This window comes from Carettochelys insculpta, chromosome 5, assembly GCF_033958435.1.
Source record: "Carettochelys insculpta isolate YL-2023 chromosome 5, ASM3395843v1, whole genome shotgun sequence".
Lineage (NCBI taxonomy): Eukaryota > Metazoa > Chordata > Testudines > Carettochelyidae > Carettochelys > Carettochelys insculpta.
This window is the reverse complement of record NC_134141.1, coordinates 80,491,910-81,068,625: the sequence shown is the minus strand read 5'-3', so window position 1 is coordinate 81,068,625 and position 576,716 is coordinate 80,491,910. Positions and strand designations below refer to the sequence as shown.

The 576,716-nt window shown below is 41.2% G+C and overlaps 2 protein-coding genes and 1 long non-coding RNA gene across 7 annotated transcripts; 1 reads left to right on the top strand and 2 right to left on the bottom strand.

The window, feature by feature from the left end:
• Positions 1–238,645: 238,645 nt before the first annotated feature.
• On the bottom strand, positions 238,646–255,413 carry TMEM167A (transmembrane protein 167A). Of its 3 annotated transcripts, none has more exons than XM_074995373.1 (4): positions 255,268–255,413; positions 244,785–244,894; positions 241,984–242,018; positions 238,646–239,299 (listed from the first exon to the last, which is right to left on the bottom strand). In XM_074995373.1, the coding sequence occupies exons 1-4, from the start codon at positions 255,268–255,270 to the stop codon at positions 239,229–239,231; spliced, it is 219 nt and encodes a 72-aa protein (XP_074851474.1). In that variant the 5' UTR covers positions 255,271–255,413; the 3' UTR covers positions 238,646–239,228. The 3 variants fall into 3 exon arrangements, with proteins under 3 accessions (XP_074851474.1, XP_074851471.1, XP_074851473.1); XM_074995370.1 differs by lacking the exon at positions 255,268–255,413 and adding an exon at positions 254,129–254,211; XM_074995372.1 differs by lacking the exon at positions 255,268–255,413 and adding an exon at positions 245,081–245,199.
• A 73-nt stretch (positions 255,414–255,486) lies between these two features.
• On the top strand, positions 255,487–522,496 carry XRCC4 (X-ray repair cross complementing 4). Of its 3 annotated transcripts, XR_012645755.1 has the most exons (9): positions 255,534–255,647; positions 286,067–286,216; positions 295,585–295,775; positions 375,721–375,887; positions 380,051–380,203; positions 380,921–381,027; positions 429,659–429,803; positions 469,667–469,796; positions 521,590–521,721. XR_012645755.1 is itself a non-coding variant. In XM_074995369.1 (8 exons), exons 2-8 carry the CDS (start codon positions 286,078–286,080, stop codon positions 521,696–521,698), a joined length of 1,011 nt encoding a protein of 336 aa, XP_074851470.1. In that variant the 5' UTR covers positions 255,487–255,576; positions 286,067–286,077; the 3' UTR covers positions 521,699–522,496. The 3 variants fall into 3 exon arrangements, 2 of the variants coding, with proteins under 2 accessions (XP_074851470.1, XP_074851469.1); XM_074995369.1 differs by lacking the exon at positions 469,667–469,796 and having other exon boundaries at positions 255,487–255,576; positions 521,590–522,496; XM_074995368.1 differs by lacking the exon at positions 469,667–469,796 and having other exon boundaries at positions 521,590–522,496.
• LOC142013667 (uncharacterized) lies at positions 517,474–534,145 on the bottom strand. Its single transcript, XR_012645756.1, has 3 exons — positions 533,921–534,145; positions 527,708–527,809; positions 517,474–517,952 (listed from the first exon to the last, which is right to left on the bottom strand). It is a non-coding gene; the product is annotated as an uncharacterized LOC142013667 (long non-coding RNA).
• Positions 534,146–576,716: the final 42,571 nt, after the last annotated feature.

The following is a 576,716-nucleotide window of genomic DNA, read 5'->3' as shown; positions in this document are numbered from 1 at the left end:
TTATGATATCTAGAGCTGGAAGAACAATTTACAAGGCATAATTTATTCAACCCATTTGATCCCTTTTAAAAATACCCTTTTAAAAACTGCTAAGCAAGTTACAAAGAGACAAATGTTATGGAAATTAGACTAGAAAGCAAAGAATCAATTCTCCACTCTCCCATAAGATGGTCATTGTAATAGGAAAAACTCTGACTTGCACCTATTGTTTAGAAGAGGGGAAGAAAAGAGTCCAATGACTCATGCCTATTTTGGAGCAGTGTGATATTTTAACATACTGTTTCAGTGCATTTTTCCACCTGTACAATGGCAATCTGTGTAACATTGTATGTATTGAAACAAAGCAAGCAGAGGAAAGGAGGGGAGTGGAAATACTGAGCATGCTTGTAAAATAAGAGTTAAATCAACAAACATTTGACTACATGGGTGTCATAGCTCAGTGATGGTTAAAGTAGAAAACATCTGTCTTAGCCATGGGCATTGAGTTTCTAAAACAAGCTGTCCTTTGCATTTCTAACTTTATAAAAGATCACACAACAGTCAACATGCTATCTAAGTTACTAGAGCAAACAAATATGAGTATTTCAGCACTGCAGCCAGAGTGCTCAGTTAGACTTTTCTAGCCAACCTCTGTGGCTCCCTTTGTAACTTAACATGTGGTTTCTATGCTGCCCTCAGGCCCTGGTGGATCAGGAAAAAAAAATTAGACATGGGAATCAAACTCAGAGCTTTTGTTTAATAACGTGGCATGCTAACTACAAGGCCATTGTGCCAGCCCAAGATTAGCACCCTTCTTGTAGATATTCTAGAAGAATCTCTAAGTGTCCAAATGTTTTAGTTCCTCTGTAAAAGCTCATCAAACTTAGGAAGAACTGGAGAAAAACAGAAGGTGCCAACTTGATGAGCCTCTGCCATGTACGTGCTGGAAAGTGAGCAGAGCTGCAATTAGGCAATTTGTTTATGACGCACACAGTACAGTGCCTTGCTCTTAGTGAGGATGGTCTTTATTTGGGGATGTGTTGCACATTTGAGATACAGGGTTGAGTAGGGGATGGCAGGTAACATTGCCCCAAAGAGGACAATAGGAGGTACTGGGACTGCTAGGGCTCCTTGATGGACAGGGGAGATGAATAATTTGTGACACCTTGTTGAAATGGACTGCTTGTAAAGCAACATGGCCCCAGGGTGGAGAATCTCTGATGGAGCCTCAAGCTGCCCGAAGGTACAAAAGCACAATAAGTGAGCTCTGTCCTGGCTGCACTGTGTCCCACCCCCACAGCCAAGTCTCACGCCATCTAGCCCTTTGAAAATAGGATTTTGGGGTTCTTTATTTTTCGAAAATAAAAATGAGTGAAACTCCAGATTTTCACTTATTGGTGCTTTTTAAAAAAATTAGAGATAGTTATTTTCCCCGAGAAAAAAAAATTGCACTCTGGAAACTCCTCCAATCTGATCTCAAGGAAGTACTACTCAAGTTGCCTTCACTTTGAGGGACCTTGTATAGGTATTTCCTTTGTTTCAGTCTAAGTATAATTTTGTAGCCCCACATACAGCTTTGTGTTTGGGATCTGGATGCATTCAAATGCTCAACCAAAGCTCACACAAGACTGTCAGGTTTCATCTGGTTTCATAGTAAAACCACATCAAATTGCATTTTTGTGTGATTTTGCTGCAAATCCCTAAATTAGGGCTCAGAACTGAATTCCCTCTAAAAGTGTATGAGCTGTAGCAAACCTTTGTATGATCTTGACCTAACCCTCAAAGTTGTAACAAAATTCAAACAAAGGCAGGATTCATTTGATAAGGTAGATATTTATAGAATAAAAAATATATAGTTGTACCTCTCTAATCTGGCATGCCCTTGTCTGGGAACATCCATGCTCTGGCATGATTTTAGTTAGTCGGATGACCACTTACCTTGGGCATGGCCTAGTTTTCTGTGGTCTTATAAAGTTTGTTTACAGCCACCACTCTTGGCTCTCAGAGTTCTGTGCTGTTATTTAGCCGTAATTTATCCCTAAATATCTTCTAAGAGCCCAGCAAGCAGTGGAAATATTGGCAATGTTGCTAGACAATATTGACCTCCCGTGATCCAACATATTTTCTCATCTGGCACCAGTCAGGTCCCAGGGATGCCAGATAAGACACGTTCAACCCGTATAAGACCACAGCCAGTTTAATGAATCAGTCCAATAAGACTCACTTCTGGAGACTGAGTCCGCTATCTCATTATTTGTTATGCATGTAGAGAAGCTAAGAGACTGGTGTCTGTTTGTGATTACCAAATTAAAATTCAATTAGCTAATTCCAGGGAACAAACAATGATTTCTTTAAAATCCCTTTTTGAAATGTAGAAGTGATGATGGGTATCAGATTCACAGGGTTAAGATGTTTTCACTTATGTAACTTCCTACCATTCTGAGCACCATGGAAAATTAGTTTTCTTTTAAAATAATTGGTAAAAACTGAAGAAATTTCTAACTCTATTGTGCTAAACTGTATAGTTTCTTGGAAGAAAACTATTTATATTCCAGTCATTTCAGCTCCTCTGAAGTTGGTGGAAAATGTATTCCTAAAGAAGTGTTTTATAAAATTACAAATCAGAAAAGAACACACTTGTAGCTACATATACAATACAAACATGACCCCTTCACTTTGAAATATTAAATGAAACCAGAATGTTTAATGAAATTTTACAGTATTACAGTTCAGCACACAAAATTTGTGAAATCACAGAAATGTACCCATTCGAAAAGGTCATTTAGACCATCTGTCCACAATGCTGAGACAGGACTACGTATAACTAGACCATTTCTGAGAGGTGATTGTCCAACTTTATTTTAAAAACCTCCAGTGGTAGGAATTCCACAGCCTCCCTTGAGAACCTATTCTAGTGCTTAACTTTCTTTGTAATTATATATTGGGGGAAACTTCTTAATTTCTTGCTCCAGTTTAAATGCATTATTCTTCTTGGACATTCAAGGTACATAGAAAATAATCAATCCTGTCATCTCTACGACAGCCCAAAGCATATTTGAAAACTACTCTCCACTCAGTCTTCTTTTCTGAAGAAAAAAACAGCCCAGTTTTTTAACCTTTCCTCAACTATGGTACGCCCACATCTCGAGTACTGCGTGCAGATGTGGTCTCCTCACCTCAAAAAAGATATATTGGCATTAGAAAAGGTTCAGAAAAGGGCGACTAAGATGATTAGGGGCTTGGAAAGGGTCCCATATGGGGAGAGGCTAGAGAGACTGGGACTTTTCAGTTTGGAAAAGAGGCGATTGAGGGGCGATATGATAGAGGTATATAAAATCATGAATGGTGTGGAGAAAGTGAATATAGAAAAATTATTTACCTTTTCCCATAATACAAGAACTAGGGGACACCAAATGAAATTGATGGGTAGTAGGTTCAAAACTAATAAAAGGAAATTTTTCTTCACACAGCGCACAGTCAACCTGTGGAACTCTTTGCCCGAGGAGGCTGTGAAGGCCAGGACTCTATTAGGGTTTAAAAAAGAGCTTGATAAATTTTTGCAGGTCAGGTCCATAAATGGCTATTAGCCAGGGATAAAGTATGGTGCCCTAGCCTTCATAACAAGGGCAAGAGATGGATGGCAGGAGATAAATCACTTGTCTTCTGTTCTCCTTCTCTGGGGCACCTGGCATTTGCCACCGTCGGCAGATGGGATGCTGGGCTTGATGGACCTTTGGTCTGACCCAGTATGGCCATTCTTATGTTCTTATGTTCTTATGTTCTAAGTTTTCTAAATTTCTTATAATTTTTGTTGCTCTTGTCTGAACTCTCTCAAATTTGCACATATCTTTATTAAAGAGAGACATGCAGAACTGGACATAGCATTCCAGCTGGGACCTGACTTCAGCTGAATAGGGCAGGACAGTTATCTCCCTATCTACCGTATGGAACTCCTATTAACACACCCAGGAATGATCTTAGCCTTTTTTTGCAGTTGCATGTAATTGTTGACTTATATTACATTTATTATGCACTATAACAAACAGACATTTTCAGCAGAATTGCTGCCTAGCAATTTATTCTCCATTTTGTAGTTGTACATTTCATTTTTTTTTATGTCTGTTAGACTTTGCAGTGATCTTTATTGAATGTCATGTTGTTGATCTCAGATCAATTCTCAATTTGTCAAGGTAATTTTAAACTCTAAACCTGTCCTCCAAAGTGCTGGCAGCTCCTCCTGATTTGGTGTCATCAGCAAATATTATAAGTATACTTTCCATGCCATTATCCACCTCATCAGTGAACCTATTGAATAGTATTGAACCAAGGACATATCCCTGTAGGACTCCAGTAAATAAGACCTCTCAGTGTGATAGCTAACCATTGATAGCTACACTTTTTGATATTTTGGACTAGTTATGAACCCATCTAGACTTATTGTAATTTCATGTAGACAAAATGTCCATAGTTTGCTTATGAGACTGTTATGGGGGACTCTGTCAAAAGCCTTACTAAAATCAAGATATAGCATATCTACAGCTTCCTCCCTACGCACTTGGTCTGTAACTCTGTCAAATAAGGAAATTAGGTTGTTTTTAATTAGTTAAAAGCCTATTATCCTCTAAATACTTACAAATTGTTTGTTTAACAGTTTCAATATCAGAAGTAGCTCACATTGTTTATAATTACCTGAATCCTCTTTGCTCCCCCTTTTAAAGTTAGATGCTGGCCATGTCTACACGAGCACAAATCTTTCAAATGGCCATGCAAATGGCCATTTGGAAGATGAGGCACTGAAATGCATATTCAGCGCCTCATTGGCATGCTGCTGACCATGGCTCTTCAAAATTGCTGCATTTCGCTCCCGTGTGGCTTGTCCAGCCGGGGGTCTTTTTCGAAAGGACACCGCCAACTTCAAAATCCCCTTATTCCTATCAGCAGATCAATATACTAGGAGCAAGAGAGAGACCAAGCAAAGTAGAGGACTGCTCAGCGGATAGGAATAAGGGGATTTCAAAGTTCTCGGGGTCCTTTAGAAAAGGACCCCCATGTGGACGAGCAGTGTGGGAGCGAAACGCAGAAAATTCGAAGAGCTGCAGTCGGTGGCATGCTAATGAGGTGCTGACTATGCATTTCAGTGCCTCATTAGTAATCTTCGAAATGGCCATTTGCATGGCCAGTTCAAAGATTTGTGCTAGTGTAGACACAGCCACTATGTGTGTCCTTCTCCAGTCCTTTGCAACCTCATTTGTCTTTCATGAGCTCCTCAAGATAATTGCTAATGGTTCCAAAATTGCTTCAGCTAGTTCCATATATACCCTAGAAGAAAATTTTCCAGGCTCTGCTGTCTTGAATACATTTAACTTAACTAAGTATCCTTTATCTGCTTCCTTCCATATTGTGGCTTGCTTTTCCTACCCAACACATTTCATGTTAACAAAGGGAATCTGGATATAATTAATCTATTCAGTGAAGACTGAAGCAAAATAGATATCAAACATCTCAGCCTTCTTTATATCATCTTATATGAATTCTCCTTCCCCACTATGTAGCAGTCCTGTACTTTTCTTTCTCTCTCTCTTGCTCCTAGTGTATTTATAGAACCTTTTCTTACTGCATTTTATGTCCTTTGCTGTAGTAGTAGGCATCCTTCAGTCTGCATAGACTATGGATCGCGCCCTTTATAGTTTCAATTGAGGACTTCATTTACAGCGTCTATGGTGACTATGAAGACCCACACGAGAGTGACAGTCCTTGCTGCATCTCTTGCAGATGTGGTGGGTGTCTGGCAAGTCCTTAGTGTGCTTTCTGTGCGCTCGCTTCTCCTCTGCTAGCTGTCTGATCCTCCTTTATGTCCTTTGCTAGGTGTAACTTATTTGTGCCTTAGCCTTTCTGATTTTATCCTCACATACTGGTGCTCTTTTTAAACACTTTTTTATACTTTAGTAATTCATTAATTTTCCTGGTTTTTATAGGATTACCTTTTGATTTTCTAGTCATTAAAGAGGTCCTGATGGAGACATAATGGCCTCTTACTTTTCTTCCAATCTTTCCTTTGCATTAGTATAGTTTGTGGTTGTGCCTTTATTAGTGTCTCTCTCTGAGAAACTCCCCACTCTTCTGAACTCCATTTTACTCTTACATGTTCTTCCCATGCAATCTTATCTACTAGTTCTCTGAATTTGTTAGTCTGCATTTTGGAAGACCAATGTCCTTATTCAGCTTCTCTCACTCGTTCCTTTTTTTACAGTCATGAAATCTGTCATTTCATGATCACTTTCACCTGAATTGCCTTTAGGTTCTTAACCAATTCCTCCTTGTTGGTGAGAGTCAAGTCTAAAATGGTTGTCTTCTTGGTTACTTCTTGCAATTCCTGAAACAAGAGAGTTTCTAGAATTTATTGGACATGTATTTTCATGAAAATAATTGTACAAAGCTTAAACCTGCTCCTTGCATATTTGAATTACAGTAAGATACAATCTTTAATGAACCCTTCTTAAAGGTATAGAATAATATAACAGAGTTTTGTGCAATCTTAGTTACACATGAGCCTGATAAATATTATACTAAGGCTGCTTTATACAATTCTGGCTGTGTAGGAATTTTAAAATGGCTATGAATTACATTTACACTACTTTAAGGCCCTTCTACATTGTCAAAGTAACAAAACTAGCCTTAAATTCAGTCTTTTATATATGTGGAGAATCACTTTTATGTATCTTAGGCAGTCTGTAATTAAGTCTTGACTGAGTGTATTATAATACATATGTTCTAGGGGGCTAGGTTGGATGTACAATGTAACATACATATTTCCTGTATTTTGAGTGACTAAGTATTCAAACTTAATATTGATTTTTACATACGCTAGCTTTTTTTTTTCAAAAAAATATGTACATCTTAGTGTTTGTACAATGTGCCTCAGGTAGCACGAGACCTGGATTCATTACCAAGTTTGGTCCACTGACTGGGTCATTAGCTTTCCTAGTCCAGCCCAGGTCCTGATGGAGAGTACAACATGAATGCTAGTCCATGGCCTGTCTATATGTTGGATGGATCTGTCAGTAACTGATTGGTGCCTATTGGTATTACAGCGTACTGCTCACTTAGGGCCTGATCTTGGAAGACTGGCCATTGACTTTCTGTAAGATACTCAGGAAGCTCAGTATGTTCTCTTTATCAAAGAGGAGGGAAAGAGATGCTTTGATTATAATCAATAAGAACCTAACTGTGAAGAAAATATCTGACAGTAGAGAGTTCTCTTATTTAGGAGGCTAAGGCACAAGGGATCCAATAGCTGGAAGTTAAAGTTATGGTAATTAGCCTTTGAAACAATTTATCAAGTTTTTCAGTAGACAGATGCATAGGAAAATTCAGAGCTGCCACCAGGGTCCTAGCAACCCAGCCCCAACCTGCTCCACCCTGCTATCACCTCACCAGGTCACTCCTACTTCACTGTGCTTGTTGGAAATGGAGTGATTCAGCCCCAGCTTGATCTGCTTTCCCAAGGTAGCACCTCTGGAAGACAGGCTCAGGGGAAGCAGAGAAGTCTGATCTAAACTGAACTCAATCTTGGGATTGGCTTAAAAAACTGAAATAATTACAGGCATCACAAAACTGTTTTTCTTAAATACTTAACCTTTGCCTGTAACATAGAATCAATATTGAAAATATTCATGAGGTTTCATACCCATAGCATTATAGAGTATAATGCAAAACTGACAAGCTCTTGAATGCTTTGATATTAATTTCCTCGCTAGATAGCAAAGCAGGAGTAATTAGAAAACAGATTTGCAAACATATATATGTGACTAAATTACTCAAATTCATTTTGCAGCTATGCTATTTATTATCCACAAATATGCTTATGGGCACTCTCAGTCTTACAAATGTTCCCAAAGCACAGAATACTCTGATGTTTGCACCACAAGTGCATTACATTATCATTTTTTAACTGCTATTTGCCATACAGTATTTTCATATTAAGTTTTATTTAAGTAACGGCACAGAAAATGAGACAAAAAGATTATAATCAAATTAAATGCATAGTCTGGCTACCTCACCTTTCTAAAAAGTTTGTCGATCATGCTTTTCCTGACCATGAGTATATGCCTAATATTTTGAAGAGAACAGTTCAAGAACAGTTCTTAATTCAGTAATCTGAAAGTCATTCATTCAAACGATTGAGTGACTGCTCATAAATGCCAAACACTTTTGCAGAAATCAGGAATGATTCTTAAACCAAACAAAATAAAGACGGCAAATTAATCCAATGTTTGCTGTGATGAATATTATTCTATTAGCTCTACTAAATACAATATGTGGAAATAGAGAAAAAATGTGCTGCAAACAAGAAAAGGAAAATATTAGCAAATATTAGCAAACCCTCTGAGTTTATTCAAGGAAGTGGATATACCTTTCTGAATATGTCACAGAAGGAACTAACATAATAAGGAAATTTTAATGGCTAGATTGTGCCTCTGAGGAGGTTACATGGGCCTGCATGAGTCCACTGGACAGACTGTGCCCCAGGGACATGTGCAGACTTTACCATCCTTTAGTATTGTTCTGTTTGCTCCCCTGGGTGAAAATGTCTGTTTTGCAGGATTAAGCTCTACCTAGGCCATGTTCTGTACCTTTGCAAAGGGATGAACTCCATCATGGTATGATGGCTGCCCTGCATGGGCTGATGTGGTGGAAGAGAATGTAATATCATCTTGTCTCCTTGCACACTTCCTTGCCCCATTTTGGAGTGATACATATCCTTGGAGTACCTGGAGGGAGTCCATCCTGTGGTCCCGAAGAATAGGGTCTGGGATCCTCTCTGGTCCTTAAGGGAGATACTAGGCTGATTATCCTCCCCTTGTTACACACTGATGCAAAGTCCTGGGACAATCTGTCCCTAAGAAAGCACACTCTGAAATTCAGATCCAGTTCGGTATAAAACATTTACAATACAGTCTGTGTAACAATGTGGGCTTGGTTGAAAAGAAAACAGAGTTCAGCTGGTCCAATAGATTTTATGTTAAAATATGGTACTTTGCAAACACCAAGGGACACAGTTTCAGACTCTTCATGGTTTAACCATGTGATTTTAATTGACATCAATGGGAGTCAAGCAGAGAGATCCTCATGCACAGTACTGAAAATGGATCCCAGAGGGCTCAATTCACAGTAAAAAAAAACAAAAAACAGCTCAAATCAGTACATTTACTCATAAGATTTTTACTTACTCAATCTGTGAAAGGAGCAAAAAACATTCAGTGGTTCATTAAACTTTCTCACTGCGTATGAGTGGACACACAGTCTCTCTTTTGAGTGTGTAATGACTGGAGGTCTCTAGGCCTTCCTCCAGAAGATGGGGCTCTTATGCTGTAGTTTAATACATTAATTGGGTATTTAAATAAAGTAAAGGCTCATATCTTCACTAACATAAAACCCTTTGTGTTTGTTAGGTATCATCACCTTGTTTAATGAGCCTTTCTTTTACCTTTTGAATTTTCAAGGCTGGCTGGTATCGAGCGAAAAAAGGGCACTCCAGAGAGAGTGCGTGCGACAGGGTAAACTGAGGCACAACATGCAAAATGCAAATATTCTAAATCTCTCACTGGAATGTCCTTCTGGGTTTTACCCTGCAACCCAGGCCGGTGTACACAGTGGCCAATCTCAATGGGGTTGTACAGGGTTGTGACGTAGATCTGTGAGATAGGTATCTTACCCTGAAAGAAGGACCAAGGCTTTTTTAAGGGTGAAAACAAAGACAGTTTATTAAGGGTAACAGAAGACAGACAAAGGAGACACACAACTGAGTAACCTAGACAAACAGACTAAATATTTCCCCCACACAACTAGTTTTAGCACAAGGTTTAATTAATTTAAAACGAGAGCCTTCGAACTCAGAATGCTGCAATAAGCAGCAACGCTGCAACAAGCAGCGACCTTAGTTAAACCCTTTTACTAATTGCACATCCCAGGGATTTCATTGTGATCTTCCTTGTGTGCTGCAAAGGGAAACTGGTTAATATACAGAGCTTTTCAATAATAAATAGCCCGCTGTGGGGTGTTATCCCTCACAGACAGGTTGGGGAGAGCTTTCTAACTCTCAACCCTGTTTCCAGAGTTCCCTCCTACGGTTGCTCTGGTCACTCAACCTCCCTCTCGAGCAAGGGCGGGGAGCGGATCTTGTGGGGCTGCCTCGTTTGGACAGCTCCCAGGGTATAGCGGAGAGCTCACCTCCTATGGCGGATCCAACTATATCCCAATCTGGAGTCCCTCTTTGGGTGACTCCTATTTTTGGGGTTGCCTCGTTTGGACAACTCCCTATTAGGGCTACCTTTTATGGCACTCCCTTAAAATAACCCCAATCTGGGACCACCTCTTACGGTTGATCCTCTGAAATGGGTCTACCCTTTCTGGCCTAGTTTCAAAATAATATAAGCTCTGTTCCCTTTAAGGGTTAATCAATTGAATACAATTTACTATCCTAATGTGTGGCATGCATCAGCTCCTTTGGCTGGTTTTAAAATACCACCCCCTGTGCTTTATATTTAAACTAGTGTGCTAAGGGTTACAAAATCTGAGCCGCATCAAAAGGATCTGGGGCAGTCCCCGTCCACTACTTCTAATATGTTACTGTCTCTTTAAATGCCAACAGTTCTATATTATACTAGCACATCCAACAACATGCAAACAGACAACAACAAGCGTAGAACAAACACATTAAATTACTCATTACAATTATACTTTAGTTTACCTCTTTCCTAGATCTGGCTCCAGGAGCTGGGCCTGCAATCACTTTGTATAGATGCTAAGAAGTGATGGCCAGCACAGGTGTGTTTTTATAGCACCACGCAAGGCCTGACAGGAAAGAGGGGAAAAAACAGAACAGGAGGAAAAAGCACCCACGTGGTTAACAAAAAACCTCCCGTAGAAGATGACCTTTAATTCCCGTCACCGGCCACCAGCAATGGTCAGTGAGGGGAAGGGCAGGACCGCTGCTGCGGTTTGTCCCTGTCACAGGGCGCGCACTCATCAGGCGGTGTCACCTGCCGGGACAAACCCTCCGGAAAAAACACCGGAGCCTTCAAGGATGGTGGCAAACAGGAGCTCTTCTGCGTCCCTCGACGACTATGGGCGCTCAGTCCGAGTTCCTGTAGTTGATCCTCTTCGTGTCTTCGATGTCCCACGGCGGCTGTGGTACGATGATTGACACGACGCTTGTCACCTTCTTTCTTCTAGTGATTTCAGTCCAGCTCTTTTTGTGATCTGCTTGGGTCCGCTGCTCCGGTGCAACTGACTGAGCCCAGGGTCTGCTCCCCAATTTATAGAGCAACTACGGACCTGGTTGAAAACCTCTGCCTGTCAGGTCTGCATCCTGGTTGCCCCGACAACCAGGTAACATTCTCTATTGCATATTTATGAAGCATCCAAAATGCACCTATCAGCTAACAGAATTTTGAACTCTTGCTCATGAATATTAATGGCCTTCATAAATATTCATACCAACTGACCTCTTCAATGGTCACCCTTATATACTTTGTATTGCCTAACATTATACAGTGTTTTAAAAGAGATTTTTGAAGTAAATTTTTTATGAATGAAATATAATTTTATGGGGTTTGATAGGGAATAAATTCACCACTTTAAATAGTGTAGCTTTTTCTTTTAAATGCTCAGTTCCTAAGGCTATTTGATTAAGATGCGGGGAGAGCCACACAGACACCACAGCCCATGGCCAGGGACATATTAATCACCTCAGGATGAGGATTTTTCAACAGCTGGGAGTTACTGAGCAGTTCAAGAAGTTGGCAATTCCTTCATTGTGGGTGCCTTTTATCTTCTGCTCTGTTGGCTATTAGGTGGGCTATATAAAATGCCTTATGGTCTCAGTCCAGTTTCCACCAAACAGCTGTCCACATCAAAAGGCCCCATTCACGGTAGGATTCAGGTTTTACCCCTTAGTTTGCTTATTTATTTTTACAATAATAATTAACCTGAAAATACGTATTATACTGCAATGAATGTTGTTTTTTGTGAAAGGCTCAATACCAATCATTCTGGGGATCAGGGCATTTTTGTTCATCCACAGAATAAGTACAGAAATGAGTGGCAGTCAAAGAATCTCCCGGCTGTACCCAGCCTTGTGCTGGAAAGACTGCCAGGAGGGTGACAGGCAGTTTAGACTTCATGGCATGTTCAGTCTTAAAGCTGATAACAGCCATTTAGTGCCACTGATGCTTATTGTGCTTGTAGTTTTTTTGTGAAATGGACATTTGTCCAGTAAGAACTGGATAGAAAGTGCCACAGTCATTACAAACTAGTATGCCACCAATAAATGGAACTGCATTAATTTAAGGCACTGATTTTTCTTATTGAGGTACACGGCTGTGGGCTTTATTGATCGTTCCAGTGATGTGTGAGTATTCTCAGATTCTATCCCAGAATGCTTTAGGCTCAGTGTACAATCTAAAATGGATTCATTGGGAGCAATCTCATTAGAACTCTGCAGAGGATATGCCCAGGATGCTAAACTAGCAACCTTGATGACATACAAGCCATTGACACAGGTCCCCTTACTTTATTCTTTTCAAACACATGTAACCTTAGCAGTGTTGTGATTACTCTGCATTTCGTTGCATTGTTTCAATCACACGTCTTGAAAAGTGACCCTGTGATTTTTCCAAAGTGATTGCAATTGCAGAGTGGAAGAAATTGAGTCTCACTTTGAACTGGGGGTACAGCAAAATGATTTACTGCTGTTGATGAACTAGGAGCACCGATGTGTGACTCAGACTGTGCTGCATGTGCCTTTCTCATCAGCGCATAGCATGTGGTCTCAGTCTGATGGCAGAACGCCAAGTCTGGCTCTCACGTGCAAAACACTCTAACAGTGCTGAGCAGAAAGGCAAGACAAGTCATTCAGAAATTAAAAAATGGCAATGATATTTTTCTATAATATATATATTAAAAAGAAGAAGAAGGAGAAGAAGCTCCTATGAGGGGAAGACTCTCCTGTAGACTAGAAAAAGTAAAGCTAGAATAGAGTGTTCTTGACTGTCCCAAAGATAAATCAGCTGAGTTCTACCTGTCTTTAGCATTTCGTGAATAAATTCAAGGCACTTTCAGTTTGTTCAGCAGTTATGATGATGGCTCAGAACTGCTTCTTTGCATGATGATTACAGATAATGGATTATTTCCTTGTAAACCTGGTCTTTGGAACATACAGAAAACAGAATAATGCGATGCCTGTGCACCCATTTTGATGATGGTCTTTACATTTTTTTCAAGCTTCTAAAAATGGAGGCAACTCTTCCAGATTTGTCTGCAGTCAGAATACTCAACCATCTCAACATATCACGGCTGATGAAAAAGAGAGGAAAATATCAGTACTTCATTACAAGATAGTGAAACAGGACTTTGAACTTTTTCAGTCATTTATTTTTATAATTTTGGGACCATTCAAAATATTCCCCCTTTAAGCTTTGCTTTACAAATCCAGGTTACTATTTTCATTTGTCTTGAATAAGTGCTTTACTCTACTTGTAGGTAACAGACAAAACAAAATAACCAGCCACTCTGTAATGTATTCACAGAGCTGCTGATGCCTCAGGGAAAACTGAATTCTGCTTATAAATTATCAACTTACATTTCATCTTATTTGTAAAGGGGATGGAAAATATATCATCAGTATTTGCTATAATTAAATGTAGTTACATGAAGATGGCTTGTCATCCTGGACGTCATGACCTGGACAGAGTGAAAAGGTGAAGAAATACTCTAGAAATGGTTGAGGGATCCCTGTCTATGACATGGTTGGATAATATAGATATATAAAGAAAAAGGAGTGGAAAACTGCATTGAGGAAGCAAAAGTATGTTCTTACTTCTTTTTTAATAGCCAGTGGGGACTGCAATCAGTATTTGTCCGGTAAATTTTAAAATTTTGCATTCTATAATTTTCACATTACAAATTGTGCCCTAAACCAAGGACCTAAAAAGGAATTGTGTGCTTCCACACCCAGGGTTAATGAAACAGCTCACCTGCTTTCACTGAATAGTCACAGAGAGGTAGCCTGTATCTTCACAAAACAAAAAACGTAATAAAGCAGTGTTGTAACACTTTAAAGACTAATAATATAATTTATTAGGTGATGAACTTGCATGAGACAGACCCACTTCTTCAGATCTGGAAAATTCTGATAAATGATAACTGAGACAAAGAGAATTTAACAGAAAGATAGATGGGAAAAAGATTAAATAAAACCTGACAAATAAGCTAGACAGAACAGACAACCACCTAACCTCAGTAAAATTCCCTCTAGCAACTACATACCACACCTCAGAAATACTAATCACGGAACCTTTTCTTGCAACAAACCCCATTGCCAAGTCTGTTCACTTATTTATACTGGAGACACTCACTGGGCCTAACCACATCCATGGTCAGGGGCTCATATTCCTGCACTTCCACCAATGTTATAGATGCCCTCATGTGCCAGCAATTCCCCTCTGCTATGTATATTGGACAGACTCGATAATCACTTCTCCAAAGAATGAATGGACACAAATCAGACATTAGGAATCTGAATACACATAAACCTGTCAGTTAGCCTTTCAATTTAGCAGGTCATAGCATTCAAAACTTGAAAGTGCACATTCTAAAACAAAGCGACTTTAACACGAGATTACAAAAGGAGGCGTATGAACTGAAGTTCTCTGAAGTTTGGTACTTTTCACCTGGGACTCAACAAAGATATTGTCTTACGTATTATAGGGACCGTTTCCCCACCTTTGATATTCATAGTGATCCCAGGCAGCCCACTTAACTTAACAGACGCTTGTAGAAACTATTTTCCTTCTCCCTTCCCCGCTTCTGTCCTAGCTAGCTGGTTTGCCAGGTTTTATTTAATTTTTTTCTTTCTGTTAAATTCTCTTCATCTCAGTTATCACTGATCAGAATTTTCCAGATCTGAAGAAGTGGGTCTGTCCCACAAAGCTCATCACTCAATAAATAATATTATTAGTCTTTAAAGTTCTACAAGACTGCTTTTTCACTCTTTTGTTCCAGTTACACTGAATAAGTCTTAAGGTATGTTCAGTATTAGTTCTGAGGGATGATATTTTCAGGGCTTCCTTGCACTGGGTGCTCCATGGAAAAACCTCACTGTCTTACACGGGAAGTGGAATTTGGTGTTCTCTCCTGGCTAAGAAGGACAGAAACCATTCCACGACTCTGAATGGCTGAGACATGCCACGTGATATCACAAGATGGCTCCAGCTGCCACTACTTTCAGACATGCAAGATTCAGCTCTTCACTAACACATTCCCAAAGAACTGGAGAAATAAGATTTGGAAGCATGCTCAAAGACAATCACTGATGACTAATGCAAAGTGTAAGGCAGAAGACTGATGGTTCCGTCTGGACAGAGCTTACTGTATTATGTAATTCAGATATTATGCCTAGACTTTACAGTAATAGGCACTTTAGAAATGTGGACACATGGCCAGAAAGATCAGGAGGGTTGGGCTCATCTAAGAATTTTACCTCATCTGTCCTTTCACTGTATTGTTCTACAGTACTTTGTATCCAGCAAGTAACATAAGAGGGAATGCAGTTCTCCCTCTGCTTTTAAAAGCAGAGAAATGACTTTCATTGGCTACGTCTACACTAGCCAAAAACTTCGAAATGGCCATGCAAATGGCCATTTCGAAGTTTACTAATGAAGCGCTGAAATACATATTGAGCGCCTCATTAGAATGCTGGCAGCCGCGGCACTTCGAAATTGATGCGGCTTGCCACTGCGTGGCTCATCCAGACGGGGCTCCTTTTCGAAAGGACCCTGGCTACTTTGAAGTCCCCTTATTCTTATGAGCAGATAGGAATAAGGGGACTTCGACGTAGCTGGGTCCTTTTGAAAAGGAGCACCGTCTGGACGAGCCGTGCAGCAGCTAGCCGCGTCAATTTCGAAGTGCTGCGGCTGCCCACATGCTAATGTGGTGCTGAATATGTATTTCAGCGCTTCATTAGTAAACTTCAAAATGGCCATTTGCATGGCAATTTTGAAGTTTTTGGCTAGTGTAGACATGGCCATTTATCTGGAGTAGCGTGCTCTCTTTAGTTACCCCTCATCTTTGGCAGGCATCTTGAGAGTTCCTCCTATGGTTTCAATCTACTTCAGCCACGGCTTACTTCTCCTTCATTCTTAAAAAAGAAATACTGAGAGAAAGTGATTATTTATGTACACTATTGCTGTTATATGTTTTTACAACTCTGTCATTCAGGCTTGCCTTAACTATTGTGAGAAAATAACTATGGGGTTAGATCCTCAGCTGGTGTAAACTGAAGGAGTTTCATTAATTTCAGTGGAATTATGTCAGTTTATCTCATCTGAGGAGATGGTTAATGACGTATATAGATTGTGCTTAGTTTATAGAGATTTCTGACAATAGTTTGACTAAGTTACTTTGTTTCTTTTCTATTCTTTATTCTCCTTTCCTTTGTAGTCTGAATGCTTTATATCTGCCCACAAACATGGCTTTGACATACAGCTACACTCCTAAGAATGCCTTGTATTGGATTAGGATGATTGTGCATTCCATTTAGATGCTCACGAAGCTAAGTTTTTAGCAATGTTTTGATTTAATAGAGGCAGATGCATATACCTCATCAGGCTCCACATGTGTTTTCAGGAATGAATTCTTCTCACGTTTTACAGCTCTTTCTCCCCAGTCTTTCTCCTGTCTTTGAGTTCTCACTCAGTAAGCTATTTTATGGAGAGCACATTTTATGGTGATTATTCATACCAATAAACTTCCAGGACTCTGTTCTTATTCTCAGTTATGTATGGCTCTAATTTTCCTTGATGCATGGAACAAAGTATGGCAGCATCCTAATGCCATCAGAGGACATTCAAAACAACCACTAAAGGAAATGTCACATTTAGTACTGAATATTGCTTAGAAGAAGTCACCCCAGACACATAGCCCTCTACCTACCTGCTTTTACACTTACAGAAAAACATAAGCTTGAGAAACTTTCCTGCAGGCGAGAGAAGTTCGAACCATAGGTAGCTCTTGGTCATGTAAAGAGAGAGAACACCACTGACCAATTTAACTCTTCATGGAGAACATTGCTTAAATTTTGTCATTATCAGATTTATTTGGTGAAATGATGAAGTGGAAGGTAATTTTCCCCACAAGGCAGACAATCCTTTAGTAAGGGCCTTCTGCTGATGGTGGTGTAGGCAGCAATAAAATGCGTGTTACTTTTTTCTATGTGAACTGTCTGTGCACAGTGCCCAACTTCTCCTGGAATGGTTGCTGTGTGAGGGGGAGGGTCTGTGTATCTGCCAGGGTGAATCATGTACATAGCCACTGGGAGTTTGGGGACAAGGTATGGGAGAAGCTGCAGAGGGATGTAATTCATATAGATGAGCTTTCTGCTCCTTGAGAGGCCCTCCTGAGATCCTGTTCCATCTTCCTCTTTATTCTGGGTCTACTGAGCTAATGGCAATAACCGCTTGAAAGCTGTTTTATCCCGGGGTCTGTCTTTCTGCTCTACTTCCTCCATGAACTTAATACAATTCTCTTGAAAGCTGTCAGGGGCATGAGAATGGGACCGGGACATTTCCTTAGGACATTGAAGATGGAGGCACCAGTGTAAACCTCTAGGTTTTATTGGCCTTCCCAACTGACAAATTTTGTCAAAGATTTTTTACTGAGTCAGAATTCTTGGCTAAAGTCTATGTATTGTGTGGTGAGCAGTATTTGGAGATAAGAAAATAATTATTTGGCTGGGGGAAGAACTTGGTGATCTTTAAACATTCCAAAACTGGCTCTTCCTGAGAAATAACACAGAGGGAGCCGTGCTAGTCTATATACTATCAAAACAAAAAAGCAGTAAAGTAGCACTTAAAGACTAACACAATAATTTATTAGGTGAGCTTCTGTGGGACAGACCCACTTCTTCAGACCATAGCCATACCAGAAGGGATTTGAATCTCAGCATGTACTAACTCAATGCTGGCTGCTGGTCCTGACCAGTCCACACAGGCCTAGCAGACTCTGCATTGCACAGATACCAGGGGAAATATGGGTGGCCCTAACTTTGAAAGGAGATTTTTCAGGAACTGTTGTTGCTGCTTAGCGTATGTTGAGGATACACTTGCAAAGGAGGTGCTTGGGGGAATTCAGTCTAGGAATATGCAGAGTGGCAGGCATGTAGCTTCTCATAAGCAAGTGTTCTATGGGCAAATAGGGGCTGCGTCTACACGTGCACGCTACTTCGAAGTAGCGGCAGTAACTTCGAAATAGCGCCCGTCACGTCTACACGTGTTGGGCGCTATTTCGAAGTTGAAATCGACGTTAGGCGGCGAGACGTCGAAGTCGCTAACCCCATGAGCGGATGGGAATAGCGCCCTACTTCGACGTTCAACATCGAAGTAGGGACGTGTAGACGATCCGCGTCCCGCAACATCGAAATAGCGGGGTCCTCCATGGCGGCCATCAGCTGGGGGGTTGAGAGATACTCTCTCTCCAGCCCTTGCGGGGCTCTGTGGTCACCGTGGGCAGCAGCCCTTAGCCCAGGGCTTCTGGCTGCTGCTGCTGCAGCTGGGGGTCCGTGCTGCATATACAGGGTCTGCAACTAGTTGTTGGCTCTGTGTATCTTGCACTGTTTAATGAAAGTGTGTCTGGGAGGGGCCCTTTAAGGGAGCGACTTGCTGTTGAGTCCGCCCCGTGACCCTGTCTGCAGCTGTGCCTGGCTCCCTTATTTCGATGTGTGCTACTTTGGCGTGTAGACGTTCCCTCGCTGTGCCTATTTCGATGTTGGGCTGAGCAACGTCGAAGTTGAACATCGACGTTGCCAGCCCTGGAGGACGTGTAGACGTTGTTCATCGAAATAGCCTATTTCGATGTCGCAACATCGAAATAAGCTATTTCGAAGTTGGGTGCACGTGTAGACGTAGCCAGGGAAAGCAACTTTCATTTTAAAGAAAGTCAGACATAGCTGATTTTAATATCTCTCCTGACAAAAGAAAAACATAACTGTCTAAATTAGAGGAGTTCTGAAGGTTTACTGACAAGAAGAGCTTTCAGTCTGAACTTGATTTCCATGAGCCACAGGCAGTTCAAGGTCATGGCTGTTAACATAACAAAGGGATGTCAGCAGAGAGTGAAATTATACCGCAATGGATTCCTCAATAGGGGACCGTGAAAGAAGATGGCTTGATTTTCCTTTGTTATTTTACTCTGCTGCTTTAGTTGCAGAGTTCACATTGTGGCTATAAAGACATATACAAACCATATATTTATGACGCAATTTCTGTTTTCAATTTATTTGTTCCACAGATTTAATAAGATTAGGCTAATATTGTACAGGAGGTACAATGCCTCTGCAGATTTTATTCCCTTTGGCTTGGCTGGAATGAATTGCATTCCTTATAGTAAGTGACATCATTACCAAAGAAAAGACCCTCCAGCACAGTATGAACACTCTTTAATTTGTATAAATCTTAGAGCTGTCCTGGCCAGTCTTGTCACACATCTCCAAAGATTCTGAAAGAGGACATGAACGCTCAACAGAACATAAGCAGAGTTTAAAACAGTTAATGTTTTCATGAGAATAAGAGTTGATACTTACAGAGAATCATTTGCCACGAAGGATCTGCAGGCAGCTTACAGACCAGAAATCACTCACCTCTGAAATGTTAACTTTTCTGAATGTCAGTACAGAAGAGGTTTTAGCTCTTTTACATACTTTGCTTTATCTAATTCTTGACCCCCCACCCCTGCCCCTCTACTCTCTGATTTGCTCACCTTGGTAATATTTTTCTGATTTGTCAAACTTGATTACTATTTTTGGTTCTCTGTGCCTTAACTATTGAGGCTGTTCTGGTATGGCTATGGTCTGAAGAAGTGGGTCTGTCCCACGAAAGCTCGTCACCTAATAAATTATTTTGTTAGTCTTTAAAGTGCTACTGGACTGCTTTTTTGTTTTAATGACACCACAGTTCTCGTCAGAGAAGTTGGAAGTATTGTCTCCCAATGAACACATGGGAGAATTTTTTTAGTCAGCCATAATGCATCCAGGGCACAGTCTACCCCTCTGAACAATCACGTGAAATTTGCGATAGCCACATGTGGTCGAGGCCTCAGTTTTATGTACCGTGGCTAAGGTGATACCTCTCACCATATAGTGCCCCTTACCATCAGTGTTGAGTATTAACATAATACGGAGAATGGAACACACTGCTGCTACTACTCCCTGCAGTGCCTGTCTTTTTCTTGGTTGTGTCTCAATCACATAATTACCAGGCCAAATCCTGCTTCATTTATGAGACACTGAAAGCTGCGGGGAAAGGTAGGCACAGTCCAAAAACAAAAGTAGAAGGAACTGTACAAACCAGGGCATGTTTCTTATTGAACCTGCTAGTTCCTTTCCTTTAGAAAACATTTTGATTCAATTTAACAACAGATTATAAACAACCTGAATGTTATAATTGTGGATAAGGGCCTTTCAGAGGAATTTCACATTTTGGATGACATTATGTAGCTGCTTTTATTGGTAGGATGAATTGCCTCTGGTCTAATGGCTATTAAACTTGTGTGGCACCATACCCTACTGTACTTTTATAACAGCTTGAGTAATTCATCTGTGCTCTTCAAACAGCATTTGCTATCAGCATCATTATACTGCAAGAAGCTTTCACAAAGTAATTTTCGCAGAAGAAAATGTTTTCACATGTGTTAAGTGGCTTATTTATAGACAAGGGAACACAAAGAGCTGCAATAGTTCAAAGCCTAATATTTAGGGTTTGGAAACTGAATATTAGAATATTTTCTTGGCTCCAAACACATATTTTGCCAGTAGCATTCTTGATGCATTATTATAATTAATGAAATAGAAATTTTTTTTCTGTGATGATATCTTTTGATAAGAAGCTCAGGGAAGGAATGGAAAAACTGTGTGTTTAACTGAAAAAAGATATAACAAGCACCAGGAAGACTGTTGACTACTGATAAAAACATGAGTCTAACAGTATGAAGGTTTTCTTATTGATCATAAATTAGAATAAATAACTATTGAAATACATATTCTTTCATACTGCAGTAGTGTGTGTGCATTAAATTGTTTATCATTCTAGTGAAATTCTAAAATTCCCTCTGGTACATTAGGCAGTGATTATAATGGTATCATTATTACTGGTCTTTGTGGTTTTTAATTTTTTGTCTTATTTTCCTTGTTTTTATCCCACTGAACAATGTGAAGTAATAAAATGCCTAAGAAAAATGCTGGATTCATAGCATCAGAGTCAAGGTCCTTCTTTTATCCACAGCATAGATACAGCACAGAGATCAACCCTATAAGCTTTCTTTCCTGCCATTATGTCATATTCCTGAATTAAAGAGAGCAGCTGCAGAGCTGAGCTGACAGGAAATTATGTCACAATAATTGTTTGATGTAAAATGAGGGAAAATTGTTGCATTTTCCTCTCTTTCAAAGCCAGACCTACTGATACTCATTCCTGCATGCTTAATTTTAAGTAAGTGAGTACTGGCCCAGAATAGTAACAGAGGGAATACTTAGCACTTCTAACAGAGGTGTGAGGGTAACACAAAGTCCTGAGAAAATAATTTGATGGGATCCTTAATTGTGCCTAAAGCTGTAGAAATTGATTTAGCAAAAATGGTAGATTTTTACTAAACTGAAGCCCTTGAGCCTGTAGTTTTTTGGCATGGAAGTGTATGTTTTATATAAAAAGCGGCAACAGAGAATGGAAAACCTTACTGTGCTGATGTGTAGAAAAATACCTACTCAGAGCTCTTGGACATATGCAAGTTGTTCTTGAATTTCTTTTCTGGTCAATAAAGCTACTGTATTTTACACTGAATGCTTTGAACAGCTTGTGAGTTACAGAGACAAGACAGCATAGAACGCACATTTTTAGGGCTGGCTGCTGGTGTAAATTGAGATGGCCCATCATTTTTAACCAGGAGATGGCACAACGATTGCACTCCTGCACTGCTCTTCTCTGATTCAACAGGTGGAAGAGCCAGAAAAAATGGTTACATAGCAGTTACGCAGTCATGGATAAGACCAGACAGGCTGTTCATACTTTTAAAATTTCCAGTGTAAATGCTCTGAAGTTTTATTATGGACCATCTCTCTAGATATAAGAATACAAAATATACATACAGATTTTTGTGTAACTGAATTAGGCGCAAAATTTGTCAATGGGCGTGTGCATTTTTGCAGGTGAACTTATGAAACTTTAGTTCTGTATAACCTAAAAACTATATCTGAATATAAACAGTTTGGATCTGTTACCAACGAAGACCTCTTGCCTAATCCAACATCTTTTCTCTTTCTGTGGGAAGAAACAAACCAGCTGAAGATGTTGCCTGAGTAGAAAAAAATGTTTGTTCACCTCATTTAAATGATCAACAAAAATACCTTTTTGGCCAGTGTGATGGAGTGGGGGATACCTGTGTGTGTGAGCGTGGCTCACAGACCGTGTGGGTCTCCTGCTGAGGGTAACCTTGACCACCAAGTAACACCTTTGTACTGGAGACAAAGGAGGAGGTGGAGCCTGAGGGGTTTGAATTGGAACTGGGAGTTGGAAGCAGTTAGTCTGGGCTGGGAGAGAGAGAGACCAAGGAGGGGGCAAGGCCCTGGCTCTGGGGGCCCCTCGGGGCCTCCTCTCCCCAACATGGATTTGACTGGTTGTCTCTGCTGGCTGTACTGACTCCTCTGTACAATGCTGTGTCCTGTCGGCTAATAAACCGCTATTCTCCTGCTGAGTGAGAGTCACGCCTGCCTGCAGAGGGGGTGCAGAGCTTGGGGAACCCCGAACCCCATCACAGCCAGTCAATTAGGGAATTCAGTGCCTGGAATGTAATTCACTAGCATGGATATTGTAAGTTAAATCACGTTGCTAAGGAGTGTTGAGAGAGAAAAGCATTTTATTTTAAATTAAGATTCATCTTAACAGAGAAACAAAGAAATATTGGGAAATATTCCCTTCTTCCTCTGTAGCTGTTATTCAAGTGAGCTAACAGGCCTAGAAGCCCCATTTGGAATAGCCTTCCTTTCTCTGTCCACCTTGCTGATGTTCTGTCTCTTTTCAAATCTCAACCTGCAAACATTATGCTTCTGTCTTTCGTCTGCTGCTTAAGTTCTCCCTGGTCTTGCTTTTATTTTATATCTTGTTAAATACAAGAAGAAATGTCAGGCTCATGGCTATCTGAAAGCTGCATGCTGCACCCTACAAGTCATGTATTTCTGTTGATAACCCATGCAAAAAACCAAAAATACTGAAGTCTGGAGCAATGATAGCTATAGCTGCTCAGACAGATGCTATTCATTTGTGTAAAACTCCCCGACTAGAGAGAGAGAGGCATTCCTAAAGAATGACGGTTCAACTGAGAGAAGGGGGGAGGAGAAAGCCAGATATTGCAGTTCGGATAGTGCCACTCCAGGCAGATCAATTAATCAATGCTCCTTAAATCGCAGTTGGTTTGCACTGCATTTGTCTTGGAGTCAATCAGATTGTATATGGAAATCTCTGCTTCCTGCCGGGATTACAAAAGGTAGACAATGCATCTTTTTTAGCTAGCTAGATCCATTGTTCCTTTCATTTCTAAGAGAAAACCAATCAGCTTTTCAAATTGATGGACCAGTTCATGAAAATTGCAGAAATGTATGATGAATATTTTCTTGTTATAAGTAACAACACATATGGAGAATTCTCATTTCAGGCAGTGTATTGTGCCTCAGGGAAATAATTTATCCACAGTAAAACATTCACAAGCCTTGTGTGACTTAGACACCTGTGGCTGGCCCATGCCAGTGGACTTGCGCTTGTACAGGACTGTTTAAATGCCATGTAGACATTTGGACTTGAGCTGCAGCTGGAGCTCTGGGATCTTCCCACCTTGCAGAGCCCCAGAACCCAGGTGCCACCCTCAGCCTGAATATCCACGTTACAGTTAAATAGCCCTTTAGCCTGAGCCCTGCCAGCCCTGAGCCATGGGCCAGCTGAGGTTTTAACTGCAGTGTAGACTGACCTGCATTTTCATTTTCAAAAGTCACTTCAGCTCAGATCCTCATAGGTACTTAGGCATTGCTCTGCTCCTCCTGCACTGCCTAACCCTCTTGTGGTCTTCTGCCCAAGAGAATCCTCACCCTGGGCTCGGTCCCCAGGCTCTCTGTACAATGTATGAGGCAGTTAGGTGCCTAAAAAGGGAAACCTCTGAAGCCAGAGAGGCTAGCTCTGATAAAATGGGAAAAGAGGGGATGTGAAGTGGGGAGGGCTTTAAATACTTGAGTAACTAACCCATCATGCCTTGTTGATGTGCCAAAAATGGGCGCTTCCCTCCCCTTGCAGTCGTTTGCCATGAACCCTTTCCCCTCTCTCTCTCTCTCTCTTTCTTTCTCTGTTCATGTTCAATGCCTCTCTCAAGCTTTCCCTACATGTCTTTGTGCCCCTCTTGTGTTTTATGCAGCTGCTGTACTAGTCCCACACCTATCATGGCCTACATCTGAACCTCCTGTTGCGGGGTCTGCCAGACCCATGTCTCAGTAACGCTCAGAGCATACGTGATTGGGTCCTATTGGCAAGGCTGATGTTCTCCCCCCCACTTTGAGAAGCTGATTTTTGGTTCTTCAAGGCTTCTGCTTGAGCTAGGGCACTGAGCTGCGCAGTTGTTATAAGGGCTTAGGCAGCTTTGTGAATGCCAAAAGGCAAAAACCTGTAGGTACTTCAGGGACCTGAGGGGGCTATGGAGTTAGACAGCAGCTAAATGACAATTTTTAAAATGTCAATGCCATCTAAATGGTGAACGTAAGCTCCTAAAGCCCAGATTCTTGAAGGGAATTAGATGCCTATTTCAAAGCCTAACCCCCTCAGAGATTCTGGGTGTTGAACTCCTAAATCCCATTGGCTTTCAGTGAGACTTAAGAGCCTATGTGATTTTTGAAAATTGGGTTTAGGCCTCTAAATCACATAGGACCAGATTTACAAAGGTAATTAGAAGCCTAGGGTTGCAGATAGGTGGGTAGTGGGGTTGACAAAAATAACCTGAGAAAGAGCTTTTGCTAATTTGGCTTTTCCACATTTCTGAAAATGTTAATAATTGTCTGTCAGGTAATAAAATATTAATATTCCTCACAGTAGGTATGAGTCAAATTCACTGACTGTGGAACTGACTTGACATCTACTGTTACTTAATTCTGAAGGTATTGTACTTGGAGGTCACAAATTTTATTAAAGACACCATACGAAATAAAATTACATAATTTTGTGTTATGTTGTACAGCTGTAACATCAATAATGTCATTAATAATACAGGCAAGTTTTTGTCTTATGCAGAATAGATATCCTAATTTTGAAAAAATAAGATTTATTTCAAATTTCCTATGATCTACACTGTCCTTTCACTAATAAATTACATAGTGACTTGACTTCGAGCACTTACAATTGTTCACCTGGATAAGCAAAAATGTCTGGTTTGTATATGAAATCCTTTTTCTGTTTTAAAACTTCCGATGTGGTTTTCATTAAAACACAGTTTTTATTGTTGGTGTATATTTCCTGTTTTCCACTTAGTTTAATTCCCACACCTCACATAAGGACTCCCCTAATATGATGGATTTATGGAGAGACCTGTTAACATGGCAATAACTGCAGCTTCCCACTCAGTTACTGCCTGTCAGCACCCACACCAAAGTGGCAGAAGATGCTTCACATTATTTCTCTCTCCCTCCCTCCTTCCCCTTCTCCCCCCGCACCACTCCAACCCTCTGGGTTTATCACACAGAAAGATCTTCATGACAGCACAGCTGAGATCTGGCATAAATTGCACAGGGAGTTGAAGCTGGTTACTTTTAGCTGGGATTATAGCAATGCATTACTAGTGAGCAGCAGAGAGTCAATAGAGTAGACCAGATGCATTAGAATGTGATTAAGAGGAAGATGAAAGGGTGTGGACAAATTGGAGAGAGTCTAGAAGAGAGCAACAGAAATGATAAAAGATTTGGAATACCTCAGCTATGTGGAAAGATGAAAAAAAGCATATAAGGAAAAGATTACTGAGAGGAATTTGATAACAGTCTTCACATATGGTAAGGACTGTTCTAAAGAGAATGGTAATTATTTACTCTCTATATCCACTGAAGGGCCATCTCTACACTAGCCAAAAACTTCGAAATGGCCATGCAAATGGCCATTTCGAAGTTTACTAATGAAGCGCTGAAATACATATTCAGCGCCTCATTAGCACGTGGGCAGCTGTGGCACTTCGAAATTGATGTGGCTCACCGCCGCGCGGCTCGTCCAGACTGGGCTCCGTTACGAAAGGACCCTGCCTACTTCGTAGTCCCCTTATTCCCATCTGCTCGTAGGAATAAGGAGACTTCAAAGTAGCTGAGTCCTTCCGAAAAGGAGCCCCGTCTGGACGAGCTGCGCGGTGGCGAGCCACGTCAATTTCGAAGTGTTGCGGCTGCCTGTATGCTAATGAGGCGCTGAATATGTATTTCAGCACTTCATTAGTAAACTTCGAAATGGCTGTTTGCATGGCCATTTCAAAGTTTTTGCCAAGTGTAGACATAGCCAAGGTAGGACAAGAAGTAATGGGCTTAGTCCACAGCAAGGGAGATTTTAGGTTATATATTAAGAAAAGCTTTCTAACTATAAAGATAGTTAAGCCCTGAAATGGGCTTCCAGTGGAGACTGTGGAATCTCCATCATTGTAAGATTTGAATAACATGATGGGCAAACAATATCAGGGATGGTCTAGGTATATGTTCTCGGTCCTACCACACTGCAGGGCTGGACTTCATAATTTTTTTAGGTACCTTCCAGCTCTACATTTCAACAGTTCCTTCTGTGGCTCTATGAAAATGATATAAATTTATTTCTTCCATCAGGAATAAGAAAAGAAAAATTGCATGGACCAATAATAATAATAATAATAATAAATAAAATCAATAGCTAGGTAACTGAGGATTCTAATTATTGTCATCTACTAAATACTATACTAAATATAAGGGGTAAGACAATATGTTATGCCTTATTCTGAATACACTTAACAGTTGTAGATTTAAATGTACAAATGGAACACCTGCATCATGGGACTGAGGATCTACTTTAGGACAAACTGAAAAAAAAAAAAAAAAAGCAGAGACTCTACAGAGTGTGAAAGAATCCAAAGGAAAAATGTAGAAGGCAAGTGGAGTGAGTAGAGTGGGAAACATCATAACAGTGTAAGGAGACTGAAAAAGACATATGGTGCAGCAGAGAAAGAAAAACTGAATGGGAAAAATAAACCCAGTATTCAGGCCAAATTCCACGGTGAAGCACCATTGATTTCCATGAAATTGTCTTCAGTGGGCTATGCCAAAATACACTAGCAGGAGTTTGGCCCTGTATCTATATCTTTTTCCCTCTCACACATACACCATATATTGAGCACCATGCTGTCTTTTTGGGATGTGTTTGTTTTCCTAATCTTAATCTTTGCAGATTTCTCTTACACTAGAAAAATACATCAGAACAGATATTCAGCTAGTAAAGCCTGGCATAAGTACATTGACTTCAAGGGAACTACACAGGTTGACATCAGAAGACCCCATATACTGAACAGCCACCAGAGCAAACATTGTCAGGAAAAAGGGCTTGTGGACTAAAAATATTTTTGCAAATATTTGTGCATGCCCCCATCCATATAACATGAGAATTTAAGAACCTCTTGAACTCTAAGGTTTACCTACTCCTCACTCAGACATAGCCACAGATGGCTCCTGATTAATGAGAACTCCTTATTATTCTGTAAACAAAGAATATTATGACAAGAGATCTAATGTCCAGCTCACTTTTCTTCTTCGTCATTGGTTTCGCCTTTGGTAAATAAGTGAATAATCTGTTTGTTGTCTGACACAGAATAACACATAGCAAGCCAGGTTACACACACAATGGCAAATACGTAATCATGAAGTATGTGGCTGGAGAGGTGCTACTGAGAAACCTGCCTACCTCATTACAGGCTTTTAATTTCTTATAATTGTGATGATAATTGCTAGACCTTCTCTGGAATAAAGTTGTTATAGATGTGTTGAAGCTTATTATAGAAAGTAAATCAATTTTGTCATCAGGTAGAAGTTGTCATTTAATTTTAAATATCCTTTCTAAGAAAAGTTTCTATGTGGAGTCCACTTCGTCTTCAGTTTTCAGAACTGGCTGCTGTAAAAACTTTTATTTTTATTCCTCTGTGATATGACTACATGGTTTAGTTTAGACTAGCCTGAGAAAGTTGGAAATAGCACAGTGCAACTAGCTTCAGGCAATTAAAAAACCTGAAACAGATTGGAGAACATATTATAGCCACATTACCCTGAAGATATTCTGAGCTCATTATCTGAAAGGGAAATTACATGTCCAAGCAACTTAATAATATTTACAAAAGTTAGGATTGCTTCTGTATGGATAACAAATTATTTGTCTGAATGTATAAATGTGGGATTTGCATCCACAACATGTAGGCAGAAATATAGAGGCTGTTTCTGAAAATATGGTCCAGGCTATTTTTTCATTTTTATTTATTTATTTATTTTGAGTGGTATCTGTGTTTGCATTTCGGATAAGGATCCCCCCTGTATGCTTTTGCTTCCAACATTAGAAATTAGAAATAAAGCTGCACAAACTAGTCACAATAAACATTATTATTTGCTTAAATTTCGTTCTTTCTGTAACACAAGCAGATTTGGCCTTCCGTGTTTGAATTTATTTGAATTTGTCTGTTAAAGATAATCAATGAATATGAGGTATGTGACACTTCTGAGTTTATGCACTGCTCAGTCTGTTTACCAGGACAACTAATTTGTGCATTTGTAGTTCATAATTTGCTGTTTGTGCTGTGTGATTGGTCTCTTCAGTCACATGGTATTCTTTGTGGCCCCTAAATGTGTGATTCCTAAATCTTCAAGGAGATTTCAATTTTGATGAGTATATATATCATTGTTTTTTTATGGCTAAAATATATTCATGCAGCTGTTTACACTAGCCAATTATAAGGAGTCACAAATATTTATGGACATGCTATTAACTGTTTTTTACAGTATTTTTGAAAATAGGCTTGCTATGAGCTAGAAGTTTAGCAAGGCAAGGTACTTAGCATATGCAGTCATTGTATGTTAATATGAGTGTTAGACCTAATTTATAAGGTTCATAGTTTCTTTTCCCATATGTCCCTTTGGAATAAAGACATAAACAGCAACAGAAAAACATGTTTAAAATAATGGATTTCCAGGAGATGTAGGTGACAATGTGCTCATAAGCTTAACCACTTCAGTGTGTTGGAAATATTGTAAAAAGGAAAATGTCAATTGATGGAAATAGGTTGTGCTAGTAAATGGAACGCTACTTCTCCAGAATGCCACTCACGGATAGGGGTAGAGGCAACTAAATATGGTCCCTGAACACCTGGGTGTATGATCGGAAAAAAAGGAGTAAAATAAGGTATATGACTACCCTCTGGTGGGCACAATGTAATGGAACTCTGGATCAGCACATTCCACTTCCCATATCCTTCACTTGCTGTTTTCTTCTCTCTTTGTTTTCAGTAGTCTTCATAAGGCAGTAAGTATGCCAGCATCATGGCATTGTTACCTTCTGTATATCTAGTCTCTGCAGGCTAATGTTTAAGTTCAGACTTGTTTGCCTGGTAAGTAAATTTTTCATGTGCCTCACTGTTCTGATTCTTAAAAATAAAGTTAGGTAGCTGCCTGAGCAAAGAACCTTTTATCATTGATTTGTACATTTTGCACATCAATAAAAGCTACATGTTCTACCTCAGAGAATGCCTCTTCTCCTGTATGAAAATGAAGTAGTTGTGACCGTTCAAAGCTCTTGAACTAACAGGCCCACAAAGGAGAGAGCAATTCATTGTCAGTGAGGGGTCCTGGATTCTGCAACCGGTTTCCTGCCTTAGTTCATTTGAGGCTGGATTTTCTTATATTCAGGACATGCTAGAAGACTCCCTATTCTCCACAACCCATGCGAAGTCCTGTGGAACCTTACAGACTAACAGATTTTTTGGAGCATATGGTGTCATGGGCGAAGACCCACTTCAGCAGATGCAACTAATGAAGTGGGTCTTTGCTGATGAAAGCTTATGCTCAAAAAAATCTGTTAGTCTATAAGGTGCCACGGGACTTTGCGTTGTTTTTGCAGATACAGACTAACACGGCTACCCCTCTGATACTTGTCACTATTTTCCAGGCTCTTCCTGAGTAGCAGAGTATCAGGGGATTGGTTAGAAGATATGAAAATTAGGATATGATGCAGATTTTGTGGTGGGTGAAAAGGGCTCTTAACAGGACTTTCTTGGCCACAGGTCTGTATATGACATTTTGTGAGTATATCTTGCCTTTGGTAAGGATGAGTAATTTTATTCTGTGTACCACCTAAAATTTAAAAGAGGCATATTTGAAATCCACTTTAATTAATTAAAAACTCATGATGTAATTTTCTTATATTAACATTTGCTCCCACTCATTAATGAAGTTAATGGGGGTAAAGTATGTACAGTACAAAGTGTCGACCAACTTGCTTTCTGAATAACCACCTCAATGGCTATGCTTGGATTAGCAAAGTTTTCTTTAAATTTAACAATTAATCAGAATACACCAAGTATGATAATGCCTGTTGATTGTAGGGCTAAACCCCAAAGATTATGGTGCCACACAACAACATGCAATATGTGAGTTGGTCGGTCCGTTTGAAAGTTCTTCACATCTGGCTGCTAGTGAATGGACCCACTGTCAAAGCATTTCTGTTGTAGTACCTTGTTCCTTCTATACTAATTGCCAGTTCTGAACGCAGGAGTTAGGAGAGTCTGGGGACCTGTGGCTGGAGTTCACATAGCTGGTGAAACAAAGGAAGCCCTGTTTCTCATTATGTTCCTGCACTTAATTAGGAAGTGAGTTTGTTGATCACTGGCTGCATTAAGAATCACTCATTTATAGCTGAGTACTTGGTGATTTTGTTAAAGTTTATTTAAATGACATCTTACACATAGGCCATAAGGAATATGTCTCTATTTTATCTGAGTTTAAATATGGCTCTTGTAATCACTCGGTCTGACAGAAAGAGAAACAGGAGTGTTTTGTTCCACACTATAGGCAGGGGGAAGGACAAGGGGAAATGTTTCATTGCAGGGCTCCGTTAATTGTTTTGGGATTAACACATTGCTGTGTGAGTGCTGGTAAATTACTTGATGTGTGCTTTGAATTCAGAGTGGGAAGGATCACTGTCAAGTGGATGGCATTCTCGTGCCTTCTGTCTAGGAGTTCAAGGCAAAAACATGTATTGGCCTGACAGTTTATCACACTCAGCTTGGATGTGCAGATATCACTGCTTTATAAAATGGTAACACTTGCCCTATTCTCACTGATGGGTGTCTCATCTGGGAGGCAGAGCATTAGATCAATGAGTCAGAGAAGGAGGCTGAATGTGATCAGCTGACAGTAAAGGATGTTTCAGCATATAGCAAGTGATGGCCCCAGCAAGCCTTTCAATGGGGCTTGTAGTGGCAGTCAGATGCTTCTCCTTGCCCATTACAAGGGAAGTCATTATAATCTACTATGACTGTCAGAGAGCTAGCGCAGATGACTAATGGCTTTTGTTCCTTGTCCAGAAACAATATTCCTGGGTTCTGACATAGAGTGGAAAGAATTGTGGAAAAAAGCTGGAAGGGGGAGGAGGCACTGAGGCTGAGAGAACAAAAAGAAGAGTAGTGCACCTTTGGATTTTTTCCTTGATAAGTCTAACTGGAATTAATCAGTTGTTGCTAGAAGGAAATTTACCACAGTCTCTCATAGTGCATCATTATTGCTTAATTACAGGGATTTACCCTCTGGAGTGGTTCCTCAAGCATAAAAGGTAGCTAATCTCAATGCTAGCATTTAAATTCTGCTAGCCCTGTGTCTGCAGGAATATTCACAAACACTGATAGGAGGAAGCATCTGGATGTTTCTTAAACTATTTCTGCATGTGATTTTAGCTTTATTCCACATGAAATCAGTTGAACTAGACTGGATAAAAGTATTCAGAAAGCGTGACCAGGGAACAGTCGTGAGTGGATAAGGGAATAGCCTAGAGCTGTCATGTTTCCATTTCTAATTTCACTGATACTAAATGAAATTAGAGAAACTTGAGTTGTTGTGCAGACACTCTATTCTTTTTATGAAGTCACCTACTGAGGCGTCAAGAGTAGCTGCCTAAAATACGCTATGAAGATATTTCCTGTTGTTGTCCCCTTAAAACAAATTAACCTACCTTCAGAATGAACCCCAGGCAGCTGATGGCTGATTCCAGGACCCTGCTCATATATGCCAAGAGGAAAGTGATGATTTTTCTTTTTGGTTTAGGAAGCCATTCATTTGATCTATAAAGCAAAGGGTCTGACCGTTAACCAGAAAAATGAGTTGATTCTTTTTTTTTTTTTTTGTGGGGGGGGTTGTTTTGTTTTCAGAAGGCATGTTACAGCTTAATGAAGTGACTAATGGAGAAAACAAGATAAAAAAGAAAGAAATTTATAATATAAGTAGCTAGCATAAAAACTATTGAGGAACAGAATGATATCCCTTTGCTAAGAAACCAAGTAGGCCCTGTGGTATTTCAAAACACTACAATTTCAAACTATTACTACCACCTTTGAGAGGCATCAGAAGGCATTACATAAATCCACCAGAAGAAACAGTACAGTTGTCATTATGTTACAGAAGTACATCTTATAAAAAAATAAAGGTAGGCCATGATCTTGTGAACACTTATGTATGTGCTTAACTTTATTGCTGTGGATAGTTCCATTGAAAGCACGGTTAAGTACATAAGCCCCTGAAGATTTGTGGGGTTTGTAAGATTAGGTTCTCAGTACTGAAGTGAAGGTAAAATATACAGTTAGCAGAACAAAAAGAAAAGGTAATTAACAGTATGCAGGGATCGATATTCCATGGCCAGATCTTCTTCCTGATGAATTGTATACACTGGCTATGTCTACGCGAGAGGCTGTTCTTGGCAAAACTGGACTTTTGTTGGGAAAAACCATGGAGCGTCTACACAAAAAATGCAGTTTCTCAACAGTTAGTCAATAAAAACCAGCGCATCCATTGGCAGCGTTATGTGTCTCCCCACTCAGGTATAATGCCTCTCTCAACAACTGTTTTGTCAAAAAACAGCCATATAGACTCTCCAGGGCCCTTTTGTTGATGGATAGGGATTGCAGTTCAGTGGCAGCCCCATTTGCAGAGCTTCCCGTTAGCCATTCTGTCAAGATAGGGCCAGGCAGTCTGGCTGCTCTCTGTTGAGAGAGTGGATTGCTCTCTCGATCTGCTTTTATGTGTAGACACAATCTGTTGACAGAAGTTTTGCCAGGAAATCCCTTTTGACAGTAACTTTGGCTGACAGAGGCTACTTGTGTAGACGTGGCCATATGGAAAAAAGAAACGTGATGAGAATCTATCCCAGAAGGCTAAGCATGTGTTTTTCCTCTACATAATTATGCAGTTTTAGTCTTAAACTTACAGCCTTTGCCTCCAAAATCTTTGCCTGTCTTTAACACTTTTGCATCTCACATCATCTCTTGGACCTGGAGTGGGTGGTGTCTTCACAGAGCAAATCATCACAAATACAGATACTGCCCTCTCCCATTGCAAGAAAGTTCCTTGTCACCGGCCACTCCCTCCCCTCAACACAATGGCAGCATCCAAGACACTCTTTTGTATTTTTCTATAGGCATAACTGTGGTTTCTTAGATGTATCTGAGCAGTAACCAATGTTGGCTTTTAATGGTGATCATTGTATACGAATGTAAAACTCAAACCTCCTGTATAGTGGACTTTCACTAAAGACGCTTTTGGCTTTCCATCTGTTTTCTTGGCTGATCGCTCAGTTATTTAGATGTCTAATGTTTCACTGTATTGGTATTATCATACAGCACTGTCTGCCATAAGTATTATTAAAATGTCTGGGCAAGCAGGTTCTGTAATCCTACAGCAGCTGGCTTCATCTTTCCCTGGCTGACTGTACTACTCTGTTCACTGTATTTTTTTTTATTGCTACCACTGTGATTGTATTACATAGCTCTTGTTCCAGCCCTGGTTTTTGTTAAATGAATGGAACGTATCTTTGTGTCTATTGCCTCCATGTCTGAATGGGATTTGATACTTTTTCCTAGGATGAATGCTTTCCTTGGGCCAAAGTTCTCAAGGTTAAAGATACTACTACAAGTGTTTGGGAACCCATTGGAGGTGCCCTAAAATTAACTGTAAGTAGTCTTTACAAGGGATGCATTGATTCATGACCTGAGTGTATTGTGAGGCGTGGAGGCCAGACACCTGGGAAGTGCCAAAGAAGCTGGAAATTCACACCTTCACTGATAATTACTACAGCGTTTAATTGTTGTATTTTCTAAAGCACTTATTAAAACCCACTTCTGAGGGGACTTCATAGACCACAGAAAACTTCATTATGATATATACTGTTTAGCAAAAGATCAACCAGCTATAGTAAAAGAGAGAGTTGCCTGAATTTAGCTAAAAGAATGTTTATTAATTCCAACCCGTTACTTGGTTCAGCCATGTTCTGGCCTTGGTATCAGTCACCATTCACAAACTGTCTTACTGAACAGATTTTCTGTTTGCATGGAGGGGGCAGCTATTCTTCATAAAAAAGCTGAAAGTAATACATAAACTACAGCAGTGTAATTTGCTTACGGTATGTCCTGTGGCTGATGTGATTTATACAAGAGGCCACCGGGGGGAGGCATTCTCAGTTTCAGAAGTGTAAAGGTGAACTCAGTGCAGCCTATGATTGTGCCCAAATACATTCTTGGGCTGCAAAGCATTTTGGGATTTTTTGAATGAGCAGCAAATTGCAACATTTTGTCATTTGCTCCTGATTTTCAGTTAAAATATTCAAAAGATTTTTTTTTCCTATCGGACTGCTCCTCCAAGATTCAACATATGAGTTAGGTTTAGTTTCTATACATTCTCCTTCCTCTTTTCCCCGTACAGTAGCACTTTTCCTTATGGCTGGTTTATAGGAGATTTAAGAGACTGGGAAAATTTTAGCTAGGTTTTTCTAGCTGTGTGTTTATGTGGCATGTTATGAAGGTTAAAAATGTTAAAATGTAGGAGAAGTGCACTGACTTAGTAAGTAACAGAGAGTAAGCCGTAAGCTTTACTCTCTGTCTCTGTTACTATTCAACATGCAAGGCACTACATTTAGTCGTTTGACTTAGTAAGGTCATTCCTCAATATGGCAATTCCTGTGTGTTTTAAAAATGCCTCAATTACTATACCCTGTTATGGGATAATTCTTGAAAACTTGCTCAGATGGAATAGAATTTGGTCATGCAAGTAGTTCCATTTTCTTAACAAATATTTTTTAATACTTGGGCTGTGTTTACACGAAGACAAAACTTCGAAATGGCCATACTAATGGCAATATTGAAGAATACTACTGAGGTGCTGAATTGAGAATTCAGCACCTCATTAGCATTAGGAAGCTTCCAGCCACGGTGCTTCGAAAGTGCCGCTTTTGAACGCGCGCGGTTACACGGCATCCTTTTTGAAAGGACCCCGCATGTTTTGAAATCCCCTTATTCCCCTCAGCTGATAGGAATAAGGGGATTTTGAAATGTGTGGGGTCCTTTCATAAAGGACCCCCGTGTAGCCATGCCAAGCTGCACGCTTACGAAAGTGGTGCTTTCAAAGTGCTGTGGCCAGAAGTGTCCAAATGCTAAGGAGGTGCTGAATGTTCGATTTAGCACCTCATTAGTATTCTTTGATATGGCCATTAGCATGGCCATTTTGAAAGTTTGTCTTAGTGTAGACACAGCCTTGGTGTTTGATGAGCTTCAATTTCAAAGAGCACCTCTCACAGGAACATGTGTGCTGGGCAAGGGAAAGCAGCTAGGGTTGCCATGGCAGAGCTGCATGAGCAATCTAAACTGTGGCTAAGAAAATGTTGAGTACATGGGAAAATTTTCAATGTACACAATGAGCCTATGATCGAATGGTTCTGAGGTTGATGCTAATATTTTTACACCACTCCAAGGTTTATCTTGTCTTTGTTTTTCAAACATCATGCAAGCTGCTAGATATCTAGAGTGTTTCTGTTTGATCAAGAACTCTCTTTAAATGGTAAGAGCTAGGACTACCAAATTCAACATACTGTTTCCTCTGATCCTAAATTAAAGCAACATAAGGGTCTGGCTGTACCTGTAAGACAGGATGTGCCTGGAAGGGGATTGCTTCTCATAAACCAAACTGAAAAAAGACAGAATCACCACATTCATTAAAATTAACATAACTGAGTGAATGTTGAAATAGACCGAACCAAGAAAAGCCAGGAAAATAGAACAAATCAGAAGTAGGATTGCTTTTCACTAACGCTTACAGAAAAGGGATAAAATGAAGAAATTGGAGTCTGCTGTTTTGGCTCAGCTAAATCAATGCTTAAGGTTTGAAAACCAGTAGAAAAACATTATTGGGAACCAAATCAACTACAGCCCTGTTTTGTTAAAACCTAGAGAATGAGAAAAGTTTATAGGGATGATGAAAAAAATACACTTTATGGAATTCCCATTGAAAAAAAATCACTAAAAAAATTAAATGGACAATTTTTAGCAATCCCTTTCTAAAAGAAATCTGAAGTGAAAATGAATGTAATAACACTGTTTCTGAAAAAATACAATAATTTGTGTATAAAACGTGCATTTTCCTTGTATTGAAAAAAAAAACCCTTAATTGAGTTATGGACCCAAACAACACTGGATAAATCTGCTAGTAATAAATATTCATTTAGGTGCCATTAATCTAGATCCATGCTTGTACTCTTTCCACAGTGATGTGAATTGAGGAAAGTGGGTTCACTTGATTTGAATTTCCTGGACTTCAGTGGAGTGGACTTTTCTGATTTTCCAAGTCACTTTGAGACCTTTGATCTTCACTAACCTTAAGGGCAATTGTTTTGGAAACTGAACACTGGGGGCATACAATAGACAATTAAAGACACTTTCTAATCCTGTAGATCACAGGATTTCAAGAGCTCTGATGGAGGCAGGGTTTGATTATTCTTCCAAAATGCATGCTTCTTTTCAAGTAAAAGACCATCAGTGATCAGTACTAGCTTTCTTCTTTCTACAACTTCATTAAAGTTTAGTCAGATGCTTTAGTTACAATAGTGTGTATCATCCAGTTCTAGATCTACTTTATTTATCTTCATTCTAAAACAAAATAATCAGAGACTGATCCTTTTATTGTTGCATAAATCATTTTCAGTGGTCAAACTTCTTCAGAGTTTGAATAAGGGTATTAGACTGATGGTACGTTTGAGTTTGTTACTCATCTTTAAGTGACTAATCAGTTTAGTAATACAAGGATTTTTCAGGACAATATGAAACAGATTCTGCTTCAAAAGGGAGAAAGCAGAACATTAGTATGGCTAATGGATGAAAACAAGAGGAAATGGCACCCCTTCTGCAACCTTACATTCTTGGGAAAAAACTTCCCTAATGATGAACCTATAGTCTGTTTTTAGTTATAGGAGCCACTCCAGATTTACATATGTTTAACATAACGGAGAACAGATTTAGACATACAGAAAGCAAAGTTTTATGAGATTTTTATCCATCCACTTTCTCACGTAGACTTCTTTCCTTCAGTATATTTTCTCTTGTTTTATTCTCTGTAACCTTCATGGAGTCCTTTTCATCACAATTTTTCAAAAACACATATGACAACACAGGCCTTCTTCTGGTTGAGAACTGGATGCAACTCTCTTCAACGCTCATCTCTGCAGCTTCTTAATCTAATTAAAGCGATCACAATAGTCACTTCTGATTCAGATTTTTTTGTTTTTCAGTGACAAATTTCACAGTGAAATAATTAAAAGAGAATAATTTAGTGCTGGTGAGAAGAAAAATAATTTTCTCATTTTGAAAACCTTTTTCCACTAGAAGAAAATATGGGGGAAGAAGCAGGCAGAAAATAGTACGTGAGAATGCATCACAATATTTTTTAAAAGTAATTTCAATTTTTTCCATAAAAATACCAAAGTTCACAGAATGTCAAAAACCTTGCAAAATTTAATAAACCCCTCTCCTTTTTCCAACTAGCTTTAATAAAGTTATTTGCTTCATTTTTTCCTTAAAGTGGAAAATATGCTCTTCCATTATGTAAAACAAAATATATTTATTTGTCAAATACAATAGGAGCAATATGTATTCTAAAATGAAAATTACTGAGGTAATTTTTTTAAAAAAAATTTGACACTTTAGGAGTCATTTGAGTGCCATGTATTTGACAAGAAGTGATATTTTTATTTGTTATTTGTGAAAACATGAACTGAAATTTTCCATTTCAGTGCATCACCCCTCCTCCCTAACTAGTCCCAGGGATCTCATGGCACCAGATTCTGCGAAGTGGAGTTTCACCATAATGTCCCCAAATGGATGACCATAGCCTCTCCCACTGACATTAGAGTGTGTCTACACTAGGAACTAACTTTGAAGTTAACTTCGAAGTTCAGCACTATGTTGTAGTAGCCATCAGAGAATCTACACACATTTTTCTCTCTTACTTTGAAGTTAACTTTGAAGTAGGGAGCCCAGCTTCAAAGTCCTTTCTCCGTTCCTGGGTTCTGTCATTAGTTCAATCAAAATGTACCAGATAAGTGGGGATTTTTGTAACAATAAATGATTATGAAAAAATTTATAAGCAAGAAATGCATTTTCTGAGAAATTCCTAGGGAGTGGTTAGTGATAATTCTGCATCTCCAGTTTTGCAAAAGCTACACTGTAAGGAGAAGGATGTTGTCTGATGAGTATAGAAGGCTGAGGTTGAAGTCTGAAGCTGTGCAAAGAAATGGACCAGCTGCCCAGCTTTTGTACTGGTTCTTTATGTAAGATGGATTAATTTGTAAATATAGGGAGTGCCAATTTGTAGGTATAGAACAGCGGTGGGTAACCTGCAGGTTGCGGACCACACACGATTTGTAAGGGTAAGGCACTGGTGGGCTGTCAGGCAGATTGTTTACTGTGCATCGGCAGGTACGGTTTCCCACAGTTCCCATTGGCTATGGTTCACAATTCCTGGCCAGTGGGAGCTTTGGAAAGTGGCAGAAGCCACAGGGACTTGCTGGTTGCCACTTTCCACAGGTCCCCTTTGCTGAGAACAGCAAACCATGGCTAATGTGAGCTGCAGGCAGCTTTTCCTTCAGATACAAAATAACAACCTATCTGGCAGCTTACCAGTAGCTTACCCTGATGAACCACATGTGTCCCACAGGTTGTCCTCCACTGGTTTACAAATACTAAAACTTACAACAGGTCCAACTGGGTGTAACATTTGGTAAATTTTTTAGCATGGGCGTAGTTTCTTTTATTGGTTTAATATTTTCTCTTCAATTAAATTAGAAAGAGCCGTGTGATAACTTAGAGCTGCTGGTGATACAATATTCATAGCCTTAAGGAGAAAAAGAAAAATGGCAAGAGAGGTTCAGTTACCCTGAGATGTGGCACATGTTATACTGTATGCACATTACAGTATTTAATGAATTCCCTCGCTCTCTCTGACACACAAACCAGCCAATTTCACTTGATTTCAAATCCCTTGATTTGGAAGAATGACTTGGCACAGACTCCAAACTATGAGGTTGTGGTACTTATTAAGACTTTAGTTAATCTTTTCTCAGGCCACCTCCTGCTGATTTCAGTGGGATTGTACTTGAGGAAGGGCTGAGTAAAACGCGAAGTATGAATTGTGTGTGCCAAAGACAGCAGAGCTGTGGAAAGAGCAGCTCTGCTCTTCAGGAGGAATGTGGATATTGCACATAGTGCAATCTGTAACCCTGTAGGGATGGACTCTCACTTAGTGTCAGCTCTCTGGAGCCCAATATATAGGACAAGTTAAGGGGTTGGTTGATGGGGTGGCTAGTGGCAGACCAAAAAATTGTCCTCATTCTTTCTTGCTTATGGCAAAGAATAGAATTATCCCATAGAATCATAGAATTCTAGGGCTGGAAGAGACCTCAGGAGGTCATTGAGTCGAGCTCCCTGCCCAGAGCGGGATCAACCCCAACTAAATAATCCCAGCCAGGACTTTGTGAAGCCAGGACTTAAAAACCTCTAGGGATAGAGATTCCACCACCACTCTAGGTAATACACCCTCCTGTTAAAATAGTTTTTCCTAATATCCTAATAATGGCCAAAGGCTCTGCAATGACATCTCAATACCCTTGAATACATTAAATCCTGAATAAAACATTAGCCTCAAATACTTTACAATGAATCAAAAAGTACAGAAGAAGATGATACGAAGAACAGACCCAGGTTCTGGGTCAGAGAGTTTCATATGGGGCTCTTTGTCTTGGTTCTGCTGGGTATGTCAGAAATAACTCCACAGCAGTCAGTGATGTTACAAGAATGTAAAATGAATGTAACTGGCAGAGAATCAGGCCTTGTTCATCTAGAGTTATTGAGAAATGCTTTGCTCATGACATATCTGTATTTCTAATTCTGATCAAATAGCACCATTCAGAGGGAAAACAAAAATCGAGTATAAAATTCTCATTATCATTTTAATCAGAAATTAGTCCTCCATCTCAAATGGACTAGAAGTACAAAATCATATCTGTAACATACAGAAGTCCCAAACTAAGGGTTTTATTATTTCCTTTCTAGGCTCATGCCCCACTCTCAGCAACCTAATTATGCAGCTTTTCCCATCCTTTATCCATAAAATGCTATCAATGCCTCAAAAACAACTGAATCCTGAAATCCTGCAGCTTTACTGCTCATAAAGCCAAGTATACCCATTTTACCAAAGGGGATATACAGCCAAAAAGAGGACAAAGCCAAATGAAAAAGAAGTGTGTGTTTCTGACTGGCTCTGTATATGAATTATGACTATTCAAGGGGAAAAAAATTTGAATGATTGCCAAAGAAGCCAAGTGTGTAAAGGGACAGCTGGAGTTTTATATTAGGGTTTACAGTGCATTACTGTTCAATTTAAAAAAAAAAAACAAAAAAACCTCACATATCACATGACGTGACAGCTACCTTTGAATTCAGAGTAACTTCTAGAAAGAAAAGACATTTTCTGCTGAATTAGGTATGAAAGGAACAGTAGAAGCTTCACCTCAGAATGTGTCACAGTGTAGAAATAATATGATTACTAGTCTTAGAATGCATTTAACTGAGGCTATGTCTAGATTATGGGGGTTTGTTGATGGAAGTTTTTGTGAGAAGATAGCTTCTGACAAAACTTCTGTGAACAGATTGCGGCCAAACTGCCAAGCTGATCGTAAACTGCCCAGCCACTCAGTCAGTCACACAGCTAACTGGAAGCATGGCAGACAGGTGTCCACAATGTTCCAGAAGTCCTGTACGTTGATAGAGGGCCCCCTCGTTTGTCCAGACTGGCTTTCTGTCAACAGATCTCTGTCGACAGAGGTGTTATTCCTCATGGGCAGCAGGATACAGGTGTTGACAAAAGTGCTGCATTCTGTCAACTTCCCAGAATACCTTGGGAATCTGGACACTCTGTGGGTTTTGTCAGAAAAATAGCTGTTTCGCTGACAAAACACTAGTGTAGACATAGCCTGAGATATATGACCATTGAAGGTTGATATATTTTTTTCTTATCTGACAACTTCCCTCTCAGTACCTAATCCACATGTCTCTTCAGAAGCAGCAAGCTTTAAAACCAAGACCAACGTTGTCAAAGCCTTTGGCAGGCAGAAATAGCAATTTGATGGTCATTTAGGGAATTCACTTGAAGCTGTGTCCAAAGGGGAAAATCTGTAGTTACCTCTCCCAGGTTGCTGGGGGAGAGGCAGAAGGCTGTCGCCAAAAGTGCCAAGTTCTTTTGGCAGAATGCATTTTTAGTGTGGCTGCTCCATAGATTTTGTTGACAAAACACAGTGCTGAGGCTGTGTGACACTGGGGAGGAGGAAGAGGAAGGTATGCAAAATACATAGTTTACTTGCTATAAGTGTAGACATAGCCCACAAAACTATAAAGAATGAAAGCATAAAATAAAATGGAATTAAAAGTTTTTGAGGTAGATAAATAATTAAGCTAGTAACAATTTTAGTCAATTTTTTGATTTGTTCACCCAAGAAAAAAGAAAACTAAGAAACTGAAAAGTTCACAGTTCTGAAACTGGATTTTTTTCAGTGTGTCTGTTATTAGGCTTACCCGCATTCTTGCCCTTTTGTTTTATTTTCCCTTCTTTATTCCACAGACTCTGTCTGTATGTCTAAAAAGAAAAGAGGGAAAGTGGAAAAAAGAAGAGATGGAAAAAATGCAAACACCTGAAAAACCAAAAACTAATATTTTTGAATTAAGAAAAAAGACTGAGGAAACCAATATTATGTCTTTTTTGTGAAACAGTTATCATTTTTGGGTTTTATTGTTAATTGGAGAAGGTCATAGAATAAAGAACATGATGTGACTCAAAATTTGATTTCACATCCACTAGAGTGAAGTAGGAATAAATGCAGATATGCTAATAAAAAACTGCTGGAAGTGGAGAGCAGAATCCTGATGGACCACAGAGTTGATGTTTTATTGCTATGTTGCCAGCATTACACATTTTAGTCACATTAATCTTTTTTCCACCTTGGCACCAAAAAGTGGGGTTTCGTGTTGCTAAGCTTGATGCATAATGTATTTATTACCTTGTGTCATGAATTTATCGTGTGGCTCATAGTTTTTGGTGTTCTTCAGATATCCTCAACTACTGGAGTCATGTGAGTAAGTGAGAATCACAGGTTTCATTCTCTTAACAAGGTAGTTATTTAGACCCTCATGATTGTGGAGATAAGCTTGAAAAAATGTGATCCCTCTCTAAGCATTCTAACACCTGAAGGTAACTGACACCAAAAATTATTAAGGCAGTAAACTCTTTCATATCTGTCAGCACTGGGACTGGGAGGTTGCTGGATATTCAAATATTCTGGATAATAGAAAGGTACATCTAGCAATGCCTAACACTGCACATTAGACTTTAGATAAACAAGATCAGATATTTAGAAACAAGCAAAAATGTATGCAGAGGACTTTAGTTACCAACAACAGTAGTATTGTATACTATGAACTTAACTGGTATTTTAACCATAAGTAAATTTTAGTTATTTGAGAGTTCTGGATGACAGAATGCTAGATATGAAAAAGGTTACTGTATTATGTTTTATGATTTTAAGTTAATCTTAGGACTTTGGCATGGTGGCTATACACATGATTTTTGAACACTTGAAACTGACAATGCCATACTTGAGAAATCCTCTTCCCTAGTACCAAATGCTTGAACAGCTTATGTAAAGCTTATATATTATTGTGGTTTCAGAGACAGGTATATATTTCCCCCCAATAAATCCTTTACCATAAAATGCTATATTAATACTTTGATAATCTATCATCGGGGGAAAAATGACTGATCTTCAGGGCTATACTTTTTAGCTCACTTTTCTTCTGCAAATATAAGTATGGAATGTAAATAAGTTCTAAGTGCCTTTAGACCCCTTGCAGCAAGAGAGCAGGACATTGTAACACTTCCATTAACCACAGACAACAAGACGCATCTTCCTCCTCAAAATAAATCTTTTGATCCACATTGAGACTAAACAGGGATTTCTCTGTTTACTTTTGGAAGCACTGAGAATTGAGAAGCTAACACGCAGGGGTGAACTATTAAAAGAAGCTTTCTTTGTGTTAAAGTCCAGCCTTTGTGGAAGAATTTGTGAACAAATCTTGTTGAGATATTGCTATATTGCATTAATTTGCTGGTGGAAAAAGTGCATGTGTATACCTTAATTAGTGTTTAATTGCATTTTTAACGAAAGAGAAAAAGGGTTGGAAAGTATAAACTCTTTGAATGCATCTGGAAGTATTTCCTTTTTATCAGCAGATCATCGCAGTCAAGGACTGCATCTTTTGTGTTATTATTTCATATCTTGCAAAAGCTTTGTTACTTGGTACCAATGAGTCAAGTTTAGATAATTGTATTCATGGCTCATAGTTTCTGTGACAAATGAAAATTTACTGTAGAGGTGAAAAGTTAATCCCACCACAAACTTTCAGTCCTGGGACTGCATCCACCATGCTAAACAGCTGTGAATAACCACAGTCTCAAGTAGTGTACCTCTAACATAGACTTATTTGAGACCAGAAGAATTAAATCAGACAGGGAGACAAACTGCTGCAAGTGGTGCATCTTTATGTCTCTTAATTACTTAGCATGATTGATGATCCACTCACAGCTAACTCCTTCCATAGCTGTAAAAGTTGAGGGCCCAGTTTTACTTACACTGCTACATGCTTTCAGGTTGAGGAAAAAAAAATACAGACCTGACTATATGGGTCCTAAGATTTGAAACAGTCATCTGACAAGGGAAGATGATTGTTCCAGTTTTTATTATCTTCACACTTGGTCTTACATATTTAGTTTTGTTCATCCTTTAATATAAATTGCCACCATCAGTCTGAGATTGTGTCAGATCGAAAACTTTAAAGAACTTATTTCACAAGCCAGGAAAAATTCTGATACCCAAACAACACTGTGGATACTATTGAAACCTACAGCTGACCATAAACAGTAAGACTAGTCTGTTATCCGATTAGTACTGCCTGCTGTTGCTGCTGAAAGCTCACCCTGTATAGAGGCAAATCTGCTTTGTCCTTGGTCCTCTTCCAAGCCAATATAATGATGCTGGAAAGCATCTATACTTGGGCCATTCATTTTTGTCTGAGTCAAATGCCATGGTGTATTTATTACAGGTTGAACCTCTCTAATCCAGAACTCCCTTGTCTGGCAACATCCATAATCCATCATGATTTTAGTTAACTGGATGACTATTTATCCTGTTCCCCACAGTCCCACAAAGTTTGTATTCAGCCACCCTCCCTACCTCTCAGTGTTCTGTGCTGTTAGTTAGCTGTAATTTACCCCTAAATGTCTTCTAAGAGCCCAGTAAGCAGTGGAAGTGTTGGTAATGCTGCTAGACAATGTTGAGTTCCCATGGTCCAGCAAATTCTCTCATCCAGCACTGGTCAGGCCCTAAGGGTGCTGGATTATAGAGGATCAACCTGTATGCTTAAGTAATGTTGGTTTGCTTTGATTAAATATGTCCTAGAATATCTACCTTTTATCACTGCATTGCTGAAGAAAAACTACAGCAATATTTCCATCACATCCTGGTGAAAAGGTCTGTTAACAGTCATAAAGCTATTGTAGATTTTGGGAACATACACGTCATTTTTGAGTTAACCACAGATTAAGGACACTCTGCTTTTCCTCCTCCTATGTGATTATGATAGGTTTAGCAGACTGTGAAGATATTTTTTCCATAACAAAACCAGGTTTTTCGTTTTTTTTTAAATCACCAGGTCTGTGTCAGGTCAAAGCACTGAAATCCTATGAATTGTCCCTACTGTCGACTTATATCTGCCTTCCATATATTCAAAGCCAGGTTCAGGAGTACAAGTCTGAATTTTCCTTTCTCTTTGCCTCTAAAACTCAGAAATATTTATTACTACAGGCTTGTTATTGATAAGGATAAGTTTTTTTTTTCTGAAACACAGTTTTAGCAGCCCACTTCTAAATTTTCACATGGCTTCAAACAAGCAGAGTTTTTCACTTGAAAATCAGAAGACTTCAGTTACCATAGTGATTTATTTGAACTCAAATTTGCCTATATTGATCTCTTTAAAGATGCTGCCAATTAAACTTACATCACTTCAGGACTCAGTTTCAATTTTTTTCAACATATGTGCAGGTTTCCTTTGTGGATGAGGACTGACAGATCAGATATAGAGTGATCCATTTGTGGCTAGTGTTCACCCCAGACGATGTGGTGTTTTTTGTCTTTTCCTGTGTAAGTTCATTCAAGAGTGTAATATGTGTCTGGTTTTACTCACATAGTTATTATTGGGGCAATTAACCCACTGGATGGGGTACATCACATATTGTGATCGGTATGAACAGGATCCTTGGATCTTGGTACGTGTGTTTTGGGTGAGGCAATTATCAATCATTGTAGCAATGGAGCTATGTCTACAAGGCTACGTCTACACGTGAAGCCAACATCGAAATAGCTTATTTCGATGTAGCAACATCGAAATAGGCTATTTCGATGAGTAACGTCTACACGTCCTCCAGGGCTGGCAACGTCGATGTTCAACTTCGACGTTGCGCAGCACCACATCGAAATAGGCGCTGCAAGGGAACGTCTACACGCCAAAGTAGCACACATCGAAATAAGGGTGCCAGGCACAGCTGCAGACAGGGTCACAGGGCAGACTCAACAGCAAGCCGCTCCCTTAAAGGGCCCCTCCCAGACACAGTTGCACTAAACAACACAAGATACACAGAGCCTACAACTGGTTGCAGACCCTGTGCCTGCAGCATGGATCCCCAGCTGCCGCAGCAGCAACCAGAAGCCCTGGGCTAAGGGCTGCTGCCCACGGTGACCATAGAGCCCCGCAGGGGCTGGAGAGAGAGCATCTCTCAACCCCTCAGCTGATGGCCGCCATGGCGGACCCCGCTATTTCGAAGTTGCGGGACGCGCAACGACTACACGGTCCCTACTTCGACGTTGAACGTCGAAGTAGGGCGCTATTCCTATCCCCTCATGGGGTTAGCGACTTGGACATCTCGCCGCCTAACGTCGAAGTTAACTTCGAAATAGCGCCCGGCATGTGTAGCCGTGACGGGCGCTATTTTGAAGTTAGTGCCGCTACTTCGAAGTAGCGTGCACGTGTAGACACGGCTCAAGTGTTGCATCTGTTGTTTTGGCAGGGTCTGGTGCTTCTTGGAGTAGTTGAATGGGTGTTTGAAGACCAAAAGAGAAGACTTAGGAGTCCTAGACATGACTATCACAATTCATAATCTACTTCATCCAATGCACTTAATATCCCAATAGTAACTGTGTGGGCAAAGCCAGGGAATGAAGTTTTTTAATCCTCCGTAAATGGATTAAAAGAGAGGTGTCAAAATGAAATAACTGAGGAATCATCATCCAGGGGGTGGTTCTATGCTATTTAATCATTCTACTCCTCGTCAAGATTCTTCTGTGTATGCATACAAGGATGGCATTAACCTTTTATTAACCATGACCATCCAAAATAGTCTTTTTCAGAGTCACTGTTTCCCGAAATAGTGTCCCTTAATCTCTGAGTATGGCTTACATTCTTTGTCCTGAAATGTGTGTGCACTATTTTCATTTAGAGATACTAAAATGTATGTTTGCTTGTGACCAGTTTACCAAATGATCCAGCTTACACTGCATTAGTAATATACCCTTTAATTTATTTACCTCTGTTTTTGGCAGTGGTACTGATGCAACAGATTTAAGCAGCTCTATTCTGTTTTTTTAAGCAGAATATTGAAAAACAATGCTTTGCCAACATTAACTGAAAATAAGGGGGAAGGATTGATATAAAATAAATTAAATTGGTAAAAAAATGAAGTGGTAACAGTAGACCTTACCATTAAGATGCACAAATTAACAATTGGGTACATATTGAAAGAACAAATAGTTTGCCATTTAAAAGTTTGGTAAACTGGAGTGCTTAGAACGATGGCACACAGACAAGGACAAGGGTTGGCAGTTTGACATATGGGTACCATGTTGGTAGGCAGATGTAGACTGAGTTTAAGAAAAGATCACTCCAATATTTACAAAGGGGTCAGCTGCACATGCTCAGTCCAAAATGAGATGAGGATTATTGTACCATAATACTGAAACTTGCTTTGTAAAACCCTTGACGGACAGTTATAGTGGTCAGTTGTAATTGATCCATAAGTTATAGACTAATAAGGGAGAATCTACACTTGCATTCCTCTTTCAAAAGAGGTATGCAAATGAGGTAAATGTAAAATGCAAAGGAGGTATAAATGCGCATATTTGACACCTCATTTGCATATTCTAATTTGAAATGAGCTTCTTTCTAAAAAAGAAAGCCAGTGTAGACGCTGCTCTTTTGAAAGTAAACCCAGCTTCAAAAAATCCATCTTCCCTTTATTTAATGGGAAGAAGGATTCTTTCAAAGATGGGTTTACTTTCAAAAGAGCAGCATCTACACTGTCTTTCTTCTTTTGAAAGAAGCTTTTTTGAAATTAGAATATGCAAATGGGTGTCAAATATGCACATTTATACCTCATTTGCATTTTAGATTTACCTCATTTGCACACCTCTTTTGAAAGAGGAATGCAAGTGTAGACATACCCTAAGAGAGGGTATGAAGATTAAGGCAATCAGAACCAGTCAAAAACGGTATGTGGCCGTTTCTACACAGGCCACTTCCTTCGGAAGTGGCATGCTAATACAGGGAGTGAAAGATGCTAATGAGGCATGGATGTAAATTCCCCACACCTCATGAGCATAATGTCACATGATTTGGAGTCCAGAAGACCATTCTTCCTGACTCCAAAACGCCATGTAGAAGCATGGCCCTAGGAGGAGCTTCCAGAAGGAAGTCCTTCTGGAGGTCCCTTCTTCCCAAAAATTTTCGGGAAGAAGGGGCCTCCAGAAGAAGGACTTCCTTCCGGAAGCCCCCTTGGCGGCCACGCTTCTACACGGCGTTTTGGAGTCCGGAAGAACAGTGTTCCAGACTCCAAATCACATGATGTTATGCTAATGAGGCACGGGGAACTTGCATCCACACCTCATTAGCATCTTTTGCTCCCTGTATTAGCATGCCACTTCCAAAGGAAGTGGCCTGTGTAGAAACAGCCTAAAAGAATAGAAGGTAAACAGGCAAAATTTAGTTAGTGGTTTGGCTCAGCCTTTCAGTCAATCAGGAGAAGTTAGAAGCAGCAGAAGAAGAAGGCCACCAAAGGAAACCCAAAAGAGCAAAGAGCAGCACAGAAGCAAAGACGCAAAGTTTTGTTCGTTGTCAGATCTGTCAGTGAACTCATCAGCAGGGACAGTGATGTATGTTTTCCTTTAATTGTGAGATACTTCCCCAAGAGACTTTACAATTGACCATCTAAAGCCTTTCATTTCATGGCTTTTAACGTAGGTTTAGCCAAGATTCATGCACATTTTATTTTGAAAATTGCAGGCAGATTTAATAACTTCAGAAACTGAAACTATATTCTGAGACTATGTAATAAGTGTTAAAGTACACTAGGTGGCAAAACTTTGGTTCTTCTCATGTTGCAATTATGGAGCAGTATACTAATAGGCATTTCATGTGGAGGAAATGGCACATGTTCTTCTTGCATGCATTTTGCATCAGCAGCAGAGCAGTCATGCATGGGTAGGGAATTGTTCTACAGCTTATAAGGCAATTGCCCTTTTCAGAGAGCTCCTGGTTTTTGCCTTTGCACAAAATGTTTTGTCTGACTGAGGTGAAACACTTGGGTATTGAGTTTCCATAAATAATGGAAACTGACTTTGTCAATTTTTCTCATATTCCTTAGCATATTCTGCTTCACCATGTGTTTTGTAGTAACAAAGAGGTAGCCATGTTAGTCTGTATTCTAAGAAAACAAAGTAGCACTCATGTTGCACTTTAAAGATTAACAAAATATTTTATTAGGTGATGAGCTTTTGTGGGACAGACCCATTTCTGACTTCCACAATATGACTGCTGTTTCATGTCTTTTACGTTAAGCTGACCTTCACAATAGCTCTCTGCTTATTCAGGTTTAAGGGCCACTGTAACTCTTTATATCCTCCTGCCCCTCTACCACCACCAGTCTGAATTGAAGTGTTCTAATAATTTGCTGTTGTTTTTTTCTTAAAATCAACTAAGACTGTATCTGTATGCAGATTTCACATAAATGACCTTAAAGTCAGGGTGCACAAAGTGGTGGGAAAGCTGTCTTTGGGGTGGTGCATGAAATTTCATAAGGGGGTGCAGCACAATCAGCTGCTGGGTCTCAGGCTTATCCATCTCACTGAAATTGTTGAAATATGTTACTGTTTGTTTGTATGTGTATTCACATTTATGTACCAATTAATGAAGTTTTTACATTCTGCATACTCATTTTCTTACGTGTGTTGAAAGGTTTTTTTTTTATTTGAACATAACTGAAATTTCCATCCGTTTGGATTAAATTAGCTAGGTTGTATGGGGGGCTGCTAATTCCAAGGACAAAAAGTAGGGCCCGATTTAAAAAGTTTGCTCACCCTTGCTTGAAAACAGTATGTAAATCAAAGCTTGTAGTAAATTAATTTGCTTGATTCTGGCAGCTGGAGCAGCTAAGTATGAAACAGCAAAAGGCTGTGACAAGGTATTTGAGAAAGACCACATTACTGCTAAAGCCAGCTCAAATCGGTTTTGTTAGTTGCACCAAAGGCTGTTGTGGTTTGTCTGGAAATTAAATGATTGTTTGCCTTTCTGGCAAGAATAACTGCCTATCTATGCTTAAAAAGTTAAGAACTAATGCAGGCCCTCTAGTCTGAGTCACACATGAGCAGACAACATATCCAAGTGGATGCTGAGGTTCAGCCTCTGACATGGCCAGAAGAGCATTTCTTCCACTTCCCAATAACTACTTTCAAGGCACCCTTTGAAGTAGGCTCCTCACTCTCCCTTCTGCCTGGTCGCTCAGTTTTCTGTTGTGCTCAGCCCATCCTTCTCCCACTACTCTTGAGGCAGTTTAGTTTTCTTTGCTCCCCTCACAGCTGGACCCCTGGCAACCTTTCCTGCTGTAGGTGGTCAGTGCTACCATGCTTGATGTTATTCAGGCCGCCCCCAGCTTCTCCAGTTTTTATCAGGTGGCTAGGAACTACTTGGGCAGCTTGCCTCAGAGTTCAGGGACAAAGGGTTTTTCCTAACCTGCTTCATTTACCTCCCAGCGCCAAATGACAGCACAGTTTTTTTCAGGGACATACATGAAACCTCTGGCATCAGTGCTGGAAACTGAAGAGTAAAGCCATATGCTAACTTACCCTGTTCCATATGCACATGTATGTTTGTGTTTGCAGGAGGGGGAAAGAGGCCAGAGGATCTACTGTGTATTTCATAAGTGAAATTTCCCAGACCTGAAGAGCTCCAAGTTTGAAAGCTTGTATCTCTGTCTCACCAACAGAAGCTAGCAATAAAAGATATTACCTCACCCATCTTGTGTCCTTAACCAATAATATTTCTCATGCTTTTTAACATTAAGGACCTTAAAATAAGTGTTGGGGCTTTGTAAACCTGATTTCATTTCATTCTGCCTCTCCTTTCCATATGAACTTTAAGGAAAAGATGAAACAAGCAAGTTGTGCACTTGGATTATTGTTTGGCTTTTGCTTAGATTGAGCAGGAGAAGCTGCTTGCTGCTTTTTTGATAAAAATCAGGTCAATTTATTTGTCATTCTGCTCAGATGAACTTGCTATCACACACAACTAAAGTCCAGTACATGCTGACAAAGAGATTTCATAACTCCGTATGAATTCAGACAAGTACTAGGATCAACAAAAGCTTGGAAGTGATTATATGGTTTCATTTGTTCTTCTTACTTTTTTCTAGAGAGTTTTTTTTTTTTTTTTTTTTGCAAGAGGAAGAAGGGGACAGGAAATAAAACAAGAGATTCACATTTACCTCAGCAAATGGACAGATGTTCCCCTTGTAAAAATAAGCATCAATGAATGACTGGATGTGTGGTCGTAATGAGATACACATATATATCAGATGTGCTCTAGGGCACAATGAGATTAAAGGCCTGAGTCTGTAGTCAGTAAACCATGAGCTACTCTACTGAAGGCAACAGAAGAGTCATCCAGTAGCTAGTCCTGCCATGGTTTTCATCTTTTCTGTGGACTCAGGATGCCTCTGCTTTCATTCTGCAAAAGGCAAATCTTTCCATTGTTTGCTTAAAAATTTTCCAAATTGGTGCTTTGTCCTGTGCCATTCCTTATTTTGAGAAGGCACTCTCCAGCAGTATGAACAAAGCCACCTCTTTCATTCCTCCTCAGAACTATTCCCTCCTCTCATCTATCCAAAAGAACTAAATGATGATTAGGGAGCTGATGTGTTGTGAAAACTTTGTAGTGTGCTGATCATTGTCTCATCATTTCCTTGTGTTTTTCTCTTTTCATAGAATCATAGAAAACTAGGGTTGAAAGAGATCTCAGAAGGTCATCTAGTCCAACCCTCTGCTCAAAGCATAGCTAACCCCAACTAAACCATTCTAGCTAGTGTCTTAAAAACTTCTAAGGATGAAGATTCCATGACTTCCCTAGACAACCCATTTCAGTGCTTCACCACTCCCCTAGTGATATAGGATATTTGACCTAGGTCTCCCCAGTTACAACTTGAGACTATAGCTTCTTGTTCTGTCATTGCCCGCCATTGAATATAGCCTAGCTCCATACTCTTTGGAATTACCCTCCCCACTCCCTTCAGGTAATTTAAAGCTGCTATCAAATCCCCCCTCACTCTTCTCTTCTGCAGACTAAATAAGACCAGTTCCCTCAGCCTCTTCTCATAAGTCATGTGCTCTAGCCCCCTAATTATTTTTGGTGTTCTGTGCTGGACTCTCTTCAATGGATATGTCTATGCTAGAAGCATCTGTCTACAGAAGTTACTGTCAGAAGAGATGTTCTGACCAAACTTGTGTCAACAGATCATGTCTACACATAAAAGTGGATCAATCTTTTGGCCCACTCTGTTGACAAAGGGGCCACTTGGAGTGCCTACAGGGCTTTTTTGTCAACAGGAACTGTTGACAAAATGCATTTTGTGGTTAGATGCTCTAGAGAGTTTTGCTGACAAAAGTCTCTAGTGCAGATGTAGCCATTTTGTCCCCATCCATTCAGTATCTAATGCTCCTACTAGTGCATCCCAATATGCCATTAGTCATCTTGTCTACAAGGACACACTGTTGACTCATACCCAGCTTTTCATTCACTGTAATCTGCAGGTCTTTTTCTGCAGAGCTGCCACTTAGCCAGTTGCTCTCCAACCTGTAGCAGTGTATGGCATTTTTCCATACTAAAGCTAGGCCTATACTAACACAAAAGATTGATCTGCTCAGGGTCAATCTTCTGGGGTTTTCTTTCATGCATGTGCGAAACATCACTTTCTGGGGTCAAAGTCAACCCCAGAATTTCTTGCAAGCAGGGAAGATTAAGGAAGATTGATGGGAGAAATGCTTCTGTCAATCTTCTGTTGTATAGACAGACATTGAAGCTGGCTGCTGGTTAAGTCAATTTTCGCTGTGCAAATGGCAAAGCTAAAACTGAGTATCGGCGGTTGACTTCTATGACTAGTATAGACATAGCCTAAGTGTCGGACTCTGAATTTGCCATCACTGAACCTCGTCGAATATCTTTTGGCCTAATCCTCCAATTTGTCTGTGTCACTCTGGGCCTCTATTCCCTATCCTCCAGCATTTCTATCTCTCCCTCTTAGAGTGATCTGTGAATTTGCTGAGAGGGAAATCCAGCTCATCATCCAGATTATGTCTGGGTAGTGATGCACAGTCTGAGACTTGTAGAAGTGTTGCATCAATTTACTCAGAAATATTCTCAGCTGCACTTACTTTGCTGAAGTTATACTCTTCCTTTTTGTGTTGTACCCAAATTCAGGTATAAGTGACGGCAAAGTCCTCCCCCATTTAGCTTGCATCTCATGGTGCAAATCACTAAAAGTTTAAAACATCGCAGTCCTTTTATGAATGTACGGAAGATTTTCTTGCCGATGACAGTACCTAATCCATACCCCTTAAAACAGTTGCTTTGAAGATCACAGCTTTCTTACATTTCTGCTCCATTTGTTTTCAATATGGCTTCTGAGGATGTAAAAAATATAAATTATTCATCACATTCAGTTTTAGGACCTGACCCAGCATGCAACATTCCAATTAAATAAAGGATTAGGTCCTGCATTTAGCCTCCTCTAATACATTCACATATAAAAACCTTGGGCTTGCAGGATCAAAGCCACAGAATTGAACATATTAGCTTTATTTCACATTATGTCTCTTTCTTCCTTCTCCGTAGTTTGTCTAATTTGGATTGCAATTCTGCAGGGCAGACATCTTGGGCCTGATTCTGAACCAATGGAATCTGCTCTCGTTTACACCAGATTTACAGTTATGTAACTCCTTTGGCTTCATTGGAGTTACATCCATGTTACATTAGCCTAATTATCATCAGAATCAGTCCCCAACATCCTCTTTCTTACCTATTTGTAAATTGTCATGTATGCCTTAATTTTTTTAAATTTTAAAATACCCATCCATTCATGTTGTGTTCCCCATCCCCTAACTTGGGGGGTCAGCAACCACAATAGCACGAAGGGCCATTTTGTCTAATTTGGTGAAAAAATCAATAATTCAAGAGCTGCAATGTATGTGACTATGAGATGGTTCTTAGTACATAATGTCAAACCATATTTTGGGTAACCCCTATTTTAAGAACCGTGCACACACAATGATTTGTACTGTAACAGAGAGGAAGCCGTGCTAGTCTATACACTATCAAAACAAAAAGCAGTCAAGCAGCACTTTAAAGACTAGCAAAATAGTTTATTGGGTGAGCTTTCATGGGACAGACCCACTTCTTCAGACCATAGCCAGACCAGAACAGACTCAATATTTAAGGCACAGAGAACCAAAAACAGTAAGCAAAGAGGACAAATCACAAAAAGATAATCAAGGTGAGCAAATCACAGAGAGTGGAGGGGTGCGGGAGGGTAGGTCAAGAATTAGATTAAGCCAAGTATGCAGACAAGCCCCTATAGTGACTCAGAAAGTTCCCGTCCCGGTTTAAACCATGTGTTAAAGTGCCGAATTTGAATATAAAAGCCAGCTTGGCTGTTTCCCTTTGAAGAATGGTGCGAAAATTCTTTTTCAGTAACACACATACCTTTAGGTCATTAATAGAATGCCCCATTCCATTAAAATGTTGACTAACTGGTTTGTGGATCTGGAGTGTTTTGATGTCTGTTTTGTGCCCATTAACCCTTTGTCTAAGGGAGTTAGAAGTCTGTCCAATATACAAAGCATCTGGGCATTGTTGGCACATGATGGCATATATGATGTTAGTAGAGGAGCATGAGAAAGTGCCCGTGATTCTGTGAGTAACCTGGTTAGGTCCCGTGATGGTATTTCCAGAGAAGATATGTGGACAAAGCTGGCAGCGGGCTTTGTTGCAGGGAAAGGTTCCAGGACTGTTATTCCTAGGGTATAGACTGTGGCTGTTAGTGAGGATCCTCATAAGGTTGGGAGGTTGTCTGTAGGAGAGAACAGGCATGTCACCCAGGGCCTTCTGGAGTGTGGCATCCTGATTAAGGATAGGTTGTAGGTCTTTAATAATTTGTTGCAGTGGTCTGAGTTGGGGGCTGTAGGTGATGACCAGTGGTGTTCTGTTCTTTGCTTTTTTGGGCTGATCTTGGAGTAGCTGGTCTCTGGGTATTTGTCTGGCCCTGTCGATTTTTTTTTTTACTTCTCCTGGTGGGTAATTCAGGTTTATCTACACCCCACCATCAACTTATGCCTTGATTACAATGTGCAAGAGATACATTTCTTGGACACTACAGTACTAATCAAGGATGGCCTCATCAGTACCACACTGTACCAAAAACCTGCTGATCACTGTACTTATCTACACCCTTCTAGCTTCCATGCTGCACACATGACTAGATCCATTGTTTACAGTCAAGCTCTTAGATACAATCACATTTGCTCTTATCCAACTGACAGAGACCAAAAACTACAAGATCTTTACCAAATATTCATAAACCTGAATTACCCACAGGAGAAGTAAAAAAACAAATCGACAGGGCCAGACAAATACCCAGAGACCAGCTACTCCAAGATCAGCCCAAAAAAGCCAAGAACAGAACACCACTGGTCATCACCTACAGCCCCCAACTCAGACCACTGCAACAAATTATTAAAGACCTACAACCTATCCTTAATCAGGATGCCACACTCCAGAAGGCCCTGGGTGACATGCCTGTTCTCTCCTACAGACAACCTCCCAACCTTATGAGGATCCTCACTAACAGCCACAGTCTATACCCCAGGAATACCAGTCCTGGAACCTTTCCCTGCAACAAAGCCCGCTGCCAGCTTTGTCCACATATCTTCTCTGGAAATACCATCACGGGACCTAACCAGGTTACTCACAGAATCACAGGCACTTTCTCATGCTCCTCTACTAACATCATGTATGCCATCATGTGCCAGCAATGCCCAGATGCTTTGTATATTGGACAGACTTCTAACTCCCTTAGACAAAGGGTTAATGGGCACAAAACAGACATCAAAACACTCCAGATCCACAAACCAGTTAGTCAACATTTTAATGGAATGGGGCATTCTATTAATGACCTAAAGGTATGTGTGTTACTGAAAAAGAATTTTCCCACCGTTCTTCAAAGGGAAACAGCCGAGCTGGCTTTTATATTCACATTCGGCACATTAACACATGGATAAACTGGGACCGGAACTTTCTGAGTCACTATAGGGGCTCCTCTGCATACTTGGCTTAATCTAATTCTTGACCTTCCCCCCACACCCCTCCACTCTCTGATTTGCTCACCTTGATTATCTTTTTCTGATTTGTCCTCCTTGCTTACTGTTTTTGGTTCTCTGTGCCTTAAATATTGAGTCTGTTCTGGTCTGGCTATGGTCTGAAGAAGTGGATCTGTCCCATGAAAGCTCACGCAATAAACTATTTTGCTAGTCTTTAAAGTGCTGCTTGACTGCTTTTTGTTTTGATAATGATTTGTACTGTGCTACATGTTTACTGTAGGACAGTCAAACTTTTGACATATTCTATTTCCTCACACTTTGGGTGTGTATTTGTACCATAGTCTTCCTGACTTTTGCTCCTGAAGGGACCTCTGGAGGTTATTGAGTCCAGTCCCCTACCCTCTTAGCAAGACCAAGCACCACCCCATTTGTGTTTTCCCCCCTTTTCCTATTTGCCCCAGAGCCCTAAATGGCCCCCTTAAGGATTGAGCTCACAACCATAGGTTTAGCAGCCCCATTCTCAAGCCACTGAGCTATCCATGTATCCTTTATTCTTTACCATTATTGTGCTAGATAAGTTATGTGCACTGAGGCATGTGTGACTGTGCACCACCAGTTGAAACAATAATTTAAGCTAGCTGCTAATCAGCTGGATGGTGTTTGAATCTCTTTTGAATGACCACACAAGCACATAGGTCACAAGCAATACTGTTACATATTGCTTACAACTCCTCCTTTGAAGGGTGAAACTGGTAGTTTTGGAAGATTGAACAAAGAAAGCCTAACATCAAAAAGACATACTAATAATATCAAAGTCCCTGTGCACATTATAACGATAATCTTAATTTCCTTTAAAAAATCAGCATGTTGTATTTCACTCACCAGAAAGCAGAGGCACATGGAAATGCCTGATGCTTTGACTTTCATGCTGCTTTCAGGGTTACATGGAGTATAATTTTCTATGCAATAGTTTTACTGGATTTACAGATGGAAAATAATGACAGTAATTTGTTTTAAATTAATCCACCTCTGCTTTTTAATAATTTCCATTGTTCTAAAAATTGTGTGTAATTTTCTTCAATCATAATAATTGTTCCTTTATGGCACTGACCCATGGTCAGGGCCTTGTATGTACAAAAGTCTGTGGAAAATGAAAAGGCAATTGGAGACATGGGTGTGGGAGAAGGAGAAAGGTCAGAACAACTTATTTCAAGTTCCAATGCTGCAGCTACACAAAAAGAAAGGCAACAAGTTCTCACATCTAGTGAAAAAAGGAGTCAAAATTTCTGCATTGCAATTCAAGTGTAAGCTTGAGCTTCCATATATGCTTTTGGCCCCAAATGCAGGGGATGATTAGGGCTTACTTCAGACTCTTTACACAGACATTGGTAAAGTCCAAAATTTGTGAGCGCCAAGCCTCCAGAAGTATCCTGAACCCAGAGCAGCAGAAGTCTTGTGGGACTCAATGAGGCACCAGTTCCAACCACTGTCCACCTTGAATTCCAGATACTAGCAGGTCCACCTCTTCCCCACCCAAATCTCGTCAGAGCCCTGTCAAACCACATAGGACTAGGAAGACCCAGCACCACCTTCTGTGGGTGGAGGTTGAACTACAGCAGCTGCTACAGAAGCAGCACACTTTCACAGCCAGATGCATCCTCTTATTTCTTCCCTGCATCAGGAAACCATGTATCCCCCGAAGTGTTATTTTGAGCCTGGGGCTGGTTGTATGAGGGAGACACTGGATAAGTGGTTGGGTACTCTGGTGTGGGGGCTGGGTTTCTAGATGGATGGGAGGAGGAGACTGGCTAGAGAAGACTTTGATCACTTTTCAGAACAAACAAGCAATAAGAGCCTATGAAGTTAGCAAGAAGAGCCCATCACCAGCCTGCTCACTTTGTTGTGTGGTGCAGTGTTTCTCACTAAGCAGTCCCTGGCCTATTGCTGCTATGTGAGGTCTCCCTGACATAGTTTGAGAAGGCAGCAAGCCAGTCCCTGGTGTCAATACAGTTGAGAAATACTGGTATACTGTATCCCTATCTCTCGCTCTTTGGTTTTGCTCATGCACTGTGAACTCTTCAAAGCAGAGACTGTGGTATCCTAATTGTAATGATAAACTCAGAACCAGGCCAGAATACAGTAAATTAAATTTCAAGCCTCATCTCTATGGCATGTCATGCACAGTAGCTGGATTTTCCCTGGTGTAGGCCTGATATAAAGTGTGTCATTTTGAAAAAGCAGTTAACATTTAATCTTTTTTCTTTTAAAGTTAATCCAATAAAAGGTACCACATTGTTTTTCTTAATGTGTTGTTTAATGGTTAGTGCAACTACAATACCAGGTTGGGAAGTTTAAAATATTTTCTGTGGTTTCTGCTACCCCTCTGACCACATCTAATGTCCAGGAAAATAGCTCTAGCTGGAGGCATTTTATGGTCGCTTCCACAGCTTACAGTGAGCAGAGAATGGGCTTAATCCAGCTGTTTTCTGGGCATTTAACTATGTAGTTTGATGGCAGTGAAACAGATGGAGTTCTGCAGCACAGTCAGATCTGTATGATTCTAATTATTTTACCAGCTGTCATTACCTTACATTTTTTCCAGAGAAGAACTGGTTTGAGGGCAAGTCCCAGCATTAGCTGCTTTGCCTTTGTCAGACTGTGAATTTATATAATTCACCAGAGGCTGCTTTGGACTCATAAATTCTTCCAAGATCTACGTTATATTGTTTCCCGTGCAAATGGATTTCTTCAATATAGTTTGCTTCTGTCATGAGTTCATCAGTTCTTGTAGGAGAAACTTTCAAATTAAGATTGGCTTTGAAGGAGAAAATGAAAAGTGGTCAGTTCACATTTAAAGGGTTGAGAGCCTATGAATGATTTCTATTTGTTATAGGCTTATACCTATGTGGATTGGTTCACACGATGAAACTGACACATGAAAGAAGAAATATTTGTCCCAGAATTCTGAGTATGGGAGTCCTCAGTGGACCACAGAGGAGCAGTTCCTGTGAATTGTGACAACAGCATTCCTGACTCCAGGCCAAGCTGTGCTAAGTGTAAATTGTTCATAATACAGCAGTATTGTATCAGTATGTTCAAAAAGTCATGAATCAGGCACTTAAAAATGAGGAGACTATGTTAAGAAAATACAAGTGGTTTTTTTTTTATTTAAATAAAGATGTTAGCTAGGTTCTATTCTTTGTCTTCTGGGTTTTGAGTGTTTGGGATGACCTTTCAATTTTCTTTTTTCCCACAACACCACCACCACAACCATGAGAACCAGAAGCTTGTTTTCTCTTGTTAAATATAAATCCTAACCAAAAACCAAAAGCCAGCTGCAACTCTCCCATATTGACGTGACTCCAAGAACCAGAGAAGCACCAGTTAACTCAATATTAATAGAAAATCATGAAATGGCAACACTGAAATGTCTAGGAGTCTTGTGAGACACCTTAAAAAGGAAGCATCTCAAAGAAGGGATTTTAGGAGGGATTTGAGTATAGTAGAATCTATTGAAGTACATTATGTTAAGAGCAGATGTAAAAAGCATCACAAAAGGAGTCACTTGTAGTCTGTAACTTTGACTGTTGCCAACTTTCATGAATCAATGGAATCTTGTGATATTTGGTATTTTTATGCACATCCTACCTCTCAGGTTCATGTCATTATGTGAGAATTGTGGCTTTCTTCATTTTTAAGGTAATTTTCTCGCTTTCGTGGCTGTTACTTTTGCAGAGACAGTCTTGAAAAGGTGACCCAATCATACCTGAAAGGTTCAGATAACAAATTCAGTGAATGAAAAATGTATTATATTTTTAAACATCAAGTTTTCATGGCGAATCTTTTTATGTTTAGGCAATGCTGTATTAGTTGGCCTTCAAAACCAAGGAACTGAGTAACATCTACTGGCTACTAATCTTACCAATGAGCTCTTTACATATATACACATACAGAGCACTCCCAAAGCAAATAGCAGGTTTTTTCATTGACCTCTGTGGACTCTGGATCAGTCCCCTATTAAATTAGTTTTGGAAGCAACATCACTTCAAGCCTAAGGAAAAAAGGTGGGAAGAGACATGAAGGTGCATTTGAGATAAACAAGCAAGATGGAGATTGCTTGACAGAAAATAAAGTCGATCAGAAAAATATATTTTCCTTTGAAAATTTCAACTTCAGTGCAATTCAAAAATGGAAGTACTTTCGACAAACCCAAAGTATTTTCATCTGGAAAGTTCATTGCATTTCCTATGGGAGTTGTAGTAGGGGAGTCTCAAGTTTCTAGTCTGGACTGCAGTCTGGGTTCACTGGTCTGCCGGAGTGCACCATGGTCTTCTCTCTTGGAGAAAGGGGACAGTGCAACATGGGACTCCCTGGCCATAGTGCATCATGGGCAAGGTAAGCTGACCCTTTTTGCAAAAACTTTAGTTTAGTCAAAAACTCAATTTTATAGTGGAAAATGGTTCTGGGGAAAAATTTTCAACCAGCCTTATTGGGGTGGAACATGAAAGGGCACAGTGTCAGAAGTGGTGGAAAGGACTAAGTGATGTGCAAGAAAGGCTGAGAAATTTGAACCTGGAGCTAGGGAAAATGGGAAGTCAGTGAAGTTGCTGAAAGAGAGAGATGACAATGATATGGTTCAAACAATGTATGAGAAGAATGAGTTTGTCCGCAAGGTTTGGATGTAGTAGAAGAGATGTTAGTATCAAAAGACCTGCGTGCAAGAGTAGAAGGGATTGCACTAGTCAAGGTACAAGAAGTCCTGTGGCTCCTTATAGACTAACAGATATTTAGGAGCGTAAGCTTTTGTGGGCAAACACCTGCTTCGTCAGACGAAGCAGGTCTTTGCCAAGGAAAGCTTATGCTCCAAAATATCTGTTGGTCTATAAGGTGCCACAGGACTTCTTGTTGTTATTGAAGATACAGAGTAACACAGCTATCCCTCTGATAATAGTCAAGGTAGATACTCTAGGTTGTTGCCATAGAAAAGAAGGTTCATATTTTGGAGAAGAGTGGAGAAAAAGCAACAGGATTGTATTGCATTTAGTATTCTGTGGCAATGCTTTGTGTAATTGCATTCTGAAATGTTAACAGAAATCACTCTACACCCTTCAGGGGAGTCAGCAACCCTCTAAAACTGACCACCATGAACATAGTACACCTATTGATGAAGCATTCCCTGGAGTATTCTTAGCACAACAAATCAATAAAATACCATATTTGTGTCTTTAAAAGCACTATCCATGCCCACAAGTTTTCAATTAAATTAACTTTTCACTGGAATATTATCATAGAATCATAGAATACTAGGACTGGAAGGGACCTAGAGAGACCATCGAGTACAGCCCCCGCCCCAATGGCAGGACCAAGTACAGTCTAAATTACATTTCACTTTTAAATTAATGCACTGTTAAATGATAATTTGCTACCATGTTCATGGTTTTAGCAAAGAAGATGATCTCAGATAAATGAGCTCAAATAGTATTGGATAATACACATGTTCTGCTTCTATTATGTTCCAATGTGTTGAATTTTGAACCTTAGAAAAGTGAATCTTGATATTTACCATGCATGTAACTAAGAAGGAAGATGGGTGCAGGCTGGTCTTTTGAAAATGTTGGTGCTTGCCTAGAGACATGTATGTGTGTGATTACCTTCTCCTTTTACTACTTCTTGCTCTTCCCTAAGGCATTTTGCACTGAGAACAAAAAAATCCACAACAGAGGGTTCAGAAGCTGAAGAGTGGATTGTTTCTGCTTTAGCGACTCCTGCTCCTGTTTCTCCTTCTGCCCCTGCATTGCTCTTGTTGCTTCAGCTGCTGCTTCGTTTTCCTTTCATCTTGCAGATTTCTCTGTCTCCATGGAGGCTTTGGATACCATCTCCCCTGGAGTTGAAGACAGCATTCATGGGCATTGCATACACAACCTAGCTAAAAAAGCCCTTAGCCATTGTGTGTCACAGAAGAGGTTGCCTCCTTTTCCAAATCCACTCACATACAGACTTTCACTCTCCCCTGTTCTGAAGTGGTCTTTTTGTTCTGTTTCAGAGGCAGGGCAGATGAATGCCACCCTTGTATTTTCTTTTTTTGTTTTTAATTTGGATTTGTACAAATGCTAAATACTATATTGTAAAAAGGTAGTTGACTTAGACTGATCTTGCTCAGTGTAGGTGTAAATTGATGCATGTTTTCATTCAAGATAGAAAGTGGTGAGCAGGCTACAGATACATTACTGGAGGGTGCTGCTGCATGGACACCTATGCCTCATCTACACTTTCCTTCACTTTTGATCTACTTCATCTATGCAAATAGTGTAGCAGAAATCAACATACCTATTGTGGTGTCTTGCCTGTGCTAAGGTTGATGGGGGCTGCTCTCCCTTCAGTGCTGGCTACTCATCTCATTGTGGTGGAATACTGGCATCAGTGGGAGAGCACTCAGAGATCAATTTATCGTATCTACAGTCGACGCAATAGATCGACGGATGGTAGATTGATCACTGCTGTGCCAATCCACCAAGTATTGGAGACAAGGCTCTATTGACTCCTGCCTGGTAGCAATAAGGTGAAAGAAGGAGAATATAGTACCTTAGTTGCATGCTGAGAATCTAATTCAAACCCATGTCTCCTTAGACTTGCCATTTCTCTGCCCAATCTCCACTCTCCATTTACTTTGCTGTCAAGAGACTTGTAGAGTGAGTTTGTAATGGCCTGAGGACTGGTTTACATATTTCCCCTCTCCTACTTTTTATGTCTTCCACTACCAAGCTTCAGTGCAATATTCTCACTTTTCTGGCCAACAACAACTTGGCCAAACATCATTTGCAGCTCGTCATCACCAGCACCCTTTGCTGGACCTGAGCAGTCTCTATGGAACAGCAACAGATGCGAGCCACTTCCTCCCTTCTGAGGACGCAGGGATGGAATTAAATTAGTTCCCCACATGACAGTGCAGAACCCTACTCCGTACCACGGTGTTAGTTCACTGTGTTAACTATTTTAATTCATTAATGCTATGAAAGGGCTATATGTGTGTATTCATAAAATAATATTTTGTGCACAATTAAACAGGTAGATACATTAACCAATAACCTCTGTGTATTCAAATCAAAATCTGATTGTATCCCAAACCTGCAGGTTCATACAAAGAAAAGTACTCAATTATATGTGTCCTGAAATAGTTTATTTTTCATGTGAATAGAATGGTTTCTTATATATTTACAACTCACAGTCTTCATGGAGACACACTTGTAAACAAGCATACGCTTAAATCTTAAAACAATATTTTTGCTGCACAAACCAGGAAATCGAAACAAAAACTCGGTTATTAAAGCCTTTACAAAAAAAGGAAAGAGGAAAATATGCACAACAATCCGATTGACATGTAACAGAAACATTAAGGGTGCGTCGACACTTGCATTCCTCTTTCGAAAGAGGTATGCAAACGAGGCAAATAGAAAATGCAAATGAGACATAAATTTGCATATTGGTGCCTTATTTACATATTCTAATTTCGAAAGAGCTTCTTTTGACAGACGAAAGGCGGTATAGATGCTGCTCTTTCAAAAGTAAATCCATCTTCGAAAGAATCCTTCTTCCCTTTATTTAATGGGAAGAAGGATTCTTTCAAAGATCTGGTTTACTTTCAAAGGAGCAGCGTCTACGCTGGCTTTCTTCTTTCTAAAGAAGCTCTTTCGAAATTAGAATTTGCAAATGAGGTGTCAGATATGCAAATTTATACATTATTTGCATTTTCAATTTACCTCATTTGCATACCTCTTTCAAAAGAGGAATGCAAGTGTAGATGCACCCTAATGGAAAATATATGAATTCATGAAGAAAAATTATACAGAACATTAAGAATATAAACTATTTCCGAAGAGTAACTTGTAAATGTCCTTTCCATACATGATGGCAGCACTTTCTAAGTGCACTTTCAGTGCAGATGGAAAAGAATTCTCTTGCTAGGATTTTTGGCAGTGAATTTGCTAAGTGAATTTGTATGGGAAATGGAATAAGAAATTGACAAAACAAAAATCTAAAGATAAATGAATATGGCTTGGGGGGGAAGCAATATGCCTGCTTTCTGTGAATGTGAAATGGCGCCTAGAATGAAGTTCCAGTTTCTTCTAGTCTGTGATTTATTGAAACCGTCTCTGGGTACTTGTGGTTTATTTAAACAGCAAAAGTAGCTGCTATGTGCACCAGCCTTGCCACTCAGCAACCTGTGGAGCTACTGAGTGTGGTGCTGAACTTATGAAAACAGAGCATTTACCACTGTGTAATTAGTGGCTTCTGGCTGTAGCACTATTTGCTATGGACAATTCCAGTTCTCCTCTTGGTAAGTTTTAGGGCCATAAATCAGACCATGTTATTTGCTGAAGGCCCTGGGACAATGATTTGTGGTACTGGAGTGAAAGACTCCTTTGCTTTTCTCCCTGAGAAATCAGATATATCGTCACTGAATAGTAGTGTCCTAGGAAGAAGGATTTTAAAGAAGAGCTACTATGCTTTTAAAATCAACAGCTTTCATTCCATCAGGACAATAAAACCCATGAATTAGTTGATTTGGTATCTTCTCCATGAAACTAACGGACTAGAGGGAGGAACCCCTTCTGCAAAGAACGTGACAGGTCAGTGGGACTACTCCAGTACTTGAGATTGTGTGTGACTGAGCCCCACGATTCTAGGACTGCTCCCACATGTATATTTGTTTGCAGCAGCAGATATTTGAGCTCTTAGAAAACCTCTTTAATTTGGTGCATCTTTCCACAGATCTTCCTCTTTAATATTTATTTTCCTTACTTCCTTGTGATTGAAACTGATGGGTACATGGCGACTGCTGGCAGTTAGGGCTTGAACAGGGCAGTGCGCTGTTGTACTAGCCACAGCACAGACTGGAAGGCACTTTGTGACCGCATCACAATCTGCCCTCTGGCTGTCTTTGGCTGTGAAGAGGAGGTGCCCTGTGTCTATAGGTTGAACCTCTCTCGTCTGGTAATCTCAGAACCTGACCTGTGCCTAACGAGAGAATTTGCCAGACCATGGGGAGGTCAATGTTGTCTAGCAGCATTACCAACACTTCCACTGTTTACTGAGCTCTTAAAATACATTTAGGGGTAAATTACAGCTAAATAACAGCACAGAACACTGAGAGCCAGGACTGGTGGTTATAAACAAACTTCATGGGACCACAGGAAACTTGGCCACAGCCAGGATAAATGGACATCCAGCTAGCTAAAATCATGCCAGATTACAGCTATTGCCAGATGAGAGAGTGCTGGACTAGAGACGTTCAACTTGTATCTTATGTATTGTTAGCAACGGCTGTCACAGAGGTAGAGAGAGTGGTTCCCTTCGGTGTCCACTGGCAATGAATCCATGTGTGATAGAGTATCCCTAGAGACATTTTTTTTCTAAAATGATGAAAAAGAAAAACTATTTCAGACCTCTTGCCCATTTACAGTCACGCTCCTTTGGAATTTCTTTGTGACTGAAACCAGCCTCACTGGATACAGTAAAATGGAGGCTGACTTCAGTGAACACTGAACCAGGCCCAAAGACAAACAAAGAGCCTGGGGCTATGACTGTGTTCCCCGGGTTACTCAGTGTAGCCAGCCTATAAAAGACAGATGTTACTAACTTAGTCCACTCCTCTGCAATGTGTTTGGTAAGAAGCAGATAAAACAAATAAATTTGCTACTAGCCTTCCACATCTGTGATTTTTTTTCAATGTGAAAAGATCTCTCAGTGCACAAGAGACACATTTTACTTACTGTACTGCAGGCTGTGAACATGCCACTTTAGTCAACAACCTAATAAACAGAAAGGAGGGAACACACACTCACTAAACAAAATGTAGTGGAAGTGGTCGAGTGTGTGCGTGTGTGGGGGGAATGCCTCCAATTCATTATACTCTGAGTAACTCAGATAATTCTTTGATGACAGCTTGCCTATATCTCTCTCCTTTTACTTTACAGCCCAAATGTAGTATTTTAAACAATCAGGGTCTCTTCTCTCACACAGCACAGTGCCTCTCTGTGACAGCTGAGGCCACCTATGGAGCCAGAAACCCAGCAGCTGCACTTTTACTCAAGTAACTTTTTGAGTATTTTTTCCACCTTGGTCAGAAACAGTCTCTCTGGTTCAAGCAGTTCTATAGATACCTTTGTCTTGGGCATCCCTGCCAAAATTGCATCCTCTTCTGGCTTTGGTTCCTCCAGGTGATTATCACCCAAGGTCAAAGGTTCTGGAGGCTGCATGTCATTCTACGAGCATACATGATCTGGTTTTTCATCTTAGGACTCAGCTGTCACTGAAACAGACTTTAAAAAGTGAAGATGTAGTTAGTTCACAGATTCCACATCAGCTGAAATTTCTGGTATAGACCTGGTCCTTTGAGCTCAGCTGTCTGTATTTAGTATGAGAGTCATGGATTTGGTTCTGAAAAGCTCGCTTCCTCAAGCCGTCCCAGCATGGAGGTAGAACTGTGAAGGCCAACTGAATTCCTACCCCAGCCTCATTTGTTGTTATGCCTGTGACATGATCAGCTAACTAAACGTTGACCCCTTCCTAACACTGCCAACAAGTCTTCTGTCTGTGGTGTAAGGGTAATTATTTAACTTGGAAACCTGATTCATCAAGATTTTATTGTGACAAGTTGGATCACAGAGATCCCCCTGAGACTGTCACCAGATGGGCTGATCAGACCACTAAACCTGCCTATTTGCCCTGTGGAGTGCCCCACCACCCTATCCTACTGGGTCAGATGCTCCGGTCTCCTCCAGCAAGACACAGAGTTGGGGTCACAGCCCATAGAAAAGGAACACAGACATGGAGAACAGCTCAACTCTGGGAAGGCTCAGTCACAGACATTTGGCACAGCATCCAGATGCACAGCTCTAGTGGGACCAAAACCCCAGATAAATCTGGCTTACACCGCATAAAAGTTTTACACTGAGCAATCTCATAAGTTCACCCCCTTTATCAATGAGAGATATGCACAACTATCGTCTTCCACCTCTCCCACCACCACCATAACAATTATTTATACTTGGTTCATTAATAAACAAAAGCGATTTTTATTAAATATAAAAATAGGATTGAAGTGGTTGCAAGGGAAAACATACAGATTGAAATAAGTTACTATGTCAAATAAAACAACACGTACCAGCTAAGCTTAAGATTCTAAGAAACTAGTTAAATGGCATTTACCCTAACAGTAGTTTCAATCATCATTCTCATAAAAGAAGCAACCTCCTAGTCTGGGACCCATCCTTCCTGCTGTTCAGTCATAGTTGTTTCCAGCAGTCATCTTGGTGGTAGGCAGTAGGTGTCTTGATGGCTCACAATTGCCAACTTCCCTATTGTTTGGTTTCCTGCCTATATCTAGATTTGGCCCAAGGCAGGAATCCTTTGTGTTCAGGTTCAACCCTTTCAGCCCACATGGAAAAGTGCCACATTCACAATGGGTTCCAGAATCAAATGACCTGACCACACATTTTAACAATACTAACTATAATACAGGCTTACAAGAAAAACAAAACTCTTCAGAGATTATTGTTTTAAGGACTGGGCCATTAAGTTTCTCATGTACCACTGATGGCTTTCACTTGCACAAGTTTATACTTCAAATTTTTAACTTCAAATATAAGAATGATGTATGCACACCAATAGAATATACACAGTCAGTGAACTACACACTCTTCAATTAGAAGTTAAATGCCCCTTTTTGTATAGACCATATTTCAGTTATGTAAATTCATATTGAAAACCATATTTCCCTAAAATATTTATAATCACATTTATAATCCCAACTGATGTGCATGATTTTGTCTGGTTTCAGAAAACTACACTGGTGATACCCTCCTTTTCCAGGAGTCATGATCTTTCCTCTGAGAGCAATAAGGTCTGGTCTTCCTTTAATGTATTTTGGCTTGACCCTATGCTGAATACAGACCCTGAACTTTACACATTCCAAGGTCCTTAACATTTCTGTAAAAATGCCTAGTCTGGACTTCCTAGAGTGCTGCTGTTTAGCTAGGGGTCTAATTTGAAAATTTCCGCTCAGTTTAGTTTTTGTTTTTGCAAGCAATCTTTGCCTAACAGATTTTGCCTTTGTCCTGTGATCATGAGAGCTGGCAATATTTTCTTTTGGCTTTTGTATTTTACGCTTGAGCTCAGCCTTCTTTGACTATGATGTGGACATGCATTGATCACAGTAGTGCTAGTCCCAGTATCTATTTCCTTTTATACAGAATGACTGTTTAATTCTGCCATGACTCCAGAAGGTCCCACTTTCTCCCTTTTTAGACAGTACAAACTTTGTATCTCCTTCTCTCTCTTCCCCTCTCTCAGATTAAAAAGCCCCTGCTTTCTTCCTTTTCTTTTGCTCTATCGAGGAGTATATAACAATGTTTGCCTTTGGTATGTACCTCTCTGTTATGATCTTTTGCAGGTCTTCTAAACTCTTATCTCTTGGTTTCTGAGGTGGTAGCAGACTTTTTATGAGAGAGTATGTTTGACAGTTACAGACACTGAGGAAAATTGTTTTCTGTTTCTCCTTATCTAAGTAAGAAAATAGTGATCCATTCTTTAAATATATTGCTGCTTATCCTCATTTGCTGCATTAACACCTCAATTTTCCCACAGATTACTGTGCTCATGTGTTTCTTCATTGCCAATTTTGTAAGGAGATCACTCGGTGCTCAGGACTCCCACTTTACTTTTAGTGCTGCACGCTGGGAGTGTGCTGCATTCTTAAGCTATGTAATTGTCAGATAGGGAGAAAATACACTCTCTAGACAGGAAGTGAAGGGGGAAGAGTGGAACATGGATCCAGCCTATAACACTCTGAGTAACCTAATTGACTCTTTATGACTATTTTACCACGATTAGTAATATAAATCATATGGTATTGCATATACTACCTAATTTAATCTCTGAAGCTTTATGAGTAGTGGTAAGCACTTCAGTGTGATAAGTGAATACATATATTTGAGTGTAAACACTGTTTCATAAATATGCCTGTTTACACGGAGAGAACACGCAGTCCCATATAGACAGCCAGCAATAAGCCTATGTGCTACTTCAAAAGGCAATTTAATTGGGACGTTAAAAGAATATAATCCTTGTGAACGTGTAAAAACTGCCATCCTGACACACACACCAGGGACCAGAAAGACAAGATGGGCAAAATAATATTGTGTATTGAACCCATTTCGGTTGGAGACAGAGGCAAGCTTCTGAGCTACAAAGAGCTCTTCTTCAGGTCTGGGAAGGTACTCTTGGCACCACAGCTAAATGCAAGATGGAACAGATTGTTTAGCAAAAGTAATTAGCACATATTCTAAGTCAGGGGCGAGCAAACTTTTTAAGTCAGGCCTCACTTTTTGTCCCTGCAATAAGCAGCCCCCCCCCACCTTTCCAATGTAATCCAAGCCAGTGGAAATTTCAGTTATGTTCATGTGAAAAACTTTCTTCACGTGTAAGAAAATAAGTCTGTAGAAAGTAAAAACTTTATTAATTGGTATCTAAGTGTGAATACACACACATAAAAACAGTAACATATTGCAACATTTTTAAGGAGATGGATGAGCCTGAGAGCCAGCAGCTGAGTGTGCTGCACAAAATTTCCGCTTCCCACTTTGTGCTCTCCTGTTCTAGGTGACCATTAAAGGTAGAGTGGGGAACTGTAGAGATGAAAGCGTGAATCTCTATAGCAGGGGTGGGGAACCTGTGGGGGTAGGCTGAATCTGGCCTGCATCTTGCCTTGATCTGGCCTGCAAGGCTCAGGGTTCCCCCGCTCTGCAACTGGGTGAGTTAGTGCTAATGCTCCAGCCATGCAGAGGTGGGAGCGGGGAGGGAGGTTCACCCTCTCATGTGGCTGCAGTGCCAGTTGCAGCTCCGCACTGCTGTGGTGGGGAGCCCTGTGGCTCACGGGCCAGATCAAGACATGCCATGGGCTGCATTTAGCCTACAGGCACCGCCTGGCAAGTGAGAAGTGACTTTGGATATTGCTGTTCCCCCAGCCCTGGTCCCATGCATTGCTGCCTCCCCTCCCTTCCCAATGCTGACTTGCAGGCTGCATGCCCCACCCCTCCCATAGGCCAGGAATTGGGGCAAATGGGAGCGGTTTGGGGAGTGTACCTGCAAAGGCACAGAGCCACCTGTGCCTTCCCAGGAGCTGTGCCAGATAGGTGCCCCAATCTCCTGCCTTGTCCAGAACCCCACCCTGAGCCTCCTCCTCCCTGACCCGGCAATCCCCCCTGCCCTGTTCCACATCCAACCTCCTGCCCAGCCACTGGTCCTCCATCCTGCTCCTGCACCCTACCAAGTGCCTAGACCGCATAACCCCATCCATAGATCACTCCCTAGCAGCCCCCTCTCACACACTGATTTTTGGTCCCACCTTGAAGCCTCAGGTAGCTCCACAAAATCTACTAGCCTGGGTCCCAAGAATTGTTAATCTGGCCCTGGGGGAAGCCCTGAGCCTTGACAGTGCACCTCCCCCAACTTTATGGGGTTGGAGCATGAGGAGAACCCTGGTGCCTTGTGTTGCATGAGTGAGGCAGGTGTCTCTCTTTTTATTTCTGCTTATCACTTGGGGAAATAAGGGACTGCCAGGTCCACATGTATGTGACAGAACCACACAGAAGAATTCTTTGTCACTTGAAAAATCAAGATGAAGAACAGAGGAGCTCAGAAATACAAGGCATTATTTGGCTGCAATGTAGCCCTATTACACAAGTCATATTAAATGTAGTATGCTCAGAACCTAAAGCACTAGGCAAAGGATGAAATGCAAGGTTCTGTAATTTCTGAACACAGTGAAACAGAGAATGCCCATATCTCACCAGAGGCATAACTGTTGCGCTGAATGGCTACGTCTACACTAGCCCCAAACTTCGAAATGGCCACGCAAATGGCCATTTCGAAGTTTACTAATGAAGCGCTGAAATGCATATTCAGCGCTTCATTAACATGCGGGCGGCCGCGGCACTTCGAAATTGACGCTCCTCACCGCCGCGCGGCTCATCCCGACGGGGCTCCTTTTCGAAAGGACCCCTCCTACTTCGAAATCCCCTTATTCCCATCTGCTCTGGGAATAAGGGGACTTTGAAGAAGGCGGGGTCCTTTCGAAAAGGAGCCCCGTCGGGACGAGCCACACGGCGGCGAGGCGCGTCAATTTCAAAGTGCCGCGGTCGCCCGCATATTAATGAAGCGCTGAATATGCATTTCAGCACTTCATTAGTAAACTTCAAAATGGGCATTTGTGTGGCCATTTTGAAGTTTGGGGCTAGTGTAGACACGGCCAATGAGGCCATTGTATTTCAGAAGTTTGTTCTTAAAGGAGCTCACCAGCTGGGTGTAGTTTCTGCATCTTATTTGATAAATTTTTCAAAACATATTGGTCTAAGAGCTAACATCTTGAATGTATTCAGCCACAGAAATATTTCAAGATACTGTGAGAAGTATTATTCATTACGTTTTGAGTATCAATTACACTGATAACATTTTGATATAGGGGAAGAAAAATCACCTGGAACAATATGTAACTCAAAGTTGTGTTCTAAAGTTTGTTTTATATAGCCTCATCATGCACAAATACAAGTATGTCCTAAACAAAGCTATCCTCTATTTTATGGTCATATTGTTTCACTCAAATGAATATTGTCTAAGTTGAAGAAAGTCACAGAAATCTGAATTGCAACAGTTCTCAGAAATGCCAATGAAGTTCTGTCCTTTCTGGTAGTTACTACTGTACACCCACTAAAGGCTGCTCGACAGTGATCACCCCTTTTTGCACCCTATCTAACATGTGCCCAATTCATACCCCAAAACTTCTAACAAAAATCAAATATATTGTGTGCATTTGAAAAGTTTGTCGTGGGTTCTAAGTGGTATTTCCCATTAAATGTATGTGTTACATTGTTCAAGCTAGTAAAATAAAAGTGGTACAAATATATTAGTGATATCCACTGTAACAGACCATGATTAACATGACAAATGGCAAATTTGTTTATGGAACCAGCTGTTATCAATTCCACAGGGCGAGGAGCCATTCTCACTCCACAATAGCGGAGAGTTGATATTCTAAGAAGCATTTTATGTGAAAGCTAAAGTATGACATTAGCAGAAGAAAAGCATGTTGAAAAATGGAAGCTTCAGAAAAGGGATGATGGGGTAAAAAAGGGATTAGTTTACATCTTACAAGGTGAGACTTTAGGAGTTCAATCAATTTAGCTTATCAAGGAGAAAGTCAATGGCAATTACTGATTGTGATCAAGTTAATTACACATGAAAAAGAAATCTGATGCAAGAAGGCTTTCTGCGGGTTTAAACTAGAGTGAACAGTGGCTTCTTGTAGTTTTTAAAAAAAAAATTCAGGATGTCACTAAGTCAGCCAGTGTTTATGGGTCTATTACAGGAGTGGGTGGGTGAGGTTCTGTGACCTGCAATGACCAGGAGATCAGACTAGATGGTCAAGATGAGTCTGACCCTTGAATGCATCAGACGAAGGTATAACAAGATCCAAGGACAAGATGATGAGATGAAAAAGAATCAATCTGGAAATATCATGCAATTTTTTAGCAGTGAGGCTAATTAAACACTTTTCCAAGTTTTGTGGACGATTCACCATCAGTTGGAATATTAGACTCAAGATTGGATGTCTTCTTGAAAGATGTCTTGTCACATACTGAACTCTGCTCAATGATCACATTCTGTTGCTGTGAAATACATTATCATTAGGGCTGTGGATCCCTGGGCCATTCAATGATGTATCACATGTCCCATGAGAAGACTGTACTCTCATGTTCACCAGATCAGGCAAATACAAGGCATTACATCTAAATCTAAATCACTTTCCCAGTCAGAAAGCTGTTTTACAGGTTGAACCTCTCTCATCCAGTGCCCTTGGGACCCAACAGGTGCCACACGAGAGAATTTACCGGACCATGGAAGGTCAATGTTACCTAGTGCATTACCAACATTTCCACTGCTTACTGGGCTCTTAGAAGACATTTGGGGTAAATTACAGCTAAATAACAACAGAGAACACTGAGAGCCAGGACTGGTGGCTGTAAACAAACTTTATGGGACCATGGGAAACTTAGACACACCCATGATAAGTGGTCATCTGACAAACTAAAATCATGCTGGATTACAGATGTTGATGGATGAGAGAGTTCCAGATTAGAGAGGTTCAGCCTGTACAACGCTTTACACACATGGAATGGGAACATCCAATCCTCAACCCTAAATTCTTCTGAATGGTACATGTTTATGTCCCCATTCTTCCACTCTCACTCACATTGAATAGTACTTCACTTGGAGAGTAGTCCTATTAATTTCATTCTGTCCTTCCCTTCCCATGCTCTTCGTAGTGATTCATGGAAGGAACTGTTCTTGCATTCCCAATTGCTAAAGCAGAAGTTGTCCCTTGCTCAGAGCAAAAGAGGTAATAACTGCACACCTCTAAAATAACTCATGACAATCTGACACACAAGGTTTAGAGCCAGTAGAACTAGTGGTCAACTGAGGACAAGAGATTTGCCTAAATAAACTATGTTGGCATTGCCCTATACCACTAAAAAGGGAATTTGGCCAGACACTGTATTGACTTGGTTCATTACATATGTGACTGTGGTGAATATAACCCCTAGGTTTACAGTATCATTCATAGTTATGTGACTTGCATGTCACTTAAAGTCTTCTCAGCTCAGGAGTCCTCTTTTTCTGCTTCTCACATTTTTTTTCCTTTTGCAAAATAGAAATTAGTATAAACGATCAGAATTGGAATGTCATAAAATAACTGAGAGAGTCAATAGGGTAGGTGCAGTTCCAGTTTATAACCAGATGCATTTTGACTCCACATCTTCCAATATAGTTGGGGGATGAAGTAGCAGTTCAAACATATTTTGTTTGAAGTACATTTCTTCACACCATATCAGGCCACCTGAGGTGCTCCTCTGACAAGTGCTTGTCTGCTCCTTTTCTTCCTGTGCATGCTGTCTGGGGGTTTTGAGGGGGAGGCATTTAAGGATCATAGAAAACATTAGGATGGAAGGAGCCCCAGAAATTCTCATAGGTCTGTTCTCTCGGAAGTGTAATGAGAACACCAGCAAATTTGATGGGCCAGGTAGCCTTGAGAATTAAGTCTGGAATGATACCTATTATCTGTTGTTAGCACGAATACAGTCATACCCCAAGATACTCCCATTTGGGTTATGAGAATTCAAGTTTACAAGGAGTTTGATTTAAAACCCCTAACTCATCTTACGAGGCATTTCCTCGAATTTATGAGGACCGATTTCAATTTCGTGCGTCTCAGCGAGACGCGGATGCCCTAAAGCAGGAGAAAGGCTGCGGCTCCAGGCAATGGCTGCTCACAGCTGCATCCCACCCGGCGCGTCTCTTTGCAGCGCCTGGCAGCAGTTTCCCGGAGACCCCGGCCCAGCCTTTACCTGTGGCTGGTCTGGGTCTTTGCCTCAGCTCTGCAGCAGTGGTGTGCCCCGGCCCAGCCAGCGGGCGTGGACTCCCAGGTGCTCCTGCAAGAAGCGGCTGCTGGGCGAGCAGCCCAGCCCCACCCCGGCCGTTCTCTCCCCGGGCGGCTAGGGGGCCACCACTGCCTGCTCTGCGCAGCTGTGCCTCAGGAGCCGCTTGCTGCCTGTGACGTTCCTTTGCATTTAGCACCTTGGCCGCTGCTGGCGGGGCCTCTCCGCCGCGCAGCCCCACGTGAGCGAGGCATCGCCCCTTGTGAACTGGGAGCCTCCTGTGCCTGCCTAGGTCCCCGTGTGGCCAGCCCGACACTGCCCCCTCCCCACTTAACCTAAGCTGCGCTCAGGCTGGGCTGCCTCCCCGTGCCCTGCTCTGCCCTGCCCACCCCCTTGCACCAGTCCTGCTTCTGCAGCCACAGGCAGCTACCCGGCTTTGCGCCCCCCTCCCAGGCGCTGTCCGATTTCCGTTCCCCTGTCTCTGCAGGTAAACAGACATATTGTAGAGTAATTAATGAAGGGAAAATGCCTTGTCAGGTTGTGTTATGATAACTAATGTTAACTGTTGAAGTAATTGTATTCATTTTAATGGGATTTGGTGTTATTTTATCGTAAATGGGTGTAAATTCTGGTGGTCAGGAACACATAACATTTTTTCCCATTGAAATTAATGGTAATTACATTTTCAGCTTACAAGAATTTACCCTAAGAGGAGTTTTTCAGCAATGAATTACCTAGTAAGGTGGGGGAAGACTGTAGTAAAAGCTCTTAGTGGGCTCCCAGGGCAATTCAAGCCTGGACGCCTACACTGAGCTACATGCTGTGTTGCTCTTTTAAACAAGCTCCTTTCTTTTCCGCCACGCTTGTGGTTTCTGCAGTCTTACTTTGTATTTGAAACAGTTGGAATACTTTCAAGTCTAAAGCTCTCTAGTGATACCCATTTCCTCCTGGAAGCATATCTAGTGTGCTATTACTGATCTGATCTCAAGAGAGCTGCAAAGACAACGTAATATTCCAAGGGAAAGTAACATGCCAAATATGCACTAGAGAAAAAACAGATTCACAAATTGTGAAAGCAAAATAATGGGGAGGGAAGGAGCTATATATAGTGTGAGTCATGATTTTTTTCTTCAGATATGGCATAGCTTATGGAAGGCAGTCACCTAACCACTTTAGTAAATGCATCTTTTCTGACAGTTGCAGTCTTTCACCTCCTAGGATATGTCTACACCACCAAGTTTTGTCCAGGAAACTAATATCAACATGCAGAAGTCATAAAAAAAATGCCAAAATGTGTTTACATTTGTTCCCTCTGTTGACAGATCATGTCCACATCTTTAACTCCTCAATCAGCAGCTGAAGCAATGTATAAAAAATGAGAAGAAAGCTTCTTTCAAAGATGGGGTTTACTTTTGAAAGAGCCCGGTCTACACTGCTTTTCTTCTTTTGAAAGAATATGCAAATGAAGCACCTGATATGTAAATCTGCACTTCATTTGCATTTTCAATTTCCCTCATTTGCATGCCTCTTTTGAAGGGGGAATGCAAATGAAGGAAATAAAAATGCAAATGAGGCACTGATTTACATATCTGATGCTTCATTTGCATATTCTCCTTTCAAAAGAGCTTCTTTAGAAAGAAAAAAAGCAGAGTAGATGGGGCTCTTTCGAAAATAAACCCCAGCTTCGAAAGAACATTTCTTCCTGAAACAAAATAGGAAGAAGGGTTCTTTCAAAGATGGGGTTTACTTTCTAAAGATCCCTGTCTACACTCCTTGTTTTTCTTTTGAAAGAAGATACTTCCAAGGGAGGATTTACAAATGAGGTGCTAGATATGTAAATCAGCACCTCATTTGCATTTTTATTTCCTTTATTTGCATGCCTCTTTCAAAAGAGGAATGCAAGTGTAGATACAGTTATTGTGGTGTAACCATTTGAAAAGCTATTTGATATCTCTTGTAATGCTACTGAAGCAATTTTAGTGTTCCAACTAACATGGTATCTGGTGATTTTCTTATAAGGGAGGCTAGATGATAAAAGACTCTCTACCACATTCTGGCAGGCTATCTGTATTTCCTCTCTCTTCCTTGATTATCACCAATATAATTAAGTAAAAGCTCTTTCCTTAGTAATCAGACTGAAACTCTTACTTGATTTATTCAGTGAAATGGCTACAACAAACCAAAAAACAAAAGGCATGGACTCTTAAGCCTTTATTCACATTGAGCAACATGTCAAAATATTTCCATTAAAACCCAAAGGGGCTATCTTTGGACTTACTCTCCTCAGCCTGAATAAAGGTATCAGACTTTGGCCCACAGTAAACATCTTTTCACAAAGTTGGCAATTATTTTAAAAATAAGCATGATCAGCTTGAGGTTGGCAGGCCAGAAGTCTGCTCTTGCCCAGGATGCAGGAGATAGCTAAGAGCTGAAAAATTTACAGCTGGAAACCAGACTGCCTGTATTGTAGTTTTGCTAAATAGGTATTCGTCTTATAAGAATGTATTTCATGGTTTAAACTGTATGAAATGTTTGTAAATTGCTCCATGCATTAATCTCACTTGCAATGTCTGTATTCCATCTGATAAAAAAATCTATAAATTTTGCTTTATAACTTTGCAACTGTTTGCTTTGAACTCAGGCATGGGACTCATCCTTCTCCCCTGCCCTGCTCTGCTGCATCCAGAAAGACCCTCAAAATCAGATGGGTCATCAAAAGTTATCACATTTTCCAAATGTTGAGAGTGTATCTTTTGCCCATCAGCATCCTCTGCCACCTCCTTTTCTAGCATGGGCTTTATGTTTTGCTCAGTACAATAAATTCTTGCAGACAATTCTGATCCCAAGACAATGGAAAGGAAATAATCTCTGATTTTATCTATGTAACTTTTCACTCATGTCAAACAAAAGATTGGGATAGTAATAACAGTAACTGAAGGCTAATTACAAAATGAAAGCTTCAATTTGCATGGAAACATACTGATAATTTCCAATATTGGGAGTAGAAAAGAATATGATACTTTAATGGATGTTATAATACAAGCATATTACTTTCCCATTCTTGTAATATGGCAGTAGCATATGGAGAGCACTAAAATAAAATTGGAGTGACAAGGAGAGAAAATACTTGAGATTTTATTAGCCCTCTAAAGTGAAGCTGTTACGCTTTCTGCATAGATGACTGAAATGTGTTGTTACACCATTGGAATTTTAAAATATAATGCTGCTCTCAGAATTTAGGGATTGCACATTTCCCCTGACAGATTGCTGGAAATCTGTGATATCAATGCTTAGTTCTTCAGAACTGCCTCTGGATGAGTATGTTCCAGGTTTTGAACTACAAGATACTGTCTGAGAATCTTCAGCTTGCAGTTAATCAAATGTAATGGTAATTTTACTACTAATAATTATAATTATTACTTGCACTGCTGCTGGTGCATTGACTTAAGCGAGGCCAGGATTTCACTCAAATGGCCTTTCCCAAAGATCTTAGATTATAATTAGACAGCACATTGATGAAAGTTAGAAAAAAAAGGCATTTAACAAAAATGAATGTGAGTGAACACATCTTATTCTGTGTATGACTGTGGTTTAGATATTTCGATAGACTTTTCAGTTGTTTATGGTGATGTGCTTTGGAAAAAGTGAACTTTGAAGGGATAATTGTTCCTAAACAAAAGGGGCTGATTGCTCAGCTGGATGCTTTTCAGCTTGCTTGCTTTTTCCCCATTCATCATACCATGACTTGCATGACTATTTCAGTTACACTAATGTAAGTCAGGAGTTATGCTGTTGATGCCTGTTAAAGTATTCCAAATTTTAGCAGTGTAGCTGAGACAGAAAGGTTACATCTACACTACAGCAGTATTTCAAAACAGCTATTTCAAAATATCTGCTTTTGAAATAACACAGCTATACACAAAATACATTTCAAAATAGTATTTCAGGACACATAGTGCTATTTCGACATAGTGTCATTTGATGCCATTATAGCTTACTTCAAAATAGCTCTATTCCATGTCTTAATAGCACCTATTTCAAAATAGCTATTTCAAAATAGGGATTATTCTTCCGGCAATGAGGTTTACTGATTTTGAAATAATGTGCTCACTATTTCAAATTTATTTTGAAATAGCATGTGTGTAGTGTAGATGCTCACAAAGTTGTTTTGAAATAATAGCTGTTATTTTGAAATAAGTCTGTAGTGTTGATGTACCCAGTATGGCCCAAAGCACTGGGATTGTTGAACTCCAGAAGACAGACAATTTCAGAAAGATTAGTTTAGGTTCTCCCTGCACACTAGGGCAGTACTACATGAGATGACGCTCTCCCCACAATCTGAAATGAAGAATAATGATTTCCAGGTCATTGATACAAAAAATCATTTTGCAGGTGTCTAAGAGGTCAAGCAGAATTTATTCAGAGGCTTTCACAGCACAGAACCCACAAAGGTCGTACTTCTGCTTTCATTGACCAGTTGAGCTACCAGGAAACTGTACTTGGCAATAGACACATTCTTGCAAGTTTCCATAGTTGCTTCCTATGGAAATCTGCCCTGGAACAGAGACACAATGGCTGTGGCCATATTAGCCCCTCCTTTCAGAGGGGGCTATGGTAATGAGGCACTTCAGCAGATGCTAATGAGGTGCTGCTATGAATTTTAGCATGATGGCGGCACTGTGAGTTTCAAAAGTGCTGGTTTCTAAACACACGCTGCTTGTGTAGCTGGGGGCCTTTTGAAATGACCCCACCCCCATTTCAAAAGCCTCTTGTTCCCATTTGGTTTTGGGAGGAAGGGGCTTTGAAATCAAGGAGGTTGTTTTGAAAGTCCCCTGGCTACACGGGTGGCATGCATTTAGAAACCGGCACTTTTGAAGCAAGTGCATATTCATATCAGCACCTCATTAGCCTCTGCCAAAGTGCCTCATTACAATAGCCCTTCTGAGAGGAGGGACTAATGTGGCTACAGCCAATAATAATACAGTGTATTCTTCTACCACTACAGTGCTCATTCAGAGGGAAATATGTCTTAGGCCGTTTCTACACGGGCTGCTTTCTCTGAAAGTGGCATGGCAATACATGGCCTGAAATATGCTAATGAGGCATGGAAGCAAATTCCCCATGCCTCATTAGCATACGGTAACATGATTTGGAGTCTGGAAGACAGTTCTTCCGGACTCCAAAACGCCATGTAGAAGCACGGCCCCAGGGGAGCTTCCGGAAGGAAGTTCTTCTCCGGAGGCCCCTTCTTCCCAAAAATTCCCTGGGGCCATGCTTCTACACGGCGTTTTGGAGTCTGGAAGAACGGTCTTCCAGACTCCAAATCATGTGATGTTATGCTAATGAGGTGTGGGGAATTTGCATATATGCCTCATTAGCATATTTCGGGCCATGTATTACCATGCCACTTTCGGAGAAAGTGGCCTGTGTAGAAACAGCCTTATAGCGTTGAAAGTTACTTTGTATGGAGATTTTTTAAAGGGATTTCAGCTAAGGATACCCCCATATCTCTTGGCAGTGGAAAAGGTTCAGAAAAGGGCAATAAAAATGACTGCAGATTTGGAATGGGTGCCATATGAAGAGAGATAAAAAGAATGGGAATTTTCAACTTTGAAAAAAGGAGACTAAGGAGGGATGTGTTAGAGGTCTATAAAATCATGACAGATATGGAGAAATGAATAAGGAAAATTCATTTACCTGTTTGTAGATCATAAGAATTAGGTGTAGCAGGTTTAAAACAAACAAAAGGAAGTTTTCCTTCATATAGTGCACGGTAGGCCTGTGGAACTTCTTACCAGAGGATGTTGGGAAAACCAAGACTTTATTAGGGTTCAGAATGGAACTAGATTAATTCAAGGTCAGGTTGATCAATACTTATTTGCTAGGATGGGTAGGAAAGGTGTCCCTACTCTCTATTTGTCAGAGTCTGAAAATGGATGACAGAAGAGGGATCATACTCATGATTACCTGTTCGATTCACTCCCTCTGGGGCACTGGCATTGGCCACTGTTGGAAGACAGGATACTGGGCTAGATGGACCTTATGGTCTTACGTGTCTGGAGCACCCAGGGCATGTGCAGACCTCCTCATTAAGTGGCTACTGTGCACATAGTTCTCCTTTATGGGCTACAACTCAGGATTTAAATATCGAGTGTGGTTGATAGCCACGTCTCTGGTGCATTTCATCCTTAATGCCTGGTAGTGACTGGAAAAAGTGCTGTGTATGCAATACAAAGGGAACAAAAGGATAAACTGGTAAATTAAACAAAAAATTAAAAGTATTTGGAGACCAAATGAATGCCCCCTAGCTCTAACAAAGTATTCAGAGAACTGATAGAACTAAAGTGTCAATTAAAGTCACAGTAAGTTAGAGAGTTGTGATTTTGCTCATTCAGAACCAAATTTTATGATCCAAGAAATAGGAAATTGAAGGATTTCAATGATATTTTGGAAGGGTAGATGACTTTCCAAGTTCATTTCATCTCTCAAATACTAAATCATGTAATGCAAACAGTGCCTATTAAAATAAATAAAACATCTGAAGTATATTGTCAGAAGATACATGAACCAAAATACAAGGCTGCAATGAAAGAACTGGAAAATGAATGTAAAATTCTTGTTAGCAAAAGGACAGCAAAAATATCTATGATAGAACTTTTTTTTCTTTTTTTTTTTTTTTAAACATATAGGACTTGTATACACTAACACCTTCCTTCAAAGGAAGGATGGTGATTAGGGTGTTGTGAGTTTACTAATGAAGTGCTGCGGTGCATGGGCAGCACTTCATTAAACAAATTCCCCCCCGCAGAAGTTTTAAACTTTGAAGTACGAGCATGTGTCTAGCCGTAGCTCATCCGCTGGTATTTCAAAGTGCCAGGGCAATTCAAAGTCCCTTTACTCCTCAACACCCTAATTACCATCCTTCCTTCGAAGGAAGGTGTTAGTGTATACAAGCCCATAATGTCTTGAAGGTTTTTCAAGTATATTCTTTGGAAAAATATTATAAAAACATATTATGGTGGTAAAAAGCATCTAACTTTACTTTTATTAACACGCTCATCACTGCAGCATGTTCCATACAGTGGAAGAAGTTCTTTCCCATATTGGCCAAACAACTATGGCATGATGTTGGAATGAGAGCTACAAATAAAATGGATGGGCATTATTGGGAGGTGTATAGACACATTAAAATGTCTGTTAGTTATGTGGCATATTGGAGGCATGAAGTTCCATAGCAAATGTATAGTTACAATATTTAGGCCCACCAATGGAGAGGGGAAAGGAGCAATTACCCCAAGACCCTGCGATTCAAAAGGGTTCAGGACTCCTGGCCACCACTGATGCTACTGAGGCAGTGGTGGTGGTTGGAGCCCCAGGCCATTTAAATTGTTGCCGAGTGCTGGGTGGCACACTCAGGGCAGTGTTAAGGGGTGGCAGGGAGTTGGGGGCACAGTGCAGTCTGGGAAGAACTGAGAAATGGCTGTCACCAGTCCCACCCCTTCTGCCCAAGACCCTGCCTCTTCCTGGAGCACAGAGCTGTCCCCCACTACCTTGCCCAGGGGCCTGGAAAGTCTGTCAGACTCTCTCCCCAAACCCAAGACAACAGCTGATGCAAATAAGAGGCTTCTTTGGCTTACACAGCCTAATTCTCATCTATTCTCAGAGGAGTTACTTCCTGAGCTACCATCAGCATAAGTGAGAGGAGAATCAGGCTCATGGAAAAGATAACAAAGACATGAACAGACAGTTGTCTCAGAGAATGACTGGTATGACTACTTGGAGAAAATGTTATCCACCTTTATAACTACCTTTGCCATGCTGGATGCTACTAGAATGGTCACCTTTGCATAGCAGTGGTGTAGCCAAAACAGGACAGCTGGGTGGGCCCCAATTTCAGGTGAGTGGTCAATGATGGGACATAAGGGTGGGGAGGCTGGAGGGATGGGGCAGAAGAGATGGGGCCACTTTCTCCCCATCTGGCCTGTGGTGAGGATTCGGCCAAAGGATTGCTCCAAAGGAGTGGGGTCTGTGTGCAGGGTTTTGCCCTGTTCCACCCATTTGCTTGCTATTCCTGCCTGAAGCAGGGTCGGAGTGTGGGTTGCAGTCCCGCTCCTCCTGCTCCCTAGCTGGAGTGCCAGGCAGGTGGTTGGAGTGGAGCTAGCTCCTGAATGGAGCGCTGGCAGAATGCATTAAGCCCCCACTCTCTGACTGGAGTGCCAGGTGGAACATGGTAAGACCCTCTATTCTGACCCTGCTCCCTGGCTGGAACACCGGGCTGAGCAGCGTAAGCCCCTGAATCCCAACCTTGCTCCTCAGCTGGAGTGGTGGGTGGACCAGGGTCAGTCATTTGGAGTGCTGGGCTGCCAGAATGGAGGAAGCCCCCATGACTGGAGTGCCTGGTGGAATGGGGTAAGCCCTGAGCCCCAACCCTGCTCCTCAGTTGCAATGCCTGGTGGAGCAGCATTAGTCTCCATGCAATGTCCCATACCCTGGCTGGAGCACAGAGCACCCTGCAGTGCAGGGCAAGAGCTGGGGCATGAGGAGAACTGGCGGGGAGAGCAGAGGTGGGTCTGGATGCAAAGTGGGTGGCCTAACTATGGCTATGCCTCTGCTGTAGAGTCAATATTTACCAACCATTACCAAATAGGGGTAATATGTTTAGCGTATGTCTCCAATATTCCAAATACAGAAGAAAAATGATCACTATGTGGTAACTGATGACTTTCTAATGGTAATTAGTGAATTAAATGAGTGAATAATTCACTCCAGCCAGTAAAATTAGTGAATAGCATTTTCTTCTTTACTAGCTCTAACAATCATGTGCCTTCTTTCATAAAGTGTATGTGTAAAATTATGTTTTGTAATAAAATAACAGCAAAAACATGGATGAATTTACCATTTAGAAAAGCCTAGGTGATAGTAATCTATGAAAATACAGTAATTAAAGTGATCAGAAAAGGCTCTAATTACAGCAAAAATAGAGCTGCTAAGACTGTCACAAGAAATAAACCTTATGCACCAGTAATTCCCACACTCTGCTTCAAACCTAAAGTGTGGCCTTTGATAATTAAAAGAATCCCATAGAATAAAAAGAATCTCTCACTGGAAGAGATGGACTTGATTGTAGATGTTTTAATGAGGGGGGTCACGCTTTTATATGAGGTATAATAATCCAATTTCATGGGTGAGATATCTTTTATTTAGTCATGAAAGCAATACTTGAGTGTTACATTTGTTCACATTTAGTTATAGGATCTGAATGCAATACTGCTTTGTCACAATCTGAGCTGAGTTTTGATTCACAATGCGATTGTCAGACTGAGGATTGGTGATTTGACATTGACAAGTGATTTCTTGACTTTTAGAAAAAGGCCTTCTCAACATGACAGGTCCATCACACTATGAGGCAATTGTGTTCTGTTTTATTGTGTGCCTTACATAGTGAGACACACACAATAAAATATTGTGTTGGGTCAGGGGGATGGAAGGAACAGTGTTTTCCCTTAGAAGCTAATAATCTTTTTTGTCCCCTTCTGCCTCTGTGAATTTGATTAATTTAATTACTCAAATAAGCAGATTTATGAGGGACCTAGAACAGTTAACCAGTTGTATATCTATATGTATATTTACAGTTGTATGAGAATAATAAATGGCCTTATTATTATTATTATTTATTTTAATGCTGCTCAGGTTGTCCTAAGCAAATAATGAAGGGTCTGATCCCTAGCCTCATTTTTGCCAGAGCTGGGAATGGACATGGGATGGATCATTTGACGCTCATTCCCCCTGAAGCACTGTTGGAAGACAGAATACTGGGCTAGATGTACCTTTGGTCTGACCCAGTCCAGCTGTTCTTATCTTTTTATGATCTGATCAATGAAGCCAGTCAATTCAGTGGGCTCTGGTTCAGTCCCGTAAAACCTGGTCTGCTGCACCCTTGTCAGTCCTAGGGCAGTAGATCAGGTTGTCACTACTGATGAAAGCTATACCATGAATTTGAAACATGAACTAACCCATTTCAAGTTGGTGTATACTCAGGTGTAAGTCTGTTCCACAGGTCCAAAACTTCTGTATCAACTCCCTCTGTAATTGTCCCCACTATTCTGGGCCCTCTTAGTCCAATCACTGGGCAGGGCTTATCAGAAGTCAAGATCAGTTGTGTAGTCAGGTTGTTTATATCTTGGAAATAATGAGCAGTGAGTAACTAACATCCTATGGACATTTTTAGGACTGGAACCATAATGATAAAGCGTGTTTGATTGGGGTTTGAATTCACACGAGTGTGGTAGATAACTTCTACACCAACTGCCTGAATGCTCTTTTGGAAATGTTTCTTTACTACATTCTTCAAGATACTGCACAAAACCATGACGGAAATTGGAACAGGTCACATTTAGAAAAATTTCCACACACCAAATCATAATGTAGCGTAAAATGAATTATGGGAAAGTAGATCAGGAACTTGCTACTCATTCTTTCTCAAAATACAAGAACAAAGGCACACCCACTGCTATTGAAGAGCAGTAAGATTCAAAAGAAATCCTTTTTTCCACAAAACATGCTATTATACATTGACACACATTATCACTGAGGGCAAGAGCTTAGCAGGAGTCCGTAAATTGGAGACATATGGCTGATGAAAATGTTCAGAAGTGCAATATTAAGAATTAAACAAACAAATTAAGAAGTTTTGAAGTTAGCAATGTTTACATTTCAGAGCATAAGTCAGTCTCCAACCTGTGTAGAGCTAGAAAGGAACTTTTCCTTGTGAGAAAAGTATACCACGACACTCTGCTGCAGAGTCTGAGGATATAATTCACTGACCTGAGCAGATATTTGTGTAGGTTCCTCACATAGCTAAAAGGCTGGGCATTGCTCCAATTTGAATGTGTCTTGCTCATTCTCACTGTTATATTGGCATCTTCATATTGCTCCACCAATGTAAATAACTGATATACCATTCAAGATCCAAAGAATTTAAAATAGGGAAACTGGTTAGCTTAACTGATTGGTCTCATCAAGCTTCCTATGTTTAACACCTATGTAATTCACAGCATTAGGATTCTACTGGCTGCTTTTATCAGTTGAATTTATTTTAACATAGCCATTTATTTACATTGTAAAATTGATAAATTAGGGCCCAAATTTTACCAGTTTGCTTTTGGGGAAGATCTGTTTGCAGAGTAATATGACAGTAACAGTAATAAAGCTGCATTTTGAAATAATCTTTCCTGGTAGAAGTGTGAGGTTTATTAACAGTCAACATACTTTTCAGTATGCCTGCAACACTGCACACAGTGTGAACGGATGCTTGTCACAACTACTGAGAGTCCAAGCATACATTATTACATTTGAAATTAGAAACATCTCTGCTATGTATGTCATATTATTGCAGGCAGTGGGAAAATACGAGACAATTCTTTCTTTGTTAACTCCTAATTGCTTCTTTCCAGATAAAAAAAGTAAAGTAATTACATGTTTTCTTCAGAGTGTTGTCATGGGACATAGCAAAAGGTGACCTTTGGCATTGCCTAAATATGAGAGAATTTCTCAGAATTCTTAAGTTATATTTAAAATACTTAGAATCATTAGTTGTTCATTCTGTAAGTGAAAAGATGTTTTACATGGGCTTTCTGTACCACATGCTGATGGTTTTGCATAGACTGCTTCTGCTGTACAGTACGGAGTAAATTGTGTAATCTTGTCTCTTTCCAAAATGTGAACAACACTGAAATCTAAGGCATAACTAATCAAAGCCCCTTGTTGGTTTTATTACTACTTTATTGGGTCCCAATTTAATTTCCCTTAATTTGAATGGACAGAGTCTTACTGTCTTTAATAGAAGTTGGATTGGACACCTGGGAGGGCTATGTGCTTGACATAGTGCAATGTATACTTGGTCCTGAAGAGCTGGAAGTCTAACAGAAGGTAGTGGGTGCATCATGAATATCTGAATGGAGATCATGAGCACCTTGCCCTTCTCATACTGGTCAGTAGGAAAGTTCCTGCCTAAATCCGGGATAAATGGAAGTCAGATCCTAGCATGGAAACCTTGAGAACCACTAGTCTGACAAGCAGATCCACTGAAAACAAGATTGTACAAGGGAATCAGGGAAGAGAGAACATTGGTGTATAGTTTTATTTAATGTTTTAATTGTGGTGTTTCCAGACATGCTTGTCAGAACTTTAAATATAGGAATTGAATGAAAGTTTGAGATTTCCAGTGACAGATTCACCTTTGGATCATCCGTCAAAGAAGTGCATCTTCTTCTATTTACAATATACATTAATCCTGGAATAGATGTGGCCACAAGCAGCATACAGGCATTCTACTTTTCCAGGAATCTTGGCCCAGATACAAATGCCTGGCTGCCAGATACTAATGCTGTCTGAAGAACCGAAGCTAGTTAAAGACACCTAAGCAAAGAGCAAATTCTCTAGTTGCTTCCCACAACTCTCTGTTACAGGGTGTTCTACTCACCCCAGGAGTGCCTCCTTGTGGCACAGCTGAAGGTTAGCTTTGCCAGTCTGATACCCTTCCTGGAGGCATTCTCAGGACCTGACTGGTCCCCGTTTGTGGCTTGGCTCTCCAGGTAGATTATAGTAGCTTTCCTCTGTCAGGGGTTTTTGGACATCGGAGTCTCTATACTAACCAGTCCAGGCAGTCTTCCACTTCATTGACCGCCAGTGGTGATACTTCTCCAGTAGTGTTACTGGTTGGGGAGCCAAGGCCTGCCTTCTCCTTTAGATTCCAGGCCAGGGGCACTACAACCAGTGGCTCAGATCTTTACTGTCCCAGATTTTGCTGCTATTTACCTGGGCAGTTTCCTGCACTGTTTCAGTCAGGCTTCTTCTCCACCCTTTTTTGTATATGCCCTCTCCTCCAGGCCAAGCACTCTTCTCACCCTGATCTCACAGGAAATGACTTCAAAATGCCTCTCTGCCCTTCCCCTACTTGGCTTTATATCACCCCCCCGCACCTGTTCCTGTCCAGGTGATTTTCATACTTTAATTAGTCCTGGTTCCATGGTTCTTTCTCCAGTTGAAGCCTAGGCAATTATTTGGCCCACATAGATACCTTAACCCCTTTAGGAGCTAGAGCCCCAGAAAGTTACCATTCCATAAAGGTAACAGCATTACAACATATTCTCCCAAGAGTAAAAACCAGCTTGCCAGCTAGAAAAAATAATTTTAATATCATATTTAACAACACCATCTGCTGAAAACTGAAATAGAAATATTGCAACATTTTGTTAAGTTTAGAGAGGAAATGGACCTCAATGTTACATCAGTGATTTTTTTTTTCCTGGAAAAGTCCCTTTTGAAGCTCTTGTAAGCTGATCAGAATAGTAACTATTTCTATCAACATTTTAATTGAAATTTTGAAAATTTGAACATTTTCCACCCGCTCCAATGAGGGGCATTTCTCTGCACACTGGTTGGAAAACTGTTCTTTGAATAGCTCTCCATTATCATGTAATTGCTGCCTTTGTGTCTTCTGCTTCCATTTAACCTGTGCGTGAATGAGATTGTGCAAGTGAGTTTTTATGAAATATTACATCTATTTTGACTGAAAACAGAAGGCCAAACTTTTTGCTGTTGTTCACTATCTTCCTCTGCTCCCCACTTACTTCCTTTCCATTCTTCCTCCTCTCTTTGTGCTGGGAAGCACTCCCAAATCTCAGGGGACAGCTTTGCTCAACAGAGTTGCCAATACAGTGAACATAGTGCTCTTACCAAACTAGCTGTTTGTATATTGTGCTCTTGTGAGAGTTCTTTTATTAATTACTGCTGGTTAGTTAACAGAGCTCAGTGCACACTGCTGCTTGGTGGGTCATGGTTTTTTCATTTTTCCACGGCTTGACCATTCATTATGGAATTGCTTCTCAGAAATGACAGGAAACTAAAAAGCTATTATCACAACAAACACAAAATCACAGCCTGTTCATTGCATCTACTATACAGCTACTTTCCTACCTTCACGCAGACCTGAAACTATTTGAACATAAACATTATTTGCACTCAATTGGCTGAGACCAATGCTAAGAATTACACAACTCATTAACTGACACGTATGTAAATTTTTATTTCCTGTGATGCTTACATCACCAAGTGATTGATCCTTGAGTTGTGTGCATTTGAGTTCCTCTCCTGAAGTTCATGGAGATACATCAGCATATACTAGCAGGGTATGTCTCTAATGGTGCACGTTTACAACACTTCCAATATAGGGTAGACTCCAACCTGCAGTTTCTCTGATGACTGCGGAGTTCCTTTAGACTCCATGCCATTGTGCCCAAATTTTCTATTTTTATTAATAACTTTTCTTTGAAATATCAAAAAATCAGCAGTTTTAAAAGCTTCAGCTAATACAAATAGTGTAAATGAACTGAGCCAGGTCTTTGGCCACATGAATGCTCTAGGCCCCTCTGGTGTAAATGGAGAGCTATGAAAGCTATGTGTGACTAGAATACACCGCACTAGAATGATTTAGGGCCAGGGGGAAAGGACCTGCCTGAGACCTTCTAGATGGCATAAGCAAGGGCAGCCATGAAGCTGCTGGACAAGTTGGATCACAAAGTAGAAGAACCTGATAGAAATCTCTGAGTCATGGACGCACAATGTAATACTTTAAAAATTGATATAGGTAGAAGGCTTGTTAGACGTGTTTTACTCATGGCGAAGGAGAATGTTGCTTTGCATTGTCAGACTCAGGCTCCAATAGAAATAGTGTAAGAACTCAAATCCAAAAATAACTGAAGTTGCTGTTCAACAAAAGCAACATGAGATGATGTGGAGTTGCTCCTGGAAATAAAATTTGAGTTACTATTTGACACAAACCTTAAGGACTGCTTCTGGGGTTCAAGTCCAAGACATTTCACCTAGGATGATTAGTGTCAGTCAGTTCCTTAATTAATGGATAACTCCATAGACTTCTGAGCATCAGGTCCTGTCTTCTGCCTTTCAAAGAATGTGTCTAGGAGCCTTCTTCTCCCTTCATTCATAGTTGTGTAAATCAGTATTAAAGGAACGGCAATAAATTGAGATAACTTGCATTAATGCTAAGGTAAGTGAACAAAGGATTTAGCTCAGAACCTTTTTGGAATGAAAGTAAAGAAACATTTGCATTTCCCTGGGGTTGTTTTTTTATGTTTCTTGATTTTTCCAGACAAATTGAACCATGATGAAATACGCATATATCTTCATTCAGAGTTTCTGTGCACTAGAGCACAGAGCCCTTTCTGCTACATTGTGAGTTGATTTATGGGGCCAGGATTACAACTACGCAAAAACAGTTTGTGTATGCAAAATCGCCTATGTGTAAGGACAAAATAATGCTGTTCTTATTTGCTCAGAAGAGGATTTATCACAGAATATTTATTTACCAGTGTTTTGATGTTTCCCAGTGTCAGTATTTTCTTCCACTTACTGAATTTGTCTGCTGGAATCTGCCAGGGGTGTATATTAGGAGCTTTTTTTCTGTGGGGTGGGGAGCACTGTTGACTGCATTTTCTATCATTAATTTTCATTTTGCTAGTGTCGTTAGCTGTTTGTTAAGAATTTAAACTTCTGATAATCCGTGCTTCTCCCACCTCATTAACGTTTAGAAGCCTGAGTCTTGTATATTTCTGTTTTTTTCTCTTACTATTTTCTTCTCCATCATTTCCTCACATAATATGTATTAATTTATTTTACAAGTATCAATGCAAAAAAACCCCGAAAACAAAACAAAAGAACAAACTGTGGGTTTTGTTTTTGTTTTTTTAAGGGAAATATGAGAAATAGGGACAGGTACACACCCCTCATCTCATTCTGTTTGACCCACCACTTCAAAGACCAGTCCGCTAGCTCCTACAAGCAGCATTATATTTTCATCTCAGTTACATTGGTAACCACACTTTATCAACAGTTATTCCAGATTTTCTCTGATGTAATTATGAGGGTTCATTCCCTGGGGAGTTGTGCTTTGTGTAGTCATTTGGAGCAGTACAAAGCGAGGGCAAAGTTTTAATGTTCACTAACATTACTTCATGGAGCAAATAGGTAGCATTTCACACCTACCTCTGTATGGGTGTGAATGCAAATGTGCAAATCTGAGGAAGTGTGACTCAGGTCCTAAGAGATGAATTTGGCCCAGAGTGTGGAACTAGCTTCACAAAGAAAGAATCCAGCTGGCTCAGAGAACAGACATTTGTTTAATCTCTTTTTCCTGCTTCTGAAACAGGCATTTTTCAGACGAGTGGAGAAAGATAAAGAAAGTCCAATGATAATAGCTCTTCTGTCTGTTTCATTTCTCTTTTTCTGGTGAGTGATATCATGTACAATGTTATAAATAAGCACTGGTTTAGTTTGTATTCACAATTCAATAAGACACCAGAGCTAAAATTTGCACTGTAGAGATTAGATGAATCAAAGCAATGCAGTCCTCTAACCTGACACTGAAATATACCATGCCATATTCAGCCCTAGTGTCAGTGATTGTAATGCCATTGACTTCAGGTCAGAAAAGTGTGCCATTATTTCTTTTCTAATTTACAGCCTTGCCTATGGTGAAAAACGTTAACTATTAGGAAAACTACATCATAACCCAGTTTTACCTTGAACAAATAAAATTAATAATAATAATAAAAAATCCTGATTAGTCAGCAAATCACAATTCATAGGAAATTCAGGTATATAAACTGTCCAGAATCCTCTCATATCTCTTCTTGTTGCAATCATTTATTCAAATTACGTGGTGAGAAACATGGTGTTGCTTCCCTTCCCATCTGTTAGTCCTCCATATCTGTTGGGTCATAACACAGAAGTGTTTTAGGCACTAAATGGTGTGGTGTGATTTTTGCCCTCCAGAAACATTATTCTTTTACGGAGGAATTTGAAGGTCCCTCATTTATTTCATGGCAGGTCTTTCTCATGTTCAGGACCTAGATTTCAGTGCAAGTTACGCATATGCTGTGCTGGGAGAATAAGTCAAGGGACGATAGCTAGTCCTGATCAATAAGGCTAATTTAAATATTCTTCTTGGACATTATTTTCAAAAGTGACTAGTGGTTTTCTCAAATTTCGGACAGTGCTATGTGTCTGTTCTCCAAAAAGTAGGTCCTCTAAGCCAGTTTTTCTTAAACTATATTCTGCGGATCACTGGTGTTCCATAAACAACTCACAGGCTGTGGCCACACTGGGCCAAAACTTCAAAATGGCCGTGCTAATGGCCAAATCGAAGAATACTAATGAGGTGCTGAACTGAATATTCAGGTCCTCGTCAGCATTCACATGCTGCTGGCCGCGGCGCTTCAAAAGCACCACAGTCAAATGCAAGTGACTTGCTGCAGCTACATGTCGGTCCCTTTTGAGAGGAACCTGCACATTTCGAAATCCCCTTATTCCTTTCTGCTGAGAGGAATATGGGGATTTCAAAATGTGTGGGGTCCTTTCGAAAAGGACCCCCACATAGCCATGACAAGCTGTGCGCGTTCGAAAGCAAGCGTCGCGGCTGGCAGCATGTGAATGCTAATGAGGTACTGAATATTCAATTCAGCGCCTCATTAGTGTTCTTCGATTTGGCCATTAGCACGGCCATTTCAAAGTTTTGGCCAGGTGTGGCCAGAGCCACAGGCGTTCTGCAAGAGGCTGACACTTTTTGGATCTCATATGCTGATGGTATATGTTTTCTGGTATTAAAACCAGAAACAATGGTACATATTTATTGCTATGATACCTGATTAAATTACTTCATTTTGTTTTTGCTGTTTATGTTACTACTTGTTCTTTTTTGTCTGACAAGAATTTCTGAAGAAAATTTTCATAGGTGTTCCACATAAAAAAAATCATTGGTGTTCTGTGATCTCAAAAAGTTTAAGCAACACTGCTCTAAAGTGTTTCCAGATAAGTGCTTAAATTTATTTGTCACTCTTGCCCTCTCACCGTATGGAGGCACATTGCTTACAAAATCAGTGGAATTGTTGCATGAAGCTAAATGACAGGATATTGTCTCTAAGGATGCATCTAGACTTGTCTCCCTGCTTCTGGAAGGGACATGGTAATGAGTGGCATGGAAGATGCAAATGAGGCATGGGTTAAAATATCTCACACCTCATTTGCATATTCCTGTGAGATCTCGCTTCCAGAAGATCCTCTTCTGGAAGCAAAAGCTGCCATGTAGACGGCGTTCCTTTGGAAGGAAATGGAGGTCCTTCCAAAGGAAACCCCACTACAGGAAGACCCTTCTTCCGCAAATGTTATTCCAAACAAAAAAGATTTTTGATTTTTTCATTTGGTTTGTCATGGAAAAAAAGTGCAAAATTACAGTGAACGTTTTTCATTTCTTTCAGAAATTTTCACCAAAACTATTTATCATTTTTCACCAGAAGTCATTAGTCATTAACGGCTTTTCTGAAATATATTTGATAACTTGGAACTAAGGCTTTGTCTACATGAGACAAACAGGAAAGCTGATCTGAATTAATTAAACAAAACCAAGTTAAGGCCACCTTAATTCTGAGAGAGTCCCTGCAGCAGTTTAATGCTTTTTAATTAATCCACTTTAAAATTCACGGCCGGGTAATTCAGGTAAAGTTTCCCCAGTGTCCCATGTAAACAAGCCCTCAGTTATTTAGGGACTAAACCTGACAGAACTAATTTACACATTAGAACATTTTCTGTATCTCTTTTAAAGCAATTTAAGGATGGGACTTTAATTAAAGCACAAGACTGATGCAGAGTTAATGGGGAACTGTCACTGAGCAGGCATGTTTTCAGTGGAGTCCTGCAGGGACTGGGTCTTATTCCTATCCCATTTCATGTTTTTAATCAAAAACCAGGAAGAAAACATAACATTACCACTGATGAAATTGATTGAGGGATTCTAATGGACGGAGCAGTAAATAAATGAACTGCACAGGTCACTGATTCAGTGGGGTCTCAATTTCTAGCAACACTGGCTACAAGCAAACACTATGCATTGTGATATAGCCATATATAACAGTCTACACCTTGGGACAAAGAATGTAGGCCATATATATAGGATGGGCTATTGCTGGGAATGAGTGACTCTGAAGGAGATTTGAGGATTGGTGTGGCCCAAAGAGCTAATGCAATGGACGTATAAACAGGGGCCTCTCAAGTAGGAGTAGAGAGATTATTTACCTCTGTATCTGTCAATGGGTTGACTACTGTTGGAATACTGTGTCCAGTTCTGATGAAGCAGTTCAAAAAGGATGTAGATAAATTAGAGAGAATTTTGAGAAGGGCCATGAGAATGATTAGAAAACATATCTTACAGTGAAAGGCAAACAGTTTAACAAAAATAAGATTATGGGGTGATTCAAATATATCTTACTGAGATGTAAATATTTAATAATGGGCTTTTCAGTCTAGCTAGGAAAGGTATAACATGATCCAACAGTTGGAAAATGAAAGCCAGACAAATTCGGACTAGACATGATGTATAAAATGATGACAGTGAGCATAATTAATCATAGGAATAACTTATTGGTTTCACAGCTGACAATTCACTGACAATTTTTAAATCAGGATTGGATTTTTTTAATGGTCTTCTCCAAGAATTATTTTGGGGTGGTTCTCTGGTCTAGGTTATTTCAGCCATCACGTTGGTCCTTTTTGGACATGTAATCTCTGAATTTTCAAAAGCATCTGGGTGACTCAGGTGCACAAGTCCTATTGACAGTCAAAAGGGCTCCTAAATCACATAGGAGGTTTTTTTTTTTTTTTTAATTCAACAGTGGGAGAAGCATTCAGAAAACGTGAGTTCCCATTTTACGATTTTGTTCAAAACCAGTAATGTGAATAGTTATAGCTGAAGATTTCTGGAAGTGAAGAAGCCAATGAGCTTGCTGATAATATTATTGTAAATGGATATTCAGTGGGGATCTGGCCTTGACTTGCCCTACTGCCTGATTGGAAATACACGGAGCCGAGAGCCAGCTGAGATGTAGCTTGCTTTCTGATATAAAAGTGTCAACTTTCTTTCAGAGGCTGGAAGTTTGAAATGTACCTAGAAAAGCTGCCTCTTAATTTGTAGTGGCCTCCAAGTAGTGCAAAAATGTGAGCCCACCTTTAACATGATGTTACTGATTTGAAAACTATAATGAAGCACCACAATATTTCTGCAGATGAGTACTGCCTATAAAGTGCTTAAAATTGAACAGCCAGAGATATGTGACTCTCCATAAAACAACATGACATACAAAGAGGGCTAGGTCAACACTCTGGGCAAGATTCTGATTTTTACACTGATTTCAGTGAGATTCCATAGGTAGCAACGGGATCAAAATGAAATCCTTTAGGTCAGGATATTTTAAGCAGACTCACCAATTAAAATAAATTGGCTTGCAATGTTATTACTGAACAACTAGGCTTTTGGATGTTTGGTAAAGAAATTAATATATTCCCCAGCTTCTGAACAAAGGTTAATGTACATTATTTTTGCACGCTAACATCTTTAATATTAAATAATAGATTGCCCAGCTTGTTATGCTCACAAATGTTCAAGAAAGTTCCACAAGCACACTGAGGCTGCATTTACACTATGAGATAACTTCGAATTTAAGGCAGTTAGCTTGATTGTACCAAGTGACTGTCTTCAGTGTAAACACCCTTAATTTGATTCAGGGTGCACTAATATTGATATAATATCAATATCATAATATCGTCAGAACTGGTGGGTATAGCATTCAGTTCGAATCTAAACATTCAAATGAAGGCTAGTGTGGAAGTTCCATGTCTTTAATTCAAATTCATTAGCCTCCAGAGGTGTCCCGTATGTACTCCACAGTGCTTTGCTTCGGCCACTTGTATCTCTGCTGCTCTTCAGTTAGGCCATGCTTGTTTGAGAGACTGAGAAACTTCTTTCTTTCTTTGCTGTTGGTGCTGTGAGCTCACCTTCCCATTACAAATAGCCCCAATATAGATTTCATGGTTCTGTGTCCACCTCTGCTAGCTGTTTTTTTTTTCCCTTTTCTGAGCTGCCTGGCACCAGCCACTGCCCTACCACACCATGTGACAGCTGGGCGGTGGGGGGATGATGTGCTTGTAAGAGAGGCTGAGAAACTTCTTTTCAGTGCTTTACATTTTGAGCAGGCCCCCTCATCCCGCCCCCACAGGCACCATGCTGTTGGGGACTTTCCAGCCCCAACAACATCAAGTGGCTAGCCCCCAAGCCAACAAAAGGATGTGCCTGCCGTTCAGTGCTGACCATGCTGCCAAGCAGCACCATGTCCTGGCTTGCACACAGTGAGGGGCTTGCAGCTGCACAGGAGAAGCAAAAAACCCTCCTTCACAAATTCGTGGTGGCTAAGATTTTTGATGGCAGGGGAACATTTCAACATGCTCTGCAGCCACAGACCACCCCACCAAAAATATTTTCAGGAGCTTACTGCCCATGTCAGACACTTGCTGCATTTTGCAAAATGTTTGGTATTTCAATTTTAAAATCTTTTTCCTACTTTTCCTATCCTCTTTCTTCATGCTTTGTCCCCCTGAAAACAAAGGGAACAGTGGGCGGAGGGCCATTTGAGAAGACTACAGATGCGTTGGTGCCCATTGATGGCACCTGCTGCTTTTTGTAAAATCTTTTATCATTCGGTTAACTTTCCATGGGAGGGGAAAGAGGGCAATGCAATGTGGGAAGATGACATTGTATACTTACAGCCAATTTCAAAGCATTTTTTTCCTGTGCTGCGCTAGCAGAAATACCCAGAATGCTATGGGTCTGAAGGAACTGTGGGATAGCTTCCCACAATGCACTGTTGCAACAATCGATATTTGGCGATTTGTGTGGGGCAGCAATAAGTTGAATTTGTGGAGACCCCGTGGGAAAGTGAGGATACTCAAATTCAAATTTATAAAACCCAGCGTTATAAAATCGATTTGAATAAATTCAAATTTATCTCATAGTGTAGATGCAGCCTGAGAGATTAGAAGTTACTGTCCTGCCATCAGCCTGAGAGTTTTAGCTATGTTGGTCTATATCTGCAAAAACAACAAGGAATCCTATGGCATCTCTCTCTCTCTCAGCTTAGCAAAAGAAGGGAGTTACTAAACATGTGTAGGACTAGTGTTAATGAGGCCAATCAAATATCTTTTGCCATCATATATCTTTATGGACAAATGTAATACTGACTCCACTGTGATTTTCTTTGTGGGGAAGGTTTCATCATATGGATAGAGAAATATCCTGGCTTTTCAAAACAGTATCTCCAGTTGCAGAGCAAATAAATAAAAGTTAGGTGTTGAGAATTGTTATATCCTTTTGACAGCACAGTCAAGATTTTAAAATTAAAGTATGTGAATATCTTGAGAACAAGTACATGTTGTAATTTCTGCCTTCCATTATTTTCCAGAGCATGCATTTTTTTAAACAAACTAATATTCTGTTTCGTCACCATGCTGAATACAGTAATGCTTCATATGTGACATTTGACATAAGAAACCAAGAATCATTATAGTGATCCTCCTTTATGGGCTGTGTAGTATTTAAATGAGATGCTAATATCCTCCCATTCTGTATTAGTGCCAGTACATCAGTGTTTTCATAGCTTCGTTCCACTAAAAAAACAGAGAGTGGAATAGGGAAGGATATTAAAACTTTAATGGTGGAACTGTATTTTCACAAAGGGTCTGAAGTCAAAAGCTAGGTCCCTATTTGCTGGGATGGTACTTGGATTGCGTCCTAAAGGAGAATCAAAATCCTGTGAAAAGAAGCTTCTGCTGCTGTTTTTAGAGGAACGTAATTAATAGCCCTGTTTGACCAAAGGCTATTTTGGGTAACTGGAAAAATCAGGAAATTGCTAGCTATAAAACAAATACCATTACAAAATAAAATCAAAATAAAACAAAATAAGACAAAATAAAACCATCTCTTTTGTTCTCAAAGGAAAACTGTTTCTTATTCATTTGGAAAATAAAATTAAGAGAATATAATTTATTTCTCTTTGCAGTTTTAGTTAGTTACCTAATGAGAATGGCAAAATGTGGTTATGATAACAATAGGCAATAATAAACACTAATAATAGTAATAAGTAAGAATAGGCCGCTTGTTTTTTCAGGAACCCATTTCATTGCGGCTGAGAATTGAGGAATTAGATTGATTTTCAGCACTTTCACTTCAGCCTCCATTTGATCCTCATCTGGAGAAGCAGGAAGAGGTGTGCTGGACAGCATGAGGTTTCCAGACAGTTTCCACTGGGGGAGCACTTTATTTTGATTGATTTGGCGCATAGGTCCCAAAGAAAGATGTTAGCCCAACACTCTGGAATACAGCCCCATTAGACAGCCTGCTTGTCAGTGTCTCTACACTGAGAATTGGATTTACTTAAGCTTTTATTTTTGTTTGAGGGTTCCTGGCTTTCATTCTTATCACGCTTTATCCCCATTAAAGTTGGCGGATACTTATCCTTTCAGGAGGACGGATCCCTCCTTTTACAAAATGTCTTTGATTTTATGGTGAATTCCATGCAGTGTCCTAAAATGATTTCACAGACGTATACCATGGCTAAGGGTCCCCAGAAAAAGCGAGTCTGCTGGAGAAGCAATGGGGTGGGGCAAGACAGCCACAGCTCCACCTCCTTTGGGTCCCAGCCATAGCAAGTGCTACCCAAAAGTTTTGGACCAGGCAGCCAGGGAAGCACTGATTTCAGCACAACTCCCAGTCCCCGTTGGAATTTAAAGCTGGCTTTCCACAGCAGAAACTTGAGGACAATTTAATGAGAAAAGCACCACCTGCCTCCTCCTGGGATAAATTCCTTTCTAGCACCTGGGGCCCCAATGGTTCAGGAAAGCTCTGCAGTCTGACAGTATGGGAAGGGGATGAAGCCAGTAGAGTATAACTAAAGCTGATTCTAATTAACAAGCGAAATTTAAGGAAGGAGTACATATGGCTGCATAGGTTAATATCCATTTGGGATTTAGGAACTATTGCCCATGTCATCAGAAACCGCCATTCTATTGTCTAATGGGAATGGTACAGATGGGAAATGATCCAGGTTTTTATTGCGATGATGAAGCTTTAGTAAAGTTTACTACTTTTCTATCATTGAGAACGCAGATAAGTAAGGATTAGTCTGCTTCATTGCAGCACATCTACCTGAAGAGACTCCACACATCTGCAGTGCAGAACTTAATTCAGGAGCTAAAACAGGCCATGGAGACTGAATATTCTATTTAGATGTTCTGTTCATTTATAAACCTGAGACTGTGAAATTACCCAATACACTTTTTAGAAGATGGGGCAGTTTCAAAGATTGTATTGTTTATTTCATGCCTATGCTGACAATATCTTCACCCATAGGAACGACTGAAGCAACTGCTCCAGGCACTGTCCTTTGACGGGCCCACAACTACACAGTAATATGGGGGGCTAATGGGAGATCTGGTGTTGGCAGCAAGGGTTGGACCTGGGACCCCCCGAGTCCCCTCTTCCCAGGCCTAGTGTTTACTTCTTTTGATTTTCCTGCAGTCCTTCCATGCTCGGGCTGCTCAGTCTGCCCTGCTGGCTCCTGGCATCCATCACTTACTGGCCACCACAGGGTCCTAGTTCGCCCCATATCTCATCTATTAGTGCCACTCCAGCAGCCTGCACAGAGCAGGCTGATGTTGATTGTCATCCTGCCCTTCTAGGCTTCTGCTTTAGAGGGACAGATGAATCCGTCCCTTTTCCGGTGGTAGGAACCTCTACCAGCACAGCCTGGTGCACAGGGCCTCTTCTTAGCCTAGATGAGTGCCAGCTAGTTTTTGGTGCCCAGCACTTGTGCCCACACCTTCCCTTTCCATTGTCGTTGCTCCTCTCTTCTAGCACTGGCTACGTGTGAGATCCTGGTCTGGAAGGGGTCCAGCCCTTATCTCACCCTGCCTCAGGATCTTCCTTGCCTTTTTCAGCAGTCCAGCAGGAGGCTCCAGCTTTGTGGTTCATTCCCTGCAATACAAGATGTTAGGGTCCCACAACACAGCCATCCCAGTTAAGACTGGCCAATTCCACTGGTTCCCACCATTTTATGAGCTTTAAAACTCAAGCTTTCCAAGTCCTCTAAAAGCTCAATTGTTACTTTGAAATACTTGGAAATCCTGGAGAGGCAGAGTCACTGGTGATCCAAATCTGGGGTATTTTGACCAAGAGACCTCCTGGAATTACAGAATGTTCCAGCCCCTCTCAACCCCCCCAAAAAACACCTGTACCCTTACTGTACTACACAGAGTGATGTCCTCAATGTCTGGATGAACACAGACCACATTGTTTTCATTGAGCTAGATGGGGTGAACTCACCCCACAAACTAAGGATAAGTCATCAATCACATCACAAGCTTATCAGAAAAAGGAGTTTTGGAATAGATGCCTGTTGGAGGGTGCTACAGTTGTGAGTTGTGGGTAGTGGCAATTTGACTTTGATGAGAATATAATAAGTTTTTGCAGGAGAAAGGGCGAATCAGATATCTAACTACTTCCTGTGCAGGGAGCAGTATTATAGGGGAGATATGCTAGTGGGAGGGGAAGCAGAATATATTGTGTACTTCAGTCTGCAGGTTCCTGCCCTAGAGGACTGAGGCGGTTTCTTGTGTTAGGGGGGAATTAATTGCACAGGGAAAGAGGACCACTGCTGGCTCCTAATTATGGGAAATGGGGAAGTCTGAAAGTTGATGGAGGTGGATCAGGGTCCCCTTGCCTGTGTACATATGTGAAGGAGGTGTACAGGTAATTTGCCTCAGGCCCCACACCCTCTTATGGATGGCTCTGTCTTAACCTCGTACTTCTGACTCTTCAAAGCACTGTGGATGTCAGCCATTGGTGTTTTCTCTGATATTTTCCACAATGTAAGTTTACCTTATGACACTGAAGTTTACTTTCCTGTGATCTCACAAGCTAAGCAGTCTCAGACCTTGCTTTGTCTGGAAACCAGGCAAAGAAAATCCAAATTCTGTAAGATCTGATGTTGCTTCTTCAGTAGGTGGTTCTCTTCCCCCTAGCTCTGTCTTGGACCAGTGTCTGGCCTAATACTGGCACACACACTGTGTTGGAGGTGCTGTCCATCAGCCAGACACAGCAAACAGAGTCCAGACAACGTACCATCATTTATAATCCTGTGATACTTCCCCCGCACCCTTCTGCCCCTGGACCTTAATTCCAGTGATCAAACCAAGAATTTGATTTGGGTAGTATACGTGACACCGACCTAAAATTCTCCCTGTGGTTTCAAATGGATAAGCCATTCTAAACTTCTGGGCATTGCCATGTTGTACAGTTCTGCTCTGCCATTGCACAGCTGTTGCCTTTTATTCTGGGGTGGCTACACAAGCATGCGCACACACACACTTGAAATGTGTTGGTAAAGTCTGCAAGCATGTTGAGCTCTCTCTGGATTAAAACCAATATATGAATATAAGTTATAATTATCATTATGCATATCCTCTTCTAAATATGTATTTGTAGAATCATTAGCATTAATGGCAGTGAAGACATACATCAAGAAAAGACGCAGCTCTCCTGAAACACTACAGCAGTGTCATTAAAAGCAAATGGTTCTAGTCGTGTTATCAAAGAAAAGCTTCAACTGTTTTGCTTAATACAGCAACCCCAAAGCCTCATTTGTTTACAACCAGCTTAGCAGCACTAAGGATAAACATAACAAGAGAAAGTTACTTTCCTTGTAATAGGAATTAGAAATGCTCCCTCTTCCCACTTCAGTTAATTCCTGCCCCCTTAACACAAGGAAGCTCACCAGTCCCCACCCCGCCATTGATATTACATTTCCTTCTTGCATATGCTGTACGTGGGTTCAAGTGTCTGACTGTTTGCCCCAATTATTGTATTCTTGAAGTGCCTCTGAAGTATTGTACCTGCGCTCCTATTCCAGAGTGTCATTGAAAAGGATATTACAGTTGCTTATTTGCAGGATGCCAATTTCTAATGGACTTCATACTGCCTCTGTGTGTGTGTCTGTGTGTGTGTGTGTGTGTGTGTTAAGGAAATCTGTCCCATCTCAAACCTGGCATGGATTTCTCATCTCTGTGTGATTATTCTGATGCACTCAGCTGTCATTCTCCCCACCATCCAGGAAAGAGTGTGCCTGGTAGTTGTTTATTTGGACAACAAAGGCAAAGCAAACATATCAGCCTCAGAATATATAATTTACTATCTCTTCTTGAGTATCTTCAGAGGGCCAGGCATGGGGCCAGATTCGTTGCTGGCATAAAGGGATGCAGCACAACTGAGCTCAATGGCACTTCATCTACTCACACCAACAGAGATTTTAGTGTGCAATTTGTAATAGGATGATAATACTGATTGGGAACATTAACTGTAGTTAGGTAGTGTCTGGTTCTGTGCAAGTATCGGGGTGAGTATCTGTAGATCCCTTAGCCCCATAGTAAATTAGTGGAAGAATCCAGATTAGACTTGAGGAGTTCCTGATTCCCTGTGCCATGATCATTCCAGTGGACATCCCAAGAAGGCATAGTTGTAACTACAGAATGACTTAAAAATATACCCATGAATAGCTCTTGCACACAGAAAAGTATATTATTCTGCTAATCCTTCTGGTGGAAGTGATGCAACTGCAGCCGTCTTTGCAGCTGTGTGTATGTCAGAGAGGCCAATGGCTTTCTGAGTTGCTCACCAAAGCTCAAAGAGGAATGGATGTAGTTACTATCATGTTACCAGGCTCTTCTTCCAGACGTAGTTGCTCATTCTGTTCCAGAAGGATTACCCTCTGTCTTGCAAAATTCTGAAAAACCTTCAAATGAACCTTACTCTACAGCTGGTATTTGAATCCTCAGCTGTATAAAAGACTGAACTAGGTCAGAGAATGAACCGAACCTATTCAATCACCAGGAGCACTTAATATTCGCCACAGTGCTAATATGTTTCACTGTGTATTCAGTCTGAATACAGTTAGGAAGAATCTTACAAATGAGAAATTTCATGTATAAAAATATCACCACATATCAGCTATTCATGCACAATTGTGCATATATTACAAATGGGGATTTTTTTCAATATGGGTAGGTAGGGAAATATTGCTTAGACAATGTGGCTTAGAGGAAAAAATAGTTGGACAACATATAGGCTACGTCTACACGTGCAGCCAACATCGAAATAGTCTATTTCGATGAATAACGTCTACACGTCCTCCAGGGCCGGCAACGTCGATGTTCAACTTCGACGTTGCTCAGCCCAACATCGAAATAGGCGCAGCGAGGGAACGTCTACACGTCAAAGCAGCACACATCGAAATAGGGATGCCAGGCACAGCTGCAGACAGGGTCACAGGGCGGACTCAACAGCCAGCCGCTCCCTTAAAGGGCCCCTCCCAGACACAGTTGCACTAAACAACACAAGATCCACAGAGCTGACAACTGGTTGCAGACCCTGTGCCTGCAGCATAGATCCCCAGCTGCCGCAGAAGCAGCCAGAAGCCCTGGGCTAAGGGCTGCTGCCCACGGTGACCATAGAGCCCCGCAGGGGCTGGAGAGAGAGCATCTCTCAACCCCCCAGCTGATGGCCGCCATGGAGGACCCGGCAATTTCGACGTTGCGGGACGCGGATCGTCTACACGGTCCCTACCTCGACGTTGAACGTCGAAGTAGGGCGCTATTCCTATCTCCTCATGAGGTTAGCGACTTCGACGTCTCGCCGCCTAACGTCGAAGTTAACTTCGAAATAGCGCCCAACGCGTGTAGACGCGACGGGCGCTATTTCGAAGTTGATGCCGCTACTTCGAAGTAGCGTGCACGTGTAGACGCAGCTATAGTAACAGAAAACAAGGAGGGCAGTGATCATGTTGGAAAATTACAGAACTTGTGCAAATGCTGATGTTTCTGTCTTGCTTACTCTGCATTATAGGCCAATGTGAGGAAGAGTGGCACAATTTGGCTCTTTGTTAGTGGTTGTAAGTGGAGCTGATCAAATAAGGAAGTAAAAGGCTAAAGTGGATTTTTCAAACTTAAAATTTAAATACTATTTTAGCTGAATAGGAATGAGATTATTTCTTCAGTTAATAACTATCTGAGATGCTCCTTTACATCCTAAAGGAAACAATTTTCAGACCTCAAATGGCTGTATTGAATTTTTAGACAATTTTCCAGTTTATACTGCCACAATGAAAAAAATGCGGATTTATAACTGTGCATATTATTTTTCATGTTTATTGAATTTTAATTAATAACACTAATTTAGCAGGGAGAAGTAGCCCAAATGACATATTTGAATAGATAGATATCCCGTCATTGACTGGTCTCTTTTCTTCACACCTCTGCATTTACAGGGCAATACATCCAGGATCTTATCTTCCCAGGGTTCACAGATTAAAAGCCCATGGAGCAATAGAAACTGAAGGGTAAGAAGATAAATAGTATTAAAGTATTGATTTTTTTATACACTCAGAACTTCAATAGCTGAGCACCTCACAAATATTAGTGATTTTCTTCTACAACACTCAGAGGAGGTAGGGATCTGCATTTTCAATATGAGTAATTTAAGCACAGAGATTTAAAGGACCTGAACTGACTCCTGTTGACATCAAGGGGAGCTTTTAAAATTAGTTCCAGTGAAGTTATATCAGTTCTTTGCCATGTCAGCACTTATAATAATGCAAACCTAAGGCATCAAGTCTCACAGCTCAAGTTAGCTGACTTGAGCTTGCAGGTTTGGAGCTACAAAATAGCAGTGAATATTTTTGGAGTTGGGCTGAAGCCCACGCTCTGAGATTGGGCATGAACAACACGTAAGTTGCAAATTCATAGTTCCGCAGCCTGAGTGCAAGTCAGCAGACCCAGGCCCATTGTGACTGTGTTGTGGGTCTTTTACTACAGTGTAAACATACCCTAAGTGACTTGGTATGACCAAATGCACCATAGTGCATTCACCTCTTATGAGTGCCTCCTGTTAGCGGCAATGATGTTGTAATTTTCTGTTTCTCCTGGCACTCCCAGTAGGATGTTGACTTCATCAGCCAGGTCTGCAGTGGTTAACAAAGTTCCAGCAAAGGTTACTGCTTTGCTCCAATATCTTCAGACCTCTGTCTGAGCCCAGTTCTCAGCCTCATTGGCTACGTCTACACGTGCAGCCAACATCGAAATAGTCTATTTCGATGAATAACGTCTACACGTCCTCCAGGGCCGGCAACGTCGATGTTCAACTTCGACGTTGCTCAGCCCAACATCGAAATAGGCACAGCGAGGGAACGTCTACACGTCAAAGCAGCACACATCGAAATAGGGATGCCAGGCACAGCTGCAGACAGGGTCACAGGGCGGACTCAACAGCCAGCCGCTCCCTTAAAGGGCCCCTCCCAGACACAGTTGCACTAAACAACACAAGATCCACAGAGCTGACAACTGGTTGCAGACCCTGTGCCTGCAGCATAGATCCCCAGCTGCCGCAGAAGCAGCCAGAAGCCCTGGGCTAAGGGCTGCTGCCCACGGTGACCATAGATCCCCGCAGGGGCTGGAGAGAGAGCATCTCTCAACCCCCCAGCTGATGGCTGCCATGGAGGACCCAGCAATTTCGACGTTGCGGGACGCGGATCATCTACACGGTCCCTACTTCGACGTTGAACGTCGAAGTAGGGCGCTATTCCTATCTCCTCATGAGGTTAGCGACTTCGACGTCTCACCGCCTAACGTCGAAGTCGGTGCCGCTACTTCGAAGTAGTGTGCACGTGTAGACGCAGCCATTCTGGGCTAACTTTAAGTCTATCCTGCACTGTTATAGTGCACTGCCCCCAGAGCTCTCTCCCTGAAAGGTCTTTGCCTTCACTGGTTCTCATGGTCCAGCTAGGTCATCTCGTAAGTTTAGTTCCCCTTCCGGGATAACAACGTTTACAAATGGTTGTTCCTCTCCACAGTTTTCAACCCAATATTTGGCATTTCTTGGGCTTTTAGTAAGAAGTATAATATACCTCCTAGGGCTTTGGACACTTCTGAAGTGGCTAGTGGGGGGACCTGGACCCGTCTACTACCCTAGGTCTTGATCCAGAGATCCTTCAAAGAGTAGTCATGGACTGCTCCCTTTAACACCATCACTTACCTGCTACTGTTTCCATGGGGCTTCTTTCCATTCAATCTCTTTCTTGTCACTTACTTATCTGAGCCTGATATGTTCTGATTGGCTGCTTCCATGCAGCCTGTCCAGTCAGACCTGATGGACTCATCTCCGCTATTCCTTCTTCAGTCAGGAAGTGGGAGGATAGCAAGACCTCCAGCAGGAACCACAAAAAACCTTGTACACCCTGTCATACTTGGTGTACACAATGCAGTTTTCCTAAGTCATACAAAATTATTCTTTTGGGATTAGTTCAGTTAGATTAATAGCCAGACACTGTATGATATACTTTTGAGATTACAGCTGAGGATTGTTATTGCCAACTGTACGACTTTGAAAGTCAGAGCACTAACACTTTCTTCCCCTGTGCCATTTCATTTCAAAGTCTGAATATTTTTCTTTGTATGATAATACTTTCGTTACCTAGGAATAGCTGGTGAGGGTGAACCTGTAATCCCACAATGACCCAGTACCCTCATTTAAATAAATAATATTCAATGCTTATTTATGACATATTTTTTTTTAAAAATCAGTTCATTACAATGTTTCTCCCCATTTTTTGCAGCTTGACTCTTAGTTCTAAGAAAACCTGGCATTACTGGAAGAAAGAGCTGATAAACAGGATCAATAAAATATTTCAAAGCATGGAAAAAGTGCTTTCTATAACATAAGATACAGGATATATGATATAATGTGAAGTTTGATTATGAGGAAGAATCTACATGACTAATTCAGGGCTTCAACTCTTGGGAGTAATGCTTATTCTAATTAAGCTTAAACACCAACCCATAACTTATCTTCTCCCTGTTCCATAATATAATATAATATAATATAATATAATATAATATAATATAATATAATCCAGTCTCTGCCCTGCATGTTTATATGTCACACCTTCATTACAGTCGCAATCTACCCCTGACTAGGGTGGTCTCTGAAGTTTGGGTGACATTAGAAAGAACTTTGAAGCTAACATCCTTGCAAATTGGATAAGTATTACATTACAGTGGGTCTGTAGTTCCTAATAGAGCCTTATCTGCTTTGAACTTCAGTAACAGCATCAGAAAGATCAAAACATCATTAACAGACAAGTATTCACTTTCCAAAATGGTTCAGATTTCCAAAATATGAAAAAGCAGCCGTTTTGAAAGACAGAACCATGCAATCAGAAAAAAATGAGATCCCAGTCCTGCAAACAGTTATTCATGTCATCAAGCCTCACTAACATGAATAGTTCTATTAACATGAGAAGAATTGCTTATGTGAGTGTGGATTACTCACTTGAGCAATTGCTTTAAGGATCAGACTCTTAACCATCCCCTTACGCTGGTTAAAACAGCTGAAATGTTTTGAAATTATTTGGTCTCTGCGTGCCAGCAAGTTAAGTCAAAAGTTTTTCTTTTTCATAAAAATTACAGTTTTTTTTGCTCCCAGCGTGATAACTACAGATGTAGTTAATCCATCTTGGACTGTATCAGAAGATAGTTATTAATTCAGTCTGGCAATTTAGCTTTGCCAGCCATTTATGAACATTGTGAGAAAGAACTCTGCTCTGCTCTGTTCGTGTCCTCTGAGAAAAATTTGTCTAGAATGTTAGCCAGAGTAATATAAACGTACCAATATTAAACATGCTTGTTGTGGTTTAAAGGAAATAACTGTATCCAAAACCTTAGCTAACTGGCCATAAGTGCAGAGAAGTGCTGGGTTGCTTCAGTCACATTAAAAGATGTTTCATATATTTTCTTTGCTCTGGTATGTTCACTGTCAGTCCTCAAGTCACTACTGTGTTCCTGAGGAATTGATAAGCTTTCTGAAGATTAGTACAACCTCTTTGAAGCAGAGATTTAAGATCCGCATATTTCTCTATCTCTCTTTTTTAAATCTCTCTCTCTCTTTATATATATATTTTGCAATGTCTGAATGATTTAGGAACTTAAATCTCATTATCAAAAGGAGTTTAGCCACTTTCGAGTCTAAATTCCATTGACAGTTATTAGGATTTTGATTCCTACGTGCTCAATCCCTTTTCGAAATTAGATTTAAAACCCTAAATTTATGACACATTGAGATGCTGAGTGAAGCAATGCCTGAATATCTTTAAAAACCTGTGCCTCGGTTATTTTCTTGATCTAGAACCAATTGTAGAGCCCTATCTTGTTTATTCATATTCCTGTAATTAAATAGTCCCCCTGAAAATCAGTGGGACTCTCCATGAATGATAGACAGGAGGTTGGATCCTGGGCTGTGTCTATGCTAGCAAGTCCTTTTAGAAAATCAGGCCCTCTTCTGAAAGAACAAGCGGAGAGTCCACACATAAAATGTTCTCTTTTGAATTCCTTTCACAAGAACGTGTTGCTTCTTCTGGAGGCCTTCTTCCTTTCCCAAAAGAAGAAGAGGGTCTTTTTCCAAAAGATTCTTTGTTTGGGCCCTTTGTTTGAAAGAGCGGTCCTCATGGTGCCAAATTTTTTGATCCCTGGCCTGCTTTTTCAAAAGAGTTGGCGGGGTGGGCGGGGGGGCTGTGTGGATGCTCTCTTGCGAAAGAGGAGATTGATCTTCCAGAACATCTTCTTTAGAAAGATCACTGTAGTGTAGATGTGGCCCTGGAGCTCAGATCTTGTCTCTATTGTAAGATTTGCCATTAACTTTGACAGGAACAGATCTTTAACCCTAATGCTTAAACAATATTGGCTTTATTTGAAGTTAGCATATGCAAAGTGAGCACTAAATGACTTTCATCAACTACATTTCCAGTAATTATTTCCTGTGTCTTGTTCGGCGGATGCAATAGCTGCTTTTGTTTGCCTCTGCTGATCAAGAACTACAGCTCAGGCAGCTCTTTAAACACACTTCCACTGCATCCATGACACTCCACACTGCTACAACATTCAAAGCATCTCTGGGAGTTCAAAAGTTCTATTTTTATTAGCTGTTAAAGTTCCAGTAAGTGAGGAAATGTGTCTGTTCTAAGATAACACAAATATAGCACATTGCTGTGTGGTTAACAGGAGTTTTACAATACTTACAAAACCTTGCACAAAAACCTTTTTGCTGCACTAGCTATATTTGACATAATTCTTCCCTCACGGAGAATTAGCTTGATCTTGCATGCCCTTTTCTACTGAACATAGACCCAAAAGAGCAATTAAGGACATTGTAGGAAGAGACTTTTGCCTGTACGTGTTCTCAGACACCTTGTAGCACCCCGACAGAAGCTTTCAGAACAACCCTGGAAAGGACTTAAATATTGTGAAATTACATTTCTCTTAATTGGACCTAAAAAGAATGGTGACAGGATCAGGACACTTTAGTTTTCATAAAATAGTCATAGGTTTTAGGATACAGGCTTTAAACAGATAGAAATTGATGCTAGTTTAAAACTAGAAAATCTGACATGGCTGATGAAAATGGCAAATATAGGAAAAATGCAGTGGCAGATTCCATTTCTGAAAGATACAGTGTGATGAAGTGGAAAATTTCCGTAGCCGACCTCACAAGAAAGTGACCAAGTTATGTGTCGGTACACGTGACGGGAAGAAGCTTGAATATGATGTAATCAAAAAGTGGAAGACAGGTCACGTATAGGCACATGTGATGAGGACAGGCTTTCCTACCTAAAAAATAGGGATGATAAAATCTCAAAGTAACAGCACGCTTAATTTAAGCATGATAGCCCCACAGAAGTCAATGGGACAGCTTGCTTGCTTAAAGAAAGTGTGAGTTTGATCTAATGCTTTGCTAGATCAGGGCTAGAGTGCTCTGCACATTATACAGGTTGAATCTCTTTATTCTGGCCCCCTTGGGACCTGACTGGTACCAAGTGAGAGAATTTGCAGGACCACAGGAGCTCAGTATTATCTAGCAGCATTACCAACACTTCTGCTGCTTACAGGGCCCTAAAAAGACATTTGGGATTAAATTAGAGATAAATTACAGCACAGAACACTGACCACCAGGGCTGGTGACTGTAAACAAACTTTATGGACCCATGGGAAACTTGGCCACACATGAGAAGTGGTTGTCCAGCTAACTAAAATCATGTAGGATTATGGATGTTGGCAGACTAGAAAGGTTCAACCTATAGAATTAAGTTCAATGGGACTAGGTATGCCAGTACACACTATGCCTGGTAGCAAGAGTTCAAAGTATCAGGACCTGAAACTAACGTCAGTTTTTGTACCCACAATAATCTACAATAATGTGCTATGGCTGTTTAGTAATCTTTTCTATTTGTTTCCTGATAAAGCGGCTGGCTAAAACATAAAACACTTAACTCATAACATATTGACAAAACGAAAATGACTTGAGATGGTCCCTTTGGTGGATAGGAGCAATTAGGCATGCAAATAGCACCTCTGAAAGCAAAGGGGCTATCTGACTCAGGAAGTTCTTACTAGGGTGAATTAGGACCCCACAAACTTTCCTTAATGGAATGGATTTGTATTGTGACTTTTGGAGATGAAAATGCACCATTTGGTAGGCCAGCATTTAGCACATTCCCTATTTTTCAGTTCTGTATTGAAATTACAGCTACCATTTCCCCCATGGAAATTTCACTTTAATGTGAAAAAAGTGCTGAGGTCCCCTGTCTAATTCTTTTTTCAGCTACATTGGAAACATATTTCTGGGGAACATGTCAATATGTATAATTTCTTGGGGAATAACAGTTAGAATTTTATGTGATTGCTTGTTAAAGCTGTTTCCAAATAGGAAGGACCCCAGGGAAGCTGGCCTGAACAGTAAACATTCAGAGACATAATTTGTGATGACAAGTGATTCATTCAGTATTTATTTAACATTTAAAATTTGTCTGAATGAAAAAAGGAGGCCAAAGGTCGATTAGATCCACATCTCCTTCCCAGCTGCCTTCTTCCTTCTAAGTTGAGGAAACCCTAGGACCACAGCAAGAGATAACCAGCTGACTCCTGTAAAACTTAAAAGAAAATCCATCTTTTTGCATTTCGTATTATTAAGTTCTACGTGCTTATTCAGAATTCATAACAGATGCCAGATTTTGACATGCGTTTCCTTTCCCGTAGTGAAATACACGAGGATCAGCATTGTCTTCCAAACACTCAATAAATTACATTTTCTAAGTAAACAAAACAAAACATATCACTGTCTTCTGTAAAGATGTAATGGAGCAAAATCCTTTGCTCCATTAAACTGCAAATAGGAGCCACTTGGCTTGGTGAGTCTGTTTAAAGCTGGACACAATGAATATAAATCTCAGATCGTAAAAAAATCAAAGCATGAAGAGCCCTAGTGAGTGACTGAGTATCCTCAGTAGATCAACTGCTTTGTTAAAGAGAGATTATGCATTAAAATATATAGCTAATCAGAAAAGAAATTGGGTTTAATCACAGATTTTTTTCTGAATTTCACTACTAGCTTGATCTTAGTGGATTTTGCTAGAGAAATAAAATTCAGTAACCTCTTACAATTCTTTTCCTCCCTTGTGAAATTTGCCCAGCACCTCCTATTTCTCTGAATAAATCCCAGAAACCTCCTTACTGTAATATCACAAATATATATATCTAAGGTGTATTTCAGTGTGACTTGTCAAATGTGTGATATCACAGGCTGGAACAATTTTTATAGTGGGGATGCTGAAGGTAGAAAATGTATTTGGGTTGTTATTATTGCTTCAAGCTACAGGGTGTTGCAAACCCCCGAACACCATTAGTTCTAGCCCCTCTATATGCAAAGGCCACATAGGATTTCAGAAAGAAGTAAAATATAAAGGAAAATACCTATTAAAATTTATTTCTTTGAGGAATATACACTTAAGACTGACCAGTGTTGACATCACTACAGAAACTCTAAGTTTGAAGGGGTGTACTAAAATAAATCAAAATCATAAATAAATTGAAAAACTAACACAAGAAGAATGCATGCAAGACCAAAGCAAATTCATTTCAAAATGGTAATTAATATTCACACAGCATATTTTGCAGAATTTCCCCAGGAAAAATACAGAGAATAAATGGTCTTTTTCTTAGACACTGGTGGGTATATGTGTCCTAGTGATACAGATTTCTTGCCAATGGTCAATGTTTTTCAAAAACTTTTTGGTGATGACTTCATATATGGTTTCTTTGACATTGACTATAAGGTCATCTGTCAGTTTGTCCATCCCCCTGTCCAGGTGTCTGTAATAGCACCAGTCTAACAGTGCAAACAGAGCTATTGTACTCTCTTGCTGGTTTGTTACTTTTTTCAGATCAATGTTATCAAAATGAACATGACGTTTCTCTCTACTTGACAGTGAAATATTCAACTAATCACAGGATTGTTGTAAGCAAATTGGATGAAATGGTTTTATCTTAATTTAACATCTACTTTAATTTGTAACAAGTCTTATGAAAACAAAAGCACTTTGAGCTATGGCCTGCATTGTTCTGGAATATCTGGTTGTTTCCCAAGTTGTTTCAAAGAGTGAGGCCATGCCACAAGACATGCTGTAGCTTTTCATTATTCTCTGATCAAATGAGGAATGAATATGAAAGTCAAAAAGAGTTTTCACTCCCAGAATATAATGTTATTTATTGTTGGAAACAAAATGCTGTGTCCCTGAAGTTAAATACCCCTTACCCTTTGTGGATTAAAGATACAGGCTGAACCTCTCCCAGCACCCTTGAGATCTGCCTGGTGCTGAACAAGAGAATTTGCCGGACCGGAGGAGGTCAATATTGTCGAGCAGCATTACAAACACTTTCACTACTTACATGGCTCTTTGAAGACATTTAGGGGTAAATTAGAGCTAAGTAACAGCATGGAACACTGAGAGCCAGGGCTGGTGATTGTAAACAGACTTTATGGGACCATGAGAAACTTGGCCACACCCATGATATGTGGTCATCCAGCTAACTAAAATCATGCCTGATTATGGCTGTTGCTGGATGAAAGAGTTCTGGATTAGAGATGTGCAACCTGTACTTCCACCTTTGTTTCTGTTGTTCAGTAGTTCTCCCTCTTCAAGCTGTTGTACGGACATTGCCCCTGGGGGTAGCTGGACCTAATGCGAAATACTTGGGACCAGACTTCCGCTCCCTCTCAAGGGCTCCTGAACTATGTCCTCCTGCTCCAGTCTGTGTGGAAAATCCAGGGAGTTCTTGTGTGTTTTAGTTATTTTTGAGTCCTTTTAGAGTTCAGTCTCACTTTCCTTTCACTTCAGAATAGATCAGGTTAGGTTGTTTTGTTTTTTTAAATGGCCACTTTGGAGTGTGGTGAAGACTCAGGGGCCGTGTCTACGCTTAGTAAAAACTTCGAAATGGCTATGCTAATGGCCAAATCGAAGAATACTAATGAGGCGCTGAAATGCATATTCAGTGCCTCATTAGCATAGGAATAGCACTGAATATGCACTTCAGCGCCTCATTAGTATAGGAATAAAGGGATTTCAGTGTTGGTGGGGTCCTTTCGAAAAGGACCCCGGTGTAGACAAGCTGCGCGGGAGCGAACTGCTGCACTTTTGAAGAGCCACGGCCACTGGCATGCTAATGAGGTGCTGGCTATGCATTTCAGCGCCTCATTAGTATTCTTCGATTTGGCCATTAGCATGTCCATTTCGAAGTTTTTACTAAGTGTAGACGTAGCCAGGGTGAAATGCTTTCCCCATTAAACACAATTGTCAAAATCTGTTGGCTTTGGTGGGCCATGTTTTCTCCTTTAAGATATTCTGGGATCACGTATAAAGTCAGAGAATGGGCATTAGCAGAGAAATACCACAAACAATATAACAAATATACAGATATACACTATAATTGTGGCCTATACCATACTATGCACAGTTGGTATGAAAATGAGAATGCAAGATGATGATAGAACATAATGATGGCTCTCTGTAAAAGACAGGAAGATAAAGGCAGTTTTCATGGCAAACGCAGAGAAAACAGTGCACTCGGGGGAAACCACAAGAAGAAATAGCTTAGAGTTTTGCTTTATATATTGATATACTTTTCCCATTACGATTATTCATAATCAGCTAACTGCCTGTAGGCATCTCAGTGAGACTTAGGGTGCTGTTCAAATAGTGAGAAGGAGACTGGGGTAAGAAGGTCCTTCCAGCATACTTGAATGCAATACTTCTGAGGCTGCGGGAAGTGCTTATCATTCACAACACAATATGAACTGAGCAGGTATCTATTATAGCCACACACACTGTAAGGCATTGGGCTTACGAGCAGTATAGGATTCATGGCAGTTCTCCAATATCCTCTTAGTCTATTATTATACTTGTATTCCCCCATAACAAAGTGTGAGGTTCTTTTCCTTTGAAATGATTTCCCATGCCATTCTTAGACCTTGGTCATGGTCCAAGTTCTTCTTAATCAATCTAACATTGTAAGCTGTCAGAGCTCATTTTCTTTCCCCTGAGTTTATATGACTATATGTTTAGTATTTGTAGCCCACAAATCTTCTTTCTGTTCCTTACTCTTGTTTATTAGTTCCTTTGTTCCCTTGGAGATTTTCTTCCCTTCCTTTCTGGCCTCTTGTAGAATTATCTATGGCTTTTACTGATCTGTCCAGTGTTGCTGTGAGAATGTTCTCATGTAAAGGAAAACCAGAGAAATGTGTTTCCTTTGAGGTTATTGTGTTTACCCCTCAGGTTCTGTGGTATCGTTGCAAAACAAAGTACACAAGAAAAGGAGTGTTCCGGCAATTTTACTTCTGTATTGCTGCACAGAGGCCCGCACAGGCAGAAACCCACACTAAAATGAAACGTTTACCACAGTTCCTTTGGAGAAGGAGACTAACTAAGGGGCTATCTCATGACTAACTATATGAACTACTAGCTGCTTCTAGAATGGTGACTCCCGCAGAGGGCATGAAGAAACCACACATTTGGAACTGTCGCATTTCACACTTTTCTTCCATTTGGAAATGGTATTTGTCCCCCGTGCAAAAATGGCAAAAGGTCCCTTAACTTGGGGGTATCTGCAGCAGCACAGGGGTCAAAGTCACAGAGTCAGACAAATAGAAAATAGGGCTATGTCTACACTATGAGACAAATTTGAATTTAATGCAGTTAGATCAATATTACAAGGTGACTCTCTTCAGCGTAAATACCATTAGCTCATTGAGGGAGCACTGATATCAATATCATAATATCGGTGGTACCTGATCGGTGTAACATCAAGTTTGAATAAAAGCCAGTGCGGAAATACCAAGTCTTAAAATTGAGTTTATTAACCTCCAGAGGTGTTCTGTATATACCCCCAAATGCCCCACAGTGTTCTGCTATGGCTCCTGCCCTCCAAGTACACAGGAATTAGGCAAAAGGAAGCCCATGAATTTCAATTTGGGACCAGGAAGTCCATTGCTGTGGGCTCATGTTTGTATTAGAGGCTGAGAAATGTCTTTCTTTCTTTGCTATTAGTGTTCTGAGTGCATCTACCCATTACTAATAGCCCCTGCATGGAGTTCGTGGGTCTGTCTCTGCCTCTGCCAGTTGACCACTTGGTATTTTTTCTGCTCTGCTTAGCACAAGCCACTGCCCCACTGCACAATGCAGCAGCAAGGGGGGTTGTGCTTGCATAAGAGGCTGAGAAACTTCTTCTCAGCAGTTCACATTTGCATAGGCTCCCCACTGTTTCCCCCACAGGTGCCACGCAGTTGGTGCCTTTCCCATGCTCAACCATATCACATGGCTAGCCCTTGACCCAATAAAAGGATGTCCCTGCCATTCGGTGCTGACCATGCTGCCAGGCAGCAGCACGTCCTGGCTTGCGTGCGGTTAGAGCTCCAAGGACAGGAAAGATTTTTAGGACATTGCAGCTGCTGGGAGTAGGTCTCCCCCAGAGGCTAAGATTTTCAGGGGCTTGCAGCCATCCAGGGCGACTGCTTCAACTGGTCCCCCACCAAAAATATTTCTGGAGCCTTTCTGTCCCAAATTGTGGGGGCTTCCTGCCACATGGAAGGACTACCTCAACTGGTCCCCCACTGAAACTGCCCCATGGCCCCCACCCCAACAAGGCCCTGGGGGGCTAGCTACCCCTGGGGGAAGTCTTCCCTGGTGGCTAAGATTTTCAGGGTGTTGCTGCTACTGGGGAGAAATCTCCCCTGGCAGCTACTAATTGTGGGGGCTTGCAGCTGCCCAGGGGAACTACCTCAACTGGCCCCTCATTGAAACTCCCCCATGCCTCCTGCCCCAACAATGACCTGGGGACTAGCTGCTTGCAGGGGGAAGTCTACCCTGGCAGGTACAAATTGTGGAGCCTGGCTATCACCTGGGGGGAACAGTTCAAAACAGATTTTCAGGGACCATGTCAACTGGCCATTCAACCTCTCAAATACCAAAACCCCTCACCCCTACAATGGCAAAGAAATTTGTGAACCCAATCCCCTGTGTTAGCAATGGCCGTGTAGTGAAGAAAGAAGCCAAAAATCTTTTTCCCTCGTCTTTACTATCCTCTTTCTTCTAACTCTGGACCCCTTCATGCAGGGAATTGTGGGTGGAGGGCCAGTTGAGAATACAGACAGTGCACAGAAGCTGTATAATGGACTGGGAACCCAAAAACCCTCACCTCAGCAACTCTTTTTTCAAACGCTTCCCTATCTGCTCTTTCTTCAAGCTTTTCATTGTCCCTATATTATTTTCAGGGTTCAGATGTAATCATGGGAGCGGGGACAGTTGGTGGATGGCCAGCTGAGAAGACACACACCTGTTGATTTTTATAAATTCTTTCCTAATTCAATTACAGCTACAATTTTTTAAAAGCAATTCAGTTATAAAAGAAAGAGGTTTGTGTACATTTGGTGATCTCTGTTGATGCACTAGCTTTCCTTCCTTCCACCTGAAAAATGGATGTTTGCTTACCATGGGAGGGGAATGAGGGCAATGCAACATGGGAAGATGATGTCAAATACCGGCAAAAATATCCAGAATGAGGGAATTGTAGGATAGGTTCCCACAATGCACTGCTACAACAGTTGATGTTTGCCTATTGAGTGTGGCAACAATTAGTCGACTGTGTGGAGGACAAGGGGAGGTGAGGATAGTCAAATTCAGATTTATATCATCCAGCATTGCAAAATCAATATTAATAAATTCAAATTTATCTCACAGCATAGATGTACCCTAGATAGTGTCAGACACTAGCAGCAACCTAGGGGAGTAAATATGGTGCATAATCCCTGGAACAAAGTGTCAGACGAATAGAAAATAGATAGTATCAGATAAATATACGTTAAAAATAAAATACAAGTCAGAAAAGGGAAAAAGGCATGTTTTTCTCCCTTTCTCCTCTTTCCAGAGTACGGCGAGCATTACTTCTGCATGCCTCATTGCTGAATGAACATCAGTGCCCAGTTAATCAACATTGTGTTGGGAACCTTCATTGCCCAGTTGATTTTGGAAGGTGAGAGTGGAGCGTTGGGTCAGATGGGTTACTTCCGGAGTAAGGATCCAACATAGTGAGCAGTTGGTACAGCATGTTCTGTCTGTGCTTCTCTTAAGTTGCTTTCTTGGCTGACTGACATTGGCAAAAACAAATATTTTCATTATTTTGTTTGTTTCATTCCCCTCCTTTCATATGTGCACATGTTTGCCGGCTGACATTCTCAGTTTCAAAACTTGACTTTCCCAAAATAAAAGGGAAGAAAATTTGTTTACGCAATAGAGTATTGCTGTGCTTTTCTGGATCACACTTCAGTTAACAAATGTTTTTAGTTATTGCAAGAGAGAAATTATTGCACCCTCAGCACATATTGAATAATACATTTGCCCCAGACCATGTGATTTTTTTAAAGATTGCATTCCTTTTGATACTGAGCCAAAGTATACTTGCAAGGAATTATAGAGAGGAAATGAGTGCAAAGCAAGACAACTGGCCAACAAACACCACCATGCTAAGGCTTCATTCTCTCCCTCCTTGCTTACACTACTACACAATTGCATCCTGAGTGATATACTGTTCTAAAGAGCATGCTAAGCATGAAATAAGCCATATCTAAGAAACACTAACATTTTAGGAGAAGACAATCATGAAAAGATATATGTCACATGCAATGGGTGTTTTGCATTAGACTGTATATGTCTGATCTATTTGAAAAATAAGAATTATGAGTTTTGTTCAGGAAAAATACAACTGCAGGGAAATGCTTGAATGAAATGATTCATGGTCTTTGCACCTAGAATTTGAGTTAGCTCATCTTTCATTATTATGGTGTGGCATTTATTTATGACACAGGAGCATTTATGTTGCATGTTGGAAAGTCCAGCAGTATCTTGGAAAACTCTTCCAGAACAATTCATTTATTTTTGCATTCAAAATTTACAAAAGCACAGCTGGAAAATTAGGGATAATGGTCTCCTGTGCTGAGATCTCCTCATAGTCAATATGTGGAACTCATTGACAGTAGATATAGAGAAGGCCAAACATATAACTTGTTTCTAGAAAAAGCTATGTAAGTTCATGGAGCAGAGTCCACCAATGGCTACTAGCCAAGATGGTCAGGGACCTAATTCCAAGTTCTGGGAATTCCTAAACTTCTGACTGCCAGAATTTGGGGATGGACAACAGGTGCTGGGTTATTGAATAACTGCCCTGTTCTCTTCATTCCCTCTGAAGCATCTGGCATCAGTCATTGTTGGAAGACGAGATATTGGGGCAGGTGGACCACTGGTCTGATCTAATGCAACCATTTTCATGTTCATATGTTCTTTGAACAAGTTGTCCTTGAGTTGTCTTTGCACTTTTTCCTTGCTCCTTGTTATAGTGAGAGTCACATTAAGTTATGGACTCTTAATTTCCTCTCATATGGGAATTTCCTCTCAATTTTCTATCTACATTCCTTTATTCTTCCTAGCTTCATCAAGAACCTTCATCTCCTTGCTGCCATGTTTTACATTTCTAAACATGAGCAACAGCAGGGAGGCAGCAGCAGGGGTCAGAACTTTGGTGTGGTTAGATCCTGCCTTTCTAACTCAAGCAGATTGATTTCAGTGCGGGATTGGGATATGCAAGAAACTCCAGACCAGATGTAAACTCTTTATCAACTAAACTAACCCATAAGGTTGATAGAACAAGAAGTGCCTCCTCAGGAGTTTAGTTGGGAACAAGCAGAATCAGCACTTCCAATAATTTCTGCTCTATGTGTTAGTGCAGAAGACTGCACCTAACTTTTAGGCAGGGGAGGAAGGAAGCAACCCTCCCCAGAAGAAATCAGTCACCAAAAGACATCATTGGATGCCATCATTCCTGAGTGGCAGCCAGATATCTGGGCCTCACAGCCTTCTACATCCCCCCAGCTCCACAGAGCTTAGTGCCCTTTTATTCATTTCCGTGAGGGCTGATAATCAGCTTCTGCTCACAGATATCCTGTCTTTCAAAATTCTTTGCAGCAAAGGAGCTGAACTAATCTGGTAACTCCACATGTATCAGGCCTCCATCTAGGCTGGGTTATGCAACAGGTTGAATACAATTAACTACAAAAACAACAAGAAGTCCTGTGCATCTTATAGACTAACAGATATTTTGCAGCATAAGCTTTCATGAGCGAAGTCCCACAGGAGGAGGTCAGCTATGTCTTTGTCCATGAAAACTTATGCTCCAAAATATCTGTAAGTTTTAAAAGGTGCCATAGGACTTATTGTTTTTGAAGATGGAGAAAAATTTGGCTACCCCTCTGACACAAAATCAAAGTGTTTAGTAGTTCTTCGACAATGGGAACTTGTAAAATCCTACCATTTCTTGTGCTGATCTGTCGTGCAATCAGCATCAGTCTGTCTTTGCTCAGAAACAAGCTAGCTCTTTGTGAATAGCTGGGGCCGTGCCTTACTGTCTGAAAATCTTTTTTATTTAAAGCTCTAGATGATCTCTTCAAGTGAATTCATTCATTTTCAATAGCTGCTGCCCCCAACCCCTGTCTCTTTCATGAAGCAAAACTGGCAGTCTCATTTTTGTATGCAGTGTAGTTGTATCCATATTGGTCCCAGTCTATAGAGAGACACTTTTGTTCACTAGTGAGGTCATAACTCCTTACAGGCTCTCATATCTAGCAACAAATTCTGGGCATATTTCTTTTATCATGGAGCCTGTCTCTGTTCCCTGAGGCTCAGCTGATTTTTCCCACTAAAGAGAGAAAAGGAAGGTGAATTCCAAGTACGTGGTGTTGGCTGCAGTGTGAAACAGTTATTTTGTTGACGTAAGTGTGAGGTTTTCTTGGGGTGTCCAGAATGGTAAGTCACCTTGTTACCTCACTGCCTCTCCAAAAGAATGATTTGCTTCTGCTGAACTGTATGCCAGCTCCCTGGCACTCCAGTCTGGTGGCCAGTTCAGCAAATGTCTCAGGATTCTGTCTGTCCTTTGCCTGCCTTGCAGGTAACTCTCCAGTGCCTGAACCCTTTTCCTCTGTTCCACTGCAGCACCCAGATCCTGTCACTGGACACTTACTGAAATCTGACATGTTTAACTTAGGCCTTAAGAGAGATCTTAACTATATTATGTACTACAAGGGCAATTTCCCCACCTTTGATATTCACAGGGAAGAGACACATCCTACTTAATTTGCTTCATTAACTGGTCCTGCAAGTGACAGGTAAGCTTCCCCCCACCCGCCCTCCTACCCACACTACATAAACTCTGGATTCTGTTTTTCCTCTCCATTTTTTCATCTGAGGAAGTGGACGCTATGACAGCACTACTTGTTATCTGAGAAATTCCTGAATCTGCTGTCTTCAAAGAGACTGAATACACACCAGATGATGAACGTTCCACTTTCATTTCACTGCACTCAGATGAATTTATAATAAAACAAGAATAACTTTATTTACGAAGAACAGAGATTTATTTGATACTGCCCAAAGAAAATGGTGGCAAATAACTGCACTTCTAAGAGACCACCAATAACTTCAGCAGCTCCAAGCTTTGTCTGAGGCACAGTAGTCTCACCTACGGCTGCTCTCAGCATCACCATCTGACGTGGCTGGGGATCCACTGTTCAGAGATGCAAAGAATCCTAACTTCTTTGTCCCCTCAACATCAAAATGTCTTTTTGCTTCTCCTTATATCCTTCCCCGCAACGTCATTGTCTTCATCAAGATGCACTTCTGGGATTCAGACTCCAGTGCCTTTCCATGATGATTTCACATCTTTGTGTTAATCTGTTTAGCCTGTTTACCTCCAGTGCAAATGAAGTGCCCATTATCTCTGGTGTCATCACACTCAATTTACATTAGAAACTAGGAGATAATTATCTTCACTCTTGTCTGAATCCTCCCCCCCACCACCCATTTTCTCCCTTTGGTCAGAGACTTTAAAGCTTAATGTTAGTAAGTGTCAATAATTCCTCAGAAGCCGCGTCTACACATGTTGGCTACTTCGAAGTAGCCGTGCCAACTTCGCAATAGCGCCCGCCATGTCTACACATGGCGAGCGCTATTTCGAAGTTGAAATCGACATAAGGTGGCAAGACGTTGAAGTCGCTATCCTCATGAGGAGATGGGAATAGTGCCCTACTTCGACGTTGAACGTTGAAGTAGGGCACGTGTAGCCAGTCCGCGTCCCGCAACATCAAAATAGCGAGGTCCGCCATGGCGGCCATCAGCTGAGGGGTTCAGAGACACTCTCTCCAGCCCCTGCGGGGCTCTGTGGTCACCGTGTGCAGCAGCCCTTAGCCCAGGGCTTCTGGCTGCTGCTGCTGCAGCTGGGGATCCATGCTGCATGCACAGGGTCTGCAACCAGTTGTCAGCTCTGTGGATCTTGTGTTGTTTAGTGCAAGTGTGTCTGGGAGGGGCCCTTTAAGGGAACGGCTTGCTGTTGAGTCTGCCCTGTGACCCTGTCTGCAGCTGTTCCTGGCACCCTTATTTCGATGTGGGCCGCTTTGGTGTGTAGACGCTCCCCTGCAGCGCCTACTTTGATGTAGTGCTGCCCAACGTCGACGATGAATGTCGACGGCACCAGCCCTGGAGGACGTGTAGACGTTATTCATCGAAATAGCTTATTTCAATGTCGCTACATTGAAATAAGCTATTTCGATGAAGCATTCACGTGTAGATGTAGCTATACAGTGTTAATATAGTATGTGCATTTCAGTGACCTGTTTGTCAACAGCTTTCGTATTCTTTACAGATGAACATTATCACAGCAACGTGTTAGGTGTAGTGAGCTTTTCGTGTCTGACAAGAGGGCTACGTCTACACGTGCACGCTACATCAAAATAGCTTATTTTGATGTAGCGACATCGAAATAGTCTATTTTGATTAATAATGTCTACACGTCCTCCAGGGCTGGCAACATTGAAGTTCAACTTCGACGTTGGGCAGCACCACATCGAAATAGGTGCTGCGAGGGAATGTCTACATGCCAAAGAAGCACACATCGAAATAAGGGTGCCAGGAACAGCTGCAGACAGGGTCACAGGGCAGACTCAACAGCAAGCCGCTCCCTTAAAGGGCCCCTCCCAGACACACTTGCACTAAACAACACAAGATCCACAGAGCCGACAACTGGTTGCAGACCCTGTGCATGCAGCATGGATCCCCAGCTGCAGCAGCAGCAGCCAGAAGCACTGGGCTAAGGGCTGCTGCACACGGTGACCATAGAGCCCCGCAGGGGCTGGAGAGAGAGCGTCTCTCAACCCCTCAGCTGATGGCCGCCATGGCGGACCCTGCTATTTCGATGTTGTGGGACGCGGATCATCTACAAGTGCCCTACTTCGACGTTCAACTTCGAAGTAGGGCGCTATTCCCATCCCCTCATGGGGTTAGCGACTTCGACGTCTCGCTGCCTAACGTCGATTTCAACTTTGAAATAGCGCCCAACACGTGTAGCCATGACGGGCGCTATTTCGAAGTTGGCGCCGCTGCTTCGAAGTAGCGTGCACATGTAGACGCGGCCGAGATGTTGTGAAAGAGTAGTGAACCACCAGCATGCCTCTGTGTTGCAACAATGAATAAACTTTGGTCCCATTGAAGTCAAGGACACTTCTACTGTGGACTTCAAGATGATCAAGACTGGAAACTTAGTCATTGTTATGGCATATCAGTTACTTCATATTGTTTATTTCTAGAATGAAAGGTCTTATGTACAATTTCTTTGGACAAGTAGCCCTTGGTCAGGCAGCATTTTAATTACCCTAATCCCATTCCCCCATTTTCCTGCTTTTAATGAGTTGCAGGTAACAACTGCACCTGAACTAGGTCTGAATTTATTGCATGATTGGTGTCTCACTGAACTCTGATGTCTGACACTGCATTGACATATTTGCAGATCTTCTGCAGCCATCGTACATGCATTTGGTACATAATAACCGTCATGAGCTCCTACGATAGTATACCTGACCTGTTTAAACATCTCTAAAACTGTTAGCAAAAAATAAAACTCCAAATATGTCACAAATGCACAACAGAAAGATTCAAAACTGATACCAAACTTCATGTTTGTTCACCTTCCCATGTGGTAGAAGCATATGGTTTTGATACCTATTTGTCGCCTGAAAGATGCCTGGTTTCATAGAAGTTTGAGCCCCCAGTTACTATGACATGCCCTGTGTAGCAGATGTCAATATTAAGTCTTTCTACACATATGAAATATTTTCAGTTCCCAAATCATCTGTGGAGGGGAAAAAACCCACCTGTGACACTATTGAATGACAAATCAGTTAAACAAAAAGCCAATTTTTTAAGCAAAAGCTTAGCTTTGTCTACAAGTTCTTCTACGGTGCCCAAGACATGATTCAAGAAAGAGCCTGCAGGCTTGGAGGCATTGACATGAATAGTAGTGTTTTAATTAAGTCTTCCAATTGACCCTCATTCTTTTTTTAACTCTGCTCATGAGAACACAGGTCAATCAGCTCACTATATATTCCATGCACCACCCAACAAATCTCTCAATCTCTCAGATATATTATTTGGATATATAGGACCATTCCAGCTTCAATAGCATTTTGTATGCATTCAGAACAGGCTGACCACTGGGGCATATCCTAGGCCTTTGCTGAGGTTGTTACTGTAAACATTTTTGTTTATACTTCACAGTTCCCTTACATTCAATATATTTGTTTCATCTCTTATTTGAGTTCTTTGTTGACCAAGTAAGTGTTAGTTTGTGATGAGAAGGAAGGAGATATATAAAAGTAATACTGTGCTACACCTATGCATGCTATTACTTAGAATGGACTTGTCACTGTATAACCTGACTTCTACTTAAAGGTGAACTGCAAAGAAAAGCAAAAATCAATTAATCAAATTGCTATTTGTGTCCTCAACAGCACAACAAAGGTTTTATGTAGGAAAGAAAAAGCTTTTTATTACTTGTTTTCACTATTATATAGACTCAACTCCTGGTTCCCCTTGTTTGGGTGGGACCTGGAGGACTTCAGACTTGGTTTTACCACTGGGCTAAAAGCCAGAGCTGTAGTTCTCCAAGCCCTAGCATGAATAGGAAGGGAAAATAGAGTGTTTGGCTGAGACAGCTTTATCTGTAATATTCCATGTCCTCCAAAGAATATTAAAGTCATCCTAAATAAGGAAGTCAATACTTTTTATTTATAAGGTAAAACCAAGGAAAATAAGTAAACAAAGAACAAAATCAGTGGCATTGTATTTATCCATGATGGATGAACAGTGAAGAAAACTAACACAAAAGGATTTTTTTTCTTTTTGGCTTTGCAGTCCAACTTTCAACCAATCTTTGTCCTGTGGTATCAGGGAAGTCCACACGATTTCTTAGCATGGGGCAGTACCATTCCACCAGGCATCTGGGAATTATTGTATTCAACAGACCAACCATTTATAAAGTGGACTTTCCTGTGAAATATGTTTCTAATTGCTTGGAAGGAAACTATCCACTTTCCTGGAGGCCACACTCCATTGTAAGCAGGCCTGTCTGCAATGAACCAAACTAAGATTTCTACCTAGCTTGAACTTTGCTTAAATAGGTTTACAGATGATGGAAACATGCTTGGTGCCCTTCTACAGGCCTGCCCATGTAAAGGGTACACATAATTAGGCTTTACAGAGCCCTTAGGAATTATTCAATCTAGAAATAATCCACTGGGCATTACTAGCCCTGTTACTTAGAGAGAGCCCAGGCTCTCCAAAAATTTTTTTTAATCTGATGGGCAACAGAAAGAATAGTACAGTAATAGAAGCTAGAGATGGAGAAGGCCTGGTAGGACATCCAGTCTCCCTCTCTTTGCCAGTGCAAGAATGTACCCTATTTAATATTGTTTTATCCACTCTAGTTTTAAATGACCAAAGTTTTAAATGCCCAAAAGGGGTTTCTGTTCTTTTCTGTATCAGACTATCCCACAGCCCAACAGAGTCTAATGATAAAACGTATCCACAGATATTTAGGCCCAGTTCTGATATTCTTATTCACATTGAGTAGGACAGTACTCAATAAGGAGTCTCACTGACTCTAGTGAGAGATTTCATAGAGCAAGTATTACCCAGTATGAGTCAGAGTATCAGAATTTTGCTCTTGGTAATTTAAGGAAAGATGAAAACCTTCCTAAAGCTGCTTCATATAATTCTTTCTCTTCTATGTGTTTTGGTTTTGGTCTCAATTTTAGACATTGTTTTAAATGTAATAAATAGTCCTATCATCTTAATTATAAAAGTCTGTGGTATTAGAGAGTCAATGAGTGAAGTAATGAGGGAGAGGCCACATTCTCTGCTGATCCGTAACAGTTAAAAACAAAGAGAGTCAGGGTTCAAAGGTGTTTCTCCTGAGGCAGGATTTAACCTTGGTTCAAATGGTTCTGAGCTGGAACTAAGCCAGTTAATTGATATCCTCTTTTTGGAAACACCAATGGTTAGCTGAAAGCTTACTAAACTTCTGAAACATTATGGACTGGAACAGATTATCATTAAAATCATTTCATTCTTTAAAACGGGAAAGAGAACATCTGAAAACATAGAACAGACAAACATCATATTTCATCTATTAATTTGCCTCCTGAAATACATTTTCACTGAACATGGAAAATATTAATTGATATTCTACTTGAAACTCAGCTAGACTGCAATGGCATTTCTATACTATCTCTCTTCAGGGCTTGCTACATTGACTACAGAATATCCCAATGAACTTTTCACAGATTTTGTAACAGGGGAGCTGTATTTTGTATAGTAAATATAAACCAATGTTTCCTGTTGTTGGCTAGATTTATTTCACAAGTTGGTAACTAACCCTGCTCAGTCTAGAAGGTATTTATGATAACCAGACAATCTTTGAAGGGAAAATAAATTTAACAGCTCTTGCAATAAATAGAATGAAGTAGTAAAATGAATTTGTGTACAGCCATAAACCCTGTTGCTACAGAGTATGGTTGATAAATAAGCCTGTAGCAACTGAGATGGTTTAAAAAGAATAATTGACATTTCCCGGGGGAGACGGGGAATTTTTGAAAATTATCGTAACTTCTAACAGTTACTTGAGAGCACTCCTACATGTAGAAGTGTAAACTCTTAACATTTTCCTCAAGGGAAAATTGGTGGGATGGATATTGGTGAGGTAGGGGCCGGTTGCTCAGCTCATACAAATTGTCATAGCTTCATTGAAGCCAATAGAACTTGTCATACTGGTGGCTCAGTTGCCAGCTCAGGCCCCTAAGCCTCAGCTAAACACTGGCAAATGCGTAACTGGAAGCCAGTCTGACTCACTTGTGTGTTAGTATTGTTAGAATAGGTATCAGGCTTGTTAAAATGTGGTTAGTGTTTAGACTTTATGAAATGACTGTAGGATGCTGCAGGTAGTAATTTCACGTAACATCTGTACCACAGGTTATATGGTTATATTGTGTGCTTGTGTTGTAACCCTCCACAACTCAGAAAGGAAAAACCCTGACCTAGTGTAAAATGCTGGCTTCTGACAGGAGATGGTAGGTTCGACCCACAAGAAGGCTCACTGAAACCAAATGTGCCACTGTGAAATGTAAAAGAATGAAGACACGTTAATTGCGTTCCTTCCCCCCCCTCACTTGCCCAAGAAGTGCAGATGTGCAAGTAAACTTCTTCCATCAGCTTGAACTCTGAACAGGAAGAAAAATCCTCAGCAAGAAGAAATTGTCTTAATGCTGTTTAGACCAGCGGAGGGCATGATACGGCCCATGGACTAGATCTGGCCCACCAAGCCTTTTAATACGGTATGTGCCCCTACAGCAGCGGCGTGGGGAGAGCTTCGTGTGCTGCTCCAACCCTAGCAACATCTCTCAGCTCCTATTGGCTTGAAGCTGGCTAATAAGAGCTGAGAGATTTTTGCTGGGGACAGGGACAGCGTGCTAAGCCCTCCCTCTAACTACCCCTGAGAGCCACCTGGAACAGCCAGTGGGCTGAGGCTGCTGGACATCAGGGAAGCCTGCCTGAGAGTGCTGCTAAGCCATGAGATGCTTAAGTAAGCACCTCCTGGTCAGAGCCTGCTTATGGCACCACCCCTGAAATCCCTCTCAGATCCTGCATCTGCTGCAACATCCCTCCCCTAGGCCAGAATCCACTCCTACTTGCATACCTCCTCCCAGATCCTGCACCCTGATCCCCTGCCCCAGCCCACCATCCAAAACCTCTGCACCCTCCCCAGGTCATATATCCTTCTTGAACCCTGCAGCTTCTGCTACATCCTTTCCCCAGGTCAGAATCCCCTCCTGCATCCAAAACCCCCTCCCAGACCCTGAACTCCCTGTGCCAGGTCACAACTCCCTCTATCACCCAAACTCCCACTCACGGCCTACAACCTTTTCAGCACCTGAGTCCCCTGACCTGAGCTATCTTCTGCATCCAGCCTCCATCCCAGACACCACAATCCATCCATAGAAAAGTCTGGCCCTTTGACCACATACCAAAATCTTGATGTGGCCCCCATCAGAACTGATTGTGCACCCTACCTTAGACTCTGAGAGGCAAAGATCAGTAAGCATAAGCAAAAGATCCCTAGTGTTTGGCCTGTGTAGACACAGAGGACTTGTTATAGAAATTACAGGACTTATATTATAGAAGTTTCTTCCATCTTTTGGAACCTAAGACTGTAACTCATTTGTGTGTATAAGCTCTCCTAGTTTCACCATGTAAATAGTTCATTTATTTTTCTTTGTTAATAAGTCCTTAGTTAGCTTATTAGATGATTGCCTATAACCATTGTCTATGGAATAAGATCTAGATGACAATTGATCTTGCATAAGTGGCCAGTCCCTTGGTGTTGGGAGTAACCTGAATGTTGTTGTGATTTTTGATACAAAGGACCATCTATCACAAAGGCAAGCTTGCCAGAGTAGCATGCTAGATTGGGATCCCCAAGTTTGTAACTCCCTGTTAAAGCCTGAGTCATTTACACCTGATGCTGGTGAAATCTAAGTAAAGAACTCACAGTTTCAAGTGTGTGCCATGATTCTAAATGATCTGCCTGAGGTTGGTATTCATGGCCTTGAGCCACTCCAGGCAGCTTGCCAGAATTATAACAATTTATACAAGTTGAGTGTCTGCCTTGATTTGATTCTAAGCAGAAATGGTGGTACCACACATGGGAGAGAAAAACATAAAGCTAATGCTGGTTTTCTGATCAATAAGGGACAGAGTCTGGTTCCCTTAATCATACTGAGAAGATCATATGCCGTTACTGGTGCCATTAATGTCTGGGGTAGCACTCCTGGAGGAAAGTACGATTCAACATGAGTACAGCTATCAAAGTCTGTCAGTGAAATGCTGATTTTTCATAAATGAATGCACCCATCTCTGTGTAGTGCAAAAAGTTTGAGTGTTTGGCATTATGGCTGAAATCTCAGGCTCACTGCAATTAATGGACGTTTTGCCATGAATTACAGTTTGGAAAATAAGCTATCCTTTCTCCCTTCTCCCAGGCCACCTATCTTCTGTCTCTATCCGTTGCCTCCCATCTTTGGCACCTCTGACACACAGAGGCTGTGTCTGTACTGAGACCTAGTGCCGACAGTTTGATGCAAATAAGCAGTCTCAAAAATGCAAAATTGTGACCAATTTGTACATTTACGTGGGTATTGTGTATATTCATGAGGCTAATTCACATATTCATGCATAAATCAAGCAGTGTGGATGTGGTTCTGCTGGCAAACCCCCCCCTCCCTTTGTCAGCAGCCCCTTGTGCCTGGAAAAATCAGTCATAAGGGGCTCCCGACAAAGGGGGTATTTGCTGGCAGAACCATGTCTACACAGCTTGATTGCTGGTGCAAATATGCAAATTACATACATGAATATGCAATCAGCTGTGCAAGTATGCAAACTGGCTGACATTTTACATTTCCGAGACTGCTTATTTGCCTCTAACTGTCAGTATTAGGACTCAGTGTAGACACAGCCAGAGGGTATTGCTCAGCTTTCAGGGCAGGGAAGTGCCACTCAGTGTAGAAGGATAAATTATTGTGTGATTGTGATAGAAATCCCAATCACACAATAATTCCCTCATTTATGATACTCCATACAGTCTACGTCACAATCTCAGAGCTGCCAGTGTTCCTAAGAGCCAGTGATTTCATATATATTGACTGATACACTATTTGCTGAGGACGTGGAAATGAGCTTGACTATTCTAAGAAGGAACAAGATTAATGTTATGAAGAAGGCATTAACTGAGCCATTATTATAATCATTGTTACATTTTATAAAGTGTAGATTTTATTTTCTACTGAATTTTTCACTCCATGATTTCTTTCTTCCATCTTTTGCAGATACAGAGACAGGACACAATGGAATTTTCTGCTACAGAAATAAAGTGCTTTCTTAGGTGGTGGTTGTAACCTGTGGTACAAGCTGCCCCAGGAATAAAGGACCAACATAAATCTTACAACCCCAATTCACCGGCAGTGCCACTTCTTCAATCTGCTTTCTCTAAAGTAAGTGTGTAGTAGCATTTTAAAAACTACACAAACCACACAAAACAAGAACAAATCCAGGGTGAATAAAACCTTCCACTGCATATACAACTCTGTTACCTGGAGAGAATCTGAGAGAGAAAACAACCTACGGCTGTGTCTACACTTACCAAAAACTTCGAAATGGCCATGCTAATGGCCAGATCAAAGAATACTAATGAGGCGCTGAAATAAATATTCAACACCTCATTAGCATGCCAGCAGCTGCAGCACTTCAAAATTGCCATGTTTCACTCCCGCGTGGTTCATCTACACGGGGGTCCTTTTCGAAAGGACCCTGCCAACATCAAAATCCCCTTATTCCTATGTGCTCATAGGAATAAGGGGATTTTGATGTTGGTGGGGTCTTTTCGAAAAGGACCTCCGTGTAGATGAGCCGTGTGGGAGCAAAACGTGGCAATTTCGAAGAGCCATGGCTGGCGGCATGCTAATAAGGTGCTGAATATACATTTCAGCACCTCATTAATATTCTTCAATCTGGCCATTAGCATGGCCATTTCAAAGTTTTTGGTAAGTGTAGACATAGCCTATATGTGGCAGATGTTAGTAATGACTAGTTGTAGTGATAAAAGAACTCTTGGGCCAGCACTAAGTTTTGTGGACTTCACTTATGTTTCAATAACTCTCCTAAATAATTTATCATGCATAAAGTTAGAAACTTTGTTCTCTCACAATGTCACTGATAAAATTCCTTAAACATGGAAAATATTAGTTGTGTAATATTTTTGTTTTGCTTAAGGGAAAAAACAAGAGACCAAAATAGCACCCCAAACTGGCAATCATTTTCAGGAAAAGTAGATTAATCACTGGAGCTGTAAACTTTGTGACAGAACTAAAAATAGTCATCTTGACTCTTAATCTTCAAAGTTCATCACATAAATTCCGAATCTACAAAATGAAAAAAAAAACAAAAACAGTACTGAAACAAGCTATAGTTCCCAAATTTCAGCTCATTCTTGCAAACCCTAACTCCTGGGTGTGGTCCTCCAAGTCAATGGACTATAAATGGATAAGGAATATTTGTGTGAATAAAAGTGTAGAATCAGGATCAGGTCCTGCATAAGGTATGAAAGCTATTGTCAAAATCTGGGGGAGGGAAGTGGGAGGGAGAGGAGCCAATGTACATAATTTGTTTAGATCAATTAATTTTCCTTCTTGCTATGGTCTTTCTTTCCATGAAGAATATTACAGTGCTAGCTGTAACAGCTGCTTTTAAACTCCAGCTACAGTACAATACAAGTAATTGTTCTGTGTGCATTATTGCAATTAAAAATGGTATCAAAATGCAGTTCAGTATGAAGAATAGCCTCATAATTTTTGCTGACTACGTGGTTAGGACCTGATAACGAGAAGGAAACCCACACAAGGACCAAAACCCATTCACAGTCTGTATGTCCCTGAGAATGCAAAGACTGGTACCTCAATGAGCCCTGCAGAGCTCACATTATGCCAAAGCTGATGAGGCATGAATGTGGACAAGATGAAGCTATCATAATGCATCCTCCAAACAGCCAATGTTCATATACCTGCCAATGACTCTCAGGATGGCACCAGCCTAATTCAGTGCGTAATCCAGTGCCTATTCCAAATCCAGCCTAATTCAGTGCGTAATGTAAAGGCATTTTCTAACTCCAAGTTTTCAATCATCTCCAAATTTCTTTTAGTTTTGTCACCTATTATCCACACTATCTATCCTGTTTTATTTCCTGTCATGTATGCAAATGTTTCATAGCCAGCAACAAATTTGTAAGTCTTCTCCAGTTTCTGATGACTATTATTCTGACTCCGTGAACCATTTACTGCTGCATATTATCCTTTGGCATATCCTGTATTATAAGCTGCTCCATCTTCCTTTCCATCCTTAGCTTAATTTTCATGAAAATATTCCACCTCAGCAGCCCTACACATTACAAAAGATTAGTGTAATGCTCAATCATTCATAAGTGTCTTACTGTCATCTCAGTTACATGCAAAGAGTGTATAAGTATGAAACTGGTGAATTTGCATATATCGCTAACTTTACACAGCAAGTTAAAATCCAGATGACTATTTCATTAGGAAACTTATTTTGGTCACTAATAACTTGGGCAGAAATTACTGGGCAGAATTTCTCTGGCATTTTCCTATGAGTAAATTTTAAAAATGTTAGTTCAGTTGATTTTACTTCAAAAAGCAGGGCTATCTTAAAATATTTTAACTATTATCCAGCGGTATGTTAGTTTGTTAGTACGTTAGTTTGTCCCATGTTAATTGGCCATGTAATAAGATATTCTATCTGTTAACTTTAGTCTGAATACCCTGTTAGTTTTTTTATGATCTAAATTTGTTGTAAGAAAGGAGACCTGTGGTTGTATAAAAATATTTGCCAAATTGCTTACCTGAATTTCAATTCTCAGCTATTGTAACTAGATATATAAAATGAGAATTTGCAAATACAGATGAAAAGTACTAAAAAGTAGGAGATGGAGCTTTTCTGAGGACTGGCCCAAGACTGTGGAATGAATTTCCACAGGAACTAAGCACCACCACAAACGTCATTTCCTTCTGTTCCAACTGCAAGGTGCATTTCCTTGATCTTCCCTTTCCCTAACACAAATCCATAGTAACACACATGCACCTGCACACATATTTGGATGTAAATAAAAACAAGATGCTTCACAGTCCACCTCTTTCTCTCATGAGAAGAAGATGGGAGAACAAATGCATTATAAATGTTAATTGTATTGCTTAATACACTACTGGAAGGGGCTCAGGTTGAATATGGTATAAGAACCTATATAGTCTAGAACAAACATACCCATGCATGCTGTTTAAGGGTAGAAAAGGAACCACCTTATTTGAAAGGCTATCAAATGTAAGCCATAGTTGAAAAGCCAAATCTGTATAAAGTAAACTTTGTTTCATTAGTTTGCTGTGTTTGCCTGAGTTGCTACGAAATATAAATTGCAATATTTCCTGACCATATATAGTGTATGTGGAAAAAACTTCAAGTTGCTCGTGTTGGTTTGCCTGGAGTTTTCTGTTTCACTTTCTGGATCAGCTTATAGCTTATTGGAATCAGCCTTCATAATACTTTTTTGGTTTTCTTCCAGAAGATTGCAAAAAGCTTATTAAAGACAAAGTTGATGACCAAAGGAATAGGTCGATGGAAGAGGTCTCGTAAGCTGGCACTGAATTTCACATTGTCATGAACACCCTTCTCTCCATTCTACAGGTCAGATCTGTTTTATAATTAAGTGCACATTCAGGTCAATGACGAAAATAATGTTTCAAAGTGATTCATGATAAAGAAATTACTTGGGAGAAGAGCTCTCCCTCGCCGCCCCCCAACTCCCACACCCCAGCAGACTCTATCAACATTTTACCACACACACTGTAGGAAATAAATCCAGACAAAAATTTCCAGATGGGATTACTACTTTCTTTCGCTGTGTTTTTGGTTTCAAGGCAGAACAAAGGGTGACCAATTGATAAAAGTATAGAATTAGATCAAGTAACTGAAAATATATATTACAGAATGCTACATATTGGTGAGTATTGGTATTTTTGATAAGACGCTGTGGCCTATATGAAACACAGATGATTTAAGATCCTAAAATCCATCTCATTCATCTGCAAGCTTCTCTCAGGGATGTACGAATGATAGTGCAAGTGTTGATAGATGGTCATCAAGGACCTAAGCTATAGTTGAGCTATAGGTCTAGAGTAGTTTGGTAGAAAATAGTAAATTGCATGCTTTTCCAGATATGACATTGACTTGTGTGTACCAGATAGAAAAAACCTTGGAGCCACTGTTCTTTCTTTTTAAAAAAAAAATTACAAATATACATCTTTAAAATAAAAGTATTAACTATATTCAGTAATTGTTTTTAAACTACTTGGCTAAATATATCTTCCTTAGAAAAGGACATGCAAATTGCTGATGTCAAAAGGATAAATATATTGGTTGGAAAGATTGTCTTGTGTCTAACATATCATAATTCATTGCAGCTTCTGACCCAAAATGTTTGTATACCACAGAGGAGGAGGAGTATCTGAAGTTAAATTATTGTGGACATTGATGATATAATCTGGTTTTGTAAGCAAAGGATGATATGCTGTTGTGAGCCCAGGAACCCCAGTAGTGATGGGTTAACATGTTCAGTAGGTCCTGTAATTTTCTTGGTTCAACGTGCATTTTGTTAATTAAAGCCACTTTTGCACATGCCTGGGAGTGCAGTGCTCTGGCTGACATACTGTCCATTGAAGTGTTCCTTCTGCTTCGAGCCCCCTTTTGGAAGAAGCTACTGAATGCTCTAGAACGCATGAAACAAGACCTCTTCATGGACAAAGTTGTAACTTGTTCTATATAGCAGCCCAGGAGAATAAGGGGGCCTTAAGGGCTGTGTGTACACTAGCAAATTCTTTTGAAAGATTTTTCTTAAGAAGGGAGCTCTTTTGAAAGAGCCCATGGAGTGTGTACACACACAAAGCATTCTTTTCAAAGTAAATCAAGAGAATGTGGTGCTCCTTTCGACATCACTCTTCTTTTCCCATTTCAGGAAGAGTGCCCTCTTTTGAAAGCCTTTTTCAAAGGCTCCACAGGGCCCTTCTTTCGAAAGAACTATTTTTATTTTTGATCCCTGGCCTGTCTGTTCTTTTGAAAGAGCAGGGGTGGTGTGGACGCCTTCTTCTGAAAGAGAAGATCATTCTTTTGATTCGCTTTTTTGTGTGTGGACACTTTCTTTTGAAAGAAGCTCTTTCAGAAGAGATCTTCCGGAAGAGCTTCTTTCAAAAGATCTCTGTAGTGTAGATGTATCCATGGTGTCCCCATATGCCCTCATGTGGCATTATCAGTTTGCACATGGGCTGTTATGACAGTGCTCAATGTCTGTATAACCATAAATAGTTAATAGACAAAGTGCTGCTAGTTGGGAGCCAGTAATATATAACTTAGTTCCCGGATTTTGTCAGACAAATAATCTTGTGCAATGCACATGGCTTTTCTTTGCATAGCTCTTGACATCAGCTTTTAATATGCAGAAAAGCTTGACTGCTACTTCACACTTCCCCCACTGACAGGAAGTGACTGGGGAATAAAGAGAATGGGACCCGGGCCATCCAATTCTCCTCTACCCAGTGTTGATGGTAGGGGGAGGAAGGAACCTGCTGCTAGTAGGTGCCAGTAGAAGATTATAAGATGAAGCCAGGGGAGAAAAAAATGCTCTGGAAAAGAGCCATGACTAAATTAGACAAACATAGCTTTTTAAGAGAAACACAGGAAAGGTTAGAAAAAAGGAGGGATGGGAGTTTAAAATAAAATATTGAGTAGTGCATAGCAAGCAAATTATAAGTTGCAATTGATTAAAATTATGCAACTTTTTACATATCTAGGCAAAACAAATGTATGCTGCTATCACAGGCTCCTCACACATTTGTGTGCAGAGAGCACAAAAACTGGAAGACCTTGAAAATACGAATGAACTTTGTGCTCTAGAGGAGTAAGTGCTTCCAAATGCACCATGGAACGACTTAGCATAGCAGCAGATAGCATTGCCAAGGCACTATACAGTGCTCCTCAGCATACTGATGAGTTTAACTCATTTACAGTATCTGTGATTTTTATGCTCTATGTTGATTAATAGTATTTAAGCTAAACTATAACATAACAAGGTATTGCCATTCTTCCTACTTGCTTTCCAGCAATCATTACTCAGATCTGCAACTGGTAATAGGGTCTGTTTGTTTTCAATGTTTTTTTTAATCCCAGTTACTTGGCCAGTGCTTCTCATCTGTGCGACAGAAAAAGAATAATAAATGTGGCCATTCAAGTTAATGTTAGAAATGGGCAAAATTCAGAGGCTTTAGAGGTCTAGATAAGTTTAGATAAGTAACCGCAAGTGTGGATGCTGATCAAGTTTGTTTCTGAATGTTTCCAACCTGCAGGAGGCTTCATCCCTTCCTGCAGCGTTCTAAGGCTACATCTGCACTATAGTCCAGATTGGTGTTCTGAGATCCCTCCACTGCCAGTTGATTTAGCAGGTCCAGTGAAGACCTGCCAAATCAACCTTGGATTGTTCTTGTGCTGACCCTGGATTGCTCTTTTGTTGACCCTGGATGAAGTTGACAGGAGTGTTTCTGCAATTAACGTCCCTGCAGTACAGACCCCACAGTAACTCAGCTTAAGATGTTTTGACTCCACCAATATTATTCACAAAGATGGGGTTGCATAGATTAAGTCAACTTTTGGCTGTGGTGTAGATGAAGTCTAACATAATGATCCAGGGGCACTCTCCCCTAGAAACCTTCCTGCCCCTTCCACTGGTGTCAAGGATTGTGCTTTTATTTGAAGGGGAAAAAAAGGGGATGCCAGTACTCAGCCAGCTCCCCGCCCACCTCCAGCCAGTCCCTTGGCTGGGGCTGCCGTGGTGCTGGTACTCAGTACCAGCAAGTACCAGCACAAAAAAAGCACTGGTAAAGGACATTCCTCCCCATAGCATTAGTGCAGGCTGGATTTGGAGGATGTCTAGAGGGTTTAAGTTGCCAAGCTAGCTGTTTTATACTCATGATTCTGGGTATTTGAGCTGAGTTAGATGATCATTACTGAGCCTTTACAGTACCAATACATTACCAAGAAAGGGACAACTGGAAACTAGGAATAAATACAATTATGCAAGTTACAAACTGCTATCAGGCATCATGTGGAAAAGATTAACATATTGTCCTTAGTGTACAAGCAACTGCAACAGAATAGGTTATTGCTGTTTTTGGTTCAATGAATTTTAAAGAAAACCACCTTTCTGTAAGTCCTAAGGCAAGACAAAGAACTTTCAATCAAATGCCTGTTTGGATTTTCCTTTAAAAATATATAGTGGTAATGAAGTTCTGGACAGTGATTATGACAACTACATATCAATCTTTCACTATAGGATGCATTTGAACACTTTTAGCAAACTTTCTGTGGTCTCCAGTGAGGAGGATGAGAAGCTGGATAAAACAATGTAATAAATATAGTAATGACAATGTTTTCCTCTAATCTCTTCCCAAGGTGAGGAAAAACTAACTAGGTGCTGATAACATCTTCTTGAGCCACATTTTTTCAGAAATCATGGATTGTTTTCCTGCTCACATATAGTCATGCTTCTCATTGACCTTTTGGCAGGACAATGGAAATATCCCTTATTGAACTACTAAGGATTCCAAGATGACTGGAATATCTCTCATATAATTGCCTCATCCTGAAGGTGGCATTGGACAAGCTTTAAGTCCATTGTAACTATTACTCATTAGCACTGAGCTCCTTGACCATGTAATTGTCACTGGAATTCTCGACCAAGAAATACCAAAACAAGTGTGTGGCTGTGTCTACACTAGCAAGTGCTTTCAAAAAAACTGGGTCTTTTCTGAAAAAACCCGCAGAGCATCTATACACAAAATGTGCTCTTTTGATCTCAAATCGAAATAATGCGGCATTGTTTTCCAGCTGCCGTGTTCCTCTCCCAAATGAGGAACAGCACCTTTTAGCAAAAGATTCTTTCAGAAAAAAAACGTGTGTAGATGCCCTCAAAAGAGCAGTCCTCACGATGCCAGATTTTTCGCTCCTCAGGCCATTCTTTCAAAAGAGTGGAGGCTGTGTGGATGCTCACTATCAAAACAGTGAACTGATTTTTTTATCTGCTTTTTCGTGTGTGGATGTGCTCTTTCGAAAGAAGTTTTTTCCGAAGAGATCTTCAGGAAAATCTTCTTTAGAAAGATTGCTGTAGTGTAGACATAGCCAGAATGTGTTTGTGTGTGGAGGTGGGGGAATGTGCATGCATGCACACTCTCTCTCTCTTTCTCCAGGCCGTTAAATAAAAATATTCTCTAAAGAAACAAGTACTGTACTCTTCATGGTAGATGTATTTTAAAGTTAGAGGTACATGCTCAAGGCATATATATGCTGAAGGCAATACTTTCACTGTATACTTTCCATCTGGTATTTCAATCTCATTGATGTTTAAACATATTTTTTCTTTGTTATTCACGCAGAAGAGAGTCAAACATCAGGCACAAGTGCAATACAATCAGTATATCCTTGCTGTTATCCACAGCCCCTTGAACTCACTGTTACTGTTCTAGTCAGTCTTTATTGATTGATTGATTGATTGCATCCTTTGGTGGATACACAGTTGGAAACTCACAATCTCCTTTCTGAAAAAAAAATCTGTGTTTAAAATAAGACAGGAAAATGTTCTGCACTGGAGAGTAATAAATCCTTGACCCCTTGTGTACCCATATATTACTCTACAAAATATGGTGTGTGGGCTAAGAAGGGGTATTTTTAAGAAAACAGGCACAAGCATGATTGTCAGCTGTCTAGTGAGCAACTGAACTATAAGTGATGACCTCTGTTTGTCTTTATTTCTGATACTAGCCAGGGGTGACTTGTTGGCCACAAAATAACATTCTTATTAGTGGAGTCTCATGTTTCCCTGAAATAGTCCATGTTTATCCTGCTCTTCTCCATTTCACATGCCACACCTGCACTGTACAGGAGCCTCAATTCTTTTTAAGCCCCTTATCATTGCCACAGTAACAGTGATGTTGCAGACTCTGCATTGTGACGAGTTTCCTGGTGGGGCTAAACAGCTGGAGCGGATGAAATCTTAACAAAGATCGTCTCAAATAGTCATAAAAATATGTGAAGAGAAATGGGGAACATTTATGATCACTTTGTTTGAAAGATAGTTAGTTGGAACGGAGGGGAAGGCTGAGCCACGTTCTGGCTCCTTGCCTACCTCCAATATAGAGAGACATATTTCTGAGGTCCCTGTGCGATTGTATAGTTTTAATCCCTGTGATCGTGAAAATTGTTTGTTAGGCATCTCACTAGCCATCTGTGAGTGCAGTCACCCGATGGCATGCTGAACTGTTGCAAGTATTATGCCAATATAGGCACACAGTTCTGCCAATGGATCTGGTAACTTTGAAAAAACTCAGAAAGGTCAGCACAACCATTAAACAGACTAAAGTTCATTCTTATTCTGTTACTGCAATACATTTATAACAGGGGAAATTTAGAGTGTGTATGTGTGTGTGGACTGGGAGGTTGCCAGATATTCAAATATTCTGGATAATAGAGAGGTATACCTAGCAATGGATAACACTGCAGAAACACATGATTAGATACTAAGAGACAAACAAAAATGGATGCAGAATACCTTATTTACCAACAGCAATAGTATTGTACACTTTAAACTTTTACTGTATTTGCTGTATTTATTTGTATTTACTTTCACTAGCCTGTACTTATGGAAAAGGTAACTGAAATTTACTCATGGTTAACATGCCAGTTATTTGAGAGCCCTGGATAATAGAATGCTGGATATGAAAGAGTTTTCTGTACATATATATGCAGGCTTCTTTTAACTATCTGGAAGATGTGTTTCAAAACAGCTTAATGATATTAGTGGCTCAAGGGGCCCCAATAGTTTGTTCTGGCACATGGCTACTGTGAACACAAAAACTTTCCATAACAAGAAGTGCTTTTAAATGGCTTTTTTCGAAGCTTTCTGTGAGGCAATGGCATGTCTTTAATGTTTGACATCAACGTCTGAAGGCAGAATAGATCTACCCTTTGTCTTGATCCACACCCATTCGAAAGACACTGCACCCCTGAATGAGACATAATATACTTACCTGTGGGGTCCATGCATCTTCATTTCACTGAATGATTCATCTTTTTCATGACACAGATTGCAAAAAGAACCTTGCTCTGGAAAGGCCGTTTCCTCACTGAGACTCATAAAAGTTTGGAGCAAATATTAAACATTGGGAACGGATTCATTATTTTTCTTTCTTGATACAGCGTGTGCTGGCTACTGTGGGAAGTGACAATGTACCAGTACACCAGTACAACCATTAAGTAGAGCTAGAATAAATGTTTAATGTCATTTTAATTAGTTGTAATCCCTTGAAGGTATTCTTGCCAGCAGCTTCTAACAGCTGTCCCCATTGTAATTAGAATTTGTTAACACAGTTGGTGCTGTGCTGTCTATTTTTACACCATTGGTTTTCCTGCTGGAATGCCTAAAAGGTGTTAACATATTGTATGGATCCATCAGCACCTCGTGAAGGTGAGGCGTTGATGGATCATAATCCGAGTGCCAATCTAATAATAGGAATCATATGGTTTGGGAGATGTAAGGCCACTGCTGAGGGAAAAAGATGGAGATCAGATGAGCCTGGACCATTTGCAGTAGGAAAAGAATAAAGGAATCGTTTACAGGAAATATTTAAAGTCTGTTAATTGCTTGGCATTCTGCACAAGACTTCCATTTGATCACATATTTGCACTGCTTCAAGGCACACATTGTTTTGTAGCTTTGGTTCCCAGTAGAGAAACACTGATGTTCTAATATGTAAAGTGTTGGTTTATTAACTCTCATGCTTTACATTTTCACTGAAAGTTGAATAAGCCTGATATGAATAGAGTTATTTGGCTCTTTTGAACCTGAGCCAGTCTGGAGATGGGGAGGAGGCAGGCAACGCTAACTGAGGTGGGTTTATAGTCTTTAGAAGGTCATATGGCTCACTGGGAGCTGGGGGCAACACACTTCTTCCTTCTTTTTAAAAGCACCATTACATGTAGATTTATGTAAGTGAAATTTAACAAGTGGTAACTGTTCAAACTGTGGCCAGTTAGGAAGCTAATTCCAGCTTTGCTGCTGAAGGGCTGTATGACCGTGAGCAAGTTACTTGACCTCATAGGGACTCTTGCTATGTGTTGTAAACGATGCACTTTAATTCAAATAACACATGATTGCAGGAAATGATTACTAGGGAGATTTCCTTATTTAATATACCCTATGTACAAAGAAACCCACACAGCTTCACCTAAATAAGCTGCAAAAGTTTTGATATATGTTCACTTGAACTGGGAATGAAAAACACTGAACTTTGTGAGAGACACATACTGAAGACTTGGCAGGTAATGAAGATGTAGATCAGGAAATTAGCTAGAAACTTGGTAAATGGCAGTTTTGCAAGCTTAATTCGTAATACTTTAATCATTATATATGTATAAAATTCTCTTTTGAGGCAGTCACCTTTGTTATACATTTGGAGATTTGTTTCTTAATACAGTCCACATGGTAGATGAAATTTCTTCAACTTCCATTTGACTAAATCATTACTGAGGACTGTAGGAGCTTGAGTTATATACCACCATGTGGTTACATTCCATGAAGTATTACTGTAAAACTAGACATGTAATATCTGTCTGACTTCATACCGTGTTTTGAAGTTATCCTTGCTAGTGAAAAAGTGCACACTTCTATTCTCTACAAAAACAATCATTAAATATATTTAGTGGATCCTTTCCTTTGAAGATATAGTTAATTTTTTTTTTCAAATTAAACACTGCCCTGAAACTTGGATGAAATCCAACACAAAAAAGGAATCCACAACTGTTCCAGTAAAGGGTTGTTCTTTGCTTTGGCTGCATTCAAATGGTTGAATTGTAAAGAGAAAGTACATTGTTTGCTGTCCCTGGTGGGTAATAAAGCAAATGAATAAATCCATCAAATGTAAAGTAAACCCAATTCATTTGTAGAGAAAAAAATCATTGCATAGAAATCAATCAATTATGTTTCTCTCCTCCCCCTCGGTCAGTAATACCACAATGTGGTAGCTCCTTTATCAAGAGATAATCGTTTACCATGAAACATCAGCCAAGGCATTTCCTTGTTGGCATGGATGTTCTTGCTAAGTGGAATTATTAGGTCTGGTTTCCTGCCAGAATTTACTCCCAGACTTCATTATAGAACCGTTTCTTTATGTAAAGCTAGACTGTCATTAAGTAAAGTTGGCACGAATTACCATGCCTAGTCTTCTGCATGCATTTCCCACAACTGTGGGAACAAATCAGTGAACTGTGCATATACACTGGGATATTTAGATAAGATCCCCATTTTCCTTGTACAACTGAGTTAGCAGCCCATGCAAATATACACAAAGAAATACGTGTATAACAAGCACATAAGGATCTGAGGACCCACTTAAAAAAACCTGGATTTAAAGGTATTTTCTTAACCAACAAAAACCTAATGAAAGGGTAGTTCTGTCATTTGAAACCATGTTGGCCAATGGGTTCCCATTCCCTACGCAGTATGATGTATGTAGGCAGACAAAACAATTTCTTGCTGTCTCAAATGCTTAAAACAAGTTGCCTTTTGAAGAACCTAGTGATCTATAGCACACAATCAAAACATTATTCTGCTAATGTTGATGCACTGCAGAAATCTCATAAAACTGCCATATTGAGCAGTACTCTGTTTTGTGGGCTTCACTGTATGGGTTATGTAAGCACTGGAGGGAACCAGGCTTATCACAATACTGAGTAAATGAAAGCTGCCATAATCTCAAAGGAATTCTTTATAGTTATAAACTGACAGAAAGGATGAAAAACTTTGACAGAAGGAACACATCAGTCATCAAATGAATTTGACAAACAATTGCTCATTAAAAATACAAAGACCTACCAGAGACATCATCAAGATGGCAATATAGAACTCAGCAGCAAGCCATGATTCCCACCTCTTTCTCCACACACTACTGATATTAAGAGATAGTACCAAAAAAAAGGCCATCTATGGAAAATGGAAGGGAGTCTGACCTATTTTATCCCAGGTTATTCACTGAGCTGCTATATTCGCTGCATTGTTTTATTTGTGCCCACCTCTCTTATTTAAATGGCTCCTCCAAAGCAACTCTTCATCTTTGCAAGAAAAATTTGACACAGCCTCAAATGTGGAAGCAAGATTTCCATAGCTGTGGCAGGTACTGAAGCAATGAAATGATGATTGTAGCAATGGGACTGCGTGATAACATATCTGAATTCATATTCAGTCGCTGAGAATTAGAAAGGGCAATAATGTGGCACTCCTGTAGCCAAATCATGAACCAAGAAGGGGCATGCCAGTTGTCTATGGTCAAGTGAGGTGTCAACCACACATGGTGGTATTCTGCAGTAAACACACTGAAAACAGGTTCCCGTTCCCCAAAACTCACAACATAAATTGTGGCCTTGACAGAGAAGTGAAGACATGGCATGTCTATGTCCTTCACTTCCCTTTCCTAGTATAGCAAATATAAGATTAACAGCAACTCATTTGAGGCATCCATCCATCTCAGGGGGTCCAACTATTATGTGTGATTTGTTCCTGTAGTTCATTTTATCCGGAAAAAGCAGAGAAGCAGGTTTCTAGCAACAAAGAGGCAAATCTGGAGGTTTGATAATGGCATTCCAAGAGTAAAGGGCAACAGGGAAGGAAAGGCACAGAGATAAGTACTGGAGACTACCTTGTGGGAATGAAGATGCTAGGCCATGGTCCACCTCCTCCCTTGCACCCGCCTACAGACTGACAGAGATCCAAGGAGACCACATGGGCCATCTTTTTAAATGTGGTGCTGTGAGGATGCACCCTGAGAGCTCTGTGGAACATGACAGAGTATTCACTGCTCCCACTCCCCCAACACACACTTGCCCCAAAAGATCAAGAAAGGGGATAATTAGACCAACAAGCCAGAGCTGTGGGTAATCGGGTGACTAAGTAATTCTTTGGCTGAGTGAGGGAGCCCGAGTTAGGAGGAATGAGCTGGGATGGACTAATAAGGGCAGGAAATTGGCAGCTAAGGTGACTGCTGGGAAAGTCTGAAGTCATTTGCTGAGAGAAGGCAGGAGTGTTTGGAGGCAGCAGAGATAGGGAGCCACAGTTACTCAGTGGAAAAAAGGAGCTCTCAGGGAAAGGCAGTACGGTCTAGAAGGGAACAAGCCTTGGCTTTTGACTAGAGGGTCCCTGAGCTAGAAAACAGAGTAGAAGGTGGGCCTTGGTTCCCCTGCCAGTCACTGACATCATGGCACCATGTGACAGTGAGAGGGAAGACTGCCTAAGGTTGAGGAAGTGGCAATAAGGCAGTTAATGGGAAGACTGGCTAAGATGTCTGTAGACAGACATGGACACCCTGAAAGCTGGAGGTGGAGAAGGTGTGAGGGGGAGATGCATAGAATGACCTGCCTGGAGGGCTTGGTCATGAAGAGGCAGCAGTAGCTTGTGGAGCAAGAGAGGGACTGTGGAGTAAGCCAGAGAGATGGTGTGCCACTGCCAGAAGGGGATGTTGTGAACTTAGGTCACCAGATTGACCAGAAGGATGGCCATCCTGCAGTGAGTAGAGCACCCTGTCACAGGGATAAAATTGCATCCCAGAGATCCATTTTAAGATGGACATTTTTAAAGGAAGTAAAAGGGAGAGCTGAGAAGGACGCGCAGTGGTCTGAGCACAGGATTGGGAGTGAGGAACTCAAGAGTTCTAAGTTTGGCTCTAACCCTCTGGGACCTGTGACAAACAATAGTCACCTGCCTTCAGGCTCCCTGTTACTTTTAAAATGGAAATCTACTACAAACTACTTAACCCTTGGCCTCTGAGTGGAGCATAAGTCATCTACAAGTCTCCGCTTCATTCTGTCTTGGGACAAAACTTCTAGCTGACTCCAGGAGTACCCCAGTTGTTGTCCTTCAGTCTCAGTAGATCTTCTCCACATTGCCTGAGGTCTTCCTCTTTTGCTTTTTCCTTTCAGGTTCCATGTCAGAGCCTGGCAGACTATACTGGATGGAAATCACTATATAAAAAGATGTAATGACACTATATAAAAATATGTAATTCCTCATTTAGCTTCGTGGAGGCAAGACTATTATGGAACATGTTTGCTTTCCTTGTTTAATCTTAGAATCTGATGCTTGCTGCAGCCTGCTGGGATTTTTGGGCTGCAGTGATATGATCCCTCTGGCCATCAGATTTCTGAGGAAAGAGATGTTCACACACATGCGAAGCAGGAAGGACTGAGAAGCACCAATGCATCCAAAGGATGAAGAAAAGCCACCACTGCTGAAGCCACCTACTGAGAATCACTGAAGCAGCACAGATGAGGCAAAATTGTAAGATGTGAATTTCCTGAGACTCTAGGTTTTTTCTCCCCTCTGTGAATTAACCTAGTCTCTGAAAGCTGATCCCATCTAAGTCTCTCATTTGCTTAGGGGCAAATATCTAAACTGTTAGCAAGGATTTAACCACTTTTTAAAAATCCAGGATCAATTAGGCCAAGTCAGGTCCTACGCCAACACAATATAACAGAATAATAGTCCAGGGCTGTAGAACTTTGAGGTAATTGAATCTCAGGTTCAGTGGTAAGAGCTTAAAAGACATAGGACACAAATCTGCAGACTTAGCACATGTGATGTTAATAGATTGTTGAAATCTAATTTTGCTGCTTCCCTCAAAGCATCGTATGTTATTTAAATAAATGAATCCCTGCTGTAACCTGTAGTAGTATTTACTTTTAGCTGCATGTGTCTTTAAAGTAGGTCACAGAAAGATTTTATACCCTACGGGGTTGAAAATGCCTATTTGTGTCTAATCTCTTTCCTAGTGGAGGTACTCAGGAAACATTTTAAACATTTTTCTTTCAAATATCTGTGATCCTTGCTTCATCTCTTCCTCTAGCTCTTTTTTTTCCTTCCTTTCCTCCTCCTCTTACCTTCCCACCTTCACCTCTCCCTCTTCTGTCTTTCCTCCTCTCCAGCTTTTCTATTCTCCTACTTCTTTCCTTCTCACCTTTTCCTTTTTGCCTTTTCTTCCTTCTCCACTTTTCTAGCTTGTCTGTATGGATCTTATATCTTCCTGAACATGTGGAACTGGCTGGCAGCTGGCCCTGTGCAGTTAGGCCAAGGGGTGTGAATGGGGATGGCCACAACCTATGGCCTCCCAAATTGGTAAGCAGAGGTGGCTGGTATTTAATGAAGCATTTAAGGGATGGCAAAGAAGGCACCTAGATGAATGGACAAGATCTGTGCTAGTGACAATACACAAGAAAGGAAGCACGCTGGAGTGCAAGAACTACAGAACAATTGCCCTGACGAGTCATCTAGGCAAGATGCTGATGATGATACTGACAGAGAGACTGGATTGCAGATCGAAGAACATCTAGTGGACGAGCAAGTGGCTTTCAGGAAAGATAGACGTACCATACAACAGATATTAGTGCTAAGATTGATAGTGGAGAAAGCTCAACAAAAGAACAAGAACATCTACAATTCCTGAGTCAATTTTCAGAAGGTATTTGACAGTTTAGATCAGAAAGTGATTTGTGCGGTGTTGGAGTCATACGGAGTGGATAGCAGACTGATATGGCTGTTGAAGGATATCAGTGACAATGCAGAGGCAGCCGTGAGAACATGCAGAGAGTTGAGTCCCTGGTTTAGAACGAGTAGAGGAATCAGACAAGGAGATCTGATACCGACGAGTATTTTCATCATGCTCGTAAAGACAGAGCAATGGGCAAGATCAAGGAAGAGGTAGAAGGGATGTCAGTGCATGGGATGAGAATTAAGAGCTTGAAATTTGTGGATGATATAGTTATGATCAAGGAAGATGAAGAGAAAGTAGTGAGAACAGTGTAGGTGCTAAATGAGAAAAGGAAGCACTACAGATTGTTTATGAACATTGGTAAAATGAAGACAATGGTATTTGGAGATAAGAAAATAGGAAGGAAGATCAGCATGGATGGGATTGAACTAGAGAATGTGGAGAACTTCACATATCTGAGGAGCAATATGATATATAATCTAGACTGTAAGAAGGAAATAGTGACTAGAATAGCGCAAGCAAGAACGAGTTTGAAGGTGATGGATAAGATCTGGAAAAGCAAAACGATTACCTTGGGAACAGAGCTGAGCGTCTTAAAAAGTGTGTATTCAGCAGCATGTTCTATGGATGTCAGACATGGGTGACAATGACAGATTTAAAGAGAGGAATATTAGTGTTTGAGAGGTGTTGTTATAGAAAGATCCTGAGAATAGGCTGGATGCAGAAAGTCACCAACGAGGAATTATATAGAAAGATATAGCCAAAAGAGAACCTGCTGTGGAAGGTTGTAAAATGGAAGCTACAGCTATTTGGGCATATTTGCAGAATGAACAACGAATGAAAAATCAAGACCCTGGTATTTGGCATAATGGACAGTTCAAATAGGGGAGGCAGACCCCACAGAGAATGGGTAGGTGATATAGTAGATTAGTACGGAGCTAGTCTACAGAAACTAAGGAAACTGTAGCTTAAATAAACTTGTAACTAGTTAAGATCCAAGCCTAACCATTTTGTTAACCCTTTTGTCACTGCAACACAGCCGGCACAACAAAAGAACTTTAACCGTTTGGTTACTACAGCCTGGCCGTGGGTGAGAGTGCTAGGAGCTGCCTCCTCTAACAGTAAAAAACTGGGTTGCTTAGGACCCAGGGGAGAACCTCACCGCACATTACCTGGCCACCAGCTAACAGGGACACATTGGATACCAGCAGGTGCTGAGCACATAGTTGATGATGATGAAAGTTATTACTGTGACAGGTGACCCTGAATTCTTACTTGTGGTCCTGGTACCAGCCCTGCCCCCCTGCAATCCTAAAGGAGAACACTGGTCCTTAGTGCTTGCCACTAAGGATAGCTCTACATCAGAATGTAAGCCCAGGGTTCGAGGGATTCAAGCCAGCTGACCTGTGTGAAGAAATCCTGGATTTGAGCCTATACATTGCATTTTGAACCCTACATTAAGGCTTTTTTAACCCATGCTTGAAATTAGGACGCTGGCATCCACACTGCTGGGTGCAGACCTGACTCAAAGTAACCCTATCCCAGAGTTCCAGGTTCCCCCTTCCTCCCACACACAACCTTGATTTCAGCTGCCTTAGCAAAAGAAGGTTCACACTGGAGATGGCTACAAACCTTTTTGGATACCTTAACATAACTTTGAAGCAATCATTACTATTAAAGGAGATGAGGCGTTCTCTTCCTCTCTCTTTCCATTTAATCTTTCCTGTAGTTACCTGCTGCCTCAACTGTAATCTGCAGGGAACAAAGAGAAAACAACAGCTGTTTCTCCATGGAGCTTCTGTTCCATCTGAAGAGACTGCCAATCTATTTCCAGATGTGGGTTGGACAGCACTTTACACCTTCACCACTCTTAGTTTTCCTCTACTGTCAACATAGAGAATTTTCCATTTTAAACCATTAAAGACATTATGTATCCACTACTTTAAATGAATAGTCTTGTAAGTTATAGGGTGCGAGACCTCAAGAACTGACCTGTGGCTTTCTGAAAATTATTCTCCCTCTGTTTTCAATAGTATTTTCACAATCAGAGCCTGTGTATATGGCACCCATAGCCGCCGGTCCCCAGGAGTCCAGCCACCAAAGGAATTCCACTAAAAGCCTGAAGGGCAGTCATCATAGACAGCTCATTGGGGTCAGATAGACATCATGGCACACAAAAATAGCCTTTCAGTTGGCACACCTCCAATCAGAACAGTAGGAGGTGGTGCCTAGGGGTGGTGGTGGAAACATGTATGGCCACAAAAAATTGTGTCAGGTAGTCACTACCTGATCACCCAGACCCTGCACTGCCAGACAGGTCCTGCACCCCAACCCCCTCAGACTCCTGCCCCCACCCTGCTACTGCACCCCACTCCTGCCCAGATCACCCACCACCAGCTTTCTTTTCTTTGCCTGTTCCATGGCGAGAGATAGTTTTCTATTCCGTCATTATTTGTTTCACTAGCACCTTTATACACATATGTTGCCCCTTTATATGCATTTGTTTCACTAGCCCCCTTATATACGTGCAGTGTACCATGAGGTCAGTATTTATAACATGGTGAAGATGGAGGATTAAGGCATTTTGCTGTTATCCTCTCACTGAAAAGAGGAACAACCTGAAACTGTAATTGTGACAGGGTCCTAGCCAAGCCAATTTTATTAATTTTTCAAGTAAGATTTTGTGAGATACAGTATTCAAATGGTTCCAGAAAATCAAAGTGGAGTCTATTAAATCCAGTAATTTAGTATCAACAGAACAATCAAATGTCTTCAAAGGTCTATTGTCTGATTATGGAGCTAATCCAACAATGGCACTTCATAAACTCGTTTTCCCTATTGCTAGTAGTTCCAATATCCTCTGAGTTTTTAAAATTCATATCCCTAAGGAAAATTAATTGAACTTTTTCTCTTTGTTTAAGAAGTTAAAAATACAGACCAGAACAAATATTTAGGCAAGTTGTAGAAAAATGGGGTTTGAACTAAACAGAGAATATACAGAACAAAGAACATGACAAAAAAGAAATTTTCAGTGAGATTCCCCCAGAGTATCTGTTTACTTTTTTTTGTTAGTTATGTGCTGTTAGTGTTTTAAGTGCTCATAAAATTAAAATGAATCATTGGCAGTTCCGGTTGAACTCAAGCAGAGTGTGTGATGCTGAATCTTCAAAGCTGGTGTCAGAGTAGAAGATTTGGTGCTTTATGGTTATATGGTTAGTTTTAACTTGGATTGCTAGCTAAAAGTAGGTGTATATTAATTAACCTCCGTTTTATACTGACTTTTGGAAATTGCTTCTACTTAAGTTACATTTCCCAGGAAGACATAGAAACACCTGTGAAGTATTCTCATTTGTCAGAGCTGGCCCTCATTTCCTTTCTATCTATTATTTTAAAGAACTCAGAATTTAGTAGCATATAAGAGCAAAAATTTATTTGAATAAGTTTAAGATTTTACATTTCTTTGATACATTGTGACCCCCACCTCCAAATGAAGCATTTATCATTATTAGAATAAACCTGAAAACATGTCTGAAGCAAATTTAAGTTTAATTTGATTTAGACAAAATAAAATAACAAGGCCAAAGTAGTTTTCGCAACTTAGAACTTGGGGGAAACTTACTCATGTGGCCTTAGCCTTTATACATCTGCCAGTGCTGACTTCAAAATGAAAGCTGTGCCAAATGCAGGGTTCTCTCTAGCACAAGTGACCTCACATGCCACATTGCACATTGGTTTTCTGAAGTGGACACATGTAAGAGGGGTTTAAGGCAAGCTGTGTTGCTTTTTACACTGATTTCTACAAATGGCCTGAAAGAATGTTTATATTCTCCCTATTACTTTTTCACTTTGGAAATTCAGGTCTTGTGTATTTTGGAGGAAAACACTGTACACCAGATACGACTCTACCACTGCCACTGTACCAGGGAAGTGAAACCTGATCATCAGAAATGGGGAGTTATTTTTCTTAGAATTTAAAATTTTGGTTTTTTGCTTCTTTGAAGTCAGTTGCCTTGTAAACAATTGATTTTCTTAAAAATTCTTAAAGATAGAGCACAGCACAGTCATCATTGCAAAGTGGAAATACCTGATCGTGGTTAGGATTGGGCTCTATTTGATATTCTAGGTAGGATGTTCCAGAGGGGGAGTCCTGCACCTGGGAGTCTTACTCTGGGTTAGCCTAGCTAGCCCATCGTCATCGATTACAAGTCTTGTGCCTCTTTGTTCCATGGAGTATTCCTAGATTCTGGTGTCAGAAGGAACCATTGTGTTCATCTAGTCTGTCTGCCTATAGAGCACAGGCCATGGAACATTTTAAAAATAATTTCTAGAGTAGATATTTTAGAAAAACATACAAACTTGATTTAAAAACTGTTAGTGATGGAGAATCCACCACAATACTTGGTAAATTGTTCCAATGGATAATTCCCCAAAGGTTCAAAAAATGACAAGGAAATGTGTATGTTTACCTGTTTCATGATTATGAAATCAGAACAATACAGCTTTTAACATACAAACTCCATTTTTTCCCTTACTGTAGCATCCTTGCTAATTTATCTTTGTGGGGTGGTGTAGAAGTATATTTCTCTGGTCATACAACAGAAAAACAGAAACTTAATATTCTGGTGATAACAGATCATCCCAGTGGCTATCACCTTTGGCCAGAGAGAAGGGTGAAATGACAGGCCATTCATTATATTCTAAAGCAACAAAAGGGACCAGATTTCCAAAGCAATTCCTCAAGAGGAAAAAAGCTTCTGAAAGGCTAGTGGGAAATGCAGGGATTATTTTAAAAAATTGTGCAGTTCTCTGAACTGGAAATTCCCTGCATGTTCAGCACCTGTCTCACTGTACTGATTGGTGAGGGCAGCAGGCAGCTACTTAAAAACCTCAAAGGCCGGAAACCAAGTGAAAAGTATCAGACAGAAAGGGAAAGTCTAGTTTTCTCAGGTGGGGTAGATTAGATGTTTCACTCCATTTAATCAGGCTATCTTCCTGCAACAAACACAAAGGCAGATCCATCAGTTGAATGTCTCGATTATAATCCTCATCACTGGTCCCATCCTGCAACGTGCTGAACATCTCCCTGAGATGTTCAGTGAGTGCAGAATGGAGACCTAGGTTTGCAGTTCAACATTTAGTCTATGATCTGATTTAACTGTTTAAGCCTGTACTGATTTAGCAGCATTAGCTTGTGCTAGAGGCAATTTTTAAGCTTTCTGATCTTAAAACGCATGATTTCTTAGACACAGGAAGAACTGCTGTTTGAAGGTGAGCCAAGGAGGGGGAGGACCTGGGACCTGGCAGATGTCAATGTGTACCCTGGTAATAACCACCTTTCAACAATCTGCCTTGTCAAACTAATCATTACAATTATTCAGTCTGATCTTGAGAGGCATCTTACGTTTTATTTCTGTTCAGGTCCCCTAGAGATGAGATATTAGCTCATAAATAACAAATTATGCAGCACTGAATAGAACATAGATTTATAGGCAACTGCCTGTGATCTCAACCTATAATGGAAAACAAAGACATGAAGCCAGGCTAGAATTCAATGGCTCTGACTATTGTTTACACAAATGCCCTTTATAAGTTCATTATACTGAGGCCTTGTCTATATTGGAGTTGGCAGTTAGGGTACGTGTGGCTACATGCAGGAGTGAAAAGCTGGTTGTGTCCTCACTGGTGCTAAGCGACACTGTGGCACAGGGAGAGTCTTTCACTTAGGCCAGATCTACACTATGGTGAAAATTTGATTTAAAATATGCAACTCCAGCTATATGAATTGTGTAGCTGGAGTTGGCATATCCTAAACAGATTTTTCTGGCCATCCCCAGAGTGAGAGGTTGACAGGAGAAATACTCCCATCACCTTCCTTTACTCCTTGTGACAGCAAAGAGCACCAGGGTCAACAGTGGATCCCTGATGATTCATTTTAGCACGGTCCTACTAGGCACACTAAATCAAAGTCTGAATGAGTCGGTCTTCCAGTTAGTGTAAATACAGTGTAGAATAGGCCTACCCTGCTATGAATGATGATAGCCTGTATCCTATAGGTATAACAATTGGTCAGCTACAATATACCTGTCATAATTAAATACCTTTCAGCGCAATATTACAGCAATTTCATTTAATTGTTTTTGTGGCTTTTGTTGTGACAAGATATTTCAAAAGGCTCATCTTCTAATAATTTTCATTTGTTTTAAAATGGAAGGTAACTGAGACCTCTGGAGACTTCTTTTCACATCTATTTTAGTTCAAAAAGTATGTGAATATTATTGTCTCAAAATTTAGTCCTTGAAGACTACACAACCCAGAATTCATCCATATCATCATCTGAAAGTGTTGAGGACAGGCCCTGGGACTGAACATCAAGGCTACGTCTACACATGAAGCCTACATCGAAGTAGCCTATTTCAATGTGGCGACATCGAAATAGGCTATTTCGATGAATAACGTCTACACGTCCTCCAGGGCTGGCAACGTCGATGTTCAACATCGACGTTGCGCAGCACCACATCGAAATAGGCGCTGCGAGTGAACGTCTACACGCCACAGTAGCACACATCGAAGTAAGGGTGCTAGGCACAGCTGCAGACAGGGTCACAGGGCGGACTCAACAGCTAGCCGCTCCCTTAAAGGGCCCCTCCCAGACACACTTGCACTAAACAGCACAAGATACACAGAGCCGACAACGAGTTGCAGACCCTGTGCATGCAGCATGAATCCCCCGCTGCAGCAGCAGCAGCCAGAAGCCCTGGGCTAAGGGCTGCTGCCCACGGTGACCACAGAGCCCTGCAGGGGCTGGAGAGACAGCGTCTCTCAACCCCCCAGCTGATGGCTGCCATGGAGGACCCCACAATTTCGACGTTGCGGGACGCGGATCGTCTACACGGTCCCTACTTCGACGTTGAACGTCGAAGTAGGGCGCTATTCCGATCCCCTCATGAGGTTAGCGACTTCGACGTCTCGCCGTCTAACGTCGAAGTTAACTTCGAAATAGCGCCCGACGCGTGTAGCCGTGACAAGTGCTATTTCGAAGTTAGTGCCGCTACTTCGAAGTAGCGTGCACGTGTAGACACAGCTCAAGGGTGAGATGAACTGGGTAGGAGGCATACGAGCACTGATCCTAATTCGATCCAGACCTATCATGTTATAAAGACACCAAGGAAAGCCAGATATTCTCTACTGAATAGCACAGTAAATGGGATGAGAGAGCCATACCTAGAAGATACTTAAGAATAAGTCATTGCTGTCCTGGAGCAAAGTTCATTTCACACACAAAGGCTGTGTTTTAAATCCACAAATGCACCATTTTAAAAACTCTGACTCCAAACCGGTAGTTTTGAAGTTCTGTGCCCCTCAGGCATGTCATTCTGTGGTGTTTACTTACTCTCATGGATGTGGGAGGGAAGGTGAATGAGGTGTGGTAAAACCTGCTAATGGGGTTCATGCTTCTCTTCTCATCTTCACAACAGCACCAACATTAATAACCCAAAGCTTTTTATTATGTTTTAGCTCAGAGAATGTGCTCCCATTGGCAAAATTCTCCCTCCCGATGTATAGCAACTCTGACTGTAACGAGGGGGAAGTGCACATGACAGGCTTTGGGAAAATGATGTTATAAAACTACAGTTTAATGCGGCAGATGTCTAGATCAAAGCTGTTGTAAAGCAGGCATCATCTGGTTTGACAGACCAATAGCATGACTTGAATTCTAACTTGCAAAAGCTAGACATGTATTACCCTGCTAGTAATTCATTTATACTAGAAGCAAAGCCACTTCTGACGTTGCTTTTGCCCACTAGCAGAGAGTGCAATTTGTATGCGTTTCATATAAAACAACAAAAGAAAGCAACATTTTCACTCCTCCTGTACAAGAACTGGCATTAAGCTAACAGCACTTCTAGCCTAGGAAATAATTTCCTATTGTTGTGGAGCCAAATTAATTCAGTTACATTTTCACTAAGTCTTTTGAAATTGTTGCCTTTAGACTTCCACCTTGCCAAATTGTTCTAAATTACAACATGTACATCCATGGGAAAATGGACAAAGATTTATTAGAACAAGGTGCTAGAGTTTTTCACTCTCCCTCTGGACTAGGCCAGCGATAGTGTCAACATGTTAAAAGACTCTTGACCCATTTTTATAGGGATTTTTTTCTTTCACATTTTTCATTGTTCGGATTAACCTTTGAAACTAACTTGAAAATAAAATGCTGTTCCTTTCTGACCACAGCTCCCCCCACTGGCCTTCATTTAACTGGATTTCAACCATATAATTTACCTCCATCCTTAACTGTTCTGTTCTTCTTGTGCTTTTTATGGTTACAGTATTGACTACAGACACATCTGAGAAGAAGGCGCGTTGTTAAATATTATTCATGGGTTCAAATGACAAGGTTATTAACTGGGATGGGCTAAATGGGATTGAAATGAATGTTGTAATCAAATGAAAAAGAACACTGCAAATAATTCAGAAGCTAAGGCCTACCAGGTGTCCACTATGGGTTTGTCAACTTTTGAGGTATTCAAAGGGAGACACGTTGGTGTCTGAGGTTGGGCATGCAAAATCAATGGGCACTTTGAAGTATACATACCTCTTCCCTGTTTAGAATGAGGCCCAGAGTTTGCTGCCTGACACTCTGTTGACTCTAGGTCCTGTCATCTCCTAAAGCCCTATTTATCGTGGAAGAAGGGGCCCAAACATTGGCAGCTTTTTTTTTTTTTTAAACTCTTACACTGCTCTTTCAGTTTCTCTCCCTGCTGTGGTTTTCCCATTGGTTTATGCCTTGTGATTATTCTGGGGGCTCAGCTCTCTAAGCAATCTCCCATAGATCCAGCTAAGCCCATGTGCACGTGATTGAAGTAAGTGTAAGCATGTGAGTAGTCCTGCTGATGTCATTTTGCAGGCAGAGCCCCAATCTTGCATGATTTGCAGCTTCCAAGGTACTTTGTGCAAACTGCACCTTTATAACTAAAACAAAAAGGCCGTGTCTACACTTGCCAAAAACTTCGAAATGGCCATGCAAATTTGGCCCATTTCGAAGTTTACTAATGAAGTGCTGAAATACATATCAGCGCCTCATTAGCATGCGGGTGGCCACGGCACTTCGAAATTGATGTGGCTTGCCGCCGCGTGGCTCGTCCAGACAGGGGTCCTTTTCGAAAGGCCCACGGCTACTTTGAAGTCCCCTTATTCCTATCTGCTCCATTTCAAAGTGCCGCGGCCACCCGCATGCTCATGAGGCGCTGAATATTTATTTCAGTGCTTTATGACTAAACTTCAACATGGCCATTTGCATGGCTATTTCGAAGTTTTTGGCTAGTGTAGCTGTAGCCAAAGTCTTAAAACAGGGAACAATTTAAAAGGCACGTCAATGGGGCTCAGCAGAGAGTGCAGCCCCCCCTGAGTTAATTGTTACCAGCAGAAATATAGGCCCCAACAAAGAATGACGGCTAAAGAGCCTGCCACTGTTAGCCCACCCCAAGAAGGGGCAGGGATGCTTATGGGAATCAATAACTATTGCCTTACTATCAGATCATCCATGGGAACTCTGCATATAGTTTTGAGCAAACGGCTTGAATGGGGCAATTTTGGAATGTCCAGAAAGAGTCCTCTGCAGGTACAGTTAACATCCAACCATCTGGATATAACCATCACTCTTTGTATCACAATTCACCATCCAGATGTAGCTGTGATCTCATTAGCAATATATATAGGGTCATTGCTGATGAACGGAACAAGAGGAGCATTCATTTTTAAGCGCAAAAGATTATGTTCACAGCCACGGAACCTGAAATAGTAACTACTACAGCTCCCTGCATCCTTGCAGAATCCTTTAACCTGTGTATTTTGCCCTCTGGTTGTAATGCAGACCAATGAGCACCACCACCACCTTGGTTCTTATTACTGCTACTGTTAATACCAGGAGGGACTTCAAGGTATTAGACTCTGTCAACAGATTAATTCTGTAATGAAATCTCAGCTTGTTTTGGAGAGAGGGTTTATTTTCCATTTCCTCTCTATAGTTACTTTTGAGGATAACTCAACAAAATCATTCTGACCCAAATTTAAATGTTTCATTCAACATCACAATGACATGTTCACTGGACAAACTCTGTATTTGTCAACAACTGCCATTTCACAGTGAAATCCCTCAGATAACTTATTTTTCCATGCACATGGAACGCTCAGAAAATGGTGTGATTGCAGGTTAATATTGACTTATTATGGTGACCTTTATACTTCAAACACCTGATCATTTTAATAGAAATTAAATTTTCCTTCTACTGAGCAATGTAAAGTTTCATATATGGGAAGCTCGAGCAAGAAATGAAAAGAAATTCAGTCACTGAGCATAATATAAAAGCATTTGGGTTCTCAAATGGAAATACACATATCTATTGTACATGATTCTTGCAGTTTCTCTTTAAGGCACAGTGGCAGCACAGACTGAAGTGCTCCTACAGAGAACACAGAAGACTCTTAGAAATGCCGGACTTGTAAAACATCTATTGCTAACACATAGGGTGAGCATATCTCCCCTGGCCAGATATGAGACATGGGAATTGATCCCCCTTCTGGTCAAAATGGGACTGATGGTCACCCTATTGGGGGTGCTGGGAACAGGGCTGCTGCCCCACCAGCCGAGCTACTGGCTTCCCTGAGCTGTGGGTGGCAGCCTGCGCCACCAGACAGGTCCAGCTTCCGGCTGCCCCAGCTGGGGGAAGCCGGGCAGCTCTGCTTCCAACCCCACAGTGGCCACGGTTCACCCTAACATCCCCCCACATGGCTCTGGCTCCAGCCCCCACCCCAGCTCCAGCGGCCCCGCTCCAATCCCTCCATCCCCAGCTCCCGCTCCAACCTCCATGGCCCAGTTTAACCCCCTATGGCTCTGGATCCAATTCCAGCTCCTCCTCCAAGTCCCACAGCCCTAGCCCCTGCTCCAACCCCCACCTCCTAGGCCCTAGATCCAACCTCACTGAAGCCCAGGCTCACCCCTGACCTGCGTCTCCAGCTCCAACCCCTGCAGCCTTGCTCAACCCACCCTGGGCTCCTGCTCCAACCCCCACAGCCTTGGCTCACCTCCAGCCCCCTCTGGGAGAAGCTGGGTGGAAGCTGAGCCACTGCAGGTTCCGGCTTCCAGCTCCGGGGGGTGGGAGAAGCCTTGTGGCAGTGGCACAGGTCCAGCTCCTGGCTCCCCGAGCTGGGGGAAGCCAGTGAACCACTGTGAAATATGAGGCAATTAGCCCCTTTTGCAAAATAAATAGGGACACCAGAATGGTGCCCAAAATACAGGGCTGTCCTGACGAAAACAGGAGAGATGGTCACCTTACTAATACACCAAATGACTTTACCCACATTCATAAACACAGGTTGTGATTGGCCTTTTTAATCATAGGGGGGCTTCATGATTTGATGAAATGTAGTCATTTTAAAACATGAGGACTGAGCTGCTTCTCAGAATGTCAGATTAAAAAAAAAAACACCTAGGAAATTTAACAATTACTATTTCCTTGCTTGCTCTGTCTAGTTGTGAGGTGCAGCGTGACCTCGGATGGGGTGAGCTCAGGGTGACCTCATATAGACCTGAACTTCATATTAGCACATGGTCAAGTCATTTTACTTTGAAACATTCAAAAAGAGTACAAAAATGAACAGATGTTATACTCGCCCCACTGAAGGCAATGGGAGTTTTGCTGATGACTTCATTAGAGACAGGCTTTCACACTAGTTATGTTATGTTACTTATGGTTAGTTATGGTTACTAGGTATGTATTCTAGTTTATGTGTTTAAACTCTGATAGATTTTTGCACCACCTTAAATATTTTCTTTTGATACATTCATTTTGTGCTTTTTGTACTGTAAGTGCAGAGAGAATCCTATAGCTAAGCAGTTGATTACAGTTCTTAAGTGACAGGAAATGGCCAGTTTTCACTCTCAGGCTACGTCTACACTAGCCCCTTCCTTTCAGAAGAGGCATGGTAACGAGCAAGTTGGGAAGAGGCTATCATGAATATGCAGTGCCTCATTAGCATAATGGCATCCACGTGCCATTCGAAAGTGCCACCTGTGTAGATGGGGGGCCTTTTGAAAGGACCCACCCTGGACTTTGAAAGTCCCTTCTTCCTAAAACCAAATAGGAAGAATGGGGCTTTCAAAGTCCAGGGAGTCCTTTCCAAAGGCCCCCGTCTACATGGGCGACACGTGATTCGAAAGCAGCACTTCTGAATCGCATGCGGCTGCCATTATGCTAATGAGGCACTGCAAATTCATGGTAACGCCTCATTAGCATCTTCCCAACTCACTCATTACCATGCCCCTTCCAAAATGAAGGGGCTAGTGTAGATGTAGCCTCAGTGAAGATACCTCAAGGATTAATTTGAGTCAGTTATTCTTAACAGTAAGTAAAGGAATTAAGTTTAACAGAGCGTAAATTGCCATGTAACAAATGTCTGCTTATACTATTAAAAAGGAGGAGGCCATGTTCAGGACATTGTTGTTACTGTTCCCAAAACGAGTGTAAAATAAAAATACTTTGCGCCAATGGATCTACAAATTCTTTTATTCTGTAGGACAATGGGTAAAACATAATCCTCATTTTACACAAGGGGAATTTCAGGCACCAAAGTATTTGCCCTAAGTCTGTCCAAAACCATGACAGAGCTTGAGAAGAGAACCCAATCTCCCTATCCTATCCTTTGAACCACCTGTTTCACCTCAAATAGTGTTGTCACTCAGCCATCATAAGAAATGCCCAGACATGAGTAATCATTTCCACCTATGATCGGCCCCGGTCAGCCTCTTTTATCCCTTTGTCAGCTTTTCAAACAAGTATTTTCATGCATACTCACACGCTGTCTGTTAGGATTAGTTGGTGCTTCCTACATAGTCTCCACATTTATTCATTATACCCCTTCAAAAACCTCCTTCAAAGTCTCCTTTGCGAGGAAGCCTACAAAGAATTTGACAATCATTAGACTTCTGTCACGGTGAAATTACTGCCTATCATGCTGACTGCATCAGTCTCATTGTTCCCCTGTACATTTTTTCTGGCCTATCCATAGTCATCTGTTGTCTCTTTCCATATATGTATATTGGCAACTGTCATGAATGAATGCCTATAAAATGCACATGCACAGGTTAGGGGCACACTCCCACACCCCTCACATGCACACTCTGTCCCCCCACATGCACACACACCTTCACATGGTGGACACACTCCTCCAACTCAAGATGGTGAAACTCCCAGCTCTCTCACATACCCACACGGTAGAGACACTCTCAGCTCAGAGCTCAGCCTTCCTGTGGGGAGGCTCAGAGCCTGGTGTGGCCAGGCCTTGGCTTCCCACAGGGGATTTTCTCCTCTGCCCGTCCTCAGTATAACCCCTCCTGCATCATCCCAAAAAAGTCCCCTCCTAAGGCCTCTCCCTTACCTTGGCAAAGTCCTTGCATCAGCTGCTTGCCTGCTGGCATGTGGAAAGGGGATGTAATTATCCTTTTTTCCCCACTGGTCACCTCTGTGGACCACAGGTTGGGAGCCACTGTCCTAGACAAACCTTATGGAATTAAGATTAATTTTACTGAGTTAAATTAAATCTTACTGAATTAGATCTAGTACATTTGAAGTCCATTCTATTAAAATACAGTTGTGCATTTGTTATTGAAATGTATGTAATTCCTTTAGTTGGAAGGGGATGCTAATACAATTTCTCTGGTTGTCAACCTCTTTGAAGTCAGCCCACCACAGAGATTTAGACGCAGTGATTCAGACGAAATTCTTCAGGGATCCACAGACAAAGAAAAGATTCTTGGATAAATAACCTGGATTTACAAACACTCGGGTTCTGCTTTCTGTTCTGGAAATAAGGATCCTATATCACAAAGTTCCCACTTGTTAGGGAATGTTTAGAAGGACTGGGGCTACTGAGGCCTTATAAGACTGGGTGCTTGTTGTAAGATGAAGATGGCATCAAAGTGAAACCAAAAAGCACCCTTTTGGGTGCTATGATGATAAACTATTCCTGACAGGGCTTACATTAGATTTTCTATGCTATCTGGTAACTCATTAGTCTGTTCTGGTCTGGCTATGGTCTGAAGAAGTGGGTCTGTCCCACAAAAGCTCACCTAATAAATTATTTTGTTAGTCTTTAAAGTGCTACTTGACTGCTTTTTTGTTTTGATAGTATATAGACTGGCATGGCTCCCTCTCTGTTACTACTTATAACTGTTGTCAGTAACTCTGCAGACAGTCTGTGAAAAGAAAGTAAGTAGATGTGATTGAGGGGCCTGCTTCTTTAGACAACAACACAGTGAAGGGAGGGAACTGTGCAGTCTGGAAACTGTTATTCTGTTATAAATCAAATTATATGTAACTAAACAAAGAGCCACAATCACTTTAAGATGTGCCTCACTTTTACAGATTACAATTAAGGCTGCTGGTACTCTGGTGGCAGACAGTATATGGGTGGTATGGGATTAAATTTTAGTCACCCATCTAAGGAATGACCCTGCTACTCCTCTACAAAGCAAAGAGGGTCTCTGCACCAGTCTTGCACAGGATAGTGTCCGAAAGGAATTGGAACCATAACTGCACAGAACTAATTCATCTACTAGATCCCACAAAGGGTGCAGCAGGACTGAAACTATTTCATGCAGCAAAGTGTCAGGGAAGAAAGGTTTGAGTTACAAATCTATTCCTTGATGTCTCTGTGTGAATTGAACCTCCCCTACCCAAAGCCTTATTATCCCAATTTTCTAGGCAGGGAAACTGAGGCACACAGCCATTGTGGCTTGGCTAATATATCACACAGGAGCTGCGTCTACACGTGCACGCTACTTCGAAGTAGCGGCACCAACTTCGAAAGAGCGCCCGTCGCGTCTACACGCGTCGGGTGCTATTTCGAAGTTAACTTCGACGTTAGGCGGCGAGATGTCGAAGTCGCTAACCTCATGAGGAGATAGGAATAGCGCCCTACTTCGACGTTCAACGTCGAAGTAGGGACCGTGTAGACGATCCGCGTCCCGCAACGTCGAAATTGCTGGGTCCTCCATGGCGGCCATCAGCTGGGGGGTTGAGAGATGCTCTCTCTCCAGCCCCTGCGGGGCTCTATGGTCACCGTGGGCAGCAGCCCTTAGCCCAGGGCTTCTGGCTGCTTCTGCGGCAGCTGGGGATCTATGCTGCAGGCACAGGGTCTGCAACCAGTTGTCAGCTCTGTGGATCTTGTGTTGTTTAGTGCAACTGTGTCTGGGAAGGGGCCCTTTAAGGGAGTGGCTTGCTGTTGAGTCCGCCCTGTGACCCTGTCTGCAGCTGTGCCTGGCATCCCTATTTCGATGTGTGCTACTTTGACGTGTAGACGTTCCCTCACTGCGCCTATTTTGATGTTGGGCTGAGCAACGTCGAAGTTGAACATCGACGTTGCCGGCCCTGGAGGACGTGTAGACGTTATTCATCGAAATAGACTATTTCGATGTCGCAACATCGAAATAAGCTATTTCGATGTTGGCTGCACGTGTAGACGTAGCCAGGAAGTCTGTTGCAGAACAGGGAATGGTACCTAAACCCTGGTTTTGTGCTCTAACTGCCAGACCATCCAAACTTGCTCCCAGTTCTCTCCTTTAAACATAAGACATGTCCGTTCCTCTGGCTGGCTTGTGTCGGTTGCCTGGATCCACTAAGGCAGGTCTAGCATAAACATCCCCTGATGAAAAGCAGGTAAAGGATATCAGTATGTTCCTGGGGTCACAAAGAACTAAGTTTTATGGCAATTCCTAATGGGATTCCCTCTGGCCCTGCAAACATCCTCAGAGAGTGCTTTTGTTTTTCTCAGGCATGCAAGTCATAAGGGCTGTGTCTACACGTGCCCCAAACTTCGAAATGACCATGCAAATGGCCATTTCAAAGTTTACTAATGAAGCGCTGAAATGCATATTCAGCGCTTCATTAGCATGCGGGCGGCAGCGGCGCTTCGAAATTGACGAGCCTTGCCGCCGCGCGGCGCGTCCAGATGGGGCTCCTTTTCGAAAGGGCCCCGCCTACTTCGAAGTCCCCTTATTCCCATGAGCTCATGGGAATAAGGGGACTTCGAAGAAGGTGGCATCCTTTCGAAAAGGAGCCCCGTCTGGGCGCGCCGCGCGGCAGCAAGGCTCGTCAATTTCGAAGCGCCGCTGCTGCCCGCATGCTAATGAAGCGCTGAATATGCATTTCAGCGCTTCATTAGTAAACTTCGAAATGGCCATTTGCATGGCCATTTCGAAGTTTGGGGCACGTGTAGACGTAGCCCTTCAAGGAGAACAAAATAAGGGCTTGTTTCAATGGCACACATGCCTTTCTATTTTTTCCCTTACTAGGCAAACAGAAGCTGTCACCTAATGGCTGCATGTGAAATTGGAAGTGAAATGTAGCATGACAGAATCACCCGTCCCATTACACACTGTTATATAGCTGCGCATCATAATACACCTACTGGAAAGACAGAACACACCCCTGCAGCTATCGAAGAGATATCCATATAAATGGATATCTCCCTCAGAATGAGATGCAGCTGGAATGGTGAACATGCCTAAAGAGTGAAAAGAAACATCTGGTTTAGACGGTCTAAAATGTGTGCTCCAAATCTATATTTTTGTTTTTGGCAGCTGGGAGCGTTTAAATACAGCTTGTAATACTTTATGTTGTGCAGCGGAGTTTCTTTCAGATGATGCATCTCTGAGAAATCTGAAACTTAGCCAAAGCAGCTCCAGACTCTTAACCTTTATCTGTTTCTAGGGAGCAAAGCCTGCCTACTAAGCCTCACTGTGGCTGTCTGGACCATATGTAAGATAAGCAGATTCACCTTTCAGTAGACTGGACTCTAGAGAAAGAGGGAACAGACAAGCTGCTGGCTGTCTGCCCTGTGTGGTTGTAACTGAATGTAGTATTTCCTGGTCATGTTACAGTTCCAGGCGCTGGAATAGACATCGCTCTGACTACTTCGCCAGGGAGAGCACATTCAAGCAATGCAACCTAATAAAACACTGGCTCCAACCCATTTTTTTAAATCATAAAGCTATGGTAAAATTACAGTTAATGCAGTAAAATTCTAGCAACTATACAGATGTTATCATACAAGTTTAGTTTATTATGTGAAAACTACAGTAAATCTGTCATGACTACAGGAACAGTAGATTCAAATTCTAGGTAGTGTAATAATGTGGTAAAACAGGCTGAAGTGTAGTTTTATGATAGTATCTTCCTAAATTTGTTATAATTCAAAAATAATGCAGTCACCAGGAGACTTTTAATATAATAGGCTGTATTTCTATATCGCTTAGCATAATTCTCAGAGTGTATTCTGGCAAAACTATAGGTGTCATTTATGGAGTTGGGAACTGTAATGTGTAAGGTGTAGCACTTGAACTGTTATATATAGGTGTGCACCACCACATATTGTGTACCATTCGCTACTGCATGTTCTTGTTCAAAGACAGTCAGTGTTTCTACTAGACTGGAAGCAATAGTCGCCTTTATATGAAAGGTTAGGATAGAACCCTGAGTTCAGCACTATTGTCCCCACATCGCTTCATACATTTGCCTGGGATACCTCTCTGTCATGTGAGTAATACCTAACAACTTAATACTCATCCTTTGGCTGTTCAGGAAAACGTAGTGGTTTTTAAAAAAATCCTCAGAGAAACAGAGAAATTTGAGCTAAATAGCAGCACAGAACATGAAGAGCCAGGACTGGTGGCTATAAACAAACTTTATGGGACCACAGGAAACTTGGCCACAGGCATGATGTGCACTTACACAAAAGTCCTGGCTTTTAGTGTTTAAGATTTGGTACCATCCATTTTAACTCCCATGTCTTCTCTTACCTGAGCCTTTTAGCCTCTACCTCCATTTCCCACACAACCTTGTCATGAACTACTGGTCTCTACCTCAACACATCCAAGAAATTAGTTAATTAACCACAGCCTTAAAGAGGCGGCAGTTGTTTAGAGCTGAAATTTATTAAGCAAAAACAGTGAATATACACACGTGGCTGATGTTCTACTCCATCCACAACCCTTTCATAAATGGGAGATACCTGAGTACATAAACTGTTAAAATAGTAATAGAACTTGAACTTCTTTAGTCTGGGACTCTTTGGTCTGGCAACCTCTGTGGTCCTGACAGATGTTGCCAGAGCAGAGAATCTCTGGATCAGAGAACCCCAGTGGCAGAGGTTGCTGGAGGCCAGGAGTGGAGCCTTTCTGGAAGGCTGGTGGCCAGGAGTCAAGACCTGCTGGCATCCGAGAGGCAGTAAAGCCTGACAGCTAGGCTGGCAGTGGGACCGTGAGCCAGGAGGGGAGCCCAGCCAGGAGGACAGTAATTCAGGAGAGTCCAGAGGCCTGACCTACCCTGGTCCAGCAACCGTCCTTACAGGGCTGTCCTGAGGTGAGGATGGTGCCTGGGACAACCCTCCCAGTGCCCCAGTGCAGGGTCCCATGCTAGCTTTTCATGCTGCAGGCCCTGCCCCTTCCCCACCCCACTCCCTGACCTCTGTCTGACTAGCTTGACCAGGGATTACCAGAGGAAGGGCATGGGTGCAGTAGCAGCAGGGAGTCACTTCCCCTATGCCACCAGTCCCTGCACTCATCACATGGTGTGAGAGGCAGCCTGCTGCACTCCATCATGTCCTCCCGGGCCACTAAGCCTCACCACTTGCAACCTGCCCAAGTAATCCTCACCTCTCCCATCCATAAGATGGCTGGGGCAGCTGTTGTGAGGACCCCAAAATCATGGGCTGTGGGGTGATCACTCTATCTTGTCCTATGGATGGGATGGCTCCGCTCCCTTGTTCAGGTCCAGTCAAGTCCTAAGGGTGCCAGAACAGGGAGCTCCAGCCTGTAATACTAATTCATGGCTTTCCGCATGCAAAATTTGGGTGGATGATCAAACATCACCTTGAATATGTTTTTACCCATATTGTGCATGTAAATTTGGGCAACATGCAGTTTCTGTGTGCATTCCTATAGTTCCATTATGAAATGCTGGCCCAAACAGATACTGACACAGATGAATTAAACATGCTTTGTATTACTAGTTAAAAAGGCAGCTGCAAATTTCTCCTTTGAGATGAAAGCTTTAGAAAGTGGCCATGAGAGAGACTGGAATGGTACAGGAATTAAAATTAGGAGTGGAACTATCCTTGAGCTGTTTGGTTTTATAGTTTTTTCAGGTCCCAAACTATCATTTTTGGGGCCCAATACAAACTTTTAACATGGGCCCCATCCCACACACACCCAGGGCTTCTGGGTTTTCTCCCACACCCACAGGGGCCCTGTTTTTGTTTAGTGACTGCAAGGAATTAGTTATGGCAGGATTGCAGAGAGTGTTGATGGATGCGCTGATGTTTTAATTGCCAGTGTAAAGGTCTTTTGGTCTGAACCAACCTGTCTTATTCATTCCCTGCTTGCTCCATTTTCTCCCCCACCCCAGACTGCTCTTTATAGATTTGTCCTGAGTTGTTTCTGTATTTGTTGGCTCATATTCACAGCTGAAGGAATGTATATAAGAGCGCAGTCATGAGAAGAACAAGGCTAAATCTTTGACTGAACCCTTCGTCCATTGTATAGAGCCATGAAACAGAGCCAGAGCAGTCCCTCTATGGCTGTAATCACCATCCTGCTTTTAGGTGCAAAATACATGTGTGAGCTCCCTGAAAAATCTCACACTTTGACTGGTAAATTAGAGGAATTACTAAGATTGGCACCTCAGATGGAGATCCTCAGTGTTTTCATTGTATTTTATAAAAACAAGGAGATTCCATACAAAGAGAATAAATTGTATTCTTTCAGACATACCGCTTAGTAACCAGAATAAGAAAAGGACCTTTCTTCCCAGGAGACTATATTTTCTCAGCCAGAATTTGGAAACCTTTTTCCTACAAAGTTCATGACCAGCAGCAAAGATAAATCATATCTTTTTGGATGTTAAATCAGCAGAGGAGCTATTAAAGTGAGTTAAAAAGAACTCTTGTTCTTGAAGCTTGAAGCGGGACAAAACATAGATTAAATGAATATTCTGTCTCTACCTTTTCTTGGTTTGTGTGCTTATGCTGATCTCCAACAGTGGCACAGATTTGCTCTACTGCTTTTTTGTGATATGTTCATATAGGACAATACCATGCTGTTTCTTTCATGCAAACGGAATATCTTTTCTGAGTGAAGTGTTTCTGTGAAGCGTTACCCTATGTGCTAATCCAGTCTTCCCTCTTTGCATTGATACAACTCCCATTTGAATTAATGTTTAATTTTTAAAAGCAATTACAGGCAGAAGTAGAAATAGATAGATTCCTATCATTAGCAGTCTGTTTATCTTTAAAAAAAAAAAAGGATAAACCTATGGAAAAACCATAAATGCTGAGGCTATCTAGGCAATTAGGCAATTGTGCAAAATCTAGTTGTAGTTTAGTCAAATAGTCCATTGAAGCTTATACTGAAGACAACTTCTCTGGCTGGGTTATTTAAAGCCTTCACTTGGCTCCAATTTATGGGATCAATTCCCCTAACCATCAGCTTCATACAGCTGAACTCACCTGTAATCCAAATATACCAGTAATTTTCTTACAGTCCATCCTCACTGATATTGCCAAACATCACCACCTTTCAAACTTTCTGGTTTTATACCTCCCTGCTCCTCTGGTTAAGTGGATTTCTTTGAAAGGTGAGTGTACCTGCCCAGCCTCTCTGATTGGTGATTGAGGGTCAGTCTCTGCAGAGGCAGACCTGCTGGAGAGGTCTCTGAACTGCATGGCAGAAATATGGAGATTTAGAAGTATTCTTCTGCTGTAGCTTGTGCTCTACATTCTAGAAACTGTCAGAAACCAGTCAAAACCACAGTAGTTAGGCTTTTGTATGTTTGTGTCTATTTAGTAAACACGGTTAATTAACACCCAACTGTCGTTGTGGCTTCTTTATATTATTTGTTGGTTAAGGAGTAACACCCAGAGCCACAAAATGATTAGATTGAGACACCAGTCAGATTCACAAAACCTCTCCTCGGCTGCTGCCTAACCCTGTAGACACCTAAACTCAGTTGGTGCCTATAGAATCATATAATACTGGAAATGGAAGGGATGTTGAGAGGTCATCAGATCTAGTCCCCTGCACTCATGGTAGGACCAGGCACCATCTAGATCATCCCTGACAGATGTTTATCTCACTTGCTCTTATATGTCTCCCGTAATGGAGATTTCACAATTTCTCTAGGCAATTTATTCCCATACTTAACCACTCTGACACTTAGGAAGTTTTTCCTCATGTCCAACCTAAATCTCCCTCTCTGCAATTTATATTTCACATTAAAAGTCCCTAGGTGATTTTATGTTTCTGCCTCTAGTCATTTGCTGTGCTGCCTCCTTCTAGGCATCCAGACCTCTCTCTGCCACCTAAAACCCGGAGCACCCACATAGTAGGGAAAGGTGGGCACCTTTACCTTCCTCACCTGTGGCACCCAGCCTATATGGCTAATCCGACTGGATTAGGCCTCATTCAGAAAACTAGTCAGTAGCAGTTGAACTGACCATACAACTTTTAAGAGACCCAGGTTCAGTTCCTCCTCTGCCTGATAGCAAGAATAGATTCAAACAAAGACCCCCGCCCCAGGCTCTTAGAAGATGTGGGATATCCTTCACTTCCTCCTGTTGAAGCTATTCTAGTTTAGACGAATACTTGTCATTGCCCCAAAGAAAGACACTCTGACTCATGTAGCCTGGTGAGGAGGTGAAAGACTTAGGCGTCTTCCCCCCGGCTCCAGGGATTCTTTAAATACAGTGGCTACCAGATTCAGCAAGAGAAATGTTGCTACAGAATAGCCTGTAGATTAGTGCTTACGGCAGTCTCTGAAGAAGTGTGGGAAGTTGCTGTCAAATCCCTTGTCCTTATCAGGGATAGGGGCCATTGACCTCAGGTCCCCCATATTTATGCAGGTGTTCTAATTGCTGGGCTAAAAGGGACCAGGGCAGAAGTGTGCTGAATGAGGTAAGTGCCTAGTTGAATCTCACTAGAAGTGGCTGAACCTGTGGGTCACAAGCAGAGAGTGGTGTGCAGGAAAGCACTTAACGGACATATAATGCTGTGATGCTATGTTTGGACTGCTTTTATATCTCAAAATAATTTACGCAATTCACACAACGCAAGATGCATAAATTATTTTGAGATACCTTATTTTGAACAAAGTTCGAAATAAGCACCTAGTTTGCATGTTCCATTATCCCTCTACAAGGGGTAGAGGAACTGGAATACCGCACTTGAAATAGGGCTTGAGTGTGGAGAAAAGCTGTGACATTGCTATTTTGGGATACATTCAGGATACAATAGCAACTGCAATCTAAACGTAGCCTGACAGGTCAGGACTTAGGACACGTGCCTTTTGTGTCACTTTGTTTCATGTAGGTGGTTGCTTGCATAGCATGCTGGCTTTTGTTGTTTGCACTCATTGATGTCTATCACTCCACATTCATTATACAGGGAACCAAGGAACCTGATCCTGGCTTTGCAGTGTTGTTGTTTCAATGATTTTCCAGGTGTCCCTTGGATCACCTATGTCCCTTTGTGAATAGAAGCCTAAAAGACATAACGATTTACTCAAGGGGCTAATCATAAATTGTGCACAATGAACATTTGTTTTTTGAATGGGGTTATTTGACTATGCTTGGTTAGATAAATCACATGGTATAATTGTTGTCCCCTGGCCGAAAGTGTGCACAAGTGCTACTGACATGCATGTAAAAATTTGTTCTCTCTGAATGCTCACAAATGCAATATTGGATTGTGTCTCCTTTGCTTCATTTAGATTGTTATTCACACTTAGCTTCACAAAGCTTTCCAGAAAAGGACACAAGGGCATTGTAAGCATGGCTGAAGTGATTTCATGTACAGATTCAAGTGAACTGGTCATAGTGTTCACCTATCCAGCTATTACAAAATACTATTCAAGATTTTGATTTTTCTGGAGGTTATGATCAGTCCCTCTGATCAGGGGACGTCTACCCTGAAAAGAGGCAGTTGAAGAGGAATGTGGAAGTTACATCTTACTAAATAGGGAACACATGACAATGGGTCAGCATAAGGGTCTAAGATATCTCATTTGAACCTTTCTCTTTCTGTTCCCTAACAATCAAGTACCACATTAAATTACCTAGATTAAAGTGCATTTCAGAGAAAGATGAAGATTTGCATCTACAATAGCTCTAATTTCTCTATCCTTTCACCAGCATCGGCCTAGGGAGAAACAAAGTCATCTCCAGTATTTGATTATTATAGGGTTGAATTCATACTGCTGTGACTAAATCTGTGGCAACACTGTCCTCATGCTAGTGACATACAGATAAAAAGAAACTACTCCATGCTCTAACTGTTTATCTCTTTTTCTTTTTAACAAAAAATTAAATACTGAGATTTAAAAATCTGTTAATCCATGTGCACAAGAATTACTGGCACTGAAAATTTTTGAAACATTTTTAACCACACAGGCGTTTAAGTCTTCAGGATACATGTGTGATTTCCATTAATGTTAATGGGAGTTTCAAATGTGGATCACAGATAGCGATCCCTAGGTGAGTATGTGCAATGGAATTAGTACAGTAGGCCATTAAGATTCTACAGGTGTGTTCTGTAGGCCCTATAATTGGAACTCAGAGGGATTTATATCAATCTTAGCTTGTCTGTTGTGGCTCCAATTCGACTGTGTGAAATAGCCATCTATTTCAAAAAATGAAAATAGATTCACATTATAGAACCTGCAGGTTTGCATGTACATTCTTTGTGCACCTAAGGGCCTAGGAAAGAAGGGCTCAATGCTATAATAAACCAGGCAACGTTAGAGATTAAGGGTGGCAATCAGGGCCCAGATACCCTTGAGGAAAAAACAGCTGCTCTGAGCTGGAAGAATAAGCAATTGAATCAACTGGATGTAGATGATGTTAGAGTATAAAATGTGTTAAGTAGGTCTTTTAAGCTCATAAGCCGCGTCTACACGTGCACGCTACTTCGAAGTAGTGGTGCCAACTTCGAAATAGTGCCCATCATGGCTACACGTGTTGGGCGCTATTTCGAAGTTAACTTCGACGTTAGGCGGTGAGACGTCGAAGTCGCTAACCCCATGAGGGGATGGGAATAGCACCCTACTTCGACGTTCAATGTCGAAGTAGGGAACGTGTAGACGACCCGCGTCCTGCAACATCGAAATAGCGGGGTCCTCCATGGTGGCCATCAGCTGAGGGGTTGAGAGACGCTCTCTCTCCAGCCCCTGCGGGGCTCTATGGTCACTGTGTGCAGCAGCCCTTAGCCCAGGGCTTCTGGCTGCTGCTGCTGCAGCTGGGGATCCATGCTGCATGCACAGGGTCTGCAACTAGTTGTCGGCTCTTTGTATCTTGTGCTGTTTAGTGCAAGTGTGTCTGGGAGGGGCCCTTTAAGGGAGCGGTTTGCTGTTGAGTCTGCCCTGTGACCCTGTCTGCAGCTGTTCCTGGCACCCTTATTTCGATGTGTGCTATTTTGGCGTGTAGATGTTCCCTCGCAGCGCCTATTTTGATGTGGTGCTGCCCAACGTCGAAGTTAAACGTCGACGTTGCCAGCCCTGGAGGACGTGTAGACGCTATTCATCGAAATAGCTTATTTTGATGTCACTACATCGAAATAAGCTATTTCGATGTAGGCTTCACGTGTAGACGTAGCTATAATGTCCTGAGCTCGCCTGGCCATTAGGAGATAAGTATACATGTTATGGTTACACATGTGTGCACATATACGTATATGTAACCATTCTGAAGGAAGCGGTTGGCAGCAACCAGGGCCGGGTTCAATATCTAGGGGTTCCTTTTCATCCATCTCACATGAACTGGCTTGGGACCCCACCCACTAGCCTGGGAAATTCACACTCCTCTGGGTGTCTCAGAGAGGCAGTGCTTCCCCATTCACAATCACAGACTCTGAGTGTAGAAAAGAAACTTTTAATGAAAGAAGCAGAGAAGTCACACAACATTAGCCTGGGAAAATACCACACCCAGAGCTCATAACCAACTCTCAAGAAACCATCCCCACTCAAATGGATTGAGCAGTGTCCTTTGCCTCTCAGACTTACCAGTCCAATAATGTAAGGGTCCCATTCACTTACCTAAACTTTCTCCATACCCTGCTTCACATATGCTACTTACAACTCTGTCCAGTCCATGCAGGCCCTGACACATCATCCTGAGGCATTCCCTCATTGAGTCCGAGGCAATGCCACCTATGTGCTGGTCCAGTGTCCTGCTTTCTCCTGCCAGCTGCCTCACTGGCTGCCTGCTGATCACTCCTGCCAGCCATCCTGCTGGCCACCTGCTCCTGACAGCTGTCCTGTTGGCCATCCACCGGTCGCTCCTGCCAACCAGCTATCCACTGTGCTCCACTGGCTGCTTGTTCACTGTGCTGCCTACAGCAAAACCCTGTTGATTCCAGCTCTTTGTGGCTTCAGTTGCCAGTGATTTCCGCTCATAGTGGCTTTAGCTCTGGGCCTAGTCACAGCATCTCAGCATCCACCAAAGTGGATTCTCACAAAATAGCTATAGATCCCAGCTTTAGATCTATCTTTGAACAGTGTCGAGGTGGTTGAGGGGAGAACTAGTCAAACCAGTCTCACAGGTGTCGGGCCTAAAGGCTCTCAGCCATCTGGTTCAACCACTATCCCTCACCCTCTTCTGCCTCACAATGCTCAGATGGGGGGAGATCTGTGCCATCCTTATCTTACATAGGGCCCTGTACGCCCCACAACAACTTCTAGCATTGATGAGACTCCACAATTCTTACATTGGGTGATAGCATAAATTCTGCCTTTACAACAACATCTCGTTTACAATACATCAAATCTCTCATTATTTCAACTGCTACCCATCAGGTTTTGTTTACAAGGCATTACATATACACACTTTGCATTTTCATGCAAATGATCTCTAAAGGACACATCGCCCAAATTCTTCAGCAGTATTGAAGTCCTGCTGGCACATTCCTTACATATAAAATTGTATGTGATAACTACCAGACAACTACAGCATCACCTCACAGCAGTGGGGTAAGGCAACCAGGGAGGAACAAAATGCCCCAGGCCAGCTGTTTACATGAGATGGGCTCCAAGCCAGGTCCAACGAGGAAGACAAAACAGTGGACCATTAAAGTTAAGGGGAAAAAAATTGAAACAACTTAAAACTGAAAAGAAAACCCCCATTATGAAAACCCACCTGCTTTCTGTATCCATGAATTACCAGTGTCAGAACAAGGAAAAACACCTGCAAGCCCTCTTGAAAGGGAAGGTCTGTGAAGTGAAGGCTGTCTAGAAACTGAGGGCCAGATCAAAGCTGCTTTCTCTGAAGCAATAAATCCCCTCTAGAACTGAAAGAATGCTAGGGAACTGTTCAGAAGCTATGGGTACCTTGCATTAAGCTTTGCCTACCCTGTAAAGTTTTGTTGACAAATGTTATGCTGCTTCAATTAAACTGTTGTTGCATGTCCATACTGTGCTTCTTGTGATGGCAGAGAGTATCCAGCTTCTTGCATCCACACAGAGAGCTGCACAATGTGGGTAGCTAGCCCATTATGCAACTGTCTGCTCTGTGCTTTGGGGAGGGTTTCCAGTGCTTCCAAGGAGTAAGCAAAGCATCACTTGATTCAGATTTCTCAGTTCCTTCTTTCTATGGGCATTTTGCTGGATAGCCAGCTGCTTTTTCAACTGAAGCATGTGGCCTGCGGGAAGTATGTGACGGAGTGTGTGTTGCTGGGGAGAAAGAGAAACAGAAACAGAGAGCGTTGAGGCAGTGTAGAGAGACTGTGTGAGAAGGGGTGATGGGTTGGCCACCACCCACCATCTGGGATGCCATCTGATGTATCAGGATGTCACTGAGCCTCTCCTACTCCACCAACCTGGACTCCTTCTGCCCATTTTTTTCCGAATGAGGCTCGCTGGCCTCTCACAGCAAACACACACATGGGTAGGGCCACACGCAGTGGCAGACATGCACTGAAGTCAGCTCTGCATGACTGGACTCACTTAGCACACATATGCACATCCCTTTTGCGGGAGGGGCCCAAAATGGTTTTTTCTTGTGCTGTATAGAAATGATCTGTATAGTGCAAGCTCCTAATTGCTCACCCTCTCCCTCAGTTTGGAGAAAAGCAGGCACAAATTCTTTCCTCTCACCCCATCCCCAGATACAAACCGCACAAAGGGGATAATCAAAACAAAAAGCAGTCAAGTAGCACTTTAAAGACTAGCAAAATAGTTTATTAGGTGAGGTTTCATGGGACAGACCCACTTCTTCAGACCATAGCCAGACAAGTGGGTCTGTCCCACGAAAGCTCACCTAATAAACTATTTTGCTAGTCTTTAAAGTGCTACTTGACTGCTTTTTGTTTTGATAGTGTATAGACTGGCACGGCTTACTCTCTGTTACTATTCAAAGTGGATAATGTTATAAACAAGACATAATTTTATGAACTGCACAGGTTAATGTTAAGTGGTAATGAGAGAACAAACAGAAAAAGCAGATTATTTTAATAAATAAGCAAAAATGGCAGACTGAGCTTATACGCTAGATAGGTAAGATATAAATTAGCAGATTCTCACTCTGAGTTATTAAATAGGCTGGCAGATTTTTAAGGCGCAAGCCTCTTAATTTTCCCAGGTTTTTGTACAAAGGCTAAAAGTCCTGCTGACTTGGGAGTGTCACGTCCCACAGTTCAGTCGTTGTTCCTCAGGTGTTTCCATGTGTATTGTTGTAAGGACATTGAGGTCCCTCACAATGTCATTTCCCCCCTTTTATATCTACCTCCCACTTGCTGGAAAGCCCCTTTGTTGTGACCCGGGTCAAATAGGTCCCATTGTGTACTGCTATCTCAGGAGAGGTCTCTATTGCACACTGTTCCTGAGGTAATCCTTGTGTTTGTGTGCATTTCCTCAACAAGCCATTAACTTTGTTTGGCCTTTTTATTGTTGTATGTGAAAGGCGGTTGGTAGGTGTTTTCAGCCTCGCAACATATTTCAGTAACTCATACAAAGCCAAACTACATAACTTCACGTGCAATGATTACACATACAACCCAACAAGCTATTAATGTTTAGTAGATCAAGGTTTTTCGAATGAAAGCTCACAAGACATACTTTGTACAAAACGTATCCAATACTGACTTGTAATATTGATTTCAATTATACTTCAGAAAAATCAAGCAATGTTTGAAGACTACAGGTAGGATTTTCAAAAGTACTCATTGTTGGGTTCAGTCTGTAGGGCTGTGTCTACACTGAGCCCCAGTGCTGACAGTTTGAGGCAAATAAGCAGGCTCAAAAATGCAAAATGATGTCTCATTTGCATATTTATGTGGCTAATGAGCATCCTATTTGCATATTCATATGGCTGATGTGCATAATCATGTGTTTGATTTGCATTTTCGCTGCAGAAATCAAGCAGTGTAGATGTGGTTCTGCCAGCAAAAATCCCCTCTGTTGGCAGCCCCTTATGCACATTTTAAAAAGGCTTAAGGAGCTGCCAACGAAGGGGGTTCTTGGCAGCAGAACCACGTCTACACTGCTTGATTTCTGCTGTGAAAAATGCAAATTAGCTTCATGAAGATGCACCTTAGCTTAATGAATATGCAAATGATACCATTTTGCATTTTCAAGACTACTTATTTGCATTAAACTGTCTGCGCTGGGGCTCAGTGTAGACGCAGCCTAAGTGTTTAACCACTGACTTCAACAGAAGCAAAGTTAAACCAATGCTTTTTATCTGTCCCTCCTTGAATATCTGCACAGGACTTTCATTATCTCAAAAGCTGCATAAGAAATACTAGCTTATTTTATTATATGCTAATATGAATTATTTGTTAATGCAATATAGAAACATTACTTTTGCAAGGCAAACTACAAGGGAGTAGAGTTAAACTGATATTTCAAAATTATTTCTGCGTATCCTTAAGTTTTTTTTTACTTTTGAATGCTATATTTCTCCATATTAGAACTGAAGCTATGCTTTAGAAGAGTGAAAGAAAATATCAGCCTGCTTTGCATAATACTTCAGGAAAGGAATGGGAATGTCTTGTATTTGAATTTTACTTTTTGTTTTAAAAAAATTAAGGATTTAAATCCTACTTATTGTCCTTATTAATCGTCATGTAACTTTTGTGGGATTTATACTAGGGCTTGTCAGGGCTGAGCACTTGGTAATTCAAGGATTCCCATGAATGCTAATAATGAGAAATCAGAACAACTGAAACTGGGCTTTTTTGTTATTACAGTTGCATTCTACTGGTGTTGCACAAACTGGATCACCTGCATCTGACGAAGTGGGTCTTTGCCCACAAAAGCTTATGCTCATACATTTCTGTTAGTCTATAAGGTGCCATAGGACCCCGCGTTGCTTTTGCAGATCCAGACTAACATGGCTACCCCTCTGAAACTGGATCAAGTTATCTGTTACGCCCATGTAATCCCATACACACCATGTCACTAGAGTTGCAGGGGTGTAATGGAAGACTGCAATTAGTATGGAAGATCACAAATTGCTCTTGGGCCGTGTCTACACTAGCCCCAAATTTCGAAATGGCCATGCAAATGGCCATTTTGAAGTTGACTAATGAAGCGCTGAAATGCATATTCAGCACCTCATTAGCATGCGGGTGGCCGCGGCACTTCAAAATTGACGCACCTTGCCGCCATGCGGCTCGTCCAGATGGGGCTCCTTTTCGAAAGGACCCCACCTACTTCGAAGTCCCCTTATTCCTATGAGCAGATGGGAATAAGGGGACTTCGAAGTAGGTGGAGTCCTCTCGAAAAGGAGCCCTGTCTGGATGAGCTGCGTGGCAGCGAGCCCCATCAATTTTGAAGTGCTGCGGCCGCCCGCATACTAGTGAGGCGCTGAATATGCATTTCAGTGCTTCATTAGTAAACTTTGAAATGGCCAGGGACCGTGCCAGGGAGTCAAGAGAGGTTCTACCTAGCTTTGAATGTCTATTGTTTTTCAGCAGTAAAGTTGTTCAGTATCACAAATTTCTGTATCTTTTCATTTGTTTGGCACATTTGAAGTTGCTATTTCCTCTTCTTACTCAGCTAAAAATCATAAGATGAAGTCAGGAATGATTGGAACATTACAAGGTGACTGCATTGGCCCAGTTCTGCTGTCAGCGATGTGTAGATAGATAGGGTCTTAATTTGGGCTGTCAAGTGATTAAAAAAATTAATCATTAATCTCGTGATTAATTGTGTGATTAATCATGGGACTACTGGGGTTCCCCCAGCCCTAGATGCAGCCATGAACCCCAGCTGGGGATAGCCCCAGTTGGGAGCCGATGGGGGCACGTAGCCCTGCCAATATCCCTGGTGGGGGACCGCATGCAGTCACGGGACCCCAGACAGGGGCAGCCCCATAGATGGGAGCCCTGCAGGCAGTTCCAGCCACAGGGACCTGGACAGGGCTGAGGGAACCCAAGCAGCCTAGGGTCTGGGAACCAGCTTGGGTGCAGAGTGCCAGGCCAGCACACTTCAAAGTAGGGCTGTCAATTAAATCTCTTGTGATTAACACTGACATTGAATCTTCCTTGTGTTAATCACAGGCATTAACGTGAGTTAATTGACAGATCTAGTCTTAATTTAGCTCTAAGATAGTCGTATAACCCAAAGGTCATTAGAAATATAGAGCAAAGTAGGAGAATTACAGAAAATAAATTTAAGAAGCATTTCCTAATCTTTCATCAACTTATACATGGCAATATATTGTTTCCTCACTCTTATGCAGCGTCAATGAATTAGTTGGGCTAGCACAGGTGTAAATGAGGGCCTAAAATGAGTCACAAATTTTCCTGTGATATTGTAAGAGCAGATAGCCTATTGGAAGACATGCCTATTTCATCTTCTCTGAAAGAATTTTTTAGCATGTAACTGAAAGCAATGAAGATTCACAGAGGATTAGTTTAACAGAAAAACAGAAATTTTCCAGCACAAGAAGATTATGTGTGAGAACTCAATTGTTTAGGGACCGCATGAGTTCCCATACTTTTGTTATCTGTAAAACAGCTGAAAAAAGTGTATTGTTTCTCTACAAACAAATGTGCTTTCTTACAAATTTGTGATGCTTACTGTGGGTTAAAAGGCATTAAAACACACCAGGCAAAATTGATTGTAAGATGTGCTGTGTTCCCATTTGCACTTTCTTCTATCATGAATTATGACATATGAGCTACGTCTACACGTGAATGCTACATCGAAATAGCTTATTTTGATGTAGCGACATCGAAATAAGCTATTTCGATGAATAACGTCTACACGTCCTCCAGGGCTGGTGCCGTCGACGTTCAACGTCAACGTTGGGCAGCACTATATCGAAGTAGGCGCTGCAGGGGAGCATCTACACACCAAAGCGGCCCACATCAAAATAAGGGTGCCAGGAACAGCTGCAGACAGGGTCACAGGGCGGACTCAACAGCAAGCTGCTCCCTTAAAGGGCCCCTCCCAGACACACTTGCACTAAACAGCACAAGATCCACAGAGCTGACAACTGGTTGCAGACCCTGTGCATGCAGCATGGATCCCCAGCTGCAGCAGCAGCAGCCAGAAGCCCTGGGCTAAGGGCTGCTGCCCACGGTGACCATAGAGCCCCGCAGGGGCTGGAGAGAGTGTCTCTCAACCCCTCAGCTGATGGCCACCATGGCGGAGCCCGCTATTTTGATGTTGCAGGACGCGGATCAGCTACACGTGCCCTACTTCGACGTTCAACGTCGAAGTAGGGCACTATTCCCATCTCCTCATGAGGATAGTGACTTCAACGTCTTGCCGCCTTATGTCGATTTCAACTTCAAAAGAGCGCTCGCCACGTGTAGACGTAGCGGGCGCTATTTCGAAGTTGGCGCGGCTACTTCGAAGTAGCCGGCATGTGTAGACACGGCTATGGAGTTCTATCTATAATTATGACGCAGAGGACATAACAGCTGCACTCCTATGTAGTGCAACCTGATCTCCTCCAGGCAGAGGTGAGAGCTTACCTGCCATGTTGTCTGGATGAGGTGCAGACTGTTGATCCTCCCCAGGAACTTGGAGATTCCAGAATTCCCTGATGCAAAATTAGTGCAGTGATGGACCTGTAGGTAGATCATTATTGTCAGTTACTATGAATTGCCACTGATGGAATCATACTCTTGGAATGGTACTTAAATGCTTCTGTCTCCCTCATTGCCTTGATAGATCACCTTGCTTCCTGAGCACCTATGTCAGTTGAATATGAGCATAATAGATTATAACATCTACAGCATTACTAAAAATGTACAATGGTGCACCAGACAACAAACAAGTAATATCATTCCAGCCCTGGAGGCTCAAACTCTCCCTCTCTGTGCATCAGATGTCTTTTCTCCTCCAACTTTCCCCAGAATTCCTTTAAAAGGGTGAGGGTTTAGGGGGAAGATCTAATGGAATAGTGGATCTTGCCTTTACATCTGAACATGTTTAGATCAGTCAGATGTTTTGGTAAGGCATTCCATAGCCAGATAAACTACATGGAAAATGCTCCAGTTCCAGCTTTGAATATCCTGGGGGTTTCTAACTGCAGAACTACTACAGAGGACAGCTGCCTTGATACCTAATGGCTGGATAAGAGAATGAGGACGAAGCTGGGTGCTAGTCATTTCATGGATTTGCTGATGAAGTCCAAGTTTTCTTTTCAATCCAGAAATAAATAAGGAGCATTTGGAGCTCACGAAGGACCATTATGATTCAGTCACCTTTGCCTTTATTGATTATTGTACAGCTATTTGCTGTACAAGCAGGAGTTTCCTTATGTACTTATATTTTAGCCGAAGGCAGGGTGAGATACATTCTAAGGATCCTATTGAACCTGCTTCTTGAAAGCCAAACAGTGAAGCCTACAAAGATTACATTATCTATCAAAGTCTCCATCCTAAGCAATCCCTTCATTTTGCTCTGAAAGCTGATAGCGTGAAATACGGCATTGGTTCTCCATTTATTGGTGTTCCATGATTTACATTTTAAGTGTGCTCAGTCTGCATGTAAAAAAGCTGTTTTTTTTCCCTTTTTGTCAGCCCTGCAAACACAACCTGGATTTCAGAGTCAAGGTGGATCTTTTTCCCCCACCCATTCACCATCACTCTACAGGCCCTCAGTTTCATCAATACAACTCCTGTGGCTTTAAATTATTGCCTCTTGTCTTCCATGGGTTTTACACTCTGTAACTGACTGACAATTGAGGCTAAAACATAACACAGTGAAAGCCTCCCATTGACTTCAGTGAGGTTTGAAACTAGTTCTTGGTGAACATGAAATCCATTGATGGCGCAGAAAAGAGACATTGTGGAATTGCACTCAGTTTCCATTAGCTGTATTGTCTCCTGCAGAACTAAAAGGAGTTAAAATAATAACAAATATGTTTTGGCATTAATGTAATCAAATATGACTCTGAATATGCACAGAGGGCAGATTTATTGAATAAGATGTCATTTTCCCAGACTAGAACTATACCTTAATGTATCCCCAAAAGGTTCCCTGTAGAAGCTTGTTGGATCTTTAGTTAAAGGCATCCCCTCCATTATCAAAAGGGGCTTTGGTTGGGCCCATGTTTTAACATTCAAGACAGGCTTGATAACATTTTCAGTATGTTTGTGAAATATAAGGAGTCTTCTCAGACATTTTTTGGGTATTATCATTTACCACGTTCAGAAGGCATCACAATCCCCAGAACTGAGAAATGAAGGGAAGCCAGTCAATCATTCTATTGTCAGAAGGGTTTTTAGCCAGAATTGTTATAGAGCCTTAACAGAACGTGTTGAAGATTTTGAGCTTAACTTTCAGTTCCCTTGTTTCCGTCTTTAACCATTCTAGATTAAGAGATGCAGTTCACAATACAGAAACTATCTTTGTTCTGAAGGGTCCCGTGGCACCTTATAGACTAACAGAAAAGTTTTGAGCATGAGCTTTCATGAGCACAGACACACTTCATCAGATGCTGGTCTTGGAAATCTGCAGGGCTAGGTACAAATAAACCAGAGCAAGGGTGGGGATAACAAGGTTAGCTCAGTCAGCAAGGGTGAAGCTTACTACCAGCAGTTGATCTGGAGGTGTGAACACCAAGGGAGGGGAAGCAGCTTGAGTTTGAGTGAATGAAATGAAATGAAGTTTGAGCCATTTAGAATCACATTTAAAATAAATGTTAGGAAAGGAAGAGGGGAAGGCAATAATGGTGGAAAAGGCCTTGTATAAACAACTTCCTCTATAGCCATTTGTATTATTATTACATTTCATCTGAACAATAGATATAGTCCAGGTTTTTCCTGCATAGAAAACCAGATGGGTTTAAGGCAAAACATAAATCATGTTTATTTACTTCTATGGTGACAGTTTATAGTTAAACAATGCAGTTTTGTTTTCCTTTCAAAGATTTATTGTAGTGGACAATTGTTACTGACTCACAGAAGCCATTCAGAGAGGCAGATTAATAGTCTAACTGCAGTGTAAATGTCTGATCTGCTCTGATACTGTGCACATCAGCAATAATCTCATGGAAGTCAATAGAGTCCAGTCAGTGCGTGAAAGAGAAGAATCAGGTCCAATAAAGATATGCAAAGTTAGTAGACACTATCTGGGGTGTTGTTTCCTGAACTGAAACCTACTTTTTCATTCATTGTCGCAGCAAGGTAGGTATAATCAGCCTATTATTTCACAGTGTATTTAAGTGTGTCAGCAAGAACTTACCTTTCTACAGTCACTTACCATACAGGATCCACATCCCCCGATTCTACATTCTACCTATTAACCCACAACTAATCCTCTGATTTAAAGAGAAAACGATGACCTGCAATTGTGCTATTACTACAAAAACATTTTAAGGTGAAACTTGATCCCTTGTGACTAGGCTAAGCCTGACAAGCCCGTCAAATGAGGATGTATCTCAGATTCTCATCTTCCCTATAACCATGCAATATTGTGAACAGCTGCCGGTTTTGGGGGAGAGGGCATGAAAAAGATTTTCACAGAGCAAGAGATTAGCAACAAAGATAATGCTCTGATCCTGGAAAATGAGCCTATCAGTTTGATTGTTCAGCTGCTCTAGGGAATTATTCAGGCTTCACAGGAGTGTGTGCTGGGAAGCTGCCTTTTTCCTTAGTTATTGCAGTGAGAGGCTGGTGTTTGATAAAGGAAAGGTGTGCCCTTTCATTAAGTTACAGGGAAGAATTAACACTGGTATAGGGATTAAGAGCTAACAGTTTATCAAACTGGCTGACTACTTATTCTTTCACCAGCAAGGATACAGCCTGCTTGTTACTGTTGCAGTTCTGTTGTCAGTTCAAACAATGAACAAGAAGAAAAAAATGATTTCTCAGCTTCATCTCCATGGCAATAGGCTGACATTTTTTGCTTGTGCATACACAGAGTTTTGACAGTTCAAGACAAAGCCACTTTTAACATGTGATTTCATAGCTGAACAGCCTTCACAAGTTGAATTGATTGAGTTAAAAAAGAATAATTCCCATTAGCTGGAGTAAACTAGAAGGCGCTTCTTATTTGATGGGTCAATTAATATACTTTATCAGATTTGTAAATCTGGGTCAGACACTGTCAGCCCAAAACAAAATGATTGGCTTTGGCATTTTAAAAATGAGCAAATTTCTGAGAAGTAGTGTTATGTGGGACAAAAGTTTTGCTGATCAAACTCACACAGGAAACTGCAAACATTCACTGTGCAATCTGGATACATCTTCAATTAGGCAAATACTGGGATGGCCCTGCTGAAGTCATTTCCAGAAATTGTATCCAAGGTACCATAAATACCATCTTTTGGAGGTGTTTTCCAAGGATGGATGCCTTTTTATTTAAGGCAAAAATTCTGCCAAGCACCTCCCATGGAGCTATAGATTGACTTAAAAAGCATAATGACTGCATTTCAGATAAGACAGTGATGAATTATATGTCTTCCAAGAATGAGAAGGAAACTTTCTGTCCTTCTGTTGACATCAAAAACAAATCCTTAGCCCACAGGACACTTGAATGTGGATTTTCTGTAGACAATGCTTCTCATATAACAAAATGCCTCAGGCTAGCTTATTTCTGAAATTTCCTTTTACTTTCAGAGGTTTTTGTTAGAGGCAAGTTAATTTTTTTACGATAGTTCTAATGCTTCACACAGCCTTTAAACATTTGAGTTAACCCTATAAATCAGGTGCAGTGATTTGTTTATTCTTCTTACACAATAAAATAGCTCTGTCCTACTGGCTTAGTTCCTGTTGTCATGCAAATGATAATTTGTTTAAGGGTAAAACCTGTAAAATGTCTGGTAAGAAAATGTTCCATCAGAATTATATTTTCCCTATTGGATTTTAGACTAATTTTTTCAAGAACAGAAGTAGCCAAAATACTTCTGGACTCTTAGTAAGTCTATAGTGAATAAAAAAATTGTGGATTTACATCTGATAACATATATCTATATTCTCTAGTGCCCTGAATTGTGTACAGTCATTTCCACCTGTACAAAGCGGGTATAAAATGCAGCCAGATCAGAGTGACCATATTTTAAACCCACTTTGCAATCTAAATTGCCAGTTTTGTTTGGGATGCTCCCTGGAGGTTTCATTACATGACATAATCTTCAATTAAGGTTAATTTTAATTCCTGGAGATTCAGGGCAATCCTGGAGGGTTGGCAGCCCTACTGTGCACTCACTTTGTAATGGTTTAAATGTTTATATATGGTACAGAACAATTAATTTAAGGTTGTACCAGCAAAGCAAAGCCTCTTGAAAACAATGTAAAGCTAGAATACTGTTGATTTATTCTTTGTTGGTACAACTTTAACTTCTGTCAGTTCTCTCTCTTCAGTCCTGAACCTTCCTTATCTGAGTAAAATTGGGCTAGCCTTAACTCATGCTGAGTAGTACCTCATGTCATTATTATTATTATTCAGCATTTATATCACAATAGCGCTGGGGTTAGGTTCCATTGTGCTAAGCACTGTAGAAACATGATATATTACACTAATTTTTTTAAAATATATAGTACTACTCACAGAGTAAAGGACTATTCAGTGAGAGTAAGGATAGCAACATCTTCCCTCTAAATGTTAGTACCAATGAGTTTACTGGAAGTGGCTAAAAAGCATAGCGTTTGGATGCTGAGCTGTTGAGAAATATTTATTTGGAGTATGAGGGAAACAGCTTTTTATTCTTTATTTCTTTGTATTTCCTCTCTATATTTCCTTCTTCCTCTCTAGGGCTCCTCCACCACCTTGCCTTGCTGAGCCAGATCCTCTGGTGTCCCACAGCCAAGGCACAGAGTTGGAGTAACCACCTGCTTGCAGAGTAATGAAGACGCTGTTTAACCACAGCTCAGGGTAGATGCAGTTCTAGGGCACATCACACAAGCTTTCAACCTCCAGAAGGAATCGTAACCCCAAATAAATCTGCCTGTTTTTGTGCCAAAGATTTCATAGGGAGGACTCATCAGGTAAGTGCTCCTTATCAATGAAAGGGAGATACGCGCAGTGGGAGCCCTCTCCAGGTAATAGCAATTTACAGTGGGTTTGATTATGAACACAAGAGTTTTTACTGAACAAAACAGTCGGATTTAAGGGATTATAGATAAGGACAAGGACAAACAGATCTAAGGCTGCTGCTATACTACCATTGTTGCATCAGAAGAAGCATGGTAATGAGGCAATTCGAAGCAGGCTAATGAGGCACTGACATGCATATTCAGCACCTCATTAGTGTAGACGGGAGCAGCTTCGAAATAAGCTCCCCACTTCAACATTCCCCTAATCTCACATAACTAGATCGCTTATTTCAAAGCTGCCCCCATCTTCATTGTCAATCTGAAATTTGACGTTGGTTAGCGCAGCCACCATTGTGGTAATGAGGTGCTGAATGTGCATGTCAGTGCCTCATTAGACTGTTTTGAAGTGCTTCATTAGCATGCCCCCTCTGAAGGGACAACGGTAGTGTAGCAGCAGCAAATAAAAGAGAGAGAGAGAGAAAGAGAGAGAGAGAGAGAGAGAGAGTGAATGGCTAATTTAATTCCCCTAAATATCTAGTTATTTGTGAGTTCTCACCTTAAACATCTGCCTTTATATCAAGTGAAATCTTCCAGTCAGAAATGATATTATCCTAACCTGGGTCTCCAGTAAAGTTCTGTCTTTCTCAGGGTGTGTCGGGCAATTTCCAAGGCAGCCTGAAGAAAAAAGATGGAGGGACCCCAGGACCCTCTTTATCTCTTTTCTCTGTAAAGGGAATTCTGTTGTTCTCTTTATGTAAGAGTATACTCCAGGATGGAGACTATTACATGAGCAGGTCACATGTCCAAGTCCTTTTTAGGCAATCAGCTATTGCCTGTCTGCTGGATTGCATATTTACAAACAAGTTCCTCAGGTGTGGATTAACACCCATTAAATGGCTAAGTACTGCTATCCCCTTACAAGCCATACTCTCACAATAAGGTAGCCACACCCCACTGAGATCTTTACAGAGACAAACATTTGAAAAACAAATATGTAGGCACTACTTATAACTTCAAAAAAAAGGCACATAAACAAAAATGGGATTTACAAATCCAGCAGATTATAATATTGAAAACGATAGGTTGCAAGACATATTTTGTTCAGAGCATCTCTGAGGCATGCCTTCATAACTCACTTTATATAAAGCATGGCAGATGGTGGTCTGTCACATTCTCCATTTAAATGTGTAGCCAAATAATAAAGACGAGAAAAATGTTCTTTTAATGCTCTATAGATTGCCTTAATATAATTCAAGAAAAGACAAGAAATATGATTGTATCTCTTGCGTAAAGATTGGTGGAAAATTAACAAACTAAAAATACTTACAAAAGCGTGGCATAGACCACAGATCTTACTGGTTAGGAAAACTATAACTTGAGGAGTGTTTAGTCTTAATTCTCATAATCACACAGGCTGATAAAAGTTATAACACTCTCTTGTATGCTAGCCCAACTAAACTTTTATTGCTTCCTGTTCCTGTAATACAGTTAATTGTTTGGACTCAAGACTGGGTCTCCCCCGATATTAATCTGGTTTAGATCTTTCTGAGGGATATTATATGTCACAGCTAGAATTTTTGTTCTTTATTAATCTGAAGAGACTTTTTTCCCCTCTCTTTTTAAGGTTTGTGGAATTTGTAGTCTTTCAAAGGTTTCAGCCATTGAAATAAGAACATAAGAATGACTGCACTGGGTCAATCAAAAGTAGCCCAGTATCCTGTCTTCCACAAGAGGCCAATGCCTGATGCCCCAATGGGAGTGAACTGAACAGGTAATCACCAAGCTATCCCTCTCCTGACATCCATTTCCAGCCTCTGACAAATGGAGGTTAGGGATACCATTTGTACCTATCCTGGTGAATACTCATTGATGGACCTGTCCCATGAAAGCTCACCACCCAATAAATTATTTTGTTAGCCTTTAAAGTGCTACTGGACTGCTATTTTTTTAACCAAAATGAATTTATTTAGTTCTTTTTTAAACCCTGTTAAAATCTTGGTTTTCACAACCTCCCCTGGCAAGGAGTTCCACAGGCCTACTACGTGCTGTGTGAAGAAAAACTTCCTTTTGTTAAAACAAAAAAACAGTCAAGTAGCACTTAAAGACTGCTTTTTTGTTTTGGTACTATACACTATTCCTTATTACCACTATTACTGTTACTATTCCTTTCGTTAATTTTAAACCTGTCACCCATTAATTTCATTTGGTGACCCTTAGCTCTTCTGTTTCTGGAACAAGCAAATAACTTTTCCTTATTCACTTTTTCCATATCAGTCACGATTTTATAGACCCCATCATATACCCATTTTGTCTCCTTTTTTCTGAGCTGAAAAGTCCCAGTGACATCCCTAGATGTTTGTTTTCTCTTGCTGCCTTGTTTTTCTTCTGTTCTAGCTGTTTGCTGATTGATCACATTGAACAATGTTAGGTGTGGGAGCACGAGCACCTGGTGGCCGGGCCTCACTTGTAAGGCAGAATGACCATACACTCCATCTTGGAACGCTATCATACAACGGTGGGAAGGTCTGAAGCCAGGCCAGGAGAAAGAAATCAGAAAGTTGACAAGCAGTTGGAGAGTCCCCAAAGAGAACATCCTGACAAGCAGATAGTAAGTCCCCAAAGAGAACAGCTGGGACAAGTAGCTGGAAGCCCCCCCAGAGAGAACATCTTGGTTGTGCAACATGAGAGGGTCCTGGGGGGAGGTTCGGAAAATGACCAAGGACAGAGGAAATCTTTTAACATGTTCTGACAGGCTGGGAGGATAGAAAGCCCAAATTAGGTAACAAACACTTTAATTGGCCAGGTATTGAACCCCCAAGTAAGAAACAGTATAAAAGGTGATTTAGCAGGAATAAGGGTGTGGAATCCTGGACACAAGGCGAAGGCTAGAAACTTCCAGTCCAGACAGCAGACCCTGGCCTGATCACCCGGACATCACCACCACGAAAGGTCCCAACCAAGCTGTATCTCTGACTTGAAGGGCCGCTGTAACATAGTTGTTGGTGAGATGTGGGAGCATTGGATGTTATTGGTAAGTCACATGTAATTGTATACAGCTATATGTAACCTAAGCTGCGTCTACACGTGCACGCTACTTCGAAGTAGCGGCACCAACTTCGAAATAGCGCCCGTCGCGTCTACACGCGTCTGGCGCTATTTCGAAGTTAACTTCGACGTTAGGCGGCGAGACGTCGAAGTCGCTAACCTCATGAGGAGATAGGAATAGCGCCCTACTTCGACGTTCAACGTCGAAGTAGGGACCGTGTAGACGATCCGCGTCCCGCAACGTCGAAATTGCTGGGTCCTCCATGGCGGCCATCAGCTGGGGGGTTGAGAGATGCTCTCTCTCCAGCCCAGGGCTTCTGGCTGCTTCTGCGGCAGCTGGGGATCTATGCTGCAGGGACAGGGTCTGCAACCAGTTGTCAGCTCTGTGTATCTTGTGTTGTTTAGTGCAACTGTGTCTGGGAGGGGCCCTTTAAGGGAGCGTCTTGCTGTTGAGTCCGCCCTGTGACCCTGTCTGCAGCTGTGCCTGGCATCCCTATTTCGATGTGTGCTACTTTGACGTGTAGACGTTCCCTCGCTGCGCCTATTTCGATGTTGGGCTGAGCAACGTCGAAGTTGAACATCGACGTTGCCGGCCCTGGAGGACGTGTAGACGTTATTCATCGAAATAGCCTATTTCGATGTCGCAACATCGAAATAAGCTATTTCGATGTTGGCTGCACGTGTAGACGTAGCCCTAGTGTTTAGCCTATGCCAAATAAATATATATATATAAAAGACAAGTGTTAAGTAATTGTAGTTACGAATAAATGAATCAATCACTATTGGTAAATACCACTAGCTGGACTAGCTGGGGCTGCATAGAGAATTATTGGGACTTAGAACAGCCACAAGGCATTGTGGTGTTCACAACTGGAGTGTGATTGTTCCTGGTACTCATAATACTGTGGAAACCTAGGTTTTAAAGTAGATACACTGAATCACATATTGCTGCTACACTATATAAGGCTGCTATAAATGTGGGGTGGTCGGTCCCGGGCCACCTGACTCCCCCCGCTGTATCAAACTCCACGCGCACCCACAGGACCCGGAGTAGGTCGGCACATCGTCAGTAGGGAGTTGCCTGATATTACTTTTGGGCTAAGAGCGTAACACAGTGAGCACTGACAACTCACACTGAAGTCAGTGGTGGAAGAGGGTGCTATCAACACTTCCCAGGTGTCTCTGAATGTCTTGCAAATGTATGACCTCTAGAATTGTAATAGTTGTGGAAGCTTAAGGCAACCATGTCTTTCCTCCAGAAAAGCTCATTACAGTTCCTTTGACATTGTGTCTCAAATTGGTATTGGAGGTTGGCACAAAAGGTATACAACTTTGTTTCTCTGACAATGTGTTTGTCTGTCAATATGAAGCTGTCAAGATGAACTGACAAGGGTTAAAATTGTGTATGCTTTTTTTGCAAAGACTTACACTGTGAGAATTTGGGCCCCAGAACCTGCAGGCATGTGGGATGAGGCTCAGGTCAGGTCTGCACTGTTGGAGAAAGTCACCCTACAGATACCAGAACAGTGTAGCTGGAGTCAGTGTACCTTAGGTCAAATTTCTGTGCTAGACCCACTGCAGGATGTCAACAGGACAAACTCTCCCATCAACATCCCTTACTTCTTGCAACCCAGTGGAATCCCAGGGTGCCATCAGTGGTTGATTTAGCGGCTCCTTGTCACTCCCATTAAATTGAGCCCCAGAAGATTGAGCTCTGGCATGTTGAGCTCCAGATAAGGGAAGACAAGCCCTAAGCAGCTCACTGAAATCTGCTGGAGTATGAGACCTTCAGTCCAGCAGCATAGAAAAAAGCATCACTGCATGCCCACTGACGCCCCTTTTGCCCAGGTGGGTACAGAGGGAGCAATGGAGAGGTGAGAAATCAGTAGGACTTTGGATCCACTCCTTTATGTGCTGACTAGCACATCTGAACGAGTGTGGGATAATCATAATCTGGGGCTGGTTCATCCCAGACCAAGGAGTAAATACAGGAGGAATTGTGACTCAGACAGGTCAGTGCTACTCCCGGGATGATGAAGCTTATGCACCACCCCTTGCTTGTCATCGTCTAACCCATCTAATACTGCAGTGAAACCCTCTCAAGATTTTTCTACATTTTCTGCTGCAATATTCCCTATTGCTGGAAGGTTACATCTACACCACAGAAATCTTTCGAAAGAAGCTCTTCCAGAAGATCTCTTTGAAAGAGATTCTTTTGAAAGAGTGTGTCCATACACAAAAATGTGGCTCAAAAGAATGATCTGCTCTTTTGAAAGACAGCATCTATTCAGCCATTGCTCTTTCGAAAGAACAGCCCAGGGATTGAAAAATCTGACCCCATGAGGACTGCTCTTTTGAAAAAAAGGGCCTGCGGAGCGTCTACACGTTTTCTTTCAAAACAAGCTTTCAAAAGGGGGCAGTCTTCCTGAAATGGGAAAGGAAGAGTGATTTTGAAAGGAGAGCCACATTCTTTACTTTTGACAGTACACTTTTTGTGTGTAGATGCTCTGTGGGATCTTTCGAAAGAGCCCCCTTTCTTTCGAAAAATCTTTTGAAAGAACTTGCTAGTGTAGACACAGCCTAAGGCTGCACCTACACCTGCCCCTTCTTCTGGAAGGGGCATTGTAATTAGCAGCCAGAAAGATGCCAATGAGGTACGGATGAAGATTTCCCGCACCTCTTTAGCACATGGCCATGTGATTTGGAGTCTGGAAGAAGCTCTTCCGGACTCCAAAATACATGCGTAGATGCGTGGCCCGTGAGTATGTCTCAGAAGGAAACCCTTCTTCTGGCTGCCCCTTTTCCTCATAATTTTATATTTTAAAGGCACTGGTTGTTTTTATTTATTTCATTTCTTATACTCCTTCAAAAAAAGGATCATCTATCCTTTGCTATAGATGCTCCATGACTCATTTTAAAATGACAGTAACAAACATCGACTCCTTCCTTCAACCAATAACGAACATATACAACAAACCAGCAACCAGACAGCTACTTAAAAGCCTTTATGATTTCTCTGGTTAGTACAGTACTGTACTACTAATGAAGTAAATGGGATTCTAGCTGTACAGAGGTATGAACACAGCTTCATTAAGGGTGACAAAATCTAGACCATGAGAAAGTTTACATTAAAACAACATTACTCTCTAAAAGAAGTCAAACATAAAGTACTGAAAGTCAAAGGTTACAATGCAGTAAAGCTTTATTAATATGAAGGACTTCAGCAAAATTATATTAGGACTTGAGTTAAGGCTGTGTGGAGCACCATTCTTATCCATTGAAATCTACAGTGCCTGACATGTATGTAGGACTTAGCCCTATCGTGAGAGTGAGGCTGACTTACCTTCATGCCACTTTTCAGAATAATTAATTTTGCTGCAGAAGCCTTCTGCAGTAGTGCGTATGAATCAACTTCTAAGCCTGCAAGTGCTGTAATATTAATTGTATGATCATTGCAAAGCATTTCTTTTCAAAATTGGGCAGAAAATAGAACATTTGCATTGTATTACTTTATACCATACTATATTGATTGGGAATAAATTGGCCTCATTCCCAGCCTAAAGGTTATTTATTTTTTTCAGACTCAGAAAATTGTTTTTCATTCCAACACAATTAGCTGCAGGTGGTGGTGCTAACAGCGCTTCAGAAACGCCTCCACAGAGACTTAATGCAAACAGGGTAAGCAGGAAATCTGTGTGCAGAAGAGGGTTTTTTTCCCCCCCCAAATATAAGTCTTTAAAATATATTAGTTATATATTAGTTTTAAGTTTTATATATGAAAGTGGGACTTTGCAACCATTTTTTCTTTCTCATTTGAGAAAAAAAATCAACAAAACACAATTCCCAGATTTCTTAGTTCTAAACTGCACAATAATTCTCCCATGCAGGGATTTTTGCTTCATTTAGAATGTCTATTGGCAAATGTCAGCTCTCATGCTGTCATCAGTAGGAAGGCTGTTGAAAATTAAATGGATTAGCCAAAGTCAGTTGATTTTCACCCATGGAAGATCTGATGTGCTTTCCCATTTGATTTCTAATAGTCAGTGAAAGAAGGCAAAACTAGCGGGGGAAAGAAGAAATGTGCAACGGGAGCCTCTGATCAAAAAGTGGAGGGGAAAGGAGATTTCTGGTGGTCTCTAGAATTTGCTTTGAACCATGCTTAGCTCTGGGGGCAATAGGTGAGAGGTTATGCCTTGGTGCTGAAGACCAAATCATCAGAATAGCAGGGGGTAACTTACTACTTTCAGGAATGTTTCTCAGTAATGTACAGAAGGGTAAGGACAGAGCGAGGAGAGTACCAGGTGGAGATTTAGGGTGCAGCCTGTAACAAAGGACAGTGAGAAGCCACTTCCCCCCACAGGGAGCACCAAGATTCAGAACATTTGTCATGTTCTGCTGGATGTGGAGGCTTCTCAGACTTTCTTTCTAGGACAGTATTTCTTAAACTATGTTCCACGTAACACTGCTGTTCTGTGAACAACTCGTAGGTTTGCTGCAAGCATCTGCCACTTTTTTGATATCATACACTGATGTATATATTTTCTCTTATTAAAACCAAATATAATGTTACTTTGTCACTGTTATGATACGTGGTTAAATTACTTCATTTTGATTTTGCTGTGTATGTTGTTGCTTGGGGGTTTTTTTTTTCCTTTTTTTTTGGTCTGACAACAACTTTTTTTTTTTTGAAGAAAATGTTCATAGGTGTTCTACATAAAAATATTATTGTTCGGCATTCTGTGGTCTGAAAAAGTTTAAGAAACACTGGTCTAGGGTGTAATTTATAACTCTTCATGCATCTCACCAGCTTCTGTGGGCATGTGTGTTCAGGTGTGTTTGAGAATGAGGGGAATATGGGGAAAAGAAAACAGAGCTATGGCCCTATATGTATTTTTGAAAGTTGGGCACTTTCAAAATTTTTCAAAGAGGCTGAGCACCTCCAACTTCCCTGGTGTGAAAGCCATTTACTTACGTGGCTGAATATGAATTCTGAACATGACTAACTTAAAGAATTCAATTCTAAAAGTGTTGACCTAGCTGATTTGCCCAATGTGATGAAGCCAGGTTAAAATACAGGAAGTGTTGGCCTATGTATTCCATTCAGTAGACCAGTGACTCTCAGCTAGGGAATATGGACCCCTATTGGTATGCGGAGCTCTTCCAATATCAACTCATCCAGATGGTCGTTTAGTTCTACAACCAACTACGTAAAAAGCACTGGCAAAGTGAGAGCATATGAAAATTTCATAAAGACAATGGCTTGTTTATACTGCTCTATTTACAGTTTGAATCTCTCTAGTCTGGCATCCTCAGGACCTGACCAGCACTGAACAAGAGAGTTTGCTAGACCAGAGGCAGTTAAGATGACATGTCTGTAATTTCCTAGATTGTGTGTACTTAATTGGTGTGTGTAGTTAGTAAACATTGGTTATGTGGACCCATTGTGACCACATAGGCTGGGGCTACCTTAGCCCCTGCCTTTCGGAAGGGGTATGCTAATGAACAACTTCAGCAAATGCTAATGAGGCACTACCATGAATATGCAGTGCCTCATTAGCATAATGGTGGCCGCATGCATTTCTGTTCTGAAAAAGACTTCACCTGAAATCAGAGTTAGGGTGAGAAATTATGATTTGTAAAAACTTCTTATAGGCTGTGTCTATACTTGCCTCCAACTTTGAAGGGAGCATGGTAATCAGAGTGATGGGAGAATACTAATGAAGTGCTGTGGTGAATACGTAGCACTTCATTAGGCTAATTCTCCCCCAAGCAACTTCAAAGTGTCAAACTTCAAAGTGCCAGCATGCGTGCAGCCGCAGGCAGTTTGAAGTGCCCACGCTACTTCAAAATGCCTTTACTCCCCAAAAAGGTTGAGGAGTAAAGGCACTTTGAAGTAATGTGGGCACTTCAAAATTTGACACTTTGAAGATGCCTCACGGGAGAATTAGCCTAATGAAGTGCTGCGTATTCACCGCAGAACTTCTTTAGTAAACTCCCATCTGCCTGATTACCATGCTCCCTTCGAAGTTGGGGGCAAGTGTAGACAAGCCCTGAGTGAATTAGTCTCAGATGGCACATTTTGTTTTATTTTAGCTTAGTATCTTACTTTGTTGTACCTGTTATCACTTTCAACCACTTAAAGCTTGCTTTTTATACTTACTAAAATCACATTAGTTTATTATTAAACCCCATGTAAATAATTGTTACCAGCAGAGGAGGGGGATAACAACTGTTCATATCTTGCTTTCACTGATAAAGGGAACAAACACCTTATGAGCTTACTCTGTATACAACTTTTATGCAGAGTTAAGACAAGTTTATCTGGGGTTTTGATCCCATTAGGGCTGTTTGTCTGAGTGCTGTGTCGTGTCCCTGTGACTGAGCCTTCCCAGAGCCAAGATGTTCTCAGTGTCTGTGTTGCTCTGTTGTGGGCAGTTACCCAGTGTTCTCTATAAGCTGAATGCTTAAGTGGCCATCCAGGAAAGATTCAGGTTCTGATTAACAGAGCACCCTCAGCCACCCACAGCCGGCTGCATGTGTCCCTATGGTGGTGCACATCTGCACATGCCTTGGTGCACATAATAAAATGTATTCCAACCATGTTAGAGTGAACACTGTTGTTATCCCAACTTGTGCCTTTGTTGTGGGTGACCAGAATTTCTGTCTCAGCAGGATAGGGGGTAGGGTGCCCCAGAGGGCTGGTCGGTGGGCTCAGTTGCATGATCAGCTCATCAAGTGACAGTCGCAAGTGGATCTCTGTGACCTAACCTGTCAGAACTGCATTAAACTTTCACCTCTTCAAAACCTGAGTTCAACTCCTCCTGGCTCCATTCTCAAGTAAAAATGACTGTGGGAAGTCTCTAATCCTTCTGTATCGTCTTCAGAAACCATCAGGGAGATTGGCACAACTGGCAGTTTATAGCACATGAGCACAATATGGCTTTAAGGAATCTGATATGGCTTCAGGAAAAAGTGTGCATCAAATTTCTCATGATACACTACTAGGAGGGAAGAGTGTGATGAAATTTAGGATTCAAAGATAATATCAGGGAAGTGATGTTAAACCCCTACAGGGCTTGCCTGTGCTATGCTTGGATCTCACTAGTTCCTTCCATTAGATAAATACAGATGGGATCATACTGTGAAATTAGGGTATTGATCAAGATTTCAACGCCCCTCCACTCCCCCAAAAGTACAGAGGTTTTCAGAATTAGGGTTTTTCTTTCAGCTTTTTACCAAGAGAGGGGCATTTGGAAAAAAATACAGATTGGGATCAGGGTTTGGATTTCAAACAGTCCCAAAGTTAAAGGACACTTAAATCTGGGGTTTTGGTGGGATCTCATCTCCATTAGCAAGCCATATTTTAAATGTGTGTGTGTGTGTGTGTGTGTGTGTGTGTGCGTGTGTGTGCGAGCAGTCAAATGAGAAACAGATTTTATTATATTAGTTCACATAATATCCAAAGGATATGAGTGCAAGCCAGAAAATAACATCATATCATGTGAGAAAAATGTATATTTCCAATTGAAGATAAAATTAAGAAAGTCACTACACAGTGCCAAGGTTTTAATAATGTTCCTTCATGAAGCATATGAGTGAGAGGTTGCACCATATTAACCCTTCCCACACCACATCTCCATTTTATGGATCAACAAGCCATTTGTGTGAAACAACAGTCCTCTGGTTCCACGCAGTGATCAGAATGTCTGACCTAACCCCAAGTTGGAACAGATTGTTAAGCACAAGGAATAACAAGCTGTAGGCCAGGGGTCAGCAACCTTTCTGAGGCAAAGTGCCAAAATTTGCCTTTGTGACCCCTATGTACAGTATGAGTGCTGGTGATACTTTTTAAAGTCACTAATAAGCCTACTTATGACAGCTTCGTTAATAAACAAAGATTCAGAGCTTTGCCATGTAGGTGGTGATTGATAGCAGTAGCTGGTCTTTTGTTAATTCACAAGTGGCATGGCTTTGAGCAAGCTCCTGGCTGCATGGGGGTGGAACAGCGGGCCTGAGCTCCTGCCTCTTGTACCAATGAAAATCAGCTTGCATGCCACACACGGCACCCGTGCAGGGGAGTAGCTGGCCCCTGCTGTAGGTGGTCACTTTAAATGAAGTGAGCAGTTGAGGGCTACAATGAGATCTAACAATTTTACGCTTAACTGTCTGTTCCAATTTTTATTGAGCTCAAACATTCCCATTTCCTTCTCCAGACCCGCGGAAGAGATTTGTGGTGCTCAAAAGTTGATATCTTCTACCACAGAAACTGATCCTATTAAAGAGATTACCTCATCTATCTTGTTTCTCTCAATTTACGAGAGTAATTAAGTTACTAGGTGCTTGGATTAAAAATCAAAACAAAGCTCACAATTGTATGCATGTGAAACTGGGAGAAGAAGAAACCAAGGGCTGACCAGCAGTGTGAGAGAAAATCACTGCAATTACCACAAGAAGGCCTCTGAGGCCTTTTGTATTTTGAAAACATGCTGGTTCCCACTCCAGTCCCTCTGTGCTGCTCTCACCACTGCCAGTCGGAGGGTAATGGAAAGATGAGGAGTAGCTGGGGATTCCCCCTAAAACCACAAGGTCAGCTGCATGGCTCATGCTCTTCCTTCTCCACCCAGAGCATAGGCCTATTCTGGGCATAGATCAAGGATAGGAGTGGGGACAGCTGTAGCAGTTGGGTCCAATGGATGAGAATTAGGGGGATGCTGAGCTGACATAAGTGAGCACAATGGCTCTGAAACTGCTCGAACTTGCTCCTGGATGAATCAGTCCCCAGTTGCTCCAGGACTTGGTGATGAAGGAAGATGGCCAAAAGTTGCCTATGACCCACTCTCTGAAGGGCACCGAAGACATTTCAAGCACACTGGAGATGAGTCTAATTTTCTATCTTTTTGCCTTTTCTTGGTGTAAGGACCTCTTCTTCACCAACCCCTTTATTCTCTCTTAATGTGTTCAATACCCACATTTTTCATTCCTCCTCAGTTTTCTTTCAGGGTCTACCATTATCCTGCTGTCAGCGGCAGAGTACTATTCCACTTACCTCAGCTCTTCCCGTTCTCAGTAACCAACCACAACCCATATGTGCAACGTCTTTGAAAGTAAAATAACCCCCCTATAAATCCCTAACTTTCCAACTAGTCCCCTATATTTCTTTTCCAGTTCTCTGACAGGAGCTATAATTTTCAGATCATTAGTTTCCAAGGTGCAGTGCATTCCCTTCTGTCCTCATTCAATGATCTACCAACCTCTTCTTCACTGTCAAATAGTAGTTTGAACTAGCATTGACCACCAGACTCTCCATCCGGCCAACTTTTCTGCCAGTGAATGGGGCGGAGAATTGCCTCTGAAGGCTTGCCCTTGTGTAACAGGAGTTTCCATTCCTGTACCAGTGGTCTCCCCTCATATACTGGAATGTCTTTCTTCGTGTAAGGAGGGAGCAGGATGTTAGGGTACAGTGTGAAACTCTTATGTTTAATTCTCCACTGATACAAGATTCTTTGAAGATCCTCAAGTTAAAGTTGTTCTCTTGCTGCTTTAAGTTATGGTGAAGTGGTGTCAGAGAATCAGGGATCTGAGACCAGCTCCCTGTCATTCTGAACCACTCCATTGTGCTTGTGTGAAGGGTCACCCCAAAGCATAACTTAAGGGCCATGGTTCATTTCACCAGACCCAGAGCATTCTGTGTCACAGCCATGTTATTTATGGAAGTATGCTTATGAATATGCATACCTGGAAAATGTTATATGTTAATACTCTGTGTAAGGAATCATTTGAGAAGTTGTAACCTACTCAGCATGATTTTTCCTTTGTGTGCATGTATCATTCCTGTGTTTGAAGTTAGAAATATTAAGTATAAACCTGCATTAATACTATAGACTGGCTAAGTGGGGACTATTAAAGATATTTCAGAAACGTGATGGTTCATGGATGAGGACAATGGGTTTGTTTTTCCCTATAAGCCAGTCCATAGGAGGAGCTGAGAGTCCGCACAAAAACATGTGTTTCGGTCACCTGATATGGGTGTCCGTTATCCATTTAGTATTTTTTCACACAGAGCGAGGAGAGGAGGCTGCCAGCAAACAAAACTTTCCCACCTTCTGCACACCTTAGCTACGTCTACACGGGGATGCTATATTGAAATAGCTTATTTCGATGTAGCAAAATCGAAATAAGCTATTTCGATGAATAGCGCCTACATGTCCTCCAGGGCTGGTGCCGTCGACGTTCAACGTCGACGTTGGGCAGCACTACATCGAAGTAGGCGCTGCAGGGGAGCGTCTATACACCAAAGCGGCCCACATCAAAATAAGGGTGCCAGGAACAGCTGCAGACAGGGTCACAGGGCGGACTAGCACTTCCGCGGCAACAGCAAGCTGCTCCCTTGAAGGGCCCCTTCCAGACACCCTTGCACTAAACAGCACAAGATCCACAGAGCCGACAACTGGTTGCAGACCCTGCGCATGCAGCATGGATCCCCAGATGCAGCAGCAGCAGCCAGAAGCCCTGGGCTAAGGGCTGCTGCACACAGTGACCATAGAGCCCCGCAGGGGCTGGAGAGAGCGTCTCTCAACCCCTCAGCTGATGGCCGCCATGGCGGCCCCCACTATTTCAATGTTGCGGGACACAGATTGTCTACACGTGCCCTACTTCGACGTTGAATGTCGAAGTAGGGCGCTATTCCCATCTCCTGTTGGGGATAGCGACTTTGATGGCTCGCCGCCTTACATCGATTTCAACTTTGAAAGAGCGCTAGCCATGTGTAGATGTGGTGGGCGCTATTTCGAAGTTGGCACGGCTACTTCGAAGTAGCCAGCTCATGTAGACGCGGCTGTTGTGTGTATCATCTCTATGACATTCTGCACTGTACTGGACAAAGCGGCTGCTTGTGGGGCAGACAATAGAGACTTTAAGAGTTGAAAGGTCCTGTGCACAGAAAACAAAGGCAATAATATGTAGTTAAGTATGCTGACTTGGATGAAACATGAATCATCCCCAAATCTTTGGCCAAAGTCCAAATCAAATTTTTTCTTCAGTTCAAAAGGTTGGTTCACTTGTTTATTTAAATGATTTTTCATTTCCGCACACCTCTGAACTTCCTGATTCTGGATGAGATTAGAGGCAAAATGTCAGAAAAAAGCTGTTCTCAAAGTTTATTTAGCGAAAGCAGAATCTGAAAGACTGCTATTGTTATATTACAGCTCAAACACACAGTCTAAAAAACTTTGGAGACTTGGATATTTGGGTTAATCTTGGCTAAGCAACCAAACTTTCAGTGATTAGCCAAGCTGAATTACCATACCTGTTGTGGTTTTCCTATCTCAAGGGATAATGTGAACAAACAGGTTGGGAAAAAGCAGATTTAAATAATGATCTTAGAAAAAAAGAGGGAGGGAAATCCAAGGATCTTGTCTGGGTTTGTTTCTGGAATAGGGCTTGAGGCAGAAAGGAAATACACACTAGTGATACAGTAAACACATCTGGACTGAATCAAACTATCAAGGTGGAGAGAGTAAATTATTTAAACAAGAGTCTCACCAAAGATTACAGGTTTGGCTGCTATTTCAAACAATATGGGTGTCCCAAAGATCCTGTTAGATGTTCAATTAGTTTAAAAGCTTTTCTGCAAGTTACTTATTTTGGCCTGTATTGCGGCAGCCTATCATGTGTGTTGGAAGCTAGGAGGCTTTTCTTACCTCTTGTACGCCCAAAGTGAGAACTCACACTCCCTGTGCTTGGGGGAGCACAGGAATTGATTCAAACACGCTCTGTGGGGGTAGATGTGAATAGTGCTCCAAAGGAGGCTGGAGAGGGGCATATTCTGTGTGAATGTGGATTCAGAGCTTCGCCAGCCCCTATGGAGCCAGCATGTTGCAGGAAGAAGGCTGGAACGTTACAAGGGATAAAACAGCCTGTGGAGTTGCTCTGTACAACAGTCTGATGAATTAGCACTGTCTCACCAGTGGAACTGGAAGTACCTTGCAGAAGGGGCTAAATTGCAGTCGCAGTATTTCATAAATGCAGAAACTGGGCTAAAGCCAGGAGAAGTAATTTTCCCAATGTTGCAGCCTGTCTGTGTCCAAAAAGAGAATTAAGCCCTTGCCTCGTGACTCCTGCTCCTATGCCTGACTTGCTGAAGTAACTTGACTCCCTTTTTAGTAAGTTTAAATATTTCCTTGATTAATTTTATGTCATCAGTCCAGCATGTTCACAGACGAATGCAAAATATGTTCTGAGGCAAAACTCCCAATTAGCAGAGTGAGAAGATTTCTCTGCTTTGTTCAAGAAGGTAGCTGAGAGGCAGGATAGTCTAATGTAAAAAAGATAATGGCTGGGGGTTCAGTTCTTTGCTTTGTGACAGACGTCTTGTAATAATAACACGTTACCTCACAGATTTGTTTCCAGGATTAATAGGTTAATGACTGGGAGGCGCTTGGACGCTATGGTGACAGGGGCTACATGAGTACATAGATAGAGTGCAGGAGTGTGTGAGCTCATACAGCCAGAAATATTCATGAGGTAGTGTTGACTGGAGAAGAAATGCGAGAAGCAGAGAGAAGACCACCAGCAGTAAAAACTAAAGCAACGATGTCTAAGAGCAAGGCACAGCACATGGGCAAGGAAGTAAATTTGCGTGTTCACCTTCTTGATCTTGTTGGCAACCTCTAGATTGCAGGCTTCTGTCAGGAGCCTGAAGATCTTCTGACAGAGGTCTGCTGCTCTGGAAGCCTTCTGCCAACATCCTGGTCGTCCTCGTTCCATGAGGAAGAAGGGATGTGTTACCAATAGATCTCTTCAGTCTAGACATAGCTGTTGAGTACAGTGACTGAGTACGGATCTGCAAGAAAATCTTCCCAGTGGTATGGAGGCCAAACACAAACCTCAGAGATGAGACAGAAGTAAATAAACATAGTTCAACCATAGGACCATAAAGCAGGGAAGGGCTACATGCAGCCCAGAGGGCTTTTGAAACCAAAACCAAGTTGTAAAAGAAAAGATAATGAATGAATGTAATCCTCAGTGGCCATCCTTACATCCAATAAACCAGCTAAACAAACCACTGCTGGCACATTTGTGCTTGTGTGGGATCAGCTATGACATGCAACAAAACACAACATTATCTTTCATCATAGAGCATAGCAAAACAGTTAGTGACACAAATACATAAATGAATGCATAGAAGACATGAGTGTATTGATTCCCTAAGGAATAAGAAGGATGTAAAATTACAAGGAATATACAACCCACCGCTGCTACCTTATTGTCCTAGATGGGCTTGGGATTGAAGAAACGCATGTTCTATTACAAGCGCTACCACTGACTGCCTGTATGACCACAGGAAAGACATTTCATCTGTTTCCCCTGCTAATCTATTTAGATGGTAAGTTCCTCAGTACAGGCACTGCCTCACATGATGTGTTTGTATAGTACCATTCGACACCCCACAGGTTGAAATCTCAGAGCTTGTCTACCAGGTAGCTGATACCTTAGGTTGCCACCCAGGAGCATCTGTACCACCCTGTGCTCCAATGCCCAAGCGAACACAAATCATGGGACATCCCACCAAAGGGTATGACAGAAAACAGCCCCATGGCTTTTGTTTGGCTTCCCAACTTATACACATACACGCAAGGGGACATCCCAGGACCATAGATTTTCAATAATGGCTATGGTGGCTCTTGAATTCTTGGTTTGATTTGGACTTTGCCTACAAATTTGAACCCTGAACCTTAACCTTAGACCCTGACCATTGGTATTGATGCTGGCCTGAACCTACCTGCGAATATTTCTGCTTCCCCCAGCCACAGCTTTGCCCCTTTTCTGACCCTTGGCCCTGACTTCCCTTGTTAGAATCCTGGCAGTCCTGAACATGGGGTGGCCAGCAGGGCTGCTACTGAAATAAATAATGAAAATCTCTTTGGAGGGAACTTTGTTTTCTTTCGCAATCATTTTAGTCTGTTTCTCCGTTGCTCATTAAACTGAGTTTTCCTTCTTCTCTTTCTTTTTGGAGATTAAAAATGCTGTTTTACCCCCGCCCCCTCATTGTGCCATTATAATCACAAACAGCTAAAGGATAGCATTAGTGCTACAGAACAGGCAATTGCCATATTTTTAGCAAAAGATTTGTAAGTATTCTTAAAGCTTCACAATGAAATGAAAGGACAATTCCTGATATTCTATTTCTGCAGAATTTTTGTGCAGTGCTTTGATTAATATATCTACGTCTTCATTTTACCAAGACCCCACTGTATAATGTATACATCACATAAACAGACAAAGGATAGGGTGGGAAAAGAGTGGTGAAATGATGCCCTACGTAAGCTCGGGCAAATCAGGAGCAGAGCTGAGAATAGCTACTTTAGTCCACTGCTGACTGGATCAGTCTGACTGTGCAGCACAGAATTTGATTGCAGCTCGGGGAGGGTCCAAAAAGTGCTGAGATACATGTTGGGTGAGAGTGCTATTGACTTGGCGGAACTTGAAAGCTTTGTTTATGTTGCATAAGGGAAAGAGTGTAAATGCCACTGTTTATTATGATTTTAACTGGAAACTTTTACCAGTGAGGGTAACTAGGTATTGGAATGACTTACCAAGAAGGCTGGTGTATTCTCTGTGGCTGATCATTTTAAAATTAAGATGTGCTCTAAGAAGTATTTTGTGGGAAGTTGTTGCTATGACCTGTTACACTTGAGGTCAAATTAAGTGATCACTGTGGTCTTGGCTGGCTTTGGAATCTATGATTAATAATCACACCACTTTGTTAAGTGACACTTTTAATCACTTGGGATAGTGGTGGCTCAGTAAATGGAACTTTTCCTCTTGGCAAATATTGAATCTAGAGCTAGCCTTTTGGCTTTATGAATACTCGTGCTATGGATCCTCCATTTAGAGGACTGTTAAAATGTTTACGGCAATCATCTTTGGCTTTCATTTAAAACATACTCTCTAGTGTTTTGGTGAAAGAATAACTTTAAAAATATAAACTCATCCTTTAAAATCTTCAGGGCAGGGCCTGTCTCTGTTTTCACAGGACCAGTCACCGTGGATTCAAGCATCAAGGGACTACTGTAATGCAAATATTAAAAGTAAGCATAAAATATATCACAACAGTTTTTCTGAATCCGTTTCTTAGTGGATTATTGTCAGCCAATGGCCGGGTATGGGTGCCCCAAGAGTCTGCTCTGTGGAGGCAGCACGACTCAGCACCCAGCTTTTACTGCACCTTACCACTGACCAGGCTGAATATAGCCAAACCGGCTAAGGTTCTTTGTTTGTGTTTGGCCGAGTTACAGCAACTAGAAGGAGTCAGGCTAAAGCTTAAACATGGTTACTATTTATTACAAAGCAGAAATGAAAATCTTAATGGTTACAGAATTATATAAAGTCTAAATGGTTACAGTTGCAGGAAAAGTTAGATAAAATGTTAGTGGTTACACTGTTATTGCTCTATTTGCTTAGCTACTATAGTAAAGAGAAGCTAGAGAGACTGGGACTTTTCAGTCTGGAAAAGAGGCGATTGAGGGGCGATATGATAGAGGTATATAAAATCATGAATGGTGTGGAGAAAGTGAATATAGAAAAATTATTTACCTTTTCCCATAATACAAGAACTAGGGGACACCAAATGAAATTGATGGGTAGTAGGTTCAAAACTAATAAAAGGAAATTTTTCTTCACACAGCGCACAGTCAACCTGTGGAACTCCTTGCCAGAGGAGGCTGTGAAGGCCAGGACTCTATTAGGGTTTTAAAAAGAGCTTGATAAATTTTTGCAGGTTAGGTCCATAAATGGCTATTAGCCAGGGGTAAAGTATGGTGCCCTAGCCTTCAGTACAAGGGCAGGAGATGGATGGCAGGAGTAAATCACTTGATCATTGTCTTCTGTTCTCCTTCTCTGGGGCACCTGGCATTGGCCACTGTCGGCAGACAGGATACTGGGCTGGATGGACCTTTGGTCTGACCCCTTATGGCCATTCTTATGTTCTTAAATGACAAGTCAATTAGAGAAAGTTACCCATCTGAGGATCAGATGCCTCAGACTAAAGAGCTCTTACTATTAAATATGCACAAAAGAAACATTGCAGGTATAATTCTCACCCCTGCGTCTTTCGACTCCGGCGAAGCCAAGGTCATTCACTGAATCCCTCCAGAAGAACTGTATGAGGAAGGGGGTCCCCTAGATCCTCGGGAGGCAATAACCTTACCCAACTGGAAATTGGAGCTCAGTAGAGTAGGCTGCCGTGCCCCTCTTTACACCCCTTGGGGCACGTAGGTTCTTGCTTATCTCAAGGTACCAATTGTACTGGTTTGTCTTTGTGACACCAGCAGTTACAAGGCAGTTACACTTGTAAGGACAGAGACAACTGAATTTATAGAAATGGGGCAAACTTTCACACGGGCACTAAAGTTCCCCTCCTGGGACCAAGTGTGGGCGGATCAACTATCGATGCCAGCCAAGGGCAGCTTGAAGCCCCAAGGCTGACAGCTAGCCTGTTAGCTCCCTTACTTGTATTCTTCAGTCCAGGGTCATGCTGACATAGCACATCTGTGTTTGTGAGGCACCAGACAGTGTGCTCTCCAAACATTCCAAGACAGACAGAATCTCCTCCAGGCTCCCAGAACTGGCTTTGGGACTTCAGAAGCTCACGGTCACAGACCACCATAGCTCACAGCTACGTAAGGCCATCTCACATATTACTGAAGCATGAGGGGCGTGGAATCTCAGGAAAGCACCCATCTCGCTCTCTTCCAATCCAAGCCTAGAAATGGGCCTCTACAGGGCAAAAGATGAGATAGACCTGATTGTGTGAAGCAGGTGAGATCAGTGGGGGCAACAGAAAACATAGACATGGGAGCAAGGTATTGGGTGGGTCCCATTCCACACCCCTGGAAGGGGTAGGGCCAAGGGCAGTCAGTCCTTATCACCACCCAGAGCATGGCACTGGGCCCTCTCTCCCCCTCGCCCCCCACTTCAGCCCTCAATGCTGCATGGAGCAGAGCTTCTGCAGGATGTCAAAGGGGCCCCAGGAGCCAGCCACTGCCACTGCTGCAATAGTAGTGGCTGGGAGCTCTGGACCCTTTGAAATGTTGGGTACCTGTACAACAGCCCCCATTGCCCCTCCCCCCACCAGCGGGCTTGCATGAGATGATTAATTTGTGCCATTGTCTTTACTATTGCTATTCTGAACTTCACCCCATGCTTGTTTGGCTGTTTATCCCACTGTTTCATCTTGTTATAATTCTACACCGTGAGCCAGGACTGCCCTTGCTTTATTCATTTGTACCACTGACTTCAGTGACAGCTAGATCCAAATCGAACCTCTTGTCAATAGTAAAGGTGGAAAGTGCCAGTGGAGAGAGTCCTGATAGGATAATGTAAAACATAAGCTGTGTGAATATTTTTAATACAGGCATCTTAGAGAGCGGGAAGAAGATTTTTGTATCAAGAAGAATTCACAGATTGTCTAAGCTCTTAGACTGTGTGAAACTACAACAGAAACATTGCTTGTTTCACTATTACATAGAAGAAGCCATTTCAGACTCTGTATTTCTATCTATCATGTAAAGAAGCTTAACCTCCAGTGTATTTGTGTTCCATTTAAACTCAAATGTACTGAACTTCCACAAGCTTAGTACCAAGAGGCTGTTAAACAGGCTATTCTAGAAGGAACTAGTCTCCTGTAGGTATTGTGTATTATTAATCTGACCTACTTTTGAAAATCAATCAATTTAACTGTGTAGGGGGAAAATAACAAGCTTGTGTAAGGTCAAGAGCCCCAGGTCATTAACAGGAGAGAATGAACCTGAAAACTTCGGGGCTAAAGCCTTGTGTCTCTTCCACATAAGCTAAAGAAATAAAATCACATACAATAAAAAAAAAGATCAGTTGGCTGTAGAGCAGAGACTTCACTCTCCCTTTTCAGTGGTCTCAATGCTTCTGGGGTTCCACTTGCATTGATCAGAAGAGAAATTTAGAGCCTTCCAAGTGAGGCCCAGCTCTTTTAAGAACTAAGTGTGTTCTGTTCAGCACCCAATCACTTTTTTTCCAGGTATCTTTGTAGTCCAAAGAACTAATTGGCAGTTGAAACTACACCCTGAGTATTAACATCTGAAAGCAGGCCAGGAGCAACTAACTCCCTTTTATCCCTGGCTCTTGTTTTATTTATTTTATTATATTTTATTTTATTTTTAGAACTAGAAGGGACTTTCAGAGGTTATTGAGTCCAGTCCCCTGCACTCACAGCAGGATCTATCATCATCCCCGACAGCCATAATGTAACCATACTGCAAATCTCCTTTTGGCCACCATGAGAGCCTTTGGCAATGTTATAGATATGAAATCTGCCTCAATAGTTGGTAACAACCATGATGAAGTGCCAAAACATAGAAGTTGAAATGCCTGCATTATTGTTCTGTAGCTGCTCTTGCAGGACAATGTAACTTCAATACAACATCTGGTATTGTACTGGGAAATTAGGACCAGATATGGGTCTTTAGCCGCCAAATCAGTTCACATGATTTGATTGCCAAAAATAGTGGAGGCTAATTCAATTCCATTTGTATTTGTTTTAATGAATTGCAGATTACTCTCTGTAGAGAGAGATCTGTTATAACAAACACTTCTTCTTTCTCTGAGGTGTGCATGCCTCCCTCAAAGTATTCAGGGAGAGGCTCCATTTCTTCAGCTATACATTGCCTAAAGACTTTTGTGGATTCCACAGTAAATCTCTTTAGCAGATATGCAGGGCTTTGTACAACTAACATTTGCAGACTTCTCGTCCGGGCTTCTTGTTCCTTTGTGTATTAAAAATCAGGAATGGGATAGGAAACTCAGACTGCTTTATAGGCTGGTTTTGCAAATACTGCTGAGTCAGGGGTTTGCTGTCTGTAATAAGTATAAATGCTTCCCATTAGCATTTCCGAAAGAAAGGAGACAGAATGCATATGGGTCAGTGTTTGCTATATTGCCACTTTAAAGTAGGTCATTAGAAAACTTCTTTATACAAGTTATTCTGAATTAAAGTATGGAGCTGAAGGCTTCCTTCAACACATCCAGTGCTGCTCTGTCAAGGAGCTTTTTTCTAGCAAGGCAAAGTCAGCTGTACACTGGAGGAGGCTGATAATTGCTGTGCTCACATTTGCTGTGGCACATACCCCGACTGGCAGAGAAAGAGTGAACTGGAGCCAGATAGCAATTAGTGTACCTAATTGTACCTGAAGCATTTGCCCGGCCCAGTTTAGGATTCAGGCCAGCTGGAGAGGAGCTGGGTGGCTGAATTAAGTGTGTATCAGCAGTGAGGGGTGCAGTACTAGTAAAAGAATTACTTTAGGGGCAGGGGAGGGAGAAAGTTCTGGAGAAGACTTGGTCTGGGGAGTTTCTTCTGAGAAAGGAATGCTGGTAGAGGGGTCCAGAGATACTAGGAAGCTGAAGGTGTAGCATGAGCAGAGCCTTTATTAAAAAAACAAGACAGTGGCTGGAGCAGCTGTCTATAGAAGTGCCTGCAGAAGAGAGCCTGTCAATAGTATACCAAGCCATGAAGGGCAGGGGTATGCTGGCTGGTGAGTCATCCTTCTGCATCCTTTTACCACTAATGAATTATTTAACATGCACAGGCTGTCAAGTGTTGTAGATGAATAGATCCTGTGTGTCAAGACATTGTCATGAGACCAGGGTGAAGAGTCACTTTCTTCTTACCCTGAACAGGGAATACTAGTGTAAGGAGATGATCACAGTGTTATCCCAAAAGCTGCTCTGACTTTCTGCTTCACTACTGGTTTTTACTTTGAACTTTTCCCAGACCCTCTTCTGCCTGGATCTTTATTACAGAGTAAATAACAAAAATAACATATGTATCCTCTCATACCTAGCAGGCTGTTCTGTCTCACTGCTATTCATAATAGTACCATTCTATGAAATTCAGGCAAACTACAGAGAAATCCTCATGTTACGCTGTGTGAGGGAGAGAATTTTGAAGACAAGCTATGATGTGGTAATTATTTCAGGTGCAGCTATTATGATTATGAATATCCTGTTAAACACCAAACACAGGCAGGCATGCTTATTGTCAGATGTAGAAGATCCTCTAGTTTTCAAACTCTAATGAGCACCTTAAGGCTGATGAGACACAAGACCTGGAAAAGGTTGTTTCCAATTTCAGTGATCATTTAGACCTGTCAGAAAAAGAGGACCAAGTTCTCTGGTAGTATCAACCTGAAGACATCATCATGTGTCTGTATTTGGCAGATATGTATGCATCTCTTATAAAATAATGAACAGCTCAACACACTTTGGTCCTTAAGTAAATAAGTGGAGCAGCAATCCCACCAATGTTTCATCTAGTGCTGTGAACCTACTATGAACCTAATGTTTTGCATGAAGTTTTCAGCTATTGTGGTAACAGAGCCAGACCAATATTGCAAATGCATTTTTGTTCCAATTGTTAGGTGACTTTGCTTCAGCCCTGTTCCTACCCTTTTTATTTGTTCTTAGATATTTGTGTCACTAAGATTTAGTAACACAAACATTCACAAACAACTAAATTCACTTTCTGTGGAAACTGACATCTCAATCTGGACTTGAATAGTGAAATACTCCAACACTGATGCAGTAAGATCAAACAACACCATGTGAGTTCTGACCAATCATAATTAACCAGAATAGCCCATATTGTTGCTCAAAGAGCTGTTTCTAATCAGTCTATATGTTAACAATATTTGGAGGGAGGTGACTTCAAAGTATTCACTTCATTTTAGGCCTGATGATCACTGTGTTCATCATGGGACTTTACTTCATAAGAGATCTAATTAATTTGGAGTCTCAGCACAGTGAGGAGAATCTCTTGCAGGGTGTAGGGAGAAGGAAGGGATGGTGCTATGGAGACACCCAAAATCCTCTTCCACAGGGAGGAGGAAGATCCAGGTATGCAGAATCCTTTCACTCCTGGAGATAATGGGGTTGTATATGATCTGGACCTTACATCCAGGAGTAGAGAAATTATGCCTTTCAGCATATCTTATTTCATGTTCAGAAGGCCCCACCTCCTATAGGGCAGCAAAGAGCTAAGTATTGTTCATTGTTCAGAATTCCTTCAGATTTCTCCAGGTTTGACTAACCTAAATATGCATATCTGAAAATATTGCACCCCCCTGTTTTAGCACATGGCATTTTGGGTCCCCATTATTAACCTTCCGCTTTGTGCCTGTTCCTACTTCTGTCTCAGCCAGTTTCTGATTTATGACTTTTTTTTTTTTTTTTTTTTTTTTTTTTTTTTTAACATTTCATCCATTATTACTCAAGTTTCTATTACTAGCCTCCTGTGAAGGCCTTTGAAAGTCCATATTGTCATCTGGTTCTCTGAGGTGCTGTTTTGTAGGCACACTTAAATTAGAGAGATCCATTCATCTTCTGGACATGACCTTTTGACTTTCTTCTTGTATTCCATATATTGTGCGTGTTTGGCTGAAACAATATTCTTGAACTAGTACTACAGTTTGATAACTAGCAAAAAGGTTGTTCTTTGCTGTATTAGTCTGCATCTAATACATATATAAGGTTCTGTTCAACATTTATAGGGTTTTACAGTTTTGTTGCTATTACTGCAAGAAACTGTGCATTTCAGTCAATATACCAATAAGTAATGAGACAAACTGGCAGAACGCATGGGGGAAATTGGGTGTCCTGGGCCTTTTTAGATTCACCCAAGCACTTGGCCAATGTTGACAAGCAGCAGTGGTGGTTGGGAGCCTTGGTCCCTCTTAAATTGCCTGAGGGGGCTGCAGGACTCCTGGACGCAGCTGCTGAGTGGGCACTGAGCAACCACTGGGCTCTCTTCTCTAGTGTCTCCCACCAGCATCTGGCCCTGCTGATCAACTCATCCCTTTCCCACCAGTGCCTCCTGCAAGCCCCGATCAGCTGTTGGCAGTGTGCCATAGGAGCAGGATGTGGCAAGAGGCCCCCAGCAGCTGAGCTGGGTGAGAAGTGGGAACCACCTCCTCCTCAGCCAGGCTTTCTCAGGCAGCTGTTGCATAGTCTGCAGAGCAGTGACCAGGAGGGGCCCATGTTTAAAAGTGGCTCCCTCCTGCTCCCCAACTGACTAATGTGCAAGGGGAGGAGGAAGCAGGCTCAGGTTCCAGAGGAGGACAAGCACCCTCATCCTGCAGGTAACATGGGGTGGGGGGAACACAATGGTCCTGGGTGGATGGGGTGCCCCTAGGGGAGAGGATGAAACCAGGGTGGGAAGAAGTCAGTAGGGCATTGGGGAAGGGGCCTAGGAGAGCAGCGGGTCAAGTGTTCTCCAGGAAATCTGGAAGTTGGCACCAATGCTCCTACTTGTGCAAGGAGTGGTACTAGAGGTGGTAAAGGCAGCCAGGTGGGCTTGTGCAAGCCCTGGCCATGTTGGACAAACCTGCCCAGCAGCTAGCTGGGTGCAGCAGGAGCCCCTTGACTGTTCTGACTCAGAGCCTGGAATTGCTGTGGGCATAGAGGCATCATCTCCACACCAGCCAGTCCCATCTAATGTATTAAATCCATTTTTCTGCTTTAAGAATGTTTCCCCCTTACACCTGTAGTGCAGCTGACCAGACAGCTGCATTAAGGATGCTGCAAATGGCCGAGACCCTTCCTGCAGGCCAGATGTTACAGTTCAAATCAGCCATTTGGAAAATATTCAGTAAGGAACATAGTGCTAACTGTTTCCTTTAATACCTTATCATAAATTACGAACAATGCTTGGATGACTAACAAATCTGCATCGCTTTTGAGGAAACCGAGTACTTCCTCATGGTTCACACCGCAAACAGCGGAGGCTATACTGTGTTTTTAGTACTCATCTGCCAACTTGAATATGTTGCATATGGCCTCTTGCATATCTTACCCTCCATAATGGTTGGTCTGAACAGAGAACACCCCCATATCTTCTGTAGCCTATAGGAAAAAGGGAATGTATTAAGTGACTTGGGATTAGTGAGTAAAAAATAAGACCATATTAATCCGAAGCTCTTAGGCAGACAGTAGTATTGAAGTCTGGTCACCAGGGCTATGCCTAGAATACAGGGATTTGTCAGCAAAATGGTCATTTTGTTGACAAAACCCCCATAGCATCCAGATTCCCAAGGGCATTCTGTTGACAGTAAAGTGTCAGAATGTGGCACTTTCAATGACAGCCATACCCCACTTGCCACAAGGAAGAAGGCCGTTGTCAACAGATCTCTTGAGAAAACACTGCTGTGGATGTTTGGGGGTGAGGGGACCCCCTCTGTTGACAGACTGGGCTTCCAGTAGAGCCAGTGGGCAGTCCAGCCATTCTGTGTTGATGGAGAGGATCGCTATTTTGATCCACTCTGCAGTTTACATGCAATCTCTCAATAGAAATTTTGTTGTACGATACCTTTTGACACACACTTCTGCCAACAAATCCCTGTAATCTAGGCATCTCCTGGCTGTTCTTTCAGATTCTCTTAATGGGGACAGCAGGGCAGGGGTGGAGGAGATTAGTTTTGTATTAGAAAAATGTTAAGAATAAATATTTAAGCAAAGGAGGTAACAGACTCTAGACATGTTTACATTTGACTCTCTCTTTGGATGTAGCCCTTAGGGACACTCAGACCAATTTATAGATGCAGAATATCTCCACAATACCAATAGTTAATAGAAACAAATAGTGTGTTTTTGGGAAGACTAAATTTAAAATGTCTTGTATTTGTAAAGGACAGGTATGAAAAAGCCAGACTTGGTAGTTATGGATTCCGCTGCATTTGAATGACTACAAAACAGCTGAAGTGATTTTTATTTATTTTTGTGGGGAGGGGGTAATGGCCCAGTGCATGGGTGTGAGTAGCTTAGGCGGGGGAGGACTGTGGTGCCTCCTCCAAGCAGCCCTGAGCCCCCCCTCCTGTTTGCTGCTGGTTGGTGCCAGCCCAGGCACACTTCCATTCTTCTGGGAAGCCAGCTGGGGTTAGGGTGGCTGGGATTTGGGGGTACATGGGCACATGTCACCCCGTGCTACAGGAAATGGAAAGGAAGAATACATGATGCCCAGCATTCTGTGGCTGGCAGTGCCAGAGCTAACGGGGAGAGGGGTCAGAAGGGCCATTTGGTCTTGGCCTGAAGCTCAAAAAAGTCTCTGATCTAGACACTTCTTTTGCTTTTTACAATTTCACAACTTGTTTTATGTATCTCCCTATTGGATCATAATGTGATATACTCATTAGCTTAGAGCTACACGTCCAAAGCAAATAAGAGATGGGTTTCGGTAAAAGACATAATTTTGTCCTCATTATTATGGAGAGGGGCCTCTAAAGCTGTAAGTGGTGGCTCAGGGCAATCTGGACCTCTGAGACAGCCTGTGAGGGTATTTGGGCAGCCTTTGTTACCTATAAACTCTAGAATCGGTCTCCAGTATCCTGTGGCACATGTCCCGCTGCAGCAGAAAAAAAGCAGCTCAGGACATGGCAGTCACAGGCTGCAGAAAGTTGGAAGCGTTCTCTCATTCCATATAGAAATGCTTTATTATATACAATGCTCATCTTGTCATGGTGTGCTCATCAGTACTGTTTTATAGCGTCCCAGTAGTGGGGCACAACGCTTCTGACACCGCACCCCAACTCGCTCCAGGAACTGGAAGAGCTAATGACCTTCAACTGAACCAGGCCAAATGCCAATTTCAAACAAAGTAAGTAATAATTGGGAGAGACTGGCTGCCAAAGGGATCTCTCCCAAAGAATCAAGTATTCAGAGAATACTGCATCTACCAAAACCTGAAGATAAAAAGGGAATTCAAAAGCTGCTAGGTGGGTATGAATTAACTGACCATATTCCAAGTGACTGCAGTGCTCACACATCTCACCTAAGAGAAATTCTCCAGAAGGACACTGAATGAGCATGGATGCCAGAGCATGAAAACATTCGATGACTTTAAGCATTGTGTTACATTTTGCTCCAGTGCTGCAATATTTTGACCAGACAGATGATGCACATTCTACAGGTGCCTTGAAGGAGGTTGAGAGTAGCCCTATGAGGGTATCAAGAATAGAATGGTGGCCCGTCTTATGTGCATCTAGTGTTAGGACAGCCATAGGTAAGATGCAGTCACAGGCTGGAGAAGACACCACCTTGTTTAGCAGAGGGATGTTATTGACTAATGTTTTTCTCTGTCTGAAACCTGAAAGCAGAAGCTGATCACAAATCACTGCCCCTAAACACAAATTTGGAGAAGCAGCAGCAAGGACAGTGTGATGACTTTTCAGGATACAGAAACATGATATGACCCTGGAATTCCAGCCCCTCAAGCATATGATACATCTGACTGTATATCTAAGCAGAAAACATACCTGTGAACATGCTAATGTCTCCAATTCATCCCATATGTCTGCAGACTTAGTATATGACAAACAGCTGAAGATGAAATGCTGAAATCAGGAACAAGCTGTAAGTGAAGGAAGATTAAAATCAGCAATTTCCACCTTCTTATTCCCACAAGAAAAATGAGCTTCCAAGTGATTTCAGGAGCACTTCTGCAGGGAACATTGATCTTGGTGAAGAAGAAAAATATTGGAACAGATCCACAAAAAGCATCTGGGAGTGATTTTTTTTAAATTATAAATATCCAAACAGGCTCTATTCTGCATGCATATATTTCACATTAAAGAAAAGGTGAGCAGGTGTAGACTGTCAGAAGCGCAAAGAAGGGGGAGCCATTGCAAGCACTTCAGAGGACAGAATTAGAATCAAAATGACATGGATAAATTGAAGAATGGCTGTGTGAAATCAACATGAAATAAAATAGATACATGTGTGGCATAATTTTAGGGAGATAAAAAAAAAAATCAAATGCATGCATACAAAACAGAGAATAACTGGCTAGGCATTAGTACCAGGAAAGGAGAGAGACAGTATTATCACTCACAAATGTGGTGTGACTACACCATGGCTATTATTCTGGGATGTACTAAGAAATGTTGCTTATAGAAGATGGCAAACAATGGTACTACTCCTGGACCAGTGAGGCCTCAGCCAGCGTATTGGGTCAGGTTTTGGGTGCCACACTTCAAGAGATAAGAACAAACTGGAGTGATTCCCGATCAGAGAAATAAAAATAAGATTGGAACATATGACCTATGAGGAAACTTTGAGATAATTGGGCAAGTTTGCCTTTTGAGTAAGTCCAGTCTTCACATATGTTAAGAGCAAATTATCTCAAAGGAAGTAGGAAAGATCTTAGTCAGATCTTCATTTACCTGAAACTCAGAATCCTACAAAAAGTGAAACCAGGTCAAATTACAAAGGATGAATATAAACAAATAACCCACACATGTAAGGACAAAATTAGAAAGTACAGAACAAGATCCTACTAGCTAGAGACAAAATATAACAAGAAAACAATCAACAACTACAGTTGCAGGAAGACGAAGGACAGGGTAGGCCTGTTACTCAATGGGGTGGGGCAATGGCAGAGGTTCTCATTGACATCTTTGTTTTGGTTTTCACCAAGAAGGGTGGTTACTGGACATCTAATGTAGTGAATGCCAGTGAAAATGAGATAGGATTAGAAGCTACAATAGGGAAAGAACAAATTAAAATGTATGTAGTCAAATCAGATACCTTCCAGTCATTAGCGCCTGATGCTATACATTCTAGAATACTCAAGGAGCTGACTGCAGAGATATCTGAGCCATTAACTACTATCTTTGAAAAAGTGTGAAAGAGAGGAGACATTTCAGAAGATGGGGAAAGAGCAAATATTGTGCCCACATACAAAAGGAAAATATGGACAGCCCAGGGAATTGCAGACTACTCTGCTTAACTTCTGTGCCAGGAAAGAGGAAGCTTTAGATCTGGTATGTCTTCTGGTGCTGTCTCATAAACTAGTTAGGGAAATGCAACCTAGACAGAGCTACTGTCAAGTAGTTGCAAAATAATTCCTAGAGAGCAGTTATCGGTAGTTCGCAGTCATGTGGGAAGAAACTAATGGGTGGGGTCTGCAGGGACCAGTTCTGTTCAATATCTTCATCCATGTTTTATATAAGTGCTTTGTAGGCTACGATTATGATTCAAAATGATGTGGACAAATGGGAATGGTGTGGTAAATAGGATGAAATTCAATAAAGGCAGATGCAAAATACTCTATTTACGAAGGTACAAAATGGGGAATGACTGACACAGAAGCAGTACTGCTGAAAAGGGATTTGGGGGTGACAGTGGACCTCAAGCTAAACATGAGTCAACACTGTGACACAGTTGCAAAAACAAAGCAAATGTGATTCTGGGTTGTCTTAGCAGGAATATTGTAAGCAAGACATGAGAAGTAATTCTTCCATTCTACTATTGCACTGGTTAGGCCTCAACTGGAGTATTTTCTTCAGTGATGACTGTCACGTGCCAGGAATGATGAACAAATTGGAGAAAGCCCAGAGAAGAGCAACAAAAATGGTTCAAGATCTTGAAAATACCACCTATGAGAGAAGATTTAAAAAATGGGTTTTAGTCTGTAGAAGAGAAGACTGAGGGGACTTAAGTTTTCAAGTAAATAAAAGGGTGCTACAAAGGAGGGAGAGGTGAGGAATTATTAATTCTGGTGCTAGGATAGGAAGCAATGGGCTTAAATTACAGCAAGGACTGTTTAGATTGGACATTAGAAAAAACTTCCTGTCAGAGTGGTTATAAGTACTAGAACAAATTGCCTAGGGAGGTTGTGGAATCTCCACTATTAAGAACAGGTTATAGAAGCACTTCTTAGGTTAGGCCTACGGCACCTAACCCTTGTATTCCACATGGAGCATACGTCATCTACAAGTCTCCTCTACTTCACTCTGCCTTATGACAAAACTTCTAGCTGGCTCCAGGGGTACCCCAGTTGTTGTCCTTCCATCTCAGTAGACCTTCTTCATATTGTCCAAGGTCTTCCATTTCCCTTGTGGGTTCCATGTGAGAGCTTGATGGACTATGCTGGATTATGGTTTTTGCTGAAAGTACAGCCTAGCCATCCCCACTTTCTTCTTTTGATTTCAGTGTCAATTGGTTCTTATCCTGCTCTTTTCCAAAGCTCTTCATTTGTGTTGAAGTGTTGCCATTTGAAGTGAAGGATGTACCTCAGGCATCTGTTTAAGAATGTATGTAGCTTGCGACTTCCAGACTTTTTAGTACACAGGCCTTACATCCATATAAGAGCACACTCTTCACGTTTGTGTTTGAAGAGCCACAATTTTGTCTTTGCAGATATTTCTGAACCCCATATGGGGTGGAGAGTCTTGAATTCAGCTGTTGCTTTCCTTATCCTGGCATTGGTATCCTTATCTGTTCCTCCATTTATGCTCATAATACTCCCCAAGTAGATAAACTGCTGCACATCTTCCAGGCCATTCCCTCCCAGTGTGATTGGTAGTAGTGTTGAACTGGTCTTGATCTTTCCCTTGCTAGTGCTCAGTCCAGTCATTAAGGCAGTTTTGTCTAGTGTTATTGCCCTCCTTTCACACAGACATGAAAGAAAATCTCACATCATCAGCAAAATCAATGTCCTCCAGCTGTCTGAATAGTGTCCACTGAATGCCTCATTGATGGACATCTGTCGCGCTGTTCATAATCTGGTCCATTGTAATCAAAAACAGGAAATGTGACCATAGGCACACCTGTTGCACTCCTGAGAGTATGCTGAAGGATTTTGTCAAGACAACATTGGGCACAACTTGGCATGTTGAGGGTTCATACATTGAACAAATCAAGTTAATACTTTTTGGATGGGATGCCATGGTGTTTGCAGCAATTTCCACAAAATGTTTCTATCAAAACTCTCAGGTTAGGCCTAGCTACTAAATCCTGCCATGAGTGCAGAGGACTGGACAGATGACCTCTTGAGTTTCCTTCCAGGCCTATGATTTTATGAAGAGAATAGTGATCAATTGCCTCTGCTCACTGAAAGAAGGACAAGAAGTAATTTGTAAAAGAAGGGTTATTAGTGTAAACTTTCTAGTAATAAAGACTAACTACTGTACTGGAATAGGCTTCCATGGGAGGTTGTGGAATTCCTCTCATTAAAGCTTTCTAAAACAGAGTACCAGACTTTTTGTAACATCTCCATGCAGGGAGTGGACTAGGTGAAATCTTGAGATCCATTCCAGCTGGAATGTTGTTATTACATGAATCCCTACAGAAAGAACCATTGTTACTTCAAGAACTATCAATCAGCTATCAATTCCATGTGACAAAGTTGGAAATATCCATTTAGGATGACGAATTACCAGTTTATAATTAACTACTTTACCAACTTCCCACAAGTAATTCCCTCAAAATAATTGCATTCAAAGATACTATAGCAGTAACTGTTGTGAAACGCATTAAATCTCCATGCATGGTAAGAACCGGGAATTCCTGGACTCTTCTCAAGTGTATGGCTATCATGGGATATCTAGTTCCAGATATCAAATAAGTGGAGTGGCTGAATGTGTAGCATGTATGGAGAATAAATGCTCTTAAAAATAAAGAGAGAAGAGAAGATCCATATTTCGCATTACCCAGCAATAGAACCACATTTCTGCAACTTGGAAATTCACTTCTACAAAAGTATAAACACTCAGCTACCAGCTCTGGAACAAACAAAGGAAAAGAGTGGGAAAGTATAATTTAGACAAATGATACTGACATAATCAGTGAAAATTTGGAAAGGTGGGCTTTTGCCAGCCAAAGCTTCAGTGATCATGAAGTTACTATGTTCATAGTGATCACAGATAAAAGCAAAAATCTTACAAAGGAATCACACTGATCTGCTCAGAAAAACTAAACTTGTTTCAGTCCAGTTCTTAAGGGCAGACATAAAGTTAAAACCAAGTCCCACAGTGAACCAGCTGTTACAGACAAGAACTTGCTTAAAGAAGGTTTGCAATTCAGAATACAGATTGCTGCAATGCCATAAAACTGACTGAGGCACTTTAAGGTTTGTTAAACATCCAAAAGGGTTAAGTCAGTTATTGTATTTGTTACACTTCTTGGAGCAGCTGTTTCTGGAACCCATGAGACAAGATTTAGTCCTAAATAGAGCACAGGATGTGGTCCAAGACGTGAATATAGATGGATTGCTTGGAATAGTGATCATAATATAATTACACTTAACATCCCTGTGGTGGGAAAAACACCCTAGCAGTCCCACATTGTGGCATTTTATTTCAGAAAAGAAACTGCACAAAAATGAGGAGGTTAAACTGAAATTAAAAGGTACAGTATGAAAAGTGAAATTCCTGACAGCTGCATGGAAACTTTTTAAAGATAACATAAGAGATTCGACATAAATGTATACTCCTAAATTTAAAACAAAAAAAAAAAAAGTGCCACTCTGGCTTTAGAACCAAGTAAAAGAATCCATGAGATATAAGGCATAATTTAAAAAGTGGTAATGAAATTCTAGTGAGGAAAATAAAATGGAGCATAAAGTCTGGCAAATGAAGTATAAAAATATAGTTAGAAGGGTCAAAAAAGAATTTGAAGAACAGCTCGCCAAAAACTCAAAAACAAATGTTTAAAACTATATCAGAAGCAGAAAGCCTACTAAACAACCAGTGAGGCCACTGCGTGACTGAGGTGCTAAAGGAGCACTCAAGGACAATGAGGTAACTGTGGAGAAACTAAAAGAATTCTTTACATCAGTCTGCCTGGCTGAGAACATAAAGGAGATTCCCAAACTTAAGTCAGACTTCGTAAGTGACAAATCTGCAGAACTGTCCCAGATCGAGGTGTTATTGGAAGAGGTTTTGGAACAAATAAACTAAACATTAATAAGACATCAGGACCAGATAGTATTCATACAAATGTGTTGAGTTCTTTCAGATATGAAACTGTAGAAGTATTAACTGTGACTTGTAACCAGTCCTTTAAATCAGCTTCTGTATCAAATGCCTGAAGGATAACTGATGTGATGACAGTTTTTATAAAAGGCTCTAGAAGTGATGCTGGTAAGACTAATTTTAGTAACAGGAAAATTGGTAGAAACTATAGTGAAGAACAGAGTCATCAAATATATTTATATTGACAAATATAAGTTTTTAAGTAAGAGTCAATGTGGTTTTGTAAAATGAAAGTATGCCTCTGTCTACTTGAACTCTTTGAGGGTGTCAACAAACATGTGGACAAGGATAACCCAGTGGTTACAGTGTAGTTAGATTTCCAGAGAGTCTTTGACAAGGTCCCTCACCAAAGGCTCTTAAGCCAAGTAAGATGTCATGGAATATGAGGGAAGGTCCCCTCATGAATTGATAACTGGGTAAAAGCTGGGAAACAAACCATTGGAATAAAATGTCAGTTTTCAGAATAGAGAGCTAATTAGTGGTGTGGCTAGGGATCCATACTGGGACCAATCCAATTCAATATATTCACAAACTATCTGGAGACAGTAGTAAATAGCGAGGTGGCAAAACTTCCAGATAGTGTGCATGAGAACTAACTATGAAGAGCTTCAAAAGGACTTCACAACATGGGGTCACTGGGAAACAAAATGGCAGATGAAATTAAATGTTGATAAATGCAAAGTAATGAATATTGGAAAACAATCTTAATTGGATGTATAAAAGTGATGGGGGACTAAATTAACTGTTATCACTTGAAAGCAAGAGAGAGATCTTGGAATCATTTTAGATAGTTCTCTGAAAACATGCAATCGTCTATAGCGATAGTCAATAAAGTAAACAGAATGTTGGGAATTATTAAGAAAGGGATAGATTATAAGACAGAAAATCTTATTGCCTCCATATAAAGCCATGGTATACCCATATCTTGAATACTACTTGCAGATATGTTCACCTCATCTCAAAAAAAAGAAAAAAAAATAGCACTGGAAAAAGTTGAGGAAAGGACAACAAAAATGATTAGGGGCATGGAATGGCTGCAGTATGAGGAGAGATTACTGAAACTGGGACTTTTCATCTTGGAAAAGAGATGGCTAACAGGATGTTATAAAATTTATGACTGGTGTGTGTCTGAATGTGTGGGGAAGGAATAGAGAAGAGTTATTTACAATTTCCCTTAACACAAGACCTAGGAGTCACCAAATGAAATTAATAGGTAGCAGGTTTAACACAAACAAAAGGAATTACTTCTTCACACAATGAGCAGTCAGCCTGTGTAACTCCATGCCAGAGGATGTTGTGAAGGCCAAGAATATAAAAGATTTCAGAAGAGACCCAGATAAGTTCATGAATGACAGATCCATCAATGGCTATTAGCCAGGATAGACAGGAATGGTGCCCCTAGTCTCTGTGTCAGAAGATGGGAATGGGTGACAGGTGACAGATCCCTTGATGATTACTTGTTCTGTTCATTCCCTCTGGGGCACTTTGGCCAGTCAGAGGATAGAAAACTGGACTAGATGGACCTTGGTCTGACACAGTGTGGCTGCTCTTATGTAAACTTTATTCTGAATAGCAGCTTTCAGTCCAAGCTCTAATATTTTCATCAGTAGTTGAACTTTCCTGCCTGTTTTCAGATGGGGTAGGAATTTGGGTTTGTTCCTTAAGGAAGTGTCTTTTGTGAAAACTCAGCTAATTAGGAGGAACTGTCCTCAGTGCATTTCCATGATGGACCAATGCTGATTTACATCACCTGAGGATGTGCTATTGCTAGCAGTTATTCTGAACGTCCCCATTCTATTTATCGAAAAAAGAACAGATAGTTCTATGAATTATAAATTTCATTCCCTAATTACCCCAAAGTCCTTATTAGTTGACTTCTGATACTTGATTCCATGAAAAAAGTTAATGGTATAATTTGGTTCCTGTGAGCTCCTTTTATCAACATACATGACTGGCTTGTGACAGAGAATCAGTGCCTTTAATTGCTATTGGAAATGGTGCATACTTGATACTTTACCAGAGTGGGCTCCAAAAAAAACATTGTAATGGAGATTTTCAAAACGTATTCAGGGATTGAGCCACACAGCTCCCACTGAAATCATTAGCCGTAAGCTCAGAGAGGTAGCCGTGTTAGTCTGTATCTTCAAAAACAACAAGAAGTCCGATGGCTCTTTTATAGACTAACATATTATGCTTATGCCCCAAAATATCTGTTAGTCTATAAGGTGCCAAAATATCTGTTAGTCTATTCTTGGTATAATAGCAGTAGTGTGAGTGAATGCACTAGTCCAGTTTTGTAAACATGAGCTAGTACTTAAAATGTAACAATTTTGACAGGAAGGTATATCATGTGCAGGTATCTATACCTGGCCAACTCCAACAGCGGTGCTCATGCTCTGAGACTATTTTTTAAGATGGCTTTTGAGTATGGGATCTTCCTTGCTTGCTCCCAAATTCTGGACAGTCCTAGAAAGGGGATCTTCCCAGGATATTGCAAGTGTGGTGGTGAAGGTTTTTTTTTTTTTTTAATTGATATCTATACTTACAGTGCTAATTTTCCCAAATGTGTACTATAACTATATCTTGAAACAAATCAGTAGTGTCCTAGGCTTCAGCCTCAGATGTCACACTTTCCTCATGTTCAGCACTTGGGTCTTCTCCCATAGCACTTGCTGGTCACTGTATAATTTTCCAAGTTTTTAATCAAATAAAAAGAGACAAAAGATTATTGTTCAAACTGGTGGTGACTACACCAGTTAAGATTGCAAATGCTTTCCATTAAAATCCTTTTAAACATGTTCATAATGCTAAATATTAACCATTGTGGTTGAGATTTCCTGTCCTTGGGAAAGCTTTTTTTGGAATGTTGTTGAGCAAAATTCCTTCAGCTACTTGAGTTATGAGAGAATAAGTAATACTTGTACTTTAACATACCCTAGCCCTTTATATTTAGCTGTTTTTGACCAGAGCCCTGCTAATGTTTGAAAGTTGAAATGCAAGCTTTGGATATTTTGCTGATTATTGGGTTGAAAGAAAACTGATTTTAATTTTACAACATTTGCTTCTTGTATATGATACATTTACAGTAAGGTTTTTTGTCACTAGGGCCTGGCTCCAAGAATGTACTTACAGCATCCACGTTCTAATTTTTGGAGCCACCACTGACTGCCTGCTGCTACCTGTAGCCACCTAAACTCATTCAGTGCCTCAATTTCCACTGTAAAGGTTGACCAAGTGCCCAATTTTCTGCATCTGGGTATGCATATTGCTTTCTTAACCTGGGATTCCATACAATGTCCTGCCTAAGCCCCAGTGAGATCCACCGGGAGAAGGTAGGTGGAGGACCACCTGTGTTCCTTGCAGGGATGCATCTAGTAGGTGAGTCTGAGCATGTCTACCACATTTTGTGTCCTGCTCAAAATCTAGGAGGATGATGTGGTAGTGCCACTATCCACCTTCTCATTTCTGTCCCAGGGGCAAGAGGTCTGACTGGAGTGTTAGACTCAAGTTCAGGTCATCCCTGTGCCTGATGCTGGGGAGAGGAGAGGCTTTGAATAAGAGGGAGAGGTAAGCTGGGTTTTCCATGTCCCAGGCAAGCACTCCAAGGACTGAGCTAAAGGTTATAAAGTGAGCATGGTCTCATCCTCCTACCATTTTGAGTGGAGGAAGCCTTATGCTTAACTCTTTCTCACAAGAAAAGACTTAGGTGCTTGAGCCACCTGACTTCAGGTGCTTCCCGGATTTAGCTGACTGTATTGGTGAAATGAGTAGGACTTGGGACACACTGGTCTCCTTGGCATCTCTCATATAGTAGACATCATTCCCTGCCTACTGCACTGGCTCCAGTGGATAATAGTCTAAGGTACCTACCTCTTCCCATTCACCATGCAATGAGCCTAGGGGCCTAACTTGAGCTTTGTGAATCCCACTCTTGTTACAGTGGTATTCTAGGTGCCTAAAACTGGAGCCTTGCAATGCTCAGCATCTGAGTACCTCAGTTCTGCTGTGAATCCTGGCTCAAGTGCCTGATTCTGCTTCAGTGAAGTCAAAGGGCGCTTTGCCATTCACTACAAAGGGAGCAGGATCCAGACCCAAATTAGAAAGTGAGCAGGTAAAAATATAACATCTTACTTTCTTTGCACACTGTGTAAGGGGAGAGGGCAAAGTAAAGGGACCATAAAATGGGAATAAATTCCATTTCCATCCCCGTTAAGCCCTCTTGCGTTCCCCAAGCAGGGGAAGTGGCTTTACAGAAATGTGAATCAGGCACAAATTATAGAGAAATGTAACCTGGGGTGCGTACCCTTTTCAAAACTCACCAGAAGGCAACAGTTGTGCTTAGCTCAGCTGCTTCTGCACAACTAGAGCTAATCATAAATTTTCCAGTGGAACAGTTTTTTCTGTTGGAAAATGCTGATTCGGTGGAATTGAAACATTCTGCAGGAATGTGCCAATTCCATCAAAAGTTTCAACAGGCTGGTAGTAGGGCTCCCTAGGGTGCCCTATTGGCAGACAGAGGTGGGCAGACTGCCTAGTTCCCTGTCTAGCGAGGCAGCTGGTCCCTGCTCTGAATCTTTTGAAGGAAATTCCATCCCATGGAAAATTTTGCATTTTTGACTTTTTTTACCAATTCAGGACAAAACTATTTTGGAAATGCACAATTTTCCAAGGGACAAACATTCCAGTTCCCTTTATAGCTTTAATCAGCACCTGCATTCTGTCGGACTGTGGCCAGCCTCCCTAAAACCTTGTTAACTGAAACTATTTCTGCTGTGTTTAAGGCAACTGAAATTGATCTGCAGCTGGAAACCTGCTTTGGCGCCAAGGATTTTTAGAAGGCCCTGGAACAATTTGATGACACAATTCTTAAACATGAAGTGAGAAGGACAATGGGGGTCCTGAATGGCACTTAGGGGACATTCCAAGAGAGATTTAAGTTATACAGTTGGGTTCAGTACAGGACTGAGGGAAATTCTATAGCCTCTATTGAACAGCCATACAAAGTTATCTTTTCTACCTTTTAAAATCTATTAAGTCTATGTGCAGTGACTACAATGAATATCTGTAATTCATAGGTATGCAGGTGCTTTTGCAAATCTCGCTAATGCCTATCGTGCTAGCAGATACTTGGGCTCTGCCTGTGGGATACCCACTATACAGGGACAGAATGAACATGGGACGTCCAGAGCTAAAATATGAGTGTTACAACAACTTAAGGTCCCCCCCCATACCCCAAACTCCTCTAGCTGTGGCTGTAACACACTGCCCAATGGGTTACATCTGCCCTAGGGAATCAAAAAGAATTGTCATTACTGCTATCCTTGACTGGGAGATAGCACCAAGGAGAGCTCGTATACACAACTCTAGCAGTTTCTGGAATTCAAAAACATGCCACTTAAACCTATTGCTTGACAAGTCTAGTTAAGATGGTGGTAGAAGTGGCTTTGGCCATAGGAACCTCATCTACAGTAGGGCTACTATGGGAGCTAATACCAGTTCGGCTGAACCTAAGGTAGCACGGGTGGGGATGTCTTCCAGACAGCATAGACAGGGCCTAAGAGGCTTTAATTATGGTGTTGCAAACGATGTTGAAAGGAATTGTTTCTCATCAATGTTTGCAGTTATAATGCTCAACACACCTGTTGTTGATAGCATTTGTCAGCTATAGTTAATTTTTCCTAGTGTATACAGTACTGTGGCTACGGCTAGGTGCTTCCGTTGGCTTGAATTCTCTTCAACTTTAACTATTACGTCCAAACCCAGATGTTGACAATGTTTTCTTTAGGACACTGTCTAAATTTGTTGTCAGGTATGTTTTTGTGAATTGGAAGTAATTCTACAAGTCAGGGGAGATGCAGCAGTGTAAAACTGGTGTGAAATCACACTTAAGCTTCATCACCTGAGGTGAATGAAACTCTGACCCTGATGAACTCAAGGGGAGTTTTGCTGTTTTAAATTGGGCCATGACTTCCAGTCTAATCCAGGCAGGGCTTCAATGTTTTTGCATTTCCTCATTTTAGTTTTAAGAAGTTTGACATATTCCTGACCTCCTTTGCTAGGCAGTTTCCATTAGTTCAAATATAGGTATGATCCATACTGGTTTCTCGGAGCAAATGGAGATATTAATTTTAACCTTTTAAAGCTCTAAGTCATTTGGGCCTTGTGTTGTACATTCTGTTTTTGTACCAATCCCCAGAGCTCCTAGATGGGTATATTTTAAAGTAAATCAGAATGGAAAAATAAAATGGCATTTTCTTTCAACTTGCAGTTAATAGCACAACAATGATCAAACACATGCATCATCAGTCTCTGACAAAATTTAAGTATAAACATCTAACTAGTTATTATTCAACCTGTCAGCTTCATTATGACGACATGGAATTTTAAACTGGTGCTTGGATCTGCTTCTCTTGGAGCAATTTTTCTATGCTGATTAAAGCTTTTCCTCAGCTTACATGTAAATATTACTGCAGTACGTGTCGAGATACATGGTTTTCTGTTGGACATTTGAATAGTCTGTCTTGATTTTTCTGAAGTTTGTGCTTGTGGTTCATACTGTTTAACAGGACTCTGTGCTGTCTTGCTATTGCACTGAACATTATGAAAGCTTATAAACATCAGAAACATGGAATGGGGTGTTTGAGGCACAAAAATATAAAAAGGAGGCACAATAGTCTAAAAAGCCTAGGAGACAAAGTATAAAAATATTGAAAGACCATTTGGGCTTTATATGGAATGCCAGAGTTACCAAAGTTATTACAAACAGCACAAATGATTCAGAAGGATACTTGGCACCACAGGATAACATGATTAAAAATAATGAAATTAATATGGCATGCATGAAATGAATTAAAAATTGGCTAACTGAGCTCAAAATGTAACGGTGAATGAGGAATTACAACTGGAAATATACTCAGTCCTGCAAGCAGGCCAGCCAACTGCCTTTGCTGGGTCCTGGACAAGTTGTGGGAAGGGTGGCTGTGGGTCCCTGGAAGTGATGGGGATGAGGGGCTGGCCGAGGATTCCAGTCACTACCATTGCTACTATAGCAGTGGTGATGGCTGGGAGACATGGGCCCTTTTAAATCATTGGCTCTGGAGTAGCTGCCCCCTTCACCTATCACCTCTACCATTCCCAGTTGCTAGGCCTGCCTGCAAGGTCTGTTTCTGGCCCTTTTCTTTTTTTATTTAACATTTTTTTATCAATGAGTTGGGGTAAAACATCACTTCCAAAATTAGGGAAGTGGTAAATAACAGAGGACAGGTTATTCAAAGTGATCGAGATCAGTTCGTAAACTGGGCTCAAGCAGACACTACATTTTAATATGACTAAAGGTATACGTTTATGAATAATGAATGTAGGTCATACCTACAGACTTATCACTGAAAGTAGTGACCATGAAAAAGATTTGCTGGGGAATGGGAGGGTCATGGTGGATAATCCTGGGATACATAAATAGGGGAATACAAGCAGGAAGAATGATTATACTACTACTTTATTTGGCATTGGTGTAATTATCGCTAAAAGACCATGTCCAGGTCTGATGCCTATAATTCAGGGATGATGATGATGACGATACAGATGAGGTTTATAGACAACAGTGAACTGATTAAAGAATTAGAAAACACGCCTTTATGGTGGTAATAGGCTCTAAGAGCTCAGTTCATTTATCTTAACCAAGACAAAGTTACGGGGTAACATATTTTATAATCTGTAAGGTCTGTTATTCAACACCGATATCCTCAGTCTAGCAGAGAAGGGTATCTCACAATAAATTGACTAGAAGTTGAAGCAATGGAGGCATGGTAGCTTCCATTCTTGCTGCTGCATGACAGGGAGAAAGCAAGCCAAGATATCACCAGGTAAATTTGGAGAACAGCAGTTCTGTATTTCTGACATGAACAATACACTCTGTAGTCCTGGTGGCCAACTTGCTACCCCGTGAAGTCAGGGAAAAAGGAAAAATACACTTCTTGAAGAGGATGGAGGAGAAGAGATACGGTCCTAGGGCTGATGCCTCCATCCCAGGAGTAACCTGAATTAAACTAAGACGGAAACTAGGAATATTCATTAATGTTTGCTGGAAAGATCCTTACATGTTTTCCTCCACATTTCTTCCTGGTCTGTTATAATGGGAGAAGGAAATCATAGGGTGTTTAAGGGAAGCAAGGAGATAAGGTCCATAAACTCATGAGAAACTGACCATTTAACGCTTGGCATAGCTGGTACATTGTCTGTTGTGGTGTCTTGCTTTCCTCTGCAAGCAGCACTTGATCAGGAATGGGCAGCTAAATATTTCTCCTTTCATTCCACTTTATTTTTTTTAACCATTTGCCTCATCAATTAGCAAAAATATTTGTGTACCTTGGTGGCAACTTTCTTTTTTGAGATTTTTCTCATTGCTAAGAATAAATAAGTCTCATTCAACAGGGAAGATTTCCTTCTTTCATCTCCCCTTTTTCGTCTACTTAGAAATAAATGTTTTCTCCCAACTGTAATGGGGAGGGGAAAGTGCACCCTTATTAGCTGGTGAAGGTTTCTTATGTTCCAATCTGTACAAACACAGAACAGGTTAACTTCAGAAGAATTCATTGCTGTTGAGTTTAATGAGTCCTGGCACTTCACTCATCTGAGTCATTAGGAATGTAAAGGACTGGAGAAAGGAACTGCTTTCATTTACTGTTTGCACCATTTGTAATTATGCCATTTATTTCCCTAATGGCCTCACAGTTTTCATAGAACCCTTCTTGAATGCTGTTCGTAGAAAGGGGCCTAACACCTAGGGGGGAAAAAAGGGAGTAAGATAAACAAAAAGTACATCCTTGGAAACTGAGACCAATGTCTTTTGCTGTAAGCAATTAGCACTACCAAAACAGCATAGATTTATTGTTAGTGGCTGTTTTGACAGGAGTCATGTATCTTCAGACCATAAAAAAAAATGAGGCCACTTATTTGTCTTAGTATGGATTAGGTGCCTAAGTTTAAGCCCCCATGTTTGCAAAGCTGGGCCTCATTGTCCCTATGCTATGGGAACATAGATCAGTGTTTCCTTTTGCAGCTTGAACAATTGGGCCTCCCATATTTTAAGATCCAGAAGTTGGAGGGTAGATCCTTGCAGTTAATGACCCTCCCCAGGAGACAAGATTACCGGGGGACAGAGAGTTACATGGTGTGGGTCTGAATCATACAGTCCCTTTTATCTGTGTAAACTCTTCCTGAGCTTCATCCATCCAAGCAGCTCATATTCTTTTTCAGGCCACCCCTTGCAGTGCATTGCTCCTGGGTGGGCTGGTAGCAGTGGGGATCTAAGAGCACAAGCCTCTGCTATTTGAGTGAAGAGATCCAGGCTGTAGTAGACTCGTCAACTACAGGTGGACTGGCCACCCAGAGAGGTGGAGCAGAGGATGAGGAACAGGTTCAGTATAACCCTTCTAAAACCATGGGTCCCTTTTTATTGTAATTTTCTAAATTATTTGGAAGGAATGATGCCATATTTCAGCAGTTGTTCTGTGCTACTAGGCTTCTTCATTCAGCTCTTGGCATGAGAAGACTTGCCACATTTTGTTCCTGTCCTCATGTCTCTTGCAGACAGGATTATTGTTGCCATATTAGGCTGAAATGCTCTTTGGTGTGAGAGAGATAATAAGTGGAAAATGGAGGGTAGGTTAGTAAGTTCAGTGAAAATGCCATGGACTGCTGGATCTAAGCCAACCTACGATACACTAGTTATCCCTTGGAAAGGAGACAGGCTATATGAATGCACAAATACTATGGGCTAACAGCTAAGACTACAGAAATAGCACAGGAAAAAAGAATTGAGGGTGAATAGATGGGTTCCCCCCCCAATATAGAAATAATGGGGTTGTTCTTACAAAATTTGATATGTGCAAATGTTTTCACTGCTAAATAGAACAAGTAAAATCCTCAGTTGTTGTAAATCTCTCAGACTTCAGTGGAGCAATTTACAGCAGTTGTGACTCAGAGCAAAATTACTTGTCTTGTACAGACTGGAAATAAAACTTTAAATATCAAAAGTTGCTGCTAACGCTGTTCTCTAAAAAGAGAACATGAGGCATTCTCCATGAGATAGTAAGAAAATGTTAAAATGCAAACAAATAAAATTCCTGAGGATTAGAGACTCTAGTTCTAATTATGTGTCTTAAGTTTGCATATAAACTGTCCCTGACAAAGTTCTTGGTTGATAAAATTGTGTTTTCCTAATGCAATTTCTATGCTATTACAGATTCAAGGCATACATAAGTTCCTGTGTGGAGCTATGATCTGTCTCCTCACACACACAAGTACAGGGCAATAAACCTGCCTTTAATACTGTAAATCATAAGAACAGTTAAGATTAGTTAGAAGCTTTTGAGGGGAAAAGTATTCAATTGGGTATTCTTTTATGGCACTTCCTTATGTGTATTCTGTGGTAACATGGGACACATTTGTGAAAGGCAATTTTAAGAACATAAAGAATGAGTCTCTTGCAAAATTAAGGCTACTGAAGAAAATGAAAATAAGTCTCTCCCCTCACCCCACTCTCCAATGTTTTTCAGGGATTTTTATGTGGAAAATCTCCTTACTGAGGCAAGCACATTATAGGGGCTCTTTTGCATACTTGACTTAATCTAATTCTTGACTCTCCCCCGCCACCTTCTGCCCCCTACTCTCTGATTTGCTCACCTTGATCATTTTTTTTTTCTGATTTGTCAACCTTGATTACTTTTTTGATTCTCTGTGCCTTAAATATTGAGTCTGTTCTGGTATGGCTATGGTCTGAAGAAGTGGGTCTGTCTCATGAAAGCTCACCACCTAATAAATTATTTTGTTAGTCTTTTGAAGTGCTACTTGTTTTTTTTTGTTTTTTTTTTTTAAAAAAAAAAAAAAAGAGGTAGCTGAGTTAGTCTATATCTTCAAAAACAACAAGTCCTGTGGCACCTTATAGATTAACAGATATTTTGGAGCATAAAATTTTGTGGGCAAAGACCCCCTTCGTCAAATGCATGAGTGGGGGGGGGAGTTTTCCACAGGAGGGTTTAAATATATGGTTTTATGAAAACGAGGGTGTTTCGGTCGAGAGGAGGGCCAAAGCTGACAGTGTCTGTTCAGTCACAGAGGATGTGGCCCATTGTCAGCAGTTAATGAGGAGTTGTGAACATCAAGAGAGGAGAAACTGCTTTTGTAATTGGCCAGCCACTCCCAGTCTCTGTTCAATCCTTGGCTGAGTGTTTCATATTTTGCGTATGAATTGCATCTCTGCAGTTTCTCTTTGGAGTCTGTTTTGGAAGTTGTTGTTGTTTGTAGGATGGCTGCTTTGAAATCTGTTACTGAGTGTCCAGAGAGACTGACGTGTTCTCCTACAGGTTTTTGTATGTTCCTATTCCTTATCAAGGCAGTAATGCTTCTGTGTCAGGCTACTAGTGACCAATGTAAGTGAGGTATAAATTCAACAAGCCCAACATACTGAATTCAGGGTGAAGTCCTAAAAAGTATAGGCACAAAATTGCCCTGAAACTGAAGGTACAAATGGCTGGCTGTTAGCTTGTTTTGATCCAGCATATTCCTAAAAATTTGGACCTTAAATTGTGTTGCTCTCGTCCAACAAAACCAATCATTTAAATTCTTATTTTGAGTGGAAAAACCACAATTGTTTGTTCTCTATTAAGCATAACACTGTATTACGCATTCAAAACAAGAATCACATGTTGTCCCAGTCAGATATGCATCCCGCCTCACCCTGGCCCTGCACCACTCCCAAAAATGGCCCGCAAATCCACAACTGGCTCTTGGAGGGAGGAGCAAATAGCTCCACAAGCAACCCCCCTCTCCCCCGCCAGTCTGCCGGCACTGCACCCACACCTCCCATTGGCCATGATTCCCCATTTTCAGATCATGGGAGCTGCGGGGCTGGTGCCTGCCAGCAAGGGCAGTGTGTGGAAAACCTCCTGCTTCACCATACCCACAGGCTGCAGGGACATACCATCCTCTTCCAGGATCAACATAGGGCCACGGCAGGAGGGAGCCTGCCTTAGCTCTGCTGCACTACCAGACTATCAGTAGCTGGCCTCCCAATCTGGCTTCAGGAGCCTCAGGAAATCCAGCCCAGTTCTAGGAGACTCCCAGACAGTGTTCAGCCCATGGATGGGGCAAAAAAAAATAGAGGGAGTTAATTTTTATGTGTAACACTATTAAGGTAATGTGCAGATGTACACCATTAGTAGAAACCAAAAACCTAGAAACTATATATATAGTTATGAAGTTATCATAGGGATAATTCCTTCAGCCATGATATTTTAGAACTCTACTCAAAGAATTAAGTTTAAGCATAAGAGAAAAATACACCTTATGAAATGGAGAGACAAATCAAAGTCTTACACGCATGCATGTGTGCACACACACGCAAACTTTCACACTCGCTTCCCACCCCCAACACATTTGTGTGGTTGTTCCTTTTTACTTCTTTCAAAGTGTAAGTGACATACGCAGGATTTGTATTGCCCCTTTGAGTATGCTGAGCGTGTTTAGGTACAGGAGTAGCTGCCAGCAAGACCTGTATTTTCCCTGCTCTCTGTGGAGATGGGATACGGGGATGGGAGAAGGGGGGCGGGGAGCTGATGTCTCTCTTCCTGTACTTCCTCTACATAGCAAGCAAGCAAGCAGATGGCTCCTGGGGGGCAGCTCTAAGGCGGGAGTGCATGGGGGGGGTGGGCGGCAGGAGGAGGATATCTGAAGTGCTGGCACTTGATAGCTTCCCAGCCAAACCAGTCAGGATCACTTGTCGGAGGCTCCAAGTTTCGCATAGCCACTGGAATTCTTCATTAACGTGCTCAATCTAAACTAGAATTTGTCTTAATCTTTTGAGCTCTCCCAAAGATTCAATAGTTTGCAACTGTAAAATTGGTATGTTGCATGAAGATGCTTTATGTAAAACAGGATGAGTTATGCATATTCATATGCCAGTTTTCATAAAACATGGGTGGGGCATGACAAGGATAAGAAGCATAGCCAGTGATTAGAGCACTGGTTTGGGAAGCAGAAAAGAAGGTATTTATTCCCCAGGTTTACCATAATTTGTCATGAGACTTGGGGCAAATCATTCAGCCTCTCAGTGCCTCAGCTTCCCAGTCTGTAAAACTGGAACAGCTATCAAAATAGGCATGTTTATTTCAATATTTCTGAAGTGTTTTAAGATCCTGATAAGACAGGATATTAAGCATACCCTAAGTAGAAACTGTGCAGTCTTTTGTGCAAAACAAATATTGCAGTGTGATTTCCAGAATTACACTTGTGGGGATAAAAGGAAAAGGCCCAAAAAAGTCTACTACTAACTTACAGTACTGTAAACACTAAATCTTAGTCTAATACTGTCTGATCAGACTTCACGTATCCTACAGTTCTAGACCTTGAATAATGGTTTTGTAAACACTGGCAGACCAAACTGTAATTGGTGTCATTGGCACAGAAGCTAATTTCAAGAACTGTATTGGCCATTCTTTCACTTAAGCCAGAGGCTTAGTTTATTTTCTCTCTTGACCAGAGATTGACAGTTGACATTCATTTGCTGATTTAGTATAGTAAAAAGAGCAAAAGAATAAGCTGCCAACGTACTAGGCAGCTCAATCATGGGGGTAAAAATTTGCCACTAGGCTGTTGAAAGCCTCTCTGTCCTGGTCTGAAGATGATGACCAACTTCTATGTCTTTGCCCCCAGGAGACAGTCTCAAGCTCTGAACACCATGCTTAGTGGCCAAAGGATGACCTAGAGGTCAAAAGGCAAAGCATGCTCTTTGAATAATGGGCTACTGTAAGTCTCTGTCCTTGTGCCAATTTTCTTCAATGTTCACATAAGTGATAAGCTGGAAATAATAGTGCAGAAATTTGTGTATACTGATAATTTGGCACTCTCCTCTTGGGCATATAGCCTTAAAGAACTTGAAGTGACCCTTCCATCTAATCTTAGGACGATGGAGTACTTCCAAAAGCGGCAGCTGGAACCAAATCTAAGTAAACCGATAGGTTCTATGTTCCATTTTGACAATATAATCTCCCAGAACATTCTAAGGCTGTGTCTAGACTCTGGGAACTGTCAGCAAAAGATACACAAATTGCAGTGCCCAATTTGTGTATCTGTTGCCGACAGTTCTGCCGGGAGAGACTTTGCTGACGTTCAGCCCATCCACCTGGGGCCAAATGTCAGAAAACCCCCTCTGTCATGACATCCCTTCTTCTGCGTAGAATGAGGCGTACAGTGATGTTGACAGAACACTCCTGACTGGCAGATCTCTTCCAAGAGATCCACAGTCTGGACATGCACTCTGTCGACACACATTTTGTGCACAGAAGTCTGCAGTCTAGACATAGGCTAATAGTCAAGCTTTGTGGTAAAACTGGCATGTTATGATCCAAAGTCAACATATGTGTCATTTTTACCACACACTGACTTCACGAGCACTTCAAGAAAGTAGACTCTAAATTTCAGACTGTCATCAATATTATTCAGAAGTTATCAAGAACAAGCAGGTGATCAACTGCCCTGGTGCTACAAATATCAATTTTAGCTCCGTCATATTCAGCTGGACAGTATTGCGATTGGCTGTGGACATCAACTTGTGGATATGCAATGAATTAGACTATATGCAATACATCACAAGAACTTCATAATCAACATCTCAAACATGGCTTTCTGTATAATCAAACATTGAAACTTGAGCTAGCAGTCAAGATACATTGCAGTATGAGCACTTAAGTATGTATAAGGCTACCCAGAATTTCCCATCCAGCAGGTTATGAACACTCCAACACCATGTCTGAAATTATGAAAACCACTGTTCACCACATGTTGCCAACACGTCTCCAGATCTGGCCAGGAAATAGCAAAGTGTCTGTCTGGACTTCATCTACCATTCCAAACAAGCACATCATGACTGACACAACAAGCCAGTTTTGACATGACACACAAACAGTGAATTATGTTGAACTGCATCTGAACAAACTGTGGAAGACGTCTCCTTGATGCAAGAAAATCATGGTGAGAATATCCAAAGCACTGAGCACATCATAATGCAGTGCTCTAAAACAGACTTAAAGGTGACCTGGATTATACCCACTATCACAAAGGAAACCTTGAAATAGCTTATGGACTGCAAATGCATTTCTAGAATGTTGCTGTGCAGATGCCATGTGCATTTGTTTGAGAGAGAGAGAGAGAGAGATTCATAGGCTTCTTTCATTTATGCAGAATCACTTGCCAAAGACTCATTGTGCTTGACATATTTGCTGGATAGATTGCAGTGGCTAGAGGGGGCACACCAGTAATTCCAAAATATTTAAAATACTGTTTATATTACACATGAACAATATCTTAAGCTACTAAGGTTTAAAAGTCAAACACTCAAATCAGGAAATGTCACAATAAAGACTGCCTGTGCAACCTTGATTTGGGCTCTTTTGTATGTATATTGTGAGTTTGTAATCACATGATCACATTGTTTTCCACAGTACCCCACCACTTTCAATGTGCAGAATGGGCCCGCTCTGGGGCAGTGTAGTTATTTGTTGCAGAAGTAGGAAGGCGTACAGTGAATGAGGAAGGGAAAACATGGTCTCTTGGCTCAGGCTAAATGTGTACTGTGAACAAAGGGGAAGATTCTCCTGCTTGTGCACATCTATGCAGGCTACTGCAAGCACAGTTGAGCTGATCCAAGTATGAACCTGCCCAAACGTTCTGCTGCCCCTATACTGCTATTGTGAATATGCATGTAGGAGTGGGTAGGTGTTTTCACAGGTGGTTTTCTAATTGTGTATTCCTCATTTTCCAAGTGCCCAGGCTCAGCCCCTGAGGTCTGATTTGCAGAAGTGCTGAGCACTCACAGCTGCAGCTGAAGTCCATGGGAACAGTACCTGAAACACAGTTCTACATAATGTCAGTTAGGACCTAGGGGTTTTGAAATGGGCTCAGCACTCCCAGGAGGGGGCAGGGCTGAAGCAACCAGCCCTCAGCATCACCTGGAGCATGCTGTGCTGGCATCTCCACTTTCCAGCTGCCATGAAGCCACCTGTAGTACACTGTGCAGCACTCAGGCAGTGATTTAAAGAGCCCAGGGCTCTGACCACGGTGACTGCTGCAGTAGCAAGGGTGACAGCCAGGAGTCCCAGGCCCTTTTGAATTGTCAGGTCCAGAGGCAACTGCTGTCTTGGCCTCCATCTCAAGAAAATTAATTTTGTGCAATCAGGGCAGGGGTTGAAAAATGTACAGTGAATAAGGCTGAGGACAACACATTGGATAACATAGACAGGCAAATATTGACAAGTTTCTCATATGGCAGCATAAGCTGTCTTGTGCACTGAAAGAAGAAGGAATCCTGTGGATAAGGAATGTGATTAGGTAATTAATTGCATACACAAAAGGGGGCCAAATTAAGATTACACAGGTAGTCTTAAATCTGGCAGTTCCAAATATCTGCATGCTTGACTTTGTAAACTCAATGTTCTTTTACCTTAGTTTTTGGTATGTAATACATTCAGATACTGAATGACACGTAGACTCCCCAGTGAGAAGTTCCCTTTGTTTTGGGCAGTTCCAAAGTAGCTGGTTAAATTTGGTTTCATAGCCTCTTTGTCCTGATGAAATCATACAAATGGCCCATAATAAGGGCTAGGAGCTAGCCCGCACAACTTGCTTCTCATTTTGTTTGCTCTCTCATGGTTTCTCATACTATATTTCGTTGGATGTTTGGGTTTTTCTTCCCTTCTGTCCCATTCCTATTTTTTTTCCAAATTCTCTTTTGAGGACCAAATGCCATCATTAATATTCAATAATCTTGAGTTTACTGAGGTGGGTTCAAAATCAGTTTGTCTCCTGGTAAGTATGAACTTGTTTGCAGAGGCATAGTTACCAAAAATCAGAAAACAGAGTGTGAAACAGAAGCTAAAGTTAGAGAAGTCTTTAGGCTAATCTAATAAGGTGAGTCTTTTTGAAAAGGACAGCAGTGGAAATACATTGCACATTCAGAGGTTACTAGCTGATGGGGTTAAAACTAGTCTTAAAAGGCTCTTTGTATTTCTGCTTCTCCATCTGGACTATGAACCTAGAGGCTGATAAAGGGCAGGTGCTGCTGCTGGGCTTGTTAAGACACAGGCTGCTAGCTCAGCAAGGAGTTGATGAATGATTCTCCATGAACAGTGAATTACTCGGTAATGGAATTGGGGAATACCATGCTTCTATTCCTAGCACATAGGTCACAGCATTGGAACACTGGGCTGTATATTACAGTGTATGTTTTTATGACAAGAAGAGATGAGGTCTATTTGTATATGCTCAGAGCAGAGCCTGCCAAGGCATACTAAATAAACATAACTTGTCATAGGCAGACCTTTCGTGGTGCATGACCTGCCTTCTTTTTCAAACATCTTGACCCCATTCAATCTATTCACCTCACACTTAGGGCATAAACAGTCTTTCTGCTGAGATTTCTGGGAGCATGTAGGGGATCATTCTACCAATCTGCAAGGTTTGCAAACCAGTGAGGTCAGCACCCTACCATATGAAGTAAGTGGCCTTTCTCTGGTGGGATAGGAAGAGCTATACAAGTGCAGCAGTCTGAACAAGTAAGGAGACACTAAAGACACTAGGGGAGGGAAGGGAAAAAGACTTACGAGCCTCAACTTTTGTTCCACCATCCTTGCTTAAATGCTATTCAGTGTCTTGTCTTTGCTGGCACAAACTACTCCCCGCAAGGCTGGGCAGATGGTCAGCTCAGGTACTGGCAGCATGTAGTGCTATACTGAACTAACTGAGGGGCTGCTGCATGGGATGTAGTTAAGTATTCTAACCCTTGCAGGCAGAGAGAAGCTGCCAGGGCGCTTGCAGATTGTACAATGCAGTTCTGCTCAGTAACTTTCAATCTGTCTGCCTGCTGCCAGAGGTGGGGGGAATGGTTCAAGTGGCCCTTGAGCCATGGTCCCCTCGCATAGCCTAAGAAAGGGTTCTCGGAAGACAGCAAGCAGTGTAGTGAGCCACCTAAGTTACTTGGGATGAAATGTAGAGTTTAGATCCCATATTTACAATGGCACTTATATTTAACTTGCATTGATCTGGGTGACAGCTGACCAATGCATAAACTAGAGGTAGGCAGGACACTCTGAGCCATGAACTTGCTCTTGGAGTTTGGCACCTTAGCTAGATAAGCCTTTCTTTGCAGAAAAGGGCAGATGGAGACTCAATCCATAATAAGTTAGCCTAATAGTTAGGATCAACATTCCCTCTAATCTTTTCCATCCACATGTGGATTTCTTCCATCGATGTGCAGAAGAAATTTTATAAGCACAGACACGTGAATGTGCATCACCTGTAGAAACAAAAAACCTAGTTGTGGACAGTCTGCTAGTCATTTGGGTGACATCTGCATGTTTCCTGCATGGCTGCACAACTGTAATCATGACCCACAGTTCCTGTGTCCTAACTCTCTCACACCATCTCAACCTTCCTGCTTATTATCTCCCAGCTTCCCATACAAGCTCAGTCTTCATTCCTTGTCCCAGTTTCCCACTTCTCTGACCACACAGTCCCAATTTGCCCCAGCTTATGCTGGATCCTTGTCAGATTTCACTCTACTACCACAAACTCACCAGAGCCCATTCTCTTTGGTCCAGTACTCAGCATGTGCTTGAGCTCTTCAGGCGTTCTCTTTCAATCATAGTGTCTTCGCCCAATTAATCCTTCCTCTGTCCCAAAACCCAGCTCTTTGTCAGATTTGTTTCCTCTCACCTGCTCATTTCTCCAGTCAAGAGATCATTGCCGTCCCCTTTCCTAGCCAATTTTAAGTCTCTCCCTCACACACCTCCATGCCCAAATCTACTCTCCCTTCCACATTTGAGTTGAGATCCCATCTCCCATATACTGCCTGGGGATGGGAAAGGATGCAGCTCCAATGAGAGCACAGAGAAGACAGTGCTGAAGCTTCTCAACAACATGGTTATTTAAAACAAATAAACGTGAAACATTTCCTGCTACCCTGGTTCTTTGAGATAGCTGAACTGTTCTGGTGGAAACTTTCCACAGAAGAACAGTCTGCTACAGAAAATTTCAACCTCAATGGTTAAGTCTGGCCAAGTTAAAAGCAACCGAAAACATGACTTTATAATATGAAAAATGGCTAACCTTAAGAATAGGTGGCAGTGCCCACAGCATAGCACAACAGATCATGCTCTGTGGATATCATACAGGTTCTTAATATAGCTGTTATCAGCAACTGGCTAAACATTAGTTCTATTTCTGTTTTTTGTTGCAGAAACAACTGCACAACCAACATGAAGCTAGCATAGGGCAGCAGCTGTCCCATAAATAACTGATTTCAGTGCTGTTTCCTATAAAACACAGGGGGAACCAATGTAAAGAATTTGCAGATGTAGTTGCAGCCTGGGTTGCAGATGGATGTAGGCAGAAATATTTTGTGTACCAAAGATGTTACTTTGTGAATACAAATCTAATTACCAAACATTCTTAAATAAACAATACAATGGATAGTCCAAAAAACTGTTTTATTTCTGTATTTGGTGACCACTAAGTGTCTTGAAAACAAAACACATTTTTCCCAATGATCTGTTTTAAAATATTAGTTGGCAATATTTCTGGATACCCAAGCATGCGAAAAAAAATTGTTTTGGTTTATTTCTTCACCGTTAGGTTAAAACTGAGTGGTTTGGAATCATATGGAATACAAGAGACTAGTATGTTTAAATGGGTAGTTTGATAGATGAGGAGGGGCTGTACATGAATACCATTGTTATACCAACCATCTAAAAAAAGGTTGGAATTCTGTAAATACAATCAGCTAAGTGATTCTCTAAACATAACGAGACATGCAACAGTTGCTTTATCAATTAATTTTTGATGGTTTGGGATGCATAACTAAATATGACAAAGGCAATAGTCAACTTTTTTTTGTTTGTTTCTAAAAATCTTCTGGAAAACGAAACCTAAAACCACAATTTGTTTTTGATTATTGCACCAAAAGTCAGTTTCAAAGATTGGAACAGATAAAATCAGTGCTTTTTTTATTATGGTACTTTTGGTCCTAAGCACCAGCACCTCGGCAGCCCCAGCCATGGGATCTGGGTGGCAGGGGGACCCCACCCCTCTAAATCTGCAGCTGGGAGTGGGATGGGGTGCCAAGCCCTGCCAGCAGTCCCATCCACAGGAAACCCAGCATGGAGGAGACAGGGAGCCAGCTAAGTATGGCCGCTTTTTTTAAAAAAAAAAAAAAAAAGCACTGAACAACATATACTGCACAGGTCCAGGCATATGTGTGCATGCATGTGCAATAGTTATGAAGTTCACTGTTCCCATCTTGTAATCTTGGACTGCTGCATATCAGACCAACTGCTTCATATGTTAGACCAAACTGCAGCCAAAAAAGTGATCTATTCTCAACTGCTCAGTCTTATTTATATTTGTACTTTGGAGCCAGAAAAATGAATCAAGTGTTCAGAACTGCATGATAGCATCACCTGGGCTATACCTGTGGCCTGCTTGTACAACACACTTAAAGGGTGCTAAATAGTCACTTCCTCTCTGGGTTGTAGAGTAAGCTGCATTCAGTGTACCTGAGGCATCTAAGTTCTGTACCCCTTCTAGTTTGTTTTGGTGCCACCTTACTCAATTTAATTAGAGCTTAGCTTTTCAAAATGATAATTGTGATAGTGACAATGCTCAGGTGCTGGAAAAAAAAACAAAAAACTTTACGGTCACTAAGTATGTTTATCAAGCACACTACCAATATAAGTGACTGGATTCTGCAAGACTAAAACTTGAAGAAATATGGAATAAATCCAAAATCTAAGCATTAATATGCAGCTGTTGATTTGATTACAGTAGTGTTTATCCCTTTCAGAAAGCTGGCACTTACGAGCCTGCTCAGACAGCTAAATGAAGGACTAGATTACATGAAATCTTCGGTTTTGAAAGGCTGGATGTACTAAAGAGCTCATTAACATACTAATCTCTATATCCATAAGTAGTCCTTTGTAGCATAGTATTGAAAATACATATCTGGAGAACACCTTAACATCTAAAAATGTACATGGGCATTTTGTACACATGATAATTTGAGCTCACAACACTCAAATTTATGCATTGTAATCAGGTAGTTAACCTGATTTACAATGATGATGACCCTTAACTGTAAAAACAGGCTTTTTTTAAAAAAAGTCTAAGACCAGCATTGATTATTGCTGCATATGTTTAATAACCATTAAAAAGTGCAGATGTAATTTAACCAAGACATTATTACTAGGATACATGTGTTGACCATGAAAGACATAGGAATTCATTAAATGAATTAACAGTGAACTAAATATATTTCTGTAAACATTCAATGAACATGTAGGTTTTTTCATTCTTATCAGAGTTGGTCTTTTTCTAAAAATGTCTTTTTAAGCACACAGAAATAGACCTCTCAAGCTGATATAAAGTTTTTTTTTTCCTACTGCATGGCTTACAAATTACCAATTTGAAATCCAATATAAAATACACATGTATGATCTTTGTAGCATTTATAACATCAGTATCAGTACTTCTAAATTAACATTAGGAAATCAAAATACGTCTTCAAATTCCAAAATTACATTTGTTACACTGTACATCATGGTCCACTAACAGAAAAAAGGGAACACTTGCCAATAGCATGGGCCATCCAATACATGCAACAAAGAGATAGAAGGGTTATAACATGCTTTTCATCTTTTCTGCTGCCCAAAGTCTGTTAAGCCATTAGCTTGGTAACAAGATACTCTCGACATTCTTCATTTGCTACTGTACAAAAAGAATGCTGAAGGCCATCACTATACAGCACACAGCCACGTATGGACTCTTCCGTTCACCTGGTGGAAAGAAAGTGAATTATTGACCAGATATCACAGGAGCAGGCATATCTAACTTATTCTAGTAAGCCAGAGCACGTTTATATAAATGTTTAAATTAGAGAAATAGAAGATAATATTAAATAGTTATTCTTTAATGCATAGTAAGAATGTGAATGCAGCTACGTTAGGATGTTGAGAGCAGGAGCAACACAGGATTGACACGGGGAAAATTACAAGTAGAAGAGACAGACTTGCTGCTGCAGCCAAGGCCCACTTGGTAAAACAGGGGGAGAGGAGGTATTTTTTAAAAAAGTTATGGCTTCCCAAACCTCTGCCTAGCTCTGTCCCAATACCATTAGTTTAAAGCAGCTCCCAAGCTGCCCTCAAGCAATTGAAAACAGGTAGCTTAGCAATGTTTGGCCATGCTCCCTCTCATTACACCTGCTACATCAGAATTTCTCATCCTGTGGGTTGGGACCTAAGTTTGGGGCCAGGATGTTTCAAAGAGTCTCATGGCAACTCCTGTCCTATCGGGCTGGCTCACCTCCTTGCTCCAGGCACTGCAGCCTCTGGTGTCCTAGCACCACTCAGGTTTTGGCACTTGTGATGCCATGAGTCCAGGTAGGCCAAATTGCAGTGAGTGGCACTGCAACCCCATGAGCCAAGTCACAACTCCCCTTGGACAAATTTGGTCCAGGCAGGAGATGGGGTTAATACTGAGTGGTGCTGCAACCCTGAAAGTTGCAATGCCCAGAGCAGAGAGCCAAGCCAAGCCCAGCCAGCCCCACAGCATAGGAGACTTAAAGAAAGGCTGGCAAAGCTCCTGAACTGGTACAGTATTCATGTTGAGTCTATACAAATACTTTCTTTTATACACAGCTCCTTCAATTTTGAGTAACAAATCTTGCCCAAATAAAATATTCCATGACACCTTCAACAAATAAGGAGGGTTCCCACAATGTCATTTCCTGACTTGGTCATCATCTGTGGGTTTTTCTTTGCTTTGTAGGCGTGGCAGATCTCCTTCATAGAATTGGTGAGCTCTTCTTGTCCATGTGTGCATGAAGGAGATTCAGAGTCTGGGACGTGGACATGTGTGCTGCTGACCACAATGGAAAGCTTACCAGGATGTCATCCACGAAAAGGATATAGGTGAGTTCTATGAAACCTGAGTCAGCTGGTTATCAGCATCAGAATCGTATCTACTAATTTACTGAAATCGAGAAGTCCTCCTGAGACAAGGATGACTCAGAGGTCAAGGTCTCCATGCAAAATTAAATTTTCTTCGTCTGCTTGTTGAACCTTTTGGGCTGAGAATATTGCCTGATATGCCCTCGTATACTTCTATACAACAAAGATGATGGATACACCCCTGTGGATACAAAACTGGTATCTGTGTCTACATGTGCAAAAGTGATCTGTGGATGCAGATACGCACTGATATAAGCTAACTATCTGTGAATTTGGCAGGTTCTAAATATAAAAGTTTGTATCTACATCTGTATCTGCAAAAACAAGTCTCAAATCCACATCCATGGATGCAGGTACCCGGGCTGCAGATATAAAGCAGATGTCCATGGATGTGCACGGCTCTAATGATGGAGCACAACCTGGAGAAACTTTTTTCTGAGGCAACATTTGTTCTCTCTCACCTGCCCAGAAGATGAGAGATTTTGTTCTGGATCAGTCTGCACTTCAAGGGTTGTCAGAAATGGGTAACTGGATGAAGAATGCATGAGGTGGTGATTCACCATGAAGTAACATTGCTGGGTCACTATTTCTCTGACTCATTTGTCTGTGGCCAAGGAAAACCAGTGGGAGGGTCATTAATCAAGCTGCTGTCCTGTAGCAAAGCCACCGCCGGAACCAGCAATCTCCCTTGGGCAAAGGAAAGGACCAGGGGACACTCCCTGCAGAAGCGAGCATAACCTGAGCAGAGTGGCCTCGGGGGAGGCAGAGGAGGCTGCATGGGGGAGGCAGACAGCGCTATGCCACTCCTCCCCCACCCCACATTTTGCACAGCCCTGATCTAAACCAAGCATTTAATTTCTCTTTTAAATACTTCATTTGCAGAAGTATATCTGATTGTTCTTTACTCCTCACATGCATGCAGAACTGCCACTGAGCTGTACCATTTTCCCTAAAGGCATCTGAAATCAAAAGTTCATCACAACTGCCATCATGGAAGACTAAATTAATTATATGACTTTAAAGTGAAAGTGTCTCTCTAGGTCACAAAAACAGCAGACCAACCTCTTTGTTGCCAAGTGGCAAGTATAATGGCTTTTCAAGAATAGCCAAAAAGCATAGAGAAGCTAATCAAGGAGGGGAAAAAGTTAGTTATGATGAAACAGAGCATAACCACATGAAAAACTCCAGATCCCTTTGTTATGAAAAATTACTGCCCATTTACAGTTAGAATTTCTAACAGGCAATCACTGTTAAGAGGTAGTATTTGCACATATTTATTATAAATCAAAAGAAATATGTAACAATGAATTCATATTAACTTAAATATTAATAATCACTCAGCAGCGAGTCTATTTAGCACTTCAAAAACCTGAAATCTCAAAACCACTCTTGTAAAATCCAGCATTTTAAACTTATGTTTTCATGTCTACAGACATAATCACTAATAATATTGTATATTATGGAAAGAGTTTGGTCTAGCTATTATAGCCAACAAGAAAAAGCACACTTACCAATCCTGGCACACTTCCAGAATATGCCCAATAATCTGTATAGATATAAAAAAAAATTAAATCCTACATTTAATATAATTTAAGTGATCTTTGATGTACAATTTACTATTCAAGTTTTTTTAAATTGATCTTTGCAGCCTTACTACTGATTACGTCTTCCAAAAACTTACCTGAAAATCTAGACATGGGGCCAAATTTTACCTGTTTCCTCTAACCTATGCATTTTTCAGGCATTTCCTTTGCCAAACTGCAATTTAATAAGATGTCCAGAGCCATGAGCAGAAGAGTGGCAGAGTACAGTTGAAACAATGTATAAAGCCTTGATACCAAGTAAGGTGTCATGTGAAACTGATGACTTGAGATAGTTTGTTAGAAAGTTTGCAGAAGAAAGCTGCATCATTTTCAGAGGCTTCAAACTCCTGAAGTTGGTGATCGTAAATATTTTCTTTTTCCTCCTCAAAATCCAAAATGGTATCAAAGACCATTGTACAGGCAGGACACAGCACATGGGAGTACTCAAGATACTTCTGAGTAAGAGGACATTTTTTTAAAAGTTTTGTTGTGGTGGCTAGATACAGTTCAATACTATCTTGGCAAAGGAAAATCCCAGCAGCAAATAGAAGGGGCTTCTTAGAGGCTATAGGGGTATATTATATCATTTGGCCATATATATCTCATCCAAAGATGAGACTGCATTTAAAGTAAGCTTCTCAATAGATCCAAATTCTCTTACTACAAAAATGTGGCTAATAAATATTACTGCTGATCACTTCTGAAGAGCAGTGAACACAAAATAGTAATACTTTTGCGGCTCCTAATTTGGAGCAGGCATAATGAGGTCCATGCTTTTCTGTGGTAAGAGAACATTAATTCCAGTGATATTTCATCCTGTAGGCCTAAACATTGCCAACTAAGCCTGGAATAGCCTAGCACAAAGAAACATGGGTTTTTCAGTATATGAGTTGCCTGCAAATATCGAACATTCAGGAAACTAAATGTTGGCTTGGAAGCAATGAAATTTCATTTTCTAATATAAAATTTAATATTTATGATAATAAAACACAAAAATAAAATGGTACATCCAACATCTAAATACAAACCTACATATCACATGCTTAAGTTATCGACTACGATAGCAACCTGTGAAAACACTTCTGGTATATAAAGACAATTCTATTGCACTGAAAGATCCGCTTCAAGCGTAAACATAGTAGCTCCAGATTAAAGAAAGCATAACTTGCCAAAAAACACACTAAAATTTTAATCAATAAAATAAATATTCTAACTTAACTGTATGTACCTCATTGTCTATTGTCATCTTCCATTACCAGAAACTCAGATAAAAATAAAATTTCAGTAAATCTGCCCATCTTTATTATTGTTAAGAAAGATCTCATGTTCAATGGTGATGCTATGATTTTTCTTGTGTAAGGAAAAAGAAATGTTTCCATACTAGTTTTCCAAATGGAAAAGGCTAGAATGTCTTCTTTTATAGGCATTCAAATACAAATTAAAAGAAAACCCCCCAAATGATGAGGTATTCTAGCCACAATACTTCACTGCAATAAGTCATTAAGGATTTTAGAAATTCTCTTGAAGAATTATTAAAAGATGGGTCTGTTCTGAAAAGTAAATCTAGAAAAAGCAGGATAATATATGATTATCATCATCATCAATGATTTCCTGATCAAATTAGAGGTATTTTCAAGCAAGACGACAGTATTTTTAAATGACAACCTTGAAAACTCAATGTAGGATCTGATAGGCTCTATTTTTGTTAGCTCAGACATCGATTAATGGGTTGCATAGGTGTACATGGAGGGCAGAATTTGGCCCAGCAATTTGTACCTCATTTACCATTTTGTTGAGAAGCAGTCAGAACAGATTCCAGCTCATTTGCCCCACCAGTATTAACAGACAAATAATACATACTAATGTAACAGAACACACAGATGGAGAAAACTTGCTGGCTAGATTAGTACCCTTTTCAAACTGTAATTTTCCAGATAGAATCAAACTTTAAGAATTAAGACTGCCATGATGAAACTGTCCATTTTATCAGGCAAAGCAGGACAACCACAGCAAAATTGAGTTGTATGCTGGAACTTTCAAAAATTGTTCTAAGGCAAGTTCCTCAATTTTGGAAATTACCACCACAAGATCTATGGAGATAATAAGGCTTTGTTCGATATTTTTTGAAAATTCATTTGCATCTAAATTCCTAGTTAAATGTTATAACTTTGTATAGACTACAGCTAATCTCTGGAATTTTCCTTCACTCTTGTGCCCCAAAAGACTTAATAGAAATATCGTAAAAGGTCTCCACCCCTTTCTTTCCATCTCCACCTTAAAAGCTAAAAATCCAATATTACCTGCGCACAGATGAGAATAAGTGAAAGCAGAAAAACTGGCAGATCAAATTTGTTTTTCTATAGTTAACGTTTGGGAGTTGAAACTAAATCTGTTCAGAAAAAGTTATAAATCTACAGAGTTGCGGTATATGCAACATTTACTAGGTTTTGTCATATATAAAAAAATCTTGACTATGGTCATTTTTAAATTCCATCTCATCCTTTCCATTTTATAAAGATACCCATTATGTCAGCAGCATTTTTAAGATTAAAAAAAATTCTATTAGCATGAACAAATTACAACATTGTGAAATATTTAAAGATGCAAAATACCTCATACTAAAATCTCAATTTACCTTAAAACAAACTGTGTGAAAATGAGCACTGTACATGGTTAGTTACAAAGTAAGCCATCCATAACAAAATTCAAAGCAGTGAGACGTAACATACCCAGTTTTATTTTTGTCCAGTAAGCTGGGAGCCAAAGATCTGATGTAAGCACAGGTACATATGAGCAGCAAGATTACCGTCAGTAGACTCTGAAAGTTGAATATTGCAGACTAAAAAAGAAAGTTAGAAAGAACAATTACATCTTTTGCATTACAAGTCATTACAATGTCTCCCACTTCCCCTCTAAACATGTACACTAGAGAGCAAGTGGACCGGGGTGGACAATAATTAATGCTTTTTTGGGGGGGGGGGCACTCCATGTTTTGATAAGCTCTCAGGGGCTGCACATTTCTTACCTCACCATCTTTCATTTATTGCAGGAGTTAAAGATACGGCCACAGGCGGATCCAGTCCACAGGCTGCCTCAGGCCCACATACTATTTATACCCCATTACCAGGGTAGCATGGGGGGCGGGGAGCTGCAGGCATTTTAAATATCTGCAAAACACCAGGCAGTAGCCAAGCAGCACAGTAGCAGTCAGGTAAGAGTGCCCTTTAAATAGCACTGATTTAATGGACTCCGGACTCCCAGCCCCCCCAATGTTACCATGTTGCCTCTCTGCCGTTTGGGGTTCCTGTAGCTATTTAAAAGCCCATGGCTCCCAGCTCTTTGCCATCACCCCAGCAGCGGGATATAAATAGCATGCAGGTGAGATGTTGCCCATGGGCCATATCTTGCCCACCCCAGAAGTAGACAATACTCTGTTAAAAATAGGTGTTCTTCAAAATAAGACTCTTTCACTGGGATTTGATCCACCATATGCAATGCTTTATAAGTGATCTTAAGATTTTTAGTTCCTAACTGTTTGTTCACACTTATTTGGTATGGGGGTGTGTACTGTATTTTCCCAATACACCTGTTCCAAAGCTGATTCAGAGAAACCCCTGTAAATCCGAGGATACAATTAAGAATACATATGTCCTCTCTGAGCCAAAAAGCAAATGAATCTCTGATTTGCCTTAATAGGTAATAAAGGACAAGAAAAAGGCTGATAATTAAGGCAGTGACAGCCCCAGAATAAAAGACACCAATTACGTGGAGGGGTATAAAAAAGGGGTTTTCCAGTAAGAGAACACAAATTCACACATGATTTTTCACACATTTTATCAAGTCAGCACCCTACATTTGATTAACCCAATCATTCAGAAACAAAATGAAAAAAGCATAAGTTACTTGTCTTTTCAAGCCATCTCAGAGTTAATCAGTTACCATTTTCAAATGACCTTTTTGTCTCAAACTCAGTGACATTCATAACATTTCTCAGATGTTAGTTAGATGGTAAATATTGCACAAATGAAGCACAGTATTTTAATAAGATATTGGGATGATTAAAAAAAAATTGACCATTAGATTTTATCTGCCTAAAAGGTACAACAACCTGGAATGATTCTTGAGAATCTGTTTGTGTCAGAAATAGTTTTAAAAAAATACTACAGACTAATAATTTTTTAAGTCTGACTTTTACATTGATGTAATACAGTAAATTCATTTTGTGCATGTAATTTTTCAGAACGTTGTCTGGACACTTAGTCACAAACGAGAGACTGATTACTGTATCATTGCGGGCATGAAGAATATAAAACCTGATGCTAGAGACAGTGAACAAACCTTCAGTTATGATTTTCTAATTTCCATAAGCAAGTGCATTATCTATACTGATAATTGCTGTAGGAGCCAAGCCACTATGTCTCAATTACTAAGAACATTAGTAACTTCTGTGGTGTTCCTTTTTTGTTTTGTTTTTTCCCTTTGTAATGGCTTCAAAGGAAGCTACATTTTCTCAAGATATTGGTCAGCTTCTTGATGTGATTCATAGTGTAATAGATTCAAATTTATTTACCTTTTGTATAATGTGGAACTGTTTCAGCTGTTTAAGACTGTAGTTTTATCGTTTCCTACTTAATATTGCTCCTGTAGCGTTTGGATTAACTTAAGTTACAATGAAGATAATTCTTGGAAGTATATTAGACAACTGTTCACTGCTAATTGTTCTTCTCTCACTTCTCATTCACTCTCAACTCCAGAAAGGACAAAAAATACAGAGAACTAGGTTTTTTCCCCTTCCTTCTAGGGTTCCCAGTTCCTGAAGGATTGCTGTCTTATTCCTGTTGCATCTTTAAGGCTTCACTATAAGACTACTGTAGTACTGTATCTATAAATACTCAACACTTATTGTGTACCTTCATGTTGCAGTTTGTCTTCTAGCAGAGAACTGAATGGGATTCATTAATATCTCACCAAGACTACTATTTAAATGCCCAGACAGGTCACTGCTGAACTGACAGGGAACTTTATTTCTACTACCACAAGCACTCCTGGGGTAATTCTGTACCAAAAAGGTAAAAAAAGTCTATGTAGTATTGAAAAATTGTGTAACATTCTACCCCTCTTGTCAAAATAATAATATAATCACACCACGTTTTGAATTATTTTGGAAATTTATTTCAAAATGTTAGCCATAATACAGACAACAAAACAAAAATTAAAGAACAAACAGGTTCCTTATTAGGTATATTAATACAGAACTTTGAGTAACAATTCATTTAAACTATACTAGAGAAATGTATTTCTGGCACCATACAAAAAGAGTCAAAGGCTTGGGAGGTGAGGATGGGGAAAGGGGAGGGATCAGGGCAAAGGAGAAGTTGAGAGGTAGGTAGCCTTGGAATGAACCTAGAATGTTGTTTGGTATGGGTGGGAGAAATGTGGAACAGCTTTTTTTTTTTTTTTTTTTTTTTAAACACAGAGGAGGGACTGTTGGAGTTGAGGACCCTCACAGACCCCAACCTCTCTCATTCAGTTGAGTACATATGCACTCGTCGCCATGTAACCCTGCAACCCCACCCTCATTCAGTGTCTGGCTCAATCCCATATCTCACCCTGCTCTCTCCTGCCCTCACTTCTCCCCCACTAGCCCATCTGAACATGAGTCTGTGACCTCTGGCAACCCCATGTGCTCTGGTTGTGTCTCTGTGCAATATTCCTCCTCACCTAGCCCCTTTGGCAAGACGCTATGAGGAAGGCATCTTCCCCTCCTCTCTTGCTGGCTGCTCCAGCCCTAAACTGGCTACCCCTTTTTGTTTCTGCAGCAGTCCCTGGTGGGCAAAAGTTGTAATTGCAGCACCTTGCCAGGACACTATATTATTCCGAAATGAGGGGGAAAAAAAAATCCGTGGGTGATACTAATTCTGAACATGGGCAAAATTCCCCCAGGAGTACACAGATTATATATACACTCTATGGCAGTTCAATTCTCATCTCCACCAGGCTAAGGGAGAAAGATCAGGAAACAAACTCTTAACTCAGTGGAAAAAAAGTTCATATTGTACAATAGTAACTTAGCCAGAGAACAAAGCAGGTGTGTCCTACTGTAATGAAATGATTCAAGGATGAAAAGGACATCTATAACTTTCTATGATTTATTGAGGTTTTAGGTATCAGTGGCAGACAGGCATTTATCCATAAAATCTGTATAATGGCAAAAGGAAAAACTAACACCCAAAGAATGGCCAGGGCTGAAACACAAATTAGACTGAAGTTCAGAAACATCTTTAAAAAGGTAGAGTACAAGAAATATTTTCCAATTTTTTTAATAAACTATAACACTTTTGCAATTCATCATTTTCTCCAACCATGTTGAACATTTAGTTTGTGCTACAACTGCATTATTGATATGGCTACAAGTAATGAAAATTAAGGCTAACCCTGAACTTGCAACAGCACAAGGACCTTGATACTGCAAAGCGCCTGCAATCTTGTGCAGAGCTGTTTGGGGTTACCAGTCATTCTCCACAGAACAGCCTTTTAAACCAAACTTTTTAGCCCCCAAGAGTAATTAAGGTAAAGAAGATGCCTTTTTACCAGGAGGAGACTGTATCTCTCACGTTTGACTTGTCTCCCCTGTTAAATGAATGAGGTGTGAATGAATAAGGCTTGGAAAGCAAACACCTCCAAACAGCTGTTAACAGTTGGAGAGGGAATAGGAACCAGATCCCGGGACACTAAGACCTGTCAAGTGGCCCCACTGATAAAAGGTCAGATGTTGCTGGTCATGGGAGTCAGGGCAAGCACCTTCTTTGCAAGCCAATTAAAAACCCTCTTTGAAGATGAATGCGGCAGCATTCAGGACAATGCCCGGAAGAAGGCACCACAAACGATTAATCCCAAAACAACAGCTGGACTTGCATAAGATGACTAATAGATTTGCATGACAGGAAAGCTACTATAAATGTACAGTGTCTTGCAGGCGACACCAGATCTTGTCTTAACTGGGGAGCACCAAAATGGATTGACAGAAGCCCAGCTCCTCCCCTCCCCCCATCTAATTCACCATCAGTGAAGTTAAGGGGAGCAATTACTTGGTAACAAGACGACGACACTGTTGTGTGTTTGTGTGTGTGTGCAAGTGCAAGAGTTTAATATACCATACATGTATGATGCAGTGTTGATTGAGACATGGATCACCACTAAACATGGTATTTTACCTTATACCCCTGAAAAAGATCACATATAGTTCTTTAAGCACTTCTAGAGCCCCTGGGTGTGGGGGTGTTAGAATCAACTGTCTGCTGCCCCTCCCCTCGGCACTGTCCAAGCAACTAGCATTGGCTGGGAACTGGTCAATGGAGTGGCAGTTGCACGCAGCAATGCAGTACATATAGTCCTTCTCCCAATCCTCCAAGGGTGCACATAGTGGGTGTCTGCACTCAGCCAGCATTTCCAAGAGCAGCATGCTGCCAGGTAGAGGCAGCTTGCTTAAGCCCCTGCTTTGCCGCCCATTGAGAGCTGTCTTTAGTAAGCACCTTCCAGACACAGCCTACATGCACCCTTATTCCCCATGCCAGTCCTGAGCTAGCACCCAAACCCTTCCCAGAGCCTTCACTCCCTCTTGCACCCCAACCTCCTGACCCAGCCAGATGAAAGTGAGTGATGGTGGGGGAGAACCAGGGTATTTGTGGAGTTGGCAGGGTAGACCCTGGGCACCTCTGAACTTCTAAAAGCAATCTTGCATATAAGACAACTAGGGACCACTACTCTACAGTTTGGAAGGAGGATTCTTTCCTGTAGCCCCTGTGGAATACCTGTGCATCAAGCCTAGGTATTCAGAGTTGGTTCATCATTCATAGTTATGAGCAATAGAAATGTAAACATTTCAGTTGCCAATAATAAATGAACAGGTACTGTACCTCACACTGAAGCCTCAGTTTTGGAACTAAAGTTGTCCCTCCGGTTTATAGCTTAAGGTATTAATATGAAGAAATACAACAAAAATTCCATTTTCAAAAGGCTTTGAGTTATAAATATACACATGGCTTAAACAGCAAATGCCTATGTTTTCAAAACATTCTTCTACAATTTAAAAGTCATAACTCTTAAAATCTGGAAACAAAAATTCATTCCTGGACTGAGGCAATGTTTTGGGTTTATGGCTAATACCAACTAATAAAAGGAAGTTTGAAATTCCACTGCTCTTCCAATATACACAAATTTTGATCTGCAACTCCTTTGTTGTGTCTTCCTGGGAATCTCATTAAAAAATTGTTGGCATATGAGCAGAAAAATTTTCCTTGGGAAAAGAATGTGGTATTATTCCATGATAATCTTATCTTCCCTTTACTTGCAGCTCAGTAGGGCAAATCAAGGTATTTCTTCTTTGTATGTCAGTTGTTTATAAAAGGACAGACTCGTGGATCTTTGTCGTCTCAACAACAGAGGATGAAACATTTTGAGCTACAGAGTTTTGCAAGTTATACAGTTTCGTGTTTCTTCTCTCTACTCAACATGTTAGAGAAACTCCATGAATGTGGTAGAATTAAATTGCATCAGAGTTTAATTGATGTGAAAACAGATTTGATATTTGTATCCAAAATGGTTTGAGTGAAAGGTTGACCTATGTGTATGGCAGAAAGTACTAAATGTTCTCTGGATAACTTATGAAACAAGTGTCAGAGAGGTAGCTGTGGTAGTCTGTATCTTCGAGAACAAGTAGTAGTCCTGGGGGACCTTAGAGACTAACAGATATTTTGGAGCATAAGCTTTCATGAGCAAAGACCCACATCTGCATCTTATGAAGCGGGTCTTTGCCCACAAAAGCTTATGCTCCAAAATATCTGTTAGTCTATAAGGAGCCACAGGACGACTTCTTGTTCTGTATGAAACACTTTTCTTAAAAAGGCAGAGCTTAAAATTACAGTGCTTGGTTATACTGGATATTTACTGGCAAAGTGACAGTTGAAAACCAGTTTAACATCAGATGTTTGATAAATATGGGCTCTCAAAGAAAAGAAAAGGACTAAGGTAAAAATATCTTCTCAAATTTACAGTTGAGAACAAGGAGCAGATCAGGGATTTGCTGCGTAACTCAACAGCAAAGTAATCAAGCCTTCTGGCTTTCTATATTTCCCACCAAACTGAAAAGAACCATTATAATATTCTGCAACTAATCAGGAATTTAGTAATGACAAATGTATAATTTGTTTATACAATACTAAACTTTTGTAGGTGCAAGAAGAACTACAAAGGAAAACCTCACTATGTCAATAAATGTGGGTAATGTAAAGAGAGCTTTCTTGCAGTTGCACCATCACACAGCCTAAGTATTACGCCAAAAAAGTAATTTTAGGTCTGCTTCACATTCTTAAAAAGAACAAAGGGGTTTTCCCTATGATTTACATGCCCCCAGAGTTGTTAAACTTTCTATTTGAATAAATTAAGGATAATATTTACTTATTAAAAGGAAAAAGACTATAATATATGAAACATGAAAATAATATGTTCTTCATCTATCATTGGCCAATATGAAAACAACTGGTAAACGTCAGATCCTGTGATTGTGGAAAACAGGGTGCCAAAGAACTGTGCGACATTTTCCAAAACTACTACTACTATTGAATTCATCACAAGTTGAATGAATACTAATATTTCAGTTTCAGAAATACATACTGTACCACTTTTATGGCTAAAGGGAAGAATGACGACTTTCACACTTGCTACTGACTAATTCTGGGAAGCTTTAATCTCCCTCCATCCCGCTCAAGGATGTAGTGAGGTTTTAACTACTTCATTGTGCACTAAGTTCCACAGTCAAAACCCCTCATATGCTATCTTGATTTTTAAACCAGACTTGTGCAGAATTCTGTGGCAAACTGTGCACTTTGCAGACAGTTCCAGTAAAGTTTAAAAATGTGAAATATTTACTGAACACTTGAAAGTAAGTTCAATTTTTCCATAAAAACAAGGAGTGCAGAATTCCCTGGACTTGATCTTGCCTACATCTTCACCTGGTTTGCATGGCAGCATCATCACATCATCTGAATAAAGGAACCCTGATGAGACACAGCTGGGGACAATGCCAAACGGTACTGTATTCTGACAACTTTTGGCATAGCCCTATGGAACCACTACACCTGTGGAAGTGAGAGCATCCCTAAGCATCCTCTAAAACAAGCAGGAGGATCAATGAAGCATAACCATTGCTCAAAATACCTGCATTATCCTAAGAGCACTAACAATCAGCCTAGAACTGCTGAGAAACAAGAACTTAGTGTTATTTATTTTGATTGCATTGATTATACACTCTTAGATGTTTTCTGTTTACAAGTTATGTATTGACAATATACGGCTGCAAATTAGAAGTTGCTAGGGAGAGGCACTAGGAAGATTTGGTGGTTTGGATTTTTAGCACCTAAGAGGCAAGTGAGCTCTTTCATGTCACTGCTGTGAACAGAGATGAAATTTAATTTTTTTTGGTGGGTTTGAACCCCAAGAATCCCACAGTGGCAACCCAAGTCAGCAGCCCCCATCACTGAAGCCAAGAATGATCAAGCACCTCAACTGATTCCTTCTGTTAAAATGATAAAACAGTGAAGATGGCATTTAAAAGGCAATCATTAATACAACTTCAGAGTCAATAGTTATAGTGAGATGTCTGGAAGCAGTTTACATGTCACAGAACTACAGTTTTAAGCTATTTGCAGTTCCAGGAAGTGATCCTGATGGCTTCACTCTCCTCAGTTCACATTAAGGCTATGTCTATACTTCATATTCTTTATGGAAGTAAGTAGTGTATATTCACCACTTACCCCTATAGTACAGGCATAAAGAGTGCCACAGACCATCAGATATGGCAGATACTCAATAAGGGATAGGACGTCTCCCATTTGTGAGTCCGTTGATGGCTAATTAGCCCACTGCTGGAACTGCAGATCTCCTTACAAAAGGGGCATGTGTTGGTAGCTGATGGAGGGACGTGAGGCAGTTTTTTACACTCCTTTCTTCTTCACCTATCTTCATCTGAGCTGAGGTGTAACCTCTCAAATTGCACGACCATCTCACAGATCACCACTCTCCTCTGGGGACAGTCTTAGTCCTAAGTCTCACCCGAGTGTCAACACCAATGCTGCATTTCATGTATGCCTTCAGCATGTCCTTATATCACTTCCACTGGCCCCCAACACTCCCCTATCCTTTCCCCAACTCAGAAAACAATCTGTTTAGGGAGCTGTTGATCAGACATCTGAACCATGTGATCAGTCCAAAGATGTTCTTGATGAATGATAATGGCTGCAATGCGGGTCATGTTTGACTCTTCCAGGGTGCTAGTGTTTGTGCACCCATCCTCCCAAGAGATACTTAAGATTCTCCTGAGGCAATGTTGATGGTATTGTTCAAGTGCCTTGTATGTATGATGCTTGTATGTTGTCCAGGTTTCATATACTTACAGTAGCATTGGAACAACTACTGTAGGGTACACATAAGGATCATACACAAAGTAAGTCCCCCAGTTTCCTTTACACTCCTTGCAACACATCACCCAACTTTTTCAGAGAAATGTGTTTCAAAAGTCAGGACAAGATTTTTCTAAGCAGTTACTCTATGCAAAATTTACCCTTATTTACATTTCTACTGCTTTTACAGGAGAAAAAAAAAAAAAGAAGTTGATCCCAGATTTTTCCCAACGAGTCAAATTTAACTCCTTAAATAACCGTTTTAACCATTTTGATCAATATGGTTATTTTAGGTTGTTTTAGGGCCAGGGTTTTTTTTTTCCCCTCTTCTTTTCTTTCTTTCTTTCTTTCTTTCTATTTTCATATCTCGTCAAATCCTTCAACATTCCATTGGAAAAGTCAAAGATACCAAAGTTCTGTATTTCTCCCACATGGCTGATGACAAGGGAAGATTTCACTTATGTTCATCTTCAGAGTACCAGTAATATTTTCAGAGACCATGCAACAGGTCAGGAAGATAACTACTTGGTCAGACACACTACCCCCTCTGCCTACAACAAGGCACAGCCCATGAGACTGATCTGCCAATGAATGTTTACACAAGCAACTGCTAGTACCTTTTTTTTTGGTATCATGATCCACATCTGGGACCCCTCTTTAAATCTTTCACACTCCTTTTCTAAAGCAGGACACAGGTTCTGTTGAACTGAAGCATAAGGCATGGCAATTGACAAACAGCAATGCAGTATCACTGTTGGGAACTACAGCCTGACAAAGACTCACTAAGAAAAGGTTAGTCAACTTGTACTTCAATAACTCAGAAGGTATCCATATTAAGCATGAAAGCTTATTTAGATAATGACATTCTTACTTAATGCCCATTAATCACAACTGCCTAAAAGCACAGGAAGAAGTAATGGCATTAGTTTTACACTGTTCACAAACATTTTCTCCCCATGCAGTACAGAAATGCAGAGTTTATCAAATGGTAAGAACCTTTATGTTGACCCCAAAAGAAATACTATTTTTTCACTGATCTTCTCAGAATGTAAACATAATCAGTCTGAACCAGAAGTCACAATACTTATTGATTAACCTTCATGGGCAACTCCACATTTATTATGCACTGTTTTCTTAATGACCACATTATTTTCAAGAAATATCAGTTCTTGATGTGTTTTCAGGAAGCCTGCTACCAGCTGACAAATGGAAAATGTTGGTTAAGTACATTTAGCCCTTCTAAGGTATATTTTGCCCTTGAAAGAAGATGGGGGTCAGAGTTAAGGCTGCTGGATGATAAAATAATCGGAAACACATCACTCGCCAGTTAAGGGGGGCAGTGAGAGACTTCTCCGTCCTTCCCCTATCTAGGTCGCTGAGTGACATCACTGGAACGATCTCGTCACCCAACAACGATCACAAGTAATTTTTCAGGCCAGATTTTGGTGCCCAGAGAGGTTCAGGCTCGCGGGCTTCCTGGGCTGAAACAGAACCAGGGGAGGGTCCGCGCGCAATACAGGGCGGGGTGAAGTGGAGACACGAGACTGAGCCTCCAGCTTGGCTGCCGCAGAGAGAGAGGACAAGGGGTTAGGAACGCGCCGGGATGCTGGACAGGCGCCACAAGCCGCCCGCGTCGCGCGCAGAAACCGGCCAGTCACTAGCGGCCAGGGGCCGGAGCCCCTCAGATAGCGGGGAGAGGAGCAGGGAAGGCGCTCAGCCCCGCACGGCCAGCAGGACAAGCACCCTTCGCGCTTACCATCGCTCCCCGCTTCCAGCCACCTCACACTTCCGGGAGTGAGGGGGGCGGAGTCGGAAGAGACGGTGCTTGGTTGTCTCCTGCTTGGTCGGGGGACGAGCCGGATTGTGACTGACAGGCGTCAGCGGAGCCGCTGCGTGTCCTGATTGGAGGCGGCCGCCGGAATGCAGTGGGGGCTTGGGAGGAGTTAACACAGTACTGGCGCGCGGCCGCCAGAGGTTTTGATTGGCTGTAGTAAAGTCTCCCTCTTCCTCCCGCCCCGCTGCCGGACTTGGGAAGGCGGAAGCGGGATCGTGCTGGGGGAGCGAGGTAGGGAGTGAGGCGCAGAGAGTGGCGGGAAGGGGAAGTCGTGTGGACGCTCCGCCCGAGCCTGCAGACAGGTGGGCACGGACGGCGCAGCGAAGAACCGGAGAAACAGGCGGCTCACGGTGTCCGCGCTGCCGCCGCCTGGGTCTGGCAGGCGGGGTTATGTAACTGACGCAGGAGAAGGGCAGGGGTCTCCCAAGGGCTTTCGGCGGGGGGTGAGGCAATGACCACCTGCCCTTCCACAGCGGCGGAGGGGCAGGGGGATTTCTTGGGTGGGGAGGGGAATGCGAGAGGCTTTGTCTTTCTGTACCTGCCTGAGCAGCAGCATGGGGGCAATCCCGGAAGCCCTGCTTGAATTGGGAGGCAGTGGCTGAGTCTGCTTCTCCCCCTCCCTGCTCTCTGGCACACCGGTCTCCAGCAGGCGTGCATGGTAGCTTTTCAAGCCCTAGGAGGAGAGGTTTCTTTGCTCACTATCCCCTGGACTGGTCTATACTGGGAATTTGCATGGCGTGGCGATATCCACGGGGATGGGAAATACCCATATTCTTGAATAAGGTTGCTAGGCTGACCTAATCCCTGGAGTAGACAGTGCTAGGTTGATGGACGTATTCTTTTGCCTGTCTGGGAGGCGGATTAATTACAGCGATGGTAGAACCCTTCCTGTCAGCATAGGTATTGTCAACATACACTGAAGCACTACTGAATAGTAACAGAGAGTAAGCTGTGCTAGTCTATACACTATCAAAACAAAAAGCAGTCAAGTAGCACTTTAAAGACTAGCAAGATAGTTTATTAGGTGAGCTTTCGTGGGACGGGTCTGTCCCACAAAAGCTCACCTAATAAACTATCTTGCTAGTCTTTAAAGTGCTACTTGACTGCTTTTTGTTTTGAAGCACTACTGTTATTGTCAGGACTAGGCAATTTTCTGAAGCTTCTGTACTAGCTTTCAGAATGCCATGCCAGCTCTTTCCCCACCCCCTGTGACCAGTGTGTAATTAGTTTATTGGTAGCCCTGCTCGCTTCATTATGTCTGTTGCCTGCTTTTTGCATTAACAGTGTGAGTGCACTTTGGCCTCCTTTTGCTCTCTGAGGATAACATCTATTGTGATGAAGAATGAATCTCTCCTTTTGATTGTCATCACTGAGTATCTGTAAATGAAGAATTCTTGCTTTTGAGTACTGAGCAAATGGTTTCTAAAGTTGACAAGCAAAGATTCATATGAACAAATGCATCTCTTTACTGGCAAATGGTATTCTATTTCATTTAACTTTTGTAAACTACCATTAGAGTATTATTTTTCTCCTAATCTGTAGGAACATATTACCACCTTCCATTCACTTACCTTTTTGTCTACACATAGGGACCTATCCTTACACATCTTGTTGTCTCTTTCCCTCAAACCAAGTAAGCTGTAGATATCAAGTCTAAGAACTATAATTTGGAATTGTGGTTAAAACTCCACCCATCTCTTTGAAATGATACGGGTAACTCCAAAATGCTTTTGTGAACATTTCTGGTTTAAAGGACACATCTTATTTTCCCTTGATTTATTTTCTAACTAATGGTAGATATGCTTGTTGTCCCTGTATTAGATGAAGTAACCTTACAAGACTTAGTTTGTTATGTTTTGGTGTTCTGGCCATGATACTTAAGATATATTCCAGTATTTGTGAATCCTCGCATGGTTACTTTTTGTAAAGTGTGTGAAGCTAAATCATTTCATTCAAAGCATCACTTAGTAATGTGGAACTGCAGTGATGAGTTAACATTTTCTGCATTTTATTTAGTAAGGTATGATGATTCAAGGAATAAAAAAAAATCCACTGTTTAAAATGAAGCACAAACAAGAAGGCTATCTTAACATTTGGTTTGGTTTTGCAGGTAAATTCAGAATGATCTTCACTGTTCGCTCCTGGAAGCATATGAAACAACAGAGTAGATTTAGAAAGAAAAACCAGAAGCAGATTCATCCATCAGTCTTCCCTGCTTAGTTCTTACTTCATCTCCTTTCAGTATTCTCATTCGGGTTACAGAAATGCTACCTTGGGCTGAGGGGGGAAAGTTTATACACCTGACTTGAAGAAACCAAGTTGAAAATCATTGAATAAAGATAATACAGGTGTCAGGACCACAACATGCTGTCTCCTACCTAACTACCAAAGGTCACAAATTAATTAAAACCTATTAATTTTTCTTAATTGCCAAGTTTGGTAGTTTATATTGTTGGCTCACTGAAATCATTACATGTATTTAGAAGTTTGTTGGATTGTGAAATCCATAGTGACTCTTTCATCTGGCAGCTGATTTGATGTGAGTTTAGCTCTAACTCTGCAGTCTTTGCAATTGACAGGAATTTGTTGGTTCAGGGTGGTGAAACAGCTGTAGAGTGTGCGTGTGTGTTATTTTGTAAGCAGTGAGCTTTAGTCCTCTGAGGAATTTTGGTAAAACAAGTCTGCATGAATATAAATTTTGGTAGAAGAGCGTAATGACTATTACGTTTACATTAAAGACTGGCTGTTAGTGTCACTACTAACATGGTTGTGAAAAATTTATTGAAGAAATTAACACAATTTTCCCACTTCCCTGTTTGCTGGTGTTTAAGTAACTTTAAAGGCACTAATTCAAGGGTGATAGTTTGGATTTGGCGCCTCTCTTTTTAAGGTTCATATTTCAAGTGTTGGACTTATTGGTGGTGTCAGTCTAAACAACATGGGAGTCTTTATGCATTATAGAATTTTGCTGCTTCTGTCACTGGAAAAAGAGGAAGAATAATTCCACTCCCCTTGAAGAGACAAAGGAATATCAGTTGATTTCCTGTGAAATATTACTTGAGGAAATTAGAAAATTACACTATATTAAAGGACACATTTATTAAAACTTACTTCTGTAGCAAATCTAGACAATGTTCTATTCAAACCAGATATTTTTGGTCCAGTGAAACAAATGTATTCAGCAGCTTTTATATTTAAATGCACAGTGTATTTTTTTTCAGAGAGCAACTTAGCTTGCCTGTGTCAATTCACTGTAAACAAAATTGCATTGCAGTCAAATAAAATAATTTAGAAAATTTTCAAAATCCCTTTACACATTATTTAACTTTTAAATTATAATACTGTATTGTATATAACTGAGATTGTGTAGGAGAACTACAATATTATCTTTAGCTGTAAATGGAAATTACAGAGGAAATATAGGTTGTAATTACCTTAACTGGAATTTTACAAGGATATTGGGTTTAATGTCTTTGCGCTCATAGAAGAAGTGCCATTACACCATTAATTGCCATCGGGGTGCTGAGGATTTCAGTAATATCTAATTTGAAAACTGGCCTCTAAATTAGCACTGTTCCTCTTATGTTGATGATATAGTATAGGCTCAATCCAAAGCAGGAACTGCTTACCCAACATCCTGTGCAGTTTTCCTCAAGAGTTTTGCAATTCAAATATTGACTGTGGAGACATCTGTCAAGATTACAGTCTTTGACTCAAATGCAGGCATAAAAGATGCCTGTTTTTAAAGCATGAAATAAACCCATTTTAGTGAGTGGTTTAGTTTCTGTTTCGCCAAAGAAGAAATAAACAGAAGAAGCTCTCCTGTTCATTGTACTGTCAAATACAGCTGAAAGTGAAGGGATTGTTCAGTATTCTATTTGAATTGGTCCAGGAATAGAGCAAATAAAATAATTTTCTGCAAAGTGTCTATTGAGAATAAGGTTTTAGGTTGCTGTAAAATGCACACACAATCCTGAATAAAATGTCAAGTTGTACATGGTGTAGATTTGTTCTACTTTCATAAAGGATCTTGAGAAGGAGAAGAGCTGTTTTAGATTAACAGTAACTAAAATGAGACTCAAGTGAAAAGTGCCATGGGCTTTTGACATGACACGTACATGTGCATATGCTCTAGAAAATAACTGCATATATATATATATATATATATATATATATATATATGTGGGCAGAACGATCATTTGCATACTGAGAAAGCAGTGCATCTTGAGACATGCTGGGAAACCCCATTTATGTGAGTTTTACATGAGCCAAGTCTGTGAAGCTGGGGATAAGGGTGTGGTTTATTTAAATTGGTTCTGATTTTTATGCAATATCCATCACTAGTTTCATTGCCTTAAAATAAGACATGAAATGTATAAAAGCATGTTTTTATGTAGCTTGCTGTGATTTCAAATTATAATTCTAAATAATTAAATAGAGTACAGAATGCAAAATTTATTTTGAGCCAGAAAAAACAGACTTCTGCTATAGGAATACATATGGGAGCTGTGTAAGTCTACTATTGTGACTACACACTTTATTAGAACTGCTAACTTCAGACAGTGAGATTGAGATTTATGACCAGAAGACACATGTCTAGTATTGATTTTTTTTTTCTTGGTGCTGAAAACTGCTTATTTTGTTGAATGACAAGGTGTGTCATATCTTGTATTGGACCACCTTCTGCTGGTGAGAGAGGCAGCTTACACAGAGCTTTTCTGCAGGTCTGGAAAACGTAATCAGAATGTCACAGCTAAATAGTGTACGATGTGGAATAGATTGTTTTGCTAAGTAATTAATGCACTTCACGAGACCATTCAGAGTGAAGTGGCATATTTTAGAGACTGACAGATCACAAGCCCTAGGCAACTCAATACCCTCTATCCAGTAGCATGGTATTCTATGAGTGGCATAAGTAGTTACACCACTCGTAGAATACCATGCTACTGACCAAGGATATTGATTTGATTGGTCTCAGGGGTCTGATGAAAGTGTTGAAGGCACAAACGGAGATTGTGATGGATGGATATACTAGTGACTGCCAGTGGTAGGCGGGTGGGTACACATAGCATCATTTCTTCCTGAGAATTTAATAGGTAGCAACAGTTAAGCGTATCTCAGGTGGTGTCAGTCGTGCTGATGCCTGTCATAGGGTTTAGCGCAAAAACAAAGTGTTTCCTACCTCGCTTGCTTGACACATTTTGAACTCGGGACAGTTGGAAGAACAAAAATGTTCAATGACATATGTACATTGTAAAGTTGATCTACCATAAGAGAGAAGCAGAAAATAGCGTGCATCATTATTATAGCAGTGTAGCAATGTGTTTTTGCAGCCTTGACTAAAGGGCGCAATCTTTCTCAGTCTTCATAGGGGTATAGAACTACACGTCACAGGATGTTGCTATGATATGTCATGGCTATATGAATGATGCTGTTTGCAACAAAATGTCATATTCTGTATCCCATTAGATAGGCCTTTTCCCAATAGAAAATACTGTTCAAATAGTGCATGTTCACACAGTAGTTCAAATACTTTCTAGTGCATATGCACGTAGATAGTAACAAGTACTGCTGATTGGGTTGGATATGCTATATGTCAGTTTGTGCAGTTTCCAAAGCGGTATAGTGTACAGTGTGTACACTTCTAGTGCACCTCTTACTTGTAATATTTTGGTACAAGGCATAGAGACTCAAAAGGCTGGATTTCTCAGCTCTTTAGGTGCCTAAAGGTGAAGATAGGTACCCACTGACATTTAGAAAATGTCAGAGGTATCTGTGCTGTCTTCAGATGTGTAAATATCTTGAAAAATCTGATTCAAAGGCATATTACTTCAGACTCCACAATTTGAACAAAGAACCTAGACTGATAGACGTAGTTTAACAGGATTGTACAAAAGCGATGACTTACACAATGGTCAAGGTTTTTTATCTGAGGTATTATTTTGTTGCTTAGTACCCTCTATTGTGCTGTATCTCTGTATCCATGATGTGAGCCTCACTGGATCATTGTTCTGTTTAGTAACAGAGAGAAAGCCATGCTAGTCTATTGATATCAAAACAAAAAAGCAGTACAGTAGCACTTTAAAGACTAACAAAATAATTTATTAGGTGAACTTTTGTGGGACAGACCCACTTCTTCAGACCATAGTCATACCAGAACAGACTCTGTCTGGATGCCTGCTCATACGACACATTTAGTTTCCGTGCCATTTGGATGTGACTGACTTTGATGGTTGTACTTACAGCTTTCCAGGGTTGCAGATTCTAAGTAAGCCGTTATTCCTTAGCCTTTTTTTTTTTTTTGAGGGGGAAAAGGGGACAAGGGGCATTGGACCTCATACACTTAATATATCAAACTAGTAAAATAATTTTGTTTTAAATTACTTTCCTGAGGGAATTTTCTTCTCATTTGAGAAAGAGATGTTAGATCTAGCTACTGGCCAAAGAGAGGTCTGCATGAATAAAAGGATCAAGCTGTAGCCTGATTCAGGGCCATTTTGCTTGTGGAATGCAAGGTGAAATCAACCAAGCTTATACCCAGCTTCTGTCTTGAGCTGGTATGAATATTTGTGTAGGTAATGAGATTCAGTTGACTTCCGCAGCTATAAATGTAGCGAAGAATGGACTATGGCAGTTGTAGTTACTAGGGAAAAAAAAAAAGTAGAGGAATACGGTAATGTATATGTAAGTATTCATTGTGCCCTGGCCTATGTCCCACTAAACAATTACATTTTGAAGGTTATTAAAACAGACAATAATGGTATCACAAACCATGAATTTAAACAGCTTCAGCACGCTCTTTGAAGTCCAGGGTAGACCATCCCAAAGAGTTGAAGAAAGAATATAGAGCAAAGTCATTTAGCAGAAAGGTACCTTTTTTTTTTTTTTGAAAACTCCATTTATTCTGTTATTTCCACTGAAATTCATTTTTTGCCTTTTAGGAACGAGGTTAACAGTAGCTGAAAAGGTAGAAAAAATTTTCACTAACATTCTCTTTATTACTGTGACACTGTCTGGCTTGGCCTTGTGCAAGTCACTTAGCATCTCTGTGCTGCTTTGCCTCCCAGCTCTGCAACTAAGGTTAAAAAAAAGCTCCTTGGAGATAAGGCCCTGTTAGTTCAAAGATTACTAGAATGAAATATTAGTTACTATTATGATATATGCCCTTTTGCCTTCTGTTTTGAGGCACTGAATTATTTAACAGCAAATTGAGGCAAGCTAAGGAGACATTCAAAAGAATTATTAAAAAGTTACTGTAGTTTTTAATAGAATTCAGTTGGTGCAAATGAGTACAGTATTAACTCAATAGGAAGAATAGTAACAGAGAGATAGCTGTGTTAGTCTGTACTCCAACAAAACAAAACAGCAGAAATGTCGCACTTTAAAGACGAACAAAATGATTTATTTGGTGATGGGCTTTCGTGGGACAGATCCATTTCATCAGCAGGCTTCATCAGAAGTGGGTCTGTCCCATGAAGCTCGTCACCGAATAAATCATTTTGTTAGTCTTTAAAGTGCTACATTTCTGCTGTTTTGTTTCGCTGGGAAGAGAGAACTTCTGACTTATACAATAAAGTATGTTGATCAAACGAATAAGCAGAGACCACCACAGTTACTCCCTTCAGACACACCCTAGAAACCTTACAAAAGATTGTTTTGACAAAATGTACTGACAGATTGAAAGTTTTGGGAATTATCTCATTGGAATAATACAAACAATCCTACATCTGCTGCACAGACTTGTAGATCAATTGTAGTCTAGCATTGTGTGAATAGGTGTTCTTAAAAAGCCCCGATGTGTATATATAGATCAGCGATGGCCCCAAAAAAATAGTGAGTCTGATCTTCTGCTGTAATTGGTTCCCCTAACAGTGACAGAGGGCATGAGGACTTGTCTGCATAAGGACAAGAATTCAGCCAAATCATTTACTTTTTTTAATATAAAACAAGAGCAAAGGGAGGCTGTCTATCCTATCGCAAGCTGCATTTGTTTTTAAAATAAGGCAAGTGTTTATGAAAGATTGTTTGTTTATAGGTCTACAACAGGATGTTACAGGCCACTGTTTTCAACATAGTAGCTGGACAGGAAAAAGGGTGTAAAGGGCTTTCAATATGCAGTCAGCTGTGTTCAGCTTATGGAGAAATTTTTTTAACAAATCTTTCTGAAGGCTTTTGTGGCTGAACAAATTAGAGTAGCTTAAAAAGTTGCAAGCAGCAAACAGTATTAAACAGATTAATATTAAATTCACCACACTAATTTTAATCTTGAAATGAAAGTATTACAAAGAGTATAATTTAAAACTCCTATGTATGCAACAGGGGCTGTCTGGCCCGAAGTATCAATTTCAGCTGGAGCCATTCATGGTCGTCAGAGATCAAAACTTGTCCTTTACTCCCCCTTTTTCCCTCCACATCTAGTTTTGTTACTGGAGCATATCTGGGATAGATGGCACAGGTAACTATATTAAATGTAGGAAATCCTTTTGTTTGATCTTGTCAACCCTAATGGATTTCAGTATCACCAACAGCAAGGCTATGTCTACACTAGCACCCTCGCCCCGTCAAAAGGGGGATGCTAATGAAACACTTTGGGATATGCTAATGAGGCACTGCAGTGAACATACAGCAACTCATTAGCATAAAGGTGGCCGTGGTCCTTCCGAAAGGACCCCACACACTTCAAAATCCCCTTATTCCTATAACCGTATAGGAATTTCTCCATAAGATGAACACAGCTGACTGCATATTGAAAGCTCCTTCCTATAACCAAATTGAAATCCCCTTATTGAAATTCCCTTATTCCTAAGTGTGTGGGATCAAAAGCGGCACTTCTGAAGTGTTGCAGCTGCCATTATGCTAATGAGGTGCTGCATATTCATGGCAGCATCTCATTAGCATATCCGGAAGTGTCTCAGTAGCATCCCCCTTTCAAAGAGGGGCGGGGCTAGTGTAGACATAGCCCGAGTGTTACAAAAGCATGACTCAAGCCTCCAAAATCATTTGATAAAATCAATTATTTGAATAATTTGATTCATTGAGCTTTTATGTTATACTTGAGGTCACATCTTTAAGCTCTTTTTGCAAACGTGGTAGCTGGAAACTTAGTTTTTTTGTGGTAAATGCAAATTGAGCTTGTTTTTGTGATTAGAGGACTCCTAGAAATGCTGCTTTGAGTACCTTGAAGCTAGTGATACTATCTTGACAACTGGCAACACTGGACATTTTCCGAAGATTTTTTCCAGCATGACTTATGATATACATTATTTTAGTTGGAGGTTTATCACGAGTTTTCTGCTTTATACAAAATACATAAAGGTTGATTTTTAGCTTTATGTGAACCTGCTTAAATTGTGTTGGGCAGGGCATAACGCTAGACAGCAATATAGTGTTAATATTTGAAACTTCACAGTAGAGTAGTAACTGCAAACTAAATGGGAATTGATAGCATACATTTAAAAATTGTTTTTTCTGTGTATGATATATTTAGTGCGAAAGTGACAGACATGCTGAAAATTAAGGATCCAGTCTTAAAAACACTGAGGCCTTGTCTAGGCTGTGATTTTAAGGTGTGATGTTAGCATGTTAGTTAACTAACCCAATAATATCACACTTTAAATCCTAGGCTAGATGAGGAGTTACAAGGTCATTACTGTGAATGTTCCCATTGAAGAAAATGGCCTTGCTTGGTCAAGGATGGGTTCTAATACTGCTAACGTGAAGATTGTTGAGAATAAAGCCATGTAGGTGGTAGTTATTAAAGAGAATTTTTTAAAAGGAATAGCAGCTGTGTGGTAATCTCCATGGTTCAGGTTTCAGATTAGTTTGCAACATTCCACAGCTAGCCACTATTTTGAACTATTTTACTTTCGTGATAAAATGCCTAGAGGACTGGACCAGATTCAGAGGTTTGCTTCATAAATTTTCTACAGATACATTCCCTGTCCTGAAGAGTTTGCAGTCCATGCCTTCAGTCCTGCAGAAATTTAACTGCACTGATTATGGAAAAGTTCAGTTAAAAACAATGTGAAAACATCTCACAGTTTGTAAATTTAAGCATATGCACAAGATTTGCAGGATTAGGGCCTAAAATTAGGTCTCAAAGTACATGGGTAATCCTAGTTTTCCATCCCACAGTGCATGGCTGCTGAGGGCAGGAGTGGACGAGTAGGTGTTGTAACTACTATTTCTTAATTAAAGTGCATCTTTCTTACCCGTCCAGTCTCTCCCTTTCCTTGTGTAACCGGGGAAACGTGCAAGAGCCAAATGTTTAAATGCCAGACCAAAGGATTAACCATCTTGTTGTTTCCTTTCTATTGGTTTAACCACCACTCACTATCTTACAGTGACATGTGCTTTCTTGTCTTCAGATATCTTTATGTTCCTGTTGAGCATTTTCAGGATGTCTTTGTTACACATTGACTTACCAAATTGGATTTTTAAGTAGTTGATGTCAAAAGAATTAGGACTTTTTTGCTTCTGTGTACAGACTTTTCAGTCTCTGGTTATTCAAAGATTTCACCACAAAACAAGACAGATCAACAATAAAATCAGAAACACAGCAGAAGAATACTGAATGTTCACCAAAGCTAGGTAAGTTACTGACTTGTAACCCAAATACAAACATGAAATCAATATTAAAAGTTTTTCCCTTAAGGGCATCATTAGATAGAGCAGTAGAAAATATACTACATTGCCTTTCTGCACTTGTATCTTTATCCTGAATTCAAGCTTTTCTTCACTTCAAAAAAATGCCCATTTCTTCGAATTAATTGTTGTGTAGAGTTTTTTGTATATCAGATTTTTCCTGGGGTAATACAGGGATGTAAAATCCAGTTTAATCTGTTAGGCTGGTTTAACCAGTTTACCAATTAAATGGGGGCATGGGGTGGCTGGGGAGGCTGCTTCAGCCAGGCTGGGCTGGGGTGGCACCCCACCATGGGCAAAGGCTGCTCAGGCCAGGCTGGAGTGCTCCCACCCACAGCACATAGGGGACCAGGACTGCATCAGCTGGTTGGAGTGCAACTGCCTCGGAGCGCTCCTGGGCTGGGCTGCCCATCTGGCCTGGAGCATTCCCCCACCTAGGTGGTGGTGCTATGGGCAGAGGAGCCGCTTCACTGGAGCTGGAGCAGCACCTATCCAGGGTAGGGAGGCTGAAATGGGTTTCCTCAGCTGCTACCCCTCGGTCCGCTGCGATGGAGGCTATGCCTGCCTGACTGGAATGCCCTTGCCCAAGATGGCCCTGTGGGGCTGGAGCAATGCCCTGCCTGCAGTGGGCAGGTAACCTGCTTCAGCCCTTACTGGTTAACTGTAATCAGTCAGCTCATCAGTTTAGGATGAGATTTACCAGTTAAACTTTAATACCCCTAGGTTAATGCAAGATAATGGAAAAGGTCTCTTTATAAGAACTGTAACAGAAGGAAATTTGTAAAGTAGATCACCTGTTCAGTTAGATGTTAAAGTCCACGTAGTGTTTAAAGTTATGGTAGTCTGAGAAAATAACTACAGTCAAATTTAAAAAAATCAAATGCATCCTTTGCTTTCATATCATAGCCCATTCCATTTTTATTTTGTCTCTTGTCTTGCTTTTTTATTCTCCTCCAGACTCTTTCTCCCTGTGTTCTCAGAGAATGTCTGTATGACAGAGGTCTGATTGTAAACAAAGCTCATCTTTGTTGCCTTAAACCTAGCCAGCTTAGGTAATGAGCACTGAAGTGGCAGCACAGGACCCTGCACAGACTAGTAATCCCTGTAAAAGCCTGCCAGGGACCTTTGGTATGAACTGGAATTGCTAGCCTGTGCTGAAGTTCTTAACTAGATAAAAGTGCGGTATACACACGCTACACTCACACTTTTGTTTTATTGCATAGATATAGCCATAGTCCTTTGTCTCATCTCCCCCAGCCCAAGGACTTAGCAGCACTAGGGGCTTTTTGCACTAGTATAGCTATACTGTGCAAACTCTAGTGTAGACTCACTGCTTCTAAAAGAGGAAAAATAACAGCAAGAAAACTTGCACCCATGTCTGCCTAGATGAAAAGAATTGTTTTAAAATAATGGTAAGCTGCACCATTGTAAGTCACTTTTTACAACAGGTAACAATTCCAGTGCATAAAACCCAGTACACAGAATTTTCCTTTTTTCACCCTGTGCCTTGGCACAATCAAGTGCTCATTTTTGCCGAGGGCAGGTAGGAAGTGCCACTGTAGTAATATTAGTGTCTCAGCAGTGGTAGCCTTGTAAGTTCTGTTAAGGGCTTGTGTACAGAGAGATTTTGGTGAAATGTTTAAGGTTGGTCGTGCAATTATTTTTAGAAACTAATCCTGCATCAATGAATGCAGTTGATTGAAACAGTCAATTTATTGATTGTTGCATGAGTACCATTGGTGGTAAGAAAAGAAACAAAATCAGACTCAGGCTGGGTCACTGTGTGCACAGCACTGATGTAGTTGAACTGCTTGTAGGCTCATAACTTGTAGGACAACCCGGAGTCTAACTCCGTTTGTACCTGATTAGATCATTTTTATGTGGCATAAAGCCAGTTTTTGAAGCCTTATCCTGAGGTGGGATCACCAGAATGTCTTGCAGGTAGGAAGAAGCCTGGGACACAGTTATCAGGCCTATTGAAACTGTTCCTTTTAGGTACACAGACAGCCAACCAGCCTGCTAGCAGCTTCATTGACTCAGGCCCTGGCTATACCACACTTTTTTAAAAAACAGTGGACATGTACATTCTGCATTGCTACTTGTGTTGGCAAAATAAACCAACTTGACAAGAGCTCTAATGCTTTTTGTGGCAAAGTTAAAGCAACAAAGAGTCAATGTAGGTGGTGTGATTTGTATGTCACCATGAGGCCTCCTTTGGCATAGCATCCCACAACGCCTCCTTTGACCACTGTAATTACTGTTTTGAACCCTACTACACTCAACGTAGCTACACAGGCATGTGCCTCTTTTCTCACGAAGCTCTCCTAAGTTCTGACAGCTGATCATGTTACTCCATTCTGGCAGCAAAAAACAAAGAAGGTGGAATCCTGCTGCCACCAGCAGTAGGAACACAGCTGCAGAAAGGGATGGGGGAAGAGGTGAGGAGGCGGGTCTGTCATACTGTGCAGACCCAGGGAGGAAAGTGGGGGATGATGTCCAGGATGAGAAGAAAGGTGAGGGAGGGAACATTTCCTGCCCCCTGACTCAGGACTGGTTGCTTCTGATTGTTGTCTTGGCTTGAAGAAACAGCATGCGGACACATTTCCCTAGTACACACACTCAGATACACAACTTTCTTCTCCAGCCCCGCTCCCTGTCTTATGCGTTCTCTGCACTCTGCTTCTGCATGCAATTCAGTTGGAAAGCATCTGACAATCCAGTCGATGCCCCAGGAAGAATGGGGTTGAGAAACCTGCACCACGTGATACTGTACCACTGGATGAGGTATTGCAAATGCTTCCTAGACCACTGTCCAATCAGTTGCACAGTGGAATGACGACCCATAGTGCACTTGATCAGCTCTGACAATGTTTCTTCAAGCTGGAAGCTGGGTTTAGTAAGGTAGATAAGCTGAGAAGCAAACCCGACATATTATTGAAACATAACTTGTACTTTCTAATTTTTCAAAGTCTTATAAAACTTTTATTCTTTATAACACCTTTGTAGGTGTGGGGAAATTGAGGAGTGTGCCAGTGGCATACAGGGATTGCCAGAATTCCTGTTTTGGTTGTTGCTTTTCTCAGAATACTGTATGCATGTTTAATAAACCTGTAGGACAGTGCTTCCCCTTTACTTTTCCTGTTAATATAATACAGCAGTTTCCTCTTGTTTTTTCTCCAATTCCTAAACATCCTTTCACATTTATCTTTTAAGGGGCATTATAGGGGATTAATCACACTTTTTATGAGCTTGTAAGGTAGATAAATTATTCTCTAATAAAATAATGTGGCTACTTTTTTCATCTCCAACAATTTCGGTTGTATGAAATAGCTTAATTTCACCCTATTTCTAGGAAGTCAGCGTTTACTTACTGAATTCTGTTTCAAAGATATCTCAGATTGCAGGTACAAACTTCAAAAATAGGTGTTTAGAGAGCTACCTACAAGTGTACCAATGCAGCTATACTACTGTAAGTTGGCTTACATAGCTGCTCTGTGGGAATGGGAGAGAGCTCCCCTGTTGACATGATAAACCATTTTTGCAAGTGGCGGTAGCTACGTCAGTGGGAGAAGCTCTTCTGCCAGCATAGTGCTGTGAACTTTACCACTTGTGCCAGCCAAATTTATGTTGCTTAGTGCAGTGTGGCTTTTTTTAATGCCCTGAGCAACATAAAAGCTGCTGACATAAGGTGGTCGTGTAGACATGATCTTTAGATTTGCACATAATTCGGCGCTAATTTAGGATACAGCTGGTGGAAATTGGGAAATTGTTTTAAAATGCTTTGTATTCATACTCCCTGTTTCTCACTCAGTCACAGGGGAAGAACCATGACTAGCTGCTGCTGGGGACCAGCTGGGTGGGCTCTGATCTATGTGCTTCTTGTTCCTGTATTGCCTTTAAATTCACACCCATTTTAGGCTTGTGTAACTTCTTTGTGTAGACAAGCCCTAAGAACCTGGGAGCTGAGCAGATTCACACAACTGTTTGGCTCCTACCTATCTATCCTGCAGTATCTGAGTGGGATGGGCCCTGGTGCTTCAAAGCGAAGGGAAAAGCAGCAGGGTGACCTTGCCTCCAGGCTGCAGGAATGATCAAAGCCTGGGTGGTAATGTTCCCATTGGCAGGAGTGTTGGCTGTGGTTCTCTTTGTTTCCCCTGTTTCATCTTCCCCTGGTGAGAGCAGCATTTTTGTTCTGAGGAGAGAAAGTTGCTTTAGTTTTTTGCAGTATCAGCTGCCTTTCTCACGATGGGAGTGGGCAAAGAAAATGGCTGCATGCTATCTCATGGTTGGGAAATCCTGTTCCTTCCTTAATCCCTGCATTAACACTATGAAAGGGCAGAGAGGTAGCTGTGTTAGTCTGTACTCCAGCAAACCAAAGCAGCAGAAATGTAGCACTTTAAAGACTAGCAAAATGATGTATTCAGTGATGAGCTTTCGTGGGACAGACCCACTGGGTTGCTTGACCTTCTCCCATCCCTCTGCTGGCTGGGGGAGATGGAGGGATTGGCTCTGCTCTCCTTCACCTGTAACAGCTAAAGATCTTCACGTTCCACAGCTGGGTTAGCTTCTGCTATCTTTCCTTCAGGTTATGGCCCTGCAGGCTCATTGACAGGTCGTGAGCTGAAGTGCTGCAGATATGTTGCTGTAGCATTTAGTGAAGACACTACATATTCTGACAGGAAAGATGATCCTGTCAGCATAGGTACTCTGCTTCCCCAAGAGGCACCTATGTCAGTGAGAGAAGCTCATGGACATGTTTTCTTTCATGTTAAGTTAAAGGTGATGATTAGAATCTAAGATTTTAAGGATTTTCCACACACCTGGGTGACAGTTACACTGCTGTAAGTTTGTAGTGCAGACCTGGGCTGAGAAGGAGCTCTTCCAAGGCATCAAATGCTTTGACAATTTTTGTTTTAAATAGGTCACTTTGGGCTGAAACTGACATTCTCTCCCTGGTTTATAGAGCAACACTGATGCAAATTGTCACATGAAAATCTTCTCAAGAATTTTTTAATTTTGTAATTGACCTTATCTGACAAACCCCTGATCAATCCCACCTCTCTCCTCTACGTGACTAGGACCATTGTGCTACACTGGCATGCCCTCACTATGTATACTCTAAACAGAGGAGGAAAAACAAAGAACTGCAGAGATAATACAATCTTGATCAGGATTACTGAATCCTTACTTAAGGGAAATTGCTGTTTAGAATGGATTACAAATGTGGAAAATTTGCATATCATATTGGCTCATAATTTAGCTTGGGCTCATGTCTCATGTTTTGGGGAAGGCAAACAAACCAAAATACTTTATCTGGAGAGCTGTACAAAGCTGTGTGTGTGTTTATGCTCCCTCAGTACCCCCTCTGACAATCAGCTGGTACTGTCTAAGGCCAGTGGTGTATGGTCAATGGGCCTGTGGCCAGGGGCCCTAGAAAAATGGGCATCCCTGTGCCCTGACCAACTCCACCTGGCATTCCTGCTTGGGGGTTGGGGAGCGGGAGGCTACAGCCTTGATCCCCAGCACAAGTGCTAATGAGGTAGGACAACCGCTCTCCCCGCTTACCCAGCTCTCCACCAAGAATGCTGGTGTGGGAAGGGTGGGGAATCCCCCTCACTCTAACCCCATATTCCTGGCAAGAGCAGGGGAGGGGCAAAGGGGCAAACTGAAAGCAGATTGTGTGAAGAGGGTCCCACCCACTTGTTCTGGCACAGGGCCCCCACAAATCTCTGGGCCTTCTTTAAGACTTTAATCCTGCAGTTGCATCCAGGTGGGCAACCTTGGGCTTGCACAGAACTCCATTAAAGAACTCCGATACAGATTATCTGGCAGGATCAAAGTCTCAGGTGGTACCAATCAAATCTTCAGGTAGGTTATTGAATCATCCAGCCAACTTTTTATTCTCCTTGTACCATTTGACTCACACTCCTTTTAAAAGGCAGGGGCATTTTAAATTTTTGAATAACCAAGAGACTTTTCTGATATGGAACAGTATAAAAATGAAGGACTGTTCAGTTTTGAATATGTTCAGTATAATTTGAAATCAATTAAGTTTACCCTCTTTTCCTTTGAAGAATAAATAATCCTGATGTTTAAAATCTCTTTTTAGTTCTTAAAATTATGTTTGAATTCCACTTGAAGGTCTGTAACTGGAGCTGAACTGAGTTTCAGACAGAGCCAATATCCTGCCTGAAAGCATGGATAGCTTGTTTTGTGAGGGATGATGCTTAGAGTGCTCTACTCTTATTGACACTTCTAGGCTCAGCCACTTCATGTGAAATAACAACTTCCTAATGCTTTAAACAGATAAAATCTTTAACTATTCGCTGATGATGAGGGGAAATTTTGTAAATCAATTGAGATAATGTAGTGTTAGATCTTTTTGTCTTACCTTTGTTCTGTTTCTACATTTTAAAATGTTAAATTTTAGTCATTGCCTTTAGTTTAAAATGGGGGCAAATAAGTTTTGATTTGAAAGCAGTAGAAATACTTGAGCTGCAAAATCATAAAAACCCTTCTTTCTGTCAGAGGACCACTCATAATGCAACAATTACTGAAAATAATCTACTGCTTTTCTATCCTGGTTAAAGGGCCAATGATTCTATTTGCAAATACGCAATATGTTCCTTTTATCTGAGGCATCGTGCCCATGGGATGATTCAGGGTAGCCGACCAAGGCCCCATGCTTTTGGGGTGGTGGGGTTCACAGTAGCTGCCTCAAATGTCCTATGGACTGGGCAGCAGGGGTCACTCCCCGGACACACGCTCACTGCAGCAGTAGGAGCTGGAGTGATCCAACAGCCTGCTTTGGTTTGCTCCACATGACCTTCCACCCCCTCCCAGCTTACTGCGCTGCACTCTACCATGGCAGCAGGAAGCAGCGCAGCCTGTGCTTTTGCTCCTGCTGTGGTGCACATGTGGTGGGGGTGGGGGTGGGGGTGTCTCCAACTGCAGCCCCTTGCCAGGGCCTGGTAATTCCTTGGCTTGCCTTGCTCAGAAGAGGGGGCTTGTGGGAAGGAGTGGAGGGTTGCCCTGGGAGCACTGGAAGGGAGTTGTCTCAGGCCCTGCACCTCCCTAGGGATGACCCTGCCCTTTATTGTAGCTTCTCTTCCTCTACTGGTAAACTACTCAGTCGAGTTTCTTACCTCCCGCATTTAAGAGTCAGTCTCTCATTTTTTATCATGGTCAAATTGAACTGTGACACCAGGGGTCACACTGATTCCAATAGCAGTGAGCTGTATGTGCTAATCTTTTATTCTGAAGTCACTTGAGATAGTGGCCTATTTGTCTTAACAAGAAAACACTTAGATTAATTGCTCCAGTAGAAATTGCTCTTTCTAATCTGTAGGTAGCTTTTCATGCATTGCTGTTGCCATTTGAAACACCTGCAGCAAAAGCAATAGTGAGGCAAAGGGGACAGATTAGCCCTAGCTCTGTATAAATTAAAATAAGACACTTCAAGTTCAAAATGTTATCAGTGACACTATTATAAATAGCCGGAACAGACCTAAGAGAGTTGGCTTCTGTTCCATGGCTGCCTGCTATCCAAAATATCATACAAAATTCTTTGTAAACTAATTTAAAAAGTGTCTTGTTTATTCAGAAGCAACTGTGTGCAGTGTTTGTTCAGAAAATAGACCCCAATCAATTGCAAACCAGCCAACAGCTGATTTTTCCTTAGAAAGAATCATTGCCTAATATAGATCAGAGAAGCCAAACACAGAAGACACAAAGTGCTAAAGATAAACAGCTCAATCCTCAACTGTTCTTGCCTCAATAAAGCTACTGATTTACAAATTTGGGGTGGGACTCAACAGTTCCCACCTGCAGGCTTGTCTCAGCTCCTTGGCTATTACATGGTCAGGTGCTGCAATGCAGAGTGACTTTTTGTGCCCTTAGGAACAAAACACTGCCTTTCTTACAGCCCTAATCAATCAGCTCTTCGGAAGTGTCAGAGGGGAAAAAGAAGACTGACTGTTCTCATTTTACTGAGCTAGTGAATTCAGAGGCAATGTTACTGAATCTTTAAAGGCATTCTATGGTACTCCATTCTGGCTGTAATTGTCTCCTAGATGTTTATTATACTGCATAGCAAAGGGCAGTAACTTAAACTGAAGTGGCACTGTTAAATAGTATATTTTCCGGAAGTAATATCTCTTGAACATTCTCAGGAATTACAATATCAAGCTGTGAAGGTACAGTACAGAAGGTACTATTCAGCTGACCAGTGTGTCACAAATATTAACCATGTGAAATGGTATTATTTCTGTACATAAGAACTAAAAAGTGAAACTGGTTTTGACCAATCTGGTTTTCTTCCCTTACCTCTTAATTTTTTTAAAACCCATTCTCCCAAAAGTGTTTATGTCAGTATTGAAATATAGGTGACATTTGCTATTAAAATATTAATAAATGAATAGATAATGGCTCATTCTTACATAAGCATTTGCTCAAATTTGTTCATGTGGCTTCTTCAACGAAGTCTTAAGGAGACAGCATTTATTTTTCTCAATCACTCTGCTCCACTGAAGCAGTGTTGTAGCCACGAGTGGGTCAGAATGGGTTGTGGCTGTCCTCTTATCAGCCAGGTCCACCCCCATCCCAGCTCTGCTCTTGCCCCTGTGCTTGCCCTGTTTAGCCCATCCAGCACTCTTGCTCTTGGCAGGGAGTGGGATTGGAGTGTAGGGTCTTCCTCAGCTCCAGCACTCCAGTGGGGAGAGGGATGCCAGCCTTGGGAACTTGCCCTGCTCCTCCTTGCCAGGAACTCCTGCTGAAGACTAGTGTCAGGATCTGGGACTTGTTACACTTTGTCCATCCGGTGCGCCAGCCGTTCAGCTGGGTTGATGATTTGCCCTGCAGCTCCTGCCTAGAGCTCTTGCTGGGGAATGGGGTTGGAAGATGGGGGCTTACATGGCCTGGCTCTGTTCTGGGGCAGGAGCACTGGACACTGCTTACCTCAAGTAGCTCTCAGGAGCAGCAGTATGTCTCTTTTCTGGTTTCTGTGTTGAGGCATGGCCAGCTGGCATTGTACACTGCCGTATCTGAAGGTGCTGCTCCCTGGAGTTCGCATTTGCCATGATTCCCAGCCAATGGGACTTGCAGAGCCAGTGTGCGGGCCGGAGGCAGAGTGTCCAACATGTAGGAGTTGGACTGGAGATACACTACTCCTTCTAGCATCAGTATGGAGCCAAGACAGGTAGGGAACCTGTCTTACCCCACTGTTCTGACCCGTGGACTTTTAACAGCCTGGATTCTGACTAGTGCTGTGAGGGTACCTTTTCGACTGGGCATTTCGGTCAAAAACCAGACACCGGGCAACCGTAGTTGAATTAGATATTTGCAAAACGTAATAATTAACAGCAAGCAGGAGGAATGTTGTGTAGAAGTAGCAGGAAGATGCTTAAAAAATCATTTTAAGCATAACAAGGAAAAGTTTCCTGATGCTGAGATCTACTTGATCTTTTCAGGATAGTGCCCAGGCAAAAGGTGGGTATCCCAACATTTTGGACTCTGTCAAATTGAAAATTACAGTTCTATCTAAGCATTTTGAACTTACCATTTTTGCAAATAACCCCTAAGATGATTCTAATTGTTTTTTTGTGTTTTTGAGCATTGGACAGTTCTCTTTATGTGGTTGGTTATTATTATTTATTATTGGTTATTTCATGTGTTGTTCTGGTGTAGGGTTGCCAGTTTTGGTTGGATGTATTCCTGACTGTTTTATCACATGGCATAATCTTTAATTCCTGGTGACTCCAGGATACTCCTAGAGAATTGTCCACCCAGCTCTGAGTGGTGCTCTAATATATCACTTGCTCCTGGTTCACCAAACAAGTGTTTAATATTAACAGTAGCAGCAAATCTGAAAGCGCAATTGAATAAGCAACAGCCACATGTGTTTATAGAGACAAATGAGGGCGGCAAGAAGGGGCCAGGCATATTTTGGACTAGTGGGGCTCAGACACTTAAACTTAACTGGGAAGTAGAAAAACTTGAGTTTTGAGATATATATTTTAAATAGAGGATGCTTTAAAAATGCCCCCTTGTCCAAACAAAAAAATAAAATAAAATAAAGAGTATCCTGGATCTCTTCATTCCTGGCAAAAGGATGTGTTGTGAAGGGAGCTGTGTGATAGCCATTTTTTTTTCTTTTTTGCTGTCTGAACTTAAAAATTGAGGTTTAAAAGGGCTATTTTGAGTTTGAAAAGACTGAGAAAAACAAAATGTTGGTTTTCTTAGTTTTGAGGCATTTAAAACTTTTTCTTTAAAAAAAGAATGACAATACAAAACAAAAACTCACTTCAAACTGAAATATTGTATTTTGAAAATATATAGATGAAAGGTTTTCAGCATTTGTTTTGTTTTCAACTGATTTGGTTCAGGATATTGGACACAAGGTTGGTTGATCTGAATGTGGGCATTTTTTTTTTTTAAATAAAAGGGGGTTAGGTGAAAAAAATCACCCAATTCTAATTATGAGTGATAGGAAATTATCTTCTGACTGAAGGATTTCAGCAAGATTAATGCTAACCAAACAATTAAAAAAAAATTCTGCTCTGGTTGCTGCACTTATGGGAATGGAGGGAAATAATGAATATATAATGCATGATGGCCCCTTTTCCTACATCATTTCCATGCAGGTTCAGGGGTTTAGCAGGATCAAGATCTATGTCAAAACAAAACAAGGCAGATCAATCAAACATAGGAAATCTGCTTGCCTTTTTGTGTTTTTTGGAGCAAACCCAATGACTTGCTGCTCAACTGAAATATATACAGCCTGTTTATTTTAATCAGTTCAAAGAATAAGTCTTTGAGAGACTCTTCCCTTCTCGGAGCCCCAGAGCTCAGCAGCATACCCTGTTGTTGTCCACTGATATCCATTGAGCAGAAGCTCTAGCAAGGGCTGAGTAGATCTGTCCTTCAAACCATGACAGATTCATGAAGTGAGACATAGGTTTTCTCTGGAGAAGGAAATTAGGTGATGAGAGAATATAATAAGATAGTAAGGGAGATTGGGATTTAAGAGAGATTTTTTGTTTATGAAGGGGGATTTTAATTCATTTAAAAAAAAACAATTAAAAAAGAAGTTTCACACTGTTTTAGGTGAGTCAAGTGGTCTTAGGTGGCCCAGTGAGTATCTAGTTACTTCATAGGATTTATGCCTCAGGTACACAGCTGCAGACTTTTGGAGCTTCCTCTCCCTGAATTATTGGTTCCAGTAGATTTCAACAATATAGATAAGGTACATATATGTGTGTGCTTGGCTTGAAGGAAAGGAAAGAGAGAATATTCTGACAACCCTAGTTTTTGTCTTCTGTTTTTCTTTCTGTGGTTAAAATCATTGTTAGTAACTAAGTGATGATGTTGATAGTCATTCAGTATGTGCCATATAGTCACATTCTTTTCCTGTTAACCTGCAAAAATGAATCTAAGTAAATCTCATTTTACTGTTGTGCAAGCCTAAGCATTTGAACTAATTATCACATTTGTTTTCCACTTTGCAGCAAATCCGTAGTAGCAAAATGCTGCTAATTTGGGCCCTCATTAAGACTTAATTATTTTTACAAAATTGGGCAAAGTGTATTAGAGTACAATACATTGTATTATTACCAGTATTCTACCTGTGTCAAAATATGGGTGGGAGGAAATACAATCTTCAGTGCATCCTTAATTTCTTTTCTCACTTGCTCCTAGCTCCTATCCATGCTATTTGTTCTGTGTGATGAGACCCTTGCCTCTGTTGAGGGGCTTCATGTGACCATACTTCTACCCGCATAGAACTCCAGGCAAGACTGGTGCTTTTATCCTTTGCAAATATGAGTGATCTGTAATGGTTTTCTTAGCTAGAGAGGGTCTGGTCTACTTTTGCTGTAAAATACAGTCACAACATTTCCTATGACTTTTTTAAGTGGGTAGTGGTATATATACTACAGAGCTCAAGCTTTTTGGCCTTTGTGAGAAGGAATCAATTTTCTGAGAACTAATGGCAGGAGGAATGAGGTTCAAAGAGAATGGAAATTGGCCTTTGATTTGCATAGAATCAAGAAATCTATGTCTTAGCTAATTATTATTAATGGTATCTTAATAGTGCCTAGAAGCCCTAGCCAAGATCAGGGCTGGTCAAAGACTGAGAAAAAAGAAGTATTATAATGAATTTGGGCAAAGACACAGTAAAGTGATTTGTGCAAAGTCACCCAATGTAATTTGTGGCAGACTCAGAAGTTTTACATTGATCTCTTAAATCTCAGTGTGGTTAATGAACCAACCACTAAACCAGGGGTCGGCAACCAAAATAGCAAGAAGAGCCATTTTTCTGAATTTGATAAAAAAAACTCAATAATTCAAGAGCCACAATGCATGTGACTACAAGACACTCCTTCATAAATAATGTCAAACGATATTTGTTGTAATCCTCATTTTAGGAGCAGCGCACACATAATGATTTGTAATGTGATTCATGTTTACTGCAAGACATTCACAAACTTTTTTACATATTTTGTCACACTTTACGTATGTGTTTGTATCACTGTCTTCCTGACTTTAACTCTTGAATGAGATTCTGAATAATGTCTTTCTTGTTTTTGAAATCACTGTACTGCTGCTCTGATGCTTTGATAAAGCACTCTTTTACATATTCATCATCTGTGAATGGCTTTTCTCGTTTCACAATCTCTTGAGTTGTCCTAAAACTAGCCACAGTTATTCTACTTGGTTATTTCACCCATTTAGCAAATGTGTTCTTACTTTGCTCTGCTTTGCATAACAGCTCTTCCATCGCTTTTCTTCTAGTATCTCCAGCTGGATGCTGTTCGGCAAAAGTCATGTGTTTTTTGAGGAAAATGTTGCTTGAGGTTGCCTTTTTGTTGGCGAATTTCTCATTTGCAAACGAAATGTAAAGGGAGCCCAGCCAAACTCCATATAAAAGTGAAGGATTGGGTCCATTCAGTTCGAAATTCTCTGTTTTTCATCTTTGATTTTCCTCTTTTTTAGAAGCCATTCCAAGCCCACTTTAATTATACTAAATTTACTTCAGGTTTAATTTCAGGTTTTCTTTCTTAAAATGTGTGTTGCCCTTCATAGCAGGAATGGTGCAAACTTCCTGTTCCTTTACAAAATCAAGACTTTATTAGCAACATGATCAAAACACAGATACAGTATCATAATCCCTCAATGCACTGCATATATCATCATTTTGAGATCACATATAGTTTACTATTTAGTTAAGAGTTCTTCATTGTTGGACTTTTAGACATTCACTGTTTATCAAAAATAATCAGGAGGGTTTTTTTTTTCCTTTGCAATTATAGTGGCAGGAGCCACAAAGAAGTCTTTAAAGAGCCTCATGTGATTCCAGAGCCACAGGTTGCAGACCCCTGCACTAGACAGTCGCTCCTCCTGAAACCACCACTGAACTGAACAGAACACTCTTCTGTTGTTTGTTTGGTTTTTTTGCTTTATTTTGGTTTTTGAGTGAATATTTTGGAAGAGCAGAGAGAAACCCTGTGGTAGCTTCTTCACTAGTATGCAAGTGTATCTCAGTTCTTACTCTTGTAACAGAACCTCTTGGCCAGCGTAAACATAAATACCAAAACAAACTATGCTTTTATATGTCCATGACTAAAGTCTGCCCACTGATTTTTTTTTTTTAAATTTGTGATCATTGTGGATCCTCTTAGAAAATCTTATGGCTAAATATATTGCAAACCTCTGTTTTCTTTGAATGCATGTTATTGTAACAACTAATGTGCTATAATTAGGTGCTCATTGTAGTATCATGCTGAAATTTTCAACAAAAGAATTGTGAACAATAACTGGATTGCTTAATGGGTAACAGTTTTAAATTTATAAAATATGCTTGCTACAAGGAGGTCAGAGCCATCAATTGGTACAAGTTAGTGGAACAGGGATGAATCTGACCCCTTTTGCTTATACTGAACCAAACAGATAGGAATGGGTGACATTCAAATCTTTTACCAGCAGATGTAACTCTTATGGAAATCTCTAGGCCAAATTAAACACTGCTGTAAATGATACTGGAAGTAACAATCTGGTATAAGAACATAAGAATGGCTCTACTGGTTCAGACCAAAGGTCCATCTAGCCCAGTACCCTCCCTTCTGACAGCAGGCAATGCCATGTACTCCAGAGAGAATGAATAGAATCAAGTGATCCATATTCTGTGCCCACTCTGTCTTTGGCAAACTAGTAATGCCAAGGAAGGCTCTGAAGCAACACCTTTTAAGCTCCATCCTGGGGCATTCAACTGGTTGGAAAGATGCATTGCCTGGCTAGTGACTTGAACTCTGAAATGTCAGAATAAATACTCAGTTTAATGCTCAACCTACTCAATTGTGCATGAGATTTATGAGTGAAGTTTTGGTTCCATTTAAGTCATTGGGAGCTGTCAGGGCTGCTTCCCCACTCTGACACTCCAAGTGCAGAAAGTGGGGCCTGCAAAAACACCTTGGCTGTATGGGCTTTGCTAAAAAAAAGCCCCCCAAGATCATGGGTTCCCTGACCTTGGGAGGTAATGTTGCCATCACCATGTGGAAAAGCGCCCCCCTTAAAGCCCAGGAAGACACACTTGGGTAGCTCTCTATGTGTAACCCCCCAAGCTTCACCCTTTCCTTAGGAGATAGCTTGGAAACAAAGAGCTGTAATCTGATGGTTGACTCTTTGGTCTAGGCAGGCATTCTTATAGACACTCCTCTGCAACATAGAAATCAAATAATTGCCTTAAAAATAATTTATTTACAAAACAAAAGATGATAAAATACCAAGAAAGTACATAAGCATACTTGGTTGTTGGATATAACAACATAACTCAAAACATTCCAGTTGGAGCACAGCGAATTATTTTCATAGGATTCAGCTTAGAGGTTGCAGAGTATAGGGGGAAAAAACATCAACCAGCCTGAAAAATCCCACACCAAATCCAAAATCAAAATAACCTGATCGTGTCTACTAAACATTTCCTTTCTGCTTATATTTCCATGCTCTGATTATGAGGTGGCCAGTGTATTTACTGGTTTCATCAGCATTTTTGGTCTCTCCATGCGCTAGTCACAGAACCCGAAGACCTCTTTGCCAGCAATTGTTCCCATTCAGAAAAAAAGGATCTTTCTCCATTGGCTTACCTGGCTGCCCCCACAAAGACCCCCTCCTCTGGGTTTAATCCTTTACAAGCATTCATTCATGATGGGAGTTTGCCAATGACTTTAGTTGGGTCAGGGTTTCATCATATTGATTTTTACTATGTTTGTTTCTGCTGCACACTGAAGGAAAGTGGGATATATCAGGAAAAGTAAATCATGGCCGAACTGCAGGGGGAGGGAGGGGGTCTTCAATGGTTTATTTCAGAGGGAACATTTTCCACCCTGGCTCATTTTTTCCAGTCAGAACTAATCACATGTCATTGACCTGAGCTCCACAAAGATTTGCTAATTCATCACCCCTCTTTATTATGAGGATTTTCGTAGTGACATGACATTGTTTTGAGATTTTTGCTTCATATTTAATCATATTAAATAAAGCACCCACACAGTTATTCAGCTCTATTTTTCTGGGGACTCTAGAAGTTAAGATCAGAGTTCAAACTATCTTTTTATATAAAAAGTCCTGGGAATGTCAATATTAGAAGTGTTTCCCTGGTATAGGAAAACCAGTATATTATCTTGGCATGACACAGTTCTGCTAGCCTGGGGTTACACCTCTTCATGCTGCTCACTAAAGCTGCGTCTACACGTGCACGCTACTTCGAAGTAGCGGCAGTAACTTCGAAATAGCGCCCGTCACGTCTACACGTGTTGGGCGCTATTTCGAAGTTGAAATCGACGTTAGGCGGCGAGACGTCGAAGTTGCTAACCCCATGAGGGGATGGGAATAGCTCCCTACTTCGACGTTCAACATCGAAGTAGGGACGTGTAGACGATCCGCGTCCCGCAACATCGAAATAGAGGGGTCCTCCATGGCGGCCATCAGCTGGGGGGTTGAGAGATACTCTCTCTCCAGCCCTTGCGGGGCTCTGTGGGCAGCAGCCCTTAGCCCAGGGCTTCTGGCTGCTGCTGCTGCAGCTGGGGGTCCGTGCTGCATATACAGGGTCTGCAACTAGTTGTTGGCTCTGTGTATCTTGCACTGTTTAATGAAAGTGTGTCTGGGAGGGGCCCTTTAAGGGAGCGACTTGCTGTTGAGTCCGCCCCGTGACCCTGTCTGCAGCTGTGCCTGGCTCCCTTATTTCGATGTGTGCTACTTTGGCGTGTAGACGTTCCCTCGCTGTGCCTATTTCGATGTTGGGCTGAGCAACGTCGAAGTTGAACATCGACGTTGCCAGCCCTGGAGGACGTGTAGACGTTATTCATCGAAATAGCCTATTTCGATGTCGCAACATCGAAATAAGCTATTTCGAAGTTGGGTGCACGTGTAGACGTAGCCTAACATAGCTATGGCAGTAGTAATCTGTGTTGTGGAGCTAGCCTCAGTCTCTAGCTGTGCTTCTCTTATAAGGGCAGGTCTACGTGTGGAAGGTGTCTGGTGAAGACATACTTTCCTGACAGTAATCATGGTAAAATCACCTCTGTGAGTTGCAGAAGCTATATTGGCAGGAAAAGCTCTCCCACAAGCATAGCGCTGTCTACTCTGACCTGTACGTCAGCGAAACTTTTATTGCTCAGAGGGGTAGTTTATGCACCTAAATTCTGCTGACATTAGCTGTAGTGTAGGCATAGCCTAAGAAACTCCATACTGAAAGGAAGGCATGAAGTGTTGATTCTTTTCACTGACTCACATTTGCTTGTGTGGCAACAATAAAAATGCGAACAATAGAAGATCCCTATGAATGTCTGCTTTGATATGTTGCACATCTACACCCTCTAGGTTTTAATAATCAGCCTTTCAATTGTTCGTTCATCATCAGAGAAGTTAAAGAGCCCTGAAATTTCAAAGTTCTGTTACGGGGGGCAGTGCCTTTTAAAATCTCTCTCTTATCAAGAACGCTCCCTGCCACTGGATAAGATTTGCAGGTTTCTGGTGCACTCTAGCACAAGCAGAAAAACAAAAGCAAAACAAAAACAAAAGGGGGCAGGGAGGAAGGGGAATCCCATTTGTTTATATACACCCCACAGATTGACTTGCATTTCATGTCACATGCTTTTTATTGCTCCCTATATTGGCAGATAATGGATTACAAATATTTAAAACAAGATTTCTACCCCAAACCAGTAATTTCAATTGCTTCCTTCAGACATCCAACCTTAAAACCTTTTTAATTTTTGCTAATTGGTGAGGGGCATCAGAAATATGCAGGTATAATAGGTTTTCACTTCCAGGAGTGAAATATTGATTTTTTTTTTTTTTAAAGTCTAGAATGGAATAGAAAAGAAGCCTTTTCAGACTGATCAATTCAGCCATGATTTGTATGATCAGTCTTAAGTAAGCTCTCTGTTCTAAGAGTTCTTTCAGTGTGACCTCAGCATGTGGCATCTGTGTACCTTTCACAATTCAGACATTTATAGTAATACAAATAGTGGTAGTTTACAGCTGAAGACAGTAATGACCTCCTCATTGTTTTGTTGAAGATGAAGAGAATTTATGGCATTTAGTGTACATACATTGCTTATTTCCTCTCAACCTGGTCACAATGTTAATACTTCACGGTTGTTTATAGGATTTTTTTAAACCTTTATTCCTCTGTTTGCTAAAGCAGAGAAATACTGTTTTACTAAGAACACATACATTTTAAACAGAAGGAAACAAACTCAGCTCATTATGAGATTGGTGTTTACCACTCAAGTGTTGTCAGAAATTATAAGCAATTATAGGCTTCTGACCAAAATCCAACAAGGGATTCATAGCCAACATTCATACACAAAACATTTTATTGTGCATTGTCTTACTGTTGCTTAGAGAACATACAAACACTGGAATTATATATTTAATTCATTTAGCTAAGTATCTGTGTACATATAATGTTTGAATAGCTCTTAGAATTTATTTGGTATTGAGATTAAGGACTCAGAATATCAACTGCCCAGCCTTAACAGGTGTGGGAAGGTAGGTTACTGGCCAGGGAATTTTTTTCTAGGTATCGATACTTTATGTACTAGGAGCAAATCTAAGATTCCTATTACATTTTCCTGAGGATACTTGTTAGGACAAGGGAATGGCATCTCTCTCTGCTTTAAGACACATACTTGAACAAAGGTCAGATACAGTGTAGACAACTGGAGTTAAAACTACCTCCTACTTCCTGTCCAGGCAGCCTTCTGCAGAGTCAGAGCATGATTAAATCTCAACTCAAACTCAGGTTAGTAGGGATGATCAAAGACTATCTCATGTCTTTTGTTGGGTTTCTAATACAGTCCCCTGGGGGCCTAAGCTGAGATCAACCATAATAGCATCTTGTGTCATCTAAAACTGAAGGCTTGGTAGAGCAGTTTAGTACATACAACATGCATACAATGTGTCTGACATAGCAGACTATTCCTGTTACCTGCAGATATAATTTGTTTTATGGGGGCAGGTGCTATGTAGTATGCCTGACTGTTGTCACATGGCTCCTTAGTTTTTGAACTGTTAATGAATGTCTGTCTAATCACAAAATGAGTAGAGCCTGAGTCTGCTCCCTTGGGTAGGAAACTTACATCAGCTTTATCAAGTATGTCTAGCAAGCCTAAACACTGTGCCTAATATGCTAGGCAACAGAGAAATAGTAAAATCATGTATTTAAACAATTTATGAATGAATGTAAATTTGAAAAGGTCTCAAGTAAAGTACAGACTACTAGGTTGTTTGGATTCTGAGTTGTAAAACCCATCACTCTATCATAGTCAGTCTGCTGCAGCATCAGCCTCCAATTTAATTTTTAGATTTCCTTTTCTATTGCTGATATCCGCTGTAACTTCTATTTTGCAGCAGAGCTTGATAGCAGTCTTTTAAACGGCATTATTCCGTCCTGTAGAACACTGGCTCTAAAGTGGTCATACTCCAGACGATGTACCTTTGGGTGATAGTGAATGGTCCGTTGTTATGTGGCAGTGGAGGAATGCCTATATATCTTAAAAGTGCATTTCTAGACTTTTTGACACTTGATGTGTATGTTTTTCTTTTTATGGTAGGAATATTTAGATGGTTTTGGTTGGGTGTTGGTTATAGTAAATCTTAACATCCTTTCAACTTTAATTATTTTAAACAAGTTTTCTGTATGGACATTTCCTAGGTTTAAATATGAAGGTCCCTGAAAACTAAAGTCAAAAATCTTTATTGGCTAGTTGTATAAAATTGTTTTATGGTGCAAGCATCTCGTAATTTCAGCATGTAAGCCAATTTTATCTAAACTACATATATAAAGATAGGCACCATAATAATTGGCCTGATTTCCAGAGGTATTGAGTTCTTGTGGCTCCTGTTGACTTCAGTGGGACGTATGAATTCTGAGCTCCTCTGAAAATATGCCATTGATTAAGGTGCTTAATGTACTTTGGTCTTACAGTGTAAGTCAAAAAGATTTCTTAGCTACCTTTAGAGGATTTCTCAGGCATCTAATGGGCTGTGCAAATGGAGGTGGCTTATTTTGGAGTATTTTAAGCTAGGGGCTGGCAGGTGGACCCAAGGGACCCAAAGGATGTAAGGAGGTGAAGTCTTGATCCCAACAACCCTTCCTAGTGGAGTGACAAATGGAACATGAGGATTTTATTTTATTTAGACTTTTATTTTACCGGGAACAGCCTGGACCAAGGTAAAATGGATCTGAGGCCTATGCATGGATTCACTTTCTTATCTTGTCTCTTTTGCTTTGGCTCGTTGTCCTCTAATTCTCTGCCATCTTTTCACTGCTCCTAGCATGCTGTTCTCCGTGTCCAAGCCTTCTCTGGTAGCACAGACTTGAATTCAAAGCAAACACTATTTTGATACCATGTGTGCCCTTAAACATTAGAGACCAATTCCTTAGGCTTTCTAAATTTTCTTTGTGCTATGCTGGTGGCACAAAGTGGGCTTTAAGCTGCCCTAAACAGGAAAGTGGGAATTCATCAGTTGTGCGATTGAATAAGTACAAGATTAATTTCTTTTGTTTCCAAAACAGGTAACTAAAGAATGGAGAAGAAAGTGAGCAGAATTTGCCCAGTTTCAGAGCCAGGAACAATATATTTTCTACAAGTGACTTGGGAAAAAGACCTTGGAACTGGTTTTATTATAACACTAAGTGATGGTCAGTCAGCATGGACTGGGACAGGTAATACTGAAAACAAAAGATGAAAAGATTTTTTTTTTAAATTCTGTACCCTCGCACATCAAGCCGTGATTCTTACCTTTTCTGTGACCCCGTCAGAAGATAGCTTCCAGATTCCCCCTTCATCTAGCCAAGAAGGGAAGGGGTGGTCATGGGACTTGTTCAGATATGTCTTTGAAATTTATGTAGAGACTCCAGCTGTCAAAACAAATACTAATCAATTTAACATATGGGTATATAATACTTGTTTATATTTTTCCCAGTAATATACTTTCTTGTGCAATTGCTCCAGGAAACGGCAGCTTCTCAATCTCTTTGAACAAATGTGACAAACAAATTTAATCTGTACATTATAAAGTTCTTAAGATATCTGTGTTAGTCCTTGCAGATGATTTGTTAAAGCTATTCGTTATTTGATTTAGTTGAATGCAGTAGTCTCAGTGTATGGGGAAGAAGGGGAAGTATATGAACAAAAAATTACAGTATTGTTTTTCCTGAAATTGATCAGCAAGGAAAAAATAGCTTTACATGTTTTGTTCTGCCCAGAAACCCAAATAAGAGGTGTCTGTCCTTGACATGCCACTCCTTGGCATGCCACTCTCAACCATGCACAGTGAGAAAAGAAAATATTGGTGTTTTCCTGAAGAGCTGTCCATCTTGCCTGATCAAGAACATTCCTTTTAGGAGTAAACATGTTGTGGAGAGAGGGAGTGGGGGTTGGACACTCATAAATATGGATAATATATTCTGGAGAAAGTGTTTCCTAATTCTAACTCTCTTTGTCCTGCATCATGAAAACTAATACCCATGCAATTTTTTAAAAAAAAACTGGCCTTGCTGCATTTTGCCATTATAGTTTGAACCTCTCTAATCTGGAACTCTCTCCTTGGCAACATCTGTAATCTGGCATGAATTTAGCCACTCAGACAACTGCTTATCAGGGTGGTGGCCAAGTTTCCCAGAATCCCATTGAGTTTGTTTTCAGCCACCAGTCCTGGCTCTCAGTGCTCTGTTATTTATCTGTTTACCCCTAAATTTACTCCAAATGTCTTCTAGGAGTCCAGTAAGCAGTGGAAGTGTTGGTAATGGTGCTAGAGAATTATTGACCTCCCATAGTCTGGCAGATTCTCTCATCTAGCTCTTGTCAGGTCCCAAGGGTGCTGGAGTAGAGAGGTTCAACCTATATCAATATTTAGGCAAACCGACAATGGTTTGGGTGACTCACTCTTTGACTGATCACCTTGAAACACCTTGGAACTTATTTTTAGATATGATGTGCATTCTCCGCTCTTATTCACTCAAGGTGGATTTCTGGGTGCTGAGCTTGAACTTTATGCATTTAACAGACCTATCACAAAAACACTTCTTAGAGAATGGGCTCAATGATGTCACTAATCAAAAGGGGGGGGAAAAAAGGCAGTCCAGCATCAGCACCGGAAAAACACACAAGGGACATGGGCTTTGATCTCCTCTCCAAGGGCTGATCTAATTCTCATTGATTCCTATTAGTCTCATTAATTCCTAGTGTTTTTCAAGTCCTACCGGGGTGGGGCAAGGGAGTCAAAAAAGAGCTCAATTGAACTCCTTGTGCTGTTTAGTCAGTTGGATGGGACGAGGTGGAAACTACCTCTGTGCAGGCAGCAGTCTAGTTTTACAACCTCTTTGCCTTGGTGCTAGTTTTTTGCAATTCATTTTCTTAATTTGTTTTAAGAAAACAAGTGAAAATAAGGAGAAATCTAGAAAACTTCGTCTTGTTCATCTAAACACCATCGTTTATACTAGTTATGCCTATTACCCCTTTGCTCTCGAATGAGTTGACCTGTGTACCTATAAATGTGACTGTATTATCCTTACAACAGAGCTACACTGGTGGCTGCAGAGACAAGCGTCAACCTGTTACTGAGATTTTTAAACCTCTCAAGATTTCAGTGTTCTTTTGGTTCACCGGCTGAGCTTGTAAATTCCCTTAACTAAACAGCAGCACAAGTTAACTGCATGTGGACTACATCTCCTTTTAAGCGCACAGCTAGCAGCATAATTATATTTTTTCTGCTGCACATGGTTAGTTCTGCTTTTTCAGAAATTCATAACTGTGTCAGACCGTTTTTCAGACTGAGTGAAGCATATTCAAGACTATTCACGTCTCAGCTTTAAAGTTTCAGATTTCAGCTTTTTGGAACTATTTGCCTGAGGGAGAAAGCAGTGGTCAGAATTTTTTCTAAACAGTGGGAAATCCCTTCAGTTTCTCATGTTGTGGGATATTGTACTTGGCAAGCCATGTCAGGAAATGAGTAAGAGTTGCTGAAGGATTGGTCTTTTATACTTCTTATGGCTCTAGTGTGATGATGAAAAGTGGTGGAAGCCTCACTGTTTAAGAAATGTAAAACCATAACAAATCTTGACAACAGGCCTACAAAATGTACTGCGTGACCCAATATTGTATTGACTTGAGGGAGGACTAAATGACCTATAGGAGTGGTTCTTGAACTATGAGACGGGTGGCCCGAGAAAGCTGCAAACTCTGTGCTTTTATCACAGAGAGCTTTGGTTGTCAGCCCTAGGTGACTGGGGCTCATGCAGAGGAACGTGAGGGGTTGGGGGGATGGGATAATGGGAGAGCCAGAGCCACGCTGCACCAGGGCTGACAGCTGGAGCCCTGCTGCCTGGACTCTCCATCCCTCATCCCCACAGCTCCTCACTAGGGTAGCCAACTGTCTTGTCACAGAAATCCAAACACCCTTGCCCCGTTCCTACACCAAGGCCATGCTGCTTCCCTGTTCCTTCTGTGAGGTTCCATCTCCCCCATTCACTCCATCTCCCATCCCTACTTTCTTTCACTATCTCCCACCCTCACTCCCTTTCACCAGGATGGGGCAAGGGGTTGAGGTGCATACCGTGGGCTGGAGCTGAGGGGTTTGGACTATGGGAGTGGGCGCTGGGCTCAGCATTGTTTGGGGGTTGGGATCCAGAAGACTCTGCAGGCTCTGGGAGGGAGTTTGGGTGTAGCAGGAGATGCTCAGCAGCAGGTTAGAGTGCAGAGGGGAATGTGGGGTCCTTGCTCAAGGAGGGGACTTAAGGCTAAGGCAACATATTAGGATGCAGGAGGGGGTGAGGGCTTCATCTTAGGAGCATTTAGCTGAGGTGGCTGTTGATCAGGGATGCAGCAAGGCTAAGACAGGCCCCCTGCCTGCCCTGGCCCCTTTTTGCTCCTGGAAGCAGACAGCATGTCCCTGTGGCTTCTGGAGTGGAGGCAAGGCGGCTCCACATGCTGCCTCTGCCTGCAGGCACCGCTCCTGCAGTGCCGCTCTTATTGACTGAAGCGCCCATCAAGTTAAGCTGCGGAATAAGGGATGAGGGTGGGAGCAGGATGTGGTGACCCTCCACCAATTCTCCACTTCTCCCACACACCTAGCTCCCAGGAGCGGCATGGGCCAAGGCAGTCAGGAGCCCTGTCTCAGCCATGCTGTACCATCAGACTTTTAGCAGTTTAAAGTCTCCTGGATTGGTTGCCATCCAAGAGGTTAAGCCTCCTGGCAAAACTGGGAGGGGTGGCAGCCCTGTCTCTCACTGGGAGTCAGCAGTAGGTCTCCAGCTGTCAGTCCTGTGTTGGCAGCAGCAGTGCAGAAGTAAGGATGGCAATGGGGCTTTAAATCTGCCATGAAAAGTGATATTGACAAATATCTCACATTGGCACTCTGTCTTGTGAGCTGATTCTGGCCTGACGCAGCTTCAGAGCTGGATGTCTGCTAACAGCTGCTGCTCTCAACTGTGGCTGTGCCCGCAGAGCTGGGCAGTGGTATATGTGGTTGTGCTTTGGCGGAGTGGGGAGGAGAGAGAAACAATTACAGAAACAACAGGTGGGATGCAGTCAGTCCAGAACCACTGATCTGTAGAGACTTTCCATATATACCTTTATGTCTCTGAAAAACTAAAGCCTTAAGATTTCCTATTGTTTTCACAGCTCTGGTATACAGACTTAGCATGTTCCCTTATCATGAATGTTTACAAAAAGATCTCCTTGATCCATTTATTATAGCTCATAAATAATATTTTTATGGTCTTGGTGATGACTCATTCTTCAATAATATCATAACTCGCTTCCACAATCTTCAAATCATTATTTTAAAAAATGACTTTGAAGCTGAAAATGAAATTTCTTTACCTGTTTTTTTTTTCTCGTCCCTCTCAGTTTATTGCACTTGTCTTCCATGACATATATGACCCTGCACACATTGTGCCGGTGATGACAAGCACTTGGCCTCTGTTTCTCATGTACCCACAAACATTTCCAGACCTTCCAATGCTGTCCCTTTTCCATCTTGAGCAAATGTGAGGTCACTGCCCTTTCCTCCTTTAAATTCCTCATCAAGACCCAGTTCAATTGCAAAATCTATATGAAAACAGTGAGCTACTGATGGCTAGGCTCTGGACTGTTGGGTACAATTTAAATTAAGCCAAACACGTTCTTGAGTTTTATTCCCTTTCCAGCCATCCTTTGCTTGTCCTGGGTATTTGTAAGCTTCATGCAGTGGAGGTTATCTTGATATATATCCCTGAGCCCACAAAAACTTAACATCTGTGCTTAATGTAATGTGTGAGTAGGTCCATTCGCTTCAGTCAGACTGCCCCTATATAAGTTAGTAATTGTAGGACTGGGCCTTAATTTGTGTGGTGCCTAGCATATTGTGACTGCTACCTTAACAGAAAACAGGCTTTTGGGGAAAAACAAAAAAACAAACAAACAAACAAAAACACAGTTGAAAAAGAGGGTTATTATGGAGTTTCTTATGTTAACTAACTGTAGCAGTTGCTGTTATGAGTGTTGAAATTGGTGTTTACTGTGTACAAAATTTAAGAACTTTTTTGGTGCAAAATCAACTGTTAAAATGTTTCCTCGTTTTAGACCTTATAATTGAGACCACAACATGGTTAAAGCACGTGGAAACAAGGGGGAGGGAAACTACTTTCAGCCAGGATACAGGACCATTCATATGTATTTTGCTTCCTGTAAGACTCCAATGGAACATGTAAATGGCAAGTTTGCCGGCAAGACAAGGCATTAATGGAGGCATATCCAGTGCACCGCATGGATTTGCTAGACTGTTGCTATGGGTACAGGATTGCACTGGCTGTGGCCAGCAGCGCACTTGTACCAAACCCTGCCCATGAATAAGGAGAATGATATTGTCCACCTTCTTTCCCAACACCTCTCTTTCTTCCCCTCCCTCCACCCAGTAACTCTGGCACACAAAGGCTTCTTTTATTCTAACTTTGTAAATGACACCATAATTGGCATCTTTCTGTACACTAAAGTTGCTATCAAAAATTGTAAAACAGCACAAAACAATAGTACAACATCTAAATCACAGAGACCAAGTAAAACAAATTAAAAAATTGTCTTTCTAAAAGGTTTTGTCTGCTGAGCTACAAATACAGGTCTTATCACTTACTTTTACAGAATATTTTACTTAAATTTAACTAGGCTAAGAGGTTAAATGAAAAACATTTTCAACTTCATTATTTCCTGTTAGCTGTTTGCTGTGATATAATAGACAACAGAGCACAATATCCAACACAATTCAATCTAATTTATTTTACTCTGCATTAAACTCTGCAGGGATGTTGTTATATCCTGTTTCATCTTTCATCCTGCTTACTTTCCTTTTTGTTTCTTTCATATCTAGAAAATCTAAGCTGCCTTCCTTTTTTTTAAATTCACCCAAACTAAATTAAAAAGTTGAACCCTTGTTTTATTTTCTTCCCAATTCTTTACAATACATTCTTCACAACTTTGCTTTTCTTCTTCATAAACACACCAGTAATACTCATGGTTTCTGTAGTAGTTGATTGTGTTTCCAGCAGCACTGCAATGTTTACAAAATTAACAAGTTTTATTGAGCAAATGTTTTTAGCCAGTGAAGAGCCAAATTACATAAGGTAAGAAATAAAACACATAAGTCATTCACATGCAGAGGTGTGTTACAGCAGTAACAAACAGTGAACTTGGTTAACAATTATACATCATAACCTGCCTTGCCCTGATACATGTGATGGGAAGATTACATTTAAGCCAGTAAGTAGCTCCTGGGCAAATATCCATTAGCAGATTCTTTGTCTTTACAGTCTCTCATTGTCCTTGGCTGCAAGTGAAGATGGTGTACAGTAGGATCTCAACATTTGCGAGGATTCCAGAAGAAAGAAACACGTTACTATTGGTCATCTTTTGTTTTGATATTTCTTTTTCAAAGATTTGCAAATATTTTGGACCTGCTTTTCAATCAGGAATTGGTCATTCCTTTATTTGTGCAAATATTCATCAACAAATGTATATGAATGCAAAAATGATTGATTTGCATATCTGGGGTAAAAAGGTGCCTGCGTGTGTGTGTGAGTGGGTGAGTGATTTGGACACACACACCACTAGTGCATTAATACCGGTGCAAACGGATTGCTGCTCTCTGTTTGAAAACATTAGCCATTATGGCTGAGTCTACACTTGCCCCCAGCTTGAAAGGGGGCATGTTAATCAGGATGATGGGAGATTACTAATGAAGAGGTGCAGTGACTACGCAGCACTTCATTAGGCTAATTCTCCCCTGCGGTGATTTCAAAGTGCTAGCATGAGTGTAGCTGTGGGCACTTTGAAGTGGCTGTGCAACTTCAAAGTGCCTTTACTCCTCGAAGTTGGAGTAACCTAGACAAGCCCTATGTGACTTAAAATTTTAAAACATTTGTAGTGTCTACGTATTTTCCAAACTCTGTCAAAGTGCGTGCATAGGTAGATTTACCACCTTTACAAGGGGGTGTTTGTGTGTGCATGCAATCATTTAAAAACAAAACAGAAAATTTGGAAACTAGCTGTGAAGGAGGTGATCTCATGTTGTTTATCAATGCTAATGTTTACAAATGTGAAAAACTGCTTTAAAAGTTTGTGGGGGAAGATATGTCTGCTGGTGTGTATAGCCAACAATTGCCCATTCACCATCACCGTTAGATGTTTGGTTAACTGATAATTTGATGAGTAGTGTTTCCATTGCAATACTAAAGTACCTATGCCATATAAGATAAATAGAAGAAGGAGTCCATTTAAACTCTGCTTCCCTACTTGGAAAACTCTGTTTTCAATCTGCGTGTTCAGGATGTGTGTGCAAGTGTATCTCTTGATGTGAAATGGTCCTCAAGCTGAGATTTGTAGAAAGAAGAACTACCACTAGCTATAGTTCACTTTTGGTATTAAGAGCTAATTTCAATCTGACACAAGTTATGACTCTTCTCTGCCCTTGTCCCCCTCTAAAAAAAATCTCAAATGTTGGGTAGTCCTTCAGGGAAACATTAGCATTATGTCTGCACCACAGCCGTCTTTGGAAAGAAGTTCTTCCAGAAGAGCTGCTCCGAAAAAACTTCTTTCAAAAAAGTGCATCCGCACAAAAAATGCTGATCCAAAAATCAATCCACTCCTTTGACAGAGAGCGTTCACACAGCCCCTGCTCCTTCAAAAGAACGGGCCAGGGATTGATAAATCCAGCGCCATGAGGACTGCTCTTTTGAAAGAAGGGCCCCCAGGGCATCTGCATGCTTTTTTTTTCCCTGAAAGAATCTTTTGGAAAAAAGGTGTCTTTCCTCATCTGGAAGAAGAGGGCTGCTGGAAAAAGTGCTGCATTCTGCTGATTTCAGGCAGTTCTTTTGGAAAAGGCCCAGTAAACTCCCAAGTGGAGAAAAATGACCATCATACTTTGCAGATGGTTGGTGCTATCTATCACTGGAAAGTGAAACATTTATGAACTCAATCAAGAGCATAGAGCATTGACAAACTTTAGAATAATACCTGATCCCACCTAGGTGGAAATTGTTTTTTGTTTGTATTTTTCTCTCTCCTTTGTTTTGGCTCCTCCTACATCCTTGTAGTTATACAATAGAGTACAGCGGAATATGGCTCAACAATAGACCTTGCAAGCCAACAAAAATAAATTATTAGAACTCACATCAGATTATTACTCTTTGATTACATTAGTCTGCAAAACTTTTTTGAATAGTCTCATAGAATCTGAATTATTTTCATATGAACTGTAAAGAGTCTTGGATCCCACTGTTAATGATGCTAAAGGTAGAAGCTGACAAGTGAGAAACGGAAGACTAACAGAAAACAGATACATATTTATGAAGACACACATGATGTGAATAATTTAAAGAAAGCTTTATTATTGCTAAACAGCCCGCATGCTTAGATTTTTGTTTCAAGAAAAATTCTGTTCACCCCTAGTAACTTCATGATAATTGGAGCAGAAGTCTGCATATATTCCTTCTGTGCTGGCAGCCTTACTCTATGGGGAGAGCTTCCCATTCTGGAGAGTCACTTACACTCACATTGCAAATAATTATGTTAAATCTCTCTACTGTACTTTTAAAAATCCAAAACATTTTTTGCCTGAAATCTCACATGAGGAGCATCATGTTCAATGGCTTCATGTTCTTTTCTGTCACATTTTAGCATGGAATGAAAATGGGGTTGGTTAGGCATCAAGAGCATGAGAGGATTCACTGTGGGAAGTGCTGGAGCCCAGTAGGGAGTCAACTGAAGCCTGCAATGAATTTTGAAGACGGAAGAGGAGAGTAACGGGAGGGTAGAGTAGGAGTGAATGCGCTGGGGTAATCTAAGCAAGGAGAAGGGATGAAACCTGGTAACGTCTTTCAGTTTGTTGGGCAAGGGCAGGGAGGGACCTCTGAGACAGGAAAGCTGTACTTAGGCACTCATGTCTAGACTGAACAGGGAAGGAGGTGCTGGCTTAGGTCCTGTAAGGGGGATTTGGCCTTTATTGAAGCTTTGTATGCCCTAAGAGTTTCAGAAAAGGGGAGTAGGATTTTCACAAAAGGCCTGATCCAAAGAACATTTAAGTCAATAGAAAATCTGCCATTTTTTTCATCTGGTTTTGGATTTGACCCAAAAAGGATTGGTTCATCTGTCTGTAGTGATACCCCTTATTTTGAATTGAGAGACATTAGATTGGTGATTGCTGCCAAGTTGAAACTCAGACAAGGTGATGAGGAACACATGAGGGTCAAAAATAAGTGTAATGAAGACCACTAGCTCATTGGAGTTTGGAAGAAACCCCCCAAGCAAAATTGTAGGCTACACGACAACATATAAAGTTATTCAGGGATCTCTTGGTCTTGATAAGTTAATTTATCCTTATTCTAGCTAAGCAAAAGGGATGGAAGCAAGTGGTGGTAAACTACATTCAAAGATGTTAGTTTTAATTAAAAACAATAATTTAGATTTACATTTTAATAATACTTTCCCTTTATTATTAAGATCTATTTCCCATTTTAAAGTGCATTTATAAGTTTTCTCCAATTTCCTCCTCCCTCCCCAGTGTCAGAAGCTGACATTTCTAAAGAGGCTGATGACATGGAAATGGAAAGAGAGAGGTATGTTGAAGAACTGAGGAAGGCGCTGGTATTGGGAGCAGGCCCATCCAATATGTACAACTTTGATATTTCTAAGGATGGAGAAAATGTGGAATGCTGTGATTTCTCATATGAAAAAAATCTGAAAGATGTTTCGGTAAGTGTTTCTGTATACATATAAAAATCATATCTAGTGAAATATTAATGAAAAAGGGCCTATTAGTGTGCACATCCCTCAGTTTAATGAAATTCTCTTTGAAAAAAAGTGGCCAGTACATTTTTAAAAAATATCTTGAGTTAAATAGGTACTGTCAACTCCAATGTGGTCCAAAATATTGAGATTTTTTTTAAAAGAGTTTTTACAAAACCTACAAACAACAGAAATGTTTCCAAGGCCTTTTAAAATTCCTTCTGGAAAAAGAGTGGGGTCTTGAGGCTTATGTGGTGGCCTCTTTTCTTGGAAGTCCCAGTGGCTGCAATTTGAGCCCTGAGTATGTTAACAGCTGTGGCATCAAAGCACTGTTTTTTCAATTTGATTGCTGTTTCTTTTGCATGTATTCCTCTCATAACGTATTCTTAAAGTTTAGCATTTATTAGTTTTTCATGGGCATAGGATAGGTTCAAGTTGTTTGATGCAGTCTGGTATTGCACTACAAAAATACATATGCTTTATTTATTTTAACATAAGGAGAAGCTGTAGCGATGTTCCTTTTTCTGTGGCACCCATCCGTGGCCTATGCCTGATACATTATTTGGCTGAAAGAAAACATTTAATTTTTAAGTTCAGGCAAGTAATAATTTTGAGCATAACTGCTGCTGTTTTGCTGTTGCATTTGAAAGCTAACACTAAAAAAGCTCCTTCACTCTTGTGGCTCATTAGCACCTGACTGCCTCAGTCAAGACTGACAGACTGAAGTAACCTTCTCATTTCTCAAGGTGGCTCCTTCAGGTTGATGTTGAGTCAGTCTTTGAAGAACAGTGTTGTATTTCAATTACCTATGTTTCATTTTTCCCCTGTAGATATACCAGTGATTTTAGGCCCAGACTTCTCACTGCAGCACAAGTGAGGGTTAAGGGCTTAATTTTTGTTCACATTAAGGTTAATGGCAAAGCACTGGCTAGGGGCAGAGGTACAAGATCAGGCCCCTCACCCCACTTAGAGTCAATATCCATAAAGGACTGGCGACAGAGTGGGGGTTTAGCCAGCAGAGGCACGTCTACATGGCCTATTGCCAGCATACACACACCCTCCCCCCTGGCCAACAGGAAATCTTGTGCAGCTGAGCTAATTAGCCATGGGCGTTTACAAATGGTCCTCCATTTGCTATTTCTTCAACTGTAATCAGCATAGCGCTTCCGGCAACAGCATTGTGCTAACGGGCTATGTAGACATGGCCAGAGTAAATACATGGGAAACATATTTCATTTTATTAAGAAAAATAGCATCACATTTCTGAAACTGACTAACGTATAGCTCTATCAATTAAGGTTTATGAGAAACATGTTTCATATGGAAACTTGATTTGCCAAATTAGGAAAAATAAATAATCAGACCAAAGTAAAGACAAAACACATCTCTACTGCTGTGTCCTTTTGGAATTATATAGCAACAAATAGTTTTCAAATAGGGTTTAGTTCAGGATATCAAAGTTGTCATGTTCAGGGTGTTTAAAAAAGAAAAAAGAAAAGCACCACCAAAAATGCCATACCACCCCTGTTCTGTACAATAGGTACAATTACCAAAAACCATTTTTGTTAAAAAGTCTGATGGCTTTTAGAAATGTGGTAGTATATGTTTGAAACTTGTTGCTGTGGCTCAGTATCACATACCTCATTTGGGTACCAAATGCATGCAGTCAGAGAGGGGGGTGGCAGTAGAAAGGCAAACACCATGTAGTACTATGTTAAATGTAAACTAAGAAAAATAAAGGGAAAGCAGCATTTTAATTCCAGGTAGTAAAGCTTCAAAGTTGTATTAAGTCAAAGTTCAGATGTAAATTTTTGAAAGAATAATCATCACATTTTGTTCAGCATTACGAACAACTGCCAATTCCCCATATGTTTGTAACTTTGAGGGTCTACTGCATATATTGAAATCTTTCATCATTTCCACTTTTTGGGAGATTAGTTCTTTGGCGTGTAATAAAAGTCTTCCATGGGCCTTTAGTTAAATATATGCCTTTCAGCAAAAGAGAAAAGTTTGGCATGGCTGTTCTTATTTTAAAATATAGGTTCAATTAAAGGAAGTGATGAGTTCCAGTAATTACAATGCTCCATTATATGCTTTGTGTAAATCTAGTCCTTCTCAAGCACCCACTCCTCATTATGTAATCAGTCATCACCCTTTGAGAAAAATCCACTAAATTACTAAGAACAATTACAGGATTACTTTTATTAATTCAGTACAGTTTTACGATTTGATGAGTAGCAAAATCATAATGGGAACATGCCTAAACATTAAGCTTTTTTTCTTTGGTGCTGGGCTGTCAAATTGTTTGCTTTTTTCCTAGAGAAATGTGATGATGACTGCTTTGTTACGCAGACTTGGAAAAAGGAGTTGGTATTTGCATTGCTTTCCACCCCCGCCCCCCCATAAATTATGGTGGGATTTTCTTGGCCTCGCTCCCATTGACCTCTGGGGAACTAGAATTAGACCAAGACCGAGTGCTTTGAAGGCCCCATCCTAAAGCATTAAATAGGGACAAGATTACTCAGAGAGTTTATAAATTGAAAATGGTGAAAAGCAGATTTCAGCTAAACCCACTGGCTTCAAGATACAGGCAAAAAATGTTTATTTTTTGCTTTGTTTCTAGAAGAGGTGACTACACGTTGAATGTTTAGCGCAATTAAAAACAACTAGGTTAGTTATCTCACTTGTATGTCTTATGTACAGTGTGAGTTACCAGACAGGATAATCTTTTAGAGGTATCAAATGGGTACTTAGGTGCACAGTTACCTAGTTTGTACATGCAAATACAAGAATTGATTATGCTTACATGTCTAATTACTTGCACACACTAGGAAAATTGGCATCTATTCTATCTCCATTGAAGGTACAAACAGTCTGCAAGTAGTGTAAATGCTCTTCTCAAGAGGGCTGGTGTGCTGTTACCACTGTTCATGAAAACTTTCTCAGAGCTTGTATATAAATTTTCCTAACATTGGTATAACCCAAATGAAATCAACCATGGGTACAAAGAGGGAGAGTGATGACTTGCAATAACAGCAGTTAATTAAGGCACTAATAATAATGTTACAGAGCATTTTATTTTTCTGCTTTCATCTTTTTATGATGATTTTTGCTTGTGACAATATAAAAATGTTTATACAGTAAGGCTATGTCTACCCATGGGGATAACTTCGAAATGGCCAAGCTAATGGCCAAATCGGAGAATAGTAATGAGGTGCTGAAATGAATATTCAGTGCCTCATTAGCATCCTGCTAGCTACGGCACTTTGACAGTGCCATTTTTCACTTGAGCGTGGCTTGTCTACATGGGGGTCCTTTTTGAAAGGACCCTGCAAACGTCGAAATGGACCCCCGTGTAGACGATCTGCATGCAAGTGAAACACAGCACTTTTGAAGTGCCACGGCCAGCAGCATGATAAAGAGGCACTGAATATTCATTTCAGTGCCTCATTAGTAGTCTCCAATTTGGCTATTAGCATGGCCATTTTGAAGTTTTCTCATAGTGCAGATGTAGCCTAAGCAAGAAAGATGTGGATGGGGCTCATCAGAATGGAGTGCTTTTCCAAGAATGCCTTTTTTAATTATCAACATTCCTGTTTTTTATTTAAACACTACTTCCATTACTTGGAAAAATCCATGCTTTTAAATTTGTGTGTGTATTTCAGGTCCTTTAAGTGTCTCCATTGACTTTATTCAGAAATACAGTGACATTTTTGAACTAACTCTATATGCCCCGTAACTGCTTTCTAATTGTTGTTATTTTGCTAAATTGACCTAACGGTTTCCCCACACTGGAAACTGACCAACAGAACTATAGAAGTAACATGGTACTGCTGTAGCTATGTCAGCATAACTATTTCTTTGAGCACCCTTGTGTAGATTGGATGACTTTTTGGCATCTGTTATTGACCTGTTCTTTGTGTATGTTATTACTTATTTGTATTACTGTCGCACTTAAGAGCTCTAGTCATGGACCCCCGCTGTGTTAGATGCTGTACAGTCACAGAACAAAAGACTGTCCCAAAAACTGACATGCCTGTGCCCCAATTCTGTAAACATTTTTACTTTCAGATTACATACCTGAGAAGTTTCATCACTTGTAGAATTGGCACCTTAATGAACTGTATTTATTAATATAAATAATATGAGCCACTCACTTGGGGCTTTTTCATCCCTCCCCCTCAGTAAGGAACAGGGCAGATACACCTTTCAATGGCAAAAGAATTTAATTTTGACTTATGGAAGATTGACCCTGAGCGGGTCGATCTTCTGCAGTGGTGTGGGAACAGGCTTAACAGCTAAACTGATGCAAGTGTATTTTCTAAAACTGAACATAGTCTGGCTGCTTTTCGTGTAAATTAAATGTTAGCTTTACTACCAATGCCATTTAGTTTACAGTTATAGGGGGTGGCTTCTGTATGTGAATATTCATAGATAAAAATAGGTTTGGAAATGTTGAAATGATATTATTTGTTTTTCAAGAATTTCCGTGATGTTTTCTTTGGGCACCAAATGTAGAAATTTCAATCCTGGGCCCAGTGGCATCAGTGGGAATTTTGGTTTTAATTTCTTTTAGAGTGGCATAATGCTGTCTTATTTATTATTTGGAGTAGTGGTTAATAACAATGATTTCTGAAAAAGAAACATGAAAGCACGTAGATTCGATAGCGACCAGCAAAATTTGGATTCCTCAGTGTGTGTTCTGAAGTATTTTAAGGACAATACAGTAAACTCTGTTTTATCTGTTACTCAAACAGCCAGAATTCTCAGTTAACTGGCATTCCATCCCACCCCAGCCATCCCCTTCTCACGCTGGTGGCGTGTGTGTGTGGGTGGGGGGTAGCTCCTCCACTCTCCCGCCCAGTGACTCCCGTCCACCCCTGCCACTGGTAGTGGCTCCCTGAGAGGCCAGGTGGCAGCCGACCCTGGCAGCAGCTCCCAGCCCAGTGTCCCCGGCATTCCCACCAACAAGGTAATGGGGCAGCAGTTGAGCAAGAGCTGGTGTTTAGTGGGGCAGGGAGATTAACTGTGTTATCTTGTGGATCCTTTTTCATATCCAGCAGCCCCAATATCTAGCAGCCTCCCAGTCCTGGAGTTGCTGGATATGAAAATGTTGACTGCATTTACCTTTTTTGAACTTTAAGGAAATTCTAGTTAATATAATTAACTAACATGCATCATATGGCAAAACATGATTGGTATAGAGTGATCCAGAGAAGTACATGCAGAACTAATATGATGAGTGTAAGGAAAGGAGAATATAGGCTCATTGCGAGGAAGCATTTTCTAAAGGTGACATCTGTTTAAGTGTGCATTTTGGCAGGGGAAACGGTGGGAACGCTACTGCTTAAGTTCTTTAAATCTGCATTGGACAAAACAATTGACAGTACACTGTAGGGAACAGTCCTGTACTGGCACGGGGGTGTGCTAGCCATGGGGCTCTCAGCCTTTTACTTTCTGAGATCCTCTTGCTCCCCAACATGCTATAAAAACTCCCATTGCCCACAGCTATTTTTCTGCATATAAAAGCCAGGGCTGGCATTGTTGGTAGTAAGATGGGTACTTGCCTGGAGCTCCATGCCACTGGGACAAATACAACACTATATTTATCAGGCTTTGACTTCAGGCCCAGGTGGCTGGGTTCTGGACCCCATGCTTCTGCCCTGTGTAAGTGGGGTTTCAGCTTTCTGCCCTGTGCCCTAGCAAGTGTAATACTGGCCCTGCCTGGCATCCCTCCCCACAATACTGCCTTATGCGCCCCCCAGGGAACCCCTGCTCCCTTGTTGAGAATCACTGCACTAGCTAACCTAATAGGTGTTTTTCGTCTCCAAATTCTGATTCTCTGGTTGCCAATGTCGAACATATTTGACAATAAAAGTCCTCCAGACAGCAGTGCACTGGTCATCTTAGATTTTTCTAGGAAAGTAATATCCTCACCCTAAAGCCCCACATTGAAATCTGTAAAGTGGAAGAAAGCAGAATGCAGGATTTTGCAAGCCATTGCATGAAAATACATTTGCCCTTCACTTTTCGATGCCCTGGGTTGTTTTTAGGGCCTATGTTGCCTTCTGGTGTCTAGATGGAATGTTTGACAGTGGTAAATCTGACAGATGAGTCTCCCTGTCTACAAAAAAATCTATTAGAATTTGTAAACATCCTCTTGCCAAGGGGAAGTGAAAAACAAGCTGTTTTAGATCAACTTGGTTTGTGTTTCCAGACTGATAGAGAAGAATAAGCCCACCCGGTCCTTGATTTCTGTACTGGAGTAAACTTTCAATAAATTAATTTCTCGATGGAGATTAATTTTTAAAACATTTAATTTTATCAGAAGATAATTAGAAATGTTACACTTTTCTCCATGTATTTTATCTTTTTTTAACAAATCACGAAGAGTTTAGATACAACCATCCCTTCAAGCCAAATTGGCCCAGAGGGAGCAGGAGAAGGCATTATGCTTCAAGATATGCAGACAGTAAATCCAGTGTGACATTCTTTTCAGGCGTATGGCTCAGTCTCCTACTGCGTGCAGCTTGGAGGATTGGAAACAGTGAGTTTGCCTTTAACTGTCTTTTTCTTAGGTAGTTGGTTTCCTTAATAGGGGCCATGCCACTTATATCCCAAATTTTTCTATGCGGGGGAAAAGTTTCTAGGGCTGTCTCTACACTAGCCCAAAGCTTTGAAATGGCCATGCAAATGGCCATTTTGAATATGACTAATGAAGCACTGAAATACATATTCAGTGCCTCGTTAGCATGTGGGCAGCCGTGGCACTTCGAAATTGCTGTGGCTCATCCACACAGGGCTTCTTTTTTAAAAGGACCCCGTCTGGATGAGCCGTGCAGCAGTGAGCCATGGCAATTTCGAAGTGCCACAGCTGTCCGCATGCTAATGAGGCACTGAATATGTATTTCAGTGCTTCATTAGTAATCTTCAAAATGGCCATTTGCATGGCCATTTCAAAGCTTTGCGCTAGTGTAGATGTAGCCTATTTGTCCCAAAATTAGGATTGCCAAATTTTTGGGGAGAGCTTGTAGAACAGGCAGTCCCAGCATGTGATCCCCAGCGGGGCAAGGGAGGAAAACTAGCAGTTTCATGTCTGGGAGGCTGCTGCAGGCTGAAGGCTACCACCAGGCAAGGGCACCCCACACCCCAGATGGCTCCTAGCCACAGGGCTGCTTTGGTACCTTCAGCCCCCAAGGCTGGGGTTCACAGCGGGGCACCGCACCGCAACCAGCTCTAAGCCGTAGGGCTGCTGGGGTCCTCCTGTCCCCGCAGCTGGGCTCCCAGATGCCCCCTGGCCAGGGTTCCTGTGGCTAGGGCTACTGGCAGGGCTCCATGCCCCAGCTGTGTGGCTGCCAAGATTCCCCCTGCCGGGTTTTCTGTGGCGGGGAACCACCTGGGATGCCGAGCCCAGCCAGCGGCCTCAGCCGTGGGAACTGCAGTTGCAGGTTTTGGGGGTTCGTCCCTGCCACCCCGGTGGCTGGGAAACCTGCTGGGGTGCCAAGCCCAGCTTGCAGCCTCAGCTGCAGGAGAGGTTGTGGAACCCCCCCCCCCCAACCCTGCCACCCTGAGGCTGGGAATCAGCTGGGGCACTGAGCCTAGCTGGCAGCCCCAGGTGTGGGGACATGACAATTCCTGTGTCTTCCATTTATGCAAAAATATCCAGCAAGACATTTTTGCCTAAATGCAGGACACGGGACTTCTAGAGGGAATCCGGGACTGTCCCATGCATTTTGGGACCTCTATCAACCCTACTTGTATTTCTGAGTTTTAGGAAATATGTCTAATGTAGACATATTCATGTTACAATTTCATAATAGAATGATGATTGAAAGTAGTTATATTCTTCTTTTAAAATTTATTTAGCCATATGGAAAAACTGTTTAAAAAAAAAAAGTCTGCCCTGCAGAACTATTACTGTATTTTTTGTTTCACAGATAAGAAGCAGTCCTGTATCACCTTAAAGACTAACACATTTATGCGTTAGTCTTTCAGGTGCTACAGGACTGCTTGTTGTTTGTGAAGCTGCAGATTAACATTTCCTTTCTGAGTCTGTGTTCTTGCTGTTAGCCTTTTGAAACAGTGATAAAAAAGATGAATTTGTCTCAAAATATTGGAAATATTTGTCTTTGCTGTATTTTAGCCTCATAATTGTGCCAGTTAGTTTAAATTATACAACTTATTTTCTTTGACAGGTGGCTTTGCTGCAGGGCAATGAACACACTGCCCTCAGGAGTTGTTTTTAGGGTGGTAAGGGCAAAGGTGACTGTTAAAAGTCACATTAAAATAACAATAGGTTTGGTATACAGTGGGACTTGTGTGTCAAGCCAGCTGCAATGCAAAATGGGCCACACACACAGAGCTCAGTAAGGAGCCATTGAGATTTGGTCAGCTAAACTGCTGCCACCTAAACAAACATCATCACGGAGTCTGTGATTTAGTGCTTGATCTAAGTAGGTGACCACTTGCAAGTAAATCTTTCCAAGTGCTTTAGCTAGTAACTCCCTATATGATAAATAATGGAATTCCTGCAACATTTTATTTTTGAAACTGGTGATTAATTTGATTAAATAGTCTTTGATAAAGAGTATTGGAGGGCTAGCATCTTTTTCACATTAATGGGGCAGGTATTATATTTGTTTCTGGCTTGTTAGGAAAAATGAGTAAATAGGCAAGATGTTAGCCTAAGAAGTTCCACACCAAGTACAAAAACTCCATTACTAATTGGGCTTATGACAGAAATGCTATTATTTGTTTCTCTAGTTTTCCATGGCAACACTTCTACAGTGCATTCTAAAATATAGTGCAGGGAAACTGAAATCATTGTAATTTAATTAAGATTAAAGTAACTTGACATATGTGCATTAAATATAACTTAATGAGTAAATTAGGCAGAATTGATATGTCTCTAGAAGTTTCCCAAATACCCAAATCTTGTTCCAAGGTTTGAGTCGATGTGATGCGTAGGCTTAATGGTTGAAGATACATTGTTTGGGTAACAAAGGTCGTTCGGAGTTCAGATCGTTTCCCAAGCAATTTAACTAATTATTCAATTAAAAATGGAAAGGGAAAGAAGAAATCTTTCACTAAGACACGATGATGTGGAAAGTCAGTATAAAGGTAATTTACTATATATTACTCTTAACTTCATACTTCTGACTATAAAAGCATGTATCTGCATGATTTTTTTCTAAGACAGATGGTTTAGTAATAGTGAACTACTGTATTTTGCCTGTGACAAATAGAGATGTTGCCTTGTATGCTGTGACTTCTTTGCAGTAACGGATTCTTCCCTCCCTCCCCCTTGTGTTGCCCAATACTTACTTGATGAAGTTTAAAGTATTACCACATGATATGAATATGCAAGTAAGTCATTTTTTCCAAACCTGCCCATGAAAGCTTTCTTTTGGGTTGGTTTTGAAGTTTTTAAGTTTCATTTTTGCTGTATTTGAGGGCACAAAAACAACATCAAACTTACTTTTTCATAGTCTGGAATTTTCTTTTTTTTTTAACTGTCATATAATATATTTTGCTGTTGTTTTCATGAAGGAAATTTAAGTAGCAATAAAATAAGCTTTTGAAAAGGGAGGCTGCACAGAAAAAGGGAAAAAATTAATAAAAGGCAGCATTAATGAATTCTCCACCCTCTTCCTACTTATCAAGATGGCTGTGATAAAATTTAAAAAAAAATTTGGAACATTCATTTTACCAGATAAGCTCAAACTGTATGATATTTCTGGTGACTGCAATTTCTGGATAACTCTTTCCATGGATGTTAAATTGGTCTATTATTAGAAAGGGATAACACTTTTAAATGTACATTAAGAGCAGTAAAATATATGAAACTCTCAAATCATCAAGATCTCCTGCCAGGGGTTGTTTCCTCATTACTAATATTAACAGTATTGTCTGTGAGATTATTATTAGGGTCAGCATTACATTTCAGCTTCTCCCCTTTTGGAATATGTGATGTGCATGTCTTTGTATAGAAATCAAGGTTTCCTTTTACTTGTACAGCTGAGTTGGAATCACTTTCCTTTTAAGAGGCAAAACTTTAAATCATTGTTTATGGACAAGTCTTGGTTTTCTTAGAAGAAGATATTGGAGACAGTGGATTTTCTGCAGGAGAGATTACTCAGTGGGTTGTGTCATTTTTTTTTTTAATTCTGCCACAAAAACCTATTTCCATATTTGTCATAAGGAAGTATAAGCCTGCAGAACAGCAAGCATCTTCTTTGTGGCTAGAGCCGTGTTACAGTGGAAGATTGAAATGATGAGCCCAGGGTCAACACTGACCCCTGAACTCCTTGGAGGGATGCAGAATAGAAATGCTCCTATCGACTTTCCTCCATGTGGACATACATAGTAGTGGACTGCAGGTAAATAAATTGTAGCTATGCAATTGGCATAGCAAAAATTGTGTATCAACAGTTGACTTTTATGTCTAATGTAGATTTAGTCCACATTTCTCTTCTGAAAGAATTTCATGGCTCCAAGTGGGGAATTTGTACATAAGCAGATTCAAGAGCTCCCTAATGTTCAAAATAATAACGTGCTGCTATTCCTTTCACTGAGATAAAATCTGTACCACTTTTAACTTCTCATGTGACATGTTTTAGCTATCAAGAAGTTTTATGAATGAATTTTTAAGGTTAATTAATGCACTTTGTGGCAATTATGCTACAGTTGTATACCTGAAGGTTTCCTGAGGTGTTGTGGGTTTGACGTTTACAAGAAAACTTGCCTATCATTGTGGTCACGTAATTTTAAAAACAATTATAATACGTGACTTGTGTACCCAGTTATTGTTGCACAAGTTCTGTAACTTTGTATTTTGAATAACTCTGGCTGGTGGCTGGTGGACTGGCGGTCCTGATCTTTTTTAAAGGAGGCTGGATGTTTTTTGCCAGCTATAAGGGCATCACATTCCTCAACCTCCCTGGCAAAGCCTATGCCAAAGTGCTGCAAAGGAGTTTATGCTGATTTAGTTGAACCTTGGAATCTGGAGCAGGGATGTGGATTCCATCCAGGCTGTGGAACAAATGGCCAGCTCTTTGTGCTCTTGCAGATATTTGAGGGGTCATAGGAGTTTGCAAATTCAGTCTATCTTTGTTTTGTAGATGTGGAAGGCATATGTGACCACATTTCCTGTGGCGTTGTGGGAAGTGCTACAGGGTGTGAGGTGCCAATGTTGCTTTTGCATGCTATCAATCCCTCTATTGGAGAGAGATTGAGTTTGTATGTTGGCATTAAGTCAAGTTCATTCAAACTCTCCCATGGGTGCATCTTGTCCTCATTTCTCAGTATGATTTTCATGGAGAGGATACCAAGGCACAGCCCAATTTTGGAGTGCATCTGGTATGGGAACTTGGAGCTGGCATATCTACTGTTTGCAGATGATATTGTTCTTCTTGCTTCTTCAGACTGTGATCTCTGTCATACATTTGAATGTTTCACTGCTGAGTGTCAGGTGCCTGGGATGAACATCAGCACTTCCAAATCAGAAGTCAAGGTCCTCTTCCAGAAGAAAGTACCTGCTCCCTTGTGATCTGGAGATAGCAGGCCGTCTTTAGTGGAAGAGCTCAAGCATCTAGAGGCATTGTTCATGAGTGACAGCAAGCAAGAGCATGAGGTCAACAGGGAGCTGGTGCAGAAGTGGTAGTGATCAGGACACTGTATGGATTCATGGTGATGTAGGAGCTGAGTTCTTAGAGAAGCTCTCAGTTTACAGGTTGCTCTATGTGCCCATCCTCACCTATGATTGTGCTTTTTGGATAATGACAGAAAAGACAATCTTAGGTAGAAGCAGGGAAAATGACTTTTTCATGGAGTGTCTTGGCTCATGTCCTGAGACAGGGTAAGAATCTCAGCTTTTCAGGCAGGCCTTTGAGGAGAGAGCTGCTATTCCTCCAGATTGAGAAGAGCCAGCTGAGGTGGTTTGGGCATCTGTTGAGGATGCTCTCTGGGCAGTTTCCATTGGCACACTACTGGACAAATCCCACTTATGGAGGCCCTGAAGCTGATCCAGGACACGGTAGAGGGAGTGTATTTCCCAGCTAGCCTGGGAAAGCAGGGGAAATCCCCAAGGAGGAGCTGGAACCTGTTGCAGAGGGAGAAGGTCTGTTCCATCTCATTCTCTGTGTTGCCACTGTGACCCTCACCATGCAAAGCTGCATAAAGAAAAAAATAATAATTTGAATGATGTGTAAATATATCTATGCAAAATATATGATGAGCATTATGGTAGGAAAACTACTATAGTATCTGTGGCTTTTGCATTTACAGATTATTATATTTAACTTTTTGTTTACAAGGTTTGTAGCTTTGGTGCTGTGATGGAGTCTGTGGGTCCTATTGAAAGACACTGGGTAAGGGGTACCCAGGAAAAGGCAACCCTGCTGTTGAAGAAATAAGCATGTCATGTTATAATGGACTCTGCATCACAGTTAAGTAAAAAAAAAAAAATCACGGAATCCTAGCATACTAGAACTGAAAGGAACTTTGAGAGGCCATCAAGTCAACTCCTCTGCACTCATGGCAGGACCAAACACCATCTAGATCATCCCTGACAGGTGTTTGTCTAACCTGCTCTTATGTATCTCCAGTGATGGAGGACCTCCCTCGGCAATTTATGCCAATGCTTACCCACCTTGTCCAACCTAAACCTCACTTGCTGCAATTTAAGCCCATTGCATCTTGTCCTGTCATCAGAGGTTGAGGAGAATAAATTTTCTCGCTCCTCTTTGTAACAACCTTTCAGTTACTTGAAAGCTGTTACAATGTTCACTTTCAGTCTTTTCTTTTTCCAGCTTAAACAAACCCAGTTATTTCAGTCTTCTTTCATAGATCGTGTTTTCTAGACCTTAATATATTTTTCCAGTAATACCATATAAAAGTTGTACCATGTATACACACAAAGTGCAGACTTAGGGGCATGGGAGTAATATATAGGAATATTTTCTGACTTGAGAGGTTATCCGTAGATCCATAATTTTCTATTAATATAGAAATTGATTGTACCACCCTTACTCACCAAATAGGACCAAAATCAATGAACAATCCTGCTGAAATCCCATGATCACATATTTCAACAACAGTTTCTACAATTTTTATTTGAAATTTTCTAGTTTTTAAGAAAAAGGAGGTTTGGGGATACAAGAAGAAAATAGTTTCACTATCCAAGATTTAGAAATTTGTTGGCTTGCAAAAACTTTCAAATCTGCAAGTAGAAATTTTAAAAGCTGGAAATACCAGTATCAACAGAACTTCCTGATACGACACACCTGGTCAGATTCAGGGAGCTGCTCTGTGAATCACAGGAGCTTATCAGCTTTAGAAAGTACTTTGGGTTTTCACCAGCAACGTAGTTTGTGAATGTGTGCTAGTGCAGTGCAGGTCTCCTTTTGTGTCTTTTAGTGAGCTTTTTTTTTTTTTTCCATGTTTTAGGAGCTCCAGAGCTTGAAAATGCACATGCTGTGTTCCTGCGCAGAGCAGTTAGAAAAAGGAGTTTCTGTTACTCAAAAGAAAGTAGAAATTTGAAGCAGTTGATTGTTTCAAAGTCTAATTGAAAGTAAGGGACCTGATTTTGCCAGTTACATGGCGGCACACGGAGTGAGGAAGTGGAATAATTAGGTCCCTTCAGTTTGATTTGGCATCTTCTGGCTCTGTACCATCTACAGGCTGTATGGCAAGGCTCGGTGCTTGAAATTTGGATTTCTTTTGCCAATTTTTATTTTGCAGAATGACACAAAATAACAACTGCTTTAGTCATCACTCTCTTGTCTTTTTTTTTAGATGAGGGCTCACCATTGCAGTGGGAATACAATACTATGTGTGATTATTATTTTTTTTAAGCCCCAACTCCTGGAGTCTTGTTATGTAAGAAACTTTGATTCCATTAAAAACAAGATAAGTTTCTAGACTAAATGTTGCAGAGACAAGTTAGAAAATGTATGCCCTAAAGTTTCAAAAACCATAAGAGAAATTTTAAAAAGCCTTAAATAGATTATTTTTAAAAACAATCTCATCTTGTTTGATAGAGTTCCCTTAAATAAGCTTGACTTGTGATTTTTTTTTCCAACATTTGAGGATAGCAATACAGTAGTTGAGTTAATGGTAACCTTTAACACCCACTTTCTTTGTATTTATTTAATGGTTACACAGATTGCAAGACAGTGGAAAGTTTTAGTGCACTGTGCATGCATGTTTGTTGCTCTGAATCTTGTCCAGGAAAGAAGTTTGTGCATGTCTAGTTAGCATTTACAACCTTGTTTGTGGATTGACTTGAGTTATAACAGTACCAAAGACTCCATCTAGTCTAGTCTTAGAGTCTAACCCTAAAATAGTGTGAAGAATTTTATTGAGGTCTCTCAACCTATATTTGAAAAAAATCCATGAGATAATCTAGTCTTTGATGAGAAAAATGAAAATATTTAAACCAAATAAAATAATAAACCAACATTTAAAACAGAAGTAAAAATGTCTCATGGACCATTCTGAATCCTTGCATCCTAAGAAAATGTTTTGAGTGTTTCCTTTTTAAATTACCTACAGATTCTTTGTAAAGGTTTTCCTCCTTAACAATTAAATACATGAACTATTTTCATCTCACCCTTTCCCAGAGCCACATAAGTAGTGGGAAAAGTGTTATTCCACCTGTTTGAAAGATTTGTCATTTAAACACAAGGGCATTCATAATTGTATCGGTCCACTTTTATGTTGGTGGTACTCCACTGACTTGTGTCTAAAACCTGAGTTATAGGCTGAGTTAGGTCTGAAAATACAGAGTAAAAAACTCTGTAGAAAATGGTATCTTAAAAGTAGGAAAATTTAAACAAGAGGAAAGAGAATGTGAGAATGAATAAAGGCAAGAGTATATATGGAAGCATGTTTAAAAATAAATATCATTTGAAAAACTCCGGGTAAAATACTGACACTATCAAAGTCAGTGGGAGAACTCCTAACTTTTTTATACAGAAACAAAAATACTAAGTCTAATACAACCCTTTTCCTGTGTAGAGGCACCCTGTCATTTTCTATAACTTATTTGGAAGCATCCTCTGAAATTCATGGTAACTAGAGCCATGCGTACTATCATAATCAATTGTTGTAATCGAAATTTGTTGGATTAACCAAAGGATTTTTTGCTGTTTTAAAATTTGACCTTCTTTTGACTGTTTTGTTAGCTATTATGGTGACTGTTATTTGACAATTGTGTAACAAATGTGTTACTGTTTAAAATGTGAAATGGGTTGATTTGTTGGGTGTCTAGGTTAGCTAGCTGTGATTGGTTCTGGTCAGGAGGATCAGCAGCAGTTATTTTAACTAATAGGACACAAGTTGCCTTACGCACTTTCTATAAATAAATTACAGTTGTTAAAAAAAAACAACCAAAAACAAACAAACAAAAAAACCAGCTTCCTAGGTGTCATAAGCTGTGTGCAGAGAGTGACTTATTTCCCTCTTTATATCTCAATTCATTTAGCAGAGAAGTATGTGCAGGTGAAAATTAATAAACCACTGGTAGTGCTCGGCAATATGACAGCACCATGTTGGGGGAAACCATATTGAAGAGCAAGAGGATCTCACCGTAGCTGGACCTTACAAGAACACTACTGATGTTTGTAGCAGAGCAGGTTCCAATGTCAACTGACTCTAAGGCTACCTCTACACTAGCAAGTTCTTTAGAAAGATTTTTCGAAAGAAGGGGGCTCCTTCAAAAGATCGAGTGGAGGGTCTACACACAAAAAGCATTCTTTCGAAAGTAAGTAGAAAGAATGCGGTCCTTCTTTTGAAATCACTCTTCCTTTCCCGTTTCAGGAAAAGTGCTTATTTCAAAAACTTCTGTCAAAAGAAAACATGTGCTCCTCAGACTCTTTTTTTTTTTTTTTTCCCCCAAAAGAGTAGTCCTCATGGGGCCTGATTTTTTGATCCCTAGCCCGTTCTTTCGAAAGAGCAGGGACTGCGTGGAGGCTTTCTGTCAAAAGAGCAGATCACTCTTTTGATCCACTTTTTTGTGTGTGGACACACACTTTCAAAAGAAGTTGTTTCAGAAAAGATCTTCTGGAAGGGCTTCTTTTGGAAGATGTCTGTAGTGTAGATGTAGGCTAAATTGGAAGCTAGCTCATCTACTTACTTTATCAGAACAAAAAGCAGTCAAGTAGCACTTTAAAGACTAGCAAAATGGTTTATTAGGTGAGCTTTCGTGGAACAGACCCACTTCTTCAGACCATAGCCAGACCAGAACAGACTCAATATTTAAGGCACAGAGAACCAAAAACAGTAAGCAAGGATGACGAATCAGAAAAAGATAATCAAGGTGAGCAAATCAGAGAGCGAAGGGGTGGGGGGGAAGGTCAAGAATTAGATTGAGCCAAGTATGCAGCCGAGCCCCTATACTGACTCAGAAAGTTCCCATCATGATTTAAACCATGTGTTAATGTGCTGAATTTGAATATAAAAGCCAGCTCGGCTGTTTCCCTTTCCAAAAAGGTGCGATAATTCCTTTTCAGTAACACACATACCTTTAGGTCATTGACAGAATGCCCCATTCCATTAAAATGTTGACTAACTGGTTTGTGGATTTGGAGTGTTTTGATGTCTGTTTTGTGCCCATTGACCCTTTGTCTAAGGGAGTTAGAAATCTGTCCAATATACAAAGCATCTGGGCATTGTTGGCACATGGTGGCATATATGATGTTAGTAGAGGAGCATGAGAAAGTGCCCGTGATTCTGTGAGTAACCTGGTTAGGTCCCGTGATGGTATTTCCAGAGAAGATATGTGGACAAAGCTGGCAGCGGGCTTTGTTGCAGGGAAAGGTTCCAGGACTGGTATTCCTGGGGTATAGACTGTGGCTGTTAGTGAGGATCCTCATGAGGTTGGGAGGTGGTCTGTGGGAGAGAACAGGCATGTCACCCAGGGCCTTCTGGAGTGTGGCATCCTGATTAAGGATAGGTTGTAGGTCTTTAATAATTCGTTGCAGTGGTCTGAGTTGGGGGCTGTAGGTGATGACCAGTAGTGTTCTGTTCTTGGCTTTTTTGGGCCGATCTTGGAGTAGCTGGTCTCTGGGTATTCGTCTGGCCCTGTCGATTTGTTTTTTTACTTCTCCTGGTGGGTAATTCAGGTTTATGAATATTTGGTAAAGTTCTTGTAGGTTTTGGTCTCTGTCAGTTGGATCAGAGCAAATGCGATTGTACCTAAGAGCTTGACTGTAAACAATGGATCTAGTCACGTGTGCAGGATGGAAACTTGAAGGGTGTAGATAAGTATAGCAATCGGTAGGTTTTCGGTACAGTGTGGTACTGATCAGGCCATCCTTGATTAGTACTGTAGTGTCCAGGAAATGTATCTCTTGCATGTTGTAATCGAGGCATAAGTTGATGGTGGGGTGTAGATTGTTAAAGTCTCTGTGGAATTCCTTTAACACATGGTTTAAATCGTGATGGGAACTTTGAGTCACTATCGGAGCTTGTCTGCATACTTGGCTCAGTCTAATTCTTGACCTCCCCGCCACCCCTCACTCTCAGATTTGCTCACCTTGATTATCTTTTTCTGATTTGTCCTCCTTGCTTACTGTTTTTGGTTCTCTGTGTCTTAAATATTGAGTCTGTTCTGGTCTGAAGAAGTGGGTCTGTCCCACGAAAGCTCACCTAATAAACCATTTGGCTAGTCTTTAAAGTGCTACTTGACTGCTTTTTGTTTTGATAGTGTAGAGACTAGCACGGCTTCCTCTCTGTTACTTTATCAGCTGCAGGATATCTCTTTCTGGCTACATGGTGGGAGGATGGGACCTTTTTCTCTGTCTGAGGAGTCAGAACTTGGAGTATCCCAAGCCCTGCTCCAAGGCAGTTAGTCTGCAGTCACTTCCACTAGGTGTTCACCTCTGTCAGTCACTGGAAAGAGATTCAGATTTGGAGTTGGAGCCAAAGAGCCAATGTTGTTGGCTAATCCTTCCCTGTTTGATCTAAATCTGTATTAATAACTTAAGTGAATATTTGTGTGGAAGTTTGTTTTACTCTCTTCCTTACAACCTTCTCTCCAAAAATCAGAATGGCTGTACATTCTTATGAAATTTTGAATGCACCAGATTTAAAGCTCAGTATTTCAAGGCAATGGTGTGTTTTGCAAGACAGTCTGTAAAAGTGTTATAAATGTTTTTCACAATTAAAAAGACAAAAGAATCTGAAACAGTGAAATTAGCTTTACAAATTTGCCCAGCCCTTACAATAACATGCCTTTTATAGCTGTTTAGTTTAACACATTTACCTAAATCAGTATAAGTAAAGACACATCCCTGACAGTTCAGGATCGAGTTATATAAATATATTCTTCAGTACTTTGCCCAGTTCCATTTCAGGTGCCTTTAGCAATGGTGATGTTATTCTAGTTTATCAATTCTCACTCTTGTTAAATGTTGGTTAGTTTCATCATTTACTTTTAGTTATTCTCCTTAGGCAACCTAAAACAATTTATTTCCATCCTTGGTGTCACATTTGTTCTGGTACAAACCATTCTGGGTATGTGGACCAAAAGTTCTCTAGGGAATACAGTAAACTCTGTTTTACCTCGTATGCAGACAACTGGAATTCTTCAATTAACAGGCATTCTATCCCGCCCGAGTCATCCCTGTCTTACTCTGGCAGCCTTTGAGTTAGGGTGTAGCTGTTGGCTCCCCGACTTTCTCATCCATTGCCTGATGTCCAGAATGGCTGTGTGGCAGCACCCCCAGAGCAGCTCCCTGCCCATTGTCTGCTGCTGGCAGTGGATCCCCAAGCGGCCTCACATCAGCAGCTCCCAGAGTGGCTGCGTGGCAGCTGACTCCAGCGGCTGCTCCCTGCCTAGTGCCCACTGCTAGCCACAGTTCCCCAAGTGGCCACATGGCAGCTGCCCCCAGAGTGGCTCCCTGCCCAGTGCCTGACATCAGCAATGACTCCCGATAGCCATGTCTACATGTGCCCCAAACTTCAAAATGGCCACACAAATGGCCATTTCGAAGTTTACTAATGAAGCGCTGAAATGCATATTCGGTGCTTCATTAGCATGCGGGCGGCCGCGGCACTTCGAAATTGACGCGCCTCGCCGCCGCGTGTCTCGTCCAGATGGGGCTCCTTTTCGAAAGGATGCCGCCTACTTCAAAGTCCCCTTATTCCCATGAGTGGATGGGAATAAGGGGACTTCGAAGTAGGCGGCGTCCTTTCGAAAAGGAGCCCCGTCTGGACGAGACGCGCGCCGGCGAGGCGTGTCAATTTCGAAGTGCCGCGGCCGCCCGCATGCTAATGAAGCGCCGAATATGCATTTCAGCGCTTCATTAGTAAACTTCGAAATGGCCATTTGTGTGGCCATTTCGAAGTTTGGGGCACACGTAGACGTAGCCAATATGGCACAGTCATGCCTGAGTCCTGCAAGTAGCTCCCCATCATCCCCACCAACAAGGCAGTGGGGCAGCAGTTGAGCAGCTGCTGGAGGTTCTCGAGGGCAGGGTGGGGGGGCAGAGGGAGAGATTAACTTTGTTATCCGGCATATTTAAATATCTGGCAGCCTCCTGGTCCTATGGCTGCCGGATATGAAAGTGTTTACTTTATTGCAAATTCAGAAATTCCTGAATGGTAGATTTTTGCATCTGGATTTCTGTTAAATGGCAGATGTAAAACATACGCATGCAGCCAGAAAGTACTTACCAGCTGTGTGTGATAAACAGTGCAAATGTATTCCAACTAAAGTTGTCCTTAATTTAGGCGAAATTATTTCCACCAGATGCTTTTTATTTGTGAAGGTATGCCAAAGAAGAAGAACAAAAAAATGATGAAAGGTCTAGAAAACATCCTATGAAGTAAGATTGAAGGAATTGGGTCCTATTTTTCTCATAGAGGTAATGGTAATTTGATGTGCTTCCAAGAAGTGCGGGAATGGGACTTGTCACAAGTTAAAAGAGAGTCCACTGACTGAGGGAAAGTTTTTGTTGCGAAAAACATCACAGCAGACTACCTTGTCCATAAGAAAGATTAGACTATGTGCGATCGCAGTTACTGATGAGTTCACATACTCAATAAATCAGATCTGTTGTTAAAGCAGGAACAAACTCCAAAAGTCACTTTTGGAAAAAAAAAATTTTTACAAAACTTCCCAGGTTTTTGAGGTGAAGCGTTGACACTGCCCAGAAAATGTGCTCCTCTTTTAAGTGAATTCTGTTACTATACTCAGTTTGACCCTAAATGCTGATCCTTTTTTGTAGTTTAAAGGTTGGAATAAGGATGGGCTAAACCTGGGGATACCTACAGGCATTTGGATGTAAATCTAGCTGTATAATTTTTCAGATATTTCCCAGACAGTATTTATATAACAAAAAGGTTTGCTTCTGGCATGTTGCCTACTTGTGTTCATCAAAGGTTTAGACATTGCTGTACATTCATGCCATCTGGAAATGCCTGTATTGCCCGTCCTGAACAATGAATGCACTTTAATCAAGGCCACTGTTATGGAAAGGCTAGAAAGATCAGTATACAAAATTGGTAGGATGCTAGGCTTTGAATGATACATATGTTTTTCTAATGCTGACAAACTGGTTTCATAAGGTTCTGCTAGATCTCTTTTAGAGGCAGACCTTCCTCATACTTCCTGTATACTTTCTCTTAGAGCCTGTAGTCATCGCTAACAGCTTTTATTGCTCTTGGATAAGCTGGGTAGAAGGTTTTGTGTATGATATCTGGGCTTTGCATTGCTCTCAATATGAAGTTTCGTCATAGAAAATGTGGTCTTGGTATTTTAAAAGCAGCATCCATAAAATGGATTCACAGTTGAGGTGTGCTCTAGATTTTTTTTTTTAAATCAAAGAGTAAACTTTTATTCCTCATCTTTTGTAGTAGGTTCTTAAGTGGATCATAGTGCATGACCTGAATAGAATAAATATTCAAATAAGATATACATGATATACAAAGAAGAGATATTCAAATAAGATTGAAAGACTGAAATTAGATTATTAGCTCATCTATAGCAAGATGGACCTGAGGCCCCTATTAACAATCAGACAGTACTCGTGTCTATGTATGAAACTCGAGAAGCAGGAATATATATTTGCTTAGAGATGTGAAACTGTAATTCTGCATAATGAATGAAGCATGATCTTGACACCTTTTATTTTCCATAAATACAAGCTTTACAAAAAATAAAAAAGGAAAAAGAAAAAATGTTAGTGTAGTCACAATATTTAAAATCCCCAAACTGGTTAAACCAAACAGAGTAGGAAGTGGTGTGTTGATAACATTCAAATGTCAACAAGAATAGTATATAGGGTGCTAAGTCATTTTATATACAAAGTAAAAATGTTCTGTTCTAGCAATACCCCTTGCATTGCCAAGTCAGTCATTTTTACTTCCTTAAAAGCTCGGTTGTCTTATGGCAAAAGAAAAATATTTTACCTTTTTAAGCTCTTTAACAGTGTTCAACACAGTACAAACTCATAGCCCAAGTATGCCACGAGTTGGATTGGGGATCTTCTTTGGTCCGCTATCCTTGTTAGAAATGATTTCTTTGGGAAATGTTTTTCTTCCCTTTAGTTTGTGTGATCTGAAGGCTGGTCAAAGGCTAAGTGTCTCAGTGTGGATGTTTCCAAATGTATCCATAATGCTTCCAGTGCTGTTTGTGGAAGACTCACCCCAGGCTTTATGAGAATTGGTTTATGTTATGAATATGCATAGGGTGAAATGATTCAGATAATATATCATTTTTAAAATTGATCCCCTAAATAGCTGTATTCTATTTCTGTGCATGTATCATTATTGAATGTGAAGTTGTTTTATTAATCTAAGTCTTCTGGTGAAAGCCATTAGTGATACTTACAAAAACTTAATGTCCTGGTAGGCAGGAAAATTATCTGTAAATTGCTTTGTTTTTCCTGTGTGCCCAAACTGTGGTTCATACTAGAAAGACACATGACCATACAACCTTGTGCTGGAATCCATCTTGAGTCTGGTATTTTGCCATGGGGATGAGGGAGTTAAAAACATGGATATCCACCCTGGGGAAATTCTATTCAATGAATGGGGAAAAAAAAAACCTATCTTCATCTGACTTTTGAAATTGTTTCTCTACCCTAAGAGGATACATATGAAGAAACCTAAAAACAAAGAACTCTGAGAATTTGTAGACCCAGGCCACTCTTTCTTTTAGGATTTTACGTGGAGCAAGAAAGGGTGTGAATTGTGATGTTACATTCTCTCTTCATGCATTAAAATTAGCTGGCCTTTTGTTTAGTTTAGCTTAGCTTATTAACTTGCTTTGTCTGTTTTCACTTGCAGTCATTGAAATCCTGCTTTTTTACTTCTTTGTTTGTTATCAGGTCCAGTTTAAATAACTATTCCGTGGGGGTTAGTGGGAGAAGCGGAGCAACCACTGTGCATACCTCTCTTGATAAAGAGAGCTAACCTCATGAGCTTCTCTGTGTAAAAGATTTATGTAAAGTTAGATAGTTTTGTTCTGTATTTTGATCCCTTTGTGGTGAGGGTTACGTTTCTGCATGCTGTCAACAGCCCAATAGCTGGGACCTCCCAAAGCTGAGCTGTTTCAGCACCTGTGTTTCTCTGTGTGGAGACTGGCACCTCAACTTCTGTGTCTTAGCTGTGGGAGCCTAGAGCTTCTGGTCCAGTAGGAGTTGGTGGTGGGGCAGGTAGGTGGCCTCAGTGGCATAATTGGCACACTGAGTGACAGCCCCACGGGGACCATTGTGATTGAATTCATCACAAATGGTTTCTCAGTTATACTGTCATTTCCTTGGTTGAAGAGAAGTTTGAAACAGACTCAATAGCAGACCTGTTTGCAAGCGCATATGAAAGGATCTAAGCAACACACCTTCTTCCTTTAATGGATGGGTTAGAGGATTTCACAGTCTTACCTTGTTGTATTTAATTGATGTTTTTTTCTTGGTTGTTCTGCACATTTTGAAATTGACATAACGAACTATTTCCTATCATCCCTATCATGATCCCCAAAGCCTTCTTTTTCATTAGCTTAACATGTATCTCAGAACTTGTCTAAATTGTGGATGTTTTCAAACCCATTATCAGTCTGGGGTTGCCAAATATTAACATCAGTCCTGTGTTGTACGAATTTAGCAAAACATACATTTGTCAGATAGTATAAGCAGATGGCAGCTATTTGATGCATATAGGGGAGGAGAAGTTGCACACAGATGAGCCATAATGTGGTATTGTGCTAAGCTGTGCTAGCCTCCTTAAAAGCAAAGGCAGGGCAGTGTCACAGGTGTTTTTTTTAAAAAAAAATGTTCTCCGTATTGTGGAGATGCCCTTGAAACATGTACCCCAAATATAGAATGGCCTCTCTGTGTTCCCCTTTAGCATAGTCTTTGGCTTTAATCCCCAATGAAGTCCTCAATATGACTAAGTTCTTTCTAAGTTTATTAAAAGCAGTTTCCCAGTCTCTGTGGTTTTCTCTGTGGTGGGCTTTGAACAGTGACAGGCATTGTTCTGCTGGACAATTTAGTGCTTGGAACTTGAAGAGTAACTTCCATCATCTTTTTATCATGAAAAAATAATCCATCAAATCCAGCAGTCACTATTGCATCGATTTCTTTTTGTAAGAAAACAAAACTGTGACATGTATGAATAGAAGTGGCATTCATGCTGCTACTGAGCATTTGGTCAGAAAAGAGAACCTTTTAAATTAACACTCGAGAGCTGCATTTTTTTTAAAAGTCGAGATTTCAGTTTACACTCCTTCACATGTGAAGTTGAAACATGGAAGCATTTTCCATTAAACTGCAACTTTAATTTAGTTAGTATTGCTAGCTTGGAAGGAAATTGATTTCCATGTGGCAAAGATTTTACTAATATTTTAAAGTGCTTTTGTTCATATGGATTTTTCTTTAACTGAAGGATAAAAGTTATAACGCATACATGGTTGGGTTGGCAGCAGACAATGTCACTTCTGTGTCTGACTGTTTTGGGAGATGTGATAAGGAAAAAGCCTGATTAAGAGGCAGTTAGCTTCAATACATGTCCCGTTTCTTTATTTTCTCTTTCCTCTTGATTTGTGCTCTTGCCATCCTTTCCTGTGTCTGCAGTGTTCTCAATTTGAATACGTGCTTTGGAAGTGGATTGAGGTAAACACGTGCTTCCATTGGGGGTTTGAACTGGGAGCATCACAGAAGGCTTGTTTGTGCACAGAAATCGCACAAGTGTAATTACAGTAGGTTTGGAAAATAATTTAGATAAATTGCCACAAAATGGTGTGCGGATGCCTGTATCAGTCAAAATGGCTTATATCAGTTTAACTTGTGTACGTGTACTGATGTAAACCAGCTTTAAGCCTTTTGTAAAAGTATCCCACAAAGTTGTACCACCTTAAGTAAGTCTGTTTCAATGAACACCATCAATTAAATCAGTGTGGCTTTGTGTAGCACAGGCCTATGATTCACAGTACAGGTGTGGAAGGATAGTTTGGAGCCAGACCAATGTCTCCATTATTCAAATGTCTGGTTTGTTCCACTTCCACATTCCTAAAAATGTGATGATGGCAGATTGTTTTTTCTTAAGCCAATGTGATCAGTGGGTTAAAAATCCTACCTCTTCAATATAAAAGATATTGTATGTAGCACGTGAAAAGAATAGGATTCTAACTGTGCTCAAAAGCAGCCAGACCAATTAGATTTTGGCTAAGAGATGGTGCTTATGTGAATTGGAAATCTGAGTAAGCCAAGAATGTTCTTTCAGTGCAATGAAAGAAGAAAAAAAGAGTGGGTGTTTTGGAACTCTATTGACCATCTCATGTGAAAGTGCTCCTTTTCAGAGTGACGTTTTTGCTTTTTTGGTCAAAGCAAACTACAGTAAATAATACATATGTGCTTGTGACCCACCCCACTATCAACTCTCATCTCCTCTTTGCTCTTTTGGGCTTTTTCCTTGTTTGCTTGTCACAGGCTGATCATAATGGAGTATCTGGGAGCTGACTTGTCTGTCTAGCCAAGCTCTTTGATCAATACTGAGTAGGGATGTATGATCCAGAAGGCCTAGTGCCCCTCTGGAGCTTTCCATAGAAGTTGCCACGTTCTCTGTTTTCTGCTCGTGTTTGCGTACATCAGGGATCTTTTGCAAAAAACAAGATTTATTGAGCACAAATGGAATTAAAAGAACAAATTACTTAACATCTAAATTTACCCTTTACATAAACTAAACTAGGCAAGGCCTTTTCAGCTTAGTTACAGGGAATAAAAGAAAAATGAAAACTTGCACCTCATGAAAACATTGCTCATCCTCTAACTCCTGTCCACTGAGTGAATGAACTTTCTCTGTCCAGAACTCACTGTAAATCCTTTGGAATGTGCTGGCTACATATTCCGACATGTCCTCCTAGCCTGTCATTGCTCAGGTGTTAGAATCCTTTAACCCATGAGGGTAGGGTTTCATTTACATTTATAAGAGAATCGTGTATCAGAAATACCATTTTGGGCAGATGTGGGGTGGTAGTTCACATGTATGCTATCTCTTATTTACTTGTGGAAATTTCCCCATAGCCTTTCTGTTACCAATGATGGTATTTTTGTTTCTATAGATTTAATACGGTGATTGACTTTTATTCTGAATCAGTGTTCCTATTTACAGGAGTTAGCTCAAGTCCCCTGGCTGCATACACCCAGCCTGGGTCTGTGCTGGACATGGAGATTGTTTAGATGTGACTCTTTAACATCCCTGGCACCAATTCAGAGCTGTAGCTGGAGCCCTCACCCTCACCCTCACCCCATACCCCAGCCCCCTGTGCCAGCCTTATGAAAATCAGTGAAGGTTTGGGGGGAGAGTGAGTGATGGAAGGAGAGAGAATGGGCCTTTAGGAAGGGGCTGCACAGGGGCGTTTTGGTTTTGAGCAATCAGAAAGTTAGCAGGGTTTCCGTCACACCCAAGCCATTGGAGATGAGCTGGGACATAAATGCTACCTCCTCCCTCATAACAGGGCAGATACCAGCAAGAGAAGATGGGTCTGCAGAGCCTTCTGAGCCTGAGACTAATTGTGGAAAAGTGTCCAGCTAAGCGCGAAACTGGCTAGACCCCTAGAGCTGGTGAACATACAACCCAGCTCCAAATTGAAGATCTGATGAACTCCTATTCTGAGGGAGCACTGCTCAAGTGCTAGGAAGGGTATGGATGTGGGTGGGTATCTTCTAAAATGGATGGGAGTGAACCATGTCTTGTAAATGAACAAAGTGGGGTGATCTGGAACAACTAACAAAGTGGGTTAAATTTTATAAATTGACTTAATTGGGTTGTACAAGGAGGCATGTGTTTTGACACAGACTAAATTTCGATAGACAGTTAAAAGAGCCCAAGAGGTGCTAAGCACAATGCCTGTGATAGGCTGCAAGGGGGCACAAATGGGCATTCATAGAATTTGTTTGAGTGTAATACCACATACTAGGCACATTTCAGGGATGAGAGTTCTTCCTTTAATGGCAACGAAGGGTCCTGTGACACCTTATAGACTAACAGAAAAGTTTTGAGCGTGAGCTTTCATGAGCACAGACTCACTTCATCAGGTGCTGGTCTTGGAAATCTGCAGGGCCAGGTATAAATAAGCCAGAGCAAGGTGGGGATAACAAGGTTAGCTCAGTCAGCAAGGGTGAGGCTTACTGCCAGCAGTTGATCTGGAGGTGTGAACACCAAGGGAGGGGAAGCTGCTTCTGTATTTAGCCAGCCATTCACAGTCTTTGTTTAAGCCTGAGCTGAGGGCATTGAATTTGCAGATGACTTGTAGCTCAGAAATTTCTCTTTGGAGTCTGGTCCTGAAATTTCTTTGCTGTAGGATAGCTACTTTTAAGTCTGCTACTGTGTGGCCTGGGAGATTGAATTGCTCTCCTACGGGTTTTTGTATATTGCCATTTCTGATATCTGATTTGTGTGCGTTTATTCTTTTACATAGAGACTGTCCAGTTTGTCCAATGTATATAGCCGAGGGGCATTGCTGGCACATGATGGTATAAATTATATTGGTACATGTGCAGCTGAATGAACCCACGATGGTGTGGCTGATCTGGTTAGGTCCTGTAATGGTGTCGCTGGTGTAGATATGTGGGCAGAGCTGGCAACGAGGTTAGTTGCATGGATGGGTCTCTGAGTTAGAGTGACTGTGGTGCGGTGTATAGTTGCTGGTTAGGATTTGCTTCAGGTTGGCAGGTTGTCTGTGGGCAAGGACTGGTCTGCCTCCCAAGGCCTGTGAAAGTAGGGGATCATTGTCCAGGATGATGTCTAGAGACAGTTACGTCTAAAGAAGCATGATTTTCTCTTTTCAGAGAATTTTTGTGCCTGTGCTTAATTAAGGTTAATTATGGGTCTTGTAGCCTAAACCTTGTTAGCAGAAATTAGGATGGTGTTACGTGGATTTGGATAATGTGCTTAAAATGATGCAGCAGAACAAAAAGCCTCTTAAAATTAGTCTTGGGATTCTGGATGGCTTGAGGCTGGGTCTCTTCTGACACCAATCTTCTCATTTAGAAGGCCAGCATGCCACTAAAAGTACCAAGAAGTAGGACAATTACTTGGCTCAAGGAATAAATGAGACATACAAAGGGGTTTATAATTTTCTCATAATTCTTTGGGAAACACTGACAATGCAACAGTGTCTATATTTTCTGAATTTATCAGATTGAATGATCCCAAAAGAGTGGGGCCAGGGGTAGGATGGAGGATTAGACTTTGGGTTAACTATACTGGTGGAAGAAAATTGCTGTTGCTTCTCTGCAGAAGTCTGTTAAGATGACAGGTCAATCTGAGTATCAGACAGAGCTCTCCTCTCCCACACGCTGGCACCCCAGTCCTGCTCCTGTCTGCTGCCCCATGGTTTCTGGACTCCTAGCCACCAGGGCTTTCTGATCCAGGGTATGTAGGGTCTGCCAAAAGTCTATGGTCTGTCAGGGAGTCCAAGACCTAAAGGAAGTTCAATCTGTATGTCAGCCAGTACTTTGAGGGTTTTTTCTCACCTGCTCATCAAATCTTGATGGTATCTGCTGTCTCCAAAAATCCTGAGAGTGGTACATACGCCATATTATTTCCCTTTGATGTGATATTCCAAGGTGGTACTCTTCGTTTAGTCTGAATGGAATAAAAAAAAATCTTTTGACTTGAGCTGAAGGGGACTATGAGGTGGTTGTGTCTTAGTAAATAACTTTTAAAAAGCAGATATGGGTTTTTTAGTTCTGCACACCCATGGCTGCTGTTATGTTAGAATTTTTCATCTTTTGGTTAAAATTATGGTAGTTTGCATTGCCTTGCTCTATTCTTGGCCTTGGCTGTATACCAAACATCTAGGACTATCCCAGACTATCTGCATGGCTGTAGGCTCTTTTGGTGTTGAGACATATGCAGGTGCCCAATCCCTTCCTACTGGCCACAGTCCAAGCCGTTAAATTAAGGCTGTTGATTAATAATCCTATTTCTTGCACAGCTAATCACTCAAACAAATTTCTTTATATTTTCAGGAGTTAATCATAGACTACTAGAATAGGAAGGGACCTTGAGAGGCTATCGAGTCCAGCCCCTTGAACTCCTGGCAGGACCTAGCACCATCTAAGCCATCATTAACAGGGGTTTGTCTAACCTGTCCATAAAAATCTCCCTTGATGGAGATTCTACAACCTCCCTAAGCAATTTATTCCAGTGTTTGACCAGCCTGGCATTTAGGAAGTTTTTCCTAATGTCCAAACTAAACTTCCCATGCTGCAATTTAAACCCATTGCTTTTTGTCCTATCCTCAGAGGTTAAGGAGAATATTTTTTTCTCCCTCCTCCTTGTAACACTCTTTTAGGTACTTGTTACCATGTCCCCTCTTCTCTTTTCCATCTTATACAAACCCATTCTTTCAATCTTCACTACTAGCTTATGTTTTGTAGATCTTTAATTATTTTTGTTGCCTTCTTTGCACTTTGTCCAAATTGTCCATATGTTTCCTGACGTGTGGCACCCACAATTGAACACAACTCCAACTGAAGACTAGTCATTGTAGAGTAGTGTGGAAGAATTATTTATTGTATCTTGCTTACAGCACTCCTTCTAATACATCCCAGAATGATTTTTTTTATTGCAGCAGTGTCACACTGTTGACTTATATTTAGTTATGACTCCCAGGTCCTTTTCTGCAGTACTCCTTGCGTAGCAGTCATTTCCCATTTTGTATGTGTGGAATTTATTCCTTTCTAAGTGGAGTACTTTGCATTTGTCCTTATTGAATAACTGATAACTATTCTCTGGAAACAGTTTTCCAACCAGTTATGCACCCACCTTATAGTATAGGTTGAGCCTTTCTAGTCTGGCACTATCTGTTCCAGCAACATCTATAGTCCAGCATGAATTTAGTTAGCTGGATGTATGCTTATCATAGGTGTGGCCAAATTTTACATGATCCTGTAAGATTTGTTTATAACCACCAGTCCTGACTCTCAGTTTTCAGTTCTGTTATTTAGCTCTAAATTACCCCAAATGTCTTCTAAGAGACCAGCAACCAATGGAAATACTTCTGATGCTGACAAACATAAGCATGGATTTCTACTTATTTCTTTGTGCTAGTAAAATAAAATTTCGTAACAACACTAACATTTTGTTATGAAGATTGCTGATGAGAACGTATTATCAGAGGGGTAGACATGTTAGTTTGTATCTTCAAAAACTGCAAGAAGTCCTATGGTGCTTTATAGAACACCAGATATTTTGGATTATAAGCTTTCCTGGGCATAGACCCGCTTCATCATGTGCATGAGTCAGGCATCTGATAAAGTGCGTCTTTGCCTGCAAAAGCTTATGCTCCAAAATGTGTTAGTTTATAGGGCATATTAGTACTCTCATGCATTACTAAGCAGGATTGTAAACATTGTTCAATTTATTTGCCTCAGTACAATAAAATAGAGACCCACTCACTACAATATTGACCTCTCATGATTTGGCAAATTCTCTTGTTTGGCACTGATTAGGTCTCAAGGATGCTGGACTAAAGAGGTTCAATATGTAGCTCCAGCCTGGTTATATTTCCCTAGTTTGTTTGTTAGACAGTAATTCAGGACTTCAGGACAGTGTTAAAGGCCTTACTAAAGTCAAGGTATACCAAATCCACTGCATCCCCCTTTCCACAAGGCTTGTTGCACTGTCAAAGAAGGATATTCTGTTGGTTTGACATTATCTTTGAACTTCTCAGTCTGTCTGTTCTTGGAAAGGTGGTTAGAACTTGATGGGGAAGGGTGTTTGAATTCCACAGCTCTTAGTCTTCTACATCCTAGTTCAGAATTCATTTGATATTCCTGCGAACTTTTTTCCTCTCTTTGTATGTTATGCTTACAAATTATTTCAATTTAGGGGAGGGCAAACATGACAGGACCATTTAACCCAATCTCTCCATTCCAGTGAGTATGCCATTCAGCTGCCAAATGCCTCAACATTTCTTTGGAAAGTGGATCCCCACCACTGGCATTCTCTGCTGCGGTAGTGGAATCTCTACTTTGGATTATGACAGCATCAGGTGCTGGAAAGTGCGAAGTAGGGCTATCAGTTAAAGCCTGCAATTAGTGCACGTTAATTTTTTTAGTGCACTAATTCTGCTCTGAATTAATTGCAGATGTTAATGTGCGTTAATTGAGAGCCCTAGCAGGAGCTATTAAAATGAATGTGGAACCAAGATTAATCTGTATGTTTCACTTAGTTCCTCTTAAATTTCCTACTTCAGCTTTTACAAGAATAAATAGTTGCACAATTCTTATAGGAGATGGATTTTTCTGTTTTGTGTTTATATCACCTCATTAAAATCTTAATTGTGGAAAACCATGGTTCTGTCCTACAAACTCTTCCCAAACCTCAGTGTGTTTTGTGATGGAAGAAAAATTAGTTAGTCTTTTTGGCCCACTCTCTCTAAATTTCCATTTGTAAAACAGTTACCTGCACTTTTAAGGAAAAAACACAATATTTACATTCTCCTGGAGTGGTTGTCAATAAATCAGGTTCATTATCACTCCAAACATCATCAAGTCTCCTTCCATAGTAATCTCGAATAAATCCCCATTTAAATTTACTAATAGCTCAAAATTCAAATCTGCCTGGTTTACCAGAGGTTTATAATAACATGAAATACAAAAGATTATTGGATAGACATCTTTATCCTCCTTCACATCTCTTCATGATAATTACAAAGTGCCAATAGAGCAAGGTCCTTTCTGCAATAAGCTTCCACTCAAAATTATAACGGAGCTGGAGAACAACGCTCTAAAACAAAACAAACCAGAAGTCATGTAGCACTTTAAAGACTAACAGAATGATTTATTGGGTGATGAGCTTTCATGAGACAGACCCACTTCTTCAGATCTTCTTCAGGCTAGCATGGCTACCTCTCTGTTACTACTCTACTAAAAGTGCACGTTAAAAATATGACAGTCAGAAAAAACATTTTGAAGGTAACACCTAAAAATGGCTGATTTTCTTGATTTTTTTTTTTTTTTTTTTTAGATTTAGGTTATATGATAAAAGAAAAAATGGGAAAGGCGCTAACCATCTCCTTTTCTTCTGATGTGTAAGATAATGCCTGGTATGATATAATGCACAACATCAAGGTCTCTGTTTTTGTTCTTTCAGAACAAAATTCTAATAGATATTATTAGACTTCTGATCAATTGCATAAAGTTGGCCTCACCCTCCATAATAAATGTTGGCGATGTGACATCTCCAGTGCAAACCTGCCTCATTTGGTCTTAGAATGTCCATGTTTCGGAAGGAAGCCTGTGGTGCTCTTTATAAGGTGACCGGTATATGGGTTTCCCTCATACCAATCATCTGTGTGTTGGGCATTCTCAAAGATCTACTTGGTTTGAGCAATGCCAGGAAATGGATTACTGAACCACTTATAATGGTCGTAAGAGTCATTTGGCAAAAATGGAAATCTGCTATTCCCTCCTTCTCCAATTTTGAATTGTCTTAACTGTGCTAACCAACGCTGCCTCCATAGAAAAGCTGACGTTAATTTATAAAGGTACAAGGTACAACTATGGAGATACTTGATCTTTCATGAAAGCATTACAAACTGATTCCAGGTAGACTGGGCTTTTGATGCTTCTCCCCCTCCCCGCCCTTTTTTAGGGAATTATTTATCTATTAATATTGCATACTGTGTTTTTGTTAAATCCATATTCCTGCTGTTTCTTTTTTATTTCATTTGACTATGTCTATATAAAAATATTAAAACTTCTGAAGAAAGAAAAATAGCTTATTTTAAGTCTGTCATAATGTTGCGAGTATTGTACAGATCTGTTCTGTGCAACAGCCATTCTTTCCTTTAATATCCACTTTCTGTTTTAAAATAGTGACATGTTTGAAAGATGTTTTAACTAATGTTGTAAATGAGACAAGGTCAGGCTTATACCTCTATACTGCTGCTTCCAGTGTCTTCTCATGCTCTGATCAAAATGAATGAACTCTTTGTACCTATCAAAGTTTCAAGCTGATCTTGTATAATAAACATTCTTTTGTCAGTGGCAATTCTAAAGAAGTGCTATTTTCAGTGACGTAAGCCAGCAGTGATTGTCATGGATCCAGGAGGCTTGCTTCAGAGAGAAGATCTGGTTTTCTTCAGCACTTGTATTTTGGGAATAACTGGTTCCACATCATGTGTTTTTAAAATTTCCTTTCATTATCATTTTGACACCTTGAGAGGCCAGATCTTGACTTTCTTCATCAATTCTTTCCTATTAACAAGGAATCCAATTTTAGAACGCTGGCTAGAAAGCAAATGCCTTTAAGCGTGTGTTGCTATTTTAGAGTATTTTCAACTATTTGAAACAATAGCCTAATTTCTTCATGCAAAGAAGCAACAGCCAGCAACAGCAGTAGTTATTGAGTGAAATACTAAAGCATTTACCACATTGTTGTATAAGAGTGTTATTTACATGCAAATCAATTTGAACTCATGTAGATGAGAGTAGAATCTCCTCTTCCCCCACCGGGAATTGTTATGGAGTGGTAATAGGAGGGTATAAACCCCATTTCCTGTTCAAGGCATTTATTTATAATAGTCTCCCAGTTTGAGATTTTTCAAGTGGGTTCAGCCAGACAACTCCCTTTAATTTCAGTGGAAGTTGAGACTGAATCCCGTTTTCTGCTTTGAAAATCTGTACCTTACTATTCATTGTTTTCGATGTTTTGATCTTTGTGTGTATTTTTGCAGATGTTAACTTGTCAGCTATGAACTAATTGAGAAAGGTGAGCTATAAAGGATTAAATGGTAGTGTGGAACAGCCTGGATCCCTTGGCTGTTTACTTGGAGATATTATTATGTTGGCATTTAAGGAGTATTGAATTTTTATTAAAAATTCAGAGTTTTAGGTGTTAAGGGAGTGCCATCTAATATATTCCACAACAACCCTTTTCTGATGAAGTTTCTGAATTCTGACGTGCTTCAGAATTGAGCTACTTAATGTGAATCTCAGTCTCAAATATTTTAAATAAACTTTTTTGTTTTCTTTTGCTGAAATTTGAAAAGGTCAGAATTAAGACTAAACCTGGCTCTTGCATATGATAGTACAGAGCCACTCACTGGGTCATGGGCCAGCCTGTCTGTTTCAGTATACCTTTGCATATGCACCATAAAGATTGTGCTTTCATCCTCTGCAATGACTTAATCGAAATGGATTTCCATCTCCTGCTGAATGGGTCACATGAAATCAAGCAATGTTGTGGAAGGTAGTTTCCTTCAAACCATGCATAACTTTCAAAGTTCTTGCATTTGTTGTCCACCATGGTTTTTTAATCCCTGTTTTTGTGGAGTTCTTCCCTATGCTTTTCCTATTAGATGCTCACTTGTTTAGATAGCTCTGAAGTTACCGCTTAAAAAAAAAACTTAAATAAATATAGACCAGATGCACATTGTAGCTTAGAATTATGTGATTGCATTGTGACCAGAGAACTTTCATTGTACCCCTTTATGATCAAGTTTTAGCAGCTCATGTGGTGTACATCTGTGGCCTTTTGGTGGTATGCTTTGGTGTGTGGGAGACACTCAGCTTTACTTTGTGTCTTTATCCCTCGCTTATTCTAGAAGCTTTGGAATTTCTCTTTATGTGACCTTTTTTTAGACTTTTTTTATTTAGAACTTATTTTTATTAAAGTTCTAAATGGTCTATAATCAGATATGAGCAAAGTACAATCAATAAGATTGCTTATGTGGAATTTTTCTTTAATTATTGTAAAATTATTCACTGAACTCAATTTTGTCCCCCTCTCTTTCTGCTTGAACAGTCATAAGGGATGTAATTTTATGTAAAAGTACAAATTTTGTATGCACAAATATAGAAATCTGCAAGATCATTTGACTTGTGCACTGTAAGTGTCAGGAAAGTTGATTTTTTTTTTTTTTTTTTAAAAAAGGCTCCGTAACACTTAGGTGATAGGGTCCACTTAGGTGATAAGGTCCTTACAAGTACCTTGATAGGAGAGACAGATTTAATCAGAAAGTGACAGGAACAAAAGAGGCTAGAGAGGGATACTATATTTCTCCTCAGTACAAAAACCCTCAGATTTTCCAAATTATTCACATGCTTTCTGGTAGACAGTCTGTTCCTGAGCTAGAGTTGGGAAAATCTGCAGAAACACAAAAAAGTTACAATATTTTTGTGAGGAAAAATTTAAATTGGCTGATTGTTTTATTCATTTATTTAAAGCTGGGAGAGGGGGCAAATAGATGACCATAATTAAAAACTAAAACGTTATGAAGATTGAGACCTACAGCTTGCACAACTAAAGACAATAAATAGTTGTTCCTAATATAATAAAACAAACTCACTCTTAATAATATAGGCCCATTATATGGAGACTGTAAATTTGTTAATGATGCAAATATTTGTTTGTTTATTTCTGTTCTGTATTGAAAAGAAGCAGGATGATGCTTAGTTTCTGAGGTCCTATGGTCGGTCTGAGGAAGTCTCTGGACAGAGTATATTAATTGGAATACCAGAGAATTCTGTGCTGGAAGAACAGTAATGTTAGGCCAATATTCAAAAAGGGCAAAGTGTTAATCCTTGCAATTGTGGGATGGTTAGTCAATAAGAGAAAAGGATTTAATTTACAAAGAATCTGTCACTCAGTATAGTGTGAAAAGTAGATCACGTCAAACAAAATTTAATTATTTATATTTGATTGAAAGTTTGTCTAATAAAAGTAGATATACTGTGTGTTATTCCTACACTTTTGCAAGGAGTTTGTGGAACTTAGTGTCATGCAACATTCTTATTTAAAAAATCATCACTACACAAAATCAATGGAAACCATAGGAAGGACTGGCTAACTGACAGATCTAAACAAATTATTTGTCTCTGGCACTACCAAATTCACAGTCCATTCTGGTCAATTTCACAGCCATAAGATGAGAAAATTAGTCTATGTTTTAAGACATCTAGATCCTGAAATTTCATTGCGTAGCAGCCTTGAGGGCTGTGAACCAAATGAAGGGGTGTCAGGGGCTCAAAAGCCAATTCTAGGGGATTGCGGGTTGCCAGCCTCACTTTGCTGCATTCAGGGCTGAGTTCTGGCATCATAGCTGTGGGAAGTTTGTGTAGGTAACTCTGATAGTATTTGCATATTAGAGAAAGATTGATGGAGAAGTAACTAATGATGAGGACATGATAGAGAGAGCAATCAGATCACTTGCCCTGTGTCTACACATACCCCTTCCTTTTGAAAGGGGCATGTTAATGAGCAAGTTCGATAGATGCTAATGAGGCGCTGCAATGAATATGCAGCACCTCATTAGCGTAATGGTGGATGCGGCGATTCGAAAGTGCAGCTTTTCGAATCACGTGCAGTCTGTGATGACGGGACCTTCTGAAAGGAACCCCCCTAGTTTTTGAAAGCCCTTCTTCCAATCACCAGATAGGAAGAAGGGCTTTCGAAAACTGGAGGGGTCCTTTTGGAAAGTCCCATCTCCATGGGTGGCATGCAATTCAAAAAGCCGTGCTTTCTAATTGCCGCATCTGCCATTATGCTAATGAGGTGCTGCATATTCATTGCAGTGCCTCATTAGCATCTTTTGAACCCGCTCATTAACATGCCCCTTTTGAAAGGAAGGGGCATGTGTAGACCCAGCCATGGAGAATTGGGTTCATTCAAACAAAATGCATTCCATCACAGCCAAAAGCAAGGTCATAAATTTTGGAACAAAGAAAGTAGAATGATGGGACTATCTTTTGGAAAGTAGTGACCCAGAAATTTAATGGTCATAGTAGACAAAAAAAAAATTTACAGTATCTTCCAGAGTGGTGCAGTATCTAAAAGGGCTAGTATGAGCCTTGTTTGTGTAAACAGGGTAGTTACTTGTGAATAGGAGAATGGTAGTGGTTTCCTCTCCATATACAGCCCTTGGTATAACAAATATAGTATAGTCTACACTGTTCTGGTGACTGCATTTTAGAAAGGATGTTGAAAACTTTGAGAGAATGTGTGAAAGAGCCACAACAATTTTTTCTGTGATGGAGAAAATGTTTTACAGTGAGACACCTAGAGCTCAGTCTGTTTTGTTGTAGCAATAAAAAATTGACAAGTAACTTGACTGTGTGTAAGTACCCTCATGAGATGAAAACATAGGTATTTAATGGCTTTTCTGTTTAATGAAGAAAGGAATAAGAAAAATTAATGGAAGCTTAAGTAAGACAGGCAGATTAAATTAAAAGCTAGGCACAATTTTTTTAATTGAGGGTGATTAGTCACTAGAACAAACTACCACAGGAAGAGGTATAATCTCCATCTCTTGATGTCTTCAAGTCAAGACTGAATGCCTTTCTGGAAGATACAGTTCAGTCAAAACCATGAGTTATTGAGATCAGTAAAAAGTAGCTGGATCAATATTAATGGCCTGTGACATATGAGAGGCTGCTCTAGATTTAAACATCTATGAATTTCATGCACTTCTTTGTTGACGGCTCTCTCTCTCTCACACAGCCATGCATTTTAGTTTCTGTTCCTGGTTTATGAGATCAATAAGCCATAGTACCCCTACTGTCAAGTTTTTAATACTTCCTCATAGACTTTAAGGCCACAAAGGATCACTGTGATCATGTAGTCTGTACTCTGCTCGTTGCAGGTCACAGAACATTGCCCACCCTCTCCTATATTGGGCCTGTAACATCTGGCCGAGTTTCTTAAATCCACAAATCTTGATTTAAGAACTATATTGCAGAGAAAGATTTAAATATGCCCAGAGTACTTGCCAATCTGAGCTGGAGGAAAAATCCTTCCTGACCACAAATATGTGACAGGTTAGATCCTGAGCAAGTGTGGGCAAATCTGCCAATCAAACACCTGTGGTAACTCAGAGTCCTCCTCATCTAATGTCCTATCTCTGGCCACTGGAGATAGTAACTGATAGCAGTTTTTGATGGGCCACTTGCCACTGTAGAAAAGCTCAACATTCCATCCCTTCCAAAAATTTAACATGGTCAGTCATTAAACAAGTTAGGTTGGCTGTTCTCACTACTCCAATTGGAAAGCTGTTCCAGAATATCACTCTTCTGACAGTTAGAAATTTTTGTCTAATTTCAGACCTAAACTTACCCAGGGCCAATTTTTATCCATTTTTCTTGTGCCAGCTTTGACTTTTAACTTAAATAATGCCTTTTCCTCCCTGGAGAACAACCATATAGCCTCTTGTGCTTCATTTTGTTAGGCTAAACAAGCAATACTTCTTAAATCCCTTCTCTTAAGAGTTCCTCCCAAATCATTTTGGGAGTAAGGAAATTTCAAAATTGGGGACGTATTTTGAAGTGCCTGCAGCTAGAATGCGTGTCAGCACTTCAAAGTTAGCAGCTTTGAAATTCGCGCAATTGCTATTATGCTAATGAGGCACTGCGTATGCATGGCAGCACCTTATTGATATTCCCTTGTCTGTGTCATTTCCATGCCCCCTTTGAAGAAGCGAGCTAGTGTAGACATGGTTGGTGTGTAAGATGAAATCTCATCAGTGACTTCTACAATGACAAGAACAGTTGCCTGTCTCTGCTGGAAATACCTCATCTGATGCATCCTAAGATCGTCTAGGCCTTTCCCCAGCCACAGCACATGGGTTGCTCATAGTCATCCTGTGATTGACCTCTGTTGCTTCCAACTGAAATGTCCCTAGGTTAGAACGATTATTCTTGTTGGTGATCCATATGTACATGTCCTTGCACTTTTCACTGTTAAATTTCATCTAATTTCTACTACTCTATTTTCAAGATCATCAGTGTCTTATAAGATATTCTGTTCCCTTCCTATATTGGCAATGCCCCCTAATTTTGCATGATCTGTGGATTTTATTAGTAGACTCCCACTTTTTGTACCAACATCATTAATGAAAATGTTAAATAAACTTGATCCCAGGATCACTCCTTGAGAAACTCCCGTGATATTCTTCCTCCAGCCTGATGTTTCACCTCTCAACATAACCTGTTGTTGTCTCCTCTTAGCCAGTTCCTTTTTGATTCTCACATAAATTTGCAAGTGGAACTGTTTCAAACACTACTGAAATCCAAGTAGATTAGATCTACTTCATTTCTTTACTACATATTATATAGTTGTTGCTTATTTGGTTTTGTTGTTTACCTGTGTCCCATTTTGCTATTAAGTGTCACTGTAGAGGTAGGTAGCATACAAATAGCTGGGTATGCAAGGCTACTTTTTCAAGCCATCCTTTTGCAGGATTTCAGCCTGCTCTCCTGTAAATACTCATATACCCTCTTAAACGTGGTAGCCACAAAGTTTGTGAAAAACAAAATTCAAGTAATGAAAGATATGTGACATTCAATACACTTTCAGCCCCACATTTAGTGCTTTGAGAAATGTCTTGATTCTATGTTCATATTCCTTGCGAGATTTGTTTATCAGATACAAAGTGAAGTAGTGCAGAATCACTTGCGTTGACATGCAAGGTTAAGAGCTGCGTAAGTATACTTTGTGAATGGTGGAGAGAGCCAGAGGTTATCTTGAAAAAAATGGGTAGCCAGTTCCTTTATATGAAAGCAGATTAAATTATTTGATCACTAAAAAATATGTGAACAATATGTAAAACATGGTGCAATAAATTGTCCATAGACTTGTATTGATACAATGTATCTAAAACTAAACATTTTAAAGAGAGGCAAAGGTTTGTGAAGGGCAAACTAGTAATCTGCAAACATTTGTGCAGTAAAATAGTAAATGTACTAGGAATCCTAATTCTGCCACACTTACTTTTTTACTTGCAGCAGCGTAAACATGCATATATGGTTTTTAATGCCCAAGTTCCCCGCCCCGCCAAAAAGCCTTCACTATCCAGTCCCCACAAGTGAGAAGGAGAAAAAAATCCCTCATGGATATGGCCCTCAACTGAAAAGCTCAAAAAAAAGAAATAAGGCCAGAACTGAGGTGTTTATTGTGCCAGGGAAACCTGCCAGGGAGCAGGCTGATGGCAGGAGTGTGAAGTCTAGAGAGGACATAGTGTTCAGGGCAGTTCCGTGTAAGCTGTGTGTTAGTATGGCTGCTCAGGAGAAACTGAAATGCTGCCCAGCTGCTTTGCAGAGTGCCCAAAGCTAGGTTTTGTGTTTCTATTGGTGGTGCACATTTGCATATAACCTCAGTGTATGTGGATGGATGGAAAATATTAGAGGGAACATTAGTGCAAGAGCTGGCTTGGGTAGGGCTGGATGCATTGGGTGGAAAGGAGGGTGCAGAATTGGGTGAGGGAGTAGACAGGGGATTGGTTCTCCTACCAGCTGCAGCTCCCAGGGGTGCAGAAGTCGTTCTGTGCAACCTGCAATTGCAGGCACCTGGTAGGAGATGAGTGAGTGATTCTACTCACTCTCATTGATGGGAATCGTGGGCAGTGGCAGGGACAGTGCTGGCAGGGAGTGGTTCCCTGTAACCCACACCTGCTTATTGCCCTCTGCCAGGCAGAACCCACAGGCAGGCAGAATTGGGCTTGCAGCTTGCCGTGATTGGGCCATAGAGCTTGGGCACTCCACCCCACAGCAGAGTGAATCCATGGGCTGGGGTGGGGCTCTGAGCCTCATAGGCCAGACCCAGCCTGCAGGCCATTGCTTCACCATTCCTGGATTAAAGTAAACAAAATACACACACGCAGCCCCTCATGTTCCCTTGAGAGTTTTCATCCAAGTACTGATTTAGTTCAATGTTGGTGTTTATATTGTGGTATCACCCAAAGGCTACCTCTACACGTGAAGCCTACATCGAAGTAGCATATTTCGATGTGGCGACATCGAAATAGGCTATTTCGATGAATAACGTCTACACGTCCTCCAGGGCTGGCAACGTTGATGTTCAACATCAACGTTGCGCAGCACCACATCGAAATAGGCGCAGCGAGGGAACGTCTACACGCCAAAGTAGCACACATCGAAGTAAGGGTGCCAGGCACAGCTGCAGACAGAGTCACAGGGCGGACTCAACAGCCAGCCGCTCCCTTAAAGGGCCCCTCCCAGACACACTTGCACTAAACAGCACAAGATCCACAGAGCCAACAACGAGTTGCAGACCCTGTGCATGCAGCATGAATCCCCCGCTGCAGCAGCAGCAGCCAGAAGCCCTGGGCTAAAGGCTGCTGCACACGGTGACCATAGAGCCCCGCACGGGCTGGAGAGACAGCGTCTCTCAACCCCCCAGCTGATGGCTGCCATGGAGGACCCCACAATTTCGACGTTGCGGGACGCGGATCGTCTACACGGTCCCTACGTCGACATTGAACGTCGAAGTAGGGCGCTATTCCGCTCCCCTCATGAGGTTAGCGACTTCGACGTCTCGCTGCCTAACGTCGAAGTTAAATTCGAAATAGCACCCGATGCGTGTAGCCGCGACGGGCGCTATTTCGAAGTTAGTGCTGCTACTTCGAAGTAGCGTGCACGTGTAGACACAGCTAAAAGGTCCAATAGAATCTCCATTGGGCTGGGCATTGTTGAAACACACAGGAAGAAATAGTCTCCATCTAGAACAGTTTATGATCTTTTTCTAGACAAGCATATTGGAAAGAGGATAAGGTCGGGGAACATTATTTTGGTTGCCCATAGAACAACTCAAGAGTTCTGAACCATTTAAAACATTGAGTTTTGCACTGTTTCAGAATGAGCTATCACTAGCTAGCTTATTCTTCTATATTGCATGGTAGAAGTAGTGTTCTAGTTGGGAGGAGGTGTACTTAGCCCCCGCCTATCACAGGGAGAGTGTGAATTGGTTTCCAAGAGAGCTAGTTAAAATGACTGCTCTGGAGAGTTGCATATCCTTCCAGCTAGAAATGGAGTGGTGTACAAATGTAATCATTCAGACGTAGATGATAAGAGAAAAGGAGGACTAATGAAGAGGTTCTCAGAGGGAAGGAGAAATCATCCTTGCATCCTGGACATAGCCACAAGAGAAGCAGACAGGTCCCTGAAGTGGTTCTGATTTAGTAGCCTGGGATATTATCATATGACCGGCTTGTTCTGTTTTGAAGTCATCTGTGCTTTGTCCTGATTTTGAGAGGAGTATGTCATTCCCAGACTCCTCCCTAAACCAGGCTACCCATGAAACATTGCTGGGGTCCCTGTCCCCTCTGCCTCCGTAAAGGTCTACTCCCTGATCACTTGATCGAAAGGTAAATTTCAGGTCTCCAAAGTATATTTCAGGTAGTTTGTCAGCTTGTTTCCAACTTTTTTTTTTTGTAATACTTTGGGAAAATCTGGTCTCTGAGACCAAATGATAATTTTCTTCTTTGGTATTTTAAGTAATAATAATGGAGAATTGTCCATTAGAATATACCATAAACTTTCTTATATTGGCATTCAATTATCTGGAATACTCAAATACCCGGTATTTTAACCATAAGTAAATTCTAGTTACATGTTCCCTAAGTACAGTGAAAGTGAATACAAATAAATACAGCAAATACAGTATAAGTTTGCCATGTCCAATACTACTGTTGTTGGTAAATAAAGTACTCTACATATATTTTTGTTTATATCAATGTCTAATCTTGTTTGTCTTTAGAGTTATGCATTGCAAGTATACCTCTCTATTATCCAGAATATTTGAATATCTGGCAACCCCCGAGTCCCAGAGCTGCCGCATATGAAAGAGTTTACTGTGTCTAACTTTTTTGAAACATCCTTCTTGGCCTTCCAGAAGGGGACTCACCAAATGCTGACCTCTTTTTTTTTTTATGTTTGAATGGGCAGACACACAGGTGCGTTTTCAAAATCTTGTATGCCAGTTGTGGATAGCCTAAGGCCCACTTAGGTTACACCTGCAGCCTGCAGACCCCTTGCCTGTCCCCCTTCACCATGTGTCTCCCATGCACTGGGGCACCAGAACCCCACACTTCCGATGCCTTCTTCCTTCTCCTAGCACTTTTGGAGGAACCTCGAACCACCTGATTTGTGCTGTCTCTGCTCCTCCCCCACCTTCCTCTCAGAGTTAGAAGACAGCAAATCAGCTGTTCATGGCATTCTAGTTCTGAGAGGAAGAGGTAGGATTAGTAAGTGCAGGGCTCTGGTGCCTCGGTGTGTGAGAGGCACATGGCGGGGGGGAGGGGGAGGCAGAGGCAGATGGGATGGCCGCAGGCTGCTGTGGCCCACTGAGGTGGAGGGCCACTCATGCGCCCCACCTACTATATGGGGTTCCTATACCTGTTGTATGCTGTTTTATCTGTGCAGTGCCCATGGATTTTAGTAAGAGTTGCATGGTTAATGATAGTTTGTGTAATGATTTTAGTGTGTGCATTCAAGGTCTATGTTCTCTTTCTTTTTTCTCTTGGCGTTCACTCGACAGCAAGTAGGATATCTTAATGTCACCCTCCTATGTGAGTCTGTTAATGGCTGACCATCCTGATTCTGGAGCCACAGGTCTTATCACAGAAGAGACAGGTGCTGTTAGCTGTTGGAAGGGCGTAGGGCAGTTTTTGCTGATTTCTCCTTCTTTGGCTCTCTTCATCTGCACTGTGGTGGGACTTCTGAAATTGTGCCACCCCCTAGATTACCACTCCCCATTGGGGATGGTCCTGGGCAAAGTTCTCTCAAGTGTCAACACCGATGCTGTACTTTTTCATGTGTGCCTTCAGCACGTCCTTTTATTGCTTCCTCTGGCCCTCCCACACTCCTCTGTCCTTCCATCAACTATTTTGGGAGGCACTGATGACACATCCAAACAACATGACCAGTGCAGCAAAGTTGTTGGCAAATGATAATGGCTTCAGTGCTGGTCATAACAAAAAAGCAGTCATGTAACACTTTAAAGACTAACAAAATAATTTATTAGGTGATAAGCTTTTGTGGGACAGACCCACTTCTTCAGATCATAGCCATACTGTTCTGGTAAGGCTATGATCTGAAGAAGCAGGTATGTCCCACAAAAGCTCATCACCTAACAAATTATGTTTTTAGTCTTTAAAGTGCTACACGACTGCTTTTTTGTTTTGATAGGATACAGACTAACACGGCTATCTCTCTGTTGCTATTCAATGCTGGTCATGTTAGACTCTTTCAGGATGCTAGTGTTCAGGCATCTATCCTTCCAAGCGATATTTAGGATTCTTCTGAGGCAGTGCTGATATTTTCAAGTGCCTTCAAATGATGCTTGTATGGTGTCCAGGTTTCACATGTATAAAGTAGTGTTGGATTAACCACTGTGTGGTATGCAAGGAGCTTTATCTTGGCATAGGGGTCCCAGAGTTTGAACACCCTGTGTCTCAGGAATGCAAAAGCAGAGCTTGCACAGCTCACATGCTGGATTTCTGCATCAATGTTGACATTAGTGGGAAGATGACCTTCAAGGAGTGGGAAATGCTCCACATATTCCAGCTGTTCTTTAGTGATCTATGCACTTTACCATGGGATACACATTCTGGGATACGCTATATGGTGTTTTGCAAAGAGAGAACCAAGTTAGCCCTACCCCCGCCCATTTTACAGTTTAGATGTGTGTGTGACATGCTCTAATGTATTAAAAAAGTAAGTCAGATTCTGTAAAGCTGTGACAAAATGTAAAAAGTGAATTTTCTGATTACTTACTTAAAATATTTTTAACATATTTAAAAGCCCATTCGTGGAAGAGAGATTTTTTTTTTCTGGACAGTTTTGACCATTTGAAAGTGTTAGCATATTTTGTTAGAGAGAAATGAATTTCAGTAACATAGCCAACCATTCTGGGTACACTCCAGTAAGCCATGTTGAGACTGATTTAAATGTAACCTTAAAATCCTTGTCATGCTAGCTTTCAAGTTCTGTGGACCCAGTGCACCAAATTCCTACAAGATGACAAACGTTGCGAGGACACCTATATAATACTGTTTGTGGTGAATCCAGAAGAACAGATAAACATAAAAAAAAATCTGTTCAACATTCTTAGAATCTATACTAACATATATGCATTGTATTGCTTGAATAGAGAAGACTGAAAGATTCTGAAACATTTATGAACCCCATATGCAAAGTTCCGGTGTGTCAGTCATTCTCCATCTACTTGTGTGATTGAACTTTCTGCACAGAAAATTACATCTAGGATTCACTTTAAAAACAATCACAGTGTAAACAGTGGCCATTATTATAGCCATTATTCATTTGCACTTTGACCATTCTTTTTAAACTATATAGTATTATTTTTATTCCCCAATAGTGAGAATTTCATGTCAATTTAAAATAGAGGACAGATGGACTAATACCCTTGTTAGGAATAAGATTTTACTTCCAGATGATTCACTCTTTATTTACAAAGAATGTCAGTTTTCTTGGATGTTATTTGCCACAACGTATATACTAAGTAGTGGACAATTTTTAAAAGTCTTTTGAGAAATGTGTGATACGTTTGTTCCCAAGAGGACTATTGTGCATTCTGTTGGGTAAGAAAGAGATATTGATATAAGGTGTAAGCAGGTCACACCTCTTGTTAAAGTATTCACATTAAAGAGGTCATGGACTTCCTTCTGCTCTAGGGAAATGCAGAGAGATGCAGGTGTGAAGCATGCTGTATGTCCCTGCATTAAGCTGCAGCAGCTGGAGTTTTGACACGTCTTTGCTGAGGACTGGCTAGAGTTCATTTTAGATCATTTTAGATTTTTACGCACTCATACTCTTGTTTCATTTTGGCTTGAAACAACAGTAGATGTACAATATAAAGCTGAGGAAAAAAGTGCCTTCTATGAATGAGCTCAGCCATTAATATTTAACAAATAGGCAGTGTATTGCTATGGAAACCAGACAGTAAACAAAATAAAAAAAAAATTCCTAAAATCTGTCTAATGACTAGTTAGCTCATTTAACAGAATTATCTTCTGCAAAGTATGATGATTGTTTTACAGAAGCCTTAAATATGTATAAAATGACCTTTTTTTCTAATATCTGTGAGTGTTGTCTTCATAATATGAAAACTAACATGATTGCCCCCCTGACAACTTACTTACGCAGTCACACTTTGAGTCTCTGCCAGAAAAAAAAAAAAAAGATGGCTTTTCTCTCTACCACCAGATTGGTGTAATCTTAGTTTGTAATGAATTTATATCTACCTTAAATATTCTGCAACTGCTGTTGGTTGTTAGTGTTGAGAAGAAGCCTGTGACGTAGCTGGCGTGAAAGCTTCTGCTTAGTCCAAGACCGGGTGGTTCCTCCAAGTCTCTCGCTGACTGAACAGTAACAATGGAAAAGCATGTGTCATTGCTGTCTTGCAACACTTTTGAATTATGAAGGACTTCTTTTTGTCCTTCTGATGATAGCTCAATCATGAGACCACAAAATAAACTCTCATTCCTTATTTAAAGATGTGTTGTTATTCCTTTTTCTTTTATTAATTCATTATATCTTTTAACTGAAATTGCTTAGATAGAATGTTTATAATTTTCTCTTGGTGTGCAAACCTTTTCATAGTTTTTAATGTTATTTTACTTTTCTTTTTTGTGGGATAGGAAGTTTTGCTTCAGTTCTCCCTATTTTCCCATTCAAAACGCTACATTTGGTCAACCTGTTTTTCTGACTTAAAAAGGTATATACCATGTTCAAGTCCACCATGCCAAAAATAGCTTTAGAGAATAGCTCCAGAGCAGCACAAACCTCCCAGTTCTCAAAGTCCTTGCTTAGCTTGGGTTGGAGGGGCAAAACTTGGAGACAAACCGATCAGCTTGCAGGCAGTTACATCAGTCGGCATTGTTTATTTCTTTATAAGTAGCCCAAGCGAGTGAAAGAAGGCAGTCAGGTGGGGAGAAACTCTCAGTGCCATTTCTAGAGCACTTTCTTAGTTAATATGTCTGTTGTATTAGGAGAAGGTTGACATTTGTGTATTGGGTCGCAGTCTCAGCTGGCAGCAGCTGCTTCTTGCCCCTACGCTGTGAAATGAGAACGCAGGTGTTCCCTGCATTTCTTGCAGGCTGGTAGTTGGTAGTTTGGATCTTCCTGATTAGCTTTATGATTTTTTAAAAATATTATTATGAGCATGGGCTGCATTTAGTTTGCTTTAACTTTTGCTCTTTCTGATTATGGCTGTCACAAACAGGCTATATGTTGTTGTTCTTGCTGGAGAGAGAAGTCTCACATAAAAGTTATTACACTGTCAAAAGAGATTTCCTTTAACTTGTGACCAAGGGAATCATGATTCCATATAAAGTAAATTTTCTTTATTTCTTGGTGCTCATACTTCAAGAACAGAAAGCGTGCAATGCTCTAAGCATCTACATGACCACATTATACTGTGTAACCATTTCTCAAGAGATGAAAGATCCAATTTAAACCACGACTCTCTTCATTTTTCTATCCATAAATTGTGTACTTATATCATCAGTGGGAAAGCACAGTATTAAACAGAGTAGATTTTATATGAAGAAACAGCAGTATAAATATTGTAAGTAGTTTTGTTGATCCAGGGACCAAGAAATGTCATAGAATCTTTATAATTGTGAATCAGAAGAAGGCAAATAAGCAAACAGAGTAATAAACATAAATGTTTCCACACCATGGGAAGCAATCAAACCCTTGAGGCTAGAGTAGCGAGCTTTGACATCCACCAGGTATTCTTCCTGGTGGCTATTTTCTCGGCCAGGCATTTAAAAATCAGGACCCCCTCCCCTGACCTCCAAAATCATGAGTGGATTACAGATCATAGCATTTTTAAAAATATAAGTTGGGGTCTTTATTTTCTTTGATTTTTTGAATCACTTGGATCATATTTTCAAGTGCTTTTTTCTGAAAATGTGGACTTGCATCTTTTGTTTTTTAATAGAAGCTGACATTTTCTCGTGACTGTTTATTCCCAGGATTTAAGTCTTTAAGTAAAGCATCAAATATTGTGATCATTGGCAGGATTTTTCCTCTACTGTCCTTTCAGCTGCTGTCCCTACATTTTCTTGGCAAAGATAGAAGAAACACAGGAGCAAGGGAGACGATTCAGCAGGGGACATGTCCATGATCTGTCTGGTTTTGATGAGCTAAGCAAGATTCTACATGATGACAGCACAACTTGTCCCAGGAAGCATTTAGAGCTTGCTACCCTCATTTGGCTCCTCACCAAGGCTGTCCGGCAGAACAGGCTGGAGAATGATTAGAAAGATACCAGAGACGATCTTTTTTGGGACTCAGGCCTTTGAAGAGAACCAGCTGCAAAGGCAGCTCCAGTCATACTTTAGTACAATGAATCCTGATTTATGCCCTTTATTGGCCAAGCCAGAAACCTTGGCCAGGGCTTGAGGCAGACCCCCTTCTCCTCTTTCGCTCCCCACCACAGGAAATTTGGCATTTGAGTTGCTATTTTTGGATCCATGGCCACATCCATTATAGGCAGGTGTGAGATGAGAGCTCTTCCAAGTACTGAATCCTTGTTTCCACCCCTTCCTTGATTCACTCCATCTGTTCGGCTTAACTGTAGGTTTCCAAAATGGTGGTGGTTCTGCCCTGGCAATCAGCTTCTGTGACTTTTTAAAACCAGACTCTTGACTGTTTAAAGGACCATGGCAAAGAGGGCTCATTTAACCTATTTCCCCTTTCCCTCATCTGTCCTGGCTGTCAAATGTCCTCCCACACAATCCCTTTGTGGTCTGAAAATGGTGGGTGGTAGCATGGCACAGCTGGAGTCTCTATCTTGCCCAACGCCTGTGGTAGATTTGAATTCCAAAAGCACACAATTTTGCAAAATTCAACAATTTATTGAGACAGTTCTGACAGGAAAACAAACTTGATTGGTGTTCATAGTTTGTAGTATAAATTGATACTGGTTTTTAGTTAAATTTCTTTGAAAACATAGAAAATGTTATTTTCCATTGATTCCATGAAGCCTTTATATTTATTTATTTATTCTTCTTTCCTATTAAAAACCATTTGCAGGACATCGGTTTTGGGTTATTGCCCTTACCAAAGCAGAAGTAATTCATAAGGTTTCACAGAAGTACATACAGAACATTCCACTTATAGTATTCATAAACAATACTCAAGTGTGCTCTGTGCCAGAATTCCCCTCCATTGGCTAATGTGTTCAGGTGGGAGACTCATAATATAGGCGTCTCTGACAGCAATCAAGCCTTATTAGTTTCTTTTCTGGGGTGCCTAGCAAGCTGCTTGATCCACTGAGCTAACCTCTGCACTTCTGGCCAAGCAATCTTGGTACGGCTTGATTAGCCGGCCATCAGTGGATAGGCCAGGTTTCCCAGAATAACTGGAATGGTCAACCACAGCAATAATGTTCAGTATGGTCAGGAAGCAAACAGTGCCTTTTCTATTAATTTAAATAGAACTCATTTTCAGAAGCATGTAGCATCATGGACTCTTTCAGATTGCATTTGTATTTATAAGCCTCTCATGGTGGTCAACAACTTCTTGGACCATGCTGGAGAAATATGCTATCCTGACTATAAAATCTGCACCCTGGCAGGGAAGGCAAATGATAGGCACATAGATTCCATCAGTTGTCCCAATAAAGTTTGACAACCCCGTGTGCCCAAAACTTCTGTCAAACTCCTCAGCATTTCCCATCTTTTCATAGCCCTGTTAGTCAGTATCTTATCAATGTCATAGCAGATCCATATGGAAATACAGACATGTTTCCTTCTGGGTATGGGATGCTGCATGTTGGTGCGCTGTTACTGAAGGTCCAAGGTCAGTTCTTCACGGACCTCTTCTTCTTTTTTTTTTTTAAAAAAAAAAAAACTCCTATTTTTGTATTTCTCCTACTGCTGCTTTTCATCCTAGGTCTGCAAAAGAGTCCTCTACTACCAATTCACACATTTCTGGACCAGAAAATGGCACTAAATGCCATATAGGGGAATCCAGGTACCAGTCCCCTTGTTCGGACAGCTTGACATCATCCTGCTTTTCCTCTTTGTCCTCCTGGCACCATTGCAAAGTGTTTTGTTGCTGCTGGAGAAGGCGGTGGTGCTGAAGGATGTTCTCCTGTGCCTACATCTGCAGCATGTGCATACTTGTCCACGAAGTGACATAGTGCATTTCTGTGTTCATGCTCACAAACTGGCATCTGAAGATCGTCTGAAAGGAAGTCTGGGACAGAGAAATCAGAAATATAGATTTTTGTTTTTTTTAAAACATCAATTGTCTGGCTTTCCACAATTCACAGCAGAAGCAATCCCAGGGTGCACACAGTTCAGCAACAAAGCAAAAGGCCAAAGGAGACCTTGGCAAATGCTATACCTTCACTTCACTGCAAACCACTGCTGTGTGTTCCTGTGGTGCAAATTGAAAATGGAACAGACATTCCATGTGCATGCTGTTGTGTGAAGTGCATATCGTAAGTTAGCGTATGCACATCAAATACCTCTGGATTTTCCCCCATCCCCACCCTTGCTGACTCGTAGACACATCCTATGATATTTAGAAAAACACTGTGTATTCTCTTGGTTCATGTGCATAGTTTCTGCTAGCATTGTTAATGATTTCTACTTCTATATTTCATCAAAATATCTTCAAGCCATGTACAATCATTAATTCAGATTAATTTAATATATATAGTAAGTGGGAAACTGTAGTACATAGTAAATAACATAAATAAGGTTAGCTATTTTTCTGAGAATGCTTTGTAAGAATTAAAATAGATGTACATAAAAATAGACACAAAGAATAATAAAAGTGTACCTATCCTGAGCAAATTCACTGCTTTGATTTTTAAGGTCCATCTAGAAACCATTTATAAAGGAATCCTTGTATCCTTTTTGTTTGTTCTTATGTCCTCTTAATGGAAAACTATAATAAAAACAAAACAAATAAAAGCCCTTCAATATAAAATGGGATACAGAGTATGCATAAATGTTGACACATTAGATGAAAGTTGAAAATACCACAGGCTCCATGTACTTGATGATACAAGTTCTTATGGTATCTGAAAATCTGAGTAAAGTTGTAGAAATAATATTCCCATGTTTATGCTATGTACATGGTAACCATGAGCGTCCAATCCAAAACATTCACTGTAGTTGGGGGAACATAAATCTTTCTCTTCTAACCTTTTGCTGTATGCAGTTAAAACAAACAGTTCTATTTCCTGTAAGTCTTCATGAAATAGTCATTATGGACCAAACCTTGGGAGTTTCACTGTCAGGTGTGAATGTTTCTGAACAATGTATATTTTGGTACATATCAAACATTTTGTAGAAGCTCCCATAAATAAATCAAGGAAACGTCTGTCCCTTGAGTACCACATCTATTAAATTTGGAACATCTGTTGTCATTGAACTTGCTGCATCCAAAAATATAATGGAACCCTGGACATTTTTTGATTCTTTTGTGGCTGGTATATTATTGTAAGGAATAGTAAGCGTACAGCCTTTGTGAAACAAGATTGGCTATATGAGAACCATAAACCAGTTGACGTTATTGTAGGTAGAATTCTTATGCAGCATGTTCTGTGGCAATGATTGACTTTGCATAAAAGTTGAATGAGTCTGTGGTAGGTGATGTGGGGATGGTTTGCTTAAGATCCAGGTACTCTGTAAGTGACACAAGTTATTTACATGTTTACAAAAATGCCACATAGTAGTGGTGGTTTTGAAACAATGATGACAAAGTGACTTAGAAAAATCCATAGGGTGAAAACAATCATAGAAATGTATGTCTGGAAGGAAGACCAGCCAGCCTGTCTTCCCATGGTGAGTCAGGGTGAAGTATACATAAACCATCCCCACCAGCTGTTTGCAGTGGCAGCTGCTGGGGAAGGACACAAAGTGAACACTGGATGCAAAGGGGACACCAGCCACATGATCACCTCCCATGACTTCTTCCCATGCCACTCCTAGCCTGGGGGAGGCCCCACCCTTTCTCAGCCCACCCCACCCCCACTACACCCCTTCCCTGCCCCTGCTCCACTCCTGTCTCACTCCACCTCTTCCTCTGCTGCCTCCTCTGAGTGATGTGGACTGGGGGAGTAGCAGAGGGCCTGGTATCTGCAGTAAAGGTCAGGCCTATCCCTGCCCTCGCTGACAGTGGGGTTAAGAGGAGCTCCAGCCTGCTCCACTCCTCTGTCTGCAAACTGTGTTGCTCTGCTTTTTGCCACTGGTGAGTGTGAGGAGCAGTACCACTTTTTGCCCCGAACACCCTTCCCAAGCAATGTGGCTGGGAGCTGGAAGAACACAGTGGACTATAGGCCAGTTGCTGCTCTTCTCACTGCCACTGGTGAGTGCAGGGGCAGGCTGCAAAGTCTGCTGCCAGGGCCAGGTCACTGTTAGTTGCCCAGGCCCCATGGAAACCCCCGAAGTGCAGGGCCCAGGGTGGTTATTAGCCCTTTGCACCTCTCCTCATGGCACTGGAGGGCACATGACCATTCATCCCTTCCCCACATATCATGCTTGGGTGTTTGTCTACACTGTTCTGAAAAAACACTGAAGACATGATTTCACAACCCCCATAAGTAACATTCTATTGCTCAACTCTTCTTTTTAAAGCTTTTCTTGATATTGTACCTTGACTATCTTGTTGCAAACTAAATGGTGCCTGTGTTCTGTGGGCATGGAGAACAACTGACCATTGTCCTGGTTATAATAACCTTGTAAAATTGATCATGTACCTCCTCATGTCCCTACTCCTCTTTCCACGCTTAATGCATTGTCTTCTGCCAGACTATGATTGCGTCTGATCTCACAAGCTGGATGGTATAATAGTGTCTGTGTTTGAACAGATGTCTCAGGAACATTTATGTGCTACAAGAAGTAGTGTTCATGATGAAATATGTGGCATGCTTTACTCTGAGTCACTTGAAACAGTGCCTTAGCATGGTGTTACGGTCCAGCATGCAGTTATGCATGATAGGTAGCTGGAGCTGACGTCTGCAGGGCGTTTTTCCACCTTATGTTCCTGCACAGTACTGCCTTGCTAAGCAGACCTCTAATGTTTATCAGAAAGTGATTGCTTTCTAGATGTTTGGATCGCTACATTTGATTATTTCACTCATTACAAAGGAAGGAGAGCAAGAGAGAGATGTGATTTCATTGTTATAAACAACCCTTTGTGCCTTTGCGCAAGACTTTTTAAGTCACAATAAGCAAACAATAACTTTTCTGAACTTTTGCACAACAAGCTCAGCCCAGTGAGGTCTGAGATACAGTATTTGTTTACATAGTAACTAGGATGTCTTCTGGATTTGAAATGAAATGCTGTCTCGTTTTCCAGAGAAGAACTATTTTTCCGCTAGAGGATTTTGACAAAAGTGTCATGTTCTCTCTGAGGAGTTCTATCGCATAATATAGCACCATGATTTATATCGTTAAAAGCTATTTTGTAACCACACAATTTTAAGTGTCTGTTCTATGGCTTCAGAGAATACTACTGTAGAGCATTCTACTTTGTGATGTACTTCCATAAGATTATAAAAAACTGCAGGATTTATCTAGAAGAATTTTTTTCTACTGGCCCAAAGATGTTCTTTTTAATGTGTACAGCTGCAGATGCTGCTTCCAATTCACAATGGATTATTACCTCTCCCTTGGAATCAGCTGCATAGTGCTTAATCAGGCAGTGCACAAATATCCTCAACTGTTGCCATTTTTGGGAGTGCACAAAGGTTTAGAAGAATGAAGTTACAAATGCAATGAGATGTGCCTCTTTGAGGCTGAATACAGGGCAAAGTACTTAGCAGCTGCTTGACAGTGAATCAGCCACAGAAGTTCTCCTGGGTTAATGACAGCATCCTGGTGATTTTTGAGAGAAACAGATTCTGCAAGATTTATTGCCTAGGCATTTCTCGAATTTAAGATTGGCATCTTCAACCAAATAAGAACAACAGGATGCCCTGTGGTACCTTGTAGACTAATAGATTTTTTTGGACTATAAGCTTTCTCTCTGTTACTATTCAACATGCAAGGCACTCCATTTTGTCCGATGGATCTATATTAAAAAAAATAGTTATTAACAGAACCACCCTGATCACATAAAATTCATTACCTACCAGAGCATAATGCGTAATTCTGGGTCTTTTTAGCAGGGAGATGTTGCAAGCACTTTGAAAAATAGGATTACAATTCAAAAAGACCTTGGCAAATGGGAAAACTGGCCTGAAATCAACAAGATAAAATTTAATATTGAAAAGTGCAAAGGTCTACAAGTAGGGCACAAAAATTCAATGTGCACATACAAAATGGAAAATAATTGACTAGACCCTACAAGTGCTGAAGAGGAGCTGGGAGTTAGAGTGGATCACAAATAGAATATGTGCCATGTATGGGATGCAGTTGAATGTCTTGCTTAACTTCTTCACAGCTGTTTCACCTAATAATCTATTGAGTTTTGGACAGTGTATCCATTTGATCTCAGGCCTAGTGGCCACATCCTCATCATGGTCCATCTTCAGGAGACCTCCTTATGCTGCTGTGTGAAGAATCTCTGCTACCCCTTTCGTGTTCAGAATGATGGCTGCTATATTGCATGTAGAGGCGTCCACACCCATGAAGTCAATTAGATAATAAGCAGTTCAATATAGCGCAGAAGCTCTTGATCTTTTGTAATACAGTTTTATTTGACCAATTTAAAATGTATATTTTTACTCTCATAAATGACATCCATAGCTTTCTTAGAGTTGATACATAATAATAATAAATTCCAAACAGAAGAGAAGGGAATTTCTACATTTGAAATATAAAACCACAGATATTTATTCTTCCCTAGCTGCTTCACTTATGATTGCAGAAACCTTTTCTTATGAGCCAGATGTATTTGCTGGCATAATTTGTATGTTCTCATTGTGTGAACTCACATGTATTTGCTTCCATGGTTTTCGCAATGGTATAAAAACTCAAAGGTAGAAAGACACAATTTACGTTCATGTGATCTTCCAGTTTTGGGATTACATTTTTTTTTTTTTTTTTGCCAGGAGGAGAAGGGAGTTGTTTTCAAGGATAATTAATGCTTTAAATCAAAATGGCCATACTGGATCAGAATATCCATCATCCATCTAGCCTAATATATTTTCTTCTGAAAGTAGCCAATGCCATGTCCTCCACAAGGATTAACTGATGGCAAATATAGTTCTGCTAAACTTTTTGTTTAAAGGTGTTTTGTGGCACTACACTCCAGGAGTGGTTAATGCACTCTGTAAAACTAGGCACTCTCCACTTATTCTCCCTTTACTTTGTTATTTTGAATACCACCATTATGTCTGTTTTATGTATTTTGTGCCTAAAGTGTGGTCTTAAACTTTACAATCAGGTGTCCAGTGGATGTATTTTGGTGTGTCTCAATAATTCTGCTGCACTTTTCTGAACCCCTTCTACTTCTGCTGATTCTCTTGAAATAGGATGACCAGGAGTGAACCCAGCACTCCAGCATATTATTGATGTATGATGTGCTCCAGAAAATGATATAATTAACTTATAGAATACAGAAAAATAGGTTGTTATAGTAACCTTGGAACCATAGTAAGATGTGCTGGAATTTTATTAAGCCAATCAGATTGCACTTTCATTCACAACTAATTCATATTTTTCTAATGGTTTTGCTCTCTTTTAAATTCCCCTGAAAATTGACCTGCCTCAGCACAAATCTCTTTGCCTTCTCTTTGCTATGATTATAATGGGGAAAAATTACTTGCTAAAAATAAAAATGATATTTTCTAGACATGAGTAGAATTTTTGCAAGGCTAGTCTAGACACAGTTTTTAGTGAATTAAACTTCTATCATTTCAGCAAACAGACCAGTAATGTACATAAAAACATAATAAAGAATAAATCATATTTCTATAGAAGTCAAAGGAAGTGGGGGAGGAAAAGATTCCCATCCATCCCGATTGTCTTGCTGAGGCCTTCCAAAACCACGATCCATTAAATATTCTTACCGCAAACTTCTGAAAACAATTTTGTTATGTGAAGAAAGGTAATTGTTTCGTGTATGTTGCTAACAACCAGGTTTTAGTCTAAAATACTTTATCTGTTAAGTGGGTTTCTTTTGCAGATGGGAGCATATAAAACAGCAGGGAAACTGTTTTCAATTAAACAAACTCAATCCACTTTTGAATCCGTCAGTAAAACTTTCTTGCTGGTGAGATGCATATTGTTACTGAACTTTGGGTGGTGGGCTTTTTTTTGTTTTTTTTTTTTTTTTTCAAATTTGTTCTGATGAAATCAATTTCCGTTTGTTAAATAAAGGTTATATAACTATGGTCACTATGCCCTTTCAAGATGTAAACAAACTGGATTTGAGTTTGAATGTTCAGGAATCCATGAGTATAACCAAGAAGGTGGGGAGGGGACTGTCAGTTAAACCAGAAGGTGCATTATAGGCATATCTCAAATATTAAATATATTCCTTGTGCTATTTTCATTTAATGGAAAGGGATATGGGTAAGACTGTGCAAGGTACCCACCCATCAATATCAATGAGTTTGACTCACTAGAGTTTGCACTATCTGAATTTTCACTTTTGAGCTTGGGATCTTTGCAATCTCTAGACAGATGTGCAAATTTTAAGAAGGAAGATGTCAAGTTTTACCTTGTTATGCACATGGCATAACTACTTATAAGATAAAACTGACCCACAGAATTCCTCAGACTTCCTCTTCTCAGAACTCCAGTCCTGCAAACTTAACTTTAGCAAGCTCTTTTATCACAGTTTGGATTCCATCTTGGAGAGTGTTTCATGGGCCTCTTTTCTCGTCCTCCATGATCGCACAGGGCATCTCCCTTCTCATTCACCATAGCATAACATGTTTCAAGTAATGTGTGCATTTTCTTGAATGGAAAAATATTAGTAAATGATGCAATGTGATGTTAGCTTTTAAATGTGATCTAGAATAACTGTATACCGGAAAGGAGCATAAACTTTCACGGGCAAAGACCCGCTTCATCAGATGCATAAGTGGGGGATTCCAGACGAGGGTCTAAATTTATAGGCTTATGAAAAGGAGGGAGTCCCAGTCAAAAGGAGGGCCAGAGTTGACAAGGTCAATTAAGTCACAGAGGGTATGGCCTATTATTAGCAGCTAATGTGGAGGTGTGAACATCAAGAGAGGAGACACTGCTTTTGTAACTGGCCAGCCACTCCCAGTCTCTGTTCAGTCCTTGGTTGATGGTGTCAAATTTGCAAATGAATTGCAGCTGTGCAGTTTCTCTTCGGAGTCCGTTTTTGAAGTATTTTTGTTGCAGAATGGTTGCTTTTAAATCTGTTACTCAGTGTCCAGGGAGATTGAAGTGTTCTCCTACAGGTTTTTTGTATGTTACCATTCCTGATATCTGATTTGTGTCCATTTATTCTTCTACATAGAGACTGTCCGGTTTCCCCAGTATATATTGCAGAGGGGCATTGCTGGCACATGATGGCATATATTAGTAGATGTGCAGGTGAGTGATCCCCTGATGGTGTGATTGATGTGGCAGAGTTCAAGTAACACAGTTAGCACTGGTAGAGAATGATCTCGAAGTACAATAATAAAAATAGTTTGAGTTCAAAACTTTCTAAAAATAAAGTCTTCGCACTTGGACACCACCTTTAAAATGGTTATTTTACCATTAATTGATTACATTTGAAAATATTAATAGTTCTTAAGTATTTGAACTGAATTCTTTTTAGGCAAAGATTTTCAAGCATAGGAGCCTAAACATAAGCTGATAACTCCATGTTTAGGCATCCTTTGGATTTTCAGAATGTTTTCCCCATTGTCCTTGGACTTAGTCTCTAGTTCTCCAATTCAGCAATGTGAGTACATACATGAGGAACTTCAGTAACAGTATTTGCTAAAATATCATATGTGCTGAAGTACCTTGATGAACTGGAGCCTAAAAAACCCTAAAATGTAAACTTTTACAGAATTCTCAATCAAGTAGATATATTTAAGTGGAAATAATTTACATCCTTTTAATTAGTAGAATGGCTTTTTAATTTTTCTTACACTGGGGGGCATATAATCTTGTTTTTTAACAATAGCTTCTAGATATGAAAGGCTAAGCAGATTATTTTTATATAGAATATCCAAATCCAAATGACCAACTCTCTAAACTTAGGGCCCCTTTGATGGAACTAGATTGATAGGCCCTGGAGACGGAAATTCCCGGCTCATTCACAAAATAAGTATATCCATAATTTATTTTCTGCCAAATACTCCTTGAAATCCTTTCAAGTACAACCACTGGTACATACACCATACTTTGTTCTAACTTCCAGTGAGCTAGAGCTTTTTTTTTAAATATTAAATAAAAATATTAATAGTTCTTAAGTATTTGAACTGAATTCTTTTTAGGCAAAGGTTTTCAAGCACAGGAGCCTAAAAATAAGCTGATAGCTCCATGTTTAGGCATCTGTTGGATTTTCAGAATGTTTTAAAAAAAAACCTAGAAATAGAGCTCAGGAAGGGACCTGGAAATATTTATTTGGATGAGTATATTCAAAGTAACTGAGTGTTATATTAGAGGGTGTATGCCTTCAGCCTCCCACTTCCCTGGTCATTCTCGCATGAATAGAAAACAGTAATACCCAAGGTCCTGAGATGCAAACAGTGTTTATTGGCCAGCAAACATGAATTGAGTCCTTAAGAACAAGACCTCAGACTATATACAGATAGACTGTGACTTTAATTCTATGTTTTTATATTTCTATAACAGCGATAAAAATACCAACATTCTTAACATATTGGCCTTTACAGGCAGGCCTGAATTTATATATATTCTACCACAGTGTTTCTGAAAATGTGGTACATGAAAGTATTTCAAGGGGTATATGGTATAAAATAAATTACTGAAAATCAGGAGATAAGCAGTAGGATGGCAGTGGGAGAGAGGGTATGCTGAGAAGGCCAAAGTCCCAAAAAGGGTACATGAATGTTTTAAGTTTGAGAAACATCATTTTAGCATGTTAGATTGGAAGCTCCTTAAGTATTTTATTCAAAATGTACGAAACCTTGGTTCCTGCAACCTACATGAATAAAATACCATTGCATAGTAAACTTCCTCTGTGGCTGAAGGGATGATGTGCTCCCCACTTCCTCCTGGCTGCAGAGTAACAAAAGGCAAATGGTAGCTGGGTCTGCTATATCCTCATAGTTTACTGGGTCTCTTTGTACTTCCACCCTCAAGTGAGGGAGTTTGAGTTTGGTCGGTCTATCCATGTACGACAGCTTATCCGTGCACCATTATCAGCAACTTGTATTCATTTTTAGATGGAATAAAATGTAGGACAGTCTCTTACTAGAATGAGTTAAATTCACAATCATTTGGGCTCATTATCTGTGTTGGTTGTTGCTCTAGGGTTACATGATTATACCGACAAAATGAAAAAGCAGTCCAGTAGCACTTTAAAGGCCAACAAAATAATTTATTAGGTGATGAGATTTTGTGGGACAGATCCACTTCTTCAGATCATAGTCATACCAGAACAGACTCAATATTTAAGGCACAGAGAATTGAAAATTGTTATTAAGGTTGACAAATCAGAAAAATTGTAATCAAGGTGGGCAAATCAGAAGAGCAGAGGGGCGGTAGGAAGGGGGGGAAGTCAAGAGTCAGATAAAACAAAGTACGTAAAAGAGCCCTTATAATGGGCCAGGTAATTGCCATCCCAGTTCAAGCCATTATCAGGACTCCTTTACATGCTTTGTTTTATCTGACTCTTGACTTCCCCCCGCCTTACCACCCCTCTGCTCTTCTGATTTGCCCACCTTGATTACAGTTTTTCTGATTTGCCAACCTCAATAACAATTTTTGGTTCTCTGTACCTTAAATATTGAGTCTGCTCTGGTATGGCTGTGGTCTGAAGAAATGGGTCTGTCCCATGAAAGCTCGTCACCTGATAAATTATTTTGTTAGTCTTTAAAGTGCTACTGGACTGCTTTTTTGTTTTGATAGAATATAGACTAACATGGCTATCTCTCTGTTTGTGATAATACTGAGCAGGTCATGCATACTACCCAGTAGAAGTCATTGTTATACATGACACCTACCCCTACTTATCTGTTATTACCTTGTATAGAATAGTTCCTTGGTTATATTATATTAAACTATCATGGAAATAATTGTGCTGATAATAATCTAAATTTTAATATTTAAATTACACAAAGAAAAAATGGCTAGGAAAGAAGAAAAGTGTAGTTTTACCTGTCTGGAGTTCTATTGTCATTTTCATTTCTAAAGTACCAATTTAAAGCACAGTTCTCTGTACTGGTAAACAATTAGGGCGATTGGTAAAACTAGATACATTGCAGGTAAATGAACATATGTTGAAAGGAGATCAAAGTTCACCTTTGTGTGAAATAGGTTCAAGAATGCATCAGCTAGTGTTTTCCATTCTATTGGATACATTTCTCCTCCTTCCCACATGGTTACCACTGTATTCATTTGGCATGGGAATTTATTATGTCTTGGTGTATTTATAGGGAGCAAATTTTGCTGCCCCAAGGGTTCCTTGTATATAGGGAGAACACATGTGTAAAGCTCATAGTGCAGCTCTGGGAGGTGAGTTTAGTTCAAAAGCAGGGAAAAAAATCTGTCATTGAATGTTTCTAATTTACCAAAGTGGGGTAAAATAACTTGTTTATATATAAAATGTACATCTTGTGAAGTTTTACTATTGGCAAGTTATTTAGGTCTTAAAGAGGTCTTAGCAAGATACTTTGGAGACTCCAAAAGGATGTTGTAAACAAAGAGAAAACACCAGCAAAACAGTCTATGGTTGTTCTAAACGAATCCCTTGTTATTACTCATACTGGAAAATTGTTTGTAGTACTTACTTTGGGACCACTTTTATATTTTGCCTCAGTCTAGGCATTATCTCATGCTTATTCACATGGGTATACACTTACTTTCCAAGTTAGAAAACCTAAAGCACAATCATTGAGACTTTAAACCTCAGAATACTGCATGTTCAAGGGGAGTTAGGCTTAAATTACTGCATATTCTTGGCATGTTAATTCCAAGGGTGTAATCAAGAAGCACTTTATAGCTTCCATTACTTCCCAAACTTAAAGGTCAACACTTGAAGGGAAGTAGCTCCCAAGACAAGTTCTCTTCATATCTGACATTTATTACTCTAGACGTGTCAGTTACGTTTTATTAAGGTTAAAAAAATCTGTCTGGGTTTCACTTGTATGAATATAATCAATTGAGAGGTAGTTTGAAAGTGCTCCCATTATGTAGCAGCTAGACCATAATATGGTGGTGTTTTGTTTTTTTTTTTTAAAAAAAGGCTGAAAGTATTAATCATTCATACTTTACTAACTTGTACCTTGTACTGACAGTAATATCACCAGCACTCTGGTAGGCCTTGCATTTATTTTGGGGATCTAGGCTAAAAGCACATTTATCTAGATCTGCAACAATTCATAACCATTGCTGAAACTTTCTAGAGGTCAGCAAAAGGGTTTCAGACTTTTTTTGGTGTTTAAATGAAAGCATTCAGTCTATATTGCAGGTTGGTGGCATAGATCACAGATATAGCTTCGAGTGATTTTTAACAAAATCTTTGGCTGGAATTCTAGTCTAAAATAAACTGTAGCATGTTCAAAATCTGAACCCAAATATAAAGTCCTTGGTAATTAATTCTGATAGTGCAAATCAAAACATGAGATCTGAACACTTTCATTTTTTGAGAGTACGAAATCCAGACCTTGAGATTATGGCTGAAGTTGTGTTTACAGTGAGTCAACAGCTATAGAAAGTTCAGTAGTTAAAAAAAACCTAATAGACGCTAAAGTTAACCCAGTAAATTAATCAAGCAGCCTTTTCAAATGTGCGAAAATTAGGGATTTTTTGAAATGACATCTAAATGTACCTAATTATTCATAGAGCTGTTGAGCCAATAAGAGAAAAACGCACTTAGCCACTTCAACAGCCTTTGAAAAGTTATTCCAGAGGCACTTCAACCATTTTGATGGCACTTCAAAGAGAGGCTCTGTCATGGCAGTTTTCTGAATTCATAGAGAGGAAAGATAAACAAATATTGAGTATAAGAATAAAATATAAAACAAGCAAATTTGGAATGATAGGGTTGTAACATCTCAAATTCTAGTGCCTACATAAATCACTCACCCTTTTCGTTTATGTTGGTGCAGTTTATTATTTGTGGAATCATAACCCTGTATTTTCAAGTTCCCCATTTATTCTGTATTTATCATTCAGTTAATAACAACCAGCGTAACTGAACTTTCATCACAAAATCTTACTTTGATTAGAAGCACAGTTAAAAGATGAGTAAGACTAGCATAGTCTGTCATCTAACGAAACCAATGATGGCACTAATGCTAGCAACTAAAACTCAACATTTATTGTATACCAGAAGGAAAAAATAATGATGGGGATAATATTTGCAGAAGTGCCCAAGTCCCATTTTCAAAAGTTGCTTAAGATCAAGTCATGGTACTAAGTGGTTTTGAAAATAGACATAAGATGCTAATTCGCTTATGTGGCTTTTTGAAGATTTTACCGTTAAGTTCTTTTTTTTTAAAGAAAGGTATTAATATAAGTGTTTAAAACTTTAATCCGCTAGATGATATGCATTTCTTCGTATATTTTTTAAATTTCTTCTGGCCCCTTTTCTGCAACTAGTCTATTTATCTATCTATCTTTTTGGACTTTCTTTTTTTCTTCCCATCTATCTGCCTGCTGAGGACCAGGACTCTATTGTGCTAGCTGCTCAACAAATAGACAGTCCCTCTCACAACGAATGTACAAACCAAGTATAAACAAGAGACAACAGATGGATACAGATAGAGGCATTATGAGGAAACAATTTGACAATAGTGGTCCGCATGTTAAACAGTGGGCTCCACTTCCCAGCAGCCTAACCATTGTGAAATTCTTGTTGGCTTAGTTAGCAGAGCATTATGTATAATATTATTGGAAAATAACTGCAGATTTCAACAAATGTTTAGTGTTAATGGTACAAGTAAAGAATCTTGCTTTAATGAGAACATCTGGGTGCATAAAGGATTTTAACTGGAAAATACTCGCATTGATGATGAGGATAAAAATGGTTTGAGAAGCGTAACTTTGTAGTTTACCAGTACAAATTCATTCATTGATTCATTACAATGATTCCATATCTGTGTTCAGTGGCTCTCACATGAGAGATTGATCTAGTTGCAAAAGTAAAGGCAATACATTGGGCTTCAGTCTTTCTCGGAAATATAAAGGTGCCAAGTTGAAGAATATTTCACAGGAAACCAATTTTTTTTCTTCAGATGAAACAAACAAGTTGTCTAGATGCGAGCAAAATTACTATAGGCCATGTAAAGTGCATCATAGCCTGGCTAGAACTTGGTCAAATTATCTTGCAGTAGTCGAAAAGTAGTCACTTGAGCAGCATTGGGATTAAACTACAAATAGTTCATTGGCAGACAAGCATTTTAGCTGACATGCAGAACTATGGGTTGCATCTCCCTGATCCATTATGGTTGGGACCTGACTGGTCCCAAACAGGAGACTGTGCTGGACCAGGGGCTTCAGCCACCAGCCCCCAAGCTGCCATCCCCATCTGGTGCTGTGTGGGTACCCTAGCCTAGGCTGCTGCAGGGGCTCCTGCCCGGGTTGCTGGGGGAGTCCTGTCTGGCAGGGCTGCCAGGGATGTGGCTCCAGCCCTGCACAGCTGCCCCGGCCCCAGTCCCTCTGGGACTGCTGGGGGATGCCGGCTTGGCCCTTGCATGGCTGCCCCCAATGGGGCTGCCAGGGCTGCCCGAGGGTGTGGGCTGCACCTTGCCCTCCTGCCCAGGTTTCTTGTCCAGGAACATCCCTGGTCCTACCAGATGAGGGATGTTGCCTGACCAGATGGTGCTGGTTTTAGGAGATGCAAACTGCAGTGTTATTACCTTGTTTTGTTGCTAAACTTTGTCACATATCAAAGACATATTTCAGATAATAATGCAATTATTATTTAAGAGCTGTATTCCAAATACAGCCAAACTCAGCTTAAAACAGGGCTCCATTATGCTAAGCACTGAAGTGGTCTCTTCCCCCCAGGATGTTACAGGGTAACTAGACAATCAGATAAAAGATGGGAGAAAGTGAGGCGACATGCGGTGCAAGCAGTGAAGATTTGCAAATGTCACTTTACTTTTACGGCTTTTTCCAGTGGATTTCTCTCTATTTTACATTGTTGTATATGTTTTATAGTAAGGCAAGAGTGGTTTGAGAAGGAAGGTGAAAGGGTGAAAGACAAAGGAGGGTAAAGAGGACACTGAGGACTTCTACTATGGGGAAGATTGACCTGATTGGGGTTAAGCTTCTGGATTTCGATTTTGCTCATGTGGTAGAGGCACACGAAATCAAACCATCTGGTGTCGACAGATGATCCCTTACTCCACGCTGTTGTGAGAAGGGAGGTTGATGGGAGAGTTTCTCCATTGACCTTCTTCTGTGTGGTTGTCCAGGTGAGTCAACTGCAGATAAGTTGATTCTAGCTATGCAATTGACTTACCTGCCTAGCATGGACCAAGCCTAAGAGGAAGGAGGAAGATGGGATAGGAGAGTATAGCAGAGGGAAGAAGAGAGTTCTGGCAGACAGAAAAGTGTCTGTAAGACAGGAGACATGAGGACATTGTTGTGAACAGCCAGCTCGGGAGTGGATGGCTAGAGCTGCGCTGAAGAGATGGGTGTGCTTTGATCCACATCAGCATCCCCCGTGGAGGCAAAGCTGCTTCCCCATCTGCATCTGCTCCTTGAGTAAAGCTGGCTAGCCCTTTGCTGAGAGTTTCTCCCTTCCCTGAGCTCACATTGTGCTGGAGGTTACCATTCCAGGAAGTCTCCCCTGTACAGCTCTGGTGATTAGAATGTAATACAGTAACAACGAAGTACGTAGTGTGCTTAGCGTGTGGTATAGGTAAAATTAATGAAGTTTAATGAATAAATTGAGCCCAGGCTGTTGGTGTCTAAAAGTTACTGTAATGTAATAGCATTTTTGTGGACTGTGCAAGATGAACTGCGGACTCAGTCTAGTGACGAGTGAAACTAATTGGCATCAAATTCAGAATGTCAGCGGGGGGTGGGGGGGATAAGGACTGGAGGTGATACCTCTAGAACAGTGGCTAGGCACAGTGATGAAGAAGCCAATGTTTCTTTTACATGAATCATAGGTCTGTGCTTCAGCCTTTGGGGGGTATCACTCCAGACCCTTTCACAAGCACTTCAAAAAATAAGACCCAGTTTTGCAAGTTGCACTGTGTGGGCAGACTCGTGTGGCCACATGGGAGCCTTCTGAAGGTCAATGGAACTCTGTGCGTGCACAGAATCTTCCTCAGAAGAGCAGCTGGCAGGATCTGTGACTGGATTTATAACCAAGTCCAAATGTGTTGTTGCTCCTAGCATTGAGCAATGTTACATTGTTCAAAAATTGTCAAATGCCCATTGAAAGGGAGGCTTCCCTGTGGTAAGTCATGCCTGCAAGTTGTGCTTTCTGCAAACTAGTGGTCACGCTTCGATAGTTTATTTCAGTTTTAGAAATATTATCAATTCCACCACTGTTCCCTCTGCTTAAAATGGAATAATGCTGGAACTAATTTAACCTCTCAAATTGCTAAGATATTTTAAGGGCATCAGGCCTGCTGACAGGGGAGGGGGAAGGGGGCAAGCAGGGCATCTGCCTAGGGGCCCAGCATTTCAAAGGGACCTGGGGGTCCTGGCTGCTGCGGTCACTTCTGTGGCAACAAGCGGAGCTAGGAGCTCTGGGCCGCTTTGAAACAGTATGTGAGCATCACTCCACGTGCCTTCTGAAGGCTGGGAAGGGGGCTAGTGCCATGTTCTGGGTGGTGCTAAGGTCTGATTGTCTTTGAACCTGCCCCTCCCAATCAAGAGCCCATTCCTTCTGGAGTTTGGAGCCACACCTTGCCTGCAGGCCACCCACACCTGGCCCTGCGGAAGGATGTCAACTCTCTCTTGACAAATTTTACAGCTACAGCTTGTACCTTTTTCATCCAGCACCCTCGTGACCTGAGTGGTCTCAAACAAGGGGATTTACTGGATGAAGGGAGATCAAGCCATTGGGCTTCCTGGAGGCGGGAGGCACTCTTACAGAGCTCCCCTGCCCTGGCCAGGTTCCCTGTGGCTGTGGGGCTGCTAGTGGGGCTCCCCATCCCAGCCGGCTCCATCCCGCAGGGCTGCCGGGCTCCCCCTGCCTGGCTGCGGTCCCCATGGTTGCAGGGCTGCTCGCTGGGTTTCAGAACTGCAGTTGGTCTTCTAGATGGGCTGATCTCCCCGCAGTGGAGCACCCCAATCCCTAGCCCTGCTCCCAGTAGTGGGGCTCCAGAGCAGGTTGCCAGCAGGGTATCCCTGCCACCAGCAACGCTCCTCTCCACCCCACATAGCTGGAGCTCTCTGATCCCAATGTTTTCTGGTCCAGCAACATCCATGGTGCTTTTGGACGAGTGATGTTGTTGGATGAGAGAGTGCCGGACGAGAGAGTTTCAGCTTGTATCATGGAGGTATCCACTGGAAATCCTCCAAGTAAAGTCGGTGTTTGTTTTTTTTCTTTTGCAAAGGATATGATACCAGTTTCTCCACCTCTAGCATAGGAATAGAGCTCATGGTATCTCAAACACTTTCCCAAACTCAGTAAAAGAGCGGTGTCTGAAGGGTATAATAATGCCATACAGTGTAATGAAACCAGATGGAGCTTCACCAATTAAATTGATATGCAGCAAATGTGAGTACGATTTATGCTGAAAGCTGCTGTAATTCCTAGGAAAACTTAAACTGAGTAGTAATTTGTGTCAGCAGAACGGTTGAACTTCTGCAGGCAGGGTAAATGTGCAATATGCTTTTATCCGTTGGGAAAGTACTTTCTGTCAAACAGGAAGATAATACAGTGCTTCTCTACCAAGGACACCTTACAAATGTCCATCCCCTCTGCCCACCAAAGGAGAGTGGCATAAATCATCTCTCAGAAATTTATTCTCAATCATGGTTTTTATATTGACTGATGTAAACAGCTTAGTTTTCTGGCTATTACTGGTTCTTTGCTCCACCTACGGATGTCATGGTTACTGTTGAAAGATTTCCCTGGAGATTGTGATGGCAAGGCTTTAAAGAGGATTGAGCCCACTAGCTGATAGCTTTAGGAAATAAAATGTTATAATGCTTTCCAGAACCAAATTTACAAGAACAATGCTTTCTTTTCATAAGGAGCTGTGTGTCAGCATCATTCATTTGTAGGTTCATGTTCTTTAACTGAGACAATGCCTTTTTGGTGTATGAACATTTTCTGCTTTCAAACCTCTTTAATCTCTTTGAATCTTTATTGTGAAAATCTTTAATCAATTGAAGTCTAATTTTGCTACCTTAGGGAAAGAGTGTATTTAGATTTGCACCATATGCAAAATAGAGTACATTCTTGGCATTTAATAAAAAAGATAATAAGCAAGATCGGTGAGATACAGTATTATCTTCTATCTATAGTATGTGGAAGAAGCTTAATGTATTCTGAGAGTGGTTTTGTCAGAAAAGTCTGATACAACCTCCTGGGTATACTCAGGCCTGAAAAAATAAACCTCTCATCTTTTAACATCTACAGAAAATATTCCTATGGAATTTGAAAAAACAAAGTGTATTTAATAAAACCCCACTTCTGTGGAAATTATTTCAATACTCCATATATTTCAGGATAGGACTAATTTGTGATCAATTTATAAATGGCTCATTTTAAAATTTGTTTAGGCTGGTCACATTGTATAACTTTACCTTTTATTAAACAGTGTTCCCTCTCTAATCTTCACTAACAGCATTTAAGCATGAATTTCATTTTGTCTGCAGAAGAAGAAAAGCACATTGCACTGTATGATATGAGGGGAATGCTTCAGATTCTGATGCACAGAAATAAATGTTCATCGTAGAGTAATTGTGTTCACTGATTTCACTCTAGGTACATGTGTGTTCTATGCACACATGGTCAGATTCTTTTCTGAACAGCAGTTTCTGAGGCCTGCCTGTACCTGGGAATCCTGTGCTTTACAATCTCAGTAGCTGAGTAGTAACAGAGAGATAGCCGTGCTAGTCTATATACTATCAAAACAAAAAAGCAGTCCAGTAGCACTTTAGAGACTAACAAAATAATTCATTGGGTGATGAGTTTTCATGGGACAGACCCACTTCTTCAGATCTGAAGAAGTGGGTCTGTCCCACGAAAGCTCATCACCTAATAAATTGGTTTGTTAGTCTCTGAAGTGCTACTGGACTGCTTTTTTTGTAGCTGAGGGCACAAAGTGTGGGATTCCTTCAATTAACTCTCAGTGCCTTACCACCCTTGGCTGTGAGACAGAGCCCTATAGTACTCGCATCTCATCTATCTGCAACAGATTTCATAGCTATTGTTGTTCTAACTCCTTGTTAATAGTTTGTTAGCACACACCTATTTGTGTTAAAAGAGAGAAATTTAGACAGAAGTTTCCTATGAAAACAGCAAGACGTTGACAGTGTGTATGTCAGTCTGCACATGCACCCGCTGCCTTCAGTACAGGGCTAGCCCCCATCATCATCATCATCAATAACCATGGGCTCAGTGCCTGTTGGTGTCTGATGCCTCTCTCACTGTTTCCCTCCATCTTTCCCTATCCAGTGCAGAGAGGCTTAGTTTCTGTAGACTAGCTCTGCACCAATCTACTACATCATCTATCCATTCCCTGTGGGGTCTGCCTCTCCTGTTCGAACCGTCCGTTATGCCGAATACCAGGGTCTTGATTTTTCATTCGTCATTCATTCTGCAAATATGTCCAAATAGTTGTAGCTTCCATTTTATAACCTTCTGCAGCAGGGTCTCTTTTGGCTGTATCTTCCTGTATAATTCCTCATTGGTGGCCTTCTGCATCCATCCTATTCTCAGAATCTTTCTATAACAACTCCTTTTGAACGCCAACATTCTTCTTTTCGAATCTTTCATTATCACCCACATCTCACATCTGTGCAACGTGCTGCTGAATACACGTTTTCAACACGCCCAGCTTCGTTCTTAAGCCAATTGCTTTGCTTTTCCAGATCTTATCCATCGCCTTCAAACTCGCTCTTGCTTTCGCTATTCATCGCTATTTCCATCTTACAGTCTAGATCATTCGCTATGTTGCTCCCCAGATATGTGAACTTCTCTACATTTTCTAGTTCAATACCATCCACACTGATCTTCCTTCCTATTTCCTTATCTCCAAATGCCGCTAGCTCCTCACCCCCCATACAAACTTAAAATGGCTGAAAACAAATATCCAAGATTCAACATCAAGCCCCTCCTGTGGCATAGGCGTATATATCAGTGATGAGCAATCTTGTAACACCTTAAAGACTAACAAATGTATTGGGTCATGAGCTTTCCAGGGTAAAACCCATTTCTTTGGTTTGTGAGAGTGGACAGTTAGAATGCAGGGTTTATATAGAAAAGGAGTAGACAAGGAAGGAGGGAAAAGGTTACCTGTCACTAGTAGAACCACTAGCTGAAGCAAACTAGGTTAAGTGGGATGTACGCTGTTTCTGTGAATACCAAAGATGGGGAAATTGCCTTTGTAATGTATAAGATAGTTGAAATCTCTTTTTAAGTTCCAGGTTAAATGTGTCAAATTTATAAATGAATTCCAGTTCAGATATCTCCTTCTGTCATCTTGTGGTAGAGTTCTGTTACAGAAGAATGGCTACTTTTAAATCTGTTACTGAACACCCAGGGAGGTTGAAGTGCCCCCCTACAGGTTTGCGTGTGTTTCAGTCCCTGATGTTGGATTTTATGTCCATTCATCCTTTGGTGCAGAGACTGCCCAGTTTGTCCCATGTACATAACACATGGTCATTGCTGGCACATGATGGCATTTTTCACATTAGTGAATGTGCAGGTGTTTAAGCCCCTAGTGGTATGCCTGATATTGTCCAGTGATTCTGTCACTAGAATAGATTTGTGGACAGCAATGATGGTTATTCATGGCGCCTCTTATGCTTGGGGCAGTTGGCACCCCAGTGAATGCTGCTCAGTATGCAAAATCTTCCTGAAAGGCATTCCAAAGCCTAGAGAAAGCAGTCTGAAGTAGCATCTGGAGACCTCAGTGCAAGCATTAGGCACAGAGAACCCAGCAGAGAGAGACTAGTCTCCTTGAGTGCAGTAGTGAGATACAATGTCACCCCAGGCTCAATGGATATTCAGAAATCTTGCTCCTCTGTGACTTGCATTTGGACAGGGGCCACAAGGAGCAAGCTCCAGAAACGGGGGAAGACAGAGCTCCCCTTCCATGGTTAGAAAATAGAAGTCCTCTCCTAAGGCTTTGACTCACCAGAATCTCAAAGTACTTCTGATGAAGTACAAGATTTTGCTGTGGGGCGTTCTTCTCTTTGACAGACAAGCTCCCCAACAAACATTAGGAGGAGTTAAGATCTGCCATGGCTGAAGGACAGTCCACTGCTAGAACAACGGTCCTAGGCTACTCTCAGTTCAATTGGTGTGGCACCGTGCATTCTGGAACTTTCCCTCACCCACATCACATGGCAGCTAGTCTGTGGGTTGGGGGGGTCGTGCTTGGATGAGAAACTTCTTTTCAGCTGCTTACATTTTGTCCTGATCCCCACATCTCCTGCTTTCTCTCCCCCAGAGGTGCCACATGGTGTGTAACTTTCCCACACCCAGCCGCATCATGTGGCTTGACCCTGAACCAATAAAAGGATGTACTGTGCAAGGTGCTAGGAAGCTTGCACCTGGTGAGGGTCATGATTTTCGGCTGCTGGCTGTAGTCTGGGGTCTTTTAGCCACCAGGGAGCTGTTTCCCTTGGCAGTCACAATTTTTGGGTGGTGGCTGTAGTCTGGGATCTTTCAGCTGCCTGGGTGAAGTGTCCGTTTGGCAGTCACAATTTTCAGGTGCTGGCTGTAGTCTGGGGTCTTTCAGCCACCTGGAGGATGTCTCTTGTGGCAGTCATGATTTTCAGTTGCGGGCTGTAGCCGGGGGGGTCTGTTAGCTGCCCCAAGCCGTAGATGTTTCAGTGAAGGCAATGTAGTAGCTATACAATTACCACAGTTCTGGAAGTGTAAGGCTTGCAGCGAGGAATATTCTTGATCTGAGGGTCTTTTTTGGCAGGTACAAACCTGGCTGTAGTCTGGGGTCTTTTAGCCGCTCTGAGCCTTAACTGTTGGAATGATTCATTCCAGTTTCAATGTAGCACCAATGTCTACTTAAATATATTCTTCTTTTAAGGATGTTCTTTGCCAGGAGGTCTAAATCCAGATCCAAGCCTGCAAAGATCCAGTGCTTTTGCATCTCGTTTTCAAAAACCTGTCTGTTGGGACAGGTTTACTACCCCTCCGCTCCCCTAAATTATAAAAAGCACATCTCTTATAAAGGCAAATGTAAGTGGTTTCCCCCCTGATGGCAGGGTGGCCTAGTGGCTAGGCCCCTTGCAGAGCCTAGAGGACCAGGATATAGGTCTGCAGCCCACCTCTAAGGGCTGTGGTCTTAGATTGGTGCGTGGCCCCGGGAGTCTAGCTTCCCCTCTGCAGGGGGTGGGGGTTATCTGGGATTCTTCCCCCTCTCTGCCTGGGGAAGGGTTCGGAGGCTCCTTCCTCCAATGGCTGACCTGGTGGCAGCTCTGACTCAGACCCTGCACATGCCAGAGCCAGTTCCTACCTCTTGGCTGGTCAGCCCCAAACTGGGCTGGCTTCTCTTCTTTTGTACTGACTCCAAGCCTGACACTGGCTGCAGGTGAACTGGTGTGGGGCTAATTGGGCAAGTAGGCTCTGTTTAACCCCTGCCTTGCTCAGCCTTCCTCTTACTCTCTTATAGCAAGCCAGACCCCCATCTGGAAAGAGGGACGTTTGTGTAACAGCTCAGGGGACAAAGGGGAATGAAATGTGGGAAGATGTCGTCAGATATCCACATCTACTCACGGGGCATTTTTTTCCATATTGCTCCAGTGAAAATAGCCAGAATGCTCCAGGGTTGAGGGAACTGTGGGATAGATTCCCACAATACACTGCTGCAGCACTAGATTTAAGCTACTTGTGAGTGGCAGCAATAAGTTGATTTTGTGGGGAGCATGTCGGACGCTGAGGATGCTCAAAATCAAATGGATAAAACCCAGCATTAATAAATGGATTTTAATAAATTTGATTTTTAGTTCATAGTGTAGATGAAGTCTAAGGATGGAGCCTGTGTAGACATCACAGTCCAAAGACCTACGGTTACTGTGAAGTACTTAAGCATTCTTTTTATTAGAAAAGTGCTTTAAAAGGAAAGAAACATCTTTTGCTCTTTCTGCTTTGTCCAAGCCACCCCCTTTCCATTTTTATTATTTCTCTCCTCTCCAGTTTCTTATACCATGTGCTATGATGTCTCCACATCTTGCCTAGTGAGCCTCCCGGTTAGCGTAATTGAATATGTGCTGGTGACGGAGGGAAGCCTGTGAGTGATGCAAAGTGCTCCTTCTCAGAACAGGGCTTTTTTTCTTTTTTAGTTAATTGCCCCCAAAACCAACTTCTTGGCTGAAAAATCAGACATGAACACACAGTCTGCTTTACTGCAGCTCTGCTTTTTGGCATATGTTTATTTCTGCATAACAATGAATGTCAGATGTCCTGTTAAACTTATTTACTATTTACACAGCAGTTTGCATGGTCTAATCTGCACAAACGTAGGCAATAATCTTCATCACTTGTCCATTAGATCGTTATTAATTCAATTAAAGTATTATCAGCTTCATTAGTCATAATTACCCTCATTTTATAGCTTCAGTGCTCTGAGGGAGAGAGATTAAGCTGCCCTGGGCAATTTGTTGTTGTTACGTAAAGTAAATTGTAATGGTTGAAGTATTAGAATGATCAAAATCTGGAGCTCTGGGTTTTTAGTCTTTCTGACCTCACACATTTAAAGTCTGTATAGATTTTTTTTAAATTATATTGTGTGTGTGTGTGTGTGTGTGTGTGTGTATGTATATTATGCAGAGTCATTCTAATTGAATAAAGTTTTAGAGCTTAAAACTGAGATTCTGTCATTCAAATGTATGCTTTTACCACATGCCACTCTCGTAAGGTCACCCCGAACACATAGCAAAAAACGTTACTTGTGAGCATGACAAGTGCACACACAAATGTTGTTTTACAATGCTATTTGGCGCAGTCATTTCTAGCTTAGTATATAGACTTTATTGGGTCTTAATTAGTTGTTGTCGCTCAGGATCAGGTTTAGCTGCTTTTATCAGTTTCTGCTGTTCCTAGCTGATGATCATCAGCGCCCTACCTAACACAGCTTGGCGTAAAAAGAGAAAATTGTTCCATGCTGCAATGCTGTATGTTTACAGAAGGAGGAGTGTCTATTTTTCAAGAGTCTTAATGGTGTTTTGTATTTAGATTTTATGTAGCCAGACGTTATACCATACAAAGCAATTAAACATAACCCACTAACACAACAGATTGCAGTCTGCTGGATCTGTAGAGGTTGGTAAACATACCCTCTCAGACCCTACAGTATGACTGCTCTGGTGTTATCATCATCAAAAAGCTTGGCTTAGAACAGGGGTGTGCAAAGTAGGGGGCACAATACAATAGGCTGCTGGGTCTCAGGCTCATCCATCTCATTAAAAATGTTGAAACATATTACTGTGTTTATGTATGTGTAGTCACATTTATATACCAATTAATGAAGTTTTTACATTTTACAGACTTACATTTTCACACATGCTGAAAGATTTTTTTTTTGTTAGAACGTAACTGAAATTTCCATTGGTTTGGATTATATTAGACAGGTGTTATGGGGGTGGGGGCTGCTAATTGCAGGGATGAAAAGTGGGCCCAACATAAAAAAGTTTACTCGCCCCCTGGATTAGAAGAATATTGTAAACTGGTTTAAACCTTATCTTTTAAGATCTAAATTATCTGTTACATTTTTCTCTACCTTAATAAAACGAATGCTAATAGGTTTTGGATAGAATGTTGCTGCTATAAATTGTACAGTAAAAAGGGTCAGAGGCAAGTTAAAAAGGGAAAAATATATACGATTTTTAGAACTGTATTTTCACAAACTTCGAATGCCTCTGATAGGGATGTCACAGCATAAACCTGAACTCCTGCTTTTTTCACTCTGAGTTCGTCGTAGACTGTCTAAGGCCATGTCTACTTTATCTGGAAGATAGACCAGGGTTTCATCTTCCATGGGTTTGATTTTGCATGCCTGGTAAAAACATGTAACATCGACTTACGAGGGGACAGCAGTTGGCTCCTCTTCTCCTAGCTATTACAAGTAGGAAGGGAGGTTGACGTCAGAGTTTCACCTCTCGACATTTCCTCATATTGAGGAAAACAATTGGAGATCTTCAGCATACTTGTTGTCTGAACCTGTACAAAGGAGGTTTACTTGCCTTAACCTAACCAAAGGTATCTCGTCACTGTCATGCCATTTTTATCTTTCATGGACCACATGAGCTAGAAAAAAGTTGGTATTTTTTCCTGAACTGCTGCATCTCTATTGACAGTTGGAAGAGGGAAGCTGAAATGTAGACAGGATGAGTATTTTACAACTGTGCTGCCCTACACTTAGCTGAAGAAAAAGGATATCAATGATATATTTTATTTAGTATACTTTACTCTGGCTTAAGCTTGTTTTATATAAGAGGATACACAGTGGCTACGTCTACACTAGCTCCCTCCCTTTCGAAAGGGGGATGCTAATGAGACACTTTGTGATATGCTAATGAGGCAATACAATGAATATGCAATGCCTCATTAACATAATGGCAGCTATGCACTTCAAAAGTGCGACTTTGGATTGTGCGTGGCTCATGTACACGGGGTCCTTTTCGAAAGGACCCCATGTAGATGAGCCATGTGCAATTGAAAGCTGCACTTTCGAAGTGCCATGGCTGCCATTATGCTAATAAGGTGCTGCATATTCATTGCAGTGCGTTATTAGCATAACCCAAAGTGTCTCATTAGCATCCCCCTTTCGAAAGGGAGCAGGCTAATATAGACATAGCCAGTAATTCCTATTGGTTCAACCATGATGGTCAGCTTAATATTAAAGTGATGCAGATAATTCCTACCTTTACTTCATTGGTTTTGAGCAAGGGAAGGGGATGTAGAGATCTTCTTTCACTTCTCACACCCTCATTCAAAGAACAGGGCTGATTTTCCCAGAGCATTCAAAACAACGCTTAGAAAAAAGACAGTCAACTATAGGTTGAACCTCTTTAGTCTGGCACTCCCTTGTCTGGCAATATCCACAGTCTGGTATGATTTTAGTTAGCAGGACAACCAGTTTTCATGGGTGTGGCCAAGTTTCCCATGGTCCCATAAAGTTTGTTTACAGACACCAGTCCTGACTCTGTGTTCTGTGCTGTTATTTAGCTGTTATTTACCCCTAAATGTCATGTAAGATCCCATTAAGCAGCGAAAGTGTTGGCAATGCTTGTTGACAATATTGACCTCCCGTAGTCCAGCAAATTCTCTCGTTTGGCTCTGGTCAGGTCTTGAGGGTGCTGGATTAGAAGGGATCAATGTTTAGTGCTCTAGTTAATGCATTTCATCTCCAAGGAGCTCTAATATGTGGTTTAGGAGATATAGCTAATACCCTCTCCTATCTGATTAGTTAATTGGGTTGAATGTTGCGTTGCTGTTCTCTGCAGTGTGATCTCTCCTTTCTGCCCTGAGGAATCATCCCTGGAAAAGAGAATATTAGAAGCAAAGGAGGCACCTGACTATATCTCAGCTTCACCTCACTGCAGTAGTCAGGGCAGGGTTACATAGTGCCTGAAAAATGTGGATGACAATGCTGTATGACAGCATATTTGCTGTCTTGTACTGGTGGCATTAATTTTATGAAGAAATAAATTTTATGCCTGTAGGATTAATTTTATGAGGAAATAAATTTTATATCCTATTAGTCTTTCTTGTTACATAGCAGTGGAAATTAAAGTGTAAGGCATGCCACATTTCTTTGTTCTGAATAAACATTTTAATGTAGTTCATCTGAATTCATTATGTTCCAGGTAATTTACATGGCAAAACCTTTTACGTGTGGAACATCTTTTCTCTCTAATCAAAGTTAAGAGGGCAGAAAGGTTGCATTTCCGTTCATCTGTGCTACTGTATTTTTACCTCTTTGGCTAGTATCAGTGTGGCATGAATTCTTATCTACTTGGCTTGGTGTGGCTTGCAAGTGATGAAAAACAGTTTCCTTGATACAAGCCCATCTTTGTTAATGCTGCCAGGCAAGTGTGATATCCCAGGAATACAGTGGCACTTGGTGGGTTACTGATAATGTAATCTAACTTCTAAAAATAAATAAAACTCGTTTTGTCATCTGTTTTATTTAATCTGACATAGCAGTTTTGTACAACAAAAAGGAAATTGTGTATTAAGTGTACATCTACATTTAGAATAGGTTCCCCTGCTCAGTGCTGAATAAAACCTTAATTTTCGGCACATTTTCTGATGACCTACTACTTACTGAAGACACTGATTTTATGATTGTTTCAGTGATCATTTACAGTAAGTTGCATATTGAACAGCAGTTGAATTTACTAATTAAATAAAAATTGAACCTATGCTGACGAGTTAACATGAATGCTATTGTTGGTTGTTTCATACGATTCCTTTAAAGTATTTCTGAGCAGATTTTAAAGGTCTGATCCAGCAAAGTTTTCACACACTTGAGTAATTCAATCCATTAAATAAATGCTACATCCCTTTTTCCTGCACTTCCTCCACTCGCCCCCATTTTTGTTGTATTACCTGCCAGTCTTTCCTGTTTTGGGTGAAGTAGAGTGGAGACAAAATAAAGAAAAAGAGAGTAGGATAGACTGTTCTTAAAGTCTTGTGTTCTTGTGCATTCAGATGTGTTGGACAGACTGAACCCTTCCTTAGCATATAATACTGGTGGTGTTTTCTGAAGATGTGTGGTTTTTAGTTTTCCTTGATTTGTAAAAGAGGAATGTTAATTAATTATGTCTTAAAATTCCAGAACAGTCTTGTTAATTCTTTTGCAGATTCCAAGAGACTAGGCAGAGCCTACACTCTTTTCAGATATCCGTGGCTGACTCTACTATCCCTTTGGCCGTGTCTTTGGCCATGCACAGATCAGTCCTATGGAAGCTCCCAGTAGTAGGCACTTCTTTAACTCCTAAAAGAGCTCACATTTTCTCATGCCAGCCACCCCAAAGTTACTTTGGGTTGACTTGACCACAGGTTGTAACTGCCTACGTAGGAAATAAGTGTTTAATAATGGGCTCTTCTGTTACCCGCACACCTGTTACACCTTCCACACTCAGGGACATACACATCTTTACCCAATCCATAGGGCTCAAGGCATGACCCTGTTAATTTAAACTCCCACCCTTATCCAATTCCTAGGGCTCATGGCGTAATTCCCTGGGAGTATGCAGGATCTGTGCCACCGAAAAAGCCTTACACAGTAATATTCTTATTCTCTATTTATTTACAATGACCAAGAAAGCAGAATACATGCTAAGCACACAGTATCACGCTCACCAATCCTGATAAGGCAGGCAGGGAGGCAGACTTCCACTATTGAGACAGACAGAGTCACTTTCTGGATGCTGGTTGCTGCACCTCGGGGTCTTGGGGGTGAGTCCTTTAGGTGTTCCTTCTTCCTTCCTGTTGAATGTTCTGTTCTTCTTTCTCTCCTTGATGTTCGATTCTTCTTTTCCCCCCTTTGATGCTCTATTCCTCCCTTCCCTTCTCGGACCCCAGTTTTTAAGTAGTGAAACTGAGTCCTGCTTAGCTATACCTTCACCAATTATTTTAGTACAATTTTACTAACCAATAATAACCTTTGGTAACAGAATTACCTCACTGATCATAGCCCACCACCTTAACTGATTTATACCTAACAAACTTAATTATACAGTAGACAGGAGCAATTACAAACCAGACAGAGAATATATAGAAAATAGTATACAGAGAACAGTAGAAAAGTGAAGATAGTCATCAGAGAATGGTGGTTCTACCTCAGCCATTGATAAGTCGTTGCCTGCCAGACAAAATGCTGTTAATTAAGTTTTCTATACCCATCTTGTGATCTGTTTAACAGTGGGTGGCACTAGGATGTGGTGGTCTTCTTAACAGCCTGATATGCTACTATTGTGCTGGAATGTAGATGGAATGTGAATATGTGACTTTCAGCTTCACAGTTAATGGCTGATGCTCTTTAGTCTGGCTGCAGACAAGCTATAGGCCTCTGAAAATGGCTAGAGAAACCATATTGGTTATACTGTAGCACTTCTGACTATTAGAGAAACGTGTGATGCAATCCAACGGCTAGAAGTTGCAGCTACACAAATTCAGGTGGAAAGTGAGACATACCTTTTTAGGGTGATGGTAATTAATCACTGTAATAACTTATCAGGGCTGTGTATTCTTCATTACTGGCAATTTGTAAAACAAAATGGGATGCCTTTCCTGAAAAATCTGTTCCAGAAATTATTTGGGGAATTGCTGCAGCCTATGTGATGCAGGAGTTCAGATCAGATGATCACAATGGTGCTGGAATATGTGAATCTACTAAGTGGCAATGACAGGCTTTCTATCCTACTGTCCAGGCTCCCAAGCATACAAACACCTTCCCCAGGGAACTATTCCATCTTCTTCCCCAGTCAGGTACAAAAGCAGACTCTCTTCCTGCTTCAGCCACTTAGAGTAAGAAGACTCAGGTTGCCATTTTCTCAGCGAAGATATGGAGACTTTGGCAGAACTGATCCATTCATTTCTCAGTGTATCAGAAGCAGCCCATATTCCCCATCACCAGTCCCCTAGCATCCACCCAAGATGAGATGTGGGGAGGTCTGTTTCAGCTTTCCCATACAAGAATCTCTGGTGTAGATTGTGACCTTTACATGGCCCATATTGAAAGAAAAGGTCTACCAGCAACGATACATAGGATCTGTATAATATTTGATTGTTATATGTCCCCATATTTATTTTTCTTCCTGTTTGCCAAAATACTAAAAAGATCTTGACCTCAGTGGATGGAGCAATGTCTAAAGAGGGTTATGTGGAGCAAAAGATTGAAAATTCACCAAAGTAGGGTCTTTAAATCTTCCTTTATAATTTTATGTGCTACAGTAGCATTTGTTGTGTCAGCTTTTCTGGCCTTGTTCATCACTGCCCCATCTTGTACTCTCAGAATGGATTCCATAAGGTGAGAGTTGATAACAAAAAGCTGATTTCTTTCAAGAACTCTCTTATATAAGTATTAGGCATTATCTGTGATGCTTCTTGTGATATCATTAGATTCTTTGCTAGATCTATCTGATGTAACAGCCTTCTGTGGAGAAGTCTATGGATATGGGCTTTAGGGTTGCCAACCTTCCCGACCAGACAAACTGGACACCGTTTCTGCAAATGGTTTCCAGTCTGTCCAGTCAGGAAAGTTGGCAACCCTGTGTGAGATACAGACCTCGCTCTCTTCCAGCTAAAAGTTTTAGAGACATTTACAGAAAATGTTCCTAGGGGCTTGTCTCAGATATAAATGAAATTTTATCTGGCTAAACCTCATCTACCAAGGAGAGAGGGAGGCTTCAGGTCTGTGGACCATGTAGAGGTCAAGGTTCTCCACAGGACAGTGAGTGTAAATATAAACCAAATATTTTAACATAAAACTAGATAATTTGTGCATCAACCTTATATTTTCTCTTTTTTTTTCCTACATTGGAAATAAAAATTAGTAATAATTGTTCAACATTTTCAATCATTCCGCAAAACCATTTCTACATTTACCACGGCATCTTCAACAGCAAAAAACATTCCACTGCTGCTATAATGCCCTATCAAATCTTTAGTTATGTGAGTCACCCCATTTGAAGAAATTGGAACTGTCTACATGATTAAAAGACTACTTGCACCATTAAGGGTTTGTTGGATAGGGTCCCTAGAGGGAAAGTTCATTAAATGGGCAACCTCTCAAGTACCTGTAAATTGCTAAAGCAATCTGCATTCTTACACTAAACTCAAAAAGAGATGGTACAGGAGAAGAAGCCCATCTCATGAACTTTGTTGTTAATTTACATAATGCTCGTTTGACTTGTTCACATTTGTGTTGTCATGTACCTGTTCAGGTTACTGCAGTAGGTGGCAAGTTACTATCTGATGGACTATCTAAAAAGTGTAATAAGGACAATGTTATAAATGCCTGATAACATTCTTTTAAAACAGCTTTTTGCTTAGCATCTGTGACATCTTATTCTATCTTCCTGCAGTTAATTTCTCTCTTAGGGAGAAGTTTGTTACTTTAGCATATACTCTTCACTTTTTATAATGAATGGAAATGAATATCAGTGTGTAGATAGTCTGCCGATGACATATATTGTATGTGCACTGAAGACTGAACAAAAATGTAGATAAATTAGGTACATAAGCAAACGGTACTTTCTTCCACTTATCGTATACTTATTCAACATGTTTATTTTTCTTGCAATTACGTTGTTATTTTCTGTAGGAAATATTCAAGGATTGTACTTGTACATTCTGCTGATGCCTATTAAGATCATGTCTGGATTTTTGATTGAAGTTGTTTTGTTTTCGTTTTCTTTAAGTTCCAGAAAAGTAAATCAGTTTTATTTTTGTTCCAGTTTAGACTTGGATCACTCAAGCTACGAAAAGTCTCAAGTCCAACTGAAGTCATTAAAGAGCTGATTTGCCACTGTCTAGATTGCATAGCAGAACTCCATGCCAAAAAGGAGCACCTGCAAAAGGAAAATGAAAGGCTTCTAAGTGATTGGAGTGACGTGCAAGGACTGTAAGTGGAAAAAAGCATGAATAGGATATTCTTGATACACTGCTTGTTCATAGTCTTCTTATGCAACAAAGTGTAGGTTATACAGATGGATACTAAGTTCTTTGAAAAATGAAATGCTCCTATTTCTTTTCCATTAAGTGTTTTGGACCTTAGCAGCTTGTAGGCTAGGCAGCTGTAGATGCTGCTTCTTATTTCAAGGTGGCATGTGTCACCTCAGACTGTCATCCCATGACATACTAAAAGCATCATACTTCTATTAACCATAAGATGGCTGCAGTTATACACCTTGTAAAGCATATGCAAATAATGCTAACCAAAATGTCCATGGCCATTATGTTTATTGGCTTGTGATTTCACTTTTGTATTACATTTGAAAGTTTTATTTGAGATAAGTAGCTTATGCACACGGCCTATGGAGATGTGATGTTAGTGAAACAAATCGCATACAGGCACTGGTGTGTGACAAATTTCAGTGAAGTTTTTTGTCGTTAGCTGGTGAAATGCTGAAATGTAATCCTAGCCAGCTTTGCTTAGCTCTCGCATAATATAGGTGAAGCATACTAAAATTAATTCTGAATGAAAAATGTCTTTGTTGCGCCTGTGCAGATATAGCCAGAAAATCCCACTCTGTAGCATACTGTGTAGTATGTGACATGTGTTCTTAAACAGCAAAGCACGACTGCTTTTAAGGTATCTATTTACCTGAATTAATATGTATGTTGTATGATTTCTTTTAAATTGCTGTCACTTGCAAATGTTACATTTGATAAAATTAAAAAATTCCTAAATGCAGTAAATTAATAGGTCATAGCTATACCAGAAGAATGTAACTATTTATATTTGTTTGGATTTCTTTAAGAAAGTAACAGAAAAGTGACTATCCTTTTGCTGTATGATAATTAAAGCCTAAAATACATACAAAATAAACCAATAGCATAGTTCCTCCCTACCTTTCCTATGGTGTCCTTCCATGTCTCAGTAAAAAAAAAAAAAAAAAAAAAATACTGAACACTTCTTATCTCATGTGCATTGTCCTAGATCCCAGAAAACATATAGAACTTTTGGCATGCCCTGAGGGCTAAGAGTTGGTTTCTGATCCTGCAGTGCGAGTGTCTAGCATACTTCCTCAAGGACATGTGCTCGTACAGGGATAATGATTGGCACTGGTGGAACTTTTTGCTGGATTGGAGCATTGCACTCTTGTCATACCAAGGGGAAAACGTGATTTTGACAGACAGGTGACCTTCATTGAAACTGCATTGCATGAAGCCCACTTTGGTTAAAGTAGGAGACTGCTACTAGCCACTCAAGTAACTCAGAATGGTGTCAACTGCTGTGGTACCGGACAACATTAGTTGTTGTTAACTAGTGTTTTGATTTAGCCTTAATTTTGTTGCCATTTATGTTGCAGGGAGGAGAGTCGTCTTTTTCCTCAATGAACAATTTGAAACACTTTTGGCTATGTCTACGCTAGCCCCTTTCAGAAGGGACATGGTAAGGAGTGAGTTGGAAAGATGCTAATGAGGTGCTGTCATGAATATGCAGTGCCTAATTAGCATAATGGAGGCCACGCGTGATTTGAAAGTGCTGCTTTTGAATCGCATGCCGCCCGTGTAGACGGGGGCCTTTCAAAAGAACCTCCACAACTTTGAAAGCCCCTTCTTCCTAAAACCAAATAGAAAGAAGTGGCTTTCGAAGTCTGGGGAGTCCTTTCAAAAGGCCCCAGTCTACATGGGTGGTGCACGATTCGAAAGCAGCACTTTCCAATCACGAGCAGCCTCCGTTATGGTAATGAGACTCTGCATATTCATGGAAGTGCCTCATTAGCATCTTCCCAACTCGCTTATTACCATGCCCCTTCCAAAAGGAAGGGGCTAGTGTAGACTTAGCCTTTAAGCCATATTTTCTACTTGCATATGAAATTTATATATATAAGTGTAGATAACAGTTAATTTCAACCCTGCTGAAGTCAATGAAATTCCACTAAGGATTAATTTGACTTAGTATTTTAAAGCCATCTTGCTGTTTATGCTAAATTTTTAATCAAGTAGTGGGTTTAGTCAATCCGTCTCCATTTCATGATAAAGAAAAATCACTTCTAGGGCTTATGGCTCTTTGTACTGTGCTTTAACATTTTTTGTGTATATTTTTTTCCCATTAAGCAGTTAAAGTTCCCACATATTGCTGGAAAGTCTCCTGGTACTTGATTAGTACATAAGATCTTTCTTTTAAGAATTATTGGACTGATCTATATGGTAATGATATTCAGCCATTTGCATTTATATTAGATGAATTATTTATTAGCTATCAAACATGTCCCAAAAGCATATCACAGCAGACTAAGTTAATACTTCATAAGCTTCCTTACTATTGCCTTTTCATCTTCTATAAATTTCATATAAAATGATGGCATAATTAATATTTGTTTTAAATACATATTGAAAATGTAATTTTATGACAATGTTGACCCTTTTTATTTGTTTTTTTATAACTTAGGTTTTTAATAGCTATTGAATCAAAACACACATTTTTAGAATAGTGCGTTTGAATGTTCTTTAGAACAGGTTATGTCTTCCGGGATCAGCATCTTCATCATAACTTCTTATTGGAAGACAAATGCATAAAGTGTAGGGTTGGAAGTGACCTCAAGACTTCCATCTAGTCCAGCCCTCCTTCAAGCAGGATTAATACGAGAATTAAAGTTGCTTGTTAGATTGTCATTTTTCAAAGAACCTCTGCTTTGTTCAGTGTATAGGTTTTTTTATTCGTGTTGTGGATCTTCCTTACTAGACACTATATATTTATTTAGGAGCTATTTATTTATTTTTAATTTATATTCTTTGTCAAAATTTAAGCTCAGTTAAAAATAGCAAACAAAACCATGTGCATTTACATATCGCTATAAAAAATTGTGGATGCGCCCATGCCAAAGACCTCATCATCAGCACTCTTTAAGATTTTCACATATAGAACTAGGAATCCCTTTTAAAATACTTTATATTAGATAGTGAAAAAAACCATTCAGTCTCCATTCAAGGGTTGTGAGTGTCCTAAAATCTCAACTGTCTAGCCAAACAACTCAGTTTTGGGTCCAAGGAGCTTGATCATAACTCTTACTAAGATTGTAAATAGAGTATATCCTTCTAAATTATATACGATCTACCAAATTCGCCACTAAATCTAAATAATTCTGATATCTAGCCTGTGGGTGTCCATACAACATGCACATAAAAGAGGGGTTGAACCTCTCTAGTCCAGCACCCTTGGAAACTGACTGGTGCTGAACGAGAGAATTTGCTGGACCATGGAAGATCAATATTGTCTAGCAGTATGACCGACATTGCTTACTGTGCTCTTTGAAGATATTTAGGGGCAAATTAGATTTAAATAACAGCACAGAAAACTGAGAGTCAGAACTGGTGACTGTAAACAAATTTTATGGGACTATGGGAAAGTTGGCTACACCCATGATAAGAGGTCGTTTGGCTAACTAAAATCATGCTGGATTACGGATGTTGCCGGCTGAGACCGTTCTGGAGTAGAGAGGTTCCCATCACATTTGTGGTGTTCCTTAATGACAATTCCTATATCTCTCTCATTTTCATTATATTTAAGATGGCCAATGTCATTATAGAACATTGTCTTAACAAATGCATAGGCTTTGTCTACACTTGCTCCCAACTTCAAAGGGAGTATGGCAAATAGGGTGTTGGGAGATTACTAACGAAGTGCTGTGGTGCATATGCAACACTTCATTAAGCTAAGTCCCCGCTCTCCCCCCCATGGCAACTTCGAAGCAGTAAACTTCAAAGTGCTGGCTTGCATATAGCCGCGGCAAACCCGTCAGTACTTTGAAGTGCCCTGGCTACTTCAAAGTCCCTTTTGAGGAGTAAAGGGACTTCGAAGTAGCCCAGGCACTTCGAAGTACCAGCGGGTTAGCCATAGCTACACGCAAACCGACACTTTGAAGTTTGCCGCTTTGAAGTTGCTGCGGTGGAGAATTAGCCTAATGAAGTGCTGCATATGCACCACAGCACTTCCTTAGTAATCTCCCAACACCCTACTTACCACGCTCCCTTTGAAACTGGGAGCTAGTGTCGACATAGCCATAGAGTTTTAATGAAAATATTAAGATATGAAGATATTACCTTGTCACATTTTAGGCTGGAAAAATGTGTGGAAGCTAAAGAAGAACTGGAGGCAGATCTTTATAAAAGGTTTATTCTTGTGCTCAATGAAAAGAAAGCAAAGATAAGAAATTTGCAAAAGCTGTTAAAAGAAGCTCAGGACACCTCAGAAGATCCAACACATGCAAGGTAGGTTTGATTTGTATTTTGTATGCTTTAATAGATGTTAACATAACTGTCGTTTAAATGTAATCACAATTAACAAGTCATCTTTATGTAGTGTCTTTTGTTAATGATTCCAAGTGCTGTAAACACTATATAAATATACAAGGGACACATCAATCATTTCTGGGCTACATTCGTGAATTGTGGCACAACCTAACCATGACTTAGCTTCAATGAAAGGTGTTTAATTAAAAATGAATTCACAGATTTATTCAATTGTAAATATTTCCGAAAATATATGAAATTATTTTGTGACGGGGGGAAGAGTGGGAAGGAAGTGTGTTTTGTGTCAGAATACAATTAATTCTTATACTCACTCCAAACCTGCCTCCACTGTTTCCTCAAGTGCTTCTTATAACCTCACTCCTTCCAAAATGCCTTTCCTCCTTAGAGAAGTGTTAATGGTGAGACGATTGGAAATATTTACTTTAGAAGCAAAATAACATTTACTTAGGGGAAAAAAAAATCATGGAACTGCCAAGACACAAGTTAAATCAAAGACATTGTTTTAATCCATTCTGACTCCACTGCCTTCTAGTACTTTTTCTGTCTAGCTCGTTTATCTAAGTTGTGAAGCCTTCAGGATAGGGTCCTTGTATTGACCTCCGTCTGTGAAGCACTGTAGATATAACAGCTATGTTGCAAGAATAGCAGATAGAAATGACCTTTCTGTTGTTCTAGGGATAGCGTGGCTACAGTCCAAACTGCTGTTGAAGCGGAGCGTGATTATAATGGCAGCACTGATGAGGAAAGTGAAAATTTAACACAGCCCTCTGCATTCGCATCAGGTAGGACAGAATGTGTTGTGCTTATTGGCGTATTGCAAGTAGGCCAATTGTTTTACATGAATAAACTATAATGAAGGCAAAATGCTACCTGACACATTGCTTTGTGACATACTAACATAACAAGCATTAAGAAACCCTTTATTGAAGCAGAGTATAATGGTGACAGTTCAAAGAGAGGACGTTTTAGAAGGCATGTAGTATTAATGAGAGAAATGTCATTGTTTGTGAAATGACAGATTGCCAATTTTGCATAACTAATTGCCATTTTACAGTATGTGAACAGTCAACAATTACATTTAAATTCCAGGAATCATTAGGTACACATGATGATTGCTGGGATTTAAAATGTAATTAAATGCTGATCGTTCATAGTCTGGAAACAAGGTTTTAACTGCAATCAAGAGAGTTTTTTCTCTATTTTTGGATTGCACAAATGGAGCAAAATTAGTTTTAGAACTTCCAGTAGAATTCATTTAAATTTATTGGGATGCGTTTAGCCTCAGGTGGTTGAATGTGAAAATGAATTTGATTAATCTGCCTAGGACTAGAGAAGTACATGCTTTATAGCAATTCGACACTCTACAAAGCTTTGTGTCACATGAATCTCAGCTTGGTATGCCAACACTGTGTGCAGAATCCTCTTTAGAGAGAATGGTGTTGGACATAAAAAATGCTTTACATTGACAGTTACCATGCACTTCAGGATTTCCCTTCAAGATTGTTGGGTTTGTATGGTTTCTCTCACCCCAGCAGTTTATCGCTACTGTAGGCTAAAGTAACCAAAGAAAGGTATCAGCAGATAAATGATTTAGTGCACGTTTGTTGTCTTCTGTGGGAGCTGAGGTTTTCAGCACTTCATTAATAACATGATTAGTCTCCACCTCTCTAGTAAGGGTGTGCAGATTTGATGAACACTATCCAACACCATAGATTTAGAAAATTGCCCATCTTACAGCTCACTTTTAAAGAAAAGAAATAATGTGACGTTTGGACACTAATCAAAGAAATAATTTTTCTGTTGAACAGCTAGTCATGGTAAAGCACCTGTTTGGTTGATAAATCTTTGTATCTGTATATCATCAGTGGCACAGACAATGTCTTGAGGGAGACTTCATTTGGTAAATTGGCACAGAGAAGGGAAAAGTTATCAATGCTTTTGTAGACCCAGTAATAACTAAGTTCCTAGATAGAGTTTGCATGAAAGACATCTCTGTCACATTTCCTTTAGCTGCCTGTCATGGAATACTGAATTTGATACCTGTGGTTGTAGGGAGAATAGCCTCTGCATAACCTCTTGTGCTATGAAGGATGCTTATTCCATTGCCTGGGAGAGTCACAAATATTCAAAATTGCTTTCTGTGAATAAGCAGAGAGAGAGAGAGTCACACAAATCTGATATTCATGTTACAAACTTAAACTGTTTCAGAGTAACACACGGAGAAGTGAAGTTTTTCATTATAATGTGACAGTAAACATCTAGTAAAGTTGCAACTGGATAATGCTTCCTGATTCTGGGGACAACAGGTTTCCTCCATATGTGGCCTTCCCTCCTATAAGGAAGAAGCATACTGCCTCTGCAGTATCACTCTCTTTTCAAAGTGTCCTACTTCAGGCCTTTTGGAATTGGTGAAGATTGAATAAACCTTGGGGAGGATGTGAGTGGTTCAGAATGGAGGTTTGGAGACAGAAGGGGAAGATGGACATAATCTACCTTCAGGCTCCATGGACCTTAGGCCTACCAAATAATGATATCCCAGACTGTATTATCTTCTCCTAGTAACACCCACTTTGTGGAATCAGTATCTATCTTTTTTTTTTTTTTTAATACCATTATCTTTGTTTCCTGTGTAGCTGGGATGGAATGTTGTTGTGGCAACTCTGTCAAGACTTGTAAGCTGTTATACTTGTTTAGTGCTTCTGTCTTTGGAGTTCTGGTGTTATCAGCATTACCAGCAAGCATAGCTGGCTAATTTATCAGACCCCTTAGTGTTTGTCTTAGGGAAAGACCACAGGCACAGCTCAGTGACAAAGGGATTTTACCAGGTTTATTAGCCATAAGGAACTCACACAAGAACACTAGCACATGAGTGGCCCATGGAAGGAGTGGCACAGTCAGCACTGGGAGTTTCTGCTGCCCGTCAGACACACAAAGGGTTAATGTGTATCTTGACATTTACAGACTGAGACAAACAAGTGGGATAAATTACTCACATAGTACTTTACAGATTTCATGGCATTTGTTTGTTACTTCCCTTGCACCTTGTTCCTGATATTTCTGATAAAACATCCCTATTCATGATTCTATCAAACCTTGTCTTGTATTAGATGTGGGTGCATCTGTGCTAGAGTAATAGGCACCTACAAAAGACAAAGCCCCAAACATTGGGACTGTCGATATAAAATTGGCCCATAGCCTTCTGAAATATATTTACATAAAGATCTAGCATGGTAAACTCTTTCATATCCAGCATTCTACCATCTGGAACCCTCAAATAACCCACATTTTAACCAGAAGTAAATTTTAATTATGTTTTCTGTTCAGTACAGTATAGTGAAAGTAAATACAAATAAATACAGCAAATACAGTCTGTTTTACAGTGTACAATACTAATGTTAGTAAATAAAGTACTCTGCAAACATTTTTGTTTCTGAATATCTAATTTTGTTTTCCTTCAATGTCCTGCATTGCTAGGTATACCTCTCTATTATCCAGAATATCTGAATGTGAGGCAACCTCCCAGTCCCAGGGCTGCTGGATATGAAAGCATATACTGGATCTAGGTGTTCCTCAGACATACTGGCTGGCTGTTTCTACACAGCCTGGAGTATGCTAATGAGGCACATATGTAAATTCCCAGCACCTCATTAGCATAAGGTCACATGATTTGGAGTCTGGAAGATGGTCTTCTGGACTCCAAAATAGTGTGTAGAAGTGCAGCCCCCCAGGGGGTCTTCCGGAAGGAAGTCCTCCTTCAGGAGGCCCCTTCTTCCCGAAAATTTTCTTCTACATGCCGTTTTGGATTCCGGAATACCATCTTCCGGACTCCAGATCACATGGCCTTATGCTAATGAGGCATCGGGAATTTACATATGTGCTTCATTAGCATATTTCGGGCTGTTTATATGTGTAGAAACAGCCACTGTGTTTTAGCAAAGCTCTTATCTTTTCCCTTTGCCAAGTTCACGTACTGGACAGTGAGCTTGTAAGTATTTGTTTTAATGTAGAGGTGGGGAACCTACAGTTTACGGGCCAGATTCAGGCAATCTGCAGGCCAGCTGGCCTGGAACCAGAATTGTGGCCAGTGGGAGCAGCGGGGGTGGGGAAAGGGTGCAGAGACTTGTGCCTCTGGAGAACTGCACAGATAAGTGACTGTCAGCACCCTCATGCACCTATCTCCCAACCAGATCCTCCACCCCCAGCTTGCTCCTGCACAGTATCTCTCTCCCAGAACCCCTGCCCTCAGCTGGCTTCTGCACCCCACCTCATGCTCAGACAGCCCAGCCCAGCCCAGTCCACTTCCACACCCAAACTCCTGCCCAGACTCCTGACTCTTGCACCCTATCACCAGCCCAGACCCCACACCCCTACCCTGCTACTTAACCATACCTACACCCAGACCCTGCATCCCCACCCCCCTCCTGCAGCCTCCCTTCCACACGGACCCCCTCCTGCACCTTCCTTTCAGCCCAGATTATCCACCTCCAGCCCTCTCTGCATCCTGCCTTCCAACCAGGCCCCAGATCCTAGTCTCCTCCTGCACCTAACCTGCCTCGCAGACCCCACATATTCCCCCACCCCACCAGACTACTCCTGCACCCTACTACTGGCTCAGACCTAAGAGGGGCATTGTATATTACATGCACGGTGGAGTCTTAGACTAGGTGCATGTTAAAGAAAAGAAAAGTAATAATATGTAAGTACATGGATGAAAGCAGCTGGTACACACTCAGATGGGGTATCCAGAAGAGATATTGATTGGAAAAAGGAAATGTTTTAGACAGGCTATATTTCAGAGTCTGTTCTCTTTCATCAACAAGGTGACACAGACTCGGTCTTTTTGGACTCCCTACGGCTCTTAGCATACAGCAGCAGGTAGTGGAGCTCTGCGACTGTCCACTCCATGTCCACCAATATACTTTGAGCTATTCTGATTTCAAGCCAGATTTAGGTCCTAGTCCACTGCTGACCTTAATCAGCATTGAGGAAATGGAGAACACAGAACACAATTTTGTTGTGCTTTGAAACATCCTTCTCTAGATGGTGGGTTATGGTATGTTGAACAAGCTGAAGCTTTCCTATGGGCCTTCGCAGTTATGCTTGGTCCTTATCTGAGAACAAGTAGTCTCTTAGCAAGTCAAAAATGGAGGGAGGAACTTTAAATTTACATCCAAGTTTGTTGTGCCCTAACTCACTGTTCAGACCTGCCTTTAAAGGCCAGCTCTCTGTCCACAGGTCATTGCAGTAGCTGTGATTAACAAGACCATTGGGTTTCCCACTGCTAGGCTGACTGTATTACATTACTTAATGATTCAAAGAAGGAAGGGGAGAACAGGAGTAGTAGCTTTTGATTCAGCTTCAAACAAGTGTGAATGGAGATCAGACCCTTGCATTCTATCAACTTGTTTAGGGTGCTTGGATAACATCTAACTGATGTGTTATAAAGACCTGGGTGCCTTTATAAAGGCATAGATAAAATCTTTTAGGTTTCAGTCCATTGCTCCCTTGAAAGCTCTGGTAACTGCAGGTGATCCACATGGCAGGAGGATCCAAAGAGTAAGAGGGAACCATGGGAGAAGCTCTTTCCTATCCCCACTTCTTTTCCAGCAATTTATGGGCACTACTTTGGTAGGATGCTCCTTTGACTGGAAGGAGCATATTCAGATCTCTGTTTGTGCTGTGCTACCCTCTGTGGCTGGCTGTTAATCAGAGCACTGTTTTCTGATTTTTCTTCACAGGGATAAAAGTAGTGCCCATAAAACTCCCTTAAACATGGACAGAGAGAAAAAGAGTACAACACCTAGCAGAGCTTATTTAAATGCTCAGGGCGAAAGCCTGAACACTTCCTGGATTGGAAAGGTGGCCAGACGTATAGTCGGTAGAGTGCAACACAAAAAGCAACAAAAATCACACTAGAATCTCGCCAAAATCCCAGGGCTCTGCTTCTCCCCTTTCTCTCAATTCCTGGGATTCCCATGAGGGTGCAGGCATTGACCCTGCTCAGGGGCTCCATCTTTCATATTCACCCTAGCTACTCAGTCAAATATATAAGTCTGTGGAGACCCTCCTCAGGCGTGGGAGCACATGTTCTCTTTCCATCTACGATAAAGATCAAGATCAATCCTCAGCCTATCCCTAGCTCCCCCACCACTCTGAGGGTTTCCACCTTCCTGAAAATTGCCACATTTTAAATAGGGTTTACTGTCATGTTTAAATAAAAGCTTATGTTTTGCAGTGCATGGCCAACTCTATGGAAAGAACCTGTATCCACTGAATCCCCAGAGTTTCCACATCTGTAAATTTCCATAGAATTTGCTTCTGAACAGGGCTTTAGAAGTGTTCTAATAAACAGAGTTCAATGCCCAAAATAAATAAAAGCAAGCACCTTGCCATTTTCCAGTGCTGTAAAGTGCAAATGTTTTCAGCCTTCTCACTCAGGGTCCTACGGTGGGGAAAACATGTTATGCCTTCAGGAGGCTATGGCCCTTTACATTTAATTGCTTTTCTTGTGTAGTCCAAACCACCAATGGCTTGGTGCTGCTGGTTATTAAGCTTTGATCCAAGTTATTAAAGAAATGTCTATTATAACAGCACCCAACTGTGCTGCTGTGCTCAAAATGTTGCCTGTCAGTGCTTCTCACCTAATGCCTGTTTTAAGGACTTTAGAACTTGGGCATTTTAATTCACTTCAAGCTGAAGTAATTCCTGCCCCCACCCTCCAAGATGTCATTGAAATTTGGTTTCACCTCTCTTTTCTTATTAAAAATGAAGCTAATCAGATATTTTTCTTTTATGAATTTAGATGCTTTTTCCTTAAGTTGTAGTGAATGTCACCTGACATTGTGCAGGCACCTTGGATTTGCATTTGTAAAATTGCTCCCCGTCGGTTTAATACACCAGGTCTCTGATTCAAAATACAGACACACTGATGCTTTCACAAACTTGATATTTTCCTTTCACAATCCAATTGTTCCAAATGTTGCATTAAGGGAAAGGGTTAATAGAAAATAGCTATATTAACACTTGAAAATAGCCTACTCTGCATATACCTGTCTTTTCTGTTGCATATTCCTTATTATGTTGATATTAACATTGTAATGTAGTTGCAAACTGTAAACTCTGAAAGAGCTATTACAGTCTGTTGAATAAATCTACTTGAACATCGGTAATTTTTAGTGCTGACTGAAAGAACCCTTTCACATTATTGAATTTAATGAGTTAAGCAAATAAGCAAAATATTTAATCACAACATGCATTTTACTTGGCAACTGTTGTTTAGTTATGCTATGAACCAAAGCAGTCACATTAGCAAATGTTCCATAGAATATTTTGTAAAGCTCAATACATCTATTCTGATTTATCCTCACACAGAAAAGCACTTCCAGGCCAGACAGTCTTCCAAACAAAAGTACCAATAACCCCCTCTGATCCTTGATACCAATTTACGGGCTCATCCAACAAATATCTTTGTGCTTCTGCAGGCACCGTATTTTATGAATAGAATACCCTCCTTGAACTGATCTATAAGTTAATGTTCAGTCAAGCCCTTTTGTCGTTTTTGGAAGGATTGTACGTTTGGGTTAATGGTTCAGAAAAGAATCAGATAATCTAGCTTCAGACAACAATATGGACTTAGAAGTCGGGATCTCCTGAGTCCTAATATTCACTGTGTATTTATACTGGCCTTGGACAAGTCACTCCACCTTTTCATGTGTTTCATTATTTATAAAAGGGATAATATTTACCCACCTACCTACAGGGAAGTTGTGAGGGTTTATTAGTTAATATCCATGAAGTGTTTTTGATGTGTGAAACACTGCATAAGTGGCAAGCATTACTACTTAGAGAAATTAAAAGTGTTTCATGATTTCTTTTCCTAGTCAGTTTTGATCAGTGCTTAAAATGGGGAAGAGGAATAAGCATATTACTACTGGCCAATTGAAAGAATATGAGATTGGAAAGTGGAGCGTACTCCTAATTTTTAGTTCAAATTTTTAATTTAGTGGCTATTGTAATGAATATCCAAATTGTATAAGACTAGAAAGTTTATTCCTCTTTGTGCATAGATTTCAAGTGGCTGAGAGACTGACGACAAGTTACACAAAAATGACAAAGACTGCAAAGGGGTTTGTTATCTTGTTCTACCACATTGCAATAATTGCAAAGTAAAACTGTAAAGTTTTGATATGAAAAGGATTAATGGGAATTTTTGACATGCTGGCTTATTCTGTGATCTTCAGAATGCAGTGAATCAAGAAAAAACTGGCAGAGGATAATTTATTGAGACAGCTCTAAAATGTCTGTTTAACTCTTTAGAACTGAAGCAGTAAAATGTTTGTAGTTTATTTACTATAGAATCCCTTTAAAATAAGAATAATAGAAACATGATAAAGAGGAATGTTAGTCATGTGATGCACAGTGGGGCTATGTCTACACAGTAGCATTATTTCAAAATAAGCGGTTCCAGAAGAGATTTTCCATAATATCTTATTTTGAAATAACTCGACTACACACAAAATGCATTTCAAAGTAGTTGAGTGCTATTTTGAAACAGAACCATTGGATGCACTATGGCTCATTTCGAAATAGCCCCTATTCTGCATCTACACAGCCCCTATTTCAAAATGCCATACAGTAAGAAATAACATTTTGGCTACGTCTACACTAGGACACAACATCTAAGTAGCCTGTTTCGAAGTAAGAACTTCGAAGTAGGCTACTTCGACGATTATCGTCTACACGTCCTCAAGGGCTGGCAACATCGACCTTCAATGTCGAAGTAGCCCCAGAGAACATCGAAAAGAGCCGCCCTGGAAGGAAATGCAGAGTGTTCACACACACAAGCCCCCTCTTTCGAAATAAGAGGCCAGGAAAGCCCACGGACTGGGTCACAGAGCACACTAGCCTTTCTGGGGCAGCTGCAAGCCGCTCCCTTAAAGGGCCCCTCCCAGACACACTCAGCCTGCACTGCATGAGCAGCCCTGCATTGGTGTTACAAGCCTTGCAGACCTCGAGCCCGCAGACAGGGACATCCAGCAGCAACTGGAAGCCCTACAAGCTGCCTCCTGCGGAGCAGGCACTCTTCTAGATGCAGCCCAGGCAGCTGCCCAGCAGCTTCTGGAATGGGAACCCTCACCAGGAGACGCCCCCGACCATCGGGCCCTCCGCACCCTCCCCCGCCGGGTGCCCCACTGACTCTGGAGCTACCCCTCCAGCACCGAGTGGTGGGAGCACCTGGGTATGGGGGAATGGAATGATGACCAGTGGCTGTGGAACTTCCGCATGAGCCATCAAACCTTCATGAAGCAATGCCAGTGGCTCACCCCCACACTCAGGCACCACGACACCCGGATGCGGCACGCTCTCCCCATCAAGAAGAGGGTCGCAATAGCTGTCTGGAAGCTGGGCACTCCAGACAGCTACCGCTCCATGGGACAGCAGTTTGGAGTGGGAAAGGCCACAGGCGGGGCTGTCCTCATGGAGGTAAGGAGGTCTAGGGCTGAACCCCTGCTGGGGAGGGGGGCCTGGGTGAGGGGGGGCCTGGGTGAGTGGGTCACACTCTGCAAACCCTCACAGGCACCTATGTTCCCTCCCCACAGGTGGTGCGTGCACTCAGTGCCCTGCTGCTGAAGAGGGTCGTCCGAGTTGGGGACCTGGACGTGGCCGTTGAGGGATTCGCTGCCATGGGATTCCCCAACTGCTTTGGATCCCTCGATGGGACCCACATCCCCATCCGCGCCCCAGACCACAGTGGTGGCTGCTACGTCAACAGGAAGGGCTACCACTCTGTGGTCCTGCAGGCCATGGTCAACAGCCGTGGCCGCTTCCAGGACATCTATGTGGGCTGGCCCAGCTCTACCCACGACGCCTGCGTTTTCCGGAATTCAGGACTATGCCGCTGACTGCAGGCGGGGACCTACATCCCCCAGAGGGAGATCCCTCTGGGGGATACCACCATTGTACCCCTCTGCCTTGTGGGGGATACAGCATACCCCCTCCAGCCCTGGCTTATGCGACCCTATACAGGCCACCTCTCTGATAGCCACAAGTGCTACAACGCCCGACTCAACCATGCCCGACAAGTGGTCGAGCGAGCCTTCAGGCACCTGAAAGGCCGCTGGTATTGCCTCCTGGCATGCCTATACCTGGGCCTCCCAAACAGCCCCCAGGTGGTGGGGGCCTGCTGCACACTCCACAACCTGGTGGAAAGCAAGGGGGAGGCCGTCGTGCAGGGCTGGGCACAGGAGGACGCAACAGCCTACTCCCAGCTAGCTATCGCCCCAAGCCACCAGGCCCACCAGGATGGGCTCCGGGTCCGGGAAACCCTAAGGGAGTACTTTGACCAGGGGCCCAGTGAGTGACCCCCCAGCCATCCCTGCACCCCTCCCCAGCACCCACACCTCACCCTCACCAAAAGCACATGGGACACAGGTTTTTGGAAAAATAAAACTATCATTATTTTTACAAGAACAAAAATGTCGCCTCTTTTTGGCATATAAATAATATTAGCAAAAATAAAACTGCTTCAATGAAAATAATAACTATATACAATTGGGGGCATCTCTAAAAACTATTACAGCGGGGTCAACTATAAATAACTATGTACAGGGATGGGGACAACTATGTATGGGGGGAGATGTGGGAACGCCACATCGGCCCATCATTCTGGGGCGGGGGTGGAAGGGCACGAGCCCCGCCGCGTTCGGTTGGCCGGTCCCCCTCTCAGCCGGGGTCCCCAGCAAGGCTGGCTGGGGGCCGGGAGCATGGGGAGGTATGGCCGAGGTGGGTCCTCAGCCCCGGGTGGCTCTTGCTCTGAGGAGGTGGTGGGTGGGGCAGCAGGCGGGACAGCAACAGGTGGGGTGGAGGGGAGGGCAGCACGGAGGACATCGGGGGGAGGCAGATGGGCCACCAGCTCCTCAAACGTATTGGCCACCCGGTTGAATGTGGCCATGAATTCCCGCCAGGCCTCCTGGCGCCAGGCGGCTTCCTGTTCCTTGAATTGGAGCCTCCACTCCGTGAGGTCTGCCTGGCACCGGAGGGCCGCAGCCACCTCTGGGTCATAGGTGGTGGTGCAGCGGTGTCCTTAGTGGGGGTGGGCCCGTACTGGGGCAGGTGGTGCCCCTGGGAGTTGGTGCTCCAGTGGTCTGGGAGGGCTGTCGGGGACCACGGATGGTGCAGCTGCAGAAATAGGGGGAAAGGGAGGCCGTGAGTACCCTGCCTTGACCCGTGGCCCACCCCCCATCCCCCCAAGGGCCTGTGTCCCCCCCATCCATCCCCCATTGGTGCATGCAGTGATCCTGTGGGTGGCCCCCTCCAGTGGTCCGCCCCTCCCACTGGGGGTGGCGTACGGCACTGTCCATGGGTGGAGGTGCTGCTGGGCACTGGTGGCTGTGGCACCATCCCTGTGCTGTGGATTGCCTGAGCCGTGTCAGGCTGGGGTGTTGTGGGGATGTGTGGTGCCCCTGGTCAAGTGGTGCTCCTGCCCCATACTCAGAGGGTCTGTGCCCTGTGGGGTACGTACCTGATGGTGCACTGCCAGGCTCCGGAGATGCCCATGCAGCAGACACCAGGCTGGAGCTGTGGGATGGGATGTCCAGCACCAGCTCCCCCTCCTCACTGGACCACTCGGTGGCTGGGGTGGAGGGTCCCAGCTCTAGCCGTGGGGGGGCAGGGCTGGCCTCTGGACCTGACCCTGTTGCTGAGGCCAGCTGGGGCTTGTCGGCCGTGGTGTCAAGGATGGCTGGCGGGGAGGACGTGCCCCGGGGGCCCAGGATAGCCCTGAGCTCCTGGTAATAGGGGCAAGCGGCGGGGGCATCCCCAGACCGGCTGTCCGAGTCCCGGGCCCAGGCGTAACCCTGCCGCAACTCCTTGACTCTACTCCTGACATGGTCAGGAGTGCAGGCAGGGTGACCCCGGGCAGCCAGGCCCTCGGCCAGCCGGGCAAATGCCTCCGTGTTCCGCAGCTTGCTCCCCATGACATGCAGCACCTCCTCCTCCCCACAGAGACCCAGCAGGTCTCGGAGATCAGGGTCAGTCCAGGAGGGGCCCCGCTTCCTACCCCACCGGCTGGAGGCCTGGGATCCCTGGGATGGCCTGGAGGGGGAGCTCTGGGGGTGCTCTGGAGACTGGCTGGCTGCCATGATGGTGTCCGTCTGGCTGTGCGGGGACACCTTGTGGCAGGGCTGCTGCGCGCACGCTGCCAGCTTCTTGCTACAGGGTTTCTGGGTCCCTGCGGCTTTAAGAGCCGCTGAGTGCAGAGATCATAGAGTCCCGCAGGGGCTGGACAGAGCGTTTTAACCCCTCAGCTGATTGCCGCCATGGAGGACCCCCCTATTTCGAAGTAGTGGGACGCAGATCGTCTACACACGCCCTACTTCGACGTTCAATGTCGAAGTAGGGTGCTATTCCCATCTTCTGATGGGAATAGCGATTTCGACGTCTTGCCGCTTAACTTCGATTTGAACGTCAAAATAGCACACGGCATGTGTAGACACGATGCGTGCTATTTCGACGTTGTGCCGGCTACTTCGAAGTAGCCGGCTAGTGTAGACGTAGCCTTGGAAATAAGCTGTCTGCTATTTCGACATTATTTCAAAATAGGGGTTGTGTTGTGTAGACGCTCGCAAAGTTATTTCAGAAGAGTGTCTGTTGTTCTGAAATAACTTTGTTGTGTACACACACCATGGGTGATATAGATGCATCTTTTCAAATGTATATGAACTCAAAGGGCCCATAATTCTTAAAATACTACTGCCACTACTGCAAATAAATAAATAAATAAAAATGTATGCAAAAGATTTGATCCAGAGCTCACCAAAATCAATGGAAAGTCTGCCTTACCTGCACTTGGGTTTGGATTAGACTAAATTCCATGAATGTGCTTCAACATTTTACTGGACAACACATTTTACTGTTTTTGAATTAGAATTCTCACCATTGCTGATAGATTTGCTCATAAAATTAGTTTCCTCTTTGTCCTAAGGATTATTAGTTCCTATACTCAGGGAAGCAGCATATCAGTATGAAAGATGTTGACAATGAAGTTCTGAGTTAGATGCATTAAATTTTTTGAAAAGAAGCTTTAATTAACATCAGTCCTCTGTGATGAAAAAACTCCATTGGCATGATGCCAGGGTGCACTAATAACTGTCATTACCAGACAGCTTCTGTCTTTCAAAAACAAGTGCAGTGAGCTTCATGCTGGAAAGCCTGGGAGCTCTCTTTAGTCTTCCTGATGAAAAGCTCTCCACAGGGCACTTTCCCTAGATCTGCAAAACATGACATAAGCACACTCAAAGTTGGGTGTCAAAGCTTTGTGAAACATAGTGAGCATGGAAAAAAGCTCTAAAATAAATCAGCAGCAACAGTAAACAAAAAATGTGGTTCTGTAAAATTTGTTCTAAATTCATGTTTTAATTTCTATTATACACATTTCTAGCTATTTAATATTTGTTTTTAAAGTGAAATGTGAAATATATTTAGTGTATTTCCGACGAATATAGAGAAGTGCTCCAGAGAAAAACTATGTCTTTAAAACCCACTGTGCAAGGCAATGGCACGTTATATTTCTGTATAACAAATCGTTTGAAAGACATCTACTCTTGTGTTACAACAAGGAAACACTTTTCCAAATTAAAGTTGTCAGGAGCAGTTGTACTAGTATTAGTGCTTTGACTTACTGTATAAAGTAAAAGGACACAGCCAAATCAAGGGCATCATAAACTCCACACTCCGCTTTTTAAAAGAAAAAAGAGAAAAAGAATCAAATGTGTGTGATTCTGAGGAAAGAAATGGATCCTTTTGTTGCAAAACACTACTTGTATATGCAGTTGCTTGTCTGTTCTATTTATTTCATAGTACCATAAAACACTAGACTGGAAGGGACCTCGGAAGGTCATCAAGTCCAATCCCCTGCCCTCATAGCAGGACAAGCACCATCTAGGCCATCCCCAGTAGATTCTGTTTCATTCAAGTATCACACTCACTGTGACAAGTTCAAAGCCTCTGTTAATAGCTAAGTGTTAATTCATGAGGTTCTGAGCTTCATAAATTACATGCAGAAAGGCAGTTTGGATTTATCACAAAACATTCTCTGGTATTTGATGATACATATTTTACAAATTAGATATCTTTCACTAAGGACAAATTAAGTCTGCGCTTGACAGGTGTATGGTCAGACAGTGATAATATAGGTCTGCCCATCTTGAACATTGCTAACTGGTGCTTTAGAAATTGAGAACTTTGCTGTGCTTGAAGAGTGATGAGTATAAGGCAAAGTATGATTACAGACAAGTGGATTAATCTTTCTTCACTTTCCCAACCAAAATGATAATTTCTTTGCCCACAGATGGCAGTTATTAGATTGATTTAGCTCACCTGGGGTTAACCAACATGCTAAAACCCTTGGGTTTAATTCTGTTTTCCTCCTATGCACACAACTCCCAATGGCACATCCCTGGGTTAATGATTTTGTTTAAATCGATATGAAGAGTTAGGCACTAAATGAGGTTCTAGATATCAAATACTTTTGAAAATCTGGTCAGTTTTTAGATGCTTAAACATGGATTGACTTTAAATACCTTTTTTTTTTAAAGTTGGGTGTGAGAGTAGCATCCTTTAACAGTATGTAGTTGCCAGCATAATCTAAATTACCTACTTAATCCATTTTTATCTTAAATAATTATTGCAGAAGAGTGATATTGCAGCTCTGGGGCTACTTATTCTTTAAGATTTTGTATCTTTAAATGTTAAACGGTCTTCATGTATCAAGAAAGAAACTTAAGCTATTAGAGCTTTTAAGCATAAAAACAAAGCAAGAGATGCCTAGATATAAAATATGACCAAATAAAAATTGAAATATATTCCCTATTAAAAGCAGTTTAATTCCCAATGCAGCTCATCAAATATTAATTTATTCAGTTATATAGAATATCTTTAGTTATTTTACATTAAATACTTCACTTGAAATGCTCTTCTTCTGATTTATAGCAGTATATAAAAATATTGCTCTGTGGCTGTTTAATTTAAACAAGAATTTCATAATTCAAATGGTAAGAAAACCCATGAAGCTTTTATTGTCTCTTTAGGAATTTGTATAATGAAACCACTGTAATTTCCCTGAAGATATCTTTAGAAAGTGTCAGTGCCAGCACAAAGGACACCTGGACACCTCCATGAGAAGTAAGATGCTAGTTTCTTGCATCACTGATCAGCATACGTGACTGACAAAGAAAATGTAAATGAAGCACACATAAAATTATGTTCACGATTCTAATTTGCTCTATTATCAGGGAGAGAAAAGGGAGGAACCTACAGGCAGCCCGTAACACAGAGCCCCGCTAATGAGAGCCTAATTTAGCTCACTCAGATTTTACTGTTCTATAATAGAGGACAGCAATTTATTGCTCCATCAAATACCAATAGCCTGTTTAGTTTTATTAATGAAGGTGCTTTTCCACAAGCAGAGAGCAAAGAAACAGCAAACACTTCATACCATTTTAAGAGTGAGATTACTGTCATATTAGTTCTTGAACCTGGAAATATTGCTAAGGCAATTTACTTGGCATGTGGATTAGTCTATTTGAAACAAACAAATTTGGGATGTAATAGGAACTGGAGGCTTCTTTGTCAATCAGTTTACTTGCCAGTGCATTCAAAAATTAAAGCAGACTATTTTACAAGTCTCAAATATTTATAGTTACTACCTGACTCTGCTTTCATTGGCATAACACTGTAACAATGTAGAACTGTTTCTTTTATGTTTATGCGTACTTAAGCTTCAGAGCTTATGGCTGTCATTTGGCAAAATCAGCTTATCTCTCAACTATAATGTATAGTTCATACTCCTTGCACTGGGGTATTACAACATTGAGGCCTGTCCTCAAGGTGGCAGATCAAGGAAGCCTTCTGTGAGGGGTTGTGCCGAATAATGCGGAATAAGGCACCATGGACCAACAGTACCTACAAGAAGGGAAATTCTCATTCCAAACCAGGGCAGATTCAGCCTGTTGGGGCGTAGCAGTCGGAGACGGTAACTGATCTCCAGCCGGTGCTTTCTCTCACCTTCCCTTTCTCCCTCCATACTGCTTGTTGTGCATCAGCCTGCAGCATAACACTGACTTAAGCATTGTTCTGTGGTCCAAATTAGTATTAAAAGTGCTCTGTTCATTCTGTGTTCCTTGGCTAAAGTCTGCCACTTAGTCACTGATTACATTAAATGATTAATTGTCGGCTGTCTGCAAGCCCCAGTTCCTTCATTTTACAACAGCAAATCTGAGTCACAATTCCCCGTGCTAACTAATTTTGTAATGTGTAACAAGGTGTGCTTACTAAATGCCTTGCAAAACAACACTGCTTTATTTGTATGGTAGTTCAGAAGAAATGACCCATTTTATAGGAGTTTAAATATGCTGTCCCCATCCCCAGTGACGCTATTTACTAATTCCTTCTGATTTTTTTTTCATGGTCATGTGTAGCAAAAAGCTCCATAAACCAATAAGATGCCACCTTTAAGCTCTGCCATCCACCGTTACCTTGAATAAAACACACTTGCTAATAATTTGCCCTTCAAAAAGTTACATCATTAAATGTCTAGTTACCAGATTGTTACATCACCCAACTGTGCTGTGCAAGCTAAGCAATTGGCAGCAGTACTGGGGGTCAGGTGCTTAGCTGGTATTATCTAGACAACAATAAGTCCACAAGAGAGAGATTGGAACTCAAAAGCAGAATATCAGAAATTTAGGAACCAAGAATCAGAGGAGTAGCTGTGTTAGTCTGTAACTGTACAAACAATGAGAAGTCCTGTGGCATTTTATAAACTAACAGATATATTGGAGCATAAGCTTTCATGGCCTAAGACACATCTGACGAAGTGGGTCTTTGCCCATGAAAGCTTATGCTCCGATATATCTGTCAGTCTAAAAAGTTCCATAGGACATCTCGTTGTTTTTAGTAGCCAAGGTGTCAGTTGGCTCATTCTAAAAACAGTTGTGGTCTAGCGTGGCTGTGGTAAAAGGGGCTAGTGCACCTGTGACATGTCAGCTACATCTCCTTTTTGGCTTAAAAGAAGGTGCTCGGGCCATACAGGGGGAAGAAGAAAGACAAGCAGTGAGTTGCCAGATGGGGACCAGGAACCTCCAGAAAACCCTACTCCACCTCCCTGGAAAGATGGAGGTGTTGCCAGGAAGCCAACAGATTTTGGCTTACATGTTGCCTTTCCTGTGCAGACAGCCATGGCTGGAGAGGACTGAATTCTCTGAAGAGCAACAGAGGGAGCATGCCTCCGGGCTCTCTGAGCCTGACAGCTGAAACCAGAGGGCCAGAGAAAGTGCATGGCTGCGATGAGGTATGGGGAGAAATGCTGGAGCTGTGTCAGGGATTTTTATCCCTTGGGCACTATCATCCCCATGGGCCAGGGGACACAAGCCTTTGGCCATTAACATCAATACGGGTACAGGTAAAATCTAAAGTTACATAGGCTGCCATTTAGCAGCCCCCTGCTACGGTCGCTCTTTGTCACTTGGTTTCCCCGGTAACCTGAACTCATGAATAATTCATGCCCCAGGTTCAAAATCCAGGCCTCTGATTGGGTGCAGGTGGGGAGTTTCTAGCAACTTCCACAGCCCGGAGGACCTGGTTGAGAACCACAAGTAGAATCATGAATATTTAAATTATCTAACGAATTATGCATGAGAACACAGGATAAAAGCCAGCGCAGCGCAGCACAGCGCTCTGCAGCCCTTGGGACAGACAGGATTCTGTCACCTGTACAGGGAGGTGCTGGCCACTTGTGGTGTCCACCAGCCCTCAGGCCAGCTGCTGTAGCGGTGAAGCCTTTTCGAAGAGCCCCGGAGGGATCGCCGGCGGTGCCTATTGGCGCCGTGAAACCTTTGCGAAGAGCTGAAATCACAGCGGCGTCTGCCCCTTGGGTGGCGCTGCCCAGAGCTGAACGAGAGGGGACACCTGCGGCACCTATTGGCACCGTGAAGCCTTTGCAAAGAGCTCCTGAGGCGACGCTGGCAGCGCCTGCCTGCTGCTGCGGCACCAGCGCCATTTGGCACACCAGCGCCTGCGTCGAGGGAGCAACAAGAGGGCCCTGTGGTGGAGTGGCCAGGTGGCGAACTGGTTCTGCCCTAGTGGCGGGGTACTGTGTGCCTGGCTGTGAAGCCCAGGGTCTGCCGCCAAGCAGCATCTGCGCTTCCGCCACCTCCACCATCTTGCGGCTCCGACGTCCTCGGTGCCTGCCTAACTGGACACCACAACCAAACGAGACCTACCTACCGGATTGGACTGCTGTCTCCAGGACACATAGCTTACCTATAGGCCTGTGCCACAGCCTGGGACCTTTTGACATTACATTTCAAATCCTTCACATCACCATAGATACTTCTGGGCACTGTGTCCCCTACCAGGGGGGTTCGGGGTCGCAACCCGGGCCGCACCCTTCCAGGGCCAGGGAAGGGTCACACCCAGGGGCTCGACCCTAGGGCCAAACTTGATTGCCCAGATATAAACACTAACCCAAAAAGGGAAAAAAGAAAAGCTGTACACTTGCATTAATAGTTCAGTAATTATAGTTTAAATCAGTTAAATTTCAGTATAGGTCTTATAGTTAGCCATCAGTATTTACTTGTTAGTCATATTTGTTAGTTTATTGTGCAGGTGGGTCGAAACGGTGGAGGCCCAGCCTCCCGCTTCCCTGAGTCTACCCTGCACTTCTCCTACTTCCTCTTCCCTATCCTGATTCTCCAAGCCCCGGCTGGGGAGGCCAAAGATACTCACTCAGCTGGGAGGAGGCCTTAGAAGGCACAGCCCTAAGGTCTCCAATAGGTCGGCTTAGCAACCCGGCCGCAGCGCACAGGGGGAGGAGCAGCGCCCTCCCCCCGCTCGGAGCTAAAATAACAAAGCTCCTTATACCGCTTTCCTAAGAGTTTTCCTTTAACCTCACTCTTTTGCCTTCCGGTTCAATAAAAACAAAGTTACAGGTTTGACTTCATGGATTTATTAGTAACAATTGTAAGGGTTTAAACAAAGTATCACTGTTATAAACTGTTTCAAGTGTTGTTGTTTTTCTTTTGTCAGCTTGTTGCTGACTCTTTTAATAAATATTTAGTTTACACCTGAAGCCTCCCTCTTTTGCCTCGACTTTACCCTAGTAGCCAGCCACTGCCTGCCGGGGGGGGAGAGCCACCATATAGCGGCAAGGGTACGTGCACAACCCCGGGTCTCCCTGCCGGAGGTGAGTGGGGGCGGTCTGCAGAGGGGCGGGGTGACCTTACGTTGCCGGGTCTCCACTGTCCCTCCTTACCATCTCAGGCCCAGGCCCTTGAGGATTCGACCGACTGGTGTTGGAATCCTCGCCCCCAGTTGCACTAGCTGGGGCTGCCCAGAGCGGGTAGAGAGGTTAGCAATTCCCTCTTATTTAACACCGACAAGCTGGAGAAATACTAAGTGTGGTGAGAGATGATGGACACTGTGGACTTCATTCTTCTATTGTTTATGTACACAGAGCTTTCTTTTGTAATAAAGTAAACCCACAAAAGTTACTTGTCGTCGAAGACTGGGAAGACTATTTCTGGGAATCATTGGAAGGGAAACTGATTTAGGCACACAGGTCTTTAAAGGGCCAGGGGAGTGGGGGCAGAATTGTTGGACCCCTTGGAATAGGGGGCAGGGACAGTTCCTCTCTCTGGAAGGGGCAGGGCTGGGGCAGCTAGTCCTCAGTGCTTCCCAGATGCTGCCATGCCTCATGTCCAGGCATCCCTTAGCATTGCCTGAAGTGTGCCACCTGGAGCTCTGGTGACAATTTAAAGGGCCCAGGACTCCAGCCATCACTGCTCCTGCAGAAGTAATGGCAGTGGATAGGAGCCCCAGACCCTGGTGCTGTACCCCTGTTGCCCCTCCTGTCGGTGGGTCAGGTCAGGACCTGTCCCAAGAGGGCACTCAAGGTGAGGTTTCGTCTTACGACACCTTTGGCATTTGCAGTAGTCACTTGGGATGAATGGGGATGTTTTTGCTGTGGCATTACGTATGTCAGATGCTTTGTTTGATAGCCAAGGCCCTAAACCTTTTAGTGGTAAACTGAACCTGTGTTCTGTGGCAAAAAATGTTGGTTTCCTTGGTGCTCTGGAGGAAACTACAAACTGTAGCAGTAGTGGGTAGGTTTAAAAATCAGGGGTCTTTTTAATGAAATAAACAGATGCATAACATCACACATCAGGCCAATGTACTTGTTTTTGATGTTATTCTGCCCACTTTGTGAAAAAAAAAAAAACAAACATACCAGAGATCTGTGCATTGACAACAGATAACTGCACTGTGGAGGTTGTCCAGGAAAAGCTTCATCTGTACATAGCCCTTCAGCCAGGTAGTAATGGTAGGAGAAAGGGGCAGATTCAATACATCCAGGGTCCTTCTTGACAAATCACTAAACTAGCTCAAGTTCCCAGCCTGAAACCTCTGAAAACTGAAGGCAGCCTCCTGGAGTACCCTTAATAGGCAAAACTTTCCTACTTGCAAACACTCTGAGATTGCATACGGACAATAAAGTCATTATTAGTGTAAATGGAACATAGTCATAAATTTTTAAAAACACAACAACAGAATATATTTGCGTATAAAAAGTAAAATACCCACACTCATTCCAGTAACTTTGACAGGAGTCTTCCTAATTTCCTTCCTAACTGCCAGTGAGGATGTTAACAAATAATTGTCTTTTGGCCATGCCACCTTACACACCCACTAATCTCCACAAACAGTTTGAATCAGTGAGTAGCATTAGCCCAAATATGTCTTTGAAGGTCTGTCTCTAGTCTCATGGAAGCTGCTTGTCTGGGCCCATTGGAATGCACTGCCACCTAACTCAGAAATTAACCTTTTTTAGGTGCTGCATAGGCAGGACCTGACTGAAGTCCTGTAGGCAATATTGTTGTCTTCTGTGACAGTTCTTGCCACAAATTCCTTACTCCACATTGTCTCTTGCAATGCAGTTCCGACAGGAGAGGAGTCAAGACAACTTAGGACCTTTGAGTAGAGTCCTGGGCTATTTGGGAAATAATCTTTTTGCCATAAATAGCCTCACATCTCTACTTTCCATTATCCTGAAAAAATCTGAGTTCATGTATAGCTATATAACTCCGTGAGTGTCACTATGGGAATTATGGGTAGGTAGTCTATTGCAAATGAGTCTCTCTTTGGCAGTACCTTTCCCTTTCCACCAAAGCAGGAGTTGGAGAGGTCTTTCTCCTGTTGCACCTGTCCTCAAAGTTTCAATGTGCAGGGAACAGTTAAGACTTTTGGCACCCAAAGCAAGAGTATAGTTCCTGGAACTCGGAATGTGGTGAAGGCCTTTAGCAATGCTTTTCTTTTTTCTCTGTGGGATGAGGTGGGGGGTGATTTGGAAGTGGAGAAGCCAGAGACTTTGAACTTAGTTGCCTATCTCAGAAATCCACTTTTCATGGAAGAAATATTTAGCATGAAAGACATCATCATAGCATAGCTAATCATTAAGCTGGACATTCAGTTCAGCTGTTGCAAATCAAGGACATATTAGCATCATCAGACCAAAAGGTGAAAGCAAATTGAGCAGTACAAGACAGGATTTTGTCATCTGTGACACATGTCAAAGACTGGAGGATTATGTTTGAGCTTTCTCAAGGACAATTAGAGTTTTCAAGCATTCCTAGAGGATATAGACCATAAAATTGATGTCAGTGGTCTTCAGAAATGTCAGTAAGGTCCAGGCTGTAGGTGGAGGCTTTGAATGAGTGAATTTTGCTGCTTTCTTGGGTTATTGAATGACTACGGATACTTCAGTTCTCACTTGGTGATGGGTTAATCTTTCTGATCTTCTAGGTCAAAAGAAAATCATGATTCTAAACACACAAGCATAACAAGGTTGTTTAAAATAGGTAAGGACTATCTGCTCAGCTTTGAAGTGTTGATCGATATTGATCATGATTCATCAGTACAATCTGATGGACAACTCATGCATCCTTTTGTGGAAAAGAAGCAGTGTAACATTACTGGAATTTTAAATTAAATATGAAATCAGTTCTATACCCACCATATTAACTTTGCAGAAAATCTTGTGCCAAGTAGGCCAAGTGAAGTGTCTAATGCAAGCTGGTGAGTCACAGAATCTATTGTGCTACTTATATATCTGTGCTATGTTTATATGTAAAGTTATAGTTATTGGCTTTATACCTCCATCAGAAATGTTTTAGTCCTGAGATTAACCATGGAAGGTGTGATCACTTCCCCAGTCTTGTGATATAGGCTGGATAAAGGAACAGAGATGTTGATTTCACAGCTTATGGAAATTGGCTGAGAGATGCTGGCAAACCCAGCAGCCAATGGCAGAAGGCCACACCAGGCAGCCTGATCAGGTGGTCCTCCACTGCCTACATGAAGAAGAAAGGGTTTTTCCCTCCTCAGGGCAAGTCTATTAATATATCCCTTGCAGTGACCATCTTGTTTTTCAGTCCTCATGAACTAAGCCTATGTGGCCCATCGTTTAGAAGGATTTATTATCAGAGACGCTTATGAATAGCAGCTTGTACCATCAATAGCCTGCATCAGGAGCTTTAACAGATGTATGTAATGAACAACTTTAACAATTTTTGTCACCCTATTTTTTCTTTCTTTTTTAAAAAACTGTTAGATTTTAGATTCTAAAGGATTGGCACAGCATACTATTTTGCATAAGATCTAAGTATATATTGACCTGGGACTGTGATTAGACCCTTTGGAGCCTGGAAGAATCTGTGTGGATTTGTCAAAATAAGCTTTCATAACCTCTTGCCTGCATAAGGAGGGTTGCTGGTTTGAGCATTAGGAGCATCTGGAGAATCCGTGGGTTTGCTTATGTAGCTTCTGGCTGGCCAGTGGGGCTGGCAGAGGTATTCTGTGGTTGCCTTGGTTTGTCTTATTGAGAAGGAAATCCCAGCCTGGGTTGTAAGTGGCCCACTTTTAAGCAACTGGCCCAGAATTGGTTCTCTCAGCTGTGCCCAGAACCCTTCCCAGTTTTACAAATAGTCATCTGTCACATTATATTTTCATCAAATTTAAAAAAAAAAAGTTATCTTTACTTGAAGAACGCTGAGCAAAATAATGCCTTCAACCATAATAGGGTTCAAAAATGAACTAGGTAATTCCATGGCAGATAGTTCCAACAGTGGCGATTAGTCAAGATGGCCAGGGATTCAACCCCATAATCTGAGTGTCTGAGTAGCCTCGGTTTGCCAGAAGCTGGGAATCGGTGACAGAGGATGAATAACTCAAAGATTGCCTGTACTGGTTATTCCCTCTGGGACACCTGGTATTGCCACTATCAGGAGACAGGATAGTGAGCTAGATGGACCATTGATCTGACATAGTATGGCCATTTTTATGCTCTCTCCTGCTGCAGATTTATTGAGAAGGTGTGTAAAAGGGACATAAGGCCCTAGAAGTCCAGTGGTCTTCAGGGAATCTGTCAACAGGGTGGCAGATGCGGAAAGGAGAGTGGTGAGGAGTGAGTGGGGCATAAAAAAATGGTGCTTTGCTATGTTCCACAGAAACAAGGTCTTTGAAGAAGTAGATTATGAACAAGGGTTTGAAAAGGGAGACAAAAATCACATTTGCTTGTTCTGTTTTTCTTTTTTTAAATGAGGAGCAATACTGTATACAATGACAAAATGTGGATAATGTTTCAATGTGACTAGGAATTACTTCTCCATACACAGTTTTCTCCTGCTAAAATGTAAAATCATAGAAAAATACTTTTAGCCTGTAATAGTAGTAAGGGAGTCAATGGACACTGACCCATGCCCTTGTCATGTAACCACGGCTGGAAAATACAAAAAAGCAGCCCCTTACCAACACTCTTATGTCATTAATTTTAATTGTATAAGTTTGGTTTCGTACTTAAGCGGATTTCATACCGTTATTGTAATGTTTAAAAAGTGTAACAAGCATTCGTTTGTAGGTTCTGCCCATTTTAAATATTAACCCAACAACTTTTAAAATAGTATTCTGAGGGAAAACAACATGCTAGATTACCTGCTTTAGTGGCTGTTTTATATCAAGAGAATCTGAATGTGGTTCCTGTTATACAAGAGTTTGTTTTACTATCTTTCGATATCTTGGGTAACAAGATCAACACAGTTCTGTTATTAATGAAAATACTTCAGGAGAGAAGAACAGGTGTTTTGGTAGTAAAGAGCCACTGAAAGAATAAATTATTGGGATATGCAATATTTTCTTATATGACTGAAATAAGAGATACTAAAATGAATCTCCTTATGTGCAACCGTGATGGCTTGCAGAAAAACAGATATCAGTACAAGAACTGGAAGCCCTTAGTAGCAGTAGGGAATGTCCTCTTAAGACTGATCTTTAACCTTTGGTCACACAGCTCAGTTTGATGTTTTTCAAGCCTGAAAAAGATTTATTGCCTGAAATGGAGTAACTGTGGAAAGGTATGGTCAGTGGCAATCCAGAAGCACATTCACATAGACAAGATTCAGGGAGGCATAGAATTTATTACTGACAGATTAACAAATTAGGATGGAGTGTTTCAGATGGTATTCAGAGAAGAGCTTTTCTCTTTTCTGCTACTTCACGGGCTGTGAAAACAGAAATCCATTATAAACACACCCTAAGCACACAAGGCTTTCTTTTGCTCTCTAGTTTAAAAGTCCTTAATGTTTATGGTGTTTTCTAGAGGGGGGCAAAACAGTTTTGCATGATCTACACAGTAATCATATTGTTCAGCTACTTGTTTAGGAAGTATAAGTAAAATTTAAATAATATATTTGTCTACTGAAAAAATAGTGTGTTTTTTTTAAGTAAAATCATAGAAATTTGGGTTTGGAAGAGAGCTCAGAAGTTCATATTGTCCTGCCCTCTACAGTGAAGTGAAGACAAACTATACTCAGATTATCCCTGACAGCTGTTTGTTTAACCTGTTCTTAAAGATTTCTCTTGACATTTTCATGTAGTACATTTCATAGTTGGGATATTCCAAAACAATGGGCCAGATACTTAACTGGTGTAAATTGGTATAGCTCCATTAACTTCAATGGAGCTACCCTGACTTACGTCAGTTTAATAACTGACCAAGTGTGTTTACTGTCTGTCTCAGGAATGCATTTTTAGACATCAGTGTTTCACACTCAGTGTTGGACACTGTAGTTTTTTTTTTTTTCTGTTGAAAGTGTGTTTATGGAATAGTAGGTAGTTTTATGACACTAAGATCTATCCCCTGCTCAGTTTGAACCTGATTCTGTTACCCATACTTGTGTTGAATAGTATCTTGTTCCATGAGTGAGCCAACTGAAGTTAAGGATAACAACTCATGAAATAAGGTACTACTCAGCATGACAGGATTGTTAGAATGTGGTTTGCTGATAAGAGTCTTAACATGGAGCCTTGAACTTCTTCTTAGACAGTCATCAGATATGGACAGAAAGAATTGGTGCTACTTTTAGAATGTATATACTTCAGATAATATTATAGGACCTTCAGTGGTGCCAAATCTGGGTGTAAACTGGAATATTTGATCCCATAACTTTTGGTCCAAAAGTAAAAAAAAAATGACTGACTCAGCCATAGTCATACAGTTTTTTGGAAAAAGGCTGAACTCAAATAGTACAATATATTTTCTGAGCACATATAGTTTACACAGGATCAGGTTCTGGCTTTAAATCAATGCCTAATGAAGTCAGTGGTTTCTAAGTGATCAAAACCAGAATATGGCTCAATATGTTTTGGTATTCTATTCCACTCTGCCTTTTAAAAAGCTTTATTGTACCTTTTTGTGCAGCCTATATGATGTGCATTTTCCTTCTCAGTCTTCAGTAAATGTCATTTTGTTATTTTTCTAATATTGTAAAATAATGGATGCTTACTGCCTTTGTTCTCTGTCATAGAAAGAGACTATTGCATCCTTTCACCAGGAATATTAAGTTTCTATAGCACTTTTTCACTAAAGTTAATATGTGCTTTATATCATGGAAACTCATCCCTACTATATCATTGTTAAAAAGTGCCAAAGCAAGGTCCTTCCCCCTCCCCTCGGGATTGTGGAGTCTATTGAATTAAACTATTTCTGCTGATTCTAAACCTCAGATTTATCCTTAGGCTGTGTCTTCACTTGCATTCCTCTTTCGTGTAAATGAGGGAAATCAAAAATGCAAATGAGGTGCAGATTTGTATATCTGGCACCTCATTTGCATGTTCTTATTTCAAAATAGCTTCTTTCAAAAGAAGAAAACAAGTGTAGACACTTTTTTTAATGGAAGAAAGATTCTTTTGAAGATGGGGTTTTATTTTAGAAAGAGCAGTTTTCATCTTTCAAAAGAAGCTATTTCAAAATAAGACTATGCAAATGAGGTGCCAACTATGCAAATCTGCACCTCATTTGCATTTTTGATTTCCCTTATTTGCATACATCTTTCAAAAAAGGAATGCAAGTGTAGACACAGCCTTACTGTTCAGCAGTTTGTAAGTAGTTTATTCCTCTTTCCTTACAAATGTAGCAGCAGTTATTGAAGTCATTAGTTAAAAAGAAACAATCTTAAATCACTATTCATTGAACATCTTCAGCAGGGCTGTTCTGAGAGGGACATTTGCACCAAATTGTTGCTTTCCCTTTGGATTTCATAGCCATTTAAAGTAAATTATCCCCTGAAAAATGGAAATTAATCTCAGGGCTGGGATCAGCTCCCTATTGAGAGACTGTGTGGAAAGAGGCTCAGTTACTTCCATGGCATCATTTCCCCTCTCTTCAACTACCTCTACAGAGGGTTTTCCACATAGCTCACAGTGTGTGCAGTTGGATGAGACGAGGTGTGTTCCAGGTTAGGAGAATATGGGATATTCATCACCTGATCTTTCCAGATCCACACAATTTACAAGAAAGACTGTTTTATTTTTCTCAGTAAGGTCTCCCTAGAAGACACCACGGCCAAAGGGGGATTCCCTGGCATTGTACTACCAGTGGAGCCATGTTGTTATGGAGGGGTGTGTAAGTGTTTGACATCTCCATATGGAGCCTTAATAATAATGTGTATAACTTTTCTGGTTCTAAAGACACATGGGAACTCAGCAGTACTATCATAATAAAATATCTGAACTCTGAATACATGTAGTTTGTTCTTGTCAGATGTTTGTTGAAAGTTCATGAGAAAGTATTCTAAAAACAGTCTTATCTTGGGACATGGAAAACCCAATCCTTAGCCTCTGTTTTCAGTGGCAGCTTTGAATGGAGCTAGGCCCTCCACTGAAAAATCACCTGGATGGGCATGGCCTACCATCAGAAATTTCCTATCCTTTGGCAGTTTCGCAGGGGAGTAGTCAGGCTACAGTGTAGTCTGTTAATAAGAGATTCTTCAACTGAAGAGGATAATGTGCCTAATTTAGTAGGCAGCGCACATTTGTTTTGTGGCATGTCATATGCACCTTGATGATTGTAGGAGTCAAAATGTTGGCATTCCTATTTTGTTAAGCATTTTGCATACTACTTTTGGCCTTTGTGGTTCTCAGGCTATTGGGGATTGAGGGTGGTGGGGGCGGGGGAATACGTGGAACATGCATATCAGTTGGAGTGGAGATTATCCTGCTTTGTCTTAATGTGCAGTGAGTTTGCACCATTTGGAAAGATTGTCCCAAATCTGGTAGAATCTCGGGAGACCAGAGCTGTCTATGTAGAAGTTGTGTGTATGTGTACCCACCCTGGATGTTACCCCTACTGGCCTTCCCCTCCACCTTAACAGCATTTCTCGTTTATTATATGACTAACATGGTATTAAGATGTAGCCTTTTGTATCTGTCCATCTTTCCACTTGCCAGTGACAGTATGTTTCAGAGGTAATTCCATGACACAGGTGAAGTGTTCTTAATCTGATCCTCTTATTTATTTGGTATCTGCACAGTTACCTCATCGTCCAAGGCCATGATTTTTCATCTTGATCCATGAGTGTTAATCTCTAAACATATGTGTGTTTCCATAAAAGTCCTTGTACATACCTTGAAGATCTGTGGGACTCCGCATTTGTACAAGGGGTCTGTGCCTGTACATCTTCATGGAGGGTCAAGGCCTATGTTAGGGTATACTCTACAAGCTTGATTCTTGTACTATGTTTCCATTTAGGCAGGGTTAATACATGATTATTCATGCGAAGTCTAAAAATATTTATTAATCTATAGTATAAATAGTTATAAACATGACAGAAGGTATGATAGAAGTTTATAAATCTGGATTATAACCATCCTTATAACCACCTGTTGAACTCTATAACCCTTGGTTATAAATGTTTCAATTATCCATGTAGCACTTTATAAACAGTGACCCTTTCCAGATATGTACGCTCTACTTAGTGTGCTCAGTAAGTATACTGATAGTGTTCCTTTGTTCTTTCAACATCCATTTAGAACAATAATTTCAAGTTTCCTTCTTTATATACCTATGTTCTCAGAGAGAGAAAGAAACTTTTAGACTGAACAGTTACATGTAATTTTTCCACAGAAAAATTCTTTTGTCATGTTGATTGAAATTGTGCCAGCTCATCTCCCATAAAAAACATTAGTGTTAATGTCATGTGTCTGATCAAGGCATGTGCACCTTTTATGTACATCACTCTTGAATCCATTATTAAGACTTAGTTTCAGCAATATGTTTGCCAGATATGTCATAATGACATCTTAAATGCTGTCTTTAAATTCATAGTATAAAAAGCCTTTTAGAAGTGAACTACACATCAGAAAAGAGTTGCTAGCTGAGGGCAATTTTTATAAAGTATTCTAATATGCACTTGGTCTAGCAGTGCTGTTGTGTTAATTTTGATGGAGTAAGTGGCTCAGAGAATCAATGTGATTCTATTACTGTTCAACACTAAACCATGAGATATAGTTCAGAATTATGAGTTTCAAGATTGCTTACTTTGTTTCACACCACACACACTAGGAAATTCATGCCAGCCTTTGGAAATGTTTTGATCAGGGCTCACGAGAAAAAGAATTTTAAAAAGCAAACTTCATGAAAACTTTTTATGAGAGAAGCTATCAGGTAGTCTCTTATTCTGTCAAACTATCCTTTATAATGGGAAATAAAGATCTGGTTTGGTTGCTGAATTTTGAACCGATCCTGTGAGCTTGGTGGTTTTTTCCTGCTTTCAACAAAACAAACAAGAGAGAGATTAGCTGCTTCATGTTTACTTATTTGGGATACAAAGTGACCAGTCATGAACAGTTGCTGTGGGCTGGCAAGTTGGCAACAACAGTTGTTGCTCTGGACTGTGGCTGATTTATCCAGACTGAGATCTCATTGGACTGGCATGGGCAGGTCCCTTTTTTTCCATAGCTCTGAGGCTGAGCAGACCTATGTGCGCCATCTTATCTCATTGTGCTATTGCTGAATGATGAAGCTGGTCTCAGAATTAGGCCAAAAACTGAGGAGAGGGAGAGAGGAGGAAGGAAGATTTGGAGAAACGGAAAGCAACATAAAAGGCGAGAGAGGACAGAGCTGGATCTTGCATGTGTCACCCTGGGGTCTTTGTTGGTGTAGTGGTGATGGTCAGTCATATTCAGTGCTCACTGAGGGCTGGTTGTCATACCGATGCTGTGCTTCATTGCTGAACCTCAGGAGAAAAGCAAAGGCCTGTCAGCTTTTTCCCAGGGAAATCCTCCAGGATTTTGTTAGGCCACTTTTAGTCTCAGCGTAACCCCTTTAAGGATTCAAAATGGGGGATTGGTGGCAGAATAATCTATTCCCTCATTATTTGGTTCACTATTTAGATCTAATTTCCAGCACTCTAATTTTGGTCTATTGATTTCTGATTTCACTAACTTTCCATAACTGAACTGGATCTAGTAGAAACTAATTATTATAACAGTGTGCACAGTAGGAGTATCTAGCTCTTGAATTTAGGTAGTGAAGTCTCTTCCACTTTCTGTAACATGCTGTGTCTCAGACTCTCCTAGCACCTTTGATCCTCACATTTCAAGGCACTTTCCATAGATCAGCACTGCCAAGAACCACTGTGGGCCCCTGTGCAAGGTGGGAGGGGGGCCCGGCTCCAGGCCAGTGGCAAAGGGGTGAAGCCTAAGGCATTCAGCCCTTAGTACTGCTAGGATCGTGGCCCCCCTCCCCTCCCAGAGCTCAAGCCACTGCTGCTTAGGCAGAGTTAATAGGTGGCATTCCTAGCCCCTTTGAAAGGCTGGGCCTCAGGGTAATTGACCCATTTGCATTGGTGGGCCTGACAAAGATAAATATTGTTTCTCCATTTTACAAATGAGGAAAGTGAGGCATGAAAAGGGGAGCAGATTGTCTCAAGGTCGCACAAGAAGTCATTGGTAGAGCCAGAATTAAAGCCGTGTTTCCTGACCTCTTGTTCAATGCACTGTCCATTGGAATATGCAGCCTTTGACTCTTAAGAAGTTAAATATAATTCAGGGCATCATGATTAAATATTTATTGTCATTATCTCCCTTTAGCTGTTTTTCATCCCAGACATAGCCACTATATAGGCTGAAAGTCCCATCCTGTTCTCTCTTCGTAGCTTTCTCATCATTTTTCGTTTTGAGTGCTTAGTCTCAGACAAAACAAAAGCTAATTGTGCAAACAGTTTCAGCAAAATCAGTTTTGTACAGTTCTGACACAAAAATATCCCCATTTAAAAAAAACCTGAGGAATGGTGGTGGTTTTTTTCAATCACTTTTATTATAAACCACTTTCTGAAACTTGATTTAAAGAGTTTTTTTCTTCTATGTTTAAAAAAAAGGGCTTATAAATTAAAAGTGATAAATGATTAAAATTCCTAAAATAGCTTTAAGTAACCTTATATTTTTGTGAGCATCACTGTTTTGTAATGGTTTTATAAAAAAGCAGTTATAGTTCTACTGTAGTTCTACAGTAGCTATTGCTGTATACAACTATCATAGTCACACACAAGAAGGACACTTGCTCAAAATACAAAATAAGTCTAGAAGATTACATATTGAACGCTTGGTATTGATAAATGTAATTCAAAAACTGTGAGAGTAGCTTAATGCATAGTACAAAGTGTTGTTTTAAATAGCAAAGTACTTTTTCCATTTTAAAATGTCAGGATCATGACTCCATATGCTTGCCAAAATTGCTTCAGCCTATGCCATGACATCAGAACTGTCTGACAAAATTCATGTTTTTGCCAAATCTGGACAAAGTGGAACATTTGCTTGTTCTCATCAGCGTATGTGGTGTTTCTGGACACATTTCTATGTCTTTTATTAACCTTACAAGCTTTCATTTTTAATGATTCACTAGAACTTAAAAAAAGAATTCAGTCTCCAGCTGCCCCAAAATGCAGTTGTCTTATGAAAGAACTTCAGAGAGATGAATTTTTCAGGAACTGAGGGTGAACAAGAATTTAGTACAGCATTGAAACTTTACTATAACAGAGGAAAATGCTGCTTGCTATTTATTTTTACTTACATTTAAGAAAGTAATATGCTGTCTTTTTTAATTTTTCTCTCCTCTTTCTCCCCTCTCTCCTCCTCTCCCCACCCCAATCTCTGCTGTCACCTGGTGCCAGATGAGGTGTGTGGTTGACTGGCCAGTTCATAACCTGGTGTTTGCACCTCTGAGTTTCTGCTATACTTTGCATCCTTTCTGTGAGGGTCCCAGAATTATGAAAGGACTGGGAGATAGACTTCCATACACCATGGAATCAAGCTCTGTGGTGGCTAATTTCATGAGATTTCAGAGAGCAGTTCTGTGAGTGGGCAAGCAAGGGCCTAACGAGTGAATTTGTGGACCACATGGATCCATGTGCTGGGAACTCTGTAATGCTGGCCTCACATTGGTTTTAAATGTGTATAAATCCACTGACTTCAGTACTGCTGCTACTAAAATTGTAATGGTAAAAGCATCTACACAGCAGCTAAAAGAATGCAGCATGGCTCAAACTTTGAGGTATGGAGAAGAAAGAATTCCTGACCTGACTCTTATTTACTTGGGCTTTATGACCTACCTGCAGCCTTGGCACCAATGAGAAATTTAGCATACTGAAAAAAACAAAAAACAAAACATTAGCAGTTTTCCTGGGCAGTCCTAAAAGTAATAAGCATTTACAGTGGTTTTCCAGGAACCAGGCTACAAAATAAGTCTACTAAACTAAAAGGGGATTCAAATTCTTATTTCAGTAAAAGAATCAAACTACATTACTATTTACAATTCCTTCTGGTTTCTGTTAGTATCTCCGTGTCAGGGTTATGATTTCGAGTGAGGAAGCTGACAGAGGAGTAGTTACCAGCCTCTGCTTCTAGTTTCCTAAATGCAAATGGAATTAATACTCTAACTTGAGGAGTCAAGGATAATAAATCTATCCTAGGAACAATTCAATTTTTCTTTATGAATAATCCAGAAGTCCAGTTTCAAAACATGATTTCACATCTCAACTTGAGTAACAATAGTGATGATCATCTTACACGCTAACCTATTAGTGGTCCTCAATCTGTAAATAATTAATATAATTAGCAGTGTGCTAGACCTTCTTTAGGACTGTTTTTCAGAAGTCAGGCTCCACACAGCTGGAGGTTAGACATAATGAGAAATGCTACCTGGCATATGGGGTAACCCTTGAGGTGATCTTTGGAAATCCAACACTCACAGTGTCAGGGGGAGGGTCACTAGGGTGGGCTGGGAAAGATAAACTACAGTTAACAAAAGAGTGCAAGGGGTCAAAATTGCCTGGTGTTGAATGACTTCTAAGCATTAATATTTGCCTGTTTGTATACGACCCGTGGAAACTTCAGCTAAATTTCCCTAACATGAAATTGAATGATCAAATGATGAAAAATTCTGAAAGGGGTTTTTTTTTCTTAATTTTCTTTATTCCCATGATCATCTGTTTCTCATTTTAGGACAGCTCTAATTTTCTTTTGATTATGTGTCATAAGTATTAATCCCTTTAATTTCTGGGAAATCACTAATAAACTCTATTATTGCCAACCTGATAGGTATGAAGGATCCAAATAAGATAGCAGTAGGTTCCAGATAATGATGCAAGAAGTAATCAAACCTAGAGCAATGAGCTCGTGTAAGCCTATTTCAGATTAGGATTTCATAATTCAAATTGGACCTGCTTGGTCTGGCACCTTTGGGACCTAACCAGTGCCCAACAAAGGAATTTACTGAACCAAAGGAAGTCAATTCTGCCCCCTACTGTTGGCTTCCTGGCCCTGCTCCACCCCCAACACTGGTTGGGCTGGGCTTCCAGACCGCTGGCCACCAGACTAGTTGTGATTCCTGCTGGAGTCCTAGTTAGCCTCCAGTCCCAGCTGCTGTGGCTCTTAGGTCCAGGGGCTCTCTGGTCCAGCAACATCAGTCCTGTGGGACCATTGATATTGCTTGGCCAGACAGTCTGGACCAGAGTGGTTCAACCTGTATGTATTCATTGCTAAATAGGGATGCTCTGGTGTGCTGGCTGATAGCACAATGAACTGAACTAACTCTGCGGCACTTTAAAGTCTAACAATGTTGTTTATTAGGTGATGAGCCTTTGTGGGATAGACCCAGTGTTCAGTATTCTCCAGATCTGAAGAAGTGGATCTGTCCCACGAAAGCTCATCACCTAATAAATAAAAATAAAATTAGGCTTAAGGTGCTACTGGACTGCTTTTTTTGTTTTGTAAAGATACAGACTAGCACGACTACCTATCTGAACTAACTCTGCCAGGTGGGCATTATTGCAAGTTAATGAAGTTATTCATAAATCAGAGATGGAAAAGGTTGCAGGTAATAAATCTGACTTTCAGTAGAACATTGAAAACCCAGAGCATGTTGCTGCTGAACAGTCTGGCTGTTCATTGTACTGCATTTGGCTAGTCAAGAAACAAAACAAGAATGTTAGAGCCACCAATATTGCCAACCATTCTGTCAAACAGCTATAAATAATAAACCAGTGAAAGCAGCTTTAATGGTTAATAGGTTTCAAATAACAAAAATTACCATTTTTTAGCTTTCACCGGCTTCGTAATGGAGCTCCTACCTGTGACCCATGTCATGAAGGATATTGAACACACTATAAAGCTTCCATTGTAAAGCAGGGACTTTGTGGCCTTTTTTCATGTACTATGCAACAATGAATATTAAGGTTACTTTTAAAATATTTATAAATCACAATGTATGGAGAAGTTAAAAATAGGTGTGCTTGGTTGGGAGTATGGCATTAGTAAAACAAACAAAAAAAAATTCCAGACATTTTCCTTATAAATTTACTGAAAGCAAATTTTTCAGTTAATGAAGAAGGCAGACAATAGCACATTATCACATTATTTTTAAAGAGGGGTATGATTCACAAGTACTGAGTGGCTTTGGCAGTTTGTGTTTATATACAATTTGTAAGCAGGGTTCAGGGACCTTTGCTCCTCTTTGTGCTGGCATGTTTATTTTCTTTTTGAAGTGCCATTGATATATGAAAAGACTTCTTTCCCATTCACTCAACCACAGTATTGATTTGAATGGCAAACAGCTCAGCATTTTGGAGAAGCTACAGACTAACACGGTTACCCCTCTGAAACAGTGTAGCTGGCAATAGGGCCAGACAATCTGAAGAACACAAAGGAGGCAGATGAGCACCTGAATGATCACTATATAAATAAATGCCGAGGAAACATTTTATGAAAACATTGCAACCAAATTTCTGCCTTAGCCTGAGATTATCTCCCTTTGTCCTTCAAGTTGAAGACAAGGGCTGTTGGGTTGTTTTAATTATAATAAAATGTTTATACATCTCTAAAAAGAATTGTTTGACCTTGGAAAAAGTCTTGCCTATGCAAACTTAAGAGGCTAGTAACTATGTCTCACTGTGCATGACCAATGATGCTACGGTTATGCAGTCCACTTCTGTGTAAATGTAAACTTCCTTACCAAACTGGATGCAGTGTATATATTTTTGTACACATGGAATCTAAACTTTTTGCTACAGCTGTTTTAACGTGTGTCTTAGTAAACTCTTCCCATGGAGATATTACTTACAAAAATAAATGTTAATAATGAAGTGACACAGAATTTATAACACAGAATTCTCAAACCTCCTTTAGACCTCAGGGGATTACAATACTGTACATCCATTTTTATACAAAGGAGGAAACGTGTCTTTGGTGAGAGGAATAGACTGTGATTCATACTGTTTTCCTAAAATTAAAATAATAACTTCTTTCTGCTACTTTGTCTGGGGAATATTCATGAGCCATAAATATCAGTTTTATTTGAGATGATTTTAATAGATTTATTGGTCATGCAAAGTGCTAAGTTGAGGGCATTGCCGCCTAAAGTGTTTATATTTGCAGAACAGCTATAGCGTGGAGACTGGTAGACTTTCCCAAACTGCTTTGCTAATACCGCATTGTCATAATTTAAAAGGTCTGCCTGTAACATTGAGATAGATGAATTTCCATATCCTGTCATTTAATAGACTTCCTGCTCAGATTGTCAACAAAGGTGCAAATTATTGTCAACAAAATAGACTATTAGGGACCAGACTGAGGCTACAAACCAGTATCTGTCATATAAGCCGCATCTACACGTGCATGCTACTTCGAAGTAGCGCTGCCAACTTCGAAATAGCGCCCGTCATGGCTACACGTGTTGGGCGCTATTTCAAAGTTAACTTTGACGTTAGGCGGCGAGACGTCGAAGTCGCTAACCCCATGAGGGGATGGGAATAGCGCCCTACTTCGACGTTCAACGTCGAAGTAGGGAACGTATAGACGATCCGTGTCCCACAACATCGAAATAGCGGGGTCCTCCATGGCGGCCATCAGCTGAGGGGTTGAGAGACGCTCTCTCTCCAGCCCCTGCAGGGCTCTATGGTCACCGTGTGCAGCAGCCCTTATCCCAGGGCTTCTGGCTGCTGCTGCTGCAGCTGGGGATCCATGCTGCATGCACAGGGTCTGCAACTAGTTGTCGGCTCTGTGTATCTTGTGCTGTTTAGTGCAAGTGTGTCTGGGAGGTGCCCTTTAAGGGAGCGGTTTGCTGTTGAGTCCGCCCTGTGACCCTGTCTGCAGCTGTTCCTGGCACCCTTATTTCGATGTGTGCTACTTTGGCGTGTAGACGTTCCCTCGCAGCGCCTATTTCGATGTGGTGCTGCCCAACGTCGAAGTTGAACGTCGACATTGCCAGCCCTGGAGGACATGTAGACTCTATTCATCGAAATAGCTTATTTTGATGTAGCGTGCACGTGTAGACATAGCCATAGTTACCTAAATTGTATACTATCCTCAAGAATTAAGGTAAGGAGGCCTTTCACCCTTCAAACCACAAAGGGAGAACCCTCTCTCCTCTTCCTGGCACGAGGGTCAGCTCTCCCACCAGCTCCCAGTCCTTTGAGGGTTTCAGTGAGAGTTCTCTGTCCTTTTCAATCTACTATAACCACTGCCTATTGGGTGTTTGATGGGCCATTATTCATTATGCATCCTGAACAACAGCTCCCAAGGCTGAATACAATAAATATTTCCCAACAGATTTACTTTAAATTAAAGGGCTGTGACTCAGTATAGAAAGACAGCAGAGCATTGAAGAAAGAGCAGTTGACTAACTTTACAGAGTAAGAGACATCGCTTTGTTTAAACAATAACAAGTTCATTGGGAAGTTTTTGATCAGTCAACAGCCAGATTGGCAGACTGAAGTGTAAGAATCTGATGATAGTCTGGACAATTTGCACAATACCAGTCATAAATTTTTATTACTTTGGATCATCCAAAGGCAAGGAAGGAGCAGGTGTGCTTCAATGGCTTATAGTAACAATCAAATCTGAATAGTTTTGATTGCACACTCTCTAGACTTTTGTGGTACTCCTCAAATAGGGGATTCAGAGAGCCAAGATGATCTTTTCTTGACAATGAAATGTTTGTGTCCTATACAAATCTCTGTTTCTGCCACTTTCCCTCATAATAGTAATATTTTATCAGAAAGAGGGGCCTTCCCTTTTGTAGACACAGTAATTTTTTCTTTCTTACAGCTGCTCATCAGGAGCAAAAAGAGACATGGAAGAACAAATTTTATTTGGTTATTCTCTTAAGCTGCGTCTACACGTGCACGCTACTTCGAAGTAGCGGCAGTAACTTCGAAATAGCGCCCGTCACGTCTACACGTGTTGGGCGCTATTTCGAAGTTGAAATCGACGTTAGGCGGCGAGACGTCGAAGTCGCTAACCCCATGAGGGGATGGGAATAGCGCCCTACTTCGACGTTCAACATCGAAGTAGGGACGTGTAGACGATCCGCGTCCCGCAACATCGAAATAGCGGGGTCCTCCATGGCGGCCATCAGCTGGGGGGTTGAGAGAGACTCTCTCTCCAGCCCTTGGGGGGCTCTGTGGTCACCGTGGGCAGCAGCCCTTAGCCCAGGGCTTCTGGCTGCTGCTGCTGCAGCTGGGGGTCCGTGCTGCATATACAGGGTCTGCAACTAGTTGTTGGCTCTGTGTATCTTGCACTGTTTAATGAAAGTGTGTCTGGGAGGGGCCCTTTAAGGGAGCGACTTGCTGTTGAGTCCGCCCCGTGACCCTGTCTGCAGCTGTGCCTGGCTCCCTTATTTCGATGTGTGCTACTTTGGCGTGTAGACGTTCCCTCGCTGTGCCTATTTCGATGTTGGGCTGAGCAACGTCGAAGTTGAACATCGACGTTGCCAGCCCTGGAGGACGTGTAGACGTTATTCATCGAAATAGCCTATTTCGATGTCGCAACATCGAAATAAGCTATTTCGAAGTTGGGTGCACGTGTAGACGTAGCCTTAGTGACTTTAAAGCCGTGTCTACACATGGCTAAAATTTTGAAATGCCCATGCTAATGGCCAAATCGGAAAATACTAAGGAGGCACTGAAATGAATATTCAGCATCTCATTAGCATGCTGCCAGCCGCGGCACTTCGAGAGTGCCGTGTTTAACTTGCACGCAGCTCATGACCCTTCAAACGTTGAAATCCCCTTATTGCTATTAGCTAATAGGAATAAGGGGATTTCAATGTTTGCATGGTCCTTTCGAAAAAGACCCCTGTGTAGATGAGCTGCGTGAAAGCGAAACGCAGCACTTTCGAAGTGCCGTGGCTAGCAGCATGCTAATGAGGCACTGAATATTCATTTCAGTGCCTCATTAGCATTCTCCCATTTGGCCATTAGCATGGCCATTTTGAAGTTTTCCCCTAGTGTAGATGTAGCCTAATTGTTCTTGCAAATTAGCTTTGGAATTATCCATTATCTTTTTTGATTCTTTTTATATTGATCATATGTAGTAAGTGAGTCTGATAGTTATTTTCAGATGTTTTCTTTTCCAGTGTTGTTATTGATTAAGGTGTTTGACTAGACTAGAATGAATCTAAAGTATTTGTAAATAACAGGACTAATCTGAATTTAATTACTTTTGTGCTTGGGTATTTTTGCAAGAGAAATATCTGACTCCTTCTAAATGCATGAAAAACACTTTATGAAAGTGTACTAAACTGCGCATTCATTGATGACTATCTGGAGCAGTGTTTCTTAAACGTTTTGAGAGCATGGAACACCAAGAAATGTTTTTTTTATGCAGAACACCTATGAAAACGTTATTCAAAAAATTTTTCAGGCCAAAAAAACCCCAAACAAATATATGAAGCAAAACCAAAATGAAGCACTTTAATCAGGTGTCATAGCAATAAAGTAGTAACATTGTGTCTGGATTTACTAACAGAAAATATATACCACCAGTGCATGCTATCAAAGAAGTGTCAGGCGCTCATGGCACACCTGCAATTTGTTCACAGCTTACCAGTGTTCCACAGAACATAGTTTAAGAAACACTGGTTTAGAACCATGTGACCTGGCAAACTGTACAGCTTTAGATCCAGGGATGAATGCTGATCCTCTGTGACTTGAGGAAGTATGAAAGGCCATCTAGTCATTGTGGAATGGTGAGAATTACCCACATCATTTGTTCTTAAAAGTTACAGCATCAGGCAGAGTATCAAAAATATGGAAAATGGAATCATAGCATCTCTATACAAGGAGATATGATCTCACACCAAGGGTGGCAACTATAGAGTGATCTCATTGAGACTGATACTTGGAAATGTCTTCACTTGTATTCTGCTTTGTAGGATGGAGGCGCTCCTTAGTGGAAACTGTAATCCACATCAAGCAGGTTTTGCTGCTGGATGGTCAACAGTAGGCTCTGTCAATACCCTTTGGTTTCTGGAAAAGAAGCCCTGCAAATTTAACTGTCTACTTCCCATGGCGTATATAGACATCAAAGCAGCTGCCGATTCAGATAGGTCACCATTTTGTTTCTGACTGAAGGGAGCTGGTACCCCAGATATTCAGCTCAATATGGTGCATGATCTTGATACTGGTACTCTGAGTGTGCATGTTTGTTCATGGCTTTCGCCACATTTCTACAGAGCCTCAGGTCTGCAACAGGGATGCAGACTTCCATTGAGGTAGCAACTGGAGGCTATAACTTTGTGCCTCACGCATTGGAATCAAGAACTTTACTGAGCAAGACAACACGGATTATGATATCTTATTTGTGGAAATAGCCAGAGAATTTCAGTCCTGCTATTTAAGGATTTTAAGATACTACCCATACTACATAACTATTTCATTCAGAATCTTGTCGCCCGTCCTGAGTGCAGGCAGGTGAAAAAGTTGACAAGTTCATCTGCTTAGTCTGCAACCAGAGCTTAGTTTCAGCAAAACCAGCTGTCCTCTGACTAATAGGTATCACCTCCACCATCATGAAGTCTGAGTGTTGCTCATGGACACAAATTTGCCTCTGTGCAGAGACAAACTTGTGTACTGTCCATATCAATATATGGGTTGAAAACCTGGTCTCTCATATGGAGACATTTCATATGTGCTGTCAGTAAAAATTCTGAGCATATAAAGTTTTACCTTTGTACAAATCTCACGGTCTCACCTTCCTCCAGTTGCTCACCACATTCAAAAGTGGCATTGCATGGCATTTAGCCAAGTCACCAGGATGCACAAAAAACACCCAAATACATGTTACTCTCAAATTGTCCATCAGTGTGTGAAGGATGTAACAGCTTTATTTTGAACTAAATACCAAATCGAATCAACAAATTTCTCTTTCTCAGGAACAGCTCAAAAAGTGGAGAAAACTTGTTAGAAGGTTTTAATATATACCAAAGCAATTCCTTTGCTGCTTCCTACATCGAAATGAATGGTCACACCAAACTATTTACTCTCTGGCTACATCTACACTACAGCATTCTGTCGACAGTAACATCTGTTGACGGAGTTGTGACAACAGAAACTTTGTCAACAGAACAAAAAGCAGTCAAGTAGCACTTTAAAGACTAGCAAAATAATTTATTAGGTGAGCTTTCGTGGGACAGACCCACTTCTTCAGACTATAGCCATACCAGAACAGACTCCATATTTAAGGCACAGAGAACGAAAAACAGTAATCAAGGAGGACAAATCAGAAAAAAATTATCAAGGGGAGCAAATCAGAGAGTGGAGAGGTAGGGGAGGGGAGGTCAAGAAGTAGCTTAAGCCAAGTATGCAGATGAGCCCCTGTAGTGACTCAGAAAATTCCCATCCCGGTTCAAACCATGTGTTAATGTGCTGAATTTGAATATAAAACACAGTTCGGCTGTTTCTCTTTGAATAGTGGTGCGAAAATTTTTTTTCAGTAACACGCATACTCTTAAGTCATTAACAGAATGGCCCATTCCATTAAAATGTTGACTAACTGGTTTGTGGATCTGGAGTGTTTTGATGTCTGTTTTGTGCCCATTAACCCTTTGTCTAAGGGAGTTAGAAGTCTGTCCAATATACAAAGCATCTGGGCATTGTTGGCACATGATGGCATATATGATGTTAGTAAAGGAGCATGAGAAAGTGCCCATGATTCTGTGAATAACCTGGTTAGGTCCAGTGATGGTATTTCCAGAGAAGATATGTGGACAAAGCTGGCAGCGGGCTTTGTTGCAAGGAAAGGTTCCAGGACTGGTATTCCTGGAGTATATAGACTGTGGCTGTTTGTGAGGAGCCTCGTAAGGTTGGGAGGTTGTCTGTAGGAGAGAACAGGCATGTCACCTAGGGCCTTCTGGTGTGTGGCTTCCTGATTAAGGATAGGTTGTAGGTCTTTAATAATTTGTTGCAGTGGTTTGAGTTGGGGGCTGTAGGTAATGACCAGTGGTGTTCTGTTTTGTTGATGAGCCCCTATAGTGACTCAGAAAATTCCCATCACAGTTGAAACCATGTATTCTGATTTGTCCTCCTTGATTACTGTTTTTTGTTCTCTGTGCCTTAAATATTGAGTCTGTTCTAGTATGGCTATTGTCTGAAGAAGTGGGTCTGTCCCACGAAAGCTCACCTAATAAATTATTTTGTTAGTCTTTAAAGTGCTACTTGACTGCTTTTTGTTTTGATAGTATATAGACTAGCATGGCTCCCTCTCTGTTACTATTTGTCAGCAGAGTGCATCTGTGCACAAAAGCAGATCAACAGAGCGATCTGCTCTGTTGACAGACAGCAGCCAGACTGCTCAGCCCTCTGTCAACAGAATAGCTGACTTGAAGCTCGGCATACAGGGCTGCCCGGTTAACCAGAAGCCCTCTGTGTTGGCAGAAGTGTCTAGATGCTACCTGAGTTCTGTGGAGAGAATTCTCCAGTGTAGACACAGCCTTTGTGTATTCATAGTATTCCAAGTGGGCTGCTTTGAAACTGTCTTTTCTGGGAGGAGATGAAACTTGGCTCATCAATTTGACAGTTCCAGATGGGGTATATGAGGAGAATAATGTCCCACATACTGGATTATAGCTTCATTCAGAGTCTCACACAAATTATCATTACAGCATTGTTGCCGCATCAATGCATCCAAGCACTAGGATTCCTAACTATTAGCTGCTGTAGCCTTACAAACCCCACATCCTTCACCTGAGGCATATTATCCCAAAAGTGTTGATTGAAATTAGCTTGGCTCATGAAGAGCCAGCACTTAGTAAATATTAAAGAGTAGGCACTGGAGTGTTGCCAAACACCCTGTCTTTAAACTCTCTGTCAGAATCATTTTCCAATTAAGTTTCTAGCCCTACAGCAGCCATTTGACCTCCCATGGTAGGTTGGGTTATTGTAGATGGAAGAGCATTATTTAGAGTTCCTCTTGTGAGGACCTTTGCCTGGGTGCTCTCAAGCTATACACCCAGACACCTCACAGAAACAAACAAATGTAGTTCCACCTTCCACCTTCATGCATGCAGTGAGTTCTCTGTTCACTTTGGCCTTTGGACATGAGAGTTCTCTCCTTCAGCTTCACTGTCCTACTGCTCTGTGCTGTTATAAGTTAGACTAATTGTTCCTGTTGTCTTGCAAGAAGCTGAATAACTTCATTCAAACTCCCCAGATTTCAACCTGACTGCTTTCATTTTGACTGGTAGGGTGAAGTACACCTGCTTTGGAATAGGTCAATTTCTCTTCCACCTAGTTGGTAATAGAACAATAGAAGTAGAATAATATTTAATAGTGCAAAGTGCAAAGTTATTCATTTGAGGGCTAAGAAGAAGAATATTTGCTATAAGCTGGGGATTTAGCATTTACAAGCAACAGGGAAGAAGAAAGACCTGGATGTATTGGTTGATCACAGGATGGCAGTGTGTTGTGGTTCTGAAAAAGGCTGAAGTTCAAGTCCACGTATACATCAGATGAGGCATTTCCAACAGAAGGAGGGAAGAATTAGTACAATTAAACTAGGCACTTGTGAGATCTCATCTGGGACACTGCAAGGAAGTCTGATCTCCCATGTTTGAGGAGACTCAAAGAAGTTGCCTTGTTTAGCCTAACCAAAGGTCAGTTGAGGTGAGATATCATTGCTCTGTAAAAACACAGTAGAGGGATAAATACCAGAGAGGGAATTATTTACATTGCTTACCAATGTGGATACAAGAACAAATGCATATAAACTGACTGTCAGTGACTTCAAGTTTGAAATTGGGCAAAAGCTTTCTAACCATCAGAGTGAAGTTCTGGAATAACCTTTCATGGGATTGGGATAGGGGAGGGCAAACACTAAATTTGCTTCAGGACTGAGCTTGGTAAGTTTATGGAGGAGATGATATTGTGGGACTGCTTACAATGGCATGTGTCCTGTTGGGCAGAGCTCTGAGTTACTACAGAGAATTCTTCCACAGGTTTCTGCCCAATTGGTCCTGCCCAAGTTCTCAGGGTCTAATTGGTCATCAGATTTAGGGTTGGGAAGACAGATTAGCAGATACCCTGCATTTTTTTCACCCTCTTCTGTAGCATGGGACATAGGTCACTTGCAGGTTTAAACTGGTGTAGGCGATGAATTCTCAGTAACTTGAAGTCTTTGAGCCGGGATTTGTGGATTTCAGTAACTCAGCCTGAGATTAAGGAGCTATTATAAGAAGGTGTGGGTGAGGTTCTGTGGCTTGCAATTTGCAGAACATCAGACTCCATGATTACAATGGCTCATTCTAACCTTAAAGTTTGAGTCTATTAACATGGCTTGCATTAGTTGTGTGTACAATAAGTCTGAATTTTCTTTTATTTTTCTGTTCTAGCTCTTTCTCAAGAGGCTAAACCCAGGACTAGCTGTTTCTTTAGTAGAACCTCTGTCTGTAGTACACTGATTGGCTCTCTTTACTCAAACACTGTCATCCTGTCTTTAAGTTTTAGATGAATGCCCTATCGGACTTTCAAGGACCTAGATTTGCTCCTTCAGCTTCATGTTTAAGGATACTTTGTCCACATAGACCTTTGTTAACCGAAAGGCACAGGTGACAAAGCTGGTTTTCGCTTATTACATAAAAAGCTGCCTTTCATCATTTCTCTCAAATATTATGCAGAAAATAATCTGGATAATAAATGTCTACTGACCCTCGATAATGCTCCCGGTCACCTTATCAATGTTGAAGACTATGGCAATAACTTTCCAGTGTTTTTCCCCCCCCAAATATCACTTCCATCCTTCAGTGAGTGGGTCAAGGTGTCATTGCTACATTTAAAGCTTACTGTCTGCATCAGATGGAGAAGACAAAACTACAATTAAGCGTTTGTGGAAGAAGTACAAAATCAAGATGTTTATAGAAAATATCACAACTGCATGGAATAAAATTACTCAAAGTATCCTGAATGGTGTTTGGAAAAAGCTGTTGCTGAATCAGGTTCATGATTTCCATGGTTTTGAGGGTGAAGTGAAAGACATTCAAATTCTATTGTGCAACTGGCAACTCAAGCAGGATTCACTAATTGACTAATGAAGAATTAATTCAGCTGGTTGCAGAAAGGTTATCAGAAAAACAGGAGGAAGAATGGTGTGAACCACAAAAAACGCTGGGCACTAAAACACTCTCAAAATTCATAGGTGCATTGGAGGCAGCTACATAAATTCTCAGCGACAACAACCCAAACATATAATGGAGTTCAGTATGCAAGTGACAAATTCATGATGTTGCTGTCACGAGTTGTACCACAGAAAAAAGAAGGCTGCAATACAAACTTTAGTTTCATCTCTTTTTCAACTTTAAACCTCATCACCATCAGCTAATCCTCAACTTCACAAGCTGAAGGTAAAACCCAATAAAGGAGGTTGAAATCACTATGGAGTTGTTTTTGATGATGATGCAGATGATCTCATGAAACTTGCATAAACACCTCCTTCTTCACCACTACCTAAGAACTGACTAGTTGTAATAAATGTCATTAAAAAGCAATAAAGTAGCTCTGTTCTTATTTTTATGATTGCATAGTGTGGTTAATATGTAGGAAAAATATTGGGTGATTTTTTTTGCAGGGGGAGTTGTGCACCACTCAGAATTTTTTACTTTGAAATTAAAGGGAATTTCATTTTTATTTTATGAATTTTCACCTTTCAAACAGTTTTCATGGAATTAATTACATTCGTAAATTGAGGGTTAGGTGTACAGTAATAGCTGTTTTACAAAGGAATGTATTGAGTACAAGGGTTTATATCTGAGAAGATCTTTAATCTTATTTACACATAAATTACCTTATCACTTGAACTGTGCTTTCTTTTTCTGATTTCTAACCAGTTTTGTCAGTTGCAGTAATTGACATGTCAGTTACATCTTGTATATGAATTTCTTTGTCTGTCTGCCTCTGTCTGTCTTAGCTGTTTTTCAAGGTGACCTGGGCAATTTTCTTCAGAACAGTCCTTTCTGTGCTCAAACTTGTGCCTTGTTAGCAAAATGCTAACAATGCTTATCCACATTTCTAATAAAAAAAATTGAAGACTGAGAAGTGGCACTCAGCAAGAACCGAAACAACCTATTAATTACAATGCACTGAATACTATAGGGAAACTTTAAGCGTGAGGAACTTTCAGAAAACAAGTTTTAGATTCAAGACCAAGTCCACTTGTACCACATACACTTTTCTCAGGGACAAACAGATATCTAGCTGCCTGCACTTTGGTGCTTAGCCAAAACTCATGATTTCATCTGTCTGAATGTAATTCATTTCTGAGCAGCTGTAACATACATTATAAAGACTTGTTGGTGTAGTTGAGCATTAAAATATAGTACAGCTTTTCAGTTGGTGGTTTGAACCTGAAGCTGTTCATTTTTGGCTTAAAACGTATGTCAGTAAAATATCAGGTATAAAACAGCCTATTTTTACTTATCTTAAGATAATTATCTGTCCCATTTATATTGGAAACATTTTCCTTGTGTTGTGAAATTAAATCCACTCTGAAAAAGAATTTCTGCCCATTGTGTGACCTTCAGATTAATTGATTAGGTGAATATTTCCTTTTCTTGGCTTTAACATTTCATTCAAACCAAATTTTCTTTTAATAAGATAACTTTAAACGTCTGTGCCAATTACATCCAATTACAAGTACTATGGTCTACTGTCAATTTGAAATTAAGTGCAGATGCAATAAGCTGCTAGCAATGGGTACGTTTGCTGTTCATCTTACTGCATAAGCTTCAGCAAGACTGCTGTGTGACGTTAAGCAGGATTTGCCTGTATATGTTCAGCAACATTTAGCATATTTACTGTTCACTCTTCTATGTTACACCGATGTAAACACAGAGGTGCACTGTGTCCTAAGTTAATTACAGAACACATATACAAAGCCATGGTCCCCACCCTGAAGCATTATTGGATATGGTTGAAAGAGTGATAGTAAACAGTGTGGTAGGGGAATAGCAGTCGGGCTGAGGGAAGGGCATGTGGAATATAACTGGTGCAGTAATACGCTTACCCTGATTCCGGTCGTTTGCTGTGTATGCAGGTCTTGCTTGTATGCAACTTCATTGTTATATGTATGCATTGATAAGGGAAGGAAATAATTTTAACAGCCAAGGTTGGGTGTGAGTAGATGCAATTAATATGGGTGATGGACGTATTCTGAACATATTGGCTGTGTCTAGACTAGCCCCCAACTTCGAAGGGGGCATGGCAATTAGGGTGTTGGGAGATTACTAATGAAGTGCTGCGGTACATATGCAGCACTTCATTAGGCTAAATTTCCCTTGGGGCAGCTTCGAAGTGTAAACTTCAAAGTGTGAAACTTTGAAGTGCTGGATTGCTTGTAGAAGTAAAGGGACTTGGAAGTAGCACAGGCACTTCAAAGTGCCCTTGGCTGACCCGCAGCTACATACAAGCCAGCGCTTTGAAGTTGCCATGAGGGAGATTTAACCTAATGAAGTGCTGTATATGCATTGCAGCACTTCATTAGTAATCTCTCAACACCCTAATTACCATGCCCCCTTCGAAGTTGGGGGCTAGTCTAGACACAGCCAGTATGAGTCAGCAGTAGTAATGCTACTGTTGGTTTATTACCATTTTACTATTAAGGTTAATTTCTGTAGCGTTGTTGTGACTAAGATTTAAGGTGTGATGTTGTCATGTGTTAGCTAAGGTATGCTAGTTAGCAGGTTTTCAAAGTCTAATATAAACAAGCCATATTAATTCCTTAAATATGTGCTAAGTTACTCAAGTTAAAGCATGGAGGAGGAGTGGCAGATCATATGTTTTAACTCAAATAGTGTAGTATGTGTTAAAGATTGTGTGCCTTGTCCATACTGGACTTTGAAAATGTGTTAGCATGCTAGCCTCAGACCCAAATGAGGCCTGTGACTCTCTTTTAATTAAATAAAGTGTTTGTTGTTTTCTGCTTGTAGTTGCTGATTCAGCAAAAAACACTTCATATATTTAACTTGAAGTGTGTGAATTATCCTGTTGGTTTCAATAAAACTAGTTGTGTTATTGAATGTAAGCATGTGCTTAGGTTCTATGCTGAATCGGAACCGTGGTTTTGAGAAAAGTTGTGGAAAAAAAACTGAGCCACATGTCAGTTGAAGATTAAATTAGCAGAAGGCAGTAAAAACCACAGTCAGGTTTTCTTCATTTGTGTGTTTCATTTTTGTAAGGAAAGGACAACGATTTTGAGAGGCATAAAGAAATGCGATCGATTACATAGTTTTATGTAAAAAATTTCCAGTGTTCATTCTCACTCATGGTTTTCATTCACATACAAATGAACTATTCTGAAAATAAACAGAAGGATAACAGCTGGGGAAAGTTACCTTGACATCAGTCCTCTCAGTCACCACCTTGTTGTTTGTTGCATTTGGTGCTTTTCAGTTGAAAACCATGTTGTTCTGGATAGCATGGTCTTAAAAATGAAAGATGATTAAAGTCTTTAGCTTTAAGAAGTATGCATGTTAAATCAAAGTGTGCTGTGGATTGATGAAGACTTGCAGAAAAATGTGTGCACATCAGATGTGTATATATAATAATACCACCCATGGAGGTGATTCTTTGCATGCATACTTTAAACAATCAGATAGCTGATGGAGCTGAGGGGGAGGAATTATCTTTTAGTAGTTGACCTAAAATGAATGGACAAATATTAAGTACAGTCAAAATGAAATAAATCACCTTTTAATTGTTCCAAAAATGTTGTTGAAATCAGCTCTCAATGTAATACTCTGACCGGGGCTAATGCAGATTTTTATCCTGCACAGGGCATTGGTGAGAATGATTACGGAATACTGCATCTGGTTCTGGTGTCCATATTTTAAAAGGATGTTAAAAAATGGAAAAAGGGCTCATAAAACGCAGAGGCAAAAAAATTACTGGAATGCTGGAAAAAACACTTTACAGCGAGAGATTTAAAGAGCTCAATGTGTTTGGCTTATCCAAAACCAAAACCAAAACAAACCAAAACAAAAAAACACAGATAATTTGATTACATGGCTGGGGGATGGGGGGACCCACAGCCTTGGAGCTGAGCCAGGCACGGAGTCCCTGGCCAATGGGTGGGGAAACCTCCAGCCCCATGGCTGGCTCAGCTTCAGCCACAGGGTCCCTGGCCAAGGGATGGGGAGACCCACAACCTTGCCTGGCCCCACCATGCACTTCCCCCCACTCCAACCAGTCCCAACACTCCCCCAGCCTGCAGCTCCCCACCTAGCCCTGTTCCAACACCCACCCTGTACCATCCCACCACACCCCCACCTCCAGTTTCTAGTCCTGCAGCCTGGAGGACCGAGCCGCCACCTCCTCCAGTAGAACCGCCACCGGGTTTTAACCCTCCCTCCCGCTCATGGCCCCAAACTGCCCCCAGCCTTTAACCCTCCACAACCCCCCCACCCCCAACCCAAGGTTCACTTGCCTTGCCAAAGCAGCACCACATGCTGCTGCTCCTTCCCTGAGTTTGGAGCGCTAGGAACCAATCAGAAACTTTTACATGTATTTTAATGGTAATTTAATGTCCCTCTTATGAGTTTTCACCTATGAGTGGGAAGTTGGGAACCAATTGTGCTTGCATAGCGAGGGATGAGTATATCTCTAAAAGACACGATTATGCAGGAGTCTCAGTATGAGTCTTAATGCCTTGCTGCAGTATTAGCAAAACTCCCTTGATTCTAAATGTTTTTGTCCCTTGGAGGCAGAGTTAGCAGGGTGGTATGTAACCCAGGCTCAGTATTGGCCATTGCACATCAAATTCTATTGAGCAGAAGTGCTGCTTTTTCTGATAATTCCAGTCTATCCTTCTTGAGCATGGTTAGCAAAATAGCTCCTTCTCGGAGGTTAAGCCTAGTAGCTAGCTATGCTTGAGAACACCACCTCCCCACCACGAGCTAGGTGTGTGTTATCGCGTTTTATAGATAGGGATTCTGAGAGACAGGTAAGATCAATATCTTATGTAAAACCACACAGCAAGTAAATGGCAGAACCGGGATTAGAATGAATGAGTCTTGGCTTCAAGTCCTTTGCTAAAATCTTGGTAGCTAACTGATATCTGTCTGTCTAGCTTTTGTATGGCTCCCTCTAACATGTTAATTAAGCAAATGCTACTAGCAAAGAGATAGGCACAGAACTTGGAAATTATTTGATCACATTGTCTTTTTGGGCATTCTGTCAGTCTTGACTCTTTTTCTTTTCACTTTGGCAGCTGCGTCAAGGAGGGATTCCTTTCTCAACAGCCCGGATGTCACTGATGTTGCACCAAGCAGAAAACGGAGACAAAGGATACAAAAACCTGCTGGGCTGGAACCTAAGATGGCTACATATGAGACCCACCTACAAGCAGAGGAGAAGTAAGGGAGATTTTATGTCCCATTTTGTTCAACTAATGACATAATATTGTCTGTCTGTCTCCCCTTCTCTCTTTGAATGATAGAGGTTCCCTTTTCTTCTTGCATTTGTTGCGCAGCACTAAGATCATAAATGCCTGATTTCTATCATCTTGCACTTTATGCGGTCATTTACACCTTTGAAAAACGCATGTAAAATTGCTGCGAGTCTGATTTGGTAACCTTTTATGTCTACTTTGCGCAAGAGAAAATGAGACAAGGATTAATGGAGGGGACAGTCAGGCCTAAAGGGTTATCAAATTTGATGAATATTGAGAGTCAGACTTTCAGGGAGCCATCGAAAAAGGCTGTCACTTGGTCAAGCGAAGAGAATAAGCCTAAAACTTAATCTGTGAATTACCATGTTTCCATGAGAGAGGAAAAAGTGTGTTAGCAAAAGGATTTAATTAAGATCGGGGACAGGGACAAACTGACGCTTTCGAAAAAGTAGCATGCATCTGTGTTTATTATAGTATCACATGTTGAGGAGGGATGGAGGCACTGGATTACATAAAAATCAGCAATAAATACAATATTTTGTATAAGTGACTGAAAATTTTTCCAACTTTTTAAAAACTATTGTTTATAATTCAACCTGGACAAACCAGAGAAATGGTCTGAGGTAAACAGGATGAAGTTTAATAAGGACAAAGGCAAAGTATGCCACTTAGGAAGAAACAATCAGCTTCATACATATAGAATGGGAAGCAAGTGTCTAGGAAGGAGTACTGCAGAAAGAGTTTTAGGGGTCATAGTGGACCACAAGCAAAATATGAGTCAACAGTGTGATGCTGTCGCAAAAAGAGCAAGCCTGATTCTGGGATGCGTTAACAGGATTGTTGTGAGCAACACATGAGGAGTCATTCTTCTGCTTTACTAAGTGCTCATTAGGCCTCAATTGGAGTACTGTATCCAGTTCTGGGTACCACATTTCAAGAAAGATGTGGAGAAATTGGAGAAGTTCCAGAGAAGACCAACAAGAATGATTGAAGGTCTAGAGAACATGAGCTATTTTTGAACTGGGCTTGTTTAGTTTAGAAAAGAGAAGACTTAGAGGGGACATGATAGCAGTTTTCAAGTACCTCAAAGAGGGTTACAAGGAAGAGTGATAAAAAATGTTCTCCTTGGCCTCTGAGGATAAAACAAGGAGCAATGGTCTTAAACTGCAGCAAGGGAGTTTTAGATTAGACATTAGGAAAAACTTCCTAACTGTCAGGGTGGTTAAACGCTGGAATAAATTACCTAGGCAGGTTGTGCAATCTCCATCGCTGGAGATATTTAAGAGCAGGTTAGGTAGACTCTTATCAGGGATGGTCTAGATGGTGTTTGGTCCTGCCAAGAGGGAGAGAACTGGACTTGATGACCTCTTGAGGTCCCTTTCAGTTTTAGTGTTCTATGATTCTCCTGTGTCTGCACTTCCTGGTTCCACCCCCATCTCTCCCACCTCCTCCTCTTAGATTCATAGGCTACATCTAGAAATGAAGCATCTGTCTACAGAAGTTACTGTCAGAAGAGATGAACATAACACTAGGGCTCCAAGCTCTTCTGTACTGATAGGAAGAAACTAAGGTAACTAGTGGTGATTCTGAAACAAAGCAAAATTAAAATTAATAGAATTTTAATAAACCAGGAAAAGTTTATAAATCATACTGATCTTTCTTTGACAAAGTGATCATCAGTGAAAAATAATTCATGCTTTAAGGTATTTCACATTCTGTAATATAAACAGTTTTTATGTTTCCTTAAATACTGGTACTGAGTTCTGGAAATATTTCACATTATGTTTAGAAGATGAAATTGTATATGGAACTTACCTCAGGGATTCCAAAAATAATTGTAGTTGTTTGCTTCAAAAAACTGGTCGTCTTTTGAGCTGTATGGTAAATGAGTTTTGAAAATATTATTTTTCTCCTTGTGTCACAGTTAATAAATTATGAACTGTCTCATAGATACGAAAACAAATATATTTCAGTCATTTCCTATTATTAAAACAATTTTTAAAGCCCCCAGAAAATATCTTATCTTGATGTAGAGAGCCATGGCTTGATGCCAACAAGCTTGTTTAAATTTAGAGTCCTGTTTCATTAGGGAAAATATTATTTTCAATGGCCATTTTGACCAAAGCCAAATTCTGCTGTTCTGCTCTTTTTAAGTTCTCAGTATGCAGGCTGATAATTTTGGTGGTCAGTTGAAGGTAATTGTGGTAGCCAAAGCTGGTGTGACCTTGTAACAGATTGGTTGCATCTGGTTGAAACATCCTACCTTGCTGGCAGGTGTTGATCCTTCTGAGAAAGGTTGAAGTAGTTCTAGCCACTCCCTCTTGCAGGTGATTGGATATAAAGAAGGGAAAAGTAGTGCTCTGGGGAAAAGAATATCTAGGGTTTGGTCTGAGCAGTCCTGAGGGGAAGAACACTAGAAAAGTGAAGATTGGGGAGAAGTTTTGAGATTGGCATTTATTCATAATTTCTTAGTTAATAATAAATACAAATCTCTGACAGAGAAGATTTTGGAATTTACATAATTTGCATAAGAAGTTTGTAGAGCAAATTAGGATAGACATCTGGTCTTTGATTTCCATGGATCTGTGTCAGTAGTTTTCTTGTGTGTTGTGTGACAAGTAATATTCCAATTCATTCCTTTTCATTTACTCACTCACTACATGCTTAGTCCTGTATGGTGCTAAGCACCTTTTGAGGTTTCATTTTGAGCTGATGATACTTGGCATCTTGTAGGAACATAACCCAAATTGGCATCAAATTGTTATTTCAGACTGCCATGGGAATGTTTTATTTTTGCAACAAAATGCATTTTAAAAAATAACTGCCTCCAAATTCCATCACCTTTTGATGTACCATCATAAATATTGAAGATGTTCAGATTTGAGGAGGATAACATAACATTAGGACTGCAGATGTTTGGCATAGAAGCTGTGATGTCAGCCTCAAATGTGTGATTTTCTCCTAACTTCACAGAGCTGAAAGATTCTGGCACTGTTACATATGTAAATGTTTAATTTGTTTTCCCATCCATCCCAATCCCTCAATACTCTCAGTACACTAAAACTTACTTTTAGTGATCTTTTCCATTTGCTAGTTATGATGATCACATAAATTCACGTTTTGTGTTTCACAGCCAATTAATGAGTAGCTACATGCCAAATCAAGTGCTTTGTATTGCATTTTAATATTCCTAGTATAGGACAGTTGGTCCAGGAAAAATCCTGAATCAAAATAAAAAATACATGTTTGAGTGACCAAGTGAAAAGATAAACGGATATTTGTGACTCCACATTTATCATTAATCAGTGAACAGTATTTTTCGTTCCAGCTCCTCTGCTTAATCCATCATTTTCCCCCAATACAGTATTTCCTATATGGTGCTTTGTGGAACCCCGAGGTTCCCCAAAGTGAAAATAAGGGTTTTGCAAGAAAATGATCAGGGGTCAAACACTGCCCTAATATATATAAAAAGCAAACAAAAGCGAACAAAAAGAGTAAATTTTGGTTCTTCTTTATTCATATAAAACCTGTTGATTACTGTGAATTCAGAATGGGAGCCATGAAATAGGGTTTTTTTGAAGCAAAATATGGTAAACTCTTTTATATCTGGCAGCCCTGAGACTGGAAAGTTGCCAGATCTTCCAATACTCTGGGTAATAGAGAGGTGTACTTAGCAATACATAACACTCATGAAAATCAAGATTAGATATTAACAAACAAAAATGTATGCAGAATACTTACCAACAACAGGATATCATACACTGTAAACAACAGGGTATTGTATACTGTAAACTTATACTGTATTTGCTGTATTTGTTTGTATTTACTTTCACTATACTGTACTTATGGAAAACATAACTAAAATTTACTTATGGTTAAAATGCTGGTTATATGAGAGTTCCAGATGATAGAATGTCAGCTATGAAAGAGTTTACTGTAATCCAAATCTCAAAACTTTGAAAATATAGGATGAGGAAATATCTAAATTTTTAGAAATAGTTGGTTAAAAATATCTTAGTTGGTCTTACTGTGAGCTCCTCATATTTTTTTTTAAATTTTATTAAATATAGGGTGCTTTTTTATAGTGAAATCAGTATGGCTCGTTTCACAAACCAATTTCAATCCAACAGAAATTGACCCTACAACCAGTCAATTGCCTGATATTCACAAATGGGTAGCAATGTAAAATGAAAGCATTGTGGGTCTGCCATCCATATTAGGGTTCTGGATTCTGAGACTGGTCATAGGGTAACAATTCAGACCTCTGGAATGAAAAGATGTTTTTAAACCTGAACAAGGAAACTGAAAAGAAGCAGCTAAACAGGAAGAAAAGGTGTCAGTGACATGGAAATTAGTACAAAACAGATAGCACCTTTAAAGCATATGTCTGACATATTTTAATGTATAGTATAGCATATGTATAATGTATATATTTAATGTATAGTATAACCAACCAATAAAGTGATGCTATTAAAGAGAACTGAAAATGTGAAAGAGACTAGAAGAAAATAGTGTTGGCTGTAGAAATGTCATCTGCAACAGCTGAGATGAAGTTTGTGACCCCAGATTCACTTCAATGTACAATATAATGATGTGCTGCAATAGTTGTTTAATGGGCAATAAATATATGGATAGTCAGCTAAGTATTAGATTTTTACATCTACTAGATCAGCAGATCTGAACCTTTCCAGATTACTCTATGGCTTTCTGCGGTCTGATTTGTTTTGCATCTCCCAAGCATCAACTCACCTAAAACTACTTGCTTACAAAACCAGGCATGAAAAAAGTGACACAGCACACCGTTACTGAATAATTGTTTTACTTCTAATTTTTACCATGTAGTTATAAAATAAATCTATTGGGCGATAAGTATTGTACTTGCATTTCAGTGTGATACTTGAACGTGTTTTCCGCTTGTGAGCCTCACACTGGGAGGCAGTGAAGAGGCAGTAACAATTTTTCTACACATTAAGTCTGTGTCTACACAAGAGAGGTTACAGTGGCACAACTGTACCAAAACTCTCCTGTAGCTGCTCTGTGCCAATAGGAGAGCTCTCCACTTAACATAAAGATGGTTGTTCCACAAACATAGGGCTGTCCACACTGGAACATCTGTTGACGTAACTTAAGTTGCTTAGAGGGGGGATTTTTCACACATCTGAGTGTCATAAGTTATACCAAAAAGTAATAGTGTGGACATAGCCTGAGTATATTCCTTCTCTCAGGGCTGACATTAGGGGCAGGCAAGTTAGGTAGTTGCTCAGGACCATATGCCACAGGGCACCCTGTGAAGAAGCTAAATTGCTTGAGATTTAGCTTGGATATTGGATTCTGAAAAAGTGTTTTGTTGGGGATCCCTGATGAGTATAGGTTATAATTATTTGATGATACCTCATATAAGTTCAAGGACTGAGGTGATAGGTGACAATTAGAAATGCGTTCTTGGAGAGATTATTTTTCTTTTCTGTGTTGAAGCAGGTTCTCTCAGGATACTTGAGTGGCCCATTCCATGATGTGATCTGCTTCTCTGATGGAGTGTCCTTGTTTGGTTAAGGATGTTTTAAATGTGTTAAGGTGTATATCCCAGACTTGCTCCCCATTTCTTGGTGTGTTTGGGGTGGTTACTGAATCTATAAAGGGAAGTGTGGTGATGTGTAAATTTTTTGTAGATGCAGGATTGCATTGTTGAAGCTGATCAATTTGTCCATGAAGTTGATACTGATGTGGGAGCATTCGAGAAAGTGTTTGGATGGATTGTTGAAGTTGTGGAAATCTGTGAGAAAGCTAGATCCTCTCTCTAGAGGACGAAAACATCATTGCTATATCGTAGGTTTTTTTGACACGATAACGAGACTCGTAGATAAGGGAGAAGCAGTGGATGTGGTATACCTAGACTTTAGTAAATCATTTGATACGGTCTCGCATAATATTCTTATCAACAAACTAGGCAAGTCCAACTTAAATCGCGCTGCAATAAGGTGGGTGCATAACTGGCTGGCTAATCGCACCCAGAGAGTAGTTGTTAACGGTGCTCAATCCAGCTGGAAAAGCATAACAAGTGGGGTTCCGCAGGGGTCTGTTTTGGGACCAGTTCTGTTCAATATCTTCATTAATGATTTGGATATTGGCATAGAAAGTACGCTTATTAAGTTTGCAGATGATACCAAGCTGGGAGGGGTTGCAACTACCTTGGAGGATAGGGTCATAATTCAGAATGATCTAGATAAATCAGAGAAATGGTCTGAAGTAAACAAGATGAAGTTTAATAAAGATAAATGTAAGGTGCTGCACTTAGGAAGGAATAATCTGTTTTACACATACAGAATGGGAAAAAACTGTCTAGGAAGGAGTACAGCAGAAAGGGACCTAGGGGTTCTAGTAGATCACAAGTTAAATATGAGTCAACAGTGTGATGCTGTTGCAAAAAAAGCAAACATGATTCTGGGATGCATTAGCAGGTGTGTTGTGAACAAGACACGAGAAATCATTCTACCGCTCTACTCTGCGCTGGTTAGACCTCAGCTGGAATATTGTGTCCAGTTCTGGGCACCCCAATTCAAGAAAGATGTGGAGAAATTAGAGAAGGTCCAGAGAAGAACAACTAGAATGATAAAAGGTCTGGAGAACATGACTTATGAAGAAAGGCTGAAAGAATTGGGCTTGTTTAGCTTGGAAAAAAGAAGATTGAGGGGGGACATGATAGCGGTTTTCAGATGTCTTAAAGGGTGTCATAAGGAGGAGGGAGAAAACTTGTTCTTCTTGGCCTCTGAGGAGAGAACAAGAGGCAATGGACTTAAACTGCAGCAAGGGAAGTTTAGGTTGGACATTAGGTAAAAGTTCCTAACTGTCGGGGTGGTCAAGTACTGGAATAAGTTGCCAAGGGAGGTTGTGGAATCTCCCTCGCTGGAGATATTTAAGAACAGATTAGATAGATGTCTATCAGGCATGGTGTAGATAGTGGTCGGTCCTGCCGTCGGGGCAGGGGACTGGACTCGATGGCCTCTCGAGGCCCCTTCCGGTCCTAGTGTTCTATGATTCTGTGATACTTCTCTGATGCTTTTGTCCAGAAATTTTTCCTCAGGGTGGCCCATTAAAAGATTGGTGTGTAGGAGAACCAATAAGTATCTAGGGCGGTTCCCATATTTTGGACAAATTGTTTGTTGTTGAATGTAAAATTGTTATGGGTAAGGATGAAAAGGATGAATTTGATTAAATGTTTGGAATGGGTATCTGACTGTTGTCCATTGTTTTATAGGTATGTGAGGCAAGCAGCACTGCCATCATGAGAGATGTTGATGTATAGAGAGGTGACATCTATGGTAGTAAGCATGATGTTGTGAGGGAGATTGTTAATGGTGCATAATTTTTGGAACAAATCAGTTGTTTCCTGGAGGAAACTGGTCCTTTGTGTGGTAAATAATTTGAGGATGGTTTCCATGAGTCCTGACATTCCTCCAGTAAGAGTGCCATAGTCAGTTATCATAGTTTTCTACCACTATGTCAGGAACTTCCAACAATCCATCAAAATCCTTCTAGAATACTGTCGTGCCAGACTCATCAGACTTACCAACAACTGTATATAAGGAAATGGGAAATGACTACCTAGGAAGGACTAATGCAGAAAGGAAAGGGGGTAAGCATCATTCTTGGATCTATTAGCAAGAGTGTTACAAGTGGAAAAAAATGAAAAGCAATTATTTTGCTCTACTCAGTGCTGACTAGGCCTCAATTAGAGTATTATGTCCAGTCCTGGGCACCACATTTAAGGAAAGATGTGGACAAAATGGGAAAAAGTCTAAAGAAGGTTAACAAAAATGATCAAAGGTCTAAAAAGTATGACTGATGAAGGAAGACTGGAAGAACTGGGTTAATTTAGTTTGGAAAAAGAAGACTATTACCTAGTAATAGTTAATATTTCGTGTTTCTAAAAGTTTGTTAGAAGCAGGAGGAGGGGGAAAAATAATTTTCCTCAACCTCTGATGATAGCACAAGAAGCAATGGACTTCAGTTGCAGCAAGTGAAGTTTAGATTGGTCATTAGGAAAAACTTCATAACTGTCAGGGTGGTTAAGCACTGGAATAAATTTCCCAGAGAGTTTATGGAATCGCCATCATTGGAGCTAGTTAGACCTGACAGGTATTTGTCCAGATGGTGCTTGGTGCTGACCTGAATGCAGGAAATTGGACTAGATGATGACTCAGTGGACTAGATGACCTCTCCCTTCCCATACATGAGAAGTGTAATATGTAGACAAGGACCCCATATCTGACTCAATTGGAGTGCTCGCCCGATTAAAGTTACCTGTGTGGTGATAGGCAAATTTTGGCATGGTAGTTAAAATTGGGCCTTTCTCTTTCACACCATGTTTTCTTTGTGTACCTTTCAAAAGAGTTTGAAGCCTTAGCTAAGCAGGTATCATTTTGAGTTCTATATTTCTGTTAAAAAATGTTCCTTGGTTTTATATTAAAATGCTTTGAGTAGCTAGACAACCTTCTTTTAATTCTCTGTTGCCCCTTTAAAACACTGAGAGCCAGTAGTGTGTCAGGAGTCCTCCTGGGACTATCTCTCTGCATTTATTTAATTTATAGGTTGTGTTAGAACTCTAAAAATCTGAGCCACAAGGTTTATTTAAAATGTGGTTTCCCACCACCAGTGATTCAGGTAGCAGAAGCATAGATTTATCTTGGAATTCAGCTTTCTCAGAGGGGCATGCAGACATCAGAATTACTGTCTCACACATGAAGTAATACTTTCCAATAAAAGTGTAACCATGTGAAATTAGATTCCAGTCTGAATGATACCATAACCCACTGTGACCCCGTGAGAATATAAAATTTATACCATAGTTGCTCTTAAAAAAATCCCTTTTTCTTTTGAAAGTTCATGTTAGCATATTAGTTTTTTATACATTGAATGTATTTATTTAATATAATTAGAAAGAGAACTTGTCCAGTCCTGTATAGTATGACAAAGTGTTATAGTTACTGGTTCCTCACAATGAGTTCACTGTGACATCTGTAAAACAGAGTGATAAAACCGTTTCTACCAAATTAAACCTATAAAATGGAGATTTTAGAAAGCTACTGAAAATCACTAGAGGAAGACCAGGAGAGTGTTATAATATAGGAACCAACCCAAGTGTTTGTACAAAAGTTGAACCAAGACCAATGAACTAGAGATTGCCTGCCAATGGGTTGGGAGGAGGACCAGGCGGACTGAAGGCTACCAGCTTCAGTACTTGTACTGGGCATGCTCAGACTGTGTGAGCATGCTTAGTACAAGCCAAGTGGCACATGGGGTGGGGCTGAGAAGCAGCGTGACCCAACATCTCCCCCTCATGCATTGCCTCTGCTCTGAACATTCTGAAAATCCCCCATCTCTGTTGATCGCTTAATAAAAAGATTCCTGATAATTTTAAGGAAAGCAGAAGTGAAAAAAAACACCAACTATCCAGCGATTTTTGCCAGGATCAATACATGTCTCATTGAACAGTGTGAGTTCTGTTTTGAAAGCTAAACTTTAGAAATTTTACCATGACCTTTTTGTGACCCAGCAGGAATGTGGTTAAATAGCATGCATCTTGGGAACCTGGAATGTGCATATCTCTCCAGCTAAATGCAAGGTTATGAAAAATGATGGATGTAATCATCCACATCTTGTTTGACTTGTAGATGAACAAGATGCAGCATGGTCAGAAGAAAAATTAGCATATCATGCTTTAGCTGCATGGTCCATCCCAGGCCCCATAACGGCACTAAATCAAAAGCGGTCCTGCACACAACTGCAATCAGTTGGGCAGAAACAGAGCTATGGGATAACTGCCAGGGCTTGGCACATTGTGCCACCCCAGCTTTCCACTCAGCAGTGGTCTCTCCCCTTGTCATTGACAGACTGGCTCATCTCTTTATCAGGCGGTAGATAATGAGGAGATCCCTGGGTAACGGGGCACTGCATGGCCAAGATCTCCTGCACAGAAGATGTTGGACAACTCTACAGTGCCATTTCTCTTCTCTTGCCCCTCTCTCAGGGATCTGAAAGCAAGGGAAATTTTATGGTTCGGCCATATCTAGAGAAAAATATGCATAATCTCCCTCATCTCTGAGGCTGCATTAATTCCTGAGGGAAAGGCTCTCTCTGCTGGTTTTGTTGCATATAAGGCCCAGTTCTGTGGCTCTCCAGATGACTAAATTAGGCCTATGTAACTGGTAGCTCACTACACAATATGAGATGAGCAAAACTGTGCTCGTAACTTTGATGGAATCTTCTGTATCATGGTATTTCGACATTACAACAGATCTGGTAAACTATAAGTCCTAAAAGGTTAATACATGATGGATTTCACTGCGTTTGGTAGCTGTAGTATAGTGGTAAGAGGCATTTTTTAAAAGTCTGAATAATATTTCATTCTGCCTACTGCTTTGGCAAATGTGTCTCATTTCCTTGCCTTTGTAACAGGATTTGTATAATGCTATGAAATTTGTATTTGTATTCTAACTCTTCAGTGACCAGTGGGCTTGTGTGGTTTAAATCATAGCACTATGGGTTAATTTCTTCAGGACACTGTGATCCCTGTGGGTTTATTTTAATGTGGCAGGCTTAAAGACTAACCTTTGGGGTAGATTAAAGTAGGAAAGAGGAGAGACCTGCAATTGAACTAATCTGTGCTACTGGATGAAGAACAAACTGAAATATTTTCACCCTTTTTTGGGGGTGGAAAGGTGGCCATGAATGAATTCTCTTTTAGAAAACAACAAATAAAGCCATGTTCATAGCCTTTCCTGTACATCCTTATACTTGTAAACAGCAGAAATGTGGGGGTTTTTTTTTGTAAAGGTTTCTATAAAATGCCCTTGACAACCACTGTCAATTAAACCTGCATTTTTCTAAATTGGCTTCTCAAGCAGAATTCTTTTCACATTGCTCTTAATAGGATGAAACAAGCAATGTAGGTGTCTATGATTTTCATTATGTACTTTGGCAGGAGATTAGAGTAGGCTGACAGAAAGCCTATAGTACTATGCTCCAGTGGCTGAGCCCTGATACTGGAGATAGACAGCATGCAGGAATTTGCTACTAAACCTTTGGTATATTAATGAGATGGACATGCTTCCAGCAGCTTCAAAAATTGGTTTTGATCAGTCTAGGTGTAAATATTAATCCACCTAACCACATTTTACTGAAGTCCAGTAATTTTATTGTCATTCTAAACTAAAAATAATCATCTTTGTATAGCCTTCAATGCATGTTTTGGATCAAAACTTTTATAGGAGGTAAAATTTTATATGCAAAGTACCTTGAATTTTAGAATTTTTAAAAATGTTTGGTGTACAGATAGTTGAAAATATTTCTATTTGACTCTGCCAGGTGGTAGCTCTTATGATATCATGTTAGGGCTGTTGCACCAAAGCATTTAACTTTTCAGTCACATTTCCATTACTGATTTATTAGTTATTTCTGTGGTCTTAAGTAACTATCAGAAACTCCCAAATAAAAATGTTCCAAGTTCCCTGACAATTAAGTAGATTCACAGTGGAAAATGATGCACTATTCTTGAGAAATGAGGCTTTACCCGATCCATCTGGGAAACGTCTCGCTTTTACTGGCACTCATTGTATCAGTCCGAGCATATTTCACATGGAAAAAATGTGGGCTAGTAAAAGAAAATATTAGTCATCTAAAGATGCGATATCTAGACATACAGCACATTAAAAGAGGGTTAGTCATTAAAATAGCTGAGATAAAGGAGACTGTTAGGAGTCACTTACATTTCAGTGTAATACTGTGCAAGTAAAACGCAACAAGCCCAATTATCTGCTGACTTCCCTTTTCTGTTGGCAAAGCAAGCTGGTTTGGATTGTTTTCCATTAAGGATTCAATAATTGCTGATCAGAGTGTAAGGTGAGAGCTCATGTGAGGAACTCCAGCATTTGGGGCTGGGATGAGAGGCGCCCCTGGCAGGAAAACCTTAAGTAGTCATTTGGGAGTGGGAAGGAAGACATGTTGATGGGCTTAAAAAAGCAAAAGTGTAAGGCCATGTCTACACTAGCCCCAAACTTCAAAATTTCGAAGTTTACTAATGAAGCGCTGAAATACATATTCAGCGCCTCATTAGCATGCGGGGGGCCGCGGCACTTCGAAATTGACGCGGCTCGCCGCCGCGCGGCTCGTCCCGACGGGGCTCCTTTTTGAAAGGACCCCTCCTACTTCGAAGTCCCCTTATTCCTATGAGCAGAATATTTGAGCTCTGCTTCCTGGCTGAAAGGCCTTTGGCAGAGAAGAGATTGTGATTGGCTTGTAGTGGTGGTATTCCCCATCTGAGTAGATTTTATGTTACTGGTGGCCTTCAGCCTTTGATCTTCTGGTTGAAGAAGAAAATAACATTAGCAGTTCCTCTGCTTAGAGAGGGGTTAGATGTACACATGTATTGTGCTGTACCTTATGTAGTCATTTGCATTTGCGCAAAGTGGGGGGAAAAATTCTGCTATTCTAAATTAGTAACATTTCATACCCACTTCACGCTTGTGTAAAGTGCTTAGCCATAGCACAAAGCAACAGAATTGGGCGTGAACAACATATATTTAGATACAGATTCTTACATGGGGTCCAGCACTGTCTTGTGAGTCCCTATGTGTAATGTACAGTATAGATTCAGTTACAACATTACTATGGATTTCATCAATATTTGTATGAAAGCTTTTCTTGTTATGTTTGCTAAATATGGTGTGGCAGATCTCAGAAGTTCCATGTACAGCATGACATTTGTGTCATTTTTTCATAGTGTAACCTTTGATCAAATGGTAGAAAACCTTAAATGAACTATGTGTATCTAATACTCCACTACTTCACTTTTCCCTGTAAATTCCACCCCTCTCCCTCATGGCAGTTCTATACTGAAGTATTTAGGAATATCAAAATAAAACTCTGTTTGGAGGCCAACAGCTTGAAGAAATATACATGCAAGGTGGTGGGAAAACTAATTAAGGTAATACAATTATTTGTTATATTTTTCTTTAATACCAATGGAGTGCTTAAAACTATAAGAGATACAAATATTAAGGCAGTTTCTCTTTCAGGGAGATTACAGTTCAGGGCACAAACATATGATAACCACATCCACTGGGAGATTGAGGGAAACATTACCTTAGGTTGATTTTTAAAAAAATCTGATTCTTTTTCTTCCCTTTCTTGTATCTGAGCCTCACAAAATACGTGGCTCTTTTGAAGGGGCTTGAAGGGCTTCTAGTCTGGGAAGTCATTCTGCTGAGGAAAGGCAGAATGGAAAAGGCATACACATGGCAGCTTGCTGGATAGATTGCAGATTGTGGCAAGGGTAGTATGAGGCACTGGGTTGTGTTTTTGCTATTATATTTTTATAAATCAAGCCAGAATACAATAAATTAAACATTTCTAAGTCTTACATAGTTTCATTGTCGTCAGTAATACTCAGAAAATCCCCAGAACTGGTTCATATATATAAATATTCCATAAATTTTTGAAGTGTAATTAATCCATACAATATGAACAAATTCACTTTCAAGGTCCTTTGGGAAGACTCGTCTGTTTCTGTCAACTGGTATCAAGATTCAAGTTATCAGTATTCAGTTTCATCCTTGCTATGGGATACCATCAGTGGGATTGTATGTAATCCATTTGTTGCATCTCTCTAAAGAAAAATGTAAAATATGACAAAAACATAAAGAAATTGTGCTATTATGCTCATATTTAGCTTATTATGATGATATTCATAACTTTAATCTCCCTTCTTTGAGAGCAAACAATGACTTATAAAAAACCCACAGAACAGATTTATACATAGATAGGTCTTGTTTACATGGAATACAGCTAGAGAAATCTCTTCATTATTTAAAAACAAATAAATCCTTCTTTATTTTGTTCAATATCCACAAAAGTATTACTTCCTACATATCACTAAAGTACACACATACAATCAGTAAATAGGAAAGCAAATATAAATAAAATTGGAATGAACTACATATATTCGTTTCTTGGGATTTTTTACAAACTTGGGTTGATCTGGTGTCCTACATGAAATGAAAATGCTAAAACTTTAAAGACAAACTGAAAGCAAAAATATATTTTTTCTATGTAGGTTTTCAAAGGGTAGAAAAAAATGTCAGCTATGACATATTAAAAGAAAAGCTGCATTGGGCCTAAGTAGGCTCTGATTCAAATTAAATGTAAATGTTCAAAAGATACTGCATAGTGCAAAAACTCAAACCCAATGTGAGTTTTGCTATTGACTTTATTGGGGTCAGGATTTCACCCAACATTTTGAGAGCCATAATAAAAATAAGCTTGTCAGAAGGACCAAAATGTACATGCAAATATCATTACTCTTGTTTCATAAGGCTAATGCAAATCTGCCAGGGCAGAGATATGTGATTCCACTATTTGATTTTGAGTTTTTTTTTTACTTTAATAAAAATACAGTTGTTTAATATCATAAATATATTTCCTCCATACTTTATATGTCATTTATACAGATGTGAAAAGGAGAATTCTGCAATAGGAAAGGGGAACTTTTGTTTATATAAAACTGACAGCCAAACTTGCATTTCTCTGTAAGTTTGCTGTGATAATGACTTGCAGAATTGTTGAATAAAACAAGCTGATTGAAGAAAGAACTAGAGCAATTCTGTGATTTGTTTTTTTTAAATAACTGATCCAAAGAAAGGGGTTCAGACTACTCAGTGAGACAGTGCTTCCATGTGAAGATATTTACTATGTTTTATTACAATCATCCAGTTCAAAAATATGCTTTCAGAAAAGGAAGAAAATTCTTAGTGACTCCCCATCAATCTCAAAGATATTCCAAGGATCTTCTCCCACAATTCCTGTAAGAATCATTTGGTTCTTAAATTACACTTTAAAGAATTTTCAAAATCATCTTTTTTTTTCTCCCTTCATTTTTGAATCAAGCGCCAAATTCCAAAATTTTCCCAAAAATGTTTAGTTTTTGCAGCATATCAGCTTAATGGCCGTATTTCCTACAGTATAAAATCGGTTAGAAGTGCTGATTGAATCATATGGATACATTAGCAATGGTCTGTCAAACTTTTGTAGGTGATAAAATATAATCCTGATTTTTTCCTGATTTCATATGGATTTAGGATTGAAGGCAAACCTTTTCTCATGGCTGTGATCTGAAGAAGTGGATCTGTCCCATGAAAGCTCATCACCTTATAAATCGTTTTGTTAGTCTTTAGAGTGCTGCGTGACTGATGTTTTCTTTCATGGCTATGAGTTAGGATTTCATCTGTCTGAGTCTACTCAAGCTTCATAACTCATTTAAATCCAATATTAGAATAAAAATTCTATTATGTACGGGTTGGACCTCCCTGGTCAGGCACACTCAGGACCTGAGTGGTCCCAAACCAAAGATTTTGCCAGACCAGGGGAGGTCAGTGCTCCCCTGCTGGCCACCAGCCCCACTCCTGGCCTCCTGGGGCTGAGCAAGGTGAATGTCACTTGTCCTTTGAATTCATGTCAGATTGAACAGGTTAACATCATTATCTACAGAAAAGTGCACCTGTGTGCATATTGACTTACCATCATCTGACATCGTCAATGTTATTCTTCCACTATATAGTCTTACAAAGTATAGTGTCTGCTTTAATACAGTCTTTATTGCATGCACGAAAAAATGTGATTCCATAGATTATGGTATATGTAGAAAAAGGGGGAAAAGGAAGGCAGGAATTAATGCCTAATATATTTGGTAACATACAGTCTTGCTATATTAAGAAACAGGTTTAAATGCAGAAATGAGAGGTGCAAGAAGAAAGTAACAAATGCTCTGTAATAAAAGAAGGAATACCAGTAAATCCACATCTGCAGATTTTTTTATTGCCCCTGCTCAAACTATGCCATTGATGCTTTGGGTTAGCTTTTGGATTTAAACACAGGGTATGTGAGCTAAAACTGACATATTACCAATGCAGTGTGTTGAATCACCATGACAACCTGATATTACATTTTGATGAATCACTTCAAAAAGAAAAGGCAAAAATGTTTAAGGTGAGTAGTAAAATATATATATATATAAAAATAAGAAAAGACACTGTCCTTTAAATACAATCTAAACCTGATTTTCTTCTCACTGACACTGCTGTGTACGGAATGACATGACAATAAAACTGATGTGAAATCATAATCAAGCCCTTTATTTTAAGTGCTCACATTTGGTATTTAAATACTTCATTGTCCTTCTCATAAATCTGTGGGCATAGCTGAAAATTGATATCCTAGTTAGAAAATACAGCTCTTTCAAAGTCCATCCTTTGTACACCATACAAAATTCATTTCAGGAAGTCAGAGAGGGAATATGCAGAGAGAGAGAGAGAGAGAGAGACAGGAAATGACCTGGGTAAGACATAACCAACAAGTGAAAGTTTTATTATAGAAGTTTGTTTGAGACTTGTATTGAGATTTTCATTCCCCTATGTTGAGGAGGTGGGTGCTTAGTTTAGGGCATGCATATGCTTAGGGTAACCACATTTCCCTATGCCAAATACGGGACACCTGGGGAGTGGGGCGTGGCTTCCCAGCTTTGGCTGCCAAGCAAGTGCAGCTTCCTGGCTGCCCCATGGGGGAGCTCCCCAGTTGCAGGAGCAGTTGCCCCGCGGAAGCGGGAGGGTGTCACCAGCTGCCCCATGCCTCAGGGCACTGGGAGTGGAGCTGCCACTCTGCCAGGGACCTCCCCAGCTGCCTCACACTTCCAGGTGCTGGGAATAGGACTGCAACCTGGCAGGGGAGCCCCCTGGCCACCCTGCAGCTTGGGCACTGACAGTGTACCTGCTGCCCCACAAGAGAGCTCCGTGACTGCAGTGGCTCCCAGCTGCAGGGGTGTGTGTGGGTCGGTGGGTGGAGCAGCTACATGGGAGGCTGTCCTGCAGCAGGGATTGGGCTACCTTCCCACAGTCATGTCTCTGGCTGCAAAGGCAGCTGCCCCACAGAGGGGCTGCCCAGCACTGCTGAGGCACTAAGTCCTCCTTAAAATCTAAGAGGAGGGGACAAAACATACTACCCTATCCCCCAACATACCCTGCCTTACCTCTGTGTCCCCGGCTCCCTTTCTTGCTGCTGCCTGTGCTCAGTATGTGCTGCAGGTGCTGTCCATCCAGCTCCTGATTGGTTTTACCTGCAGCTGCAGCTGCACTTGGGAAAAGGGCAGCTCAGCAAGGGGAGTGAATAAGCAGGACAATTAAGTTTTTTGTAAAAATAAAAAGTAAAAAAGCGGGACACCTGCCTAAATTACAGGACTGCCCCAATGAAAACAGGACAGATGGTCACCTTGCAGATATGCCTGAGCACCTTCAGTGGCTGCCTAGATTTTCATTGTCTTCCTAAATGTGTCTAAATTCCTGCTGTTGCAGTTTCAACCTAGTTTCAGCCAGCATCCTCTAGCGAAGAGAAGACTGAACGGAGACTCAGGAGACCAGAGCAGTCAGCTTGGCCATTTAGCCTGCTGGGTGGCAACAAGCAAATCACTTCCCATCTCTATGCCTTAGCTTCTCCACCTGTAACATGGGCTGCTGATAACTGACATTTTTTATTTTTGTGAAGTGCTGTTCAGAACTACTGAGGAAAAGTGCTGTGTAAGAGCTAGGTATTCTGCATTATCACTCGTTTTGTATATATACTTTTTCAGTGTCATATTTGTTCTTTATTTCCATTCTGCACATTCTTCATGACAGCTGTACTGTCAATAACAAGGCTGACAGATAAACAGTAATGAAGACCACATTCACTGAAAAGTGAATTCCTCTTCCGGCGTAGGTGAAATTTAAAAGAGACGGCACGAATTCTGTAGTTGCTGTGTTCGTGAAATTAACATAGAATGCCCAAATAGTGTGGCTACAGAATCGGTCCTCCTTGTTAAACAAGTTCTCATTTTCTGGAAAAGTGAGTTCTAGGTTGTAGGGAAATAATGCTAATGTTATTAAAGAAAGAGAGTGAGCTGATATCAGGCAACTGCAAATGAAGAGAAAGAGATCACACAAAATATATTGTTAAATCGTGTATATGGTAAAATAGATTAAGTAGTACAGGATGTAAAACTCCCTAGTCAGTACACTGCAAAAATACATCACTTATTCACTTACTGGGCTAGATAGACCTTTGGTCTGACCCACTATGGTCATTCTTATATTCATTTGATATACAGTATGTGTGATGTGTAGCTGTCTGGTCCTAAAGGCACGCAGTGGCCGTGGCTACACTAGTCCCCTTCTTTCAGAAGGGGCATAGTAATGAGCCATTTTGGCAGATTTTGGTTTTGAGAAGAAGGGGCTTTCTAAGTCGGGGAGGGGGGGTCCTGTCGAAAAGCCCCTGTCTACACTTTCAAAATGCACGTGGCCACTGTTATGCTAATGAGGCACTGCATATTCATGGAAGCGCCTCATTAGCATCTGCTAAAGTGGCTCATTACTATTCCCCTTCCAAAAGGCAGGGGCTAGTGTAGCCACAGCCAGTGGGACTGAGTGCATAAGAACTCTCTCCTCTGTCCATGGACTTCTTTTTTACTCCCCAGCTCCCCACCAACTGCCCTGCAGAATCAGAAGCCGGATATAATTTCAGTCCCTGTGCCATTGTGGTCTGTTAGTCACACCAAAATGGAACGGCCCAGAGCCATACATACACCCATAAGCAGAGCTGCTGTGGAGGGGCCTGCTTGCTATTCCACTGCTACTATTTATCTAAGAACTCCAGGTGTCAGTGTGTGTCAAGAGCCACAATGGCTCCTGGAGCTCTCACTGGGACAATGCAGTATCGGTGTCTTTCAGGCAGCTGTAGCCCATAGCATCTGTTTCCTCTGTAGTATGCTATGGCCATCTACCTGAGCTGTTTCATGTTTTGATTAATGCATCCTGATGCAACAGGTGCGTATGCCCGGGGCGGAGAGGAGAGACGGGGACGCGTACACTGAGACTTAATCAAAAGTGTACTTTTATTAACCAGAGTTTTTCTCCACCAATTCTATTTGATTCTCTTAGGGTTACAAACAAGGTTTACAAACAACTACAAAGATTATAAACAATAAAACTCCACAAGCAAAAATTAACTGCCCATGGAAATGTTCTAAGTTGCAAACATAATTGATATAATCTTCCCAGTTATATTCCAGGGTATGGTTCCTTCCCTGACTAGAGTTCATTAGGGGCAATTGGTCTATTCTAATACTACTTCTAAGCTCTTATATACAGCAATTTATATACTTACACCCCAGGTCATAATATGTGTGCGGTAGACGGTGATTGTGAGTGTGAAGGCCTTTAGTTGCGCCTGGCATTCCAGGGGAGGCAGCTGGACGGGTGATCAGACCAGCAGCTAGCGCGTTTTGATGCATGAGCAATTGCTCGGTGCGAGAACCTCCCCAAACAAAGGCCGGAGAAGAGAATTTATTCCCTTTGTTAGAACGCCTTCCCCCCCCCACCCCAAAACCAACCAATAACAACAGGTCAAGTGTCCAAAGGGGGACCTGCCCCGACCAATAACAACAGGGCAAGTGTCCAAAGCCCTGACCAATCACAGGGCAAGTGCCCCAAAATTTGGTGCCGTGCTATAGCTGACATGGCTTAACTTGAGTTTTGATTCTCTGGCAGAAATAAGTTTCATTTCCCATAAACAATGTTGCCAGCCTTAAATTTCGTTAGGTTTCATTTCCTGTAACTGATGTCGCCATGAGCGGCCTAAGCGTCCTGGAGTGTGTGGCAATACCTTCTCTCGCAAGCAAGACTTGGCCAGCCGTACAATCCTGTCAGCAAAAATGACATGCCCCTGTGGCCATGGTCGAGCAACCAAGGACTTACACCTTACTGTTGCTAAGTTCCTCCCCACGGCCTAACAGGTGCTGTGTGGCGGGGTCAGGCCAAATTTGGTTGACCTAGACCCTGAGGCTGGTTACTTGGTGCATAATTCCGTATACGAGGCTTACTAGGACTAGCACGGCCAGCAACAGCATGCACAGAGACCAAAAGAACTGCGTTAGACCTCCCAGCCCAAAGAAGGAGGGGATACTGCCGAACCACTGGTCCCACCAGGAGGCAGCCTGATGCGCATCCACCGCAATTTGTTCTATGTCTTTAATAATGTCAGAAACATTTTGTTTGATTGACTCAATGTCAAAACAGCACTGACCATTAAACTGGGGCTATTTGTTTCCTAACCAAGAACAAAATCCATTTTCTTTGGCTAACAAATAATCTAATGCTAGGCAATTTTGCATTCCATAAACCTGAACTTCCTCCAACTTGTTATTAGTTAAGCCTAAAGCTTCAGCTGTTTTGTTACCTAAGCATTCAATACTTATACCCACAGCTAATATTTGCTCTTGCATAACAAGGGTTCCTATTGGATTAAAGGTAACTACCACCTGTACGGTCTTCCCAAACCAGGCTTTAACCTTTTGCCACCATCCCCCCGATCGTTTCCCCCAGTGGTATGGGAAGCAGGGCTTATTGTTCGGGTGGGTATTAATGCCTCCCCCTGTGATACGCAAAAACCCTATTGTACAATGGCCCACCGGGTGCATGGGCAGGCTAGAGTGGGCCTGATCTCCGCAAATCCAAAAGTGGCCTGGACTTAGGGCCTTGTGGGCCAGGACACCGCAGGGGGTCTCGACATCGTCAAGAAAGCTAAAAGGGTCTGTGTCTTACCCTAGCCCATCATACCAGGGCATGGGGATAGGGTCATCCCACGACTGTTCCTTGTGTGTGGCGTTCCAGGTTTCATTACAAGCCGTAGTGGCTCAAACTATTTCTCTAAAGAGGCCATTTGCCGAAAACAAGGGATAATAGGTACCAGCAAGACTAGTAGTAGTGGCATTTAAACTTGAAAACCAGGGTGCTAATGGTTCGTTGAGGTACCATTGTGTAATGTTATGCCCAGTTTGATTAAATAGTACATACGGTGAAAGAGTCCATTGGCAGTTACTCTGCCACCCAATAACAGTGGGTGTATAGGGGATTAGATGTGCTGAGGGGCAGCGAAACTGGGTTGCGGTCACCTGCGGGAAGTCCCAACACAGTGTTTTGGGCGGTGCTGGTCGGGGTTGAAGGTGGAGGTGCAGTAACGTGGGTGCTCGGTGTGGCCAATTACGGGGAGAAGATATATTCAGCTCATTGGGAGGAGTGGCATAGTTTAATGACGAGGCGTTGTAAAACAAATGGGCTACATCAAATGGTTGCTGGGTGGCCGCCTCTACTCATTTAGTTCACACCACACAATCCGTTAGGTTGGCGGCGATGGTGTAGGTGGTGGCCCACATCTCAACGGTGTTGTTTACACGTTGACCGCTGATTGTAGACAGGAGGGCTGCTACCAAAACCTAAAAGAATAAAGAAAAAGGAAACTGTGCTTAGTCATTAGACTGGCACATTGTGGTTACGATCGCTTACTTAACCAGTTGCGGTGAGCTAAAACGTGGCACAATTGATCACCAATCCTTACCCAGTACGTATTAGGGTACCGCCCTACTGTAACGATTTTCCCTTCCTCAGGTTTACTCTCTTTGTGAATGGGTACATGGACCTATGCAGGGCTGCCCATGGAGAATCTGGCCTTCCACGGGGGCGTGTCATGGGGCTGTAAGTTGGGCCAACGTGAACAGTGCTATTTGATGTTTAGTAGGGCCTTGTTGAGGTATAAATGCCATCCCTTGTACCCCTGGCCTCGGGACAGGGTACGCAAAGTTACCTTGAGAGTGCCGATCTTCCTTTCTACCACCCCATTGCTTTCCGGGTGGTACTGAAAATGAATGTGGTGTTTAATGGCATGCAGGCTTGAAAACTGATCTAGGGCTTTAGACCCAAACGGTGGTTCCCCCGTCCATTTGCACCTCTGACGGGAGGCCCCAGGCCACCACTGGGGCTTCCAGGGCATTTACCACATCCCGCGCGGTGGTTTTCTGCAATGGGTGTACCCACACCTGTTGGGACACGAGGTCTACCACCACGATTGCCTTTGGGTATTGTTTGGCCCCTGGAAGAGGTCCCACCAGGTTTATTTGTCACGTCTTCCCAGGTTTAAAATAAGAGAGGTCAGATGCCTGTCTGCTGTGGGTGACGGTACCAGTGTTGTTTTCTGTTTGGCATACCAGGCACTGTTGTCCCACCTGCTCCCAGTCCTTGAGGGTAATGTCCTGGGGTCCCCGAGTTCCCTGGGAGAACCTGTTGTAATTCTTTCGAGTGCTGAAATGGTCCCATTCCTCATGTAACCGTCGGGTCAACAGGTCCACCTCCCACGCCTCACGCAGCTCGTTTAGGCTTGAGACCTCAGGTGCAGTGCTGCCCAGAGGTTGCTGCACCTGCTCATCCACAAAATGGTGGGCCCAGAACGTGTTAGGTTTATGTGAGGGGCAGTGGACCATGAAGGCTCAGTGATAGCGAGTTCTAACCTGATCTAGCAGGTTAGTCCCAAAACCCGGGTCCGATTTTGATTTCCCTTTGCCTGTTGCGACCAAGTACACATAACTCGAATCTACTCTGATCACTGGGGTATCCTCAGGGGGCTGTGAGTGCAGAGCGTGCAATACCCCTAGTTTGAATGCATGGGCCTCAGCCCGTTGTGCCCCCATGTTTGGAGGCAAGGCCTATACCTGCACCTGTTTGCATCTGCTGCAATACATAGCGGCCCTGTCTTTCCCCTTTTGTGCTTCTGTCAGTTACGATCCAAGGTTCTCTTGCAAGCCCCTAAAAGGCCAGGCGGGGCTCGTCCCCCCTCCTTTGGCAGAATGTCTGCCAACTCCCATTGGCTCCAGTTATACTGCGCTCAGGCCACTAGCTGCTGCCAAGTAGTTTCCTGGCCTCCAAAGTCGGGGGCGGGAGCATCTGGGCTAATCCAGTTAAGGCTGGTGGCTAGCGGGGCTTTTAGAGTTCCCCTGAGACCCTTGGACCATGGTTCCATGTATTTCAGTCAGGGCAAGAGGAGACCCAAGGTTCCATATCTATGCTCTGGGCCCTGGATACAGCATTGTTCTCTATGGAAGATGCCCTCCCCCTGACTGGCCTCAACTAAAACGTGGCTTTTACTCCATGATACTGAGAGGGTGACTGGACAAGCGAGGTCGAGCCGAGTAATGGGCTCTGGGTTAGCCAATGCTTTCTCCAAGGCTTGTAGCGCCTTCGACTCCTCCTCCCCCCACCAGAAGGGGGTCTTGTTATGAGCGAAGAGCTGGAGGCGATGCAACTGAGCGTTTAGCTGAATGGGGAGGAACTGTCAGTAGTAGTTGGCCACCCCTAGAAAGTGTTGGACATCCTTTTTCCCCCTCGCGGTTTCCGACCCTTCCACTAACTGAGCGGGAACTCCTTCCCTGGCATGGGGGTAATGAGGGTGGGTATGACCAATAGGCCCAAGAAGGTAAAGGCCTACCTTCGTTTGGGTTTTTTCTATGTTTATCATCCACCCGTCCTTTTTTAACTCATTTAAGACATTGTTGAGGGTGCCCTGCATCTCCTCTTGGTCGTTTTCAGTGACCAAGATGTCATCTACATAGCTTAATACCTTAACCTCGGGGTGATCCCTAACCTTGCTTAGGGTGCGACATAGGGCAGTCCCGCAAACGACGGGCAAATTGCAATGACCCTGAGGACATACCTTCCACCTATAGATATGTCCTAACACTGAAAAATTTAACACCCCTTTACTGTCTTCCATGGGGATTTGATAAAACATGTCCTTTAAATCAAAACTGGCCCCGAACTTATATCGACCGTTACGTGTCTGGGCAAATAGTTCTGGTAGCATCTGGGGGGCCGTAAGTTGTACTTTCTCAATCCGGCTGTTTGCCTGTCTATAGTCAACTACTAGCCGGTATCCTGTGCTGTGGGGTTTCGGAATCCCCAAACCTGGGGAGAGGTACTTTGACTCAGGAACTTCCTCTATTTTTCCTTCCGCCTTAAGCTTTTTAAGCATGGCTTTTATGGCTGGGATCCCAGCCTCCGGGGTGGGGATCGGCCCGTATTTCCAGGGGGTAGTGTCTCTTAAATGGGGAGACTGAACCGTTACTCTGGGGGTCACTATAATGGGAAGGGCTTCTATTAAATCCCGTTTTAATCCTAATTTCCGAATCTCTTGAACCCCTAATAGAGTTTGGTTGCCCAATAGCCCACGTATGGTATATGTCCTTCCCTCAATTTGGACCTGAACGTGAACCATTTCGGCCTGTTGAGCCTGGTGTAGGCACTGGACCCACAATTTCTTCCCTAATTTCTGGTGCGGGGTGTTGGCTCACTACCGATATCTGTGCCCCTGTATCTAACAAAAACTTTACATCTCTTCCCTCTATTCTCACCATTGTGTATGGGCGGGGATCTTTGCTGGGGTTGGTCGCCCCATTTAGGGTGACCCCTACTCATTTTTTGGCTCCCCGGTTGAGGTGTGGGGTTCTTGGCCTGTCTGACCCTCCGTCCAGGGCGTGAACCCTTTGGCTTTCACAAACACTAGTTGCTCCGCGGCACTAAGCTTTCGGGCCTCTTCCTTCGTCAGCCCCCCCTTGGTTTATGAGAAACCCAAATATGGCTCGCTCCTGTGGGGTGCGGTCAGGATATCGCTTACGGGGCGTGGGACTGCCCATTGACCTTCTTGGATTTGTGTGATTGCTGGCCACCTGAACCTCACCAAGCAAATGCCGGAGAAGAGAATTTATTTCTTTTGTTAGAACACCTTGCCCAATGAAACTGACCAATAATAACAGGGCAAGTGTCCAAAGCCCTGACCAATAATAACAGGGCAAGTTCCCCAGAATTTGGTGCTGTGCTATAGCTGACATGGCTTAACTTGAGTTTTGATTCTCTGGCAGAAATAAGTTTCATTTCCCATAAACAATGTTGCCAGCCTTAAATTTCGTTAGGTTTCATTTCTTGTAACTGATGTCGCCATGAGCGGCCTAAGTGTCCTGGAGTGTGTGTCAATACCTTCTTTCGCAAGCGAGACCTGGCCAGCCATACAAGCATGTCAGCAAAAATGACACATCCTTGCATCTAATGTGGAAGAAAACGTTATGTTCTGTAGCCATCAAAAATGATTTATTAATTCCGTGTATGCTGGAAATAATTAGATAGGAACTGGCCATGACAAAATTAATATGGCTTTTATCAAGGAGATCTATAGTTTTATCCTCAGACAAAGAATATCTGAATTGAATTCTAAGTCCACAGTAAAATGCTGTGTAAAATGGAAAAGAAATCAGATGATTTAAAAACAATTCTAACATGTTCTTAATCTTCACTGTAGGTTCAATATATTTCTAAATCAGAGGAGATAGAATCCCATGACTGGAATATTGTGTGCATTTTCTTTTTTCAATTATATGTCCATTAATTCAGAGTAATAGACAGTCTTTGGTGAGGTGATTTTTCTAAACATTTCTTATTTTTTCATCCTCAGACTGTAGCCTTCTAAGTATTCCCAATGCTATTGCCTGAAGTAAGTACATGAATTTAAAATTCAAATTGCTGACAGACATGGATTGCTGTTGAAACAAAGCGTATAAATGTTCTCAGACACCATGATGAGTTATATATTTTCAGTGGGTTAGATCAATGAAAACTATCAAGTGTTTTTATTTATGTTCCCGTTCCCATCAATAGAGTCTTCTCTTACATAAATCTCCACAGTCCAGTCTGACAATTACTATATTGTTTCAGGTATTTTATATACCTGCCTATGAAAACTAAAGGACAGTGTATAAATATTGTATGCATGACATCTGATCCCTCGAGTTATTAATCCACACAGAAGGTTGAGTGTTTGCAATTTATAGTTCTTTCTTTGCATTTGGAAAATAATGAAAGTAGAATAAGTTCTCATTTAAACATCCTATAGATTCCAAATCAGTCAGAGTTCTGTATATTTTAATAAAATATCAAATGGAAAACCATTTGAGATTTTAAATGATGGATTTTTGGTTCCTTAGCTGCGCAATTAGGCTGTGTCTACACGGGCACGTATCTTCGAAACAGCCATATTTCAAAGATTACTAATGAGGCGCTGAATTGAATATTCAGTGCCTCATTAGCATTAGGACTCTTCCGGCCGCAGCACTTCGAAAGTGTGTGGCTACATGGGGGCCTTTTTCAAAAGGATCTACACCTTCCAAAATCCCCTTATTTTGATCAGGATAAGGAGATTTCGAAAGGTGTGGGGTCCTTTCAAAAAGGATCCCCGTGTAGCTGCAGCCGGAAGTGTCCTAATGCTAATGAGGTGCTGAATATTCAATTCAGCGCCTCATTAGTAATCTTCGAAATGGCCATTAGCATAGCTATTTCGAAGATTTGTGCCTGTGCAGACATACCCGTATTGTTTAATTGAGGTGCTCATGTCACTGAGTCTAAATGAAACAGTGAGTAGGATTCAAAACTGTTCTGGGGAGTGTTTAACATCACTCTTCATTTTCACCTACAGGTGAAAAACTACATACAAACACCAATCTAAATTACATAACAATGTTAGCAGAAAGGAAGAAAAGAATGGGGATGGGAGACAGAGAATGTAGAGTTTAAGAAGATGGCCCAATAAGAAAGAGGTTAAACAGGATCAGGGAGAGAAGAATCCATGGCAAATAGATTGTGTTATGAATGTGATTTGTGGATAAATACATCCCCTATTATATTTGAAAGAAATATTTTACTTTCATGTGTAGAGCCAGTATGTTGACTTCCAGAATTTCATAGATAGTGAAAAATATTGAAAATGTGAACACTTACCTTGCTCTTGAAAACGTGCTTGCACATACATCACACTACGTGGGCAACTTCTGTTATAAGTGCAGTTCCCAGAATCTTTTTCTCGTGGCTTATTTTGTTTTTTAAAAATCATATTGTCTCAGTATATTTTGCCTTCCTGTAAAGACATTAGTTCTGAAACATGCCTCTCCTTTCAGCTCTTCTGATAGAGGCTGTTTGCCCTGATTTCCATGTAATTAATTAGGAATTGACTCCCATTTTCTTCATAGATGCTGGTTTTGTTTTGTTTTGTTTTTTCATGTAAGGCAAAGTTTAAGTAAAGAAAAGCTGAAAAGTGGCTTAGCTCATTTGTAATATAATTGTGAAAATACCTCTAAGTTGAATTAACAGACGATATCCACAATGTCAGTGTATATCAAAAGCTCTACAATACATATCAGTTTTGAATACTGGAGCTTGTTATATCAAAAATAGTGTTTACAAAAATATAAATATATGGGACCTAATTATCTGTTTTATAACTTCAGTGGCTTTGATTGGCATCAACTTAACCACCCTGGATCAAAGTAAATTAGAGGAATTGGTCCACATTTTCAAACCATCACCAGATTCTGATCTTACACTTTTTAGGTATTGATTTCAGTGGAAGCTTTTTTTAGATCAAGAAATTAGGATTGGTTCCAGAAAGCTCATAGTTCTCAAAGAATATTTATGCTTTTTGAAAAAAAGAAATATCTAAACTAAAGCCTCTTCTTCCTGTTTTGGCAAAGTTTCATCATAAATTTCTAACTTTATATAACCTAAAAAAAATTGATTGGAAATAATAAAGGCATTTTTGTTCTCTAATATAAAATAAAAAGAGGAATTATAGTTGATAATCTCAGGTTCTGCTACATGTGGCCCATTAGGGCTTTCATGAAGATGTACTTCATAAAAGAAGCGGGTTTAACCCAATCAGAATAACCCTGTCTGGCAATCTGATTTAATGTTCAATACTTACAAAGTCCATTTATATGACAGAAGGAAAACAAAAAGTCTTGATATACCCGTGACTCACTGAGAGATTGTCAGAGTCTAGCCACAATATAAAATGAAAACATTAGCTCTTTTGTGTCAGTTCTCAGGAAAACTTCACAGAATCCCTGGAGAGTATTATTCTTACAATCCTCAGGTTCTGTAGGAAACATTTGCCATTTTGGGTGGGGGGTGGGGCAGGGAAGGCTTTTTGCCAAGAAGTTCTTGTGCTATTAGAACATGGGCCAGTTTCTCTACTGGTATAAATTAGCACAGTAACATATTAAAGAATAAATAGTTAGCTCAGTGGTTCAGGAACAATGTATAAGACAGGATTCTATGATCTGGTTCACTGGTGAAAACTGTGACACCCATGTGAAGTTCCCTTTGACTTTGAATGGGGCTTCAAGCAATCCTCAGGGACACAAGCACAGCTTTAATTTACGGGATCAGCATATTGCACGCTCCTATGGTAGGTGCTTCAGCAGGGTTCAGGACAAACAAGTGAATACTTTGTGGTGCTATGAGAAAGTACTGAGCTCAAAAATTTTCCTTTTGGCTTCAGGCTCCTTCAGTTCCTGGGATGACTCGTGCTGAAATCAATAAATGCCTTCCTGTTTTCCTTGATATGATTTGAAGCAGGACCTTAATGAATTCAATAGGTTAGCACTGAGGCCATTCACCTGCTTAATTGACCAGAAATAATGTGCTGCAAAATTGTCCAATTAATAGGACGAGGAACTTATCATAGCTTTTTGAATGAACTGATGTGCCAGAGGCGATGCCTAATTACCACACGTGAGCTTTGGCAGAAGCAGAGACACAGTACACTGGCTACACAGAAGTGACCATCTGTATTTTATCAAGTATTTCCTCCTGGTTAGAGCTGATCACACTTTTTAACTGTAGCAGTTGAAGTTCAGTAGTTCACCTCTGTGAAAAAGTGTAGATGTAATTATTTATAACCACAAATATTTAAAAATGTCTGCCCAAGGTTGAGTGCCGATGGAGGGAAATTTGCAAAAGCACAAATGCCTGTTACAACCCTAGCTCCCATTGACTTCTGTTCACTAGCTGATAGGTGCCAACCAGTATTCCCTGTAAGCTGAGTGCTTGCGTGGCCACCCAGAAGAGATTCAGATGCTGCCCACCTGAGCCGTGTCTACACGTGCACGCTACTTCGAAGTAGCGGCACTAACTTCGAAATAGCTCCCGTCACGGCTACATGCGTCGGGCGCTATTTCGAAGTTAACTTCGATGTTAGGCGGCGAGACGTCGAAGTCACTATCCTCATCAGGAGATGGGGATAGCGCCCCACTTCGACGTTCAACGTCGAAGTACGGACCGTGTAGTCATTGCGCGTCCCGCAACTTCGAAATAGCGGGGTCCTCCATGGCGGCCATCAGCTGAGGGGTTGAGAGATGCTCTCTCTCCAGCCCCTGCGGGGCTCTATGGTCACCGTGGGCAGCAGCCCTTAGCCCAGGGCTTCTGGCTGCTGCTGCTGCAGCTGGGGATCCATGCTGCAGGCACAGGGTCTGCAACCAGTTGTCGGCTCTGTGGATCTTGTGTTGCTTAGTGCAACTGTGTCTGGGAGGGGCCCTTTAAGGGAGCGGCTTGCTGTTGAGTCTGCCCTGTGACACTGTCTGCAGCTGTGCCTGGCACCCTTATTTCGATGTGTGCTACTTTGGCGTGTAGACGTTCCCTCGCAGCGCCTATTTCGATGTGGTGCTGCGCAACGTCGAAGTTGAACATCGACGTTGCCGGCCCTGGAGGACGTGTAGACGTTATTCATTGAAATAGCCTATTTCGATGTTGCTACATTGAAATAAGCTACTTCGATGTAGGCTTCACGTGTAGACGTAGCCCTGATGAGCAGAGCGCCCCCAGCCACCCTCTATGGGCAGCATGTGTTTCTACTGGTGATGCACATCCACACATGCCTTGGTGCACATAAAATTTATTCTGCTGTGGAGGGAAGACATTAGAAGGAATACTGATGCCAATGTGCCATTTGTGCCTTTTGAAATCTTGCTCTTCTACACACATAGTTGGGCACCTAAATAAGAGTATTGGTTTCCAAGAGCTGAGCACCACTGAAGTCAGTGAGAGCCAATGAGTGCGCAGTTTTCTTTTGGTATGTGGATATAGATTTTTAGGGCCCTACCTATGCATTTCTGAAAATCTTGACCCAGCATTTATAGATATGATCCATGTTTTCTCTTTGGTTTGCAAGATTTTCAGCCATCTGAGAGTAGGCAACTAGTTGGCCTTACTATTCCAGACCCTATTCTGAGCTTCAACCCCTTAGAAAATGTTTCCCTCTTTTATAGAGTCAGGATCATGTGCTTTGTTTGCTTCACTTTTTCACTGGTGGGAAATTGAGATATTTGTAAGTGTGAGTTTAAAAGGAGGGTGCCATTTAAAGCTAATAAATTTGTGACTTCTCTTTGAGTGCATGAAATCTGAACTAAGTGAGACAAATTCAATCCTTTTGTAATTTGTTTTATTTCAGTACAGGATGACATAGGTCCAGTTTTCTGCTTAGTTGAGTATATTAACTGAAAAGTAAGCATACATAAGTATAGTAATTATTTTTTCCCAAAAAACATAAGCATAGAAACAGGCAGAAAACATCACAGGAGCTTTTGTATTTAGTTCTTGGCAATATTTTGTACACGGCAGTGCTTCTATTATAGTTGATACTTTATTTGGTATTATTTAATATTTCCATTGCCCAACACTCTGTGCTTGTAGCTGTAGCCAGAAGTAGTTAATGCTTCAGAATACTGTTTGTATGACTACTTAACATGACATTTTGTATAGTGAAGTTGGAGAAATGATCTTAAAAAGCACCTAAATCATAGTGAAGGGTTCCACATAGAACTTATCTGAACCTTAAGAAACTGTGAATCATCTGCTTGGTTTTCAAGCTAATTTTGGGATGTGCCGGGGGGGAGGGGAGGGCGGAAACACCTCAGAGGAGCTAAATGTAATAGCTAAAATTGGCAGTTTATTAAACACACAAACAAAACTAACCAAATGTAAGTAAACAGGATAATGAGGTAGCCTTTGTCATGACTAGCTGGAAACACAATGAGGAGTCTGACTCAAGGAGTCATTTCCCATTACAGCTATACCCAGAAGGCCTCTTTCGCTCACTGATAGATCAAGCTTTTATAGCACTTAATTGCTTCCCTTTCATCTCACCAGCCATCCTTTGGGAGAGGCAAGGGGTTGGGCTATAAAGTAAGAGAAGCTGGTGAACCTATTGTGGAGCTGCTCCACAAAACCTGGCCTGTTGAGTTGTCTGTCTTTCCCTATTTAGGGTTCAGTCCTGTAAAGTGCTGAGAACTCTGTGCCTGATTGACCAAAACAATAAACAAGTGCTTAACTTTAAGCACTTTGGGCTGGGTTTTTCAGCATATATACATGCCGAAAGAAGCAAATAGGTGTCTACTAGAATCACTAACAGCTAGGCCTACTGTTGTTGGAGAATCCCATTGGACAGCTTCCTGGATCTTTTAGGCACCTAAATACCTCTACATTATCTGTCCCTTTGAAGTCACTGGAACCATTCCTATTAAATACATGCTTAACTACTTTGTTGGATTGGCACCACAGTGTTTAGCACCTGGCAGGATTGAACCCTGAATAAGCGTATAGGCTGTCAGCCTTCAACCCCACAATCAGAGGAGTGTATCAATGTTTCTCTACTTCTCCACGTACTTCTCCCACATTGTTGAAACTATGTATTTGTTAAGAGAGGCCAACGTTAGAAAAACTAATCAGTTACAAAGTCATGTGCTCCTCATCTTCAGAAGCTATGAATTAATCACCTCTTAAGTTGATAGTGTATTTACCTGCTGGATAACATTCCTATTTCCTTATATTTCTAAGTAACATATTCTTTGTTTTTCCTAGAAAGTGTAAATTGATATTTAAAAAAAAAATCCTTTCTCAGGGGTCCTTGAAACTATGTTGCATAGCCCAAAGAAAATATAAACTAAACACAGATCTCAAGGAGTGTGAATACTGTACATCCTATGGCTCATATCCACATTTTCCCTAAGTTCAGAGTTGTTCAACTTCATGATTTTTGATAAGTCCATATCCAAAAATGGCTGCATGATGGATTACAAACTGATGAGGGTTAAAAATTAGAATATTTTTAGAATGACTAACAAGCCTGCACTTTACAGCAGCAGATGTTGTCACTGTAACCACCATCGGTAATCTGCCTCCAGGGAAAATGCTTTGCTGAGTTCCCAAAAATCAGATAATGAAGTAGAGGAGAAAAGTTAACTTAAGTTAGGTCAATAGAATTCATCACAGAACTGTTTATTGCTGATTTTGTCAAATAGTTCATGGGAAACCAGGTAGGAGGTGAGGTTCCCATGTTAACATTTGAGGAACTTCATAAAGGACTCAATTTTTATATATATAATATAAATTAATAATCCTTTATGAAGTTCCTCAAATGTTAACATGGGAACCTCCTACCAGATTGTACTGTGTATATATTTATAACCAATCTTCTTGTAGTAACAGAGAGGAAGCCGTGCTAGTGTATACACTATCAAAACAAAAAGCAGTCAAGTAGCACTTTAAAGACTAGCAAAATAGTCTATGAAGTGAGCTTTTGTGGGACAGGAAAGCTCACCTAATAAACTATTTTGCTAGTCTTTAAAGTGCTGCTTGACAGCTTTTTGTTGTGACAATCTTCTTTTGTGAGTTAAAATGATCTATTTTATACAAAATATAAAAATTGGTTATAATTTGGCACAAAAGAAAATTGGTTATAAATATACACACAAGATATACAAGATCTATTATTAGTTCTTAAACCTAATTAGGCACAACAGAGTTCACTAATCTGTCCTCATAAACATCCAGTTTCCTTCCTCCTGATTTTAAGGCTTCTTACAATATGTGAATTAAATATTGTATCATCATCAAATACAAATGTTTGCTCCTCTAAAGCAATCTCAAGGTTCGTCTATACTGTAAATGGGACTACATTAGTATTATCTAGGTACCTTTTAGTTCATGTCACACAGGGTATTAACAATGCAATATTTTAGTGGGCGCTGCAGTTAGTATTCCCTACTTTGCAATGCAGTTTTGTAAACCTTCTGTGAGCATCAGACCCTAAGGAAGGGGGAAAAAAATCCCCAACTTTTACCATTTGGGTCTACTTTACCCTGGAAAAATAATTTCTCTTGATACAAGCATCATCCTATTGCTTCCAAATGTCACTCTTGTATGTTGTCCTTTTAATAAAAGAGAAAAATGGTAAACAGTGGTGTCTAGGCTGGAAATGCTCTTGGTTTTTTTCTTTATTTTTTGTTTGTTTTTTTCAGAGCAGGTCAGCTATGCTCTTTGCTGGCATCCATTGTTGGAAACGGGTACATTTCTGAAGTTAGACAAGGCTTGGGAATGCAGTATGGAAGAGATTTAAATGAAGAATCTGCAGATATTAATGGTGCAGCTCTATTTGTATGGCATTCTGAACATCTTTCTTATCTACAAAAAGAGGATAAAGCCTTTTCTCAAGGACTTTGTCATTTCGAGTGGGTTTTTGTTTTTTTTTGGTGCCACAAACATTAAAGAACCTTTGAACCTCATTATGCACCCTGTTCTTCATTCAAAGGCCTCCCTTCACAAAGAGATCCCATCTCCCTTGGTAGAATGGGGAGACATTTTTGTAGGATTCATTTCCCTCATCCTCTGTCCTCTGAATCCATCTGGAGGACATTCTGTCTGCGCACCTGGAGACCCATGTGATGGAAGGCCAGTCCTAGGCAGGAGATAGATGGATTTTTCCTTCTCCTCCCCCTCTTGTACACATTAGAAAAGAAAACAGATATTTTTTTCATCTTTAGGCCTCTTGTCATACCCTCTTTGTCGTGGGAAACTCACTTGAAGTGCTCCTGATCTGCTGCTGACTGCAGAAGGAACACTGAAAGTAAAGTTCTAAGTCATTGTGCCAAGGAATGGGAACTGTGCGTACTGAGGCATAGACCTGGCACTGAAACACATGGTCTCAGTGCTAAAGAGCTGAGCTCCCATTGATTACGAAGAAGAAAATACAGACCCTTGTGTTTTTAAAATTACAGTATTGATGTCTTGTCTCTAAAGTTAGATTTCAAAATACAGGCAAGTTGCCACCAAGGCAAATTTCACTCTTGCAGAAGGGGGCCAGACAAGTATCATACCAACAAAACTGCAGTGGGCTGCATATGTGCTTGGTAACTTTGTTCCTGTTCACTAACCATGTAAGATGACACAGGGACCTGTCTTCAGTTCTCCTTGTTTCTATAGTAGCAAGCTATAAAAGCAATCAACTAAAAGCCCATAAGCTCTTGATGGTCATTAACGGAAACAAAAGCCACAGCTTTTAACATAGCCAACACAGCTGAAACTTCAGGTAAATAAAGGAAGAAGATCATAACTTGCTCTTTAGGAGCAATTAATAGTCCATTGATAACACACAATTTCCTTTCTTCTGGCCTGTGTGTTATTCTTCCTTTCCTTTTGGTTTTTAGACACATTGGCATGGGATGTAGAAATCGTGACACTTTTTTGTTTGTTCCTGACCTTCAGGCGAATAGTTTGTGTTGACCAGTGAGACAAAGGATAGCAGTTCTTGAGTTTCTCTCTACCCATTTTCCTTTACATTCTAGCTAATACTATTGATCTAAGCTTCCTGTAGGTACTGGTTGGAAAATTGTCATTTCGCCTCATACAACCACAAATGTTATTTTGCTTTAGTCAAAGTTTCAAAGTGTCAGGAAAGCTTGGCTGGTTATAGTCTCCAAAGTCTTAACTGGATTTTGAAAAGTAACAGCTGGATTTATTTCTACAAGTTAAAATACTTTGGCAAATCCATGGTTTCATTTCTAGCTCTTTGTTTGCACAGTGGACTGTTTTTTATTTAGTAGCATGCTGTAAAATTAGGGAACAATGTTGTTCATTTATCAATGATAAAATTAATTAGAGTACTGAAAGCAATAATTATAGTAGTAATACAAAACTAAATTTAATTCAGAAGAGTTTTAGTATGTAGCTTTATATTTATTTACAATCTTATCTTATTGACACACTTCAATAGCATTTTCTGGGTTCCATTACCTGATATAATGTTTGTGGTAGTTTCCTTCTATATTTACATGCTAGCAAATAGAAGCTAGAATGCTTCCTGTTGAAAGTTGTATCACAAACAAAAAATGTTGATTTCATACAGCCTCGCAACTTAAGATTGCTTGTTTGTCAGTCTCCTAAAAATCTGGGACTCAAAATATTCTCTTTTTATAGTAACACCATAGAACTAAAATGTTAACATTTATGTCATTATTTTCCTAATACTGTTCTGGAAAGAAGCCTTTGTTAAAACAGTAACTGAATTTAGAAATGACCCAATTATGGATTTTGAGTGTGAGTTTTCTAATGAGTAGAACTGAGGGGCAGCAGAGAAGTAGATGTCTGTTGCCTGGGGCAACATAAAGCCTCACATCTGTCTTGCCAAAATCTGAAATATACTCTGACAGGGCAAGTCTTATGAGTAGTAGTGGTCTATTTGGTATCAGTTTTCAATTTCTCTGGTCTTATTTTTTTATAGTCTCCCTTTGTAGCAGGCATGACAGGGTAGGAGATTTAAAAGCAAACCTCTAAGTAGAAAAAACACAGAGTGTTCATTTATTAAGGATATGTTTTTATGTCCAGTCTTGCAATTCATTTGGGCTTTACTCTGTTTGTATTTGCTCCTGGGTGGAGGCATATGACAATCCATTGTGCCCTTTCTCCGCCTTCCTGGCACATTGCTATTGATACATCAAAATGGGAAACATTACTTGCCATAGACGCAATTTTATTGTCAGAATTATTAGAGTTCTATGATAAAGGAGCAATGATTTATACACAACACCTGTCATGCTTCTCTAGAGACTAACATAAGGATTCACCTCTTGACTCCTGGTTAATAACAATGCTTACCACAGTTCTAGACAGAGTGACGTTCTAGACAGAGGATACTCTGGTACATCAAGACTCAGAATGAAAACTAATCACAACCTTAGATCAGAAAAGCCATGACTAGATTTGTCTAGATATGTTTCCTGTCAGCTAATCTTAGATATCAGCAGTCATTACAACCAATGTACCTATAAAAAGCTGCCTACTGTATGCCTTCTCCTGTGGCTTCAGTGCAATCTCTTGCTATCTCTATCCCTCTAGAACATGTGGATAATTGTTTTTTATGTTCCTCTTCCATTTCTAAAACCATCTGATGATTAAGTTTAGAGCACTGCAGAGACGGATCACACACCTTGTCTGAAAAGATGACTAAGACTGTGTGGCCTTCTGCTCCCCAAATGTTGGCATGAAATCTGTATGAGTCATTGTGGCTTACCACTGGAGCAAAAAAAGAGACCAACAGGAGACAGGACAATCTCGCCTCACTAGAGCATCCTTTATTTTCCTTAATTAGGAATCAAACATAAAAAGAGAGCCCCCCAAACTAGGGGGTTATCTTCACACCTTGAAAGAGAGTTACTATTTTTGATGCTGTTTCAGCAAATGCAGAGTTTAAAATGAAAACACAGTTACTTTTGTCAGTTCATCTGGCTGACAATGTCATGATACAAACATAATATCATGAGAAAAAGACCTCTCAACAGACATGCACTGACAAGCAGTATGTTTATTCTAAAGTCATTCTCCTTGGTATTAACAGTGAGTCTAGATAAGTTCATCCCACCCCACCCCATTCCCTCAGGGTGCAAGTTACCATAATCTTAAATCATATCATGGTTCTTTCTGTGAGTCATGTTCCAAATGCAGATCTAGCCCACACAGGGAAAAACTCGTCTTCCTATTTCAAAGCAGCATGAAGGGGAAAGCTGCAGTCAAATTCAAGACTGGTTTTGTTTTGTTTTGTTTCTATGCCAAAGAAATAAAACTGATCAGTCAGACCAGATGAAGTCTTTGCATTTCAAGATTAAATTTAGATTCACTAAAATCTTACCATAAATTTAATTGAACAACAATAAATGCTGGTGAACAAGAATTAATGCGAGAATAAAGAACATTTAGTCAGATTTCTGACATTTCATTTGGCTATTTTTAATCACTTTTTCTGATGACACTTGGACCCCTGCTAGCAGGGTTGATGGGGATGAAATGAATAAGAACAGATGAAAGAAAAGTAGATGTGGATGTGTCACTAAGGCTTTTGCAGGCTAAATCTTTAGAATATGCAAGGTGTTAACTGAAGTTCCAATTCTCCATTTGTTATGAAATGCACTTTATTAATATTCATTACGTGTGTGTGTGTGTGTGTGTGTGTGTGTGTGTGTAAAATCTGAACTATTACTAGCCTGTGACATCCATCCACATTTTCAGTAAAGGCCCTCAGCTAAGTTATAAACCTATCACACCATAGAACTGATTTTAGCAAAAATGAAATGAATTCCAGTGAAGACAAGAAGCAGAGACTAGGCTAAAATTATGCACAAGAACAAGATTAAACATTTCCAACAATGTTCTCATTATTTATGGCTTTTGTTAAACTGCCTACAACATAATTTAGTACTGCCCTGTGCTTTATGTAGTCATGTACACCAGTACAAACTGGAATAAAACAGCCAAATCAGAATGCATCTCTCTGCATGCACTAACCATTGCTATAAACGACTACGGAAGGTGTAGGGCAAAAATTAATCAGATGCATATCCTGATCATTTCATCTGTAAACCACATTTAGTTTGTCCAGGAATCTGGGAGCGCTCATCAACCCAGAAAGTGAGAAAGGATCCATCTGGATACCCCAAGAGACTGAGATCCTCTGCTTTACCATAAAACACAAACACCATGGGCATCAGCACTGCAGTCTTATACCATCTGTCCCACTGTGTACTGACATATTCAATTCTGAGATTTTTGTCTATTAAGGCTGCCAAGAAGTGTACCAGACAGTGTGACTATGATGGTAAATTTGGTTTCGTGACCATCTATTGAGATGGTCTAGGTTTGGAAAAATCAACTGTGACAACAACAAGAAGTCCTGTGGCACTTTATAGACGAACAAATTTATCAGAGCATAAGCTTTTGTGGGCAAATACCTACTTCATCAGATGCATGTCAGCTGTGACAGACTACTGGCCAGAGATCCTGAGCCAGAACTCTGTCACAGCAGCCAGTTCCTAAGAAGTAATGGGAGCTGGTTGAGGAAACCCAGGCCTCATGGCTGGCAGCTGTGTGCACCTGCAGCAGAGAGGTTATATAAGGCAGATGGTAGAGTGTAGAAAGGAGAGAGCAGGAATGGTAGACAGAGTAAGGGGAGGATCCAGGGCATGGAAGATTTTGGTCCCTGGTACTTGGCTAACCAGAGGGGGTTACTGTGATCAACTCTAAATAGCAGGTGATGAGACTTTCACACCTAATAAAAGCCCAAGTGCTGTAACTAGAGTGGTCTCCATTGTGCAGGTCTGTGGCCCAGGAGCATGAGAGGCCACCACACAGACAAAAGTTAATAAATTTTGTTGTGTAGCCAGCTGAGAGGGTTTGAGACTGTTATCGCAGATCTGCTTGTGTGTGTAAAACCCTCTTAGTCTTAGATCTGTGCCTTTTTTAACTACTTGAGAGGACACAAAAATACATGTTTTGCTACAGAAAATTAAAAGTTTTCTATTCGGTTCTATTCTACATGTGAAGAATTGGCCCCAACTTTTTATGGCTCAAGCTCTCCAGCATAAGTACCTGTCTAACATTATATACATAAACCATCCCATTGAGCTAAATGAGTGTGTGGGGAATCGTAAGGGGCTATACAGCCTATTCTGATCTATAGATTTTCTCCTGGTTTTGGATTGTGGTCGTACTGGCTAGAGAATCTGAAGAGGTTCTTTCCTTTGGTGTGATTAATATGACATATGAAAATTCATAGAATCATAAAATTGTAAGGAACCTCAGGAGGTCATCAAGTTCTGTCCCCTGCCCTCACAGCAGGACCAAGCATCATGTAGACCAGGAGTGGGCATTAAGCAGCCTAAATGCTGGACACAGTTCACCAGGGTTTGCTGCTAGTGGGCTGCCAGATGCTTTGCTGATGTGTGCATCTGCAGGTATTGATGGTCATAGCTCCCATTGGCTGTAGTTCATAGTTCCTGGTCAATGGGAGCTGCAGAAAATGGTGAAGACTTGGCCTCCAGTTCCTGCAGCTCCCACTGGCCAAGAACGGTTAACGATGGCCAACAGGAGCCGTGAGCAGCCATACCTGTGGGCTTGCAGCCAAACAGATGTCTGGCAGCCCACTGGGGCTAACCCAGGCAAAGCATGTCTGGACTGCAGAATGCTTATTGCCCACCCCAGATCTAGACCCTCAAGTAGCATGTCTAGATTAATAAATGTATTTGTTCCTATTTCTAACTTCAGATACAAGAACGGTACATGAGCATGAATAGGATATACATATTTAGTGGATTACACTAGGACCCATATTTGGGGTATTCCTGATTCAGGAATACCTGTGGTATGGACCCTGGCTGGGGAAAGAGGAAGTGCTTCTACACACTGCAACTCTCCTTTACTTCAAGCTAGGGGAACAGCAGTGCAGTGACATGCTGCTCCAAGGGCTTCCCCTCCCCCCATAGCAATAGGGTGTGGTGCTTGGGAGCAGTGAGGTCGCAGAGTCACATGTCCCCAAGAATGTGGCACCAGTCAAGTGCCCCACCCTCATTCCACTTCTGCCCTCTATGGTTTGAACAATTCTTTAATCCGACACACCCTGTTTCCCAGGGCTGCCCATTAAGGAGGCTCAAGTGTTCAACTTCTCTAATGATATGTTACAAGGAGTATTTTGCCTAAGACATAGTCAGTTTGTCCTATTCCTTTTCATAAGCATATTTCCGTAAAGAATATGGAGTGCAACATCACACTCTCCTGCTGCAGTTAAAGCCCATTGCTTGTACAATCATCTGAGGTTATGGAGAACAGTTTTTCTCCTTCCTCCTTGCGACAACATTTTAGGCACTTGAAAGCTGTTATCATGTCCCCTCACAGACTTCTCTTTTTCAGACTAAACAAACCTAATTCTTTCTATCTTTCCTCATAGGTCACGTTTTCTTAAACTTTAATCATTTTTGTTGCTCTTCTCTGGACTTTCTCCAATTTGTCCATATCTCCCCTGAAATGTGGTGCCCAGAACTGGACAGAGTCCTCCAGATGACACCTAGTAGAACAAGGTAGAGTGGAAGCATTACTTCTTGTCTCTTCCTTGCAACACTCCTGCTAATGCATCCCAGAACGATGTTTGCTTTTTTGTAACAGTGTCACAGTTGACTCATTTAGCTTGTGGTCCAGTATGAGCCCTATATCCCTTTCCCCACTACTCCTTCCTAGCAGTCATTTCCCATTTTGTATGGGTACAACTGATTGTTCCTTCCTCCTTTGCACTTGTCCTTACAGGATGAAATTCAATTTACCTCAGACCATTTCTCCAGTTTGTCCAGATCATTTTGAATTTTAATCCTATTATGCAAAGTACTTGTAACCCCTCACAACTTCAAATGTTCTGCAAACTTTATCAGGGCCCTCTCTGTGCCATTATTTAAATCATTGATGAAGATATTGAGCAGAACTGGGCCCAGAACTGATCCCTGCCGAACACCACTTGTTATGACCTTTGTGCATGACTGTGAACCCTTGATAACTTCTCTGTGGTAATGGTTATCTAACCAGTTATGCAGCAATCTTATCGGGGCATCCTTCGGATTTTTGGTGCACTGTGCAGTACTATTAAACGGGTGCCCAATGCTCAACGTGCTCATAGCAAAACAAACATGAGCTTACAATATTCGAAAACTTGCCACATTCACTTTCTTAAAACCCATTTAAACAAATTAAGGACATTATAATGATGATGGACTAAGGTTGGAGTAAAGAGGAGCTATAGAAAAATTCTGATTTACTGGCAGAGTCATTGAAATAGTATATTTTAAATCTGTCAACATAACATTTTATTGGAAATTACTGTGAAGAGGCATTGAAACAGTAATTTGTTTTTAATTAAAAACAATCATTCTAGCTCTTTGGCTGCAAAATCAATATTAATGTCATCATATGACAAAGATAAAGTGATGTCTTGTTCGACTGTAAGAATAACCAGACCAGTCAAGCATTCCTGACTCACTGAAGAATGAAGATAGGATGTAAAGAGCTTTCATTTTGAGAAATTCCATTCTCCTGATGCTACTGTTACAGGAAATGTTAGTAGAATGTGAGTGGCAGTGTATACATTTAGGATATATGTCAGCAGGTTTGGTGGTATGAATGAACTGTACAATATCCATCATCGGCTTTGCATGTGGCAACATTGATGACAATGTATTCTATTCTTCATACAGTTCAAGTCCCTTTAAATCAAAACTGTCACCATGTTTCAGGAGGTTCTGTAGATTCTTCCACTGTCATTAGTTGCTCTTGTGTAGTGGGTGTCAGTCAATGTTAATTATACCTCTATATCAACCTTATACTGTAAAAAGATCAATTGCACCCAGTTAACTCTTAGTAACCATGTATTTACTTTATAAAAGTTGGACAAAACACTGTGAAAACATAAGCCATTGGCCGTCCAAACTCTGGACTGGCAAAAACTATACTGACTCACTGAAAAAACAAGGGACTCTTAGTACAACATATAATCACTCAATACACTCGTATTGTGATAAACATATGGCAGTTGTCAGAGCATTCTATTTAGTGGTAACAGTGTTATAGGAAAGCCTATCAACATTTTTTGTTCATCTGATGAAACTGGCTCTCTCCCTCTCCCCATATCAAACTTGTCACAAATAACTGTCAACTTTATTTTTTTTTATTTTTGGGTAAGGTTTTGGTTTTTTTTTTTAAAACATTGATATTGGCTTCAGTATTGTTAGCAAGCATTTTTGGCAAACAAAGCTGTTCAATGACAATCTCTCGTGATTTTGTTTAACATAGCTAAAACCACCAGGATTCCCCCACCACTCCTCCAAAAAATGGTCCATTTTGAACCCAGTGCAAAACAAAAGGTTGAAAAAATATAAAGAAGAGAAAATAATCCACGATAAAAAAAAAAAATAGCTCTGATCTGATCATCATGTTCTATTCCTAACAATTTATTCAAGCTGAAGGTTGATCAGTGGCATTGCTGTAAACTGTTTTCGTGCTTGGCTCGTTCCTGATCAGCTGGTCCAGCTATTGTAGGAGAGGAGATCGGAGGAAAACCATAGGACACCAAAATCCACGTCTTAGATTGCAGTGTTCCAAAAGCAGCAGCGATCCATTAGGTCACGTCACAATACTGGGCACCACTGCCAGTACCACAGTGAAGGGCGGCATCTTGGGGATGGGCATTGTAGGGCTGCAGCTGCTCCTCCTGCCCCATGCAGTGAGTGGGGGAGAAGGTGTAGCAGGAGGTATTGAGGCAGTAGGGGAACAGGAGGCATTATGGAGGCGGGGAGGCAGTGAGAAAGGATGGGAACAGGTCAGTGAAGAGGATGAGGGGTGAGGGGTAATGGAGACAGTGCAGGGATGAAGGGTTACAGCGGAAGAAGACAGTGGGGGCAGGGAAGTAGTACATGGGGGTAGGGAGACAGGAGGATGACAGTGTGGGGGCAGGGCAGGGCAGGGCAATCAGTGAGTGAGGGACAGGAAGGGGAAACAGTGAGAGAGAACAGGAACAGGAGGGTTGTGGGGAGGTTGAAGGAAGACTGGTATGGGATAGCAAGAAGGTTGAGGAGGAAAAGGAACGGGGACAGTGGGTGCAGGGGAGGCAGGGAGAGGGAGGTCAGGAGAACGGGGTGATGGGTGGACAGGGATGGAGGTATTGAGGAGGGACAGTCTGGATGTGATTTCCAAGTTAGCACTTGGAGCATACTGCTTGTCAGCCAGCCAGCCAAAGCACCAGGACCAGAGCTGATCAGACAGCCCCTCCACCTTCACGAGGAGTTGGGAATCCTTGCCCCCTACAAGGTGGCTGCTTCTCAGTGGTGGGGGAGGAATTATGGGACTGGGCTTCACTGGGGCCCATGGAGGGCAAGTCTCTGCACGTCTTGCTCTGCAGCAGCCCCAGCCCAGTGCATGAACCATGCAGCCCCTGACTTGAAACGGACAGGCACTAGGGCCAGTTGATAAAACTTCCTGCAGGTGTAGAAGACTGCAGTGTGCTGCCTGGCTGCTGGACTCTCTCCCTAGAGACTGACAAGGACAGGGGAGAGAGACTCTAAGTGATGGGTTGGATGTTCCTCAGTCCCCACTTCACCCCTTCCCAGAGACCCATCCTCAGCCAGTACATTCAGATTCCCTCCCTTCCCAGCTTTTACCTAAGTGCTTTGAATGCTGTCCCTCCTGTCCAGCTGCATGGTGCTCCCAAATGCCCTGAGGTCCCACACAGTTGCATAGTTTTGTATTGGTAGGGATGGCCCTGTGCCTTATAGTAGCTCCATCTAGGTCGCATTTCCCTGGTTTTTAAAGAGAAGATTGTGCAAGACTGTACCAAATGGCTTACTAAAGTCTACATATACTGCAGCGACTGCTTCCCTCTTATCCACAAGGCTTGTAATCCTGTCAAAGAAAGCTATCATGTAACGTGATACAGGATTCTCTGAAAGAAGCCATGTAAGTGATATTATGCAGTAGTATTATCTGTGTAGAGTTTAACTTCCTGTCATTTTATCTATCTATACCATTTGGATAATACAAAACATCTTTTGTTGAAACCGTGGAATTAGGAGATATCTGACTTTATTTAGTCCGTACGTGCTGATTTGGCTTGATCCTTAGCTAGTGCTAATCTCTGTGGCAACAGTGAAGTCAACATAAATACATCTTCGTGAAGATAATTTAAAACAATTTATCAATAGAGAAGATGGAGGATGCCATCAGAGATTGCCTGGGGGATTAGATAAAACTGGTGTTTTTCATACTTTCACAATGTTCTCACATTTATTTATCTTAATAGAGTTGCACCAGTATTCATGGCAATGTACAAGCAGAAAAGAAGATAAAATATCTTCATAGTACTACATCTACCATATATTTGAGAATGTTTGTCACTGAGTCTGTATGTGCATCTTTCTGCCTTTCTGACTCTTCAAGAAGTCCTCCTGCATGGTAAGAGCTAGGGCTACCAAAATCAGTATACAGCTTCCCCTTATCAGAACTTAAAGCAAGGTGGAGGTTGGTTGTGCCAGAAAAATGGGGCGTGACTGGAATGGGATTGCTTTTCAGAAAACAGGCAGCTGAAAGGGGTTGGTTGGGGGCAATCTCCCTTTGGTACTGTCCCAGCCTCCCAAGCCTTCCTCCTCCCAGGTGCTCTTTAGTGAAGGTGAGGGGCTGCAGCTCCCTGCTCCCAGATTTGTACGAAAAGATTGCTGGCCGTTCTCCTTCACCAGGAAGTGAGGGTAGAGTGGACAGGGGGACCTGCACCTTTCTCCCAGCTATGCCCCGTGAAGCTGCAATGGCCAAGGAGAGGTGCTTCTCACCTGTGGCGAGAGATGGCTGGGGCAGTCCTCTCTTCCTAGGGCAGCTTGCATACTAAACCCCTCATCCCCAGCCCCACCGCAAAGCAATGAAGAAAAACAAAAATTGAGTTAAAAACTTGAACAACACCAGGTAAATCTACTATATGTTAATAGAGCAGATGCCACTCTTTATTCTCACTCTCTTTCTCTTGGACTACTTTATTTCCTTGATCGTTGCCCTACAGATCATTGTTAATATTTCATGTCTTCACTCTGTGAATCCCTTGAACAATCTGAATTGATATCTGTGAATTCATGTGGATTTAGCCTGTCTTGCTATCTGCAAAGCTGTGCATACATCAACACTAGATTTCAGGGCACGGTTTGAAATTTGTAGATAATTCCATCTTTAATTTGAGGGGGGAAGTGTGTCTCCGGGTCCAAGTGGGAGTTTGAGTGGGTTATAGAAACCTGAAAGTCCTGGAAGTTTAACCCTGAATACTAATACATATGTCTATATTTTTTCATAAAAAATCTGAGTATAAAGGAATGGTCCAAGTAGTCCATTAGCTCCACTGCCTTAAGAGACGGTTAAGGCTCATGCTGCACTGCTGTGAATGTTTTTTAGCCTGCCAAAGCCAAATATTGGATGCAATATGTGACAAAGGCTCAAAATGATGGGCACAAAAATGTTATTCATGTAAACATTCTTCATGTTGTCAGAGTCAGGGGGTTATTATAACTCTCTCTAACCTCTCCTTCTTGATTCTGAATTGCTGATGTAAATAATTTGCGTTTAACTCACTTGTCTTTGCGTGTAAAATGAGCAATGCCTAAAATGAAGGGCATTGACAAGTACATTTGTGAGGTATTTGCCAAAGACTGGAATTTTGCTGCAGTAAAAAAGAGGAACTTAAGGATTCTGAGCCTATACATTTATAGTCCCTCCCTCAAAAACATTCCTGTTAACATTTAAAATAACAAATTAGAAAATGTGTAACACAAAGTATTTTCAGAGAAAACTTCCTTTCAGGAGAAAGGTCCTTTTTCATACTTGTCCAACAGATAATTGTTTCCTTGTCTTTATATTTCCTTAAAGTTTTTCCTATGTGATTTGTTTGCTTAGTTTTCTTACAAACTAATAAATAAAAGGAAACGTTGTTTACCTATTTATGGTCTGCGGTTGGGGGAATGGGCAATAAGTGACCTGTGGACCGGGATACCACTTCCTGCAGCTGTCATTGTCCAGGAATGGTGAACCCCAAGTGGGAGCTGCAAGCAGCCATACCTGTTGACTCACAGGTACACAAATCCTCTGGTGGCCCACCAGGGGCTAACCCTGTGAGCTGCATACTGCCTGTGGGCCACTTATTGCCCACCCCTGCTCTATAGAATCTAGGGACTCATCGAGTTAGAATTATATGTGATACAGTGTGAGTATATAGTTAAGTTATAGTGGGTATTAAACATATTTGGTCACTGCATAGGTAGTTTCTGTTAGATTCTCTATGGTACAATCCTGGTTCATCAAATGAAAGAAAAGGCATTTTGTACAGGAGACTCAGTAGTATTCCTTTCCCCCACCCCCAACTATTATAAATTCCTGTGGTCATACATTGTCTTTTCTCCTTTTTAAAATAAGTGTGTGTTCATTCTGGCATTAATTTTCAATGTAGTGCATAGAGTACTGATTTTAATGGGGGAGACATAGCTAATATAATCTTCTGATATGCAGTGAAAAGCCAGGGGCAGATTATTATAAATCCTTAGTGTGGTATCCCATTTTTAGAAAAACTCAGGTCTGATTTAGGCACCTAACTAAGTGGCCAGATTCTCAGCAGATCTCAGCAGCTTGGCTGTGAAGCAGTCTGGCCACTTCAAGGCCTAACTATGAACTGAGAGTGGATTGTTTGTTTGTTTGGTTTGAAAATCTAAAAACAAGAAAACATAATACAGCACTCTTTTGAAAATCTGACCTCTACAGATTTTAAATGTTTGCTAATTTCATAGAAAAAGTGTTGTCAGGTTTCTTTACTACAACTCTGCAAAGAATATTCTTCATTGTTCAGTTCTGGCAAATACGGGAGCTTCTAAAACATAAGGATTCAGTAATAGAAAAAAAATTATATCCTGTAAGTCTCGGTCCAAAATCTACATTTTAAAGTGTTGGAATACAATAATAAAGTAGTGCGAATATAACTCTGTCCAAGGACTTTAGATTTATGTAATAATAGTGAGAGATGTTTTTCAGGGTAAGACTCTATAGAATTAATTCATAAATTATGAACTGTCTCTTCAATATCAGCTCTCACGGTGCAGTACTGTACTGATACTGAATACTGTAATCTCTAAGAAACATGTCCATCTAATTCCATCTGGGTTACATTTAGATTTAACTGTCAATGAGATTGCTCATTTTAGTAAACGTCACAGTTGGGAGGGGTTGCAAGCCTGGGATATAAATTAAGATGAGAACAGACAGGAAAAGATCACAACTTGAAAAGGATAAAGATAAGGAAGAAGACAGTGTACTATACGATATTTATTTTTACTGGCTTAACTTAAAATTTGCACAATAAAAACTGTAAAAGTCAAGCATTTGAAATAAGAGGTAATTGAAGATAATGGATGTCCTTTTGTACTCTGTATATACTCTTTTGTATATTGTGAACACTGCTGGTTAACATTTTGAGACCGAAGACAGAACAAGCTAGTGAATGGAACTACATAAGGCCACCTCATGTCAATAGTTTCATTTGCTCATTTGCATGATAGCTAGGAAGACTGTTTATTACTTGGAAAGCTGGGACGGAACTGAATCATGCAGCCAAAATATTGACAATAATGATGAATTTAGGGGCTAGCACTAGAGAAGGAACTGGAAAACGTGAAAGAGCAGAGTGCTTTTTTTGGAATGAGGGCTGCTGGTGCTGTACCCCCTCTCCTACCCCCATCTTAAAATAGTAAGAACAAATAAATATATGGTTTCTATTTTCAGCACCCTCAATACAAAAATTGTTCCAGTACCCTTATGTGTAAGATTGGCTACTAAAATAAAATGTTGATGCCACTGAAGGAATATAAAAATAATATAAATTGCCCCTGTGAAAAACATTAGACTTTGTTCATCAGAATATAAAAAATCAACTGCCAGGGTTCTTTCACTGTCAGAGTAAATCATCTATAAAATGTATGGCTGTGCTGGAAAGAGTTTTCATTGATGTGGTGTGTACAGCTGGTCTAGTGTAATTTGGTGTCCATGGCAAATTTAATGTATGTATTGAATGAAGACTGCCCCAGCATATCTAGTATTAATCAGTCTCTCTCTGCTCAATAATATCCCCCTTTTCACAATAATATATATTAGCTCAGATGAGGGTAAGCATAAAAGACTCAGTTCACTGTTATTTCCTGATTAACTGTGAGGCCATGAAAAAGGCTGTAAATTTAATCCTTTCATTTTTTGAGTCCATAGTGCTTAATTTTGATCCACATACAGCCCCTGGAAAAAAGTGGAGTGTTTTTTGTCTGAAGTTAGTTGGGAAGGTTCTGTTTCAAATATTGGCCTTATTGTTGGTTGGTTGGTTGGTTGATTTTTATTTTTGTAATTAGGCTGCTTAACAGCTACACACATGTGCAGACTTGTTATTCAACTGGAATTTACAAGTTGTTTGACACAATTATTTAACGCTATATTATTTTACCCAATCTGAAATCACCCTTGTGATAGAGAACAGAATGTTCACCCAGGGCTTATTGAATACATTTATATGATATAGTTTTAGTAAAGTTTGGGAAATATTTCTTCATCAAATAAGATAATAAAATGACGTTTGGAAACTTTCTGTCACTTTCACAAACCAGATTAGTCTGTGACTGTTGAATGAGAGGTAGAAGGTTGAAGCGTCTTCTGAATTATGGCAGATAAATCATACCTTAAAATAAATTTTCAGCATAGGCTAAGGCACAGCTTCTCATATAGTTCATTGCAGTTGTGTCCTGAATTTCCCATCTTGAAAATTTCCACAGTCTGTTGTTGTTACTCTTGTCCTCAAAGTGGGACTATGCTATAGTGAAGAGCTGAGTTAGCAGATGCAATGCTAAATGTAACCTTGCAGTTAGTGTAGCCCTAAACAAATTGGCTATGTCTACACTACAGTGATCTGTCAACAGAAGTTACTGTTGGAAGATATCTTCTGACAAAACTGGCCACAGATTGTGGCCAGGCTGCAAAATGGATTGAAAAGGTGATCTGCCCTGTCGACAGAGAGCTGCCCTGTTGCAGCTGCTCTCTCGACAGAATGGCCAACTGGAAGCACAGCAGGTAAGGCTGCCCAGTGACCCAGAAGCCCTGTCTGTCTACAGAGGGCTCCCCGGAGCATCCACACAGCTTTTTTTTGTCAACAGATTGTGCTGAAAAGGCATTCTGCCTCACGGGGGAGAGGCAGAAGGCAATTGACAAAAGGGCCACGTTCTGTCAAGTTATTGTCCACAGAATGCATTTTTAGTGTGAACAGTCTGAGTTGTGTTGACAAAACTCTCTGGTGTAGACATAGCTATTGTATTCTGCATCAAGTCAGCTAATCATCATTAAATATAGTTTTGTTCAAGCTCCCATAGACACATTTCTTCACATCTATTCCAGTGGCAGAAGAATGTGAAATGAAGTTTCAGTATGATTAACTGATTTGAAAGAAAACTGGGGGCTATTCTCAGCCCATGATATGACTGTTAGTCTTAGACATTTGTAAAAGAGCAGCATACAAATCATAATACAAATGCACTACGGGAGTGACTGATAGATGTGCATCTAGTCTCTGTGTCCCCTCCTTAAGGTAAGTGTCTCTGTGTTCTGTGCTCTGTGGGGGGAAAAAACAGCTGATGGCCTTCTTCTGACTCTAGCATATTGTATTTTGCTGCAGTCATGTGCCATCAGCTGAAAATGCACTTTTACATGTTCACAGCTCAGGCAGGAGCCTCTAATCAACTATGCTCCTAATGCTGCACCGTCTTTCTGCACATCCTGTCCTCTGTTCCTAATATTCACTATTTTGTTCTGTCTGCAAGCACAAAAAAAAATAACAAGCTCTCTTCTCTCATTATTGTTTGCTAATCCTGTGGAGAGTCTCTTCTTCTGACAGTCTCAGGAAGGTACACAGTGTCTAACACAGGGATTTCCAACTTATGTGTCGGGACCCAAACATGGGTCGCCATTAGATTTTCTATTGGTTACTGGCTGGGTGGCTCTGGGATGCATATGGCTCTTCAAGGAAACATTTGTGGCTCCTGCTGCTGTTCATTCCTCCAGCTCTCAGTCCCTGCTCTGCCACACTTATATGGAACTCAGTTGAACTGGCTTAACAGCTGGCAGGAGGGATCCCTCCATTAAACCAATTAAATTGAGTCCCATTTCAGCACAGCAGGGCAGGGAACTTCCACACTGCAGGTGGGGAAAGGGAGTAGGAGAACTGGGGAGAGCTAGGGCTGACAACAGACTTTGCTGGGCCCAGAGCAGTTTGGAGTCTGGGCAGGCCCTTAGGTAGAAGGGGCGAGGCTAGGGGCTAGCCTTTCCCTGCCAGCCTTCAGTACCTCACAGGCAACATTCTGCAGGGCTCCAGAGGCAAATTAAATCAAAGTTCTCCAGGGCAACTGCCCACCCCCCTTTACACAGCCCCCATCTGCGGCAATGTGAGCAGAAATTATAGTGCAATGTGAGCAGAAGTTCTTTCTGCAGTGTAAAGCTAAATCTACTGAAACACATCTCCGTCTTAAATTTTAATGACCCTTTTTTTTAATAGAACTGTTTGGCTGCGTCTACACTTGCATTCCTCTTTTGAAAGAGGCATGAAAATGGAGGAAATCAAAAATGCAAATGAGGCACTGATTTACATATCTGGCACCTCATTTTCTTTACTCTTCTTTCTGAAGAGCTTCTTTCAAAAGAAAGAAAGCACTGTAAGATGGGGTTCTTTCGAAAATAAACCCCATCTTCAATAGAACCTTTCTTCCTGAAACAAAATAGGAAGAAGGGTTCTTTCAAAGATGGGGTTTACTTCCGAAAGAGCCCACCTTACACTGCTTTCTTTCTTTCGAAAGAAGAGTATGCAAATGAGGTGCCAGATATGTAATCTGCACCTCATTTGCATTTTCCATTTTTCCTCATTTGCATGCCTCTTTTGAAAGGGGAATGCAAGTGTAGACACAGCCATTGTGTGCTTAAAGTTAAGCATATGCTTAAGTGCTTTGTTGGAGAAGGCCCTATGTCTTCAACATGAAGCTGGAAAGGGACAAGAGAGTTGTCTTGCAGATAACACAATTCTTTCTAGATCATAATGTCCTGTATCGAGAGATGAATGCATGACAAAGAGCCTCAGAAATACAAGTTGGAGAGATGCTGGCAGCTTTCAAGGTGGTATTAGGAGGAGGTATCTGAGCCTTTAGCTATCATTTTTGGAAAATCATGGGAGACAGGAGAAATTCCAGAAGACTGGAAAAGGGCAAATACAGTGTCCATCTATAAAAAGGGGAATAAGAATAACCCATGAAACTACAGGCCAGTCAGCTTAACTTCTGTGCCAGGAAAGATAATGGAGCAGGTAATTAAAGAAATCATCTGCAAGCACTTGGAAGGTGGTAAGGTGATAGGGAACAGCCAGCGTGGATTTGTAAAGAACAAATCATGTCAAACCAATCTGATAGCTTCCTTTGATAGGATAACAAGCCTTGTGGATAGGGGAGAAGTGGTGGATGTGGTATACCTAGACTTTAGTAAAGCGTTTGATATGGTCTCGCATGATATTCTTATCAATAAACTAGGCAGATACAACTTAGATGAGGCAGCTATAAGGTGGGTGCATACAACCAGTTCTGTTCAATATCTTCATCAACGATTTAGATATTGGCATAGAAAGCTTATTAAGTTTGCAGATGATACCAAGCTGGGAGGGGTTGCAACTGCTTTGGAAGACAGGGTCAAAATTCAAAAAGATCTGGATAAATTGGAGAAATGGACTGAGGTAAACAGGATGAAGTTTAATAAGGACAAATGCAAAGTGCTCCACTTGGGAAGGAACAATCAGTGTGACACATACAGAATGGGGAGAGACTGTCTAGGTATGACTACAGCAGAAAGGGATCTAGGGGTTATAGTGGACCACAAGCTAAATATGAGTCAACAGTGTGATGCTGTTGCAAAATAAGCAAACATGATTCTGGGATGCATTAACAGATGTGTTGTGAACAAGACACAAGAAGTCATTCTTCTGCTCTACTCTGTGCTGGTTAGGCCTCAGCTGGAGTATTGTGTCCAGTTCTGGGCATCACAGTTCAAGAAAGATGTGGATAAATTAGAGAGGGTCCAGAAAAGAGCAACAGGAATGATTAAAGGTCTAGAGAATGTGACCTGTGAATAAAGGCTGAAAGAATTGGGCTTGTTTAGCTTGGAAAAGAGGAGATCGAGGGGTGACATGATAACGGTTTTCAGGTATCTAAAAGGGTGTCATAAGGAAGAGGGAGAAAACTTGTTCTTCCTTGCCTCTGAGGATAGAACAAGAGGCAATGGACTTAAACTGCAGTAAGGGAGGTTTAGGTTGGACATTAGGAAAAAGTTCCTAACTGTCAGGGCGGTCAAACAGTGGAATACATTGCCAAGAGAGGTTGTGGAATCTCCATTGCTGGAGATATTTAAGAACAGGTTAGATAGATGTCTATCAGGGATGGTTTAGACAGTACATGGTCCTGCCGTGAGGGCAGGGGGCTGGACTTGATGGCCTCTCAAGGTCCCTTCCAGTCCTAGTGTTCTATGATTCTATGATTAGCTAAAATGAATTGTAATGGACTCAGTATTGCTTTATTAGTCTTTTGGGAGCCAAATAGGGATCATGAATCAAAATTGTAGGTTTTAATCCAAACCTTCCAGAGAAACTCTATAGCTTCAGTGGGTGAAACTGGCTGAAACTCAGTAAGGGATTCTGTGTAAGCACAGGGTGCAAGAGCCCAGCTGGGCAGTGAGAGAGAGTTGTGGGTTATAAGCAACGATACATCTTCACACAGCCGGGTGCATGATGTGAATGCCCAACTCGTCGGAGGCACGTGTGCACCAGTAAATAAACCCAGTAACGTGATGGAATGTGCATTATGCCTAAGGCGTGCAGTTTAAGGAACGGATGACATAGTTCATACAGATGGCAGATGAACTGTAAGCTGCCATCCATGGCAAGGTGAAAATTAGTAGACATGAGCACATAGTTTCTACAGAAAGATACAATTTAACACATACACACGCATCCATTCACACATAATGGAGTGTATTTAGCCACCACAATGACTGGACCTCTACACTGTGGCAGTAGAATTTCCCTTGCGCTAGCCTTACCTCACTTTGGTATCCAGTTACATGCAGCTGTGTTGGCTTTTTGGGCACATTGCCAAGCGTTGGCCCTTTGTGTTGATCTGACTGAGTTACTGTAAAATATGTGACAAGTGTGGCCAATAACCATGAATAGATTTACTCACCAAACGAAAGTCTTGGGATACATAGATGTTCAGTGATATTGTGATCCTTATGGACACTTGACTAGTTTATTAGAAATACATTGTATCAATCACTGACTTGCAATTTGTATAAATTTCATTTTTAAAATAGTCACTCCCTAATGCGGTTTTAGCACAGAGTAATTTGCCCGAACAGCAGAGTTTTAGTTTTCATCACAGTCAGTTTGTCACTGTGCATGCTGGATCATGCTGCTTGAGAACAATGCAGCTGAACCTCTGATTGTATGGAAATGCAAAATGAAACTTTTGTTTGACTTGATATTAATAAAATGGTTTCACCTGCCAAATTCAATTCATAACACTAGATACTGAGCGACTTTTCTAGTGTGGAAATTAGAGTTCTAAGTTCAGCTGTGCCGTAAGAAACTTAATTGGAAAATCATTCTAGTACACTGAGACTATTCTGTGTGTGAACAAATAATTATTCTCTTCTTCCCCTTCAGGTTTTTAGGTCCTGATTCAGCAGAACATTTAAGTGCTTGGCATTCCATGAGACTGCTCACATTTTAATGTGCTTTGCTGCATCAGGGCCATGATAGATTTGAAAAAGAAACACCTAATTTTAGTTGTAGAAAACATCTTATTTTTCCCCAATCCATATACTATAAACAGCATTGCTGTTTTGGAAACTATGATGACTTGCAGAAAAGTGGAAATAGTAGGAAAAGACAGAATAAATGGCAAGCCGAAGGGTTTTACTTAAGGTTGCTTAGATCATAAATATGATTAGTGGCTTTACTTTCTATATTTGTTTAAACAACATTGAAGACAAACATAGTTGTTTGGAAACTGTCAGAATGTTCCTGTCTTATAGTTCAGGCTTTATCCATGAGGTAAAGATGCTTATAAACGCAATTATCTACTGAAAATAGTTGACCTCATGTTCATGTATCTTAAGCTATTTTGCAGATTGCTTCAGCTCTCATAGAGTGCATTGTAGGTTGTATAATGATTTGTTAACTTTTCACTTTTTGGCTCTTGTCTGGCTGTAAAACTACAGTCCTGTTAATTACAAAGAATTTTTGTCTGTGTTTTCCTTACTTTGCCTTGTGGGGGAAAAAAAAATAAATTTAAGGGAGGGGAGTTTGTTGAGATCTTTATTTTTTTTTCTTTCATGTAAAATATTAGTGAGCTGTGTCAATTTACAAAGTATTTCAGCATGTTCTATGATGATTAAACTGAACTTTACATAATTTGTTATGGGGTCACTTGCTACCATTGGAATAGTTCAGGGTATGTTAGTACATAGAAGCCACTTTCCAAAAATTTAATACTGGACTATAAAAATTTTATTCTCTGCCAAAATTTGTCATGCAAAATTTTTGACCAGGAGCAAATTGTTCTTTAAAATGATGGTGGGAGAAATTGATCATTTGTAAGGAATTTCGGTGCAATAAAAATAAAGTAATTTTACTATTCTATATGCTCATTGTGCTTCTGGTAACCTCTGAGTATCAGCAGGGAGAAGTAGGTTTCTCTGCTAGCCTCACAAAACTGTAATCCCAGTTCCAAACCTCGATTATATCCTGAGTGAAAATTAAATTGATGATGTGGAATTCCTTATGATCATTCAGCCATATCACAAAACCTCATCACGTAATTTTATATAGCCTTTAGCTTGGTCATTTTCAAGTGAGGCACTAGCTCTAACATTGGCATTTGGAGTGGTTGAAACTGCTTTGTGTTTGTGAGACATATGAATCGATTAGTCAATGTGTATGCAAAAGTGACGTGGGCATATGCACTATATATCTGTCTCAGACTCAGACCAGTGCTGTTAGCAGTTCACATGCCCAAGTCCCAAATTCATGCAAGTAAATTAAAAAAAAATAATAAATCAGATCTCTGTTTTGGTATCTGAATGACATCATTGGAATATGTGACTTGTTACCTTCAGTTGGCTGCACTTATCTCCTCAGGACTTACACCCAAAATAAAAAATGAACTGGCATTTAGTTTTTTTTAATGGCTTTGGAATGAGTAAATAGTTAATCTTGGTCCTGTTTAAAAACAAAGCAATAGGACTGCTCACATAAGTAAGGGCTAGAAACAAACAGGAGTTAGCATCACAAAGATCCCACAGATCTTTTCAGGAGGTGCAGTTGTTCCTACCATACAGTCTGTCTTGAAGGGTTTGGAGTCTTGTTAGACTTTGACTTGTAGGTTTTCTCTTATCTTCCCTTAATCCCCCTTTGGGCTGCTGCTCAACGAAGTAGTTCTCACCTCTTGCCTTCAGGAAGATACTGCTTCTGCTACATCTTCACTTTGCTGTCACCTAATGATCTGTAAAAGTATCGGAGAGGGCTTTTTTGAAAGCTAAAGATAAATTCACTTGCCTCCCTCAAACCAAGCATTATAGACAGGAGTGAGGATCTTTATTTTTTTTTGTACTTTCTTTTTAAATATAAAGATGGGGCCAGTTACCCTGGCTTTCAACTTCTTTTTTTAGGTTATGTCAGTGAAAAGAACTACAATTTAATTTGACTTTAAGACCCTGAAGACTGTGGATGAATTTCAACCATTCTGTCTATGAGAGCGTAGAGTTAAACACTGATTTCCTCCCCCTCCTTTTTTTACAGCATAACACTTGGGTAGACATTTTCAAAGAAAAAAAAAGAAATCTAGGAGATTTAGGAGCACAAGTTTCAGTGACTTTTAGTGGGACATGTGCTACTAAGTCTCTTAGCTGTTTTTGAAAATCTCTTCTTTAGCATTAAAGTCAACATTTCATAGGGTTTACAGATTATATTATAAATAAGTATGCATGATTACTTGCATTTACATGTATGAATATGTACTTCTGCCTGCTGTGCATATTGAGATATCTGTGATCACAACTGCAGAGTTTTTGTCTTCAAAATATCCCACATCAAACTTTGAAAAATTGAACTGTCAGAGCCTGATTTTTGAAACCAGCCCCTTCTGCAATCTTATCTGAGTGCCTGCCGTTATGCCTGGGTGTACATATATCATTCAGATCTGAACTACAGGTTGCACCTCCCAAAAACTGGGATTCTGGTCCAGTAACATTGAACCACAGTTTTTCCTGGACCAGAGAGTCCTGGGCTGAGAGGCTAGTGATTGGCTGGGAGTCTTGGTGACAGAGGAGCTTGTGTCTGCAGAGCCAGTGTCCAGCAGCCCAGCCAGCATCCAGGGTTGGTGGCAGCCCAGCAAGGTCAGAGACCGGGGCCAGGGCAAGGACTGGCAGCCCAGCTAACTTGGTGGTAAGGGGGCCACCAAAGCTGGAAGTATGGAGGCAGGGGCAGGGAGGCCAGCGAGTGCGGAATCAGAGCAAGCTGTAGAGAAGGGGGTGGCAGGCTCAGAAGGGAGGCAAATTCCTTCCTTTGTGACTAGTCAGGTCCTGATGGTGCTGGACCAGAGAGGTCCATCCTGTATTTGATATATGGGTGGCATCTTAGGGGCCCTTAAATTCAAAGTTGAAGCCTCTTTCTCTGTCAAGCCCCACGTATTTTAAAAGCTATACTTTGCCCTACTATCCTAGGTGTGCTGATACTTCATGACAACATACAGTAAATGTACAGCATAGCATGTAGTTCCTTGGTATGACGGTGCTAGACTTGCCTTTTCCACATATACGTAAGGTCCCTTCTTAAGTACTGACAAATAACAATTTTCCTTTTGGCAGATTCCAGCTGCTTTTAGTTCTACAGCACAATATGATGTAATCTAACAGAAGCCAAACCGTGGCTACTGTTTTTAGGGGCTTCCAAACTTTTGCAGTAGCTGTCATTAGCTGATCACTGGCATTTGTCCATAAAGACATCAGCAATTAACTTTTGACAGCTTGTGCTTGGATCCTATGTAACCATTTCTTTTAAAATGAACAGAGAGTCATTTGCAAACGCTGCTGTTTAGGAGAAAAGCATTTATTCTTTTTCACACTTAAGACAATGCTGCTTCTACTACTGCCTGTTTCTCGCAACAGGCAAAGCTCAGTGATCTTTTTTTTTTCCTATATGTCACCTGGGTATTTTGGCATCTAATTATGCAACTACCTTTGGAACCTCTTTAGTCTTTCCTCCTTCACAAATGGATGTTTCACTTTGTATTAATTCCAAAGAGAGCATACTGAAGAGATCTACTGAGCAGCAAATTATTATTACATCTTTACCTTGCTTAGCAATTTGAGGTGATGGCACATTGAGCACACATGGGCATTTCCTTTACATGTCCAGTTGGAGTTAGTCTCACCGTCTTGGTTTGCTGAAATTTGTCATTTTTGTGCACTTGTTTCTTCTTGATTGAGGTGAAAAAAAGCAAGCAGCTTCTCATTCAGATTGTATTCTGATTTAACAAAATAAAATCAATACAGATACCTTTGTCTGTCTTGCATATATTATTGCTTTGTTGCAATGGCTGGGAGTTTATTAGAAAATTTGCCCTGGATCTTTTGAATTGTCTCTTTTATAGAAATCTAGTACAGACCAACTGTGGTGACGGCTTATCATCTGTGGTATTATATTTGGCTATGAATTATGGTTTTGCTGAAAGTGGTCTATGGTTTTGTTTGGCTACCCATAAGAATGTAGCTTTTTTTTCAAAGGCAGATTCTAGTATCTATGTTCTTACTATAAACAGATGCTGAAGTCATTCTTTGACAAAATGCCTGAGTTTAATGCCATGTAATACTCTACATTAACACACAACAGTTGTGTCAATAAAGGAAGGGTGTTTCCCCTCAGTGACCTAGTTTTCGTTAACTACTTATGTGATGTACTTTAGAGGTAGTCAGAAAAGCTGTAGATACAGGTACTGTGTATGTGCAGTGGAGTGTATGTCCTTGTAAACACCTGGGAGGTGAGAAGGTTAAAGATTTTTTTTTTCTAAAAGGAGGAAAGGAAGAAAGTAGACAGAGAAAGAAATAACTGAACTACTCACACAAAGGAGGAAAATTTGTCAGGGCAAAATAGAGACGATTCAAATTGTGAGGCTGCTGCAGGAGTGGGACAGAATGAGAGAGAAGGGAAAAGCTGAACTGGTGATAAAAGAAAGCATTGGATCCTTCTCATCCATTTGCTTTTCTCCATTCCTTTCCCCTTTCTGCTCATGTGGTCTCCTGCTCTCACTTACCTTCTTTCATTCTATGGAACAGACCTTCATGTTTGCCTGGGTTCTGATTGAGCAAAGTTCAAACCACTCACAGCATCCATTACACTCAGTGTGAATCTGAGGTCTTTCAGAAGCTCCTGGGGTCAAGCTATAAGTTTACTCTCCTTCTCCCAGATCAGTCTGTAAAACACGTTTGTAGAGGTGTCTTTTTTTTAATCTTACCCCTAAATGTTGCCTTTAGATGTATCTCTCCAAGGCACCAGTCCAGCAATATAGCACAAGCCGTCTGACCCCTGCAAAGCTCCACTGAAGTCAGGGAGGTTAAGGGCCTGTCCACATGAATATAGTTGCATGACTAGGACTTTAGACTGTGAGTCCTCAGGGGCTGAGAATATGTCTTAACACTGTATTGTGCACACAGACAGTGCTACATAAATGATATTAATAATCAAAATACAACACTTTCTCCTCACGGTAAGTCAGTAACTAGCAGCAGCAGTGGCTTTGGCTGCTATTTAGATAGAGTCTAGACATTTTATATGACTTTCGAGCGCTATTTTGCATTTTTATAAGGTAGGCAAACACCTTTTTTTGATCCTATGGCAATATGACACATGCATTGGCTGTGGGATGTTCTGCCTAAATAATTTCCAAAATAAGCAGTCTGCTGGCTGAGTTCACCTGGAAGAGTGTTGCAATGCAGTTTTGAAAACATGACAAATGTATTGACCACTAGCCACAGAAGGGAAAAATTGAAATGTGTAAATTGTATTGTGCACACTCTGTTCAGGTATCTATACACAAGAGACCACTTCTACATATTGCAAAATACTACACAAGAGACAGTTACATGGCTTTTCAAGAGGCAGATACAAGATCGGCCTTCACAAGATGTAGAACAATAAATAATTACCATTTGTTCCCTGTGCCTGGCAGCTTGAGATGCACCCTGTACTACAAAAAGTAAGCAATGTGTAAGAATATTGTGTACTGTGCTACTCTTCTGAAATATTACAAAGAGAACAGAGCATTAGAAGATGAATGGAAAGCTAGATTTTCTTTGCATTGTCCATCCTTGCTTGGCTTATTGAAGGAAATATAATTGGAAAGAGAAGGCCCATACGCCTCATTTTGAAGAAAAATTGCAAGAATTAAAACCCAGATTGTTTAAAGCTTGGAGTCTAAGGCTACATCTATGCTAATACAGGGGTTCGATTTTGTGAGTCTAGTATGGATGTGTGAAATCGACCTCTCTGGGGTCACAGTCAACCCCTGTACTCCTTGTGAGACATGAGGAGTAAGGGAAGTCAATGGGAGAAACTCGCCTGTCAACCTTTTCCAGTACGGACAGCCAAGTTAGTCAAGGGCAGATGCATCAATTTTTTAGCTACACAATTGGCAGAGCTAGACTTGTGTATCTGCAGTCGACTTTCTTAGTCTAGTGTAGAGATAGCCTAAGAGATTTAGCTGGAATGCCTGTTTTGCAAATGATGAGTTGATCATTCAAGGAGCTGAATACTGTGGTCCTGATCCAGCAAAACAAATGCTTAACTTTAGGCATCTGAATAATCCCATTGACTTCAGTGATTACTTTGTGTGCTTAAATTTCTGTTTTCTTTCTCACTTACTCACACAACTGTGCAATACCCTAAACTTTCTCTTACTGCTAAATGAATATATAATAGACAATGGAATCATTTCCATTTTTATTTTGTTTGCATAACACATGCATTGCATACTCCATTCCTTTTGCACAGATATTTATAAAGAAACATTTCCTATCAAATTATCCAATTCAAAATTTTTTTAAGGAATCAGCTGTCTTTAGTCAAGGTCAGTATAGGTTAAAGTCATATGATAAGGTTAATGGAACATTCTTCATGTTACAAATAAGAATACTTTATATAGTGTTTTCCATCTTGACAGTACTGTAGAAAGATTAATTAAGTTGAAGTATATCGGAGGGTAGGGGGATGATCTGAGATGCAGATATTCTGTGAGTGGGAGATGCATCAAAAAAGCAGTAATGCCAAAAAGGACTTGGACAGCCACTCACAGTAAATTAGAAATGAGTTTGAGTGTGCTACAATAACAATAGAATCCTATTCAGCTCTAGACTGAATGAGCAGAAACCTTGTATCACATGGCATCTGACAACCTCCTTACCAGGATTTTGATGAGTTCATAGAAATGATTAACAGGTTGGAGTGACTGATTTAGAAGGCATGATGAAGAGAGTTAAAGGTGTAGAGCCTGGCTAAATGATAACTAAAGAGAAACCTGATAATAGTCTAGAAATATTTGAATAGCATAAACACCAACAAGGGAGAGCACTTAACATAATAAAAGAGGATACCGCTAAGGAGCAGTAGGAGGATATTAGGAAAAGAAAATGTCTGTTAAATATTCTTTTATTGCGTTAAGTCCTCCAACAGTCATCAGAGCTGGGATTAGTTCAGTCTCCCCTGTTCTCCCTGGTCCACAGAACAATCAGGGAGAACACTTTTTGTCCCTGCAGTGTGGGGGTGGGGAACTCTGCCTCTCCTTCCTGCCAGCTGCTATGTGTTAGGGAAAAGGTACTTAGCCTCTTTTATTCCCCCAGCCCTGTTGCCAGTTGGGAGCAGCATGTAACCCACCCAATAAGGGGAGAGGAGATAGACTATTTGGGCCAAGTTAAGGAGCTTGCTGGAGCCCCCTCCCCCCCCCCGACCCCCTGGTGCTGTGTATTTCTCTCAGAGATTCAACTTTCACTTAACAAACAAAATGTGAGTTTCTAACCCTTGTGGTTGAAGAGAAAAGCTTGAAATGGTGACCCAGGTCTGAGGCCACAGACAGCCTGAAGTAATAGCCCAGAAAGAGGGAATGCTCTTGGGGTGATATTTCTGAGCCCGCTGTTCTGGGGTACCCATCATCTCCACTCACACAGAACCCTATATGACAGGAGGAGAGTGCAGCTGCCTTCACCTGCCCAATCAAGCAAGTACAACCTGGCTGCAGTGGGTAAATGTTAGGAGACCCCATCTGCTCCTCCTTCTCCAGAAAGGGAGGGAGATGAACCCTCTCATCATCTTTGTGAGTGTAAAATGGGAAGGTGGCTGTGTGGGCAGAGCCACAGGCCATGAGTTCATGCAGGCGTGTGCATGTGTATGCAGGTCCATGTGTGTGTGTAGGACCCCAGGTTGCCTTAATCTGTGCCGGGGGGTTAACCTCATTGGACGGCAAAAACCCAATAGGCTTTCACTTCTAGTCTTAATTTTGAATCTTACTGTTTGAGTGAAAGCTAGGAAAGTAGCTCAGCAAAACAGAGAGTTCAGCATATTCATCTGTTTAAGTATTGGCTATGCCAGGAGTATTGCAAGTTTGTACTTCATATACTTTGGGCAATATTTACAATGCACCTTCAGACTGTCAATCCACAAAACATTGAATGGAAAATATAAGAATGAAAATGAAGTGGCTGAAAGCTGTATACATTCTCTAAAGCGACTTGTTAAATTCACATTTCACCCCACAGGTTAAATTAAATCCTATAACTCTCTGATGGGTGGGGTTTATTTAGTAATATTGCTTATTTTTAAATGGCAATGGCCAAATGCACAAGAAATTACATGGTAGGATTTACATCTGAGTAAATTATTTGCATTGTTTTCATAATGCCTAACAGATTCTAATGTGTTTTTAATTCATTTAAGGCTAAAATCTCTTGCTAAAGTCATATAATATCAATAACCCTAAATATACTGCAGGTATACTATTGATTTGCAAAGTGTTTTAGCTTAAAGCTCTAGAGTCACAAGTTATATTTACAAAACTTTTGAAATACTTTGAGAAATGCTTTGTCTCATTACTTGGCTAATTTCCTTGAAAATGTTGATTTGCAAAGTTGCGTTTTGTTTAAATGACTCCAGACCATAGAAGTAGTGTGTCAATGTGGAAGATTTTAGGGTGAATAAACTCTATTCCAGTAAAAATACAGCAATTGAATTTTCAACATGCAGTCCTGCTTGATCCTTTGTATTCTTTGGGATTTTGATTCGCAGCACTGAAAGTTGTGTCTGTAATTGATATTACATTGTACCCATATAATTTATGTTGTTTGCAAAACCACAGCAGAGGCACGGTTGCCTCCTGGCCAGGGCGAAAGGACTGATTAGGCAATAGGAACTTTGGATCACTGAACTGCTTCTTCATGCTGGGCTTTCACAAGCTTTGGCAGACCACTAAGTAGGAGAAACTTGAAATCCTGGCTCAGCTCTTTATGTATCAGCAATAAGGGACTGTAGGAAAGGAAAAAGAAAGTAAGAGAAATGGAAAAGGAAAGATGAAATAAAGAAAAGTAGAAGAGTGGAGTATGGATCAAAAGCTGAAAGGGAGGGAAGGAAGGACGAAGGTTGGGTCATTTGTAGATCTCTTCATCAGATCAATCAATCATTTTCTGTTATTTGCTGATAATGTTGGTGAAACCTCACAGCACCTGATGGTGATTGGTTGGGTGTCGAGTGTGGTGATTTAAAAAAAAGGTTAGAAGGAGCAGCTCAGGATTCTCAGTTCCTGAAACGGTGAAGATAGAGTATTCATTTTTGAGAGAGCCGTCTGCATGGTGCTAGTCAAGATGTGTATAATCACCGGAGCACTCATAGGGATAGAAAGGAGGAAAATCACAAGCTGTGTGTCAGGAGGCAAAAACTCAAATATAAAGATTATATACAAATCAGATTTCCTACAGAAAAATAATTTGCTGTGCTGGTGGATGTATATATACTATATAGAAGCAAAATATCTACCTTAGGTATATATTGTGCACGATTAAAACTAACACAAAGTGGGCATACAGAGAGGTGCGAAATGTGTTTTTTCTTAAAGCAATTGAAGTGGTAATTCTTTTACTCAAAGGTCTCGCTTTTCTCACAGTTACATCAGTACAGGGAGGGGTTGTTTAGCAGTCTAAGGAAATAGTCATTCCTTCATTGTGCTCTTTTACTATGGGATATCTGACACAACCGTGTTAAAGTCATATTAGAGCTGGATAAACCAAGAGAGTGTTTATAGCTTAGGTTGGATCAGATCATATGGTGGTAAAGCTAAGCCTGGGAATATTTACAGCTAACTCCATACTTAAGCTCAGTCTCCATTTATAACCTGAGATACTGTACTTTTGCTGTTGTAAAACTAGCTCTTTAAGGCTTGATATAATACCTGAATGAATTTACATGATAAAAATGTTCAGTAGTGTTTTAACATTTACTTTATTGAGATACTCTCAGTTTCGCAAAAAAGTACTATTTAATTGTTAAACCATTACTCTATGAATCCAAGTCTTTGTTTAAACTTTAGCTTTGGACAGAAAGAGAGGGAGACATTTGATCCTCGACCGCTACTACTTTTTTAGTAGTCTAACCTGTTCATTTATACATCTTCTCCAAAAGACGTTTTCAGCAGCTTTTAACATTATGGGATTAATGTATTGAAACCATTAGCTCTGAACTTGAAAGTGCTTCAAAAACCTTTACATTTTCCACCTGTCAGTTATTTTAGTTTATTGTTAACTCTCCAGAGTATATCAAATGTATATGCTTCAAACTACTGTAATGGGTTCACCTGAATGACAGAAATGGAAATAGCAGAGTAAAAGGGCTGTCTGCATAACTACAGACTGAATGGCTTGCTCTCTTGAGAATCCACATAAAAATTGTGGTTTAGTATTTGACACCTATATTTTTTGTACAGTAAATTCTTTCATATCCCGCAGCCCTGGGACCAGGAGGTTGCCAGATATTCAAATATTCTGGATAATAGAGAGGTATACCTAGCAATGCATAGTACTGCAGAAAAACAAGATTAGATATTAAGAAACAAACAAAAATATATGCAGAGTACTTTATTTATGAACAACAGTAGTACTGTACCCTGTAAACTTATACTGTATTTGCTGTATTTATTTGTATTTACTTTCACTATACTGTACTTTTGGAAAACAGAATTAAAATGTATGTAAGTATGGTTATTGGAGAGTTCTGTATGCTGGATATGAAAGAGTTTACTGTATTTGGAAAACACATTGACGTATTATTGTCCATCTTCCACATGTCACATACTATTGCACACAGATGCATCAGCTAACTGCTGATTTTGTTGTGCCCGTTTATATACATTGGGCCTGATTTTGCAAAAAGGAGGAAGTTTTCAAAAAACACAAATGCAAATGAGAGCATATTTTCCATGGACACTTACTGCAGCTGTGTGATCAACTGATGTTAATGTGCCTTCAAGTTAGGACCCTCTTTGCCCTTGCATATTTTATTAACTTCAAAATTAAAGCTTACTGAAACGTATGGGTTGGGACATAGAACAAGAGGTGTGAGGTATTCTTTAATATGACGTGATATACGTATTATATAGTATTGTACACCTCATAAGCATTTTTAAAATGCACTCTCTCTTTTTTAAAAATAAATCTGATTAATCCCAAAATATTTTTCATACAATAGGAGTATATAGGGACCCATCACTGAAATGCAGACACTGGTCAGAAGAAGGAATTCAGCAGCCATTTGTGACAGAGACATTGCACAATAGTTTCAGGAAGATGAGTAGATAATATTATTCATACTTTATCTGTCACAAATAGGAGGAGTGTAATTAGGTCATTGGATTATGGACCCAAAGTCTTACTGCCCCAATTTGAAATCCCCAAGACATGAATATTATGCATCTCTGATTTGGCTAAAATAGTTGTAAAATCTCTGTCTAGATAATTACCTACTGGTGACACATCTAAGTAATTTCATGCAAGCTGATTATTCCAGAAACGGTTGGCAATAACGTATCCATCGGCAATATGCTCAATAGTTGCCAGTTTTGGATAGCATATGATTTCAAGCTTTAAAGTAGCCCATCTCATTCTGTACAGCTCTCTCTAGTTCTCACTAAAGCAATGCACAGGATGTGCTCATGGGTTCACATACCCCACGTATGCCATGACTGGACTAACAGTGCAGATGGTATATATCAGAAGGCAATGACGACTATAGAAAAGGGTCTGCAAGAGCAGCCACAAAACGACTGTATAGCTACTTAGAAATCTGGCAGTAACATCCCATTTCCCTATCACCTGTTTAAGGAAGGCAACTTTATTCTGACTTTGCATGGTGAGAGACAGAATTTGACCTACCACCACATTTAATTGTACAGCGTATACTAGTTGTCATTGTTGTTCCTGTTAAAATTATGTTGATATATACACTTTTATCTGACTTATTTTACCCCCCAGAATCCTGAACTCCCAACACTCAAAGTCTTTTCAACAGACAGATTTTGGGAATTCTTTGGTTTAGGATTTTTGTGTTTACACCTCTTGATCAGCTAAGACCAAAAACACACAAAAAAAACCAGAAACAGAAGGCAAGCATGACTTATTAACTCAGTGCCAAATCCTTCTGTGCTGAATCCAGAATACAAATATATATCTATAATAAACTTTTTAGAAAAGCTAATCTATGATAAAAGATTACAAAATCTGGGCATAATTAGTTCTGAGAAAAGAAGGCTTAGCACAACAGTTCTCAAACTTTAGCAAATCTATGACCCACATTTTTCTTTAAAATTTTTAGGGACTCCCAGCACCCTCCTCCTCCTTCAGGGCCCCACCTCTGTCCTGCTCCTTCTCTGAGGCCCTGCTCTCCACTCCATCCCTACTGTGCCTGTTGCTTGCTCTCCACCTCCCTCACGTCTGTCAAACTGGGACAGGAGGTTGGGGTGCAGGAGGGATGTGAGAGTTCCTGTTGGGGTCTGAGCTGTGGGATGGGGCTGAGGATGAGGGGTATGGAATGCAGGAGGGGGCTCTGGGCTGGTAAAGAGGGTTGGGATGTCAGGTGGGCTCTGGAAGGAAGTTTGCATGTGGGAGGGATTCTGGGCTGGGAATAGGGGTTCAAGAGAGGTGAGTCAGAGTACTGGGGTGCAGGCTCTGGGATGGAGCTGGGGTTTGGTGTACAGGTGGAGGCTCTGGGCTGGGACGGGGGATCCAGTGCAGTGCACCTCTGGGAGCAAGTTTGGTTACAGAAGGGGACTCCAGACTGGGATGAGGGAATGGGGTGCAGGTTCCCAGTGCACTTACCAGGACACCTGGCTGCAGTCACCAGGTCCCTGTATCCCTAGGTGTCTGAGCCGCCAAGGAGGCTCTGCATGCTGCTCTCCCGCCTCTGCTGCCACCCTCGCAGCTCCTGTTGGTCTCAATTCCAGGCCCATAGAAGCCGCAGAGCTGGCATTTGGGCAGGGGCAGTGAGCCTGCCTTAGCTCTGATCCATGGCCGAGGAGACGTTGAAGGGAAGAAGGAAGAGTGAGGCAGGGGGCAGAGTTGATCAGTGGGCCCTGTGAGCCCCCTGGTGTTCTGTCATGGACCCCAGTTTGACAAATGCTGACTTACCAAGCATGTTAAGGGCTGTTATGAAGAGGGCAGTCATCAATGGTTCTCCATCTCTACTGTAAAATGTGGTAACAAGTAATTTGCCCATCCTTCAGTAAGGAAGATTTAGGTTGGTTATTAGGGAAAATTTTTGAACTATAAGCGTAGTTAAGTGCTGTGTTAGGCTTCCAAGAGAAGGTGTAAAATCCCAGTCACTGGAGGTTTTAAAAAACAGGTTAGATGAACATTTTCAAGGATGGTGTAGGTATGAATGCTCAGATCAGAGCAAGAGTGTGGAATAAATGACCTCTTAAAGTACCTTTCAGCCCTACATTTTTATGAAAAGGGGTGATCATACTTGGAAGAAATTGGTGGCAACAAATCACCCCCGGAGATTCTGCTGGTGTATGGTATATGGCTACGGCTTCTGACACCAAAGACTCTGTCCTTCATCTGGCCTGGCCCTGGCCTGGGGCCACCCTGAATCTCTGCCAGCCATCTCCTAGTCCCATCAGATTTACTGGTTTTGGGCAGGGTAAGTGAACAGAGTCTGTCAGTTGTACTGCTGGAAGTCAGAGGTGGAAGCCAAAAACAAAATACACAATGAGTCATGGCAGTTAAGTAGGTGTTCTTGGCATTCAAGTGGGATAAGCCACATAACTCATTCATGGCTCAAACACATATGCAGTGTGACTATCTCAAAAACATTTCAACATCTTTATATCGTACTCTAGCATCATGTCTGTCCATACTCTCTAGTGTCTCCCTTCAATCTGCCACTCACTCCATAAATGTAAATTTGTCCATGTCTTTGCCTCATGTGGTTTTCTGAAGACCCATACATGTTGATTGCTTTAGTGTTGGCACAGTGCCCTTAAGAAAAACTTTCATGATCCCTTAAGACCAGATTCTGCCATGAGGGTCTGACCATGAATATCATTGGGGTGTGTGAGACAAATTCTGCGGCTGTAGCCTCTGCTCCATCCGTATACTTTCAAATGTTAGCCTGAAATTTTGCCCTACAGCCCTTTTTCCCTAGTAGCACAACCTTGCAACACAGGGCCGGATTAGCCTCTACATTGTTCTATAGTAAAGTGAGTCAAAGAGATGTCTTGGAGAGATCAGTGAACTCACACCAGCAAAGCAGGACAGTATCTCCCAGGGAGTTTGAGCCCCCTGTGCTCCTGATTTAAAGAAAGATACTTTGGGTTTCATTAATCTTTTTATTGACTTTATTTCATACCCTTAGTCATATATTGATCTCAGCTGTTTTCCAGGGACATTTTCACTCTTGGTTTCATCTTTTTAACCAATAAGTAAAAACATACATGCACACCCCATAATAGCAACTAGACACACAACAAATGAACCATTTTCCCTAAACAGTGAGTTCTAGGGCAAGTCACTTGCAATTTGCTTCCTTATGAAACAAACCAAGTTCTATCACTCTTCTGTAGGCTTATCTCTGGTTGCTGACACATCACATCTACACTGGAATCACGACCCACAACATGGCTGCAAATGTTCTTTGTCATCTGACTTGGGCTCGCAAAGCTAAAAATTCAGACTGAGGTTGAAGCTTGGACTCGAGGAGCCTCCAACCTCATGGAGCCCTCTGGCCTCAGCCTGAATGTTTTCACAGCACTTGTACAGTCCTGCAGGCTGAGCTCCAAGAACCTAACTCTGCTGCCTTTGGCCGGCCACATGTGTTCCTTTGGTGTGTAGAGAGACCCTTCATAAACACATGGATAAGCATTAGAGATGGATGAACTCCTGAAGGTAAATAGGAGCTTCCTCTCTCCTCCTGAGCCTCTACTCATCTTCAGATCAAAATGCACTTTTAGATCATAGCAGCATTTCCAAAGGCTGGCAATTTCACAGGAAAACCTGGTCTTGCTAGATTTCCTGCCCATTTGTGGGGGCCAGGAGATTCTGATGAACACCCACTTTGGACTCCTAGTCTTTTCAGGTTGCTCATTGCTAACCGTCATAATATTGGACTACTGACCTGCATTTCCTGCAAGAAGTGAGATAATATTCTAATATTCATATTCAGTCTTGCCGTACACGTGTTTCTACCCACCTTCATTTCAGAACATACGGTGACTTTACTGACCAAACAAAACAGTTTTACTCTATATATCTTGCATGCTTCCAACTCATCCATTTCCTTCTGCTTCCTGCTGCATTTTAGTGGTAGGAAGAGGGCTGGAGGGGCACCCATGAAAACTCATTACCTACTAAATAAATTCGTTAGCCTTTAAAGTAGGAAGAGGGGTTATTAATAGAACTGTTCCTAAAGCAGTACAAAACATCTGCATTGTAAAGAGTCCATAAGTAACATAGTCAGCTGGAGTTTATTGGATAAAATACTTGTTCATCAAGGTCAGACTGTACCCTTTGTCTGATTGTGCATTCAGCCACTTCAGTCATCTGGCAACTTCAATTCAATTCATTCATTTAAACGTCTTGACTCTTAGCCTGCAGATCAGCACTTTGCTCTTTTTGTCACTATTTTGGCTAACAGTGGCAGTTTAAAAAAAAAAGAAAAGAAAAGAAATACTGTCAACTTCGCCAGCCAAAGCCATTAATACAAGTTTTATAAAAGTCCCATTTATGCTTGATCTACTGCACTAATTTATTTATAACTTGCACACGTCTTTGCTCTAGTCAAACAGATGTGACATAAACAGTTCAGAAGGCACATTAACACTCTTTAAATGCTTGGACTTTTATTTCCTTCTGCCATTATCATAGCTATGCCATCTTTATATCTATCTCAGCACTCATATAGGCCTATTGTTATAATATGCGTGTGCTTCTCAAACACTATTGTGTTTAATTTTACAAAAGCCCTATGAATAATGAAAGCTTATCGTGGCTATTTTGCCAGCGTGGAAATGAGGCACAGGGCAATTAAAGTGACTTGCCTAAGGCCACAAAGGAATTCTGTGGCAGAGCTGGGAAAAGAACCCAGCTTTACTGAGTCCCAGTTCACTGCTTTAATTACAAGACCACACTGAACTCTCTAAAGCAAATGTAGCCCATTGCAAGGGTCTACAAACTTCTCCATACCTCTTGTTTTTAGCAGACTGATTACATGTTGGCCCATTTCTTATTTGTCTGCAACTGCAAAATAGTATCCCTGTGATGAGAACAACAACTGTTTACCTGGACCAATATTAAGAAAGTATTTCATGTATTCTAGCTACCTTGAATGTGATTTAGGAAAGAGCAAGGAACATTTCACTGGTCAGCCTTTGGTGGACCACCTGCAAGGAATCTTTCGACCTTAGTTTGGGACTAAATAGCCTGTTTTGTATCAGATCTGATACCAGGATAATCTTAAATTTCTTGACTATTCGGGACTTTGACAAGTACTTTGGTGCCATAGTTGCAATCTGTTAGTTGCTATCTTCTTTGAGATTTGTGCAGGTTCCTCTTTCCTGTGCTAATTCAACATGTAGAGGAGAGATAAGAGAGGCAGTAACATTGGGATATGGCCTTTCACGTCTTTGCCATCCATTTGAATCCAGCCCATTCATCAGTGATGGAAAGTTGTTGTTGGCATATGTGAATTAAGTAAGTTACATCATTTTAGGTCCTTTTAGATAGGTATATACACCTCAGAAAACACTGTGTTAATTAGCACCCATGTGGGCAGCCTCAGTTCAGAGAGTGAGCAAGGACTGAACAGATTTGGTCCCTTTAAGCAGTAGGGCACAGATCCAATGTGTGCTGAAATGAATGGAAAGACAACCACTGACTTTAGTGGGTTTTGGATAAGGCGCTGTGTCAGGTGACCAGTGTCTCAACTGCTGTCATGGTGTACATGTTCCATTGTTAAATAAGGGAATCAGACTGAGTATCCCACCCTGACAATTTGACACTTGTCATGGCCTTGTTCTTCACTGTTCTTTAAATATAAATGCATTAATTAAACAAAGAAAACAAAATTTGGCTGGGGAAGGGATCTGGACAGATAACAGAAATTATCGTTAAAATATTTAGGAATTCTTTACTTTTAAATTTCTGTTCAGTGTTGCAGTTAAATAGTGCATCATATATGCACACTTGCTCATATTTCATTCACTCTCAATGTAATAGCTGTACATAATTATGCATTTCTGGCTTTCGTAATTATTGGGGTGCTAGCTGGCATTTGGCTTATGTTCCAGAGGATCTTGAGAAGTCCTGTGTGCTTTACAATACGGCTCAGTTGTAAAGTGGTAAGTCAGCTGTAGGCTTTCCTTTAGCTGGAATATATTCTGCTTATAAATGACAGCATTCAGGCCAAACCCAGTGACTCATTATTTTTTATTATTTCATTGTTTCCTCCAAAATGGAACATTTTTCCAGCTTAGAAAAGCAAAATAAAAAAAGATCTATTTTAAAAAAAAAAGATCTATTTTTTAATAAAAGAAAGGGGGCTCACCAGAGCTAAGGAGTTAATTTTCATGCTCTCATTTAAAAATATCTTTTGGATCAGTGTCATAAACCAGTTTCGCATATTTTCCACCAAAGATATTCACAATATAGGGGTTTTCCTGAAGGATTGCTGGGGTATGAAGTATTATTTTATTAGTGAATTTTATGGTCTTTCTGGACTGTACAATTAAATTTCTCCTGGTCTCAGACAGAAGAATTCTCTCCAGAAAATGGCTTGAACTCTATTTCTTCAATGTGGAAAAAAATGTAACTCAAAAGGATTACATGAAGTTTCACTCTTGACAGTTCCAAGCTTTCTCCTTAATCGTGCTAATAAGTTCCCACCACATTTCAGAAGCACTGTTATTGCTTTTGCCTGCATATCTTATTACAATTGCCAATATGTAGTATTAATAATAGAATTTCCTTTTTCACCCTGTATGGTATAGATCTATCTTGTAAATTAGAACTAAAGCTCGCGTCGCTGTATATGTTGTAAATCTAGATTGTAAATTAGTAGTAAAGCTCATGTTGCTTATTAAATAGTCTCAAGATTTCCCTGTTCAGGGTTTGAATGAAATTTTCACTTTGTGCCTCAATTTTGGAGTTTGCAGTTTTGCATATAGATACCCAGTTATTGGATGGCTGCTTCCTAAGGGCGTATCTCATTGCTAATTCTGGCAAGAAAGAAGGGTCAGAGTTCATATATCCTCTCCAGGGAATGAGGCCAATCGCTTACCTGTACACCACTGGCTTACTACCAACCCAGCCAGCCCTGGGGAGGGGAGGTTCTTAAAGGAGTCACTACCCTTTCTTCCACCAGTCCAGACAAAGATGATGGCCTTTGAAGTTTTGGAGGTTACAGTCTCCTTCTTTGGTACACATCAGTGTATTCAGTTTATTTTTATATTGCCAGACTTTGTATGCTCACATGCAGGTAATTACAGTTTCTAACAGTAAGGCAGAAGCCAGTACACTCAAAGGGAACACTGAAATAGTTTCCTTAAATTCACTGGATATTGTGAGTTGATATAGTGTTCTGGACTTAACTCTGAATTTTCTTGCTTCTGGCTTGTGTCACAGCCTTAATAGTGGATGAAAAAGAGGGGTTGATTAATTTATTTTTATTTAACCAATTAAAAAGATAAGTTTCCCTGATGTATACAATAGTTGATTTTTTGAGCAGTTTCACAACACTGTCTTGTCAATATATTGGCAGACATATGAAAAAAGCAAAGTGTGTCCTGTAAATACAGATTAACAATACACTCCACCCATTGGTGCTGGAACAATTTTTATAGTGGGGTTGCTGAAAGCCATTGAAGCAGATTGTGAACCCTTTGTATGATAGAAACTGCTCCAGGTTAGAGGTTTTGCTGAACCCTCAGTGACTCTAACTCCAGCACTTATTACTCCACCAGCAACCCTCCTGAACTTTGAGAGGGTCTCATGTAAGTAAGTGTTCTTAGGATCCAAAGCCTAAAGAAGTCGATGGAAAGTCTCCCTCTGACTTCAAAGCACTTTGGGTGAGGTCCAAGTGCAGCTTGTAAGAGCTATAAGCTGCGTCTACACGTGCATGCTACTTCGAAGTAGCGGCACCAACTTCGAAATAGCGCCCGTCGCGTCTACACTCGTCGGGCGCTATTTCGAAGTTAACTTCAATGTTAGTTGGCGAGACGTCGAAGTCGCTAACCTCATGAGGAGATAGGAATAGCACCCTACTTCGACGTTCAACGTCGAAGTAGGGACCGTGTAGACAATCCGCGTCCCGCAACGTCGAAATTGCTGGGTCCTCCATGGCGGCCATCAGCTGGGGGGTTGAGAGATGCTCTCTCTCCAGCCCCTGCGGGGCTCTATGGTCACCGTCGGCAGCAGCCCTTAGCCCAGGGCTTCTGGCTGCTTCTGCGGCAGCTGGGGATCTATGCTGCAGGCACAGGGTCTGCAACCAGTTGTCAGCTCTGTGTATCTTGTGTTGTTTAGTGCAACTGTGTCTGGGAGGGGCCCTTTAAGGGAGCGGCTTGCTGTTGAGTCCGCCCTGTGACCCTGTCTGCAGCTGTGCCTGGCATCCCTATTTCGATGTGTGCTACTTTGACGTGTAGACGTTCCCTCGCTGCGCCTATTTCGATGTTGGGCTGAGCAATGTCGAAGTTGAACATCGACGTTGCTGGCCCTGGAGGACGTGTAGACGTTATTCATCGAAATAGACTATTTCGATGTTGGCTGCACGTGTAGACGTAGCCATAATGTTTAATCAGAAGGCAAGAAATATGTACGTAGTAATTGCTTGAGTATTTATGTGTTATTTAAGTCTCAATAGTAGTAAAAATGTTGTTGCAAAGTCGATAAGGGCTGTGGCCACAGTATGCTGGGAATCTTACTGAAGGCACAGATGAGTACCATTAGCTGCCATGGAAACGAATAGAAGTCAGGACCTCTAAGTTACTCACTCAGAAGAGGTTCAGACCCATAGAGATATTTATAGATCAAACTGATGTGGATTTCAGTGGATGTGAGGTTTCTGAATACCTTTGAGGATCTTGGCCTGAGCCCTCAATGCTAAAGTGGAAGAGCCACCACTGAAATTTAGTCTGGACGAGATTTTTTTTCAGAAGTGCATATGTATGAGCTAAATCTCACTTTCCTAAAGAAGTTGATAAATTGACAACAGAGAGAAGTCATCCAAGAACTTTTATCCCACTGTCTGTATTTTTCCCAGATGCGAATAGTGATTACAAGGTATAAAGAGCTGTGTGCCTAATTTATTTTTAAATATAGTAGTAGTAGTAGGCATCCGTCGGTCCCGGAGGACTATGGTGTGTTGTTGCACCCGGGGTTGGATCGACAGCAGCGTCTAGTATGGCTGTAAAGTCCGATTCTTGAGTGACAGTCTTTTCCGTACAGGAGAACACTGAGCCCTGGTTGATGGACTGGGGGGCGGGACTTCCTCAGGGTTCTTTTCTCCTCTGCTTGTTGCCTGAGGTTGTCTTCATACTGGGACAGTCCTTTTTTCACCCGTCGTTTTCACATGCATCGATCGGTGGCAAGTGTCTCCCAGGTGGCACTGCCGATGTTAGCAGCCTTCAAGTCGTGCTTGCACACATCTTTGTAGCAGAGATGAGTCTTCCAACTGGCCTGGTCCCTGTCTCCAGTTCACCGTAGAGCAAATCCTTAGTATACGACCGTCCTGCATACGGGGGATGTGCCCTAGCCATCGCAGGCGTCTCTGCTTGATCAAAGTGTGCATGGTGGCAGTCCCTGCTCGTTCGAGCACTGGTCACCTTGTCCCACTAGGAGATTCCCAGGTTGCATCTCAGGAAACGCATATGAAATGAGTTGAGCCTCTTTTCATACTTGGAGCTCAGTGTCCAAGTTTTGCAGCCGTAAAGGAGGGTACTCAGTGTTCAGGCTCTATAGACTTGTGCTTTGGTGTGCTCTGTGAGTTTCCTGTTGGACCATACTCTTTTTGTTAGCTTGGATAGTGTGGTGGCAGCCATTCCGATACGTTTGTTAATCTTGCTTTCAAGGAAGAAGTTGTTGGATATTGTGGATCCCAGGTAAACAAACTCATGGACAACTTCCAGCTGGTGATTGTTGATGCTTATGGCAAGCGGATGTTTAGTGTCCCGACTCATCACTTATGTTTTCTTGATATTGATGATAAGCCTGAACTCTTTGCAGGCATCCGTAAAGCGATTCATGAGGTGCTGCAGTTCCTCCTGTGTATGAGTTGTAATAGCTGCATCATCCACAAAGAGGAAGTCTCGCAAGCCCCTTGTTTGCATTTTGGTCCTTGCTTTTAGTCTACACAGCTGGAAGAGCTTGCCATCAGATCTCGTGTGAAGGTAAATGCCTGTTGTGGCTGAATCAAAGGCATATTTGAGCAGGATGGAAAAAAAATATTCCAAAAAGTTTAGGGGCCAGAACGCAACCCTGCTTCACTCCACTGTGGATATTGAAAGGTTCGGAGGTGGATCCATCATAGACAATCACTTCCTTCATGTCCTCATGGAAAGACTTGATGATATTGAGCAGGGTGGGGGGACAGCCAATCTTTTCCAGAATTTGAAAAAGACCATTTCTGCTAACAAGGTCAAAAGCCTTGGTTAGGTCGATGAATGGAATGCATAGTGGCCTTTGCTGTTCCCTGCACTTTTCCTGCAGCTGCCTAAGGGAAAATATCATATCGATGGTAGATCTTTTAGCTCTAAACCCACACTGTGACTCAGGATAGACTCATTCTGCAAGGACTTGGAGCCTCTTTAATACTACCCGGGCAAAGAGCTTTCCAACGATACTAAGGAGGGTTATACTATGATAGTTGTTACAGTTGCTCCTGTCACCCTTGTTCTTGTATAGAGTGACTATGTTGGCATCTCTCATGTCTTGTGGTACTTTCCACTCCTTCCAACACTGACACGGCAGCCCATGCAGTTCTGGAATCAGGCTGCTCTTAGCACACTTGAGAATTTCTGATGGATTGCTGTCTTTACCTGGGGCTTTCCCAACTGCCAGTGCGTCAAGTGCCTGGCTGACCTCCAGTGCTGTTGGTACATTGTCGAGCTCTGACAAAGTTGGAAGGCACCTAATGGCATTCAGTGCTGCTTCTGTGACAGTGTTCTCCGAAGCATACAACTCTGAGTAATGCTCCACCCACCTTTCCATCTGTTTGGAGCGGTCTTTAAGGATCTCTCCATTGAGTGCCTTCAGGGGAGCAATCTTATTTTGAATTGGTCCAATGGCTTCCCTGATTCCATCATACATGCTCTTTGTGTTGCCATTGTCTGCACAGGTGTGGATTCTGGAGCAGAGCTGAAGCCAGTAGTCATTAGCACAGCACCTGGCTGTACTTTGGACTTTACCACGAGCGGCCCTGAGTATCTGCAAGTTCCTCTTGCTAGGGGATGTCTTGTATGATGCCGCTGCGAGCCGCTTCTCCTCAAAGATGGGCAGCAGCTCTTCTGAGTGTGCTTCAAACCAGTCAGCTGACTTCATCTGCTTCTTACCAAAAATCAACATCGCTGTGTTGTAGATGGTATCCCTCAGGTATGCCCACCTTCTGCTGGCATCTGCACTGGTTGGGCCAGGAAGGGCTGCATCGAGGGCATGGGTAAACTGTGCAACCCTCTCGGGGTCTTTGGTCGTACAGATGTTGATTTGTGGCCTACCTGCATTCTTTGTTCGATACAGCCTCTGAGGTTGAAGCCTGATCTTGCTGGCAATGAGTGAATGGTCGGAGTCGCAGTCTGCACTATGATAGCTGCAAGTCAGCTTGACGTTGCCTGTGCAGGCACGCCTTACAATGATCAAGTCCAGATGGTGCCAGTGATTGGACCTGGGATGACGCCATGACACACTGTGCTGGGGCTTGGTCTTGAAGGTGTTGGTAACACAGAGACTGTGCTGGCAGCAAAGCTCCAGCAGTCGCTGCCCATTCTCATTTAACTTCCCGACTCAGAATTGTCCTAAACATGTGGGCCAGCTGGAATGGTCAGCACCAACTCTTGCATTAAAATCCCCAAGAATGATCAGTGGCTTGCGAGTTGGAATTTCTTCGATTGCGATGCTGAGCTCATCATAAAACTTGTCCTTAGCTTCTTGGGAAGAGGTCGATGTTGGAGCATAGGCACTGATGATGTTGGTCAGGCCTGCAGATGTTTGCACCTGGAGTTGTATAAGCCTTTCCGAGCATCCTGTGGGTGGTGTGATGGAGCCAGTCAGACTATTCTTGATTGCGAAACCCACGCTGTGCTCTTTGGTCTCACTAGGGGGTTTTCCCATCCAGAAAAAATGGAAATCTTTCTCCTTTAGGCTGCTGGAAGATGAGAGTCTTGTCTCCTGAAGGGCAACAATGTCCATTTTTAACCTTCTCAGTTCGTTGTTAATAACCATTGTCTTGCGGATATCATCTATGTCTTCAAGGTTGTCTGAAAGTCCAGTTATCATGGTTCTAACATTCCAGGTGCCCAGTCTCAGAACCGGGCGCTTTTGTATTTTTTTCTTTTTGTTTGGTGCATGGATTTCAGACCACCTGTTGGGATTGATCCCTAAACTTCACGCGCCCAGTGAAGCAATGGACTGTGGCACGACAGCACCTTACTGGCTGGGGGCTGCCTAGTTTGAGGTGGGCAGTAGCTGTCCAATGGGGCTATGATGACCCCTCCCACCATCGGAAGCAACCCCTGGTGTCAAGCTCTTCGCCAATGAGCTATGACTTATAACCAGTATACTGTTCCTTCCTGTATTATGTTGACGCTGTGAGGCGATGCTGGAGTGTCCTCTCCAGGGCGCATGCCTGGGCAAATTTTGTTTGGAGGATGAGCTGTTGCCCATGTAGCGGATCCCCCCTCTCCATGTTGCTGATGACTCCAAAGGAACGGTGAGCCGGTACAGTTTGGCATCAGCAGCATCGCAGGAGTTGCCAGGAAGATGTCAAAAGTAACATCAGGCTGCCTTCGGGTCTCCAACTCCGGATTTTTCCTCAGGGTTAACTCCTGAAGCCCTTCCCTAGAATGGGTGTGACCGCAAGGCAGCGGGGTTTTGAAATCAGAGTTTACCTTCTCCTAGGTGAGCGACCGACCAAGGCTAACGAGCCTCACCTGCCTGAAGCAACCATTTTTAAGCCACCGGTAAGCTGCCTTTTGCCTCTTCTCCTGTCAGTAGAAACTAAGCCACACGGGAAGGCCAGGAGCTGGACATGGTTGTCAGAGGCTTTTTGAGATGCGCACCACTGAGGGAATTTTGTAGGCTATGGGAGCTTATCCCCTCAACCGCCCTCGACATGACAACCTTGGAACCATTTTTAAATATACATTTTTATTTATTGTAGTACTTTAAGAAAAAAAAAGAAGCTTCTTAAACCAGTAAGTTTGTTAGGTATCTACGTTAATTTATATCTGAATTGAGTTTTCTGAACTTTTTTCCTGCATCAAAGTTCATCCCAGGGTCGAGACCTTGTATATCATATTTTAGCTTGAAGCACTTTTTTTCCTGTAAAGATATAGATTTCTGCAAAAACAGGGTTCATGGTATAAACATTGACACAATCTTAACTAATGAAAGACAGCAGATGGGGGCTACCTCTGAGATGGAGGACTATGAACATACAATTGTTAGTTATCCTTCAGAGAAAGAAAATGAAGCCTTCAAATGAGGGTCTTGTACTTGAAAAATGTCAGTTTCTCTCTTCCTGTTTCTTAGTACTGCAGGGTGGATGAAACCAGATGGGTTTCAAATAAGTGGCCTTGATACTAATAACCTAAGACTGATGTGTAATTGCATTTTCAATGATTCATCTGTATAACACCCTGGGTTATTTTACATAGGCAGCATCTGGTTCACATGTGCACTGTGATTATTATACCTTGATTGACATCTGTAGTCTGCTAATAAAATCCCAGTTGCACAGATGTGTGGTGCTGCTTTCTTCCTTAATGTGCCTGTACAGACAAAACGTCCTTTAGAACACCATGCTGAAGCTTGCAAAAAGGAAAGTCAGTTCAGGCTTGGCAGTAAATAACCCTGCAGTGCAGTTGCTGATCGCCAAGGAGGTAAAGATTCTGAAGGATCAATATTTCTTTTGCTTTTAGTTTGAACTGTCATTTTAACATTGAATTAGTACAGGTGAACTTCACTGAAGCTAGATTAACGTTTCATAACTGAGATTAGAATCTGTTTCAACACATAGACTCAAGAGCACTTTATAAGGAAAACAACTTTAATTTTATATTGGAACAGTTTTGTAATGTTACCTTCATTCTGAACTGCCCTGAAAAATGAACTTCTTTCACCATTTTTTCCCCACTGAGAAAGACAAAGTTGTGTCTCCGTCTGTCTAGGTCACCAGTCTGAGTCTGGATCAGATCACAATTGCCAATGCCTATCATGTGTCCTGTATAAAGTATGTGTGACAGGTATCCAAAACCTGGACCACACCGTCAATTTCAGCCCACATAGCAAAGGAGACATCAAGCACTGAATGGGCTTCGAGACTAAACTGTTCCTCTGTAGGGTGGCCTCCCCGATTCAGGATTGTTGCACATTGGCCCTGCAGGTTGAAGAACTTTAAACTGCTGCCACATGTGCCATCTACTGTCTCCACCGTCTAGTTCTCAGGCCCATTAACCCAGTGCTATTTATAAACACTAAATTCACTTGCAAATCAATAATAAGAACATTCATAATTTCAAAAGAACACAGTGGTCCAGCAAGCTGTATATCAATTCATATCTTGTCAATGTGGTTGCTCAATACGGATACAGAATCCGCAGTATGCTTAAAATTTTGAATCCAGAATACTTTAGCAATGGCATAAGAAGCTTTTCAGACATATATGGAGATACACATCTCACGGAGCTGGAAGGGACTTCAGAAGGTCATCGAGTCCAGTTCCCTGCACTCTCGGCAGGACCAAGCACCATCCTTGACAGATTTTTTTTTTTTAAATATCTATTTGCTCCAGACGCCTCCTCAAGGATTGAGCTCACAACCCTGGGTTTATCAAACCCCTGAGCTATCCCACCCCCACATTTTTAATACAAAGGGCTCTCAAGGTTTAACTGAGTTGTAGCTTTTAAAGAAGATCTAAAGCAATACGAACTTTCTTTGGCTGCTGCTTCTGTATAATTATGGAATGACTTTATTTACAGATTAGAAAATGTGCATTAGCAAGGTTTATGGCTCAGCCCTTGGAAACTGACATAGCTCTGCTTCTAAGAGCTGGCTCTATGTAGCTTCTGTATTAAAAACCATCAGAATCTCAGAGTGCCAACATGGAGTCAGATGTGGTTTTGGCCAGCCCCACCCATACTCCCCACCTTGTGCTATAGTTCCCACCATTTGATCTTGTGTGCCAGATGTTTAGCTGCCATAACTACATTGTAATCTGTTGGGCTATGTTGATTTACTCCACCTGAGCATCTAACCCTCTATGGCTACATGTACACTACAGCGATCTGTTGAAAGAAGTTATTGTCAGATGAAAAACTTCCATTGACAGAGTGCGGTCATGCACAAAAGCAGATCGAAAAACAAATCTGCTCTGTCAACAGAGAACAGCCAGACTGCCCAGCCTTCTCTCGACAGAACAGATGACTAGAAGCACAGTAGACAGGGCTGCCCGGTGACCCACAGGCCCTTTCTATTGACAGAGGGCCCCTGGAGTGTTTACATGGCTTTTTTGTCAACAGAAACTGTCAACAAAGGCCTTATTCCTTATCGTGGAGAGGCAGAATGCTGTTGGTGAAAGTGCTGAGTTTTGTCGACACTGTTGACAAAGTGCATTTTGTGTGTAGATACTCAGCAAGTTTTTTTAACAAAACCTGGTTTTGTCAACAAAACTCTCTAATGTGAAATAGTGTAAGTGAAAAAGAAGTAAGTGTGTGTGTTGCGGGGGGGAGGGGTGGGTCTGGTGTCTTTGTTTCTATCAGGAAAAAATTGCCTTTAAAGGATAAGTGCTAATGCATCTTAGTTTGACTCTGGACCATTACAAAGAATCATAGAAACCTAGAACTGGAAGGTACCTCAAGAGGTCATTGAGTGCAGTCCCAAGCATCATCTACACCATCCCATAAAGTGATGGAGATTCCACAACCTCCCTAGACAATTTATTCCAGTGCTTAACCACCATGACATATAAAAAGCTTTTCCTAATCTCCTAACTAAATTGCCTTTGTTGCAATTTTTAAGCCCATTTCCTCTTATCATCAGAGGTAAAGGAGAATATGTTTTCTCCCTCCTTGTAACAGCCTTGTATATACTTGAAAGCTGTTGTAATGTCCCCTCTTAGTCCTCTCTTTTCTACAGTAAACAAACACAGCTCTTTCAGTATTTTATCACAGGTCATGTTTTCTGGACCTTGAAGCATTTTTGTTGGTCTTTTCCAGGTTTTTCTCGATTTGTCCATATCTTTCCTGAAATGTGGCACCCAGAACTGGACGTAACTGAGATCTAATCAATGCAGATAGAGCAGAAGAATTATTGCTTGTGTCTTGCTTACCATACTCCTGTTAATACCTCCAGAGTTATGCTTGCTTTTCCGCAACAGTGTCACACAGTGGACTCATATTTACCTTGTGGTCCACTATGATTCCTAGAATCCTTTCCACAGCAATCCTTCCTAGGTAGGTTTTTTCCGATTTTGCATGTGTTCAACTAGTTGTCCCTTCCTTAAGTGGAGGACTTTGCATTTGTCCATACTGAATTCCATCCTACTTACATCAGACCATTTCTCCAGTTTGTCCAGATCATTTTCATTTTTAATACTATTCTCCAAAGCACTGCCATGCCCTCCCAGTTGGTATCATCTGCAGACTTTATCTGTGTACGCTCTATGTCATCATCTAAATCACTGATGAAAATATTGAACAGAATCAGACCTAGAACTGATCCCTGCTGGGCCAATATGCCCTTCCAGGCTGACTGTGACCTTAATATGCCCTTCCAGGCTGACTGTGAGCCATTGATAACAGCTCTCTGGGAACCTTTTTTCCAACCAGTTATGTACCCCCCTTATTGTAGCTCCATGTAGGCTATATTTCCCTAGTTTGTTAATGAGAAGGTCATGTGACAGTATAAGCAATAGAGAAGTTAGGAGAAATCTGTTATATATTATGTGAAATTCATGAAAGTATGGTGGTACTGGTTAGTTGGTTAGCTTTGATGTTTGTGGAGATAGTACAATCCTCCCTAAAATTCCTAGGGTCTAGCAGTCTTTACAGCAGCCAGACAAGCAATGATGACAGCTCTTTAGTCTTTTTTGTCAAATGCTTCCGTTAAATCGTCATTGCTAATTTTGAGCTGTCTTCACTACTGCAGGGAACAGGAGAGGCCTCAGGGCTTTGGAATGTATAGAGAAGTGGATCATATTGAAGCGAATGGAGATCTTTTTGTCGTCCTTTTGATGTGTTGAATAGTGTGTCTTTTAAAGAATTGTTGTACAGCAATGGGAACGCCAAAGAGTTGCTCTCCTACATGCAAATAAACAAAAACCCTTTGTGGTGAGTCCCTTCCTCCATCTAATTGGTATTTAGAATGTCTGTCTACTTTTTAAAGGAGAAGATGTTAGATCATCTTGCAAAGTGTCAAAAGTGCAAAGAACAAAAAGGTTCTATGGAGAGTGTTGTATGGCAATTAAGATGTTCAATACACTGGGTGAGATTCTCAGCCTCGCTTTCATCCTCTTTGCAATACCTGAACACTGCATGGGGGATGTGATCCATTGGCCACTGCTGTTAAAAGTGAATTTATTTTTATTTTTAATTAAAGTATTAAGTGTGGATTAAGCACTGTAGAGGAAAGTGTGAAGGCAAGATTTCTGTCCAGTGAGTTAGTCTATGACTTCAGTGCAGGAAGGCAATAAAGCATATGTTTAACTTTAAGCATGTGCTTAGCTCCCATGGAAGTAAAGTGGGATTGAAACGCAGGCTTGAGTGCTTTCCTGATTTACCACAGACAAAACTTAAAAAACTTGAAGGATGGAAGACAAAATGTAGCTTCAAGGTCAGATTTCAAAACTAGCTCTTATTATTGGATTTCGTGCAGCTTTGTGAGCTTTATTTCTCTGGTTGTTCTGGGCATGATTTCACCACTGTAGCTGCCATCTGTGCATTGTGTTTTCAAGGACCAATGAAGAATTGGAATTAATTTAAAAAAAGAAATTCTGGTCAGTGGGTTAGTACTCGTGCTCCCCTGATTATGACGACAATGTGCAGTGCACAATATTGGCCAGACAATGAGTGGCCCTTGAGTAGGTGCATGGGAGCAGGTAGGCATGCAATGATCTTTCCCTTCAGTGCACACAGCTGGGCGTAGGCTGTTCCCAAGAGCAGTCCCAACCCTCTCTGTGTTCTGGGAGGGCAGGGACTCCTGTTTTTTGCCCTCCCCCAAATCAGAACACCCAACTCAGCAATGGGCCTGAGGCTGTATTGTGGCCCTCTCCTACCCTGTGGAGCAGGGCTGATACAATAAGGGTAGCAATCTATTTCATTCACAACTGTGGAACCGATAGGCCCACTAGGGAAATTCACTGTGTGCGTGGAAGAGTACTCAGTCACAGTCCTGAGGCACTTCTCCTGCAGCACACAGCTCTGTTTTGTCCCTTCAAAGGCCTGTGGCTTCAATGTCATAGGCTAACCCCATGTGAAGAAAAGTGCAGGTTGAACGACTTGAATCTGGCACACTCTCATCTGGCAACATCCATAGTCAGATGACGGTTTATCATGAGTGTGGCCAAGTTTTCCATGGTCCCATAAAGTTTGTTTACAGCCACCAGTCCTGGTTCTCAGTGTTCTGTGCTGTTATTTACCCCTAAATGTCTCCTAAGAGCCCAGTAAGCAGTGGAAGTGTTGGTAATGCTGTTAGACAATATTGACTAAGGCAGTGCCGATCTAGAGAGGTTCAATCTGTATTTCAGGAGCAAAATGCTAGCTAATTTCAGTTGGAAGTTATCTGTGTCAGTAAGGAACTGAACTGAGATAATAAGGCATTACATTTCTACATTAAAGTCTGCCTCAGCACCAAATCCAGGGACTGATCTATTCAGCAGCAAAGCTTAGGTAGCTTGCTGCACAAATCAATAGCACATCAAACAGTCCATCTTGGGGACAGCTGAGCTTGGTCTGCAAGAGTTATAGAATGGATCAGAGCATGCTCTGCATTGGCTTGGAGGGGCTTGGGTTCTCCCATAAATGTGGCCCCTGTCTGCTAGGAAGCCCCACTGAAGTCCAAAGCAGTACCTGCATATTCTGCCCCTTTTTGATTGCTCTGGAAGCATGAAGGCTGCTGCTGCAGTAACCCCTAGGAGAGTGCTGAAATCTCCCCTTTGCTCTGTCCTCCTCAAACTGCCTTGGCTCTTAACACCCTGCATGTGTTTCCTGTTTCTCATCTTCTGAACATGCGGACTCTTTGAGTATCTGTATGGCTGAGCGTGAAAGGGCAAGATGGAAATCTACGAACAGTATCTATTCACTGTCTTCCTAGCATTGCCTCTCAGTGCCCAATAAGGCAGTGTGCTACACGCTGCCCTTCAGCACATCAAGTGGTTACACAGAAGCTACACTGTCGCTCAAGGGGATTGTGTCTGCCCCATCTCAGGATTGCGAGGGTGTTCTGTCCATCCAGGCTGTGCTCCTTCTCTGTCATGGAAAAATCTCAGGCCAGAGTTTGGCTTTTGCTGTTAGTATATAAATGTGATAAGAAACCAACTAGGAGACCAATCATATAAAGTGGCTTTTAAAGTTTAATCTGATTAATTTATAATTCACTGGTTTTATAAAAGTCCTTGACTGAATTCCTAAAGGAACTAAAATTTTCCTGCAGGGTATACTTTTGCAGTTATGACTAAGGAACTGGATTCTTTATTTTTCCCTGTGAAGACAGTGGCTGCAATTATATTTCTCAGAGTAGGTGTGTGGTCTAGTTTATTTAAGTAAAAAGGATTTCAAGTAGAAATTAGACATGGAAATGCATGCTACTTGTCTCAAACAAATAGGGTTTCAGCTTTTTATTTGTTACATCTGTTGCTTAATTTTTAAAGCAAGCCTTTATTTGTAAGCAATCAGAAGGGTGTTGGACAAGATAAAAGATCCATCACAATATTTATTTCACCCTCCTCTGATGATATTAATTTGTAATTTATATTGAGTAAGGGCCAATTAAGTCATTGGGAATCTTGCCATCGTGCAAGATCCAGTCTTTTTTTTAAAAAAGACTGGTGTTCATTTAGGTGAAGTGTTGTCTAAACCGCAATTAATAAAGCTTGTGTACAGAGTTCTCAGGGTTCTTACCTCATTTATAATGTTTTCATATTAAATTATAGAGTAGCATCTTATTAATGTTATGTTAGCCAATCTTGACCAGAATTGAAAGAGAGAGAGTGCAGTTTTTGTCATATTGAAGTGGCTGCCAAATCATCATGTTCCCTTTAGGAGGAGAGTTATAGAAAGTTTATTGTGTGTGCATAACTGAAATGTAGCTTCGCATTGATAGTTCCCCATCCCATGGAAAAAGAGTGGATTTATTTGTTGGGAAGCATCCAGATTTATCATGCTCTCCATAATGGTTATGATGAATACAGGTGCACGAGTGCAGCAGTTCTGATGAATGCTTGCAGACAAAGGTTGAGGTTGATGAAGAGAATTTGATTCTCTCCCTCAACATTAAATTTGTTGTTTTTGACTTGAATATGTCGCTCATTATGAAGCACTTGTTGAATTACATAGTTAATCTGTTCTTCTGATCTTTGCTGGCACTACATGGGGTATTATCTCAGTGCACTAAGTATGGAGTGATGTGCTGATATACTGGCTTCAGAAAGTGCACCCAAAGGGAGGGAGGGAGGGAGAGAGATAATTCCTTGGGGTGGAAGTATTTTGCTACAGCCATGTCTTAGCCTAGCACACTCCTCTCCACTTTCCCATGCCACCACAGCTCTGCTGGCTGCTGTGCTGGGATGTGGAGCCTCTCACCTGTGTAGCTTTATTGGACCTAGACACCATTTAAACCGTTTCTCAATGTGTCCCTCCAGAGTAGTTGTCTTGTCCCTTGAAAACTCCTGATTATAATTGGCACACACAGGTGCAGTTTAAATTCAATTTGCCAGTGATTCTTCTCTGCTAAGTGACTGTCACCTTGATGTTACAACAATGGATGTGTTACACATACCAAGGTAGCTAGATATAGGGGCTAGTGTCCACTCATATTAGTTTTACAACAGGGTGTCTCAATGGAGGTATTTCTGGTTTACACTGGTGTGAATGAAAAAAAGCTAAATCAAGCACTATAAATATGATTTTAAAGGTGCGTTAAATTAGAGATTATCTATGTTTAAATAAAACATCTTGGCTACGTCTACACGTGCAGCCAACATCGAAATAGCTTATTTCGATGTTGCGACATCGAAATAGTCTATTTCGATGAATAACGTCTACACGTCCTCCAGGGCCGGCAACATCGATGTTCAACTTCAACGTTGCTCAGCCCAACATCGAAATAGGCACAGCGAGGGAACGTCTACACGTCAAAGTAGCACACATCGAAATAGGGATGCCAGGCACAGCTGCAGACAGGGTCACAGGGCGGACTCAACAGCAAGCCGCTCCCTTAAAGGGCCCCTCCCAGACACAGTTGCACTAAACAACACAAGATCCACAGAGCTGACAACTGGTTGCAGACTCTGTGCCTGCAGCATAGATCCCCAGCTGCCGCAGAAGCAGCCAGAAGCCCTGGGCTAAGGGCTGCTGCCCACGGTGACCATAGAGCCCCGCAGGGGCTGGAGAGAGAGCATCTCTCAACCCCCCAGCTGATGGCCGCCATGGAGGACCCAGCAATTTCGACGTTGCGGGACGCGGATCGTCTACACGGTCCCTACTTTGACGTTGAACGTCGAAGTAGGGCGCTATTCCTATCTCCTCATGAGGTTAGCGACTTCGACGTCTCGCCGCCTAATGTCGAAGTTAACTTCGAAATAGCGCCCGACGCGTGTAGACGCGACGGGCGCTATTTCGAAGTTGGTGCCGCTACTTCGAAGTAGCGTGCACGTGTAGACGCAGCTCTTATGTTTTCTATACCACAAATACACTTTTTTGCTTCTTTTTTATGATAAAAGTTAATCAGAAATCAAATATTTGGCTTTAACATCTTATTTAAAACTTAAATGTCATATGACTTTAATACAGTAATCGTTCTACAATTTCTACACAGGGGCTTTTTTCCAACTTTGCTCGTTCATCATTTCTCTGAACCAAAGAAATTACATACAAGACTCCTGAACTCCGTAGAATTAATGTTCAATTTATTTGCTGACACGTGTTGAGGGGAGAGCTCATCAGCAGTAACTTCTGGGGCTGCTGATTTTGGGCTGTAAGCTTCTAGGGACTCCAGGAGAGGGTTTTTCACTTTATATGGTCAATTGGAAATTTATGGCTTAGGTTTCCCTCTTTCCAGGAACAAATGCCAGAACAGACAAAATCTGGAAAATGGCTGCATGAAAGTGTGCTGAAATCATTAGAGCTCCAATACCTAAACTGAGTTTCTAAGAAGTTTTTCTTAACCAAAAAAACTATATATATAAAATTACTGACTTATACTTTATAACCTTGAATCCATACCAAGGAGAATAGTTGATCATATTAAATCATGTGAACTCCACTTTATCTATGCTTTGAAATTCAACTATGAAAAAAATTGTCTATGATTAACACTCTCAATGCATTTATTTATTTAAACAGTTTTCCCCTCCTCTCATCACATTGCCTTTGCCTTTGTTTCCTTGTCACTTTTTAATTTCTCTCTTTTGAAATAGCTCCATGTAGTCAATATGATGCCTCTTTTTTCTTTAACTAGGAACTTACACTAAAGCGAGATTCTGTCATTGTAGGCTAAGGATCTTAGACCTAACCACAAGGGCTGGGAAGCTTTTAACCATGCCTTTACTTTAAACTCCTTTTCTAATTCTCCTTCCTTAGTAATGACAGTTTTTTCCAGGTGGGGCCATCAGCGAAGCCACCATTAATACCAATAAGATATCAGACTGTTGATAAGTAAAAAATCAGTTTACTTCTTGGCATTAGGTGTTGCCTTTATAACACAATTTCTGCTCCAAACTTCTGAGATGCAATGTGACTCTTTTTAAACTGTTTGAGAGTTCATACCTTTGTTTCTACTTTGAATGAATACTAATTTTCTGTTTGTGGACTACTACTGCCACCTACTTTTTATGATGACTCCAAAAAAGTATATATTAAATCGGATTTTCCTTTAATATTATTTTCTTATACTATTAATAGGCCATTCAATGTCAATCAATGAAAATAAAATGTGATGCAAAACTCTTATGAATCCTCACACCCACAAAAAGAACAGGCATGCCCATACCTTTGAAACTGAAGCTTTCAGCCCCAGCCTGAGATACAACACTGTATCTTGAAGACTGAGGAAAAATCTTGTATCTTTGAAAAATGCACCTTCTGCCATTAAGCATTAAGACAATAACCTAAGTAAAAGGTGAAAATATAACATAACGATTCAAAGATGCAAGTTCATCTCCAAAATTTATTACATTTTCTAGGAAGACTTTTAAAAATATTAATTTACTACAGTATTTATTGCTTTAAATCCCATATTGGAAGCCAAAGTAAAACATCAACAGAAGTGTCAACATACCTTAGTGGGTGGATAAACCAATGTGGCTAAGTGAAGGTACTTTCCCTGTTCCCAGCTTATGTAAATGATATGTTAAGCTTGGCTTTTGTATCAGTTTGGTAGCGTCTGACCTGATTTTATTCTAGTGCAAGTAAAACTATGGAGTCTTTTGCCACTAGGAAGCTCTTCTTCATAATGATGTTTGCTGCAATCACACAAAAACAGTTTTTCTGTTTCAGCCTCCTTCAGAGCTCTCACAAAATTGGCCAAGTGTTCCAGCAGATGTTTGGGATCTCCTCTGGAGGGGTCTGCGTGAACAAAGGAATCAGGAAGTCATTTGAAATAAATGACGTTTATTGAATCCCATAGCTAAGAACAGGAGTCTCAAACTCATGGCCCACAGACTGTCTATGGCCTGAGCAGTTCCACAATCCAGCCCATATGTGGCTGCCAGCACATGAGTCCCTGTGGTCCTGGAAGAGGGGTTGTCCATATCCTTGCCCCTGTCCCAGCCCCTGCTCCACCCCACCCTGCATCTTCCCATCCCTGCTCTGCCTTTTTCTCCCCACATTGCCACTCTGCTCTCAAGTGCCTTGTCCCAAGCCACACGGCCTTGGGGTTTATGAGGAGTCAGGGTGTGGGGCAGCAGCAGGGCTGAGGTGGCAGAGGCTCCCATGGGTTTTAAATCTTGCAAGGCTGCATGAGAAGCCAGGGGACACGTGGGGCAGAGCACATGCAACCCTTCCCCTCCGGAGATCTGCCAGAGCAGAAGTGCCTGCTGGCCCACTAGAAGGATTTGAGCACTAGCAGACTCCAAGGTAAATTGAGTTAGAGACCCCTGGCTTAGACATAAATGCTCTTGTCATTAGGTTGTACAGTGTTATTGTACCACGCTGCAATGCAGTACTTCACTAGTGCTAGTGTATCTGTGTCCTTGCTTTCTTGTGGTTTATCCTTAGATTTGTTTTAAAAAAAAATCCAGTAATTCAGCTACCCTCTTACTAATTGTGGGCCCAAACCTCATCTGGTGTAAATCAGCAGCACATTGGTGACATTAATAGAGTTCTACTGATATATACCTGCAGCAAATCTGGCTTCCTGTTGAATTTAATGCCAGGAAATATGAATTTATCTCATTGGGTTCTGCAGTTTTCTATCTGTGTGAATGAAGTTTAAACTTCCCAAAACACAAGTCTCCAAAAAGTGATCCACCAGGGGAATAATTCCTTTGAAAACTGAAGTCCACACTCCACAGGAGGACTCCTGTGCCTAATGCAGGACCCAATGACTTCAGCGGGACTCCATGTAGGCATAAGGGTTCCCAGTTGTATAAAATTATAAATATAATCACTAGTCCCTAAATAAATCCAAAACTATATTGAAATTTGATGTATTGACTATGGCAACGCTCCAGAGAGCCATATTGGTCTCAGAATATTAGAGTGTCAAGGTGGGTAACTTTATGTCTTTCACTGGACCTGCTTCAGTCAATGAGAAAGACAAGTCTTCAAACAACCCAGAGTTCTTCTTCAAGTGTGGGAAACATACTCAGAGTGACAGCTAAATACCATATGAAAGAGATTGTTTAGTTTCAGTAGCTACATATATTTCTAGGGACCATTCAAGGTGAAGTGGCTAGGTAGCATCTACCCAGGCATAGGAATAAAAAAAAAAGGGGGGGGGGTAAGAGGGGGAAGATAGTGGCTTATTGATTATTATAAGAAGTCATAAATCCAGTGTCTCTGTTCAGTCCATGACTTTTAGTGTCTAGCAAAGTTATGTGTTTAAGATCACCTTTTCATCTTGTGATGGTGTTGTGCGGGTTTCCTTGGAAGACAAGGGCAACGATCACTTTGTGACAAACATTCAACCATAGATGAAAGGGTGGCTTTTTTAATTTTATTCATTTTCTGTGTGAATTCATTCAAGAGTGTAATGGTTGTAGTTTTGAAATTAGTTTGAAAGTATATATAGATAGTTGATGGATAGGGATTTAGGGTCAACGTGTATGGTGGCCTCTAATGGATTTAGTGGTATAATAGTTTAAACCTACCCAATGATGAAAAAACAGTTTACAGCAGGAAAACTTGGGTATCTCAATGTACGTTACAAAGAACATTTTGATTGAATAATTGCTGTTGAGCAACTGATATCTAAATAAAACTGACTTAACACATTGATATTGATCCTACCGGCCAGAGATTATGGACTAAGGGCTAGATTCTGGTGACCTTTTTTAATTATTTCCACTGACTTCTGTTGACACATCGCTCTGCCCACCCATCACCCTATATGACCACATTGCTACCATCAAAATGACCTAATACTTGGATGAGGTCACCTCAAGGATGAAGAATAACTTCTTGAAGATGAATGTCTGAGCAAGACAGATGTAATGCTGGAGGATAAAGAAAAGTATTTTGAAGAGCTTAGAGTCAAGGTTCAGTCTCCATTGGCTGAAGATTACATACTCACAACTGGTCAAGTCAGACTGTAACTTAGGAGTGCTCCTGGCTTTCTTGCCGACATTAACATTCCACAGAGCAGCACTTAACACTTTATGACATCTTCATTTGGCTAGAAGATTTTATCCCATCCTGGCAGATGAGGATCTGGCCTCAGTTCTACGCACACATTTGTCACCTCCTGGCTTGACTACAGCAATAAATTATACCTGGGCATGAAGCCACCAGCACTTAGGAAACGCCAAGCACAGAAATCTGCAGCAAGTCCCCTCAGCAATATCAGCTACCCGGAGCACATAAAACCTGCGCTCCATCTGTATACTGGTTTCCCATGGAAGAGTATCCAGTTCAGGTCAAGATTTCAGTCCTTATCTTTAAGGCACTCAATAATTTGGGCCCAGGTTATCTAAAACTTTTCCAGAAATCCTTGGATGAAAACTATGGTCAGTAATTCTGCTCCTTAGGCACAATGGAACTTTGTACTGTAAGGGTAAAACTCATCTGTGCGGGAGACAGAACTTCCCCATGGAGCTGGTCTGAGACCAGGAATAAATTCCACAGCGACTGAGGACTGTTACAAACTTAACCACCTTCCATTGTGAATGCAAAGTGCTGTTCTTTGAGCTTGTCTTCTCTACCATAAATGCATAGTAATATGTACACTTAAAAACAAACAAACAGGAACACTGCCAAAATAAAACACTACACTACGAACATGGTTGTCTCCCTGGGAACGGTTGAGAGAGAATGAACCACAGAAGTGCTTGGATACTATGATGATGAGCGCAATATAAAAAGCTATGTATAATAGACTAATATAACAGTATGAGAATCTGGTCGTACATTTTAGCTGGACCTCTATATGCGTGCCACTCTGCCTGGGCAAAATGCCCGTGACACACATACTGCCATGGATCACAAGCGTAGACACCCGTATACTGATATAAAATGTCGTACATGGAATGCACACAAGTAGAAGCCAGGGACTTGAAAGTTGTGCCTAAATGTCAAAATTGTGGACCACAGACACAAGTCAAACATCAGGGGAATGAGAAGGGAACAATGTACTATGCATCATTCTGGGTGATAGCAGGAATGGCTTATCAACAGACCTAGCCTGAAACTAACATAAATACTGCACAGCTGCCCCTACGTTTCTTCGCTTTCTTGACTCTATCAAATTCTTCATGTTGGCTCTGCAGGTGGAATTGTAATTTCCAGTGCCCTTAAAGTCATGACAAATTAAATTGAAAAGCAATTAGAGATTAAATTATTATAAGATTATATTTCATCTGCTTGTTTTGACATTTCAGCAAGTAACTAGTAATATTCAAAGGATCTATTTTTCTTATGAGGAGTTTTAATGAAAAGTCTTAGAATAGACTATTAAAGGATTAACTTCCCTTCATGTGTTTGCATCTGATATTTTATTATGTAGCTAAATTTCTTCCAAATGAATTTCTTTTCTTTAAATTTCCAGACTTGATCCTGCCCTGTCAAAGACCTCAGGCAAGCGTCCATCAGAGGTGTCATGCTTGGAAACTCAGAAGAACACTGCTGAGCCAGAGGACCTCTTTGATGACATCTAACTGGGCTTTTTATTCCATTTTTGTTGAGAAACTACTAGAACAAAATTTCTGTTCAGTGCTAGCTGTTAAACCATTCAGTTTAATTAGTCATGGAGTTGAAACCATTATTCAGAGAAGGGTATTTGTAAATGAGGTTGACACATTATTCTAGTCCATTCGTATAATCACATCAGTTGCCAGAATCATTCACTCCAGACACTGGATCTTATCCTTGGATTGATGTGTGGTGCTCTGGAGAGGCCTTAAAATCAGAGGCTCCTATGCCACCATCTCCAGTGGAGGGAGTATGTCTGGGGGATGAGTGCCAAGCCAGGAGAGCTCTACAACCCTAGCATTGGTTGCTCTACTTTACAATGGGGACAAGCTGATGGCTTAAAGCCACCTTGTACTTCCCTCCCAATCCGACCATTACCCTCTTTCCCAAGGTGCACAATGTGCAGTCCAGAGACTGGACTGTTCTCCACATTATTGAGGTGTTTATGCTAAAAGAAAAGATTTAGAAAGTGTACCTTACAATGGAAAACACCTGTGTTTCTAGCTTGTTCCTTAAAGCACTCAAAGGCCACCTTTGTAGCATGAACATAGCTTTACTTTGCATTCTGAGATGTATTTGTTGGAATAAAATGGCTGTAAATTGACAGTCTATTTTTTCAAATATTGAATATTGTCAAAATCATTATTCTTCTGTCCTGAGGCACTGACCTAGCCTTTTAAAATAGTCATTTATGTAATGCTTTGCTTTTTCCCCCTCTTATAAAAAGAATAAATGCACCTTTTCTGGGGTTTTTTTTGTTTGTTTTCTTGCTTGTTTTTATTTTTCACATTGGGAGCCGTAAATGTTAAGGGGTTAGTTGGCAAAGTTAATGGCCAACCTTTTTCTGCCTGAAAAAGCCAAGTTCATTTGCATTACAAATTTAAGACCTGGCCCTACATGCTGACACGGATATGGACCAGCACGTATTGGCTTCATTTTTTTTTTTTTTTTTTGCAAGATCTGGGCCTTGGAAAGGAGTTGCTTGCCCCAACTTCCAGTTAAATTAATAGTGACCAGATCATTTGTTCCATAAAGGTTCCTCCAAATGTTCTCGCACAGTATAGTATTGAAGAATGTGCATGACTTACTTGACTTAAACCCTTGGGGAGCATCAGTCACTAGCAAGTCTTCTCCACTTCACTTCACTCTGTCTTGGGACAAAACTTCTAGCTGACTCGAGGACTGTATCTCCGCTACATTCCCCTTTAGAAGGCCAATTGGAAATGCAAATGAGGTGCTGATTTACCTACCAAGCACCTCGTTTGCATAATGGAAGCCACTTGCTGCTCAGGACGTGCTGTTCTTTGAAAAAACACAAGCAGTGTAGCTGGGTTTGTTCAAAACCAAACCCCATTTTTGATAGAACCATTCTTCCAGAAAATTATGAGAAAGAAGGATTCTTTTGAAAACAGGGTTCGTTTTTGAATTAACCCCATCTACACTGCCTGTTTTTCTTTTCCGAAAACAGCACTTCCGGAACAGTGAGTGGCTGCCATCATGCAAATGAAGTGTGTGATAGGTAAATCAGTACCTTATTTGCATTTCCAATTGGCCGTATTTGCATCCTCCTTCCAAAAGAGGAATGTAGTGTAGACACAGCCTAGGCGTTCCCTAGTTGTTGTCCTCCAATCTCAGTAGATTGTCTCCATGTTATCCAAGGTCTTCCTCTTTTGCGTTTTCCTTGTGGTTTCCATTTGAGCGCTTGAAAGATTATGCTTGATGATGGTTTTCTGAGAGTGTGGCCTAGCCATCCACACTTTCTTCTCTCGCTTTGAACATCAAGTGGTTCTTGTCTTGCTCTGTTCCAAAGCCGAATGTACATAGTCCCACTGAAATCAGTAGGACTACTCACATAATTAAAATTAAGAACTTACTTAGTGCTTTGCTGGGTTGCAGCCTGTGTGCTACATTAGATTTCTGTGGGAACTTGTGGCTGTTCAGAATTTTTGAAAAACTGGCTACTTCAAGTCTGGCTACTTCAACACTTGTGTGTGCACTTAACTCTGAGGAAGCACATGTGTAGAATAAGCTCATGTGCTTAAAATGAATCATCTGTGTCTTTGTAGTGCTGTGGCCTGACTTAGGAGCCTATGTAAGGATTTAAGAGTCTGACTTCAGGCACCCATTTTTGAAAAAAAAAAACTTAGTCACAAAATTTAAAACCAAAAGACTTTACAACAATGTTATAAATCATAAAGTAAAAACATATATGGTGAACATGTTTTGCTTGCTACAAAGGCTTTGTGCCTGAGACATGACAGGACCACAAAAGACTCATTCATACATCAATTCAGAGACTTTGCCTGATTTAAAATCTTTCACTGTTGATCTGACAATGCTTTCAGCAAATGTTTGTATATAGACTCAACTATAGCATTACAATGTTCCATGACCTAACCTGAAATATAAGAGCTGGAATTTATTGTGCCTGAATTTTTAAAAAAAATAGCTAAACAAAGCTGAATGTCCTTCAATATTCCACTCTCAAGAAGCTGTTAGTTTCTACTAATAAAATGCATGAATAGCAACTGTTGCAACTGACAAATGTAATAAATCCCGAGAGAATGTTTAACTTTTCTGAAGGTTTGACCAATCAAGCTGAAAATTGGACAGAAAAACATGTGACATTGAACATCTCTTGCACTGTATGAGCACCCATCATGGGTCAGCCTGGAGTAGTTGCATCTCTGTGCCAGTTTCTTGGTCTCTGGGTCTATATACTAATGATACCCTGCCCCAGTTCACTCTTTATGTATCCATCTCCACTGAGGGCCCATGTGAAAGTGCTCTCTTCTTTGTGAGGCTTAAGAGATGTGAGAAAGAGAGTGACTTTCCTGGCCACCTCCACTGGTAAGGTTAGAAGAAGTTAGAAATTCTACCTAGTGTAATGCCAGAATTTAAGGCTGCCTGGTACAGGTAGAACCTCTGTATGAGGGCACTGGGGATACTGATATCCACCTGGGGACAAATCAGTCCTTCTCCATAGATGTGCAGCTGCCAATAGGCAGAACCAAACACAGGACTTCTGGAGCTTAGACTATGGAAGAGACTCATTCTTCCTCTGCGTAAGTGATCTAAATGCCACTATATGGGACAGTGAACCACACCCAGTAGGCCTGTGGGTTACAGATGCACCCATGATAAGAGCTAATACAGTCCTAGGCTGCATCAGGTGAGGTATATCCAGTAGAGACAGGGAAGTGTTAGTACTGTTAGACTAACTGGTGAGCCCTAATTGGTAATGGTGTGTGTATGCAATTCTGGCCTCTCATGTTTAAGAAAGATGAATTCAGACTGGAACAGATGCAGTGAAGGGCTGCTAGGATGATCTGAGGAAAACCTGCCTTGTGAGAGGAGACACAAAGAGCTTGGTTTGTTTAGCCTCAGCAAAAGACAGCTGATGAGACATGTAACTGCTCTCTAAATGCCAGGCAGGGAGAGGCGGAGTTATTTACCTCCAGTGACTCAGGAACAACTGGATATAAACTGGCCATCGAGTTTAGGACTGAAATTACACAAAAGTTTCTAAGCATTCTAAGAGTGAAATTCTAGAGCAGCCTACACAGGGATCAGTAGTGGGGAGAAAATCTTTAACTGGCTTCAAAACTGAGCTGATTGAGTTTATGGAGGCAGGGTGGGGTTTTGACATTTCCCAGGGTACAGCCTGGACTGATGGAGATCCAGATCCTCTCAGTTCCTCAGCCTGAGGTCCCTTTTACCCTTTTGCACAAGAATCACCTCCAGCTAATGTTAAGGAGACAGAAATAGTGTATGGCCAGGAACCTTAAGCCACTTCTTTACAAAATATAGGTCTTTTGCCCACTATCTCTGTTCTGCCAAAGAGCAGATGTGTAATCAGGTGTCAATCAATATGATCATCTTACCACCTGCCTGAGACAATACTGGCTTGCCCAAAGGGGTCAGCAACCTTTAGCACAAGCCTACCAAGACACTCCGCTGGAGGCTGCGAGCCAATATGTTAACATTGAATGCCCTGCAGCTACCAATGGCCGCAGCCAGTAGGAGCTGTGGGAAGTGGCTCAGGCAGCAGAGATGTGCTGGCCACTGCTTCTCGCACTTCCCATTTCCTGGAGGATTTGCTGTAGCTTAAACACTTTAAAACAGGATTTGAGCACTTCAGTAACTCAGCCAGAGGTTATTGGTCTATTGCAGAAGTAGGTGGGTAAGCTGCTGTGGTCTGCAGTGTGCAGAAGGGCAAACAAGGTGATCATGAGTGTCCCTTCTGGCTTTACATTCACTGAAATCCAGTCTATCCTCAAAACTCTTCCATCACTATAGCTACAAAAGTAAATCTGACCCAATACATCTTATAGTCCAAGCTCAGCAAATACCATTCCCATCTAATCAGTGATGGCTGAGAAGGATCTCTGTAATAGCAGTCCATAACACCTGGACAAAATCTACATCTTTTAGTGGTACCATAAAATGCTACAATCCATGGCAAGAAAAAATTTTGCTGAGAGCTCTTCACGTCAGTCCTTGATTCTGATATGGGGCTGTCACACTGTGTGTATGGAATCACATTGTTATCTCTGCTTCAGGTCGTAGTCACATATAGGTACATGTTTTTAAATGAAGGCTTAATTCTGCAGCTGTGTGGGATTACACAAAAACACAGGACCAAGACTTTGTTTTTATGACTATTAAAACAACTAATTAAAAACCCAGAAAGCTTCCAAGAAGTCAACTAAAGGTAGGAAATTCAGATTTAAAGCTGAAACACCATCCTTCATTGCCCAATTAAGTGTTTTCTTCAGTTTAACCAGTACTTTATAAATGCACACTAAGGAAAAGTTAAATGTGTTACAATTTTACAGTGGGGAGAATGTGCTGTCTTTCATTCATTTTTTTGGACTTCTGCAGTGTTTTATGCTTTAAAAATAACTACTTAGATTATCTGTTTTATGCATAACAATGCATCATTTGAAGTCTGAGTTTGTTCAACAAAACTTTAAGGTTGGAAAGATGTACAGTATTGTTTACAGAGAGAGAAAGAGAAGTGTAATAAACTAAATAGTTGCTGTTTTCTTGAAGGATTGATGCATGAAATAGGGCTTTGAGATAGAAAGATTACCTTGATTTTGAGATAATGTTTTGGCTTTTTCCATTACTGTTTTCAAAAACCATCCTTCATTCTAATATATATAAACCAACGTATGCACTACATATTCAACATATTATTTCTTCTCATTTTGTACCTAGTAACATATAAAATACTGAGTACATACATGACTCTCTTGAAATTCTAAATGCAATACAGTTGACCAAGACAGTTTTACATTACTGCATTCCTACCATTCTATTAGTCTTGGAGTGGGAGTAAAGTCCCATGATCTAAAATTCTAAAGCCCTGCTATGGAATAATTCTGATATTGCTGCAAATTTTTAGCAAAGGGGCCTTTTAAAGAACTTGCCAGCCATACTGTTGGAGGGAAATGAGGAAAAAATAAAACAAAAATGGTATGAAAACAAAAAGTGGATAAAAACACATGCACACACTTTTGGAAAGTCTGGCGGGGGGGACAACAGTAGTGTTTTTCTGAGCAAAACTGAGTTTAGAAAACGAAAGGCAGGAAATTACTGTCCTCAATAAAACAAATACTACATAACTTAGGACCAACCTTTCCATTGGAATCCTTCCTCCACTTCCAGTCACCTTCTACATCTCTCCCATTCAGTTTTTTGGTTCTCAAGTCTGTTGTTCTGTACCATACACCAGTAACTACATTTGTTCTTTCATTCACTCGTCTTCCCTTTGCAGTACCTATGCTTCTCTTACATATCCATTTGGCATCTTTCCATCCTGGTCTTCATCAAGCCTTTTTTCCATTCAATGCTTTCCAGCATCTGGAACTCACTCCCTCTTCTTTCTTCCTGAAATGAACTTCCCATGCCGGGTCAACACCAGAAAACTCGTTTCTTTTTGAGAACACCCCTACTCCCCACACACATACCTGAAAAATGGAAATAATGTAGAAATCCAAAAAGAGGGAGCATTTTCCTTGATTTCTAGGTGCAACAGATCGGGCTGGTCTATCCACCATATACAGCATTGCCTACAGAAAGAGAAAGAAGGCATATTCCAGGAGTATGTTGTTTTTGTAACCATAAATAGCAGAGTGACACCACATGGAACGTGAAAGATGCTTTAGGACATTATGAATATTAATATTATAGAATGGCAACAAATTATGTTAAATGATATGTGAAAAATTGTTATCTGCCAAATATGATAATCCTTTTATATATTTGTATCACCTCTGTATTTTGGGTTACAGATACGTATGGATGTCTGTATCACCAAACTTGTGCTATGCTTCTGGATGCACCTACAGACAGTTTGGTAATGCCTTGCCTAGCCTGCTTGATTGTTCATCAGGGACCATCAGCTATTCCATTGACCCATTGAGAGAGAGTGCTATTCCTTGTAGGTTCAGCAAGGCACGTAGAGGTGCTTCTACAGACACATCTCTAAGACTTCCAGACCATGTGCTGGGCTGCTTGTGTATTGGGATAAAGGGAATAGAAGCCACATGGCAAAAGGAATATAGAAGGCTGCTGCATCTTCTCCAGCTTGTCTTCATTCCTGCTTCTTGCCTATGGAGTAATCTTTGTGCAAATGAAGTTCTCAAAAAAAAAAAAAAGAACTGAACGACCCATCTAAACTGTGGATGTGTTCCAGAGAGATTTTCAAAACTCACCAGGAATGCTAGGATTGTGGTGGACTTAAGTCTTTGTGTGCATGTGACTGCTTAACATTTAGTATCTCTCTTCTGTTCTTTTATTTTTCCTTTTTTATCAACCTGTAGTGTCCAACACGTTAGCCACTAGCCACATGTGGTGAGTTGGCCAATTGAGTGTGGCAAGGTGGCTTGAACAATAAATATCTCTTCAGAATAATGTGGCTAGTTCACTATAGCAGTTCACTATAGTGGCTACTGCTTCAGAACTGGTCAGACACCACAGTTGTAAACCTTTAATTTTAGATGCTGAATGGATGCCTGTCAGCATGGTACTTCAGGTAAGTTCCAGCTTTCTATTAACCTGGTTATGTGGTTGGTCCTTTTGGGGTTAGAAGAACATTTTGTAAAGTGAGCAGAGTTTTTAAAATTACATCTCACTGTACCAGACCCAAGTGCTCATTGGGAACTAGGAACTGAAATTCAGTAAAGAAGGATGTGTGATTTCTTTTCTTGTGTCTTGATAACCAACATGGGGGATCAGAAGTACAGTTTGTGACTGGTTGGAAGTTCAACTTCAGTGTCACCAACCAGTCTTGGGAGCATCTGCTCTCCCTTTTTGCAGCCTGTCCTGACCTTGGCATTTCCAGTTAAGTCCTCCACCCTACAGCTCTCGATCAGTTTTTCTAGAGTCTGGGAAAGTACTCCCATGTACTAAGCAAGTCATAGCTGCCTGCACAGCATGGAAGTGGAAGTATTTTGGGTGAGTAGTTTATTAATGCACTGAAAAAGAAAAGATGAAAGGCAACATGTTGTTTCCTTTCTGTGACAAAGAAGGATCACTATATTTCCATTTTTTTAACCGTTAGTCCTGTTATTTTTGCCATGGAATTGCATTTGATATTAAATTTTCTGTGGTGCTTTCAGCAAAAATATACACTAGAAGAAACTTTTTATATTTAAGATGACTGCATAAAATCCACACACATTTTCCCAGCAGGCTTTAACATAATTGTGAGTTTAGAATATGTAAATCAATTTGTCTCCCACCCTGGCAGTGTAACCTAACAGAGCTCTGGCTCAGTGCTCCAACACCCTGCCTCTTGAGAGGAGCCCAGGGTCTACAATGGAACTATTTGAATGAGTTATGGTTACTTTCATACCAGATCTGCCAGGATCTATGTACACAATTTGTGCATTCTGAGGAGTCCCAAGTCAATGGGCTTACTCACTGTGCAAAGATAAGCACAGCGTAAATCTCCATAAGATCAAGGCTTCTATAGGTGAAGGTTGCTGCCTGAGGACACTTACCAAAAGTCCTCTGGGGCAATCAGGGAAAAACAAAGGATTAAATGGATTTTTTAAATATTAAAACTCCACTGTCTCTAAGTTTTTTCAGGTAGGCTTCTGTGCCATAATTGTATTACAAGGGACCAAAATATACCTTTGCATATGCATGCAAGACTCCTGTCTAGTTCACTGGGATTATAAAATTATAAATGGGTTTCCAACAGAAGAATTTGGTCCATACATTGAAGGTCAACTCCAGCAGTGTCTGCGGTAGTATTTTTACTTTGTTTTATTTTTATATAATGACCATTTCTATAGTGCTCTTTTACCAGAATGCTAAGCATATAAAGTAAGCACTGTGGAAAGTGCCGCTGGGTAAAAAGTGAAGTCAAGTCATCATTTTTATTCTGGTTAATTAAAGAACAGCTGAAAATCCTGTTTCCCATTTTCAGCACATGGTTCCGATTACATCTGTTGAAAAACGAACCCTGGATTTGATCAAAGCATTCACCCTTGTTTTCTCCTGGAGCTCTTAGTTTCCATTTTGCCTTCTGAGCCAGTACAAAGTCCTCTTTCATTTAACAAGATGATTGAAGTGTAGCTTTAAAGATCAATTTTATTTTCACCCAGAGCTGGAGTTCAAGCTGAAAGGGAGACTACGGGCACACACAGTTGTGCTTATGTCCATTGCTGCAGTGTTTCAAGACCATGGAAGAAGGTGAGGGATTACTCTCTGCTGAAGCCAGTTTTCCAGGCATTGTACACACTGAGCTAGGACATCGATTTGCTCAATATGTGAAAGCTGATGAAGGTATTTATATTTTCCTGATGGATTAGGCAGAGCGTCAGTATGGGCAGCCTAACCGAGAGCGCAGCAGAAATCTCTATCCAAACAAATTTCAGTGCAACTCCCACTGCTTATAACGGAGAAAAACCACAGCTTTTACTAAGGTTGCCTCAGACTTTTTGGATATTGTTAGTGTTTTAAAGGAGCAAGGGAAAACTGGTGTCATATGCATCATAAAAATTGGAGATGGAAAAGACCCGCACTATTAGGTCATCTCATACACCTTCTTGCCAATGCTGTGTGGAGAACTGGCTTGAGCAGGCCATGAGACAAGGGACAAATTGTACCAGTACGGCATGGGGCTGTGGGCGGCCATGTGCCTCGAGAAGACTAGTGCCTCCCAGAATCCATGGGGAGTGCAGCTGCTGTGCCACTTCTTAGGGGAATGCAGGACAGCTCCACGCTACTCCACGCTTCCTCCTCCAGGCCTCTTTTGGAGAGGGCGGTGGCCTCAGCTTTTGTGCCTTTGTAGTTATGCCTCCTGGGAGAGCATGGGGGCTGCAATTTAGTTAGGCGTTGAACAGAGGGGGTGTGAAGTGGGAAAAGGCTGTGTGCACCTATTCCTCATACAAATCACACAAGACCAGCCGCCATCTAGCTCAAGAAATGAGTGACAGTGCGCACTCCATCAAGAATGCTCATCCCATATTGTATGCCGGGAAAAGAGCCGCTTTCATGTTCATCTACAAGGGATCCTCGTTATAAGTTGCCTCGCTGTAAGTTGTATCACATCTATGTCATTAATTAATTCAGCTAAGTAAATTCATTGTTCATCACATTGATCCGCACCTACATTGTTTGGGAGTGGAGGGACCAAAAGCCATGAACATAGTGGAGTTCTGTGGTGGCTGGGTGGCAGGCGCTGTACTGCAGGGGCCCTAGAAGGAAGCATGAAGTCACAGGGGATTGGCGGGAAGCTGGGGGAGAGCCGGGGGTGGGGGGGCAGGTGGAGTGCTGTGGGGAGCCAGCGGGGGACCGGCAGGGAGCTGCGGGAAGCCGGTGGGTGGGACTGACAGGGAGCCATATGCAGCTGGAGGGAATTTCAGGGAGCCGCAGGAAGCTGGGGTGGTGGGGAGCCACAGTGGATGGTGGCTGCTAGAACTTGGGTGATCAGTCAGGAGCCAGCTCTGGGGACTGAGGGAAGATGAGTTTCTCTCGTTTGGAAAATTCTCTTATCCGGCTCAGGTCAGGTTCCAGGGGTGCCATATAAGAGAGGTACAACCTGTACAGGTCCTGTACTGTATGGAGTGTGGCCAGGTGGCAGGGGTGTGGGGGGCAGTGCAGGCAGCCACTTTGCTCAGCAAAGGCAGCTGGAGGCAGGGGCAGGCTGTTTTTGCCAGGTTGAAGGGAGGAACACATCTCAAGCTAATTACATCATTCCTTATGGATATTAATCCCCCTTTATAAGTCATTTCACTATAAGTTGCATTTAGGAATGGAACCTGGACTTATAACCAGGATTCCCTGCTACAGTGAATTTCTGGCTCTCTCTTCTGAAGATCTTTATGAATAATACTGATCTCCAACATCGTTGCCACTAAGCTAAGTCTGCCCTGAACACCTTTAACATGTTTTGTTAGCAGATATATAAGGACCTTTCACTCTTAGTTCCACTGGCAACAAGGGAAGATAAACAACCTGTGCTGATTAAATGGGACATGTTCTATGAATCAAATGGAAGAAAAAAAAAAGCCATTGTTTTCATTGTGCAGAGAGCCACTGAAGGGGGATGTGGTTAATCAGAACAGACCCTTTAATGGGACAGCATTGGGAGAATGAATTTCTTTTCTCTGGATTAAAATGTGTATGTGACGTGTTGTTTTAATAGAATACTTGTTAATAACAAAGGCCTGTGTATGGGATGGCCGTGAGACATATCATGATCCTTCTCTGGCCATGATGAAGGATCTTGATGCACTCAGAAACCTATTGATGTTTTGTCTTCAGGCACTGATCAGTTCTGTCTCTCTAGGAACCAGACTGGTAAATCCAACCATGAAGCAGGAAGATTTTATTGAATTGGTTTAGGAGTATTACTCAGAGACAGAAGTCCAGCTGCATGGTCAGTGAATCATCAGAAAGCTGATTCACAATGGCCCAGAAGACCCCTAGGCCAAGATTTCCCAAAGTGAGTAGTGATTTTGAATACCTTCATTTGAGACACACTAGAAGGGCCTGATTTTCAGAGTATGGGTGCATTTCTTTCTCACTTACCATGTAGGGAAGAGGCCAGTGTCCCTTCCCGCTACTGCACTGGAAGGTGTTTTGGGAGGGCACTGATCAGAGTTCTGCTGACTCAGCCTTTATACAGCAAACCCTATGATCTGGTTTGTCCCTCTTATGGGGTGAGCCAAATACACCAACTATAGTATCAAGTAGTTCAACAATACACAGCCCTGTGAAATATACTATGGCTCCTTCGTCATCGTTTCCCTGATGCAGATATTCATCACTGTAGCCCCAGACCTATACACAGGAATAAAGCAAACGAGTCTTGGCCCATAAGTAGTGAGATTTGCTTCTGTGAGAGAGGTGTTCTGAATGGAGAACATTCTGTAACTGTGTTAGTTGCTGTAAATTTTATATTGGAAAAATGAAATCTTACCATATATTAGGTATTGTCTGCAGGGGACTGTTACCAGACATGCTGCAATAAAGTTCACTCCACTCCCTTTTCAACAGTTCCTGCAGTAGCCAAGCACAAGTGTTATATTAGGTGTTACTGTGGTAGATGACTAATTCTCAAACCTGGGTATCTAAAGGTAGGAACCTAAATCAGCACTCAGGAGCCTAATACAAGTATTTAGGGGCGTAATTTTAGGCACCCACATTTCACATTGAAATAAAAATTGACACACCTACAGCACCTTTCAGATGGGGATTTCAAAACTTCTTATAAGTATTTGTTATATTTATCTTCACAGCACCTCTGAGAAGTAAGTGTTGCACAAGGTAAACTGAAGCTATCAAGCATCTTGTCCAAGACCACTCACTGAACATTGAAGAGTCCAGGACTCTTGATAGTCAACCCATAGCTCTCATTAAAAGGTAATTTTCCATCCCATTTACACAGCAGGAAGCTAAAGATATAGTGACCTAATATCAGAGACAGGAGATGTGGACTGTGTGACAGTGTTAACATCCTTTTCTTGGTTACACTCTCTCTCTCTTTCCCTCTGGGATTTCCTCATGTCAAGTAAGATTTCTCCTTGGACACCTATAACGGAGGAGTGTGAAGGTGAGAAATTAGGCCAGTTATAGTAAGAAACACTCATACCTTCACCTGAGGTCTCTTTCTCCAATCATGCTGACACCAGCAGTGCCAGTGAGGGCCTGAGCACACACCTTACCTTGGGCTTTCTGGGTTTCTTCATAGAGATGATGCTTGATTTCAAAGTGATGGGCACCATTCTTGATGGTGGTCCTCCAGGTTGTCCAATCCTCCACCTGTCTCTCCTGGTGCCAGTAGCAGTGTCACACTTTACCAAGACATTCTTAAGGATTTTGCTGTAGTGCTTCTGTGCCCACCGCCAGACCTTGCCCTGGTCCTCTGCTCAGCATAGAGGTCAGCTGGGTTACACACTAGAGAAACACAGGTATATGCTATTGTGTCCAATATGCACCATAGGCTCAGAGAAAAGAAAACCCCCTCAAATATAATCTGCGTTGGGTCAACTATGACTCACTGAACCCAAAGACTGTTTGACCTCATTTCTACCACTAAGTGCAAAACATGTGTAGGAAAGAAACACTCAAAAACCCAGCCCTTGGCTGTACCATAGTCTGTTCATAAAGTCAGCTACTCAAACAGTGCAGCATCTAAGTGTGAGATGGGGAAAAGGGCTGCAAACTCCTAGCTTCTTGAGCCTCTGACTTTCAGTGTTATGACACAGCATTTTCCACAATGCAGATAACAAAGAAAGAGCTGGGAAGTGAAATCAGCTGTCGCCAAGTTATACAAGTAAATATGTAGAAAAATAAGACTGCAGCAACTGAGACATTTAACCTAAACATGTGATAAATGAATCTAGTCTGGTTTTGGGCAATCAGCCTTGTAATGCAAGAGTGTGAAGGAAGCAAAATACCTTTTTTCCTGCTCTTCCAGAAGAGTCGCTCTCTCTCTCTCTCTCTCTCTCTCTCCCCTGACCCCCCTCAGCTAGGCTTTTGGAAGATGTGGCAACTCTCCTACTGACGAATCGTGTGCATTTGTTTAGTCTCACTGGACTGAGGGCAGCAATCAGGCGAGAAGAGAGCAGCCCAACAGGATTACGATTTATAGCAACTTCTCAGTAATAAGCTGCAGTAAGCCTGCTATTAGCCGTTGTGTTTTTAAAGGGTGATTTTTGCCTTTAATTTAATGGTCAGAGTCACAAGTAAGTATATTTCCAAGTTTTGCTTTAAAAACTGCAGCACATGGAACTGATATAAGCACTCCCATGTTACATTTGCTATCAGAACAGCTCCCCCACTAAGACACCAAATCCCCCCTGGGTACACCTGAATGCTGAGAGGCAGGGGTCAGAATCCAAACACACACCTACAGTCTTATTTGTTATTTATCCAGGTAGGATAAAAGCCTACATAAATCCTCATGCCTTGGTGTATATGCCAATTACTACGAACTGGTTATTCCATAATTGCCTATTACAGGTTTTCGAAGGATGAGCTGTTCCTTTAAGAAAGGCCTAGGTTCATGGTGCCTTGTGACTAGTTCATCACCCAGCCCATGAGTTGTAATGGGCACATGTGTCTAGATACCAAGCTTGCTGGTGAATATAAGGGCAGTCTGAGGTCAGTAAGGGAAAAGATTCAAAGGTGATAGGAAGATCTAAGGGGTCTTTAGGGACCAGTTCAATCTGTACCTTGGGGGGTTTGTACCTTCCTCTAGTGCATCTAGTACTGACTGTTGTCACATGGGCCTGCATTCCCCTGCTCACAAAATGGATAGGCTTTCTTTGCCACAAGTTCACATGGACTGAGGAGGAAATGACCCATGGGGCATGTATGTCAGGGCTGAGTATAATAAATGTGAAGTTCAACTTTAAAGGGACATCCCATCTTCTGAACCTCTTGGACTTCCCAGTTGCAAAAGCCAATTTACTTGGGCTGAGGAGAGACTTGGGTCTCACTTTGGTAATGGAGTCCAAAAATGATGCCACTAACCTCAAAGCACTCTGTATGACAGCCCCTGGAAACTCCCACACACATCGACACGGTAAGGCATTTTACTCTCAGCACACAGCAGAAACAGTTAAATGAAATGGAAGTAGAACAAGCAGGAGCAGGAGCCAAGAAAACAAAGCTACATTTTTATAGTGGGTTTCACAATAAGTTTTTTTTCTTTCCTAACTTATAAACAAATTATGGATGCAAAAAAGACATGCCAACTTGAAGTTACTGGGGCACATCTGAGATCTCTCCCTCTATCAGCTGTCGGTATTATGAGTTTGATTCCTGGCTCAGGGGGAAAGGACTTGAGCAGTTGACTGTTGTATCTCATTTAGGCTGGCTGGAGGCTATTATTTTATTATATGTGATTTAATCATAACACCCTTACCTCTTCTCCTACCAACAGCTAGTTGCCAAATAGAAATTATTCCACACCCAGTCTTCCACCAATTACAGCTAGAGTGGAAAATTGCTATTCAACCATTAAATAACACTTTGAAGGGTCCAAACTTACTAATATAAAATGTTTCAATAAATAGTATTGCCAGCAGTGCATTTTTAATTTATCTGGCTATGCTTCTTTGCTGGTTGTGTTTATAATTAATTGGTTTGTTTTGTATAATTGTACATAATACAAAATAATTATTATTATTGCCTTATTTATAATGATTGTAATTGCCTTAATTACACACACAATTATTGTATTGCCTAAAACTAGGAGAGACCGTGGGTAGAATGCTGACCCTGTTGAACTTAATCACAAAACTACCACTGGCTTCCTTGGGGCTGAGAGTTCACCTCAACATTTTAAAAAGTTTTAGGAGCACATAGATTTGAAATTAGGAGTCTCCAATGCTAAGCAGATAGACAATTAAGTCCCATGTGCAGGGGTAGGTGGGAGGTGATTATGGCAGATGTGGTGAATGTTTTTGCTCTGATGCATTCATTTCAAGCTTGGTATAAACAGATTTTTACAGCAGTTCCTTCAGTGCTATTTGCACATGTGAATCTGTTTATTTAAGAAACCAGGAAAAGATGTGCACTGTGTGCAGTTACTAAGCTCCCAAAGTCAAGGATCTCAGTCAAGCACATAGTTGAGAGGTTCATTGACCATGTCTGCCTTGTATAGCTATCCATACAGAACACCACAGCCCTGTCCCAGCATGCACTGGGTTCAGGGTAAGGCCCCCCAAAAGGATTCTCTGGTAGCAGTCCCTTCTCTGGTTATATCAAAGTTCAGGGCAGAAATGCTGAGGCCCAGTCCAGCCTCTATGGACATTAGCAGTTTCAGGTCCACAGAGACAAGATAACTGGGACAGAACCAGAGTAATGTTTGAGGAGGGCTATAAGCTGATGCAACACAAGTGTGCCTCTTGGTGAGTGGATTTAATAACTGATTGCTCGTTTTCAAAGGCCACACTTGCAGGAGATCTTCTCAGCGTGCAAGAGAAAGAGGTTGGAAGAGCAAATAGGAAAAGTCCATTGACAAACAGGTGCAGTGATATGCTGTTAAAGTTTCATCCCACTACACCACTTTCTACCAAGTCTCCGCTGACCCACTGCTCCATGGTGGCGCGATGATGACACTGTGCTTCTGCAGGTACTGCGTTTCAGGTGACTTGCAACTCTTTAGTCCTGTCTACTTGTGGCCATTTAGAATCAAATATTTTAACATAACAGCATCAGGCCTCTGTGCGATATGCCTTGCAGGTGTTCGCTTATTGCAAATGCAGCTGCTAAACTTGTGCATGCAGAGTACTAGTGTTTATCTCTCCAGTTTTCCAGACAGTTGTGTAGTTGCCTATGCACATTTTTGGTAATAAATTACGTACTAACACTAGCCAGTCTTTTAAAAGTAAGACCTATAGATTTTCTGATAGTTGTACCTACAGAGCTTCAATTCTAGTGGTCTTGTCAGATTCTAACTTGCACAATTACATTCTTTCTACCTGAGTTCCCCCCCATTCACTAGCAAATGGCATCCATCTTAACTTCCTGTTTCACACGTGTGTAGTTACGTTCTGTTAAGCAGTTGTCATGTTCTAGCTCCAAACAAGCTATATGTCACTGATGGCCAAAGTGGATTGCTGTTATTTTTTCAATGAAGTGTTTTGGGATAAAATGGCTGTGTTCCTAAGCTACCATTATTATTTTATTTCACTACGATGTATTATAGTCATTGGTTCAGGGAATCTTCCTCAGGAGCTGCTTGTTCTCTCCCCTCAGTTCTTTCCCTGCTTTATGTTGCTGAGCTTTTTAGTACAATTGCTTTAGTTCATGAGCATAATTAGCTGTGTTAATTAGTATGCAGAACTCGGCAATTTAGCAGCGATGGGGGACACAATGGATAGTTTTCTGCTTGCAACTCACACTAGCATACTAAAATATGAGCACATTGTGAAATGGAAATTAAATATTGCTTGAGGTTGTCCAGCGTAAAACTAGCTTAGTCATGCCCAGATAGTGGCTGTCTATGTCTGCTGATTACAGACTGGAAGGCAAAGTGTGAGACTTTAAAGACTTTGTCAGAATTTTTGGAGGTCTTGTGATATAAACTCTATTCCCCAAAATGCAGGAGCAAAGCCAAAACCTGAAAACTTTGCCTTAGTTAAGACATCGTTGCAGTCAGTGAGTAAGAAAGTGAGCTTTAGCTTCAGGATCTGGCGAAGTGCGTTTGTCGTCCAAAAACTTCTGATTTTCCTGCACATATTGTAGTCAGTGTGTGCATCTTAACTGTCACATTTTTCTGAGGTGAAATGCCAGAACTCTCCAGAGAGCTGTCTTTAAATCAAATACCTTTTTGTCAAACAAATCTCCTCTTTGATACATGTTAGAAGGATTGTTCTCCAAATTGAGCTTAATGTGTTTTAAGGAACTTTCTTTGTCTGGCGAACAAGAGTAGTTGCTGCTTTTCTGGTGCCAGAAGCTGACACTTACAATGCAGCTTCCATGGTGCTCTGGCATTAGAGCTATTCTGGAATATGTCTTTATGGCAGTAGTTCTACATGCATTCGCAACCACAGATAGTATCAGTGCAGTGTAGGGGCGGGGGCAGCGAGGCAAAGACCATTAGTCCATTCATGGCTGGAATCCTGGGAACCTAATTTCTCCACACAGGATATGAGTAAGTTATACTGATTTCAGAAATGTGTGGGCCCTGTTTGCCTCAGACGTTACTTGAGCTTTCCTGGACATAGATTGTAAAAAATTAGGTATATTGATTAGAGTGATTATAATGTTAATGGTAGTTGTATTTTACAAATACAGGATATACTTGTATAAACAGGCAGATGCAGGGAGAGGTAAATACGGTGGAGGGTAGGTATTGGGTCCAGAGTGACCTGGACAAATTGGAGGATTGGGCCAAAACAAATCTGCTGAGGTTCAACAAGGACAAGGGCAGAGTCCTGCACTTGCGGCAGAAGAATCACCAACTTTGTCATGGGATGGAGACCAACTGGCTAAGTCGGAGTGCAGCAGAAAAGGACATGGGGATTACAGTAGATGAGAAGCTTGATATGAGCCAACAGTGTGCCCTTGTTGCCAATGTGGCTAATGGCATATTGGGGTGCAATAGGAGGAGCATTTCCAGCAAATCTAGAAAAGTAATTATTCTCCTTCTTTCCGCACTGGTGAGGCCACATCTAGAATATTGTGTCCAGTTCTGGGCCCCCCGATACAGAAAGCATGTGGGTACATTGGAGAGGAACCAGTGGAGGGCAACCCAAACTGATGAGGGGAACGAAGCACATGACCTACAAGGAGACGCTGATAGATTTGGGCTTATTTAGTTTGCAGAAGAGAAGAGTGAGAGGCAATTTGATAGCAGCCTTCAACTTCCTGAAGGGCAGTTCTAATGTGGATGGAGAGAGGCTCTTCTCAGTAGTGACGGATGGCAGAACAAGGAACAATGGTCTCAAGTTACAGCTGGGAAGGTCTAGATTGGATATTAGAAAACGCGATTTCACAGGAGGGTGGTGAAGCACTGGAATGCTTTACCTAGAGAGATGGTAGAATCTCCATCCTTAGAGGTTTGTAAGTACCAACTTGACAAAGTCCTGTCTGAGATGATTTAGTTAGGGTTGGTCCTGCTTTGGGCAGGGGGCTGGACTAGATGACCTCCTGAGATCTTTTCCAGACCTATGATTCTACAAAAAGACAGCAACATTTTAGTTCATAGTATTAGACAGCAGAGAAAGACCATGGAATAATATTAAAACTTGCTAACCACAGAATTATTATTTCTTTTTCATTACATGAAGTCTGAAAAATAATTGTATGATTCATTTGATAAAAAAGGTTACTTGAGGGATTTTAACAATTGAGTGTTAAACTTTGTATGAGAAATGCATTAAGGAAGAGGAGAGATTTTCTAAGTACTAATCAATAGTGGATTCTTCAAGCCCAAGGGGAGAACAGATGTTTTAGCACCTGCATTTAGTTCTACTGGAAAATAATTCAGATTTGGATGGTCTACTTTGAATCAAAGTGTTTTTCTGTTTTAAAGATATCTGCCCCTCCTTCAAATTGTATGCAGAGTAACTGAATCTGTTTGAGCTACTTGTATATCTGCGCTATGTTTGTTTGTAAAATTATAGATATTGGCTCTATAGCAGTATTAGAAATGTTTTAGAGCTAAAGATTCACAATGGGAGGCATGGTCTCCTATCAGTCAGGATAGTCTTAACATAACGTAGTATTATGTTATTGTATTATAGTATATAACACATTAATACAACATGAGCGGGTGGATACTGATACAGATACATTTCATTTCAAGGGTGTCCTCTTTTTTGAAAGTTCCAATACGATAACGCTACTGCTTCAACATTCACTTACATAGCTGGTCCTAACTGTTGAAGAAACATTTTGGACAAATAAATGGGTCAAATTTGATCAATTACCATCGATACTATTTCTACACAACCCCCTTTTGTGGTATCTCCATATTTTAAGAACACACCATCAGACAATTGCATACACATTCAAATTTTACAAGGTATACACATTTTAGGAGTGCAAACCCCAATGGTACATTAAGTGAAATAGTGACAATTCATTTGGTTTCCATTCTGTAGTTGTCATGGTGGAGACTCATACATATGACTAGGAAGATCTTTAACTGGAGGCAGACTGGGCAAGATTCTACAGTCCCTACTAAAGCAAAACTTTCCTCTTTAGCATGCCAGGTTCAGAGATGAATTACAGTTTGAAGATTCCCTCTGGTCTACTTTAGATGTACTAGAGCCTTATCTTCACCTAAAACTGAAATTGAGATAACCACATGGCTCAGGAGATGTAGTTAAGTCAAGCCAAACACCAGCCCCTTCTCATCCTGCCCAGTAAAGATGTGGCTAGGCTGACAAAAGCCTTCTTTTGTTGCTTAGGGAGGTAAAGTTACTACAGTGATGGAAGAAGTCCTTGCAATACTGTAGTGTGCATCTATTCTGCAGGGTTAGAACAACACAGCTGCAGTTCTGCAGCTATGCTTCTGTAACCTGTCATTGTAACATATCCTTAGACTTGCCTGTGTCAGGGTCTAACTCTCAGCTCTTTCTCACACTGAGTAGTATCAGTTTAAACTTGACTTACCTGGCTTAAACCCTTGTACTCCAGGTGGAGCATAAGCAATTGTTATCTTTAGAACATAAGAACATAAGAACATAAGAATGGCCATACTGGGTCAGACCAAAGGTCCATCAAGCCCAGCATCCCATCTGCCGACGGTGGCCAATGCCAGGTGCCCCAGAGAAGGAGAACAGAAGACAAGTGATTTATCTCCTGCCATCCATGCCCTTGTTATGAAGGCTAGGGCACCACCACCTTTCAGTCTAAGGAGATCTTTTCCACGTTGTCTGAGGTCTTCCTCTTTTGCATTTTCCTTGCCAGTTCCATGGGAGATCTTGGTCGCGGTTACACTACCACTATCCCGTCAGAGGTGCCCTGGTAATGAGGCAATTCAAAGCAGGCTAATGAGGCAATAACATGCATATTCAGTGCCTCATTAGCATAATGGCTGCCACGTGAACAGACTTCGAATTGCAGATTGACAGTGAAGATGGGGGCAGCTTCGAAATAAGTGCCTCACTTTGACGTTCTCTTACTCCCACAGAAGTAGATCAGAGTAAGGGAATGTCAAAATGGAGCGCTTATTTCAAAGCTGCCCACATCTTCACTGTCAATCTGCAATTCGAAGTCTGCACTGCAAAATTTGCACGGCCACCGTTACGCAAATGAGATCCTGAATATGTACATTAGCACCTCATTAGCCTGCTTTGAATTGCCTCATTACCATGGCATCTCTGACAGGAGAGTGGTAGTGTGGCAGCAGCCGTTGACAGATTATGCTGGATGATGGTTTCCTGAGAGCATAGACTGGCCATCTCCACTTTTGTCCTTTGATTTGAGTGTCAAGTGTTTCTTGTCCTGCTCTGTTCCAAAGCTCCTCGTTTGTGGCCAAGTCTTGCCATTTGTTGTGGAGGGTGTACCTCAGGCATCTGTTGTCCGTAGCTTCTGAAGACTTTTTAGTACACCAGGTGTTGCTTGCTTACAAGAGCACACTCATCCCATTTATGTTGAGGAGCTGCAGTTTTATCTTTACAGATTTGTGCTTTCCATGTAGGATGAAGAGTCTTGAATGCAACTTTAGCTTTCCTTATTCTGCATTGAGCTGTTGCTTTCCCTGTTCTGGCATCAGTTTAGACTCACCTCTAATTTGATCCATTGTCGGGGGAGTTTTGCCTGAGTAGAAGATATAAGACTGCACATTTCTCTGGGACTGGTGAATAAGCATTGCCCTTTGTGAGCAAAGATTGCACAGCTGGGCCCTAAGATGCAAAGTAAAGCATTTGTTACGGTCTCGCATAATATTCTTATCGACAAACTAGGCAAGTCCAACTTAAATGGGGCTGCAATAAGGTGGGTGCATAACTGGCTGGCTAATCGTACCCAGAGAGTAGTTGTTAATGGTGCTCAATCCTGCTGGAAAAGCATAACAAGTGGGGTTCCGCAGGAGTCTGTTTTGGGACCAGTTCTGTTCAATATCTTCATTAATGATTTGGATATTGGCATAGAAAGTACGCTTATTAAGTTTGCAGATGATACCAAGCTGGGAGGGGTTGCAACTACCTTGGAGGATAGGGTCATAATTCAGAATGATCTAGATAAATTGGAGAAATGGTCTGAAGTAAACGGGATGAAGTTTAATAAAGATAAATGTAAGGTGCTGCACTTAGGAAGGAATAATCTGTTTCACACATACAGAATGGGAAAAGACTGTCTAGGAAGGAGTACAGCAGAAAGGGATCTAGGGGTTCTAGTAGATCACAAGTTAAATATGAGTCAACAGTGTGATGCTGTTGCAAAAAAAGCAAACATGATTCTGGGATGCATTAGCAGGTGTGTTGTGAACAAGACACGAGAAATCATTCTACCGCTCTACTCTGCGCTGGTTAGGCCTCAGCTGGAATATTGCGTCCAGTTCTGGGCACCCCAATTCAAGAAAGATGTGGAGAAATTAGAGAAGGTCCAGAGAAGAGCAACTAGAATGATAAAAGGTCTGGAGAACATGACTTATGAAGAAAGGCTGAAAGAATTGGGCTTGTTTAGCTTGGAAAAAAGAAGATTGAGGGGGGACATGATAGAGGTTTTCAGATATCTCAAAGGGTGTCATAAGGAGGAGGGAGAAAAGTTGTTCTTCTTGGCCCCTGAGGAGAGAACAAGAGGCAATGGACTTAAGAGCTGCGTCTACACGTGCACGCTACTTCGAAGTAGCGGCACCAACTTCGAAATAGCGCCCGTCGCGTCTACACGCGTCGGGCGCTATTTCGAAGTTAACTTCGACGTTAGGCGGCGAGACATCGAAGTCGCTAACCTCATGAGGAGATAGGAATAGCGCCCTACTTCGACGTTCAACGTCGAAGTAGGGACTGTGTAGACGATCTGCGTCCTGCAACATCGAAATTGCTGGGTCCTCCATGGCGGCCATCAGCTGGGGGGTTGAGAGATGCTCTCTCTCCAGCCCCTGCGGGGCTCTATGGTCACCGTGGGCAGCAGCCCTTAGCCCAGGGCTTCTGGCTGCTTCTGCGGCAGCTGGGGATCTATGCTGCAGGCACAGGGTCTGCAACCAGTTGTCAGCTCTGTGGATCTTGTGTTGTTTAGTGCAACTGTGTCTGGGAGGGGCCCTTTAAGGGAGCGGCTTGCTGTTGAGTCCGCCCTGTGACCCTGTCTGCAGCTGTGCCTGGCATCCCTATTTTGATGTGTGCTACTTTGACGTGTAGACGTTCCCTCGCTGAGCCTATTTCGATGTTGGGCTGAGCAACGTCGAAGTTGAACATCGACGTTGCTGGCCCTGGAGGACGTGTAGACGTTATTCATCGAAATAGACTATTTCGATGTCACAACATCGAAATAAGCTATTTCGATGTTGGCTGCACGTGTAGACGTAGCCAAGCTGCAGCAAGGGAAGTTTAGATTGGACATTAGGAAAAAGTTCCTAACTGTCAGGGTGGTCAAGTACTGGAATAAGTTGCCAAGGGAGGTTGTGGAATCTCCCTCGCTGGAGATATTTAAGAACAGATTAGATAGATGTCTATCAGGCATGGTGTAGATAGTGGTCGGTCCTGCCGTCAGGGCAGGGCACTGGACTCGATGGCCTCTCGAGGCCCCTTTCGGTCCTAGTGTTCTATGATTCTATGCAGCACACAGTTCACCCCTCCCTTACATATTGACTTTGAATTCAGTCACCTGAACCTAACTGGATGTAAGAGTCAATCTGTTATCATGCTGACCTGCAGAAGGACCAGCACAGACGAATAGACAAACAAAAGGAAGGAGCAGACAAGTGTAAGAAGGGGTAACAATTTAATTTACCAACTGCTCTACCATCCTACTTTAATTTATTCCTTTTGAGCAGGTTTTAGGATGGTCCAACTGCGTAAAAGGAGTTTTACCCATATCACCTACCACAGCCCCTGAATTTGGTTCACTGAAGTAAATAGGAATATTACCTACTCATTCAGAATTTGGGCTCTCTAAGTACCAGTATAAATGGAGTATAACCAATGCTTGTCTATGAACAGACAAAAGCACTGAGGGAGAGGAATGTAAAATGCAATGGATTCTAAACAACCACAAAACAGTTTACTTTACAGACAGATAAAGATAAACAGGAGAAGACAGCTGTAAAAAGAATTCCTGTTGGCCATTGACCTAACAATGTGAAGTTTTCCACAAACTAAATGCAAACCAAACAAATAAAACAAATATTTACACCCTGCAACACAACTTCCTTGACCACTCTGCCAATTATTTTAGAGGAAAAGAGGTGTAAGGTATGTGAAATGGAAAATATGGTTTTCTGGGCTGAGATTACATATATTACAGACGTAATACACAGACATCATTTTTGTCAAATTAGACTAGAATAGAAGACTGCTTGCACACAAAGACTGAATCGCAGTCTAATCATACTTTGCTATATTAAAATGAAATCTATGCAAAGATATGGGACTCATCAACTCCCTTAATATGTCAAATGCCTTTAACAAGCTAGGAAGGGAATTATTATTTATATGATTTCAATAGATTGTTGAGCCATTCTAATTAAACTAACATTCTCTGCCTCTATCACAAAGACTTAGAAAGTCAGAAACTAATTTGATAAAAACAGTGGACAAGAGAAGGTAAAACCACTGACAAAATGGAAGTTGTCCAGGTAAAATGAAGCTCAGATTCTAACCACACTCCACTTTTGATTTGTGAAACCCAAACCTGATCAATAAATGATTGCACAACCATCATGAACCTATCATCTGGGGTTCTGGTTGAAATTCAGAACGAAAGAAGAGGACTCTTTTTCATGGGTTTAGCTCACACAGATAACATCTCACAAAAACATTTATACTCATGACATTTCAGCTGGACCTATTCAAATGATCTTATAATATTGCTCCATTAAAGGCAAAAATCTTGTAGGAATTTGGTGCTGTTGAATTGAGATCCCAACCTGAACCCTAGCCCTTATATTTACTTTTTACACAAAACCTAAATCTAATTTTAATCCAAATATAGTTGGTCTTTACTAACTATTAATAAAACATGTGTTGTTTCCATATAGTAATCACTCCTTGATTTCTACCATAGTAACACCAAGACCCAAGATTCAACCAAACCTATTTAAAAAAAAATGTAAAATTCAGTAGAAAACACAAATGCATTCTGTTTTTCTACAGATGGCAACAGCAAATCTTCAGCATCACTAAACTGCCAAATGATCACAAATCCACACAAAACCCTCATAAAAGTTCAAGGGAGACAAATATTGCAACAAGTTCTGAAACAACTGAGGGTTTCCCATCAAAAAATGAGGAAAATTAATAATTTGGGCAGGAAGGAAAGTGGATGCAGAAACACCTTTACAGTGGTGGGGGAGGCATAGCTCAGTGGTTTGAGCATTAGCCTGCTAAACCCAGGATGGTGAGCTCAGTCCATGAGGGGGCCATTTAGGGGGCTAGGGCAAATAGATTTAAAAAAACAAACAAACCAAGAACAGGGATGGTGTTTGGTCCTGCCAAGAGGGTAGAGGACTGGGCTGGATGACCTCCTGAGGTCCCTTCCAGCTCTATGAGATGTGCATACCACGGAATTTGAAATCATAACAAAAATGGACATACTTGGCCTGGTTTTCAAACAGACCAACGGCAAGAATTACAGGCACAGATTTGAGTGCACATTTATTGCAACTGTATGTGCCAATAAGCTATCTGCAGGTGCAAACAGCTGCATGGGATATAGCTATGCTGCAAATAAAACCCAAGTATGCAAGTTTCAAAACCTGGGTCAACTGACTCAGATACACACTATGGCTGCGTCTACACGTGCACGCTACTTCGAAGTAGCGGCAGTAACTTCGAAATAGCGCCCGTCACGTCTACACGTGTTGGGCGCTATTTCGAAGTTGAAATCGACGTTAGGCGGCGAGACGTCGAAGTCGCTAACCCCATGAGCGGATGGGAATAGCGCCCTACTTCGACGTTCAACATCGAAGTAGGGATGTGTAGACGATCCGCGTCCCGCAACATCGAAATAGCGGGGTCCTCCATGGCGGCCATCAGCTGGGGGGTTGAGAGATACTCTCTCTCCAGCCCTTGCGGGGCTCTGTGGTCACCGTGGGCAGCAGCCCTTAGCCCAGGGCTTCTGGCTGCTGCTGCTGCAGCTGGGGGTCCGTGCTGCATATACAGGGTCTGCAACTAGTTGTTGGCTCTGTGTATCTTGCACTGTTTAATGAAAGTGTGTCTGGGAGGGGCCCTTTAAGGGAGCGACTTGCTGTTGAGTCCGCCCTGTGACCCTGTCTGCAGCTGTGCCTGGCTCCCTTATTTCGATGTGTGCTACTTTGCCGTGTAGACGTTCCCTCGCTGTGCCTATTTCGATGTTGGGCCGAGCAACGTCGAAGTTGAACATCGACGTTGCCAGCCCTGGAGGACGTGTAGACGTTATTCATCGAAATAGACTATTTCGATGTCGCAACATCGAAATAAGCTATTTCGAAGTTGGGTGCACGTGTAGACGTAGCCTATGGCACTAAAAATAAAAGTGCAGCTATTCCCACTTAGCCTGTAGCCTAGAGGGTGAAACCTGGCAAGAGAGGTGGATCTCAGAGCCTGAGTTCTAACCAAAGTGTGCCCATCTACACTGCTATTTTTAGCTCTGTATTACAAGCCTGGGTCAAGCGATCAGGACTATGAGGCTTTCTGTTGCAGATTTTTTTTTTCTCACCTGCATCAATGTACCTGTAGATTCCCATCAGATTTACACTTCAAATATCTAACATTCAGCAGAGTACCTGTTACCGTGTGCACTGCTGGCATGCATTTGCATAACAATCACTCTGGGATTCATTCTGTGTGAAAATCTGGAACAATCTATAAAACGTATCAACATAAAAGGGATGATTTTCCAAAGGATTTGCTTAATTGTGCTCAGGGCAATCAATGAGAAAATTCCCATTGACTTAATGGAGCAGAGTTAGTCCATTGCAATGTGCTTTTGAAAATCCCATCCTAAACTTTTCCCTATTTACCTACTGTATCAACTTTGGCTACGTTTGTATAGTTGCCATGATAATAATTGGAATTGAAAATAGCAGCAATGGTAACAGAAAACAGCTGGATAAGGGAAAAAATAATGTGTCAGTTTGGAAAGTTTATCTTTCATTATAGTTACAACTGAAAATAAAAGCCAAGTAGGTTTGTATCAATGTCTGAGGCCAAATTATGATCATTTAGTCCAGCATTCTGTATAACATAGGTCATAGGACTTCCTAAATTCACTCCTGTTTGAACTAGAAGGTACAGATAAACATTCCACCTTGATTTTAAAATTTCCAAAGATGAAGAATAGACCAGAGCCTTTGGTAAGTTGTTCTTGTTGTTGTTTACCCTCACTCTTAAAAATATATGTCTTATTTCAACTCTGAATTTGCCCAGCTTCCTACCCCCAGCCATCAAATCATGTTGTTTATTGTCAAGTTCAGCTTGGACTTCCAAAAGCTGCCTTTAATATATTACAATCTCTATCGTGGTGAGCTATGCAAAGCTTTTCTCTGAGGGAAGCAGTGGCAGCTGTGGTCTTTTGATATTGTCCATGTTCTGTCCATTGTGCAGTCTGCTTATACAAGGGAAGTGTGTGTGTGTGTGTGTGTGTGTGTGTGTGTGGTGTGGGGCATAGGGAAAGCAAGATTTGCCACACAGGTGAACTAAAACAGTTGCCTTTATTTTAACCTTTTTTTGTTTTCAGATTTCTTTAACAAGCTATTTCACACCATCCTTTAGCTGGTTGTTACATTTTGAAGCATGATAAAAAACATTCTAAAGTGGTGACTTACCATGGGTATTTATACAGATGAGGTGAAATGACTGTGACCAGGACAGACGAAAAGGACAAGCAATCACAAGAGTTACACTACAAGGCTGGTTAGAGTTAATGTCATTTATAACCAGAAGGTTTCTGCTGACAGCACCCACTCCTCCAGACCTGTTGGACGAGGCCATTCACTTGCACATCAGTTGAACCATTTCAGAAATTGTGAAAGGCTGTGGCTGGCACTTAATGAAACCTTTTCTTCCAAACGGAGAGAGAGAATCAAATAATGATGTTGTCAGGATCATGCTATTTTTAAAGCTGCCCTAGTATCCAGAGACATTATTATCTTATTACAGTTTATCATGCAGAACATACAAGCAAAGCTGTCTGACAAATGCTACCATTCCTTTCAAAATCTGAAAAAAATTGATTCCAGAACCATTGGCCAACAGTTACATTCTTAAATTTGTTTGCAGTGGAAGAGAAACAATGTGAGTCGAGAAACACAGCCCACTAAAACTATCCTTTGGACACCACCAATTTACTGAAACAATATAGTATTGTTAGTTGAGGTGATCACCCCGATTGTTAATTATCATCTGTACATATATTCATGTGAGACAGTGAAACAAACTAAAATCTTCCCCTGGAAGTAGCTCATTTATAATTTATAAGTGAAATGACTGCACAATTTCAGTGTAACTCAGGGTCCAGAAAAGCACTGCTAAATAAGCAGTTGGCTAATGTAGTTAGGGCCCTGTTTCCAATGAGCACATAGAGATAACAAAATTTACAGTTGCTAGGCTTATGTTTTCCCCTAAATAAGCGAGGAAACAGACTTTTTTTCTTTCTTTCTAAAATACCAGTGTCGAGATATCTATGAGTCTGATGTTTTTCACTCTTCCCCTCCTCCCAAGTCCATTTAACAGCAGAAGGTACATGCAGAGAAAGGATCCTGCCCTTAACAATTCAAGCAGGGAATAATGTATGTGTAAAAATAGAACAAAATTGTTCTTGCAAACTCTGTTCACTAAATTTTTAGATTTTTTTTCTTATTGCTTTGACATTCTCCATTAGCATTGCTACTATGGTGCTATAAAACAACAAGTAAAGTAAGTGTGTGTGTGTGTGTGTGTGTGTGTGTGTGTGTGTGTGTATACATATATATATATTCCAATACCCTTTGGTCAAGTCAAAGGTAGTCAAGTACTGCGCATCACCTAGTCGGTCTACCATTTCGTCTGTGCGTGGGATGGGGTAAGCATTAAATTGGGAAATCTCATTTATAGATATAGATATAGATACAGATATATATATATAAAAGTATAAATAGAAATTTGCATCACTGCAAGGACTGGCACAAACAAAACAATAGATATGTTACTTAAGGAGCAGGAAAAGTACCCGATGATCTCTAAAGACCAAATTTTCAGTCCTACTTGTGCTTAACAGTATCTTACTCCCAATGGATAGTCCCAATGGAATCATTAGCACCGTTTATTAAATAAAGAGCTACATAATATGAAGCTGGCCTCCTGCATTTAAATCAAATTCTGTTATGTATTTCTTGCACTGAATTCATCCTTGATGTAACTGTAGAGACTTTAAGTGATTGTAAACCAGGGAAAAAATTGTTCCCCTAGGAGGCATCTGATTTTACTTATTATCTTATTCCAGCGGAGATCAAGTGTCTCGGGGCTATCTTGTGTACGTTACTGTGTAGTAAGCTATGGTGTGAATTGAAAATGTGTTGACTACTCTGCCCTAACTCCTCATGTGAACGCTATCCACTAAGGCTGCATCAACACTAGCAAGATCTTTTGGAAAATCCAGCCCTTTTTCGAAAGAGCACACAGAGTAACTCATGCATCTGATAAGGCAGGTCTTTGCCCACGAAAGCTGATGCTCCAATATATCTGTCAGTCTATAAGGTGCCACAAGACTTCTTGTTGTTCTTGAAGTTACAGGCTAACACGGCTACCTCTCTGGTACATACAAAACACACTCTTTCTTCCAAAATGGAAAGAATGTGGATGATCTTGTGGAAGCCCTCTTCTGCTCCCAAATCAGGAAGATCACCTTCTTTCAAAAGCTTTGATTGAAAAGAAGAGTGTGTAGATGTTCCATGGGCCCTTTTTTCAAAAGAACAGTCCTCATGGCAATGGATGTTTTGATCCCTGGCCCATTCTTTCAAAAGAGCAGGGACTGTGTGGATGCTGTCTATCAAAGAGTGAATCGATCTTTCAATCCACTTTTTTTGTGTGTGGATGTGTTCTTTCAAAGGACATTTTTCCAGAAGAGATCTTCTGGAAGAACTTCTTTCGAAAAATTGCTGTAGTGTAGACATAGCCTAAGAGTGCCCTTGGGTGGTTTAGCTTAGCTCCAAACTACATCAAGCTATTGTACACAAAGGTACCCCAAATGTGTAGTAACAGTGTCCACACAGGGAGTAAGTGCAGAGTAGCTAATGTGCACTCATAAGGTGTTCTTCTCCCTGTAGACAAGCCTGGAGTTCCAGTCAGACTCCTGTGATACTGAGTCCTTTATGCAGGGTTCAGCTTTTAACCACACACAGTAACATAAAACAAGTTTTTTCTGACATCAGGACTAACCAACTTCCAGGAAGTTACTGAGTAAGAGGTTTAATATACAAACTTGTATCCAGCTGAAACTCTGGAATGGATACTTATTTTGGTTTAAGAATGGCTTATTTTAGTTTGTATGAAATCTGTTCTTAACTGCTTTAAACTAAGACCTTGTCTACATGGAAAAGTTGTACCAGTATAATCTAATGTGAATTTTAACCAACATTGCCAAACCAATGCAAGTCCCTTGTTGTTACACTTGTTTCAGTAAAGGAATGGCCTTTTTCAGTTAGCTTCAATTGATTAGAAATATGTTTGTTAACCTGAAATAAGCCATCTTTGAACAAAATAAGAGTGCCCACATAGATTTACACCAGTCTAACTATGTCAGTTTAAGAAGCAATTTTAAATCAAACCAGTGCAACTTTCCCATGGAGATATGGCCTAGACCGAACTAGTTTATACTGAAATACACACCCTTTTGCACTGACTTACATCATGTTAAAATCACATATTATAGTAAATAGTGCAACTCTGCATATAGACAAACCCATATTTGGCTGCAACTATAGCCCAATATTTTAAAAAGCACCATGGTATAAATCATCAATTGGTGTCAGTTAGTCATTTTTGTTTGTGTACTTATTTAATTGTAGTCCATGTGAGAGGTACTGGACTGGCAGCCTTGGAGACTCATGTCCTCTCAAGCATAAAAAAGGCTCAGCTGGGGACCAAGCTACCTTGACTAACCACTGTGCTTCCTTGCTGACCTATAGGATTTATTTGTGGGCATCTCCAAATTCTGACCCCAGTTTCATTCAGTCCTTGGTCTCTACTGCTGAGGCTCCTCCTTTTATATTTTTACACAAATGTATCTGAATGGGGTTCCCAAGAAGGGTTCATTTAGTACCAGTTGTACTGGGATTTTTTGTGATGTGACTCGAGCAGGTCTACATTTGGAGTTCAGATGGATTTTAGCTGCTGAAATCCACCTACAAGAAATGAATTTTTGCTATTGTCCACATATCGTTCAAGTGTAGAAACTCTCCCATCAACTTCCTTTACTCCTCGCAACTGCGAAGAGTACTGGGGTCAATGGTGGCATTATAACAGTACAATTTAGTATGTCCCCATTAGGCACACTAAATCGAACCCCAGAGGATGGATCACCAGCCTGTTGATTTTCCCATTAGTGTAGATGTACCCTAAGAATGAGGCTGAAATTAGTAGTTCACTGTGCATGGGCAGGTAAACAGCCAATGACATTGTTACAAATGTTGTAAGCAAAAGATGAAAGTCTTCATATTCCCTGAGACATCAAGCACATGCATTCTCATCCAAAATTGTACATGGATTTAGCAGGCATCTTAGTCTTGCTTTCCAAAAAATGTGATCAGTCATCATTCAGCACTTGCAGAATAAAAAATTTCTTTAATCTTATGGTAGGCTTCTTTTTAAACTGGAGCTCTTCAGGAAAGTTATAAGTGATTTAAATGATACCTGAGAGATGTATAACATATTTCTATTATGTGACTATCTCCTAAGACATCTTAGTATTTCTCTTCTCCAACCTTAATCTCAAAAGGCTTTTTCTTGATCATTGTTTGAAAAATCATGACAGAATGATAAATTAGGACCATCTATATTTAAAATCAACTCTTATATCTCTGAGAGCTGATAAACAAAAAATATGAAGCCTCTGCTTTCTTTACACCGAAGCCAGTTTGGCTAGATATATTTTAAATATTGGTCACTTTTGTTAGTATAAAATATAAGGTGCAATGACACTAAGCAATTTACTTAACTAGCAAGCTGGCCCTACATAGATAGCCTTATAAAGTTAGGCACATGGAGTATTTGTATGGAAGTGGGGGTTATAAAGTAATGCTATAGCAAGCTTTCTTTTGAATCATGCTGCACAGCACACTGGAAATGGAAGTGATTTAGGCATATATCACATTTCCTTTGAGGGTGAGTTAGGCACCTGCCTCACTCTAATCATGGTGGCCTATGGGGTGGATAAATCATTGAAGTCACTGAAGCAGAGAGACATTCCCCTTCCAGGTGGGTGCTCGAACCAGCAGCCTTCCTTGCCAACCCCCGGCTTAGATTTACAACAGGCTACATAAAAACCACTAGTAAAGTCGGTACAATCTGAAAGTTCTAAATAATTTCTTTCTGCTGCTTCATATGTCTTACACTGAAATGCAAGTATGCTATTTCTATTCCAAGTTTTCAGTAGTAGTCTTCTGCGCTATTTTTGAGTGGTTTTGTAACTAAGTAGTTTTTAAGTGAGGTGTAACTTGACTGTATGCAAAATAAATCTGACTCCTGAAAAGGGTACAATACTCTGGAAAAGGTGAATGGCCCTTGTTTCAAAACTTCAGATTATTTTAGGACCATGTTTCTCAACTGGTGATATGTGTACTCTTAGGTCTATGCAAGAGAAGTCTGGAGGCTACTTATATATTTTTTTTTAAAAGGGGTACATTATTTAAAAAAAAAAAAGTTGAAATACTCTGCTCTATACCACTCTGGTAATGTAAAGGGACCTTAGTGCAAATGAGAATCAATCCTAGCTGATTTAAACCCATATCTTCTGAATTCCTGCCTTACTGTTACCAAATCCAATCCTTAGACACATGCAATGGTTGAACATCATTTCCATGCATTTATGGAGCTTAGGCACACATCTTCCATTACAGTTTTTTGTATGTGTGTCTCAGTGCTCCAGGGGGCTTTGGAAACTTCACCTTCATTGACTGGAGCTGGGAATTCAATTAGAAAGATTGTTCTGGGTGTAAGATTGCCAATCTGACCTGACGGTCTCTAAATTCGCCCTCCACCCTGGATTAAAGACATTGGCTGTGTCTACACTAGCTTCCTACTTCGAAGAGAGCATGGTAAATAGGGTGTTGGGACATTATTAATGAAGTGCTGCGCTGCACATAGAGCACTTCATTAAGCTAATTCTCCCCCACGGCAACTTCGAAGTGTTAAACTTGCTGGTAGCCGCAGCTAACCCACTGGTACTTCGAAGTGCCTGGGCAGCTTTGAAGTACTGGCAGGTTAGCTGCAGCTACAAGCGAGCTGGCTCTTTGAAGTTTAACACTTTGAAGTTGCCTTGGGGGAGAATTAGCTGAATGAAATGCTGCATGTGCAGCACAGCACTTCATTAATAATCTCCCAACACCCTACTTACCATGCTCCCTTTGAAGTAGGGAGCTAGCGTAGACACAGCCATTAAGAGCTAAAAGAACTCCATATCTGGGGATAGGTCATGGGACTTACAGCAATCACATGTACACTGTGATCACTATAAGTGCAGCACAATTTTTTATTGTAATTGGTAGTAGAAATCTCACACAATCCAATGCCTAAGGCAATGATCACATAACAGATTCAATTGCCTGGGTCGGTTAAATGTAACTGAGGATACAGTTATAAATACCTAGTGTGACACCATACTCACACTCCTCCCTGAAGACCTGAGGAGTTAAAAGACCAGTCTAACTCCACTCGCAGTGACAGGTGAGAGAGTATTATAGTAGAGGAAACTTCAAAGATTTAAAGAAGTACTAGAACTAGAAAATCCTCTCTGTGAGGAAGGAATCTGCCCTAAAGCAGTCAGCTGTGGGGTGTTATAGGCCTTTTTGCATCACTTTGCCTCCCAAAACCAGACTTCCACACCCTAAGATTTTGAGGGCGTGCACATTTGACTGGAGGATTACACTAAGACTCACCTTTGAATATACATGAAATATCACTTCATAGCCTCATGGACAGACTCCTAAAATGGGCATCTTTGGTTACAATGCTGAGAAGTACCACATCATAACCCTCAGTGACCCTTGCCTCTACTTTACACTAAAACAGGACAACCAGTCTGACAGGGCCATTGTATTTTTGTCCCCGTCAGATATCTCACAAGACAATGTCGCCTTCTGTATTAGCACACTGGTCCTTATGCAGTTAAACTAGCTGAGCTGGAAGGGCTAGAACCTTCTATATACTCACACTTACCTAACTATATAAAAAAGTGAGAAAGCTAACATCTTACAGTGTGATCCCCTGTAGGCTTCTTGCATTACTGCTAAAAAAGAATAAAACAGAGGCACAGTAAAGTGAATAGATAGGCTTGAATATAGGCTTACAAGCTATAAATAAAATAAATATATCCTTATCAGCTATACCCTAAACTATGTTTTTCCACTGCTGACTCCATGCCTGCATTTGAAGTGACTGTACCTGCACTTAAATTACAAGCCCCCACCACACAAAAATATGTTGCATTTGTATATATTTACCTGGATGGAGTACTGGTAACCTATTTTGTTATTCTCTCACCCAGTCTTTTTTTTTTTAATTTAAAATACATGTTGGTTGCTTTCCTAGTGACTAGTTCAGACAAGTAACAATCTACAGTGCGATTTCCGACCGAGTTACAAACACACCATGTCTCACCTTTTCTAACAGGCAGCTGTATACGCATTGATTCCATGGGTAGATAGGATGAAAACCCAGGTGGTCTCTAGTTTCCCATGGTTGTTCTCCACCTTCAAGTGAAAGGAGCAGCTAGCTCCCTTAAATCAATTCTGGCTTATCTTGCCATTCGTCAAAGTTTCTGTGTGTTAACACAGGGCTCAGCTTTCCACTCTCAAATTCAGAGCTGAGAGCTAAGCTCTGACAACGGAAGCTAATGCCTTTTTTTCCTATAATACACTGAGTAATGAGATGTGGAGTCTGCTATTCACTTCCCTGGTAGGTAGTAGCATATGTGCACATTAGCAAGCTCCCCTCCTTAGTTCTGCCATATTAAAATAATCAATGTATGATGTGAGGTGCCAGCTGCAGTTTTCTAGGGACCTTTAAGTGCCTGCCTTCAAAAGATTTGTATTTCACAAAATGACATTTTTCAGTTTGAATGCATTGAGTTACACAAATCAACACAGACATCTGGCCTGGTTCTTACATGGCAGCTTTCTATTATGAGAACATGAAAATCTCACACTGTGATCAGCATAAGAGCAGCACAATTTTTTTATTGTAATCAGTAGTAAAAATCTCACACAATCCAATGCCTAGGGCAAAGATCACATCACAGATTCAATTGTCCTGCTGTTAGGTGCTTTAAGCCCATTGCCGACAGTGGAAGATTTGCACCTGGCCCCCAGTGGACACTTAGGTGACTACTCGTATGTGAGATTTGGATATCCTGATAAGACACTGTTGTGTGAGCTGACAGTTTTTGACATATACATGCATTTCATACCTACGTAATAAAAGTAACAGATATGTATATAGAGATACAGACTCAAGTGAAAATATACATCAATTAAGGAACTGGTTTAAATCCTTGGGAGTTAGGAGCTTCCAAGCCAAAGTTGCCACAGCTCCTGGAGTCTTCTGAATAGCTCTGGTTGGGAATTCTTCAGCATTACCTTTTTGGCAGAAAATTCAGATTGGTTTTTTATTAAACTTTCTGTGGAAAGTTTCTTGGGATGGAGCAGGGGAGCAAGCTCTCTACTGTAGAATAGGCAATAGCATAGGGGTTTCAGAACTTGTGCAGGAAGGAGGAGACCCATGTTTGAGTTCATGCCCTACCTGATTTGGCAAAGGGACCTGAATCTCAGTCTCCCCTGTAGGGGCTTATTTGGCTGTGTATAAATAAGAAACTAGTTGTTGGACTAGAGGGTGATTGACTGTATATCCTGATGGTCAGTCAAGGTGCTCACTTGGGATGTGTGAGGCCTACATTCTAGTTCCTACTCTTCCTGGTTCTCATGGGTATTCTGAGCTCTTGCTTCCCCTCCCCTCCCCTCCCCTCATGAAAAATGTCAAAAGTCCTGTTTTTTGTTCCCATGAAGGATGAAAGGAAAATTTAAACCAAATTTACTTTTTCAGATTTCCCCTTGGATTCCCCCTCCCCCAAGCCCCTGCTCTTTAAAAATGAAAACTTGCCTGGATCCCCTGCTTTCTTTGTTGTAGAATCAGCTCCAGTCCCATCTCGAAGTGTCAGAAGAAAAAAATTGCCTTGGGGCAGTGGATGTAAAATTCTCCTTTCTCTGGTTATCCCAAATGACTCCCTCCTTTGTTGTGTTTCACACTTGTTCTTGCTGGGTTTTTTTTTTCTTCTCTCACCATTTGAGTTTCATTTCTTGTGGCGTCCAGGGATTACCCAATAATACCAAGCAATTAAAAAGGGTATTGGTAATGCAGGCACCACCACTTGCAGTTCAATCACTCCGACATGTTTTCCCCCAGGGGCCAGTAGCATTACAACAATTATGATTCCAAAAACAGAATTTGTGAGCCAGAAAGTCAAAGCACACAACCAGTTACTCACTAGCACTTTAACTTTTAAAAGGATCCTGTGGAAAAAAAGATATTGCCATGGAATAAGATCCTGCTCTCCAGGAGTGCCCTAGCGTATAGTAAGCAGTAATGTGTGAGAATGCAAACAGAAATGGAGAATCAGGCTTTTCTGGGGGCGGGGGGGGGGTGGAGTGTTTGTACAAGCAAAGGAGAGGGCCATGAAAGAAGACAAATACTGCATGTTTTCAAGAAAGACAGATGTACATAAGACAGTAGGTAAACTTTGGAAGAAGAGGCAAGCGCTATGAAAAGATTTCTTCCCTCATGGTGACAAGTACAATGACAGTTTGACACTCTGCTGTTAGGAGACAAATACTGCCCTTATATATGCTATTGACATTTTCTTTTGGTCCATTTGTATTTATGCAAGCACATTTGGAGGCCAAATTGGACTCTGGATTCATGAATTTGTTCATCTTGAGTGGGGCTTTGCATACCTAAAATGCATGTTTGTGTGTGTATGTTTGGGGGGAGAGACCATCATCTTTCATCCAGCCATTATTTTGTCTTGTTTTGTTCTCCATTGTTCATTGGCTCTTATATAAATGGTGGTCATGGGATAGGAGGAAAGATCCTTTCATGGTTTGGGAACTGGTTAAAAGACAGGAAACAAAGGGTAGGAATAAATGGTAAATTTTCACAATGGAAGGGGGTAACTAGCGGCATTCCCCAAAGGTCAGTCCTGGGACCAATCTCGTTCAACTTATTTGTCAATGATCTAGAGAAAGGGATAAGCAGTGCGGTGGCAAAGTTTGCAGATGACACCAAGCTGTTCAGGATAGTCAAAACCAAAGCAGACTGTGAAGAACTTCAAAAAGATCTCAGCAAACTGAGTGATTGGGCAGCAAAATGGCAAATGAAATTTAATGTGGGTAAGTGTAAGGTAATGCACATTGGGAAAAATAACCCCAATTATACATAGAATATGATGGGGGCAAATTTAGCTACAACAGATCAGGAAAGGGATCTTGGAATTATAGTGGATAGTTCTCTGAAAACATCCACACAGTGTGCAGTGGCAGTCAGTAAAGCAAATAGGATGTTAGGAATAATTAAAAAAGGGATAGAAAATAAGATGAAGAATATCTTACTTCCCCTATATAAAACTACGGTATGCCCACATCTTGAGTACTGCATGCATATGTGGTCTCCTCACCTCAAAAAAGATATATTGGTGTTAGAAAAGGTTCAGAAAAGGGCAACTAAAATGATTAAGGGTTTGGAACGGGTCCCATATGAGGAGAGGCTAGAGAGACTGGGACTTTTCAGTCTAGAAAAGAGGAGACTGAGGGGCGATATGATAGAGGTATATAAAATCATGAATGGTGTGGAGAAAGTGAATACAGAAAAGTTATTTACTTGGTCCCATAATATAAGAACTAGAGGACACCAAATGAAATTAATGGGTAGCAGGTTCAAAATTAATAAAAGAAAGTTTTTCTACACACAGCGCACAGTCAACCTGTGGAACTCCTTACCAGAGGATGCTGTGAAGGCCAGCTCTCTAACAGAGTTTAAAAAAGAGCTCGATAAATATTTGGAGGTTAGGTCCATAGATGGCTATTAGCAAGGCGTAAGGTATGGTGCCTAGCCTTTTGTTGAAGGCGGGAGATGGATGGCAGGAGACAAATCGCTTGATCATTGTCTTCGGTTCACCTCCTTTGGGGCACCAGGCATTGGCTACTGTTGGCAGACAGGATACTGGGCTTGATGGACCTTTGGTCTGACCCAGTATGGCCGTTCTTATGTTCTTATTTTGCACAGCTGGTCTTCAGAGAAGAAGAGCATCCTAGTGCATACTGATAGCACATAACTGGTGTTTGTGAATATGGGACTGATCATGTTGCACAGAGATGTGTGGCAGGCTTTTTGCATTCTGCTAAAAGCTGCAGAACAAGCATGGCGAGTATTTTAGTAAATAAAAACAAATTTCTCCAGGAGGCTAGTGAAAAGTCACACGCTGAAGTTCTGAATGGAGCCAAGTGAAAAATAACTGTTTGTAAACAGGAGCAGAGGAAGATCAATGAGAGCTTATGTTAGATGTTTCAGAACAGAATCTGCTTAGTGTCTCAGGGTTTGTCTACACAGCAGTGCTATTCTGAAATAAGATATTCCAGAAAAGTTATTCCAGAATACCTTATTTTGAAATTACTCTGCTACACACAAAATGCATTTTGAAATAGCACTTATCTATTTTGAAAGACAGCATCTACACACAACAGAACCTATTTCAAAAAAGAGCCATTGGCCATGCTATGGTTTATTTTGAAATAGGCTCTATTCCCTGTCTTAACAGCACCTGTTTTGAAACAGCTGTTTCTAAGCAGGCACTATTCCTTGTACAATGAGGCTTACCTATTTTGAAATAAGCCAACTGCTATTTTGAAACAGTGGTTGCGTTGAATAGATGCTAGCAAAGTTATTTGGAAATGATGGCATATCCTCAGTCTTCCAAATTCCCTTCGCCCTTCCAGAAACATATTTTACAAGATAAATCTGTTTTTTGCACAATTTTTAATGAATATTGAGATGAAAACATATGAGAAAAACTAATTTGTTCAAACCTTTGTTTTTTGAACCTATAAATGGATGCTGCATCAGAATTCAAAATGGGATTTCCTTGTGGCAAGTTATTAATATAAATACTTACTTCTTTCACAGATTGGTAGGTATTTCACGCGTATGTGGCCACTGTCCCGAGGAGTTTATGATCTTAGGGCCTGATCCTGCAAAGAGTAATCCTTTTAAACTCAAAGGAAATTCATTTGGGATTATTCATGTGCATAAAATGATTCCTATTCTATAAATATTTGCAGGATGTTGCTACTATTTCCTTTCATCTTTCCCTGTCCAGTGTGGAGTGGTTTAGTTACTGTAGACTAGCTCTGCACCAATCTACTGTATCATCTACTCATTGTCTCTGGGGTCTGCCTCTCCTACTCCAATCGTCCATTATGCCGAATACCAGGGTTTTGATTTTTCTATCATTGTTCATTCTGCAAATGTGCCCAAATAGCTGTAACTTCCATTGTATAACCTTCTGCAGTAGGTTCTCTTTCAGCTGTATCTTCCTATATAATTCCTTCTGTATCTAGCCGATTCTCAGGATCTTTCTATAACAGCTCCTCTCGAATGCCAATATTCTTCTTTTCAAAGCTTTCATTATCACCCATGTCTCACATCCATGCAACATGCTGCTGAATACACACATTTTCAAGATGCTCAGCTTCATTCCTAAGCTAATTGCCTTGTTTTTCCAGATCTTATCCATTGCCTTCAAACTCATTCTTGCTTTGGCTATTCTAGTTGCTATTCCCTTCTTATAGCCTAGATCATACATGTTCTCTAGTTCAATCTCATCTACACTGATCTTCCTTCCTATTTCCTTATCTCCAAATACCATTTTTTGTTTTATCAATGTTCATAATCTATCTGTACTGCTTCCCTACCTCGTTTAGCACCTGCACCGTTTTTGCTAGCTTCTCCTCATCTTCCTCCATGGTAACTATGTCATCCATGAACCTCAAGTTGTTAACTCTTGTCCCATGCATGGATATCCCTTCTACCTATTCTTTGATCTTGTCCATCACTCTCTCTAAATGAATGATGAAGACACTAGGAGATATTGGAACTCCTTGTCTCGTACCTCTACTCATTCTAAACCAACTTCTCAACTCTCCACACATTCCCACCACTGCCTCCGCATTGTCACTGATATCCATACTTAACAAAAATCCTTCTCACTTTTTCCCAGTCCCTGTCCCATTCACATCTAATATGGTTGCACTTAACCATTGAGCATATTGTCTAAACTTAAAACTGAGAATTCTTTGCCAATGCTTGTCAAAATTTGGGAGTGGGTCCTATCATCTGTATTAAGGAAAAGACAGACCTCACTTATCCCTCCCTTCCCTGTCCCCAACCTTGCGCCTTGCTGAGAGTGTTTGTTTTGTTTTTTACAAACTTAAAACTCAAGTCAGACTCACTGCCTTGAACCTGAGTATTGAATGAACCTCAAAATAACCTGCTGGCTGATTTTATTTTTCAGGCAAGAGATACATGAAACTCTGTGTTTTAGTTTCATTCGGGCATAAAGTACAACTCAGTTGTTTGATCTAAGTTTTGAAACTGGGCTTGTGAAAGCCCAAAACTCTGTGTATGCAATGTAAACCCTGAAAAAAATCTTTTTAATAACCTTTGTAGCCTCTTATAAGAAGAACATAGGGACCTTCTAGGCCAAAACCCTGGAGCCATCACTCGGGCTATCCTCCAAATGAAACAAATGGGAAAGTGCTGATAGCAGGACCTAAATTGAGTGTGCTGTTAACTTGCCATCCTTCTTTCCTTGCTGTAATATTTTGGTGGATTCTGGCACTAAAATAATAACAAGGAATGTTCAAGACTTCGAATGTTCCCTAAAACAGAGCAAAATTTGTCTGCATAGCTTACATCAACTTTTTTTCTAGAAGAAATAGCCAAGCCTCATGTAAATGTAGGTGACTGCCTAATTTCATCAAAGTAATTAGGTCAAGAATTGATACTTTTATTTTCAGATTTGAAAAACTAAGGCAAAGCTAAACAAGGAAACTAAAATACAGAATGTGTACCAATCTTTTCTTGTTAACCTACTTAAAAACTAGGCAGTAATCATTTACGCCACACGATTATAGTGTAGTTACCACAAAATGTGAGTGAGAAATCCAATCCCCACCAAGAGAGAAGAATCCTGTCCTGGCTCCTTAATTTGATGTATCTGAAGTTCAATTTCCTTTTCCAGAAGTCTCTTCTATCTGATAATAAGCAAATCAAGTTTTCTGGCACTGTTCAGGTTCTAGACTAAAATATTAGTATTTGTTTATTGAATGCCAGCAGTGGTCATAGACAAGAGGCAAACTGCAATGTAAATCAGACAATGCGGTTCAGATGCAGATGGCTATGGTGCTTTCCTTTAATTCTGTTTGGATTGCTCATAATGATTAACTACAGGAAATATTGACAAAAGAAGTGAGATAATAAGGAATCTGACTAAAGAGATGCAAGTTATTTGTGGGATCAGGAATTTCCAGCATAAGTGGTGGGAAGGTGCAAAGTGTAATGGCTGCAGTTCAGAACTCGAATGCTGGCAGAGAAGATGTGGGGAGGGGTAGAAACTCTCTTTTAGAAATTCCTAACCCCCCTCAAGTACTAGTAAGATTGTGGGGAGGGATGGGGGAGGATAAGTAAACAAAACACTTGTCTTTTATTGTGGTTGAGGGTTACATTTCTGACACTACTTTGACCTGGGCAGCTCAACCTACTGTACTGCCTCCTCCTTTCTGTATTCTCTGTGCTCTTCCTGACTCCCACTAGCTCCTTGCACTTCTCTGCCTTACTGTCTGAAACACCCCATGCTTTGCTGCAGCCAAAGTGCCGTCCCACAGCTCTCTTGCACCTCCACTCCCTCCCTTGCCCTGGTACTAGCTACGGTTTGCTGATCCCCCATTCCTTGGGATGAACGGTGTTCTCTGTGTGTATGTGTAGGAGCACACTCACTGCTTTGAGCAGCCTGGTTTCCATATGTGATGAGGGAAAAGCCGCTATCCCTATACCTGACCTTGAGGCTGCCCTGAGTCTTCCATTCCAGTGGGACCAGCAGAATTTGCCTTCTTTGTATATGTGGGGGAGAAAGGGGAAAAATTCTGTGGCTTAGGAGGGCTCCAAAGAAAGGTGATATCATGGGCAGGAACCTGAAAGGCATGAATGCCAGAAGGCAAAGGGAAAAATGCACATTTATTAGTAGGCATCCTTCAGTCTGCGGAGACTATGGATCGCGCCCTTTATAGTTTCAATTGAGGACTTCATTTACAGCGTCTACTGTGACTATGAAGACCCACACGAGAGTGACAGTCCTTGCTGCATCTCTTGCAGATGTGGTGGGTGTCTGGCAAGTCCTTAGTGTGCTTTCTGTGCGCTCGCTTCTCCTCTGCTAGCTGTCTGATCCTCATCTCGCCCTTCTGAAGGCCCTTGTGTAACCCCTGCCTCCATCTGCTACGGTCGTCTGCCAGTTCTTCCCAGTTGTCCAGCTCGATGTCTACCTCTCTGAGGTCTCTCTTGCAGACATCTTTGTAGCGCAGCTGGGGGCATCCAGGAGGTCTTTTGCCAGAGGCTAGCTCACCATACAGGATGTCTTTTGGAATCCTCCCAGTTCGTTTACCTCAGGTCCACCATCACTGGCACCCTGTCGTTGGACACTGAGCTAAATAGGAGGATCGGAAAAGCGGCCACAACTCTGTCCAGACTCAGCAAGACAGTGTGGAGTAACAACAAACTGTACACTCACACCAAAATGCAAGTTTACAGAGCCTGCATCCTCAGCACCCTCCTTTATGGCAGCGAGACTTGGACCCTGTATGCCTGCCAGGAAAAGAGGCTGAACGTCTTCCACTTGCGCTGCCTCAGGCGCATCCTTGGAATATCATGGAAGGACACAGTGACCAACACCGCCATCCTCGAGCAAGCTGGAATCCCAACCATGCACACTCTCCTCAGGCAGCGTCGGCTCCGCTGGCTTGGTCACGTCCACAGGATGAATGATGGAAGGATTCCAAAAGACGTGTCTCACACAGAAGACCAGCTTCAAAAACTGCTGGATCAGTTCTCCAAAGCGTGCAAGGACTTTGGGCTTACCATCAGCCTAAAGAAGACAAACATACTCAGTCAGGATGTTGCACATGTATTAATTTTTTAAAATCTCTTTTTAAGCCCTTTTTATGATGTGGGTGGGAACTGTGTTCGTGATTTTTAAAATGTTTGGGGTTGGCAACATTAGTGAACATACGGACACAGAGCCTGATCCAAAGTTCACTGAAATCAATGGGAATCTTTGCACTAACTTCAGTACACTTTGGGTCTGGTCCATCATGTGCATTTGTGGTGACCTTGACAGACAGTCAGAGATTGCTAGAGGCTCAGGAAATAGAGTACTGAGAAAATCTTTTAGTCCACCTCAAGAGGCAGGCCGCATCAGCGTGGACCCAGCCCTGGGCAGTTTATTTTATTCCTGTCACAGTGGGAGTATCTTCATATTGTAAAAAAAAGAAAAAGCCATGAAAGGCTATGTCATGTGACAAAAACAAGTGAACAAACCCCCAGTTGGATCATTCAGTATCATTTCTGCATAAAATCTTGTGATGCAGGCACTGACTTATCAAAACAAAAATAACGTGCGTCCAAGATAGAGTTTATCAGAGGAAGTCTGAGACGGTAAGGATTACCACAGCACTTGACTCCGGCTGAGACTGCTTAATACTGACAAGGTTCTCTCTCTCCCTTGTTTGGGTGTTGTGTTCTGTTCTCATTCAGATCAAAGCACAAAAGGATCTGAGTCGTGACCTATTCAACCTCTCTAAGGGTTCCCCCTATAAACTACAATGTGACTATTCTTTAAAAACTCAGATTGGGCAGAGCACGCTGCCTTATAAACCTAATGCAAGAATATCAGAAGCTGATTCTCTTGCTCGCATTGAGTGGGACCTTAAACCGTGAGTCCCGCAGATTCCAATGGGACTACTCACGAGCCCTTTATTTCGAAATTAATTTTGAAAGTGGGCCCAATTTCGAAAGAGGCTGCGGAGCATCTATACACAAAATGGCCTCTTTCAAAATTGTTTTCAGCGAAAAGGGACACAAATTTCAAAACCGCTCTCCCCATCTGGGATCACGAAGAGCAGCTCCTTTCGAAACCAAATTTTGAAATAGGACATGTGTAGATGCTCTGGGCCCGCAATTTCAAAATTGTGGGTCTGCCATAGCAGCGGCTCCAGGGAGCACGGAGACACACTAGCAAGCCCCAGCGGGGCTCTATGGTCCCCGGGACAGCCCCTTAAAGCTGCACAGCCCCAGAAACCCTGTGCAGGAAGCTGAGAGAGTGCCCAGGGCCTGAGGAGCACGAGTTCTGCCTGGCACACACTCTAGCAGCCCAGACAGATGCGCTACACAGCCCATCAGCTGGATGGCAAGCTCTCCACACTCCGGGGAACCCCAGGAGGTCCCCACCTCCCAGCCTGAGGAGTTGCCTGAGGAGCACCAGGGCCAGAGAAGGAGGGGCCCCTCCAGGACAGAGGCAGAGGTAAAAGACCTCCTCGGCCTCTGGGCGGAGGAGGAAGTGCTGCTCCATAGCACTGGGCAGCCCTGCAACGCAGCTCCCTTCGAGCGGCTGTCACTGGGACTGTGGAAGTGGGGACACCCCCAGTGCACGGCTGCTCAGGTGTGATCCAAGGTGAAGGAGCTGAGGCAGGCCTATAGCTGGGCTAGGGACGCCTGCAGGTGATTGGGGGCTGGGGCTGGCCCGAGGTGCCCGCATTACCGAGCACTGGAACAGCTCCTTGGCCCGAAGGACATCCCTAAGCCATCAGTGGTGGTTGACACCGATGGGCCTGATGCCGACCGGGATACAGACCTGTAGGAACAGCTGGGACCCTCCAGCCAGACCACACCAGCAGAGCCAGGGAGCGACTTGGGGTGTGGGGGGTGCGCTCGTGATCACAGTCAGCTCCGGTACCTCCAGCCAGGCTCCCTCAAGGTCAGTGTCCCTGCACCTGTTCTCCGGAGCCCCAGGTAGGTAATAGGTGGATTGGGTGGCCCGGGGGCAGGGCCTATCCCATGGTCCCTTGCCCCATCCCAGACCCAGGCATGGCGCCATCCCCAGCACCCGTGCCCATGGACAGCACCCTGGCCCTCCGGCCCGGGAAGGGGGATGTGGGGGCTATGCCGTAGCCAGCGGTCGCCCCACAGATGAGGTCCCAGTGGGCACATGGATGCCCCAAGCGGGGGTTGACAGGGGAGGCACCACCTCAGGGGATGGTCCGGGGATGGCAGGAGTGGAGCTCCCAGGCCTGGGCGACTGCACTGTTTGGTGGCCTCTCTCCCCCTTGTGTCTCCACAGCATCATCCTCTGAGGGACGGACCACACCCAAGCCACCATCCGACGGAGCCAGAGAACCCTCCCCATCACCCAGGCTGCCACCTGCCCAGCCCTGGAGGGCCCAACAGTGATGCCATTATGACCCTCAGGAGGCAGCGGAGGCCCACACTGCAGCCATCTGGCAGCAGACCGACGTGCTCTGGGAGAGGCTGCAGATGGAGCGGGAGGACAGGCCCTTGTGGAGGGAAGTCTGGGCCAAGGTGACCGCAGCCCTTCGATGGCTGGCCCCCCTGCCACACACCCCCCGCCACCCTCATCTCCCCCGTCCCCGAACCCGCTCCCGCTGCCCTCGAACTCACCGCTCTCATCCCACCCACCTTCCCCTGTCCACCTGGCTCACTCTGGGCCGCTGGCTGATTGCCAGTATGAGCCAGGGGGAGAATCTCCCCCCACACCTCACCCAGCCCACCTCATCCCTTAGCCCCTGGCCAATCCTACCTCCCAATCCTGCTAGCCCCCACCCAGCCCCAACAGGGCCCCCAAACCCGGAGCAGCAGGGTCCCCATACCTGCTGGGGGTCTTGCCTGCCCCATTCCCGTGGGGGACTAGGCCTGCCCATGCCTGTGGCCCCAGCCATGGGGGCGTGCCCCTGCCTCATTGAATATAGTTCTCCCCTGTTCCCTCACATATTTAGCACCCATAGGAAGACCCCACACCATTTTTCCAGAGCTGTTTATTTACATGTGTATAATTGGCCCTCCAGTTATTAAACCCTTTTTTGTGCACCCCAGTGTCCCCTGTGTGTGGGGGCCATGCTGCAGGGTGGGTGTGAGCCAAGTGCCAGGTGCAGGACAGTGTGGCTTCCGCTTGAAGGCCTCCTGTAGGGCTTCCCGGACCCTAACCCCTTCTCGATGTGCCTGGCGGCACAGGGCCATGGGCAGCTGCTCATAGCCAGGGCTGTGGTCCACAGCCCACCCTGGCCTCTAGCGCTTGTGCTTGCCCTCCACTATATTGTGCAGAGCACAACAGGCTGCGACCACGCCGGGGACGTTGGGCAGGCTGACGTCCAGCCGTGCATTCAGGTATCGGAAATGCCCCTTGAGGCATCCGAAGGCCCATTCTACAGTGCTGAGGGCACGGTTCAGGCGGTTGTTAAAAGTATCCTGGCTGGCACTGGTGTGCCCAGCATAGGGGCACATCAGCCACGGCTGCAAAGGTACGCCCCATTGGCCACTATATGTGGTGGCATTGTGTCCCGCACAGGGAGCTCCCGTGCAGGGATGCAGGTGCCCTCCTCCATGTGGTGCCCCAACCAGGAGTTGTGTAGTACCTGGGCGTCGTGGGCTCGCCTGGACCAGCCCATGCAAATGTCACAGAACTGGCCCCAGGCAACAACAAGCACTTGGAGCACCACTGAGTGGTACCCCTTGTGGTTTATGTAGTGTCCCATGCTACGGTCCGGGATGCAGATAGCTGTGTGGGTGCCAGCGAGTGCGCTGAAGTAGTTGGGGAAACCGGGGGCTGCGAATCCCACCATGGCGTCATCAAAGTCACAGAGGCGGGTGGTCCTCTGCAGGATGATGCTATTGATGGCCTGTAGAAGAGGGGCATTGATGGCCTGTAGAAGAGGGGCATTGACATGTGGGGCCTGCATGTGAGGGGGCCACCCTGCCCCCTCCCCTTCCCCTGCAGGCCCCGCACCTGGGGGCCCCTTGCCCCCTTCCCCTTCCCGGGTTGGTTGTGGGGGTGGTCTCACTTACCTCCCCGTGGCTTTGCCCACCCCAAATTGGTGCCCCACTGAATGGTGGCTGTCCGGGGTGGCGAGCTTCCAGAGGGGGATCCCCATACACTTCTCGACTGGGAGCGCGGGCCGCATGCGGGTGTCCATGTGCTGTAGGGTGGGTGTGAGCCATTGACACAGCTCCAGGAACGTCTGTTTTGTCATTGTCAAGTTCTTGAGCCATCTTTCATCATCCTACTGGCCCAGTACCAGCCTCTCCCACCAGTCCCCACTGCTGGGGTGGTTCCAGGGGCACCGTGAGGGATGGGGGATGGGGAGCGGTGGTTGCCCTGTTGCCAGGGCCTCCAGGAGCCCAGTGGTTGTGGGGAGGTGGGCCCCAGGGCATCCACCATGCCCAGGATGGCAATCACCACCTGGGTCCTGGTGTGGGTGGGGGCATCAGCCTCAGTCAGCTGCTGTTGCTCCATTCTCCTCCCGTTCTTGGAGGACGGTCCACACAGTGCTGTGTACTGCTCTGCAGTGCTCTGTGTGTGCAGGGTGGGTGTGTCTGGGAGGGGCCCTTTAAGGTGGCTGCTGGCTGTGGGACCCGGAAAGGCCTGTCAGCCATGTGACCCTGCGTGTGGTGTTTCCAAGCAGCTTATTTCCAAAGAGCCCGGGTTCCTGTGCGGATGCTCCCTTTCGAAGCATGGCGGGGTGTTTCTTTCAAAATAGCAGGTCGGTACAGCGATCCGTTTTGTGCGTGTAGCCATGCTGTTTCAAAATCCCTTATTTTGATTTTGTTTTTCGATGTTCCCCCTTTCGAAGTTTCTTTGTAGTGTAGAAACACCCACAGAATAAATACAATTCAGTATGAGAAAAAAAAAAAAGTATCATAATCTGGTCTTTAGCTTTCCAAGCAGAAAAACTGGTACAGAACGTAGTACCAAAAAAAACCCCAACATGCAGTTGAGGAAGTTATCACTTTGAAGGGGTCTGAACCACAGTCAATTGCTGTGTAAAGCCTGAGCGTCCCAGACTTCCTTTCTGATAATCTGTGTCCTGGAAACATACTATCTTTGTTCAGATAATTTGATGTCTGCATCATTATATGTAATGCAGCAATAAAAAGCGAACCATCAGTTGTGATTTGTTCTTTTACCAGATGAATCACGCCATTCATTGCTTATCATAACTTAGTACTCTCTACTCTGACACATAAATACAAAGTAAAAATAGACAGGCGAACAATTATTTTGCCATTCAAGACATATGAACATTAACATAAGCCAGCCCTTTTCTTTCACAGCTACAATAAGCATGGTTATTAGAAAGCCTGAAGATTTTCAAGGGTTTCTTATTTGGCTGTTAAAACTTTGTTCTGAGGAGAAGCTTAGAAGACACTGTTAATGAGGAGGGCTTAGTAAAATACAAAATTGTAGAAGAAATTAAACGCCCTCCCACTCACTGTACTGCCACCTCCATTTTGTATTCTTTGTGCTCTTTCAAAGCTTTACTGTCTTGAAAGCTTTTGCTGCTTTTAGTGAACACCTGATGTGTCTCTCTCCTGCAGTAGACTAAATCAGGAGTAACTCGATCAAGGTCAATACTATTCTACTATACTGGTACTATAATTGGGAGGAAAATCTGATTAATTGCTTCTTTTTCCTCTGTACAGGGAATGACCTTGCCACAGCTTGCACTGAAAAGGCGCTTGCAGAAGGTACCATGGAGGGGAGGGGGCTGCCCTCTGAATGGTGGGTCATAGTGCCAGGAGGATAAGTTGAATGACCATACAGGGAATCCTGATTTTCTTGAACTGACTTTGGTCGTTCCTGACATACTCTCTGAAGTGAATTTTGGTTCCCAAAAGGCGACTAAAATTATAGACTTTAAGGTCCAATGGTAACAAGTTCTTGTGCCTGGCCAGGAGCATATGGGAGCATGCAATGACCATGCACAGGGACTGCTCCCTTGGTATGCCCCTGTGGGTACATGGCAATCCACAGGTAGTGAGAAGAATGCCTATCGTCCTTGCCAGTGCTTTTTTTTTTTTTTTTGACAAAAAGAGGAGATGGTGCTCAGCCAGCTCCCTGCCCCCTCAGCCCCAACCAATCCTGTGGCTGGGGCTGCCGAAGTGCCGGTTTAAAAAAAAAAAAAAAGTACTGCTCCTGGTCCTGCAAGCTCACTGCCCTGTTCTGGACTGTTGAGTGGGCCTGCTGTATCATCTTGTAGAAACAGGGGCTGTATACTCTTTTCTTTGTGTGTAAACAGGCCTGAATGCTCCACTCCCCATCCTTACTCATGCCACAACAACGCTTCACTTGCTATCCAGCCGGTATACTGAGGCATAGAATCCTAGGGCTGGAAGTGACCTCAAAGGGTCATCAAGTCCAGCTCCCTGCCTAAAGCAGGATCAACCCTAACTGAATCATCCCAGCCAGGACTTTGTCAAGCTGGGACTTAAAACCTCTAGGGACGGAAATTCTGTCAACTCTCTAGTCATGGTCCCATGGAGAAAAAAATATATAATCATGTAATTCAAGATTACATCTTAATGCAAGCGTAATATGCGAAGTGGACATATGCATAGGGATGTAAATACTGTTCTTGTAGTGGAGGGTCCAAGTTCTATTCTTGACTCTACCTGCTGGGTGTGCTTGGGCAAGTCAATTCACCTTTCCATGCCTCAGTTTCCTCATATGTATAATGGGGCTAATTAAATTGACCTTCTTGGTAAAGTTCTTTGAGATCTACTGATGGAAGGTGTGATATTAGATCTAAGTATTATTAGTATTACTACGTTATGTAAGTTACAGGATGTATGACTATGAGGTAAATGTGGAATGAGAATTACAGTGCACTTATATTTGGAATGTTTCTCTGTCTGATGTGGTTCTAAATCCCTTGAGTGCTATATAATCAACTGAGCAAGTACCTAACTTATTTCCACAGCAGTAGGGACACTGGAGTGTGTGCCACTAGAAAGTGATGCATATAACTAAGTTATTATTTGTTGTCTTTTGTTTTTCTCTCAGCTTTCCCAAGCAGCAGCTACTTCTAACAAAGGTCGGAAGTATAACTCTTCACCAGTGTTTGAGTTAAACATTAAAAATGCACGCCTGTCTGGTCAAGTAATTCAAGAATTATTGAAAGTCTTACCTAGAAACTTTCCAAGAAAATATTCCTTCAGGTTGTGGCTAAGCGTGTTGTGTCAGTTTATGGACCAAATTCTGTCCGTTTTACTTGGGAAAGTACTCCTGGATTTCACTTGTGAGTAAGGTAAGCAAGATTTTTTGCTTAAGAAGCCAAACCTATAATGAGTTCCAGGTAGCTGAATAGTGGTAAGATATAATTCATTTATTTTATTCATTTAATTGTGAGCACAGACATGTGCAATGCATTTATTAGGATACACAGATTTTTAAAAGGATATTACCACCTTAAAAATTCCACTTCTTTTTTTCTTTTACCTACTAATGTTATAAGCAGCATGGTAAACCCTAAAAGAGATCTGAGAATCTAGTATTTTCTCTCGTTTCCAGTTTGTTTACTTTGGGCAAGCCTGTTTCAGTCTAGGGAAAGATGTCTGTTGTCTTCAGTAAAGTTTGCATTATGTATTGTGCATTTTACAGTGCTGTCTACATCATTTTTACTGCCACTTTTCTCTGATTTGTGTGTATTTCACACACAACTTAGAAGGGAAAAATTTACAAGGAAGAATGCAGTTGTAAAACCATAGAAATTGACAGTGATGATATGTAAACTTATTTTAATATTTTTCCTTTAGTTAATTATATCTGGTGTTACTAATGTGCTGTTTAGAGTGATATTTTCCTCTACCCATGCTCAGTTTTGTTTTTTCATGTGGTCATAACTTTGCTCAATGAAAACCAGTTTCAAATATTTCTGAATACATTCTTCCCACAAAGGACCATTTATAGATAGCTTCCTGTTCAAATGGTTACCAATTTAATCGGTTTTATAAAAATTGTGATTAAAGTCTTCTTATAATGAGAAAAATATTTTCACCAACCTATAATTGCAAAATTGATAACAGAATTTTTCTCAGACTCACCTTGTGTGTCAATTTTGGGCTGAGAAAAAGATTAGACCTTTTCCTGAAATTTTTTTCACAAAGATGTGAACAACTGAGAACAGAGATTTAATTGGAAACATTCCCCAGCCTAACTGTAGTTTTCACTACCACCAGTTGAGGTACCTGGAGTATATACATCAAGAAGGAGAAACAAAGTAAATGATGTTCAGAATGAATAAAAAGTTAAGATATAGAACATCCAACTTCTATTTTATATGGAATGTTTAATGAGGGCTTTCTAATGAGGAGATGTTGCCTTCTTCACCTGACTTTTGATTCAGTTGCAGAAAACTAAGCCCCAAAGGGGAAAAAGAGAGTTTGCTAAATAAAAGCAGGATTAAAATACCAAAAGGTTGTAGAGGAGGTTTGTTTTTTTACCCAGACTAACTCCTCACCTTTCCCATTACTGCCCACCAGTCTCAGAAACCCTGAGGGTCTCCAGAGTAAATCTGTTTCCTTCTTCTGTTTTCTTTTCGTCTTGGACTGATGAAATTGCGGATCCCTTCCTCCCCCCGCACCCAAGCTTCACCAAACGATTGAAGTATATACTGTGCAAACAAGAAATAGGAATAACCCATGGTACTTACCTACATTACACTTCTGAGCCCCTTTGTCCCAGAGTATGTGTGTTAAAGGGACACATCAGTCACAATTTTTCATTTGCGTCTTAAAATGTGTTTGCAAGTGTAGTTGTAAATAACAGCTACAATGTCTAAAACACAGTCGAGACACTCAATAGATAAACTTTCTTTACATTGTGCAGTCAATGGCTGTCTCTGGGTAGTCATTTTCACTATTTCTCTAAAGCCACTTTCTCCCTTGTGGAAAAGACAACAGCCAGCAAAGAAGCATACATAGATATAGATATATTTTAATGGGGACAAGATATTTATGGAATGTTCTGTCACAATCAAAATATTTTATTGTTGGGGGTTAAAAATAAATCCACATTGATGATGTCAATTTAAAACCTACCAAACCCTCTTTTGAACAGTAACAGAGAGGAAGCCGTGCTAGTCTATACACTATCAAAACAAAAAGCAATCAAGTAGCACTTTAAAGACTAGCAAAATAATTTATTAGGTGAACTTTCGTTCAATTGAGTCTGTTCTGGTCTGGCTATGGTCTGAAGAAGTGGGTCTGTCCCACGAAAGTTCACCTAATAAATTATTTTGCTAGTCTTTAAAGTGCTACTTGGCTGCTTTTTGTTTTGAAACCCTCTTTTGTGTGAGTTCTACTTTTAAAATCAGCCACTCAGATCCTCTTCACTGGATTCTGAAGCTGTCATCAGTACTCACTATATAATCAAAAGTCCTGCTGACACTGGGATCAAAACTGGAGTTATGACTGTTGTATTTCCACTGTTACCTGAACAAGTTAGGCTCTGTGTATATAAATCCCTTGTTCACTTGATTTGTTTCGTGTTGCAATCCCTCCTCCCCTTACAGCAAGTCAAATCTTATTGCAGTCAATGCAGCCATTACCCTTCATTAGGGAATCTGCCCCAATCCCTTTGTACCTTCATTAAATACATTAAACACAGCCACCCGGGCACCCTCCTTCTTCTTCCCCTCTGGCGTGCCTTTGTCCCGCTCGGTTTTAAGATCTCTGCTGCTTCCTTGTGTTCAGAGTGAAACTTCAACTAGTAGAGCCCGGTAGAGTCCGCGGGCCGTGTTCTGCTTTAGCAGAAGGGGATCCAGCTCAGATGCCTGACCTATGCTCAGATCTCCCTGGGCAGCGGGGCCAGCCTAGCAAGTGGAGAGCTAAGGGCGAAGGGAGGACGCGCCTGCCCTTCGCCTGGCACTGTTGGCTTAGCACGGAGGGGACAGCAGACAGCAAGGAGCCAGTGTTACCGTAGGGTCTCCCGGGAATGGAAGGGATTTTCTCGCCCCTCTCCTGGCCTGGGCTAAACGCCTGTAGGGAAGGAGCTGAGCTCCCCCACCCGCAGTCAGTCTCTTGGGAGGAGGGACCCTGGAGTCCGAGTGCCCTTCTGCTCCTGCGTTGCCAGCGCAGGGAAAGACAAGGGCAGGGCCTAATCTGAGTTTAGGTGAGTAACTGCTGCAGGGATGAAGTCAGCTGTGTTAGCCCCTTCGCCCCTCGGGCCAGCAGCCAGCTCGCTCCGGTCGCTTCGCCCTGAGGCCAAGCGTGGGGGGGGAGAGAGGCTGCTCCCGTGGGCGTGTCTTCGGCCAGCGGCGCAGTGAATGAAGCTCGGGCTCCTCCATCCAATCAGAGCCGAGCGCGGGTAGACTTCCCCATGACCGGCGGTCCAGAGCGGACCTGATAGGAAACTGCCAGCAACAGGTTCGCGCCTGGCTTGCAGGAGAACTGGCTGGCTTGGTTGCGTGCAGGAGACTGCCCCTCGCTCGTTTGAAATACTGGCGGTACTAAAGCGAGTTGACAAGGGCAGTTCCCAGCTTGTTCTCTCGCTGCACACCAGACACTGTCTAGCTGGGCCATCTCCGGCGGCTGCAGGGGTGGGCGGGAAAGGCAGGGAGCACTTTTGATCCTGGCCTGGGCTGCCGTGGGTGACCCCGCCTAAGCGCTGTACTTCCCCTTCTTGGTGTTTCGTCTTGCTGCGAACGTAGGCAAGGGCTGCAGTAGGGTAATTCTTCGGGCTCCCCAGGGGCTCGCTCTTGGACAGCTGGAAAGGGGAAAGCTGGTCGGGAGTTAAAGTAAAGCAGGCGTATTTCTCCCCCCCCGCCTTTCTTCCTTTCGGCTTCTTTGAGAGCCAAGCGCAATTGTTCAATCTTCAGTTGGCTATATTGTTGAGAAGGGGTGAAAAGACAAATCTGTTTTCCACGCCCCCACTCTCACGGTTCCTAAGGACAGGCGAGGGAAGTCCGGCACGTCTAGATAACCGTTTGAATGGGCAGGTGAAGAAGGCGTAGGCTATAAAAGGTGTTGCACTTCGCTAGCATCCAGTCGTTTACCCGATTAAGCGACATGGTTAATATTTGAATAGCCCGCGGGGACTAGCTACGGAAGGAGAATGAAATGCCATTTCACTCCTTCCCTCTTGTCCTCATGCTTCCTAGTGGAAAGTGATTCTCCTATGGCAAACGCGAATGAACAGCTTAGCAAAACGTGAAAGGGCCGGGGGGAAAGAGTGCTATTCATCCTCAGCCGGCGCCGAAGGTGCTCCAGAAAATGGAGCAGAGCGTTGCTGGCGTCTTCTGAGCTAATGAATCCGAAACAAATGAAAGGAACAGTAAATTCCCACCCTGAGAACGGGCTTTCTCTTGGCAAATATTTTACCCATATGTCATGTAAGTGTTTGATCTACAGGCAAGGGTCCAAAGCGGGGTGGGGAGATGGAGGGAGAGAAGCTTTAAACCAACATGAGCAAGGGAATTCAAAGTGAAAGGTGAAAGGTTCTCCTTTAATCATTACATTGTGCTGAAGCATTGCAGCTGATGCAGCCTCAGCCTCGAGAACGACTGCCTGTCTGTAAGGCTAGTCTCTAGGGCTGCAATATTTAGGCATAAGCCAGGCAAAAGAAAGAGAGAGTTTTAGTGCTAACTCTGTTTTGATTTCTCCTCGTTTAAATTGGACCAGGTGTAACACGTGTGCATGAATTTCTTTGCCTTGTTAAGCCTGTAAGATAGACCCCTTGCTTGCATCCACAATCCCTATAACAACTGTGACACCGCACTAGCTTTCAGGATTTAAAAATGAGACGTTTTGCAGGTTTCTTCTTTTAAGCAGACTATCCCTCCCATTCATTTTAATAAGCGAGAGGGGTAAGAGTAAACCCTTTCTTATTTGACACAGCATAAAAAAAAGTGTAAACATAGGCAAAGGTCACTTCTAAACACATACCATCTGTTATTACATACAATAGCATTAAAAAGGCCTTAAAAAGCTCTGTACCAGCAATCACAGAAAATACAAAATGCCACATTTTTTTTGTTAAGGAAAGCTGCTATGCAGTTGATGCTCCAGGTTCCTCTCAAAGGTTGCTAAAGAGAAAATTAAGGGCACCCTTTCAGCACAACTGAGAAGACTGAACAGTTTCAGGTAGCCATGACTCTTAAAGTGGCAACTGCTCTGTAGTTATGGCCTAGTAGTTTAATGCTGAGGTTGGGGGCTCTTAAATAAGTAGCTGAAATTGACTCAAGCGGTTCAGGCACACATGAAGGCTTTGCCTGAAATCCAGGTTTGCATTGCATTTACTGCCAGGAATTTGTTCAGCTGGGAACCTGGCCATTCTAAAAACTAGACATGCCTATTCTGGTTTTCCTATGAGTGCTGTTGTGCTTTCCCTACTATCTAGTCTAGTATAACTGTCAGTGTGCACTCAACTGCACTTTTTGGAAGTCACAGGCCTAGACTGCAAGCACGTTTAAACCAGTGTAAATCCAAAATATCTTCACTGTCTCTATTTGACTCAGTCCAGTTTACACCACTAGGTAAATGTGATTAAGAATCTGGTCTAGAG

Bases quoted from the DNA above. Each gene is read 5' to 3' on its own strand.
- TMEM167A (XM_074995370.1), bottom strand. From the start codon at position 254,155: ATGTGGATCATGATACCAAAAAAAAAG. The intron at 244,895-254,128 runs GTACTAGCAGTT...TTTCTTTTTTAG, and splicing joins TCATGATACCAAAAAAAAAG to TCTGCAATATTCAACTTTCA. The intron at 239,300-241,983 runs GTAAGTGTGCTT...TCTTTCCACCAG, and splicing joins CTGGAAGTGTGCCAGGATTG to GTGAACGGAAGAGTCCATAC.
- XRCC4 (XM_074995369.1), top strand. From the start codon at position 286,078: ATGGAGAAGAAAGTGAGCAGAATTTGCCCAGTTTCAGAGCCAGGAACA. The intron at 286,217-295,584 runs GTAATACTGAAA...CTCCCTCCCCAG, and splicing joins GTCAGCATGGACTGGGACAG to TGTCAGAAGCTGACATTTCT. The intron at 381,028-429,658 runs GTAGGACAGAAT...TCACTTTGGCAG, and splicing joins GCCCTCTGCATTCGCATCAG to CTGCGTCAAGGAGGGATTCC.